The sequence below is a fragment of the Patagioenas fasciata genome, chromosome 3 (assembly GCF_037038585.1).
Source record: "Patagioenas fasciata isolate bPatFas1 chromosome 3, bPatFas1.hap1, whole genome shotgun sequence".
Classification (NCBI taxonomy): Eukaryota; Metazoa; Chordata; class Aves; order Columbiformes; family Columbidae; genus Patagioenas; species Patagioenas fasciata.
In genome coordinates, this window is record NC_092522.1 from 24674412 (window position 1) to 25140390 (window position 465979).

Genomic DNA, 465979 nt, shown 5'->3' on the forward strand with positions numbered 1-465979 from the left:
AAAATTATGTCCTAGGACAGTAAGCAGATTAACTTAAAGTAGGATGAGCACTAGCAAATATTTGCAAAGTTTCTTTGCACTATACAATACTGCTAACAGCAAGCATATAGTTGTGTGAAATAAGGCTCCCGAATCAGAAGACTGGTGTAAAAAATCTACAATATTAGAAGAGTTAGAAATGTCTCATATTTGACCCTATAAGACCACACTTTTACAGTTTCCCTATGATCATAAGAAGGTGGATATTCATGCAGTCCGTGAATACAAGAGCCAAGGCTTTAAGGAATAATCCAGATATTTCAGGATTTCTACTTAACTGTGAAGTACAGGTAAGTTAGTCAGGCCTTGATTAAATAATATCTTTAGGAAGATGGTGAAGAAAAGACAGGCTGGCATTCCCAACCTGCTCTGGGTGCTGGTTCTTAATATCACATCTCTCCTCCTTCATTCTTCAAGATTTTGTAATTGTTGCTGATAAATAGGATCAGCAAAACTATGGCCTTGACTGCAATAAAATAACCTGAAGGAGAAGTGATGATATGATGACTTCCCATACAGACAGATTTATATCAGTAGTCCTTACAAAACCTCTTCTGGTGGTTACTGCATTAGGTTGCTGTCAGTCTCTGAAAAGGTATTAATCGCCTTTGGGACGCCAAACAGCTTGTTCTGCTTTGGGGTACAAGCACCTTTTCATACATAGTTTACCTGTTTTATGTTTTGTCCTTCACAAAGATGAGCTGAGCATCTTGAACTCCAGTCTCACTGCTCTGCAGCCATCAGAGACTCCATGTATCTGGAACAGAACTGCAGGTGCTGCTCCACCAGTATTTCCTTCAATGAAACGAGCTGCAAAAGCAAAATTTAGAAGCTGAGATTTACTCAGAAGGCTCCTGTGAGCACAGACACAAACCGCAGAGAATGCTGAATGCCACATAGGTACCAGAAATTTTAAATTTAGCCTTGTTAGTCAACCTGGCATCACATCTAGGTGTTACTGTTAGGCCAGTCCAACAGAGACTGACATAGGGATTGACACCAAGACTGACACGGGGCTTCTCTCCCCTTTCTAACCTTACCTTTGCTTTCTGCATTGTGTACATACAGCATAGTGGGTGCCAAAAATAAGTCTACATTTCCTCTCGCAATATGCAAAAAGGCAGTATATAGGTATGACATGAGTTATTTGATAGCGCAAAGACTATCTATTCCTAACAGACTGTTTGTTTCAGACATGCGGTTTTCCTTCCTTTCAGATAGCCTATTGTTTGTCTTTTCCATTTGTATTAAAAATAAAATCTTTGAAAACTGCAAGTAAGAGAGAAAAAGATATTTCTTCTGAAACTAACAATTCTCCAAACAGGAAGGTTAGCTTTTTCCTGTTTAGACATTACGTTCAAAGAAAGGAAGTTGGGATTTTCAATGATAATAACAATTATATGGTATGTAAACATCACTATCAAAAAAGGCTTCACTCTTTATTTAGTGTGTCCCGAATGCTGTTTAGACTGTCTTTATCTTTACCAGTTCACCAGCCTCTTGCAAAAATGGATTTATGAGCAGTCATTGCACTGGGCTGATCACCTGTGTGCTTGCTTCTTGCAGGCTTCCAGGATAAGAACAGCATTATCAGGCTGCCTCAAGGCTGCATGGAGGGCAGTGATGGAGAGCAGCGGGCCAAACCAAGAAACCTCATACCAAAAAAACGCACTGATGTGGCAAAGTTCTTTTTGCATCAGGATTACACGTACACATGTAAGCTTTTCACAATGCCACCCAAAACCAAGTACTTCAAGCCATGAAGTCTGTTATCACTGTTACTAAAAATGGAATAGGCAATGTAATTTCAGCATTGTGATTAGACTCCATATCAAATATTTGGTGCATGTGGCACCTTGTAATAGTGAAACTAGAAGTGCTTGATAAAGATAAGTACATTTTATTATCTGTTCTTTAAAGGCAGAGAGAGTGAAGTTACGCACCTTTTGCCATGAGCAGCACTGGAAAGAGAACTCAGGTTTGACAAAGGATAAGCTATTAACTCTGTTTGCTCTGTTTTGTAGGAGTTTTACAACATACATTTTTATTACGTTGGAAACTAAAGACTTCTATTTATCTCCAGAACTAATTAACAGTGTAAGGTCTCCACTTAACATGCCAGCAGTTTGCCCTTGTGGGGCAGAACCATTTTTACAGGGAGGAGAAGGTAGCTGAAGGTTCAGTGAGAGTGGCCAACTTGAGTGCTAGTGATTTGAGGATGACCTGGGCCCCATTCAGGACAGGAATGAGAATTCACTGGGCATTTTGGTGGGAGCTGCAAACATTTTTTCAGCTAGCCACATGGTCTGGAATTTCTGATGGGGCTTGCAAATTAAGAACAGTGGGAAAACCAGTGAAGGACAAATGGCCTAGTTCAGGTGAAAATGCACCTGTGGGAATGCCAGAAATGGAGTAAGGAGAATAGGGAGAAGGTAAAGTATTTCTAAACACATGAACTATCTTTTGAGAGCTCTAAGATACTAAAATTTCATCAATGATCAGGAAAAAGCTTTGCAATTAGCCATTTGGGTATGTTTCTTCAAAACAATAGAGCCTCAGAATGTGATGTGCATAAGGGGGAAAAAAAAAAGTGAGACAGTTAGTGGTCAGAAGTACAAGAAACGCACAAACATATCCCAACTATAACCTCCTTTTCCCAAAGATCTGATATTCTGGAATTCACTCCCACAAATGCTCATCAGAAAGGAAAAGCCCAGGCCCATGCACCCAGCCTTCCTTTTGCGATGGTGAGAATGCCAAGGCGAATCACTTACTTTTTTTCAAGAGTGTTACCATCTGCAGCCCTCCTGACATAAACATTCAACACCTCTGAAAAGAAGGCGTTGAATTTCTCACTCTTTTCCTAGGGAGAACAGACTTCAAGCTGCAAAGTGAGAACATTCGAACTGCATCTTGCAGTTCTCGGTGCCAGCTTCTTTGATTTCAAATTTTAACTGCTTTGTTACTTCTTTTTGTAACCTTCCCAGTTCCACATTGCCAAACATCCCTGGACCATGTTTTGTTGCAAATGGATTTGCACCCACCCAGAAAAGGACCATTATCTGCTGCCAGCCAGGACTGGCAACAGCTGACCCATAAGCTTCATGGCAGGAATGTGTGTGTGATTAAATATGAGCTAGGAAGGGCCTACGAAACATTTACCTAGGTATGTCTACCTTACTTGCTACCCAGATTTCTGAGAAAACTCATGGATTAATTGCAGCCCTTCCTTATGATTCAGCTAGGAGTTTCTGGTCTGACTGCACTTTTCCTGCCAGAGACCCAACTTTTTAAGAAGATGTCAGCTCAGCCTTCAGCTGTAGCAGCCACTGCTGCTCCTGGCAGACCTCATGGCACAGGGAGAAATATGAACTTGTGTGGAACAAAGAAATCCAGAACACACAGCACCTTTACAAAAGTCCCTCAATACTCTGCAGGAACACATCCAGCAAGAGGAAAATGTAGGCTGTCGGTTAATACAAAACTAGTGGTAGTTCAATGAGTTCTGCCTTGATGGAGAACAGACTCTAGGTAGGAGCGACAGAGCTTGATTAGTTTAAATAGTGATGGAATTTCTTCTTTTTTGTTCCCAAAACTTGTGACAGCCTTTAGAAAAGGCCAGTCAGTTTTCTGCCCTGTTTTCAATTTTTGTGCAGTTCTTCTAGCCTAGGTTCTGGGTGAAGATGGAAACAAATCACAAAAGAAAAGACCCGTAGTGATTTAAAAGAGATGAAGAACACTGAAAAGAAAAAGAACTACCAAGAGCTGCAAGCATATTACATCTCAAGTCAGCAAAAGTTTCCAGTGTGAAGAAAAAGGAGCTGCATTACTACAGAGGGCACTGACCCTGCCAGCTCGCTGTCCATATTGTAGATGGAGAGACTACATGAAAGATAAGGAGCGGTATGAGAGGCCACTAACCTGAAATAAAAGGAGACAAAAGGAATCTTGTGGAAATCACTCTCTTTTGGCAATTACCCTCTTCATGCCTCACTTTCTTCATTTTTTCCTTGGGAAAACTAGCACTATCCTAAGGGCACTGTAGTTGTAAATACATTACAATTGAGGGACATTTACACACTGTGCTGATGGAGCAATGTAAACACAGAGGGCTTTAATTTCTAACTTCCTTTCCTCTTACCAGAGGAATCCATGTCCTATGGCCACAGAAGTACACTGGCACTTGTCTTCACACCCAGAAGAACTTTCACTGAGTTTTTTGCTAAAACTGGAAAATCTTTCCTATTTAGCCTGACTTCTGAAAAGAAAATAATGTAGTTCACTAGAAAGTGGGAACCCGCTCCCCCTGGGTGTTCTTCCTTTTGAGTATTTGCTCATACTTCTGTGGTCTTTTTTGCTAACAGTGTCCTTTTCATCAGTGTTCTTCTCTGAAGAGACTCATTCATAATATTCTCATTTGGGTATACACACATTCGCCCCCTTGACACTTCAGAAATGCGCAGCTCCATTCATACCCCAGCACACACATCAGAAGGCTGTTTAAAAAGCCCCAGGAAGTTTGCTCAGACATGCTATTTTAGGAGACTTGGACTGGGTCTTGGAATTTTACAATATTTAGAGGATTTGGCACTGTGACTATTTCCACACCAGGACATGTGTGCTGTCAGAATGCATACTGTACACCTCATGAAAGAGGAATAAGGTACCTGCAAGCCAAGAGATAAAAGAGGAAGGTCCATAAAATGCTTGAGAGTAACTGTAGTAAATACTTTGGGGAAGACCAACCCAGTTGGCCAACAGACCAGCCCTGAAGAGGGCCAAACACAACGCACATGCTGGGGACTTCTGCTGTGCCCTGCGAGGAAGAAGGGCCAGTGTATACAGAAAGTGTCAGCCTGTCTGAGAATGGGTTAGAACATAATTTGCTATTAGCTGAAGAGACAGAACTACACTATATTATTTATGTTACAGTGCTATGAAGCCCATAGCTACGAAGCCTGATGCTTCCTCAGCAGAGCTCCACTATGTCAGTGTACAGGTTATGGTCCTAAAATTGTCAGAAGATAAAAGGGCTGCCCAGTCATACAAAGCCTGAGGAAGAAGACCAAATAAGATGCTGCAGTTTCCTACCCAGCTCCAGCACACTTGCTGGTAGCTGCCAAAGGCACCAGAGAGGCACCTTTTTAGAAGAAGTGCCCAGAGACAGCCCATCCTGCTGATACTGTGGTGGTTGCCAGACTTAAATAAAAATTGTAAAGAACAGAGTAAGGAGGTGGAAATGGCCAGTCTACCAGCTGTATCCTTCTCATTCAACAGGCAACCTGTGCCACCTGCTCAGACACCACTGACTGACTTCAGGGAGCAGAGACACTGTTCTTAGGAAATTATAATTTCTGCTACTCACTGTCCACAGGCTCCTTGCAGGGTCCATGGTTTACCTCTGGTTTCCATGTACTCAGTATTTGCAAGCATTTAGGAAAGAGGCCTTGCACCATAACTTAGGGACCTATCAGGAATATCTGCGGAAAAATATTTTACAAAGTAGGTAGCTGCAAGTAACCCCTGTGGCTGGGCTGTTCTGCCTTCTCAGTTTTCAGAGAAAGGTGCTCTTTCTCCTATGTCTGTTCTCCCATGGAAGCAGGCTGTTTATCGAGAAATGGGCACATCCTTCACATATGTGAGATACAGCAATGGGTGATAAAATCCACTGGAGACATCTAGAGCTTGCAGAAGCAAAACAGCAGCTCTTCTTAGCTCTTCTGCCATGCTGTAGATTCTGCTGCGCCTCAGCTGACCTCAGAATACAGAGTTTTTAGCTTAATAACTTACTGCTTTCTGACCTCAGCTTTACCCCTGTGAAGGAAGAAGATTAGCAGGAAGTGCTCTGGAGGAATACAGCTTGTACTTCACATATAGAAGCAGCAGCTTTTCTTTCAGTGACCCTTTGGTAGCCCTTATGCTCAGGTCTCCCCATATCCTGTTGACTGTATTTCATTGGCATGACAAAGCAGCACATCCTGCCTGAACCTATGAACCTTTGTCCAGACCCTCATCTTTGGAGCTCCAGGATACACACAGTAATAATGCCTGATGAGCTAACACCATGTGCTTGATGTCTTAGTCAACAAAATTCAGCTTTGCAGAGTATCACTCTGTTCTTCTGGGACACGTGAAGCCAGAATCTTCACTAAAACACCGTCTACAGCAAAACCAGCAGAGATTTTGGACAGAAGCTTTTGGATTTATTCTGACTTCCCGCAAAAGCTAGAGATGTATCAAGCCTCAGTTTTCAAAGTAGCATCTGGGATCAATGCAAATCTTTGTCACAAGTGGCTCAAGGTGCCAAACTCAGGCTTGCCTCCCACAGAGATCCAGCGGCCGCACAGATTTTTAACAGACTGATAACTGTTTATGCAGTAGTAAATATTTTCATATTCCGTCTATTTATACTTTCTTGTCACTTCAGAATTTTTTTTTTTTGTAAATCAAAGATACCAAGGCAGCTATATAACTCTGTGTGTTACTTCACAGTTTGATAGAGAAAACATGACCTGGGAGGGTAAGAGTCTGAGAAATGAGATGTGTTTGCTTTAGCAGGAAGGTTAATTAAATAAAATTCCTCAAGATCTAATCCTTCCTGCCTGGCTCCCACTTGCCTTTTGTGACTACTCTGCATGTTTCCATCTACCCACTGAGAAGTGGTTGAAGGGGATAATGGTTGCAGCCGCCTGCCCTATGTCCACTGACTTTGAGGAGGATGGGAAAAATGTCTTTGAACAATTTTTTCTTCAGTACTAACACACTTACTAGAAATAATCAGTAAGATGGTGATGGATTAATAGGTGTTTTGGCTTTGATGAGTCATCTGAGATGAGGGCCTGAGAAATATCTAGATGGTTGTAAGCTGGATGAACTGGGGAGAAGTCTTATACAATGAAGTTGTGGTAAAAAGAGAACCAGGGACCACAAGGCAGAAGAAAACTAAAGAACTTGAAACTCAAAGAAAAGTAGAGATAACAAAAGAAAATCAGAGGAAAACAAATGGGCTTTTTACATTTTAAGCAATCTAAGATTTGACCCAGTTTCATCAATAGAAAGATGCCCAGGGAGTTCCATAAATCTATTCGTTTTTTAAAAAAAGAGGCATTTTTTACTACTTCTTGAGTAGATTAATCCCACAGCAAGAAGCATAATCTTTGTTTTCCAAAATCTTAGCCCTTCTTGAGAAATTTTAAAACAGTATTAGATCTTGATGGGGAGAATCAGATGATCTCAGCCCTGGACCAGCTTCTGATTTACAGCATCCAAAATAATCAAGATTATTCTCCTGCACATGTGGCTTTAAGCATTTTTAGAATGTGCAACTGTCTATGAATTCCACATCTAAAAAGGAGAAGTCACAGAAAGAGACCACCATGGTGACTCACTGCTCTCAAATCTCCCTTGCAAAAAAGTTGTCTCTAGCCCTTCCCAAAATATGAGTCACAATTTTCTGATGTGGGCTAGCAATCTGCCCTCCAATTCTCAGAAATGGTGTTTAGAGCATTGCAGTATTTAATGATTCAGGAATTGCAAGGCCCCCTGGAGAAACAGAAGGGGCTGCTACACCCAAGTTACAAACAAATAGCATCACCCCTGGAGAGAAGACATTCCTGCAGATGAATGTGGGGAAGAGAAAACAAAGATGATCAAGATTGCTCTTGATAAGGCACAATCTCTGTGTCTCCCCTGTGACAACCTGGCACTTCCACAGTCCTAACGGGATTGGTATGGTAACAGAAGCTTATCAATACGTATTTTAAATAATTCCCAGTTTTTGATGTTTCCAGGAACGTCTTCAAAAGGTGCCTTAGCAAATAGGTACTTCTGCTTCATCAGTAAATCAGAGTATCAAGCACACAAGAAAATCGACTACCCAGGAGCCACTCTCAGCAGGAGTCGCAAGCAACATCTGTCCTGGTACATTGCCTTCTCCATCAGCCTTCTGAAATTAGATTTAACTTCGGGAAAAGGAGTGTGTACGTACCCTTGTCAGCTCCAGAGGCATGAAATAGGAATGGCACTTTAATGACCCACTTAAAAGTAATGAAACAGCCATTTATCCTAATTGGAGGAACACTAATTATATCAGAAAGCGACGCACTCTTAGATGGCAGAGTGCAAATGCTATCTAATCAAACTTAATGAATAGGTGAAGTATCCCAACAGAGCATCTGTGCATCACTCACGCATTCCAGCAAACAGAAAAATTAGCCTGTAGGGAGCTGATCTGAAAATGGAGGTTTTAAAACGGAAGGTTAATTATGGTTGTTGAATACATGTGCTTTATCTAAATACAAGTTCACATCATAAGCCTCAGGGGATGTTTTCTGAAAGAAATGATGGCAGTTGAAGGTTGGCTGGAACTTGGGGGAACACCAGGTGTGCAGGGCCTGTGGTGGTTATCAGGAACACGTGAGGGACAGGAGGAGATTCAAGACAGCCTTTGACTAAAGCCTCCACCGATACCTACCACTGCTGCTAAGCCACAGGCGTAAATCTTACACTAAAATGTCTTTGTTTTCTCTCTAAGTGGCTCTCAGCGAGCAGAAGAGAAGCCTTCGGCACTGCTGCTGGGAGAGAAAGGTCAGTTCCAGCATCTTCCCAGCCAGCCAGTCTGGAGTGCAGCAGAAGCCACATGTAAGACCCTGGGCTGTCACCAAGCATCTCACATCCTTCAGCATCAGTCCTTAAGGACAGCAAAGGGGCCACTTTTGCCAGGCTATGAATGAGATCCCATTTGCTCTGCATCAGCCAGGACAACAGTGGCTGGGGTGCAAAGGCTGAGAAGGGACATGAAACAAGGATCAAGGTCTCAGAGAATGCACTGAAGCCCAGCACCCCTGGAAGAGGAGATCATTATTACAGGGGGAGTCTACGGGTCTTGCCTTCGATGATCACATGGATATACTGATGCATTTGTATGAAAGTGAGCTGGGTTTTCTATGAGCTGTTCAGTGATGGGATCCCAACAGCTGTGAAAAAAGATGCAAAACTTTGCCACCTCTTTAAAAAAAAAAAAAAAAGAAGGAAAACCTCTAACACAGAATAGCAATGAACTGACAAAATTGAAACCTCTGCCACTGAAAAAAAGCCATCAAAACTTGCTCCTGTGAGCAAGGTACAATAGTAAAGTGAGAAAACATTTACCCTCAGGCCGCATTAGTCAGAGCCTTAAAATATGAGCAGAACTGGCTGCATGGAAGCCATGTGAACACTGCTAGTTTTATATAAGGAAGATGCCAAGTAAACACAGAAGTCTTGACCAAACAAGTACTGCACTGACAGCTCAGCTAAAAAAAAAAAAAGGATGTAATAAAACTCCAAGCAAAATGTGTTCCCAGCCAAAAAAACAAAACAAACCCCAACAACTCAGGATAAAAAAACATCCACAGCCTCTGAATCCTTACTGAGATTAGACATAAAAGCCTCTTCAACTTATCTCGAGTCGTACTTTCCTCTTTATGTCAAAGGGTACCCTGCCGCATAGGGAGATGTTTATACCCTCTCATGGGAAGCCAGAGGCTTCAGATAAGGGAGTGTCTTTGGAAGAAGAGAGCTTTCAAGGCTTGGGAAGATAGCCTTTAGTATCGGCCAACCCTCTATTAGGTTGGTGAGATGCCTGTTTGATTTGGCTGCAGTCTCCAGCCTCGAGTTCCTGCCCTAGCTTTTAAAATAGAACAAGATCTCCCTGCAGCTGAAAAAGGGCAAAGGGTGGAACGTGTAAATAGCAATTAAAACAAAAATCTTGTTTTTAGAAAACCCTGCCCTAAAGGATACTCTGTGCTCTTCCCTAGTGGCCAGGGCTGGCAGGTTGACAAAGCCAAACAAGCCACACAAACCAGTTCAAGTTAAATGCAACTTGCCCAGCTATTTCAAACCATGAACAGCAACACAATCCTGACATCACCCGTCCTTGCTCTCATGATTAGAGACAATTCAGCCAAAAGGACAGAATTCTGGACTAGAGTTCATGAGTGTTGGGGGCTGTCCTGGCTCCCTCACCAACCTGCCAGGTAATTACCTTGGGACAGCTCTGTTGTTTTACCTTTCTGAAGTAGTTCTGAGGCCTATAAAGAAGTTCTGGATTAGATATTTGTATATATTCTTACTGTCGATAGTTTTTGTTCCATATAGGTTGCTAAGACTACATAGAAAAATAAAGCATTGAAGCAAACCAAGCTTGGTTTAGGGCACAAGAACCCCCTCAAATCCTTCCTCACCATCAGGGAGGAGCCCTGTCAGGCTCTGGCTTCGCGGGAGCTGAGTGCGCTCAGCTCACACGTGCCCTCCGTGGTTTGTGACCTTACCTCATCTGTTCCTCAGTTCTTCACTGTACTGTTATAAATCACGACTTTCTTGCCTCTCAGTGTTTCAATCAATATATAAAATGTCAGATAGATAACCGGTACTCTCTCAATGCACACTAATGTAATTTCATAATGTGATTTCACTTTTCAGAGAAAGAATTGGAAAAGCTATTATTGGAACAGGAAGAACTGGGTAATCGATCAAGGACACTTTAAAGACAAAATTCTTTGAGTTTTGAGTACCATATTTGGCTTTGGTGGCTTATGTGACTTCTGTGACTTTCACTCCATTTGCACATGCTACAAACCAAAATGATTTCCAAAAGCTAAAAATATATACCACTGGCCTAGGACAAAGTGGATTCACAGGATGGTTAAGTGCCAGTACCTTGGGAGCTCCGCTAAGCCATGGAAGTTTTTCAGCATCTATAATTTCTTTTTATTATAGCATTAGTATCATGTGGAAGAACTCACACCCCAGCCCAGTGGTTTCTATCTCATTTCCAAGCAATATCTGACATATGGGATGAATCTAAGCTAACATATTATCTTCAAGTATGACAACATTGGATGGAGATTTTGAAGAGCTGCGAGGTGTGAAATGGAATAAACTACAGAATTTTGGGGAATAATTAAAGGATTCATAAAGGAAAACAAAACGAACAACAACGAAAAAACCAAACCAAAACAACAACAACAAACCACCTCCCTACCACACAATCAAACAAAAAACAACACTCCAAACCTCATGAGTCTGTGCTTTGAGTCTGTGCTCCAACAGACGACAAATCAGTTAAGACCCAATCTCAGCCCTGCTGGCTCTCAAACCAGAACTGTGCTATGGCAAGATGACATTCTGCTCAACATCTCTGCACATTTCCTGTCCATCCTTTTGTGGCCATATCATCCCACCTGTATTAGGAGATGATGAGATTTTTCAGTTTGGGATTTTTGGTAGGTTGCCTTCAGTAACTAGGTAGTCCCTTTTGGGAGTAAATTAAGAATGTCTGGGTGAACTGTTGATGATTTTTGCTATATAACAGCAGTCTGCAGGCACAGAGTACTTTGTGAAAGTTCCTCAGTTCTCTGAATAATGAGCATTATCCTCCCCACTGCTCAGATCTGAGAAACTCAGCATTGAGAAACTGAGCAACACAAGTGTTTGGAAAAGCTGGGATCTAGGTCAGAATCACAATTCTGATGTTTCTTGCTTTAACCACCTCTTGGACCATCCAACATCTTTTCAAAGAATAATAAAATAATTTAATTTTGTTCAACTTAGTCGCTGAACTCAGTTTTTGCCCAAAGGCTGGGTGGACACACCAAACACCTCAGTGGGAAATAAAAGCAATTTTCTGTGATAGCAGTTTGACTGTACGATCTTGATGAGCTGCCTCTTTTCAGCTTGTTAAAGCTTCTGCTTCCTAGGGAGATTTGGTTTAGATTTTTAAAAAGTCATTGCATGGCAGTTATTCTTATAATGTCCCTAATTTCCAAGTACCTTTGCTAAGCAAAAGATCATAAACAGGGTTTGTGTGAAACATGGAAACACGAAGCAGAACTAAGTATTACTGGGATAGACTAATTTGAGGTTAGAAGAGAAGGAAATTGCAAACAGAAATTAAGGTATACAGCAAGGGAATTGGCACAACATTGTATGAATATCTGGATGAGAATCAAAACCACCCAAATAACCTCACTGAAACCACAGAGTGATCTCTGGGGTTTTTTTAAGCACTGATAGGCTGTGGGGATGCCAGCACTTGAAAGATGATCTAACTTTTCCTAAGAGAAAAGAGGGAAAGAAGGTGAATGATTCTAGAGATACAGGTGTCTATCTCCGCATAGAAATTTCATCAATATGGGAAAAAGAAAGTCATTTTCTTTCAATCCTACAGTGCTAAAATTAACAGGAATTCAAACTTCACTGGAGCTGGATTTCAAGCACACATGACAGAGCTGAGAAGTCTGGGCAGATACCGATTTTAATCAAGTTACCTGAAAAAGTCAGTGCAGAAGGTGACTGTACCTTGAGGTGACAGAGATAAACCAGATACCTTAGACACTGTCACACAAAGACAACTTAATGTCAGTGTGTGCCTTAAAGCAGTGAAGGTTATGTGGGCGATTTGACACAGGCATACCTGACATACTTCTCAAATTGGAGTGAAAAGACCAGCCTGTGATTTATACAAAGGGGAGACAAAGCTGCACAAAGGCCAGGGGCAGGAAAGAGATCAAAGCTCTTAAACAGAACGAGCTATCCTTATCAGATTGAGGCTTTTTTTCATTTCAGGAAACCTTTAAAACACTAATTTCCAGCTAAAATCTTATTTTCAGAATCATCTTCCTAAAAAATCAAACCCTGGATTAAAGAAGCTTCAGTTTTCTTGTCTCTTTGTTTGGTTGTTTTCCTTTGAGGCTTTTTTGCTTCTTTCACATTTTTAGTAGCAAAATAGATTCAGAGAAGAGAAAATGTTAAACAGCCACAAAGAAATGTTGACATTTTCAGTCCAAATGATTGTGAAATATTTTGAATTAGAAAGGTGTTTATGCTCTATGCAAAGGCCTTCAAAAATAAAACATTTCTGAAGATCATTTTTCTACCATCATTACTTCACAAGCCCTAAAATAACACTCTTGGGTTTTACAAAGCATTTCTGACATTTCAAGATTTTCCAAATTGCACTTGAATAAAATCACAGTAATAACAGTTTAAACAAACCATGATCCTGGAGGTATCTGGATTCAGGTGTCAGTCGGCATCAATTTGAAAACAAACTGTGTAACATCATTTTTTATTTCTTATTATCTTTCCAGCTTCTCTTTTGAAATACAACATTTACAGGAGTACAGGACTCACCATTTCTTATTCCTGCCAGGTGTCCTAAGCTGAACGGCAAGCAGATCAAAACTAGCACTTGCTACTGTGAATCCATGGCCAGACACAGCTAAGGACACTAATTTCCAGGGTTGATAAACAGGGTTGATTTCTTTAAATGGCTACATTTCTTGTAATTGTGCTTTGCTTAAGAGCTTTCTAGTTCAGCCATGTTCTGAGGTTTTCACTTAAAGCTCAGGCGTCCCAAATATTGAAATTCCTGACAACTCCACACTCATTCCAGGACTGTGATTCTGTTAATTCTCTCCAGGCTGCTATAAAGACAAGGTAGGACAGCAGTCAGTCAGAAAAACACACTTATTTTCATCTCTCATGGAGCTGATATCTGAGAAGAACATCTCAGTGAGGCCCTAAGGGCAACAAGGACTTTGATTTACTCCAGAAACTGCTTTCTTAGACAAGTTGCTCTCTTGGCAAAATTTAGAACAAATTCTTGAACTACACAGGCTCGGGGAAGGTTCTGACTTCCTGCCTCACTTGAACAAATATTTTTTGCGCTGTATTTTGTGTGAGCCCCAACCACCTACAGCAACAACACTTAAAATTTCCCGATGGCATGTCAGTACATTGCACGTTTAAAGCCTTCATTGTTCACAATATCAATAATTATTATACAAACACAATATTGAAGAATTATTTCAAATTAACTTCAGTACTATCAGGAAGAGGAAATCGGGGCAGGAAAAACCTGCAATTACTGTTATACATTTCCCGTGACATCAGTCACATCGCATCAGGACACTGTCTTCCTTGTTCTTCATCTTTCTTCAGCTCGGATATCCTCTGGCAGAGCCAGCTCAGAGAACAAAAGCTGGATTAGACATTTGTATGAACAAGAATAGTATCTAATATTACACTCGCTAATGAAAATTGTCCAAAGATATCCACTGTCATACTTTAAGGAGATAAACTGATCACCAGCTGAGGTCAAGAAAAAATAAGCTTCCCCACCCTCACCCACACAACACTTCAATGTAATTATTATACAATGGGAACACAATGAGCATTTAAACCTTTCTTGAAACAGCCACAAATGGAAACACTGGGAAGAAGACACTTGGCCAGACAACTCCATCACCTCAAAAATTCCTAAAGCAGTAGAAAAACTAGACTAGAGAAAAATCCAGACTAAGGCAATACCGGAATTGTGGCTTTCCTCTTGAAATGCTGGCAGATGAGCCATGTATGGCTGTTTGCTGCAATTAATGCCAACGCATTAATGAGTGTTAAGGTACTACAGTTACTTCATAGCACAGCATCATCATATCCACCAAGGACCCATATTTCGGTTCTGCACACACTCTGTAATTCTAATCACTGGTCCTGCAAGGTCAAACTGCCTTTGTTAAGTCTGGCAGTCCTTCCTCACTCAACTCTAACACATTGAAGTCCACTGCTCAACAAGACAGTAATACAAACTCTCAGAGGCACAAGCATCACTCAGGGTAAGCTAGTTTGTCTCTGCATACATCCCTTTTATTTCTCGTTTGGTCAATACTACATACACCTCGGAGTAGCTAGTTCCGTCTCTGCTTTATTTACCAGGCTGCCAGTGCTGTAGATTTAACTCATCATCAGAGAAATAGGCTTGTCTTTTAATTTCACACATCATTTTAATAACAATAGTCATGCAATCACAGTGGAGATGTAATTTATGACACGGTGCCTTCTCCTGGAGCTGTGCAAATTCTGAATTGGGAGTAGCTAATATGTATATTTATTACCCTACTTCTTGTATCTATTCATCTCTGATAATACTTTTGCCTTCCAGAGCTGACCTTATATTTATCTGTAAATCCTGGAACACCCACAAAAGCCTGCAGAAGCAACAAATGACTAAAAGTGCTGGACAACCAAACTATCTGCCTTATTTTGGCATTCTTTGCAATTTTACCCTATCTGTAATATTGCAGAAATGAAGTAGATACCAGGTAGTGCCTTGCAGTCTTCCCTCTTGAAGGCCCAATCATTGAGGTAATTATTTTAGTAGAGAAAGGGCAGGTGGGAGTAGATTTAGAGATACAAGAATTAATTTCACAATTTAAATACCCAAGTATAAAAAGGCTTTGTAAGGAAGCTCTGAGATGTATCTTCAGGGAGTCTGACACTAGATTCATCTAATATCTTTTGAGAGGTTTTTCCTTGTCAGTCATCAAGAGAATGGGTATGTCTGGGCTGTATGTCTGGTGTGGTCCTACAAGAAGGCAACAGCCAGAGTCATCCATAGATTGATATTCAGCTTCTAATGTGGCTGAAGCTTGATCCATTTATTGATTTAAAAACTAGATTACTGCCTGAAGTTGGTATTGAAAGCAAACGGGAGGCAGCTGAGAGTAGGCCTGAAGCACAGAGAAGGCAGGCAGGCAATCACCTGTTGTCCCCACTGCAGTCTCTGCATCCTCTTCAAACTCAGCTTTAGATACAACAAATCACAGCAACGCAGTCTAGAGGTGATGAATGAATTGGCATAATGTGGCCAGATTTTGTGTACGGGAGGAAAGGCCAAAATTTCTTAGAAAGCTGGAAGTGAAAGGTTACATTTTTAGAAACTAATGTAAACCTGAGCTTCCTCAAGAAAAGTATGCTGATGTGTCTCAAAGCTTCAGCTGACCTAAACATTGTAAGAACATTTTTTTTTTTAACAGCCACAACCTTTACGACCAGATCTAATCTTTAAAGAAATCTGGGTTTATGCCTGCATATTTATATAATATTTTTATACACACACTTACATCTATGTGTATGATGCTAGAACTTTACCAGAAACACTATTTCCAGCTGGAAATTACTCATTTAATTTCTTCCTACAAGAATGGATGACTGTTAATTCCAGGGTCAGAGAGGGTTTGTTCAAAACCAAAATCAGACTATGGCTCCTATGTGTAAGTACAGAGTTGTGCAAGAAAACTGCTGATCAATAAAAGCAAGAGTAGATCATCTGTATTTCCGAGCCTCTGTATTTAACAGACTGGAAGACTCTGAACTGCAAAACCAGTATTTTAGGTTACAAAAAGCACAGAAGATTCATAACTTTTTGATTAATATGCATATTGCATACAAAGAAATATTACCAAGTGTCCTGGGTGAGTGCTGTCTGCTGCCATAGACTAAAACCCACGCCTTTTCCTGTTAAAACCTACACAAACAAACAAATGGGAACAATAGATTAGTTAACTGAATTAGCTTTCGCAAGCCAGCCCACAGCTGATGGCTGACTGTTAGCAAGAAGCTGAACTGGATTTAAAGCATTGGCATGGGGAAGACAAGAGGCTTAAGAGCACTGGGCCCAGGGTCTACTATAACACTGAGTCTACCCTGTCATGAAATAGGTAACCAGTTACCCAGAAGAGGAGGTGCTCTGTCCCTAAAAGGCAATTACTAAAGACTGTTTTATGGGATGACTTCCAACAGAAGCCAACATTGACTTATGGCTTAATTTCCTACTGCAAACCACAGCACAGATACATGTGGTAGCTTGAGTACTGAGGGCAGGATAAATAAATGAGGCCAGAGCTTGTGCTGTCCCAGCTTGATTCCTTTGGTGGCTGTGGGGAGCAGGGCAGGTATCTCAGGTAAGGCTGCCAATCCTTTCCTTTGCCTGGTCAAATTAAAAGGTCCATGGAAGCAAAGCAGCCCCTTTGCTAAGCTTGCTTCCTCAAAGAAGAAAAATATCTCACCTGTTCCTGTGCTTGTCCAACTTTCCCATGTTATTGCAGTTTCAGGTTTCAATCCGCTTGTACTTTGGTTGACAGGAAAGGGAAATACTGTAGTGCATCGTTAGCCAAAAAAACATTACAACCTCTGTAAACCTTCAGAGGGTGATGTTCCAAGTTAGGTACAATTTACTGCTCCTAAATTAGGATCTCAGGCTCTCTGGATAGTCACTGGGAAGAGACCTGGGTGCTTCCAGAAGGTTGCACCTGGATTAGATGTCTGAGGAGGACGGTGGGAGTACATCTCAGATTGCTATTATGCAGTTAGTAGCTTCCTGTCCCAGTTTTAATTTGGGGGTTTTCTATAATGAGAACAGAGGGATTTCAGAGAGGACACCACAGCCTGGGATACATGTGCCAGGTGCTGGCACATTTATTGTCTGTTCCGTCCATACCCAGGCAGGCTGGAGATCCCAGATCTCGCTTTACTGAACTATTTCACCCTATGGCAAAACTTGGTAGCTGGGAGTCAAATTCTCAGTTCAGATCATTGATTGCAGATCAGCCACTGTCCTATGGAGAAGAAGAGATTGAGTCTTGACAGAGTTCCACTCCATCTTCTCCACTTCTCCTCCACTGTAGGAGAGGTTAGAAACAACAGTTGTGTCCAGTTTGATGTAATGACATACAACTTCAGATCCTCTGAAGTAATAACAAACCAATCTCTGATAAATTTGAGGAAACCTACATTCAGTCAGGCACATCTGAAGGTAAAAACATGAAGCAGCTGCGGCTTTCTCCCTGTCTGGGTTTCCTAAGGAAGGGTGGACCCATTTCCAGATAGCATGGACCTGGGTGGAGGGAAGGGGGAAGACAGCAGCAGCAGCAGCTGAGATGAATCTTTGCTCTCCTAGTCTTAAAATACAATGTGAAACCAGAGCAAGACTCCAGCAGGGTTTCACATCAATCAGGCTTTTCAGGCTAAAGTGTATCAGAAAATAGGAGCGAGACCGCAAATGTTTGATGTCAGGATGATTTCTCTTGCATAGTCAGACGACAAAACAGGTTTAAATCCACAGCCCTTAGATTTACAGTCCCCCTCAGAAGCTCACGCTGTCCCTGCCCTGCTCCCAGTGCCCAGGAAGCAGAGGAGGTTACAATACAAATCTGAATAACTGTCTTCAGGGCAAGGTCACCTAAATCCCGGAATCCCACAGGTCTCCTCCACGGACAAGGGGCTCCAACAAGGCTGTGCTGAAGCGGCAGGGACTCCTCCCTTGGCAGGGCTCTTTGCATGCAGCAGCGACTGCAAGATTTGAGCAATGCAAGGACCAGGAGGGAGACGCTCTCGGTTGCCCCAAGGAGGGGGAATAACTTGCAGAGTAGCACAATGACAATGGACAAAAGGCAAACTGAGACCTAGTATCCGAAAGATAAATTGCTGAGAGTTCCTATGACTGGAGACTAATCCTCGGGAATTGCATGGCCCAGTTATCCCCTGCTGCACAGCCCATCACAGCCACTCTGCTGCTCAAGGTCAATCCCTGCCTGGTGACCAGAGAACCAGGTGAGATGGAACAGTGGGTCTTCTTCAAGCCCTGTGTCTGGGAAAGGCACACAGTGGCATAACTGCAGCCCCCCCAAACTGGCTCGCTTCTTGCAGCATGAAAACCAGCTCTCGTCCTTTAGGATTGATCTTCAGGCACTGCAAGGAAACCAGAGCTGAGCTGGAAAGGAGAGCTGGAAGACAGAATGAAGATGGAGGTCTTGAAAGGAGGGCTGTGAAATGGGCGAGTCAGACATGAGGCACATGTATACAGACTCACTAGCAATGAAGGCTATTGGCCTCTTCTTTTACTGTTAGAGAACAGGTGCTTTGCCATTTTTTTTTTTAAACCAGTCATTCCAAGCAGTTCTAAAGCTAGCTGTAGTTACCTTGAATCATATATAGATCCAGGCCTAGCATTTTGAATGTATTATTTTAAAGACATCATGAAATACAATCATAAGTACTAAAAATGGTAAATGAAAACAGAGATTATATGTCCCTACAGTGCTGGACCATTTATAAAAATTCTGAAGTAATGATAACATTAAACATCAGTTTATAATAATAGAAGTTTAAGACTTGGGCATATTATTCTAGATTTTATATATTTAAATGATATTAATTTAAACATAAGACGATAGTATTTATTTGAGAGAGCCAAAACAGAAACACATCAGGCCACTTTTCACACTTAACCAGGGTGAAGTGAAAAATTAAACCATCAGTTTGAGTATCAGTAACTTAGCTACAAAAATCCAAATATGGATTTGGAACACCAAAGAATCCAAGCACGCACACGGTTTTGGCTACATGTACACAGCATCACAAGGACTTCATCTGCCTTTTGAATCTGAAACACCTGTGCTGGTCAAAATTGTCAGCTTCTGTATTCAGGGGATAAATACAAGTAAAGACCCCAACCTCCCACCTCCATTGCCTACAACAAGCCAGTATTTGGCAAAGGACAACCAGGCACACTCACATTCTACTTTTACAGGTGGTCCCAGTTTTGAGCTGCTCGATCGGAGGCAGTTCGGTCTCCAAAGAATCACAGAATCTGAAGTCCTGATTTGCGACAGCCAAATTCGCTGAGCTGATGTGCCTGGGAACCTGCACAACAGATGCCGAATGGAGAACATCCAAGTTACAGCAGTAAATGCTATTTGGATGTTACTGGTCATCTTGAACAAACACCAACATTTATTGCAGGTTCACAGAACGCATCCTTTTTAAACACCACTGATTTTAAATTTATAGAGGTTTACAATTCCCTAATTAAACATCAACCGCCTTTACATGCTGTTGTTTGCTACTCTGTTTAGTGCTTACTACTCTGAGATCATAAAAGTTATTGTCATCTCAAACATGGTGATTTACACACATTTCTAAGATGTTTACTCGCTCTGTATCATATACAAGAATATAGCAATGCAAATAAGGATCTGGGGTATGTATCTCTCCCTCTCCTGTTCTGACTTAACTAGACTAATTGAAGGTTATCTATCCAAGTTACCCAGTGCACCTACAGCACCGTCTCAAATTCTTGTTTACAGGCTTGAGTATCTTGCAGTTAAAATGCATTAGTTCGAGTCTCATATTGCTTCTCAACTACAAATGATGAAAATGCCAGACAGAGCAACACTTGCATTATAGTCTTCATTACAACACCTTATTTTGGTAAGGTGTTGGAGAGTGATGCTGTCTAGAGATGTCAGAGGACAGTTTCTTGAATTCTCATTCGACAACAGCATGCTGTTCACCTGGGACATGTTAAGCTGGGTGGTTTAAAAAATCCTTATAGAATTGAGAAAATAGAGGAGTTTACCTCCTGGCAAGCCGCTGTAATCCTAACATTTTCCAATTTTATGTTGTTTTGCTTAGTACTTCCTAAAAATTACTTTACTTTTTTTTTTAAGTTTCTTTGTGTGACGATAACGCTGCACAAAAGAAGCTGAGAGTTATGTCATTATCTGCCATCTATGTTACAAAATTCCTAATGCCCATCTTTGTGAAGATTATGTCCTTTCAGTGCTATGCCAAATAAAACACCTCCAAATTATGTATCTACCTACTGCTACAAGCATTCCAACTGCTGTCAGCAGAACACAGTGCTCTATGTCTGCCCTACTCGGTCGTATACTACTGCTGTGAACTGTTGAAAAACTGACATATTATACTCCCTAAATGTAAATAAAGCTTCTCTAATAAGAAAGGATCAAAGAGATTATGCTACACTACTACACAAGCTGTAGTTCGGAAACTCAAGAAATATGGGAATCAACAAAAGGAGAGGAAGACCTGCTACGTGCAGTTTTATGAATACATGAAATACAGGGAACACTGGTTACCTTTAGTGTATAAGAATGTCAAAATGAGCTACATTTAGCACGTAACAGATTCAGTACTATGTCAGGAAAGAAATCAAGAAATCAAGCTTAGGGCCTCTAAGAAAGCCCTAATGTCAGATGAGACAGAACCTTAACTAAGAACACAGAACAGAAGGCGGCGTGAAGAAGGGTCTGGGACAGCTTTTCTGCTATGACAGCCATGAATTACATGTTTTATCAGACTGAAAAGACCATATATTAGCAAAAAGGTTTGTTGTTCAGCCATGCCATATCAGATCACCTGGAAAATATTTAGGACAATACAATCATATATTATAAAAACAGACAATGAAAAAATAATTTTTAAACATATAGATTAAAAAATATCTATTTTAACAGACTATTTTTGTAAGAAAAAGTGAAGGAGAATATCTAACCTTGTGCTGCAGGATAGTACCGACAGAACTCTCCACCCAAAGCCTGGCTAAAGCCATCTCTCTGTGCTGTCAGTCTTTGGCAGTACTGAGTTCACATGCTTTCAGTTCTTTATTTCTGTTCATTTTTACCTGGCCTCTAAAGATATCCACGGGTTCTGCTTTTGCACATAAACATTTCTCTAAGAAAATGGATTTAGGACCAGGCACTAAAGCGTACTAGGAATTTTTACAAGAGCCAAGAACTCAGCAGTGGCGATACCTCTTCTTTCTTGCACCAACACAGCTCAAATAACTCGAATTAATTTGCTTTTGACTTATACCATTACAGCGAGAGTTGAATTCTTGTCCCAGCTTGCCACACACAGGTTTTCTTATTACAAGAGGAAGAAGTTCACCGGTGAGAGAAGGGGAGGAGAGGTGCTGGTGCAGTTATTGCCCTGAACGCTGCCGTTTCGGCCAGATGATTTCTGGCAACCTGCTGCGCAACATCTGAAGATTTAAACTATGACGTTTCCTATTATTGAATACTATTACCTGCAGAAAACATAGCTTAGGTCAAATTGTTAAGGGTCTGACATCACTCAGTTTATTGTTTAGTCATACTGTTTTCTGAGGACCAGGGCACTGTATTACAGTCAGCATCACTAAGGAGGCAGTTCTGAATAAACTGCTCCTTTCCTAAACCATGGAGAAATGTGCCAGAATTGCTATTAAGACAAATCTGCAGAGAATTTCTGGTTAAGGCTTTACAAGGGTTTAAGGAAGTTTGTTTAGGCTGCAAAACAAAGCCACTTGTCTGCTCTAAAGACTAATTGCTGGAAGAGCTCAACTTGTAACACCACCATCCTTGGGGCCAGCCCACAGCAAGAGAACAAGTGTTATCCTTGCTGCTTTTAAGACAAATTAGCACCAGTTTTAATTAACTTTAACAGTTTGGGAACTAGACTCAACATAAATTTTAAATAAAAAGCAACATAAATAAAAGTTTAAATAAAAGCAACAACCAGCTGCTTCTCTGGAATGTGTCTATCTCCAAGTAAAGTGACATTTGTCAAAACCTAAAACATGGAATCTGAACTCACATTCGGCACGTTACCGTCAATACATTTCAGGAATCAGTGGAAAATTACACATCTCGAGGAAGCACCTGAGTCTGCGCAACTTTCTAAAGTGGGGACCTTAGGAAAACCACTCCCCATAGAAGCTGCCAAGTAAAGGGAAACAGCGAAGTCAGAGTTCTCGGGGTTTACGACTACTTAGTATTCACAAGTTGCACCCAAAAGCTGCAGCCTCTCTAAGCTGTGCACAATCTATTTTCTAAGTTTGCCAGACCTTATTCTGATAAAGTGATTGAATCAGTGAGAGATACAGAGACAGAAGCCAGTCCAATACCATGTACAGAACAGTCAAAGGACGACAACATGGGAGCAAGGGCCGTTCTGTGATAGCGACACGGCCTCCTAATTCAGGAATGTGTGGAGATCTGTTATAAGAACTCAAGAGTTCTTGCTTTTCTTGCAGCCTCTCATAGAGACTGAGCTTTTTTTTGCAAAGGCAAGTGTTGTTTCATGCTGTGGGAACATGCAATACTTACATTGTCCCAACTCACCACTGTAAATCAAATGCTACATGTACAGGCACTTCAGATGTTATTGGCAGAAGTAAAATTTAATATAGCTTGCCAGCATGTGGAAAAAATTTAAGGTCTGATTCAATGAAGTCAGTGTGATTTGGACCTGAATCGCCCATCTGCTACCTATATTAAGCAGTATAACATTCTCTATATAAATAAAATATATTCAATTTTGATCACGTTTGACATTACTTATAGCAATAAAATTTTTGTCATTTGTCAACTTGTATTTTTGGAGGTCTCTTGGACTGGCTACCAGGGCTCTATCTGGCAAAATAAGAGGTGTTCCTAATCCAAAGCATTTCAAAGTCATTAGTTAAAAAGATTAAATTTAAATGATTGCAGGTGATTGTAAAAAGATGCATTTAAATTTTTTTTAAAAGACCCCACAAACAATGAAACAGTTACTTTAAAAACCCCTTTTTTGTTACTGTACCAACTACCTACCCATCTACCAATACTTTGTATGAAGTAGAAGCACTCAGCGCGATGATATATTGAGCATGGTATAATATTTTAAAAGACTTATTGTAAATTATCATATCATTTTTCTTCAACTAATCACTGTATTACTCACACAATAAATGTGATTGTAACCAGAAGACAACACAGACAACTAGGTTATCTAATATGCTAAATATAATATTTCCCCCCGAGTGAATTGGAGAGAGTTGGTCTCGGACGCAAGTTCCATTCCCAAGAAGATTCTTTATTCCTGAAGAAAGCATTCTAGCAACTTCAGAGGCACACACAGATCACTGCCTTCCCACATAAGCTCTCTCTTTCCTCCCTTGGATAACTGAAGACATCACTTTAAAGACTCACTACACATACAAGTTACAGTAAAGTCTTTCATAGACTTGGAAAAGGCAGAAAGCTCATCTGTCACGTCTCAAGCAACATATGTCATTGCTGCCAGAACAATTACCGAATACTCTGCCCAGTGTGGTAAATACCCTGGCATAGGTTCTCCACGGAACTCCAAAAACTCTCCATCTTCCAAAGCCAGGACCCTGTCACCTTCTGGAGGAGGCACCAGCCCGTGGTTGGGCAGCCTACGAGAGAAGCACCGTGCTTGGCCAGTGTGGTGAGCACCCGTCCAGAGTCACCCTGGCATCCCAGCGCAGGGGACAACCTCAGTGACAGCAGTTCAGTTAATGGGAATTACAGCATTCTAGGCTCACCACCTTCCCTTGGGGCTTGGCAATCACTGGCAACTCTGGATGTCTCAGTAGGATGTAATGGTCCTTGTTAAAATTCCCTGGAGGGGAACAGGATCCCACCTCTCCTCGCTTGCTCCTAGGAGCATGTAAAAACTTAATTGTTAATATTTAATGTTTTTCTCTCCTGAGTTTTCTGGGGGCAGCATAATGCACAGCCTCACCAACCATCACCTGTCACTGAAACCAGCTCCTATTCCAAGAGTTGTACTGGCTTGGATTGTGGAGTCTATGCATGAATTGGCATAGATGCTGTACGGATACACACATGTGGTGCTACATATGTAAATAGTAAACTTATCTATTTCAGTGATTGCTCCTTGTCTGGCCAAATAATTCGGAAAGAATAAAGAAGACAGCAGGGAGGCAATCGCAAAGTCACAGAAGGCAAATACAACAGCAGTACTGTTTGCTAGCTAAGTACACTGGCTCATTTTAATATTTTCTAAGCGTACATTACATCTCAACTCCTTATTTGCCTCGTTTTTCTTACTTGTATGAGCCTTTAAGAACGTACAAATAATAATGAAAATACAACATTAACCTTTACCGCTTACCTCACCATTCTAAAAGCAGTTATTAACACAAGCACTTGGACAGGGTTTCCTTACACAGAACGAGGGTGCGGAAAGCTGGCTTAGAGAAAACCTTAATTTTGAGTTCACCAGCTCAGAATGTCCCACGTTGTGCAGATGCGTTAGCTGGAGACCTCCACTAAGGCCCTTGTCTCAAAGGCACAGCTGTGAACGGCGGCTGACGTGACAGGCACTTCGTGAGCATTACACACCGCTCTGGCAAGGTCTGACTGCAGGTCAATTAAACTATCATAGCAGTGTTTTCATTTCAGGCACAATTTATTGCTTAGCGTGTTACATACACCCCTCACAGAAACTGCACTCAAGCAGGGGCAGTGGTCAGGAAGAATGTTGGATAATAGCAACAGCCCAGTTTATTTTTTATCCCTTTTCATTTCTTTAGATCACTAGCACTGCAAGCCTTAGCTCTTTATAATTAATGGCCTCTGTGGTGCACAGAAAATCCTTGAATTATCCCCATTACAAACATTCAGAAAAAATCTGGCTCTAAATTAATTGTTTTAAAAGAACTGAAAGTGAGTTTTGTTTTATATCCGAGAGAACGCTACTCTTCTGAAACAACATAAAACCATTTTAGCTTTTTCTGTAGAGTTCAACCTCTTATTTTGTTCCAGAGACTGAGATATACAAGCACTAACATCACTACTCCCAGACAAACCAAAGTGCTTTGTCAGATGATACTGATCTCCTATGTCCCTTCGACATGAACATGAGCACAGGAAAAGCCAGGCTCTTCCTCAGTGATTCAGAATGCACCACGTACATGAAATCGCATCAGTCCATGAAATCTGTCTTTTGTTATCTGTGCATAGTAAATCAACATAATCAGCATAACCAAACGATTATATGGAGAGAGATTTGTCGTTTAGGTGCATAGCAATTACGACATGCAGTTCCAGCTCTCGAATCCACTCTCCCTGAATGATGAGACCAGCGAGTATTCCCATGACCAAGCCATAGCTGTCATTTGACCAAACCCCGTGGTTACACAAATACTCTGTCTGAAATCCAGTGTCTTGGTCTCATGGCTTAGTTCAGTATTTGTAACTACATCTTGGACCTCCTCTGGGTAATAAAACTCAGAGCATAATATTCTAATTTATGTGTTTAAGCCTTTCAAATGGACTTAATCTGATAGTATTGACAGTAAATCTAGAGGATGTGCATTAACTCTGCCTTTCTCCACAGACTTAATTCCAATTCCCAAAGTAAAGTATTATGGGAAGAAGTTCAGTATTGCAAGGCACTTCGTGCCCAATTTTGTAGATTCTGATTTTATATACGTACATATGTCACACGAATGAAGTATACTTTTCTTGTCATCTCTAAGAAGCAAATAATACGCACTTACTATTGTTTCCACCTGTATTCTTTGGTATTTAACAGTAACTCTACACAGAAACTGCCAGAAAGGGCAGTTTAAATCAGGAGTGTCCAACTCCCTTACATGGGGGGTCACATCAGCCTCTCCATTGCCTTTAAAGGGCTGAATGTAATTTTAAGACTGTATAAACATAACTACTCCTACATTTATACAGTCTCAAAATTACATTTGGCCCTTTGAGGGCAAACATGAGGCTGATGTGGCCCCTGGTGAAAATGAGTTTGACTCCCCTGGTTTACTGTACTATGTACACAGATGTGCCACAACAGCACTGCAAGCGCTGCTGAACTCCAAGAGCTTTTATTTAGATTTTGTTGGGAATAATAGTCAAAAAACCTCCCCAAACAGGTTACCCTGCAGAGCTGGTCTTTGAGACAATCCCCAATGGACACCGTTACAGTCCTGCTGCTGCTTCAAGCTGAGCACAAGCCTGCCAAGGCAGCAGTAGGATAAAGTTAAATTATGCAGTTGAAAACGTGGCAATCTCAGTCTACCCCAAATGTTATCAACCTCACAAGCCCTGGCTTCAGAAAAGGGGGATTTTCTTTGTAGCGCTTTATTTATTGATGTGGCTTATAAGGGGAATTCAAACTCTAATGCCCTGGGACAAAAACTAAATTAAATATAATCCATCTTATGAGTTTCAGCAAGAAAAACCCCATTCTGGACAGCATCAGGTTTTACTACATGTAATGGCTTTATGAAATGTATAAATGTTACTGTTCTATAAAATACATTTTTCATTCCAAAATGCAAATTATAATTCCTATTTATTCAGGACTTTCCTTTATAGTGTTTTAAACTTACTTTTAAAAGAAAGACACAGGATTGTCAAATTAAAGATTCATTATAGTGTTTTTATTAACAAACTTTGATTGGAAAGTTCTGGGCGCATTAACATAGGAGGCACATTGGCTTCGATGTTTGGCATTTGACAGTCAACAGAATTGCACTTCACTGCGATAGCCTTGCTACAACAGTGTGAATTTTCGCGGCAACCCTCATAGCGACCCTCTCTCACTGACCTGCTCAGCAGATGTTTTTTATCATTTTGGTCAGCCTTCAAAACCCGCTCATTCTGCAAGGAATGCTGATCTATCTTGCTCTCAGCTTTCTTTTTTTGCTTTGACAGCGAGGCTTTCTTGCTTTCAACCCCATTCGCTTCTGTACCACCCTTGTCATCACACTTGTCCATCTGCTGACAGAATCCCTTTGGGTTATTTGATAGACTGTTCTCACATTCAGAGCAGCGCACTATCAGAGGTCCTGCGTTTCGGCAGAGAAACTGCGAGGAGCTCATCACCTTTGGAACAGTTCTTAGGTTTTCCTCTGGGTTTTGATGAGCGTGTGGATCTGTCCTGTTTATTCTTTGATGTGCCTGAAACTGTTGCACTGACTGGAGGAAAAAATTTTTCGGCAGAGAGTTCTGCGTCATCGTTCTTTTGAGCCTTCCTTGAAGGCAACTGCAGTGGAGGACGTGCTGGACAGGGTGCACGTAACCTTCAGCGGTTTGCTGTAAAGCATTTATAGGAGCTACAGAGCTTTGGATCTGCAGAGTTCCCGGTGAAGGAGAACACTGGTAACAGAAGGTATCGCTTAACTGCTGACAGGAGTGCGGACTCCACTGCACTGCCACTTGCTTATAGGCATCGGGACAGCTACACTGCCTGTTCTGGGAGAAAATTGGGCATATGGTGTGCTGGTCAAGAGCTGGCGGTAGCATAGCTGAACTAGCAACATTTTTAATGCTTTTACTTACTTCACTACTATAGGCTGAATGCATTGGCATACACACGTTTTGCGGCCTGCTACTGAAGAGCTCAGAGCAGAGATGAGTTTCTTCGTACGTCACCTTCTCAGCAGGGTTACAGACACCGGTCTGGGACGCCAGAGGCTCAAGCTCATAGTGCTCATGCTCCATTTCTGGTTTTTGACTTCTGGAATCCAGCTGATATTTGCCAACAGGATGGGATTTATTTTGAGCTCTGCCTCCTTGAGCTTCTGAAAAGGTCTGAGAGAAGGCACTACACCGCAATTTTTTTGGTAGTGGGATCTGGCCACAAGTTCCTTGGGGTCCAAGGCATCGGCACATACACTGGAAGAAGAACGTTGCAAAAGCCCAACTAATGCACATTATAAGCATCATAAAAGTGCCAAGCTGCGTGTAGGCCAGCACTGTAGAGGGCATCATCATTGCTCCAGCTACAAATGTAGTCAATGCAGCCATAGCAATAGCAGAACCCATACGGCTTAAAGAGAAAATGACTTTTCCCTCTCGGTCAGGGTCAGGGGCTAAGCGATAGGCCACTCCATAATGAACAGCGAAGTCTACAGATAAGCCAACAGCCACTGAAATAGTGACAGATTCTAACACATTTAGCTCCCATCCAAGAAGAACCAGAGACCCTACAGTGACGAAAATAGTTCCAGCTATTGAAACTATTGCATAAAGGCTTATAATTATATTCCAAGTTGTAAGAAGCATTACGCTAAATGCAACAGCAACTGAAAGACCCATGGCAATCAGAGTACCATCAGAAAGACTATCCTGAAGATCGTAAAATTCGAGGTTACTCACAAACCAACCATTGCTAAGACCTTCAGGAGCAGAACTAAGCTCACTTGAAATCCATGAGTCGACCTCTTTGTAGAACTGATGCATCTTCTCATAAGCCAGTGTGAAGAGGTAGGTGCTTTGGAACTCCAACACCACTGCCCTGATGGTGTCATTCAGGTCAAAGCGAGGCCCTGGGGTTTTACTATCTAAATGGTACCCTGTGCTTCTTTCTAGCTCCATTATAGCCCTCTTGATACATAATTCAAAAACTTCTTGTTTGTAGGGAAAGCTCCAGTGGCTGCAGCAGGGGTAAAGAGACGGCTCATCGCAGTCTTGATTTTCCATCCACTGCTTAAATGTTTCAATAAAGCAGCTTGTGAAGTCTTGTTCTTCGGTCTGATAGTAAAACGTTTGATTTCTTAACTTCTGACAGAAACGTAAAATCCAAACCTGTGAAGCTGGGCTAGCAATATTAAAACTGCTATCTAGCTGCAGCTTTCCTTTACTTTTGGGGTTTAAAGGGTTACCATTATCCTCAGGTGTGACACCCCAGATTACTGTAATTGGCATGTGGAGCTCCTCTCCATGGTGGACACGTTCAAACATAAAAAGCTTTTTGTATTCTGCATCATATCGTTCAAATGGGTGAGAAGACCTAAATACCTGAAACTCAGAGAGCTCCAGTGATGGCAATTTCATCTTTGGATTTACACATACGATATATGCTCCACCAACTGTTAAGGCAAGGAACCAGAAAAGCCAAATATATCGAAATTTGATAACAATGCATGGCAAAACTTTTTCAAAAAATATCCTGGATGCTTCAGAGACTGCAAAAATAGTCTTGTGGAACATTTGGCACAACACTGTCCAGCAGTTTTTGTTGTTGTATACCCTCTGCTGAGGTTTCTTAAAGCAACTGAAAATATTGAGAAGATATCGTTCATGTAATACAACTACAGCAGGTAGCCATGTAACCATTAAAACATAATTCACCAAAATGGCAGTGCCGGCATAAACACCGAAACACCTGATTGCTGTGATATTGCTGACATAATTAGCATAGAAGGCAGCGGCGGTAGTAAAACTCGTGACAAACATGGAAAGAGCAGCGTGTTGCAACGTGATGCTCACTGTCTCAGAAGTTCCTGCATGAGGTTTATCAAATTTTGTGTAGTTCCAAACATCACATAAGACAAAAGCATCATCTGCTCCAATCCCAACAAGAATAATCAACGCAGTGAGATTCATGAATGGGAAGAACTCGAAATTAAATACTACCCGATACAGAAAATAAGAAATAATCAAGGAACTAATTATTGCAAACATGGTCATCAGCGTGATAAACATGGACTTCGTGTACACACACATAACTAATAAAACAATCACGATGGCTATGGCAGGATACACAGTATCCATCAACAGGTAATCCTGAAACAATCTATGTTTTATTCCAAACTCAATCCCTGTGACGGTGGTTACACCATCAGACGCATTCCAGTTCTCAAAGTTATCCAGGTAAATACTCATCATGCTTTCTCCTTTCTCGGTCGGGGAGAAGAGCATGCTGTATTTTAAAGCTGGTAAGACATAGTCAGCTGTCTTTGGGCTTAGAAAATCCTTGTCCACTAGATAGTGAAGGATCTGGTAAACAGCGTTGTACTTGGTACATTTGCGAGGCACGTTTGTACACTTGAGTTGGTCTTTCCTTTTGGCGTTCATGTCCCAGCAGTCCGGCCCCAGGGTTCCGTTGTAGTAGTATTTGGCACATGTGCGAAGCAGCTTTAGGGTGTGAGAGACATCCCGTTCGACAATCTTTTGACACGATGACCTGTTGTTTAGAATAGCCACATAGTTGCCCAGTGTCCAGCTGGGACAGCACGAAGCAGCAGTGGCTCTCTGGCAGAGATCAGCGAACTGGGAGTGGGATCTGATCTGTATAAAGACAGCGCAAAAAATACAGCTTAAAGTAATAGTCTGAATTATTAGAAATATTCACCCACAAAAAAAAAAAAATTCCAAAGCGATGAAAATTCAGCTTATGGTGTTTTTGTATTAACATTTTAAATTCTTATTTCCACACACATTGTTTCTGATCAGCATCCTCTTACCTGCAGCAGACTAAATCAGCAATAACTCAGTGTACTGACTTGTCACAGCAGCATAAAACTGGCAGCAGCATTCTAATTCTAGTGTTTGAAGATGCACTAAGGTTTTTTTTCCTGACTAAGGACTATTAAAGCTCTTCTGTTATCTCACACTATAGTCCTGCAAATAAACAACTGGCTGTACATCAGTGAAGTTTCACTCTGCTTGGAATCACATACTGAGGTTCCTAGGAGAGACGGGGACTCACTGTCCAGAAAGAAAGGATGTGACAGCTTTACGACACCCTCCATCATCTGACCTCTCTTCTACAACCCCTCGCTTTATCACTTTTTTAGCTCTTGCACAGCTGACAGACATTTCCCCAGCCCGGCCAGCCTGCCTCACAGGCACCGTTCGTCCCCGAGTCGTGCCGGATTTCCGAGGCACAAGATAACTCCCTGTGCCACAGAGCACCCCGAAGTTTTAACATTTTGGGTAAGGAGTCTCCATAGTTAAGTAAGTGTTAATCCCTTATGTGAACACTCTTCTTTCACTTCATTCCAGATTCCACTGAAGCCAGTGAGAGCATGATTTTGCTAAATCACCATAAGGTGCTTTTAGGCAAAAGTATCCATAAAATAGAACTGAAATTCTTGAGTTTCAAGGTTAGATCGGGGAAGTTTTCTCAAGTTGGGAAAACTCAATCTTGATAGGGCACAGGAAATACAAGTCTTAAAAGCCAGAACTTCTGGCTTGTTACACTGGCAAATTATCTTTCAAACAATTAGATATATGTAAAATTTCAGCCTTAAGTTACATAAAATGAACACTATTAATACAGTCACATTAATAAAGCCATGTGCTTAAGAGTTTACAGGACTTGGCTCTGAAACCGTTATCTGTGTATGTTTTAAATTTAGGTGATCTGAAATATACCACTTTGCCTTTTTTTTTTATTTTAAGCAAAATTGTACAGGCTTAATATTAGCAATCCTTTGTAATGCAGCCAAAAAAACCTGCACTAGGGGATTCTCATGGCAGTTATAAAAGCTTTAATACAGACTTAATTCTGTCAACCAGTTTCTGAACAATAACAAACTGGCATTCCAAAAAAACAGGATAATTCACATTTGATTGTTTCCAGATAAAAACACTCACACATGCAAACTCAGGAAAAACTGAACAACCTACTAAATAAAAGGAAGCACTGGAATACTATTTTTCATGGCACATCTCCAGGTTAATCCTATGAGGATATAATAGGCAAATTGGGAGGAAGGGATTGTATTGTCTTTTCTATGTATTCAAGTTCAAGATGGGCCAATAAGGTTTATATGCTGTTCTTCAACACTTGCTGCAGGCCACAAACATTTACCAGTAAAGTAACTGTTGCCAAAGATAAAGTAACATGAGCTGGCAGCTGGAAATTAGAAATTAAAATACAAAATTTAGCTCCGGATAGGTCATTAAAATACTATGAAAAAAATTAATATATTGTAGCATTGGGCCTTGCTGGTGATCCAAAGGAATTATAAAGGCCATTTTGCTGTTGCCAGATTTGGTCTGCCCCTGGCAGTATTTTCATTTATTTTGGAACAAGTAAGGAAACTAAGCGGTGCAGCCTCCACACATGCCGTGTCTGAGGGCAGATTTGCCCAAAGGAATCTACACAGAGACAGAGAATCACAAATACACAGTTTTGGGGAGGCAGTCTGAGGAGATCGTTTACAGTCTTTGAAGTTTATAAAATAACTGCTTATGGTTTATAGGGAAAACATTCTGCAATTAACAGGTGAAATAAAGGGCTGCTCTCATCCAAGAAGCAAAAAAATGTGAACACCTCCTATAGCTATTTTGTACATAATGTTTCCATGAAGATTGTAGGACTGCCATATGCTAAGCAGCTGTAGGATGGAGCCCCTAAGTGTCAGTAAAATATATAGTTAAAGTAGTTACAAGCAGATGGGAATATAATTAACACATAGGGGATATATTGCTAGCTCATATTAAAGCAAATAGTTGGTACTGAAATCCTGTTTATCATCAGAAAAATACATAAATTCTAAGGTTTGCATTCCCAGAAAATAGTGACGTTTTCCTGTCTTGAAACACAGAAAGCTTTGCCACTAACTTCAACAGTACTGTGGCCCTAAACAAGCACAAATTCAACAACAAACATAACTACAGACAGAAGAGAGTCTGTGAGACCAGGAGGTCACTGAAGCCATGCATTTCTCAGCTTCAGCCCTTTGCTGAGCCCTGACTACCTACATTTTATAATAAATTTACACAGACCAGCAATAATCACAAAACCTATCAATATCCATTTGGTTTGCCTACTAACTAGCTAAAAATCAACGCTGCTATCATGATGCACTGTCATTCTGCTCAGCTGAGATGTTCGATTACTGTATTAAATAAACACTTAAATTACAAAAAGGATACATAGAAACATTATCTGCAACCATATTCTTGATCAATATCTACACAACTGTGGGTGCAGCTGAAATAGCCAACATTTAATTTTCTAAGTGTCCTTATTTTAAAAAGAAGAGCTGTTTTTATGGATACAAGATGCATGGTTCTTGGTTGTTTGAAGTAGTTTCATCTTTCCCTCAAAAAGTAAAGGTTATTTGAAATTAGACATTATTATCAACTCGTGCATATAGGGAGAAAAAGAAAATTCTTCAGGACTAATGCAACCATTACCAAGATTATTCTTCAAAGGCAATGAACTGGTTTTTCTGCTGTTATAATGAAGTATTTTTCTTTTTCCATCCAGATTACATTGCTTTGCAACGATCTACATTAGCTGGGATTTACGTGTATCAGCTGCCCGTGTGACTAAACCTCTACAGTTAAACGCACAGATTAGCATCTCCTCCCTAACTCTTAATTTTTAGTCTTGTAAAAGGTTTCCCTCCTGATTGAACTGGTGATGTGATTCCTCCCCAGCTCACTTCATTCAAAACTGAGCTGGGTTGGTTTAAATACTGCACTTCGCTCATCTGGCTCACTCTGATCAAAAGAGATAAAGGGGAAATCACATGAGCCATCCTGTTGGGGCAATAATCTCCGATGGGGAAATGAGAAATGTTTCATGAGTGTGAGGACAAAAAAAACACCCCACCAGAGGCCAAGCAAGACAAAGTGCCAGCTGTTATGGAAAACACTGTGGGAATTTGCTAAATAGATTTGTCTAAAAGACCACGATTAAAAAATCTAATAATGAAAATATTCCTCATGAAATAGACGTGGTATAATATGAAGTTGTTTATGATTATTTTTGTTTTGGAGGAGAAAAAACCACCCTGGAAATAAAAGGATCATTATCAATAGAAGAAAATATGTTGATTTACTTCCATACAAAGTCACTAGTACCCAGCAATGTATGGTTACTCAGCAGTTCAAAGGAAACATTTTAGTAATTTCCAGCAAGTGACAAGCTTATATTTTACAAATGCACCACCTGAACGCTTATTTTAACATTTGCTGGTTAATTCCCATCAGTTGAAACTGGACATCAATCAGAGCACTAACTTATCTCCTCATGCATGTAAAATAAGTTATGGTAAACTCTGCAGCTGGCTATTACAATGGTTATTTTGACTATGTAGAAAGACAGCCAAGAAAAATTGCAACGGGGCCAAACAGACAAGGCCAAAGTGCCCTCTTTCATTCTCTCAGTTTTAAAGAGAAAATAAATACTACTCAGAAGGTATCACTATCCACATCTAATTAATTGGGCTATATTTCTAGGTACTGTATCTATGTTCCTTTGACGTCCATCTCCAACCTATTTTCTTTTGACCTAAAAATATATATATATATGTGTATTAAAAAAAAAAAAAATCTGAGTGACCCACTGGCTGTAAGAGAAAACTGCATATGCTATGAGGATGCAGCCAGTTCACTTGAAGGTCAAACAGCAAGAAAAAATGAATTATTTGCTGGAAAACAAGAACAAAAATCCATAGAATAATATCCTAAGAAGAAACATACAGCAAATGTTAAGCAAATTTCTGAAGCAACCCTTCTCCAGCCCATTCTGGATGGGATTAGTAGCAACTCAAATTCTCCTACATAATCTGATTTTACAAACTGAAAGCTGTTTTTTAACTTGGCCTGCATGCTGACTGACCATCTGAAAAGGGGGTGAACAATGTGAAATCCTCTCATACGCTACCAGCTGGCAATGGGCTGCAAAACAAAGTTTCAAACACATGCTTCATGTATCTGCAAGTCAAACAAATTAAATGCCATCCTTACTTACCCTCAAGTTATCTACATTGCACATTGACTTAATTGCATTCAAATTCCATAAATTCTCTCCTTCTGTTGATGTAAACACCACTCGTGAATAGCGATCACCTGAAATTACAGGAGTGGAGTTTATGGATTATTTGGGTGTGTCTGGTATCAAAGACTGAGGCAAAATCCCACCAATCAAAATGACACAGATTAAATATTTGTCAGTTGATGGGAATCCACCTCCTTTTCAAGATGAGCTATTTATCTCTAAGACTCAGTCCACATAAAAGTTTCAGTTTCCTTAAAGTGCTTATAGTAAATATGGAATTTTCAATATTGTATAACACTTAGAAGCTCTGCAGACTTCTATTCAAGCAAACAATCTTCTGAAACATGACAAACAAAAATCAAAAGATCTAATCAGCAAACTATGAAATTCTTGGCACAGCATAATGGCAGTGCACAGATAATAGTAATCAAAGGCTGATTTAGTAAGTCATTTGGGAATATAAATAATAATTATAAAGCTGTTTCTAAAAGAATGTTTTTGCCTTAGAAGCAAATGACTGCAGTGGAAATTGTTGTGATATCCTTGAGGCCATTTTTAAGAATTCTACAGTTTAGACACATACAGCTTAAGTTACAAATCAAATCACATTTATTAGAAGACAGTTTTTAGGAAAGGAAATATTTACTTAGTGGCAGTGAGATCTTCATGCACAACTAACAAGGGAAACATACATATATAAGCACAAATACAGAGTATTGCATAACACAAAATGGTACTTTGGGTTAAGAAATGTTACTACGTTAATTAAAATACTCCAAAAACCGAAGGGCTGATTTTTTTCCCCACTGCTGTGAATTTTGCCTTTCACGAGACTGTAATGAAAAGACTGAGGGGTCTTTTTATGATCTTCTTTTTCTCAAGAAAACTGAAATCTGCTGATCTTAAAGCAGGCAAAGAAAGACACTAGGAACGACAAATATGGGTCAACAGGAAATCAACTGTTTTCTTTAGACAATGGACTGGCAAACCTTCCCATAGAAGCACAATTACTTCATGACTGCCACAACTGAGAATATGCAGAAACAGGAGTGGAAAGAACGAGGGTGAGATGACACAGAAACAGTGGGCAGGGGAAGAGGAGTTAATTCCGCTTTGAGCTGCAGTTAATGCTCAGTATTAGGAACATTTCCTACACAAGATCTGCTCAGTCTAATTTGGTTCTGCTCACAGAAGCAGAAATGACAACTTTTCTCATGTCTTCTCACTTAGATGTAAGACCATATCGTAAGGAGAAAAAAAAACAAACCAAAACATAAATCTGTGTTTCACCCCGGTTTTTACTGGTCATTGCTCTCTCAGATCAAGTAATATAAACAAATAATTTCACAATTATGTTTTTGTGCTCTGTTATCAGTCTTCACAGACTGAAGTAGTTGCAAATGAGCCCAGGTCATTACATGAATAAAGGCAAGATCTAAATCTGGTAAACCACTTGCTCTCTGCCAGAACGGGACTTATCAAAGTTCTGCAGTAGGCCTTGTAAAAAGCCAATAAAGACTTTGTCTTTTCTGTCCTCTGGCTTAACTTAAACAGCTTCATAAGCCTTCGGTAATTTAAGTCAGGGGTTTGTGTTTGGTTTTGTTTGTTTTTGTTTTGTTTTTACCCTAAACAAAGCCCTAAACTCTGGACAGGATATGACCCGTGGATGTCTTTTAGGACATATACAGGAGAAGTATTTTGATGTAGGCTTTTTAGAGTAAAGTTATAGATAAAACAACTTTTTCCCTAGTGTGAACTGAATGCTACCTCTATAGTCATACACAAAACACTGTTTTTACAAAAATCAGCATTACCAATAACTATTAAAAATTTTACAGGAAATGGAACCGATTAATGGAAGAGCTTTAAGTAAATACATTTGCTTGCTAAGAAGAACCAATAGAACACAACATTTCAGCCCAAATTCTTCAAAGATTTTTCTACACCAAAAGAAAGTGCTTATCATGAATATACTAAGCAAAAAAAATTTTCCTAATAAAGCATAGAATATACAGGAGAGATTAGAAATCATTCAACTGGCAGAAGTTTTTCGGTCTTCCTTATATCATTTCTCCTCTTACTTGGAATGTCACAGAAAAAGGTATCCTTGTGGAAGTTCCAGTCTGCTTGCCTCTTCTCTCTTTCGTAGTGATCATCTGACCATCTATCATCCTGATGACTAAAACAGAACAAATAGTTTTACCTTAGCAAAGAGATCGTCAATAAAAGGAGTATCCAAACAAGTCACACATCTTAGTAACTCTGACATATAAGAAAACATATTTTTACCAATGTGACCTTGGTATACAAAAACTGAAACATTACTTGAATTTTCTGTATAAATTAGAGACTTCAAGGGAAATTACATGGAGCACAGTACTGAAAATACCCATAATTCAAAGAGAAAAATAAAATCACACTTCTTTTAAAGAACTCATGATGGGAAATACCTAGTTCCATGTGACAGACCTTGAGAATTGTAGATGATCAGATTCAATATTTATTGAAATAAGTGGCAGTGTATATATATATATTAACTTCAGAGGATATTGAAGCAATCTCTATGTACATACAAAAAAATCCCAATAAAATAAAATGCATTTCAATACAAACTCTTACCTCTTAGCTTGCTCATCTGCATATTTGAAAGGATAGTTTGCAAGTGTTGCTTTGTACCCTGTGTTTTTCACCATGTTGTTCCATGTGACCAATCTCTGTCCTATGGCTGTCCCTCTTGGTTCAAAACCCTAAGTAAAGAGCACCACAAAATTCCATTAATACCATTCATTCTTTAGCTCAAACGGGAAAGTGGAAACATGATGAAAGTGATGGATAGTTTTCATTATGAAACACAGTTACTCCAGGCATCTACTTCTAAGGGTAAAATGCTTTATGACAGGTCAGACAAAACAATGACCAACTATACAGAGTGACAAGGGATTAAGAATTCTTGCACGTATGACTTCTCTCCCTCAGAAGTGATGATGATTTAGTCTACCAAACATTCAACACTTAGTTTTCAGAGAAAGGGTGTTCCACAAGGTCCTCTTCTGTATCTCAATTATCACTCTTTACTGATGAAGTACGAATACAAACACTGAAGTGTATCTTCTCTATTTCTCCAAGAAAAAGGCAAATCTTTAAATAATTCTGAAAGTGACTTTGAAACAATTTCAATAACTTGGCTGTTTTCAAGAAATACACATTACAGATGGATACATAGAGATATAAGCTACTATAATATAAATAACAATAATTTACAGGAACAGTATATTTTTATTTGAGGATAATAATTGAACGCAATATTTTCAATAAAAGTCCTGAGAGCCACTCATGGGTAGATAGCTCACAAAAACTAAGAAATGAGTGCAGTATTTAACAGAATCTGCTAAAAATTACTTTCAGTCTCTCAATATGGATATCATCTCATCCCCAGAAGGCACTTAGAATCCGCGTTCCTTTAACAGATCCTGACCCTCACTCTTTGAAACCTGATTTAGAACGTATGGGCTGTGTTGTACTGTGCTGTACATCTAAAACTGGGATGAATTTGCATTATTCAATGCACACGGGTTCTGTTGAAAGACATATGAGCTTCCAACAGCAAAATGCAGTAGGAATTTAAACAAGTGGCCAGCATTCTCTGATGGCAACTGTGTTTTTGTATCCTCGTTAGCTGCTCTCATGTCAAGATTTAATGCATTTTTTTAAGTTAGAGGAATTAAATGGCTCTTACACCTTACTTCTTTCATGGATTCATTAGCCACAAATTGCTTCTGCAAGCTTACTGCCAACTGAATCTCTCTGAAAATTGATTCCCAAACAGAGTCACGGTACAGGGAAGCTCTTCAGCTATGTTAAGAGTCACTTTTCTCCTCCGGGCAGAACTCAGCTTCAGAGGAACGTATCAATTGCTGTACTTGTATCTGCTGCTTCCTGGTACCGCTGCAAAAAAAAGCCAGCAAACCAAACCCACTCATTTGTCAGTACAATTGGTTAATATTTACCTACCAGTAATGGATCAGAGAAATCTGGAAGGTCTGGAACTAATATCCCGACCAGCGCACACACCACTATTAACACCGTACACATGCCCAGGACCACCACAGGCCAGTCAGCGATCAGCGCAGCGTAGCTATGGGGAGAGGAGCACAGAAAAGATGTTACAGAAATAAAAGTTACACACAAAAATAATCCATCCTTCTCTAAGGAACCATGCTGAAACACTGACCTGTCTTCTCTGTCCTACCTGAGATTAAGCTACCACACGTGGATGGAAACCATTTGGAAACAGTTTATTTCTATGCTCTTTTTTTGAAGTAAGAAAACAAAAAACACCCCCCCTTTCTATGAAGTTTCCCTACTGAAGCTTTATATTGTTACGCAGAAAAGCTTTTCATATCAGACTACTATTTTTTTCCCCTCAGGATTCTGACAAACATGTAAGTTTTATCTCAGCTTTTCTTTCTGCTGCTACAGAGGTAATCAACTATGGGCTACTGAAATACATAATTCTGTTGTTTAATACATGTTCAGTATTTGAAACAGTTATAGCAATAATTTACATCAAATTTTTTTTACATAAAAATGCAAAAAAAAAAAAACGCAAATGTGAAGTGAAAACTGTTGTTTAAGACTAAACACAATTTTTAAAGTATAAATACTTTTTCCTTAACTTTTGGAATAGGTATTATCTATGGTTGGGGACCACTAGGAAATAGATGCTTTGCTAAAAATTTAATAATAGAAAACATCATAGTCCCTTCTTTGAAAGCTTAAGCTTATGGAAAAAATTGATTTTTAAAGTAGAACCCAAAACCCCCACATTCCCTCTATATTTAAAATAGTCCTTGTAAAAAATACTCAAACTCTATATACTAATGACCCATAAATCTGCTGTAAATTCAAAGGTGCAAGGGAGTTGCAAGATAATACATGAACTAATCAGCAATAATTGTTTAGCCTTCTGTATAACACATAACCTTGGATTATGATTCCTAGTTCATTCTAAATTTTAAGAGCGCAAGAATTTTTATATGCAAATTCAATTTTCGTCATTTTCAGAAAATATTTTTATTTTTGTTAAATTGACAGAAAAGTATCAGAAAATAAAACAAACCCCAGAAATCTTATTTTCTTAGTAATTTTTCTTACAATAAGGATTTGAATTCATAGAGTTTTTCTTTCAAGGGCAACTGCCTAATCTTGGGAGCAAAGCGAGTATACAAAGTCCCAAAGAGTTTAAAAGGCACTAGAAAAATAATTATACGCTATGAATCATTCTATACCAAGTCTCTGCACACATTAACTATGGATGAAGAAGATCCATGCTCTTGTTTCCTCCTCAACTTACATGCAACATAACACGAAAGTTTAGAGCAGAGCACTTTCCTGACTTACTTCTGCTGTCTTAAAAGATGGTTCTTTCTCAGTTTCAGAGCAACTCATTATGTAATCACAATTCAATTATCAACTTTACAGAAATGTCCTGTCCCGTTGCTGGGAAGGGAGGTGATGCCCAGCGCCTCACTCCAGCAACAGCTTCCCAATTTTCTAGCTGTAAAATCACCAGCAGCTATCAAGCTTATTGCTGACCTTCCACAGCATGTGGAAATAAGTATGGGCTAGAGGTCTAAGCACAGCTTTAGGGAGCAAGGAAGTCCAAAGCTCTACGTGTATCTTCATTTCCCATTAGGTAAACGAGGAATAATTCTTGCACTGACACAAGAGGTTAATTAGCAAAAGCTTGAAAAGCAATCTGAGGTGTAAGTTTTTTATTAAAGTGAATCACAAAGGGGCAGCTTGCCAAATGAGCAATTGTACGAAGCAGAAGTGAGGGGAAGTAAATGACCTAATAGAATTTTCCTAATTATAGGACTAAATGTTTTCATAAACACCATGCTGGGTTGACTAGCTATTATAAAAAAGAAGTAATAAAAATTATACCCTAAAGATTTCTTTTCCTATTCGCCACTAGTGCCAGATTTACTGTTTCGATATCTTGTCTCTACACTTCTGTTCTCTGAAATTGGTTAAATTCTTCAATCACTAGCTGTAAAAAAACCTATGTCCTACGTGAAGTACTTAACAAGTTAATAAACCACATACAGAAAAAAGTAAGCGCTTGTTTACACCTGCAAATTTGTCCTGTTTCTTGTACCACATACTGAAATTCAGATAAGCAAAGCTGACCTGGGCTGGAACACCAAAAAGGACTAACCAAGCTATATTTTAATTGTATTTGTCTGAGCATCATTTGGTGCTGCTGAGGGCTCTGGCTCCAAGTTGCCTACAGCCAGCCTTGGTCCCAAGCCCCTGGAAGTGGTTGAACAGATGGCAGTTATTTTATTTTTCATCCATTAAAAAGCCATAAAAAGAGTTTAGTTACTTTTTATTTTCCCTGTGCGACTCAGATTCTGCATAAATGACCACTTGCCTGAAAATGTCCAAGTCCGAGAGGAAAAACGCTTAATTCAATTCCAAGGAATTGCATTCAGAAAGGACATCTGTAGTGCTAAGCACATCCTTCTAAAACAGGGCAACACCTCCTGCTTTTTGACGGCTAATTAAAGCTATGGTTGTGCAATGAGCTGGACATATAATTACACTGACAGATTATCTTTTTTTTGTTCCTCCAAACTACTGAAGCACTGAACAATGACTTCTCAATAACCATGACACTGAAATATCTTCTTTATCCATTTTGCAGCCTGCTTTCAATCTAGCTGCTATAATAGAATGCTAACACTACTTTAAGCTGCCCGGTTCCGTTAATATGCAGATAGTTTTCATTAATTTCTTTCCTCCTGATGTTTTTAACGCATTTGAAAAAGGTTGGTTTGTTTTCCATGTTTTAAATAATTAATGCTTGGGTGTTAAAGTAAATAATTCAATCTGCATTTACCTCACCCGTTTAGCACCACTAAAAGACTGGTTTCAAGCAATTTGCCCCAAGGTGATCTAAGACCTTTCTTCAAAAAAGACAGTAAAGAAGATAGTTTTTATTTTTCCTTCCCATTTTAAGCTACAGTGTAACATGTGGATAGTGTTAAACTTTTCAATTCAGCACCCATATGCAGAAATACTCAGGTTAAACCAATATCCCTTCTCATATAGAGACACAGGAACACACCATACCCGGTTTCAATAAAGAGGTCACTATGGGCAATAGATAATTTGGTGGCTGAATTAATATTAACAAACAGATATCTGTAAAACAGATATTTAGTGAACATGCCTGTTCTTTACTGAAAGAAAATCCTAAAGGTGGATCATGTTTTCAATGTATTTCCATTCGAGATGGTTTCTTGTTGCTATTACTGATGCAATAACAGTTTTAGGTAAGTCGCTCTGTTGTTTTCTATGACCCTGCCATTCTTCAGAGCATATATCCAGGCCAAACCTCATGTTCCTGATTGCGTGGGGTTTCTGGTTTTAAGAAGAAAAGATCACTACAACGGAATTTTCTGAACTTTTCTGTCAGGTTGTTTCATCATTATTGATGATACAACCAAGTAGCTTCTCAGAATAACTTTAATCACAAAGGTACTGGATCACAGAGTTGTTATGCTTGTGCAGATAGTGTAAATACACAGAGAATGCCACAGATCATAATAATAAAAATAAGCCATAAAAATATTTGAAAGCAGGGAACATTGAAATCTGCATAGATTTAAAAATTCTGGCCCAGAATTTATGGAGTGATGACTCATCTCTCCACAAATAGGGCACGTGAGTTTGACCACCTTCTGTGGTCTCTCCCCCTCCTGCCCCCCGGGGATTCACAGATGTGTAATTAGTGATGGCAGAGAGCTTGTCCCTGGCTCCTTCCTTCAGTGTTTATTTAGGGACTCACTGTAGATCAATTCTTCTAAATGTTGTTTGAACTTGCTGGTGCTATCTGCCTCCACAATTTCCTGTGGCAGATCAAGAAATTCACTACCTACTGCATAAAGAAATATTTTCTTTTAAAATCTGCTTTAATTTGATTGCCTACTGTTTTCCTTGAACACTCCTTACTCTTGCATTGTGTGGAGAACAACAGCTTTGCCACCACCTCATCTACTGCCTTTATGATTCTGCAAACCTCACATGTGCCAGTATTAGACCTTACCTTTTTGGTAACTTGAAAGGTCTGGCTGGCCTAGAAGGAGGAGAAAAACAAAGTAATTGAAAATTCATTAAGTGTACATGCACATGCCAATTTATTTAATTCTTCCCATAAATGGATAAGCAAAGAAATAATAAAATCAGTTATTTCAGAATATGAATTATTTTAAAAAGCATACAATCATATCCAATTGAGTCTCCGCAAACAAGAAATTCAGAGAATGATTACAGCTACAAAGACAGCTGTGTTTTCAAAAGTGGAATTTTATGCAGCTAATTTTGGGGATTTCTATTCCAAAGGCTTTTTCAGTTTTCAACAAGAGACCAAATAAATTAACATGATAAAAATTCAGTTGCATTGAAAATTATGACAAAGTTTGCATGTGATGGGAAAAGATACCCAAAACACCATGTTCTGACACTGCAATTCACAAACCCTCTTAATTATCCTTCGTAATTCCATTACAAAAAAAAAATTTTGGCCATAAAATCTGCCTCAATATAATACAGGAAATAGAATGACAAAATGTACCTTTATAAAATAACTTTTCGATGCAAGTTTTTGTTATTTATTAAAAATCTAATATAAACAATATTCCTTTCACGAAGAGATAGCGAACCCAAATGCAGATTGTTCTTATCTGCCATTTCTATCATCCCTTTCCTCAGCAGGGAGGATGGAAGAACAAATTAAGCTAGCAAAGCTAAACACTGATGCTAAGTCCTCTTTGACTTATCTTCATTCATGGTGTGTCTCAAACACTACAGCAAACAAATATAACTATGATGGAACATCCCGTCAAGAAATATAAATCTAATATATTAATTTCCTTAAGAATATATATATACATATATATATATAATTCCATTTTAACTGTTACAAGAAATAAGAATTGTATAAAAGCAAATTTCTATCAGCTGCTGTAATTTGCTGCTGTCTGGAAATGCTAAACCCAACAACATATTAATAGCAGAGCTGCTGACTGGGACATGCCTGTAGGTCGTATATAGCGGTAAAAATTGCTCCTAGCAGCCAGGAGAAGCTGAAGAAAAACAGGAGAAAAGCATAATAACCAATCTGCAGTTGCAGTATCTCAAGGATTAAGGAAATGTACAGATAAGGATTTTCTGTTCAATCCAGCCACAAAAAATTAAGATTAAATTTAGGAAAAGTCACCAGCCGTCAGACTGTAGCCCAAGATACAAAAATATGACTTTCAGTGGTACCGAACATACTCCATTTTACAACTAATGCCAAAAACTTCTGGTATTACCACAAGAATAACAGACTCGTCAGCAGCTAAAAAGTACAGAAACCCAAATAAACTGATTTCTGAAATGATTTTGCAACAGTAAATTGCCTGAGGCTGCAAAGAAGTTGTGGCATGCTCAGTGGACTTCTCGCCATCCTGCCTACAGCCTCAACCACAAAACCAACTTTTCTCAGCTGAGGCTGGACTGGATGATGAGAAAGTAGGTACCGAAGACACTAAATTTGAATCTGAAGTCAGTTGTAACAGGATTCTGTATCAAAAGAAATGCTTAAATAGACAGCCCTTTCATGGACTAATTCAGCACAAACTGAATGATGAAAAAGGGGACAAAGTTACAGTCAGGTTAACAGATTTTCATAATTGCAGCACTCATTCACTCTTGGTTACAGAGCAGAGAGAAATACATCTGCACGTATTTAATGGTAATATGGTGATTTAAACATGTATTTCTAGGTTTTATTTGTAAAGATTTGCATTTGCATGTACATTAAGTCACTTAAGAAAGTGAGTCCCGTTTTCGTCTGTGCCATAACAGACCTCACCATGAGCAACAATACCACACAACCACTTGGCACAACCAACAGCCACCCAAGGACAACAACTAGTACAAGCTGTTGTAATTTGCATTGACAGTGATTATATAGAGCAGGGGTGTCAAACTCATTTTCACCGGGGGCCACGTTAGGAATTGTTACATGTACACAATCCTAAAATTACATTTGGTCCTTTGAAGGCCAACTTCTTCGCAGCCTCAGGCAATTTACGAGGATGATGTGGCCCCCAGTGAAAATGAGTTTGACACCCCTGATGTCAAGGTTTGTATGACCATTCAGGTTTACATTGGCAGATAAAATTGCCTTCTGTATCCTCAGACAATCATTATCATGATCTCTGCGTCTCTGTAAAGGGTGAGCTGGTTCATCCAGAGAGCCACATCCACATGACTACACAGTCTCCCAAATACAAGAGTTTGCTCAGATGGTGAGAGCTGCCACAGAACCAGCTGAGCTCCTCAAAAAGCTGGTGACACAAACAGTGGTTGGGAAGGACCACCGTATGTTTTATGTTGTTCTAAGGACAATGCAGGCATGTTCTCAATGTATCTTCTTCTATGCTCCCCCTTTCCACAGCTCTCCCAGCCCCTTTTGCAAGCAAAATCTTAGTAGGCATACACATTTTGTATCTCCTCAAACCTGACACTTTCATTTATGTCTCCATAATCATATGTCAAAACAGATCTTCTTAACAGAATGTAAAATCTGTTTAGATAGAACTTTCAAAAATTAACTGAGGCTAATTTTGTTTACACAAAAGAGGCAAAAATACACGACCCTTCCTCATCCGCCCTCTTTCCCATCAAAACCAAACTACATTTCCCTCTGTTTCCTCCACCTGCAAAATATATTCAGTCCTGAACAAATGATGATGATTAAGTTCTTCAAAGTTAGGGAGGGTTAAAGGTCACACCTGCTATCAAACTGTTTTGTTTCCAAAAGCATGCATTAAAAAAACCTGTGCGCACCCGGGTGAATTCCAGCAGTGTAACCAATCCCTTGCAGCTGTTGTGATGACTCTATTATGTCAGTCAATAGGAAAAGTTATCCCTGAAAACTATGCCCAAAAAATGCTTTAGTTATGCTCTAAAACACAGAAATGCATGGCAAAACCAGATCTTTCCCACTTAATTAACACTGCTGTGTCTAATTTTTGAAGTATTATACTTCCATTTAGCCAGTTTAAATAACACCACTAACCTCCAAAAAAAGTCTAGACAGAAAAAAAAGAACAAACCACCAAAACCAAACCTTATCAGTTTTCATGAGAAATAAATGGTGAATTCCATAATTGTGCTGGGACAAAAGCCAGGCTGATCTGTGTATTAAATTACCTCTGTACTTTGTTCACACAAGTTTGGTAGCGGAAAGCGACAATCACAGTTGTTTGTGACGGGACTAGCACAATCAAGTTATTGCAGAAATTACAGTCTCCGATTCAAATCTAATATGCCTTTTGCCAAGGGGGGAGAAGGGGAAAGAAAAATAGAGTCTCTGTTCTATCACCAGTTCCTGCAAGTCTCAGCCCCTGTTCGACAGATGCTTTGCTTCATCGTGTCCTTTCCTAATGGCGAGTTTAAACTGAGCATCATATAATTGGGAATTGCATAAAGAAAAGGTAAACAGATTGGTTAAAAACCCCAGACATTTCCCAACATGAAATGCATTTGGTTGACCAGCAGCCTTCTGTGAAACATGGTGAAAAGGAGGAATGGTATTGCTATTATATCCAAAAGTTGACTGTAAGAAACAACAAGAACATCAGGAGGACAGATCAGGCCACTGTTTGGACTGGACCACTACAGCTCTAATATTCATTTGTCCAGCACTGAACCACCGCATTTCTACCAATATTTTGAATAGTGAGGTAATAGAAAACATCAACATTCCTGCCTATGTTGATAGTAACTTAAAAAAAAGTTTAAAAGTGTTGCTACATCCCAAAACGTACTTTTGTATTAACTTATCCAAACAATGCCTTGCTAAAACATTTTGAATTCCTGTTATGTGCCTCAATATTTCCCTGGCTGAACATTTGACTTCTGAGTTATTTCAAGACACATGCAGGCAACTAATTTCTATTTCAGTGTGCAGAGACAGGAGCTCGGATCTAGAAGGGCTTTTCCCCCTTGCTTCTGGGGCTACCAGCCCTGGCACAGGGCAGCCCAGGGGTGCTGCCAGGGATGTCACTGACAGAAACGTGACAGATTAGGACAAGTGCAATTTTCTAAACAATCATTCAGAGAAAACTAACTGGTCAGGTGGCTGGTCTCCTTCATTTCAGCATTGAGCTGCAGGAAATTTTGAAAATAAATCACAGAATCACAGACTGGTTGAGGTTGGAAGGGACCTCTGGAGATCATCCAGTCCAATCCCCCCACCGGAGCAGGAACACTCAGATGAGGTTACACAGGAAGGTGTCCAGGCAGGTTTTGAATGTCTCCAGAGAAGGAGACTCCACAACCTCTCTGGGCAGCCTGTTCCAGGGCTCTGGCACCCTCAAAAGAAAGAAGTTTTTCCTCATTTTCAGATGGAACCTCCTTTGCTTCAGTTTGTGCCCATGCCCCTCATCCTATCATTGGGCACCACTAAAAGGAGTCTGGTCAACACCCTTATAGCTTACAGCTATTTATCATAAAGTAGCAGTTACAGGGCTGTAAACGATCACTAATAATACAGCAGAAAACAGCAGCAGAAGCAATCCTGACAAAGGCTTCGGCAAAATGGGATCCAGAGTCCACGAAAATTGTGGACATTGCAGTAGATCTGTAACGCCACCAGGTTCTGGCAGCATGGACAAACACCAGCTGTTCCACAGAATCTTAATTCTTCTTTCTTCATGCAGATATTAATAAAAAGGATGTATTATTTCTCTTGATACAAGTAACATCACATCCATATAAACATATAGCAATTTGGTTATGTAGTGTACTCTTTAGGACACAAGCTATCTTAGTTTTGAAGCACCTCGTATACCACAGGTGTCTAAACATGGTGATACCAAAAAATAATCATTAAAAAGACAACAGCAGAAAAACTAATTTTCACTCTTGCCTTTCACTTAAAGATCCACTTGAGTCAAAAATGTTGTTGCAAGAAATAGCTGTGCTTACTGGGAAAAAAAAAAAAAAAGAAAAAATCAATATAAAGACTCCCCTGTCCAAGGATTATGAGGTGTTTAACCTCAATGCTTGACTTTGCCAGAGGGAAGTTATTCCCTTTGTTAGTAGATCTGGTTACAAGAAGCGATAAAACATAGCTTTTTGTCATTATCACACTCAAGGATAAGCTAAATCCCTGCAGGATAGAATGAGATATGCATCATATTGTACACCTTCCATTAGAACATACAATATAAACTAAATCCCGTCAGAGGAAGAAAATCCTCATGTTTTCAGAATGTCATTGACCCATGAGAACAATTTGAATTGCTCTTAAATATCAAGCTAACTTTTGCTGCTATATCAGGTATAACACCTACGTGCTTTATCATTTTAACAGTCACTCAAACAACAAATGCAACAGATTAAGTTGCCAAAAAACTTTTTACCAGCCTCTCAATTTAATTTTTTGCTATGATGTGTAGAGTTTTCTTTGATTCTAATCATGAACTCCCTCAAGATGTGTTTTAAACAGGTAGTGTTTATTGCATTTGTCTGTGCTTTACTTATTTACACCTAATACAGGCAGAACAGGACAACCCCCTAAAAAAGGATGCTTTAAAGATGACAGAGAATTCAGTTTTCTCAAAAGTTGCTTTTTTAAGGTTTTATTAAAAGCAAGAGAAATGCAAAGACTTTTATTGTTCTCTCCCACATAAAATGTCAAGGAACAATTCAAAATGGTTTCATGTCTAGATTATCAGGATGGAATGATCTGAAATGAACTGCTACTTCACTCAATTTTTCTTGCATTCTTCTTTCCCTAGACTTTTCTCCAATGAGCTTAGCCACTTTTAAACACAGTTCTCAAACTGTCAATAAGAAAATTGCCAGCAAACATACTTAAACTGGATTGTCCTAGCTTTAAATGGCAAAGTTTATACATAATTTAAAGTATATTCTTCTTCAAAAGGTTTAATTAAAGCTATATATATATATTCCTTTAACTTCTAAAGCACTAAGGGCAGCACCACATATAATAATGTTTGGCAAGTTAAACAAAAGTTTTGAACTAGTAAAGACAATAAAAAAGGCTTAGCAAAATACCACCATGAATCACTACTTGAAAAGAAGCCAACAGCTAATTTGGAGCAGACTAATATTATTTCAAGATCCTTCACAAGTCTAAAACCATTAGTCTTTCTTCTTCAGTAATTACAGTGAAATTAATAGATATGTTCTGGGATTTAAATGATTACTAGAGTAGTTTCAGCATTTTTACTGGCAAAAAAAGTTCCTTCCTTAGAAATATTTTATTTCAAAGCTGTTTTTATTACACTTCCCAGTTGAGTGGAGCAACGCAAGGTCATGGCCACATCTTGTATTTCTCTGACAGACAGGAAATTAATGTGACCCAAGAAATCACAACATACACACAAGAAAAACTCCATCCCATGATACCAAAGAGAATGAAAGAGATGTACCAGAGCATCTCTTTGTATCAAGGTATTTCTCTACATAGGTTGAAATCCACATTCTTATAGGCATTAATGATTGACATTAAACAAATGTAAGTTTGACTGTGGAGTAGGGAGACTTCAGACTGTCATATATCACACTTCAACTGGTACACACTTCAGTCTTCCTTCCTGTGCAGATGTAAGAAATGGGGAATGTAAGTCACTGAGGGGTTCATTTTTGCTCTCAGAAAACCTCCTTTGACCAGAGAGCTTTTTTGAAGACAAACTACAAGCCCGCACAATTTTTTTCAGAATTACTAGGCCAACTATAGGGACAAATCCTAGTTTGTATCTTTCTACATTTTTCATCTCTTGCAGCAAATGAAAATACTGTTACTTCAGCAATTTTTTTTCTCAATTTAGCAAACTATTTCACTTCAAACATACATTACAGTGTTGAGCTGCTGTTCCAGTGTCTGAATTTAGCCATATCGAATGTCATAATTTTTAAGTGTTATAAAGCAAGTTTACATTCAACACAGGAGATTTAAAAGGATTTAGCAAGTAACTACACAGGCAGGCTCTTTAGCTTACGCTAACACAGATAAAAAACGGTATATTTGTTTTGTTTGCTCAGTAAGGAGCAAGATCAAAAGAGAATATTTACTGAACATTTAAAGTTTTCAGTACTGCAGCTAAGGTGCCAAAAAAACACTGCAAGATTAAGCAGACTGTAAACCAGATTTAACATAATCAAAACCGTTCAGCAAGAAGTTAGCAAAAGTTCATCCACTTGACTGAATGAACTAAACATCCTAAAAAAGGGAAATGTAACACAAGAATCTTGCAGAAAGCTCTCTCATTAACATCACAGAATATACTGGAAAAGTGAGAGAAATGATGCATGTAAGCTTTTCTAATCCTGTAAATTAATCTATTTATGATTTCACTAATAAAAAAAAAAAAAATTCAAGTAGAGGGACCAGGCTTTCTGAAATATGATCAAGATTTCTACCTGTAGCTTCCCTTACCTGTACTGATCTGTTAGCAGTATCATCTCATTTCTGTTTTGCATTGATAGTCAAGGCCGCAAGAAATTTCTTTATTCAGCAGATATCCTGGGCAGATGCCTCATAGCGTTGTTAGTACAGCAAAATTAATGCCAAATTGCACAGGTGCCCTCTGTATTTCCTTTTTGCATTTTATTTGTTTGGGGTTTTATTTGTTCAGGTTTTTTTGGTTGAGGTTTGTTTTTTGTTTGTTTTGTTTTACTCTTCAAGCACCACTCTCTACTTAAAAGCATGCACATCAACTATTACTTATTAGAAGATTAAGACAACATTGAAATATCAGAGAGGACTGAAAAGTGATTTGGGAAGGAACTAGAGACAAAGACAATAAAGGCAACTTGCAACGAGTTTTCCAAAGTTGATGTTCCTCATTCTGCACTTTCCCCATATCATAAGGAAGACTGAAAACTTTTCAGAAGTAGGAATACCCAAATCTCTCAAATCCAATCTCTCTAAGAGCACTGAAAATCAGGTTACTGGCCACATTTAGTTGAGACTTTTGCTCTTTGTTGTCTAGTGTTGCCTTGTTTCATGTTTGAACCTTAGCACAACCTACTACTGAATTAATTAAAAGTGCATCAGAACAACTACACACGGTCAAAGCATTCCAACAAAATGCCATTGTTTTGGATATTCTGCCATGTGTTTTTTTCCTAAATACGTGTACATAAATGCCCCGTTTAAAAGTCATCTCAAAACACACAACAATTAGTCCTTTTCAAAAACAAACAAAGCTGATGCTGGGGTTTCTCCTCAATTTAGTACAAAAGGATGGACCTATGTTCTTTACCATTTCCCTCACGTTATCAGCTTTAAGTCTTCTGAAGACTGCAGTTCAAAGGCCCAGCAGATTGCTGGTTAAGTGCTTGTTCTTCTGTTGTTGGAGGAAAGGTGAGGGATACAGGGCATAGGAAATTCATCTTCAAGCACACATGGAACCTGGAGTTTGTAACTGGCAGAGACTAAAGGTCAAAATATGGCCAGGCTGGTACCTGGCTGTGCTCAGACCAAAGCAAGAACCTTCCACATCTCTTTTTCCTACTGCAAAAATGCTTGCCTCAAAGCAATCTGAAGTCTAAACAAATGCTAATGCTTAACTAGTACAATTAAAAGCCTGCAAAATCCCTTGGACTGCCTAACAAATGAGATTATGTATTTTTTCAACTGCATCTAATATTTTTCTAGGCATGTCATTTTTAATTTGGTCAGCCACTGAATTATAAATAACATTTTTTAATTTGTATTCCAGTCTCTCTGTGTCAGCCCTTTGCTTTCAGCTCTGTGCAAGACCAACAGAAAATGCAGCATGTTGTTTGCATAGTTGACAATGCACAACAATCATCACAGGAAGAGTAAATTAATTCATACAACCAGAATAAATCTCTTTGGTATCAGACTCAGGGATAATGTGAGACTAAAAGTAAAAATTAATAAAATAAGCAAGCACAGCTCAAATTATTGACTGCCGTGACAAATTATTTGAGGAAAAAAAAGAATCAGTTGATTTGTTTTATCCCAGGGAAAGCTTTTCCTCCACATGTACACAACAGAATCCCACATTTGGACTCAGACTGAGGAGGATGCACGAGGCTGCTACACATTCCCTCTCCTTTCCTCAACTGCATTAAAATCCCAATTCTGGCACCGGGCCGTCAGTGCTGTGATGTGAAAGTGAACATCTCATCTGCTGCTCCCATGTGCCTCCAGCCTCCCTATTATGGGAAAACATTGGATAAAGAATTCATATTTTAGCATGGAATAAATGGCTTAAATGAGAACAGCACCAGAATTCATAAAGTTTCCATACAAATTACCAGCATTCAGGAACTCCTGATCTACAGTACAAATCAAGATATTCTCAACATCCCGAACACTGAATGAAGTGGTGGTAACAGCTTCTGCCTTGTAGTTGCTCAAAGTTTATAAAAAAGTTCAGAAATAAGCTTCAAAAATCTTAGCTAAGCGATTTTTTTAAAGATATCTATTTTTAATCTTCCTAGGGGGACTAAGTCTTTTATTAACCTATAAAACAGTATAATCATATGTATTGTAGAAAAGACATTAGTGCACAAAACAAAAGAATCTTTTAATGCGTTAAATACAGCAGAAGTTAACAATCTTCAAGCTGGAAAATATTTAGATAGGTGGAAAAATACTTGGTTTAAAAAACTCCATGTAGGAGTTCTGGTGAACAGTTAATGTTGCTGAAATGAGAATATTTCAAAATATTCTATACACATGTATACATATAATCAGCTCTACAAGCCACTCAGAATGTACTAGATAACAATTATCCTGTTCCTGGAATCAAGCAGAGAGCTGTTTCATAACAAAGTCTTGTTATTAAGATTGGTATTTGGCAAACATCCCCTTGCTTTCTGAAAAAACAAGAGCTTTTTATTTCTTTCTGGATCTAATCTTTATGCCAATTAACTAGAAGGAAAATACAAAATGGGTAAGAGGTAGCTATAATGTTCTATCCTCACTTCACAGCTTTTTCATTTTTATAGATCTCCTTTTAAAAGTATTAATTAATAAGTGGAAGTATTGAAGTATATCTGCAACACTGTTTAAACAGTGTGTGGCACAGAACTCTGAGACAGAGCAGAACCCAGAATCCCACAACAGTCACATAAATCTGCAATGCCAAAATGGATCAAAAGCAGCCTTAAATCTAACTGGAAGGAAGATGTACAATGAGTCAAAAGATATTAACACTTTACCAGCTTCCTGACTCTGGAGTACTACGTTCTTCACCTTGCTTAGAATATAAATTGGTCTCAATAAGCAAAAAATTTGAATCCAGCAAGTTGAAGTAACTAAGCTTTAGGAGCTAAAACCTCCAAATGAGGTTGGTGGGGAATGAGGAACAATTTACACGTACCCCAGAGTCTTTAATTTTAGCCAAGCTAATGATTCTGTGAGGCTTTAAACAGATTTTATTTGCATGTTCTATCTTGAAATGACTGCATGATCATGGAGAGATCATCCCGTGTGTCCTGTTATTGTGTTTTTACCAGAGATAATTCAAATGCTTTTCAGAGAAATTCTCTTATCTGCTTCAGCCAAAAGCATTAGCAGTATAGTCTTGAAATGTAAATAATGGTAGGTGACACAGAGCAGGTCTCCTCTGAGCAAAGAGTTCTTGTATGGATTTATTGGTCTGATGTTGCAGAAGTGCAAGCACTGCACACACCAGCAGTTTGGAGAAATTTTCTTAGCGGTACCATTGCTGCTTCTGCAGCTCCCTGACCTCTTCTCCCCTACCTTTCACCTTCAAGTCCATGTATCTAGATTTTCTAAAATGTATCACCAAAGAGAGATTCCAAAAGAGTTGGCATCAGGATTAGCAAGGATACAGGTAGCTTTCAACTGGTTTTCCCATTAAAAAGTTAATACAGAAGTCTGAGAGAAGCAATTTGGTAGCAGAGACCACAGTCATGCACAGCACTATAATCCAATTCTTTCCACAACCCTGAGACCACTTACTGAATGATTTCTGCATATTCTTCCTCTTCTACTCCTATTTACATGCATACATTGCCATAAAAAGAACAGATTTTGAAAAATACCAGGAATGATTAAGAGTTTTCTGGTTTTACATTTCTTTACTGTGTAGATCTGTTAGAATATGTAACCCTTTATTATTTATTTTATCCTCCTTTCATTCCACTAAACATTCTGCTGGGTCACATAATTTTACTCTTCCCTAGTGACTCCTAACTCGGTGCTTCCAGTTGTCAAGCATCAGTCTTCATGCTTCTTCCACTTCTTCAGATTAACAGATTTACTTGGTGGTTCTTCCTCGTTTCCACTGGCTACTCGGTGAAGGTTACTGATGATTACAGAAGCAGATGGCGACAAAGGACGGGCAGTAACTACCCACCCCCAGTGGTTCTGGGCCCCATGGGTTTCTTGAGATACGCAGGTGCCTTCAGACAAAAAGGGTTACCTTCAACATGAGCCCTTCAAAGGGCCAGGGTGGAAGAAACCTTTCAACAGTACCTGAAAAGAAGAACTAATCAATCATACCACGCTCCAAATAGGTACGCTTAGAAACCATTTGTTAGAAAGCAAATCAAATCCCCAGACAATTGCATTGATATGGGAAGATGGTTGGAAATTCCCAGGGAGAGTTTGTGAGATCAAGAGGATACATCCACAAAAAAGAGAGGTTATGAACGTGTTAGAATGAATTACACAATTAATATGTGCACAAAAACTTTGCTAAGATCTTCCAGCCTCAGAAAAACAATCAGAATAATCTCGACCAACAGTTGACCTATTTTACCCAATTTTACAACATAATTTTTTGCCACAATCACATTGTAAACCACCGACCACTCAAAATATTTTATAAGCCTTTTGCACCAATCTAAAGAAAGGTTACCAGTTGCCCAGACGTTCAAGTTACGGTGTATAGATTACATTTCCATGTAATTTAGTTTAAACTTCAAAGCTGAATGTGCTACAAAACTCCAGATCCAGCCAGCTTTAAGAGACAAGTGTGGCATTATTTCAATCTGTCTTCTTTATACACTCCAATCTGCAATGATATACCAGAGCCACATTCCTTTAATATTAGGTCACTGACAAATGTTAAGCCTTGGGCTTCAAAACCTGACAAAACCTGTCATGCTGAAACAATTGGTTACCTGCCCGGAGCTGTAAGCATTAGCGATACAGTTTACAAAGTGTTCACCCACCTCTAATCACATTTTTCTCCCCTTAAACTTAAAATTCTAATAGTATTTTAATGCAATTTTAAAAAATACAAATAACTAAATAGAGAGATAGTTTGAATACACACTGAATTTAATTAATGTATTGTATGAGAACTTGTATTTTAAATAACCTGGTTAAAACATGCACATGTTACAAAGCTGGATGATTTCCAATTAGCCTTGTATGAAAAATATCTGGAGAAGAGGCTGTTGTGCAGATTACAGGCTCAAAATATAACTAGAGTGTGGAACAGAGATCACATAAAAATATCACATACCTAAGTGTTACTCTTCCATGTATGGAAAGTTATCTGAACACGTAAAAAATGAATACACATTTATCACCAATTCTCTTTAGCGCTGCAAAGTAACTATGAATTGGACAGTTCAGTTCTTCCTGAGCACATATCCATCCAGCTGCAAGGCTGCATCCAGTGGTTCCCTGTTTTTACCAGGTGTAAACTATAACATTTTGACAGATCTGTAGAATACTCAGAGAAAATAAGTCATTGGTCCCATGCTAATAACACAAGTGATACACTCAGATGTGCACACTGGCCACTAATGCAGTCACGGCCAGTTTAAGGAGTTAAAGCACATTACAATTAGTCCAGCTTCCCCAGCACAGCATGGGACAAAAATCCTATTTACCACATGTTTAGAGCTAAAAGAACAGGTAACAGCAGCCAGAAGCTGGGTGGCTTTTAGAAGATGGACTCATATGACTTGCTGACCCACAAGGCATATTGCAAGTACGTTCTCACTGAGAAAATTCAGTTGCCTTTGCTGGAAGGAAGTCCAGAAATGAAACAGTAACCACTTAATAGGGATAAGTAGAGTGCTAATGCATATAGTTGAGTTAATAAGTACAGATGCTTTAAAGGTCAGATTGTATCCTTGACTGCTAAAAGTAAGATAAACATCTACCATAAATCATTATTTATAATTTATGTACATTTATGTACACCATAGTGAGGAAGTGTAAAATGAAAAAAAAAAAAAGAAAATCTTGGTTCAAGATCCTAATCAGAGCAGTTCAAACAAAGTCTTCATATTTGTGAAGTGCTATGGAAAACATTATTTTACCATATCTGGAAGAACTTTTCACTGTTCTTTTTTCTAGGCTAAGAACAGAAACAGAGATTATGGATCACATTTGTTCCCTTCCTCAAGGCTATGGAATACAGATGAAGTTTAACAGTGCTCCTGCACAGGGAGAAAAACAGTGACATTAGTGCCCCCATTTTGACAGTGTGAAAATTATGACTGATTCTGTAAGGGCTAAACCTCCTGCATACCTTTGCATACAAAATCACATAAAAGTTTTCATCTTTACTTAACATTTAAACAAGTATGAGGTGGAAAAAACATGTCTGATTGTAAGCAGTTCCAAGAACTATGATATTTTTCCATTTGTAAAAGTAATATCTGGCAGAGGAAACCAAATTTTTACTTTGTATTATTATCCTTATTTTCATCTGCTTTCACCTTAAGAAAAAAAAGTTTTATTCACTGTGACTTTTTCCACATTACATATTTGTCCCAGTCTGATATTCTCAGAAGTTTAAAATTAGTTCATACATTTCATCACGACAAAATCATTATAACTGACTGAGAAACACTTGTAGCTCCAAGTTTTCGAGCAAGGATGCAGCTGTTGGACGACAGGGAGAAGTGTAGTGAAAATTCATCCAGTTTGGCTCAGCTACAACTCCGAAAAAAATAACCTTGCATAAAAGCTTAGAAGTGGGAGAAAGTCAAAGGACAAAGGGATATTTGACTTTTAGAAATTGTGTCTTGGACTGACTGATCTTGCCCAGGACCAGCAGGCTGTAGAAGATTTTCCTTGTGATTGTTGCTCCTTGTAGTTGGGACTACTATCACTGAACTTCAAAGCTAACAGATAAAAAGAGGCAAGTTCATATGAAGTGGAGGACAGAAAGGACTAAAACCTGGAACTACCTAAAATTTCTCAATCTGAGCATAACCTTGAAGTTTAGCAGACACATATGCTATGAACCAGCTGAGAAAGAAATCCACTTGGTACACTTCTGAATAGAATTGTTTAAAGTACTTTTCAACACAGCTTTTTGAGGAAATATGGGGTTTGATTAGACTATGCAGACATAACAGCTTTTTCAGTGTTTGTTTCACACAATATAGGTGTACACTGTGTCTTCAAGAGTTAATGAGCTTCTAGACGATTCCCAAGAAGAATAAAAAACAGCCTTTTTTTTTTTCCCCTGGGAGAACTAATTCACTATAGGAATATTCATGTAGCCCAGCAAAACTAGTTTCCTGACTTGGTTTCTTCTGAAAAACAATAACTTGGTAATGTATCAAAGACTAACTTGCAAATCACTGGGGAAGAAATTTGGTTCATCTTCCTTATAGATCTTCTGCTTTTGTAAGAAAATGAAAGAATTATGGGAAAGGTTACCCCCATAAAAACCAATCAAACAATGCAATCCACTTACCTTATCCTGGCTATATGTTGCTGCACAGGTTGATGCTGAAAATGGTCAGGCCACTGATGGTGAAGGCAGAAGGATGGGGAGGGCTGAAGACAGCAGGCAGGCTGATATATGGGGGTGTGTTTTTGGCAAAGAGAAGCTGAATACTCAGTATGCGGCTGCATGCAGCACGAAGTCATAGGGGATGGTGCTGAGCTGCCAACCACCGAAGGACATTCTTGCTTGTTATTATGGCTACTTAAAGAATGATGGTATGGACAAGGGTGGCAGCATTGAGACAACATCTGCTGAGTTCTTTGGTTGTCTAAAGGCAGAAAGGATGGTTTGATTGTACCGTTAAGCTGCAGGCAGCCATTGGGACTCGCTTTCGTTCTTGGTGCTTCCTTGGATGGGAACTGCTGGACTGCGACATCTCCGTCATTAGCTGCAACAATACCTGGGCCGGTAGTGTTTGACAAGATGCTGCCATTGCTCAGAGCCACAGAGTCACTGATGTTGCTCATAGCCATGCTCCAAGTCCTCGATGGATCCACGATGTTCCTGAAGAAACAAACAGAGCAAAGTTTACAGAGCTGCAGTGTTTCCAGATGCTCAGAAGAAAGTTTAGATTAAAATGAATAAAGCTCCTCTCTCATCTTCATCTTTCACAACACAGAGAAATAGAAACGAGTCACACACCACTGCCAGGAGTGTTTTGAAGGAATTCCATTTGTTCAACAAAAGGTTAAGAGTGAAGTTATGTAAATGCTTGGTGACTAAACCAAAATATAAGTCAAACAAATAAACATTTGACACTCTCCAGGGCACAGCTACAAGTAATGGTTCAGATCCACCAGAACAAGATCGTTTTGCACAAGATTAAGTAATAGTCACTAATTATGAAAACGAATTCTAGCACACACAATGTAACCATCCACACCTTGCACTGCAATTTGTCTGTGTGCTTTGAAAGCCAGCACGTAACACAACAGTATAGTAGAGATTGTTTAATAATTGTTAATGTGCTGGATTCAGTAACCTCCTTATGTCCAATTTCTACTGAAAATGAGGCATATTGGTATTTTGAAAGAAATTATTTTAGAATGTTTTATTTAAATAAATCAAGACACTTCAGCAAATGTGTCAGAATTTCTGGATTCTAGACTAGGTCTTCAGCAGAAGCTCAAAATGAACTGTTACAAATATTAAAAAGACAGAATACAATCACAAGTTTTCCCCAAGCTTTAAAAAAACTAATTCCAGGACTCAATTACTGCTGATTCAGAAGCTCGGGCTTCTGAGCGGCATATATTCCAAAGGCAGTGAAGAAATACACTGTGCGGTAAATAAAGGAAGACTTTCTTCTAAAGTCTTGCCTTTTTCAAGCAAAATATAAATAAGTGAAAACTATTAATATTGGAAAGGTGACTGAGAAGCTTGGCTCAAAAATCAAAACCCATCTGAGGTGCTTGCAGCAGCCAATTTCCCCCATATTAACTATAATCGTGTTTTAATAAGATGTGAAAATAAGCTGGAGATGATTATTTTGATAAATAACATGAAAGGTCAAACATCACCCTTAGATAAGAATGCTTCCCAAGCTACATGGGTCGGGGCAGGGAGGAGGAGAAAGAGGAAGAAAGAACACTAATTATGTACTATTTAGAAGAATAAATCAACACTTGCTTAAAAACCAGAATCAGTTAATTACAACTGCTTTGGCTAACCTAATGTTACCTTTTTAATACTGAATTTCATCAACAACATTCCCAGTCCAAATTTCAAGGCTTCCATTACAGACACTGAACTTTGCGGAAAGACACAACATACAGATTAAGACAGATAAGTGAAGAAGTTTCTAACTTGTTTTCTTCCCCGATAGCTTTGCTGAGTGCTCAGAGAGCTAAGCTTGCCCAGCCAGCTGAGCTATTTAATTGCCTGAATGCTAATTCTGAGCAGAAAGTGCTTTGCAGAGTGGAATGCTACCCCCGGCAGCCCCCCTGCACAGCATCTCCCCTAGACATAGCTAAATCCTCCACTTCTGAAACAAAAATTAATCCTCTGCTATTTGTTCTAGATCATGTGCAGAGCCAGATGCCCTGAGAAGTCACTTTCGTTTAGATAACTGCTCAGAACAGGAGAAAATGCTGCTTGACAAGCACATTTTTTCCCAGCCTCCAATTCCACACATTCCTGCCGGGTACCCCCTCCCCTGGCCCAGGCAAGTCAAGCCCATGGAGAACTTTCTGCTGAGCAGAGAGAGTAAATTGAAGTGGCTGGTTAAACTTTGTTTCAGTCTGAAGAGATGCATTAGGGATGTGAAATACCACTGGGTTGGAACAGATGTTGTTAAATCTCTTAGTTTGACACATCCACAGCATGCGGATCCAAGTTAGAGTTCTGCAGACTACCATTATGACTGAAAGTAAGGTACAGAAACACCGTAAATATCCAGCCCTTAAAGAAGACAGATGCACCATCCTTTTGCTTTAAACCCAGGACTTCTGCAGCGTGCAGCAACTGAGATGACACAGTTTTTAGTAGCTGTTTCAAATCACTTCATAAAGGAAAGCACGTGTTTACACGCAAGGCACATGTGCCAGATGGAGATACACAAGCGAACTCACAGCTTTGGAAACCGGGCAGCCCCAGCACAGACGCACAGGCTTGGGACCCACAGTTTGTCTGTGCCCCTCATGAACACCAACAAAGAAATTATAACTTCTGTTCCAGACAGCCCAGCAGCTTCCATTCAATATGATGAAAGATAAAATGCTTTCTTTCCAACAGATGTAAGATCTACCTGCATGTCTTTCCGCTTAAACACAATCTTCAGAAGGACTCTTCAGTGAATTCAAAGACAAGTGAGATCATCATCATCAGTACCACAAGAGATAATTCTGCCTTTGTTCCCGTTTTGAACAGGCTATTCATGAACTACCTCAAACTACAAAAATTTTAACACATCAAGCTGATGGTTCGTTCTTCCTCAGCCTTGAGAAACTATTGAGTTCTGTTCATTTTCATGGAGCCTTTGAGCAAGGCACTGGAAGCACCTGCTTACCTTGAAGTTCTTCCAATGCCATATTAAAGAAAGCAAGACTATTTTACATGCTTAAAGGACCCATCTGATTAAGTATCTTATTAAATTAAAGCTAAGAATGGGGACTCAAACCAGTTCTCTAGAATATGAGTTGGGCTATATATTTTCATTTGGATTGGCCGCCTTTTCTTTGTTTAAACAAGTGTAACATGGTTGATGTCACTTGACAAGTCTAATGTTATCTGAGTTCTCTTTCACTCATGTTTGAGAGTATTAAAAATGATGTACTATGATACCTCATTTGTGTCATGCTCTACAGAAGTGACTGCAGCTCCACTGGTAGCAAAACTTCACCTGCAACTATCACACCAAAATACATTCTCAGATTATGTCTCTGCTGTATTTTGTCTCTTCCACCACACCTGCAGTGACTGGGAACTTACTGAGAGATGTAACAACACCCAAGGAAACAGTCAACTGAGAACCTCTCCTTTAGAGGATGCACAAATGAGTCAGTTAACATGCAACGAGTAAAAGCACAGTAAAATTTTAATCACATATAGACTTGGGAAATCAAAGAACCTGTTTATCATGAAAAAAATCTAAAATTAAGAATCTCTGAAAATGCAGTCTTTGAGAACACCGAATTCTTTCGATGCTCTACGTTTATTTTTGTTGTATTCCACAAAATGCTTTAGGATTTTATATTCTCCAACAGAGTAGGGTTTTCAGTCTTATTCCAATTTATATCTGAAGGCTTTTTAGCAAGGACAGCTATTCTGAATTACGAAGTTGTAGCTAATAAAGTTTTTAATACAGACAACCCTACTTAACAAGATTAAATACAGTTTGAAAAAGTGTTAGCCTACATGTTTAATACATCATGCTTAGGTCTCCAGCTCTTTAGCTGGACACAGTATTTTAAACACTAACATCTATATAGAAATTATGCCAGCTGGACTGCTAAGGAAAGAAAACTAGAATTATCTTTAATTACTGTACGCTTGGTAACAGTAACTGCTAAGAAAGCACTTTAGCCATGCAGTTCAAACCAACATCTTGGAAGACTCATATCTGGAAAGCACCAGAGTCTGTAGAGGCAATGTTACTTAATGACAGTTTTATGGAGTAATCCCTCTATTATTTGTGGAACTAACAATGAACGCAGTTTACCCAGCAGACATCTGCAATCTGCATTGCAAGCCCTTCAGGAAATAAAGTAATACTGTACCACACTGAAACTATGTAGGATTTGGTGTCCTCTAACTAGCGTGTTCTTTTTAGACCTGGATTAAGCTCACCTGTTCCTTTGGCAGCAACTGAAAGAATTTTTACTTTGCCTTAAATTTAAAAAAAACAAAACAAAAAAACCCCACAGACTTGAAACATTGGTTCAACAAATCCCATCTGGACTCATAATGCCTGTATTCCAGAATGACAGAAGTGCAAATTCAAGAGTGAATGATGTAGTGGAAATTCAGTATAACCTAGTATATTAGTATAGATAATTTATAGATCTCTAGAAGACAGCAGAAAACAGCTAAGCGTTGATGGCTGTTTTAACCATGTTAAAAAAAAAAACCAAACACATAATCACCAAAATCTGCACCTTGCACTAAAATAAGCCAGATACAAGACTTTATATTTTTCTTTTAAGGTAGGACAAACCTCAGATTTCATTTGCAAGTTATCTAAGTCTTTCGGCTATAGTCAGCATCACGTCACTCAGACAGCTAAACCAGTCCAGCTCTTCTGGACCTCGCAGACCCATCAGCTACAAAGCATCACGGTTCTGAGAAGAACACAAAGTCTGAAGTAACAAAAATGTCTTTTCATGTGAAAAGTTCATCTAAATAAGTTAGATTCTAAAAGTAATGCAGTCTCAAAATAAGCAACATTTAACAATCCCAGTGCTACCTATTAAGTCTCCTTTCAGATGAAATACTGTAATGGACTTTTTAAATGCAGCAAATGGGTTACATGGTCTCAATCTGTAAACTCAGTTAAATCCTCTCCAGGTTGGGTTTGCTGTGCCAGCCAGTGCACAGCTACTCTCAAGGAGGGTTTTCTACTTCTTCATATAACCAAAATTCTTTGCATCTTTGCTTTTTCTCAGCACTCGCGGGAGTAACAGGTGGTGCCTGGTGTTTCATGCTGGCTTTTATGGGAGACGTCTAGTTATCTATCATTGCAATGGTCTTTAGCAAGTCAAACAGCTTTTTAATGTTTTATGGTGGTTGATCTCCATTTTGGCTCTCAGCTAGACATTTTTCAAATTCTCCAGCTCTTACTCCTATGCGTTCATATGTGGTGCTTGGTTTCTCTCAATACCCTGATTCTTGCTTTTCCATTTCAGCTCTTCACCACTAGGTCTTCCCTGAAAAGCTCCTATTTTTGAGAAATGCCATTACAGTCAGTTTATTTTCTGCAGTCTATAAATACCCACTTTCTCAATTAATGTCTCCCAGCTAACAAGCAGAATTTCAGCAATCTAAGTACTTGTAGCATGCAGCAGCAGTTAGAAGACAATTATGAAGCAGAGAAGACTTTCAGAAGGGAAAATTTCCCCTCCTCCATTTCATAGCGAGCATTTCAAAAGCCAGCTTGCGCTTCCATCCCTCTGAGCAGCCTGGGGGGGGCTGGGAAGGTGCCCTGTCCTCAACCTGAGACTCCGAGAGTTCATTTCCCGTGTCCCAGGCTGGCCCTGGAATTGCAATTCCTGTGACAGGGAGCTTCCAGATGTCACCAGGCCAGGACCACAGCTCACGCTACAGATGGGCACTACAGAACCAGGGCTGAAAGCTGGAACACAGACTGACCCACCAGTGACAGCTGTGGGGTGAGGGAGCTGGGAAAGGCTGCGAAGGATGGGGAGGGGGTGGGGAAAAGTATTCTCCAGAACTTCAGAAGTAGATTTTGCTTTGCCCTTAAGCTGAACATACTTCTCCTGGCACAAACAGTGAAACAACAGCAGACCATTTACAGAAACCATTTGCAGGGCTTTGACTAAATAAATCAATTGCAATGTTTTAACTACAAAGCCTTTTAACAGTCAGAATTCGTAATTAGTAGAATTAAGCTATAGATAGAAACAGCAACAAGAAGCCATTAAAAGTCTTTTCCAGAGGTTTTGTATGATCCTAAAACTTTAACTAAAAAAAAAAACAATTAAGCATACCTATGTAGGGAAAACGGAAAAATACACATTAAGACAAAAAAGCTTCAAATATTCAGAGTTTTGGAAAGTGAAAAAGTTACAAACAAATGACTAAAACAGAACTACCACAAGAAAAAAAAAAATGCCTCATTCTGGAAAGCAGGTATATCTCAGCACAGTTTAAGAGCATGGAAGGCTGTTAGAAAACCCCAACTGTGCTTACAACTGGGTTACTGTCATCACACTAAATCTTATTTACACAACAGACTGACTTTCCATTACAATATGAAAGGCATTTGAATTTTTGTAATTGCAAATATTCTGATCAAAATAGCTCTAATTCTGCTTACGGGGGAACGTAGAGGGGGATAATGGAGAAAAAGAAAATATGCCTCTTTCTGGATGTGAAAAAAGTTACTTGCTTTGAAAGTTCCACGGGTTTTTATTCATCATGCTGTGGGATTAACAGTTCAATTATTACAGCTGTAAAGGGACACAAAAGCAACACACTTTAGGATAAAGCTCCAGCTATGCTTACCATCATCCTGGATATATTAGCGCTATATAAGAGGTTAAGAAATCTCTCAAACATCTGTTTAGAAACACATTTTTTGTTTTCTGTCCAAATTTGAAAGCTATGTTTGAACATTCTTAAAGAATCTGTCACTTATTATGGCATTTTTTCCCGTCATATTTTAATAGAAGCACTAACATAATTTTACCACTACTGTATATTAAACAAGCTAAGCACTCAGTGAGAACGCCAGGGCACATCAGGCAGGTCAGCAGTCACACCTATTTGATAAACAAGGAGCATTCCTTGCATTTAGCTACAGAAGAAACAGCAAAGTGGTTTTACACTACCAGTCCAACAATCATTTTCTTTGAAAGCTGTAACATGCAAGAACTTATTTGTTTTTTTACCCCTCTTCATTTCTGAACTGTACATTGATTTTAAATCTCCTATTTGCTGGGCCATGCTCTGAAGACCAAATGACAAACCCCAGATCCCACCTTTATAATATCACATCTGTTGAAATAGCTGGATCTCGAGTCGAGGGTGTTTTTTTCTTTCTCACCAGCTCTTCAGCGCCAGCAGGGTCCCGTTCTAAGCTCTCCGGCATATCTACCCAGCTGTAGCCTTTTACAAGCCCAGGAGTCTACTTGCATTACAAAGCAGCGTTTTAGTGTAAATAAACTGAAGGTACACAATAGTCTCGCTTAAACCTATATCTTAACGCGTACTGAAAGCCTGAGTTGTTTCAGTTGTAGCCTAAGATACGCTACGGGAACGCACAGGCAGATTTCGAGCAACCCAAAGTAATTCCTAACACTCACCAGAGCCGAGGCGCAGATCTGGAGAGAGCACCCCCCCCTCTCGTGATCCAGGTATCTCCCGCCTCCGCGCCCGCTCTGCCCGCAGCCACCCGGGAGCCGGGCCCGCTTCGCCGCTCGAACCGCCCCGAGCGGGGAGCTCCGAGTTGAGCTGAGCCGAGCCCAACCGAGCCGGCTGCTGCGGGGCCGCCCCTCCCCGCGGCAGGTCAGGGAGCTGCCAGGGACCCGCCAGCTCCTCCCCGCTGCTGCGGGAGCCCCCGAGGCCGCTCCCCGCCCCCTTTGATCTGGTTCGGTGAAGGCTGATGTAGAGATTAGAGCCCCGCTTTGCAGCTCGGTTGGAGCTGGGGCGTGCCGGGCTGGGGTTCGGGCTTCTCCCCATCAGTGGACGTGCGAAGTACACGGGACATCAGGTCGCCACCAGCGCTGCTGAAATGTAAAAAAACACGGGGAAGGTGGCACACTTAAGACAGAAACCTAGTGTCACTTGAGGTGTTTTTCAGACTCACTTCAGTGAGTTCAGTGGGCCCCTCAGTTCAAGAAGGACAGGGAACTGCTTGAGAGAGCCCAGCACAGAGCCACAAAGATGATGGAGTGGAGCATCTCCCTTATGAGGAAAGGCTGAGGGAGCTGGGTCTCCTTAGTTTGGAGGAGACCAAGGGGAGACCTCATTAATGTGTATAAATATGTAAAGGGTGAGTATCAGGATGGAGCCAGGTTCTTCTCAGGGACAACCAATGATAAGACAAGGGGCAATGGGTATAAACTGGAACACAGGAGGTTCTACCTAAATTTGAGAAGAAATTTCTTCATGGTGAGGGTGACAGGACACTGGAACAGGCTGCCCAGGGAGGTTGTGGAGTCTCCTACTCTGGAGGCATTCAAAACCCACCTGGATACCTTCCTGTGTAACCTCATCTAAGTGTTCCTGCTCCGGCAGGGGGACTGGACTGGATGATCTTTTGAGGTCACTTCCAATCCCTAACATTCTGTGATTCCATGATTCAGTCCTCCTGAGTTCCTGGCAGTATGTCTTGTCCCTCAGGCCCAAGCTCTGACTTCATCGTTTGGTTGTCAGGCATTTCTGACAAAGTATCTCTGCGTAGCTAAAAGTCGCTGACACTTCAACAAAAACAACTAGGGCTTTTCTCCATCAGATTTTAAGATATTTGAACCTAAAATGCTTTTTCTTGAGCTTCCTTCACACCTGAGCACTTGAGGACCTGGCAGTCCAGAAGCAAACATCTCATCATACTCCTCAGAAACATTTTTTTAAAAGACTTTATAAGTACAAACTGAATTATTACAGACAATAAATGAAAAAAGCTGGAAAGTCCGTGAGTAGAGAAGAGAGCCTGGTCACTTACAAGTCAAAATGAAAAAAAAGAGAGATTGCTAAATTCTGGGGATATTTAAACCCTCAGTTCTAGGACCCCAAGAATAAAGCAACACGTCAGGTTTGGAACCAGCTCAGTATTAAGGTGGGGAACACTGTACTGACTCAGTCTGCAGAGCTGTATTATGAGGAACTTTTAAAAATACTGCTATGGGAAACATCACAAGCTGGTCTCAAGCTGCTCTACCAGGGTACGCTCACACTAACTACTGACCCTCACATGCTCACAAGCCTCATGTTTTGGGAGGTGACTCCTGGTTTTTCCTCAGCTATGGGTATCTCATATGCAAACCTCAGAATTGGCATTCTCCTGGGACTGGTGTTGCAAACCAGTCCCCTGCCACACCAAAGCAGGTCACAACCCACCTGGGGCTGGGATTTTAAAAGAGCTCTCTTGCCCCTCCACTGAAATAAAGGGCTGTTAATTTCAGGGTCAAGTTGAACTGGTTGTAGCAAAAGGAATTTCTCATTTACAAGCATCTTTACTCTTCGTAAGGCAAAAAAATCTTACCAAAGGAAACACTGGAGCTCAGTTTCCCTCAGTGTGACCTTAGAATTAGGTACCCTAATTCCCTAATTTTTTTTTTTTTGACGCAAGGCAACTTTGCTGCTCATTGGATCCAGTCTTTAACAGGTGGTCAGAGAGTGTGCTATTTCCCCAATTTGAAAGGGAAACAAAAACCAAAACAAAATAAAAATAAAAAAACTCAAACAAACAAAACACAACACACAAATCCAAACAACAACAACAACACACCCAAACACAAAACAAAACCCCACAAACAAACAAAAAACAGTGTTCCTTGCCTTTCTCAGTTTCAACTGGAAAATTTCACTGGCACCAGCTGCCCCATCTCCACCTCCCACACACTATCAACATCCTATCTAGAACATCGCTTTTTTAGCAGAAAACTTGCTTTCCACCCAATGTAGAGCCATTCAGTGCTACTGATCTGAGACAGTTCTTATACAAGAAACTCGGATATATTTACTGAATGAAACAGCAATATTACAGGCCAGATAACTTTAAACTATGATTCAAAATGGAAGTAGGAACACAATACACTATTCACTTTCTGAATCTCTGAAACACAGAATATATGCCCAGAAGTGGTACATGAATAATCTCAAAGCTACTTCTCCAAATTCACAAAACTCTACGTATTCTTGAAAAACCAATTTACTAGCAAAAGTATTTCTTAAATATGTAAATATTACTGTATACAATTTCACTGCAGACATTATATCACTTGTATTTGCTAACCACCTCAAAGAAGTGACAATAGGCACATAATATTTCCTCATTGCTTTGATATCTAAGAGGAAAAGTACTATAAAAATCTAAAGGATTAGAGGAAAAGTACCATAAAAATCTAAAGGATTACAATCAAAGCTCTTTGATTATAGGTACTGCACAAAATAGTGTCACAAAATCTTAGCACATCAACTTACTACAGATACTTTGTTTCCAAGGATGATATAAAATGAACGTATAATGTTTGTTCATAAAACAATTCCTGTTGAAATTGGATTTAAATACTGTATCGTATATTTGAATTACAGACTTGTAGTCAGTTATTGCCTTTACGGTATCTGAAAAGCACAGTCAGCACTGTGAGCGCTGAGAAACCTTTCCCTCACGCTACGCTCTATCCCTGCAGAGCCTTAATTGTGCTGTGTCCCACCGGCACACTTCTGGTTTTGACATCTCCATGGTACACCCTTTAACACCCCCTTCTGCACTACGTTCAACTTCTACTGTTGCTACTTATCCCACAGTTCGCCTCCAGCGACATCAGACAAATGCTGACTTCTTCATTTGTAAGCAATTAGGAAACACAACTGAGCTCTGTAGCACATGGAGTGCAGGAACACTGGGGTAAGGTGAAAAGGACCGAATCAAGGCAGATCAGGGATGTCACAAGTGATCTGTGGAAGGCTTGAAAAGATAAATGAGTAACAGTCTGCTCTATCCACCACCTGGCAATGCATATATGCAGGGAATCCACAGGACATCTGCACTACTGATGCAGCCTTGGTTTAAGTCAATATCGTCCTCGATCCATCAGGATGTCCTACCTACCGAAAGATCTATCAACACATTTTACAAGCAACAGAATCTCTATAATAAATAAAATGAACTCTCAAAGCTTCACTATGTATCAAAGAGAAAATGAACAGAATAAGATTTGACTACTATGCCATCTTGAAGATGAATCATTCTTTTTAGATTTCACAGATTACTTTAAAAATTGTGATTTGAACTTCAAGCCCTTGAGGACAGACATGCTACTCCGGGCAAACAAAAGTACTTTGCGTGTTCTGATCACAGAAGAATTCTTTAAACTTAGAAAAATGGGCAAAATATGTCTTATCATAACTTATCACGACAAGCTGTTTTTTTAACTGAGATTTTAAAATAACATTTTTCATAGTATGCTTAAAAAAATCAAGTAGCAGTAAAAACACTAAAGAGTTTCCAGAATTCTATATACAATCCTTAGGAAAAAATACTGTTATGATGATAAAAATGAATTATAGTTTGGATAATTTTTTATGATAAGCTTAAAAATTGCAGCTTATATTTGTATTTACATAAATGCAGCTGACACACTGTTGCAACATATGAAATTTGGCCATTCTGTCTTTTCAAACAAGATACGAAGAGTTGCAATCCTTGGTCAAGACCCTTTCATAGTCTTTCCTAGAGGGAACACAGCAGGCAACGCCATCGGGCACCAACCGCTTCTGCTGGCTTTGGCTCCTACCAGCTGTCCCCTTCCACCACTGCAACTATTTTCTGTACCTTTTCCAGGCTGGATGCCTTCACATCCCTTCCTGAGCTTACTGTGACATTAATCACAGGTTCTTCCTGTCACAGCGGCGTCTTTTAAAGAGAGAGAGATTCAGAAGAAGCTGAAGGACTTTGACAGTGCCAGATGTTAATAGGAGAGCTGGTGGTGGTTTTGGGTGCTCTAGGGACAAAGTGATGCTGAAGGACTGTGCTAGCACTCAGGGAAAAAAGCGCAGAGGTTTCTGAAATCCTTGAAGGTCAGAGAGCAGACACCAGAGATGTTCAATGGTTAATGAACTGGGGAGAATAAGGGAACGCTGAACAGAAGCCAAGAGCCATTTTAAGAGTAAAATGACAGAATGAGTTCTGTACATGGCACACTTACTCTGCAAGTATTTTATTATAGCTATACTGAATTTTTATTACAATTCCTATCCACCTACAGAACTTCCTAACTGATGCTATTTTCTTGGACACAATATTCTCATTGTATCTTAGCTGCTATAGCACAGTACTTGCAGTAGGCAATTTACCAAATGCCATTTAAAACAAACAATGCAGTGGGAGAAAAATGGCAGGGACCGACTATTTATTTACTACTTTTCATACTAAAATATATTTTCATGCAACACTGGAGGTAATGTTCAGATAGCAGCAGCTACTTTAATTACTCAGATGTACAAGAGGCACATATTGGGATATCTCAGACGATAGCAGTACACAGGACATGCCAGGAGCACAGTACTGAGCAAGTTAATTGGATTGAATCAGTCTGAACCATCAGACACTTCTAGGTCTAGACTGCCACTGACTGTGTCACACCTGACAGTTTTGCAGATATCCAAGTGCCTGCATGGTGCACTTGAGAACAGAAATACACAAACACATAAACGGAGTTAGCCAAGACTACAGCCACACAAATGTGAGTTGCCTGCTCCTAGACCCAAACTGAGCCTGGAAACTGAACAGTTGTGTTCATAAGGCATCACCCTCGAGATGGAAACTCTCAAAAGTGGCACGTGGCAGCCTCAGAACAGACAGTGGAGTTAAATCACAGCCTCTGTTACCCATCCAGAGATTAAAGAGAATATTGTAACAGATAACAAAAGCATCCAGCAATGAAAAAAACCTGTACTTAGAACTGTGGGTTTATTTCTTTGATGTACAGGATGAAGTGAATGAAATACAAGGTATTAAAGGTAAAAACTCACAGCCTCTTACACTGGCATTCTTCTATACACTCTTTTTTTTCCCCCCAGTGGTTAGAGGAGATAAACCTTCATATAAATATAGATAATAATTAAGCAAAACTGATTTGGTATTATCATACACATACAGCGGAAGCCTAAAATACTGATATTTCCGTTTTCAGACTGCTAGCTCCCTGAAAATGAAACATTGTCTGATCAATAAATGTCATGAACTGGCTGTCCTTCTCCAATTTCCACTCATCCAAACTTCATCACAAAATCCATCATAACTGATACAGAATCATAGAATCATTACAGTTGGAAGAGACCCTCAAGATCACAGATTCCAACCATAACCTGACCTAACTCTAGCACTAAACCATGTCCCTAAGAACCTTGTCTAAACACCTTTTAAACACCTCCAGGGATGGTGACTCCACCACTTCCCTGGGCAGCCTGTTCCAACGCCTGACAACACTTTTTGTGAAGACAGTTTTCCTAATATCCAATCTGAATCTTCCCTGGTGCAACTTGAGGACACTTCCTCTCATCCTATCACTTGTTACTCAGGAGAAGAGACCAACACCCTCCATGCTACACCCTCCTTTCACGTAGCTGCAGACAGCGATAAGGTCTCCCCTCAGCCTCCTTTTCTCCAGGTTGAACAGCCCCAGTTCCCTCAACCAGCTCCAGATCCCTCACCAGTTTCATCACCCTCCTCTGCACTCTCTCTAGTGTTTCAATGTCCTTCTTATGATGAGGGGCCCAAAACTGAACACAGGATTCAAGGTGGAACCTCACCAGGGCTGAGTACAGTGGCACAATCACTTCTCTAGTCCTGCTGGCCATGCTATTCCTGATACAAGCCAGGATCCTGTTGGCCTTTTTGGCCACCTGGGCACACTGCTGGCTCATGTTCAGCTGCTGTCAATCAACACCCCCTGGTGCTTTTCTGCCAGGCACTTTCCAGCCACTCTTCCCCGAGCCTGCAGGACTGCCTGGGGTTGTTGGGACACAAGTATAGGACCCGGCACTTGGCCTTGTTGAAACTCATACAATTGGTCTCAGTCAGACAATCCAGCCGGTCCAGATCCCTCTGTATGGCCTTCCTACCCTCCAGAAGATCAACACTCCCAGCCAGCTTGCTGTTGTCTGCAAACTTACTGAGGGTGCACTCAAAATCTCTTCATCCAGATCATTGATAAATAGATTAAACAGAACTGTCCCCAATACTGAGCCCTGGGGAACACCACCCGTGACCGGCCACCAACTGGATTTGGCTCCATTCACCACAAGTCTTTGGGCCCGGCCCTCCAGCCACTTCTTGATCCATTGCAGAGTACACCCAAGAAAGGTTAAGAATTCAGCGAGTATAGAGCAGTCTTCTCCAGCACTAGAGACAAGGGAAATGTTCAACATGATTGCTGATCGTGCTCTATTTGGGTTTTTTAAATAAACAAAGAACTTCTGGCTTGTAATTGGGAAATTTAAACCCTACACTACATTCAACAAAACAGATACCAACACATTCTTTTAATATTCTGGAAACTGGACATTTAAGGTCACATCATCTTAAATAACACTGAAAGTCAAAGCAGAGAAAAATTTCTGGGGGCAAAGAGGGTCTTTCATTGTCCACAGAGTTCCTAGAACAATGTGCTCTCAGTCCCTGGTGTAATTGAAGTCAGTTCAGTATGATATTGCAAACAAATACAGCAGAGTTCTAAACTATTTCCTTTATTGATTTTTTTAAAAAGCTCTCAGAGTATGATACTGACATTTTCCAGTTTGTTTTTTTTTTTTTTCCTTCAATTGAAACAAGACACTCTACAGTATTTTAACTTTCTTAATTGAGATCATGAGGTTTTAAGCCAGGTCATGTGAAGGTTGAGTTTTATGAAATATAAGACTGTTTTGTTTCATCTGCTTACAGAACATCAGTTTAATGATTTTTCAGTGAAAATCTATTAGAGAGGATCTTACTTTGCTTGTTTCCAAATCATATGTATTCTGAACCAAAATCCATATCTGAGGCTCCTAATAAGTTTAAAAAACTCCCCACATCGAAATAAATTATTTACAGTACTAAAATAAAAAACAAAGTCGCATATTAATCATAAAAACAACAAAAAAATCAGATTACTCTGAAAATATTTTAAAATGGAAAGTTGATAAGACAGTTTTATTAGCATCTCAAATAGTTTTTGGATACTAACAGAAAGAAAACTTGTTAAAATTACAAATCTGGAAGAAATGAATATCTATACTTCTGATTTATCTATAGATCTCAATGTTTTGAAGGAATTTTTAATAGCTTGTCTTCAGTTGTAACAGTTTCATTCTCTAAACAGAGCACTCCAATAATAAGTTACATTAAAATGCAGCTGCATAAACATGTTTACACACAGTTACATGTTCTCATTCACATTCCTTTCTCACAGGTGTACCTTTTCCACTATGAACTAACTACATTTAAGTGCATCTTACATAAGCGCACATACGTACAATGTCACTTGTAAAATAGTCCAGACTGACTAAAGGGAAAAAGTAACATAATGCTTTTCTGAACATAAAATAAACAAGTGACAAAACCCAGTAATTCCATCACTTGTACCACAATAGTATTTAAATTATAAGCACTATCCCGATGTTACAGTGAGAGTGACTATTGTAGTATAATTTTTTTTCCAAGTGACAGGAGAAATGCACTTTACCAGTACTGTTACAGTAATTACCATATTAAAACTAACTTGTCTATAGCCACAGAAATAACAAAAGAACTGCATTTCTCCCATCATTTGGAGGCCTTCATATAACAACAGTCCAGAAAACACAACTACCACTATTTCTATTTCAGCTAGAAAAGCAAAAGAAAAGTCATTTCTTCAGATTCATATTCTTAGTTCAGAAAACAGCAAAGTCTTGAAAGGTAAAGGATTCTTTCAGAACACTAATGTATCAATTACTTTTAAGATAAGAACCATTGTTTTGCAGTTAATTCCAGGGAAACTAAAAATGTAACATCAATATTTATTGCAAATGCATATGTATTGGCATATAATATGTGCACAACATAAACACATGCAAAACAAACATTTATGTTGCAGATATCAGAAAAGTAATTCATTTTGTTGTTCATTTACTTTCACAGCTAAAGAAAGAAGGTTCTCAGTACTCAATTAAGAGCAGATTAGGTGATGACTGTAGTTTTGTAACATTTCTCCTACCTATTTTAAGTTCTCCTACCCATTGCAATTTTAACTTTCAGTCTCGTGTGCTGTTCCCTTGGCTTAAAAAAAGTAACAGGAGAGAAAAAAAAAAAAAAGCTATCAGCTTCTTAATTATTCGTTTTTCCAAAGGATTTTCAAAGCTAACTGCCTAAGCCTTCAAATAATGCATGAAAGTACTCCCTGCCTTTTGTGCACAACCCACCTCACACCTTCACCTTTGCTCATTAGGAAAGTGAAATAACCACCAAAGTTAATTTTTTTCCTTCAGAAAAAAAAAAAAAAGTGTTTGGAGTAAACAAGCATTGCTAGAGCCCACAGAGGAGCTTTTATGTGATGTGAGCTTTACTGACACACTAACGAAGCCCTAACAGACAAAGCAAGAGAAAACACTATTTGAGCACCAACTCAGTGTTTGCTCACCAGGCTGCTTGCCTGCCAGCTGGTTCCCCAAGCTCAGCTCCCGCGAGGGGAAGTCAATCTCCTCTGGCTGTCTCTTAGCAAACAGATGTGAGCCTGGGAATTCCTCTTCCATCCAGATAAATCAAGAACCAGACCTTTCACAGCACCAACCTCCATGGCTTTAGAGGGAGATGTCAGAATTCTCTGGGACCCTCCGATTTCACACTGTGTAGAGTAACCTACAGTTACTGCCCATCATACACAAGTCACAATTTCCAAAGCTATTTACTAAAGTTTGTTTGACAGATGTCTGTTTTACCTTCTCCTCTAAGTCAACAACCTTGAAACAAGTCTAACCTACAAAACACCTATGCAACATCCCCCTACATGATTTTTTTTAAAACACTATTTCTCTTCCTTTTCTATTATGCCTATGGATATTGAGGTGTATCTTATAAAAAAGCTGATTTGGCATTTTCTGCAGTGCACACATGCTTCCCTGTAGCCACATGGTTCTGAGTTGTATTCTTGTCAGTACAAAACTGCAACTGTACACTTTCCTGATCAATTCTCAAATCAAAAAGTCATTCGGAAAAGCACAGGGTATACAGGAATTGCATTACAGTTCTATTACAAACCCAGATATGTTATATCTCTCAATAAGGTCCATTTAACAAACCAAACTTTTATACTGAATATGTCCAGTATTGACCAAATGCCTAAGATAATGTACTTGAAGGATTTTCAAACCTGATGGTACCTCCTGAGATTTACATTCAGTAAGTAAAGTTGAATGGTTATTTAAAGACCAAGTTCAAGATGAGACTTCAATTAGATTACTTCTACTACAATCTCTGTGATGAATGTAGCCAATTCAGTTAGACAATATTGCTTTTTCCAGTTATTATAGGCTACCTATTTTACATATACTATACATGCTCTGCGTCTAGGAGGTTTGTCAGAATTGGATTTGGTTCTCTACTGGTTACAGGAATTGCAGTATCAGATTAACTCTCTTCGCATAAGAATTAAGAAATGCAAAGAGGATCAGGTGCTGAAGCATATTCAGGAAGAGAGTTTCTTTCTGTCCCCAGGAACTGGGGATCATGAAGCGCTCCAGGACTCCGAAGCAGCGGGACTGATGCAAGTCTCTTGCATAGGAAACAAGGGTATGGGAATTGCGAGAACACTAGTACCTTTTGGGTCATTACACAATAAACCCATGGAGATATATACTTTTATATACATATATATCCTGGCAAAGAAGAGTGGTTGGGTGTATGCCAGTGGCACCACAGCTGTACAAAGTCAGCAGCAGCAAGCCACAGCCGTATGGACGGGAGACAGCACACGGCAGCTGCTGAGGGCTCCCAGCAGCAGCTGCACAGCCTTTCTGAGGTTAGGAGAAAACTTTGGCCCTTTGGCAGCTCCTTCCCCTTTCCACTCACTTAACTGGGCTGTGTACCTGTTCCAGGGCACGGGCACTGCTAGTTTTAATAAAGCTAAGAAATTCGTTTACTACCAAGCAATTGAACCTTTATGGAAGAGTTCAGATATTAAAACCTCAATATTCTTTCTACAATTTTAAATCTTATTTAACAGAACAGCCTTGTTTAGTCTACCCTATTTAACAGTCAGCCAGATACTATTTTAATATGAGCAATGCATGCCTAAGATACTGACCTTCCCAGCAAGTACTCACAGCCCAATGAGCTATTGAAAGCAGAAAAGCAGCCACAGAAAGATTGCTCTATTTGTCAGAAGATATTAATCTTTGCATATACCCTTTCCAAAACAACTTATGTATAAATCTACCAGCAAAAAAAAAAGCCAATCAACTTTCCCAAAGAGTTTGCTTTAGAGACAAAGGTTAAAAAAACAATAATAATCTAACCTTGAGGAAAGAATCCCAATTAATTTTGGATGACTTGTTCTTCATGCTTGCACAACATATCCACTACATTTTTTTTCCCCTTACAGTGAACAAAAGCATATACATGGATCTGGTCATAGTACTTGAAGCCAAATGCATACAACTGCTAGGCATTAGAAAAGGCTGTAATATCCACCAGCGTTCTTCCCGCCTTTCCAGTGCAACCCAGTGCGAGATGTCGGGCAGGACCAGCACTATTAGTGGATGGTAACTGGAAGGAGGTGACCCCAAGCTCCTTGGTTACCGACACATTATAACCCAGGGGTAAGAGCACGCTGCATATTTCAGGGGGAAGGGGAGAAGGGAGAGTTGGGAACCAGAATGCTCGCCCTGAGGTCAGGGGACAAAGAATTTCACAGCGAGGTGTTAATTTTAAGAGGCTAGTAGCTATCACACAAACATGTGCTAAGACGCTCACCCACATGCTTCCTCCTTGTAGATCAGTTTTAATCTCAATAAATTTTCTAAATTCAGCTCACTGCATATCTGTACAAATACATTTGCTAGCGTAAGGATGGCAATCATAACAGGCAAGAACAGCCAGAGTTAGGGAGAGGAGTTTCTTTCAGCGACACTAATGATTTAGGTCCACTTGGAAGTCTGTATGCACACAACGTGTATATTGTAGTATACACTGTAAAAGAAATAGCTTTAGAGTTGATACTTAGCACTAAATATAAACTTGTTAAAATATTGCTTGAGAAAGAGGATGTAGGACAGACCATAACTAAGAAGTAGAGCTGCAAATTGAAGGGATAAGCAGAAGCAAGATGCTTAAGTTCTGGTTATAAGTTTACAGAAAACAAGTTATTGCTGAACTAGTTTCAAATTCTCACCAAATAACAAAGCAGAAACAAAGGGCTGTGTTTGAAGTGCTTAGAAACTGAAATTCCAAGTCCCCTACATACAGGAATTTCTTTCATTAGGACAAGATGGAGAAGAACTCAGTGATTAGCCTTCTAATTCAATGCTAAAACATAGATGGGTGCAACTGGTAAAGCCACTGAAGGGATTTTCCCAGGTTTCTTGCTTTCTTGTTGAATGACTGCGCTTTTCCTTTCAGAGCTAAACAAGTTGGTTCAACAACATCATTATCTTCTGTGACTTTCTTCCCAAGCGCTGTGTTACTGCTCTGTTTGTGCAGTTACTGGACACACTGAGCAGGAGCATCCAAGGTCTTCAGATCACCAGTCAAAGGATGATTGAAATGGTCAGGTTTCTGCACAGAATACATCTAAAAGACATCAGCCACCATGAGTTAGTTTGCAATGCCACAGGTAAACACCTAAGTGACAACAAACAAAGCTGTATTCCATTAAAACAGCATGGGTGAAACACAGGTGGCTGCCTTCAGATGGACATAATTTAAAAAAAATTGTGCTAGAGTATTACTGAATTCTGTATAGTACTTCGGAAAAAAGCCTCATGACTTCAAAAATAAAAGAACAGCCAGGTCCTGTTAAGTTTACTACACTCACTCCCCTCACATTTAAAGATGGAAAGAAATACTTCCCTCAGGGAAGGGGGGCCCAGCTCATAATTTCTGGATTAAACCCATTACTATTAGCTGCAGAATGAAATTATTAGTGACAGGTTCACTGAATTACCTCTTTACAGAGGTCAGCAGAGCTTCCTAGAAACCTAAAACTGCCATTGTAAATTTAGCTAGTAACAAGTGAGTTTTCTAAACCATCAAAATTAGAAGTAAACATAGGAACCTGTTTCAACACCCTAATTTAGTCATGCACCAAAGTACAATACATCTGCATTTTCTTCACTTCAAAGTCATAAACTGAGAAATACACGAGTGCTGGCAGGTATTGCTATTACATCAACATTTTATATCCACAGATGTGGATGGACAATTTCTATTGATTTTCAGTACGCTCATTGCTCTTTAACACAAACCAAGAATAATTCCTCTGGCAAGCACACAAACCATAACTTGATGAGTACATTTAAAATAAGATTAAACACAAGCTTAAAATAGGATTAAATTGAGGCTTTCACCATGCAAAATTCTGTTATGAAATGAATCAGTTTTGCAAACATCAAGAAAAAAAGAAACTGCATGTAAAAAAAAAAAATCTTACTTTTATTCTGTGTTTATTACTGCCATTTTAAAGCTTTGCCCAATTATTTACAAAGGACCTTAGACAGAAATCATTCAATCCACCACTTTATAGGTTATGCTTAGTTCTGTTTAAGCTTCCAAGACTGCTAGTAAACTGTGTACTGTTTCATGTAAAATACACACACAGTCCTTGAAATACAGCCTGTGTTTCCCCCCCTCCCAGGTAAGTGACCTCATCTCTGGATTACAAAGTCCTGTTTCTCTTGCTTGTGCCCTCCCTCACCCTGGTGCTGTAAATTTTGCGGTCCTAGTTGTACAAAGGATGCCCTTGATCCAAACCCAGTAAACAGCTGAGTAGTTAAGAGTCCTCTACTTGGAGAGAAACCTGAGCTTGAAATCATTCAGATGGATTTCAGCATAAAAAGCTAAGTCTTCCTTTTCTTGGAGATGTCACAGAGTTGCCCAGCAATTCTATCAAAGCACTGCAAGGCATTTGCAGAGAAGACACTTGATTGCCATTTCAGTGCAACCTGGACACTGGGGCACTGGTAACAGCAGCACTGGGCAGAGCCTCTGCTTGGTAACACACCAGTACGACCTGCTGCTTGGACTGCAAGGGGTCTGGAGCATTACACTTGGCAATCCTTACTTTCAAATGGTAAAATAAACACCTTTAATTCTGCTGGCTCGTAAGGAACTGACTGGTAAAATAGTGCTACAAGTGAATTACTGGGGAAGAAATGGAACACCATGCAAAATGGTCATGGTGAATCTTACAGTAAAGTGTCACCTGTCACAACTGAGCCACATTCACTAATACTGAACAAGAACCTATCAAATTTCTTATACTCCCACAAGCCTTAAACAGATTTAAAACATGCTTTGTTGTGATTTATTTTACCAGTAGGAAGCTATTGTGCAAAGATACTTGAATCCCACTGACCCTGGTCACAAGTTCCCTGGAACTATGACCAAAATTCAACAGTTGTGATACAGACCCTGAACCTGAAGCAGACTGGTATTAATTTACAATTAAGATACTAAACTACCATAGAGTGCAGATTTCATCATCTAAATTCAGTTTACTATGAATTCAGTTCCTTTTGGAATTTCTTTTTTCTACTTCATATTTTAACGGGGTTTTTTAACAACTAATACATCTCATGCAATAACAAGAGATACCCAGTGACAGACAATGATGCAAGAGGCTGTAAAAAGTGCTTGATTAATTAACTGTGAGATTCAATATCACCTTTTTGTGCAGGGCACATGAACATGGCAGGCAAACAACCTCTTCTCTGCTGTACCAGTTTCTGTATCATTGTGGTACAGAGCAAGACCAAGTTGTTCATCTACCTCCTGGCACTGGGTTTAGGTTGCACCTAGGCTGAACAAATGACCTTACTGAAATACGAATTTATTCAAATTGTTCCACTTCACAGAATTTGCAAAGTACTCTGAGTAACATTAAGCCAAGAGGGGACAGGCACTGAAGCGTTTGTCATCCCACAAATGAAACTTCAAGATAACAAATATTCATATAAGTAGCTAACCAAAATACTGAGAAATTCACAAGAAAACTCAGGCATTGAAGTCCTGGAGTGGTCTAAATTACTCTATATTCCACTAATACTAATATATTTCACTATAGTTCCATAGGTTTGTGGGTCTAGCTCCGACTGCAGCTACTGGCAACTAAATCTGAAGCAGAACTGCTCGCCTTCAAGACACTAGGTGATCTGAAATTCAACCAACTCTGTCAGGGGCTGCACTCAATTATCTACCATCTGGAAGCCATAAAAATCAAAATTATATGAAAGGTAATGAAAAAATGCTATTAAAAAGTGATGGTGATGGTAAAGTCTGACAACTTTCCAACAGAACTAACTGGAAACTTATCTTTTCTGATGGCCCCCACAACTTAGAGCAAGCTGGGTGAGAGCTAAGAGCCCTGAGGCCTTAGATAAGGCTGCCCAGCAGGGTCTCCTACCTATGCCCTGGAGAGAAATTATTTCCTTCTACAAAGAAATGCAGAAGTTTATGCTTTAAGTTTTAAATTGAATTTAAAAAAAAAAAAACAAATTTCAAAACAATGAAATCCTTTGCAAAAGTACAGTTCCCTTCCTCCAGCCAACTCTGTAAGGCTTCTTTCTGAAAAATGCAGCACTGTTCAAAATTAAATTAAGGGATTATTTGGAGTTGTCTTGGATAAGCTGATACTTGGCTTGTGTTTAAGTTACTGTAATGGTCTTTACATAGGCTCATAAGTCACACAGCAAATTCTGGCAGAAACAGACTTCAGCCTTTAAAACATACATCTTCAGGTATTTGAATACAATGCCAAAAATCTCCTGAAGATAAGTGAAACACACCAGGAAAACTGGTTTTAATATCCGAAGAGTTACTCAACCTGAACTGAATTTATCAAGATAAAGAATACATTTTTCTTGCTATTCTGAGGACAGATGAATCTTTCTGCTCAATATCTAACAGCTGTTCTAAACAACAGATGCTGGAAATTCTTTAAGAGATTCTATTAGAAAAAATCTTTTACAGGGCAAAATACTTCGCAACCTAAATACCAGAGTTCCTATAATGAAATCAATTTCTATGCCACGGTCTTAATTTCAGTCTACTTCATATATTCATCCAGCCTCTAAGCGTCACATTCAAGAAGTTCTCATGCCAGCAGCAGTCTTCCATAAAAAGCCTTGTTCACTTAACGGTGCCATTCTTTGCTCAGTGAAATATTAGTTCCTGCAACCTGCCTGAAAGTAACTGAAAAACAACATACTCCCGTCTGGCAGAAAGAAAAAAACACCACACACTAAACAAGAACTTAAAAGGCTACCTTTTCAAAACTGAGACTTCTTATTTGTGAAACTGGGTAGTTTATTCTACATAGAACATTTCTGCTTATTACTTAATCCAAAAATGAAAATCGTAGCTTTTCACCAATTTACTTAAAAGCTTTTCTTTTTTTAACACCCACAGTTTAAGCCAAATGTGTCTCAGCACTGGATTCCAAACTTCAATTTCCTTCTACTTTTGCTATTGTTATGCCAGCACTTCTAAATATTTACCATTCCCAGATTCCTAAAATGGAAGGAGCCAGGGTTCTTTTGTAGTGCAGATGATTTGCACAGACCCCAAGTAGCAGAGAAATTCTCACGCTTTCATGGGAGGGAACTGGATTTAGGGGACACTTTGTTCATGACAGAGTAAAGTAATCTTTAATAAATTTAAATTGAAGGGTCTTTCTAACACACAGGGATTATGTATACCTTCCTCATATACAATGATAAACATTAAAGGTATTAATAAACATTCCTTAGAGAACTGCAGGTTTACATTTTTCGTAAAGTGTAGAAGTGATTAAATTGCATCTATATCTGGAAACATTCAGCACTAAGCTGTTGAAAAGTCATTTTACTGTATACGCTGCTTCAATTTATCTTCCTAAAAAATAAACTGTCGTTATAGATAAAGATTCAGTAGAAGTTTAATTGAAAAATCTAAGGAAAAACCAGCAAATGTAAGCATTAAACAACACGAAAAAGGAAAATAAGCTCCAGTTTTATGGCTAGTGAAAGTTTGGGGGAGACAGCTTCGTCACTGCTACCAAAGGGGATTCCTGCTTGCTCTTTACTGGCATCGTATGCATTCACCAAAGGGATCTATGAGAGAAAAACCCCATATCCTATTTATTTATCAAATCAAACCCATAGTCTAACGAGTTAAGCTACAGTCAATCTCGAGGAGATATCAAACATAGAAGATACAGTAATTTGAGACAAAAGCAGTTTTCCTTTCCTTTTTGTAAGTAAACACTGAGTTAAATTCTCCTACTTAACATAAATCTGTTGCTAAGGAATTTATTCCTCCTGTCGTGACAGGACAGAAAGCCAATTAAAACCTGCTAAAGCCATTTATCTTGCCATTTTAGCTGAAGCTGTGAATAAAAGTATCAACATATTATAGTATTCTTTATTTTAAAGTTGTCAATTTATGCTCTCTAACTAGACAGAAATCCTTCCAGAAAATCCTTTTAAGCACTGAGCCTCTTTTGTTATCAAAGCAAACATTTCTTTGTGTGTATATTCCATCTGCTAAAGTTGGATTTCTCCCCCTTATGGCTGTGAAAACTTGGGGAGTAAGAATCTAAATGAGATCATCATCCCCATGTATCCCAGCATTCCTAAAGAATCTGTATGAGTGTATGTGGTTATTGACAGAGGAATAAGTGAAATTTAAAATAAAACTATTTTTTTTCACAGTGTGGAGCTATAGTTCCTCAATATCCAACTTAGAGCACTACATAGGTAAATCAGAAAAAAGAAAGCAAAGGTTGCCAAAAATCTGCTTTTCAGTCTAAGGCAGCAAAATTATTACAAAAAAAAAGTAATAATTTCTATAAAACTAGGAGAACAAACACTTCTAAGGTATGGTTATTACTACCAAACCTATTTTGCAGAGCTCTGCCTATGAATAACCATCTCTCCTCATGCTACAGCTACAGCACCATTTCTCCTCCTTTTATATGGACCTTTGTTTCTATTTTTGTATTCATCTCCTCTGCTCCTGAATCTTCCTAATTACAAAATCTCCTGAATCAGCAGAACCAGAAACTCAGATTAATTTATAGAAGCAGCTGTCTAGATAGGAAAGGAGAAATTTCTGCATCTGTCCCGCAGGCAACCTTACTGTGTAGAATACCCATCTGCATAAACACTATTTATCATTGCAAGTAGTATAGGTGTGCAGAACAGTTTTGACATATAACCAAGACGTGTCTGTGGGCACATAGATTCTACAGGCTGTATTAACCAGTTTCACGTTTTCATCACTGCAGTTGTACCTTCCACAGCACTGAAGCGTCAGGTCACATAAAGCTCATTGACAAGGCATGTCTTGAGACTTCCAATTTAGGCTAAGATTATTTCAAAGCTATTTATCCTCCTAGGGGAATAAGTTGGAAGATGAGATTAGTGAGAAACCATAATATCCAAAGTCATCATTAAAATGATTTTGTTTTTACAGACTGACAATCTTTCAGGAAACACTTTCTAAATGCCTCTTACTCAGCTGGTGAATTCCAAGCTATTTATCACCAAAGGCCCTATCTTTATAAAAGAAAATACTGAAAAAAACAGTGCTGGAATGTTAAACCCTTGAAAATAGAACTTTAAAAATAACAGCGGATACTGACAAATTGGGGGTACTTCTTTCTTGAAGTTTTTGTTGGTTGGTGTTTTTTTTGGGGTTTTTTTCTGTTTTATTTTGTTTTGTTTTGTTTTTTTCTCTTATAAAAGCTGCTTTAAAAGTCATAAGAAAAAAAAGAAGAATTCTTTACCTCTACCATTTAAAACTCTTGGCTGAACAACTAGAAGCCTGCTCTATATGCTTACTGAAGGGATAAAGGCACATTATCCAACCTCATCTGCAATGGGATCGATGGTCAGTCGAGAGCACCAGAATTCAAAATGACTGATAATCATGAAACACTTCAGATCTCTCTAACTACCTAAATGCTGCAAGTATCACAAATCTGTTTCACAAAGCCAGTAAGCCAAGGTGTGTTACACGTCACTAACTATGGTTTGGAAATACTTCCCCACATACTTTAACATGTTTCTTACAGTATTTAAGAATCTATTTTATAAGATTGGCCTTGTATTCTTTTAACTAGAAAAAAAAAAGAGAAACAGAATGAACAAGCCTAAATGCCATCAATGGTCATACTATCTACAATACAGTAATAGGTTTCCTATGGCCTAGTCCTGAGACGTAAATCCATCGGTTGACTTATATCTTTGCCCAAAATCAGAAAGGAAGACATTGTCATCTTTTAGCCTCTGAAGAACAATGACACATAATGAAACAAAACTACTAGGGGAAAGAAAAAAAAACAAACACACACAAACTCCCAGTTTATTCAATTTATAAGCAAGCTATAGAAGGTAGCTTTTCTTATCAGAACTGTCTGGAAAAAAACATTCTTCCTAATAGCATTACTGCATTTCATGATTTTTCTAAGCTGACAATGAAAATAATACTAACCAGCTATAATGAATATTATAAATTTTCAGGCATACAAGGCGACTTCGGTATTATTAGGCTTAACAGATATCAAACAGTGGAAAAGATTACCCAAGATAAATTTAATCACAATATATTACCTACTTGTTTGATGCATCAAGTAACACAGCTGCTGGCTTCAAAACTAGTAATTATCAGAAAAATTTTAAAAGCTGAAAAAAAATCTGAACTTTTTATAATCTTCTAACTGCAGTAACTAAAGGTTAAATATTACTGAAGACTGCAACTTCGAAAAACTCTGTTGTATTAAATTATGCGCTTTCATACGCATTTAGTTTAAAAGGGTAAACTTTAAATGGGACTTAAAAGCTGAGACATAATGCAGCTAGCTAAACTGGAAAACTAGAGTAGTGTCAAAGGTATGTGGGTATACATCAAAGAAATACATTGCTAACACTGAACAGTACGGTAAGCATGCCTACCTTGCGCTAGAAAAGCAATTTTAAAGAGCAGCAGTTTTAAAGAATAGCCAAGGTTAATTGCACAGTAAGGAACAGTCTTAAAATGGGAAATGTTTATATATATATAGTTAACAGTTCTCTATGCGTTGTAAGTAACATCCAGACAACAGGCCACAGACACAAACTTTTCAAAACAGTTAATGTCTGATATTCTCAGGAATCGTGTTCTCTTCAATGCAAAACGTATGCTGTCTCATCTTGAGAGTGGAGGCAAAAAATGGAGCAGGAGCGAAAAAGGCATCTGGAAAGAGGCAGCCCAGTTCTAGGCAGCATGATGCCACTCTGCTTTTCTCTTTGTGCAGCACCTTTCAATCTTAAATAGTTCTTTGTGTTACTCTTCAATACAAGGTTTTAATGATACTGAATATTAATTCTCAAAGGAAAACTGAAAAAAACCTTCAAGCTAGATAAAAAAAGAGAACATGTTCACAAGAAAACATGCAAATATTTATTGCACTTTTCTTCTATCCATCACCACAAAACATGACACTCTCTATGCCTAGATTTCCTACCATCTAAATTTTAATTAATGCTTTAATTGTCACTAACAGCTAGAAAAGATGGCACTTTCTGGTCCTGGATCAGTTATCTTGAACACAAATTAGCTCAAAACTGTAACTGCAGCCTTCTCAATACAGAAGAATCAAAATCATGAACTTTCCAGAGACTGCACAAAGCAACCCTTTCCTTCCTTACCCAACCAGGGTGACTCACGAGAAACAGCTGACTGCACACAGAATGAAGTCTCCACTGGAAACCAGGCTCACGTGTTACAGTTGATGCACTTCAGGCAAGTGAGAAAATTCATTATAACATTCCAAACAGGTTTCCAGGAACAGCGGCACACCGAATTAGGGGCTAAAAGAAGAGAAGTTGTCAGTTGTAACTGCATCAGAAAGAAAAACAGCAACACATTTCCTGGGGTTTTTTAAATTATACTTCAAGAGCTATTGTTACTAATAGCTGCTCCAAGCTGTAAAAACTGCAACCTCAGAGGGCAAAAGTCAAAGAAACCCTACTGATTTTCCCCATATTACTCACAGAATTAATAAGATCATTTGGGAGCCAGCCTTGAGGTTATCAGAAATCTCTCGCCATATGCCCACAGTACACTTTTCCAGCATTTCTGTTTACAACTCTTTAATGAACTGCAGCACTGAAACGGAAGTCTTCTTGCCTGCTAGCAGGTCATGCTGGAACGCATTTTGGGTATCCACATATTTGCATTTCCAATAGCAAAATTAGGAATAAATGAAGCAGATAAGTCTTCAGCAGTTTTTCAGTACACATTCCTAAAACATCTTTATAAAATCGTATTCACCTCTGAAGAAATAAATATTAAAACTTATTTACGTTTATTATTACTGATAATATAAATTATCTTAATTATGCATGATATAATCAAACAGAACATTGCCTTCAAGTGCCACAGGAAGTACTCCTTTTTAAACCATTTTTTAAAGCAATAGTCTCAGGCAGGTAGAAACAATCCAAACAATAAGAGTTCCATAGTCAAATTGAGCACTGCTGTTTTGACACATGAAAAAAATGCCAAATATCAGCAGATCTGAATGGAGGTTATGCTGCAAACGTTCTTGTCAAGGAAGGAATCACAGGATTTTAGCTACATATGTGTGTTCAATACACAATGTTTAGGCATTTAGAGCAGGGGTGTCCAACTCATTTTAACCAGAGGCCACATCAGCCTCACAGTTGCCTTCAAAGGGCTGAATGTAATTTTAGGACTGTATAAATGTAGGAGCAGTTACATTAGACTTAAGGGGTTTTAGCACAACCACTGCCACTATATGTGTACAAGTGTCTCATGCTCCGAGCACCTGCTTCAATGAAATTCCCCACATTGCTACCTATGCAGAACAGAACAGACCAGACATCAAGTTGGGTATCACCTTACATCCAAAACCTGGCTTGCCAGCCAGAAGCTCAGATATCTGCTGTGAATTTGTGACGGGAGGTCAGCGGAGACAAATGAGAACTGGTATGCCAGCTGCAGGAGAACCAGGTAGAGATCAGAAAAATAAAAACAAGAATACACATGACAAAGCAGGACTTCAATCTGCCCTTAATAAGAAGGGCTCAGCCAAACACCCAGCATTGCTGGAAGCATGTGCATTTGAAAGTGTTACGCATGTGAAAGTAAATTTGTTCTTCTGGTCTTTTGGACAAATATTTTGAGAAGAAAAACTAAAGGACTTGAAGAGTGCAAATCAGCCTAAGAACCAGAGTAACATTACAGGAGAGCAGACAGACTGAATGGCATCATCAGGTTGGAACCCAAAGATATGGGTTGTGAATAATACAAATTAAAAAAAAACCCAAAACTTCCTTCCTTAAAAGAAAAAGCCAAAAAGAGGCAAAAATCCCCAAAGCAGCCTGTCAGAGGTAAGAAGTTGACTTAGCTTTGTTATCAATCTGAGAGAAATCACAATATTTGTGGAAGGATTTTGCAACTTCAGTCAGTACAATCAGTGGAGACCCAAGATTATCAGGCACTCACTGTCACAGCTTGGAAGAATATTTTGCAATATTTGACTTCCTACATCCCAGGTAATCCAAAATGGATTCCAAGCAAGCAGAAACATTAAGGATCTTTAACCAATTATGTCTGTTTTACTTGAAAAGTTATAGGCAGAACAAATCCTGCACAGCAAGAGACAGGCAGCACAGAGGTACACACTAATACACATATACTTAGTTTCCAAAATGGAAAGTTATGTCTGAATACAGAGCAATGTTGTGTGCCTCAACTGTTGTACATGGGAGTTAACTGTCATGAGAAGGGTGAACATGGGAAACGTGTTGACCTTTGCAACATGCCAACCTGTGCATGCTTTTTGCACATTAGAAACAGCCTTAAAGCAGTGAAACATTCTAAGTCATAAACCTTATTGTGTGACACACGATTTCAAGAAATCCCATGGCGCTGCTGTAGTCTGCCGTCTAGGCACTGCTGATTCACCGTCTGCATGCATGTGTTGCAAAGACTGCTGGAACACGCAACATTCTGCATCCAAGTTCAGCATCTTGTTTGTGTTAGCGTGAACTTTTGCCCATTCTTGACTGATTATGCTTTTTGCACAGGAAAAGCTTAAGATGAGTTTTAGAAATTCCTTTGTCAGGGCAGATCAGATTCTCCCTCTCCTTCCCCTCATAAAACACATGACGGGGGGCAGGGAGGAGAGAGAAGAGAAACAAAGCTTTTAATAAATTCTCAGAACATAGAAACATGAATGCATGATAAGCCAAATTACCAGTTAGCTCCACATTTTGTCCCAAAATCTCTAAGAACAACGGGCAACGGGTATCTGTTGCTTCCCCTATACTGCTAGCCCACCCAACTAGGAGAGCTGCATATCCAGCCTTGGAATCAACTCATTGATTTCAGTCCAGCTCTTGGCTCCATTCTTTTATTTGTAACGCATTCTCTTTGTCATCAGTAATGTGAACTGAATTTGCCATCTGACCAGGCTGGCAACAGCAGTTTGCCTGCCTGGAGAACTCTGCTGCCTTCAGGTACCTTCAACTTTTGACAACTGTTTGGGACAGACGTTCACATACCCAGACACTGCTTTATGAGTTGGAGCAGCAAAGTGTCAGCTGGAACTGGTTGGTGACATGGATGGTAGCAGGGATGAAGCAGACAAGCATTTGGCTGTAAGTCACATAGGTTATGAAAGAAAACCGCTGTCTTGGAGAAGTCACAAAGCGATAAGATACAAGGATAATTTCTGTTACCTGGAAACGACAGTCACATCAATTTCCCCATGTTAATATTGAAAACCAGATGAAAAGGTCTTGGACTATGAAAAGCAGGAGCTACTGAGACCGGCACCACAGAAGCATAAGGTAGAAATCGACCTTTTCCTTTCTCAAAAGCCTTGTGGCTGGTAGCATCTGGAGGCATGGATTAGCTTTTTTACAGGTTTTTTTGTAGACTTCAGTTGGTTTTGAGCAGTGGCTACTTGGGTGTTCAGAAATGGCATAACTTTTCCCTGAAATGAGGAGCATTTAGGGTTGCAGTCACTGTCTTCACATACTTTGTTGATTATTCACCCAAACCAGTAGTATCAGTGGACTCTTCTGCTATTTTTGAGCCAATTGTAGCTTCACTCTAGTCTTATCCAGGGAGTCCAACACCTGTAAGAGTCCTTAACATTTCCCTGCATACCTCTCTATCAAACAGATTAATGCTACTTTTTTCCCTTGGCATTGCAATAACCCTTTATTTTAGTTTGTCCAATAAAATTAAAATCTAACTTCTCTATTTCCTGGATGATGATTTCTCATCACAACTGTTTAACTTGGGACTTTTTACATAAAAAGATTAGTAGGAATTATCACATACCCACGTACCCAAGTGTAACTGGTATGGATTTATTATTTGATCTACAGTATCTTCAAGCAAAAATTTTCAAGTCTTATAAAAAGCAAAGTGAAAGAGGACAACATCTATCCTCTGTGTTTAAATTTAGACATTACCAACAAAACAGAGCAATTATCAGCAAGTAGCTATTTAAATATTTATAATTCTAAGTATTAAAAATAGGGAGTATTTTAAATGGCTTTTTAACCTGAAAACAAGGATTGAGAACTTATAAGATACCAAAACACTAAACATACTGCATGCAGAGTGGTTCAGAAAGTAACTATACAGCTTTGATACTAGGAGTAAGAAAAGAAGTTCTCTAACATGGTAGTTCATAGCCAGCTTCAGGTACTATCCACCAAAAAAAGTTACCAGACAACTTTTTCACTGCTCGTGTAAACTGAATGGATGGCTTAATTTCAGAACTGATGGTCTCAACAAATCAAGAATTTCTAGGCATGCAGGAGCTTGTTTTCATTGCAGGAAACCATCAAGATGATGATTTTTTTTTTTTTTAAATAGAAATCTGATTTCTCCACAGCAAAAAGCTTTTACTCAGTAGGAACCTCAGGAGTGATGGGAAGGGAGCAGACCTGCCTTCAAGAATGGCCTGACATTATTTCACCATAACTTGAATATTACCACCAGGTCAGAAGATTCCCAAGTATATCCTATCAAGGCCTCTACTATGTACTTTGGCTGGGTGCAGAAAGCTACAGGCATTCACAGTCTAAGGAACGGTAAGCGTTACACTGATCTTGCCTACTACATTAATATGAAGTACCTTACTCGGTACCCCAAATGGAATCAAATCGGTATAATTTAAATAATCAAAAGGTAAATATCTGTGTGCAAGCTGACAGCAGATTTCTAATACTCTTAAAACCTGATCTATGTCAGGAATATGATCACATGTTTGTACATTCTTTACTTGAGGTGGAAAAATCAACGAGCACAAACTATTTGTGCTCATTTTCCAAGATCACATGTCTGCAAAAGATACTTAAGAGAGATCAGAATAAAGTTTCTCATTATCAGTATCAGAATATTATGACACTTAACACTTTAATTAGTTTTCTCTATGAAATCCAGTTTTTCTTAAAGTTTGGAAAAGAGTTAAAAAGCAGTAGTTGCACCTGGATTGAAAATAAACAGAGTCTGAGCTGATTAGCCTCATGAGGGCAAGAAGGAATCTCAGTATAACTTTCTAAGTAGAGCTCTGCTTGGAATTTCAACAAGGTAATTAAGTATAGACCACTTCAAAGTGGGACATGTCTATACTGATCACTGGAACATACAATATTGCAGAAGGGGAAGTCAGTACTTCAAACAGTATTTGAATAAAATACGGATTTTTTTAAAAAAAAATCTGTACAGGAAGCAGACTGACAGCACATTTGAGCCGGTCTGCTTTCCATTTTTTTCAGTTAACATTATTTATGCCCATATATAAATATTTCTTTGCAAGCAGCAGAACTTAGCTCTTGGCTCCAAATAGCTTAACCTAAGTAGAATGGTTTTAAACACTTGTTATGCCACGGTTCCTAATGTCTCTGTACAGGCTGCAGGATACTGCAAATCATATCTGTCTTCTCTTTAGCTGATCTTAGGTAGCACCACACCTGAGCTTGTCCTGTTCCAATTCAGAAGTGTATGTCTAACATCTTTCCTCCAGCTCACGTCATACACAAAACCACTTTTGTTGATATATGATGTGTGCCAACATCTCAGCTTGTTTTTTCTATCTGCTAATTGTCTACTTCCAAGCTTTTGCAGAAAATCAAGAGAAAACACTGCTTTGTGCCACACATACATCGCTTGGATTGCCCTCAACATTGATATTCCTAATAAATTCGTCCTTCATGCTCACTGACTCACTCAGAATATTTCCACTTCTAAATTCCCCTCCACAAAAGCCGAGTTGTCAATACTCTAATTTTATCCAATCTGTCTGGTGCAGAAATGGGATTTACACCATTTGTTCTCTTCAGTCTGCAAGCACAAGAGAAAAGTGTTTAATCACAGTAGCAGAGAAAAGAATTGGCTGCTGGACTTCAAGTTAGCTGATGTTACAAACCAGTAGCTAACAAAAGCAGCAGGGTAACTGACCACTATTTTGGCAAAAAGGAGTTGCAGCTATTATATAAGATCCAGGATTCTTTTTTTTTTAGAAGGAAAAGGGGAAATTCACTTGTCTTTATCCTAAAATAGAATTCCTGCTTGTTTGTTTGTGGGGTTTTTTGTGTGTGTTTTTTTCTGTTGGTTGTTTTTTCAAATAAACAAATCTGCAATTTTAATTCATAATTACTATATCCCAATGCTCAAACAGATATATTTGAAGCAAAAATACATTTTGTGGACTGAAGTGCACAGGCTCAGTGAACTGAAACTTCTCCTGAGACGATGTCAGGCAGTTGCAAAAAGACTAAGTGCTCTGTCGGAACAGGGAGTACAGGCCAAGAGCCCTGGCTCCTCCTCTGGAGACCTAGAGAGAAGGTAATATTTCATTTGTAGGATAGAATACACAAAGAAAAATAATATAACTGTCTTTTACAACAGAAAGTAGTTTTGATACATGACCAAATAGGTCATGACTTCAACTTACCACAAGATTCAGGGTGTCTTTTTGGTTTTGTTTGTTTGTTTTTAAAATACAAATGCATGCCCTCTTTTTCAGTCATATTTTGTTCACTGAGTTTCAGGAAAAAATATCCCATATTCTGCAGATTTGCAAACTGAGAACACATGCTAGCATCATGCATACCACAATGAAAAGAGCATGTTGCCTGTTCAGCTGAACATCTCCTGCACATGTGCACAGATGGAAGCAGCTGTTGCCACAAAATATCTGGCCAAGCTGAAACGCACTTGAGAAACCCTGCTCCATTCCCCAGGCAGGACATGTTCTTATGGACTGCAGCAAAGCTGGATGGGGTAGAAAGTAAATGCAAGTAGTAAGGTGGTTTGTCATGCCACTCCATCCCATAACAATCTGTGAAATATACAGGTTTGAGAAATTTTTAAAAAACAAACAAACAACAATACAAATATCACCTTCTCCCGTAATTGTTAGATAAGCAGCAACATTAAGTGTGTACTTTCATTCTACAGCACAGCACAAGCAAAAACTAGACTACAGCACTACAGCATTACAACATGCTATTTGCCCATCAAGTCACTATAAGAGTAGGCCAAAAAAAGTAGTGTCTGCAATGCTGGCTTATACTGAAAAAACAAGGAGGTAGAAGGATGAGGTAATGGAAAGAGGGAAAGCAGTTTATCACTCCACTCACTCTCCCCTCCTAGAGGACTTTGAGCAGTAACGAACAGCAGAGGACTATATTCCTACTCATGACCTTTCTTTGAGAAAGTGCAGTCCAAAGTCTCGAAAAGTAACAGAAAAGTTGGGGTGGAGGCAGAAATCTGGCATTCCAGCACTCCCACTCCCAGCTTAAAAGTCTAAGGCAGACTGATTCTTGTTTCACAGTCTGCTGATTTATTCTACTTTCCAAGAACCAAGAATGCTTAAAAAAAATTAACTTAATCTCTGCTTAATGTCTAGGGTTAATCACATTAAAATTTTGCTTCTGGAATATTTAATGTCATCAATGGCAGTAATGGACCGTTCAAAGTGAATGTTCAATAAGAAAAAGAAAAGAAGCTCCTTGCTCTAGAAGATGATCCAAAAGCCCCTTTTCTTGCGGATTTTAGAGACTCGTTAGTTTGGTTTGCATGTTTTTAGACAGGTGTGCACTTGTAGTAAGTTACATGTAAATCAGTACAGAAGTTACACACTTCTCTCCAACATTTATCAAGTTATAATAGCAACGGTACTGAAGCATACTTATTTATGGATTATAAAGGCACTACTGCTTTCTATTGCTCATTAAGTCATTTCTCTTGTAGAAACTAGCTACAATATTATACACTGCTATATATACACAACTGTAGGTATTTACATTTCTGTGATTGCAATCTACGAATGATTGTGCTGAATCAATCCACAAGATAATGGATTTCTCAGTCTTCAAAACTGAAAAAAATATCTGACTCTTCGAAGAGAAGTATATGATTGCCACATGAGGTACATGTCTATGGGGAACATTTCCTCTAGAAGTTGAGCTGTAAGTTCATAACTACGAAAGTGTTTTGTTTTGTTTTGTTTTTTTCACTGTTTGAGCAAAGTTTCACATTTGGAGACAATTAGATATTTTTAAGTTAAGTTTCAGGTATGGTAGAAGCAGTATCTCTACAACATCAATTCTGCAACCATATAGCCAAATTTTCTGATTTCCAAATGAACTATACCTCTTACAATCAAACCATCTCATGCTTCCAAGAACTGTAAATTTGTAGAAGTGGTTAGTTTCAGTCACTGTGTTCCCTATAATAGGGCTGCTTTGCAATTAAACGATAAAAACTGCCATGGCATGCATGAAGAACACACAGCATATCAACACAGATGGGTACAGACAGTCTCTCTGGGCAACTGGTTCCAGTATTCAGTCATCCTCACAGTAAGAGAAGGTTTTTTTCTTTTGTTTAAATGGATTTTCTTGTATTTTAATTGGTGTCTGTTGCCTGTTGGCCTTTCACTGGACTGGGATGCAAAGAGCAAGAGAGTCCCAAATGAAAGTTGTTACTCAGAAAGAGTCGGCAGGCACAATACGCTGTCAGACCAGGGAGCAAAAAGACCTCTCATCTGTAGGTGCTATTATATTATTTTGCTTGAAAACAAAGGTGATTATTTCTAGCCTGCTCTTCAGACACTGTCCCTTTACAGTTGGTAACTGATTTATGTGAACAGGGGAAGCAGAAAAGCACATACATGCAAGTTTTATTCACAAGTTTTACTCCATGTTCTGTACTAGTAAATGCATCTTAAATGCAAACGCTACCTGAGACCTCATCACTGGTGTTCTCAATTGATTCCTTGGGACCTTCTCTCACAGGAAAGGTCCTGTCAGTGTTACAGCATCTTCCTCTAAGCCCCTGCTTTTATGCTTCTCTGACAGCATCAAGAAACTGATTCCCAAACACAGAATTTCCATCTAACCTCCATCCTATCTCTCCCTAGTAAAACAACAGTCCTGTCATTCTGACTACAATACTTTCCCAGAAGGCAACAGAAAAAACACAAAAAACACCCACCTATATCAAAAGACACTGAAGTTACAGAAATTATTTACCTTGCAAAGAAAAGCAGTGAACGATACTAAAAACTACATGAACAATAACTGCACAGAGAAGTTAGCCAGAATGGGGAATTTCTGTCCTTGTTGTCTTAAAGAGTTAAGAAACCTGACACATTCATAAGACTCAAATCTTCTATTCCCACCTTATATTGTCTCCCCCTCAGCTGCCTGCATTTCACGTGTTTGCTTACAGCACCTTCATTTTCTTCCCCTCACCTCACATCCTATGAGCAGGATGCAGCTAGATGAAGCTACTAAGAATCTGGCATGTGGAAATCACAAAGCAGGAGAAAGCCTTATTACAACCAGATGTTGTTGCTCTTTCTGGAGCTCCACACTCAGGAGTCTCATTAGAAAGAATATTGCTCCCGCTTGGAGCCTCAGAGCGAAGAGAAATACAACAGAAGTAAAGCAAGTTGTCTGCTCATGACAAGAGAGCATTCAATAAAAAATTAAATTTGGCACCCGGATATCTTTGCAACCAATCAGCCTTCAGAATTCACTGCCACATGATGCTAAACATGAAACACAGTAAGATTTAATGCACTGCAAATTTTTATGGTTGACAAGATCATTTAGCTGCTCGTACTATTAATGCCAATGGAAAGACTACTGGAAGAGAAATAAAAATCTGATGTTTAAGGTGTTAAGCTTCTCATGTCTCTTATTCAACCAATAACAAATAACTTTACCCTCTCTAAGGCGGTAAGATTCCTTACAATAAGACTCCAGCCCCATCCCTGCCTCACCAGCCCTGGTGCTCTTCAGCCCCTGAACTGAGCTGCTCCTATTGGCAAAGACCATGGAAAACCATTCTCCCACAACCTCCCCACCATGTTAGGCTGTATTTTTCACTGGTTGGTACGCCAAGCTGACCCAAAGGTGGACCTGCCACATGCCAGAGCTGCTGTAGAGTCACACCCAGCGACACAGTAAACAGCCAGATTACAAGTCAAGCTCAACACAGCCATTTCTATACTCTTTAAATGCCTCCGTCTGTCAAGGACAGATCTTATTTTCTGTTGCTACTTCTCCCCAGACAACTCATTTACTTACTTCATTCTTCCTAAACTTGCTTTTTCTCCAGTTTGTTAATGGTGCACTCTCTTTCCTTCTGCTTATTCTGTTCCTCTACACTTGCAAGAGCATCATTCCTCCTATACATACCCAGCACTGGCAGGCCTTGTTCAAATGAGGACTTTACTACTTTCAGCCTCCTCACTACCATTAATGCTCAGTCCTCTGCCATCTCTATGTCATTGCTACTCAAACTACTAGAGTATTTAAGAAAAAAAATTCAACTTGGCTATACACGTTCTACATAAGAACATTATTTCTAAAAGGGAGTATATAAAATCAAGCACAAATGTACCAATTGCAAAATTGCGATGAAACTCTCAGAGGCTACTCAGACTCTCAGACACTCCCAGATCACTACTTCTTGCTTGGATTTCTGTAGGAACACTTTGTTGCCATCAATTGCAACTAAATCGCCTCACTAAAGTTACCATGTACAGGTGAACCCACGGAAATACTATCTGTTCAGACATACAATTCAGTAATTCCGTGTGAGTGGGTTTTGTTTTTTTTTTTTTTTTTTGTCCATGGTTTGGTTTTTTGTTTGTTTGTTTTCTGTTTGTTGTGGTGGTGGTTTTTTGTGTGTTTTGTTTGGTTGGTTTGGTTTCTTCCCCTCCAAAGTGCTACTTTGCCCTAGCTCAAATCAGTACCAATTTCTAACAGACCAAATGAAGTAATCTGGTCATTTTCTAATTGCTACTTAATCACAAATCACCCACAGGGCAGGGGGAAGGAATATAAACACCAAAACCTAAGATTACTCTGGTGAACACCACTATTGGCACTTTGTGTACCCAGACCAAGCAGCAACTACAAGAATCCACTTTGGACACAGTGGAGCCCTGGATATCCAGTCCCTGGCTCCCCGAGGCTCCCCTGATCACCCACAACATTTGAACAGCTTCAGCAGGTTTTCCATGAGACATTCTTGTGACTACAGCATGATACAGAATAGGAAATCATCATCTTAAAGCACTTAAACAGTCACCAGCTTCTGTTATGGATTTAAAGCTACGGATTAATGTTTTATTTGTCAGAGACCAACTCCAGATCCTAATTTTTATCCGATTTTATTTACGTCCTCTCCCAAGACTAACTCAAATATTTTCCCCAAAAGTATTTTTAAATTCAGATCTTGCAAGTTCTTTCCTTTAAAAGCAGAATCCCATTTTGTGCGAGTTTAAGATACTGAAAACCCATCCAAAAAGCCCACTGATGCCTTGGGTAGTTGATTCTTTATTAATATAAGTAATAAAGCTCAAAATTGTATCTCAAATAACTGAAACAGCTCTGTAATAAAGCAGCACCCTGTAGTACAGCATGAATATGTCACTCTCCTTCTAGCATAAAATTTCATTCCACCAGTGCAAATTTCACCATAACTACCTTCCACTGTTTCTCCCCTCTCAAAGTTTTCCTGTTTCGTAACACTCTAGAAACCCAACATCTTGCTCTGAAACAACTTTGAAAAACTGGCCTATGGCCAACTTGCAACTGATACTACAGTTTAAATGCCTTCCCAGTGAAGTTGCACAAACTTCAAAATACTCTGGGATCAGTCATTAAAATGTTTTTGTTTCAGTTACAACACTAATGAAAACCAAATGTCTAAATTTATTTTAGCTAGCTTAATGGTCTAGGGACTTTGCTTAAGAGAAAGGTCTGAATCAACCCTCATTTACCCAACTGAATAGATTAGTCAGTACAACATTGTATAGAGGTATGGATAATACTTTAAAAAGATTTAATTATAAGAGTGTTTCAGCCACAGATTTAATTAAGGAGGTCAAATTAATTGCCTCAATTTGATGATTCTTCTCTAAAGCCTTCAATTACAGTGCAACCAAAACTACGCACTTTAAGATGCAAGTTTACAAGGTCCAATTTGCAAACAGATTTAAGATCCAAAACTAATGCTACGCTACAGGATAAGCTATTGAAAACTGGATGGTTTTACTATCCAAACAAGGGGCACAATAACAGAGCCTGCCTGAACCTTAAGCCTTCTCAAAGCATCTGCTTGTAAAAGATTTCACTGTGTTATGCAAGTGTATCTCTATGTTAATACACATGCCACATTCAGCAAACATAGGAATATTCTGGGTGGGAACTGAAGAGTCCTAAATGAAATGCTTCATACAAAGCTGTCTTTCAGCTAAGAGTCATGACATTCTGCTACTGGTTTAATCTATATGCTCTACAATTAAGCCAGTGAATTCTATGCTGGTTTTGTACAGGCTTAGCGATCTATAAAGAACTGGTGTTTCAGTAATATTTTACCCCTAAATTCATTTTAGAACTCTTTGCACATACTTCTCCACAGCAAAGAATATTAAAGTTCTCCTAAAACAAAATCAACATAGGGAGACACAAATACCTACATTTTCAGTGACAACATGTTGACCATCATCTGTCTTGAGGTATTTCAAGCATGCACCACCTGTTTCCAGCTAGCATTCAAATGGTTCAACTGCACGATTAATGACAGCTGCTTAAAAGTCTAAAATATCAGGGAAAAGAAATAAAAGTTTAACAACAGCTATGTAGGACTGAAGCAAGCCAGAGTCTTTTACTAAATACGAGTCATTACAATACATACAATACTCTAATAACATATATTTGCATTTCACAGCACTCAAGACCATTACTATAACTGAAAAGTTAACAGTTTGTCTGCAAGAATGCCAGAGTCTGTGTGTAACAACTGTTTCTAGGACAAGAGAGCAAGCAAGCCATCTGTGCACTTCCAGAGTTGTACATACTTAAGAAATCCCTAGCAGAGACTTCCCAGTACTTATCCCTAACACGTCCATCCATGCTGTTAGCCAGGAACATATAAAACAGAGCAAATCCTAGAACAGTTTTGGTTGGAAAAGACCTTTATGACCATCAAGTCCAACCATTAATGTAACCCTGCCAAGTCCACCTCTAAACCATGTCCCTAAGAACCTCATCTACACATCTTTTAAACACCTTCAGGGATGGTAACTCAACCACTGCCCTGGGTAGCCTGTTCCAATGTTTGACAACCCTTTCTGTGAAGGAATTCTTCCTAGTATCCAATCTGAACCTTCCACGGTGCAACTTCAGGCCATTTCCTCTCATCCTATCACTTGTTACCTGGGAAAAGAGCCCAACCCCCTCCATGCTACAACCTCCTTTCAGGCAGTTGCAGACAGCGATAAGGTCTCCCCTCAGCCTCCTTTTCTCCAGGCTGAACAGCCCCAGTTCCCTCAGCCACTCCTCATCAGACTTGTGCTCCAGGCTCCTCACCAGCTTCATTGCCCTTAAAAAACCTGCTTGAGAGCCGATACCAAGCACAAATTCCATCTCCATAAAGAAAGGTTGAGATTCAGTCATTTAAAAAGAAATTGTTTATTCCCTAAGATATTTAAACACTGCTATATACCAAGAAATTAAAGGTTATAGATCACTGATCACCCAGGAAGTAGGTTTTCTAATATCCAAGTGCAAAGGTTACTTATCAACACTGACATTCCTGCCGTGCTTTCAAAAGTATGTAGAACTCTCCCTGTGTGAAGTCCTCCTTTCCAGCACATCAAGACATTGAAAAGAGTACCTTTTTATACACTTATTTCAGAGATTCACAAAAACATTACATGCTTTACAGTGATTCAATTAATTTCATACATTATATTCAAGAGGTTCCTTTTACAGAAATTAGAGGATAGAACTCCAGTACTAAATAGCTGGTAAATGTTTTTTTGTTAGTCCCAAAAGGAGGAGAAAGGAATAATAAAGGAAAAAGGGATATTTTGGGATACTTTAAACTACTACCTTTATGTTTCAGAAAAAAACCCCAAAATCTCACAAAACAAAAAGCATCCAAGGCCTCAGGTTTCTGCCTTGATCACAACTTTGAGGTTTACAGATGATGGACATCACATCAAGAGCACCAGAAGCAAAGAATTCTTTCTCAAAGTTTCAGCTAAACTGTCTCTAAAAGCTACCGGACAACATGATTAAGTATTTCAGCTATTCAAATGTGAATTTAAAAGTATGGTAAGAATGATCTCTTATTCCTCTTTCCTTCGTATAATAAATGCACACACTTGCTCTTCACCACTTTAAGAGAGAATCAAGATAAAATGTTTATCCGTATAACAGAAATAACTATAAGAGAAGAAAGACTGAGCAGTATGAATTCAACCACACCCTTCAAGAAACAAACTATAAAAATACCATTTCTCAGTATGAATTTTCTCAAAACCTGGCATTCTTACAGAACAGTCACATATGTAGTCTTGGCCAGAAAAAAGGTCCTCTTCTGAAATTTCAAATAGAACCAAGAATGTCTCCATTTATTAAGTTGAGCATACCTATCTTAATTTATCTCAGGCATTCAGCACAGAAGATTAATAAAGTACATGTGGATCAAACAAGCAATACCCCTAGAGATCAAGAATAACAAACCTCTGCAACAACAAAGTCAGAAAAATTCCCACTACCAAGTACTGTTTGCACAAAGCAGCATAGAAGCACAAATTATGTGCTCTTAGAAGAGTCCTATGTCCCATCTGCACACATGGGGAATTTTAAATTTTAAATGTAACCTTTGTTTGGGACAAATTTCTCAAAAGTGAATCAACTAATCGGTAACATACATTAATTCCTCTCTCATATGAAAATAATCACAACACCAGCGGATTGTGGAGAAACAACGCTAAAGATGTCTCAAATTCAGAATATTAAGACCGATTTTTATGGCTCATTGAACAAGCTTCAATTCTTCACACGGGATCAGGAATCTTTTATGTGAACACACCACAAGAGAAAAGTGGATAAGTATTAAGTCTTCCCCAGTGAAGCAGAACCTAACACTTTCCATAGATTGAACATTCTCACTTTAATGCCTCATCTACTCGGTTATCTAGTTTGAAATGTACCTCATATCACATGAGTTGTTCCAGAACAGTGATACGGAGACAAGTATAGCTTAAGAACAAAGTGGCTGCTTAGCTTCCTTCCCACTGACATACACACAGGAGCAGTCACCCCTTTTAGAATAAGAGAACAGCATTCCGAGTTAGTATCTCTTGTTTTTTCCCCTGGCATTGCATCTGAGGCATTAAGAGTTAAACTGAAAACATTTAATAGAGGTTGCTCCATGAATATTTAGGATCTTGAGAGCTGGTAGCGTCAGCTTTGGAAGCTGGCTGTGGGGTCAGGCCAAGAGGAGTGATGGAAAATGACATAATTCAGCAGATGTATTTAGCACTTCAGGTTTTCTTTCTCTGTCACTAGCCCAAGTGGCTTTTCTGTCTACAGCATAATTTCCAAGTATGGAAAACAGACGTATGGGATTATTAGAAAAAAAATACAAGGTGACTTTTACCAAGAAGTCTACCTGAAATGCAGGGTTGAACTGCCATAAAAAAAGACTAACCCAAGAGTGTTTGGTCACTGGTGATGAACAGCAAAAAGGCGGTTCGGTATTGTTAAGACAACACCTAACATAATACAATAAGCATAAACTGCAAAAGGCATAACATGACAGTGCTTGGGGATGAATAATATCTTGCAGAATTTGTGTTATATGGGCTGCAACAGAGCCAGCAAAGGATACCTTATCAGCAGTATCTTATCAGGCCTCAAAACCCACAGCCAGAAATCTGTTTGTCAGTGATTCCAGTGACTATTCTCACAACTTCATCTAATCTTAGACACGTGGTAACTAGTGTCTTCACATCCCTGTCCACTTTCTTCCCAAAGAAGTTGAACTTGTGTCAAAGAAAACCAGACCATAACTTGCCTCATTGTTCTGCAAGATAAAGGTTCCCTCCCTGAGACACACTCATGACTGTTTGGCTATAAGGAAAGATGCAAATAAACTATCTCCAAACAGGTGCAGAAAGTACAGAACATGCACTTCAGGCCCTAAACGGAAAATGAAGGCATTTAAGATGTTTAATGGTGGTGACTGCTAAGTGGTATTTATCTTGCATGAATCACTCGAGCTATTTTGCACTACATCTATAATAGCAATGAAAGAGCCCTTCTATTAACCAGGTACAGTTTATGACATGTCTACCTCTGTACCTGTCAGTTCACAAAGACACTTCTCTGGCTATTGCTATGGATACCAAACCCATACAACATCTTGTTATTTTACCTCAGTTTGGAAACTCATCTCAGATGTACTGCACTAAAATTAGCACACTCGGAGTATTTTATTTATACATTTTAAAATACACAAGACACTCCTTTGCAGAGACATTTCAGGTTTGTGGAACACACAAGGTATAACACTATCACACTTCTGTCAAAATACCTCTAATGAGCTTTACGTGTGACAACGTTTTAAAATAAGGTTGACAGCAGAGCTAGTATGGGAAGCGATTGGTGCACAGCACTGTGCCACACAGATAGAAGATCTTCAGACAGAATATCAGGCTCAGGTTTCTCCCCTGCTCAAGAAACCTGCCTTTGATTATGAAGTGGAAGGGAACAGAGCCACTGCAGCTGTGGAGTTCCAGAAGTTTTAGCTTGGCATGTACACAAGACTCAGTTTTACCAAGAAAACTGCTGCTAATTGTTTCCCTTTGCCCCATCAAAAGTGGTCATTTATCTTTTACAGAGCTGCTGCTTTAGTAAGTTTTTTTCCTTACTTACTCATCTCTCACTTTCCACATGAGGATATCCACATTTTTACTCTTTTCCACTACCCACTTCTTGATTTTTGGCTTCTTTGATTAAAAAAACCACTAACAACGCATCTTGCAGCAGTTGTTTGCCTTGTCCTTAAGAACTGCACAGCATGGAATAAGATACAAGCAGTATTTACTTGTATCTTCATTACAAGAAAGATAGGGTTCATTTTCTTCACCTTTCAAACATACCTGTCCATGCCCCTCCCAGGGTGACCTGGGAAAGGAGCAAGTCAATGTCTGACTTCTGTTTTAACTGTGTGCTCTTTCTAGGCTGGTGTGCTGTGCAAGCAGTTTGCATGGGCTTCAAAGTCAGCAGTCCATATTTCCGAATCAAGATTTGAGGGGTTACATAAACCTTAAAACTCCTGCATGCATAGAGGAAATGCTCAGGAGAGCCTACTTACATAGATCACAAACATAAATGTGTTAAATTTCCTTGTTATGCCAGCTCTTAGTGCCTTTTCCCAGATCACGGGAAGTCTAGGACCTTGCCTTGCTTCATGAAGATGCAGGAAATACAGCATGTTTTCCAGTGGCAATGTGGCATTCTTCAGTTCCTGGACACTGTGATAATGCATGTACATTGTCTATGTACTTGAATGGTGATTAACAGGACTCCAAAGAACTGCAGGGCACACAAAAACAGCAGGCTTATTTTACTGCAAAGGAAAAAAGCAACCTGAACAACCGACAAACTAGCGCAAAGTGAATATACACACGTGAACATCTCTGCATTGAATCATTCCAAAATGAACTTAATCCAGTTTAAAAGTAGACAGCAGAATTTATATCCACTTGCCAGTTAACTCCCAACAAGAACAGCATCATTTGGATGCAGAACATTCATTTGAAAATAGCCAGCGTGAACCTTCTCTACCTCATCCCCCTGCAAACAAACATTAAGAACCTGACATATCCATGGCAACTTGTGCTGTGGAAACTAGAATTCAACATAACCTTTTAAAAAAATGATGTCAGGTCTTTCACAAAGAATCCACTGAAGGAACTACAAACCCCGTATGGTGACACTGTAATAATAAATTTAAATGTAAACGTCAGTGGAAGCCTAGCTCAAAACCTGCACCTGCAGAAAGAAGCCCACAGGGATTTCAGACTGATGCCACAAATTTTAAAAAGGATATTTCACTGCCCTGAAGACCCCACACACCCTCTCTCTCTCCAACACTGCTGGTTTGTCAAACTAAAATGAAGTCATACTAGCATGGCCCACAGGCTTTTAAGGAACTTAAATCCATAGGAGAGTTGTGTTGCTATAACAAAAGTCAAATCAGTTTATACTGATGCAGCCTCCACACTTAGAAAAGCTAGGTAGTAGACAGAACTGGGATTCCAATAAAATTTAAATTCTGCAAGTTTTCTTAACCCTCATAAATCATGAATGGAGCCAAACAACTACACTACACATTTGAGAAAGGAGTTATCTTCAACAGAAGCGGGGAAGAAAAAAACAAAGGAAGAAAACAAGAGGCTGCATTTTCCATATACGACTACTGAAGATCTACTGTGATAGGTATTTTTAACCTGCCAGAAGTTTAAATGGTTTTCTTGAAGATACTACAACAGAAGAAGTCAAATGCAACGCAAGAATCCACAAATGAAAACCTTGGGTCTACATACTAACTTTAAATGCAGAAAGAGATACTTGTCCAAGTGTGTAAATCTCTGTAGCTACAGACAAAAATTAATCCTGTTCTGTGCATAGAAAATAGGGCCAAGAATTAAACATGCCCTTCAGCAAACCGTAATTCAACATCATAGCTAAGATTAAGATGCTGACAGTTCTGTCTCCCAGGCCCAAGTTCCTGCTACCAGAGTATACTGCCTCTTATTCATGCATTTTAATTGCCAGTTTTAGGAAAAAGGGCATGCAAGATAAAGGCTGGTATCCACTAATGAGGGAATGTTATTTTATATCTTAATTGTAACTCAGACTAATGAGCAAAGCAGTGTGAAATCTCAAAATCTGATATTACACTTACCATGGGGTTTGAAGAGTCCCATTTCTTCCTTGTCCCCAAAGGAATTTTATACAAAGCTGGGGAAGAAAGATGATTCTGGAAGTTTGCAGCCACCCACATACACTTAGCGTATCAATTGGAAGATATTTACAGACACAAAATGGAAATGAGCCAGATTATTTGTAAAAGTATTTCCCCCCTCTCCACCAATGCAATATTACTTTTCTTTGAAGAGCAGGGAGTAGAAATGAGGGAATACAGATGTGTGATTTTGATAGTAAGACCCACTAGCACAAAATGAGAAAATTATTAACATGGGTCCAATGCTATTAACCACTTAGATACCTTTTAAGTTGGTATGTCCCTGCTTTCTAGAAGTCCTTCTAGGATTTTCTAATACTACAAAATAATAGTTGCAATATAGCTCAATAAAGCAACTAACATATATTCTCTCGGCTGCAAGAAAAAAGCATGGTCTAGACATAGCTAATCTTTGCCTTGCAAGGCACTCTAAAAATGGAAATACCACAGTCTTCCCAAGCAATCTGTTTCAGTGGTTCACAATTTTTTTCCCAGTGTTCATTTACACCATCTTTGTTGGAGTTAAGCACATTAACAGTGGTTTTCTCATCCGAGTGGCTAGAGTGAAAAATGCTCTCCTTGTTTATACCTCACCTGAAACCAACGCTTCCTTCTCTCTGTATTCTTCTTTAAGTAAAACAGTTCTAAATCTTTCTGTGGATAAAATAATTACATTTTCAATACTTTGTTCTCTTTACTTTCCTCTATACTCTCTCAAAATACTCTAGTTTTTCTGATGGGAAATATCTAATCCTAGAATGAGGACTGTGACATGATTCAGATGAAGTTATCCTCCTTATGCAACACAGTACATCTGACTTGTTTGCAACATCAGTGTAGAATCACATCCAGTTTAACTGCAATATTCCCATATCCTTTACACAAAACTCATTCTAATTCCCTATTGTCTATCTGCAAAGAGACGACCAGTAAATGAAGGATCTTGAGTCTTGTCCTTATCTAAAAAGCATATTCTTCCCCAGACTGCTTCTCCACTTGCTTCAAATAATTCTGACCACCTTTTCAAACACACTTGCTGCAATTCCTGGCTTGGTACCATCTGCTGCTAATATTGCATAGCCTTAATGTTTCACTTAAGTTGAAATTAGTGACAGAACCCTGCAGACACCATTCAGTCTAGACATCCTCTGGTCTGACAGTGATCTATGAAACTATTTAAGGTTTTTCACGAACTTTACGGTATTAAGAGAAACATTTCCTCGCTTTTCATATGGACAAAATAACCAGAATAGCTGATTAAACTAAGAACATATTTGTTCCCCCCCAAGCAAGACTGGATACAGTTTCATGAAAGGAGATTTGACTGTTTGCGAATTTTGAGCAAATCCATTTATGTTTATTTAACACCTTTGTACTATTCCCTTGAAGAGCTTAGAAAACAGTTTACATTTGTTGTAATGTTTTCACAAGTGGTCTCCAGTTCTCTAGTGGTTCTTTTCTACCTGCCCCTCTCAGATACAAGTACCAGCTGGGCTTCTCCCTCTCTTTAAAGAGCTTTATCTGTCAACATGCAAACTGATAATGGTTCTGAGACCAGAAACCAGGTGAAGCAAAATAACCTTGTTTGAAGTTCACCTGATTTTCAAATTAGCAATTTTATAAGTGTTCTTCATTATTTTCCTTATCAAAGAAAGTTCCTATTCTTCTTTTTCTGGGGTCAGGTATATACGCAGCTTATCCTGCGATAAAAATAAATCTGAAGCAACCAGTGCACTAATAAATAGAGCTTTCTCAGCATCATGTTACATTTCTCTACTCAGTAGCAGGCCAACCCCTTATTCTTCTTATCACCATATAAACTGTTCTAGAAGTACACTATCTTAATTGTAGTATGCATAAGAGGATGCCCTTAGTACTAAGCATGCCTGAACAGATACAGAAGAGCCCTGTAAAAAAACCTCCATAGAGACACAAACACACTAATGTAAACAGCTTGTTGTACAGTATTATGCCTTTATGTCATGCATTTCTATTATGTAACTATATTTACCTTTTAAACTTTTTTCCAAAACTGTTTAACATAGCTTAGTTTCAGCATCAGAACTCACAGCTAATGTGCTCTTCACCAAATTTACAGGACTTTCATTAAAGTATGAAACCAGAAATTCTAAATATTTTCCTGAAAACAGGTTAATCCATATCTTTTCCAAAGTGGTTGTGAGCAATTGATTTCTTGGAACTTTTTTATTAGTTATCTGCATCCTAATTTAATGAACACCCAGCAGCATCTCACATTCAAGTTATCAATAGTCCAATTTGGTTAACTGGGAAAACAAAGGCTTACATTACAGATGGAAGCAATCTAACTGATCACGAAATACCTCATTAGTGCTAAATGAAGTCTCACATCTGACCACATGAGGAGCTCATACAACTTGCTAACCAGAAAGTTAACATCAGCCCGTACTTTCCTGCTAGCCTGGCAAATGGAATAGTCTTATGCCATGAAGCCATAGGCAGAAAGCAATACCTCATTACTGGGCTTGCATGCTGTAGTGGGAAGTTCCAATTCACATTTCCCAACAAGTGCTGTCACCCCAACCTACAACACTACCCACAGTAAGAGCACAGCTGCTGAACACAGCAGCCACATCCATGACTGAAACGATATTGTTAATTATAGACAGACTCTCAGGAAGCTAGTCTATACAAGTCTAAGTTCACTGAAAGAAGATAATGATGAGAAAGAAAAATTTAAGTAGCACAACAAAATTGCTGCCATCAGTTCCCATCAGCCCCACCTGCATGCAATAACCACATGTGCTTGGTTTTGCCCATGTTTTATTACACTAAATAGTAAATTATGGAAAACTACCCAGAAGCAGCTCACACATAATAGATAACTACATCTCACTAAGAACTACCAAAATATCTACATTGTTCAATCTTTTTGCTAACTCTATTTCTGTTTTCTACTCAGCCTCAGTCATTCTGCTTAGAGCTGTAATACAATGAAGAAAATTAATAACAGAAATACGAAAGCAAGTTTCTAGTAAAGGCAAACAAGATACCATAGAACATCCTGTTAACAACATGGACAAAAGAGCTGGTGTTAAGCCTTGAAGAACGAAGTAGTATAATCGTTTTGGGATACCATTCAGATCCACTATTACCTCTTTACTACATTTTACCTTGGAACCTCTGACACAAAAAGCAGTGACCACCAGACCCTCCCCTGAAACAGAGAAGGCAACACTGAAAAGCAGGGTAGGCAAGAGTGAGCTCTGTTAATCACTGCTGGACCTCAAAAGTAGAAAGAAGCTTCAATGTCTCACAAACCAATTATTTCAGCTTCAGTTTGTGCATTTTACCAATTCAGCAGTGTAAGTTCCAAATGCAGCAAGGAACTCTGAACAGTGTATTCAAATCCCTTTGGGGCTTACAGGAAAAGACGCCAATTTAAGAAACAAAAAAGTGTCTGGCACAAACAGATGGTAGTTTCTCCTGCCTATATAGTAAAAGAAGACTAGAAATTCATACATTTCTGAAAGCCAAAAACCTCTTTATTGTAGATGTTATTGGGAAAGCCATGAAAAAGTTAGAGCTTCGCAAAGTAACAGATTTTTTAAATCTAAGAAGGGAGGGATAAGCTCTCTCTCTCCCCCTGCCCCAGTCCATCTATCATCACACATCAGTGATCAAAATCTATTTTTAAAAAAAATTTAAAACCTCTCAATTTCCTCAGAAAGCAGTTTGGTTTGTAGATCTCAATCATATCCAAGGCATTAACAAACAGCCACGTGACTCTCTTGTGGAAAGGCCATGGAAAAAAAAGTTATAATCTGTCTGGAGTTCGTGTTGGCCAGGCAAATCAATATACTTAGTCATAACTCAACAGCACTACTTACAAAGCAAGTAATTGTTTTCCCACTAATGCCATCTCTACCATTTTTTAACAGAGAACAAATTGCCAAAGGAATGAGTTCACAGCGGATTTTAAACTGACTTTGCTTGACAGCAGATTAAGCAGAGACAACTGTTATATCAATAAACTGTTTAAGTTTTTACACATTAAAAAGCCAGTTACAGTTCACAGACATGCATACCACCACTTTCTTCAGCTGTCTTAATGTATAAACATTATTACACAATGACACATTTACAAATATACTCCAAAACCCTTGACACAAGTATTGGTTTTTCATTTTCTAAATTTCACCAGTAAAGAAAATCCATGATGACTAACTCAGGCCCACAAAATTTCTAGGACTATTCAGGATCTTAGACTTGACTGTCACAGAAGGGAGTTCTAAACCATGTTCATGATCTTACTTTTAGTTTTAATAAAAACTTTGGTCTTAATTCCATTATGCTTTTATAAAGCTATCAGCATGACATACATTTCACATCATTTAACTTCAAAGGGTTAAGATTAAGTTACTGAATTCTTGCGATACCTGCTGTAATTTTTTATGGCATTAAAGAAGCTATCAACAGTAAGTGAGAACATATGTTTAAGACAAGGGTAAAGTTTATTCCAATAGCCAAAAATTCCCTTTGGCTTTATATAATTATTTTGGACAGCATACGTATCAAAGAAAATATTTTAACTTGCATATTCAAACTATGTGGCACAGTACTCCATAATTTTCTAAGCCCAAAGCATTGTAACTGCAGCAATCTTTAATTACTTAGTTCTCAAAATCCCCCTCTTCCTTCCTCCCACACAGAGATATCTCCACATCACCCAGTTTTTAGGTAACTTTGAGAACTGCTGCCCAACAAGGGTGTTTCAATATTAAATTTTTTTGCCTTTAGAAACGGATCCTATCTGCTATATTGCTGAGCATAGCACCTGCTTTCAGCAAACAGAATGGGGAGAAAATTCCAAAGTCTTTTAAGTTCATATCAAGTCAAGAATCATCTCAACTCTATGTCTACAGGTATCAAGCACCCACTGTGTCTTACAATTAATAGGAAAGTGCAAAACTCAGAAGACCACAGAGGAAGACTCGCACACACACACACAAAACCGATGCCACAACCAATCAACAACAACAAAAAAAGACAACACACATCACCTCAAAAACCCCAGCTTTAATTCCAGCTCTACCCCGAAGCACAAGTGTAATCTGAGCTGTATCATTCCACCCACATTCCAGGTAGAATGGATTTTGTGTTTACAAAATGTGTCTTCTCAAATCTCCCTACTGATGCTCCATCCTGTCTATAAATATTTAATCACAGCCAAGCACTTCACAAATGGCAGTTTGAACATCTATCGGTGGCAAGTGCCTCTTCCTTAAGCTAAGACAGAGAAAAATTTTTATGTTACGCACACAAATATGACGTTGGTAAAGAAGCCATAGAGAGATGCGCATTGAAAAAACCGATTTCTTAAGTTAGTCATTTTATGTCTAAAACATTTTTAAAGAATACTCATTACTCAGACAGGCATAACTCGCCAGGAAGATGATGCTGCTGTACTTAAACATTCAAATTTGAAAGAGTGCTCATCAATACTCTCTCGAAACCCTCAGGAAAACAGCAAAGGCAATCCTTTTGAAAAAACAAGCCACAAGTGCAATATGAACTGTGGTAATAAAGCTTATTGCCTTTGAGATTGACCAAGCATATCTTATCACATGCATGATGGCAATGGCATAGAGAAATACCAGGAAGTCTAAACCAAGGCTGTTTACAGCCCTTGACCAACCTTGGTTACATAAAGACAGAAGATAAAGAATTAAAGCTTGGGGAGGGGGGGAGGGCAGAGATTCCTGACAATCCAGGAATAACGATAGTTTAATTTCTAAATGCTATTGCCCTGCACAAGGAAGCACTATTGCCAAGCATGCACACTTCACCCAAGAATGTGAGTGTTTTAGGATGAGGAAGGAAACATTTCTTCCTATTAAAGCCAGAGCTATCTCCTTCGCATTTTATCTGCATGTCAAATTCATTCACAAGAAGAGACTATACATATCTTTAGACAGTATCCATCTGCTAATAGTTATGGCTTAGTCATTTTTATTAATTTATGCTACACAGCACAAGAGTTTTGTTGTACTATAGATGGCACAAGAATGGCTTCATCATGCTGCATTCGCCTGTTTCTACAACAACAACACTTGTACATGAAGATACACCGCAAGACCTTCCTTCAGAGATCTGAATACAGAAAATTAACATTATCTTCAGTCATAGGGTGACTATAACAGCAAACCAAAAAGAAAGCTATAACCTCTACCATAAAGATGGAGGGGAGGAATAAGAAGGAAGGAAAGGAGGAAAAGGGAGGGCAGAAAGCTTGTTTCACTCACAGTTTTCCCAGAGAAGAGAAGGCTGAGGGGGGATCTCATCAATGTTTATAAATACCTCAAGGGTGGGTGTCAAGAGGACGGGACCAGACTCCTTTTAGTGGTGCCCAACGACAGAATGAGAGGCAACGGGCACAGACTGAAGCAAAGGAGGTTCCATCTGAATATGAGGAGAAACTTCTCTACCCTCATGGTGCCAGAGCCCTGGAATAGGCTGCCCAGAGAGGTTGTGGAGTCTCCTTCTCTGGAGACATTCAAAACCCACCTGGACACATTCCTGTGTGATCTGCTCTGGGTGAACCTGCTTTAGCAGATGGGTTGGACTAGATGATCTGCAGAGGTCCCTTCCAACCCCAACCAGTCTATGGGTCTGTAAACTGAGCACACTGTGACCACTACTCCAAGCTGTGCACCACCAAGGACAGCATGGCACTCCACCACATCCCTCTTGCGGGTATCTGTACAGCTCCTCTCATTTTGAGCCACATGCCTTAAGCTGTCCCCATACTACAAGTCCCTCACCTCAGCACTCAGGTTTCCACTCGCAAGGGCAAAGCTCCACATGCCCTTATTCTCACCTCCACCCACACAGTCAGAGACAATGACCTTACAGTCACTGATTCTTCTTCTTGTGCCTGTCACACCTTTTGGAAATAGCTAGCATTGATTTCAAGTGGCATTTTCCTGCCTCTATACTAACCAGTTCCTTCCTCTGTCTCTCCTCAATGCCGCCTTCTCTCCCCAGAAAACTTCATTCTTGTGAGGTCTATGCTGCCCTACATCACTATGACCAACCTTTAGTCTTCTGTGATCCCTGGTTTCACCCCACTCCGCTTCCCAACACCATTTTCCTTGGTTTTCTTTGCCCCATTCACCTGGCCTGATTGCTTCCACTTTTAGACCTTTTCCTTCCCAGTTCACCATCTGATATCAGTTCTCCTTCCCCACAACTCTCCCAGTCAGATTTATTTCCGTTAATATTGCATGCTGGAGAATCTCCTGTGGAGCAATTTAAACTGCTATTAACAAGCAGGGAGTAAAGGTCAGCTTAAAAAAAAAACAAAACAAAACAAACAAAAAAAACCCAAACCACAAAACACACATACAAAAAAACAGACCACAACAACCACACCTTTCACTTTTATAAAATTGCTTCATGCACAGCTCAGGGCTCCCCAACTAAAGAATCCTCTGTTATTCTTGCTTTCACCAACTCAGCTGGACTGTGCTCCTTGACACCCAGAATGTTTCTCAAAAGCTCTCGACTTGTTGGATTTGGTGTTCCAAAAATTACGTGAGAGATAAAACTCCCACTTTGACTACTGCAAGCCTCAAAAATCAGAATTCAGACGGAAATTTCGTGTGGCTGTTCTATTAGTGTCATGACACATGCAACAACAGCATTAGTGTATTACACCTCAAGAAGAGATCCCCTTAAAAAAGTAAGTGACTGTAACAGGGGTCTCATTTCTACTAAGCCTTAGCAAGTATTTTGTCTATCACAAAACATTGATCTGTTAGTAATTATTTGTATTTAAAAACTTCAGTGCCAAACAAGTAGTAGTTACAAATTTTTACCATTTTAGCATTATGGTCTCACTGCACATATGATTTAGAGGCTAAAATCCACTCTTGCACCCAAGTGAAAGCAACCTGCTTTCTTAAGCCAGAAAATCAACTCCTTTTTTAAATATAAGAACATTTTTACACCTTCTCATAGCATTTAATTTTTGCTGCACTTCACACCAAAGCCCAGCTGACTTTGTAAAAATTGCTCACAGGAAGTCACACTAAACTCAGAAATACCATATGGTCATTGAACAAGAAAATAGCCATGATTATCAATCCAAATTAATGCCATTGATCACCTTAAAGAGAGACAGTTGTAAACTTCCTAATTATCTGAGGTGCTTATTACATATTTCAAAGTTCAAAAGTAATTCTAAACTTCTATCAAAGCTAATAAATCAATCATCTCTGTTAAAGGCTTAGAGGGAAAGTACAACTTGCTGCTCAAATCTATGGTCAACATATGAGAAACATTACTATGAAAGCCATTTGAAAAGCTTCCTCATGGGAAAGGGTAACATTATGAGAGCTAAGTGTTTTCACATGTTCTTTTCACCTTTGTTCTTTTATGGTCTTATTTTTCACCTCTTCTACAGCAAGATTTTTTTGGAGTCTACTAATCTGAATTCCATCTCTTTCTTCTTAAGGCCCCTTGGGACCACTCTCCCCCATCAGTGTCTTTTGTTCCTGCTACAGTAATTCTCTGATCAGCCCAAAATACCTTCACATTGCATTCTCCCACAGTTGGGAATCTGCAATGGTAGCAGATTTGGAAAGGAGTGGGGGAAAAAAAAGAATCACTTGAAGGGAAAAACCCCACTTTTTCAGCAATGTTGTAAGCCTGCCTGCTTTAAAAAAAAAAAAAAAGAACAAGTTTCATCCTGCAGTCGTGCCTCACACATCTCTGGGCAAGAGAAGGCAATCAAACCAAGGCAAAGGTGTTGATCTGTATGCAGGGAAGCCCAGCCACCAACAGCACTCTCTCCCAGGTCAGTGAAGTCGGTCACCGCTGCAGCTTTATTTATTGCATTATGCAACTCGCAAACAACCTTGACCCTGTTCAAAAGCGGGTTAAAAAAAAAGGAAAATCAAACCCTTGCATTTTGTTCCCTACATCCCCAAAGGAGGAAGAAAACAAACAAATAAACAAAAAAAAATCCACAACCACCAAACCCTCCTGAGTTATGCTACAAAGTCTCAAAACTTAATATAGTCTCCCATGTTTTGCACCACTATAGTGGTGGGACCTCAGGTCCCAATTTCAACATCCGTCTGCTTTTAGGTGACGTACGCATTTAAGCTTCTAATATCAAAGTAACTGTGTCCTCAAACAAAGTTATTATATTACTACAGGATATTACTCACTTTGCTGTAAAGGAGGAAAAAAAAATCTTTCTGCAGAATTTTATTTTCCTTTCTATTTAATGACTTTTAAAATATTTTACACTACAATCACGGTGTAGTTCAACCATTCTATTTCTAAACAGAATATTAGTGCCAGAGGCTAATGTGCTTTGTTACTTTAAGCTTAACATTTAGAGATAATTACTTAAGCAAAAAAGCCTCTGGATGTTAGTTTGCCTCTGTAATTTGTATCTCAGTTCACTTGTACGGTCAGCAATCAGCACACTGGCATCCCACTAACTAGTTGTAGTCTCTGGGAACTACTGGAAAACTAAAGAAGCACAGTAATTCATTTTACATTCAGAGTAAAATCTAAATATATGTAAAATAAATATAAGTTGTGAATGTTATAAACACTATAACATACTGTGAGTGTCTATATGCATTATTTGTTACAGTCAACAGCTTCGCAATGACAAACTTAAGAATTTGCCACAAAAGCCTATAAATGCTGATGTTTTAAGTATTTATATTTTCCTAATGCACATTTCCCCATTCCAAAGATGGGTATTTCACTTCAGGCTCCTACCCCTTTGTCCAGTTAAGAAATCCATCTTCTTCCCAGTCCCTGTCTGTTCCAACTGCTTTCATACATCTTTATTCCTCTGCAATTCCACCAGTCGAAACTTTTAAAGCTGAGCACATTTATAAGCCCACTGACAATTTGGACTCCTTACCCTAAGTGTTTGTTACTATTTTACAGGCTTGTCTAAGCCAGTTTTCCTATAACAAGCTACTTGCAATTCTGATCAGACAGTTTTTGTTCATTTAAAATACACATGCTACAGACACACCTTGAGTAACCACAGCTCTTCATCCCTCTCCTGAACTGGGCTGGTTCTCATTTGCTGATATATAACATGAACCATCAACTATCCTGAAAAATCATGTTTTTTCAAACTTATCCAGAGGCTGAGAAAACAGACAAGGTGTCCTATTGCCTTCCTCACAGAAGTGTTTTTAATTTAACTTTTAATATTCTCTCCTCCTCTACCAAAAGGTGAGATGAGCTGTCCTCCAGGCAGGAGGTAACCCATTCGGTAGGCGGGGTACAACAATAGCTAGTTGCAAAAATCTGTTGATGCCATCACTGACAACATGATCACTAGCTACTCACACTGGATCCAGAAGGTGAAGAGGTTTGTGCGCTATTCATTCAATGCACACCTCTGGACGGACCTCCACCTTAATGGTCTCTCCAACGCACCTCCAGCGTTTGCCGCCACCACCACTGGGAGCAATGCTTTAGCAGCTCAGCAGAACACCGGCTGTGCACACAGAAGTCAGGAGCTATCGCACCTCAGTTTCCCAAGACAAAGGGTGTCATATGAGTCCCCTGCCTGTACAGCCTTGGTTCTCCCACCCTGTGCTCCTAACAAACTAGGCGCCTGCAAGCAGCGTATGTCTGAACAAAAGATGAAACGCATACGAAAGGCTGATTGTATTTCAGTCCACAATGAATGAACAAAGTTAGGTGCCTAAACACCTTTTTTAAAAAAAAAAAAAAAAAGAAACAACAAAAAAGTCCTGGGTCCCACTAAAATGAATACAAAAACTCATAAGCAAACTTAAAAAATTAATTCATTTTTACATAACGTTTTAAAACAAGGCTCAGAAGACACGCAAGGGCACGGCTGGCTGCCCAGGGGCTGAGGGGTGCAGACCCCCGCCCAACGGGAGCTCTCCCGCCCCCGCTGAGGAGACGTCGGTACCCGGGGGTGCGGGTACCTGAGGCACTCCCGCCCGCCCAGGGAGTCACTTCCCCCGCTACAGCCGCCAGCGGAGCACGGAGCCACCGTCGCCTCCCCAAAGCGCGTCTGGGGGGAAGCCGCCTCCCGCACGGAGCCGGGGCGCGGGGCCCTGAGGGGCTGGAGGCGGGAGGGGCAGCCGTCCCGGTGGACGAGAAGCGGGAGGGCTGCCCGCCTGCCGCCCCGCCGGGCCCCGCCGCCGCCCGCGCCGCACTGCCGGCTGCCCGCCGGAGCCGGCTGCGGCTGACGCGGCCGGTACCGCCCTCCCCTCGCGGGGACCGCACACCTCAGCGGCGGCGGCGCGGAGAGACCGCCCCGCAGGGCCCGCCCGCCCCGGCGGGCTCCTCTCACATCACGACCGAGGGAGGGCGGGCAGGGAAAGCCGCTGGCCCGCCCGGCGGTGCGTACCTGGCGGCTGCCGGCGGCAGGACCCCGGAGGCTGGTGCCCGTTGTTGCGGCCCGGGTGGCGGCAGGAAGCGAGCAGCCCCCGCGGCGACGGCGTCTCCACCGTGGCGCAGTTACCATGGGACGGACGCCCTCTCCCTCCGGAAGTCACCGCCGGGAGGGCGGGGAAGGGGGCGGGGAGAGGCGCCATCTTGAGCGCGGCGCCTGGCTCGCCGCCATCTTGAGTGTGGCGCGGCCGCAGAGCCCATTCGAGGGCCTGTCCCAGCCCCGTCCTCCCGTTGTGCTGGCAGGGGTTATGTCGGGGAGGTGCTACGAACGAAGGTTTTTTTCAAAACTCTCCTGAGAACGACAGCCTAATGCAGAAAGCTTTTAAAAGAGACCTCAGCAGAGGAAAAGCTGTATCTGCAGTTGAAACAATTCTCTTCAGTGTGAGAAAATTACAACAAAGAAAACAAACAAACAAACACAAGCATAGTGCTACCAGCAGAAAGTCTGTGGTTCTGTTTTGTTTGTTTGTTTTCTGGAGGAATTAAAGAAACTAAACCCAGCTCTCTCAGCAGGCACCCTGTAACCCGCTGTGGTCGCAGAGGGTCCCTCAACTCAGGCTGGGACAAGGAACATGGTGGAAGGGGCAGGAGCAGCAGGGGGACAGGTGCTGTTTGGGGCCACGATAGCTCCTAACCTCATGGAATCATAGAATAATTTTGGTTGGGAGAGACCCTTAAGATCATTGAGTCCAACCATAACATAAATCCAGCACTAAACCAAGTCCCTAAGGATCTCATCTATATGTCCTTTAAACACAGGAATGGTGACTCCAGCACTTCCCTGGGCAGCCTGTTCCAATGCCCGACAACCCTTTCTGTGAAGAAATGCCTCCTAATACCCCATCTAGCTCTGGTCAGAGCTGCCACATAGTTGCCCCAAACAAGCTGCTGTGAATCAAGAAAGCACACAAGAGAAAATGTTCACAATTCCCTTTAAAAAGTGTCTAGAAAAAACAACTGATCACAGCTAGGCAAACACACTGGTTCACAGCCCCTGCTCCCCACAAAAAAAATCCACCACCAGCTTTCCAGCCCCAAACACTATGACGCCAAGTGTCACTTGCCCATGGTTCTGGCGGCCAGGCCACCTGGGGCACAGTGTGATCCACAGTAGCCCAGGGACAATTTCATCCCAGGCTGTGACGCAGATCCGTTCCCTGGCCCCTGCAGCGGGATCTGCAGCGTCCCCATGCACACAATGGGCAATGCTTGGTCTTTAAAAAAAAAAAAAAGGTAATATGGTATATAAAATTGCACATAGAAATTATGTTATCTCGATAGGTAAATCCAGGGCTGCAATCCTAGGAAAAGCTTGCTACAGCTGTAATTGTGCTGTCTTGTGCATATGCTTTAGTTTTTAATTACATGATTGCATGCCATTTTGTCCCAAAGGAACTTTGCTTCGTGTACTGCACAGAATGGGCTGACATACAGTTGCATTGTTATTAGGAGATGCAGAAATTCCTAACATTTGCGTGCTTGCTTTTGCATGTCTTCGTCATTTTTAAAGCCGGAATAAAATGTTGGATAATCCGCAGTGAATCTTTGCACATGACAAGCTGCTACACTTTTCATCCCATCATGAGGGTAACTGGCTCTCCAGAAGTCACTCTGAAGCATGTGAAACCCCTTGGGCCAGGTATCCAATGGTTTGGGAGTCAGAGCTTGCAGCCTGAGTCAGAGACACCGACTCCCTCCCTTTTCCTTCTTCCTCTGGAGTTCACTCAACACGGTTTTTATTAAAGGCTCATTATAATCTTGACTTCTGACTCAGACCTCATCCTATACACCCACAGCACATCTGTATCAGCCCAAGAGTTCGTGTCTGGTCAGACAGTGGTAGGAGCAGAGCACAAAATGCTGTAGAAGCTGATGTTTTTAACTCTGTCTAGTGCTACGCTCAAGGAGCGCAACTGTGAATGGGAGAGTGCATACTAATTTTAGCAGAGATATCTCTTCTGTGAAGCAGCAAGTGGAAGAGGAAAAGCTCCAGGCCCTCTGGCTGCAGAGGATCTTGGCTGCCAGGCCTGGTCGCTTAATATCATCTTCTGCCACTTAATCTCTAATTGTGCTGCTTTCTTCCATCATCTCAAGAGACTACTGAGCCATGCAATATAGTTTCTGTAATTTCTGTGACACCTTCCCTTTTTCACAAGATACACCTACAAGATGTCATTTGTGCTTCGGTGATCCTCCTCTGTAGTACACAAGCCTCGAGAAATTTTAAAGACCCGTGTTTCCACACCACAGCTCCTGTCTTTCAGTGCCATCTACTGTTCATGAGCGGAAGAGATGCTGCAACTAACGGAATTTCTCATCAGACCGGTTTGCCATAATTAAGCCATTTTGGAAACTGATAGACGGCACTGATAAAATGTATCTTTGTAACTTAATAAAATATTTCTATATATAAAATCTAGACATCTATCTATTCATATTTTTATTTTATGGCGTTGAATTGTGACACAGATCTCTCTTACATTACTTAAAATCAATGGCACTCACAATTCAAACAGATATAGCTATAGCTATAGATAAAGATATATATATATATAAAAATATATATATATATATATAAAAAAGTTATTTACTTCTGGCTATGTTGTTCTCTGTAACAGATTGCTTCAGAAAACAGTGGAGACACACACACACAAAACCCACAAACACACAAAACCAACCAAAAAAAAAAACAAAACAAACAGAAAACCAAACACACACGCCCCCCCAAAAAAAAAATCCCAAACACCACCACAAAAACAAAACACCAGCCACGCAGACTTGAAATAATAATCTGTCACCCTGCTTCATTTTCAGGTCTCCAGAAAAGGGATAGCCATCCAGATCAGAGCCCAATCAAAATTTTACTTTCAGAGTAAAATTGCAAATCTTGGAGTGACAGATCCTTCAATCCATCTACAAAAAGAAGTGAGGTGGTTTTTGAAACAAGGAGTAGACAAAAAAATGAGGGATTATCCAGAGATCATCTACGTCCAGTCTCTTGTCTATTCTACCTTGATGTTTTTCTTCACAGTGACTTCTTATTCTCACCCCCAGTCCATAATCAGCAGTTAAATAGTTCAAAACCATTGAACCACCCTTGTCTGTCTTTTACTATTAGCACATAAACTTAAGAGACAAATATGAGTGACTTATAAAATCTCTCTATATTTCTATGAAGAAAGTGTTTAGCGACCAGTACAGATAATTCCCCCTTGAAGACCTCAGATTCCAAATTAAGATACAAATCCTGAACAGCAAATACAATAAAAGGAATATGAATACAGAATTTAATATTGTAGTTCTGTGCATACTCAGATCCTTATATAAATTTAACAAACCTGACCCTCCTACCTGTTCATGAAGGAACTGGAAAGTCATTATTCTCTGAAATAGTCTGGCTAAAAAGGAAACAACGCAAGGTGTTCAGCTGCTTTCATTCCAGTGAAAATTTAATTTAATTAGAGCAATTTCAGATCACACTTCTGGCAGCTGTGTTTATCACACTTTCTTCAAAGGATAGGAATTAGCATTGACTGACATTAGCATCAAAGCTCATTTATTCACCCACCCACATCCTACCAGCCCTTCTGAGTTTGTCTATTTATTTAGCACTTTAATAACAGCACAGTAAATAAGATTTCATTTCAGAATGTCCATGGTTTTTGTCCAAAGCATTTAGCATAGACTTCTTATAATGTCATGGTAGAGCCCTTCTTTGCAGGTTTGATGAAAAAGCTGCTGTTCTCCATAAGACATATTTTAAATGCATGACAAGGACACAACTGGCATCCAGAATTTTTTTTTTTTTTTTTTTTTTTTTCCTTTGTAAACAACTAGAAAATATCTGTCTTTCAGCTGGTGGGGGGCAGGACAAAAGTGCCAGAAATTACCTGTCATGCCTTAAGCTGCAGAAGACGGCCTGAGTCCAGAGACAGGTGGGTCATAGGGAGAGCTGAACTTTGGGGCTTGAGGCAGCCATGTGGTACTGAGGTCTCATTTCTGTTTCACAGCTGCTCTGTCCTTGCCAGCTCATATGGAGGCATGAGTGCTGCTCGTTCCCTCGCAGTGCACAACCTGCTGCCATCTCTTGTGAATTAAAAGTAGGTTCTTACCGGTAAAGACCGCCTTGAGTTTCACATTTGTGCAGCGCCTGGTCAAACAGGACTTGATCCCCAGCTAGAGCTGCTGGAGCACAGGAATGAAGTGGACAGATCATAGCTCAGCTGCTTCTTTTGGAGGCACTTCCAGACCTGCTGCCGCAACAGAGGAGACATCAGAGACATTGGCAACAGGAGTCTGCCACCTACACTACAACCTCAAGCCCTGGGGGGACAGAGAGCAGCACTTGGGCTGGGGCTCCATGGGCTTGTTCTTCAGTTATCAGTGGTAGTTTATATGTAGTCACCATTGCTCATATGTGACAAAATATGAGAAAATGATGCCACAGAAAGAGCAAAATGCCCTTTCAGTTGCTTTCCAAAAAGAGGTGAAGCAAACAACTCCATTTGATTTTTTTTTTTCCAACAAGTGAAACCCAACTGAGCTGAGGGAGCAAGTTCACAGCAAGTGCCCTTCACCAAAAGATTCGCCCCAGATCTCACCCTTACCCCCAGCTTGCCAATGTAGATATCATCAGATACAAAACGCAAACAGCAAAGAGAAGCAACCTGCCAAAAGCTGAACAGGTTGGAAATGGAGCCTCCTGTGTCTCCTACCCAGACAGAAATGGCTGATCAGAAGCCTCCTCTGTTACGCTTGACTCATTTATAAAATCAGGTGAAAGCCAGTAAGAGCGGCTCTGCAAGCAAAGGGACAGTGTGGGCATTTTCTGCCTTGCAGTGAAACATCAGAACTGGTGATGGAAATGGTTGTTACTTCCCAAAGGGTTATTGCGCTACAAGCAGAACACTGTTATCAGCATTGGAGGTAGCTGAAAGAAAAAAATCAGAGCCCTCACTTAAAGACACAATTCAGAATGTGAACAAGAAAAAGCACAGCTCTAAGTTGTTTCCCCAGTGGGCACATGATTCTGCAGAGAAGTCAAATTAAAAAACAAGCAAACCAAAGAAAAAAGATGAGAGAATGACTAATGGGAACAAATTCCACTTCTTTGACCACAGCATTACGTTATCAAATCCCGCGACTTATCAGAATTATCATAAGATGACAGTTCTGTGTAATAGAAATAATTTAAGCTTCAATGTTTCATCCAGCAGTTCAGACAGGCCTCTGGAGTGTGCCATCTTAGCTGGAATATTTATTGATGCTGACCGCTGGTTTATACAGCAGGAGTTGAAAGGTGAAGAATTCAACTCTCCAATCCTGAAATTAGGAAGAAACAGATATGCCAAGGAAACAAGACCCTTGGCAGCCTGTGGGAAAGTAATGGAAAATTCACGGCTTTCAATCACGTACAGCACTTGTTATGCAGAAACAGGCTGAACTCCCAGTTTTGCTTGAAGGTTGCATCATTTCCAGTCTTCCCTGTGAGACTCAAGTATGGTTTATTGTCATGGCGATTTGCATGTAGGACGAATGAAAAATCTGTTTTCATTGACTGTATTTCTGAAACTTGGTTTTCCCTGCTTAAGAAACAGCTTTTGGGGGGAAACATTACTCTTGTTAAAAATCCTCATGCTCTAAGCTATTGCAATCAATCTAATCTTTTTTGTTTGGTTGGTTTTTTTGAGGGGAGAAAAAAAAAAGGGAAAAAAAGGTTGACACATGCAACAGAGCAGCGCTGATTTGCATTTTCAACTGACAACCTAACAACTGGAGAATTTTATTTATTCCATTTAGCCAGCCAGGAACCACACAGGCCCATGCAAACTCAAATTTTGGACATGCTTTTTCTCATCTACCAAGAGACTGTCAGGAAAAAGGATAATTTAGACATCTTTTCAAAAGTATTGTCCAGAAAAGTCATCTTGCATAGTACTTTCCATAATCCACTCTTCCAGATGTTCTTCTCACTTTCTTCAGAAGTACTTCATTCTGCTACTCTGATGAATGAGAAATAAATCTGCAGCTGCCCAGAACAAAAGAGGACCTTGCAGGCTGATTTAGGATATTGAATATCCTAAATATCAATATTTCAGGATATTGAATTGCACTGTAGCGCCCCAAGCAGCAAGCTTTCCTTATTCAGAAGTGATCAGTTAACAACAAGTCCAAGATCCATGCATCAGAAAATGAGTTTCAGTTAAATGGAAACCAGATGACAGGAGCACCAGCTATGTCCTTAGCTTAAATAAAGCAGTAGATGCCACAGAGGCCATGTTCTTCCTCACAAAACTCCTTTTTCTCTTCAATGATTGCGTTGGAGTTTTCTTCTGTACTGAACATTAAAATCATACTGCACTGAGCAAAGGGAGGAGATGCCATGGCCTGCCAATGATTCATTCATAGACTAGATATTATTTTAACCAGAGATATAATGGAATGCAAACATTCAGTATTTAGTAGTTGAGACACTTTTTGGGCCCCTTCTGACACTTCATTAATATTTGCAAAAGCAGTTTGGGAGAAAGCGGCTTTATCAACCTGTACCCAAGGTGGCTTTTTTCACTCAGAGTCCCCGTCATTTCTCTCTGAGCTCTCTCCACCATCTCCATGTTCCTGAAAACAGTAAAACACTCATTAGATAAAAGGTAACTAATTCTAGTATCTCCTCTTAGGAGCACTTAAAACCAATAGTTGTCCCAGTGCTTTTAGTTACCTTGAGCATAGAGACTCCACCACATACGGCTGATTTATGGCTATAGCTTATGTGGTGAAGTCATAACAAGACATTTGCAATACCAGAAGCCACAAAACTTATCTAAAATAAATCTTGAAAAGCAACCGTGTGGAAACATTGAAGGGGCCCAAATGCAAAGCCTCCTCTTCTACCTTTTTACTCTCAGGTTACTCCCTGTCCTACTCAAGCCTGATAAAATGCAATTAAATAAGTTTGTGTATTGAAGGTTCAAATTTAAGACAGTTACAGAGAAATAGGAACAGCATTTGATGAATGAGAATTAAACTGAAATGGAAGATCTCAGAATTTTCTACCAGGGCTGGGGTCCCCTTTTAAAATTCAGTTGTAATACACCTAAAAATCAGAAGCCCTTGCTACCACTTGTGCAGATCCCACTTTTTCAAAGCAGACGTTCACTTTAAAAAGCAAAGTGGCACAAGCTGGCACTTCAGTTCTTTGGGGAAGTTGTATCGCACCTAAATTGCAAGAGCTCATGCCTGATTCGTCTCTAAAATTAAACTTCTGTGTAAAACTATCAAACTAGAACTTGAAACACAGACTCAGTTTCAACAGCTTTTAGGACCCCTTAATTTCTAGGCATTCCTCAGCAATATAAAGTGAGCTTAAAATGACAAAGTTCATAATTTTCTATCCCCACATTTTAAAAAATCCCATATTTTCCATAGAATTTTATTGCCAGAAAAACTCAGCTTCGCCAGGGTTTTGATCCATCCTTCATTAGTCGCTTCCACCTGGTTGATCATCTCTGCAATGTTTCCTTGAGAAATGCTGGGTTGTGTCTTTGATCAGCCAGATGTCCAGTACAATAACCATTGTCGCAGCTGCCAATAACCCATCTCTCAGTGTAACAAAGCAGGGCAGGTTATTTTCTCCCTGGCAGGAATTAATAGAGGATAATTTGAGCTACATTTCATTATTCAGCTGAATTACCCAACAGGCAACAATACTAATAAAAACAAGAGCGCTGCACACAGAGACACACACTTCAGAGACTTTCAGTGAGCTGATGACAGAAAAATATTTTAGAATTTGTTTTTTGGAGGGTTTTTCTATCACCCACGTTCCCAAGAGTCCTTTGTGGTTAGACAAAGTTGTCTAAGGTTCTCCTTTGTTTCTTGAGATTTTTCCTCAGGAGGTTCTGCTAACACAATACCCTGACATGGGCACCAAAACTGGGGCCAATATTTGTCTCCAACACCCAGACCAACATTGATTTCTGATTCTGCCACCAGAAGTGATACTAAAGTGAACAATCTGGCCATGTGTCTACATCACCTTTGCCACGTACCTCTGCCCTGTCAGTTTGGGGAATAAAACCTCTAAGGTTGTCTCAGCTTGTTTGTTCACTTTCAAATATCATGTGCAATCAAAACCCAGCTTAAAAGTAGAAACTTCAGGACGTACAGTACAGGAGGACTGGTACATGCAATAAGACACATAAACTAATAATCACACTCAAAGCTCTACTAAAACTTTCAAATAGTTTTAAGTAAAACAGTGAAAAAAGTATTACAGAGCCAAATTCGGTCCAGCAGTAGATTGTTCAGGGCTAAAATCAGCTTTTAACATCCTTTGTGGCGTAAAGCATAATAGCAGATTTAAATAAAGCCTAATGAAGCACATCCTCTTCATTCTCCTGAGCAAGATACAGATCTTACTTACCTGATTCTGTGTCCTGCAGTCTTCCTTCACTGTGTATTTGTATCTGGGTTCATTGAGTCCAAACAGTGTGGCAAGTTTCCTTGCAAGTGATTCACAAGCTGAAAACACACACAAGACAAACAATAGCTGGAACATGCTCCTTCTAGTAAAGGCTTTTTGCAATAGGCATTTTACATGGTGACAGAAAATTGTATGGAGTGATCATACATATGAACATAAAGGATCAGTAGACAAGATGACACAGAGCACAATTCATTTATTTAGTGAAAACCTTCTCCTTGCTTGAGAAACCTCCTTCATAATCTAGCCATTACAACTTTTTCCAAAGCTCTGGCTAGCTTTTCTGGAATAGCCATACCTGATTTACTCCATTCCCAGTCAAAAACATTTTTTCTGTGCTATGTTTCAATTAAACAAATTCACCTTGGTTTAATTCATTACACGATCTCATTACTGCCTCAGAACAATTGGCACTTCTACCTCCATATGTACATCTGCCTTCGTGTGTATAGGGGATAAGGAATGGAACTGACATCTGTTATATTCTAGGCAATTGCTAAAAAAAAACCCCAAAAACATTCATTGCAACTACTTTCAGGCCCCACCTTTTCAGATGCAGCCCTGATCTGCCTATGGCAAACTGACAGACATCACCTGGAGCAAACCTCAGCCAACCCAGTCCCGCTGTCAGCTTTCTGAGACAATGTTCTCGCAGCAGTTATTACTATGACCCTTTTTCTTTATGGCCTCAGTTCCTGCCTCTGGGTCAGTTTCTCCTGCTTCATCCTTACACCCTCTCTACATTTGCACCATGATCTACCTTGAGTTATGCCAGTTCGATCTCAAATGTTCAACTGATTTTCATAAAACTGCAATAGATTTAGCTCAAAACCAACTTGCTTGCTGCCTACTCATTAATACACTGTATTGGAGGTCACACTGATTGCAAAACAGTAATAAAGTCACTGACACTTACCAGAAACTTTATTTTCAGTTGCTGATAACATGCTGTTAGCACTGAAGTATTTTGTCCCTTGTGGGAAAGAGCAGGACTTCCAAATGTTTCAAAACATGGGTAGGCATAAAGTAGTGGGGTTTTTTCTCTAGTCCATGTTAAAACAATTCTTTGCTTGCTTCACTCCTATAAATCGCAGAGGAACTAGGGCATTTCAGAGTCTTGAAATCTGACAAAGAGTCACTGATTCAGCTTTGCTACCCTCTGAACGTTTGCCCAGGATCCAAATGTGCAAGCTGGAGAGATTCGTGTGTGGAAGGGACATAGGGCAAGCTACAGAATTCTGTTGTGTTTGCGTTTGGTTGGTTTTGGTTTTGTTTTTTTCTCCAGCATGCCTAGACTTTTTGAAAAGACTAATTTAAAGTAAACCAGGTTAAAAACTTGATTCTGGGCTCTCCAGCTAAAGAAGGACAAGGAATTACTAGAGAGTCCAGCTGAGGGCTACAAAGATGATAAGGAGACTGGAGCACCTTTCTTATGTGGAGAGACTGAGAGAGCTGGGTCTGTTTGGCCTGGAGAAGGCTGAGAGGGGATCTTGTCAATGTTCATAAATATCTCAAGGGAGGTGTCAAGAGGATGGGACCAGACTCTTTCCAGTGGTGCTCAATGACAGGATGAGGGGCAATATGCACAGACTGAAGCACAGGAGGTTCCATCTGAATATGAGGAGAAACTTCTTTACTCTGAGGGTGCCAGAGCCCTGGAACAGGCTGCCCAGAGAGGTTGTAGAGTCTCCTCTGGAGACATTCAAACCCACCTGGACACATTCCTGCGCAATCTGCTCTGGGTGAACCTGCTTTAGCAGGTGGGTTGGACTGGATGATCTCCAGAGGTCTCTTCCAACACCAACCAGCCTGTGATTCTGTAAGAAGAAAGCTGAGTGACAAAGTTAGGACACATGCTTTGGAGGTTTCTTCATTACATTTTTTCATTAAATCCCCTATATATGTTGAGTAATGGAAATGGGTCAGTATTTACTGTCATCATATATAATTTTCCTGCTGTGACTCATGCCTCCTTATCAGTTGCGGAGAGGGGACTTCAGAGCACTGCCTTTGGAGCAGGTCAGATTTGCAGGGCGAGGAAAGCTCTTGCCTGTAGGACCCCATCCTCCATCATGGAGAGCTTGGGAGATGTGAGTGAAACAGAAGACTGAGGAGTGAGAAGGAAGACGAGATGGTTTTATGACAAGGGCAGTTGAAAGGTGACGTGGAGAGTTAGACAGGAGTTTAGCAGGAGTTTTGACCATTCATAGTCACTACAGATGCACACGATAGGAAAATGATCCACAGTGTAACATGCTAAACGTCCCATGACATTTCTAGCTGGACACTCTAAGCTGGTTGCTGACAATCTTGATTCTTGTGTTTGTATTGTAAAAAAATCATTTGTAGAGCATTCAGACACTTATCTTCCACCACTCCTCAAGAACCCATGAGGAGGTGAACAAGGACCCATTCTGTACTACATTTCAGTGTTGCACAGCAAATAAAAGAGGACAGACTACACAGACATGTGAAATGCACTGAAAACAGATCATGCTTTCTTGCATGAGTAACTATCCAATGCATGAAGTCCTCTGGAAAAAATGGCACATGACCCTGTAATTAAAGCCTAGCACGGTGAATAAGAATGCAGAATTGAATTGAGATTCCATATAGCTATTCATACTCTTTTCACATAACTGATTTCACTTTATTGAGTTGCTTTTTGATGTTTAACTGCAGTGTAATAATTTCTGTTTATAATTAATGCATTATACAGTAACAAAGATTAATTTAAGCATCTACCATAATGCTATATATGGAGATGTGATGTTTATTTTAAAAAAATCACTGGCAGCAAGGAGCCTATGAGAGGATAGAATGGCAGCAAGTAACTTCGTGTTGCTTCAAAAAAAAAAGCTCAGACACAGGTCTGATTTTTCTTCTGAAAGCTGAGAAACAGTTTATAGGGATTAGTTACCCATATTTCACTGCCAGCACAGAGGGATAAACAGAGAAGGGTGCTGCATTGTTCATAGATACTTAGTATTTTAATGAGTGAATGGGTTGGTGCAATAGATGTATCTATAAATATGTATTTTGCAAAAAACTGAAAGTAACATGGAAAATAAGAATACAATTCAAAAGAATGCCTGTAAGAGAAATATTCTGGAAAAAAACCAAACCAAAACAAAATGAAAAGTGGGTGTAAGGAAATAATTTCAGGATTCAGTACTTTGACAGATCGGGAAACAGCTGCTCAGGTAGCAGATATGCACTACTCGCCCTTGGTGAGCCCCAGCTGCAGGCTTCTGTTCTCTTTTGGTCATGACATCATTTGAAAAGCATGTGGACAAGTTAGAGAAAGTCCAGAGGATGGTAATAGGAATGAGTAAACATCTTGGGAACTAAGACTAAGGCAGAAAGATGCAAAGCAATGGTGGTGTTTAGTCTACAGACAGGAAAGCTATGGAGAGGCACGGTAACAGTCAAATACAGGAAAAGTTCATGAAAGACAAGAGGATAATTTGCCAAAAGGACAAGAGAGGAACTTGAGATGCAGACATCATGATCTCCGTTAAAGAAAGTAAACTCTAGTAGTGAAAGGATTCAAAAACACTACAACTCATTACCTGAGGAGCTGATGCAGTAGCCATTACTCAACGTCTTTAAGAATAAATTTGACAAGCCTGTCAAGAGTTACTCGATCTCTCTTGGGGCAAGAAGCCAAACAAAACGGTCCATCCTTAATTAGAATCATGCTATTCTGATTCTTCTGAAAGTGCTTTCTGCCATGCTGGTCTAACTGTGAAGGTTGCACAAAATTCGTAACGTACCCGACAAGCTGCACTCTGTTATCTACCTGAGTGATAACCAGATTTTTCTGTTGTGTTTGAATTGCTCTTTTGCTTGTGCTAAGGCTGCCTCTAGGTGTCCAAAATCACAGACAGCTCCTTCCTGGGCATTGTAAAATGCATCCTTTGAAAAAGACTGACAGGCTGATACCAAGCAGTGCATTCTGAATTGTCATTGTTGATAATGTTAGTATCATCAGAATAAAAGAAAATACCTAATTTTAAAGGTCATCAAGTGTTTTAAATTCTGGTGATAATCCCTTGAAACTAAACACAGTCCCATACCATTCAGCTTGCAATATAGTGTGATCTGCCAGTTTGCAAAGAAGAAAGCACATAGCCTGTTCTAATCGATCTCCTCACGTTGGCCAGATTCAGCTAATATATTATTTACTTTAAATAATCCCACCATGACCAGCAGATTTTGCCAGGACAGTCAGCATATGCAACAGCTATACAGGGATCTGAACTTGGAACAATACAAGCCTTGGAAATACATCACCTGTATCCCGTTTGTCAAACCAAACAAGACAAATGGGCAAACTCACGTTTTCTCCTGAGACTTCATAACTTTGTGTCTGAGGTCTCCAGATGGTGGGTTCACATTGACATCAGTTGTGTCATATTTAACGTGGTCATCAGAAGACTCACTTGGTTATCTTTGTAAAAACCACACCTTTTATATTTCTGACTTTCTCCACTTTTAATACTGATGTTTTGCTGTGTGGAGATTTGTTGTCATACTTGTGATTTCTTCTAAACACCCATGGCTAATCCTCCTGTGTGCTGTCCCGCTCCTAATCTGCAGATGCTCAGTGGATGCTGACTGTGTCCCATTGTTCTGATGCTGTGTGCATGGGCACTGCTGTCAGGAGTTACAGAGGACTGACATGGTTTAACCCCTGCTGGCATCTCAGCACCACACAGCCGCTCACTGTGGGGTGGAGGAGAGAATGGGAAGGGTAAAAGAGAAAAAACTTGTGGGTTGAGGCAAAAAGTTTAATTAAAGAAAATGAAAACAAAACCCCACAAACCAACAACAACAATGAAGAGGGGGAAAAAAAGAAAAAAGACCGAAAAAACAAGTGATGCAAAAAACCCCAGTTGTTCACCACAAAACAGCCAATGCACAGCCAGTCTCCCAGCAAGGGCAGCCCTCACCAACCTCCATTCCCCCAGTTTTATTGCTGAGCCCCGTGCCTTATGGTGTGGGATATCCCTTTGGTCAGTTGGGGTCAGATGTCCTCACTGTGTCCCCTTCCAACACCTTGTGCACCCTCCACCTGCTCACTGGTGGGGCAGCCTGAGGAGCAGAGAAGCCCTTGGTTTCCTTTTCCAGCTGTGGAATGCCTCGTTTGCCCACCTCATGCCCCCTCACCTCCCCACCCTGCCCCTTCCCCATGGCCATGTGCAGGCCAGCAGATGGACTCCACCTGACACCAGGGCAGCTTTTGATGTCTTCTCACAGAAGTCACCCTTGCAGCCTCCCCACTATCAAATCCTTGCCAAGTAAAGCCAATATGTGATCTCAGAGAAACCCTAGGCAAGGTGTATGCAGAATCACACCACGTTCTTCCCAAAGGGCAGATGCCTTGAAGGGGTTGCCAGGCCCTAGAACAGGGCAGCTGCTGGGACACAGGGCGAGAGCCTGTCAGAGTTTGCCAGTGCTCCAGCTCCATGGCCTTGGCAGTGACCTTATGGTCACAGAACATGCATGGGCTCCTGGATTTATATACAAAGATGTCATTTTCAGCATAACCTGATGCAGAAGATGTAACTTGTTGTAACTCTCCCCATTTTAAAGCTGCAATACCACTCCCGGGCACGTACCCTTTGTGCTATGCAGCCATCTAGAGAGCCTGATGCCTGGCCCAGATTCATGCTGTTGACCAAAAACCACAAAACTGCAGGAAAATATATAAGCTTTGCTGACCCTTAGTGGCCAGAACTCCACTACAGTACTGTGGGAATTTATTTATAAATTCAAGAGTGCTGCAATGTGGTGTTATTTTGTTTTTTGGGAGTGCGGGGGGATGTACTGATGAACTTGCTGAGCGGAAGTACTGTTAGCAGAGAAGAGGATCTGAGTATCGCAGAGGAGAAGGTACCTGATCTTAAGATTTTATGGCAATTACACAGAGCAAATGTAATCTTACATCTAGGAGCTGTTGAAATCAACGCTGTAAACTGAAGGTGAATCTTTCTTTGGGAAAGACAGACAGAAAGATTGGAGGCATAAGGCAAAATGATTTGGGATCACCACATGGCTCTGACAAAGAGAGACGTGATTATTGGAGACACCAAGAGATGCATGTCTGTTTCAGTTAGAGAAGACTTAACCCATTGTACCAATGAGGTTTCGTCTAGAATATCAGACACAAGCCTGGCTTTCAAGGATCAGGAAACAGGAATGGGAACAGGCACAGAAGAACCCTGGGTGATCAGAGGAACTTAAAGATCGACAGGAGCTCCCACGAAGATGAACCAGTAAACATACTGAGAAAGAAGGGTAACTCCTTAGCTGCAGGCCTGAGACATCCCTGATAGGCTCAGCAGAAACCTCTGTGATGGGGAGTAGTTGGCCAGACATTAAAAACCCTGGTGGGTGCAGGACAAAGAAACTGTGACCATGAACCAGGAAAACGGGAGTCAGCAACAACTATTCTGGGAACTGATGTCCTGCACCCGCTTATATATCAACACTGAAAAGGTTCAAAAAGTAACTCACTACCTAGATAAAATGAACCTCTCTGCATGAGATCTCCAAGGCAGACTGGATTGCAGTCAGGTCATGACAAAAGGTACAGAAACACAGATCAGAACAACTGCTTCTTACCCAAATGGTTTGTGCTCTCAGTATAAGCCAACTGACAGTAAGTGGATGTTCCCCACTGCAGCAAAAGACACACAGAGCGAACCCTTCCAGGCTGACTCCACTCCAAGGACACCATTTCTGTAGCTCTTGCAAAAGCACAGGCATGTCCTTAAAGTTCCCGATGCTCCTCAGGTCACCCCAGTAGCAGTGGATGTCTCTGAGGGTCAGTCCCACCAAAATGCTTGGACCTCTGCCAGTACAACAGGAGCTCTGCCCTAATTGGAATTCAGTTGCCTTAAGATCCCACATTCTGCACCAGTAATGAAAAGCCATCCCACCATATGTCTTCATCTTCTGATGAATTCTACAACTCTCTCTTAACTCTAGAACTACCTGAAAGGAGGTTGTAGCATGGAGGGTGTTGGTCTCTTCTCCCAAGTAGGAAGTGTAGGATGAGAGGAAATGGCCTGAAGTTGCACTGGGGAGGTTCAGATTGAGTATTAGGAAACATTTCTTCTCAGAAAGGGTTCTCAAGCACTGGAACAGGCTGCCCAGGGAAGTGGTGGAGTCACCATCCCTGGAGGTGTTTAAAAGAGGTATAGACGAGGGTCTTAGGGACATGGTTTAGTGTTGGAGTTAGGTTATGGTTGGACTTGATGATCTTAAGCGTCTCTTCCAACCAAACGATTTTGTGATTCTATGAACTTCAGAGCTACAGTGCACTTCACAACTGGGCCTCTACAGTACCTGCTTATTAAGCAGCCAACAGGAGACCGTGTTTGATATCCTTGTTTTTCTTCAAGCTTTTTCTTCACTGACAGAAAACAGCAATCTCTATGAACTGTGCTTAATCTGACCTTTCTAAAATGCTAACTACTAGGCATGTCTGATGTAGTGGAAAGTAGAGCTGCCTAAGAGACAAGCCCTGTTTTGTGTTGAAATTATACAGCAACGGCCAGTGAGAAATAGGGGGAAACTGTAAGGTTTGCTATGTTTTTTAAAAAGGCAAATAATTTAAGAAAGAAAATATATGCTGCCAGAGTAGCCACCATGCATAGAAGTGCAAAAATGCCAACATGCATCAACCTCAGGAAAAAGTACTCTGGGGTAAGGTTTGTAAAAAAGTTAGAAATCTGAGTGAAATCATCAGCCCAGATGACTTGAACGTGCTGGTCACAAAAGCACGAGATGATGATTTATTTAGGCTTCCCAACACCTTTGATCTGATCCGAAGTCATGGTTTAGTGAAAAAATCCTGCAGACTTTTCCTACAACAGCCAGGCCTAGACAGCAACATCCAGCCTTGCATTTTCCAAAGCTATTGAAAACAAATGAATATGGGACTTGCTACTCAGGTGTCCTCTAGAATTTCAGTCTTCACTTTCATAAAGCCAAATCTCTATTTGTTATGGCTATAACAGAAAATTTCCAAATATAAACTGAAGCAAGCAATCTATGTATAATCTTATAAGGCAATTTTATGCCTTGAACTATCCACTTTATTCCAATGATGTCAGCTATAAGCATCATTGCTGGTTATTTCACTTCTTACTTGAGTGCATAAGAAAATAAGGAAAGCAATAGAACATGAAAATCTAGGTTTTTTTCCCTGTCACTTAGAAGTGAAGGCATGAAAAGCAGCCTATAAAGCACTAGAAGAAGCACACAGGTCTTTCAAGTTCCAGGAGCTGCTCAACTTGCTGAGGTCTGAAGAAAAGCATTCCAAGTAACTCACCAGCTGGTTTCAAACCAATGTGAGGGAAATTGTGGGTCTTCTGGAGCTCCCAACACAAACCAGCACGTTTCCATGACCTGGAAATCTGTTTCAGAGCTAATAGAAGGTTGCTGGTGGAAAGATTACTTTCTTTATGGAGGAAAGGAAAACAAAAACCCAGCCTGGCAGTTATACGCTAAAGTGACACTCTTCAAATTTAACAACCTGTTTGTTTGGCTCCCTGGTTGATTGGATGAACCTGATATCAGGAAAGAAATAAAAAAAGGCAAACAAACAACAAAACAAAACAAACCTCCAAAACAAAACAAACAAAAAAACTCCAACAAACAAAAAACCAACCAACCAACCAAACCCCACCAACTTGTAAACTAGAAAAACTTTGGTTTCTAAACCAGGGAGGAAGGTTTGTCTTAAAGTTGATATCCAGGATATTGTCAAATTCCAAATGCTACATTCAAGATGGTCCAGCTTTCACATTCTTTTAACATTATTTGATATTATCAAAATGAAATAGAAGACAGTTTTAGATGGAAAACCAATTCTTATTCTCTAAGGACTACATAGAAACTGAAATCCTTTAAATCCCTAAGAAGGAGGAAAAAGATTACAGAATCAGTTCTAGATACTTCTACTGTAGTCACAACATGCATGAATGAAAACATTTTTCTGTAGGTTTTTTTCAAAGTACCTTATTGAGGGAAAAAGATTTCTTTTAGAAGGAAATAGAGTCCAATAGAGACTATTTTTTTTTTTCTTCTAGAAACTGTGCTAAAGCCCAAGAAGCTAAAAGCATTAGTGTATATTTACACTAAAAACTGGAAGAGTAAATCATGCCTCTGGCAATGAAAAAACACATTTGGCACCTGCTGGCAATGCAGAGAGGTGGCCAGGAACGTGCACATCCCTAATAACCCTTTCACATAGTACACAGAACACCCTACAATGTCACAGAACTTTGCAAGCACCAGGATTTTGTATGGGCATACAAAATCATACCAAATTACTTTGTCTTTTAACATAATTTTGGAAATTCTACCTCCTCTCTTCCTGCTCCATGACTCAAACTGCTTCATTCTAGCTACTACTTCCATATGCACCAAATTCGCATATCTTGCTCATTTATGTCATCCTTTGGGCATACTGCAAGGATAAAGTATTCTCTAGAATTATTACATTTTCATTAAATCGGAGTAATTAACATTCAAGACAGACTCTCTTGCTACTATAGTTAAAATTTTAAATGATGAAACAAAAACTTGACATATTAAGATTGTTTATTTTAAATGGTATTCTGAAACTTGCAATTATGTACAAATTTTCAAACTGTGAAGCTTAAGATTGCATGGTGACTGTCTTCACAAAATAAGGCTGCTCGGTCAATCTTGTCAGAGCTGATTCCACTGAAGTTTGATTATTCAGAGTACAGGATGGCATCGAGAAGGTTGTAATCCCTGAAGGCACCAGCACCCAGGGAGGCAGACCTTCCTACATAAAAAGCTGATCAAGGACTCCCTCGGTTACCATGTGACATTTGTTGGATTTGAGAGCATCACCAGTGGGGAAAGAACTGAGCGAATCCAGTTGTTGTTATGGAAAAGCCATTATGCTGCACTCAAAATCTGGAGACAGGTACCCATTACAGGGGCTCTTCCATGCCAGTCATACTTGCTGTGCTTTATTCTTCACTCAACTGGACCAGTTAGAGGAAGGAAAAAACAACAAAAACACAACAGTATTTATGTTAATGCTGAACCTTCAGTTTAGACACTAGGTGCAGGGATGGGATGTAACATATCATCCCACAGCCAACAGACAGAAACTTTTTGTTTCTCTGAATTGACAGGGAAAGCAGATGAATTACTGCCTCCTCTCATGTCCTCCTCACGCTAAAGGTAGAGATATACTTCACGAGTTTATTTTATACACAATTAAAAATACATTTTAGTAACATTTCCCATAAAAATCTTACCAACCGCACGGTACTGAAATCAGTGCAATAAAATTAAAATGTCGGGAAGGAGTCTTTACAACCTTATTGTACCAAAATGGCAACACTGGAAATTTATAAAGTGCAGAGCTGACTGTATTCTACCCAGATACATGGATCTGGTTTCGTGCTTATCCTATGAACCAATATCATCATCACAGATGCACCACATATTCATGCTGAACATTTAAGTGACCAAACGTCATCCTTAGGCTGACAGGCAAAATTCCTCTAGTGAATCCAGTGGGAGTCAGACATGAGCATCCAAAGGCCAAATTAGTCCCTCGGTTCTAGGAGTGTCACATGCTGGATGGAGATTAACTACGGTAAACGCAGGAACACAAAACATACAAGATGTGTATTTAAATACATGGAGGAAGGTATTTAAATAGAAATCTTACAAAGAGCTTTATGCTTCATTTTATAGTAGATTAAAGACAATCATTGCATTTTAAATGCATAAAACAGAGGGCCCAGCACTCCGTACTTATTTAGCTGCAGTTTTTTCCTAGTTCAGACTGGGCAGAAATTTTTAAAGACTATTTACATCAACAAGATTTGCAGTTTTAGCCATGAGGGCCTTTAAAACCAGAGAGAGGCCACAAAAACAGGCTCTTGCAGCATTAGAGTATTAAAAAGTCACCATTCAAAATACCTCATTCTCAAAAATTACTAAAGGAAATCACAATAGAAGGAATGTGGCTGCTAGGTTTCTGGATTAAACTGAAACTCCCAGTCAATTCATCCATATTCTCAAGCACATTGGACAGTTAACCTAAATACTATTTACAATTAATACTTCTTGCTACTACCCAACAAAACCAAAGAAAAAACTGCTCGTTGACTCAAAGCTCTCTAAGCTTTGCAAACTAAACAGTCTCCAGTTTCTTGGTTTTTGGTAAAACTATCCAATGTTTGCCATAGGATTTTAACTACAAGTAAACAAAGTTTGTCTTGAAAAGCAACACATGTTAAGTGAATTCGTTTGTTCCATTAGTCTATTTTTAAACTACTACATCATATTTACTGAAACAGCTATGGCATAAGAGGTTACACAGCTAGGCTTAAGTAATGCCATAATCTGACACAATCCACTTGGTTATGCCCCAAACTATTTACAGTGAACTTGATTCAAACAAACCACTTGGTTTAAGAAAGCGTCCAAAGAATTAAGATTTGCAAGTCCATGAAATAATCTTTCCTAAGAAGTTGTTTAGGAAAGATTTAGTCATGATCTGTTCATTATATTTTAAGATAACCGTATACTGAAACACACCCATGGGCAAAAGCCTCATTGGAAATGAGTCCCAGCACCCACACAGGCATTAACAAACAAGGGTAAGTCTGTGCCACAGTGTGTAGCAGATGCAAGGGAAAATGAGGGGAGGAGGGAAAATGGAATCTAGTCTGCCAGAAAGAAAATTAATTAGGTTGAGACATCTACATATGAACACACACAGGCATCTGAAAAACAATGAGTAACTAAAAAATCCTTATTATGAAACTGAGTTAAATGCATCTTGATCCTTAAGGGGGCGGGCAGGCTAAGCAAATGTAGATGACTATAGCTGTAATACATTTTCAGGAGAATTAAAATCTGCATAGGCAAAGCAGGTCTATGCTCCATTCTGGCAAAACGTAAGCTGGTCTTTTAATAATGCAAGAAGACTAAACAGTCAACTGATCAAGTTATAAACAGATCTGAGAAACTCTCCATAAAACATATCCCAGATCCCTGTGCTGCATCAGAAGAAACAGATCAATTTTACATATAAATTCTTCTTCTTACTTATTATTCTCTATCCACCCAAGCCCGTGCAGAACAGAAACTTCTTCCAAAGCAATTCAGCTGATTTTACACTTATTTTTGTGTCCAGAACTGGCTGAAAGAAAAAATATCCATCACTGGAAGCAATGAGTTCTGCACTTGATTTACCCACTAGAGCCAGCATTAAGATCCTCTCTGCCTCTTGCAGCACTGATTTCTGTAGTTTGGTCCAGTATCTCAGGAAGAGTCTTGAGTTTCCTATTAACCTCCTCAACCACTTTTGTTGGCCTTCAAGGAGCTACACACTGGCCCCTCTAAGCTAAGTTACTCTAAGTCCCATCAAAGATTTCTAACAGAAGCAGTGAATTATTACACAGTGGAAGATTAACTGATCTAAGCAGTACAAAATGAGGAACATATTTACAGTACATGGTGTTTCAAAAAGATAGTGATTTCAAATTAGGTCCGTATCTCTGCAACCGTGAAACACCCACAAATGTAACTCTTATAGACCATACAGCAGGTGGAGGGAACATAGAGCATTTATAAAAATATTACTAAAACTTGATAAGTCATTAAACCATGTGTAAATTTTTGTTTAATTGTAACATGTTTGGTCCATCTTATTGAAACAACTTGTATACATATAAGTGCATATGCAATCATGTTTTGTTGAAACTGGAACATTTTCAGGCTGTTCAGTTTCTTTCTCAGGTAAAGTGAAGCGCAGCAACCGGCACCCAGAGACTGCAAGGCCCTGACTTAAACACACGAATCATATTCTTTTGCATTTGCAGCAAATCAGAAAGTTATGTTTTTGTTGACACAGGTGTTTTGCAGTGCTCAGCACTAAAGAACGTTATCACATTTTCCACAGCAGGCAAAAATGGAAGAAGCAAGTTCTACAAAATACTTTCTTTCTCAGTCTTGACTGGGCTTGGCTTTTGACAAGTTCTCTTCATAAAGAGCTGATTTTAGTGCAATACTGCAAAAGCTGAGAAATAGCCGTGTTTATATGGCATAAAGGAAATCTCGAGCTTGGCTTCCCAGTTGTGTCACCAGCTCTTCAGCTCACCTTTCCTGCCTGTTCTCCTAACAGCTTGTAGACTCTATCCAGACGGAAACACAGCATCTTCATTACCATTCCATTACCTTATGCATGACCACTGTATGCACCCAGATGGAGCTTCTTTAGTGCCAGGAGATTTTAACTGTCTGCAGCTTTCAAACTTACCAAATCTTTCAATATTCAAAAACTTCACATGAATGACACTGTGATGCGTTACTTTTAAGCACTTTCATATTACTTGCTGCATCACTTTCACATATACTTTGATATGAAAGGATTTAAATATAAGGACAGACGAGCTAAAGTACCTTACTACAAATTCTGACATAAGAACCCTAATTTTCAGAGGAATGGAGGCTAATCATTTCAGAAGAATATAAATTGTGCTCCAGTTACGCCGAACCTAAGGTTTTCCAAGTTCTGTGAAAGTCCGATGAAATATCATAGGAGTGTTACAAACCAAACACAGATTTTCCTCACTCACTACAATTGAGTGAATCGGAACATGACAGGGTGTTAAGCCTAAATGACAAAACCTGAATAAATATAATGGTGCATGCAAACTTTTGTTTGCAGAATTTGACATTATAGAGCATATAATTTAATGGAAAAATCCTCAAGTGCTACAAACATGATACTTCCTTTGCTATTTGTGGGTGGAAACTAAACCCACAAAAAGAAACTCTCTAGAGGCACAACAGGAACATTTAAGCCCGCTCATTCTGTGATATCCCACTAAAACCAAAAATCAGTCAGATATAAATAAACTCCTAGAAATCCACCACATTCTCGAGAATTATAGACGCGTACTAACACAAGTAAATTAAATTAGTCTTCTAAATTAAAAAAAAAGAATCAGAAAAAGGGAGATCAGAACTAAAGCCCCAGAGTCCAATTAATAGAGTTTCAAAGTGAAATCAAAGCACTTATTGGCACTTAAGAAATGTGGCATCCACTGTCTTTTTGAGGCTTTATATCTGGTTCCTTCAGAGGTTTTACTTCTTCATCTGGTTTTGGTTTAGTCTGCAAAAAAGAAGGAAAAAAAAACCCTAAATACCACACGTATCAACCACTGTGTCTGCACGGTATTTTTATGCACAGCTAACTTTACATATTCTAATCTAATAGCCCCCCTCTTTTCAAGGCTGAAGGCTTTGAGCAAGCCTCAAGCAAGGGAGAAAAGCCTAATATTCTCTGTTTCAGCATCCTTAAATGAATCCTTTTCTGAAAAAAGAATCTTTATATAGCATTCACTCCTGTAATATTTCAGCATCTTATAAAGAATTTCCTCCTTTTCAGCACTTAGAGAAAAGAAGATTCCTAATTTCCAGAGGCAGAGAGGTTAACTGCCTTGCCTCCCAGTACAGTGGAAATGTGAGCTCAGTGGTAGCCTCGTGTCTGTGTCCTGCACTGAGCTGGGGAGCATTACAGAACAGCAAAAAGTAACTCCCTATTATACACAAAATAAAGCTAATGGGAAATAACAGTACATAATATTATCTTACAGTGTCATCCTTCGGCCTCTTGGTGAGATCAAATGCTGCGAGTGCTTCAGGAGTCCAATGTGCGTTCAAGGCAGGAAATTCAAAAGGAACAGGCTCTACTAAGCCATAGTTAGCTTTCAGTTCCAGCTGGGGAGCCTCTGCTGGCACCTTCTGAAAATAGCTGTAATAGAATCAAGCAACACAGTTAAAACACAACGTGCTATCTCTGCAAGCCTCCTTCGCAATTCTAAAGAAAAACAATCTGGGTTTTTACAGTGGTAATCACTGCTGCGCTCTTCCATTTCATGAAGGCACCCTCCAACATGCCTTCTGTCAGCAAGTTTCACAAGAACAAAAGCAATTCCTTCTTGGTATTGTTCATCGCCTAATAGCTTGGTGGGTTTTTTCCTATTTAATAGCCATTATTCCCAGCGTGTTCAATAAGAAGAGCACCTTTTGTCCTAAAAGACCTTCAAAATCTAAACGAGGACTTAAAATACTTCCCAAGGAAGATGAAGACGACAGTTCTTTTCCTGTATCAGTCTTAATGTGCCACAGTGCGTAACAGCAACCACACTGCAACACCCACGAAGACCTGCTACAACATAAAGCCTGAATGAGGGTATAAATCTACCCTCGGCAAACCAGCAAGAGCTGAAAACTGGCAAATACTGACACATGCTACTTTGTTCCTCTTCTGCAGCAGAGCTCTGTGGGAGGCACCCCCCCAAAAAAGGTCAATGGGTATCTGGTTTCTCTTTAAAGTGTGTTTCTAGAGGAACATGGATTTGTTGAAATCTCCTGCATGCTGCTGTTGTAAGCTATGACACTGGTGAGTAGAACTAAAAGCAGAGCTGAGAATTTCTCTTCCTATCTGCAGTTCAGCTTGATGTACTTGACAATCCTTTTAGTTTAGTCAATTCCACTATTATGCAGGTCTTTAAATATCATAAAAAAGGAAATAACAAACATGTTATGGAATACTACATCATAAGAAAAGGGGAGAGGACAAAGAAATGAGTAAACGAATTCTAAAACCAAACTAATCTTGCTATTTTAAACTGCTTCCAAACTCTTTTGGGAAGGGGCATTAACTAACAGAAAGCCCAATCCACAATATAAATTATACTTCGGCTGGTAAAGCTCCTAGCACCCTAAGCATATTCTTGACTGAAGACGTAGAATCATATAGTCATAGAACAGTTTGGGTTGGAAGGGACCTTCAAAGCTCATCCAGTCCAACCCCCTGCAATGAGCAGGGACATCTTCAACCAGATCATGCTGTTCAGAGCCCCATCCAGCCTGGCCTTGAATGTCTCCAGGGATGGGGCATCTGCCACCTCTCTGGGCAACCTGGGCCAGTGTTTCACCACCCTCATTGTAAAAAATGTCTTCCTTATGTCTAGCCTGAAAATCTCCTCTAGTTTAAGAACATCACCCCTTGTCTTATCGCAACAGGCCCTGCTGAAAAGTCTGTCCCCATCTTTCTTATAGGCCCCCTTTAAGCACTGAAAGGCTCTAATAAGTTCTGCCCAGGCCCTTCTCCAGGCTGAACAGCCCCAACTCTCTCAGCCCGTGTTTTGACCTCCCTGCCAGCAAAGCAGAATTAGCTCCCAGTCTTCTCCATTTACCCTCTGTCCTCTTTTGCCTACTAGATCCCAGCAGCTGGGCAGAAGGCACTGGACCAACACAGCAACCACTGCAGGACTTTTTCTTGTGCAGAAGGAAAAGAAACGAAGTGGGTGAGGAATGAAGGAAGAAAACTGCTTATCTTCTCCATCACGTCAGTCCAACCCACCCCAATGGGCTGGCACAGAACACAAGGAAGGTGACAGCATAGACCCATAGCAAATCTGCTAAGATCAAATTAGGGAATTGCAAATTTATCTTGAAGTTACATGCCATGCTCTGAAGGAATCTAAGAAGAGTAAAATTTACTATCCCATCTTGAAATAAAGGCAAACAAGGTAATAACAGTTCATATAGAGTACTGTACCAATCACAGATTACTTACATGAATCCATTCTCTCTCTGGCATTTTTCTAGTGTGTTCTTAATCAAACTTCCTAATTTCCTAAAGAAGAGATGTCCAGAGGGTTTGGCAGTAGTCCCAGGCCCTTTGGTTTCTCCATATTCTTTGCACAATGCTTCAGCCTTGGCAAAAACTTTGCAAGAAAGAAATGTAATAAAAATCATTTATGGTGACTGTTAAATCATGGTTCTGATCTACAGTGCTTCAGTTTTAGGAGATACCAGAATCCATTCAGGCTTCTTGCTTTTTAGAAACAAAAATAAACTACCTCAAAGGCAGCACTTCCAGTCAAGATTTACTACATCCAAAAAGTAACTAGGAACACAAAAAAATAAAAGATAGCTTTTTGGGTAGGAAGATGCAGGAAAGCATTCTTAAATGTGGGGCAAAATACAACAATAAGCCTAAGAACTGTGCCACATGGTAGGGAAAAAAAGGGTATGAAGGTGTCCATGCACAGCAGATGCTTCGAAATAAAAAATACTTAATATGGAGTGGGAAAAGGAGCACTCTTCTCTGAACAGTAGGTATGGTAAAAACCACAGTATTTGGTTTACTGAAAGTAATCCAGTTTAGTTTGTTCTTAATAAATTATTTTTATTTATTTTAACAATTAATATTAAAAGTTTCCAGTCTGATGATCTGAGCATTTTTTTATATATTGTGGTAAAGTTACACAGCGTGGGCCATCAGGGTAACAATAGCTTTGAAGGGAAAAGGATGGGCAGAAGACCCTGAAGTACTGCAAACTTCCTTTAAACTACCTTTAAGATTAACAGAAAGGAAATAAGTTACTGAAACCAGTTAAAAAACAATCAAATGTGGTCTAGCTTTCCTATTTAACATAAGACAGAGCAACCTCCAAAGTAGAAAAGGCTGCAGTAATTTAACATCCAGACCAGAAAAAGCAATGACCAGACAATTGATTTTCACACTGTATTGCAGGCAGCTCCAAGCCAATCTTCAACAGCTTAAGAAGTGAGGATGAAATTTCCTGCAGCACTGTTACAAAACAGTCTTTGGTAAGACAAAGAATAATACACTGTCTCTGTTCGGAAGTGTGCTGGATTTTCACCAGGTGACAGATAAAATCTTAAGTTTCTAAGAGACCAAAAAAACACCATATGGCAAAATAAGAGAGACGTCATCATCAGACCCTGTCTCAATCACACTTACATTTTTCCGATTCCTGCAGAGATCTGATTGCTTCCCCGCATTTATCACTCGCCAGCAAAGTCTGGCCATGGTAACAGTATGCCTAAGAGGGGAGGACAAAATTGTTAGCAACATCATCGGGCTCTTCATGCGCCAATTCACCTCAGCTCTTCCTTATATCAGAGCTGCACCTGTCTGAAGCTGCCATTCCCAGCAGGTAGCTGATAATTTGGGAACGCAATTCAGAGCGGTGTTCACTGAACAATGCGGTTCAACACAAACACCATGACGCAGGTATGAAGTAAGCTGGCTTAAGTCTAGTCAAGAGTAATTTTGAGCTTCATGAAAGTCATTTTACCAAAAGCACTAGCGTATACTCTAATTTAAACCTCTCTTTCTCTTGATATCAATATCCAGCATTAAGTCCCACCACAGAATGAGGATGAATCCCAGTCAAGTTTACAAAGCAAAAACTCCAAAAACTACAATCACCTCAACACTCAAAAAATGCATCTGAAACAAACGTCCTTGAATCCAGCAGAGATGAGGCATTTGGCTGCTTGAGATAATTTGCCATAGTCCAAATAACTTTTCCACCCCAAAAAGTTCCATTCCTTCACACTTATGTATGAGGACAGTATTGTGATAACTGAATGGCTTCTTTTCTATTGTCAGGAAGGAGTTGCTGAGTTTAAATACTAACTACCATAGGTAAAGGAACAATCCCATGAACTAATGCTTACCTTGTATACAGAATCACAGAATCACAGAATGTTAGGGATTGGAAGGAACCTCAAAAGATCATCCAGTCCAATCCCCCCGCCAGAGCAGGAACACCCAGATGAGGTTACACAGGAAGGTGTCCAGGTGAGTTTTGAATGTCTCCAGAGAAGGAGACTCCACAACCTCACTGGGCAGCCTGTTCCTGTGCTCTGGTACCCTCACTGAGAAGAAGTTTCTTCTTAAATTTAAATGGAACCTCCTGTGTTCCAGTTTGTACCCATTACCCCTTGTCTTATCATTGGTTGTCACTGAGAAGAGCCTGGCTCCATCCTCGTGACGCTCACCCTCATACCTTCCGTTAATGTCTCTTCTGAAAGTATAGCAAGTGTTACCCAAATCTACCCTTGCCCATCTTACACAAATTAAAAAAAAGAACACAAGATACCACAGCTCTGACCCTCTCTCACCTCTCAAACTTGCTGATAAGGCAACCAGCTTTCAGCTACAGGTTTAAAAGAGAAAGACAATTGTGTCAGATGCTTGGTTTAGGCCTTTTTTTACAGAATGAAAGAGCCAGATTACAGGCTGCGTCAGGTTGTGAGAAATAAAGTGCAAACTGAGCAGCTGATGATTCCAAGTGCCACCATACTTGCTAAGAGATCAGTTACACAAAAAGGGACAGCACTTGGAATGGTACCTAAACATTACTTGATGCAGTTTCATTCAGGGTCTTCAAAAAGATGATAAGCTCAGAATGTTGCCTAGAAATAGATTGTGACTAAGATAATGGAAGACAAGTATTATGATCAACTGAAATGGCTTCACTTAACAATATGTAATCACAATAAATTCCACACTGCAGTAGTTTCCCTTGGCTCAACAAAAACACTTTAAAGGCCCTTGACACTGCACGGTCTCTCTTCACAGCATGGAAAGGAAGTCAGGGCAATACTGAGCCCCCATTACCCATCCAGCCCTTACACAATATTAAAAACTGTGACTGATGTCAACCGAAGTACTTACATAGGCCATATAGAAACAGGTCTTCAAGTTTAAGTACTTCCGCCATTTACCTGCATAGGTTGGATCCAAACTGGATAACGTTTGGTCTGCGAATTCATATGTAAAGTTATTCTTTAAGGCATTTCCATAAAGAAAAATCTGCCCCCTCCCCCTCAAAAGACAGAGTTCTTAAACTTAGCAATAGATCTTAACTACAAAGTAGCCAGACATAAATTACTCCTGCAAAGGCACAGAGAAACTGAGAAAAAACCACAAAAATACGCAGTTTATTGAGCTATCATGCAGTTGTCCCTAGAATTCCTGAAACTGCTGTTTTCTATGTTTGGAAGGCTAATTTTCCTAAGTATTTTTAGGCAGCATTTCAAGTAGTGACCTATAATAACGTACATATGTTATACTGACTCCTGTATTTCTGCACTTTTCCCACTTGCCTCAGCAAGCCCACAGATCAGGTCACTCATTTGGAAGGATGTACATAATTAGCCCGCTGCACAGTCTGCAACATAATCTGCTGCCCAATGACAGCTGAAACACACTTCATTTACATCAAGCCATTTGTTTGTTGTTATTACATATTCTCAAGATATTACCCTGTCTTCTTTCTCCCCACACTAACATTTCCTACCATGAGCTACAGAAAAAGATTCCCACAGAAACAAAAGGTCTTATCAAAATATATCTGTTAAACTGATAACTGAAGCCTCAAATGCACTAAACAGAAGCTAAATATACAAAGCACATCCCCTTAGAAACAGTATTAATACTGCAATTGATGGGTGGGTGAAGTAAGTCTGCTGGCAAGAAGGCATAAACCAGGTCACTAAGGAGAGAAAACAAGGCACTTACCAGCTTTTTGGTAGAAGTTAGCTGTTTCATAAGCAAGAGCAGCTATTAGTCCTGGATTGTGTTTCAGCTCAATAGCCCGAGCAATAGTCACTGAAAAAAAAAAATAAATCCACACCACAGTTGAAAATTTAATTGTAAATGTCACATTGAATCAAAGAAGGCATTTAGCATTTAAAAACCCCTGTGTGAGGAGAAAACAAGCATTGTGCAGTCAAGCAAACTGCAGAATAAAGACAGATTGTTTTTTAGATAGAATGATTCCAAATTAATCAAAAACCTGAAGCAAGGTTAATCTGAAGGTTAGTCTGGTAAACATATGCTGTAAAGGAAGTTGGGATTTATGTTAGGTAAGCATGGTGGTAAAGAGACTGCATGAAAGGAAAAAAGAAGAGGGGAAGAATGTTCTTCCACAGTGGTTACATCTGTAATATCAGACTGATTTTTGGCATCTTTCTCCTATAATTTTAACTTCAGTTTCTTTAAATGCAACCCACCCCATGAAGCCACAGCAAGTAGATTCCACAAGATGTCCCAGAAAGCCACAGAGACTGTCATTTCCCATCCCCAACAAACACATATATTCGAAGATACCTTCTTGAGCTTCAGCTTGGCACTGTATGATGTAAGAGTCTATAAGCCGAGCTTCTAAATCTCTTCCCTTTTCCACAGGCGTAATCAATTTTGGAATATGACTTTCCTAAGTATAAAGCAAATCTCAGAGTTAGTTTAGGCTTAATACCAGTGCTATCAATGCAAAGCAAGTCCTAAATGGATAGGACACTGAGTGAAGGTCCCAACATGACCAGTTGCATGGCTCGCATGTGCTACTGGGCAGACAGACCAGTCACTCTTCCACTGCCACTGGGAAAGAGTAGCAAGGATTGAGTGGTAGCACAACACATTAATACCTCTTTTTTTTCCTCTATCAGTCAGATAGCCTGAGGCTTTTGTTTATTCAACAACCTCGTCAGAAAAACAAAGCCTTTTCAAGTACTTGAAGACAACTTAGAGAATGGACAGCAAAGACAGTTTTTCTACCTTCAGGTGTTTAAAAATCCCAGCTGCTATCTTCAGGCTTCTGTGAACATCTTTTGCTTCATCTTCAGTTATACTAAGAATGCAGAACGAATCAATGAAATTTTAGTTAGAAAAGTGTCATTTAGTCCTACCTCCTGCTTTGAAGCAGGACTATCACCAACGGTCGATGAGGTCAGTTGTGGTTTTGTCTAGATGAATCTTGAATCCTTCAAGAATGGAGAGTCCACTAACTCTCACAGCAACCTGTGCCTCTGCTGTGCTACACTCATGGTAATGAAGTTTCTTACAGTGTCTAATCATTAAATAATCAAATAGAACTCCCTTGAAAAAAGAAATGCAAGACCTTGTAATGACTTTCAAGTAAAAGGTAGCCTCAGTGTTAAAAGCCAAAGCTTTTGAGAATCTCAGTTTTGTACCTGGACATTCGGAGCAGGACTGAGGAAGGGTTTATTTACAGCTGACGCGCTCTCTATGCCACAGCCACATGGTACTAGTACACTTTGTTCACAGATGCAAGAAGGGACTGAAGCGCACCTGGGCATCACAGCACATGAACGAAGGCCAACAGCCTCCGTGAACTCCTGCTGTCTCAGTTGGACATGCACTACAGCAGTCAACACTCAGAATCTGCTAAATTTTTTGGTGGAATATTGTTGTAATGGAATTACTAAGAAAAGAAAAAACACTTACTCTTCTTTTCCAGCAAGTCTTGATGCATATTTTGTGTACCACAGAGCAACATTAAATCCCATGGAAACCAGTTCAAACACTGCATCCTGCTGAGCGCTAAAGAAAGAGACAAAAACCCCCCAGACAAACCCCCAAACAATTTAATTATTTCCATTTTGTTCTGGCTAGCTCTCTCTGCTGATAGGTCACATAGCATAGGTTGATATTTCTCCCCATAAAATACTTTTCATTTAAGAAATAAACAATTTCAAATTCAGAACCTCCTACTTGCTGAACTGCCTAAAAGAGACTTCAATTTTTACTTATTCCCTTTAAGAGCTCATAGTTACAATTTCCCACATTCACATGCCTACCCTTCCCATTTGGGAACTTTTATTTTAAAACAGTAACTTGAGATTTGTTTAGTTTTGGGTGTGGCTGACATTTTTCCTTTTTTTTTAAAAAAAGAAGGCACATTTTGTGGAAAGCCTTGCTCTGGAATGTCTACTTTAAAGTTGTGGCTGCTAAGTTAATAAGTCAGACTCTATTACATCTCCCTCAAATGAATGTTCTTGCAAGTATTTATGTAACTGCAGTCAAATGGTGTGTGCAAATAGCAGGAAATTTCAGAAGCTAGAAACATGGTCTTTGAAACAAGTGAGCTTGCAATCAAAAGCTCAGTATATCTTAGGAACTAGTAATATTTTAAAGAAAGGTGTGGGAGTAGGAGGAATAATGTCATACACAAAAGTGTGTATGACCATCAGAAAATTAGAAGAAGGTCTTAATCAATAGATTGTCTTCCAAGGGCGAAAGCAGCTTTGAGGAAGTCGAGCACTTCTAGATAAAGCTTGACAAATTTTTAAGTGTGGTTATACAACACAATTATCTACAATAGCAAGAGAGGATTGAATAATCCAGAAGGTTACAGATCTATATTCCTACTTAAAACAGAAGCTTTGTTTGTTTGTACAAGGGGTACATGTACTAGGAGCTTCAGAGGACAAGAACAAAATCACATCTTCAACAACATCTGTACTTCAAAAAAACCTCAGAAGATACTGGTCAGGCAATAATGCCAAATGGAAAAGTTTTTAACTGTAGCAATTTATGTTATCATATTCAGTTCACCAATATTCTCAAGTTTCTTCTTTGTACTGCTCATCCCAATGGTAGATATAGTTTGTAGATCAACTATGACACAATGGATCCTTGTACCATTATCATGTGTTATCACACCTTTACATAAAGGCAACACATGCTTCAGAACACCTAATACAGTACTGGAATTAGCAAAAATGCAAAGCAACAAGTTTTTGGAAATTACTTTGTGTCCAACATTTCTCTACACTTCTAAGTTTTCCTTCATACACATGCATATACGTGACAGACCAGAAGCAAACAGCTGCATTCCCTGTAACCATAAAAGCATACCGACCTCGGAACGTGGCCTTGCAATGTGTCCGTCCACTTGAAATTCTGAATATATCGCAACTTGCATTCTTGAGAAGAGTCATCCAGTGAAAGGATAAAACCTGTAGAATAAAAAAATGTACAGACTTGCAATCTCAAAGTAAGAAACAGAAACAAGTAATGAAGGAATGGCGATCAATGACAATATGGATATAGATAAAGGAATGTTTCTTGCTGTACCACTCAAAAAACTCAGGTGACTTGCTGAGGCATTTATTCCTCAGTATCTCAAAAACAAGACATGCAAAAACCAAACTGGCTATAAAAGAAACTCTTTGCCCAGCAGATTACCAACGGAACCCTGTCAGTCAGCCCTGGGATGGCTCAAGGAAAATGCTGCAGATGTCTGCATGGCCCATATGGTGATTGGTTGCGAGTTGGACGGACCCAGGTATGGGACAGCTGAGGCTGCAGAAGGTGAGTGAGTGACTGTCCCTGGCAACATAGAGGCGACCGGGATATTCCAAAAAAAGTTGCCTGGTCAACAGGGGGATGAAAAAGGGCTTGCAAGCACGGACTCACCCAGTCATCACCTCTTTTTGTCTCCAGGGCTACAGGAAACTGGTTCTTTATGTCCAGCTTCCCAGAAAGCAGCAGTGAGTGGGATGAAGCTCAGGTTAGGGGATGCACAAATGTCAGCATATGCGGCCCAAGAAGGAATTTTTCAGGGAGGAGCAAGATGGGCCTTGGCCTGATCAGGTCTTGCAGACTTCAAGAACTCAAGACTTGCAACAGCAGCTATTGGGGCTATAGCTCTAGGTGCTGTCACATGTTAACAAAGACAGAAAATACTCAGTATTTTCATGTAACCAAGCATGATGCTTTCCTGAAGAAATTCTCTGAATCTTGTCTGCAGCAAACACAGTCTGTCGTGTTACCTTATCTAGAATGTCTCATTAGGATACACACCCCCACAGAATAAGGTAACTACACCAACTTGAGCTGCTTCACTCCCAGCAGAGTGAAAGATCACACAGTTTCCATGAATGAGCTAATTCCTGCAACTCAGTCCTATGAAACTTGCCCGAGCACCTGACTGCTGAGAGAGAGTTATCAGAATATTGGCAGCAGAAAGTTTTCAAGTGAACACATCATCACAGGTGACCATCTACTGAAAATGTGGATACTATGCTAATAAGAACCTGTTTATACCTAAGACAAGCAGCAGCAGAAGGGTAAACGTGCAAAAAGTCTACTATCTAGCACCAGACAAACCAGAAATTTACACCGAAGAGCAACGCCTATCAATTCAATTTATACTTAAGAAGCAATTCACCACAATCTAAGAGACAAATAAACATTTTCTCCTCCAGCAGGAAGCAGAATGAGGTTAAAAGCAAGAGAAGAGGAGTTTCTACACTTTGTACTGGCACGGTCACAAAGGACAGTGAAAGTTGTAGAAAGAGCCTGGCAAGTACCCATGACTGGCATCAAGGATAGAACCTGTGAAGATACTCTCCTTCCTAAAAAGTGCAAAGCTTCTTTACGGAAAACTAGCACAATACACATTCTGAGAACTATCATTACAACTCAAATTATACACCTTCCAATTTATTATTAGTATTGCTAATAAACTTTCCTACCTTGCAAGAGTGAGAAGTACAAGTCAGTTGCATTCTTCATCATTTCTGGATTACAACTTGAGTCTGTAAACAGCTCCAAAAGTCGTGTTCGAGATAATCTCAAATCACTGTGTGGAGGGGGGGAAAAAAAGAAAAAAAGAAACCTAAGAAATTCTACCTCAAAATGTACTATTATGAAAGTACCCACCCATGCATACGACCACCCTTTGGGCTAAGAAAGTGAAGCTAAGCATTCTATGTAGCTATCTGAAGGCAAGGCAAGGTACTTTATGAGGACAATGCAAACAAATACAGGGAAAAAAAAAAACTTCCTTTCTCCTCTAGATACATGTGATTGCGTCTTTAGTTTAAAGTGCAAGCTATTCTGGAAAGACAGTAATAGATAATCAGTACTCAGTATCAATCTGACACAAACTAAAATAACCATGCTGTTATCTTCTGAGAGGTTGGGTGCAGGGGGATGGAAGTAAAAAGTAGGAACATTCTTCAGCATTAGAACGGGATGAGCATATGAAGAGAGAAGAATAGATCTGCAAGATAATATGAGATCTCTTTTCATTATAATCCTATCTACAATAGAACATTCATGCCTTATTCACTTATGGAAATTACTTAAGTAATCTTTTGCAGAAGAAAGCACAGTCATCAGAAAGACAATGAAATGTTTGGTCTTTTGCCTCTGCATTATGATAATAGGCCTTGCTATACCCTAAGAGACTTGAAAACTGGATAATTCGTTCTTTGTAACTAAATATTCAGTGTTATCAGTGTCTTATTGTCTCCTAGCCTACACATTTCTAGTCATCTTCAGAACAAAAACTGAAGAGTAACCATCACTTTTAAGGATGTCCTCCAAACTGTGAGAGACAGAGTGAATTTAATTGTAAATACACTTACTTGCAAATCTTTGTTGCAGCTGGAGTGGTAGCTACCCCATAAAAATTGAATGAAACAGGAGCTGTAGCCTTCAAAGGGTTGCGATGAAACCAGTGTGTCATCTTTCTATAGTGTTGTTTACACCAAATCTAAGATGTGGAAAGAAATGAAGAGCTGTAGGGACAGGTACAACTGAGGTGCTATATACGTCATGTTTCTCAGCTCACAAAACTATATTCCAAATGTAAACAACTAGGAAAGAAATTAATTTGCAAAGTTATATATAACTACATATATGAAATTAATTTTTTTCCCATTTGAAACATTAAGCTTTCATGGACCTTGTCCTTAACCTATATGTGCTTTGTTTGAAACTTTCGCTCTGTTGAAATACATGTTTTCTGAGGCAACTATTCTAAGTATGGCAAAAAACATATAACCTTCTTTGTTCTACATTACTGCATACTTTCTTACTCTTAAAAAAAAAAAAAACAACCACAGTTGTCACCCCCGCATGTCATTTGTAGGTGTATTTCAATTCCATGAGGTCATTATATTGCATTAAGTCAATATATAACCATTGAGTCAACTGGGTCAATATAACCTTTTGTTGTAGCACCATTGATATTGGATGAAACTGTGATTATACACTCGCTGCTGCTGAATACATGGACATACATACATGCCCCAGACTTGGGTAAAGTACAGCTAAAATAGGCCATCTTTTCTCTTTTACCTCCATTTCAGAGAGCCCTTATAAGAGAAGCACTCCAATGAGATGCTTTTACAAGCTTTCAACAAGAAAAATGGATGAGAGGATAAAACACAAAGGGCACAAGTCAAACCAAGGGAGGTCTGTACTGGGTAAAAGCAGCAGCTCAATCACGGTGAGGACAGTCAGCCTGAGGAACAAGTTGCCCAGAGAGCTTGTGAGATCTGCATCCTCACAGGCTGTCACGACCTCACCAAACCTGGCGCTGAGGCACCTGGAGTGCCCCTGGTCCCTGAGTAGGACCCGGGCCCCGAGCCCTCCCTGCACCTTCCTGAACCTCCAAGTTGATTGTTACAATAGTTACAAATATTGTTACAAATAAGTAAAAGAAGAGATCTGCCAAGCAGAGCCCTGCCAGCGCACAGGCCTTCCTGCCTGAGCGTGTCAGTGCTTGTTTGTCATGTCAGCGCCTGTCGTGACAGGATAAACCTCCACCCACCTGGTTGCCCGATGAAAGGTGCTGTGGCACGGCTCGCTCGCACCCCAGAACGGGCGCGGTTTGACTGGCACTCAACGAGACCTTCCGTGGCCGAACGGCCGTCACCTCGCACAGCACAGGGCGGTTTGCTCGGCGGGGGCCCGCCCGGTGCCTCAGCCCCGCGGCACACACAGACCGCCCCGGTGTGAGGCCTCTTCCCCCGCAGCAGCTGCGGAGCCACCCGGCTCCCCGCGCTCCGCCGGCACCTGCGGGCCTCCCTGACACCGGGACGCTCCCGGTCACAGCCCCGCCGCCACTTCCGCCCGGCCCTGCCCGCCTCTCGGCGCTACGTCATGCACGCACCGCTGCAGGCAACGCCAGCGGAGAGCCGATGGTATCCCCCCGTGCGGTACGGCGGGCCGACCGCATCGATCCCGCCGGTTATCACAGAATCACGGAATGTTAGGAATTGGAAGGGACCTCCAAACATCATCCAGTCCAATGGGGGGATGGAGCAGGAACACCCAGATGAGGTTACACAGGAAAGCGTCCAGGCGGGTTTTGAATGTCTGCACAGAAGGAGACTCCACAACCCCCCTGGGCAGCCTGTTCCAGTGCTCTGGCACCCTCACTGAGAAGAAATTTCTTCTTAAATTTAAATGGAACCTCCTGTGTTCCAGTTTGAACCCATTACCCCTTGTCCTACCATTGGTTGTCACCGAGAACAGCCTGGCTCCATCCTCGTGACGCTCACCCTTTTACATATTTATAAAAATGAATGAGGTCACCCCTCGGTCTCCTCCGAGCTAAAGAGCCTCAGCTCCCTCAAGCCTTTCCTCGTAAGGGAGATCCTCCACTCCCTTCATCATCTTCGTGGCTATCCCGCTCCTTTCGCCGGGTGACCCCAAACGACGGCCGCCAGCCCCGCCGCTGCGGTCCCTCCCGGGGCAGCTGACACAGGCACGGCCATGCCCCAGAGTCCTCCCTCGGTAGGAACTCTTCAACATCACAGAGGGAGTGGGACGGTGGCCCGCGGCGGCACCGGCCCTCCTGGACGGGTGACCCGGCTGTGGTGGTGCACAGGGGCACCGCTGCTTACCTGGGGCCCCACCCGCGGCGGCACGGCCTGGAGCGGACGAGCGTTCCAGTCCCTTCCCGGGCGCCGCCACCGAGACCCAGCTGGGAGGGCGGAGCCCTCGGGAGCCACGTGACCACCGCCATGACACATACCGAGGCGGAAGTCTCCGCTTTGCTCCCTCCTCTCACTGCAGGGCGGGTTCCGCCGCCTCGGTAGCGATGGCGCGGGCGGGCGCGGCCGGCGCAGCCTACCTCGCTGGGCGGCGCTGGCGGGAGGTGCTCGCCGCGTTTGGCTGTCGCGGCGGCTGGGCTGGGCTGGGCCGGGCCGGCAGCGGCGGCGGGCGCGGGGCTGGCGGGAGCGGCTGCCCGGCGCGGTGCCCCGGCCCGGGGTGAGCATGGTGCCCTAGTGCTGGGGCTATGTCGGAGGCGGCCCGGAGCCTCCTGCAGCGCTGGGGCGCCAGCTTCAGGAAAGGCACCGACTTCGACTCCTGGGGGCAGCTGGTGGAGGCGATCGACGAGTACCAGATGTGAGTGCGGGGGCGGGCGGCTCCCGACGCGGCCCCGGAGCCCCGTGCGAGGGGCCGGGGGGCCGGGGGAGGAGAGCGGCCCCTGGGGCGGGGCAGGGCAAGGGGGCCCCGCTGGGCCTAGGCCGCGGCCCCCCGCATCCCTCAGGCCCCGCGGCGGTTCCGCTGCCGTTACGTGAGACGCGGGGCCGCGGGTCCCCTGAGGCGGGGCGGGGCGGGGGGGGCGCCGGGAGCCGCCCCGCCGAGACCGCCGGGCGGCGGGTGCAGGGCCGGGCGCTGCCCCCCTCGGCGGAGGCGAGGCGGGAGCCGGGCCGGCCTTTGGCTGTGGGGCAGCCGGCTGGGACGGTGGGCTGGTGGAGCCCCGGGGCGGTGAGACCCGGCGGCCCGGGGTGCTCCCGTTCCATTGCCCTGTTCCCCGAGCACCGGGGCTTGTAGGGAACGAGGGACCGGTGGGCTGGCAAAGCATCAGCCTTACCTAAATTAAAAAAACCCAAACAACCTTTCAGGATGAAAATAGGTCCATCGCACACTCGTGTGTGTTACATCACTGATGGGGCTGGAGAACATGATGGTGCAGCCAGGGGTCAGCCCCAGTTAGACCGGCTTGCACTGGGCAGCACTGCACCTTCTGTGAACCCCTGGGGATCAACAAGTGTTGGCATTGTAGAGCGATGTTGATGGAGTCCTTAGAAATACAGCTGGTAGCTTGGGTCAAATGCTCTCCTCCAGTGCTTTGCTTGCCATGAATATGGAAGCGATTTCCTTGTAATGTGAGTGTCACAGTGTGTTTCTTCTGATGAATTTTCTGGAAGAAGTCCAGAAACACTTGTTCCCCAAGAGAAAGCCAACCGAAGAGATGCTCTCCAAAAGATTTTATAGTGTCAAACTCATTTTCCTTAGGGGCGACATCCTACATTTATACAGTCCTAAAATTACGTTTGGCCCTTTGAAGGCAACTGCGAGGCTGATGTGGCCCCGGGGGAAACTAAGTTTGACAGCCCTGCTCTAGTGCTATTCAGGACTACTCAAGTTAATGGGCTATAACCACACTGGCTAACCCAGTTTGGTTTTCCTTCAGACTAACTAGACTGCTGGCCAGGTACAACCATAGTCATGAGATGCATTACACTGCCTGGTGAGTCAATGAAATGATGAGATTATAGCAAATTCAGTTACTTGGAGTTTGCTGATGGTCTTTGCTACAAATCTTGGCACAAGGATGAAAAGAAGTTCTCTTCCAGATCTGTATCTCAGAAGGAAAAAAAAAACACCTTGGAAAGTAAAATAAGATGTTTTTAATAGCTGTCCTTATGTGGACAAGTATGAGGAGTGATCCTAATGCTTTAAACCATCTTGGTGGTCTTAGCAGTCAGTATCATTAAATGACGTTTCTTCAGAATGAAAAGTCTTTGGGCTTCTCATTCTGAGCTCATTTCATTGAGAAGCAAGGTCACTAAATGTTCACAGTCAGTCCACTTTGAGAATAGAAGTATAACTTTTGTTCCCTTCCTCCCAACATCATTTGTGTCTGACAAGAACTGAGGTGATCTCCGTGCCCTTGCTTTATTCTGACTTTGGAGCAGTGTGGTATCTTTGTAAGAAATCCCCTCTTGGGTAGTAGTGTTGTAAGCTGCTCTTGCAAGCCTTATCAGCGAGTTTCTGCTGAATAGAGTAGTTGACAGGAGATGAACTCTGGTTCCAAGAGGGAGAAGAAAGGGGAGAGAAGATCAAAGGATTACAGGGAGATATTTCCCAGGGAGGAGCAGAACCTTTTCAGTGTGTGTATCTGCTTCTTGTAGATGTAGCAGGTAAATTAATTTAAATCTATAGAGTAGAAGCTGCAAATAAGAAGCACAGGGCAAGATACCTCCGTGTAGCCCTGGAGTGACATAACAGGGTGGCTTTATGTTGTTGCCTTCCCAAATGGCAACCTGAGGTGGGATGAACGAGTGTGTTGCAGCAGTTGGCCAGGTACTCCTAACATTGGCACGATCTGTGCTGGGCAACACAGGCAGGCGTGTTACAGTGAGCTTGTTGACACTGAGGAAGATCTTCCCAAAGGTAAGCTCGTTCATTCCCTGGGTTTGATGGCTGCTGACGTAAAACACAATTATTTGCCTCCCACGTCCAGGGGACCTGCATTTGCTCAGGTGTTTATGTTACTCCTGGGAGTGCAACAAGGTCAGTGCAAAGATGAGCCCTTGTTCATTTAGGTGTCTACTCATGCAAGAGCCCTCCGAGCTGTCAGCCTTGTCTTCCCTGTTGGATGTCCCCATCTGTGGAACTCGGTCTGATCAGACTTTGAATAAGCTTGGAGTGGGATGCCAGATGTGTTTATTTGGATTAGGGTGGGATTTTTTTGGTATTAGTGACAAATGGGAAGAGGGTTGTGCTAGTGATGCTTGTAGAAATGTTGATGCTGTGATGCTGCCTGTTGTGGGTGGCATATTGCTGCTATGGTGATAAGTTTTCTTAAATTGCTACTTCTAAATGCCCTTTCTATACATCTTGTGTACTGTATCAGTGAAACAGTAGGAAAGGAGTTTAATTTGGATTCAAGCGTGTTTGTGCTTTTTCTGTTTTCTCAACCCCCATCCTCCTCCCTTTATGGAGGCAGACGATGCCACCGAGTTGTGCAGTTACCTTGTCCTGCTTGGTTATGTTTTCACTGGTGTTAGTAGTGCCTTTTTAACAGAGGTTATTTTTAGGAAAAGCAAAGAAACAATTGATTTCTGATTTTTGTTTCTGTCCCAGGATTTGACAGTAGTCTGTTTTGGTGTGTGTATTTTAACCCCTGCCAAAAAACAGGTGAATGCCCACTGCAGGGATGGAGAGAAGCTGAATCCCTTTAACAGTGCAAACCTGTGAGGTTCCCAATGGAAGCATATTGCGATGCTCTGGCTGCTGTTACTGTCCCTATGTTTCCTCTCAATTCCCTGTCCCCCCTCCCCCTCTGCTTTTCTTTTTTCTTAATTATTTACAGGGACTGGCAACAATTGCCCAGAGGTTTTGCTTGTTTAATGTTCTCCTTCCTCCCCGGACGGAAACCGTAACTCTTCCCATCGCTTCCCTCTCACTTCCTTTCGCTTTCTCCAGCTGTTTGCTTACTGTTGCTTTCCAAACCCCTTGGTACTCCAGTCTCCGTGGTGACAAGGGGTGAGGTCTCCTGCTCCGCCTGCGATGCTGACAGGCACAAATGAGAGCTGATACACCCCGGCAGCCTAGGCCAAATGCCCTGTGGCCATTGCCTGGGATACCCACATCAGCCTCCTGGCAATCCCACCTGCCTCAAATTCTCCCCGTGAAACACTTGGCAGCTTGTGTGTCAGTGGGTCTTCACAGGGCTATGGTTTGTTATTATAAAATAAGGGAGATGGGGAGAAGAAAAAGGTCAGTGCGTATAAAAAGGGCTGTTGGCTAGAAGGACTTTCTTACCTGTGCTCTCTTCACAATACATTATACGTGCAGTCTTTCTTGCCTAATATAGTTACATACTTTGTCCATCTTCAGTGTTTAAGTATGACCCACCATGGTTATAGAAATATTTTTTAAAAAACAATACAACAAACAAAAAAACGCCCAACAACAAACCACAAACAAACAAAAAACAACCACTATTTGGAGCACCGGTCTGTGGGCCTTTTGGCTGACAGGTTTTCTGGAGACTAGGGTGTGTGTATGTTTTCCTGTGTTGTGTTCCCTCTCTACAATTTTCTTCCCCCTCTATCCAGATTAGCAAGACATCTACAAAAAGAGGCGCAGTCTCAGCACAACAACTCAGAATTCACAGAAGATCAAAAGGTGAGTGTTGCTCTTTGTTCATTAAAGGAGCTTGACTCGTAGATGTTGATGTGTATTGTGGTTCTTTGTATCTCGCAGACCAGAGCCTTGTGAGACCTTTATTCCTCCCTCAATATCCACAAACAGAGCCCAGAATGGCTAAAACAGTTGCTGTCATTATATGTGACAGATGCTCTGCTGTGTTAATATTGAATGTCATGCATACCAGTCAGAGTTCTTCATAACCTGGGTGTTTCTTTTTTCGGCTGACCTTTTGATAACTTGCTTATTCAACTTTAGCGCAATTTATGTTTTGAAATTTGAATACAAAATGTCTTGAACTGCAGATATTGAGGCTGAGGAGGATGTTAGCTTAACATGTAACATCTGACTGGCAGAATACTCCGTACTAGTCTCCTAGAATGTTATTTATGATCTTTCAAAATATTGAAATTATTTGACTCCTTCCTCCCTCCCCTCAGCTGAAAATGCTGGTTTTTGTCTCAGCATTGTATTAATGCAATTCTGTGACAGGTTTTAAGAGAAAAATGCTGGCTGAGGTCTCACACACTCAAGCATTTTCAGCAAAATAAAAACTTTAAAGATATGAGGTCCTGCTAAATTTTCATGTCTTATATACAGGCATGTTTTTCTTAGGAATACTAAATTAGAGAACTGCTGTATATACTGATTTCCAAGCCATAAGATCACTTGTTTGAGCAATGGTATTGCCTGAAGAGTGACATTTGCTAGCCCAGAATCCCATCTGTGGAAAGAGAGTGGTAAAATAACAGGATCTGTGTTTGGAAATGTTGGTCCTGAAAACAGGCCGTGGCTACAGAAACTGGAGATGAACTTGATGTGTTTAGAGAAACTCATTACAAAGAAACACACTTTAACATAGAGTCTGACAGAAGTTTGTAACTGTTTCCTTGACCAATAAGAAAAGCAAAGAGCTGGTCTTCCATATTCTGTTTACCTTCTGCAAAGAAGGAGGTAAGGCTCATGATCCTCTTAAACAGTCAGAATCTTAGAGAAAGGGATTTGGTCCAGCTTTCCTGAACTGAAGGCTTGAGAGCCTTATTAGTGTTGGACAGCTGGTTGCTCTTTGATTGCTCCTGCTCTCTATCCTTTGCTTGTGGCTCTCTGAGTCGTTCTCAGCTATAGCCACCTTTATTGTGAGTTTCCCATCTCTGGATACTTTTGAAAATATGGTTAGTTTATGAAAGTGAAGCTGTTAATCTCTCATTCTGGAGGAGGCTTTATCTTCTGTGAGTATGGGAACCAGAGCCACACGGGGCTCTGTTTCCAGATGTTCCCTGGATCTTGTGGAAAGGACCTTGGCCCAGCTTGTGGCAGTGAGTGAGGTCAGCCACGAGGGAAGGCCTGAGGGGCTCAGGAAGCAGAGATAACTGACCTCAGATGTTAGATGCGCAACTGTGATCGGGTCTTAAGGCAACAGTCTGCTGAAAATGAACAATGAGGAGTGGCAGAATCCTTGCAGAGTGATACCTGTTTCTAAAGCTGATATAAATATCAACCTGTTTTGTGTGTTATATCACTTACCTTCTTTTTTTTTTTTTTTTAATTTTTTTGGTAGCTCAGTAAAGGGCCAGGGCACTGAAACTTTGAGCCTGGTTATCAAATGGTGGTACTTGTTTCATTAGTCACATACACAGCTGAATTCCCCAACATTTTGTTGAGAGAACATTCTCTTTCCCTCCTCTGCCATTAGGAATGCTAGTCCCACTGGAGAGTCTTGCTTTTTCTTTGATAGAAGCACTTAAAACTCTGTACAGCAACATCTTTTAGTTTAATGATAGAGTCATATAAGCATTTTGGTTGGAAGACACCCTTAAGATCATTGAGTCCAACCATAACCTGAATCTAGCACTAAATCATGTCCTTACGAATGTTAAGGTTCTTGCTGTTCTGGCCTTCCCTATTTCTGCAGGAGGTCAGCCAGTGTAATCTAGCGATCATGACCAATTACTGTCATCACCAGTATCATCCACTAGGTGTGTAGAAGTAGAGTTTTGCACACTTCTGGGTGTTCAAGCAGTTTGGTTAAATAGAAGTGTATCTTCTCTCTCCCCACCTTTCAAAAAATCTACACACCAAAGCAGCTACTTTTGTTTAACCAAGTTCCTGGCAATGCATGCACCACCATGCTGTTTCCTCCTGGTTCCAGAAAGTCTCTTTCTCTAGTATCTTGTATTTCTGAGGTTCTATATGTCGTATAAGAACCATCTCATTGTTTTTTCCAAACTTAGAACAGTGTGTAGACTTCAGGGTTCTTTTATCTGATATTACTGGCCAAGGCTGTGCACAGAGTTTCATAGACTGGAGAAGGCAAGGTTGTGAAGCCGATTACAATTTCCAGTTGCTTGATCTACCCTCATTCCAGTCTTTGTGCAGATTTAGAGATCGCTGTTCTCCAAAGGATCATAGATACTGCCGAGAATTACTGTGAGTCTGTCATTGTTTCTTACTCGACATACTATGTGGGGAAGATGGATTTCAGCAGTGATTCCTCTGTACCAAGGGAAAGCTACTAGCTTTACAGCTACAGAGAAAGGACAAGGCCAGGTTCAAACTCCCGGCCTCGTGTGTCTGTATAAACTTTTACCATGTTTGGGTTTATTTTGTGCATCACAGGTGGTGATACAGTGCAGATATGGATACACCATAATTTATGGTGTGTTACTTACTAATGTAATCATACAATCTGTTAATCTAACAACACTTGACAGACACCACCAATTTCTTTCCTAGGTGTACTGTGAGCCGGTCATCATTTATCTTATAATAAATGTATTGTTTGTGGTAAGAATCCAGACTTTTAAATATTCATATCTTGCCTTTTTGCTATTGATCTGAAGAGGCTGTTTTGAAACACTGTGTGCTACTTCCCTTGCTAGTGCAGGCTGGTCTCCAGAATTTGCCATTCATTCCTGGATTTTCAGCTTCTCAGGGGTGATGTTGTCATCTTGTATCTACTGTTGGACATGATTCTGGAGTTCTAGTCCTTAGGGAAGGCTCTGTCTTGACTTAGATAATTGGCAGTGCTGGAATCTTCATTAATGATTATGAATTTTGTTGAAGAATTTCTCTGCAGATAAGTATTGTAAGCAACAAATCGAAGTGTTTAAATGTAGTCACCCTGCAACAGCCTTAGGGAGGCTGTGCAACAATTTCATCGCTTAGAAGCTGCGTGTATGATATGTTAACAGATACAGTTACTAAAAGATTTACCTCAGACTTAACATCTACATCCTGCTGTTCTTTGTTTTACCTTCATTCTCCAAAAACCCCATCTTCATTCACGATCGACCACTGTGTTTTGCTACATGAATTGTTCCAGTTAGGTTTGGCCATGGTTGACAGTTTGCCTCCAGCTACAGTTACTCTCACCCTGTTCTCTACGCAATAAATTTGACCTTTAAAGCCCTCTTCTAACCGCAGTTGTTGCTTCTCGTGTGACTGTTTTTGTGCTAGGCAGTGTTAGAAAATCATGCTTTTTTATGCAATGCTAACTTGCTGAAATCAGACCAGTGTTGAACGGTATTAGCATGATTCATTAAACTACTGGTCTCCTAACAGCCTAGACCTCTCTTTAAAGCCAAACTCTGTTCTGGCTCTGTATTTATGCAAACATCTTTGACTGCATTACAGTTAGCACAGTCATTACTCACACAACGGCACTGAAGAAACCTTGACTACGAGATCAACTGACTTTTTCCCTTTCTGATCATGAGTTTACATAAAACTGAGTCTTAACTATTTTAAGCTAGCAAAGTTAATTGTGGCTTCAGCTTTTCTAGTGAGATGCAGAGTGTTTTCCCTGCTGCAAAAATGAGCCTTTGCATGGGATAGTTGCAGCTGAAAATGATAGCAGTGTTTAGCTGCATTTTTAACTTTTGGGTTGGGTGTGGTCCCTTAAAAAAATAGTTATGAATAATGCCTGCTGGGAGCTTGCCATATTTCAATAGATTCCGTATAAAACCTATTCTTTACTATTTTAAGACTCCCAAACTCTCTTCAATTAATCCATTTCTAGAGCCGTTATTGCCCTTCATTCACCGGGAGCCAGACAACACACATTTTGTATTGCTGTTTGCCCTGTTAGGAGGCACCGGGTTCAGGCACTTTAAGAATACACAGTTACAAATCTGTGGGATTGGGAACAGGGGTGTTGCTGAGCTTATTGGTGAATTGACAAAGGAGACAGAGGTTGAGCAGTGCTTCTTGAGACCCCATTTTCAGGGGAGGCTTAATGTTCCGCACAGTAGACCAGGAGGGGAAGAGCCATATGAAAATCTGTTTACGTGTTCTGATTCTGTGGTGGGGCATGGGGACTGTGTGCTGGCACACTGCAAACTCATAGCCTCTTTCTGGGGTGCAGTTGGAGGGGTTTTGATCTAATGCAGAATGGACGTGCTCTTCTCTTGGCAGTCAACACCCAAACCATCGGAACAGCTGGTTTGTGCAAATGTTGGAGCTGTAGTCAAACCTCAGAGACTTCCCCTCCCTTCCCTAGTGAGCCTCTGGATTCCTTTCTTTTACCCATTACTTCACACCTTCCTCTTTAATATTTTACCTTTGCAAATGTATCTTTCCAGACATTCTGAAATAGAAAAAAATTCCTTTTGTTACACTGCAGTTGATCAGATGGGTTTAGTGCATTCTTACCCTAGGGACTGACAATCTGCTTCTGTAGTACTACCTGGTGTCCTCCCGTCCAGCCTGAAGGAACATATAAATCCACAACACCCATGTCTGAAGTGTGGGTCTGGAAGTGTCAACATGAAGCTGGGACTATACATACCCCTTTTTCAAACATCTGTGGTTTTCCAAGCTATGTTGGAGGTCCACCTATGGATCTCTGTTATATAGCAGAATTTATTTTGGGGAGGTAGAAGTTGGCTGACTGAACCTAGGCTACAAAATGAACCTCCACATAAATGGAGTTATAATATTTTTACCTGGCCATGTTACATGCAAGCATATGGTTATGTTGCTCTATATTAAAATCCCCAAAGAGCACATCACATGTTCTGCATCCTAGGCAGAGGAGAAAACAATGTGTGTCCTGTACTAATATGCATCACTCACTACTTTTGTGGAAGGTGCTCAAAATAATAGAATTTTTTATAAGGCCTCCATACAATGGACAGTAATATAAACCACAAGGATGCAGAGTCTGGGCTTGTGCTGTGTAAGAGAGTATTTATGATGAGAGAAGATACCAGGTGGGGAGAAATGGCTTTAAAAGCTTTGATGAGCCCTGTGGTAGCAGATGAAAATCAGGTATCTGAGGCTTTTACAGACCCCAGCTCTTGGCTCTACCCATGAGGTGTTGATGTCTGACCTGCTTACGTTTAGCTCCCAACCTCTTTCAACTTTCAGTGTAGTGTAAAGTGAACCGAAGCTGGAGCTGTGTAGCTTTCAGCCCAGCCTGTTGGAATAAGTGGTGGCCCGGGAGCTGACTGAGGAGGAGTTCTCACAGCCCTTTGCAGGAGAGTCAGGGCAAGGTAGCTGTGAACACACACCCGTTTTTATCTGCTGCTACAAACCTCTCGGAGCTCTAAAACTTAACCCTCCTTTAAAAGGCCGTTTTGGCTTTTGACTGATACTGCGTAACTTGCCAGGTGCCCAGACTGTTGAAGTTCTTTCATGCTCTAGGAAATCTTTTCTTCTCCTTTGCATCCATCCTGGGGTGAGCTGTTTTTATACTGGCTGCTTTTAAAGGAGAGAATGAGTTACAGGTGTGTATTTCAACTTTTATCTTGGGGGAGGCAGGGAATTTACTTGGAAAATAAACTGCTTTTCTTTATAGTTTTATTGTTGCTATTTTTCTTGCACTGTAGATTTTCCACAGAGCATTTTGGATTATATTTGGCTTTTTATCTCTGCCAACAGGCTTGATTGTTCTTCAGTAAAACCTTCTAGTTAATGAATAAACTTGTGATGGTCAAGCAAGGTAAAATATACTGTGTAGGTGTGTCCACTTGGTGTCAATTACAGAAGTCTGAATTCCTCAATTTTTTCAGCTGGTAGTAATAGAAACAAATGGGAATGTTGCTTGAACTTCTTTTACTTTGTGAGACATAAAAGCTTAAGTAGCATTGTCTTCAAAGTAAGGCTGCTAGCAATGGGCTATTTTGAATCCCTTCCCTCTCTTTTACATTTTTAAGTAAAAATGAGAAATTACTTCACAGTTCTGCTCTGGGATATTTTAGCTGACCCACAAAACTGGGCTGTTTTTTCAGTTTGAGATACTGGGCTTCTGTAACTTCTGAGGGGGGCTGACTTGGTCTGCTGAAATTGTAAACCCAATAGAGGAACTGTAGACATGACTCCTAAAAGGTCAAGTTAGAACAAACCATTCCGTTTTTCAGAAGGTAATATACTGCTTGGTTTGGAATTTTTTTTTCTTTCTCTCCCCTATCACTTCAGAACAGTTGAGTTTAAACAATTTGTGATGAGGTAGGCATTATTACACTTTCTGCTGAGTGAATAACCCCCATCCGTGGTGATGAGCTGTGGGAGGGGAGTTAAGTGGCAGGTATCTGTTTCATCTATTGCACTTTCAGAAAATCTTGTTAGTGTATAAAAAAAATCTTCTGATGCTGAATTATCTGATACTGAATAATGGATCTGAAATATTTGCAAGAAAAATAAATGGCTTGTGTTTATATTTTTAAAAAGTGAATATGAAAGAACATAATTTCAGTATTAAGTAATTTTTTTTTTCCCCTTTCAGAAAACCATAGCTAAAATTGCAACATGCTTGGAACTGAGAAGTGCAGCTTTACAGGTAAAGCTCTTTTTTTCTATGTAGCTTCTTACTTCAGTGAGAGGTAACTGTAGAGCTTTTTAAAGCTATAATAGTTTAGTGTCTTCAGATAGATATAGCCAAAACTTCTGAAAACAGACTGAACAAACTGTTGAACACTTGGACTTTCCAGGTTGTCAACATGATGCCCCAGGTGGCTGCCTTAAAAACCCTTGAGTGCCTATATGAGCATGTATTAGGGTTTGTACAGGAATTTAACTGCAGGTTTTGTGTCTTCAATTCTTTCTGTAGAACTGATTAGTTTGTCTCCCTAACCTGTGTGCAAAGGTAAAAAGATCCCTGGAGTGATCCTTGCACTAATTCAGCTGCTTCACCAATTGTAGTAGAGCACAAGGAAGAATGTCTGTGTAGAATTAAAATGACTTGGAGGCAGTTATGAAAACTGGCAGTGCTGAAGTCAAGTGTGTGAAAATAATTATTTAGAAGCTACTCTTTGGGCTTTATTTCTTGACTGAAGGTAAATGCCATGGAAGTGATTTTTTTTCTCTCAGCACAATCTTATCCCCAAAACAAAAGGCAAGTGAGAGAAATTTCCAAAAGAGTGTGGGTGGGGGGCAGTGATGAATTAACTGAAGCAAAGTTTGGGTTACTGGATTACCTCTTGACCAACAAAGAGTGGTGACAGGTACATTTTGCATCAGGTTACTCACAGCAGCGCTCTTGAGTACCTCGTGTTGCTGTAAAAGGTGCAGCAGCTCCATTGTGCTGCCTTGTGACTGTCTGAGAGGCTGGGACACTGTGACAATTTAGGCAGTGTGCTGGAGCTGGACTCATGAGGTGGGGGCTGACCAGTGTGGGGGCTGTGCAGCATTCAAAGAATTATTTGCTTAGCTCCACCTGTATTTCTATTTTAATCTAATCTGGGGTGTTTGAACAGTGTTGTACTTGTTCTTGTGACTTTGTGATGAGGGCAGGTGTGTCCCACGGTGGGACAGCTTCGTGAGTCAGGTCACATCTCAGAGCAACAGCAGAAGATGCAGCAATGTCATAACCTGTCAAACTAAGGAGATGATGTCTTGCAAGAACAGCTTTCCCTGCTGTTGGTTCCTCAGCAGTCTTCTACTTGCTGCACTTTTGTTTCTTAGCAGTTAGTTTAGTCGTCTTTTCCCACTATTCTAACAGTATGGGCATAGCTGCTCTATTGTCCTTCTGTAGTCTTGCAGAAAATCCCTGTTGATGCTTGGGCAAAATCAAAGAGGAAAAAAATAAGTTAGGCCTTTAAGAAATGTTGAAAACAATGAGTAATCTTAAGAGATGCCAAGGGTGCAATGACACAATAGGTAAGACCTGATCCTCTGCCTAAAGAGGACGTCCAGTTTCAATTGTCTTATTTGTGCCACTTGTCTTGTGCCAGCTCTGCCACTTGTTATCTCAAAATAGACTAGTTCAACTTGCAAGCTGTTGCTGCACCACCTCAGAAAAAAATAAGAACTTTTCTGTTGAGTTAGTGAGTCTGATAGGCTTACTGAGAAGCAGATGTGTGCTACAGCCAGATGAGGAAACCGCATCGTCAGAGCTGGAGAAAGGAGAGACAGGAATCCCTCTTCCATCTCCAGTGAGCTCTTAGCTGAGTGTTCTGTCGAGTTTATCCTGCATACTGTAATTTCTGCCACTGTTACAATGTTGGATGTGTGTCTTGGACTGTGAATGCTCCTGTTGGAGCATCACTTTGCAGTGCAGCCCTACAACTAATCTTGCTTCAGAACAGCTTGTTTGGGGAAGAATTAAAACGAGTCCCTCTGTCTTCATGTTCATGTGTGTAGTAAGTATGAAAGACAAACTAGTTGCTTTAAAAATATTTATCTTGCATTAGAGGTTGGATCATGGGATAAGTTTGTTCTCAATAAGTTAGAAGTAAGGCATTTTCTGCCTCATCTGTGAACCTAGCCTCTGTTGGGGAGATTTGTTTGTTTGTTTGGGTTTTTTTAAGACATAGCTTTGAAGTAATGTGGTACATTTGAACAAAGGAAGCACCTTGCATGCTTTTTCTAAGATATGATAGCTTTGTCTGAGGGGAAGGTGCATACCAAGTTCTAACTCTTTCTTTGTAATGTCCTAGTCCACCCAATCGCAGGATGAATTTAAGCTTGAGGATCTGAAGAAGTTGGAACCAAGTAAGTATTGTCCTTGTATTTTAAGTGTGTGACATTTATCATTACCGTGACGTTTATCATTACAGTGGAAATAATGACAGCATCATGAATACTGACTGATGACAATGTGGTGTGACAGTAATGCTGGTTTTAGGTGGCTCTTCCAAATATCTGTTACCATATAGACAAAACTTTATGTGTATTAAGGAACGTAATGTGGGTAACATCAAAGTATATTAGTCCTAATGTTTCAGGTAATGCATTTGTCTTTATTCTCAAATAAGTTGTTCTTTGAGTGCTGCTAATCTTTGTGCAAAATAGTGATTAAAGCTATCAGTAGTACAGTATATAATCAGCTGGGAAATTTACCTGCACGTTTATTGTTTGAACAGAATTTCAATGCTTTGTGGTCTTCCTCCTTGCAGCATGAAGTTTATTTTTGTTTCTGAGAATATATAACTTGTGCTCATGGTAGCCAATCACCTGTCACCTTCCACTGTAATGCTTCCAGACTAACGAAGGTAAAGGTCAAAGCGAGGATGTGAGTCAGTCTTTGAAGGGTTTTCTCTAACGTTGTTTTTTCCCCAACTGATCCTTGGTCAGTTCTTGGTACATCAGTCCAGAAATAACTTTCTCATGTAGGCAATTATCTGTTTATCTACTACGTTTTCCTTCCCATTACACTGGCTGCTTTATTCTCAAAGCATCCTTATGATCAGAGCTTCCATATCTAAGCTATGTTATCCTGAGTGCTAACATTTCTGCTGTTCTTGGGGAACAGGAGATGTGGAAGAGCTGCTTTTGTGCTGGCAAAAGCTGGTTTTCTTTTCTTCCTGTCGCAGTTGTATAATTAAGGGGATTGTTTGGGTTAAACATCACAGGCAGGCAAATGTTTACACTTACTGAATAAGCTGAGCTGCTCTGCACTCCCATTCTCTAAGTAACTGGCACAGGATCCTACAGGGCAGCTTGTCAAGAAGTGAGTGTTGAATCGAGGTTCCTAATGGTTCTACCAAAAACACAGAGTCCAAATGCTTTTAAACTGCTCCCTGAAAATGGCAAGTGAAGGTATGTTACAAGACTGCTAGATCTGTGAAGACCATGACTCAGGAAAGGGTTTAACTATGTGCTTGAAATATTAGGTCTTTCTCAATCTACATATTGCGTATCTGGCCTCTGCATCCTCTGATTTGGGATTATTTTGTGTAGACACTCCTGGTCTCTGTTTACAAAGTATTTAACATGTTGTAATCATTTAACGACTGGATTTTAGGCTCCATTGTGCAAATACCTTTAGAGTGACAGAATGACTGATGAGGAATCATGTTTTAATTGATCAAACTGTTCCACAAATCAAAACAAGTGACTATTGAAGGCTTTAGTCAAAATTTACGTTCTACCAACAGATGTAAAGCTTCCTTTGAAATGGCTCCTTTTCTTAAAAGCCAATACTTCAACTACAGTACAACAGTCCTGTTTGCTTATCTTGCCCTCTGTCAGATAATTGATTTTTTTCACTGTCAAAAAAAAATGTTAAACACTGTGAAGTGCATTCAGCCCATGCCTCATACAACAAGCAACTATATTAGAACTGAGGAAGAGTGTGTGGCCATCAGTTTTTGAAGACACTGAGTTATTTTGCTTGGAGGAGAACAGATCCTTCTCTGACAACAATTGAACATTGATGTTCTTAATGCTGCCTTCTGACTTGGATTATTCTGGCTTCCTTCTCTCTGAATTGTGCTTTTTTGTGGTTTTTAAGTATATCTTGAATAGAGTAAATCTTAATCAGACCAACACCAGCCATTTTGTAAAATACACCATGAAGTGTTTCAATTTGTGTTGTCAGTTTTCTCTTGTGTTCCAACAGAAAAAGCTAAAAAAATCTGGGCTGGCTGGCAATGCAGACAAGTGATTCCTTTGTTAGGGCAAGCCATTCTGTTAGGGTGGAAGGAAGACAGCTATTCACACAATTTGGCTTGTTTTAATTACTTTTGTGCTTCAAGCTGTCAAAATGGCTGAGAAATTTGGTTTTGGTGTTGTTATAACAACAGAGGTCCTTAGAGTTAGCCTGTTGGTTTTTTTCCTCTTGTGTTGTCAAGTTTTAACTTTTCCTACTTCAGCTTGCATTTCACACTGCTTGGAAAGCAAAGCAGTTGGCTGGTTTGGTTTGTTTATGGGATTTGTCACTGAATCTTTTGTGCTAGAAAAATGCTACAGGAGGGTCCATACATACAAATAGTTCTTCTGAGACAGCTACACATCGTTGCTAGCGCACTGGATCTCACAAATCCTCTTCTGGTGAAGGCTTACACCGGTGTTATAATACACATTACAAATGGATAGGCTGTGGGCCATCTCCTGTGCCTGTGTTCATGTGTGATAGTTGTAGCCACTAAGCAACTAGTTTCAAACTCAATTTATATGTGTTATAAAATCAGTAGATGCTGGGTTGTACTGGGGAACCTGATATCTGAATTGTTTTGTGTTGTGTATTTTAAAAAATAAAAGTACAGGTATCATAGGCTGTTGCTAAACATTGAACTAGACAGTGGCCTTTTACCAAGTGAGTGCCTGCTGGTCTTACTGCTCATGATGATAATTTCTTTTGAAATCTTTCAAGAGAGAACCAGCTGCTGATAAAATCAATGTGACTTTGTCCAGCATCACAAGAGAGAAGGCAGCTTCTGCATGTGAGCCTGCAGAACAGTATTTTTAAAAGCTTTCTATTGGAAAACTGGCATAAATGCAGCCCATGATGCTGGAATCTGCCCATCAGTTACACACGTGGAGAACTTTCTGTGAATGGTGTTCTCAGCAGCAGCATCACAGAGGGGAACTGCTCTTTCTCCCAGAGGTGATGTGTGTTTTCTAAAAACAAAACCAAAAAAGCCCAAACCAACCTCTTAAAGGTGTCTTACTCAGTATTGCAAGAGAGATTCCTGTTCCTTGTTCCTGATGCTTTTTTCTGTGATCTGGTTATTTTTATTTAAGTCAACTGAAACTTGCACTTGTGATAGATGTAAAGAGGATTTTCATTTTCCTTGAAGGATGAGTGTTGCGTTTCTGTTTTATTGCTTTGCTTTTTCTTAGTGACTGGATAAGTGTTTCACCAGTCTGAGTGCTGTAGGTCCACTTCTTATCCTGATGGTATTTAAAGAAGCACTTCAGTAAATCGCCCTGTGGCAACTTTGCAAAATGGTTTACTATTAGTGATGAGACAAAGTTTAAGGCATTTTAAAAACTTGATTCACAGCTTTCTGTGGCAAAATGCCACAGCTTCTGGGTGGTGTTTCCAGAAGTGTTCCTGAGCTAAATGTTCAGCACCCCCAGGATGCTGAATGCAGGCACTGCCCTGGGCAGGGCTGTTACCAAGGTCCATACGTGTGGCTGCAGCTCTTGAGTAGGATTGGGGTACGCCTAGGCAGCAGCAATATTTTAGGTGCTGGAAAACTGCTTGCCTTTTTCCAGTGCTCGTATCTGTGGAGTACTTTGTGCCCTCTAGTGATGACTGAAATGAATTACTAGAAAGGTTTTTGTTCATTTGTTTGTTTTCAGGGGATGTTGATTCACGTAGTGAGAGAAACTGGTAATCACACAGTTACAGAATGTTAGGGATTGGAAGGGACCTCAGATGATCATCCAGTCCAATCCCCCCACCGGAGCAGGAACACCCAGATGAGGTTACACAGGAAGGCATCCAGGCGGGTTTTGAATGTCTCCAGAGAAGGAGACTCCACAACCCTCCTGGGCAGCCTGTTCCAGTGCTCTGGCACCCTTGCTGAGAAGAAGTTTCTTCTCATATTTAAGTGGAACCTCTTGTGTTCCAGTTTGTACCCATTGCCCCTTGTCTTATCATTGGTTGTCATCAAGAAGAGCCTGGCTCCATCCTCATGACACTTGTAATGGGGAAGAGAGAGGAATCTAGTGGTTACCAACATTTGGAAGGTGGGAGGAGAGTTATAGTAATTTCTGTTGCTTCTGTATAACGTGCCTGTGGTCTGTAAGAGATCTCTCTTTAAGGAAATTTCTCTTCCTGGGACAGTTTCACTTTCTGTCTCTGGTATGATGTAGCTCTCTGAAAGCTGGGGAATTCTGCGAGTGATAAAAATCCCCTTCTTTTCCTGAACCTCAGCTGTGCTGGGAGGTTGCTGTCCGCTATTAATCAGCTACTTTTCCGGTGGGAAGTGGCTGTGATCCTTCACCACCATGCTGAGAGCTGCATTATTGATCCTTTGGAGCAGAAGTCTTTGGAGAGAGAGGGACCGAGACTTCTCATCGGTTTTGTCTGTTGCATCCCTGACTGGGGGCAACTTAAAGCTTTCTATGTATTTATGTATTTTGTCCAGCTGGAATCAGGCAGTACCGAACCTCTCGGGTGGTGGTACAGAAATCAGAGGAAAAAAAACCAATCAGAACGAGTAAAGACTGGAAAGACTCTTTAGATTCCGTATAGTTTCCCTGAGGGATTCTTTATAGCATTCAGATGGTGTCTGGTAAGTTAATGATGAAGCCCATGCTGGGTGATATGACCATGAAGACAGACAAGGAAGCTCTCCTGCTCTGGCTGAGTTGTGGTGTGCAGAGTGGCCTGGCAGTGCTTCCTTGAATGTAACTGGTATTTAAGTACCTCTGGGTATTTGTGTAATCTTAATGCTGTTTTAAAGCAGTTTTGTTCTCTCTGAGGGAGAAACCTTCCCCTAAGGGAAGATTTCTAAAATGTGCTTTGAGAGGGCATATTGCAAAGTGAGGCTCCGTGAGGGGACTCAGTTTTTCTACCTCCTTTCCCCTTGCCCAGTCTGGGATACTCATTGTCTGGTAGGAGAGGGCCTCTCCCTGCAGACTTGCTCTTGTAGATTTGTAGGCCCTTTAGCCATCATGAAATGCTCATTTCTTTCACATGCTTTTGGCAATTTTGCTTTTACTCATGAATACTTTTGGAAATAACAGCTAAAGTTGCGATTACTAAAACTTAGGTTTCCAATACAAATGGCAAAGCCATTCTCCACTGAAGGCTGGAGAGTTTAGTTGGTGTCTGCAGGACTCCATGCTCAGAAGTTGTGCTGTATCACTTCTGAATTTTGCTAGTTTGCCCAGATGGTAGAGGGCAGGGAAAAAGAAGGAAGGAAAAAAGCAAACTTAAACAAAGCCCACCACCAAAAATCCCCACAATGCATCAGTGAAGAAGCAGGAAATCTCAACTGAGCGATGTGTTACCAGCATGCCTGGCCTCCCACAGTGGCTGTCTGAATGTCCAGCCTACATCTGTGTGTCAATTCTGGAGACTTCAATCTGTTGGGAGCTGTTGCCAATAACAGCATCACTCTCCTTTCAATAACCACCAAAGGCTGTTACCTTTACCCCAGGGCCTGTAGCTTTTTCTGGTGATGCTTTTGGTTATTGCCATGTTTGTCTTTCCTGCCTGTGTAAATGTGGTGGTGATCAGGTACTGGAATTGCAGTTAGCCTGTCTGAATGTTACAGTGATACAGGTCTGATCAGGAGCATACCGGTGTTTAAAATATGAGAGAATTTTTTTTTGCCATGATCTGATATATTTTTAAGGTTGTTATTTGTATGTGTGAAGATGATGTGAGAATGGGCATAACTGTGCAAAGCAGTAGACTTAATGCTTGTTTATGGATATGGATTCTTTTTTTTTCCTTCCTATCTGCAGTCTTAAAGAATATCCTCACTTACAACAAGGAGTTTCCCTTTGATGTTCAGCCTGTCCCACTCAGGTAAGAGAGAAATGGGTCACTTTATGTACAGGTGTGTATCCAAAAAGGAGCACAGCCTGGGACCTGGTGTACATCTGAGAGACTAGAATTTCTGGAGCTACCTACTTGCTGCATTGCTTCGGGTAAACTGTTAAAAAAAAAACTTTTGAATTCTGATCTTCTAGGTACTACTAAAAACCCAAGCCCATGCTTTTGTTAAAATCAGTAGTTTGTAGGCCCCTACATGTCTCTGTATTGTCTCTTGGTTTTAGACTCTGTGCTTTTGATGTGGGCTGAGCTCCTGCAACCTCTGTTGGGGTCTGTAGGTACAGTTAGTAGCTAATCAGAAGCACAAAATTACATTAAAGCATTGTTGCTCCTGCTCTGTACTCAGATGCTGACTTGTGGGTTGAAAGCCAGATGATGAATCTTTGGTCTCATTCTTCCTTATGTTTTACAGGAAGATTTTAGCACCTGGAGAAGAGGAACACTTGGAGTTTGAGGAGGATGATGAGGAAGGAGGAGCTGGAGCAGGGTCTCCAGACTCTTTTCCCGCTAGAGTTCCAGGTAGGGGCAGTAGCATTGCCATGCCAGCCTATGTAGCATGTGTAAGTTCTGTCTCTGAGAAGCCCCTTTCTCCACCTGTGATTTGAAAAGTTTGAGTGAGGAGCAACAGGCTAATGTAAACTTTAATACTATATTGGAGAACCGCAAATGTGACCAGTGTGTTTTTTTTTCTCAGCAAACAATATCTTATTGTAAAACAGTTGTATGGATAACCTGTGAGGGTAGTACCATCTACCTCAAATAATTAGTCCTTGTTCAGACTCAGTGTTTTCATTCCATGTACTTTGTTAACTTTGCTATGTGAAGTGTTTCAAGTGGATTCAAATGTGGATTGTCTCAATGTTTCTCCTGTAAGGAGCATCACATCCTGCTAGAGATGTGATAGGTTTTTGCTGATTATTTTTGTGCTGCACCAGCTGGTGAGACAATGACCTAAACTAAACCTGAGCTTTGAGAGGATACAGTGCATGGGTAGCTTTGGTTCTGATAGCTTAGGTCCTCATCCATGTGAAAGCACTTGTAGAACTGGATATACCTACAGATTCAGGAGGTGCTCTTCCTGTAACTTCAGCTTTGACAATTTACTGGGTAAAGGAGTAGAATGTTCCAACAGAGGTTCTTTTGGTTCCTGGTGTAGTTTCTCTGCAGAAGAAACAAGTTTCTAATTTCAGAGTAGGTTGGCAAGCATCATATTTCAGGAAGGAGATAAGAAGTAGGGCAACTAGTACTGGAATTAAGGTCGAAAGAGCCGGGGTGTTGCATTATTTGTGTCTGGAGAAAACACATCTCTGTCCTTAGATTTGAGCCAATACACGGTACTGAATATGATCCCTGCAGGCTATCCTGATGTAGGTATGCAGAGTCTCCAGCTGTTTATGCTAAGCTCACAAATAGACTCTAATATATTGTGATATTTTATTGCTGACACTTGTACTCTCAGTCTTTGTTATTCACCATGATAAATCCACTTATGATGATGTATTCTGTCGGTCCAAAGTACATCAGAGAGATCTTGAGCAGCTCTTGGTATGGTGGTGAATCAGTAAGACTGTGACCATTGCCACAGTGCCAATGGTTAGAGTTGTACACATGTAGTGGACATAGAAGCTTAAGAAGGAATCTAAGTTACTGACAGGCAGATTGAGTTTACATTTAAATCATTTTCAAAGTAGTGGTGTGGCCAAATTGGAAAGAGGAGAGGTTTGGGGCATATACTTTCTTATAGAATTGTTCCTCAGTAAGACCGTGCTTTTAAGAGGAAGTGAAAGCAACTCCTGAACTTACTGATATTTTTACTTTGTCATCTACTTGATAAACTGCATATCTGAATTTTATGATTTTTTTGCATTAAGGTAAACTTCCCTGTAGCTGCAATAATCCAAACCCCTAAGGTGGTTTTGTACTACTTAAACACAGATCCTGTTTCCCCATAGAATGTGAATTAGTGTGGTGCTTCTTACCTGACTGAAGGTTGGTCTGTTGCACTTTCTCTGAGTAATGAGACTTAAACAAAAGCAGTTTCCAACCTTCTGAAGTGAGCCTCGTAAGAAGAGTGACCTCTCCGTATTGAATTGACAGAACTGTGTTGCACTCCTTGCTGCTGTATGCCTTTAATCCATAGTGCATAAATGTATTGTCTGACTGACCATGGTCTTGTGTTCTACATGCATGGCTTCATCGTTATCACATTGCACCATTCATCTAACCCAGGAGCCAATGAAGGTATGATGTAACCTTTTAGTATATACACTTATTTCTTTGATCATGTTTGTGTAGTTGTTATCTTCATTCAGCTCTTAGTTTCAACCCTCAAAATACAATCTTTGGTAACAATCATAGTACTAAGCATCTATGCTTTGACCTTTGCTTGCCTTCATCACCAGAAAAAAGAAAGGTCTTATTTCTGGCACACCTTACATAGCTCCCTACAAGTCCTGCTGTGCTAATAAAAGCATTCTGAGTTGCAGTGTAGCCAAAGGTTGCTAGCTTTTCTGTCGTGGAACACACATTTGATGGGAAATCTTACGTGACTAGTACTTCTGTAGTTAGACTTCTGTGTTGTATGGAGCTGAACATGTGGATGGCTTGCTGCCTCCCACGGCAAAGGTTCCCTGCCTTTCTCCTGGTTACATGATTCTTTATTCTGGTGCTGTGCTGGCAACGGATTCTCATTTTTTCTGCCTTCTCTGAATTGGGGTTTGAGAACAGAGAGACTGAACACCTGTGTCTTGGTGGCAGTGAGCTCTTGGGTTGGTTCACTTTTGTATAGAATCACAGAGTCACAGACTGGTTAGGGTTGGAGGGACCTCTGGAGATCATCCAGTCCAACCCACCTGCTAAAGCAGGTTCACCCAGAGCAGATCGCACAGCAATGTGTTCAGGCAGGTCTTGAATGTCTCCAGAGAAGGAGACTCTACAACCTCTCTGGGCAGCCTGTTCCAGGGCTCTGGCACCCTCAGAGTAAAGAAGTTTCTCCTCATATTCAGATGGAGCCTCCTGTGCTTCAGTCTGTGCCTGTTGCCTCTCATCCTATCATTGGGCACCACTGAAAGGAGTCTGATCCCATCCTCTTGACACCTCCCTTGAGATATTTATAAACATTGATGAGATCCCCTCTCAGCCTTCTCTTCTCCAGGCTGAACAGACCCAGCTCTCTCAGTCTCTGCTCATAAGAAAGGTGCTCTAGGCCCCTCATCTTCGTAGCCCACTCCTGGACTCCCTCCAGTAATTCCTTGTCAGTCTTAAACTGGTGACCCCAGAAGTGCACTTGTAGGAAGACACTTATTTCACTTGTAGATGCTCCCTTCCCCCTCTGCCAGTGATGCCCTGTATCTGAAACGGCTGGTGATTTTTCTCCTGAAAAGCCTCAACAAGAGGCTGCTGGAGGCCAATGGGCCCAAGCCGTGGTAGCAGACCGGCAGTGCGATGCCCAGCCCTCGTCAGGTCAGACCATGGGACGGTTACTGTTGCCTAATGGCTAATTAGCTGATGGCTCCTATACAGAGGCTCCAGCAAATGACCTGCTGGAGTGGCTGTGGCTCACATGAGAGGTCACAGTCGGCTGCTGTGATCCATAGCTGGCTTGGCTTTTCCTCCTGTTGAGGCAGAAAGGAAACTGTACTCCTTGGGGACCGTCTGTCCTACTGTTCTCTTACCTGCTGGAAGTCAGCTTGTCTCTTTTTTTCGTTGCAACTCTGCAATTTCACACATTCTGGAAAGCATTTTTCAAGAACAGAATAGTTTTTCTTAAGCCGCTGTTTTTATAATAAATGCCAGTTTGATGCATCTTTCAGGTGATTTTTGTGGCCAGTATCCCATTGCTTAGTCCCTTTGTGTGATGGACAGGAAAACTGAAAGTTAGAGTTGCTCTTGGTTCTTGAGGACATGCTGCTGTTAGGAGACAAATGAAAGATGGCAGACCGAAGTTTTGTGCCAAAGAGAAGATGAGCTTGCTTCTACATTCATTTAGATTGAAATAGGAACCCTGTCTTTGAACATCTGTTCAAGAGACAGCAAGACTGACTAGAGTGTGTATGCTGCTTTGCAGAAATGGGTGCTCTCTAATAAGTTTGCTTTTTGACATTGCTCATACTGTGGTCACAAGCCTGTCCCATTACTTCAGAATGGAACAGTGGGTTGAATTCTACTGTGATATGTTGTGAAGTCCCTGCAGATGCAGTACTTTGGAGGTTATGAGTCTGCTGGCAGCCAAGATGGGGAATACAGAAACACACCGCATCACAGATGTGAATTCAGGTCTTGCTGATGATCCTGAAAAGAGGGGTTGGATGTGGGAATGCTCATGAAATCTTGCTGGAGCCTTGGCTATCTAGTGCTAAGAGCAGAATACATGGTCCCATCTTGCAAAGCAAGTCTTTCTAATAAAACTCCTTGGCTCTCCAGTTCCGCAAGCAGATCAAGAGGAAAAAAAGTATCAAGGAAAGCCCATATTGGACTTGCCAAAGGAAACTATTATGTTGTTTAGATCTCAAGCCTTGGGATAACATTTTATTTTAATTAGAAAGCCATAACTTTAAATCAAACTTGCTCATGAGTCTAAGCATTTTCTGTCTTTGTGCTTATTCATCTAATACTGGAGACAGGCTTGAAGCCTGCCAGTTTTTGCTAAAATCAGCATGAAGAAACCTACTCCATTGTTGATGACAGAGTCTCATGGCTCTTGGTGATTTTGAACAGTTTGGATTTCTTGCCAGCTGCACTGTCTTCCTTAGCACTGGGAGGATTCACCTACACTGAACACAAAGCTTTGATGCTAAATGTTCTTGACACAGCACTGAGAACTTCTTCCTTAAGGCAGAAGCGAACTTGGGGGATGCAAACACTTTCTTTTTTTCATCTCCTTCCTTTAAGTAGAGGCCAGTAGAACTTAGATAATTAAGAATCTCTCTTCTGGTTCCCTGATGTCCAGTGGGATTTGCAACAATGCCGCTTTCCTCCTTATTTTCCCAGCCTAAATGTTCAACATGAAGCCAAGTCATGTTCAGTGGGGTGGGACTCCTGATGAAGTGTCTGAACTTCCTGCCCCTGCAGATTGAATCCAGCCTCCCAAATTTAATTCTTAAAAAATGATATCAATTCAGTTCCATGCATGAGATATTCTGCTTGGAAGCAAAGCTTTTCTCTGTTCTTATGACATTGGTTTTTTTCATGAATTCATTTGACTTGAGGCAGTGCTGGAGTTTTTTGGTGTGGGCTTTGAAATCTGTCAAAAGATGGCGTGTGTCTGTGCACACAGACTTGCCCATAGTTCTGCATACTACTGGGATATGAATCCTTGGGCTTTGTACCACATACAGGGAACAGCATCTTCCACGAGAGATGATGGGTTGAGCAACGCATCTGCTGTAAGCTGACGCAAAGGGTTAATAACAATCTTTACTCTTTCCAGGTACTTTATTACCCAGATTGCCATCTGAACCCGGGATGACATTGCTCACCATCAACATAGAGAAAATTGGTCTGAAAGATGCTGGGCAGTGCATTGATCCTTACATCACAGTCAGTGTAAAGGGTAATGATTTCTCTTCCTGGCTCCTTGCTTCTAGTTGGGAGAGAGCGTGGTTTTGTGAAAGCTGTATTGATTTTTCAACCTGCTGGGAAAAATGTGTGTTAGTACTTGCATTTTGTATTGTGGACTTAAGGCTTCCACTTTAATCAAGGGTGGGAATATTCTGTATTTGAGAGATCCTGGGAGGTGAATCACTGCTTTTCTGTGCCCTCAGGGCTGCCTTTGCCATGCTGGGAGCTGAGTATCAGTGACTGGGCAGGCTGTATTTCTCTACTCCAGCTCCCTCAGCTGAGTACAGATCTGTTTGGGCTGCCTGTACTCCCCAACACAGATTGGTCTCTGGGTTTTCTGGAGATGGTGAACCACAGCCTGCTGGCTCCATTCTTTCCCTGTCATTAAACTAATTTTTAAATAAAACAAAGAAGCTTAAGGTTTAGAGAGATGGGTATGAAGCTGGGAAGCAAGGGATGTGAATGAAACAAAACATAAAATGTTGTAGTCTTGGCAGTGAAATATTAATGGCCAAAGTCTGGTGTGCTAAACTCCCCTACCACTCTGAGAGGTTCCATGAGTCTGTAAGAACCTCTTCTTCTGTCAGTCCAAGATACGCAGCATTAGGATTTCTCACTGTTTCAGATAACAACATGGTTGATGGCTCTTGCTTGAGACTGGGATTTTGGGTGTTCACAATCTGTCTACTGGAAGCATCTGCCTCTTCCCCATTTTGCATTTTGTAGCAGGAAGGCCCTGCAGTCAGAATTACTTCCCCTTAACCTGGCATGCTTGACTTCTGCATATCTTTACAATCCTTTGAGGCGTATAATTTTTTTTGCTGTTTTTTATGTAAAAATTTGTAGCTGAGCCATCAACCTCCAGTTGTTTTCAGTTGCGAATGCGACCTTATGTGTGTCGTCTTTAGAAGTGCTATTGGATACCCAATGGAGGGGATGAAACACTTGTTAGATGTGTGATCAGGTGCTTCCTCCACCAGACAAGTTCTTTGGCAGAAGTTAAGGGTCACAGTATTGAATGTCACCTGAATCCGAGTGATGGTCTCAACTGTTACCTGCCAAAATATATAGATAAAAGCTTTATCTAATCCTTCTTCTTGTGATCATTTTTCAACGGTGAAACCCTCCACTTCTCTCTGGATCTCTGAGGAGTTCACCTGGTTGGGGTGGAGGATGGAGCACGACTCGTGCCTTCCGCTGCTGATACAACTGCCTTTTTGTGTTTTCAGTCTTGGGAACATGCAGTATTTCTTTGTTTATGGTGTTGCCTTAGGTTTGAAGCTTTATTTTTTGATTGTGCAACTGTTCTTTGGGCTCCATTTCTCTAGTCACTGGTGGTATGCCAGAAGGCTGAGGGATGGGTGTCTTCAGCGGTGGGGCTAGCTGCATGGATGTGGGTTTAGTCAAATTTAATTAAATTGAATTCTTTCATGCTGAGTTTCTCTTGGCCAACAGGAAAACACCAGCCTGAACGAGGTTCTAACATTTGGATCCTGGAACTTATCAGAACTTGTAAAGCAAACATTCCTTGTTCCTTTCCACTGAAATGTTGCCTTTTCTAGCTTAAATACGTATTGTTAACACTGTTGCTTGCCTTCAGACCTAGCTCTCATTTCCTTTCTGGAGCTAAGGGAGACTGTATTCCTAGGCTTGCTTTCCCAATAAGCCTTTTCTGTTGACAGATGGTGCTCTGTTTGCAAGCCCCTGTAAATGCTGGCTGCCAGGTAATGAGGTAGAGAACAGGATCAAAAAGTGTGTGCAGGCTATTGCCTAGTCTGCTAATGGTGACGTTTTATACTTAATTTCTCAAGATTTTTTTGTGAGGAGCAGTAGCTCTGGAAAGTCATTTTGTCCCTATTAGGAGTCTCAAGATGCTTAGTAGTTGTTTTCCCTTGGTTCTGTGCTAGGCTACTCTTGTGGAGGTTTAGAGAGAGCTTTGTTCCTGATGCCACGCTGGTGGTCTGAGCGCATCCGTGGTGCGCAGCGCCTCAGCCCGTACCGCAGGCACCATGCCTGTGCTATGCACTTGGAATTTTGGCCACCTCGTTACAACTTTTCTCTCTCTGAGGGAAAGGGATCACTTGTGAGGGGAGAAAGAGTAAGAGAACAAATATAGTTGTGAAAAACAGTGTTGTCAGTGGTGGCATGTGCCCCAGCAGCACAACCAGAGCCTGGTGCTGACAGCTGGGTCCAACCCATGGCCCCACTGTACCTCCGACTGCGGAAAATCCCAGGGGAATAATGCATGTTAATTCGGGGCAGCAAAGCAGGGCACGCACAGCTTGTGGCAGTGGGGCCCTGCAGAGCCCCTGTACAGGGGGGGCTTTGGTCTGTATCCCTTCCTGCCAGTTCAGCTGGAAATTTTGAAGCCCAGTTGGAGTCCCGCTTGCATAGGGTAACGGGATCCTTTTCTGGCAGCAGGAAGAAACACGCTCTTCAAAATAAAAAAGAGGGATAATTCCAAATATTCATCTTAAATATTGTCAGGACTTGGTTTTTATGTTGCAATCAAAAAAGAAAATTCATTGCCTGTGAGGGGGCATGATTCCCCCTTTCTTAAGTTTAGGGATAAATCCAGGTGTGTATTAACTTTTTGTGGAAGTATTAGTAGTGATCCATAAATCTCATTAAGCAAGACCTCAAACTCTGGGGAGTTTCTGCCATTCTCATGTTGTTTCTTTCCTGCAGATTTGAATGGGATCGATCTGACTCCTGTGCAAGACACTCCTGTGGCTTTGAGGAAGGAGGACACGTATGTCCATTTTAATGTGGACATCGAGATTCAGAAACACGTTGAAAAACTAACAAAAGGTACGTAGTGTCAGGGGCTTGAAATGGGGCCCAGGAACTTTGGGAGTGTCAACACTGATCTAATAAACAGGCTGTGCTGGAGCTGCTGCTGCAGGGCTCAAGATCCAGACAAGGATAAAAATAGACTTTTGTGTCCTGTCTCTCTCAAATCGGTTGTTCTGATGACTTGCAGACGAGGGAGGAATGAAAAGAGATAAAAATGCAGCAGTCTGCTCTGCTACACAGGTATTGAGCTGCTTTATCACCTCGTTAGTCACTGGACAGTTACCTGGTTATGAGTGACTGAGCAAAGCATATACAAGCTTTTCTGAGCCTGATGTGAGCATTTTAAGAAGTTGGTGTAGCTTTTGACTAAATAACACAAGTGTTGGAGATAATTCCATAGAGCATCTTAATAGCAGATAAGTTTTCAGGTAACCGTCAACCATAATTGCTAACTTTTCTATTAAACCCTTTTTCCACTCTAGGTGCAGCTATTTTCTTTGAATTCAAACACTACAAGCCTAAGAAAAGGTTTACTAGCACCAAGTGCTTTGCTTTCATGGAGATGGATGAAATTAAACCTGGGGCAATTGTTATAGAACTGTAAGTGACTTGCAATTATAGATGCCAACAGCAGACAAAATGAACTGGGCTTAGGTTACAATGTATGTTGGTTGCATCAAGAAGGTTTCTTGGACTCATTAGATTGACTTCCATAAGGAACGTTCAATTTTTAATAAAGAAGGGAAGATAAAATGCTTTTAGGCAAATAAAATGGTTAGAGACTCTTCGCAAAAACTAGCCTATTTCCAAATGAAATGCTGGTGTTTGTAATTAAATTTAGTTTGAAGTTAACAAATTGGGAGAATTTCATTTTGACATTAGCTTGAGTGCCAGATCACTTATATTTTAAAAAACAAAAAAAAAGCTTCACCTCCCACATTCTTCTGCTACAGGACTTCCGTAAAGGAAAACTGATCTGAGAAATGTGATGCTGATTTTCAAATTAACTTTATGAACATTTCAAAGCGTTGTTGGGTGGTTGGGTTTTTTTTCACTGCTCTAAATAGAGAAAGAAATAGATCAGTCAGTGATGCTGCAGTGGTTATGATGTGCTTCCTACCCTCACTGTGTGCCTCAAGGTCAGAGGGAGGTGTTTGAGCATGTTTGGTTGGTTGGTTTTGGTGGTTTTTTTTTTTGGGAAGAGGGTGAACCTTGCGGTTCTGGGCATCTCTAGGAAGCGTGCGTAGTCTGTGCTTGCTGGAGTACTTCTGAAGTACCAAAATAATGAGTACTAAGTAGGAGATCCTGCATTTCCTACAGTCCAGAGCATTGCACCATGAATTCTCCTTGCAAAAAGCTCACATTCATTTGAAAATTGAAAGACTTGTTTTGTAAAGATGATAATCCAGAGAAAATACTGGTTTGGTATTTTTTTTTTCTTCCTGTAAATCTTTTCATGATTGTTTCTTCCAGTAAGTCTTGTGAGATGTATTTGAAAGGTTACAGTAATAAGATCTGTACAGGACAAGCTTTCTTGGATGCTTTCATCTTCCTACAGAGCCAGTAGCATTTGGATTAATTTGCATCCTTGTGGTTACAGGTACAAAAAACCCACTGACTTTAAAAGGAAGAAATTGCAACTCTTGACCAAGAAACCACTTTACCTTCACCTCCATCAAACGTTGCACAAGGAATGACCCTAGTTGTGAGACTTCTGTGAACTGAACCGCGATTCCTGATAGCTGTGTCTAGTAGCCTTAACCTTCCAGGGGCCGGAAAACGACCGAATTCATGCCAGTGGGTCAGATGGGACCATCACACGCCGCACAGCACCACGCCAGGGTCAGAGGCGAGGCTACCATTCCAGTGCAAGATTGTTTTTTTGGTTTTTTAGTACCTTCCAGATAAAGGTTTTTCTGAGAGCCCTGAAATACCATTGGCTGCTTTTCCTAATTTTACTGTTCATCACTTTTTTTAATCTTAACAGTTATCATCCTTTTGCCTCAAACTCCACCCAAGGATGGAGACTGCCCCTTTGCCAAACCTGTAGCAATAAAGATGTGGCAGGCCTACTAACTGTTTACACTTGCTGTGCTATTGTAGTTCCTCTCATCTGCATTTCAGAGTCCTCTGTGGCGGGCTGGGTGGCAGAGGAACAGGGAAGGATGAGGTGGGGCGGGAAGGAGCTGGAGGTCCTGCAAGTGATTTCAAGTGGGAGAGAGGAGGATGCTGGGTTGAGTGGGGTGGCCACAGGAGAGCTCCTCAGGCAGCTGTTCTACTGTGGTGTGGCCAGGAGGAGGACAACTGCAGATGAGAACACCGAACTATGATTTTAACAGCATTGCCTGATCCACTGGGACTGAGTTTTGGATGCAAAACACATCACAGTCTTTCAAATCGCCATTACTCCCTAATAGAGCTGATTTTTTTTCTGTATCTTGTCACAGAGTGGTTTGCAGAGATGGGTGAGGGGCAGAGAGGGCTTTTCTCCAGGGCTTCAGCCTCGTGGTGGTGGGTGTTTTGCCATTTCAGGCCCCTCAGTGGTCAAGTGTCAGCTTTCCAGAGGTTTTGCTAAAGCACATCTGGCTAGCAGGTTGCCCCACCTTTTACATGAAACTGCTGTTCTTATGGATACTGATCGTATGCAGTTTTCTGCATATTTTATGCAAGTCTGGAAACTTACTCTAAAAATTACCTTTTTTATGTACGTAGATAGGATTATCATTTATTTTCTATATTTTTTGATTTGGTGTGTAATAAGCTGCAGGACATTGGCTTATTATGACACACTTGCATTCACCTTTTGACCTAATAAAGGGACAGAAGTAGAACCCAGTCAAATCTTTCATATATTTTGTGTGGATATTTAATACGATACTTTAAAGTTTGATATACTTCTTGCATATCTAACTAGCGTCTAAATATTCTGCTATGCTAACAGAAAACTCAGCTCCCAAAACAGTGTCCAATATTAGGTTTATTTTCAACAGTCTGGATGCAAATGTATTGCTAGTTCTTCCTTTCTATCATGTAACCCCAAGATGTTACATTATGCTTTAAGGAAAGCGATGTTACTTTTCCTCCTGTTACTTGTCTGGATAAGAAGCTGGTTTTGGATTACCTTCACTTTCTTGCCTTCCCTTTCTTCTGGTACAACTGGGGATGACACTATTTAGGTATTACAATAAAAGTCAGCAGCACTTCCTTAAGTTTCCACTACTGGTTGGTGGATAGAAAAAAAGAAAGTGCAATTGAATTTTCCTGTTTATGGGTCTTTACAGTACCTCAGTGGCATTACATCTGATACATTGAATAGCAAGCCCTGAAAATGTACCTTGATGAGTTATGGAATTCTCTCTGAATGCAGGAGTCAGGAGACCAGATGAAAGGGGGGGGGACATGATTTTTTAATAATTCAAAATCATCCTTTGAAGTCTGCAAAAGGATGGAGCGAAGCAAATACACCTGAGCTAGTGCTGTAGCTGTGTTACCCGCCTGGAGTGGCTCAGGGCTCTCTGACCTCCTAAGAATCTGTCCTGCTCAGCAAGGGGCGATTCTGGGGCTCTGTCCCAGCTCTGCCACCCTCCCCTCCCTGCCGGTGTCACTCAGGGCCTGGTGACACTGCTGTAGTCAGCGGATGTCTGCTCCTGTGTAACTCCAGAGAGCAATGGCACCTGGCTGGCAGTAGTTCAGGCTCACAGGGGAGCGTGCACAGAGCAGCACAAAGCTTGGTGCAGGGGAAGGGAAGATCCCGAATGTGGAGAACCCGACTTTCAAATGCAAATGTTGATTCGTGTGTGTCATTAGCCACTAGCAAAGGAAACTTTCACTTGAACCACAAACCCCTTCTTTCTGCTGCTTCCCTTGGCTCTTCCCCTGCTTGTAGTTGTCTGTATCAACTCCAGTTATATGAAATGTCAACTTTGAAGTATTTTTGTTAAATACACAAGTAGACCTTTGTATTTAACTAATTGTGAATTAATGTCTGTAGAGTGTGAAATACCATTTTTAAAGTTGCTTCTATCCTTTGTGTTTTTTCTGTGAACTGTCTTTCACTGAAAGGACTACTGCTCCCTGCACCACAAGCTCCTGTATTGTTTTATGCTTTAGTGATGTTCTATCTTGTCTTTAATCTTAAACCTAAAGCTTAATACTTGTACTGTAAGAATGTAACACCTAGATGGCAAGTTTAATGACTGCTTGTACTCTGGCAGTAAAGCTGTAATGGCCTTTCAGGAGGGTTTTATTATTCCTAGTAGTTTTCTCCTTTTTTTTTTTTCCCTCCCTAAGGCTTTTGTACAGAGCACTGTTGAAAAACTTCAGAGTTGGGACAGCTCTCCCACATGCTACATACTCATCCTTGTATTTACACTTATACATTCAGGGACTTCTTTGAACATCTACAGGTGTAGGGCATTTTATTTTCTAAAGCTCTCCAGTATTCTGTGTGTGCAAACTGATTTAAAACAATACAGGCTGATATGGTTTACATAAACCCACTCTGCTTTATGGAACACTTTTTTTTTTTCCTTCTAATAGAAGTGAAAAAGGCTGTAAAAACACAGCCTTGCTGCCAAGAAACCTGAACTGGTCTTAAATACTAAGATGAAAACTCAGCTCTCAAACTTTGCTTCATGCTGCAGGCCAGTGTTGACATCTTAGTTTCTAGGATCACAGAGCATTCACCTGCATTTCAAAACAAAGCCCAGCTGAGGAGGGCTCTGTCCCCCTTGTCTTCAGTACATGAAGCACAGCCGAAAGATGCCAGATGGGAGAGTTGTAAGGGTAACACAGTCACTAATGCTGCAGCAGCAGTTGTTACTCAGCTGTCATTCAGTTCTTCATAACAGCTGTAGCATCTCTGGTTTAATTACTGAACAAGTGTCCTTTCTGAGCAAAAAAAAATGGCACTGAAGCAAAGCCTTCAGGGTTTAGCAAAAGGAATTTTGCTTTTTATTATAACTTTCCTTTGAATACAGTGTCATTTGTGCTTCTGATCTCCGACCAGACATCTCTAAAAAAAAAAAAAACAAAACACACCACCTCACAGTCCTCATGTAAACCCCTGGCCTACAGTAACTGCAGCTTAATAATGTGATGGAGAAGGCAGGTAGGATAGCATTTTACTTAAAAATTATTTCCACAGGAAATGATTTGATTTACATTTTCCACCAAATTAGTTCATTCACCAACTGGTTACAGAGGCTACATTTAATTAAAACTAGCCACACAGGTACTTCCTTTCTATTGCACATTTAGAGTAAGTTCAAGTCCATCACAAGAAGGTTCTTGCAGCCCAAGAGGATGGATGAGTTTAAGGTGATCATAAATGCACATAAGATGTCTGTAGCAATTGGATAAAAATTAATCCCGCAAAAGCCAAAATACATACTGAGACAAATGGCTTCGAATAGAGAACCATTTCCTAAAATCCTGACCGCAGGAAGTGTGCTAGAGTCCATTCGGCTGAGCTGCTTAGCAGACGCTGCAGTCAGGGTTTCTGGGTGGGAGGCTGTGTGTAGTCCTTGGAGGCTGGTGGTGGAGGAGGGCCTGCAGGGTAGTCTCTGGGTCCTGCTGGAGGCAAGTCTCTGTTAGGAGGAGGTGTATAGTCTCTTGAACCAGGCGGTGGTAGCCGTGGGCCCGGAGGGAAATCCCTTGGGCCTGGAGGGAAATCCCTTGGGCCCGGAGGACCTAGGGGTCGAAAAGGAGGGTGCCCACGTCCATAGCCCCTTGGATCCGGAGGCGGCGGTAGTGGGCCAGGAGGCAGGTCTCTCACTCCTAAGGGTGGGCCAGGTAAGAAATCTCGTGCAGCTGGAGGTGGCAAGGGAGCACCACGAACTAGAAGGAAATGAAAACAGAGTTAAATGAATTCGTGCTTTAACCCAACCGGTGAAGCTCCCGACTCACTCCTCATTTCAGTTTTTAGAGCAGCTCTGGGGTGGGTCACTGCCATGTGCAGACTTCACAGGCCACGGATTATGTTCTAGTGACTTTTGACTGCTGGTTTCCATTTTAGACTAAACAAGGAAAAATACCTTGGCATTTCAGAGGCCTGAAACCACCCACCTGTCCAAGGTTACTGAGCAGGACAGCTAGACCCTGTGAAAAGTGGGGAAGCTGTGTGCTAATGGGCAGCAGTTCTCAGGTCTGCAGCAGGCTTCCAAGAAGCAAAGCGAAGCTTAAGCACACAACACAACTGTACCTAGGGGCACAGGAAGAGGTCGAGGCCCGAAGTGCCCACGGAGAGGAGCTGGCGGCGGTCCGTAGCGAAGAGGCGGTGGAGGCGGAGGTCCCATCACTGGGGAGGTCATGATAGGTGTCCCAGGGAAAGAAGGTGGGCCTTTGGGACTAGGGTTAGCCTGTGCAAGATGAGGTGATAGTTCAGTGTTACTCACTGCATCAGGGAAGTATTGGCACTGCTGACCACCACAACCCCTCACCCAAAGGCCAAGAGGTGGAGGTGGGGATGGGGAAGAGAACAACACACCCCAAAACACATAAACCAAGTAGAAAACAGGGAAAGTTACAGCACCATCATCCCTTCACCCAGAACACTGCTTGCACTACCTAGGAGTGAGTGTTCAGTGTGCCTTCTGAGATGACAAGTTTTCTTTAGCTGAAGCTGTACTAAAGAGAAGTTCAATTGCTTCTGAAGTGTCCTTGGTGGACACCCCTTTGATAAATTGAATTACGCATGGAATTGTGCTTAAATACCACAGGTAAGACAGCTTCTTGGGATTATTGTTGTAGTCACTCCAAAGTGTTTGCCTGCAGTCTTTAACAAGAAAGGTCTCATTTCCTCAATTCTATAAAAACCAGACAGAACTGCTCAGCACTAGAGAAACCTTTCAAGACAGAGGTATGAGCCCTGGGTTAGTTTCATGAAGCATTTTGTTATTTAGCAGCTCAGAACACCAAGCCTGTTATTCCTGTCCATCAAAGCAGAGAAGCACCATATCCAGCCTCCAGCCTCTGAATACTCACTGTAGTTGACTCAATAGATGAAGGCGAATCAGAAGTGACACAGGGGGCCTCAGACTCTTTGGGAGAGGGTTGCTTTTTTTTTTTTTTTTTTGACAGCAAATAAAGATAGTGACAGGATATAGACAAGACAGAACATGATACAGTTAAAGAAGCAGCAGGAAGTACAGTGAATCATGTATTTGAAAGGCTTCCTGAAAGTTGGGGTTTTTCATCTTACCACTCCATCCAGTGCTGTGGAAGGGGAGGAGGTTCTTGGCCCACTACTGACCAGGGACGCTACAGCAGGCCCAAGATCTGTAAATAGAGCCACAAATTAATGTCTTACCATGCCTGGGTTGGGAACACTGGCTTTAAATTACATTTCTGAGTGAAAGAATAACGAAATAAGTTGCAGGCCATGTAGCTTACCGGGAACAGACATCCTCCCAGGTAACTCTGGTGGCCTTCGTGGAACAGGAGGGCCATCTACCACTGTACCATAAGGAAAACAAGAACCCCAGAGATCCTAATCAATACATGCCTGAGCCATTTCTATTTAAAAACAAAACAAAGCAAAAACACAAAACCACACAAAACAAACACCACAAAACATTACCAACCACTTATCTGTATCAATACTTAACACTATCCCTAGAACCAAGATCAGACCTTGGCATTCTTGGGTTTGTAGCATAGGATAGGTACCAAAGAAGGCGAGCCTCACTGCTTACCGAATTCACCTCTCGAGCCTTCCCTTCGAGGAGCAGAAAGGGGCCGAGCAGGAACTTCTATCATCTGTGTGGGTGATGGATTCCCGCCACTCACAGGTGATGGGCCGAAAGAGCCATCTCTGCTTAAGGGCCCTATGCCAAAGAAGAATAAACGCTTTACTTTTCTACAATGAATCATAGCCTTATTTTTTTAGGATATACTGACTCAAAGACCAAAGTTTTGGGAGAAACAGCAGCATTTACCTCGTCGTGGTGGGACTTGGCGATCGGGTCTCCCTGGAGTTGGCTTTACAATTAACGGTCTTTGAAGCATGACGATTTTTTGGTTTACTTCTATTAATCTAATTTTTAAGAATAAAGGGTTTTTTATTCAAATAATATGCGTGAGTTATATTTGTTATAATGTAACACAGCAAATCACATTTTACAATGTTACAGCTTTCACCAAGAAACCTTATTTTAACCATCAAAACAGTTTAATCACAATTTAAAGTTAGTAACTCAAATAGGCACTGCACATTCTGAGCAAGCGGGCTAACTGAGCATCTTGCATTGTTCAAGCTCCTTCTCTCCTACGCAACACGCAGCGTGTTCAAAGGGCAATAGAAATGGTCTGTACTGCACTTACTTTTGTCTCAGGTTGGCTGCTTCTCTTTTTTCTTCAGCCAGAGCTCTCTCAGCAGAGCGGGCAATAAGCTATTAGGGAAAGTTTTGTCAACTGCACGAATTGCACCAATCTGAAGTCAAATACAAACTGTCTGCATTAGAAAAGAAAAAACACTCTTACCCAGTTGTCATGTGCCTTTTTCTCATGAGCGGCAATCTGAGAAGAAAAGAAGCGTTTTAGCTTATTTTGTCCAACTACTAGTACGCAGCAAAAGGTAACATGAGAACCAGCAAGCAGGAAACTTACCTGGTTTTTGTAAGATCTCTCAGTTTTTTGCAATTCTTCTTCCATATCTTGGATCCTTTGCCTGTACAAAAGGAAAAGGAGGAGGAGGGAGGTTTAAATGAATTTTCTTCAATAGCTGAAAAAAAAGAAAACAACAGCCTTCAGAAACTGAAGTTACTTGTAAACTTTCACTTCCTCGATGGCCAGCACAGCTTTTTCATCTGCAGCAGACAATTTCTGCTCCTTCTCCTGACGCTCATACTCTTCCTGGGTCAGTTTTCTGTACAGGAAAAAAAAAACAAAACCACATCATATATTCTAGCATCCTACATCTACTACAACTCAAAATCAAGGCAGTCCCATGTTAACACCATCAGAATCTATAATAATGCATGAGAATACAGAGGAAGGATAAAGAGATTTTTTTCTAAAAGGCTACAGAAATTCTGTGTTTTGAAAGGCTTTGTGTACAAAACCTGAAAATTAAGGATGCAGATTTGACTGAAAAATTCTGTCAGCATCTGAAGTTTTGTCAGAATCTAACAACTGTAAACAGTTCATCTCTTCAGATCCTGTAGTTCACTTACATATGGTAATCCAGATATACAAAGGTACAAACAAGAAAATATGCAGAACTGACACCTACCCAAGAGAAATGAAGAAATTAATGTGTAGTAAAACAGGAGGATTTTAGGGCCCAGATGACAAATACATTCCATAGTCATCAGCTGTGTGGAAAGAAACTTTTTTCCAAGTACTCTCCATAGCAATTTATTACATGACCAATCTCCACAGCCTTTTTATAACCTCGTGGTTCACTAATTCTTTAATTTTTTTACATTTTTCTGGAAGTATTTAAGAGGTTCATAAGGTGTTCCTAACTTACAAGAGCTATCCCACAAAACTGGAACCACTGAACTAGTAGTAAGTTGACTATTGCTAATAGGCAGTTCAACATAATCCATTTCTTTAGCTACATGTGGAAACAGTTTTCCAGAAAAAAAATGCAGGAAGTCCTTCATTCTAATCAAGATGTAACAGGCACTGTAACTTCCTAAAAGTTTTGGAAGAAGTAGAAATCCTTCAGAGAGACCAAGAGGAAGTTTTCCTTGAAAGGTGGGCTGTCCTTCACCTCTCCATTATTGTGTTTACTACACCTGGATCCCAAAGTTACAAGGTCAGGCAGTTTCACTACTGAGGTGCTGTGTAACCTCAATTCTTAGCTTGTTCCAGCCCTGTGCTTCCTGCAGCCTACACACCCGAACCTCAGGACTTCCAATTGCTTCTCTACCACAATTTCAAGCTTTCCTACAGAATTTAGCTCAAAGTGTCCCTGAATCCTATCTCAAAATTTTCCCTGAAAAACTGAGGTAGTATTACAGACATTTCAGTCAGTAAATAAATGAGGAATGAACGCAGATACACAACTAATTCTTCATTGCTAACAGTTCATTCACCTCAACTGCCTCCACGAACTCAACCTTAATTTAGCACTTTGAGAATACAAAAAGGTCACAAGACTAAAATACTAAGTTTCTACATTATGAGAATTAGAGTCACTGAACTGAGATCAGAGTAACTGAAACAAAACTTAATGGCCAGTATATTCTCCTTGACGTTTCTGGACAATGTGACAGAGCAACCACAGAATTTGCAGACCAAGCCACCCATTTCCCTTTTCCAAAAGTTGTTTGCTGTTTTTTGTTTGTTTTTCCCTCTGCACCATTTATTTTTTAGTAGTAGAAGGCAATATTTGTGCGTGCAAAGTGACAGTCTTTTTAGAATCTCTGGTACAGTGGAAAAAGTCAAAAAACGGGTACCAGCTTCAGACCATACTGAAACAGCAATCATCACCTGTCGTTCCAAATACAATTTTCAAGTTATTTGATCCTTCGGAGCAAAGAGTATTTGGATAGTGCCTATGACAAAATATGCAATGTTATGGAAAAGTAATGAAAGGCTTACTTCTGGAGTGCCATCTCCTTCTGCTGGTAAAGTTCACCAAGAATCTCCACTTTCTGCTGCAGTGTTTTGCATTCATTTTCCAGACGGGCCTTGGCTGACTGGAGCGAACAGGAGTCATGTTCTAATTTTTTTATTTGTTCTGTTGGAGAGGCAAAGGTAGGTGAGGAACTTGAAGAAAACTGCAATGAGAACCATTATGCCACCAAAACACTGTTTATTTTTAAACCACAAACAGCATTTCATCCTAAGCAACTCTTTTGCTAAGCCTACCTTCCAGCTCCTGTCTTGCAGCTACTTCATCACTCAGTTTGGATTGCAGAAGATTTCTGTCTTCTTCAACTATGGATAACATAGTTTTTACCTGAAAAGAGAAGCAGAAAGTTTATAATCTTAGGCACAGCAGCAGTGTGGCTGCATTTATTAGATATCTTGTGCAGCATACCCTGGAGACATCCATCATCTGCTTAATCTGAGCCTTCATCTTCTCACTCTCATCATCTAAAAGAGAAAAATATATTTGTTTTCCCTGTTTTTTAACCCAAATTCCCTGTACTCTACAGCTGTTAAAAATAATACTCCTTACATTTTAATCTGGGATAGGGCTCCTTACATAGTCAAAAAAAGGGAAGGTGGAAAAAAAAATAGTAATTCCATGACCAGCAGAACAGAACTCAGATTTATTCCAAAAGGCATTCCAATTATTGTTTCTTGTCACTTGTTCTAGCCACCACAACATTAATGTGAATGCAGTATCTGTTATCAGACATACTATCTGAAAATCAAAAAGTGGGAATTTCCAGCCCACATATATTGCATGGTTAGAAAAAAGGAAAAATTAAAAAAATACTTCAAAACCAAAGATGTAGCAAATACATATGTAATAACAGGAATTGCAAACTTCCTGAAGAGTTTTGAAAACATCTATCTCAGTCTTTCAAGATTTAAAAGATGTGATATGTAAATTGATTATCTAACCGGGGGTAAGCACAATACTCATTAAAAACTCACATCAAAAATAAATGTAGCATAACACCAAGCTGAGATTCTCAGCTTTTGCAATGTTCTTAATTACTAACCTTTATACGCAATCTTCAAAACTGTGTCATTACACTTATGATTTACATAAACAGTAATCTAAAAGCAATTATAGGCCTTGTTAATGGTCTCTCCCTTCAGTTAGGACACATTTTATATTGTCTGAGGACTACAGCTGTCAGTCTCTTAGCCCACATGCACGGACTCCTCTCAATTCCCATATGACATGCCACAAACATATGAGCACATGTGCTTTGGCCATGGGTGTACCAGCCAGCAGGTAGGATGACTGTACCTGGCAACTCTCCATTGGCCAGATCGTCTCCTGTGCTCCACTCCTGCCCTTCACCATCCTTCTTGGCCTCAGATGTCGAATCCATGTCAAGCTGCTTCAGCTGCATGATGCAGTTCGTTAAAACCTAGTAATGAAATCAAAGGTTCACTGAAGGGGAATCGCTCTGCATTTTATGAAGTATTTCCAAGTATCTTACAATGTGTAATATTTAAAATAAACTTGCTATAAAGAACCTACTTCAATTTCATTTTCCTTATAGGCGAGTGCTTCTTCTATGTCCTTCTGAGACTTCTGATACAGTTTGATCTGCTCACTGAGCTCGGTATGCCTCTCACTCCAACCTTCAGCTTCTTTTAGTAACTGTATGAAGCACCAAGGCAAGATGATTATTTGTTTTCTTTTTAGTATGGAGTATATGTCAATAAAGCCTATTTTACTGGTAGCTCTGACGATAACTGATCACCACAAATCACAGATAAAGTGTAGACTTCACAGTTAAACACACCCATCACTAGCCCATTGGTAGGACCGGATGCTGGGAATCTTTCTGTAATTTATATTAGGTGATTTTACAAGTTTGATGTTTTCTCAGCTAATATCCCAACATCAGAAGCAAACTGCTTACACACTTCAAAATATTAGGTATTAATTGCAGTCCAGAAGTAATCAAACCACATTCCTTAAAAGGCCATCTACTTCATATACAGAGAAATAAAACAGATATTTACAACTATCTGTAAAAGAAATGTCACGACATTTCAGGGCTAAAGGCCCTCCCCACTTCACTTGGCTTCAGAACTGCATTTTGGCAATTCTTTACCATTACTTCCTTCAGTCCTGATCCCAAGTAGCAATCTCCCAATCATGCAGTGACCACCACATCAGCACAGACATTCTGTGAAGTTGCTGACAAAACTGAATCACTGAAACCAGCAAAGCCTTCATACTGAAGACACATGGCTCACCTGCACAAAAAGCCTTTGCAGGCAGGCGCAAGGAGTTTAAATTTTATCTTGATAATATGAAATGTGGAATTCTGACATGTTAAGAAAACAGAGACACACTGCAGTTATACTTCAGAAAACCAGGAAAGAAGCCCCGATATTTCATTCAAAACAGAAACAAAGTTGCCTGTCTTGGGCATAACTTACTTGTTCCTTGCTCTTTTTCAACCTAGCATTCTCTTCCTGCACATGATGCAACTCAGATTTCACCTTTTCTTCACTTAGTTTAGCTTCGTTAAGGGCTATCTGCACCTACACATAAAAGAAAAAGGAACAAAAAGACAAAAGTCAAACTGTAATGGAGGAAGAGCTGGGTATTAACTAGTAACAGGAAAGGAACACATGCACAAACAACCTGGAATCTGCCAAGCTAGGTTTTTTTATTACATCCTAGATAGGAATTTTCCTGGTACCAGAACCTGTACCTGTGACTGCTAAGAGGGTATAGATAATGCTTTACCTCTGAAAGCTCTGCAGAATGCACACTGACAGCCTCTTGAAGCTTCTCCAAGGACTTCTGGGTTTCAGAGATCTATAGAAGAACAGAGATTGTGTATTAGCCTTGTACACGCCTGAGCCCAAGTGTGTAGTTACTTTACCTGTATATTTTCGAAGCATAAGAGGAAAGTTAAAACACCAACAAATTTCCATTTAGAACTGCCATTAGATTAGCAGCAACACAGCACTGCCTTATCAGCAAGGCAAAGAACAGAAATACAGGACATATTAGAATCAACCTCCCCCTGTGACTCTGCCCATGTGTGGCTGGGAAAGTTCCCTGTACACCTGCACAGTCTAGAGTGAAAGTACCACGTGCTGCTGTCATTAGCAACCTTTGATCAAAACAAGTCCAAAGAACTTGTTGGAGCTCACCATTACTACAAAATATCAGGCTTTAAAAATAATAAAGAAAAAAGTAATAATAAATACCTCTGGACAACAAGAATGAGGGGCAGTTTACAGATCTTCACACTTAGAGGAAGCATCTAGTTTTCTCTAAGTACAAGAAAACATCTCTTGCCAACCTGAAACCTTCAGCCCACGCTGCTAAGGAACTTCCTGGCTCTGACTAGGAAGTATTAGACTAGCCCATGACTTGAATACATCCGTTTGTGTGTAAAAGCACATAACCACACAAGCCCATTACAATTTTAGATGAGAGAAAAAAAATAAACAAACAAACAAACCACAGAACACCCCACCCCACCACCCCCAAACAATCTATAGATTCTTCCCCTTGAGCTTGCGATGAATTCAAAATTTCATTTCAGTTCTCTTTTTGAGACAGCACATCTTGTTTGCTCTACCCCTCTCTGTGCACCCACAAGATTGTGAGCAGGTTTTAGGGCACGTTAATTTAAGAACAATATAAGGGATTAATGCGATTGTTCATACCTTGTTCTGTTTCTTTTCGTTCTTTTTTCTTTCTGTTTCAAGCATTGTGTGCAAATTTTTTACTTTGTCATCTAGCTGACGATTTGCTTCTTCCAGTCCTTTAACGGTGTCCTAAAAAAAACAAAACAAGAGTAAAAGACCAACTAAAGTAAGTTATTTTATAGATGATTTTGCTTTCAGTACAGAGACAGCTGTTTCTTACCTTAAGCCCTGTGGTTTCATCAGTGAGAATGTCTTTTTGTTCTTGGGCCACTTTCACAGATTCCTTTGCTTCTTTTATCTAAGTACAGAAATAACCAAACAAAACTGAGGAAATTGCCAACATAATATTCAGTAAGAACAGAAAATAAAACTGTGACCGTGTCATTAAGTCAATAGCAGAAAATTAGAAAGGACAAGAACCTAGAACAAATACCTTTTGATCATATTCTGACATCTTTGCTAAGATTTCTGTTTTTTCTTGCAGAAGGTTTTTAATCTTTTCAGCAAGTTGTTTTTCAGTCACTAGGAAGAAAAAGAAAGCTTACAGTAACTGTACTTCACATCCTGGGGGAAAAAAATCAGAGCTATCATTACTGCCACTTTAGGGAACATTCAAGTAAGAACTAAAGCACAAATCAGGATAGCATAAATTCCCTGGCAGTCAGTCCTTTCTGCAGGAGTCCAGCTTTCATTTAAAATTAGGATTGAAAACAAGACAGTAAAGCACTGAACACTGACAAAGCATACAGCTCTTGCATTCACTTCACAGAAGCTGTTCAGAGAACGCACAGCAGAGTGGACTAGGATTCTGGCTACACACAGATGAGGTATGCTCAAGGGAAAGACTGGCAGGATGTTGGAGCAGGCTCAGTCCCTCTGACACACAGGGAGATGCAACACCTTCCCTAACAATCACCTCATCCTGCTGTATTGAAACTGAACATTTGGTCAGCAAAGATAATGGGATGAAAGCTCTGAAAGACCTACTGAGAACAGAAAAGAGACTTGCAGGTAGCAGACAGCATCTGTAAGCCTCGAGGAACTGCACAGCTTTTTAACAGCCACTATTGCTCACAGACCTCAAAAGGGTTGTGATCAAGTAACAGCTCTGTAGGTATGGATTAGTTTCTCAACATAAACAAGTCACCAACCAACCCACAGGATTCAACAAAAATACTTAAACTATTTTATTACAAATTAATTTAGAGAAACATCCAATTTCCATTCTTTTTCAAATCCTAAACCACCCCCATATATGAACATCCCAAGCCTCACTTCCCTCTCAGCAAATCCTGCAGCACAAATAAGAAGTGCTGGTTGTTCCAACTGCATCCCATGGGCTGCAATGGCAACTGCTGCTCCTCCTCCCCCTCCCAGAGGAGGGCTCCTGGACCAGAGGGTCCCCAGCCCTTCCTGCTTTGAGAAGAGCCAATACACAACTGCTGAGGAACAAGACAGTTCTCAGTAGTTTAAGGGGGGCAGGAATCCTTGCATTAGCTTGGTCTCCCAATTTTACTACTGTGATGAAGTGGAAATAATACATTTTGTCTTTGTGATTCCAAACGCGATCCATTTCTTACTGTGTTCTTCTCCCTGCTAATATTCCTCCATTTCAGGTAAAGATTTTAATAACAGCATGAACTTTATCATGCTTGAAGAATATTTATTTGTTCTTAGATTTAGTAGTTTCTATATAGCATTAAACAGGAGAAGGGGATTATATCTACATTCCTTTTTTATTATTATTTAAAAAAAAAAAAAGTAGGCTGCTAAGTAATTTCTGCAACACTGATACCAATGTTTTTACCCCCTCCAATCATATTTTTTTGTGGCACAGAAATCTCCTTACGGATCCAAGATGGATTTTCTCAGCTCACCAATTCTGCATTAATTATATAGAAGGAACTGCAGGATAACTACAATGAAACTAGAGTGGAATGACAGGTAAGTAGCATGGTCTGTGAAGATGAAACAGGCAGAGAGTTCATGTGAAGATAATTCTTTGATATTTTTGTTTTGTATTCAATAATGAATTTCAGCAACTGCCCTACTTTGAATTCTATTTCCTTTCCATTCAACACATTTTATATACTTGGAGCTGGAGAAAAGCCCTTGTAAAAAGCAATGTAATACCCACAAGAATATCTGCATTCAGAAGGTATCTGCAACTGCACAGCAGGCAGTTTCAGGCTACCCTCCATCCAAAAAGGTAAGAGGAACTAGCTACTGCTTTTTGTGAGAAGCAACAAGCAAAAGCAGATTCACTGCTAGTGAGAAAACCAAAGCAAACTCTGCGCCACTGCCACTGTACCAGTAAACCAGCAGATCACGTTTATATTGAACAAGGCAGAGCTTTTCCTTGCCTTTTTCTTTAATTTACAGGTGTGAGCTGCATTGTTTCTACTAATCAAAGCATTATCGAAAGCAAAATTGAAATCCGCAGATTCAAATATTTATCATCCACCAGCCTAGCTTACACCATATGCCCAGACTTAGCATTCTTCTTGAAAGGGAGTAAAGATTGACACTTGATCCTCTGAAACAATCTTCAAAACTTCTACATGTCTATGGATCAAATATGTTGAAAAGCACAGAGAAACTTACCTTGATATATTCTACTCTTTACCTACAGAAGGAAAAAAAAAAGTGAAAAATTGTATTAATTTTTCCTATAGAAAAAGATCACCATTTACACGTGGATTAAAGAAGCATATGGAAAACACATCCATCACTGCCAACAAGCGTGTTGAATAACACTACAAACAAGCTTAAGCCATTTTCTAATAAAAGCTTCTGGGTTAATGCCCTGTCCTAGAGCCTTGGTAAACATCTGTTTACTCAGTCACTAAAAGGATACCAGTAACTGCCCACATCCAATTTGCAACAAGGAAAATTAAGCCAATTTGCATCAAACAACAGGTCGTAAACTTGCAAACACAAAAAACACTTGCATCCCAGTTCTGATCCATCTAAAGAAATGTACATTTACAATATAGTTTCTCATTTTGAAACTAACACAGTTAATTTCAGAAGCCTTCTTTTTATGCTGTTATATTAAGACTATTTTGCATTTGAAACTGACCTACTGCAACCAGTATCAAAACTGAGCAAGAAAAAAACTACTGTTGTTATTACAGATAATATTCGGTTTTAATGTATTTTTGTCAAGCAAATAAAGTATTCCACAGGCTTCCGGAGCATATCACGACTGAAATGGACAGCTGTGAAATAAACTGTTCTATTTCATTTTCATCTATCAATTTACAAGGAGATGTGCTGGAACACTCGAAAGCTTGTGATGGTATTTATCTTGCACAGAAGTTATCCATGCAGCAAAGAGGAGGACAAATGGAGAGTGAGGAGAGTGGGGAAGGGGCTCTCCAGTGAGAATTAAGATCAGGTGTTTAGGTTTCTAAATGTGGCACCTGCAAGCAGCTGGGCAATATTAAGTGGGGAGAACTAACTGCTTGTTTGGCAACAGTCAGCAACAGGTTCAAGCATATGGAAGGCTTCTCATTTCAAAGACACACTGACGCTTCCTGTAGCCTTTTTTATTTACATCATACTCCCCTATTTTGCTTTCGAAACTGCCCCTTACTAAAAAAAAAAAAAAAAAAAAAAAAAAAAAAAAAAAATCTTCCATTAATAGCTTAAAGGAAACACTTCTTAGCTTGAAGAAAATTACAACTTACTTTAGCTATTAAGCACGGCATTTACTTCACATTAATACTCTAAATTGAAAAAATAAAAAAAAAGACTACACATTGCTTTGACCTCGGTAATGCTGAAACAGTTTAACTGTACAAAAGACCGCTTGGTAAGTTAAAAAGCAGCAGGCTTGCAAGCATGAAGTATACTCACTGAAAGGCAGGTTCTCCAGAAAATTATAGCAAGCGTGGCAATTCCCACTAAGGCAGTGACTATAATAGGCTCCCATGGAAGTCCATGGAAATCAGGCCCAGGACGAATTTCCTCAGGCAGGGTAGCAACCAACTGAAAACCAACAACATTGACCACTATGAATATGTTTTTATTTAAATACTCAGGCAAAATAAGCAGCCTGCCAAAGGCTTTTATTCCCCTCGTAAAAGCAGAGAACCATCTAGAGCTTTCTTGCAGTTTTTCTGTACACTGAAAACCGAAAATGAAGAAAACCACAAAGCAGCGTGATGCCAGCACTTCAACTCAAAAGCCTGACTATCTGAAAGACACCTGACAGCAAAGAACAGCTACACCAAAATGAGCTGATGCACACATTCTGTGTTACACAGCACTAGCAGTTATTTGATCTGTTGCAAAATAAAGCTAGAAGGATGGAAAAATATATTAAAAAAAAAAAAAACACAAAAAACCCAACAAAACAAAAACAAACAAACAAAAAACCCACAAGACCAAAAATCACACAGGTTTACATCTGAACGTTCATAATAATCTACTAAAAACGGCTCAGATCTTTTCCCAGTCACAGGGTAACACGTCATGTGTCCCGTCACACATCTATCTGAAGGCCAGACAGCAGCAACTGCTTGAGAAAGGTGTCAATACCTGGTACAGCTTACAGGGCTGACACAGACTGGTCACTTGGAAAATAACCTGTACAAGCCACACGGAAACCGCTGCCTTCCCCCTGGCCGTGACATTACAATACGGCCGCAGAGTCTCCTCCCGCAAACCCCGGCCCAGGGGCGAGCAGGTCCCTCCGCAAGCATCGTCTCCCCACAAACGCCGGGGAGCGGCGAGAGGCCAGGCGGCGATCCCGGCCCCCGCTGCCGCCACCGCTCCCCCGGGATCGCCCGGCATCGCGGGACGGGGGCGAGGAGAACCGGCCCCTTCGCAAAGGGAGCAGGGCCAGGGTACGGCGGGGGTGACACGACGACCCACTAGGGGACGCGGGACAACCTCCGCCTCGGGGCGCCGAGTCTCCCGATTGGGAGCGGCGGAGCCCTCCCGCCAGCCGTTAACGGCTGCCGACGGCCGCCGGCGCGCGACAACCCTCTCCGCGCCGCCCCGCCTCACGCACCTGCAGCAGCCGCTCCGCCGGGGGCTCCAGGAGCCGCTCGGCGGCGCCGCCCGCGGGGTCCATGGCGGCGCGAGCCAACCCGCAAGCACACGTCAGCCCGAGTGACCCCCCCGCCCCGCGCCTCCGGCACGCCCCCCGCACCCCCCGCCCCGCGCGTCATCGGCGCGCGCCACCCGCATGCGCAGCCGCCGCCTCCGCCACTCACCCGCCGCAGGAGCTCGTGCGCCGTGGGCGTCGCTTCCACCTGGGCTGCCCGGGAGGCGGCGTCTGGATCCGCCCCGCGTCCTGCGGGCCCGGGCTCTGCGGGGAGAGACCGACAGAGGGGTTACCTCACTGCAACGGGAAGCCCGCTTCTGAACGCCCCCCCCCCCCAGAATCACAGACTGGTTGGGGTTGGAAGGGACCTCTGGAGATCATCCAGTCCAACCCACCTGCTAAAGCAGGTTCACCCAGAGCAGATCGCACAGGAATGTGTCCAGGCAGGTTTGAATGTCTCCAGAGAAGGAGACTCCACAGCCTCTCTGGGCAGCCTGTCCCAGTGCTCTGGCATCCTCAAAGGAAAGAAGTTTCTCCCCATATTCAGATGGAACCTCCTGTGCTTCAGTCTGTGCCTGTTGCCCCTTATCCTATCGTTAGGCACCAGTGAAAGGAGTCTGGTCCCGTCCTCCTGACACCCACCCTTGAGATATTTATAAACATTTATGAGATCCCCTCTCAGCTTTCTTGAGGCTGAACAGACCCAGCTCTCTCAGTCTCTCCTTATAAGAAAGGTGCTCCAGCCTCCTAATCATCTTTATAGCTCTCTGCTGAACTCCCTCCAGTAATTCCTTGTCCTTCTTAGACTGGGGAGCCCAGAATACATGGTGGTTGCTGCAGCATTTTAGGCGAGATTTCAGATTACAGTACCCACATTCTCCGGGGCACTGAAGAAAGAGGGAAAAGTCCTCAGAAAGGATAGCGATATTCCACAAGCTGCTTTAGAAAAGGTGCTGCAGAGAGGGACAGAGACATACAAAGTCACTTTGCCAAGCCTGCCTCGGACAGCACAGACATCTCCTTCAACAGCAAGTCAACAACAACAAAATTACACACTCAATTCCATAATTGACAAATCTACATCTTCTACAGTACTGTTAGCCCAGCATAAGTGTTAAACTACCTCCACTTCTACCCCTGGCCTGAAGCCAGCCTCTTCCTCCTCTCACTACTCCTGTTGCCATGAATTCAGGTTCACAGACTGAAATAACCACCTGCCCAGCCTGTTGTTACATTGTAGAATGGCCACTGTGGCCAGCATTTCTAAAGCATCTGCCGTGTTTCTTCTCAGCAAGTTCAAGCAGTCCCCGTAGCAGTTTGTGGTGAAGAGTATTTAACCACCATTAAGGAAGGAAAGGAACATACAACTGCTTAACTATGTAAGTAATCCCCCAGCCATTTAAAATCAATAAGGTATCTTTGCATTTAACCTCAAGCTTCTCTCAGAACTTCAAAGCTGCTAAAAAGCACTTGACTATGGGGATGGTACAGTACCTCAGTAGTGTACAAAAGCTAAGAAAGATGTGCCTGAATTTTTTCTAAATGCTCAGTGTAGACAGATTTGTTGAGCATAACGGGAGATGAATGCAGAACAGCAAAGCTGGCTTAGCACTGAGAATGGAGTCAAAGGCAGGTTCATGCCAAAACAGAGCTGGGAAGATGATGGTAATAGGATCCCTCCTTGGCATAATGATGAGTCAGCACAGGTCAGCACACTTACTCCAGAAGTAAAAGGCCTCCGCAGAACAGAGTAAAATATTTTGCCTACTCCAACAAACACCTTAGCCAGAAATTACTGAATTGCTCAAGGGAAGCTACACTCCTTCTTTCCTGGAAAGTAATATAGCCCAGAGTCGCAGGTTAAAAAGAGCAAGAAGCACATAACTCTATAGCCTAATGGTTCGACTGTCAGTCCCCCTGCAAAGTGGAAGATACCTCGGCTGATGGTATGTAGGCTTCCAGTGATTTCTGCTCTTTATCTACTACCATCCTGAGACACAGTCCACCAGCCCAAGCACAGAGCTCTGACACTTATTTCTATAGTGCAAATAGGTAATAGAAAAACCACTCTGCTGAGATGAGTGGTAGGGAGACAATACTGCCACTAGAGGGACTGTCACGGATTAGTAAAAGCCATTAGGATTATAGCAACATACAATGAAAATATTACACAATTACCAAGGTTTTTCACTAAAAAACATTCAAGCATGCTCCTCTTTAAGAGCAAAAGTACAAAACAAACCAATTCTGAAAGGTTACCTGCAGCAATATCTTCCTTGGCACTCTGTCCAGAATCAGTTGACCCAAAGGAAGCATCTTCCAGCAATGATCCTCTGTCACTATCGTACCCTTCTTCAGCTTCTCTGTTATCTGAGAAATGGGTCTCTTCATGCTCAGGTGGAACATTAACAGCCCTCTCCTCCTCAATAGACTGTTCTGGCTTCTTATCTTCAAGCTGCTGAAATTCCTGATTGATCTCATCAATGACATTTGGGTTTCTGGTGGAAACTCTGTCATATTCAGCCTCTTTTGCAGCACCTGTGACAGACAGGGAGACATGAATTAAGCACTGAGCTAGTGTGTATTTCTTACCCACAGTTGTCTCCAGTGAAATACTGTATTTGACAAAGCTTTTTTGTTGTTTTTTTAAACGCTTCAGCTTACATATTGCTTCCACTATATTCTCAATCAACTTTCAGTAGAATCTAATTCAATTTTATATGGAATTTATGTAAGATATCAACCACTGACAAGACAGTGAAATATTTTCATTGTTCATGACTTTATCAGAAATTACATAACACATACCACTGTAAAAGGACCCTTGCTAAGAGCGTATCTTACCACCTTGCACATTAATTAGAAAAAATAAGCAAGTTTGCAGCAGACTTGACCACCAGTTCTTCCCCCATCAAAATATCTGTTTAGCCCGTATTGCTACTTAGGCACTTTCATGAATGTGGGCAAAAACATGATGATAGGGACACACAAGATTTTAGGTGCATGGTTTTAGTGCCTGAACTTTGCATTAATCACTGGATCTTCATAATTAGTTTAGCAAAAGAGACTGGTCTTAACCCTCCAGAAAATTTAGCACATTAGTATATGTGAAATCCCGTTTCTTGAGAGGAGGTGCAGACATGGCCTGAATGGCTCCCTCTAGCCATACCCATGCACAGATCCCACTTTCTTGCACTGAACCTGTCCCATAAGAAAACATGCTGAGCTCAACACTTTATCTCAGGATTTGTCCCTGAAGACCCATCACAATGTCAAAAAATATGCATTAAAAATAAGCAAAATCCCAGTGGATTCCACAGAGCCTCTTTTAATTCTGCTCCCTCACCCTTTTCTCTGTAATGTATTGTCTGGGATATGGTTTTACATCCATTTCATCTATTTATTAACTGGTTTAACATCCTACCTTGAACAGGCAGCTGATCATCTTCCTGTTCTGGAATAGTTGCAAGCGGGATGCTCTCACTAGCTGATGAATATTTACTCCTTAAAGAATATATTAATTCTTGAATATCATCCATCAGTGCACTCTCCTCATCATACAAATCCATCTCTTTCACCACCTCCTCTTGATTTTCTGCCACTCTGGAATCCAGAACTTTTCCCACAACATCCATGATGTTTGATTCTGAAAACTCAAGTATCCGGTCCAGAGCTTCTTCTAGATCTTCATTATTATGGCTTGCCTTTCGAGCAAGCTCCATCTCTACTTTCATGTCGTAAAACATGGCTTCTACCCTAAACATGTGCTGAAGCCCAAGGTACTTTCGTAGACGTGTTACACGCTTTTCATCAAGAAAATCTCTCATTATTGTGAGCCGCTTCACAGACTCGCTGAAGTCTGTCACAGTGTCATTTGTGGCTGCTGAGCGGTCAGCAGGGCTGGGGAAATGCACAGATGGCTGGTGGTCAGTTCTTGCATGCTCTAAATTTTGCACCTCTTTTGAGTCTTTCTGTGAGATGCCCTCTGGGAGATGGTCTTTCCTTTGGTTAAAGTCATTGTTGTCTTCTCTGTAAGGAGACTGGAAATTATGTTCTTTCACAGCTGATGGTTCCTCAGCTTCAGAAGACTCCTCCTCAGCTTCCATGACGTGTTCCACCTCATCCAATTTAGCATTTTCACTCGCTGGTACATCAACCTCTTTGATCCCAGTCTCGCTTGTATCTTGCATGCTGATCATTTTTTTAGCCTCCTCTCCTGTTTCGTAAGTAGGATTTGCAGTTCCCAAAACAGCTTCGCTTAGTACTTCTAATTCAGGGTTTGTACTCTTAACATTTAGTGTATCACCCTGTACATTTGCAGCCTTTGCTTGTGAGAGCTTTGCACTTGCAGCATTCTCATCCTCCAGGAGCTCTTCCTCTACTTGTTTCAGGTCAGGGTCATCTTCAGCATCTGACCCTTCAGATTGCAATTCTGGTCTTGCTGTTCTTTCTTTAGCTAAATTTGTGCCAAGAATTCTGTCTGAATCTGTGGCCTCGGTACGAGCAGTTCCTTGCTGAGTAAGAGTCTCTGTATTAGTATTCTCTGTAGTGCTTTTTGATTTTTCTTCAGAGGAAATTTTCTCAATGCTTTCTTCAAACACTATCGTCTTGCCAAGATTTCTTGAAAGCTCTTCTTTCCTATCTGCCTCTGAATACTCCGTCTCATTTTCCCATGGCCTAGGTTGCTTGACAGCTCCTCTATAGCTTGGGTCTCCCTCTCCTGCAAGGGTTTCCTTCATGTTTTCCCTTTTCATTTCAGGTTCTTTGTTAGAAGAGGTGGTTTTTTGATTTTCATGATGGGTCTCCCCTGTTTGTTTCAAACCTTCTTCATGTCTTAGAAGCTCTTTCTCCACAGCAGGCATTCCATGCTCCACTTTCTCTTTTAAGAGGTCAGTACCTCCTACATCACTTTGAGATACATTTTTTACCTCCTCCATTGGTTTGACTGGAACAACAGAAGGCTTGTCCTCAGCTCTTCCTTTCTCCTTTGTATTCTCCCAGAACTTTATGTGCTTTAAATCACTTTCCAATAACTCTTCCAAGGTGTCATCTTCAAACTTTTTCTCATCTTTCTGTATTTGAACAAGCGGCATTCTTTCTGGACTTCTGTTGATATCACCAGCAAGTGGTTTAAAAGCATCTTGTTTGCTTTTAACAGATGATTTGGACTCCAGATCGTCTCCTGGACTAGGGAAAACATGAGGATCAGGCACAGCTGTACTCTTCAGCTCTTCAGTATTTGACTCAGTGCCATCAGCTATGAGCTGTTCTTCAGACTGTTCAGTTTTGTTTGTTTTTTCTTTTGAACCCAGATCAATTGTACCTACAGGTTCCTTTCTAAGGAGTTCTTTGGAGAGATCCTCAGGCTGAGTTGTTGCTGGTGCTTCTCTTTTACTAATTAGCATCACTTCATCCTGTTTTTCTTTTGTTTGTTGAGATTCGAACCTGTCCACATTTATACTGTGACCCAACGTCTTGCTCTTACTGAAGGCATCCTTAAGAATTAATACATCTGAATTGTGTTCTTCCTCCTTGTCTCTTTGGTTATTTAGCTCTGTAGCACCCTTTGTATCTTCATCAAGTTCATGATTTGGTGGCTCAACATCATCATTTACATCACCATCTAAATCCACTGGGGATGTAATTTCTTCCTCTGATGTAAAAGACAGTAGAGGGATTTCTTCTGACTGATCTGTGAAGTCTGGCTCCTCCTCTGCATCAGGAGCATTAATGCTCAAATCTTCATTAAAATCATCTTCCAGTGATGTAACATGGCGAGTCACCTCATCATCTGATACAACAGCATCAGCAGTTGAGCCAAATTTTGTTTTCAAGTTCAGAGAGAGCTCTCTGTTTAAAAGTGTATAGGCATTGACTTCTGTACTCTCTTTGTCAAGTTGACTGGCTTCACCTTGAGGAACACTAGTGTTTTTGGTATTTTCACTTTCTAGCCCTTTTAGTTTCCCATGTAGCATTCCTTTCAAGTGCTCATGTGCAATTTGATCTCCCTGAGAGTTTTCTTCATAGCTATTGGCACTGGAGTGTTCCCCAGTATTTTCAGTTCCTTCTGCAAAAGAACTGTCTACTTGCTCTGTCATGGTGAGGGCTTCCTTGTCATCTTCTGTGCTTAGCTCAAGATTATCTGTCTCCAAAGCATCAAAGGACTTTACTGCATCAACCTGTGCTGTCTCTTCAGCCCTTTCAATTCCTTCAGCTGGTTTTGTCCCTGGACCACTTGATTCAGTTTCCCCTTCATCTGCTATTGTCTCTTGCAATGACTTCAAAAGGTCATCCACATCATAATTATCAAAATCATCCCTCCCGCCATCAAAGCAAACAAAATCTGTTTCCTGAAATGAAAAACAATATGTAGTAACAAATATTATTTTCTTTATTACAGTGATGAGACAGGATCCATTTGGTTGGTTAGAGAGATGCAGCAGAAAAGTAAATTATATTAATCGTGCAGAATTAAACCCTCGAGTCCTTAACCAAAACTCTCTTTGAAATCAGTGGAAGTTTTGCCCAAGAACTAAATAAGAAGTTTATGGCTTAGCTCCATCAAAGAGGAGCTAAGTGAGGAACAAACTGGAAGTCAGCAATGGAACTGACTTTACTCATAATACATATCCTGAATTAAGAACAAGTCTGTTGCTGCATGCCAGTGAGGGGAAGAAAAAACCATCACTGAGCTTGTTTGTCACAATCTCTTCCAGCTGGTCTCTTCTCAGATGACCAACTCCTCCAAGCAGGAGCTCCCTGTCACACAACTTCTGAAAAATAAATGAAACAGCCATGCAAGCCACTGAACATGATTTCATAAAGGTCTGAAGCTGCATCCACAAACAGGCTTTACTCACACAACTCTGGAGTTTCCAGCTGTGAGGGCATGAAAGGTATTTATGTGTGCAAGGGTTGAAGGACCAATTCTAGAATCAAAGGGCTAAGCGTACCAGGCTTTGTTTGTTTCTGATAGTACTTTAAACTTTGAAAGTTTGGGAAAAATAAACCATTCCGAATACATACTGAGCAGCCTATGTGTGAGCCAGCTAGCAGTATTTCTAGAGCTCAATCCAAACAGATTTTGTTAGCAGAAAACCGGAATATTCAAGAAAAGAAAGATTAATGCCCATATTTTGGGCTGATGCTTACACACCCATCCACATACATATGTGCACAAACATTCCACTCCCTGACGCATACGTGCACATATGTAGCTGCTTACTAACAAAAGGTAACTAAGGATCACTGATATTCCCATTCTCCTCTTCAGGGATTTTATTGAATGCTGAGGTAAGAAATGGTAAGAAGTCCGGTTCAAAAATAACAAATAAGACTTACATCTGTTGGTAATTCTAGCTCCTCGTCGGAATAATTATGATTTATTTCAAGTAAATCCTTTGGAAAATATCCAAAATCACTTCCAACCTGCCAGAAAACAAACACACACACAAAAAAGCAGTAAAGAAGCTTTTGAAATTATGTGACTATGTTAAAATCCTAATTACAGATACCAGTAACAAACACATCAAACTCACTTTTAAGTATTTCTAAATGAATTTTAACACAGTGAATAAAAGATTAGCAATACCTTGTTTATGCAAGAGTTTTCATTGAGGTTTTATACTTACATTTCACAATACTCCTGTGAAGTTGTTACATTTTACTGTTCATGTTTTAAAGCCTGACTTAAACTACTATGAGAGCTGGGAGTGAAGCCCAGGCACTCTGGCTCATGCGCTCTAACCGCTATTGTGCACTCTCACTGGCACCACATATGCCTCAAGTATTTTCTCAAATAGTAAGAAGAAGATCTTTAACTAATAAGATTTACACCCACACACAATATTATAGCCTGAAATACGCCCGCTTTGTAGCTTAAGGAAAAAAAAAATCCCTAAAGCAGATTTTAGGAAAATGCAAAGTAGTACCTGAGGTAATAATCTATTATTTTAAAACCTGTGTGTAAAATATACCCACCCTGCAAATGCATTGCTGCTCTTCAGTGACTGATACAAGCGAAAATGGGTTGCAGATGGCTATTTTCAAGCAAGTCAACATGCTAAGCCAAGGCAATAGTGGAAGACAAGAATCTCTCTTATCACTCACTAGATAAGATCTACACAGTAATGCTCTCACATGAGAGTTCTGTCAAGAAGCCAATATTAATAGCATGCTATCACTATGCAGATTTGACAATCCAGGCTATTAGAGCCTGGTGGACACACCTAGCAAAAAACAGAGTTCCTAGACAACCAAAATATTGTCCAAGCATTTGACTTTGCTTTATTAATGAGGTTTATTAATTTAGACAGCTCTGCTAAAAACTGCATGCTGTATAGAACATATATTATAGCTGGGTTCCAGATTTTTTTCACATACAGAATACTCACTGACTTTAATGGGAGCTCTGCAAGCAATACAGTATACAAGACTGTGATCACTAAATAAAGAATCTGTTTTGTTAAAATACAGGATATTTGCTGGCACAGGAAAAAAAAAATTCAACAATGGCTTGAAAAGGACAGAGTGAATTAGAAAAGCAAAGGCAAATAAAGCCCAGACCCAACTGCTATAGGTTTTTCAGCCTTGGGGAAAGGCTCCTTTCTTATCAGATCATCTCCCTTCAGGTCAGAAATTTTGCTGCATTTCTCATGGCTCCTCAAAACTGACTTCAGGATTCAAGCCTGTATTTTCAACTTGTTATAAATAAGCCCCAGGTTGCAGTAGCTGAAGCTCCTTGTACACACATTCCCCTCGCCTCCGCCCTCAGAAGATGAGAATACCAGTTATCCCTTGATTCCACAGTTTCCATTATGCCCTAATAAATACTTTTGCCCAAAACTTTGTGAAATAGAAAAAAAGGCAGTAGGGTAGATCCACAGGATGAAATGATACAGACAAGCACATGTAAAGTCATCTGATGAGATCCCAAAAGGGCTGTGGCAAAAGGTAACATGCCTTCCACTGGAATTTGCTTGATCACAGACCTCTCTAGGTAGTCTGGTTTTAATTAGCAAGCAACAGCCTCCCCCTAGCTCCAAGTCTGCAGGCAGCAGGCACGGCTGGTCTGCATAAATCAAGTTGCTCAGCAGAATCTGGCACGGGAAGTCACGGTGCAGGAGCGAGACCCCAGCGCTATCTGCGAGTCAGGGACAAGGTCAGGCACACCAGTGCCCTACTCAAAGTGCAAGGGCAGGTACTCTGACCCCACTGCAGCATCTGCACACTTGTTGTTGCAGTGTTACGATTAATGCAGAAGCAATCAAACCAGGGAAAAAACAAGTAAGTATTATAGCCACCAGCCAAAAGGAATTAGTTTGTCATCGCTGTCCTAAAAGGAACACAGAAAATAGCACAAGACAAGTGAAAAATAAAATGGAGCTTTGCAATTCGTTTAGACCTGCCAACTTCAGCTTTTATTTGTTAAATTCAAAGCAAACATCCTTCTAACTTGGAGACACACCTGTTGCAGGAGCTTCCTATCAGTGAGTAGGTAAACTGAATATTAACTCAGCAATTACCTCAAGCCTGCTGTCTGATCTTGCAGCCTGCATTATACTGTGTTAGAAGATGCAAAATTGGCCCCACGCTGCTACTCTGCCTCTCAAGACCTGGCAGCCCTGGAAACCTGTACCAGCTAATTAACCAGATTATTTATGGTACAGTACATGTCAGGAGGGAATTACCAGCATGATACAATTATAAACCCTTCTTTATCGCTGTGCTGCAGTTTTCTGCTCTCTTCTGTATCACTCTAATTGGATTCAGTTCCTGCTGAGAGCTTGGCTCCCCACACCCAGCCTGAACAGGTTAGAGAAAGTGATACATCCTGCTTTTCACTAAACCACTAGTCCCACAGTCAACACCCAGGTGTGGCTTTGAGCAGCCTAGACCACTGTTGTAGCCAATTGTCTACCCCTTGTAGAAGACCAGAGTAAGAAAGGAGGCTGAAGTAAATTATTTGGACACAAAAGGGTAAGTAGGGGAAGCATGGGGAGGTGGCAAGAAGGACTAATTCTAAGCAACCTCCAGACTGTCAGCATTTTCAAGGGAAGCCCACAAAAACTGCTCTTTCTCCAGGGTATCTCAGGTCTGCTTCTGTTAGGCAAATAAGGTGCTTATCATGAAAGCCAAGAGTAGTTTTCTATGAAATAACTGCAAGTACAGGGACTCTCCTTGCACAGTAACACCATGCTCTCAGATTGCTCGAAGACCACAAGGCCACTACTCTGCAAACTGCTACAATGTATCACTAAAGTTTAAAGACAGAGACAGACCTTTAAAAGATCTAATTTACCTTCATTCTTTTCGGTTTTACTACTTTTTTTTCCCCTCTAACTCTGCATGAAGCTTAGCTAAGATGGGGAAGACAACAGCTGAATATTAGGAAGAGAAACGTGATTAAAACACGTACATGGAATGATCTGCAGCAGTATTACACTGAGCACAGGATGAGCCCATGCCAGGGGCAAACACTAGTGCAGGCTTAAGCCTGCCTAGATGGGAAGGGAGACTCAGCTTCCAGGCAGGCTCAGGGGCCACCACTCACATTACTGCAACGGGAGGTCTTCTACACAAAGGCAGGTTTTGAACTGTTTTTAGCACATGTTAGCATTGCTCATTTTTCACAGCACTTATGTGCTAGGTTTGATCAAACCACATCCCATTTCACACTAGTCTCAAGACAAAATGGCATTCATTATGTCATTTAGTGATGTTCAGAACGCTAAGCATTCTTGCCAACAGAAAGCGCCAAGAAGAGCAAACAGAACAAATGCGTTACAGTACTTACACTTCCAGCCCAGAGCTCGGTGGATTTTCCTATTAGTTTGTAATATACATACACTGCTTCACCCTTCTTGAAATTTACAAAGCGACAATCTGGACCTTTAAAGTCCTGAGTTGCCTTCCCTCGGCACATTAACACTGTGAGAAGAAAGCAGAGTATTACTTCAAAAACAATAACAAAACAGTTTCACGAAAGGGGTCTTTGCTAAGTTGCAGAAAACAAGACTGCCCCACCATGCACCAGTTTGCTATTTTCCAGATTGAGCCAAGGATAAGGAGTATAAATAAAATAAAAGGTTATTTAAAAAAAAAAAAAAAGCAAGTTCACTGATCGAGACAAACGTTCGACAAAGCACTTGAGAATTACATTTCAGAAGTGTACTGGGAAGCTAATTATTAATATAAAATTAGACGGGCTGAAAGATGACATCTATGTCCTCGCGAATCAGCCTTGAAATCACTCAATGCACAAACAACACCCAGAAAGCGGGTTTAGCACAACATGGTTTTGCAGGGGGAAAAAAATAATTAAGAAAAAAAAAAAAAAAGGAGCTGTGAGGATCTGAAAACTTGGTTGGGAGGAGAGGAACGCCGCGTCTCGGCACCGCCTTTCCATTTTCCCGATTCTCACATCTTTCTGTGCCAAATCCACGGGGGCTTTGGGAAATGCCCCCAGCAGACATGCGGCGTCTGCACATTTTCCCGTAACAACTTCCCGGGGGCAGGGGGCGGTCTCCCGGCCTCACCGAGCGCCGGCACCGGGCAGGGACCCCCTCGCTCCCCATCGGACGCCCCCGGGCCGGGGTCACCCCTCCACCCCCAGTCCCCCCGGAACGCAGCGCGTCCCCGCCGCCCACACTCACTGCTGCACTCGGGGTCGGCGCAGCGCTTGCGCTCGGCGAAGCGACGGCCCAGGTCGGGCCCGGCAGCGGCGGCGGCGGCGCGGGGGAGGGAGGGCGGCGGGGGCAGGAGCAGCAGCAGGGCGAGGAACAGCCGGGGGTCCGGCGGTGGCGGCGGCGGGGCTGCGGCCATGTTGGCGGGCGCCGGCGGCGGGGAGGGAGCAGACACGTCAGCAGCGCCGGCGGGAGGGCGATGTGGCGGGGGAGGGACCGGCCCGGCCCCGCCGCCACGGCGGGAGGAGAGGAGGGCAGCGCCCGGACCCTCCCTCCCGCCGGCATCCCGAGCCCGCCCCCGCGGGGACGAGGCCCCCGGCCGCCCACTCCGGAAGAAAGCCCCGCTCTTTTTCGGGCTCCCTCCTAGCAGAAGGGCGAGAGAGGAGGTCCTGCCCCTTGTTTGTGCTTATTAATGGCCGTTTTCTCTAGCAGAACATCGCTGAAGAGACAAGAACAGCTTGGACGAGACTGAGGGGCGACCTCATTAGTGCTTGTAAATATATAAATGGTGAGTGTCACGAGGATGGAGCCAGGCTCTTCTCGGTGACAAACAATGATAAGACAAGGGGTAATGGATACAAACTGGAACACAGGAGGTTCCATGTAAATTTGAGAAGAAACTTCACGGTGAGGGTGAAGGAGCACTGGAATAGGCTGCCCAGGGGGTTGTGGAGTCTCCTTCTCTGCAGACATTCAAAACCCGCCCGGACACCTTCCTGTGTAACCTCATCTGGGTGTTCCTGCTCCGGCAGGGGGATTGGACTGGATGATCTTTTGAGGTCCTTTCCAATCCCTAACATTCTGTGATTCTGTGAACAGCCCAGTGGTCTGGCAGCTGTGCAGAAAATGTGCAATTTCCGCCCCCACACACACGAGGGTAAGGGTGCAAGAGATGCTATCGTCCACCTCTCTCCTGCCCTACCAAGAAGTTCAAATCTCCGCTTGAGAGGAGCAATCGCCACCGAGCGAGTGTGTCACTTTCCCGGCGACCTCCCGAGAGTTTGAGGTTAAACCTGCGGTAACAGGGAGGTACAAGCTCACTCACTCGTAGTTCCGCAGGGGAAAGCACAGGCAAATGAGAGGTTTCACATCTGGCTGCTGAAAACATAGGATCCCCAACTGGCCTTTTCTTGCCCTTCTGTATCTCCTGCTGCTATCTTGCTGCTACATTTTAGCTACAAATGTTTGCTAACCAAAAGATGTGCTAGTTACACGTGTGCCTGCACTTTTTTATTAGCTCTTCCTTACATCCATCACACTTATATTGCTTGAGAGATCTAAAATGGTAGAGTGACAGCAGAAGTTGCAATGGCCACATACAGGAGAAAAAGGAATAAAACTTCTTCCCCTCTCTTTTCAGACCCATATGATTCATTCAGCACAGGCCCAGACAGGACAAAGAGTATAAAAGGTGCAGACAAGAATGGATAGCTAATATTATGGAGTCTTCTTGCTGGTTTATCAAATGGAAAAAAAAAAAATACAAAGGGCAAATTTTGAAGCTGCTTCTAAAATGAGCAGGCACTTGGCAGAACTCATGGTCAGGGTGAAGGATTCTGCTTTTTTGTATAGCTGAAAGGTCGGTTGTTTTTGTTTGGTTGGGGTTTTCCGTGTGTTTGTTGTTTTTTAAATTTATGTTTGTTTGGTTTTCTTCGATTTGTTTTGTTGGGTCTTTGTTTGTTTGGTTTTCATTTTTCTTAACAGTCTTTTAAAATTATATATGTACAAGCACTCTTAATTTCAGCTATTTGGAGTTTGTTCTGCAATTATGACAGAAGCAGTTGATCCTACTGCTCCACTTGTTGCCAGCTCCCATCATAAGTTTGCAATCACCACTGCTAATTGCATTAGAGGCACTGCTCATGTTCTTACTATATCCTCATGATTATTGATTTTTGCTCTACATACTCTCATTTCTATGGCCCCACCGTACAGGGTCTGAGATCCAAGCTTAGTTACTGCTACATAATCTCTGAAAAATATGTAAGCATTTCACTTTCATTCCCCATCTAAAGCGGTTTAATATTTTAATCACTTTATGAAAAAGCACCATGACAAAAACAGGTGTCTTCCTTAGTGATGCACTGAACAGCTTTGGTACCTCCTTGCCAAAGATGCCTTGGACATCCTGCCATTTGTTACAGCCTGGTCCATCCTGAGACCAAGGAAACATCCACCTGTTATAGGAATGCAATCATTTCACCCACCCAGTGCCCACACACACTCTCCAGGCCCAGCGCAGTATCACAGCTGTAGCACACAATGTTGCCGACAACCGCCCGACCCCTGAATTTTGTTGACATTTTTGTATTTCACGTCCTGTAAAATGAGGTGATACGTATTTCCCACCACTGATATTGGCTGATAAAATTTAGAGGTTAATTTTGTCACAATTTACAATATGGAAGCAAATATATTCAAGTCATGTTTTAAGATTACTGTACAAATGAAAGACAAATCATTTTTCCCTTGACATTAGCATTTCTTGTGGCTTAACACCCAACCTGATCCTTAGGTCCAACCGCTTGTGAAGACAGAGCTGTCTGGCAATTTCCCATCGGTATGAGGTTATCAGGCTTATCTTCGTTAAAAGACCAAGATTAAAGGTAACACTGTCTGTGATCATAAAGACAGCGGCAAAAAGGAAGATGTGAAGAGGAACAAGATCACATACTTCTTGCTTAAGTCATTGCTTCTGTTGTGCAATAACAATGGCTCGCGGTGGGTACGTACAGACAAGTTTGCCACTGCAACTGTCCAGCATTCCCTACAATTTCAAGTATTTCAGTACCCACTTATTAATATACCAAGCTTTCCTCAGTGTGTGGCATGAAAGAGAAATATTTCATGTAGTTCATTTCCAATAGATATTTCAGATAAAATTTCCTTCAGTCCTCAATCCCAATCTTGGAAACAGATGCGTTTAGCTATGAGTAGTCCTGCTGTATGTGAGGAATCTGACATTGAGTATGTGTCTACAGGTACAGTGTTTCTCCTGTCTCTACTGCACTAAAGCATCTCCTAAAGTAACTCATACCCATTAACAAGATCAGTTGGCTAAGTTTACATAAGAATCAGCAAAGACTCTCACTGACCTGTGACAAGAAGATAAAAATAACAAGCTAAATGCTTCTAAGCAAGCATGAGAACTTTAAGAAATAAAGAGGGGTAAACTGGATAGTGAAATTAAGGTACTGATAGAACAAAAGATCAGAAATGTTTCAGGAAGTGACACCACACTTGGTGAACACCAAAGATCAATTAAGACACTCATACAAGGTACTAACTATAAAGGACAAAGAAGATTACACTGTTAAAGAAGTGGTGTTTTATAACAGTTTATTGTCAAGATAGTCAGGTAAGCTGTCAATTAATATTATAGAATATTTGTGAAGTGAAATGCTGGTCATACATTGGAAGAGCACAGAATTAAAAAAAAAAAAAGACTTCTGTTATCCCTGCTTAGATTTATTAAATGTCATATTAAGGTGTGATACTGAGGTTAAATGTTTAGATGCTAAAAACAACTGTTCTCCCTTGTGCTATTCCCATGAGACTCATTATTGATCACAGCTGAAGCAGGATACTGGATTACATGAATCTTTAATCTGAGCCAGTTTATTATTTACCTTCACATGGCAGATCCGTTCTGAAGAAAACTCTGTAAATTCTTATTCAGAAAACTGGACTTTAGACATACCAAAACACTCTGTGGCAAAGTCAGCTGTCAAAAGTAATTTAAATAAACAAGTTCCAGCACAAATGTGTACAAATCAGATTCTGTAGTTGAGGCAGACAGATTTCTAGAATCAGGGTACACTCTGTGGGAGCACAGGCAGTATTATTGCTCTACAATATACAAAATTTTGATTCTGAATCCTTTTCTTCTGTAGACATGATGCTCTAAATTACAAACTAACAGAATCATAGAACAGTTTGGGTTGGAATAGACCTTCAAAGTCATCTAGTACAAATCCCCTGCAATGAGCAGGGACATCTTCACCCAGATCAGGTTGCTCAGAGCCCCATCCAGCCTGGCCTGGAATGTCTCCAGGGATGGGGCATCTGCCACCTCTCTGGGCAACCTGGGCCAGTGTTTCACCACTCTCATTGTAAAACATTTCTTCCTCATGTCTAGCCTGAATCTCCCCTCTTTTAGTTTAAAACCATCACCCCTTGTCCTGTCACAACAGGTCCTGCTAAAAAGTCTTTCTTATTAGCCCCTTTTATGCACTAAAAGGCTGCAATAAGGTCTCCCCAGAGCCTTCTCTTCTCCAGGCTGAACAACCCCAACTCTCTCTGCCTGAGAGAAAAGTACCAACACAGCCAATGGAAAAAGCGACAACAGGATCTAGTTAACTATCACTTTTAGAGTAACCATTGCACTAATCACAGTTCTAGCAATGCTTCAGTTGTGGTGTGTGTAGAATTACCAGCTCCCTGCCATCCTACAGAGGACACTCAGCTGGCCTCCCACGTTGCTCCTCACCCCTCCTGCTTCACCCTGTGCGAGCGTTTCTCACCTCCCTGCTTCCCCAGGCAGAGCACAGCCAGCTCCCCTCACCCACAGCAGCTGCACAGGCCTAGGAGCCGGCTCCCAGGCAGGCTGCTGCGGACAGGTCCCTATTCTCTACTAATTCCGCATTTATGCGGGATAGAGGCGAGCCCAGCTTTGCCAGCCACTCGGTTCATCGCCCAGCCTGACAGCCCCTGGCAGGCCCGGGTGAACGGCAGCTGGCGCCTAGGGGCTCCCCCGAGGCCTGCACCGCGTTCTGTTCTGCCCAACCCCCGGACAAAGCGGCGCAGACCACCGAAGGCGAACGACGCCTTTTTTAAGAACGAAAGCAGCGCAGACGCAAGCCCCTACAGGCAACCACCCCTCCCTCCCACTTCTTCACCGCGCAGGCGGGCGGTAGCCAAAGTCCCTCTTCCAACATGGCGACGGCGCTGCCTGGCTCCCTAGCGCGCATGCGGAAGAGCGTTTCTCTCCTCCCCCGCCCTTCGCTCCTGGCGGTAGTGGCGCCATGTTCCTGAGGGCGCATGTGCTTCCCCGGAGCGCCGCGCTGATGGCGCATGAGCACTGTGTGCCTGACCGTGTGCCAGCGGGAGAGGGTGATTGCTGCTAGACAGCTCACGCTTGGCCGCGTCTGTTACCGGCTGCTGGAGCTGGGCTTGGCTTGGCTAAGTCGGCTTGGAGCGGACGGAGGTTCGGGAGGGTCTCCCCGCAGCGAGGTCGCCCTATAGGATCAAGGATAGCGGTGAGGCGCCGTTAGTGCTGGGCTGCCCGCGGCGCCATGGACAGCCTCCTGCAGGAGGAGGCGGTGAAGAACCGCGCCGGGCAGGCGGGGAGCGACGTGCTGCCGCCCCTGCGCCTGCCCTGCCTGCCGCCCAGCTTCTGCCGACCGGGTAAGGGCGCCGCTGCCCCGCGCTCCGCCGTCCTCCTGCCCCCGGCTCGGGCCCTGAGGGAGGAAGGCCGCCCCCTGCCCCGTTCTACCCCCGCGGTTGGCCGCCGGTTCCCCGCCGAGGCGGCGATTGGTGTTCCTGGTGCCCTCAGCGCTGGGCGCTACTCGTGAAGGGGGGCTGGTGAGGTGGGTGTGGGTGACCGCGAAACCTCTGGAGAAGTTCTTTGCTTTAGAATAGCTTTGTCGTCAAACACTTCACATCCGCTCTGTCCATATCGGGTGACTTGTCCGCGACTTGTGTGGTAGGGTTTACCTGCAGTAGGTCCTTGGTGTACCTAATCTTGTGTTCACTGTGGGTTTTATTTTCTTAGTATGTGGAATCGTAGAAATTTTGGGTTGGAAGGGACCTTCAAAGCTCATCCAGTCCAACCCCCTTCAATGAGCAGGGACATCTTCAACCAGATCAGGTTGCTTAGAACCGGGTCCAGCCTCGCCTGGTATGTCCCCAGGGATGGGGCGTCTGCCACCTCTCTGGGCAACCTGGGCCAGTGTTTCACCACCCGTATTGTAAAACATTTCCCCAACTCTCTCAGCCTGTCCTCATAGGAGACATGTTTAGAAGTAGCTGTGAAGACTAGATCATATATGCATAGGTTTAGATAGGTTGGTTGGGTGGGTGTAATTTTGTAGATTGCACTGTAATAAAACTGCTCCAAGCCTCTGGGTTAATCCTGTGCTTATAGCATCCAGGTAGGAGGAGGTTTGGTGAGCTCTGCATGCCCTTTGCAGAAGGCTCTTGTGGCTTGAATGTTGTGATAGGGGCACATTAGACCATGGCATGCAGATAGCATGTAGCCGTGATTTTTAAACAGGTATAGAAATGGGGATTCAGTTTTGTGCTCTTAGAGGATTTTTTAAATGTAAAAAGTAAGTGGTGTCCTTCCAGTCTTGTGCTCAAAAAAAAGACTAATTATCTACATGTATCTTTTGTGTTCTTAGGGGGAATTGTGTAGCCTTTGGTACTGGAATGGCCTGTTTGTATACGTATATGCAAATCTTCAGCACAGCAGAGTCACAAACTTAGATGGTGGTTAGTAAGGGAAGAGGGTGGTCCCCCAAAATAAAACAAAACCTACTGTGAAGTTATCAAAGTACCGTGGTCTTCTAGTTCTGGTAGAGCAGTGGTGTGCAATAATTGGCTCTTCACTGTTTCCAGTGTCTGCAGCTGTGTGCTGCTTGTGGAAAATGTCATTTCATGTTGTTATATTTCCAGCTTTTGCTTCCCTGCAGACTAACAGGTGCATTTATTTTGAGAGCCATGTAGTTTTAAGATGACTTTCTGTAGCGTTTGGGAAGGATCATATGAGAGAGACACTGAAGTGGTAGGCACATTGTTACCTTAATAAGTGCTGTGACAGTTGTGAGATTCATTGGCTTTTTGTTTGTTTGCTTGTTTCTTTAGCATCTTCCCATGAACACAAATTAAACTTCCAGAAGAGCAAGGAAGCATGTTTAAATTACATTCATGATGCCATGCTACAAAAGCAGTGGAAAAGGGCTGCAGAATTTCTGACCTTCTATATTGAGGCACTAGAAAAAGACTTTTCTAGAGAATACATGGGTCCATCAGAGGTAAGCCGGTGTCCCTTATCAGAGTTCTTTCGCAGTTGAAAAAATACTTGCAAGCAGCATGTGTAATACTTCATTACCAACATTTGTCTTAGTGAACTAATCATAGGCTAGACATATTTTTTTTAATTTTAAAGCAAGTATCACAGGTTTAGACCTTAAAAGTTAGACAACGTTAAGAAAGCAAACTATTTTCTTTAGAAACAAAAAAGACATTGAAGCTTCCAAAACCAAATAAGAAACTATTGAGATGCTAATGTAGAAACTCTTGGATGGCAGGCTGCAGAAAGTACACCAGACCTCTTCACTGGTAATGCTCAAGAAAGCATGCTGTCCAGTTACTCACCAAAAGTCTGCCTGTGCACAGGCATGCCTCTGCTGGGGGTTTAACCAGTCTTCCTGGAGCTTGAATTTTGCTGATATCTCACTTTCAGAGTGTTGAGAATCTGCAGCACTGTCTGATGTGTTTCCTGATGGAGTGCAGTGCTCCTGAAAAGTTCTCTGGGTTTGAGGGTTGCTTTTGTGGTGGTGTTTTTTTACTTTATTTTTTTAATAGGCTCTTGACACAACAGATGAAAACTTGCCTTGGCATAAGTTCATCCATCAGGAACAAATCTATGAAAAGTCATCTTAATGTAGTCTTCTAAAGTGGAAAAGCAGTTTGCCACTGCCACCTATTTGAAAGTTAGTGACTTATTTAAGCCTTTACCAGCTTCTCCAGTACTTACGAAACTCCTGGCAGGTACTGAGAGAGGAGGAAGGAAGGAATCAGAGTTGTTAATTAAATAAAGTAGTGTCCTTGAATGTATCTACCCTGCTGGAATATTTGGTGACGTTCTGTAGGCAGACATTGAAAACAGGTGCATGTAGATGGGAAGCTACGTCGAACTGGAAATAATCTTTACTGCTAAGTTCAAAGAATGGTGTATACCTTACGTCTCAGTGGAAACATCAAAGGAAAACGTAAATTTTCAGTAACTTGGAAACATCCTGTTTTCAGTAACAGGAGAGGGAGCCTTCTGACAGATGCAGTTTTCATAAGCTTTGCTGAAGTGCTGCATTTGTAATGGGCAATTGAGAAGCACTCACTGAACAACTCTAAAAATACAGCTAGAGGAATATCTAGATGACTATAGCGGTATACAACACTTAGTATTCATTTTCTATTTGCAATTCAGATGTACATTTTATTCATATGCTACAGTAACTACACGTTTGCTGAGACTGTATATATGGTGTCTGTTCCCATTTTTAATACTACTTTTAATCTTTCTCCCCATTAATAGATTATTTGGAGAATAGGATCTGAAATCCTGTGGCACCATTCCCACAATGGTGTGAAGGAGTTCAGCTCTTTCATAGAACAGATGAAAACTTTAGCAATAAAAAGGTATTTGAAGGTGAGTGTAGTTATGCAGTCTTGATGATTTTCCACATGTTCACCTCAACACTCAAGTAGTAGTTTCTGAGTCTCTGTCTCTCTTTAAATGTATTGACAATAGTGTCAAAAAAGCTAATACATCTGAGTTACCAATTGCATTATAATTTAAGAGTCATTCTATACCTGACCATATCTTATCTGGACTATTTATTTTATCACAGATGTGTTATTGTCAGTCCTTAGAAGTACCTAGATCCTTTCATTATTCTTCTGATTTGAAACAGTGAAATTCTTTCGTGTGTGCTCCAGTGACATCTAATTACATGTTAATACTTGCTAATTTTTGTTTCCAGTCCATAATTTGGCCACCATGCTCCTGACTGAACTGTTGTACTTAAATTTTGCCATTGGTACCAGTTCACTTTTCAAGGAGCTAATCTATATATAAAACAGTAGGCTGCCTACTGTGGGCTCATCTGTCTCCCAGCTGTAGCTTTTTTGCTGTGGTGGCTCATTCAAACCTACATTGTTAGGTTTCCTTGACTGTTCCTCACTTGAGGTGATGTTTCTGTCCCATTCTGTTGTATTTTTTCAAGGCCTTCAACAGAAGTTCTCTACAGTAGGGCATCCCTCTTTCAGGTGTTCTGCACTTGGCTAGCCAAATGAAAAATCAGCAAGTAACCCAACTGGATTTCCTCAGGTCATTTCTGGACCTTCTTTCGTAGGTACAGCACTTCTTAATGACAAGCAGATTTTTGAGGCAGCTGCTTTCTGCTGCCTTGATAAGTACCACTGAGTGTCTAACACCTGGTGGGTGACTTTCTGCTCCACAGATTTGAAGAGTTTCAGCCCTTTTCTCTTCCCAGGGATACATCTTTGTATATCAGACATGCTTTTGATAACTAATGTTTGTCCAGCATCTTCAGACAGGAAAAATCCCTTAGGTTCTTGGCTCATCTCCCTGCCCCCAATGACACTTATATTCTCTCATTTTTGCATTTTTCTCCAAAATTCTTTGTTTGGATAAAAGAATATGTGTAAAGTGCTCTTTTAATTAAAATACTTGACTGTGTTTGCAATATTTTATGTGCACATCAGTAGTGAGTCTCTTCTTTTCTTGCACATCTGTGTAGAAGTATGGCTGAGATTCTCTCCACATATGATGAAAAATGCTGTGATGTGGACTGTTTGAATTGCAGGTTTGTTTAGAGCACGTCTTTCACCTCCTTTGTAATGGACTAATAGATGAAGCTTACCAAACCCTGTCCCTGGCAGAAAGCTGGAGGCACGGGGAACAAACAAGTGTGCAGGATAAAGAAATGAAACTGATTGAGGCTTACAGGGGACTGCTGGACTACTGTAGCTGGGCCAAGCAGAAGCACATCCTGCTGGAGCACGGTAAGTCCTTGTGGTGTTTTGTATTAAGCTATCAACTTCAGCTTGCTCATGCAGATAACATGGTTTGCAGTGACACCTTTTCCATGCATGTTGCTCCTCTGCCTTTATGTGCATATGGTGGCATCAGAGGGAAACGTTAGACTTCAAAATGTGATGTTATGGATGGTACGTAATTCCATTTTAGCAATCATGGTGCTACCAAAATGGCACTCTGACCTGCGCTTGTCTGAAATGTCCCAAAATGCTCTTCTGAAGTTTCTTTTTCCCCTGAGTCACATTTTTTATATCCAGACAGCATCACCTAAAACAATGATCAAAGGAAGTTATTCATCTATAGCAGTGGCTTCTTTATAGGTGCATAAGTGGTGGACTGCTGCTAGAATTTTGAGTGCTAGCAAAAACCCCTAATGCTTGTGTTTGAATTTCAGTTTCTTTGAAGAACTGTCAGAGTGGTTCCAAAGAGTGTTTATCAATATGGTGATAGGTGCTATATATATATGAGATACATAATAAAATTGTATTGAGATATATTTTTGTATATAATTTATATAAATATATCTATAGAAAGTTGCTACTTGTGTGTATATACCTGCTGGCTGTGCATTATCAGTTACATTGGATCTGTACTTGTTTCTATGAAAACTAAGTGTTGAATTGGGTTTATTGACCTTGTGCTGGTAGCATCTTGTCTTTGGATATTGCCAGCCATGCCCCATGAGTTGAAATTGGTTGATAATAAATTTGAATGAAGAGCAGTGAAAATGTCTTGTGCCAATACTGAGGAAACTGAGGCTTCTTTTGTAAAAGCTCTCTGACTGGAATCCTTGCTTAGCAAAATGTGATTATCTCTTACATGCACCACTTCAAGATCTCTTTTGATTAGCAAAGCTAACTTTGTGGCATTCTTTCCTGTTTTGGCAGGTCAGGATGGATTTGAAGACCTGTCTGTTGAACAGGAAATGCACAGTTGCTTTCGGAAGGCAGCAGTGAACTTAAAGGAGGTTATTAAAATACCTGGAGTCTGGGATCCCTTTGTGAAATGCTATGTGGATGTAAGGACATGTTTTACAGATATCTTCCTTTTGTGTTTCCCTGTCTACTTTTCACTAAGATCTCTGTCAGCAGCCTTTTTTATATGTATGTGGGTGACAACAAAGTATTTTAAAGGCAACACATCTGTGTGTGTATCTCACTGGTATCTCCTGGTAGAACTGCAGAGCCTGCACAGGGTAAAAAAAAGACTTTATCTGTGCATTGCCAAGAAAAAGAAATAGACAAACAGCTTGCATATTTTGTTTTCATGGGACTAGTACAGAAATCAGAGCACAGCTGCTTTGTTTAAATTCCTGAAATCACATTCTCTCTTTTTGGCAGGGCAGTGGTTTTCTGGATGCACTAAAAGACAGCAAACATGCAGTTCCTCTGTGGTGTTGGTTGGGTTTTTTTTCACAGTATCACAGTATCACAGTATGTTTGGGGTTGGAAGGGACCTCAAAAGATCATCTAGTCCAATCCCCCTGCTGGAGCAGGAACGCCTAGGTGAGGTCGCACAGGAATGTGTCCAGGCGGGCTTTGAATGTCTCCAGGGAAGGAGACTCCACAACCTCCCTGGGTAACCTGTTCCAGTGCTCTGTTACCCTCACTGAGAAGAAGTTCTTTCTCAAATTTAAGTGGAACCTCTTGTGTTCCAGCTTGATCCCATTGCCCCTTGTCCTATCATTGTTTGCCACTGAGAAGAGCCTGACTCCATCCTCGTGGCACTCACCCTTTATATATTTATAAACATTAATAAGGTTTTTGATTTAAATATCTGCTTAGGATTTGTAATGAAGAAATAAAGTTAATATTAAAACTTATTTGAAATTGTTTACATTTTGTAAATGCTTGTAAGCCCTGACTTCTCTAGGCCTATCTTCTGGAATTTTGCTTGGTGCTGACAGCTGCCAAGTTCTCTCATAATGTTGTCTCTTTAAAGATGTGGCAAGCTGCTTTGGTGCCTCTTGCCAGTGCACAAGTGCTGGTAATTCTTGGACAATTAAATAAGTGTTAAAGCAGTTTGCTCCTGTAGTGGCTTCTATGGGTGAATTTTGGTCTATCTGTGATAAGAGTGTAGCCAGTAAAATGAAAATATACTGGTGTTAGTCTTATATGCAGCACCCTTAGATACACACTGTGCTATTGGGTAGTTCTGTGGCAGTTTAAAATCAGTTGTAAGAGTATGATTACTAATATGTGGCAAACTAACAACAGACTGAACTTCTCCTAGTTGTTGGAGTTCTATGGGGACCATGATGAAGCCCGCCAAGTATTAAATGAATATGCCTACAACTCCAAGTTCCCTGCTAATCCCAACGCTCATGTTTACCTCTACCAGTTCCTGAAGAGACAGGGTGAATCGAAGAAATTACTCGTATCTGCACTCAAGGTACATGTTCTATAGTAGATACAGTCTGCAGTCATTCATGTTGCATGGTGATCTGACAGTTTGGTTCAGTCAAACTCCTGTTACGTTATTTGACTTATTCTTTGTGGGAAGCAGAGAGTTAGAGGAAAGTTAATGGGTGGAGCAAACAGGATCCTTTAGTGGCTTTGAATTAAAGTCTTTGTTTTGCCTTTAGCTGATACCTTGTATAACTTCTTTAGGTCAGCAAACAAGCTGAGAAAATGTGTTTACTTGGCTCCCAAAGTCTGTTATCAGCAGTCTTGTACATAACATGCATTTGATTTCTGTTACAGTTTAATCTTTACAATATTGAAGAAATCATTAGATTCTTGCTCTTTCACATATTGATCATGCCTAGCAGTTAGTTTTGCTGCTTGTTTTCAATGAGCTGAGCATTTAAGCTAAAATAGGAGTTAATTTCTGCTAGTTGTTGGCATACAAGGTCTTGCTGTATTAAGCTTCTGTATAGTTGCTTCTAAATTACTGCTTTCCTTGCCCTTGCTCATTGAGCTTGGCAGCTTCTTGCAAACACTGCTTTGCTATTTGTTTTACCACTTGATGGCACTAATGTGCTTTTGTTAGGGCAGATGTTTTTGAACAGCTTCATAAGGTTTAGACTTTTAAACTGTAGTGTAAATGTATACAGTTCCGTCTTCTCAGTGCTTTTATATGTTAGTCTCTTACAAGATCCTGACAAATCAGAGAGCTGATCTGTTCAGTCCAGAAACTGTGATCCAATGCACAGAGAAGTGGACAGGAGACCTAGAACTAGCCTAGAAAGGATATGATGTTGCTGTCTAAAATAGGGGACACTGGATATGGATTTGGGCTGTTTCTTGAGAATGTTGTATGCAGTGTTTTTCAGCAGCTAGCAACATACTTCATCCATTGTGTCACAGGTATGCAAAATGGACCTAAATATTCATTCTTTATATCAAGGCACTAAGGTACCAGATTGCTTAATTTTCTGAACTAAAACACCCAAATTCTGAAGACTGTACTTCTCTTGGTCGGGTAGAAGTCTTCGAAAGTTTTCATATTAAGATAATGTATCTAGGTTTTGTGATTTTATTTTTATTTTTGTTTTTCAGATCTTACATGATAGTGTTCCTTCTCATGAACTAATGATAGAATTTAATACCATGCTTCAAAAATCAAGTAAGTCTTTAAATATCTTTCCTCTTTGCCTTTATGTTAATCTAGAATAACATTCTGAAATTATTCTGCAGACTTCTTTCTGCTTTTCAAAGTAGATTTGCTTGTTAAAAATAAAACACCCCTCAGAACAAACAAACAAACAACAAAAAACCAACCACCACCCAAACCTCAACTTTCCAGTCACGGGAGCCTTTAAGTTAGTTGTGTGACCAGGCATTTACCAACTTCTGTAAACAAATGCCTTTCTCATTTTAAAGCAAACTGTTGTAAGGCAAAGATAGGATCTCAAAAATAACTAGAAGTATTTTTTTTTTTTTGAGGTATCCTGCTGTGAAATCCAGAGTCTCCATTCCATTTTTTGCATCTCATTTATTTATTCTTTCTCTCCTGGAGGATTTCAGATGGATCTATGTTTTCATTCATTGTTATTGATCAAAGAACAAAATCTCCCTCTTCTTCTGATTTGGAGACTTTTTCATGCTGATCAGTTGCATTTCAGGCTGTCTTCTTGTGATCTGGTATGTTCCAGCAAACCAGCAGCTTGGTGAAATGTCCTTCAATCAAGATTGTTCTCTCTTTGCATTTCCTCTTTGGGAGGGGGAAAAACAACCTCCTGGCTGAAACCTCCCCTTTTCTGTCGTGCATAACACGTTTGCTAACTTTTTCTTATTATTGAGGACAATCTGATTTTTGAAGAAATTTATACTGATGAATGTACATTTTCCCACATTTACCTGCTGTGTTGTTTTAATAACTCTGCTGGTACAGAACTGCTGTTGTGAAATGTCTGTTTTATTCATATCAGTCCCAGATTTTATTTTGGTATTTTTTTGGTGGCGTCTCAGGATTTGAAATGTTCCAGAGGCGCTGTGTTCCCTTCCCATGGGAAGAACACATTGAACAGCAGTGCTCATGGGAAGCACTGATTAGTGAGCTTTGGCAACAGCAACCACCATAAGCAAGGCAGTGTGAGGTTAATGAGTGGTCCTGTGTGTGCCTTCTGCTTACTACTGAGGGCAGCCTGACCTGTTTAATTCATTAATCAGCCTAATTTTCTTGCAGAGAAAAGAAAAAAACGTCGACTGGGGCTAAAAGTTATTTTCGCAGCCTTGGATTATGCTGGCTGGAAGGAAAATGTAAAAGCATGGAGCTGTTTGGCAAAACAGGTGAAACAAATTGCAATGTAAGTGTGATGTCTCTGATACTATGTACTGAAAACAAATGTGTGTCAAGTCTCTACCTCTGGGCCATTGATAAAGTGATGCTCTCTAGCCTTTGTCTTCCATGCTGCCCCAAGTTCTGTGATGGTGCTTGACTGCAGTGTGCTTTTGTTGGGAGGAAAGAAGATATTATTGAGGATAATCACAAATTTCCAGTATTATCATTGCCTGAAAAAAAAGTTCAGTGTTGTTTTTTTGGTTGGTTGTTTTTTTACCAGGTTATGTGCTTATGCAGGAAGAGTTATTCAGATATTTGAGTAGCATTTGGTGGTCATCACTAATCTCCCTCTTTTTGGAGAAAAAACAGCAACAAGAAGTTGTTGGGTCTTCTGCTCTGTTACTACATGTGCACTATTTGAAGCTGGTTTGAGAATTGCTGGGTTACAATAGGAGCATGACTGGTATTGTACAGACTGGTTTGTTTCGTGGTGTCTGTAACTGTTCCAGAATGCAGCCAGTGTGTTCTTAAAAGCTGAGCCAACACGCCTGGGGATTAATGAGTCCACACCAGCACTGGCAGACATGGCCTCTGATTTCACAGATGCCATCTCAGGCAGTCTGTGCCCAGAAGGCCTCCAATGTTGAGACTTTATTTTGCCCAACAAACAGGGTGTTGTGTTTTTTAAGCCCTATATATTTACAGTAAATTAATTCGGTACTTAATTTGACCTGTTTTGCTGTTTTATTGCCACCTCCACCTGTACAGCATCTGCTGTTAAGGTCCAGAAACAAGTGGATTAAAGCTAGGAGTGTTTTTGTATAGAGATAGTAAAAATGCTATGATACTCTTAACTTTGCCTGCATTTTTGTATTCGAAGACACAGCTTCAGAGTATTTTGAAATATACTGTGCATCTTGGTCATTTTATGGGAATATCACTTCACTGTTGTAGGTAGTTTCTATTTCTGAAACACTTGGTTTAAGGCCTTTATTACATAAGAGTTATTTGGATAAGTTTTTGGGATAAGTTAGTCTTTAAATATGCACAGAGTGACACAAACCTTTTCTAAAAACAAACCAACCCCGTCATGCTACTAATTTATTGACGAACTTGAAGGAACTTTCTTATTACTGTTGACAAACTGGCACACAAGTCAAAGGCTTGCTTCATTTCACACCATAATCTGTGTTATTGCAAAGTCTAAATAAGACTGCTAGAGTTTACCTCCAGCCTCGCTAGTGTTGCCAGGGATTAAAAAAAATAAAAGGTTATTTCTGTTTAGATTAGTGCTTCAGTCTGCAGTGTAAAAGCCAATGTTTCTATCCTAGAAATTTATGGGACTCGTAGCAAGCTGATTATAAAATTCGGTGCCTCCTAATAATCTTTTAATCCAATTTAAGCTTTTCTGTAACTTGTTTTACCTTTTTCCAGCTCTGAGAAGCATCTTGACTGGATCAAGCAAGAGTGGAACTCCAGAAGGGACTGGTGGCCAGCCTTCCATTTTAGCCGTTACTTGGCAAAAAGGAATTGGCAGGAAAATGAAAGCCTTTCATATGAAAAAGCTCTGGTGGCTGGAATCTTACTGGGAAAGGGTAATACTAAATGTTCTTTCCTTTTCACTACATAGAACAGAAATGAAGTCTTGTTTCTAGCCCTAATGTAATGGGATGCAGGTGATCTACTCCTTGGAAGAAAAGCATTTTCTTTATTCTAGGAAAGATTGTTGTCTTTGAAGCTGAACATGAGAAAAAATGTTTACATTGGTTTGATATTTGGCAGTGAGGCATATTTTACGTAACTTGTCTTATACCGGTTTAGAATTCTGTTTTATCTGGCCTTGTTGAGCAGTCACAATACTATTTTTCTTGTTTAACCTTCAAACCACAATTTCAAAAATACACAACACGCTCGTGAGTGAGTGTTATAAGGACTGTGGAGAGTTTGCTTGCTGGGTGCCAGCCTAGGCGGTGTCTCAGCAAATACTGAAGAGCAGCTGGTCCTTAAGGACCGTGGGGGTGTTGTAATGTAGGAAAGAGGTGGAGGGGGCACTCCTGAGTGAAAACCATCAGCAGTTCAGTAAGAAAGTGAAGATGGTGACCTCTTTAGTAGCATTCTTTGAAATGCTGCCAAAACTAAGTGGAGTATCAGACCAAGAAGCAGCTATTAAAATTGAGAATATAGTGGGGGGACTGTGGTTCATACAACAGTTTGGACTTCTGGTTGATAGGCAACTTGCTTGTTGTCCGCTTCTCTGTTACTTTATCTTCTGGACTTTATAAAACAATTTCTCATACTGAAAATCTTTTTTCCTTTCATTAATATGTTATCCAATGTCTGCAAACTTTTGTTTCTAGATGACTAATAAAATTGAGATCTAATTTTCTTTAATAAAGTTTCTATGCCTCTTGGTGTCAATATGAGCCTCTGTTGTCCTCATCCAATACAACAAGTTAATTATTAGATCAATACTGCTTTACACTCTTGAAATTTTATTTTCTGATCTATTTGAAGAGAAAAAACAAAAGAGAAAAAAATAGTTTTGCGAGACACAGCAGACAGTTACATACATGTAGAATTTTTTATGGGTCAAGTGAGAATAGATCATTTATTTCTGCAGTTTTGTCTCGAATGTCTTGAATTATCTTATTACCTTTCATTACTGAGAACCTTCTTAGATGTTTGCATGTTATTTAAAGAATGAAAGCATTTTATATTTGTTTGTATCATGGTATAACTTATAATGCTTTTTTTTTTTCTTTAGATTGCAAGTACTTTAAATACGTATCACACCAAGGCTGCAAAACTCAGGTGAAAAGGTTTCGGATGCTGAAGAAATTTGTGAATAAGCACAGTCCCGTCTACCTGAGAATATCTGGTCTTTCAGATTCCTCTGTACCACCTTGATTACAAGGCATCGTTAAGGTCCTTGTTGTACTTTTTCCTGTCTCTGAAAATGACTTGTGTATTGGTACTATTCTAAAATTTCTAGGCAGACCCTGTTGACTTAGTACTAGACTTATTTTTATATTTCTGTAAAATTGCTTTGGTTTGTATTTATTTTATAATAAAATTAAAATAAATCAACTGATAAGGTTGGGGAATTTCTTTAATGATAGTCCCATGTTTCTGTGTGAAATGAAAACAGCATCGATTTCATATACATCTTAAAAATATTTAGTACTATGATGTGGAATTTCTGTATCAATAGTATTGTAGGGTTGATCCTCCTTACATCTAGATGTATAGATGGTGATTTAAATGACTGCTGGAATGTAGTTCAAAATGCACTCAGGACTATCAGTGGCATTCATAATAGGTTTGGTGTCTTAACCTAGGAACAGTACGTGATGCACTGTGAAAATGTGTTCTCAACCTGTAAAGTTTACATAGCTTGCTGTTTCTAACTGATCATTTCCTGAAATATAATATATGGAAATGGGAGAGGCACTTGTCACATTTTTTGCATTGTATATTGAAATGAGTTATAGGTTATGAAGATCTACTGCAGGTTGTTCAACTACATAATGCACTTCAGGATGTCCAAAGGCAGTTTTTCCCCATGTCATCCTTACAGGTCAGTGTCCAGTTCAGGGATTGTTTTCACATCACTGGTAGGAGAGAGGGAAAGGTTGCTGTAGCTGCGTGGCTACAGAGAAAGCTCATGCTGTGGTGCTTTGAAAGAGCAAAAGCACAGAACTACTGAAAACTTCTCTACCTGGTAGAAATGACTTTCTAGAATCGTTTTGCAGTCTTGCCTGTGAGTTGAAATATGCACTGTTGCTGTGTTTGGAAAGCAAATGCTAATACGTTGTGACAAACCAGTGTTCCAGTTTGATTGAAAACAACAAAATGGTTTCCAAATACTACTTCTGTTTTAATGACAGGTCTGTAGAGCTCTGGTGAATGAACTACTTGAACCACCTCTGGGAATGAAATAAAGATGTCTTTCATAGCATAGTAGTATATGGATAAGTACATCTGTGCTTTTAAAAACTGAGTGTTTATCTGAGAGTTTGGTCTGGGTAAGCATGGGTCTTGTGATATATGCCTGAAGACAATGTGTCTTAAACATTAAGTGAGCTACTTGCTGTAACTGTATGTTCCATCAAAAAAAAGATGCAGTTATCTGTCATTCCAGACCTGTGTGCTAGTTTAGTTCTGACTGCCTAAGAATGCTGCTGCCTCAGTGTGTAGTAGTCTAGGTTTTTGTGGGAGGTCTTCAACTGAGTTTTGACTGTTTTAATTTGGATTGTGAAGTTCCAAAACAGTCTTCACTGCATCCCTCCTGTAATGTGTCCCATACTCCTGGGAAGCAACACCCCCTTAGTCTGAACAGTGATCCAAATTGTTGCTCCCAGTGACTCATCTAGATGGGTTTCATGCCTGGACAATGGGGCTAAAGCTGTACTGGGACAGCCCTGGGAGGCAACTGGACAGGGTGTCCCTCCCCTGGAGTCCCTAATTTGGCATCCTGCCTGCCACTGTGCCCCTCTGCTCCTCTGGACTTGCAAAGATGGGCCTTTGATGGGCTGGTGACTCTGGTGATGGCCCTGGGAGCATCCCAGTGGGGTGTTATTTGGGCTTCTCCCTTCCATTGTCTCTCTGTGCTCCTTTGCAGGAGTGCAGAGGTGCTTTTATCGTATAACCTAACACAGGATAGTATAAAAACGGAATGCTAGAGCCCCTGCTGCTTGTTCAGATCTCCCATGTGATTTTTCCTTCTGTGCCTGTAGCTGCCAGTGGGAGACATGTATGCCTTGTAGCAGCTGAGAGACCATCTCTTCATCAAGGAATAAATTTGAAACAAAGCAGCAGAGATTGGGTGCAGGTAAGAAGAATGTGGTAAGGAGAATGAGAGGACAAAGAGGAGCCTGATGTCTTTGAAAAAAATCTGTTAATCCATTGCACTCACAGCTTTCTTCTATGACCCCTGGAAGCAGGGTTGCTACCAGAGATCGTGCTCTCTCCTGGTGCTAGAGCTACCACGTTGCAGCCAGCAAGTAGAAGAGCAGCACAGCCCCATCTTTCATGTAACCATCTCAAGCATTGCTCTTTCGTGGCCTACAAGAAACCTGCTATTTCCCAGCACCATTGTGCTTACACCTGAGACAAACTTGCAGATCACAAGTCCTGAGTGGAATTCCCTGTGTAAGTTATTCAGTGCATACTGTATTTGCAAGCTTGTGTGTTGTGCTTTGTATATGGTAACTCCTAGTGGACTGGAATATTCTGCTTTGGCTCTGAATTCTGTGGTCTAGGTTTGGTTTTCTTGTGACTAGACATTTTCATCCTGTGTACAAAACTCCTGTAACTTTTTTTCCTTCTGTGAAACAAATAGCACATCTCATATTTGTTGATCCTTTATGCAGAGGCAAGGAACTTGTTCAGGGAATCCACATCATCTGCTTCATGGACCCAGTGTCTGTTGTCCTTTTGTTATTCCACCTCTTGTTCTGGTATTTTTAATATCAAAACTTAACATAATAATTATACAAAATTGTGATTCATTTCAGCACTATCCTCTGCTTTCCCTGTTGTTCCATTCATGTATTTGGTGCTCCAGCTTGTGCTTTCCAGTTTTTAACAATGTCTTTACAGTCAAGAAAAGCAAGCTAATGAAGAATCAGCCGCTTTTAAAGCGTATCAGCCTTGTGTGTTTGCTCCCCTTCCTCTTGCCCACCATGTTCTCTGCGTTCTGAGCAGCTGGCTCACACAGGAGACTTGGGCAGCACTTTCAGAGTAGTGTGAGCACCTTGTCAGCGCTCAACAGGTGCGTGTGTTACCACTGGAGCTGCCCCTGGAGAACTGGTGTACCTTTTACTGGTTTCAATTTACAGTTACTCAGGACTTTCTGTAGTCGGTGTTCTTATCTGCAGTGATAAACGGAAAGTTCCGCTAAGACTTATCTTGTTCCATTTAAAGAATGGCTGGAGGTGGTATGTTGGCCAAAGAAAAAGGGCTTCTGCACTGTAAGGAGTCCTTGTGGGTAATGTAAGCAGCAAGCTCTGTGGGACATTATGTGTTTTCTCCTTGCCCAATGTGAGTGAAGCTGTTTTGGCTTTTCTGCCCTCATTAGAGAGCAGCAAAGCGTGTTCTTGCCACCTGCTCTGACGTATCCAGGAACTAGGAAGTGCACTTCTCCAGACAGGTAAGTGTTCTGGGTTTCTTGCAACTGGCGTGTCTCTAGGAAAGGGAGACAGTGGATAACGTTAGTTACCCCAAATTGCTCAGTAATGCAAAGGGGATTAAAAAGCATAGCAAACTTGTAAGCTGTAGTTACAAATGGAAGAGTATGTGAATAAACTCACTTCTTATCCTTATTGTTCATTGTCATTTCAAAATATGGCAATTGGGACACCAAAGTAACACCTTAATTTTAGTGATCGGCTTCAAGATATGAGAGCAATAACTGGAATAAGCTGATACTTCAGCAGATTTAAATACTTGGATTTAAAATGCTTTATCTTGTGACAGTGCTGGATCTTGTGATTGGTGTGTTTCCAGTTCACTGAAGTCTAAGCAGAGATTGTATTATTGGCAGGCTCTTGGACTGTCAAGGTGCTATGATTTTGTCGCAGCAAAACAGGATGGTTAAAAACCCAAAAGTTTTTTAAAACAGTCATTTCCCAATAAAGACTTTGACAGAGCATTCTCAGCTGTCATTTCACACTGGTTATAGTATTGGGAAGCTAGAACTGCGAGTTTTTACTTTCTCCTGAGCCACATGCAGGTAGACCCTGGGAGTAAATGGTGATGTGTGGGGAGAGGGCAAAGAGTTTTGGATGAGGAGAGTAGTCCCTGTATACGAGATTCTCCCTTCAGCTTCCCTTTCTCCACTTTCTGCCCAAGTCCCATGGAGGGAAAGCAGTAAGTAGGAAGCTGTTAGAGACAGCACAAGGGGTAATCTGTGCATTTCCCATAATCTCCTAGGATCTGGAGGGAGAGAAAGAGCTAATTGCCTTTTTTTTGTTTTTTAATTGCTTGGCTTTCTTCCTAACAGCATCACACTGGCTGATCACTCCTGTGGCTGCAAGGGAAAGGCAACTTGCTCCTCTTAGTTGGATCACGTAGGCTCTTGGCACGCTGCTGTTCTCTGACTCATGTCTCATGATGCACACAGCCAGCACAGTGGTGATAAGCGCTGGATGTGCATGTGTTCGCTGCCTTCTTACAAGTGGTTATCTGTACACCAGAGGAAAATATTTGCTTCTGGTAGGAAATGAGCTTCTTTGTGATCAAAACACTCCTGGTTTGCTTGTGGAGGAGCAGAGCGAGGGAAGTGTTACTCAGAAGGGCAGGCTGAGTGCAGCATGTGCAAATGCGGGATGTCTGCATGTGCAGCTGATGCTGTACTTCACTGGGTGGCTGGTGGGGTTGCTCACAAGGTCTTTGCTAGAGGGAAAAGTGGGCAAAAAAAAAAATCTCATGCATCTTTAAATCTGTTTAATGTCAGCTGAGATAAAACCTACTGAAATCAGTTAGCTTAAGCACTAGGTTACCACAGAATATCGGTCGACATCAGGTTGGCTTGGTGCCTTAAATGTGTGTTTTCTCTTTTGCTCTTTCTGAATTTCTTCTCATTTTAACTCTGAATTTATACCTGGATTTGTGGGTAACAGCAATATGTCTGTAAAGCTTTTTTTCCTGAAATTACTTATACCTATGGTTAACTGCTGCCTTAATTAGGTTGTGTTTTATGACACCTATTCAGTGTTTATAAAACCAGACCGTAGTTTGGTGCATTTTAAGACTTGAGTAAAAAGATAGTTAGCAATTACTAATCTTGTGTGTTTTGTAAATGAGGAGAGGTAATCAGGTTCTGTACATAGGTATCACATTTAGTATTCTTATCTGTTGTTTGTATTTCTCAGTGAAGGATTTTTCAGCCAGTTTAAACCAAGATGCAGGGATTAGGTTTATGAGTGCTTCTAGGGACATGAGGAATATCCAGAGGGCGGGTTCAGCTATGTGACGTGTGAAATACCGAGAGAGGCAGCCTGGAGGGTTTCTCTCCTGCCAAGTAGTAAACTCCACAGAGAAAAAGGGAGAGAGAATGTAAGCAAACCTGAGCAAATGCTGAGCTCTGTAGGCTGGCAATTAGTAAAGCAGAGAGGATGAATGAACCGTACTATGAAGTAGTTGGGGATTTCTATACATCTGACCTCAGGAAACCTACGCTGAAGGAAGTGACTGTTCGGCCGTGCACTGGAAGGAGCAGCAGCAGCTCTTGGGTTTTCTTTTTTTGCCCACGTGCCTTTCTTTGCCTCTCCTTGTCATGCCTGATGAGCAGTTTGCTGGGGCATCCTCAGTGCCTGGATTACGGGCCACCTTTCCAGCCCACTTTTCACTTGGAGTTCCGCTCTGCCTATGAAAATTTTGGCTGCTGTGACCAGGAGAAAGACAACAGCATTGCAGCAAAATACTGGGATATCATGGATTATATTGATTCCAGGGGGCATAAGCTGTGTGGAACATATATCAAAGATATACTGTGTCAGGTAGGGCAGAAAAATCTCATCTGAATCTTATGCTGTGGGCTGACTTGGGGGTCATTTGTGGCTCTGATAGCCATTTATATCTGTGTTGCTGTGAAAAGGGATGTGGGAGCAGGGGAAAAGTGGGCTGATGGACTAATGATACCTGATCCTCACTATACATTTTGCAGAGTGCTCTGTGGTATCTGGCAATATGTAGTGACATTTATGAAAGCATTGCCCACATTGGGTGAGGATGGGAATCCTGCTGCTCTGCTAGTTTTCTCATAATGAAGAGGAGAGTTATAGGTCCATATTTGTTTTCTGCTTGCAGCTACTGGGTTTTGGGTTACAAATTCTATGGGATCAAATTTGGGGCTGTTCAGCCTGGAGAAAAGGAGGCTGAGGGGAGACTTTATTGCTCATTACAACTGCCTGAAAAGAGGTTGTAGTATGGAGGGGGTTGGTCTCTTCTCCCAAGTAGCAAGTGATAGGATGAGAGGAGATGGCCTCAAGTTGCACCAGGGAAGGTTCAGATTGGATTTTAGGAAAAAAATATTCACATAAAGGGTTGTCAGGCACTGGAACAGGCTGCCCAGGGCAGTGGTTGAGTCACCAGCCCTGGAGGTGTTTAAAAGGTGTCTAGATGAGGTTCTTAAGGATGTGGTTTAGTGCTGGAGTTAGGTTATGGTTGGACTCAATGATCCTGAGGGTGTCTTCCAACTGGAATGATTCTATGATTCTATGAAATGATATAGGATTTATTAGGTGCTCCAAATGGTGTGGTTGTTGAACACAATTTAATAGGCAGGGGTTTCACACAGCTGCTGCAAGGTCCTGGGACTTCAGTCAGTGCCTTTCCACCAGTGCTGGCTGCCACTGTGCAGTGGGAAAAGGCCACAGGCACCGCTCTTCCTGAGCTTCCTCCGCTTGTAATGCGAGGGCAAAACCAACCTGCCATTTTAGTAACTCTTAGTCATGCAAAGCTGGACTTACTGCATCCCAAAACCCAGAGCAGCCAAAAGACACACACAGTCTTACTAAGAACATATAAAACTCTTCTAGTTAATATTTCCTTAGCACTGAAATATTATCTGTGTACCAAAATGCTTTCACACTTTTTGGATGCTGGCAGGATTCTGGCGTCTCCTGAGGTGGGGAAAGGCACTAGGGCTGAAAAGAGCAGCATCAGGGTTGGTTGTTATTTTACAGTCGATAAACAGGAAAAAGGTGTTACAGGTCCAAAAAGAACAATCAATCTTAGTGTTATGTAGATTTCTCTACATGTTGCAGGTAGGAAAAAAGACTATAAAACTGTGCCTATTGTCTCTTTGCTCATTCTGCAGGGTATAATTTAATTTTGCATCTGTTGGAAGTGTATGTTGCAGCAAAAAACCCAAAACCTACCCTATATATTTTCTTGTATATTTTCAAACTAATAAATTCTTACTGTTTTCACGTCTTTCTAGAGTAAGGTTACTGTTAAATCTTTGGGGAGCAGCTTGTGATTGTGTTATATGTGGTGGTGTTCCTGTTCAAGTTGGTGACGACCATGGAAATAAAGTTGGGTTCTCTGGCAAATATTTGGCTGTTGGATTAGAGGAGGAGCAAAGATCTACCAAGGGATTTTGCTTTAGTGATGCTGCTTTACAGGATCATATGGTTACTGGTGGTCTTGTGTGGAAGGGATGGAAAATGATGACATCTCCGTTCTGTCACCTCCACAGCATCCTGATCATTTGTAGTCACTACCTGTGAAACATTGACCTGTACTTTGTGCCACATCAAATACAAAACGACACATGCATATACGTGATCAGGATGTAATTGTGCCAAGTGCTATTTTCTGCTGCATATGGCAGGACTTCAGATAAACCGCTGCCAGTAACAAGTGCTTTTATCGATATTATCTGTATGGAACTTGGAATGCAAAGATAAGACTCAGAAGCAATGCTAGACAAAATAATATTATTAACTTTTGTCTTTTAGACAAAACAAATTTCAAGAGAGAGGTGTAGGTGCTTAATGATGAACCTGAATTGTTAGTAGCTGCTCTAATTTAGTGAAAAAAAGCATTATTTCATGTCTTTGTGGAAGATGACAACAGTAGCGAGGTATTGTAACAAAGCAGCTCATTGAGTCAGAAGTTCCCCCAGTGCCAAAACCAGCAGACAGTAAAAAATGGGCAATGTTTTTTTTTGTCTTTCCCTCTAGCTTTCCTGGTGTGGCAATGAGTGTTGTGCTGAGGGTTATACGGAAACAGCTGGTTTTGGTGACTGCAGCAGCCTCGCTGGTCCCGCAGAGCCCAGGAAAGATGCCATGGAGTGCACCTTACCTTGGCAGTGCAGCTCTGTGTTTCTTAACAGAGAGAAGACGATTAGAAGGGGATGTGTTCTGGATCATGGATTTCTTGCCATCGCTCAAAACCCGATGTTTCTCTTGAAAACTAACGGGCTAGAAGAGTCATCTAAAGCAATCCAGCTCTGCTGGTAGAGCTGCTGCAGTTCGTTCCTGGCAAGATGTGGGTCTGTTTTTGCTAGCTACACTTGTACACTTGTAGCTTTAGAGTTTGACCTTCAGCTGAGCCGTTATAGGATTTAGCTTAAAAACTGAATATGGAACTCTGAAACCTGCCTTTAATGTTCTTAAGGAGGTTATGTGCAAATTACGTGGCTATAAAAACTCCCTGTCTGCAAACCTTGCTATGAGCACTAGAACAGCTGTTTGGCTACTGGCTGAGAGGATGTTTCTCAGAAAACTTACAGGAGAGGCTTAAAAATAGGCCAATTAAACCTTGTTCAAGCTGACTGAAAGCCGTGATATTAGCATGGGATAGGGGCTAGTGCAGGGAAAGCAACACACTTTTTAATCCAGTTTGAATCTGAGGCCTGACTTGATTGCTGGTTGCACACTCTTTTTGCAGAGAAACTATTACAAAACAGCAAAGAAGTATCAACTTGATTTTAGCAGCATCTGCTCGTTCCATTCTATAAAGTAGTGGGATTAATGGTTGTGTTTCATGCACAGCTGAGTAAAACGAGAGGGGACAACCAACAATAACTGCAAGGCCACATCTTGGGGGTTTATGTGGATGCTGAGGAATGGCCTCCATCTTGTGCATCTGGCTGGATCTGTGTCCTGCAGGTGTTGTTTTCTGGGCAAATGCTGTGTGGGAAGCCTGAGGGCTGGAAAAGCATGGGAGCTGCTCGGGGGCTGCACTTAGGATGATTGAGACCCTTATACTGCAGACTGTTGGCAGAAGAGTTGGTGGAGCTCGGAGGCAGTGAGAATATGTCTTGTTTCAGAAGAAGCTGGTTTTCTCTTTTCTCAGGTTGCTGGTCTGGGAGATGGCCTCTGTTCTAAACTTACTGTGAGAAATTTAAAATCTTTTCAAAGATGTTAATAATTACTTCGGAAGAGAACTGAGAGGGACTTTAGACTGCAAGTGACTTGTGCACAAGGGAGCAGTGAGCCAGCTGCAGCTGCACTTCGGGGGAATGAGGGAACTTCCCAGGACTCAAAATGTGACACAGGTTGGGCTCTGTTCTCCCTTACCTTGCCTTGCTGTCACCTTTTCTGGTCTCCTGGTCACTTGAGATCAGCACCGTATTTTGTGAAAACTAAGTTAGAACTAGAAACTCAACATATTTGGGTGTGTGCAAATGTATACTGGCGAAAGTGGAGGAGGTGAGTGGTGGTTAATGGACTTCGTAAGTGTTATTGAATGCCTGCAGCAAAGCTGCTCTCCTTCAAGCAGGGCACTTAGTGAAGCTTTGGCTTTTGGGGATGGCACTTGGCCAGATGGCCACCTTCCTTCTTCTGGGAAGGCCTTAAATGTGGGAAAAATGGACTTGTTTTTCCATCTGGGGCTGAGCTCAGGCTGCAAGGACAGGCCTGGGGGACTTCTGACCTGGGAAGAAGAGAGAGGTTCCTTACAGGTGTGATGTGAAAGCAACAGAAACCAACTTGTTCTGTGCAGCTTCGTAATCAAATGGCAGCAGTGAAAAGTGAGAAACTTACCATATCATCCAAGAGTTGAAAACACTTTACTATTAATCACTGGAAGATCTTAGTATGGCCAAAAGCCCTCGGGTTCTTCTGTGAAAGAAGGAAAGAGTTTGCTGTGCTAAATTTGGAATTGAGGGTCTGTAGCCTTCCCATTAAATATCCTGCAAAGGCTGCTACTTGCAACAAAAAAAGTCAACACTTGTGTAACTGCTCCAGGTTTGTTTAATGAAGCAAACATGTTTAATAAGGCAGAAAAAATACTAATGCAGTAGTTTGTCATTCTTTGACTGCCGATGTGCTCAGCTTCCCACAATAAAAAACCTTTCAATAAAAACTATGGATAGACTGTTTAAGGCTACTGGTGTGAAAAGCAGTAAAGCAGTATTTCTGCAGAATTTAGCTTCTGTTTTAACTTCTGTAATTTTGTGATGATTAAAATAGAGATGGGATTTTAATGGAAATATTTTACAGAAGTCCTGGCCCAGGATTTTTGCAAGATGGAGAATTTAAATTTAGGTACAAATTCAAACACAATGCCTGATTTTCACTGTTTAACTTAGATTTTGCACTGCTAAAAACTTCATTATATTCGAAGTGATGCAATTTTACATGCAAAACACTTGAAAAAGTTGCTTGAAGATTTTTTTTTTCCTGAAGATTACATAGTCAATGGTAGCTATACGAGTTGCATAAGATTATACTTATTTGAAACAGTTTTAAATCTCAACTATCATCTGCTTCAGTGATACTATGCATGCAAGAACATGATCAAAGTTGTGCAGCATCAGACCAAAGAGCACCTCAGCCTGTACATTTAACCAGTGTACATCTTTAGCACCTGCAGTTTCTTCTGGCAGAATTTCACCTCCTTTGTTTTTTTTTATCTGGCTCCTGCTAGCTTTATCTGATGCTCCCTCATGTTTTCTTTTGGTGGAAAGTGAGTCCCATCCGTGCTAGTGTACAATCTAGCAGGGGAAATGAAGAGAAAGAAAAAAAAGCAAAGGTAAAACTAGATTGCAAGAAGAAATTGCCTGTCACTTACTTAAAACCCCTGTAGTGAAGAATCCACAGCCTCCATAGATGTGCTTCTGTTGGCAATAATTTAGGTGCAGCTGATTGTGCTTTAGTAAAGAAAACTACTACTGACTTCTAAATCCACTCACATTCTGAGTGACTTTCTACTACTCCACTTCAAAGATGTCTCATTATGTTCTCTGCCTTTACTAATTTCTCATTTTATTAACCGGTTTGCTTCCATTAAGGTGGCTTGACCTCTCCTGGATGTGTGTACACAGCCAGATATTGAGTTTATTCTGCTTTCTAGGAATGTTCTCCATATGCTGCACATCTCTATGATGCAGAAAACCCTCGGACACCTCTGAGAAACCTCCCAGGACTTTGTTTTGACTACTGCTCTGAGTTTCACTTCAACTGCCGCTCTGCCATCAGCCTGCTGACAAGTGATAGGCACCTCCAAGAATGTTGTGAGACGAACAAGACGCGCTTTTGCAACCTCCTTCACTTGCACGACGAGGACTACTGCTTCCCCAACGTGCTGAAGAACACAGCCCTCAACCGCAAGCTGGGCTCGGTGGTGGAAGACCGCAGAGGCTGCCTCCAGCTCTGTCTGACCGAGGTCGCCAATGGCCTGAGGAACCCGGTGCTCATGGTGCACGCCAGTGACCAAACCCACCGCATGTTCGTGGCTGAGCAGGTGGGCGTCATCTGGGTCTACCTACCTGACGGCAGCCGGCTGGAGGAGCCCTTTCTGGATATTAAAAGTATAGTGCTGGCTACACCGTGGGTAGGGGATGAGAGAGGCTTTCTGGGGATGGCTTTCCACCCCAAGTACAAGTACAACGGGAAATTTTATATCTATTACTCATACGTGGATAAGAACAGAGTGGAGAAGATCAGGATCAGTGAATTGAAGGTTTTGGCATCTGATGTCAACAAAGCTGATCCACTCTCAGAAAGGTAAAGTTCATGTCAAATGCTATTGTATGCCATGATGAGAAATTATTTTTCTTTGTCCCTGTCCTTTGCCCTTGCAGAACTGGCACGTTCCCAGTCACCCTGGTTCAAGGTGTGTGACTGGCCTGCTATGAAGCTACCAGAGACAGGTTGGCTCAAGGTCACACAGCAAACTAGAAACCAAACTGAAAAGAGGACTCAAGATCTAGGCTTCCAGGTTGTCTTCTCTTGCTATCTTGTACTCTGAACTTCTAAAGAGCAATAAGAGCCTTAAGCCTGTTGTGGAATTAACATCTGCTCTGAAAGTGTTTTGTACTGTAGAAAAGGGATGCTTCACTGCAATACCATATGTTCATTTGATCTGATGTGTGCCTCTGCCAGGTCCCCGTGCCAAGCAAAAAAGCTAATTCTCAGTTATGGAGAGGAAATTGTTAAGAATGGACTTATTTTCTCTGGAGTTTCACAATTGCTGTAAGATCCTCCTGAAGCCCTCAAGTTCACCAGCTGCTTCTCGTATAAGAAAGCAGAACCCACCTGTTGCAATCAGAGCTTAAAGGGCAACAAGTGTTCCTTGCAGAAGAACGCTTTATGTACTTGTAGTCACATTTTCAGATCATAGAACAGTTTGGGTTGGAAGGGACCTTCAAATCTCATCCAGTCCAACCCCCTGCAATGAGCAGGGACATCTTCAACCAGATCAGGTTGCTCAGAGCCCCGTCCAGCCTGGCCTGGAATGTCTCCAGCAATGGGGCATCTGCCACCTCTCTGGACAACCCGGGTCAGGGTTTTCCACTCTTGTAGAAAATTGGGAACCACGTTTCCTTGTGGGCTGCCACACTGAAAGGAGCTTTGCTGTCAGACGGGCTGGAAGCCTCGTGCTGGAGGCTCAAGGGAAACAAGATTCAACTCAGCACTGTATTTGACAAAGCTGACAGGTCTGTACAGCTGGAGCATCTTGCTTTCTTCTATAGAAGTGGTGTAATGTTTCTGCAGCCTACCTGAATGATCAGTCCTTTCCAGTAGCTACATCTGGAATTATTTCTCTTGCGCTCTCTTTTTTTTTTTTTTTTTTAGGAATCTTTTGGAGCTTGAAGAACCAGCTGCAAATCATAATGGTGGGCAGCTGCTCTTTGGTGTGGATGGCTACATGTATCTGTTCACAGGGGATGGAGGGAAAGCTGGAGACCCTTTTGGAAAATTTGGGAATGCTCAGAACAAGTAAGTAGGAGAGCAGTTGAAAACCTTGAGCTTGTCCACCGAGACACAGGGTTTGGAAATCAGACAATGTGGAAGAATAAATAAAGAGTGTTTCCCAAAAGTGCTTGTGCATCTGCAAGTCTGTCCAATGCAGCAGTTCAAAAAGTTAAATTTAACATTTTGAAAGCTGAGGGAACCCAATTTGTTGAGAGGGGGGGAAAAGTCTGTGACTTAAATGGGTTGCAAGACATACCAGTGGTTTGTTTATCTCTTTTGGACAGAAAACTTTTCCTTTGGAAAAGGAGAAGAGGGAGAGAAGAGTTCATTTTCAGTTGGCTGTTATGCTGGGATTTGTCTTTTTCTGTCGTTCTCTTTAGGAGTGCTTTATTGGGGAAAGTCTTGAGGATTGACGTGGATGGAAAAAGCCCCGATGGAAAGCCTTATCGCATCCCTCCTGATAATCCCTTTGTGCCTGATCCCCAGGCCCGCCCTGAGGTTTATGCTTATGGGGTCAGGAATATGTGGCGCTGTGCGGTTGACAGAGGGGACCCTGTCACGAGAAAGGGAAGAGGGAGGATATTCTGTGGGGATGTTGGGCAGAACAGGTTTGAAGAAATCGACATCATCGTTAAAGGAGGAAACTATGGCTGGAGAGCAAAGGAGGGTTTTGAATGCTATGACACAAAGCTTTGCCACAATTCTTCTTTGGGTAAGGAAGAAGTTTCTTACAGAAGATTATTATACATGTGTATTTACTGGATTATAGCTCCATTTTTCTAGTGTTAAATGGAGATGGTTTACTTCTTAAGAGCAGCAATTCCTTCTCCCCAGCCCTGCAGTGTTGGTATGAAATGATGCCCTGCTTATTCAGGGGATTCCCTGTCACATACAGCACTGGACAAGGGGTTCAGGGTCAACACCTGTGCCTTTTGCAGACAAAATTTTCCCAGTGAAGTTAGGAATGTGATGGCTTTGGTTCACGTAGAAAAGTGATATTGTGTTTTCTTGAGAAGCCCTGAGCCATGGCAGTGGCTAAGGAGCTAGGGCCTCAGCGTCAGCCTGGTCCTGAAATAAATGCTGTGGAAGAGGCAGCATGTCGTAGCAAGGACAGTACTGCAGGAGAACAGCCAAAAGCTGTGCTAAGTCTGGCTGTGGGTGGGATGCTGTCCTGGTTTCAGCTGGGATAGACTTAATTTTCTTCCTGGTGACTGGTGTAGTTCTGTTTTGGCTTTTAGAATGAGGATAATGTTAATAACACATTGATGTTTTAGCTGTTGTTAAGCAGTGAAGGACTTTTCAGCTTCATATACCATGTCAGGTGTGCAAGGAGCTGGGAGGGGGCTGAATCAGGACAGCTGACCCAAACTGGCCAAAGGGATATTCCACACCACATGACATCATGCTCAGTATATATTTTGGGGCAACCTAGCCCAGGGGAACTGCTGCTCAAGAATGAACTGAGCTTCGACCACCGGGTGGTGAGCAATAGCATTGTGCATCACTTGCTTTATATATTCTTCTGTTATTGTTGTTGTTGTTATTATTAATTATTTTCCCTTTCTGTTCTTTTGAACTGTCTTTATCTTAACCCACGAGGGGAGGGTGAGTGAATGGCTGTGTGTGGTGTTTGGCTGCCTGCCACCACAATAGATGGACAAACCCACTTGCTCCCTTCAAAAAAAGTGTAGATATTGATGGTGTTTGTAAATCTCTTTTGAAAGTATGTTAGAAAAACTGGGTATTATTATAATGTTCCATATGCTGTTGGAAGAAAGCACCTGGTCTCAAACTCATGCAGTTTTTTCTGAAACCTTTGTAGCAGTGGGCAAGTTTAGATTGTGTGTTACCAAATTTGTCCTCTGCTATGCTGGTACTGATGTGGCCCCCAAGTTTGTTTGTTGTTTGTTTGTTTTCTAATGTCCCAATCCTCAATTGACAAAAAAAAGAGCGGAAATAGATTTTGCTGTTCATTTGTTTTTTAATGAATTGCCTTTGTGGTCTTTATCCTCATCATTAAAGACAAGCTACTTGATCCACGGGAAAAAAAAGGTGAGGACAAGACTAAAATTTTGTGGGATCTGATATTCAGCCTGAGAAACGGATGACTTCAATTTTAACATTGCCAGAGGCAAAGCCTTTATTTTATAAGCCTCATGACACAAAATGGAGGTAGCACACTTCTGCATGTTCTGTGTTGTGAATGTTAGCAAACCTATTCAGACGTTGAGTTAACTTGGAATTGCTTCATCTTATTCTCTTCTCTAAAAATACTGGAACTTGTAGGGACAATCCCTGCTAAAATGACTGGTGCAGTCACAAACCTGTAAGTTAATACTTCTTGCCGATACCTTTCTGCATTGCTTGCTTCATGCAAAGAATCTTGGTCCTGTGTGTTATTGAAGCTCATCGTGACCAAACCTTGATAAGCAATGGTAAAATGGACTGCAGTAATTTCACTATCCCTAAAATGCCATAGAAGTAGTAGTCAGATTATATTATTTTGCCAACCATATTATTGTGCATGTCTATTTAAAAGGTGTTGACGCTCCTATATTTGGAGTATATAAGGTCCTTTTTCCTCCGAGAGTATTTTACCCCTACATCGCATGTATCAGTTCAGGATTACACATGTAAAGTTTAACATATGCAGACACTGAGCCAATACGTAACTAACCTGTAAAATGCATATGTGGATATTTCCTTGGCCAAACTGGAATCAGTGACCTTAAGAGACCCTAATTTCTCTGAAGTGAAGGGCTCTGATCTAACATGTCTGGTTTTCAAAGTCATAATTAATGTAGTTCTTGTAAACAGTCAACCCTTATATGAAGGTAAGGAGCACTTCAGGGTTGAAAATCTGGCAAAAGCAACTAGTGACCTTTTTAACCTCTGAAAAGCAAAAGTAACGTTTGGGATATTTTGCTCTATTCATCAGTTGCTAATACATGAGTGTAAAAGTTTTTAAAGTCCCTTAAAGTCCCTGGGTCTGTTCTGTCCTAAATTACTGATTTCCAACTGAAATATAACTATTCTGTTTGTTCAACTGTACTGGCCCTTCTAGACATTTTTGTGCCATCGGTGTCATTGGCCAATCACTTTTTGCTGCTCTCTGGATGTAAATTTTCTTGCTTCTTATGCTTCTGTATTTCACAGATGACATTCTTCCAATATTTGCATATGGCCGCAATGTGGGGAAGTCAGTCACTGGAGGTTACGTGTACAGAGGATGTGAATCGCCCAACTTGAATGGCCTTTATATTTTTGGTGATTTCATGAACGGGTGAGACTAATTGTTTTCTCTGCAGCGTCCATTCTGTTCCACATTTGCCTTATCTGGGCAAATAAGGGTATCATAGCATCCTGAAACCTTTTGAGCTGGAGCAAATGAGAATCCCAGCTAAGTCTCTCTATTAGATCAAGTGCTCTGTTTGACTATTAAAACAACATTTTTCTTAGAATCTAAACTTCCTCCAGTTTAGAGTTCTTGGGATAGGTTTTCTTTTGTTCAGGTCTGTTTTTCCAGAAGACAATCGTTAAAGCCAGTCAACAGTCAGGCTCCTCACTGAATTTTGTTTTATTTTAGTAGAGTATAATTTTGACAGGAACTGATCTTGACAATGGAAACATAAAACACAAGGTTTTATTTTTCATCTAGTCGACTTATGGCTTTACGGGAAGATGAGAAGACAAATAAGTGGAAGAAGCAAGATATCTGCATTGGGAGCCGGAAAGCTTGTGCTTTCCCTGGAATGATCAGTTCTTACAGCAAATTCATCATCTCATTTGCTGAGGATGAAGCAGGTAAGTACTGTGCTAGTCATACCTTTATTGGTAACGGTGCTGTCAGCTCTGTATTGCAGGGCAAATAAGTTAAATGATGTTGTTCCTCACATGTTACTGGAGAGCAGGCGCTGCAAAACAGGTTTGTGGCTATCTCAGTGTGGGAGGTCACACTGATATGTGGTTCAGAGAGGTCTCCTGCCCTGTGGGGCTGTTGCAGATCGTCAGCTTGGTGTAGAGCTCAGGAGACAGATCCTTGTGTGAACTTAGAGTCTGAATGCTCCAGATTCTCTGAGGAGTTTGAACTCCTGTTTGTTTCAGCCATTTTCCTGTCATTTTGTTGTTGTTTGCTTATGCTGTTTCATGAATGAAAAGACTACATCAATGCAGTTTGTCTTTCACTGTAACAGCTCATCCTCACTGGAGTTTATAGAGCTTACCTGAATTTCTCCCACTTCATTAGTATAAATTCCTCAATCTCATTCACAGCAACAGCACTTCACACTGTGGATTGTGGTGATTAGGAACTTTACTTTCCAACAGTGGATTATACACCAAGGCTTTATTTGGGGATGCGGAAAGCCACTCATTTTAAAATTTTAAGGAATTATCTGAGTGCATATGGTTATTGCTATGGTCATGATGACCAGATCTCTCATCAAGGTGAAAGTACCAATTCATAGTTTGTTCACCTTTGTACAGTCTCTTGACAGAGAGCTATGTAATACATAAAGTGGCTGCAAGAGTTTTGAGAACACAATGTGTACTTCAGTGAATTGTGATGCTTTGCGATTCAGCAGAATTGTAGAATCATAGGATGTCCTCAGTTGGAAGGGACCCACAAGGATCGAGTCCAGCTCCTGTCCCTGCATATGACAACCCCACAGTTCACACCGTGTGTCTGAGGGTGTTGTCCAGTCTCTTCTTGAACACTGTCAGGCTTGGGGCCGTGACACCTCCCTGGGGAGCCTGTTCCAGTGCTCCAGCACCCTCTGGGGGAAGAACCTTTTCCTAATGTCCAACCTGAACCTCCTCTGGCACAGAAAAGAGATTTGCTTGTAATGGAAAGATCCTAGGTTATCTGGCTAGCATATTCTGTCCAAGGCATAGGGAGACACAGGCTTTGCTGTGAAATATGTATGATTTTTAACTGTTCTAACAAGACGTGGAGTGAGTAGATGTTACATGTCTCTTCTACTGCTTGTTCTTTTAGAAACCAAGATGATGTTGTCATGTAATTTGAAATTTTGCCTTCTTTGCAAGAAGGCTACTATAATTTGTCTGGATATTGTTCTAGTGGGTGCTGAAGGGAAGGCATGAAGAGTAGTTGCTCTCCTCAGCAACTGTACAGGAATATGTAGCCTCTGTCTTCCATGGACTAGCCAATTTAGCTCTTGTTGGATTTTTTTTTTTTGTACAGCTATGAGATGGCTAAATATTTGTTGTGCAGTTTTCCCCTCTATTTGTAGCTTTTGGCTGCTTCTTTGGTACAAATGAGTTTTAAACAAAATACATACTTACATAGAGGAAAGTAACCTTTCGGAGGGCTCCTGACATGAGGTAATGAAAGTTCTTCTCAGGCCTTGTGCTCAACTGAGGGCTGCTGGTTCTGCGGGGAACCTTGCTGCAACCAGGACGTCACTTGGGAGTCCACCTGCACAATCCAGGGTGAGACCAAACCCACTCCTTGGAAATAAAACACGACTGAGGAAGTGACTGAAGGGGTTTTCTCTTCTGACCATGTGAATTAGTGAAGATACAGGAAAGAGAGGGAAATGGAGAACTAGGATTCAGCTTGGGTACTTGCATCTGACACTGTATTTTTTTTTCACTTCCATTTAGGTGAGCTCTATTTCATGTCTACTTCTTATCCCAGTGCCTATGCACCACATGGATCGCTCTACAAGTTTATTGATCCTGCAAGGTTAGTAATTAAAGATGTTTTTCCATGCCAAATTCTTCTATGATCACTATACATTCTTTGGCTATCACAGTAGAAAGAATGCTAATTACTACTGATATAGAATTTTGCTGACTTCCATATCAAGTCCTTGGGTTTTGTTCACCCACTGTACATCTGGTGCAACTTTAATCAGTTTTAGTGTATTTATTAGTCCCACATTGTATCTGTGCACCAAGAAAGAGGTAGAGCTCAGATACCGGAAAGGTCTGGGACAGTAAGGATCAAAATGTCTCCTTGGTTGTATATCTGAAGTATATGGCACGGTGGTATTTTAAAATGACAGGCCAATATCATTCGGGGTCATGACATCAAATATGTGCGATGCACTTTCATATAAATAAATTAATTGCAGTGCGCAGTTTAGTTTTATTAGCAAAGAGTGAAGCCTGGTGGTTCACGCGGCATTCAAATACTAATTGGAGCCTGAACCTGGCTTTTTCCAAGCAAAATGTTTTTTCCCTATTAAGCAGTTATCCCTGCTAAAGTCTGTTTTTACAGCAATAAGCATGCTTATGTAATTTTTTCCCCTCCCAAGCTTTTGGATCTTGCTAAAAAGCATTAAATGAGTTTCAAATCACCCTGTAAAGTAGAAACAGTAAATATGTGTCTGTGCTGTTGCCGAGATCTTGGACACTAACAAGATGAAGAAAACAAGTTATGTTTTCTTAGGAAGTTAAATCCAAAGCTGTAGATAGTTAACTCAAGCTCTGTACCAAGGTGATGGGAACAGGAACTTGTCTTTTATTTGCTGTAACTATTTGAGGCTCCTGCCTTTAACAGCTTATTGTCTGCCAGGAAGCCTTTGAACTGCATTAACTGATGAAAATGTAACATTTTCAACTAAAACCAAAAAATTGTGACCGGGTATAACCATTGGGAATTTGAGCATGCTCTATTTCGCAAAAGAAGCCCTGCAGTCCCTATGCCACTCCTTAATGCACCACGCAGACTATCGGGATGATAAATCGTCTCCTCTTGCCCGCTGCCAAGGGAGAAATGCAGCTTTCTGTCTCACCAGCCGCCTGCGGGAGCCTTTCCAGGGGCTGCCCGCCCCAGAACTGCTGTGCAGAGACGCCCCGTGTCACAAGGACTGCACAGGGGGCAGCGGCATCCTGCCAGGAACGTGATGGTTTCCCTGCTCGGAAGGGCTTTCTGGGAAGAAGCCAGCTCTTCCCTGTGCTTTTGGAGCTTCATATCCATCATCTTTGGAGCAGGGGCAGGCTCTTATTCCTGTGGCTTTTTGGAGCTCACTCTTGTATTTTCTTGCTCCCCTTGTTTACCTTAGCTCAGATGCTGCTCTGCTCAGCTTTGCCCTTGTCTGTTTGCCAAAGCGCTTTGCAAGCTTATCCAGGGTGTGCAATGCACTGACTGCTCTAGATTCTGGGCTGTGTACCCTGGCCTGATGCTAACACCAGCAGAGATTTTTGCATTCTCCTTTGCAATTTAGTACTATTTATAGGATTCCTCTATTTCCATCCTGCTGTGGATGGTGGCTGGGATAACTGGTTCCTCTGATGGTGCTGTTGAGGCCCCACTTCAAATCCTGTGTTCAGTTTTGTGCCCCTCACTAGAGGAAAGACATTGAGGTGCTGGAGAGAGTTCAGAGAGGGGCAACGAAACTGATGAGGGGTCTGGAGCACAAGTGTGATGAGGAGCGGCTGAGGGAACTGGGGCTGTTCAGCCTGGAGAAAAGGAGGCTGAGGGGAGACCTTATCGCTGTCTGCAACTGCCTGAAAGGAGGTTGTAGCATGGAGGGGGTTGGGCTCTTCTCCCAAGTAGCAAGAGATAGGATGAGAGAAAATGTCCTCAAGTTGCACCAGGGAAATTCAGATTAGAGATTAAGAAACACTGATTCATGGAAGGGGTTGTCAGGCACTGGAACAGGCTGCCCCAGGGAAGTGGTTGAGTCACCATGCCTGAAGGTGTTTAGAAGACCTATAGATCAGGTTCTCAGGGACACGGTTTAGTGCCAGTTAGGTTATGGTTGGCCTCAATGATCCTGAGGGTCTCTTCCAACTGAAATGATTCTATGATGGGTGCCGTCCCAGTCTGGCCAGCCCAGGCACTCCCTGTCCACACTTTGAGGGCAGCAAGCTGCACAGACATCTGCTCCAAGACATTGGCAGGGCCACTGTCATCTACCTAAGGATGACTCAGACTTCTGTAGGAACCTCCTAGGAACATGGATGGCAGCAGTGCCTTGTGTCCTCACTTCAGCTGGCTGCTCCAGCAGCGCTCTCAGGGACAGCAGAGGGGCTCCTGTGCCTCTGCCTGGATTGGCACCAAATCCCCTCAGTCAGGACTGCAGGGAAGAGCTGTTAGAAGGTGCTTTAAAAGTTGGAGAGAGAGGGAAAACAGACAACCAAACCAAACAAAACACACACAAGAACAAAAAAAACCCTGAACAACTCCCAGCCCCCTCAAAAAACAAAAAAACACCAACCAAACAAAAGGCACCGCCAACAACGCTGCTTTAGTCACCCTTTTCTTCATTAATTGAAATGGTGTGGAGGAAGCGCTTGGCTGTTGCCCATGGCTGAAGGAGAATGGTAATCGTAAGAAAATGTGATGCCTTAGGTCATGCTTTGCATTGCTCTGTGCTGTCAGGCGTGCCAAATTGCAAGAGCCAGTTCTTATTTGTCCTACAGCAGTTCCCTCAGGGAACAGAAAACACAGGTCTGTCGCTCTTCTTTGTAACCTCTTCCCGTCACTTGATGTGTGACAGCTTTACCACAGGGAAAATGTGCTTTTTTGGGGGGGTGCTTTTGTACTGTGAGAAGTAGCCAGGGAACAGCAGGAGAGGAACACAGATATATTTTCTTTGCAGCTTTTGCTTCATCCCCACTTCCCTGGTCCTTTCCTTTCTCATGCCTCTTGCTGCAGCACCTTGTTGTGTCTGAAGCAGCACCTTTGAAGGTCATGATAACTTTTGTGGGGCTGTGTGGGAACATTTTTCTGCATGCACAGAGACCCTTGCACTGCACCATGAGGGAGCCGAAAGCCCTGTCACTGACAAGCTTCACGTGTGTGAATGAGACTACTCCAAGGTGGGAGCCAGTATTGGTGAGGACAACTCAAAGTGATTAATGGTCTGAAGTCCAACCAATGCGTCCACTTCACAAAACTGCATTGTGCTGTGCATCCAGCAGCAGGATGTGTAGCTGAAGACACTGGTGCAGCACCCTTGGATTCAATGGTGGGCTACAGAGATGTGCAAGCTGGCTAGCATCCCCCACATAAACAAACCAGCTGTCCATGTTGGATAAAGGCAGTCCAGGCTGCCTGATGGCAAAAAGTTGACCAGAAAGGTGGTATCATGGAAGAGCAGCTGCAGCTTTCCAGCTGCCATTGCTATTCAGACAGGGATTTTATGGCTGTACCCCAGTTAGACTCTTAAATTCTACCCGTGTTGCACTCCAGGTGCCCCAAGTGCTTTCACGCCTGTTCCAGCAGAGGCAAATGACAAGGGGGGGATTGATGTGTGCCTCTGGAATGAATAAATAAACTTCCCTAACAGTCTCTCAGATATCTGCATATGGTTTTCTATTTTTCAAGGAGAGCTCCACCAGGGAAGTGTAAATACAAGCCTGTTCCAGTGAAAACAAACAGTAAACGGATACCATTTGTTCCACGTGCAAGTAAGTTGTTAGGCTTTAATTTTTGCTGATAAGCAAAACATATAATGATCTTACAGGCACGTGACTAAAACTAAAGCATGGGCAGGAGCAATCTTGAAGTTAGGTTATCACATTTAATATGTGTGCTTCTGTCAACTACCAGATGCCTTGCCTTTTCTTAATCTCAGTCTCTGATTTTTTTTTTTTTCTTCTAAGTGTTGCCAAGTAATAGTGTAAATGGGCATCGTAAGGGAACTGATGGATTTGATTGAGGCATTGGATTTGGTCTGGGAAATTCTGAGCTCCTGTCCCTGGCTCTGGGACAAGCTCCTTGAGTCAATCCCTTATCTGTAAATCTGGGGGAGTCAATCTTTGTCCTGGCCTTTTTCTGTTTCACATCCCATGCAACCAGGGAAGGGGTTAAATCTTATTGTTGAGTAGAAACAGTGTTTAGCAAGTTGAGGTTGTCTGGGATTTCCAGGTACTAGTGTGACGTGAAAAACTCATACTGTTAAGTCAGGTCTGACAAAGAAGTGTGCAAGGTTTCATCATATTGTCTGGACGTGTTTTCCTTAAAAATATACATTCACCATATATAAAATTAAACAAATTTTATTTCCAAGAAATACAAGGCTCTTTTGATGGAAGACAAGATGTTTATATAGTGCAGGGGTATCAAACTCATTTTCACTGGGGGCCGAATGGAATTTTAGGACTCTATAAATGTTGGAGTAGTTACATTTATAGAGTCCTAAAATTCTATTCAGCCCTTTGAAGGCAACTGCGAGGTTGATGTGCCCCCCTGTGAAAATGAGTTGGACACCCCTGATATAGTGTGTATTTCTTTGAAATGTCAGTGATTTTTTTCTTAACTGTAGCTGTAATAAGGGTTTATATCAGTCATATCTCTGAATTAGCCTTTTGCCCTAAAGCAGGGATACTGAACTATGTTAATTACTTTCCTCAGAGACTGTCCTTGAGCTGCTTAATGAATCTTCAACAACCAAGCCTCTGAAAAAGTCTGCTCCTACTGCATCCATCCCAACAGCTTCTTCTAAGCAAGCTAAAAAGACCCCATCCACCAAAACAAAAGCACCAACAGTGAAACCAGGTCCATCTGGTAAAAAGAGACAGAAAATCAAAGCTGAGGCTAAACCTCACAAGCCAAAGCAGAAAGTTGCACACATTTCTAGAACTACACCAGCACCACCCTTGCCAAAAAAGAAGAGCTCCCACCCAACGAGAACCAAGAAGCTTCTTCCAAAGAAAGCAGCACCAGCTAAGGAAAAACTGGAGAAGAGGAAGAAGGACAGTAGATTAAGAAGCAGCTTTTGAAGCTGAGTGATGTCCCAGAAAATAAGATGGTGAAAGAAATGTTTTGGATAGCGACCAAATAAAAGAGAATCAGTTGACTTGTTATGCCGGTTCTCCAGGTGCGTCTCCATTAATGCCAGAGTTAGCAGTCTCTATATATGTTGTATTAGACCTCAACAGCACCAGCCTCCTAACGTTATCTTTCTTTGCAAATCCTGCTATGACATCCTTTTCTGACACAGGTAGTTGTGAGAGTCTCTGATGGACATTGACTGGTAAGATTTGTCTGTGTATGACTGCCTAATAAATCCAAGTGCCTCCAACTTTCAGGACTTTTATCTTTTATCCAAGTGGGCATTAACAAAACTTGAGTGTTCTTTTCCAGAGATGATGAGGGGACTGGAGCATCTTTCTTATGAGGACAGGTTGAGAGAGCTGGGTCTGTTCAGCCTGGAGAAGAGAAGGCTCTGGGGAGACCTTACTGTGGCCTTTCAGTACTTAAAAGGAGCCTGTAAGATAGATGGGGACAGATGTTTTAGCGGTGCCTGTTGCAATAGGACAAGGTTTTAATCTAAAGGAGGGGAGGTTCAGGCTTGACATGAGGAAGAAATGTTTTACAATGAGGGTGGTGAAACACTGGCCCAGGTTGCCCAGAGAGGTGGTAGATGCCCCATCCCTGGAGACATCCCAGGCCAGGCTGGATGGGGCTCTGAGCAACCTGATCTGGGTGAAGATGTCCCTGCTCATTGCAGGGCGGTTGGGCTGGATGAGCTTTGAAGGTCCCTTCTAAACATAACTATTCTGTGACTCCATGATTAATATCTCAGGAGGATGGGACCAGACTCCTTTCAGTGGTGCCCAATGATAGGATGAGAGGCAATAGGCTGGAACAAGCTGCCCAGGGAGGTTGTGGAGTCTCTTTCTCTGGAGACCTTCAAAACCTGCCTCAATATAATACTGTACCTCCTGCTCTGGGTGAACCTGCTTTAGCAGGTGGGTTGGACTTGATGATCTCCAGCGGTCCCTTCCAACCCCAACCAGCCTGTGATTTATTTGCGCTGCAGAGCCAGGGTCTGGCTCAGGCTCCTACCCTTGCCCAAAGTGGGAGGAGGCAAAGCAAATTACATCGTTTTGCAGTTTCCACGTTGTGTTGTCTCCTACCGCCACCCTGCGGGACACAAAGAACAGCACTCTCCTGCTTCCGGCCGGCGGGGAAGGACCAACCCAGCGCGGGTGACCGCCGGCTCCCCCCTACCGCGCCTGCGGAGCGAAGCTTCCCGCTTGCTCAGGGGGAGGGAAAAACAAAAGAATAGGTTGAAAACTACAGAGGCCCCAGCGAGGATCGAACTCGCGACCCCTGGTTTACAAGACCAGTGCTCTAACCACTGAGCTATGGAGCCACCTATCATTTGGCTTTCTCCCGACAGCTCCTGTTCCGCTCCCTGGGCCTCCTCCCTATGGGCCGATAAGCTCCAGGGCACCGGCAGCGCGGCGGCGGCGAAAACAACCCCGTTCACGGCACCACCCAGGCGGGCAGCAGCCGTGCGCTGCCCTCCGCCTGGCCCCGCCTTGGTGCGGGCAGGGGCGAAGCTGTGGAAGCCCCAGCTGGGTGTCCTCAGCGCCGGGCAGGCCGGGAGTGGCACGGCCCGCTTGGGGCTGTCTGGGGGTGCTTGCCCTGTGGCTCTCCCGCTCACAGCCCTGAAATCCGCTCCCGTTTCCTCCACCAGGAAAAGCTCCATGTGGAGGAAATGTGTGAATCCAAATCCCAGCCCCCCGGCTGAGGGTAACCCAGGCCCCTTTCCCGCCTTCACCGAGGGGCGGGCGCACCTGCCGCAAATTTGGAGCAAAACTGCCCTTGTGGTGGAGGTAACTCCAGTGGCGAATTTGGGCTCGTGTGAGGGCTGCTCCAAGAATCGCTGCTGTCTTCTCCACGCTGAGAAAGAGGGAAGAGTCGCCCCCCGTGGGAGGTGATCCGAGATTCTGGGAGGTAAGGCTGTGTACAAAGTGTGGTTTTGTGCAACATAAAAAACCAAAACAATGAACAAACCCCAAAACCAAACAAAAACAATTGAAGTGGGGAGATTATAATCAACTTGGTGTTGCAAATCTTCTCAGGTTTTGAGAAATAACTTGCAGAAAAACGGGTTGAATGATCTTGAAAATAAACCACAAGTCTAGGCTGACCAGGGTATCAACTCGACGGCCAGGCAGGCATTGTGTAGACTCAGTTTTTTCTTTTCATCTTTACGGAGCAAGGAAGTTTGGAATCATGGAAGTTCTTATCTTTTTGTTTGCGTAGAAGAGCCCGTCTGCCACATGCAGCCCTGCTTTATGGAAGTTTAGGTGAAAAGGTGAGCCGTGCAAGAGGAAACTGAGAGACTGCTATTTGGTAACGCCTCTGAGCGGCTGTGCTGCACAGCGGAGTCACGTTCTGCTGGGTGCAAGCCGCAACTCTCTGTGACCAGAAGTCAAGCTCCTTGACATGAGAATAGATAGAAAAAGCTGCATTATGGAGCTAAAGGCCTTTCATCCATCCCACACACCACAAATAAGGAACTCAGTCAACTTCCTTTTTTTTTTGACTTCACCTTCTCTTTAAATGGATATGATATCTGTGGACAAAACTAGATCAGTTCTCATGAACTCTCTCTTGTTGTTTATGCGAAACGCTAAAATTACTTTAAAATATCTACTTTTGACCTCTAATGTGGCAGCTGTTAAATTCATGAAGTTTTGTATTTCTTTGATTGTTGCTTTTTTCCATTCCCTTTGAAGATAGCAGCTCTTTAGAGTTGGGAAAGCTCTTCCAGAGAGGACCCAAGTCTCTGTGATGAGTGTTCTGCTAATGCCTAAGAGAAATGAAATATAGCCAGAGCTTGTTTTATAACCTTAAAGTAGGTAGGAAAAGAATTGGCTTACACTTTTCCTGCTATAAGACAAACCTGCCTTCATCAGTCTAAGGGAGCTGAGCTGCAGGGCGAGACATATTCTGAAACAGTGTTGAAATCAAGTTTTCTGTGATGATGCCGCCTGTCACTGTTGTTTGTTAACTGGGGTGCAAAGTCTGTAACTGCTGTGATTACCCGCCTTCCAGATTCCTTTTGCTGCTTGCTTAGAGCCTGCTTCAGATGTTTAAACTAGGATAACTATAGCTGGAAAATTCCCATCAGAGGACCAAGAGAATTTTTGGGGAGGTGGTGAGAAAAATTATATGGCTAAAGAAGACTCTATGATTATTTCTGCAACTAGACACACAGATTTTGAAAATGAAGCACTTAGGCAGGAAAATGCCCATCTTGTCTTCTGTTTATTGCTGGTGAATACCACTAGATGGAACCTAAGCACTGCGTGAAAGAATGAGCAAAATATTTTAACAGGCTTCAAATGCTGATTGTATTTTTACCATGGTGTTTTTTTTTTTCTTTTAAATCTGTAGGACAATTTGCCTTTACAAATGTGCCAGACGTGTAAAGATCTACATATATATACGCTCTGTAACATTTCTGCTGATTTGCAGTAAGGTTAAACTTGTGTTGTGTGTCCCCCTTGCTAAATCAGGGCTTTCCCAAGCATGAATTCTTTTCATCTGGTTCAGTGAATTAATGTTGATAAAAGCAGAGGGCTAATAGCAGCTGTTTAGTAAAAGCCCTGTGAAGGCAAGCAGGCAGCCCCCTTTGCAAACAGCCTGGCTTGTACAAGGTGTTTGACTTTTTCTTTCACGTAGAAGAGTTTTGTAAGACGGCTGCTCCCAAAGCAGGGAGGAATGCTGAAGGTTATTGGGAGCAGCACGCAGAAAAGTTTCCCCTTCCTGAGGAAAGTTGCTAAGAAGCAACAGGGTTTGAAAGATGCAGCCTAGACCTTCCCCACACCGAGGATGGTCATTGAGCTAGAAAATAGGGTGGCTAGTGTAAGAATAGGTGTAGTCTTGCACACGCACCGAGGCAATTATTAAAAATATGACGTGGTTGTCCCTGATTAGCTCCCTGACTGTCCTTAACAGCCCCGCTGAACAAACATGTGTTTAACTGTGTGTAAAGCTGGCGTCAGTCTGCACATGTCAACAGTGTTGCTGTGAATTTACATGTCTCGTTGTTAAGAGCGATGAGCTAATCCCATGAGTATTCCATATGATCTTATTGCCATATCTTCCATTCAAATGCTAACAGGAGAAGCGAACCAAAGGAATGACTCTTCGGACAGCTGGTTCATGAATTATCCCTAGAAATTCTCTTATATTACAGTATTGTTGTTTTCTAAACTCCTTTGCCTGGCTTGCCATCCGGTTCCCTGCTGAATCCAGTTATACTGGTGTTTTGCAGGGTCCAGTTCTTCGTTGCACAGACCGGCTACCAGCCGTGGGCTGCAGCGGTATGGAATAACTAGCAGTGACAGTTTTCTCTGCAGATGTGGTGTGTCCCCCGAGAGGTTGCGGTGGCTTGCCTGCCTTTGTCCTCTTCACATCTGATTTTCTGCGTCCCAGGGGCAGCCTAGTACACCTGGGATTATCTCAGCAGAAGTACAGATCAGCAATACCGGCATGCTTGCCTTTCCTTCTCAACCTCTGTGAGAAAGGACTTGGAGCACAGCTCCAGTCTTTCTATGAAATGACATATTCTGGAGGTTTTAATTGTTTTACAGGTTCCGCACTGTTGGTTTTGTTTCTTAAAGAAACTCTGTAGTAACCTAAAGGTGTCTGAGTTTATGATATTCATTTTAATTGGCACGTCCTTTGTCTTATACAAATGCAAAGGGTTTTTTTTTTTTTTTTTTTGAGTAAAATGTTATTAAAATCAGGGGAATGCTTCCTGCTGAGTTTGGATGTCTCTTGGAGCTGGTCCTTGGGGTATTTGAGGTATTGAAGTATCTCAACATGTGGTTGAGGCCTGCTTTCTCTTCTGCATGTGAAGCTTTAAGTCCCATTTGATTGAGATATGCCAGAGGAAATGTCCACTTGTTCTGCACTTTTGACCCAATCAATCCTTTAAAAAAATATTATTCTTCAAATTATACAGCAATGATCCACTTGTCCTTGAAACACTGGATGCAAAATATGAGCTAGAACTAGACAAAAAATCAGCAAAAATAACCTGCTGTGATTTTTCCAATAGCAGTCGCCATTTGTGGCAGAGGCTGGAGAAGGTGCTGTGAAGGCTGTTTCCAGGTTTGAGCTTGTGCTCTGCTTGCATCCCTACTCCATCCTAGCATGAGGTACTGGTGTGCACACTTCACCTCCTCTGATACTCTGCTTTCCAGAGGAGAGAAGTTCAAACATGCAACACATATGGTGAACTTTCAAAATTACTCTTATTTTGGACAAACATCAGTATTGCATGCAAAAAAAAGTCTTGCCTTTTTAACAGCATTTTGTGTGGCACTAAAGAGGAGCCAGAGACTAGTGTGTCTATGAAAATGCAGTTATTTTTTTTTTTTCATTCAGAAAGGTGACATAGCACACCAGGGAAATGTAAAGACAATCACATGCCATGCATCTCCATTTGCTCGTAGACCAGCTAGCTCATGTAATGGGTGTTGCGGTGCTCATCACTCATATCTGGGCATCAATACTCTTCTGTGGAGAAGTCATACTCTAGGGTAATGGTTCTGTCTCTGCCACATCATGCTCTCCTGTGTGGAACACAGTACTGTTATGTTTTCTTTTTTCTTGAAGCTAACATGGATTCTATGCACTTTTCTTAATATGGGAGATCCAACCAGAAGAGATGTCTTCGCATGCTTTGTATTTTTCTTCCTGAAATAGGAAAGGAGCAATCTAATTTTGTTTGCTTCAGAGTTATTTCTCCAATCCAGATCAGATTTGAAGCTATTTGTTGCAATAAAGTGTTTCTGATGATGATAATAAAGTAGCTGATAATCCTTAGCATCTTTGGAATATCAAGATGCTACCTGCTCCAAGCTAACCTGGCTGCAAGTGAAAGATATTCTCATGACAGATACATGGTTTGAGAAAGAGCTAGAATATTTAGGTTTTTTGGATTAAAAAGAAGTCATGTCTATTTATGCTACTATCAAAAGGATCTCCTCCTTGTCAAAAACATTTAGGAGGCCTGTGTCTTAGCTTAAGGACATAGCGTTCTTCAAAGTACAAAAGAGGCCTTGGCCAAGCCTGGCTTTTGCCTTGAAGACAGAGATGTTCCTGGAGCCCAGCCGGGTGGGGACGGAGAGAGATCACCCAGCACTTCACCTCTCTGGGAGGACACGAGGACTTTCCCTCCTGGAGCCGCCAGTGGGACCGGCTGTTGTCCAGCGGGTGAGTGCAGAAGGTCCATGTCTCACCATGCTCTGTCCTCTGGCTAGGTGTGCTTGTCATCCCCCGAACCGTGATGAACCTCCCCGGAGCTCCCTGCAGACGTAGCATGGTGCCTCTCAGCCCTGGTCTGCGTGCCACCTGCGCCAGCTGCCCAAAAGAGATGGCACGTTGGAAGCTGTGTGCTGCCATTGCCCGGCTTCTTGTCCTCGTCTGTCCCCCGTAGAAGTCCACACGGTAGGGAAGAGCTGGCCCACTGTCGTGTTTTGACCTGAGCTAGCAATGTAACCATGACAGCTGCTCACTCTCTCAATAGGGGAAAGAATCAAAAGGGAAGGGAGAAACTGAACTGAGATAAACACAGTTTAATAAAATAACAAAACACTAATACACTACTAGTAAATATATATATATATGAAATAGAAATAAAATATACTCAAGGCAATTCTTCATGAACACGCTGAGCAGCCAGTCCTAGGAAACAGCACCTGGTCCCAAAGCCGATCCCAGAGAGAGAGAAGAGGAAAAAGGCAGAAGAGCCCAGAGACCTCTGCAAAACGGCAGAAGGCTGAGCTAAACATCCCGACCGAAATCCCCCAGCTGTGCCCCAGAGCAAGGAAGAGCAAAAAAGTGGAAGAGCAGTGCAAAACCGGGAGGTCCCAACTCGCCTTAAATAATTAGCAGGACACCAATGGGATGGAATACTCTCATTCATCAGTCTGGATGTTGGTCAAGCTCTGGCTCATCTCTGCCCCCCTTCCTCGATGCTTCACACCCGTGGGCAGAGCGCTCAGAATGTCCTTGTCTCTCAGACCAGAGCAATTAAAAACATTAACTCTGCGCTGGGGTGTTATCTGCTTGTTCTCAAACTAAGTCCAAATAATGACTATGCTAGCTGTGGAAAAGAAAGGTTTCTAACTGCATGAAGAAAATTAACCCATTTTCATTCAAACCAGCACACCCACAGCCGTGTGTGTGCTGGTTGGGCCAACCCTAAAAGTGTGGTGTGTCTATGTGTGTACATACGCATGTATGTGTGTTCGTGCTGCCAAGCAGAATTCAGAGGAGCTGTGTTCTCCCTCTCTGGAGATGCTGATGTGAAGGCTTCTGCTCACTTACTCGTTTCCAAAAAGTGCAAAAATGTAGGGCCACTGTCAAGGGTGTTAATCCTCTCCAATTTAGCTGAAACTATTTAGCAGATTTGAAAGATACTTGGGCGTGGGGTTGGCAACCAGTGTGGTTACAAGAACCCTTTTTCAAGGAAAACCAAGCTAAAAATGTACTGATCACATTTTTCAAGCAAGCTCTTAAAATTTTTCGGAAAACAGAAAATTTAGGAACGAGTGTGAGGCAGAGGAACCAGGAGATCAGAGGCCTCATCCTTACTCTGATTTGGACTCTGCTACTTAACCCTGTGCCCTGTTTCCATCCGTGTCCAGCACTTCCCTCCCAGCCTCCCAAAGGGACGGCGGATGTGTTTGTTTGTAGCATGCTCTATAAATACAAAGTCATATTATTATCAGCATAAAAATAGACTGATGATTTCAAGTGGGCTGCAATGGAATAAAAATGTAGCAACAGGATGTCTCAAAACTCCCCCCATCTGAAAAAAAAATAAAATAAACAGGTTCATTTTTATGGTACCATTTTTAAATGCAGGGAACAGAGCATCAGAAGCCTTGTTTTATAATAAATAAACTTTTTATGATGGTTTCTTCCAAGCAGCTGTAAAGCTACAGGTGCTAAGTTCCTTTTGCAACTCAGTGGGAAGCAGGAAAATGGGAACGTGTCCTGGTGTGGCCAGTGCTGCTGTACGTGGGGGCTCTTGGCTCAGCAGTGGCCTGTTTGCAAGGGTATAAATGTTTGGCTGAACTGGGGATGCAGCTACCCAAGTGAGACTTAAATGTGTGGGTCTGCTCTGGGTTTCAATTACTGGGAAAGGCAAAAAAAAAAAAAAGACCTGCACAACCATTGGGCACCTTCTTCAAGTGTTGACATTCCCTTTCCTGTGGAACACAACTGAGTCCCAAAGGCAGACAGTTTCCATGCTAATCAAGGAATAAATTGTTCTGGAGGTCTCTTAAGGTAGATGGAGGAAAGATGCTTGTATAAAAAATAATACATAAGCTGTGGAAAGCAAACTGTTGCTTAAGTGCAGGACATGATAACTGGAGCTAGGTGATTTCTGCCCCTCGCTGGGGAAAAGTAAATGAACTGAAAATATGGTTTTGTTCCCAGCTCTGTTTCTGATTTTGCCATGTGTTTGCTGCTACAGACAGCAGTTGGTGGGCTGAAGTCACAAAAGTGGACATATGTTGTTCTTCTGTGCAGTTAATTCGGAATATCCTGCCCCCATCTTCTTGTGTACCTGGGGTAGTAATTGGCAGAAACCTCTCCTCCCAAAGTCGCTGCTGTAACGCTTTTCTGAACAATATTTTCGGAAGGTTTGAAGGCCGGGTTTTCAGTGATCAGCTCCTCTTCTGACACTGTTCCCATAAGCCTGCCCACTGAGCATGGAGAATCTCACCTCCTTCAGTTTTTAGTGATGTGCTACAGTTTCAGAGTATGCTTTTGGTGATGAAGTATTGTCCAGTTTTTAAAGTCATAAGTAATTGACTGTTTCTAAGTCCGTCCTTTGCTCCTGAAGGACCAAACTGTTTGCAGACCCTTGAACCTGCCTTCTTTTGAGTAAGCTTGAACTCACAGCTCGGCTTTGTGATTGGGTTTGTCTCCTTTGCCACTTTTCCTGCTTTGGACTGGGGCGGGAATACTGCGAGTACAGCCTTCCTCAGGGCACTCTCTGTTTTCTTTGGCTTTCCCAAATGTAACGCATCATGTGGAGCTGAAAATGAGTGGGAAGAGAATGAATGAAAATGTATTGAATCTTGAAGATTCTCATTAAGCTTTGCGCATAGCTTTTGGTTTGAGGCTTGTCTCTTTTTGATTAGCTCCCTCTATAATAGTGCTGATGTATCTACCACTGAGGTCCCATGTAGCTAATGAAGTCTAATGCGGGTGACACCCCGTCCTTCAGACACTGGCATCCAATCTGCGCTCTAACGGCTTTGACAAACCCTCTCAAGCAGAATTGTCAAGCTGAATCTGTGATCAAATGTGCCCAAAAGCTTTAAAAGCACCACTGAGGATGTCAAAACAGGACTGCTGAGGTTAGAATCACATCTGCATGAGGGGATAAGTTGTTCTTGAGTGTAATTCACAACTCAGAACATTAGAGTGTTGTAATCAAACTCCAAGTGAGCCTCTCTGTAGGGCATAAATATCAGCAGCTGCCCTTCATATGTGACAGATCTGTCTCAAAGCTGCTTCTCCTGACCAAAACTTATTTGAAGGATGCCTTAACCTGCAATAGGGTAGAGAAGATACCTTAAGCATCTTAATTAATTTAGGTAATTTATGTATTAATGCTTTTAGTATGTTGGGAAGTGCTTGTCCCAATTTCTTTGCTATTATGTGAGTAAATGTAGATGCGACTCCTTTGTAACCTCCAGCCAGGACTGGTTGAAGGGCAGTGGTTTTATCAAGCGATTTCAGCAATGTGGAGTGGAACTGATTCACCTCCCATGGAAAGACTGGACCAGTATTTCAGAAGTCAGAAGTGATCAGGGTCAGGATGCGGAGGCACTTCTGCCAAATAAATGGTAATCAAATTGGTCTACAAGTTATATTGGTAAATAAAGGACTTACATGTCCAGTGGGTTTGAAAGGAGGTGATGAAGAGGTTTTATGTATGAATCTGAGCCTGTTTAGATCTCAGATCAGCAAAATATTTAAGTGGTATCACTTTCCATGGTATTCAGAAGTGTGCTGAGATGTCTGGCTTGTACCACTCCATAGTCCTTTTCTGTGCCTCCTAAGATGTCCGTCTTTGAGAGGTGTGATGTCCTGCTGCTTTTCAGGAAGCCTCGTTTGTGGTACCGCTTGTTTTTCTTTTTTAAATCTCCACAGTCTTTCCCGTTGAGAATGGGGAGAGGAACAGGGAGTCATTCCATTCACTGGAATACGGGCTTGAAACAGAGTTGGGTCATCTGCTGTGACCCAGAGCATTAAATCCTTTGTGTTAAGACCACATTCCTATCAACAGGGCAATTCAAATACAGATTACATGGAATATATAGATATATATATACCATGTATGGTATTTGTTAGGTCTTATGCTGACTTTATATTTTCTGAGCTATCAAATGTGTCTTACCTTACAAAGCGGGGAATAATGTAGCAGTTTATCTATGAAATGTTCTTAGTCTCCCGGTTAAGACATTACTGGATTGTGTTGTGGGTGTGTTTATGAGGCATTCTTGTTTTCCTGCCAACATTTCCTCTGCACAGTGGAAAAGCTCTATATCAATGTTCCACAAAAATGGCAGAAAGAAAGGTTGAGATGTGTCTTACCTATGGGGCATCCAGCTCTGGTGACCTTTCCACTAGTGCAACGTGAGGCAAAAACTGAAAATTACACCTGTCATTTGCTTAATTGGCTGTTCTTCTGGTGGAAACAATTCTGGCAGTGGGATAAATCTGGCTAGTGGTGGACTGTTGTTTTCCTGTTTAAAAAAAAAAGGAAAAAAAATTAAATTTACATTTAGTTTTACAGTTGAAGCAGAATTGCTTCAAGGTTAAACGTACTAGTGCCCATTAATAAGCAAGCAACAAGAGATTATGGTTGGAAAACTTCCCTTTTGAACAGTTCTGGAAAAAAAAGGTCACATCTTCAAGTAAATTAAAATTGACCCATTCTTATTTATGGTAAACAGGTAAGTACTATATCAAGGAAACAATACTAGAAAGATAAATGCTTTTAAAGACTGACTCAGCTATTGTGGTTTTATTGGACAAGTGAATGAAACTTGTTTGGATTCTTCCCAGAATAAATATATACACTTCTAAAGTTGCCTGGAGAATGGAAAAAGAATCAGCAGTAACGCAGAAGCACCGATTTAACCTCTAGTCCACCAGACAGATACTTTTGCATTAGTGTGGAGTGTATGTGGTCAGTCCTAAACCATTCTTATGCCTCACATTCTTGTTTAACATTTTGAGTCCTTAAACATGTCTATGAAGCAAGAGCAGAGAGACCCCAGTTTTTCTTAGTGTACCAAAGCCAAGAAAGAAAGACAAAGAAGTGTGGGTTTGCTTGTACCCATCCCCTTAGTCATGTCCTTGAGTTCTCTATAAGCAGAATTTTTGGTATATATTATGAGATGTCTGGAAAATAGATGGTAATAAATACACCATTTTGTATGGAAGATGGATAATTCAGTGCCTAAGGATGGGAACTGGAGAATGAATTAATGCAAAGAGACTTTTTCTTCTTTGGTGTTCAGGTCTCCTTTTTCTTTCCCCAGTGAATGTTCCCCAGCAGTCCCAGCCAAGGGATGTTTTTACAAATATCTTCCTGAAAATCTCAGATCTGCTGTCCTTCCTCGTGAGAATTGAGAATAGCAGACCAAAAGGTGGATCATCGCAGCTCATGTTTAAAGCTGCAAGTAGCGAGTCAAGATAATTTCAAGACTAAGTTGTTGTTTCTAGCTGAACCGATGGTCACTTATTCTAAATCACTCTGACATGTTTAGTGAGAAGTAATGGCACCTTGCTGTCTCCTCTGAACTACCGAATTTACAGTGATAATTGTGTGAGATGAATCTAGGTTTAAGCTCACCTCCAGTTACTTCTTCAATTTCATTTTACGCTTGCTTGCTCCGCAATGACCCCCTCTGGACTGCTAGTTTTATAAATCTTTGTCACAGAGGGTCACCGGGTTTGAGGGAAAGGAGAAAAAACTCTGAACAAAAAGAAGTCCAATATGCTTTCTCCACTGAATGCTGTGCCAGAGGTAGATGTGCTTGCTCCAGTCTGATTTAGCTACTGCAGATGCCATTGCTAAATGTGTAAACTAAATACTGTCTGGTAGGGATTTGCTAATTCGTTTGTTTACAGAAGCACTTACAGAAACAATTTGATTCAGCAAGAGCTGATCAATCAAACTTCAGCTGAAGAAACCCCAGAGTGACCCTTTCCACCTGAGCTGCTGGGGGACAGGTTAGAAAATAGTGATAACAGCAGCAGTATTGATAACAGCTGCTGCAATGTGTAGCTATTGTCCTCGGTGGGTCTTTGGGGGAAGCAGGGATGACTGCTTTTTCCACCTCAGTTGGAATACTTCTTTTACAAAGACACCTTTACCAAGAGAAAAAACCAAACCAACCAACTGAAAATTTGCCAGTCTAGTAAATTTGAAGATTATGTAGATGAAAATCCCAAAGCCCTTGGACTTTGACCACAGTGTTGTTTAGATGAATTAACAGAGCCCGAAAACGTTTGTCATCCCTCTCACCTAAGGTTATTCCCTTAAATGCCTTCTTCAGGCCCTTTCTCCCAGTTCCCATTTGAGCATCTCTCCCGTGGTGCAACAGAAGGAAGCTCAAAGCTCACGTTCTCTTTAAACGTTGCTTGGAAAAGGCACATCAGCAAGACCAATTTCTTTCTGTGGGTCAGCGTGTTGTGGACCAGGCTGAATTGGTGTGATGTATATCGTGGTACGTTGCACCCAAATACAGCCTCAGAGGTTGCAACAGTGTTTGCAGGAGTGTGTGTCCTCCCATCTGTATTGAATGCCTTCTCATCAGTTCTACTCATTCTGTGATATCGGCCCTCACCAGTGGAAGGCCAAACCACTTTGTCCTTGAGGAAGCATCTTCCTTAAGTGCTCTGTACGCTTGGATGTAGCTGTCAGACTTCAGAGGATCACCTTATCTGGCAGTGGCTGCCTTGCAGGTCCCTGTAGGTGTGCCCTGGATTCTGGGTGCTCCTGTGACAGGCACAGGTGAAGGCAGCATGAATTATGCCACTTTGTAAATGTGAAATCTCTTAATTAATGCGACAGGTTGAGCTTTGCAAAGCTCATCTGGCTGATCATGAGTTCAACTAGTCCCTGTATTGGAGACAGAGCTACGGTGCCTCCAGTTGATGTGCTTTGTGGAGGATGAGCAATTTACGTAAGTTGCATAGCAGGTCAGAGTAGAAGCAAAGGATATCCAGTTTCTTTCAGCAGCAAATCAGGCAAGTCGTGTACTGTGTTTACACTGGAGTCCAGATCCTGCCTTATTCTATGCAGTTCTATCTATGCCCTTAGGTTGGTACAAAAGTAATTGCAGATTTGGACTGTGAATTTTAAATCATTATTACTAGACTCAAACACATCTTTATTAATCAAAATAAGAACCATTACAATCAACGCATTTTTGCCAATGAGAAGTTTGTTTATTCCTGTAGCATGAAAATCCGTGCTTTGGGATTCGATGAACTCTTGGAAAGCATTTTCTGCATCCTGCTGGTTGTGTAAGTGTTTTCATTATGTTCAGTAGCAGTTCCTGGGCCAAGTGCGTTGGTGATGTAGTGAGTTGTTTCCACTGCTTTATGACCCATTTTGAACTTGAATAAGAACATTGCTCCAATTTACTTTTTGTCTAACATAATTTGCATAGTCTAAAATAAATATAAAATAAACAGCAAGTACTAAGTCAGCAGCAAAAAACATAAAGCAAGAAAAGTGCATTAAAATGATGTATAACATAACGACATTTATGAAAGAATTTATTCCAATATCAAATGGCAAACTTCAGCAATGCAAAAACTGCAATTACTGTTGCACCAACCTAATAGATGATGGTGTGGGCCTATGACAATCTAAGCCAATGATTTTAATTGGCAGTTTGAGCCATGTAATTCAGGGTCTGGACATTCTTTTGAGGTGCTTATGTTTCAAACTTATGTTTAATGCCCTTTCCGTCCCTCATAGCTGCTGCTGGATGGAAAAACCATTTGACTTGTGGGATGTTATTTAATAAAATAATTCTTTATGTCTGAATTTATAAGCTGTGATCAGTACCAATAGAGAAAACTGTCGGTGATGCCATCTGCAAAATCTTCATCAAGTGCTCCCCCCTGGGTTTTCATTTTCGCATCAGAAGCAGGGGGAAAAAAGTGACACCTTTTCAGAGCTCTAATCTGCAATTGTCCAGTGGAATTATGAGATTTGAATTACACACTGGGACTGAAAATGGCCTTGTTGTGCAGGAAAAGATGTAATCTGAAACTGCCAGGGTTGGAATATATAAAACTGCACGTATGATAATTTGTGCAAAGTTGCTATCAAAATGAAACTAAGGGAGATGTGTTTGTCAGCCAAAACGTCACACCTTGCAGATTTAGAGAAGGATGAAGTGATTTGTCGACCTCCATACCACTCACAGGGGCCAAATAAATCTTTTCCCTGTATAATCCCACCTGCCTTTCTCTGACACTCCGGCCAGGGCCAGGCAGCTGATAATGTATAGCGTCACTAATCCGCTGGGTCACACGTGGTATGAAGCTCAGCATTTTGCAGGTTGCTATCTGTCTTTGGAAGAAAGACCATGGCACAATGCATGAAAACTTTATTTACCTGTTGCTATTCATCTTCATCATCACACTGACTTTCATCAGTAGTTCTGCTGAATAATGGCAGCAAGAAAAGATTATGGAAGTGTATCAGGGGACCCTATTTCAAAATTACCAGTTACGTTACCTAATAGATACATCCTTCGGGTCATGCAGGCTGTTTATCAAAGCATCTGTAGACAAGAATTTCTTTGAAGCAGCTGCCTAAGGAAGGTGTTGTTCAGGAGCTTGGGGAGAGAGGGAGTATAGCAGGTTGTGAGTGGACCTGGAGCCCTGTGTAGGTTTGTTTTTTTGGCAGATGTTACATGCAGGATGGGAGGTGAGAATGTGGAGCATAGGAATGTGTTGGGAGGTGAGAATGTGGAGCATAGGGAGGTTGTCAGCAATGTGTAAGATGGGTCATGTGAGAAGATTACAAGTATGTATTGGAGAAATTGGAGAATTTCTCTCAAGCTCTGCCAAGCTTTGTGCAACTGTCTATGTAACACTAAAGAAAGTTCTATTATCTGTTGAATTCATTTGCAAATAATCTGTGTAAAAACTCTATAAATATAATAGTGCTTGACAGCTCTAAAGAATGGAGCCACTTGCGTGTATAACGTCAGAGCAGATCACTTCTCACCCCCTTAAACCTGCCATCCTGGTACAACGGTGATTGAGGGAGAAGCATGGGAACACCTCCTGGTGGGAACAGCAATGCTTCCACCGGTACGGCTCCTGCAGGTCTTGTGGCTGTTCTCGCATCTGCCAGCTTGAGCAAAGCATTGTGGTTGAATTCGTGGTGTAGGAACCGGAAGGGAGCTCATACTATATCCCATCTTTGAGTGAGACAGCCGGTAAGTCGGTTTGAGCGGGCGAGATTTCCAGCTGTTGACGGATTGATGTGGGCTCCTGTGCAGGGCGAGGAGACGTGCAGTGCCCCCCTACGTGCTCCTGTTACATCCCTCTGCACTTGCCTCGCGTGCAGCAGCAACACCCCAGACACTGGAAGCTGTGTCGTATCCTCCCAGCATTCTGAGAGGCATATAAAACATTATATTTAAGGCAGTAAGGCATGTGATCTTTTTAGTTTTGATCTGCCACAAACCCCTGGTTTTAAAGGCACCCTTGACTAGCATTTTTTTCAGGCTTGGCGATCCTGTTTTGTTAAAGATGCACTTACTGAACCGAGTTCTGACCTTCTGGGACATTAGGTGGATGAGGTCTTCCACCCTGAAATACCTTCCACAGCCTGTTCGCTCTTCAGTTGTACTCTAGCATCAGATTCCGCACTGTATCCTTACAGGCACAATTTCCATTTATTATACATAATCAGATAGATAGTAGGAGGTTTTCACTTGCTTTTAGGTATGCTGTCAAGTGTCAACCATTTAACCAGGAATAGCTACATCAGGAATCTTGCACAATGCAAGAGGATATACTGTGTATGCATAGTTATATCACAAAGGACACCTGAAGCAGGAAAGAAACGTATGAAAACAAACACCCAGCAGTCTGGTGGTGGAGGAGCTGAAGCTGATCTTTAAGGCCTTTGTTTGTCCATCTCAGCATGTGCAACAAATACACTTCTCAATACAGTTCTTAACTGCTCAGTCCCATGTGTTTTTTCCCTTTGGTTGTTGAGCAGTGGTACTTGTACTGGCAGAAGCAGCACAGCATGCACCATGTTGGCAGGAAGAGTCAGACCTGTGGGCTGCAAGGTCAGTGTGAGGGGTAGGAAAAGAAGTCATGTGTATCTTTTAAAGGCAGATGAATTTAATTTGGGATGACAATACCACAGTCGCTTCCAGCCTTTCAGTCCCACCTCTGATCCTGCTACCAGCATTTATAAACCAGCAGAGCTTGATGGAGTTGCTGGTGTGAACAGGAAGGAGTGACAGGACTGGGAAGTGGGAGAGTTGTGGTTTGGCAGCAGCTGGTGGTTATGTTGGCTTAAAGTAGTCATGGAACCACAGCTCATGACTTTAGGCACTCGCAGGTTTTAGTAGGAGCCATGCAGTTGTTATCTGTTTTTTCCAGATCTAACAAGGATTTCTTTAAATTGAATATCCTGGATTTCACTGCTTACTTTGGAAACACATGTAATATGCTTTATGTACAGTGCACCTCATGTCATTGGTAAACACTCTCAAGCTCTTAATGTATTTATTTCTCTTTGGGGATCAAAAAAGTGAATCCCTGCCTGGAGTAGATTTGACTTTACCTCACTGTGGTGTTGCGGTCATTCCCCTGCTGGCCTTTAACAGATCACAGAGCACACCTGTAAGCAGGATAGCTTGAACTTGCCCATGGGTACTAGTTTTGAGCATTGTGCTACAGCAGCTCAGCCTTTCCATTTGAGTCTCCTCCGTCCATTTCCTTTCCTTCTCCTGTCTTTGTGGGGATATGTTTTAGGCAGTAAATCCCTCCCTTCACTCCACAGCAGACGAAATATAAATACGATGAGAGGTGTCACACATGGAATGGTTGCTGCCAGGTCCTTCTGTTCCTGGTACCAAGATACCCTTGTTGGCTGATGATTGACGGAGGGTACTTAGGACCATGTATTGGTGTGGCTCTATTCACAGCCACTCTCAACTTGGCTCTGCTGTTTTAAAGTGACAACTGTGAGCTTGTCCCCTCCACTGGGAGTCCTCTGTCCCTCCTGGGGTCAAAGGCAAGCTGTCTTCCTGAGCTTGGGAAACTGCTGGGGATTTGAGAACCGCTTCATTAGGCTGATGGTGGTGCAGATGGAAAGCAAAGAAAGGGAGAAGAGGGCGAGAAAAGAGGGAAAGGCAGGCAGGGCCAGTATGTGCTGTTCTCCCACCACTAGATGATCTCCAGAGGTCACTTCCAACCCTAACCAATCTGTGATTTCTGTAATCTCCTGGATGGAGACAAGCTATGTATTATAGCAACGTGCCTCAATTTTCCTGTCTGCGCAGTAGATATAACTGCAAGTCTTTGAGGAGCATAGAGAGAATTAATGTTTCCGTTGCTTGGATGAAAAGCACTATGCACACAAAGTGTTTGCTGTTGAAGAATTGATCCTATTACATGATGTTTGTCAACACTTGGTGTTCTGTGCCTTTGCTATCTTGCCTATTATGGGGTGAGAAGGCATTAGCAAGGGGTTCTGTTTGCTGCCCTTAATGGCTGATTCCCTTGCTGTTGGCAAAGAAATCATTAAGCTTGTTTGGAAGGAGACTCTGCAGATTTGTTTCTGAAAGCTTTACAGAAATCTGTGGACAAATTGTCAGAGCCCAGGGCATTTCCAGATTGCATATCCTTAATTGTATTAAACACTTCTGAGCCATCTGATGGATTGTCTCACAGTTCAACCATCTGGTCTGGAGATTTAGGCAAGCTTGACTTTATGGAGAAACTCTGAGTCACTCACACTGGAGTGTCGTTAGATGGCCCCTGGGCTGCTCTTTGATGTAGAAAGGCTAGTATAGTGTCACTGCTGATAGTATGCTGATTGAGAGAAACAGAAGGTTTTAGGGGCTCATTAGTTTTGATTAATCAGGCTAAAAGTACTGCTTTCTTGCCTTGCCTGTCTTTGCAAAAAGACTAGTTGCTCCTCCAGTCCAAACCATAAAAATTGACATTGCTATTTTAGTTGCTTTCTATTTGTTATTGTAAGTCTACAAAGCCCACTCTGCTTTCAAAACAAATTCTTGTTGTCTTTAAAGGTAGTTAAGACGTGTTTACTTAATTACATGCAGCACTTCGAAGCTTTGATGTGCTTCCTTTTGTAACACCCATGTGAGGGGGCGAATATGGTTACCCTCATAGCAGCAACAGGAGGGTGTACAGAGAAATAAGGTTGTGTAGGAGAAGGTGGCTTTCACGGGGGACTACCCCAGCTGCATGAAAGCCACCTTAGTTCTGGTTTCGTGCCTGCTGGTTCCTGTGCGCTCACCCTCTTTCATGGAGGCAGAGAAACTCTGTCAATAACTTGCTACAAGATTCCTAGAGAGAGATCAAGTGCCATGAGGCCCTTCCAGGCCATGTGTGTGCGTGTGGTGTGTGGTGTGCTCCGGAAAGCTTCTCCTTTCACAGGGAGCTTCTTCATGCCCTCTCATCATGTGATCGGTGTGTCCTATGCTGGCCACCTCAAGGGGTTTGAGGTTGATGAGAAAGCTTAGCACTGGGTTTTCATTCATTTCATTCAAGTTTGCTGATGACACCAAATTGGGTGGAAGGGCTGACACACCAGAAGGCAAGACCTGGACAGGCTGGAGGACTGCACAGAGGAGAACCTAATGAAGTTCAACAAGGGCAAGTGTAGGGTCCTGCACCTGGGGAGGAATAACTCCAGGCCCCAGTACAGCTGAGGGGCGGACCTGCTGGAAAGCAGCACTGCAGAGAAGGACTTGGGAGTTCCGATAGATAACAGGTTGACCGTGAGTCAACAGTGTGTGCTTGTGGCCAAGGAGGCCAATGGTACTTGGGGTGCATTAGGAAAAGAGTGACCAGCAGGTCGAGGGAGGTTCTCCTCCCCTTCTACTCTGCCCTGGTGAGGCTGCATCTGCAGTACTGTGTCCAGTTCTGGGCTCCCCAGTTCAAGAAGGACAAGGAATTACTGAAGGGAGTCCAGTGGCGAGCTACAGAGATGATGAGGCGCCTAGAGCACCTTTCTTATGAGCAGAGACTGAGAGACCTGGGTCTGTTTAACCTGGAGAAGAGAAGGCTGAAAGGGGATCTCATCAATATTTATAAATATCTCAAGGGTGGGTGTCAAGAGGACGGGACCAGACTCCTTTCAGTGGTGCCCAACGATAGGATGAGGGGCAACGGACACAGACTGAAGCACAGGAGGTTCCATCTGAATATGAGGAGAAACTTCTTTACTCTGAGGGTGCCAGAGCCCTGGAACAGGCTGCCCAGAGAGGTTGTGGAGTCTCCTTCTCTGGAGACATTCAAACCTGCCTGAACACATTCCTGTGCAATCTGCTCTGGGTGAACCTGCTTTAGCAGGTGGGTTGGACTGGATGATCTCCAGAGCTCCCTCCAACCCCAGCCATTCTGTGATTCTCTTTTGTAATAATCTGTATTCAGTGCTGGCAAGAGGAGGCAGGGTGACTGGTGCTAGGAGGGAAGAGAGGCAGATATAGAAATGCTTTCAGTTGCATATTGCAGCCACTGCAGGCTCAGTTTTCAAGATGATTTTGGCCAATAAACCAAACATTTCTATGTAAAATTATTTGGAGACTAGAGGTCTATTTGTTCTTGAATCTGTCAATAATTAGGCCCAAGAATACATGATATTTCCCAGAAATGCAGTGGATCACAGAAGGCTCTACAGGCCTAGATCTCCAGAGAATCACTTTCAAATTTACAGGAGAAGCCTAACTTTGACTGGGTTTGAAATAAAATCCTGAACTCTCCATGTCCTCAAATCCGAATTGTATCTGGAAACTTACCTGGAGGCCATCCTGTTCCTCACAATTCTAAGATACGAAGTGAACTCCGCTAAGCTGGAACTTGTGCCCCACCATCAGATGTACAGCTGTCAGCAGTGGCAGAATGGACTTACTTTTCTCTCCTCAGGGTTTGCCAGAGTCTTTGACTGGCAGGGGTGAGCATCCAGGAGACTGTTCTACAGCTTGTGTGGGACATGGGAGACTCCCTGGCTTCCTGCTTCAGCTTCTGTATGTTTACTGTGTTGTGGGACAAATGTGGATTTGCTGCTCTCTCCCTCTCTTACCCCTTTCCCAACTTTTCCCACTGAGAGCACGTATTATTAGGGAAGAGCAGTTTCATTTATGCAGCCGATCTAATGTGTCAGACATGGGCAGCTGTGCTGTCAGTGCGTTGTGCTTGAGCAGGATTCATTAATTGTAAGTCACAGCGGAGTTCCTTGCTTGTTACTTGTTTAAACCTCTTCCTCTGATTAGAAGAAGTCCCCAAGTGATTGCTCTGACTGTTTGGGATGATCCCAAGATCAAAACTCAAATTTTGATCAGTTCTAAGAGGGGCTAAGAGGGGCTGACTGCTTGTTTCCTAGGTGTAATTCACAAGCAGTGCTGTGGAGGTGAAATGACGTTGTTCAATACATGAGCTGGAATAAACATGGTGGGAAGCTGAGCCATTTCCCTCTTCCTCATCCTTATTTAGGTCTTGCAGCAAGCAATGCCAGTTTGCGGCAGGGCTGCAATTCTGGCCTGTTTTTGGTGTCTGCGTAAAAGAGACTTTGTTGAGTGAAGAGACTTTGTTCTGCCCAGCTTCATTCCTGGCTCTCTTACAATCTGCTGTTATTTTCTGCTGTGCCTCAGAAGGTGCAGTTTCAGGAGGAGGGTACAGCAGTGGCTTGAGGCCATCTCTGCTTCTGTTCCTCAGCTTCTCAGCTGCTTGGGGGCCACTTTAAATTAGAGCAGCCCCTGTGGGTGCTCTTGCAGACGCTGTACCCAGCTGCTTCTGTTTCTGGAGCACAGAATGCCTCGGTCACACTCCCATCTCTGACATTGTCCCTGTGCCAAGGACAGAGATGGTGGCACTGTACAAATATATACAGGGTCTGTAGCTGCTGCTGTATTGCTGGAGCAGCGTGTGAAGGCTGAAATGAGTCTTAGTTCTGTGAAATGTTTATATGATTTCTTTGGGGTGTTGCAAGGGTTGGAGTCTATGAACTCTGGTGTTACTGAACCTGAATTTTAATATACTGGGGGCAGGTTTTGCTCTCTGTCCAGTGATGGCATAAAGCAGGATGAAGGCATTCCAGCTACGCTTGATTTTCCTCTGAGTTTGTCCAGCTCTGATGTAACATATAGCATATACCACATACCACATAACATGACATATAATACAGCATATCATTAAGGCCTTGCTGTGTATCCCTGTACAGCAATACCAGTGGTGAGAAGCTGAAGAGAGGCAGCAACAGTGGATACATTGCTAAGCTGCCCACCCATTCCTCAAGTGGATGAACTGGGGAGAAAGAGGTTCTTCAAAGGTTTTCAGGAAAGTCAGCCAAAGATTGTGCTTATATGGATCAGTTCTTTCAAAAAATTTAGCATTTTGTTTGGTTGAGAAAACAACTTGGCCGTCAATTTTTTGGGGGTATTTTGACAGATAATATGCCTTTTTTTTTTAAAGTCTGAGTTACAAACAAAATAAATAAGAAGCCGTTTTTCTTTAAAGAACTGCATGTGAAACATGCTACCCACGTCTTAAGATTGCTTTGTTATTTGGGTGAATTATTTGTAACTGGGCTTTCCTTTACTCAAGTTCATACAGTTTTGTGCATTAAAAGGAATTTTCCATTACAGAGGCATGTAACAGGGTTTTGCACTTAATGTTCATGCAGTGTGGTGTGGGCCTTTGAGTTCAAACATCCTGTCTGAACATGAAGTGTTAGTACTAACCTGGTTAAGCTCTACATTGAACCCCTCTCATGATATAGGTCTGTCTGTCTGCTGCGTGTCGCGGACAGAAGGGAGTGAAAACTCATCTGTTGCAACCCCAGAGCTGAGGGGCACCATGTAAAGGCACCTCAAGGTGCTCACCTGCAAGATGAGCTGATGCTCCTCATTGCTTCAGTAGCGCATGTATTGGCCATACCCAAACAATGATTTCACCTTCCTAATGATAACTAAGATAGCTGGGCCTCCTTTTGCACTACATAATTAGCACAGAAATTCCCCAGCAGGCTGAGGACTGAGGTCCCTCCTGTAGCATGCAAGCATATTGTTCATGCCCTTCTCCACAGGGAAGCTGCTCTTCCAAGGTGTGAACACCACAGCAAAGGTTATACACTGCTTGAAACACTCTTTCAGCAGCTACTGCACTATTCTGATAGCCTCTCCATTTTATTTTTAGAATTCTGCTTGTTTTATTTTTACCAAACTGATATATTGATGGACTGGAAGGATAAAAACTTCTCATTTTCCGCTTAGACCCACAAACAATTTCCTATATTTTTGTTCTGAGTACTGAATGTTGTATTTTTTTCCTTAGCCTCATGAGGAGATTGCTGTAATACCTACAATGCATTGTCTCAACTGAAAGAGGGAGGAAATGGCTTGCTGACCTAAAAATCAAGGGTCTAATGACTTTCTCCCACAGAAATGAGCATGCAAAGGACTGAGAAAGGACTCATTTAGATATTATTCCTCATTCTTTGTCCAGGATAGTGGGAGTGTGTCCTTTCTAGCCAAAATAGGGGATTTTCTTCCAAAACTCTCACGCAGATCCTGCAGGACTCTCAGCTGACCTGTGCCCATCTGAAGGATGATGTGGGTTTTGGACCTGTTGCTGGATTCTTTGCTGTTCTGTTCAGGTCCTGCCAAAGCCAGTGGCAGAGCCTTACAAAGATGTGCATTCAGGTCAGGTAAGGATTAGGCCTGAACCAGCCCACTCTTTTCTATTGCTTTCTGCAGATGCGTGTTTTCTGTGAACTCATGGAAGTTCAGGAAGGCCACAGGATCATAGAATCATTTTGGTTGGAAAAGACCTTTAGGGTCACCAAGTCCAGCCGTTAACTTAGCACTGTCAAGGCCACATCTAAACCACGTCTCTAGGAACCTCATCTACATATCTTTTAAACGCCTCCAGGGATGGTGACTTCTGGTTTCTGAAGCATAACTCCCTGAAAGTCAGTCGCATGATTAACTTTGTGGAAGAATGAGTGGTGAGTCTTTCAAGACAAGGTGTGCTATGGACTTTAACAATCCCATGTATATTTTATGAAGCCAAGAGTTGGCCTGTCCTGTCTCCCTCTGCCTTTTGCCCCTCGAGCTGTCAGAGCACTTCAGAGCTCTAGGGCCACATCTCTACATGTTCCGACTGCAAACTGGGTTTAAACGGGCATCTTGTCAGCTATGGCTGTCTGAAAAAATACAAAGGAGTCTGAGACAGAGCGATGCTGATAGTGCTTTCACCATGGGGTTGTCTGTACCTGCTTAGAGCACCAGACGTCGTCTTTTGCTTAGCAAGTCTGCAGAATTTATCCAAAAAGAATTAATTTCAGACAGACATACTGCAGCTCATTATGGTGGGCCCCAAATAATTTATAAACCAAAAATTAAAAATGTTGATGAAGAACAGACTTTGAAAACAGCTCAGTCTTGCCAATTCCTATGATGCTAGAAGAATTAGCTTCCCTCTGGTTGTTCAGGCAACAAAATCTTTGGGGCTAATTTTCAGCCAATATGAGTCAGTGGAGCTTTTATGCTGACTAGTGTTTGCTTATATTTTCCTACAGCTTGTGTGGCACCACGAACACTGCCAGCTCCTTACGAATCAGCCATGTTTCAGTATGCCAACAGATATCTCAGATGGCAGGTCCTAGGCACAAAGTCTGGCATTCTCTACTCATCCTGGTTGTCAGATCACTCGTGCCTCTTGCCAGTCCTTGTCAGCCAGTCACCGTGCTGGTGGATGTCAGAGATCTTGGGGAATGAAGATGAGTTTCTGCTGCATGTCATGAGATGCTCGGTTGCCTTGGCCTCCTGACTCTTCGTTCATGCCTCTTGTACCATAGTCTAGTGTGGGCAGGGGTCTAGCAAGAGACATAGCCTTGAAAAGCAAGAGATTTTCCTCTTTTATTTTGTAGACCGTGTCCTCCCAGTGCCATAAAATGGATGGTAATGGGCTACTGATGTGATCTTTTTTAAAAAACTATTCATCTGTTATGCAAATGAGATGTGAAAATTATGTACTTGTGTTTTTTTGATTATTATTTTTTTTTTTTAGTCTGTAAAACACAGAGCATACTGTTGTCTTAATGCCATCAGGGAGAGGGAAGTGGTATGAGATGTTCTTGCTGAATGTGGTTTTTATCATCCGTGCTTAGAGTTAGTTTGTTCTCTGAGCTACTGGCTCATTAAAGGAAGCTATTAAGCCCAAGCAGAAGAAAAAAGATGTTAAGATGCAGTATTCTAGACAGCAATGGAGAGGTTTTAGCTCTATATCTCAGTGCAGCAGTAATTTAGGTGAATATGGGATTTGACAGCCATGTTTCTAACAGCTGCATTCTTCCTAGTTTCTTATTATGTGGAGAGAAAGTGAATCCCTTGGAAAATAATAAAGGTATAATGGGTCAAGGTGAGGAGTCGGCCAGCGAGTAAGGGCCGGGATCAGGTCAGGATGGGACCTGGGATTGGAGACAGTGCAGTGATTGCCAGACAAGTCTATAGTGCCGTGGCAAGTCCAAGGTCAACCTGGGAAATCAGGTCTGCAGGGTAGTGTTGGGGTGCAGATCGGTGGGGTGCGTGGCCAGGCATGGGCACAGATGCAGCTGCTCGAGCTGCTCGAGCAAAAGCCCTGGCTTAAACACGTCTCCTACGTGAAAGATGTTTTTCAGTTCGTGATGAGGCTAATACAGAGCTCCTGGGGAAAAGAGGGCCTTCTGCTTCTCTGTACAAAAACAAAGGAAAGCTGGGGGGTGGGAAAAGGAAAGGAGAGCAAGACAGACTTTCATGGAAGTATTTGTGAAATTAGAAGAAAAGCCTGAAGCTTAATTTCCTTACTGTCTCACCTGTTTTCTCTGTTTTGCAATGCATGGCTACTCCCCTGGTCAGACATCTCTTAGCTGCCCACAAAACAAATATGGGCTGGCAGGAGTAGCAAGGCTACAGGAAAGCTTTTGCTTCCTTACACAGCTTCTGCAAACAGAATTGTCTTTGAGTCCTGAGTACTTGTTTTGTATTAGAAATGAAAAATCACCTGTCAACTTGGTGTGAAGACTGTGTGTTTAAAATAGCCAAAGCTCCGGAAGTACAAAATTCAGGTTCCAGTTGTGGTTCTGACTCACGGTCCTGTTGCACATTGCAGGGCATAGTATTTTCCCTTCCTGTTGAAGTGTATAAATGGATGGTACAACATATGCCTATTTTGGGATTTCTTCTTCCAGTTCCCAGCAGAAGCCAGAAGTTGAATAGAAGTTAGAAATAATATTATTAAAATTAGAATGAATAGGAAAAACAATACTGGCTATGTCTAAACTTTGGCATGTTTGGGGTTCAAATCTGGAGTCTGGCTGTGACCCAGTGTGAATGAATCTGAACATCTTTTATATTACATTGTTTAATTAGTTGCTCCTTATCATTAAAAAGCACTAAAATAAAAACAGAATCGGAGTTGCTATTTGGACCCATTTCTGGTAAACTGTCAAGGAAAAAGAAAATGGCAACATTGCTCCAGTGAAAACATTTGGCTTAGTTTGTTCTGATATTTACATGACGTTTTCATCCCCATCAGATGAGCTGTTGTTTATCCTTGTCACTGATGTTTTCAGGGGTCTTCAACCTATAGTCTCCTTCTTGTCCCAGCACAGCAAACAGCTTATGTGAAAGTAAAATGCAACAAGCATTTCAGTATGTTCATTCTGTAAATTGCATGTGTTTCTGGATGTCATTTTTTTTTGTTTCAAAGAGACAAGCCTGCTTTTTAAACTTAAGCCACCAAATCAGAATTTCACTTAAGAGCACTCTTCTTAGTCTGTGATGGTGAAAATCCACTACAGACATTGTGCATGCGAGGTTTTGCTCCTGAGGGAAGGAGTGAATTTCCTTAAAGGATGCCTTTGCTTTTGTCAAAAACTGATTTTGTCACATACTTACAAAGTGCGAGGTACTGGAACATCAGAGCAAGTATGGGACAAAGAAAAGAGAGCAGGCAGCATTAGATGCTTTAAAGCAGAGAAATTTTCCTCTGGCAAGGAAGATATTCAACATTTTGAACAACTTTATTTTTTTAAACTGTTTACCTGACTGGACGAGTTTCTTTATTAGACGTCACACTTGCTGCTTCTCTTTCTGAAATATTTTTCACTACGTGCACTTAGAAAAGTGATGTTTTTGTTCAGAGGGAAGTTCTTTGAAGCAACAACTAAAAATCTCACTAAGACTTTGAACTCTTCTCCCATTTGCAGCAAGATATCAATGGAAATCTTGTAAATTTACAGCAGAGCCTGACTCTGACCATTTCTGTAACCTGAGCTGTTCAGAGAGGAGATGTTTGATAGTCTGAGTAATAGGATAAACTGTTTTGTAGTTTGATATGGGGCTTTGAAGATAGAAGTCTAAATCTGAGCTTTTAACACTTTTAAGTGGTCAGGTCCTCCTTTGTACTCTTCTGCAATAGCCTCCCTTAAAATTGGACCAGTCTATCTTAAAAAAAAACAAAACCAAAAAACAAACAAAACAACGAAAACAAACCAACCACCAGCAGCAGTTATTTTCCTCACAGAATGATTTAAACCTGAAAACAAGAGAGAAAACAGAAGAAACAAACTAGCAACAGACTTGCATATGAAGATTAGATTAAAAAAAAAAAGTTTAAATCTCTTCCTATATTAAAAAAAAAGAAAAATGTTCCTATTCTATGGAATGTGGTAATGTGTAAAAGCTTCTATGATTTTCCCAATTAGTTAGTCACGACGACATCAGATTTGATTGCCGTATTTCTGTTATCCCCTCACGCAAAGAAGAGTGTCTCTGTTGAAGAGGCGTTAGTACAGACAGTCATTCCTATGGTCTGGGCAGGCAAAGCTCCCCCATTCCTCAGGATCCCTTTTCAGCAGGGAAGGAGCCCTATGGGAATAAATGAGACTGTACATGGTAATTTACCAGCCAACAGGGCGAAATACAGAGGCTGGAAGAAGCGCAGCATAGGACAAATAGTGACAGCAGCTTCACAGCCAATTTTGATACTGGTATTTGTACCGTGGAAGTATCTGGCCTTACTGCCTGTGCTGAGACTCCTTTGCAAGACACTGTGTGATGGAGGAGGAAAGGTTGTATTTCAGAGAGCAGCGAGAACTTTTTTGTTTCAAAATACAGGTTTTGTCTATCTCCTACATTAGAAAAGGTTTACAGTAGTGGAAAGAGTTTATCATATTAAATTACCTTGAGTGGTTTCTATGAAAGTAAACATGGGATTTAGGGTCTGTCTTTCTGACTGGGGGCGCATCACAGGCAAGGAACAGGACATGCTGTGGGCCAGAGAAGAGCAGGACCTTGTCCCTGCAGACCCTGGTGGACCTTCTGGAGAGCTGCCCATTGTGTAGCCACGCTGATGGGGGGCACAGGTCTGTGGGGCTCCCCTGACTTCTGCCTCTGCCCACCTGCAGCCCTGTCTCTAGAGAAGTTCAGTCGCTCTTTGCTATGAGCAAACCTTGAAATGTGCCTGTCCCCAACAAACTGCAGTTCCCACTATCGTGAGGTTTCTGGAAAGGATGAACGTGACCTTCAGACCCCTGCATTTACACCCAGCTGAGTCCAGAGGTGGTCCTGTGTACCACTGGGACACGTTCCAGACAAGTGTTGTTCCCTGTTTGCCCCAATTAATTAAAATGTTAATAAGACCTGCCTACTCTGTGGAAGAGTCAGGCAACACCTGGAAAGCGTCTCACAAAGAGCCATTCCAGTTGCCAGTGTGTGTGTCAGGTATTTGCAAGCACTTGACCGCACTAAGCCAGTCCCAGGGCTGCACCCCTTGGGCTGTCCTTGGCTCAATGGAGCAGGTGGATGTGTCTGCACTGGTGCTTGGGCACTCATATGTCTTCATGGGTCGTCCCAGTGTGCGTGGAAGAGTGCAGGTTTTGTAACTCACTCCCTGTGTATGGCCTTCACCTGGATTTCACAGACCCACCCTCATTGTCCATCTGATGATGCGTCTGATCTTTTTCTTATGGGTATAAACTGGAACGGAGGCGGTTCCATTCAAATTTGAGAAGGAACTGCTTCAAGGTGAGGGTGACAGAACACAGGAACAGGCTGCCCAGGGGGTTGTGGAGTCTCTTTCGCTGCAGACATTCAAAACCTGCCTGGACACTTTCCTGTGTAACCTCATCTGGGTGTTCCTGCTTTGGCAGGGGGATTGGACTGGATGATCTTTCCAGGTCCCTTCCTATCAGTAACATTTTGTGATTCTATGATTCTTCATAACTCTTAGAAACCAGCTTGTTCCCTATTTCAACGTGTTTCCTGGACTAACACACGTACTTGACAAGAGACATATTAAAAGAAACCAGACCATTAGCCATACCAAAACGGAGCCACGTCCTATATTGTGATTCTTTCTGGACCAGGATGGGAAGACAAACCACAGGAGGGAGAAGTTGTCACTAGTGAGGAAGGGCTTGGATGCCACAGTGATGACAGTCACAGGATAGCACTTCTGTGCCCTTGTCCTTCTGTACCCATATTCTACCATGGACCATGGTGGTGTGGTGAAGCCATTGTAAGGGCTGTTGTGGACCCAGCGTGCTGATTGCTGTAGACCTCAGTGAACTTGTGGAAAAGATATCTTGAATTCTCAGGTACAATCTTCTTGGGAACTCTTAGGCCAGTCCACAGGTGCTTTGGGAAAGACTCAAGAGGCTGAGAGCTGGTGCTGAGAGCAGTTATTTCTTTACCTAGAGCATAAGCATGGAACAGGTGGGAGGAAAGACCCTTGAGGGATGGTGAGGAATTTGTGAGGTGGTCACAGACTGTGTCCCTCACTGTCTGTTATCTAGGATTTTCCTAGGGCTTAGAAGACTGTACTCTTCTTTCATTACGAAGTTCTCAGAAAGCAGAATAATTCACACTGTCTGAGGACCTGCGACCTGGGGAGTATCTTTCTATTTTTCTTACAAAGTTTTCTCTGCCCTAGCTGGATTTGGAGATCACACCATTGGTAATAACAACAAAAGATTAAAATGGCCAAAGCACAACATTAACAGTAGAAAAGAATAATGTGATTCATTAGAAATGCAAATGTAATGTTTAGAAGAAGGGGAGTCAACAGCTCCTCATAGAAGGAGAAGACATTTTGAGAGTGATGTTTAGGAGTAATGGAATGAGACCAAGGAAAGGAAAACTTTGGCCAAGCAAGTAGGAAATATGTGTAGCTGTGAGACTCATTACACCAACAGATACTTTCCCAGGACATGAGGTAGGAGAATCCATCGCTTGAGTAATTGGAAACTGATGGGTGGATACGCCCAGGGGATTGATCCTTCTTGTTAGATTGGGAGACGGACTTGGACTTTCCCATCTCTCATTTCAAGGGCTGTATGTTTGAGTGAAGAGAGTAACAGGACTCCCTTTCTCTGTGCCAAAAGGTCTTGGCTGTCTTCTGTGCTTCTCACACCCACAGAATACCAGGCTCTTGCGTGTGAAGGTACCTCGGTGGCTGCTTTTAACTCTTTTCTAAGTATTTTTAAAACTTTTAGGAGAGTTATAAATCACCCGTGTGGGGGTGACTAGATGGAATACTTGAAGTAAGCTGAGAAGTTGCTTTGAGCACCTGAGATACTACAGATGATAAGATTTTTATGCATACTGAGAAGTCATACCTCATGTGGCTGTTTAAAGGGGATGATTTAGCATTTTGAGCAGCTTCTGTTGCGTTAGCTATGTCGTGTGTTTTACAGGGGAGAGAGATGGATTTTTTTTTTTATATATTTGCAAATCTTTCGTATCTGGGATGAGTAACAAGGGAGTCTGGTCTCAGTTACTGTCTCAGATGATGCCTTATGGTTGTAATCAGGCAGAACATGGTGACTTCTGATGATTTTTGGGGGTGGAGGAGGGCAGAGGAAGAAGTTTTTAGCATCAGTCTGTAACCAGTGATTTCAAGTCAGGATAGACCTTCTAAGGTGTCCCAAGCAGCACACAGCACCTTTAGTGGAGATGCTCAGGAAACACAGAAAAAAATACTCTACAAGAAAAATGAAAATAGATTAGGAGAAATGGAGAGACGACCAAAATATCTATTTATGTGTACTTGCTTCTGTGAAAATTCCACTATATGTTCATTATTTCTTACCTCTTTTTCATACTGAAGGCTAGAATTGCAGATTTGGGGTTTAGAGCGAATCCTGATTTTCCTAGGATTGCTGATCCAGGAGAGCAGTTCAGACAATTTGAGAGGTAAGAAAGAGCAGAGGGATTGCTAGCAAGCCGGTCTTCTTATATTTAGCGCCCAAACAGAAAATTAGCAGTGCTTTTGAAAGTGGTACCTCTTTGCTTTGCTTTCCCTAAAATACAATGTAAGGGACATGGCCTGGTTGTAGGAGTGACATGACATTGCAGTCCCTGAATGCTGCTTGACATTCACATGTGATGGGCATGAATGACGTTGGAGATGTCTATTGGCAAAACAAACACAAATTTGACATTTTTTTTTTTTGAAAGAAGGTGTTCATGTACATGCTTTGTCTGCTGCACTTCTTTCTGCAGTTTTACCTACCTAAATTCGTGATGCACGACTGTAACTTCTCCTGACAAGAGGTGATATTTCATGCTTGTATTTAGGTACCATTTGCTTGAGCCGTCTACGTCTGGGCAGCCGAGTACAAGTGAAGTCATTTTAATAGCGTAGCTGCAGAATGGGGAGAGCTGCTATAAACTTAAACTGTCTGGCTGTTGCTGCAGATCAAGCCTGGAGCCGGAACTGCTCAGACATGGCAGTTATAGTTCAGTGGAGATGTATTATTTATGAATTCCCGGTTGTCACCGTTTTTAAAAACATGCGAAATCTGTTGGTGTGCAGAAAATAAGTCTGGGAGAGGTCAGCCAAGATAGCGAAGTGTGTGAAAATCATGGCAGACATCCACTTTGTGCCATAAATCAAGCACTTTCCCTGGTTTTCAGGCAGATACTTGATTCTGCTGGATTTGTCATATGATGGTCTCTTAATCAGATAGGAATTTCAGGCCGTCCTATTTAGTTCATTCTTATCAGAAACACATGTGGTGTTTTATTATTATTATTGTTGTTACTTATCATTATTAGGGGAAACAAATATTTCTTAAGAAATTGCTGAGTGCAGCGGAGGAATCTTGGATCTCGGTAAATGAGCGGAGGTTGAGAGTTCACGCTGTTGAACAAACAGGCAAATTTGTCTGAGGCTATTAAATTTAAATCACAGTTTATTACTTTTCTTCATGTGGTAAACTGATCATGCAGTGAACTTTTTGTATGTAGTCATGTGCTCACTGGAGGGTAAGAATCATTTGGCCAAATAGAGTTGCAGATAAAACCAGTCCTAGGGTTCAGAGGTGTTCAGATGAAGGGGATTGATTTGGCTCATCAGCGAAACGGTTGTATAGTTGTCTGTCATTTTGTGAAGGAATCTGGCTCCCAGCTAAATGTAATATTTTGCATGTGCTTATTTTTAACGTGCTCTGAGGAGCTCTGACGCAACTTTGAAAGTATTTCAGTAAATATCAGTTTTTAATGTGGAACATCTGCACGCGATTATGACGAGGAATGTGACAAGCTTTATCTCGCTCAGTTCTCTTTCACCCCATGCGAAAATGTTGTCTGTGCTGAACAGTGTGGTTCCTTTTCAGTCTGGGTATGTACAAGGGAGAAAAAAATCGGGGAGATCTGGATTTATCCTGTCTGATTTTAGGCAGTAAATGGACATTAGGGTTTCCATGAGTGCTTCAAACAGGGAGGAAGCCCAGCACAGCTACTGAAAGAAACAGCTGGAGCCCTTCCCCATCATTCCTTCCCATCCAGCCCCTACCCTGGGGCTGATGTGTGCAAGCACAGCCTGTTCTGTCGGCACAAGGGAAGGGGCAGCTCAGGCATGGGGATGGGTGGCGGGGATAAGGGGACACAGACCTGGCCATATTGCCAGCCTAAAGCTCAAAAATTGCTTTCGAGCTTTCTTTATAGTCAACAGGGAGCAAATGAGCAGGTTTTAGCTTGCTGAGTTCCTTGCTGGAATCTCTGTCTTGCACCTAGTATCTTCCACATTATTTTATAATTAAGATTGGTCCTCAGAAGCTGAGAAAACAGCAAGTGCTAACTGAGTACCAGGTAAGCTGATTCCTGTTTCACATCTGAGAGCCAACCTGAATTTATTTCCACAGGGGAAAGCTGAGGATAAATTTGCTCAAAACCAGCACTATTGATCCAGCACCTTTCAACAGTACTGACCTTCACTGAAAATTAAATGCAAACACAAACCAAACTTGAACCATTAATGCATTTAGCTAGTATATTATCCTCCAAAGTGTTAGCAGCCTGAACTAGAACTGCCAAGAAATTTAAAGTAGGCCTGTGTCTCGGTGTGAAGGCCGTATATTACTTTAATAGATCAGGCATGTATTTATGCTTCTTTTTGTTACATTAGGGTTTATGAGATGAAATTGATTAATAAACTGTCACATTAATGTTTCCACTTAGCCCATTGCTGGCAACACCCGCCTTTCAACAGCAGTATTGACGTTATAATGACATTGAACAGGCAGACAAAAACACTGCGTATAAATTAGTCTTTTTATAACTTACTGCTTATGTAGGATGCAAAGGAGGTGAGCCTGTTTTACCAAGGCAGAACTTTTAAATCTTCGTCTTTCTCTGACCACAGTCACATAAAATTACAGCTCTTTGAAAGGTGGAATTTTGAAGACCCTAAGGGAAAATTTCTATCAGTATGACGCATGCTAAGAATCATGCCTAGAACAAATAGTCTCTTAGATGAGGGCTATACTGAAATGAGGGAATAAATAAAAGGAACTGGAAATTTTGGTATGTCATAAACAGTATGACTTACCTGCCTCTCTGAGGCCTCTTGGGAGAACTATATGTGAATTGGGATAAAAGGGAACATCACGTGCTCAGAGAAGTGAGATGTGACAAAAGAGGAAAGTTTCCCCCTTTTCTCAGAAGTTTTGCTTTGAAATCTGAAATATGAAAGAAGTTACACTCGTGGGTATGGAAAGAGGGAGGAACATGGACAACTTTGCGATGAGGATCTAACTCTGATTTATCACACCAGGAAGATCAAATAGATGACGATTAGTGGGGTTTTTTGAACAATGAGGAGAATCCTCTGAAGGACAGAGTTGGGAGTTTGAGGGAATCAGAGCTATCCAGACATCTGCTGAGAAAGGGATGAAAGGAGAGTATGAGCCATCCACGTAACGAGGAAATAATGATACTCTGAAAAGAAGAAGGGAATAATCTCTTATTTAAATCAGCAGGCTTAATCTGCAATAAGAAAGATTTAGGACAGGTGCTAGATAACCAAGAAAATTGAGCAAATGAGATATTGCATGAAGAGGCAGGAAGGGCCATTGGAAGAGAGTAAAGGCTTGTTAGAGAAAAAATTGTCAGAAAGGACAAAGGTACAACTGATTCTTCCTTGGTGCAGAATGTGGATTATATGATCTTTTGAGGTTGTTCCCAGCTGCGTTTTGTTTTGTGATTCTGTTACTAGTGTAGGAAGATAAATGTGTATTATTCTCCATCGTCTGGTTTGCAAACGTCACTGTCTCCCTCCTCCACTTTGGAGACTGTTCTCCTGAGCTCTTACACTGCGTGGTCTTTTCTGCTGGGAAGTGAAGGAGGGAAAAACAGCACGTGATAATAACCATCGTGCCGGTGCTTGGGGCACTGCTCTATCATACTTGGACATTAGATGTATGGGTACAGTATAAGAACCCAAAAATGGCAGAATTGCATACTGTTAAAACCAAAAATAGTCAAGACGTCATCCATCTGGAATAGCTGAATCTTTGGAACAGTAAAAGAAACTAAATAAAAATTGTAAATACAAGCAGTGAATCCGTATCTGCACCTACATTCAGGTGGTTTGGGCTCATCTGCCACGGGGAAAAAAAAGTCTTGACATTTACTGAAATAAAATGCATAAATGTAGATAGCCTCGAGGCTCTCATGCCCCCACGAGATGCTTTCATGAGATGTATCTTGAAATCTCTTCACTCTGGCCATGCACTGAAGAAGAGATAAAGCTTATTTCCCCTGCAGGATATTAGATAACTAGACAGTCAGATATGTAGAAAACCTACAGTTCTTTGCTTGACTGGTGAATAGAGTTAGCTGAGAAAATTATTTTGAGTAACATAACGTTTGTGCACTTTGAGCTAGGTCTTGTGTATAACCCTGACAGCTGTCAATCTACCCATTTGGAATAGATTTATTTTCATATGCAGTTGGCCTGGGCCATCTAGGTTTTTTCCTCAGTATTGTTAGACAAGCCGGTCTTCTCTGCTGAGCGCAAGGTTGGTTTTGGTATGTTTTATAATCTGTAATATGTATAAGTGGAAAAAGATCTTAAATGTTTATTCTTTGAAATGAATGGGAGCGTTTGGTGAACAGTCGCTGATTCAGGATTCCAAACTCAATAAGAAGTTCCAAATTCAGAAATACTGAGTAAGAAATGGAGTAAGTAATTAATTCTTGCCAGGTTTCAAATCATGGGCGTATGTGGCTAAGGACCACGTCTGAGTGGCAGGTTATAGCTGTCACTCCAGAGGAAGCTGAGGAATCGTACAGCCTTGGAGGAATGGCTTTCTAGGTACGTGGTGTTGCAGTGTGTTTGATATATGTGTGTGACAAAGCTCTTGATTCCACCCTGTGGTTAGCATATGCCCTTTCAGATAACTGTGAATGCTGCTCTTTCTTATAATATTCTAATTTATAACTTTTTTAGCTCTTAGTTGTCTTAAGATGATCTTTGTAGATGTGTCTTTAGGAGTGTCACAATTTGATGATGCACTTTAAAACTTAATTTTGGTAAAACAAGGAGAATGGGGAAAAACTCATACATCTAAGAAGAAATGAATTTATAGCTATGTGTGTTATGGGCAATAGGCTGATACAGTGAAATAGCATACCCTGTAATCAGTGAGCCATATGTACTGATAGAAACCATTTATAAAACAATGATCAAACAGAACAGTCCACATAAGTACCAAAGACTAACCCGTAACTCCCTCTGATAGCATTCACATCAGTTCCAGGAGTGATTCAAACTTCATTTTTCATTTCTTCGTTTCATTTAGCACTTTACACTTTCTCTACCGATGTGCTGGTGTCTGGGTTTGGGTGCCCTGGGGCTTTGGAGGTGTTCAGAATGAGACCGTGGTGCAGAGGTGAGTCCGGACTCTTGGGTTGCTGGTGACGCAGGGCAGACGGAGCATCCCACGTCTGTGGGGATTTCCCACTGCAGAGAATCAATCGCCTTCTGCAGCAAACGGTGCAGAGCTTTCGTGGTAGTGTCTGCATGACCGTCTTCTTTCTCACTGCTGCTGGCTGGGAACAGAGCCAAGCAAAAGGTGGTGAGGTTCAGATTCTTCATCTGCTGATCTTTTTCTCGGGAATGATGCTGTGGTCAAAGCTGGTAAATTTTGAGAGTAATTTTCAGACTGTTACACATGATGTCTGTACACGGTCTGGAGTGCACTGGTGAATCATAAAGGAAAGACAAACATTTCAGACCCTGTTTGTTTCTGGGTTAGTGCCTTTTGGTTCTGCAGAACCACTGTTTCTTGGACATATCTCCATCTTCACTTAAGATCTCTGTTGTCCTTTAGGTACAGGACAGTGTGAGTGGGTTATTCTTCTGCCATACGCTCTGCATTTCTGGTGAAGCCCCATAGTTGCCTGTTTTCTGTCCCTCTTTCTCTTTTACCTTGTTTCCCTGAAAATAAGACCAACCCCAAAAATAAGCCCTACCATGATTTTTCAGGATTTTTGAGGATGCTCGAAGTATAGGCTCTACTCCAAAAGTAAGCCCTAGTTACAGTTCATAAAAAAAGTCAATTTAAATAGTGTCCAGGCAGCCATACATGTAAAAAAGCAAGCATCTTTTGCAGCAAAAATTAATAGAAAACCCTATCTTATTTTTGGGGAAACAGGGTATTTCTGTATGTGGCCAAAAAGTAGTATATTCCATAAAGAGTGAGTGTTCTGCTTTCACAGACATACCTCTGCAGTCATCTTCTATCTAAACTGCAGTTTTGGTCACCCTGTCAGGGTTACAAGTCATCACTAGCTAAAGCTGAGCCTTCTTTATGTGGAGCTTTTCATCTTCCCTTACAAGCTCTTCAGCCTGTGCCCCGCTTTGGGTTTGGTCCCCACTTAGGGCACTGCCCTTCTGTCTGTCAGCTGGATTTGTAAGCAGGATGACTTCTGCTCAGTCTGGGGGTGGCCAAACCAAACAGGTCTGTGTCTGAGCCGTGGTTCTGCTGCATGTGATACCCAGCATAGTCCTACCCAACCATGACGCTCATTATTTCAGCGTTACTAACATTCTTTGGCCCATTTTTTTTCCTGTTTTTTTTTTCCATTTACGTTTTGCTGTCAAGCCAAATTTGCTCATCTGTCCCTTTGGCTGTGTCACTTCTGTCTCGGTGTTTCTCCCTGTGCTGTCCATTTGGTTAAACATTAAATTGCTTACCTTCACTTTGAAGGCCCATTCTGGTCTGTTACCAGTTGTCTTTCCACTCTCATTTGTTACTGATGTATCAGGATTTCTGTCCACTTAGGCTGAACTTAGCTCTCTCTTTGTGTTCAGACTCATGCTAACTCTAATGTTTCAGATAAACTCTCTGTAAATGTTGGTTGCCTCCCTTCATAATCTCCCTTAAAGCTTTCTTTGCTCACTGGTGCCTACAGTGGTCAAACCAGGCCACTGCGGTCTTGTGACAGCCTGCCCATACAGGCATTCTGGTCTCCTTTCTTTCCTCCCTTTAGTTCATATTAATTTGGTTTAGTTATTTTTTGAGATGGGAACTATTTCTTCTGTACTCATGTAGGGCTCAGCACAGTGGGGTTTGCCTGTGACTGAGGTTCATAGGCATGGTGGTGGTAGCAGTGCTGGAGAATAGTTTTGGTTGTTACACTGCAAATTCTGGGATTTTTCAGGAGCAAATTATTTTACACCTTTGGTCAGCATTTCCATGGCGAAAATCCAATATATACGAGTAAGACTGTCTGGGTAAGGACTGAATAATAACTTCAGTTTCTTCCTTGAGACTCTTTGTTTTATTATATTTTTTTTTGCACTCTGTGGAGTGCTAAGCACCCTCAGCTCCTCTAGATTTAGCATCTTACAGGTTTCTTTTCCCACCTTGCAACTTGACCTCAGGATCACTCAGATGGAGAATGGTACCAGAAAACAATACAAAATTCAAAGTCTTTGTATTGTAATAGGATAGCATATAGTACTATTTATTTTAGCAAGTTTAAATCTGTAGAATTCGTATTATGATTACTTGTGTAATTTCTCCTGTTAAATATTCAGAGAGCTGAAATGCTGTGTTAGTGCTGGGCACTGATAATAACTCTGTGCTTTGGTTCCTTGGGACCTGGGAAATCATATGGGGGCTAACTGATAAGTGGATATAGTGATGCTACAGTCTGCTGATCCAAAAAGTCACTGCCACGTTCTGCATTTGCATATCCAAGATAAGAATATAGATTTCTCTTTTTTCCAGAGAGAGAATGACTAGCAATGCAGTTTTCTCTTTTACTTCCATCACTAATTCAGAATGATTTATTATTCCACAGGAAAGGGGGTTTCCTCCCACAAGTGTTTGTCCTCCAAGCAAATGGACTACATTTATCTTAAGTGACTCACAAATGCCTTTAAGACCATGTGACTTTTTGCTTCATAGGAACAGTGTTGGATGGTAAGTATAGATCTTGAGGGAAATGGTTTCTACACTCCTTGGCCCCTGGACCTGATCTATAGTCTATTTACTGTGCCTATAGGAAGAGACTTCTTGTCTTGGATAATGTTTCAGTCTGGCACTCTACGTTGTGGTACCATTCTCAGGGCTTGATCCTTCATGTTGCGTTCAGTATCTCGCTGACTGTTCATCGGTGATTGAAGTTTGCGGAGGTGCTCTCCACCTTGCAGACTCCTAATGAACAGTAGGTGGCTTCTTGTCGGTGGGGAATCTACCCTTATGGTTTGATCCCATGAAAACAAATGCAACTGTAAGAACCAAAATTGTGACATCGTTTCTATAGTTTTATCTTTGTCTAGTGAAAGTCTGGGACTCAGAGTTGGCTATGGTGCTTCAAAAAAGCATAAAACTCTGAGGAATTTGAGTGTTGACAGTTAACATGATTTAATTCTTCCAGAATTTCCAAACGAAACATAAAAGCTTGTTTGGTTACAGCAAGAACCCCAAAGCTTGTCTGTGTCCTTCCCATGTTAAGATCCATCCAGTCACAGAGGTGAAGATAAATTCTGTGGCATCCTAAAAGGAAACGAGGAAAAAGGCATGTGCTCTTACCTCCATTTCTGTTTTTCTTCATCAGCAAGTGGATTATGAAAGCCTCATCATTATCAAAGAGAGGTTTGTTTCTATGGATAAGAGAAAGGCTGTAGAGGGAGAAGGCAGATAAATGATGTGGCAGGTACAGACACAGATGTGATGAGAGATGAAGGATTTTAAGATCAGTTCTATTTTTCTAGAACTGTGCTTGCTTAGTGTTGGCGAGGCTGTTGTGAGGCACTCGCATGTTGTAGCACAGGGTTTTTTGGAGTATCTTCTTTCTAGAAGGTGTGAAACTGGAGTAGTTTTCACGGCAGTAACCACTGGATGTGTTGTGTGACATTGGCTCTGGGAGTAAAGACTGATGAAGTGCCTGTGGACACTGGAAATGGACATGACAGCAGGAACTGCCAGGGACGTAGGACTGATTATTACATAAATTGAATTCACACACTATTTGTATATCATTGAAAATCCATGTGGATTTTGTTTCTTTGGGAGGTGGTTATGGAGCCAGACCTCATAACTGAGATATCTGTAAGCAGTGCATAAATATATACGATTTATCTAGAGAACTGCAGGCTGGGTATCATTGTAGCCTATTTCTTGTTCTCTACTTTTCATGATTTTTGTAACTTCAGCCCGTGATTCATTTCACGCAGGAATTCCTCACCTACTGATTTGGGGTATTTTGTCCCAACTCCAGACAGGATGTCAGCGAGTGCAGACGTTTTTGTTTTCAGCCCAAAACAATGATGAAACTGAGAACAGAACTGTCAGCTGAGGACATTTGTATCTCCAACAGCTGTGGTCAGTGAACCAGGCTTGTGCAAACCCAGTGGTTAATCAGCTGGGGGGAGCCTGCACATCTTGTGTGCCTGAGTCAGCTATCTACAGGATTTGCTAATAGCTAAAAGTTTGCCTGAATCAGTGGGCTGCTGGGTGCAGTAAGCATCTGTTCACATTCTGCCTGCTGTAATTACAGAGGCAGAGCTGTGCTGTTAAAAAAACCCACAACAACACAGAGGAGACAGCAGTGCATTGCTGGACTGAGGATAATATTTTTTTCACAGTGTTGTTAATATTGTCTCTTGTTTGTCCCTGTGTCAGGGCCATTAGCTGTGACTGTCTGTGATGTATATAGCTGTGTTTGGGGGATTTTTAGCTCTGAAGATGCTTCTTCAGTTCTTAATGAACAGAGGACAAATAATGTGACGGATAACAGTTCTGCCAGCAGTATATTATATTAACAGTGCTTGACAAAGTGAACCATGGAGGGCAATGACCACCCCCAAGAGCGATTGTTCAGGCCTGGGGACCATCAATCAGCTTGGGGCACAGGTGAATCAAATTCACATTACAGCATTTCTGTAGACTTCAGATGTCTTTAGGTTCATCAGTCATCTCTCTCTGGCTAAATGCCTTACCTACAAACTAGGGGGTGATGGTAAATCCCCCGTCTCAAGGAGATGCGTTGTATTTGGAGAGATTTCTGAGCTGCTTGGGTATCATGGTATTGGGACTGTAGCCTGACAGATGAAACCTGCATGGTAAAGTGGCCTCTTCTCTGAGTGTATGTATAATATACGGTTAGTTATATGCTAATGAAAGTTTCTGCCATTGATAAACTCAACAGATTGAGTCTTTTAATCTGTTGGGGAAGAAGCAGTTAAACTAGCTATATTATCTATTGTCATACTTAAGAACTTTAAAATTACACTTATCTCATAAACTCAATGCTGTTGGATAGCTCTGAGTTCCCATAGAAAGAAAATACCTTTCCTGAAATATAAATGGCATGTAAAGTCTTCCAGAGCATGGTTCCCTCTGTTTATGTTTCTTTTCTAAAAGGAGACGTGTTCATGAAGTCAGATTCTCAGTGTTGGTAGGATGGTAAGTTATTAAGAAGGTAGTGTTCTTGTAGCTTTGATAGCCTAAGGATATGAGGCAGATAAAGTTTTATTAGGTCCACTGATGTTGCTAGAACAAAATAGATCCTGTAGAAAGCCTAAAGCTTTTCTGCCTTTTTTTTTTCCTTATGTCATTTGGTCTTACATAATCCATTAAATCTTCCTACTCCGAACAATTAAGAATAACCACTGTCAGCTTTGAAAAAAAATGTTTAACCATTCTCAGAACTTTTTAAAGTGCAGTCGGGAATATTCTTATGATATTTTTAACTGCCTCTTTCCTACTGAGATAGGAAGAATCAAAATGAATCAGGGCTCCTGGTTTTGAGCTGCCTTGCCAATGCTTTGCTGCGGCTGCTGGTCGAGCAGGCTGCACAAAAGCACGAGCAGCATGACTGACAGCCCGAGACTGGGGCCTGACCCAGAGAGATGGCTCCACAGGCTTCAGAGCATTTTGGATGAAGGCAATTTGCTTTCTTTTGAACCAATTCCAGAGCATGTGTTGGGAGTTATCTGAGACTAGTGGGTGACACGTTGCCTAATCCAGTTACCGTCTCTTGGGAGAGGTGGCTCTTGTGTGGAAACGATCTACAGGTTTTGGTTTGTCTCAGTGTGGCTAACATATCTGGCTGTGTCTTAGGTGAAAAAAATAGCCTATGCTGTGAGCACACACAGCTGACAGATAAGTGGTCGTGTGGCGTGGATGTCTGAAATGTAACTTTCCAACTCTCAAGCAGAAGCCTGCACCTTGCTAAATAACTGCAAATCACTGTGGCCCGATTGTAAATTCTGGTAATATGTGAACTAAAAAGTAGTGGCATATCCTAATTCATCCAATTAATGTCCTAAGCCCTCCAAGTAATAAACAGGCCTGAGAAAGAACCAACAATGAGGAGGCTGATCATATATTGTGCTTCTATGCTAGACTGTTTAATTCCGGAAAATTAGAGGCTTGGGGTGCTGGAAAGAATAGGAAGCCAGAAAGGTGGCTTCCCAAAAAGAAGCAGTGGTCTTGAAAGGAAGGGGATCCTGGAGTGGTGAACATCCTGGCAGGAGTACAGATCCTGTAAGTGCGGGGAGATCCTGGAGATCAGAGCGCCGCATTGAGACGAATGCTCGGGATGTGCAGGGTCCTTGGCCAGTCATACCTGAGGCTGGAGATTGCAAACAGCTACACAACAAGAGCCAAAAGGAATTTCTGCCTGACTTTCTCAGGCTAGAAATGATCTTCCTCTGGGGAGGGGGCAGTCAAGACTCAGTGAAAATATAGAATCACAGAATGATTTTGGTGTTTTAAACACCTCCAGGGATGGTGACTCCACCGCTTCCCTGGGCAGCCTGTTCCAATGCCTGACAACCCTTTCTGTGAAGAAATTTTTCCTAATATCCAATCTGAGCTTTCCCTGGTGCAACTTGAGGCCATTTCCTCTTGTCCTATCTCTTGCTACCTGGGAGAAGAGCCCAACCCCCTCCATGCTACAACCTCCTTTCAGGTAGTTGCAGACAGCGATCAGGTCTCCCCTCAGCCTCCTTTTCTCCAGGCTGAACAGCCCCAGTAATTTTGTCTCAGTGTAAGCCTGGCAAGCTTTGTGGAGTTTACTTTCTGTTTGGACTGTTAGCAAGGTGCTAACTGGCACAAACAATGTTTCTTGTAATGTAGACCTTTCTTGTCAGAATGAGAGAAGACATGAGACTGTCAGAGCTTTTGGAGAACCATTCAGTATTGCTCACCTGGGAGGAATGTGAAGTGGGAAGCTGGAGAAGAGGGAAAGCAAGAGAATGTATTGAGGCAGCATCTTCAAACTCTTTCAGTTTTTAGGGTGGGACTCTGATTTGCAAAATGTTGAGAATCTTTGGAAATACTAGATTGTGCCCTAACGTGTGGGGAAAAAAATCCCAATTCTTCTTGTGTGTATGCAGTAATCATAGCAGCCAGAAATTTTTTTAATTCAATCTATAACAAGTACAAACCACAACCCGCTCTGCCTGCTGAGTGGAAATACACTTACACACCATTTATCTGTATTTAAGTGCGCCAGTAAGGCTGAAGCCAGAGCCCAGCTGGTCTCTATTGGAACTGATCAGAAGACCAGTATTCACCAAGCTACTGGACACGAGAGCAGCGGGAGCACTGGGAAGCGGGGAATCGTGTTTGCAGCTTACTGCTCCCTTGGCTTAGCTTCAGCCAGCTTTGACTGGTGATTGCCTCTGTTACAATGAAGTGTTTCTCACAGGCGGCTTGGTTTTGCTGGAATCACCTTTTTCAAGCAATTCTTCATCCACAGCTGTGTATTTTGGACAGTAACACACGGGGGAAAATATTAAGGGCTGATGTTTAATGTTGGAATAAAGTTATCAAATGCAGCTTTATGAAAGCTGCTAATTAGAGTTCAGATGCAGATGAAAACCCCTCCTGGACCCTGTGCAAGGTTCAGTAGTGGAACTTGCTGCTGGCAACCGCCCCTCAGAGGTTTTGGCCTTTGTTGAGGGTCACATTGAAATACGTTGCTGTTGCATAAGATGAATGTTGCTTAAAAATGACTTGCAGCACATTCATCTGTGGATTTCAAAATATCCACAGGAGTGGATATGCCATGTATTTTTCCCCCATTCCCTCTCTGCTAAAAATGGAAGCAGAGAGATGGAGAAGTTCACTGGATTGCCCATATTTCTGCAGTCAGCCAGTGGCAAAACCAGCAAGGTAATCCAAGAGTCTTGGATTGTGGAGGTCATTTGCTGCACATGCAATTTAAGAAATCAAAGCCATTTTTTATAGGCTATTTATCAGCATCTCCCTTTTGATAGGACCTTCTTCAAACATTTCTCTTAGAACTCTTGTCTTCTTTAATTATTGCTTATCTCTGAGTCATTTTAGGATCTGCAACTGGCTCAGTTATGTCTGTGCTTGAATCGCAGTGCTCTAATTCTGTCATTGATACAGCTGCCTCTATGCCCCATGTCTTGCCTGTGATACCCCCTATTTTCTGCCCAAATGGCTGCCATGCACAGTGTGGGTGACCAGGACAAGCATTCTCAGTGGTGTTCTGAGCTGCGAGCTCAAACCGGCTCTGTGTGGAGCTCTCTATTCACATTTGCTGTTCATGCAGCAGATGGGTTTATTTTCAAGACCAAATTCATGACAGTTTTCAGAAGACATTGTAGACGTATGTTTCTATTTCTTTCATGTTAACCTGATCCTTGACTTACTTTCTAGGCAAGAGAAATAAAGGAGCATTAATTCAGATGGTTTTCAAGGGAACATTTGATTTGATGCCTCTCTACAAACTGATAGGGGACAGTGATAATGGGAAGAGAAAAATCTCTGAAGTGGGCAGCACTTGGATGAAGAACATAGAATCAAGGAATGGTTTGGGTTGGAAAGGACTGTAAAGATCATCCAGTTCTCAGCCCCCTGCCGTGAGCAGGGACACTGTCCACCAGACCAGGTTGCTCAAAGCCCCATCCAGCCTGGCCTTGAACACTTCCAGAGATGGGGCATCCAGAGCTTCTCTTGGCAGCCTGTGCCAGCGCCTCACCGCCCTCCTTATATCTAATCTCAGTCTCCCCTTTCAGTTTAAAGCCATTGCCCCTTGTCCTGTCACTGCATGCCCTTGTGAAAAGTCTGTCTTTCTCATATGTCCCCTTTAGGTACTGGCAGGATGCTAGGAGGTCTCTTCTCTTCTCCAGGCTCAACAACCCCAACCTGCTCTCTGATCATTTTCATGTCCCTCCTCTGACCCCTCTCCAACAGGTCCATGTCTTTCCTGTGCTGAGGGCTCCAGAGCTGGACACAGGACTCCAGGTGGGGTCTCACCAGAGTGGAACAGAGGGGCAGAATCACCTCCCTCAACCTGCTGGCCACGCTCCTTTTGATGTGGCCCAGGATACGATTGGCCTTCTGGGCTGCAAGCACACATTGCCAGGTCATGTTGAGTTTCTCATTGAACAACACCCTCAAATCCTTCTCCTCGAGGCTGCTCTTCACCCATTCTTTGCCCAGCTTGTATGTGATACTTCAAAGAGAAACATCAGTCTAGCTGGAGTTGATTGGAGGAGTTCATAAATGATTCGTTTATTTCTGATCTTGTTTATGACTTTCATTAACAACCTTGACATAAAAAATAGACTGTGTTAATGAAATTTCCTGATGACGCTCCACTGGGAGGTAAGTCAGAACTCTAGCCCATCCTAGTGGTGTAATTACGAGCTCACCTGTCTCTCTGAACACTTACTTGTGTCTGCTTTTTAAAATTTCAGTGGTAGAAAAACATTCCTTACACACCTCCTCGTTTTCTTTCATTGGACGTATTAAAGATTTAGTTTGGCCCAGCTACTTGGAAATTCAGATTTTTTTTTTAAGGTGTCTATCAAGTTGGTATTCATTAATTTCCCCTGCCAAAACCCAAATGAATAATGTAACTTGACGCAAAAGCTCCACATGAGGGTTACAGATAATTACTCATGCTCAAGACTTTCGCTATGAATCATTTCTGCTGTGCAATATAACTGCTTATGTAGCACCACCAGTGTCATATTTCTTTGTTTCTGATGTAAATAATTTTCAGTGATGTGAAATGTGAGAGGGAACACATTTGTGTTGAACACAGGTAACTCTATGGCTAAAAGAAATGAAAACCTTTAAAACTAGAGTTATAGGGGCATCTAAGTGGCAATTAGAATCCTTTAAAAATTGATTCAGATTTAGTGAAATATTGCTGGCAGTCATTCATAAAAGTAATTGCACTGTGCACATGAAAAATTTAAATGTGGTAATTTAGTAATGAATCTGAGCTGTCAGAAGGCATTTTATGGATAGTCAGACATTCTTGCAGGCATAGCAGTGACTGAAGAAAATTGAAAAATAACTTTGTGGGGGCAAGATTATCTGAAATAAGTGTTTTCTCTGGAAGCAAAGAACCCTGTGATTTTCAGAAATGTAGTACGCTGTCAGTCGACAAGGGCAGCCACTGGAAGCAAATAAAGAGTCAATTGTGTCTTTATTATTGATTCAGATTAGTCATTTTAAGTAGTGGTCTTTGAGAAGTGAGATACTCTGTGCTGACGCATTATCTATCCCCCAGAAAGGGGAGCAGGAATCCTCCTTTACAGCTTGCAAATCATGTTGTCAGAATTGCAATCAGAAGCTCAGTTCTCCTTTCATTTTACTTGAATGAAAATGCTGACGGTATTGGAATTAATTTTTATTCCCCCCAGAATAAGGGAAGGTGTAGCTGACTATGTGTTCTTGCAGGGTGGATTGGGGACAGGCAAACCTGAGACATTTTGGAAGTTTAGTCGAAGCAACCGATGCATAAGGGAAGTCAATGAAAACTGCTGCCTTTGGATGTGGAGCAATTAATTCCTGGTAATGACTTGAAAATGGACCAGAGCACTTGCAAATCTCTTTGATCTGAAGTCTCTAAATCACTCTGGGAGAAGAGCTCATGACGTTTGTCTCAGTCATCTTATTGCTGTTACTTTTGCTATTGTCTATTTTTGTCTGGGGTATTTTGAGACTAAAGCTGTTTGGGAAGAAAATTTTTCCAAAGATCAGATCCACTTGGGCTTGCTGCTCCGGTCAAATACCCTTTTGCCAGAATTGATTTGCCAAGTGATCTATTCATAGAGAATATTTGTATGTTTTTTAAATCTTCACCAGCGTTAGAATACTGTAAGGAGACACTCCTGTATTCTAATTCACAGAGCGTTTGTTCAAAAATGCTGATGTTGGGTGCTATTTCAAGTATTAAAACAAATAGCATTAGATATCAACTTTACTTTTTGTTGTTTATGCAGCCGGTATTCCTCTTCCTGATTTTTGTTGTTTATTGAGTTTATTGAATGCTAAAAGTGGGCAGCTCAACACATATTTCTTGTCTGCTTTACTTTATCATGTAGTGGAAGTTTCAAAAAGAAAACAAACATTTGGTTTTTGCAGAGCTGAAAATAAAACATATTTTTGTTGATCTATTTTTTTTCTGAAGCTTATTTGTCCCCTCTTTTCTACAAAGCTTAAATATGAGCTTAGATCAACACCGCAGGTTCTGTTCAGTGCTGTGAGATTGAATGTAAAATCTTTGGGAAAATTTCTACGTAATTAGCAAAATAATATCTCTCATGAGAAACAATGAGGTGAAATACATCAGTTGGCAAGGAGTAGCTAGCTCCAGTGCTAGAGTTTTTCAATATTGCCTCCTTTTCCCGTAGATCACCACTTGGAAGGAGCCATGATATCGAGCCCGTGTTCTTTGTTCTGCACTCTGGAATGAGGGTTTTGTTCTGGCTCTCTGATGAGTCTCCCCGCCCCAGGCAAGAAAGTGGAAGCTGCTGCTGAGACAAAAGCACCTTGAAGATAATTCCCTTTCGTTCCAGAATGAGTTACCTAAACATTAACTGCTGGAGTGTTTGGCTGCTTTAAGGTTTGCAGAGCTATAAACCATTTGATCATCCCAGGGGTGGGGGAGGAGCTGAAGGACATCTCTTATTTTTGATGAGGCACTGAGGGGAAAGAACAGTGTAACAGGAAGACTATTTATAGAGTCTGCTTGCCAAATCAAAGCCCAAGCGTTAATTACATCTGCGCAAACTGTAGCCATGTTTTATAAAGGTCTAAATGCAGTATTATCTGCCCATTTGACTTGTTAGCATTTTGCCTTTTTTTTTTTCTGTGAAACCTGGCACCTGTTGATGTGATTGACTATGAGTAAGAGCTCTGGATTGCGGCTAAAAATCAATCAATGACATGAGCTCATTTAACATGGCTTTTTAAAAACTGCTGTGGTTCTGCCCACTTGTGAAGTGTTCCCTGATGGTTACAGATGATTTTGTGTCCTAAGGCTGCCGCAGTCAGATAGGAAGAGCTGGTACCTGAAGGGAGTGGACCAGAAGCACTTTGGGGCTGTATGGGAATTGAAGGGTTGCTCTTGGTGCATTTTGTTGTGTTTGAGGCTTGATTTCTGTAGGGGCTGACTGTTTAGGCAAAATGATCCACACCAGGACTCAACAAAAGCAGTTGGACCTTGTAAGTAGCCTCTTCACTTCAACAGAGACTCCAAGGAGGTCCAGCTGGGCTTGAATTCCTGTTTCTTTTAGATAGTCCTTATCTAGGTTAGGGCTGAAGTTCTCGCTCAGAGCACTGCACAATGCTTGCACTACCCTGTCATTGCTGCTGCATTGACAAAGACAGATTTTTCCAGTTTCTGTCTCCCCAAATGCTGCAAAACAGTGGTGCCCTTGAGGGTTTCTGTGAGGTCTGGCAGCAGCCTCTGGTTCTGCTTTCAGTCCGTGTATAGGGAGTTTAATAGAGAACTCCTTGTGACAGACTTAGGCCTCTCATTTTTTCACTCTTTTCTGTCAATATTACATTCCCTCTGTGGAACCTCTTTGACCTCACATCTCACCTTCTTCCCCACTATTCATTTCAATCAGGACTGAAACCTAGTGCCAATTACGGATGCGTCGCTACACTGAAAATGACTTGTGGCTCCCCGGGTGGCAGCACTTGCATCTGTGCTTGTGGCATCAATAGCTGGGTGCAGCGTTCAGGTGAGAAGGACAGGGTGAGAACCACACGTTGCTGTCCTATCTTGAACACTGGTGGCTTGATGGGGACCACGTGGACTCATAGGTCCCTGAACTGAGTCCCCCTCAAAGACTCTGGTCAATGTCTGAAGTTAAACACTCTGCAGATTCCCTTTCCTTATTATGTTGAGTGATAAAAGTGTGCTCTCCTACAGCACAAGGTGCACTTTCTATCCCATGGCTGTTTGCTTTGCAGTCACTGTCATCTGAAAAACAGGCAGGGCATCAGCGAGGGTGCTGCCTTTCTGAGGCTCACCGAGGCCTGTGCCCTGATTTTTGTGAGCAAATAGTCAATTCAGTTTTCAAACTCAATTAGGAATGAAAATCTTCATTCTGGAATAAGGGCCAAATGAACGCTGTTCAAAATTGATGCTGGTTTGTGTTGCTTTCCTCAGAGAAATGCATCTGTTCTGGATAGGGCTTTTTCCCACCCCCTCTCCGTTGGCACATTTATTTGTTTGTGTTGCATAGGGAGCTGAGTGTGTTATGAAGCTAAATCTTTCCTACCAAGCAGCAGCTCCAGCTCGGCTTTGGTGGTTATTTAAAATCTCAGAAGAGAATCATCAGCTGCTCCACTTGCACATTCGAACACACAAGGTGATATGCTAATTGGGCTTTCATTAGTGCCTGACTGACGTCACCAACAGACTAGGAAGAAAAGGGGCTAAACAGATGAAGTACTTTTCCACTGTTGAGCTGGTAATGACGCAGCTATGTACTATAGCTTTTTTTTTTTTTTAATTTTATTTGGAGCAGTTCTAATTTTCTGTGTGACTGCATCTGTGCACTGTAGCATTCAAATATTGCCCTGGTGTATTACACTAAGAACTGAGCTTTTTATGAAAAAGGAAAAGGGAACAGAGGCTGTGAAATTCCTCTTTTTTTTCTTTAGTGGTATTACTATCTGGGATAGATTCAATTAGGTTAGACAAGTAAAATTTCATGATGCGACTCATCAGTGCTGTTCACATATGAGTACGTATCTGCTTATTTAGGCAGTGTTTCTCCTCTGGGAAATGTAGATACCATGGATAATAAACAGCTGCATGTCATTTAATGAGCAAGCAAGAGGCACAGCCCCTCTTTCCCAGGAGGGTGTCCAGCGTGTGAGCTCAAGCAGAAATTGTAGCAGAAATGAAACAGAATCTGATATTTTTTCAGAGCTGCCATTAGAAACCTTTGCAAACCGACGAGGTTTTACATGGGCATGGCAAGCAGCTTTAGCAATGTCATGGGGTATAGTACTGCATCAAAAGTCCACAGGGCAGGGTTCAATGCCTGTTTTTCCTTCCAGAGGTGAAATACTTCATCTTTTTGCACCTCAGCTACCCCATCACTTGTACAGTAGGATAACATCTTCCTTTATAAATACTTTGCTATGACAAATCTAAGATGAGCTAAGTCTGCATCTTCAGGAATTAAAAAAATCAAACTGCATTTTGGTTATGATAATGACTAAATGTAGCCTAAGAACAAGCAGCTTTGCTTGGTAGGAAACCATTTTTACTCAGCACTGAATGAAATAAGTTGCTACTGAAATTAATTAAATACAACTGCTATTGCAAGTGGATGGTTGTGTGTTGGAGAAATATTTTTGTCTTGTAATAAATTAACTCCAATGTAATAAAAAGGATAAAGTCAGAAGGGAACTCATGTTGAAAAGGCTGTAGCAATACTATTAGGATTGCTTTTTTTCAAATCAGAAATTGAGAGTGCAGAACTATTTATTTCTTTAACTTAAGCAAAAAAAAAAAATAGCGACAGTAGGGACCTTGTTAAACTGGGACACATATTTCAGAGACTAGAAACCTATTGTAGTTGCAATTACAGAGATATAATCTTGGGCTTTAGTCCATATGTCTGTCTTAAAGAGAGCTATTAATACCTTTGGTTTGCATCCAGCTTGCAAACAAAGATATTTAATGAAACATTTTCTTTTTGCTTCTCTCCTTAGCTGGGGTGCATAGACAAAATGGCTGGGACTATCTTGTTCTGTAGTTCAGTTAATAAACCTCTGTTTCTGGAGTGTAAAAATCTGACAACATGGGATGAAAAATTATTCCAAAGCCTGTTGGTGGGATGAGCAACTGAAATCCATCATGAATTTAAACAGCAATGTATTATAACCTCCTGCCTTTCACTGGACCATGGATCTTTTTCGTGGGTGATGTTTATATTTTTATGAAATGTGAGGACAAGGACAAATTCAAGGAGTTACTGAATCTTTTGTCATGAGCTCCTATTATAATTAATTTACTACTTGTCCATCTTGCTAGGGCAGAGCTAGGTAAGGTCTCTGAGGAAACGTGCACAGTGGGGATGCAGTTTATAATTCCTTCCACTCTTCCAAGCAGAATCAAATCCCTGGGTAGCAACTGAAGAAGCTGATCCCAGGGACTTCTGTGGTTACACACGGTAGCAGCAACAGAAAGTTGAATTTTAGGAATCGTGGCTTTGCTGCATTCCTACCTGGGAGTTGTTCCTGCATTGCTGGATGATTGCTGTCACCACGGTACTGTGAGTCCCAGGAGTGCTGATTGTAAATATGTTTTTTAGGACTATAGTTTCAATTGTCTGGCACCCGTGAAGGTAAACCACTGCTCTATAAATGAAATATGTGGAAACAGAAAGAGAAGTGCAGGAAATAACGCCAACTCCGGTGATGTGTTTTACTCTTCACAAATTGAGTTCTTCACAGGAGAAGCAAAAGTTACTGTTAATGAAGATGGTCTAGCTTAATAATATCTTTTTCTTATAAAAGTTGTAACTTGTCAAAAAGGGAGTGGGTGGTCATGGCCCAGAAACAGCTTGTTTGCCTACCAGATGGAGCTAAAAAAAAAATAAATAATCTGTCCAAGATCTCCAGGTGCTAGTGCTAACCCAGGGTCCTGCAGCCCAGTTCATGCCAGGAGTGACTGCCAGCAACTCCAGTGTGTGACCCCCACTGCAGCTCCCTGATCAGGGCTGAGAACCGCCGGGCTGTGCTTTCCAGGAGCCGACAGCAAACCTCACTTCTTCTTTCCTGATGACACTGTTATTAGCAGTAAAATGGGCTGAGGGAAGAGGTGTGGGGGGCCCACTTCGTACAGCAGAAGAGAGATGCTGCATCAAGGATGTTGGCCAGCAGGACTAGAGCAGTTGGCTGAACATGAGCCAGCAGTGTGCCCAGGTGGCCAAGAAGGCCAACAGCATCCTGGCTTGCATCAGCAATAGTGTGGCCAGCAGGACTAGAGAAGCAATTGTGCCACCGTACTCAACACTGGTGAGGCCCCACCTTGAATCCTGTGTTCCGTTTTGGGCCCCTCACTACAGGAAAGACATTGAGGTGCTGGAGAGAGTTCAGAGAAGGGCAACAAAGCTGGTGAGGGGTCTGGAGCACAAGTGTGATGAAGAGCGGCTGAGGGAACTGGGGCTGTTTAGCCTGGAGAAAAGGAGGCTGAGGGGAGACCTTATCGCTGTCTGCAACTACCTTGAAAGGAGGTTGTAGCATGGAGGAGGTTGGTCTCTTCTCCCAAGTAGCAAGAGATAGGACAAGAGGAAATGGCCTCAAGTTACACCAGGGGAAGATAGATTGGATATTAGGAAAAAATTCTTAATGGATGGGATCGTTGGGCATTGGAACAGGCTGCCCAGGGAAGTGGTGGAGTCACCATCCCTGGAGGTGTTTAAAATATGTGTAGATGAGGTTCTTAGGGACATGGCTTAATGCTGGATTTTAGGTTATGGTTGGAGTTGATGATCTTAAAGGTCTCTTCCAACCAAGGTGATTCTATGATTCTATGTTGGTGGCACTGAGCCTTGTGGGAGGACACTGAAAAAGAACCATTGAAACTACCTTTGAAAGGGTAGTGTACAGATCCCTTGGTCCTCTGAGGCTGTGCTGTGTCTCCTTGGAGGTCACAGCAAACTTCACTGGTTTTCCTGTTGATGAGAGACTGTGGGGGTGAAAGGCCCTTCCCCTCCCTCCCCCAGACAAGCACCACCTTTTCCTTTTAAAATGAACCTTCACCTAATGCTTTATACCCACGGGTTTGTAACTGGGACGGTCCTTGTCTGCTCTTTTGGGTGAATGCTCGTGAAGTCTGACACCCAGGTGTGCACACATGGAAGGAAGAATTAATTTAAAATAAGATTGAATAATTGTGGGAAAGGAGAGCAAAGGTAGTTACAACAAGCACCCATTTAACTTCTTTGGCACTTTAAAAGTAATTGGCTGTTGTGGCAGGATGCAAATCCCCTTCTATCCCCCTCCCTCCTTCATCATGGGAGCAGTAGACACATCCTCTCTCTCTGCTACTTGAGGCTAACAGCTGCTTTTGTTCGACCTCAGAGCCCCCTGGCCAGGGTCATTAGGAGAAGGGAGTGCTGAGGTGCCACGGAGCCGCTGGGTGCCTGTGACGAGTGTGGCGGATGTTTGGAGGCTTCAGGGGCACCCCACAGCCAGTGTGGGGGTGCAGAGAAGCTTCTGGAATGCCCACAGTCAGGTCTGATCAGCCAATAAAAAACGGGACTCTTGTCAAGACTCTGCCCATTGTCCCTGGTCTCTTGGAGCACGAGCGAGATGCTGCCGCCGAGAGCCCCCCCACTCCGGGATGGAGACTCCGCTTGCCTTGCCGCCAGAGGTGTGAGTAAAACGTCTCCTTGCAGGATTGCGAGTGTATTTATACTTTCTGTGCACATATGCACGTGTATTTCTCCTCGCAGGATTGCGAGTGTATTATAAATTTACCCTCGCAGGATTGCGAATGTACACTTTCCATACTCAATACGAGTACGTGTATCCCTTTAAAATAATCCCACACCGTGTTCAGGCAAGTGTGTACTCCTCCCGGACTTAGAGACGGTTCCAGCATTGTTTTGGGTGAAGCCATGTGCATGCATTCTGTGGACCTCCTGAATTATTAGTTGCTGCCCCTTAATAATTTTCCTCAACTGATATCCGAACCTGTATTCAAGTCACTTTGGAGTGCTAAAACCCTGTTTCTCGCCAGTTTCATAAAAGTTGTTTTGGACCCTGTTGTCCCTTAAACTAACCTCGGGATGCCTCCGTGACAGCTGTTTACCTAGTTTGTCTCAGTAATTTTATCAGTGGTTTCATGATGGTTATATCAAGTGGAAGGACAACGAGGCTTTTAAAGTCTTTGGTTCTCATATTTTTTGAAGTTAAAATGGAGTGGAGAGAAAGGTATAACTGGAAAAAAATTCTGTTGTTCTGGTTAAAATTACTTTTTGAAGTAATTTTGACAAATGTGCTCATTAGTGAAGAAAAAAATATGAATGGCTTAAACATTACAGATAAGCAAACATAACAAGGAAGAAATTAGCTGATGTACTGTTTTATAGGAGCTGTCATTGAGTGTAACGAGGAATGGAATAAAAGGAGGATTTTATTCACCTATGCTTGAGGTGAATTGAAGTAGGTGAATGAGGTTCTGGCTCCTTAAAACCCTGCTTTGGTCTTCTAGACTAGGTGGCTTGTTTAGAGTTTTTGCTCCAGAAGTGATTTTTTTCTTTGCCCCTCTCAAAAAAAAGTTTGTTGCCTCTAGCAGCAGGACCTGAGCATTTTTAAGTGCAATCAAAAAGATGGCTTAATTAGCAGAACAGAGATTGTGTGGGATAAATCAGGTGGCTGAATGATGCCATGAAGGAAGCAGCCGTGGGTGGAGGACGAGGAGGGTGAAGGTGAAGGGAGCTCAAGGGGTTGTTCACAGAGCTACAGTGTGGTGGGTGCTGGACCAGCGGAAAGTTTCCAGGTAAAGAAAAAAGGTGATTTTGTATTGTCCAGAGATGGCTGGCAAATCAGAATAAAACTTTATCTGAACAACAGGATGATATCAGGGAAAACAGTTTGATTTTTTTTTTTTTAAAATATTTTTTTACTCCCTAAGCTTCATTTTGAAAACAAGCTTAGCAATGGTCAGGCAGGCGCTGCAGCTAATCTTGGTGAGAACATATAGCAGCTCGGATTAAAAAAGGGAAATAACAAGTTGGAGAGGAGTTAGAGTTGAAAGTGGAATGGCTGATTCGGTTAAGAGCCAGCAGGAATTGCTTCTCAGAGCAAGGGAAGGATGGGTGAGGTTCCAGAGAGGGACAACATTTGAAACAGCTTTGAAAACGGAGGTAGTGGGCTGGGGGAAGACACAGAGATCTTCAGTTTTTAGAAGAACAGGGGGATGAAAAGTATTAAAACAAACCATCTTGCAGTGTTAATTAAACTGCCAGTGGCATTAAATGATGACAACAACCTTAATTTCCTTCCACGTTAGGATAGCAGAGCATGTCATTGAGGAAGAGGCAACTTGTATCTTTGGTGCAGGAGAGCTTCTTGGTACTATTTTGAAGGACATTCTCATAAACAAGATAAAGATACACAGAGTGATATGAAGTGAGAGTCGTATAGTGGGGAGAGTCTTGAAGAGCAGCTATGCGTGAGTTTCTGTCAAATGGAGAGGATGCAACGTGCAGGATTCCTGGTGATGGTGTGATGGGTCTAGTGTGTGTTGGTACTTACAGCAGCAATTTGTGCGAGCAACTAGAAAAATGCCTCTTGCATTTCTAGGCCGTGCTCATTTGGAAAGGCTGCAAGCATTTGGATGACAGGCTTAACATTCAAAAGAATCTTGACAATTAGAAGAACTCTTTTAAATTAAGTGGAATTTGATTCAAGGACAGGTACAGCATCCTATGATGAGGTATAAATTACTTGGGAGATTAAAAGATGAAGAATGAACACCTGGCTGGCGGTATCTCAAGAAAGGATGTGGGATTATAGCACATAAATAACTGAACACCATTTGGGGTTATCGCAGTGACGCAAGAAAGCATAAACAAGATCAGAGCATGCAAAACGCCAGAAACAACCTTTGTGCTGTGTTTGGCACTGGTGTAGCCACAGCTGGAGCATTTTGTCCTGTTCCAAGGCCCCACACATAGACCTGGACTGAATGGAGATCAGAGATCTGGAGAACACAGGAAAGGCTGGAAGAATTATTTTGTTTAATCTAGAGGCAAGATAACTGCAGAGCTGCGAGTTCATAAAATGAAATGGCTGCTTTAGAGAAGGAGGTGTGCTCCGTGTGTGGTACGGATAGCACAAGAAGTAATGGGCTTAAACTGCACTGGAGGAAATCTCTGTTAGGCGGTGGGAGAGGCTTTCTAGCAGCAGTGGTATGTAAACTACTGACATACGGATTTTTAAGAACAGGGTGAAGAAGTTTCTGAGAAAAAGAAATCAAGTACTATTGTTATTGGAATGGGACAGAGAATGAACAAGGCTGTTTTTTAATCCTGTTTCTAGACTTGTTTTCTATAGCAACATGTTCTCATGTTCTGTTTTGGTCAAAAAAGTGGTGGTGACCAGAAAAGGGGAAGCACCTGCTTGTCCTTAAGCTGGTAGGAGACGTTCAACCTTCCTGCAAAACTTAGTCTAGTAAAGGGGTGGTGAGGAAAAGGAGAAGATGGGCTTTCTCCTGCTGACAGCTGGGCTGTGCTACAGCCAAGTGATTCTGCCAGTCTTCCATGGTTGAGAGATATATATATGACATATATATATTTTTTTTACTTCTTATTATTATTATTATTATTTTAAGAGGATCTTAAATCCTGGTGCTGCAGGGTCATGCCCAAAGTTCTGTAGGGCACTGTGTGTGCTGTGTGACAAAGCGAACCAAAAGCAAACACCCAACATGCTTTATGTGAAGCGTCAGGTCAAAACCAGCCTCTGTGCTGGATTTCTAGATCCTGAAAAAGTAGGAACTTCTGCTTGGAAGAATGGAAAATCCCAAATAGACCTAAATTCAGTATTGTTTTGGGCAATACAGAGTCTTGTATAGTTATACAATAGATATGATAGATACCACCCCGGTTGTAATTACATGAACCAAAATTAGATTCTGATCAAAAAGTTCCTTATGACCCTTGTAAGCAAGATGGTAACAATTGCAAAGCAGTGACAAATGTAAATAGTTGTCTAATTGATTATAATGACATATTCCAGTGTGACTATACTTTTTTTTTTTTTTTTTTTACAGATTATATGTTTCTGTGTAGTGAGAATTGTATCTAGTATGAGAGAAAGTAGTTGTGAGTGCCAGCCCTGTGTATTGTTGGACAACCAGTAGCTTGTTATTATGTGTGCTTTGGAAAGTCATTTGTCTTTTTTGGGAAAATGGAGTATATTTATAACTAACTGGAAGTAGAGTGTATTTAATAATTGGAATATTCAGAGAGCCCTGGATTAAAAATGCCATAGAAAAACAACATATTGAAGATACAGAAGCTGTTTCTTTTTCCTCTTGGTTTATGGAGTAGTATCATGCTGCCTTGATTTTTCCATATCCTGTGCCCCAGGGGGAAGAAAAATGATAGACCATCTCAAGTAGATGGTCTGGTAAACGGAGAATGATTTCCACTTGAAAAAATGACTCTTGCCATGTTTCTTCGGATGGTGCCATCATCTTGGATTAGTCTTTTGTATTTCACACTGGCTTGCTAACAGAAAACAACCCTTTTGCAGTGTGAAGGAAAGAAATTAAGTTTATTGCTTTTAAAAAAAGTTTTGTATTAGTTTATGTGAAAACATTGCCTCAGTGCTAAAAATATTGCCAAATATCTGTTTTACATATAATCAAATCACTTTTCTGATACTAGTTCATCAGTCTAAAGAATTACGTTGTTTTTGAAGAGGGTGAGAAAATAGTATGGAAACAGAGGACTCTGGTTTGTTTAGAAGGGTAACTCTGTGAGAGTGAAGCTGCAAGTTTATGAAAATCAGGGAGACGAGGAGATATTTTTGTGTTTGGATCCCACTACAACAAAATCAGTAGCTTGTTGGTATTTCTTTGGTCAAGAAGGATATGCTGTAGGAGAAGCTTTTCTTACAGTATTTCAAGAAATTTGCTCCTGGCATGGCAAATTGATGGACGTTGTACCTGACTTTATCAGAGTGCTGCTTACAGCCACGATATGAAAGGCATAGAAGTGATGGGGAAAAGGGCAAGATGGAGACAGGAAAAAATAACCAACAAAACACCCTCCACGTTTTATGACCCCCCGTAACTGTCATTTATAGTTTTCTCTTGGTTATCCCTGTATGCACCCACCATTTTTGTGCTGTTTTATACATCTGCATGACATATGGCACAATGTCAGGAAGCACAGAGCTGGCTTTATTACATACCCTGTGCAGGAACTGCTGTGTCTCAAGAGGGTGAGAAGGAAAACTGCCTATCTTTCTATAAGTTTTTATGGGTGTTTCTTTGTATTTAAAATGCAACCTATACTATTGCAATGAGATAAAAGAGCTGCTAATTGTGTATGTGTTCAAGTGCAGCTTGGAAATGATAACAAAACTGAGAGATTTCAAATGAAAGGCAGGAAAAGGTTTGAAATTTAAATTGAGAGGTGGAAAAGATGTGGTGGGGTCTGTTCCAAAATGGATGGCTTAAACAAGGAGGTGGTTAGAAGCTGGAGAGCCAGGTTTGGGTCCTGGCTTTGCTGAACAGTCACTGGCTGCTTCAGCTTTGGCAAATGGCTTCCTCAACTTTGGCAAATGGCTTCCTCACTTGCTCATGCATTTCATCCTTCATTTTGACTCTGTGCTCCTCTGGATGGGGCCTAAGACCCAGTGTGAAGATTTTGATGTGGTGCACAGTGGGAGCTCTTCTGTGAAATCCATTCAGGAACTCATCGAACTGACTGAGTGGGGCTGTCTGGAAGGATGACGTGGAAAAATAGTTTTCCAGTGAAGGAGACTTGTGTTTATTCTGTGCCATCCAACTAAGCAGCAAGAAGTTAGTGCTATCTGAAAGAAAAGATGCAAAAGTGAACAGTAATGGCTGGAGGGGAAAAACATTGACCATCCCTGACTGCTCTGAGCAGCTTCCTGCACTGCAGGTAAAAATTATTCAGTCCATTATCCTTAAGTTATCCCACAGATCTGGTCGAATAAACACTGCAAATAGGCACAGTGTTTTCTACCTTTGGAGCTGGTTGGGGAAGGAAGAACAGGACTGGCTACTTTGATAGGGTGCAAGCAAAGAGTGAGTAACCGAGAGGGGAAGCTAAGAGGACATCCTTAGCCAAACCTTGCTGCATGCTAAGGCAATACAAATACAGTCCAGATAGACAACAAAGTGGTTGCATGAAATCTGCAATCCCTTAAATGTCATTGCTTCAAATAGGCCTGGATGGGAACACAAGATCATTCACACTCCAGAACACTGAGAAAGTTTGGAGGACAGTATTAAATTTGCAGTTGAGGTGCTTAGATATTCCTGTTTCCTGGTCCTATGCAAGATCCTGGAAGCAAGTGTCCATCAGATGCAGTTATTTTAATGTAAGAATTCTGGTTTGACTGCATATGTAATCTCAATCTGCATTCGCACAAAAGCGTGCATGATGGAGGAGCCATGCTCTAACTAGACCTCTGTGGAATGTTTCAGGGTTGTAAATTGTTTTTGGAAATCTCATTCGATAATGTTTTTTTCATTCTCTGTGGAATACAAGTAGATGGGAGGATAAACCGAACTGGTGTGCTGGAAGTCATCAACATACTGAAACAGGGACGGTTCAAATGTCGCCTGTTCTGACATGCAGAAGGGTGTAAATACTTTTTTCCTGGATTTTGTGTCTAGAAAATGTCTTTGAGACATACGGTGCTCACTGAATACTTAGATTGGTGTGTAGTGCACAGACTTTCCTCAATACTGGCACATGCAGAACGTTTCCTCTGCTGTACCGCTACTTCTCGGGCATATTTGATTTGCAGAGATCTGGTTCTCTCTCACTGCTCATCTACGATCTAAAAGGGATCTGGACTGGCTGGATCGATGGGCTGAGGCCAATTGTATGAGGTTCAACAAGGCCAAGTGTTGGGTCCTGTGCTTGTGTCACAACAACCCCAGGCAGTGCTACAGGCTTGGGGAAGAGTGTCTGGAAAGCTGCCTGGCAGAGAGGGATCAAGGGGTGTTGATTGACAGCAGCTGAACATGAGCCAGCAGTGTGCCCAGGTGGCCAAAAAGGCCAACAACATCCTGGCTTGTATCAGGAATAGTGTGGCCAGCGGGACCAGAGCAGTGATCATCCCCTTGTACTCAGCCCTGGTGAGGTCCCGCCTTGAATCCTGTGTTCAGTTTTTGGCCCCTCACTACAGGAAAGACATTGAGGTGCTGGAGAGAGTTCAGAGAAGGGCAGTGAAGCTGGTGAGGGGCCTGGAGCACAAGTGTGATGAGGAGCGGCTGAGGGAACTGGGGCCGTTCAGCCTGGAGAAAAGGTTATGGTTGGAGTGTGGATCTTGAGGGTCACTTCCAAGAAAATGATTCTATGATTCTATAAGGTGGCCTGTTCACAGTGTCACAGCTCATGCTGGATTAAGTAATCAGGCCAAGACTGAGCTTTTTCAGTGCCAGATACTAAAGATAATGGGGAAGAGAGTGGTGTTGAAAACAACAGTTTTAACTACAAGAGGTAGGGATATGTTTATGTTCTCTGCCCAGCAAGACGCTTTCTTGATTAGAAAGAAGATGATTTCTAATTACAAGGCTCATAGTAGCTTAGTCTCGGTTCATAAATCATTTGTACTCTCAAATAATTTTAGTCCTTTTCAAATAAGGAGTTAACATTAGTCTGGAAATAGTATATCTTTATGGATTTTAAAGTTCTTTATATATTACTTTAAGACTCTAGCTTGGTTAGCTTGAAGTTGTCATGCAAGATCTATCAAGGAGGGGCATTGGATAAATCAGATGAGATTATCTAGATATGTGCCTGATCCAATCCAACACAGGTAGGTAATAATTGATAATGTGTATATTTTTCAGTGTCTCATGTTTGTTTGGAGCCCTTTTTATGACTTGGTATTACCCAGTTTAATTTCTAGATAAAGTTAATGAAGTTATTTAAATGAGAGCCTGGAGGATTAGCTAATGCAGAGGGACTCTGCTCACTCTTCTCCTGTTCGAAGAAAAATGCTCTTGATAAAATATGAGAGTGTATTTTTAACAAGCTCAGCCTCTGACACTGTTTGAAATGGTGGTGACCCTGTTGATCCTACATTAATGAAGAATTAGAGTAGCCTGCTCTTGGATGGATAATTGAAATTAAAAAAGGGCCACAGTGATGCTTTTGAGTCCTTGGGATGTAACAGGTTGCTGAGAGATTAGTGAAGGCATTAATCGAAACTATAACTAAAATGTCCAAAAAAGGCTGGGGCTTTGTAGCGAATCTGTGGCTTGTGAAGTTTCCTACCTCCCCAATTGCTGTTATTCTGGGGCAAAACAGTAAAGGATGCTGTGGTCAGTCTCTTTCCTTTGCTGCCACTTAGTCCAGCATGTCGTAGTCCTCCAAACATGCAGGAATTCACAGCGTGTCCATGCTTGTGTCTTGCAGGTTGATTGGTGAGGTTTGTATAGATTTATGATTAGAAATAGAGCTATTTAAAATTCCACACCGTCGATATGTGGTTACATTTATTTGACTGATTCTGTAGTTAAATGGATTTACATGGATAACAGACAAATTACTTTAAAAAGTGACAAGGAGATGGCTAGTTAAAGCTGAATTATATCACAAGCTTAGGGATATCTTATGAGCTTCTCTGTGAAATCTAGCCACAGGTTAAGATTTAAGAAGTCGTGTTGACAGCAATTGGGTTCTTCTAGCAATTATAGCTGCTGAATGGTTTGTCCTTTGAAAATCTGTTCTTGTTTAGGCAGCTAGCTAGGAATTTGAGAGTTGGGCACACATTTATGGAAATAAGCAGCCAAAATTTAAGCAAATTAAGAAAACTCTAAAAAGAAAATAAGTGGAGCTCAAGGTTAAAGGAGTCTCAAGAAAATGCTTAAGAGAGGGACAGAAACTGGCAAGTAAGCCAAGTGAGACCAGTGGTTCTAAGAGGGGTCTAGATTTAAATCTACATATCTTAAAACTGATATGTAATGAGTAGCAATGCATGCAGGTTTTAACTACTTTTTCTAATTTTTTTTGTAATAAAATGTGTGTACTGGTGATTTAATGTATTAAACTCCAGCTAGGCTTGAAATGAGTCAAATGAAATACTATTTTATTTTTATCTTCGATGTGGCAAGTTGGATCAAAGCATATTTCTCCTCCTTATCCCTGGAGAGCTGTCTAAGTACATGTGTTCTTTCTCCCAAGTATGCTCTGAAATATGTGGGTGTTTTTGGTTTTTTTTTTTTTTTCCTTTTCAGCATTGGCACCTTTTCACAGTGTTGTTCTGATCTCTTGAGAAGATCGGTTGCATTGGTAAATCAGATTGGGGAAAATAATGATGTAGAGAAATTCAGCGATAGAAAACAGATCTGCAGGTAAGATTAAGGGCTGCTGTTCGCTATATTGATAACCAGAAAAGCTTTTAATTCCCAGATTTAAACAAGATAAGTATGTTACAGCTGCACCTGCCTCAGAAGATTATTTTTCCAGCATGTGAACTAGAAACACAGTTTTGTAGGGCTGAAAACTACAGCACTCTTATTATCAACATCTTATGTTTCATTATTGCAGACTTATACTTTGACCCAATTTGCTATCTTATCAGAACAGCTGAAGGGCTACTGCAAGGCAAGGGTGCAGTTTAATCTGAAAATTAGGCTTAATATATTTTTAACCTTATAAACTGATCCCCAGAATATCAGTGTGTGCACCGCTGTGCTCCGGGGTGTCAGCGGAGCTCAGTTTGCGCTTGGCGGTGGCTGAGGGCGACGCTGCTCCCCGTGGTGCTTTCAGCTGTTTGCACAACTTGGGTTTGTTCAGTTCTACACCTCGGGTCCACCCTGACCACTGCTGAGTGGACAGGTAGCTTAAATGGGAATTACCAACACCTGGCACGTGTTAGATTTTTGTCCATGGTGAAATCTGGGAAAACGTTTCCTAATGTGACTTACCACTTCATTATCTTCATTATTCTTCATCAGCTTGAGGCATCTCGGTTCTGGGAGCCACATACAGCATGGACCAAGATTTAATACGTGTCCTTCTCGCATGGTTCTCCAAGCTGTGTTCTTCTGTTTTAATTAAATGCTTCATTTATAACATTGAAAAATAAGGATATTAAAAGAAAATAGGTTCCTTGGGGGTTCTTTCTGCTGCTGCCAAATGCTTTGTAAGCCATCACTAGGAGAGCGGTGCCAAGATGATGTATGGAGCTAATAGATCAGCATGATGAGGTGGAGCTGGGAAAGAGAGGATTGGGCTTTAAGAACATCTGTCTTACTGCATCCTGATTGCTAAGTTAATGTCTTTGTGAAGACCTGGCCGGTGTGGTCAGATTTATACAGGGCAATTAGGAGAACAAAATATTTCAAGTGGTTGAGTTAATTAGCATGACAGGTTCTTGTGTAAATTTTTCGATAGCTATTGAGAGTGCTCAGGATCCTTTAGCTCCATTCTCAGAAGTGGTAAAGAAGCTCAGTTTTATGGACTTAAATCATTGCACATCATTTTAAGCTCAAAATAATTTGACTTATGAAAATGGTATATGAACTCCTAAGTACTTATGAAAATTTGATGATAATTCTCACTGGAAGTCAACAGGATTTAGGATTTCAAATGGCGAAGTAACTTCTGACAATTGCACATCATTACTTCATGTATTCAGGAAGCTGTGCCTTATTTATCGACCTGGTTTCACACTAAGAAGATCAGAAGCTTTTTCTTTCTTGGAGGACTAGTCATACCAGCCCTCATCTGTTGCCAGGTTTCACACATGAGGATGAAATGTGAACATTCAGTCAAAATTTGCTTTTTATTTTCAGTGAAATCTTATTTTAGTCAAAGTAGGAAAGCACAGTTTGACCACGTATTTTCTCAGGTCACAATTTTTTTCAGACCAACGGGGCACTGTCAACCACCAGAAATTTCCCAGGGATCACAGCACTCCTTTATCATTAGTGTTGTAATCAAATATAAACTACAATGTTCATTACGCCTTTAAGGATCAGCTGCAGACCATTTCTCATTACATCATGCAAGTCTAGTCTCAACTGTTTTGGCTGAGATTTTGTGGCTGTTTATGAAAGAAGAGTTTTCTTTGTGTTTTCGTGCAACAGAGAGGGCCAAATGAAGTGCACACATTACAGGAGGGTCTTTAAGTGCACACACATGGAGAGGATTTTCTGAGCACCTGTTACTGATGCTGACTCTATGGTGTGGTGGAAACCCATGGGAAGGAGGCTTCTAATAAGCACTTAATATAAAATACTCCTCTCTTATTTTGTAGTCGGATTCATCAGTAAGGGGCTTTTCAACTTGAAGATGCCATTTTCATGATCTTTGAACTCAAATCCCGGAGCCTTAAAAAAACTCACTGCAGGCAATAACAGCTTTGGAGCATGAACCTGTCTGCGCAGTAGATAAGATCAACCGATTAATTTAAGCTCATAAAACAAAGGTCCTGTTACTGTAAAAACTTGTCATGGCTGATTTTTTTGAAGGTCACTTTCTGCCATCGCAACAGAGGAGCCTTCCTTGTGAAAAGGATCATAACTGAACCAGTGTGGAGAGTACACAAAAGCAAAAGAAGCTGCACTGGCATTTGCTGAAAGTACCAGCCATTCTTTTAGACAACACACAAAATGGGCCCTTCCTCATCTTATCTAGCCGTTTTATCTCTCTGGGTAGGTTTGTACTTGGCTTTTTCTGCTGAAGTTGAGCTATAGCTCATTATAAACCTGAAATAACCAGTTAATATGAAGTGGTTAAGTATTTCTGAAGCAAGTGGGTATATTGTCTTTACCATTCGGGGTGAAACACATGGGCAATCTGAAACCACAGTGCTTTATCCTGTCACGTTGGGATGGATTGAATGACAGAAGAGCAGCGTCCGCTGAAGCACCAGGGCTTTGTTGGTACCTCTTGGTATGTGTGTGTGGGATTTGTGTATAGGGGTCTTCTTCAGGTACTTTGCTCAGACTTCTCTTTGCGTAGCTTGACTGTTTACAGGAATGGAATCCTTGCTTGAAAGATACGTGAGAGGAAAAGGGAGAAGACGCTGGGTGATCTGATGACCTTAGCTGGATCAGATCCCAGGCATAGCCCATCAAGAGTCGGGGCACAGAGGCAGAGAAAATAAAACTGGGATTCTCTGGTGCTGAATAATGTCTCCTTATGGTGGTCACATTCATGTCCAGAACAGGTTAAAAGCTGACGTGCTATACCAAAGTGATTACTATATATCACTTTGAAACAGCATAAATAATGCATTTTCCTTATATTTGCTGTCTGACCTGACTACTCAGTTAAGGCCAAGTGACAATCTTGCGTTTTTTAGGAATGATTTCCTACGTGAATGCTCAGTGCTGGTACATAACCTAAACCCCATGTTAAAGTTCACTGCTAAAAGCATTATTCCTCTGGCAATTTGCGACATGTGATGGCTTCACAATACTCTCTTTACAGCGTGTTACTCTGCAGTGTGTGCTGCCAGCCATCTGTACAGTGCACTGCAGCTTGTTATCACCTGCTTATGGGCATTAAAAAGATGGATGGACCAGGAACTCTGAACCGCAAGTAACAATCTACTCCAACTTCATAGTCCATCTGTCCTTCCTGTGTTGTGTAAGGGACCCCAGCATAAACGAAGATGAGGTCATTGGGAAATCTGGTCATGTTCAGCTGCTAGGTGGACAGAGGATCTCTAAAGAATATTAACAGCAACTCATTGGTGTTTCCAATACTATGAACGCCAGTGCTTAAATTCAGAGTCTCTGTGTGATGCATCTTGCCTGCCCTGCAGATGGGGAGTACAGCACACAGAGGGAACAGGAGATTTAACTGCAGGATGGTGCAGAACCCAGGTCCTGTCACCAGAACCAAGCAGAAAAATTAATGCCATTCAAAAGTAAGGTGCATGTGCAAGGTGGTTGGTTTGTTTATTGTCCTTGTTTTTTGTGGCTTTGTTTTTTTTGTTTGTTTGTTTGTTTGTTTGGTTTGTTTGTTTGTTTTGTTTTTTTTTCTTTCTTTCCCAGAAAGCAGGTTTGGTTTGGTTTTGTTTTTTCCTCCTGAATTCCCTTCGGAGGAAAGTAAATCCAATCAGAGTGCACAATGGGACCACCAGAGGACAAAGTTGTGGAAAGCCTCAGGACAATCCATTTGCATGCCTCTTGCTGGATCCCTGGCTCTGCAGCCTCTGGTGTCCCAGGAGCATAGAATCATAGAATGTCATGAGTTGGAGGGGTCCTACAAGGATCGTCATGTCCAACTCCTGTCCCTGCACATGACAACCCCACAGTTCACACCATGTGCCTGAGGGTGTTGTCCAGTCTCTTCTTGAACACTGTCAGGCTTGGGGCCGTGACACCTCCCTGGGGAGCCTGTTCCAGTGCTCCAGCACCCTCTGGGTGAAGAACCTTTTCCTTATGTCCAACCTAAACCTCCCCTGGCACATCTTCCTGCCATTCCCTTGGGTCCCATCAGACTCAGAGAGAAGAGATCAGCACCTGTCTCTGCTCCTCTTCTTGTGAGGAAGCTGTAGCCACCACAAGGTCTCCTCTCAGTCTCCTCCAGGCTGAACAAACCCAGTAACTTTAGCTTCCCCTCCACATCTTTTCACCACCTTTGTAGCCCAGGAGCAGAGGACAGTTTGCGTGGTGGTTTGCTCTGGAAACGCTGGGCTCCAGAAGCCTGACCTTCCAAGCAGAGGGGAGTATAGGGGCTGGTGGAAATTTGGGCAGTGGTGGTGCTAGGAAACCAGGCTTTTGAAGGAAAATCGCCTGTCAGCAGTGACTGCGTTGGCAAAACAGATCAGTTTCTGCCAAAAACATAATTAATTTGCTGAAATTGGGTGAAACCAGGTGTTTCTCTAATCGTCCTATTGGTGCTGCTCTCAGCATTCACTTCTTGGACTTAATCACTTGAAAGTGCTTCTTCTCAGTGTCTGTGTCTCTTGCTTTTGGCTCCTGCATGCACTAAGGGAAAATGCTTCACTAGATAACTGTTTTTTCTGTCAGTTGCTTCTTTATCTTTTCTATGTGGTTGTCTCTGCCAAATTTTAGTACTTACTGATCATTGCTCTATCATATCTCCCAGCTGCAGGGGACTAAATCCACACTGTACCGAGACAAGAAAGTTGTAAATTAAATGCATTGGCATAGCATTGGCTTGTCTGGAAATTGTCACGTACCTTGGTGACTGTGAGTGACTCTCAGGGGATGACAGCAACACAAGTGGTATAAAAACATTTATAGTCAACCATGCACCCATATGGAGTCTTCCCTGTATGCTGCTGGTAGATCGTAGCGTGCTTTGATTTCCGTTAGTGATGCAAGTTAAAGCTGCCTATTCACACTACCCCTCTGTCCTCAAAAGTTTTAGCTTATGTCAGGGCTAGAGAACAGAAGGTCATCTGCTATTTTTCCTCATTGCATTTGAAATGCGATTAGTATGTTTATTGTCTCTTTATACTCAAAACCAAAGAGAGGTAAGAGAATATCTGCCTGGAAATGTTCCTTTTTTGGAAATAACAACATTTTTCTTCTGTAGCGTTGCCCATGCTGAACTCTGTTAAGAGTAGTATAGAATAAAGCTTTTCACAATACTCATTTGAGGATACCTGTATCTCAGCAGCAGCTGAAGAGGCAAATCAAATGTTTGCAATGATTGGGAAAGGAACAGAGAGCAAAATTGAAAATGTCACTAAGCCACTGTATAGATCTATGATTCACACAGACTTTGATTACCGTGTGCTGTTCCCCTCATTTCTAAAGGATATATTAAAGCTGGAAAAGGTTCAGAGAAGGGCAGCAAGTATAAAAGTGTTACCATAGGTATGGAATAACTTCTGCTTGAGGGGTGACTCAGAAGACTGTGTCTTTCCAGCCTGGAAGAGAGGAGAGGTGGGCACACATTGTCTGTACCTCTTACTTGCTGGTGATACGTGAAGCCAGAGTCTGCCAACCCAGGATGAAGTGGGTGACTCGACTGATTTCTTTCTTCTCGGCATCTGAGGTGCTGCAGGAACCCCTGAAGTCCATCCGAGGTGCTGTAGCAGCTGGAGTACAGTTCGTGGTTTTGCAGAACTCCTGTAAAAGTGCATGGCCTCCTAAATAACAAGTTATAACTTGTTCTTTGTCTACTTGGGCAGGGAGGTTATCAATATGAATTGTAGAGATGTCTGGAGGCAACACGACCATTTGCTTTTTTTCCCCTGCCACTTCTTTTCATTTTTTTGTATTAAATTGTCCTCACAAGCAATTATACCTGTGTGTGGTTTGTGTAAACAAAATGGAGTATCAGTGAACTGGAATGTAAGGTTAATGGAGACAGAGTCATCTTTTCTGCATTTTACAAGTATTATTGCCACTGCTTCACAAGGGAGACTAGTTGATGCTGTAATCAGCAGCGAGCTTCTCCTTGTTTTCTATTGCCAGTCCTTCACAGCAAAGATTTTCTTGCTTATTTCTCTTTTTATTATTATCATCTACCTTTTCCAGCTTATGAGTTGAGATGTTTGAATCTCCAAAGGTTCATGACTGCTTTTGGTTGCTTCAGAAGTGCTGAGAATTAGCAGCTACTCTTGCGTTCACTTGGAAGTTTTTCTTGAACTTCTTTCAGAAATTTCTGATTTTTTTACAGAAATGCCCATCTTTTCTGAAATGATGTTACTCCACAGAAGTTACACCTTCCGTCATTGTAGCATGTCCTCTTTATTAAACAGCATTTTTTCAGCAGGGAATATACATAGCGGTTACCCACAAATCTACCTCTCATGGTGTAGCAAACAGCATTCATTGCCTCAGTGGCATGGTTGTAGGATGGTGGTCTCGTATCTATTCAGGAACATGTTACAAGCCTGAGAAATGTATCCCAAATTTCTCTCAATTTGAAAGATACTTCTGTATTCTGAGGAAAGTAAGGGCAAACTGCCCTGTGAAAATAAATAGCCTGGGAAAGGATGCGTGCCTTCCCCTGTAGTAGCAGGTTTCTGTGGGGAGTGCAGAGGGGGTAGATCTAACTTGTGTAGTTCACAACCTTTGGGACAGTTGTATCAAAGATGGTGTCACTGTCAGGATCGGGCACGGGGGTTGGTGCTGTGCTTGGATCCCCCTCCACGCTGCCATGGTCGAGTAATAGGTGAAGCATCTCAGAAAGCAGAGATTCCAGAAGACTGAAAGGCAGCTGGGCCCATTATGGTCCAGTTGGTCCCTGTCAGTGTGAGGAGCAGCACAGCTTGGGGACGCCACATGCCTGCCACCAGGCAGAAACCGCAGTCTGCACCATCCCCGGTGTCCCTGATTTTGCTTTTGACAGAGACTCATAGACTCATGGAGTCATTTTGGTTGGAAGAGACCCTCAAGATCACTGAGTCCAACTGTTAAACTAACACCATCACCACTAAACATGTCCATAAGAGCCTCATCTACATGTGTTTTAAACACCTCCAGGGATGGTGACTCAACCACTTCCCTGGGCAGCCTGTTCCAATGCCTGACAACCATGAATAAATGTTTCCTAATATCCAATCTGAACCTTCCCTGGTGCAACTTGAGGCCATTTCATCCTGTCACTTGCTGCTTGGGAGAAGAGCCCAACCCCCTCCATGCTACAACCTCCTTTCAGGCAGTTGCAGACAGCGATAAGGTCTCCCCTCAGCCTCCTTTTCTCCAGGCTGAACAGCCCCAGTTCCCTCATCAGACTTGTGCTCCAAAAGAGCAGCCATCTCTCCTCCTGTCTGGAATAAACAGCTCTTGCCCCGATTCATAAATACCCCGTGAAGCCACCTGGATATTTAGGGGGAAGATCTGTTTCCATCCTGCTCCTCTACCTGCATCCCTGCTTGTTTGCATCCCAGCTGTGCCTGCCCTTCCTGTCCCTGCTGTCTGCAGCAGCTCTCCCTGGGCAGCTGTGAGCTGCTCTCCCTTCTCAGTGGATGAATAAAACATCATGGCCTTACATCACAAAAAAAACCTGCCTGGCTGCACTTTTTCAGTCTTCTGTTTAGTTATTTATTTACCTATAGCATATGGCACTAATATAATTTAAATGGTATATTAAAGATTGCTGCTATGAAGTTAAATATGTGAATTTTTTTCCCCCCTTATTGACTGGCTTCAGAGTACTGCTTGGAAATATTACAGCACGTATTTTATTATTCAAGGTGATGCTGATGTAGAAGTTTCCTGACTCATCCTTCACCATTTCTTGCCTGCAGCCTGTGTGATATAACTTAAAGAATTATTGTTACAATGAGTTAGATTATACAAATGTGTTATTTTAAACCAGTGATATTTTTTTGGTCCATAACTCATCTTGTGCTCTCAATCAGAATGTGTGAGTATGTGCTTTTGGGCTTTGAAGCGCTGAACATTGGCATGAAAAAGGAGAGTGTTTTCCCAAAAGAAACAAAGTGTATTTAAGATACAGAAGTGCCTTGCTCCTACTCCCATTTGAGCTTATATGAATTTTTTGCATATAGTCTAATGGGAGGAGAATGTGTAGGATGACAGGTGACTGGACAGACTTTTGTAGCCACCTAGTATTATATTGATGGAAAACTATTACGTTTCTGAGGGGAAAAATCTTGTTTTTATCTCTGTTGAAACCATTTCATCTCAGATGCGAATGAATCAGTGGGATTCTCAGCATGTGCTTGTTTTTGTCAATAAAAGGAAAGCCTGGTTTGTCATGGGAAAGGTAATCTGAGCCAAAACCCTTATCCTATAGTTGAGAGCAGGGTGATGAACATGGTAGATAGTTGAGACATGTTTTAACAAGAGAGTGTGGCTAATACAGGGTGGAATGTCCTCCAGTTCTTGAATGCAGGGAGTATATATGCTGTTAATGGTTTGGGTTAGAGTGTTTTCATTTTTGGCTGAAAAACTGACATTTTGACTTGACATTTTCTCTCTAAATTTTTTCACCAGCTCCACTTGACTTCTCTTCATGTGTGTCTAGGTCATGACAAAATGCAGAGAATGAGCTCCTGATCTCAGGGAAGTCAGTGAAAACATCCTGTTGCCTCCAAGTATACAGATGTTTCACTCATGCTTATCTCTGTCTCTTCCACCAAGTAATCACATGCTCTGGTCAACTATTGCCTGCGGTTTGTTTTTCCCTGGATCTTCTCCTGGTGCTTCGTCATTCTATCCCATTTGGTCATTGCTAAAAGTAGGTTTATACATTTAATAGCATGTCCTGTGTCTTTTAAGGGACCTTCTAGTCCACCTTTGACCCAGATAGCCCTTTTTTTTTCTGGGTGCAAGCCTTACTTTTTGTGTACATATTGAATTGTGGTTTTTATTAATGTTAGACTTTGAAAGCATTTGGACTGGATTTTTCTTTTTAAGCTGTAGAGGTGTTTAAACCGAGGTCAAGCAAATAAGCGAAGTGCCATGATGGTTTTGTGGGACCAGGTCCAATTTGATAAGAAGAATGAAATGACTAAGCATGTGCTAAGCTTTACTGCTACTCAGTGCATTATCATTTCAGTTGTGTCAGTGTTTCCATTATAAATACCTCTTCTCAGGGGAACTCATCTGTACATCTCATTTGGGGCTGGAAAATTCCATTTAGAGAATTATTTTAAAATACACATTTGCTTTTTAGGTCAAGATTTTCAAAGTAGTGATTTGCAATGCTCACCACGAGACAGTTCTGAGAGGCCTGATTTTCAGGTGGTCACTGGAGATAGGCAACTAATCAGAAAAATAATCATCCTCCCTCTCTGCCCATCCCATTTCCAGATGCACCTGCTCTAGTTAAGTTTCTGAAATATTCATATCTGCGTTCTATTTTTTCTTCCTGTCTTTTGATTACGACTCGAAGTTCAAGATGGGTGGTTTTATTTATTTCTCACAGAGAAATAAAAGTCCTAAGATCAGAAGGTGCCCCGGAGTAATATTTGAACTTCTCGTATAAAAAAAGAGACAGAGTTCACTCTCGTGTCGCTGCTGCTGTGATTCGCCACATCTGGCTGACCATCCTAAGGCATCGCTGTCTGTTTTATTAGCTGTATTCCTCCACTGCTACGTCCACTTGGCGTGAGTTCTCCTGCAGAAGATCAGGATCTCTTGATCCACGTGCAGCTTGGTCAAGGCTCGCGTTCTCCCTGTGCTGTGTGCATGTCCATACGCTCTCTCACAAACGGGGGACGCATTGCCAGCGCTGAGGCTTCGCACCTTCTCACCCATTTATATTCTGGACTGAAAGGACAAGGTGAAGCCCAGAAGAAGGGAGGTGAGAAGCAGAAGTACTTGCTTCTGGCAGCGCAGCAGGTAGCCGTGCAGTTGGCAGGCGTCGCTAAATACCAGTGTCTGGTGGAACCATTACAGCTGGTTAGGTTACCAGGGCGTGTGTAACTGGAGAACCACTCCACTGGCTGTTGGTGAGCAGGAAACCCCCTGGCAGACAGTGGCACTGTGGGATAAACTACAAAGAGCCCAATGAAACTGATTTTATGACACGTGTTGCGTATTTTTCCTGAGCAGCGGAGAAAGGCCGTAACCTCAAACCATCAGACTCGGCGTACGTGGTGGCTCTTTGTGCGCGGCAGAAGCAGATTAGCAGATGCCGTTTTCTGTCCTTAATCTATGAAGCACATTGAAAATTTAGGAACAGATCTATGTGCCTTTACAATGACAATATTGTGCCTGGTAGAGAGCCTGTCTGTTTGTCCAAACTCAATAACATTTGCTTAAAAGAAGGTGCTGGAAGAAGCCTTTAGTCAGTGTTATTCTGAGCAGGCCTATACATAACTTGAATAACCTGGAGTGAGAAAAAGCTCTTATTCAGGGTAGCTGTAAAAGAAGTATTTGCAGCTTGATGGATAACTCTGTAGGATGTTACTCTGCTGAGAGCTTTGAGACTGAAGTAGCAGCGTGCTCACGTGTATATTCCATACTGTGAACTTGACGCCAAAGCACTGACACACAGCTGTCCCCCATCATTCTGGTGGTTTTTTATGGCTTTAACAGGCTATTATAAAACTAGCAGTGAAATTTCATCAGTTCTGATAATAAAAATAACACATGTTTTCACAGTGTGCTTTTCTCGTCTCCAGTGTGCATTCTGGGGATTTATCTATAGCAGTGGCCTTTGGGAATTGTGGTCAGGGAGTATTTTGAGGCTACTGAAAGTAAAAGATGATGGGTAATGTATGAAGTTTTTCTTGGGCAGTAGCTGAATTAGGTTGCTATCTTTTCCCAATCCAGAGGTTTCCTCTATTTTGAGATAATATCTAGCAGATAGAAAACGCCCCATGTATTGTTCATCATGGGCAAAACGATGCATTTGCTTAAGCAAGGTGTCAGTGACATGCAGTATATCGCTTTTTGGAATCATAAGGGGCCAATAGGCAAAACCTGTCTCAGCTTAAGAGCCAAGAGAAAGCTTGAACCAAGAGAGCTGAGGCCAAGACCATGTATGAGGGAAGAGGTTTAGAGTCTGCTCCGAGGAGGCAGGAAACTATAAAGATGCTCCTTTGTGTGCTGGGAACAGGACAGTGTCCCAAGAAATCGTGAGATCAACACCATCCCTTTCTTCTGTTCTCAGTACCTACCAGTCTCAGCTACGCAAAATGGTGAAGAACACGGTATGATATGCTGTTGCATTTTATAATGCTGTTACTATATCGACTAGAATAGTTGTTAGAGTTTATTGTCTCAAACAGCAAAAACCTTTGAAGCAGGATCATGAAGCTAACACTATATAAATTCTTAACGGGTCTTATGAACTTGTCTCTCTTAAATTTGAAATAGCATTTCTTGTTTTGACTCGCAGCCCATATAGTGCACTTTTTCAGTTATTCCTGAGAATAATTATCTATATTTAGGACCTAACTCTGTGATTTTCCTGAGAAATAGGAACTGGTTTTGGAATTGGAATGACGGGTCTCTGACATTTTGCTTCAAGGACATTCCAGTCTCGTTTTTTTCCAGATGTAACCCAATGCACTTAGAGTTGGAAAAAAATATTTTTATCCTTAGTGCCAGAGGTTTAGCTACTCAATGCAGATTTCAAATTGCTTTAGTCATGCAAGTGTTCAGCAGGACGTGATGGCTTGAACTCGCTGTGTTTTGATTTTGTTGAGTTGTTTGTGTGTTTTACTCAACAAAATTATAAAAATGGTCAGCTACTTGATGATTTTTCTTCTGATGACCAGTTTGGGACTAATCCCGTAAAATGATATTAAGAGAGAGTTTTTTTAAGCTATAAAGAATATAAAGGGAAGAACATGTCTTGGTGGAGCTAGGCCCATAGTTTGCATTGAGTATTGTCAGCCTATCTTACATGCTTTATTACTTAGATGAATGCATTATTTAAGACTGAAACATGGTTCTTGTGGTTTGAGGGTACATTTATTTCAATGGTTCTATTCGTAGTACAACCTGCAAGAACCCAGAGGAGGAGCACCAGGTACTAGAAAGCAGAGGGTGGAAGCGGCACCAAGAGCCTCCTGTGCAGAAATTGCATTTCAAATTTGAAGAGCTTTTCATGCTGTTGCCCACCAGGAAATACGTCGATAGAAAAGGGATTTTTCCAAGACGAGCAGCAGATGCCAGCAGAAATAGAGACAGCCTGTGTCGGGCTGAGAGTGTGGTGGCATGGAACCATCTCCATGTTGTCACCTGCTGCAGAAAACCAGCATCTGCGTGATGCTGGTAGACATGTGGTTCCTGACAGAGACCTTTGCCTAAGCAAGGCAGCAGGGGAAGCAGTCGCTGGTTCGTGTACTGAGCTGGCCCAGCAAACCAAAATTAAGAACGAAACGTGAAGTCTTTTTTATTCTCTTCCTCAGAAAGCAGATGAGAGGTAACACTGTGTGGGATCAATGCCTGAAGCAGAGGAGCGGGTGTTGAAAGTTTGTGATTTTTGAGACCCTGAACAAAACAAGACTGAGTTTTATAGATGATATAAGACCATATAAGGTTGGGTTTCTGTGTTTTTCACTTACTAGATGAAGGGGATAGCTAACTTCCCAAGCGAGTCAGGAGCTCTGGGTTTGCCACTGATAGACTCGCAATTTTGGTATACTGGAGAGATTTCAAGGATAGAAAAAAAAGCAACCCTAAGGAAGTGTCTGTAGAGAGCAACATGGTCCAGAGTACCCCAAGAAAGGCTAAACCAACCACATACACAATACTAAATGCTCAAGTGTAAGCAAAACTAATCTAGGAGGTAAATGGGAATGGCAGGGTCCTGATCTTGTCATTCAAGAATAAAAACAACACAAAGGGTAGGCAGAAAAACACCCTAACTGTGGGCAGCAGTGCAAAAGGTGTGGAAAATGGCACTGTTTTATTTCAGATGCCAGGAGAATGCCCCAGGGAAAGCAGCACGAAGCACCAGGGCATCTTCCAGCCCCAGCAGCACTGATAGACAGTGACCGTGGGCTGGTGAGGTGTGACCAGGCGTGGTGGGCTCCGTGCAGGATGGAGAACCAGCCATGCTCCACAGAGCTCCTCCCGCAGAGACCGCCCTGGAGAGCATCCATAGGGTGCCGGCGTCAAGTCTTTTGGGAAGAGCTAAGGAAATCTTGCATTTGTGAAGTTTTGCGAATCGCTGAATCTATTCAGTGTCTTGTTTCCCTTCTCTTTAATGAAGGGAGAGATGCACGTTATTTTGGTGTGTTCTTGTCGCGTATTTTGGGTGGATATAATTTGAATTGTAAAAGATGAGTGTAAAGGGAAGAGATCTCGGAATTAATTCTGGGTTCTCTTTCCACTTCTGCTACTGGCTTTCTATGTGACCACAAATGAATAATTTCATATGTAATTTCCATAGAAGTAAGTAGGAGAATCCAGACCCTCATTCCTCAGAATGAATGTGAAAATAACACTGTCCTTCCACACCATCTGCTTAGCTTAGTCATGGCTCAGGGCAGGCATGGACCATCTCACAGAACATATTTGTCAAGGGTACTCTTATGTGTTTTTATAGTGTCCTGGATGTGATCTGGAGACTGGACAATACGCCACAATAAAATTAAAGCTTTCTTAATAATAAAAAGGGGTTCTGCTACAACCAAAGAATTCATTAAAGAGTAGCTGGTATTAGTGGAGGAAGGGGTGTCTGTGTTTTATGTGTGTTATTCATGTAGACCCCCTTCCCAGAAACACGTTATTTATTCATGACTTTTTCCCAGAAGACTTCTCCAAGATTTGTTTTGCTGCCTCATGATAAAATCTCAAGGTCACGGAAGAGATGCTTTTAGTGATGCTCTTACAACTGGCATTGTAAAATTTTATTTCTTATTGAGGTGCTGCTAGTGGAAAGGGTAATAAATTTTAATCTCTATGTCATACTGGTACATTGGCTATAACTGTCCAATTGCACCTGCACAGCACTGTTGACAAGCTTGCTAATGGATTAAAGGGAGCTGATGTCACGATAGCCACCGAGAGGAGATAACAGGCAGAACATGTAGTTTTCCTGTCCAATACACCAGGGAGTGCAGACCAGTTGCCAAAAATTGCTAAGAAATCTGAACAATTCAGCAGTCCAGTCATGCTTCATGCATATTTTTCATCTTTTGGGACATAAAGGGCCTGATCCTGTGGAAAGTGAGCGTGATGGAGCTGATGGCTGGATCAGAGGTGCCCAGGGAGCCATTAAAGGTATAACAGATAAACCCAGAGAAAACAGTCACGGAAAGCAAGAGAAAATAAGGAGCATGGTTAGTGGTGTGTTGGGAGGAGGGCAGCCGGAGGAAGGTGGCAGTGAGGTCCTGGTCCTGAACTTTGGGACAGGAGGTGAGTGGCTCCCATGAACTGTTCCAGCACAGCTGCTGGGTGCATTTCCAGAAGAGAAACTTCAGGGAGCTGCAAGTATCTATACTGTGTCTTTCTAACTACTAAAACCTCTCCGGTTTGTTTCTCTATGCCCCCATGCTCCCCAACCCCCTTTTTTTTGGCCTTTTTTTCCCTCTGATTCAGTAATGCCTGGAAAGCAATTACGCTCCTTTGCAAAGGAGCAGGACTTTGGTTTCACTGGCTGTGATAAATGATTTGCTGGGTGACCTGGGGCCCTTTTTTTTTGGTGTGTTCCCTGTCTTGCTTCTGGGGATGACAACATCCCTTTGGCTTTCTGAAGCAGGTTAAACATCAGTATTTGGGATATACTGTACTAGTGATGATAAGTTCTTTTCCACAAAATAAACTTGAATTTTCTTAAGTTTCTACTATCAATTTTTAGTGGCTACCCGTGAAAAATTATGTAGCTGATTGGTACCACTTGGCAAATCACACTGTTTGGGTTTTCTGTTAATAAGAGAGCAAAAACCTGTCTTATAAAATAAGATCATCTCTTAGATTATACTGATGCTTAAATAATCTCTTCTCTTGCTGTTCTTCAGCACAGCATTGTAAAAATAATTAGTCCTTTGCATTTTCTCATTTAATTCACTCCTGATTGCATGCATCTTATCATGCATTAGAAGCAAGCTGAAACATTAATTAATTTGAGCCATTTCATAGAGCTGAAGGAACTCATTTAACTGTCTTATCACTTTGAATTCAGAGGCCAAGCACATAGTGCTTGCTGGCTGCCTTCATGTAAGAGCAGGCTCTGGCAAAACTTCACCTAAAATGAACTCACAGACAAATCATTTTTTGACTGACATCTGCAGTTTGATACCCAAATTTCCCATCTAGAAATGCTGAAGACTTCACTATGTATCCTGCACTGTGTATGGATTAGCACGTATGTCTCTGCTTTCTATTTACGCTCTCTTAACACATTTTATAATTCTCATATGAATATGCTGATTTTTAAAAAACAACCACCGAACCCCATATATTGTCTTTGTTTTTCATTTCCTTCTTCAGTGCTGAGTATCTTCGTACAGGCATTTCTGTGGATGAGCAAAGGGTTCCTGCCGTTTCTTACCAGATCTGTTTTTAATCCTGCCCGCATTACAGACAAAATCCTTGCTTGAGTCAGAAGAGCATCCTGCAGCAGATATTTGCCTCTGTGCCAAATACTAGGTCATAAGCAATCAATACAGCATGGGAAACAGAGGTGTAATATGATTTTCAAAGGGTAACCAAGGCAAAATTGACATCCTGTCATCTGGCTTGTTAAGCTAGAAAACAGGCTGAACCATCAGGTGTTTGCACTGTGAAAACCTAAAAGTGAGGAGGGGAAGTTCTGAGAGAGATCCAAATAAATCACAGAAAATCCCAATTCCCGTTCTTCTGTCTTCCTCCCATTTCTTACTAGAACAACCTGATAACCGTATGCGTGTTTAGTGCTTCACAGCAGCTTGGTTAGGTAGGGTGGGGACGAATCAGTGTGGCTACTTGTGCAGCTGGGCCTTCATTTGATTTACTCTGATTTACACCAGCCTAGGGCAGTATGAACATGAGGCATCTGATCTCCAGGTTTCCATCACAAGCCTAAAGATATAAACTATGCATATACGCGAGCTCTGGAGAGGCTGAAGCTGTGGAAGTTGTGTGCTTTTTCCAGATTTCAGGAGGTTTGTTAGTGATTGTCATTAGTAAAGGTCTCTGTCTTCATGACTGTCTCAGTCTCTGGCATTTGGTGGGTGAAGAGAGACTCTGGCTGGCTGCATAATGTGGGCTTTTTACTGTCATCTAAAGGTTAAATCATTACCAAAAAGAAACGTTAAACAGAGGAAACTGTATGGACAAGTTTCCTGGAATACGTCACTAAATCAAAAGGAAACCAATCATTTCTATTGCATTTGATAGCTTTATTTATGCCTGTGGTGGATGTTTTAGGGTGCGAGGCCTGAGCCCCTTGACGGGTATGGGAAGTGTCCTGTGCCTTGGATTGTGCACTGGAGGTGGCACAGACCTGAAGACACACTGCAACTCATTTGGCCTTTGTCCTGCTCTGAAAGAAATACACTCAGAGCTGGCTCTCAGGGCCCTGGCACCTTCCCAGCAGAGCCTTTCATCCATTTTTTATACCATCATAAAGAGCAGCAAGGCAAAAGGCACTGGGACACTTTTCCCTTGTTAATATTTATTCAGTTGTCTACCTCTGTTTTTATCTGTGGCCAGTTTCTCATGTCTGTTATATCTAACTCGACAAGTGCTGACATTCTTCTCTCATGCTTTGGACTATACCATGATTTATGTAAGCATCCCTCCTGCTCTGCGTCTTATTTTATAGCTTGAGGGATGGGACAATTTCAGAATTACGGGATCCACAGTAATGCTACTTCTAGTTGCAATTTTTGTCGAGTCTCCTTGATAAATTGCAGGTGGGTGTTTTGTAATTAAAATTGTTTGGAAACTTTGCTCACTGATAATTTTAAATAATATGATTATTGCTAAATTCTGTGAGACTCCGATAAAATAAAAGCAATGGAGAGTGTGGTGTGGTTGGAGTGGCTTTGTGATTAGCATGACTTGCATAATACTTGACTACTCCTTTTCAAATATGGTTGTCTGAAAAAGACAGTAGGTTAATTTCTGATTCCTCCTGTGTTCTGAGAAATGAATTGAGATGAACCTTTTGTGCCTTGTGCAAGTGCACAGTGCACGCGTACCTGTGAGCTTGTTCTTTGGAAGCGCTTTGGACCCAAGTGTCAAACGTGTGATCTGTGCAGACATTTACAAGGCCACTGTGAATTTTTCCCTGTGCTGGTAATTCTCATGGCTTCTGGCAAAACTGTTCACTGACAAATTTTCTGGATTATTCAGTTATGTGGAGGAGCTTTGCTGTATTCCTGTTCAGCGGGGAAAAAGAGGGTTTTGGGGTTACGCTGGGCCTGGCACTCATGAAGCAGAAGCTCAGTTCCAGTTGCAGTCCCCTTGTGTGCTTGTGGATGAGTGGCTTCACCTTTGTTTTTCTTCAGTTGTCTCATCTTCAAACTGCATGATCCCCTGGTCTGTGAGTGAGGTTTGGTATTGCATTTGAATTAAATAGCATCTGCAAGGGCCTCAAATTTTGTCATGTCAGTACAAGACAGAAGCTTGCAACATGCACTATCAGGTGTAACACACAAACAGAAAATGTTTCTTTTACATAGTTTAGCCTCTTCCATGGTAAAGAAGTCAAAAAGTCTAAGGAAATTATCTCTTGTGACAGCTTAGTCTACTTGCCAGATTATTCTTACAGGTAATTTTTTAATATATTTTTATCTGCCAGTCTGGTCTGTAACTGAACCTGTTGGCTGTGTCAAATTTACCGTGAATATTAAACAAGAGCGGATCTCTTAATTCTCACAATGTCCTTGTCTAATAAGAATAATGAGCTTCTCTTTTAACACTGCGACCCACATCTGCAGGGCTCTTCCATGTTTCCCTTCAGCTCTACCTTAGCTGACTGCCTGCACTGTGGGAAGCAACTGTGCTCTGGACAGGGTGGCTTGGTGCTGATATTAGGGCAGCGCCATAATCCCCAGCCTATGGATTTAGGTGGTGCTACCTCACTTAAAGTCTCTCAGACCCATCGTGGCATCTGCCTTCTGTGTCTCATTCCTTTTTTTTTGTATTACTCACTGGTAGTTTTTCTCCTCCTTGCACAGCAATCCTGAAGATACCTGCACTGAAAAGGGTCAGGTGTCCCTTGGGTGTGGATGTATATAAAGTGTTTGGCTGAGGAATTCCTAATGTGGCAGGCAATATATAAGCCCTAATGAAACCGCAATGTTTTACTCCTCTCCAGGTTACTTTTTGCTGTCAGAATGAAATGTAGTGTCCTTCTAAAGTGGATCTAACACTGCAAATGAGGCCCAGACACCACAGAATTATCTTGATTGATTTACACACTGCACTCTCATTAATGCAATCTAATGCGGTACTTGCATATGTTGAACATGTTTGCTAAAGATGGATATTTACAGACCCTTCCTTCTTGCGTTACTCCTCCTTTGCCTCTGCAATAAAATAAAATGCAATTACTTTAGCTGTCCCTGTATCCTGGAGAAGTCATTAGATGTTAACTAAAATAACTTTTCTTTCCTCTCTATAAAACAGATCTGGAATAGCTTTGCTAAGGGAAAAAAAGTGCTGTTGTTTTGCCTCAGAGCTACAGCTATGCGCCAATCAAAACACCAAATTTGATAATCCTTAAACTTAGGTTCCAGACCCAGTTTGTAATTTAAAGGGTTGGACTGACACCTCTTTTGATGGGGAGAAACAGCAACTGCCCGGTCCAGAAGCTGGGTCTTGCTGAACTCTAGGAAAGACTGCACGTGAACATAGGGTGGAATTTTGCAGCTGAATCCTTCTTGATTCTGTATAGAGCTTACTAATCTGATGGCCAGTTTCTCAAAAATGTTCATCATTTGCTTTTGTATAGGCCTTCATTTGGAACTGTGAATATGCAGTAAAGAGCCTGACCGAGCCATTTGGGAAACCAGTAAATCCTTTAATTTTATATTCCAAAGCTTGCCTTCTCCTTCTCCTCTAACACGGGAGCTCCCACATCAGCTGTTCAAATTAAGTTGAAAGTCAGGGAGATCTTTGTGGATGTGAATTACAGTTTGGATTCTCAAACAACTACGCAAGATTTAGAGCACAGTTTAATCTGTTCATCAAGGACTCAGAATTTGACTTTCCTTATTTTTCTGGACTTTATTAAAAGAACCAGTGTAATTCTTCCCTCCATATCACGCCAGCTCGTGAGGAGAAACTCAACTCTTGTGAATCCTTACAATCAGAAGGGCGAAATGCCTATGTATCATTGCAAAACGAAACCTGAAGAGCTGTGTCTGTGCTTTTTGGAGGCAGCAGATACCTTAAAAGATGCAAGCGTGGCGCTCAGTCTTGCACTTCTTTGGCATCAGCACCTGCCACTGTACTCAGTGAGTGATTAAACTGCACGTTTAAATGCAGGAAACCTTTCAGGCTGCCTTACTGATATTGCCGATCAAGTGATAAATATTCTGTGCCTGAAAGTGTAGTAGGTGCTTCTCATTGTGCTTGCTTGGAGGAAGCAGGTGGGGTAGTTGGTGCAGGTCTGCCATCTCTCTCTCCTTTTCAGTAAGCACCGTATAGCTGCCAAAATTGTAAAATGCTTGGTCTGGAAGACTGAAATAGGGTTGAGGCTGACAGAGGAGGCATCTATATGACCATTAAATGAACGTGTCAAAGTGACCATGAAGGAGCAATAGGAATCAGCCCTGGTCCTGACTTACTCATGACCTGAACTGCTGGTGTGAGTTCTCTGCTTTCAGCTGCAGGACACAGCCAGGTGGTCGCGTTGTGTCTGCAGGTGGAGTCGGGCTGTTCATTTAACACACCAGACTGCCTGTCAGGGCCTCTAGCTTCATTGCTGCAATTCAAGCTGCAGCACCTGAGTCTGGTGTTTTGTTATCGGACAACTGAAGAAGGGCTTGTAAGCCAAACGCTTGTGGTCAGTGAAGGAAATAGTATGTCTGAGGAAAGATCTTTTGCTTCATTCATAGTAATTTTGTCGTCTTCAGTGCTGATTTACCCCAGGCACTGCTGCAGGCTCAGGGAAGAGTGGCTGGAAAGCTGCCTGGCAGAGAGGGATCTGGGGGTGCTGATTGACAGCAGCTGAACATGAGCCAGCAGTGTGCCCAGGTGGCCAAAAAGGCCAACAGCATCCTGGCTTGTATCAGCAATAGTGTGGCCAGCAGGACTAGAGAAGTGATTGTCCCCCTGTACTCAGCACTGGTGGAGCACCACCTCGAATCCTGTGTTCAGTTTTTGGCCCCTCACTACAGGAAAGACATTGAGGTGCTGGAGAGAGTTCAGAGAAGGGCAACGAAGCTGGTGAGGGGTCTGGAGCACAAGTGTGATGAGGAGCGGCTGAGGGAACTGGGGCTGTTCAGCCTGGAGAAAAGGAGGCTGAGGGGAGACCTTATCGCTGTCTGCAACTGCCTGAAAGGAGGTTGTAGCATGGAGGGGGTTGGGCTCTTCTCCCAAGTAGCAAGTGACAGGATGAAATGGCCTCAAGTTGCAGCAGGGCAGGTTCAGACTGGATATTAGGAAACATTTATTTATGGTTGTCAGGCACTAGAACAGCCTGCCCAGGGAAGTGGTTGAGTCACCATCCCCAGTAGATTTTAAAAGGTGCATAGATGAGGTTCTTAGGGACATGGTTTAGTGCCAGAGTTAGATTATGGTTGGCCTTGATGATCTTGAGGGTCTCTTCCAACCGAAATGATTCTGTGATTTTTTTTTCCCCCCTTCTAGCGTTGTGTCTTCTGTCCTTTACTCTGGTATCCTCCTTTAACAAGAAAGGAGAATCACACTTCTCAGTGGTTACCTGCTTTCAGTACCTACACTGTACTTGCTAGGACTTGCAGAGGTGCTGCACTTTGCTTGGGCTGAGGGGGAAACTCACTGTGCAAAACGTGCTTGTTGAACCAGGTGAAGCCCACCCACACCAGTGCTGCAGGACAGAGCTGGAAGCACGTTCAACACTTGTTGTAAAACCTATCTTAAGGAAGAGTATCTTTATAAATACGGTCTGGTTTCTTTTACTAGAGGGTTCCTGAGGTGGCATTGTCTGACACATACAGCTCCTAGAGTCACACTGTGCTTTCAGGAATGGGATTAAGTGACCCACTGGGGAATGAGGCTGGCATTAGAACTCAATTTTAGAATACAGTGAAGGTAAGTATGCACTTACTGCTAGGCAATGAGTAAGAGCTTTCTTTGTTTTCCTGTGTTGAGTTTAGCTACTGATGGTTGTGTTGGGCCCACTGTACAATTAATCGTCAATTTATGATTATGATGTGTAATTATTATGCTCTGGAGAATGGCAAAAATTACACGGAAAATACCAAAATTACTGGGAAGTGCTATAAAAAGTTACCAACATTAAAAACCTAACATTAAATTTCTAAGGTTTACTCCTAAGATGAAAGTGACCTTTCTAAACAATTTCCAAACAATGAGCTCTGAATCTGTCTCTCACACTGAGCAGTGAAACCATATGAGAGGCTTGGAACCTGAAAGGCAGGAAATGCAGCACTTGGTCTTTTATGAGGGTCAGATTTTCCCATTGGAGCCTCAGTAGCTCATACCACAATGGAGCAGAGGATTTATTCAGAAGAACTCCTGAAAACATCTAGTGAAATCTCTGAGAATGGCTGGGTACTTCAGACTCAGAGTTATGACTGAGGGTGAGAAAAAGAAGTTTGCGTTGCAGCATGGTTTTTTGAAGTGTGCACATCTCCAAAAACAGGTTTACAATTACAAATATGTCTTTGTAGTTATAGCAAAGGGACATCTGCATGAAATCCATGTGCCAGTTTACAAAGAGGGCCCATGGTTTTGGCTGTGCTGCGGCTTTGATTCTGACCCTCTGTGCAGTGTTGTGCACTAAACAAAAAGGACAAGTGCTGCAGTGCTGTTGTGCCATTACAGAGGAATTTGGAAAAAAGCACTCCGGTTGTACTGCTGCAGTTGCCTCCCTGTGGTGGGAGAAGGGAGAAGTCATCCCATCATCCACCTTTTCAAGTGGTCTAGAAAAGATGTGTTAGTGTGGTCAATTTCTTAAAAAACATCTGCAAAATCTGAGAAATATCATGTCTTGACATGCTGATCCTGATGAAGTTTTGTTTTTCATCCACTTGACTGTTGGAGAGGGTCCAGAGTAGCCACAAAAATGATCAGAGGGCTGGAACAGCTCTGCTGTGAGGACAGGCTGGGAGAGTTGGGGTTGTTCAGCCTGGAGAAGGCTCTGGGGAAACCTTATTGCAGCCTTTCAGTACTTAAGAGGGGCATATGAGAAAGATGGGGACAGAATTTTTAGCAGGGCCTGTTGTGACAGAGCATGGGGTGACGGTTTTAAACTAAAGGAGGGGAAATTCATGTTAGACATGAGGAAGAGATTTTTTACAAAGAGGGTGGTGAAACCCTCGCCCAGGTTGCCCAGAGAGGTGGTAGATGCCCCATCCCTGGAGACATTCAAGGCCAGGTTGGACGGGGCTCTGAACAACCTGATCTGGTTGAAGATGTCCCTGCTCATTGCAGGGGGGTTGGACTGGATGAGCTTTGAAGGACCCTTCCAACCCACACCATTCTATGACTGACAGCTGATCACAGAAGGAATGCAGAAACTTTTTACAGTGGCAGAGCATGAGCAGCCCTGACACTAAGAAGATCCATAAAGGAGTTTTGCAATATATCATTCAGATATTGGATTTATTTTGTGGGCTCATGAAAGGTTTTGCCTGAAGCACTGCGAGTTCAGTGGGTGATAAACTCCCACCATTTTAATTGGAACTGGATGAAACACACTTGCCCCAGGGCTCAGAGTGCTGCTTGTGCTAAGATGTGGTTATTGCACAAAACTAAAGCTTGCGTATATTCTCTTTAGTATATAACTGGAAAGAATTCAATATAAATTTCTTCCACCCACCCTTTTTGTATCTGTAAGTTCTGACATGCCATCTAGCTTGGCAGGGACAAGAACATGCTGAGAAGAGATCTCAGTACAGTTGGTAAGCTTTGCGTGTTGAGGTTTATTTAACAGCAGGGATTACCTTACACTGTGAAACATGTTCATAGAGAGTGAAAGGAGACTGCCTTTTCCAGCACCCTATGGAATGTAAGACTTGGAATATAGTATCACCTCTCCAGTAATGTCAAAGTGAAGCACTGGTCAAAGGAGAGTTTCCTTGGGTTCACTGAGAACCCAGAGCACATAGGCTGGTTCAGAGAAGGGGTTTTCTTGCTGTTTTCACTGCAGTCTTTGAGAAAGTCAGTCTCTCTTCTTGTCCTGTGAGCTTCGCACCTTTCATGCTGAGGCTCATCAAAGCTTCTGTGGAATCAGCAGGCACAGTGGAAATGGTGGAGGAAGGTGCTTAGATACAGGCTAAGAAAGCAGCAGCTGAGTGCTTGATATACACCCCATGGAGACCAGTGAAACCCCGTGGATGTCCTGGTTCTTGGAGAGGCATCACCCTCTGATTTTTAGAGGAAAGCTCCTCTTGTCCTCACAGCGATAAGACTTACTGCTCTTAATGGCACTCACCACGTTTGAGTGCATGGGGGGCAGTCTTGGTGCTTTGTAATCACGGCCCTACCTCAAGAGGTGAGCGGTACCGGCCTAGACAAGGGCATTTAGAATTGTCATGTTAACATGTGGAGATTACTTTCTTCAGGTCCCTAACTAGGGAGATGAAGCTAGCAGCAAGGAGGCCAGTCAGCCCCAGGTGAAGCAGGCCTTGTTCCACAGCGCGTGGAGGAGATGCTGGCAGCGCTGTGTTTCTAAGCCAGATATCTTATTGTTTTGAACCTCAGTATTTTCACTCTAGAAACCACCTGGGGTCAGGAAGTCGAAGCCATTGACTGAACTGGAAAGTGTATACTTTTTTAATGTATAGCTTGAATGCCTGAAAAAAAAAAAAAAAAAGACGACAGTGAAATCCACTGGAAAGATTTGAGACTGAAACTCACAACTTCTTGTTTTTTGTCAGCATTTCCCAAAGCGTGGTGGTTCAAGAAGTATTTGGGGCATGAGCCTAAAACTGTGCAACCTAAACCAGCATAGCTACCATAGCTTGCCACTTGACTGATGATGGCCATGAACAGTAGACATTTGCCAGACTGCGAGTAGAGGAGCAGGCAGAACACACCGGCAGCACCCCTGAGAGTCCTGCCTTTCTCCTGCTTCAATTTGTAAATCAGGCTGTTGGTACATCTGTGAAACAAACGATCAAAATACAAGATGTAAGACAGATAGAGAAGCTTTCTGTGGCACCTCATACAAATGAGCTTAAAAGGAGACATCCAAGTTGACTAAATCTGAAATACCGAGTAACTCTGCACAGAATGACTCCTGCGTGGCCACGTTAACTTGCCCTTGGTGAAGTGCTTTGGATCCCTGTGGTGTTCTCACCCCTGTGCACCTGCCATTGTCCCCGGTAAAAAGGGAGAAAAGAGGAGTGTTGTGAGACTGCATTTTTAATCTCTTGTAGAATTAAAAGCTTTCTAAGCTTTGGAAAGAAGGTGGTGTTTGAGCACTGGTCTAAGCCTGTCTGAGACCACAGTACCTCTGAAAATGGTGGTCTTGGTGTTTATGAAACAGTATTATAAGTTTCTAGCATATTTTTTGGGTTGGAAGGGCCAACTGGGTTGGACTCATGTTGTGGGCTGATGCAATACTGCCTTTCAGCACTTCAGCCTTTCCTGAGATGCTTGATTTGGAGGGATCTCCCACTCATTTCACTGGGAGCTGAATTAGGTCCTTAGTGATGCCTAACTATATGAATGTAAAAAGTAGTGTTGCAGAAACAGAGACCTGAAAGGAAGGCCATCTTAATCTTTGCTCAAAATCTAAATACTCTGGTCCCTCTTTTCTGCATTAGTCTCTGCTAATGAAGATTACCCAGTTTTGAGAGAACGCCTGTCAAAAAAAAAAAAAAATCATCCAAAAAACCCCCAACTGAAATAGCATAGAACAAATCTATCAACACTCTTCCTAGAGGAAGACAACAAAATTAGAATGTCCTTTCAAATTCAACTAGACTTTCACTTAAACAGAAAAACTTTTCCCACATAAAGAACCTTCAGGGATTTAGTTAAAATCTGTGAAGATAAAATATATACCACATCTCACTCTCCTCAAAAAGCCTTATTATGTTCATTCCCATTAACTCCCTCCTCAGGGTATTTCATATGTCTGCAGAACATATTATGGCCATTTGGTTCTGAATGTTTTTTGCAGGACTGTCACTAAATTTAGGTCAGAAAATGGCTAAAACTGTGAACAACATTTCAAAGACTGTAACAAGAGTGTTTCAGTAATAAATAAGTCAGTGGATAGAAATGTCTCACTAATTCTTTCTCAGGCCAGGTGCGGTCAGAGCTTAAAGAAGAAGGTAAGACATATTTTATTTGATGTATCCTGATACGGTGCTATCCAAGTGAATCTCTGCCAACGTTTTCACTTTGATTTTGCATTGCAGAACCCTACCAAGCGTTGTCTGACTACCGTTCAATCATTAGTTCTTTTCCAACAGGAGCCCTTTCACCCTCAGAGGTAAAGTTGGAAAAGTGGAATTAACTCTGCTCTATCCATCATTTTCATGTTATTTACCCTTGAATATCTCTGTGGCATATCTGTGTATGTCCAGCTTTTTCAATGGGTGAAGACTTTAATCATATTAATGAGGAAGCAGCATGGTGTACCAAGGAAGTTCTTCTTGAGGGTTAGGTAAAACCTCTTCATAGATACACAAAGTGGAGGAGTTAAAAGATTCCATGCTTATTGACTCAAATGGCTTTTATATGGAAGTAAGAATGCTTTCATTTTGAAGTTCGATTCTCTTGCTTTCTCTTGCAAAGCTGAACATTTTATCTGTGAATTTCCTACTGGTCAAAGGAATGGTGAGCTCCTGTTTCTCATGAGCTGCTGGGTTCATTAGCATCAGCTCTGCACAGAATGGTTTCCCAGACATTCCAAGCATGAGGTAAAGTCTCTCCTGGGCCTGTGCTGTGGTCCTCACAGTGGGGAAGATGAGCTTTTGAAATAATTTCAATTTTTATTCATTAGTGTGTGTAAAAATAGGACATTTGATCCATCCAAAAGCAAACAGCCAGAGTATACTATGTCACCCAGCAAGAGTACAGGACAAAGAATGGAGATGCAAGGGAGCACAGCAGCTCTGGTTCAGAACAAAGGTCATCTGCTGCAGTGTCCTCTGGCAATGGCAGCCGCTGGAGATGCTTGGAGGACAGCCATATACAAGATTTTCCACCATATTTTTTTTTTCTTCTCTTATTTTTTTTTCCTCAGATCCTTTTCCTCCTCAGTACATCTCTACTTCCAAGTAAGTGTCTGGTCTTCTCTTGGACCCCTCTAAACTATTTGCAACAACATCCTTTGGCAAGATATTCCACAGGCTGGCTACGTGTTGCATGAATAACCATCTCCTTTACCTTGGGGTTGACTCCTAGCTTCACTTTATGGCCTTAATTTTTGTGTTGGAAGAGACTTTGCATAATTGGTGCCTGCCAATCTGATCCCGACCACTCTTGATTTGTAGATCAGTATCATACCTGCACTAAAACGTCCCCATTCTATACTGAAAGAACAATGTGGAAATTGTTCCTTGTGTGGAAGTTGCTCTGTTGCTTTGGTGTTTGTAGTTGCCTTACTCTGAACGTTTTTCCTTCTGATACAACCTTTTGTTAGTTGAGAGAATACAAAGTGCACACTGTATTGAAGATGTGGAAGAGCCATAGATAGATTCATACAGTAAAAAAAAATAGGTTTTATGTGGTGTTCATTTCTTCTTGATAATATGTGTTATTTTCTTCTAATTTAATTTAGCTATTTTGTCTGCTACTGAGTTGATGTGTGGAACGAACTATCCTAATGTCAAAATATTCTTCCTGGCCATTAATTGTCAGGTTTAAGTTCATTATTGTGAACATTGTGCAGCTGTGTGAAGCTACAATTTTTTTTTCCTCCATGTGCATAGTTGCCTCTGTTGTCATTCATCTGCCATTCTGTTACCAAGTCACTACGTCTTGTGTGGCCCCTTAGCAGTTCTTCCCAGCTGCCCTCATTCTTGCTGTCTTGAATAATTTTTTATCAGCAGCAAACTTTCTCACCTTTTGCCAGTTATTTATGAGCGTATTGAGTATCAGCACAGTTCCCTGAGGAAATCAGCTGATGATCTCTCTCCTCTGTGAAAGCTTACCCTTTGTTTTGTCTTTTAACCAGTTACTGTTCCTTGAAAGGACTTTTCTCTTACTCCATAGCTATGCAACGTTTGCACAGATTTGATTAAAAGGGGAAAAAATCAAAGTAAATCATCACCTGAAGCTAAATTTGTGCAGATCAAAAAACTCCAAGCAGAGCCAAGCTGTGCCCAAACAGTAAGTGCAGTTGCATAGCAGTTGTGATCAATGTTCTCCCAATTTAAATCCACTCAGCCTGTGTATGCTTATCCCAAAATGGGATAGGTCATCCAGTACTCCAGACGTGGCATCCACTGGGCAGCAAAATGAATGGTCAGGCACCTGTAAAGGGACACAAATACGCAGTTGCAGAGGAGAAAAGTGTATGGTGGTTTTAAAATTTTTTTTCTTTTTTCTTATTTTGTTTTGTTTGTTTGTTCTTTATATTTCACAAAACCATCTCTCTGCTTCATGTCTCTCAGGGTAAGGGAAGCCCTGAAGGCTGATCCTAAAACTAAAATCCCTGCTGCAAAGCGAAAATCATGCTGCTTCCTCTTTTATTGCATGGGGGGTATTTCCCCATAGCTTTCTGGCTCTTCCAGAGGCCTCTCCTCAGCTACACCCTCTGTTTTCTACCTGTTCCAACAACCAATTTCTTTCAAGCTGATCAGAGAGGCTTCTTGGCTGTGGACATCAAGGACTGGACTGTCCATTCAGATAAAGCCCTGTAAATGTGCAACTAAATGGGAGCAGGATCCTCTAATGGAAAATGCTGGGCAACCTTAATTATGGGCATCAAAACAGGCAACTCGTGTGATAGCCACAAAATGGCTTTGTTGCTAAAGTAGCTTGGTTGCACCAGGATTTTTGTGCAAGGACCACTTTACCATTTAGCACATTTATAGGCAAATCTTCTCAGGTTTAGGACCCCAAAAATGCCAGCCAAGAATTTTTTATGAAAAGCTTTGAGTTTTTTCAGTCAGTGCACATCCCACTGTTTGCTGAGCTATGTTGTATTTGTAAGCATCTCTGCTTAGAGGATCTGTTTGTTATTTATTATTTGAACACCTATTCAACAAACAGGTAAGGAGTCAGTGTTAATGGATCAGGTCAGTTTTCTAGCAGAACAAGCTGATACATTAAAAAAAAAAAAAAAGTGACAGTGATGTGGATGTTCAGGAAACACCTGTTACGTTTTTCATCCAAACAATTTGATGCTTCCTGAAAACCAAAAGATGTTTCTGAGATCCAAAAGGCGAATGCCTAAATCTGGGGTTTGAAACGCATTTTCACCAGGGCCCAAATCAGCCTCACAGTTGCCTTCAAAGGGCCAAATGTAATTTTAGGACTGTATAAATTTACATTCAGCCCTTTGAAGGCAACTGCGAGGCTTATGTAGCCCTCAGTGAAAATGGGTTTGACACTCCTGGTCTAAAGGATCTTTGCCTGGTGCTGGTTTGAGTTTAGAGCAGAGCCATTTGAAATGCCCATCCTCATGTCCTCCTCTGCTAACATGGAAGGACAGACTTCTGCCTTGCTCAGTGCCTACCTTGATCCCAGCCTCAGGCTAAATAACATGACCGTCACGCAGCATTTCTTGAAATCAGCGTCTGTCCAGATGGAGCTATAAGTAATAGCTGTGTGAGTCCACGGCTTCTTTTAGATGTTTATTTTGTCGATGGAGGTGCTAAAGTCTCAAAAATGTTGACTCTTGCAAGAGGATGTGCTGGGCTTGCCCGTTTGAGTAAGTGATCTGTAATTGTGTGCAAGTGCTTCTACTGGCTTCAAGCATCTTTTTGCAGGTGCCCCATCTGGGGAAAAAATGGCCATGAATGAGACCCTAAATCATGCTAAATATTGCAGAGAGCATATCAATGGAGTATTTAAAGATTAAAAAAAAAAAAATCCCGGATTCTGAATTTTCAAACCACCATTTCCTCCATCTGCACTCAGTGCTCATCATTTTGTTAGAAAACCACTTCATTCCTTCATCGCTAATCGCTCTCTTTGAATACTGAATTGCCTCATTAGGCTCTTTTATCCTGTGAATGAAATTCTTCCTCTGAGTCAAATAGGCAGTCCTTTATGTTTCCCATTGATTTTTTAGTTAAATATATCAGACCGGTTCTAAGTAATCAATAAAGCAGCGTGGGAAGACTTCTGATATTTGAAATCGTGTGGCATAGACCTTTTTATTATAATGCCTCTCTCTTTTGAAATCTCATGTTTAATGGGAACTATATGCCACTGGTTTGAGCATATGGGTATCTGGTTTGCTTTCCTTCTTTCCTCACAAGAGGGGCTGACAATTCCAAAAGGCCAATTCCTACTGTGACATAACATGGCAGAGTCACCCCTCATGAGGGGGTGGTCACTCTTGTGTCAAACAGCTGCACAAGTTCACAAAAAGTTTTGCTGGTTTGCTGAATTGGCGTCTCAGTCGGTGGAAAAGTTACACAGAAAGCTCTGGCTTGTGCTTCGATGTGATAGCTCTTCTCGGTTGTTAACAGGAGCTAAATAGCCGCTGTAATGATGATATTGTCTGCTGTAAATTGATCTCCCTAACTGAGCTGTTGAGCAGACTGTATATTTCTAAATATGGGTGTAAGTCGCTTCCTTCTGTCTCACTGGTTTAATGGTTGAAGTAAATGAATACAGATGTTTTATTGCCCCCTTAATGAGTGAGTGGAAAACCATGGATGATTTTCTCAGCATATCATCTACTTGTAACGTGCAATGTCTTTTGGGACCTGAAAGTCTGGATTTGGTAAAGAAATAGTTACAGATTGATGGTTAAAAAGCTGCCAAAGGTGGGCCAGAGGGCTGTCTGATTTACTGCTCATGGCTTTAGGGAGAGGTGAGAGGGACTCAGGTTATGGGTACACCATAAAATAGTAACAAGGAAAGCTAAAGCCATCTTCAGTCCAGCGTGTGCTGGGGGAGAAGAGCAGACACTTTGCTCTGGGACACAACTGGGAGGCTGCAGTGCCGCAGTGTGTAGATCAAATTGCCTTGCGTCAGTTTAGCTGCCAGAGGCCATGGCACAGAACTTACCGTCCAAATCTCACCTTTATTGAGAGCCTATGGGAACAAACTCTTTTATGTGTTAGGCTGGACCAAGTGTGGCCATATGGGAAATGGGTGGATAACAATTGCTGGTACATTTGCTGGATAGGTAGTTTCAGCCAAAGCAGGCTTTCTCAGAGTATGTGAAACCATAAAAGACAAAGGCAAATCCAAATTACAGCAATTTGTTTGGTAGTGCATAGGCAGAAGGAGACACATTTATGAGCTGTCAGATCGTGGCAGTCCCCTTGATCCATCCCCACATGAATGCAGACAGCTCCGCATGTTCTTGTGGCCAGCAAGGAGCTGAGGCAGACACTGTGTGTTGTCACTTGGCACCAGACACGAGTTCTGATTTACAGGTGGGCTGGGGTGAGTTAGTGGCTGATAACAATATAGGGTGTCTTCACCTTCAGATTTAATTTCTGGATGTTTTTCTGATGCATTTTGTGATGCTCCATAAGTTACTAAACTCCTCTATGCTCAAGCTGACAGGTTGTAACACTTTGGCTAATGTTCCGGGGCTGATCTAGAGTTTCAAGCAGAGCTTATCTTTGCTGTCACTGAAGAAAACTGTCAGTGTATTGTAGACCAGCATTTGCTGGGATATATCTCAGGGACTACAGCTGCTGACCTAAGCACCTGTTAAAATGCAGTTTTTAAGCTTGGAGAAACGATTAGTGTTCTTAGATACTATGACAGGCAACCCAACGGGGCCATAAAGCTGCTGGCACGGGCTGGTACAGCTCCTTGAAGTGGTTGATGTTCTCTGTTCTTAATCATAGAATCACAAAATGGCTTGGGTGGGAAGGGACCTTCAGAGGTGATCTAGTCCAACCCCCATGCAATGAGCAGGGATATCTTCAACTAGATCACAGAATCACAGAATGATTTGGATTGAAAGGCACCTCTGGAGATCATCCAGTCCAACCCATCTGCTAAAGCAGGTTCACCCAGAGCACATCACACAGGAATGTGTCCAGGTGGGTGTTGAATGTCTCCAGAGGAGACTTCACAGCCTCTCTGGGCAGCCTGTTCCAGGGTTCTGGCACACTCGGAGTAAAGAAGCTTTTCTTCATATTCAGATGGAACCTCCTGTGCTTCAGTCTCTGCCCGTTGCCCCTCATCCTATCGTTGGGCACCACTGAAAGGAGTCTGGTCCCATCCTCTTGACACCCACCCTTCAGATATTTATAAGCATTGATGAGATCCCCTCTCAGCCTTCTCCAGGCTGAACAGACCCAGCTCTCTCAGTCTCTCCTCATAAGAAAGGTGCTTTAGGCCCCTCATCATTGGATTGCTCAGGGACTCATCCAGCCTGGCCTTGAATGTCTCCAGGGATGGGGCATCTACCACTTCTCCAGGCAACCTGTGCCAATGTTTTATCACCCTCATTGTAAAAAATATCTTTGAAAAGTCCTCCTATGACAGCATTTTGCTTTTCCAGAGCCGGGATTGATAATTCATGTATAGTAGCACTCCAGTCTGTGCCAGCAAGCTGGCAGCTAATATTAATGTCCTGCAGGCGGTGGAAGCAAAACTGCGGCATGTCGAAGAGCTGGTGAAATGGGAAGTTGCTACTGTGCAGCACAAAATCAGCGGCCCAAAGACATTGTCTGCAGAAGTGGGTGTTTTTGAGAACACTGTAAACACTCACAAGTGTTAATGCATATGGCCTCAGCATGCTGGACATGTGAAATACCACATAGTTACAGTAAAGTGGATTCTTATGGCTGTTATCCAGCACAAAAACAAACCTTGGAGCCGGCTTCCCAGCTGACGTAAAACAAAGCTGCGTGAGGCTGTTGAGAAAAGTGTGCACAGGATGCTGAGAATAAAATGCTGTCACTCAAATCCCATCTTTGTGGTTGACCGTGTGGAAGCCAACATGCTTCCCACTTAGGGCCTTTGAATAGTGAGCTCCACTTTCTGGTAGTGAGGTAGCAACACTGGATTCAGTTGAGCTGTACCAGTTTACAGCTGATGGGAACTGGTAAGACAGGGATTGGTATGTTTACTGCCTGTCTAGCAGGCATGAGAAGGGATATTTGTGCCATTTGCAAATGTGTAGAATATTGTTTGCGTGAGTGTTTGACATGGTATCTTCCTCCTGTGTGTCCAGGCATGGTGGGCAGTGCCAAGGTAGTGTTGCCCGAGCTAAGTCGGAAGGTTGAGGTGATGCTGCTTGGGGAACGGAGGGCATGAGGAGAAGACAGAAGGAACAGCAGCTGCTTTTCAAAGCAAGGAGTAAATTATACTAATTTAAAGGAGAGGAAACACAGAGCAACAAGTGAAAAGAATGAGGGTACAGAAACAGATGGAACTGAGATGAGAGTGGTTTGATGCTCATGATTTTGCCATGACCACCACTCCTGTTATTGCACCTTCCTGCCATGAACATGCCTGCGGTGGAGACAGAAAGGAATGGGGTGGCTTCCTGAGTTTGTACGTGAATACTTCTGCACTCACTTGTTCATACAATGAAGTAACTATTGTAGCAAATTAAAAAAAGGTCTTCAAATCCAGCTTGCCTCTGCATGGTTGCTTGGATGTCCTCTGAGGGAACAGCAGAACATCACTGGCATCCACACATCTAATGCAGAAGAGTAATTTCTAAGCTTGTCCATCAGTCCTGTACAGGAGAGGTTTCCCCTTAACAATTCTGTTAGAAATATTTTCTTCTGTACTACGTCCTGTGACAGAGAACTCAGCCGTGTCTCTTCATGGGAGAAGATGGCAGCAGGACAAACATATCCTCCTCTGGCCATTTGAAACAGAAACAGTTATTTTAGTCCGTTGAAGTAAATCTAAATAAACGTGTCAGCATTGTTCCCCATGTCTGGAGGCTGTGGAATGAGTTGTGGCACCAGTTTATTTTTTCCCTTGAAGCTATGTCTGGGGTGTTTAGCGGAGGCTGGATTTGTAAGATGGTCCAGTGAAGAAAGTACCATAGCTTTAAAAGTTAGTAAGCTGCTTGGCACAACTAGGTAGTGAGCAAACATCTATACTGGCTATTTATTATACAATACATTTATAAAATTATTAAAATTATTTTATAAAAGCCTGTTTATAATACAAACTTTACCATACCTAGACCTGTGCTTATGTGATTGTCTTCTTGCATACTTGACATTAGCCTGACAGCTGCTTTATTGTGCACTGCCCCTGGTATTTCCCAGAATTCAGGATCCTTAGGAAACCTTCTGTGTAACTATTGCTTCAGCTCAATGTGAACAAGCCAAAGCAGGGAAGCTTAAAAAAGGAGCCTGATTTCAGCAGAGAATAACTCTGGGCAAAAAGAACTGCCCATGAGCAGGTTTAAGTGTGAAGGTATTGCAACGTGGTTGCAACATGCAAAATGGACCTGGTCCATTTTAGTTGAAGACCATTGTGGCTTAAAATGCTCTAGTACTGAGACTTATTTTGTAGAAACAGGATTGGCTAAAGTCATCCCCTTTCATGATGGCATACTGAGTTGTGAGGCAATTGTAGTTATTTACACAATGTGGAAGTAAACTTGCTCCCATGACTATAAACTGTGTCCCTTAGCCTTATGGCCTTGTAATGAATCCTTTTCAAGTATGTAGCAGAGCTGTGCTTGGAGAGTGCTAGTACTCACCTGACCAGAGCCTTTTCATATTCCACAATCTCTCTAGTATTCCTCCTTTCAATCATCTGCAAAGCTGCTGCTTCAGCTCTTGTAAACTATTTTGCCTTCTGCCATGTACTTGCACTCTGCTTCTCACATTGCTTCTCTGACCTCTGCTTGGATGATGCCAATTTAGAGCTGCAGCCCGATGCCCTTTTTTTAGTATAGGTTACTCCCTCTGCCTACCTACAGTGTGTCTTTCCATAAAGCACATATGGCTCTTGGATACTGGACACTTAACGCAAGTTGTGATAATGTTACTTAATGGACTTGGTCAGATAGGGAACTTTTTGCAGTTTGTTTTCATAAACAGTGGGTGGTATAAGGAAATTGTATCGTCTTGCAGTTTAAAAAAAAAATAAATCTGTATTTGGTAGGAAATTTTGGAGCATCCTACCTGCCATGCTTAGGTCTGGGATCACTAAACAAAACAGACTTCCCTCTTTTCAGGTATCACATTTCTGCCACTTGTAAACACTGGTGTAGAAGAATGACCCAGCTCCTTCTGGAGATCTGCAGAGCTGGATTGATTGTCCCCTTCCTGTTTGCTGCAATAGCACTTAAAAGCTTTCAGGCTTCTGTTCATGTCAGCTCCTTGAATCCAGAATGAAGGTTTAGATGGTTAGTACTAGTATGCAAAAATTGCTCCAGTGAGTAAATAAAGAAGTCACTGTTGCGTAAATAGGCATCTTCTGTTTCATGTTGGTCTTTGGGTTTTACTGATCATTATGGTGTCTGATTGCCTGTCAGTAGAGTACATTAAATTCTGTGGGAGTAACATATCGGGTGATGAGTGGCTTGGCTTCATCCTCTTCCTCATCCATATGCAGAGGAGCACTTAGCGTTTGTTATGTAAATACAGCATGTGTATGTTTATCTTCAAGAAGCACTTTTGGTTTTGCATTTGACTGAGAAAGTGATGACACTTGCAGTTGTGCGGCCCATTTCTTGTGAATTCCAGTATGAAATTTGTCCCTAGTTGAGTGAAGCTGACAAAAACACTACACTGCTGGCCTTGCTGGCTTTAGCCTTCTGTACATCCCATTAGCTCTCTGAGTTTTTAGGACCTGAACAGGGAGGCAAAGCCCCTCCCCCTGTTGTCCCCTGGGCACGTGTTTAAGGGGAATGCTATTAAAAAGCATCTCTAGAAAACTTTCACACACCTTTACTCCTTCCTGCGAGCTTGGCCATGAGAGGGATTGAGCCAACTCAGCTTTCATGGTGCCCTCATTCAGAGCTGCGCTTGCCAAGGCGGGACCCCACAGGATTTGACTATTGTGGAGTAGATGCATTGCTAGGAAAAAAAGAGACGGCTTTTATGGGAACAAGGCTGTATCTTAACTACTGCTCGGCCGCTGGGGAAGTCTGTAAAAGCTTTCTGAAACTACCAGGCTCTTCCCAAAGCACCACTTGATCTAGTGCATTTTGAGATGCAAAGCTGAGCCTATAAAACTTACCCCTGTACAAAGACCACCCAACACTAGTGGGGTGTGCAAAGAAATTTCTGTTTATAGTCTAGTGCAAGGGTCAGATAGCTTTGCTCCATCCAGAGAAAGCATGCTCTTTTGCTAGGCATGGGATACATGAGTCATTTCTATCACCCAGACCTCTAGACATAACATAAAGTAGATGGCATGAAATAGCATTAAATATATTAAAGATGGGAGGAAATTAAGTGTTTTCCCCCTTGCATTCTTAAGCTATGGAGTAATGGATTTCTAGTGCAAACTCAGCTACTAATGCAGACATGAGAAGTGAGGGCAAACAGTAGAAACCTCAAACTTTGTGCTGTAGGATTCAGAAAACTCAATCAAGTAAAAGGCAACACAAAAGTGCTTTCGCAATACAGATTTGGTCATTAATTTCTTAGCAGGGAGTTAGCTTTTATCTGCTTTTAACAAATGTTAGTAAACTGGTTTTATCTTAAGCTGCTTAGAATTTGTGACCCTGCCTGTATCTGGCATATTGCAGAATTTTCTCTCTTTGCTTGAAAATGACCCGTAAGCCCCCAAATCTGTATTTTTCCTTTTTCATATTTAAAAATGTATTACTTAAAAAATAAATTCCTTCTCAACTTGTGCATTCCCAGTTGAGGTCTTTTCTGTCATCCATTATGGTCTTGTGGAATGGCTAGAAGAGTCAGAATAACCCATCTCACATCCACCTAAACCAGAAAGAAATGATTTTATCTCATTTTTTTGAAATGTGTAAATTGTAAGCAGCAAATTTCCTCACCACTGGAAAGAAATTATTTGAAGGAGTCCCTCTCCTCATTAGAGATTGCACTTCAAAATATCGTCTCCGCTGAATGTTTGGGAACACTAGGGTTTCATTTTTAGGACTTTTTCCACTCTGTAATTAATACTCATCCTTATATAACACTTGTGGCTGAAAGCACTGTGCAAAGGGATAAAAATGAGCAGTCTGCCCTGTTAAAAGGAGATGAATCTACAGTACTGCTGATGGACTTGCTCCCTGAAATTCTCTAGTGCATGGACGGTTAAAAGTTATACGTCAAATATAATACTCTCGCTCTGTTGCACTCTGTTACTGCAGACAGTCTCTTAACTATTAAAGTAATAGAATTTAAGGCTAAGTATTTTTAGCAGTTTTTATTGATAGCTTTCTCTAAGCTTCTGTTTCTGAGGTTTTGTAATCATAAAGCAGGGTGGAAGGAGTTTCTGTCTGACTAGTGTGTTGAAACTTCATCCTCATACGGTCATGCACATGCACCCATTTATGGCCAGTGCAGCGTTTCCAGTGACTAAAGATTGCCTGACTTTTCTGATTGCTCTGGAAATCAGAAATAATTCCCATTTGTTGACCAGAGGAAATGAATACATTTTGTTTCAGCTGGATTTGGTCTTGGTATGTGATTTATTGTAGCCCAAATGTGTTTCTAGTAATTTTGAAATCTGTGAAGTTGTATCAATAAGTAATGTCTCAAATACGTAGCTATTATTTTATGTCGACAGGAAATGCAAAAGAAAGAAATGGAAAATAATAGAAAAAGGAAACCCAGTTACTTGACTTCAGCAACAAAAATGTTTTCTTTCTTTATCTAGATGAAGGTAAAACAAGTCCATAATCCAGCTTCCTGAAATACTCAGTAATTTTGTTTTCTTTATTTTACTCTCTGAATGCATGCACCATTTATGTAGCACATGATTTATGCAAAGGATATTGGGAATTAATTGAGATGTAGTAATCAATGCCAGCCCTAATTTCCCCATCAGGAAATTAGTTGGGGCAGAGCTGGTGTTGAAACATGTGGGATGTCTGTGTCTCCTGGTTGTTTCTGTCTTGAAAGAAAAAGAAGAAGTCTCCTGTTGATTGGAAAGGGCAACTGCGATTTTTCGTTAGTTTTTCCTGGGTATCCCATATCTTGGTGTGTGTTGGCAACAGAAGACTATGAATGTCTCTTTTGGAAACCTCTGGGAGAAATATCTGTTTTCGTTTCAGGCGACTGTTCCCAGGACCAGCATGAGGTCGTGGTCTCTTTGGCTGTCTATAAATTGAAGTGTGACTCAAGTTGTGAGCTATAGGCCTCTAGGAGGTTAAGGTGGCGATTCTGCTCTTTCATAAACACGCTTCTGGCCAAGGGGCGTAGATGTCGTAGCACTGGTGCAACTCATGCAGTTAGGGGAGTGATTATGCAGGGGAAGAAAATACCGCGACAGCACAAAAGGGAGGACAGGTAGAAAGACAAGCGTGAGATATCCCTTTTTCTGATGGACAAGGGAAAGTTGTTCTTGAGTGAAGAAGAAATGAACTTCAGCCTGAAGTCACTGATGGCAAGTGGCCAGTCTGTAGCAGCTGCTTTCCATTGCTGTAGGACCACAAACCAGCTCTCTGGAGATCAATACCGATTCAGGACTGAACGTGGGGCACTGGTCAGGGAATCTCAGATCAATCCAACTTGTGCCCTTACTTGCTTGTATGTGCTTGGGCTCCATCCTGTTCTCTTTTATCCTCAGTGACCAGATAGATGGCTCTGGCCCTCCACTCTTTTTCCGACAGACCCATTTACTGCTAGAAACAAGAAAGAAATAATCGATTTATTGCACAGTAAAGAGCAACTTTGCCTTGTATATACAAAATTAGTTTCCTGAGCTTCAAAGGATAATCAGACTTTTAATTATTATTATTATTATTATTATTTTTCTTCTTAAAGAGGAGACAAGTGGTAGGGGTTTCTCTGCACAGGCTGTGACCAGTCCCTACCAGGCTGGCACCAGCCTCTTCCACTGCATTCCATGGCATAAAGGATGACATTGCCAGAACCAGCTTCCTGATGTTGTATAGCACTAAGGAAGAGCCTGTCTTCTCCTATACTTTACTGATTTTTAACCCAGCCATTAGTTTTCACAAATGATATTATTTTCCCCTTTGGCATGGATCAGGAAGGCCTGTTGAAAACCACGGAATCTGTTGTAAGGATGGACATATTCATCACTTAAGCCTGGGGCTCAGCTGTGAACACAAGTGGTACTTCAGAAGCCAAAATACATTTGGCCATATTTTTTTTGTGTAATGGTTTCCTCAGAACTCCAAGCTGAAGTCAAACATTTCATTAAAATGCCCTGGGAATGCACAAGAAAGCTCTTGACTGTAATGTTTGCCTGTGGAGTTTTGTTTGAGTCTTCAACCTGCACTCTCCTTAAAGCCCGTTGTGCTGCATGTGAGGTGATGGAGGATCTTGAGGGACAATCACAGGCAATTCAGGTCCCTGTCCCTCCTGCCTAGAGCCTTCCAGCAGCCACAGACTGAGCTGGATAGTATCATAGTTACTGCATCTCTAATCTGCTCACTGCAGCCAACATGAACTGCTCACTCTGGTGTTGGTTAAAGTGGCATTTCTGCTACGTGTCCTCAGAAGCAGGGAATGTATTTTGATGATTTTGGTGAGGAAAGGGAAGCACTGATGTCATTATTACTGTAATTTCAGTTTATCCGGAGTCTCCTTTTACCCGTCTATCTAGCTGCCAGTGATACCAGTGACACCAGTCTGTCTTAACAGTCTATCTCACATCCTCCCCACTATTGCAGCATCCAGCTTCTGAGAAGCCCTAAAAAGATACAGGGACTGGTTCTAGATGGTGCTCTCACCATGGCAGCACTTTTGTGCTCGACTTCACCCGGCCGTTGTTCCTTTGCAGACAGTGGGTGCTTTCAGCACACGGTGGGAGGGTACACGGTGGGTTCGCAAAGCTAGAGCTCAGGTGCAAGAGTGGGTCTCTGCACACTCCCAGGCTTGGCTTTTTGTTTGGCAGCACAAAGAGGATGGTTCAGCTTTCTATGACTTTATTAATTTATTAGCAGCCAGGTCTGGGTGAAACATTTAATATAAGTTGATTAAATAATGGAGTGCTCTTCCCTTCTTATCCCAGCCACATGACCAGCTGGCTATTTTCAAGCAACTTGTTCTTTCCCATTAACAAGCAGAATAATTCAAATTAATCGCTTCCAGAAGCAAGAGAAACCATAGTGTCCCCAATTATCCATGCCTCTCTTCCATCTGAGCATCACTGCAGTGGGTATGCAGTTGTTCTAAACATAGGTTATGTTTTCTTTCAGGACCGTTTTATCCTTTACAACTTGTCAATCACCTGGAACAAAAACTCTGTTCCACCTTTCATTATTTTCCTAATCATAATGTCTTTTCTAGATCCGTAATTGTTCTTCATGGGTTATAAAGCCAGCATAATTCGCTGTACTGAAAAACACTGGTACTGATTTATGTGATTTCAGTTATGCAGTGTGCATTTAATTTTATGTCCAGTCTGGGGGCAGAAACCTCTCCAACCTGAGTACGTGCTGTGCAACAGGACCTCTGCTTGTTTTCACTTATTACTCCTACGGAGACAAGTATGTTTGCTTTCAGAAATGTTTCTGGAGCTTTGTTTTCTCTTTACACACTCTGCTTTCCACAATCACTTCATTGCCTTGTGGCATGCTAGGACTAATTTCATGGCTTGTTCTGTGGTTGTGAAATATCTGCTGTTTCCCAGCATGGCTGTAAAACAAGCGGGCAACCCAGCCTGGTGCTTAGCGCACCCCGCAGTTTGCTTCATTGCTTTGGATGGTTTTAGTAGCCTTTGAAACCTATTAACGTGCACCTCCCTCATGTGAGCTCTATTTGTACTGTGTCTGCATATCCCATAATCATCATTAAATGCGATTTTAATTTCATGTTTTTAAATTGGGGCTGAAACAGGAGAGAGTAAAAGCACATCTGCATTGTATATCGTACTCCGTGGGCGTACGCAGTTTGTAGCTCACTCTGTGCTGCTTTTTCGGGGATGGGAATGCAGCGGCAGCAGCTCTGTCCTGAGGAGCGACATTGTCAGATGTGCTGGTTGAGACTGCGCTCCTGCTCTTACTTGGAGATGCTGGTGAAAACCCTGCTGGTGTGCCTTTTCTTCTTTGCCATTTCAGGTAACCCAGTTCCTACCTGCCACTTGATCATCCCAAGTCCTGCTGGCTGTGGCACTGGGGGGTTAAAGGAATTTCTTAACACTTGTCAAGATTTAAAATCCCTGTAAAACAACTGAGAGATTTTGGCTCCTGGCTGTGGATGGTACTTACTGCCTAATACGATTTTTTATGGGCACGAGCATTTGCTAAGTTTTAGTCTCAGTGAGGTGTAAGAGGTCTGTTCAATGCAGCTCATGCACTGCTTCTTTACTGGCCACTTTACTTTCTTTTCCACAATGTAGCGCCTCTCTCATACAAGAAAGGGATAGCAGAAAACCCCGCTGCTTTCTGAAAGCACCATTTCCTTCCCCTTCCAGGTTCTTGAAGCAAAGTAGGGTAGTATAACCCAGGTCCACTTAAGAGCATGTTATTGTCTTTGTGCCAAAATCTACTGCGTTAAATAAAAGTAAAGCTATCTAAGGCAGACTTTTTACTGTAGCTGTGCTCCTCTACATCATGGAGGCTGGATCCAGGTCTTCGCAGAAGGCCATCTGAAACTACTGAATCCTGCGACAGCAATCTTTGCCGTCTAGATCCGAGTGCATCCTGAACAGCCCCCAGGTGGATTAAAAGCTGTGGCCATGAGAGCCCTGGAAGTCCTCTTTCTGCCTTTTAAACTGTGTCTAGGCTGGGAGAGAAAATGTTTCTCAGCTGGCATGGGGGCTGCTGCCTCATATTTTGATCTACGAAGACTCTGATAGTGCCTTGTTTTGTCTTTGCTGGTGAACTAGATGATGTTTGTGTTATTGCCTGAGCCTTGGTTTAAGGCACATGCCAAGCCTCGTGTCTTACCTTGTGTACTCTGGCACTGAGAAGGTTCGTGTGTTCATTTTAAGTTGATGCCTTTCTGGTATCACCAGCTGTCTCCCATTTCTTGCAGCAGAATAAGAAGAGAGATGAATTATTTAACTGGAAACATCTCTGAATCCTTTACTTGCCTGAGATTTTTGATGCCATGACCCCTCAAGGAAGGAAAGCTGAATAGTAGTGACTGATAAATAGGAAGTGTTTCTCTCATTCCCCCTTGCCACTTTCTCCTTTTTCCCTTCTTCATTAATGTATACAGACAGTTTTCTGAAACATTCACTCCTACCTTTGTTGACAAGACCATCTAGAGGCACTAGCTAAGTTTCTGTATATTTTGTGACAGGCACACATTGAGAGCCCAAAGAGCCAAACAGGATACACATAGACATGAAGATCCCAGAAAAACAAAAAAACCCCACAACATTATTATGGTTTTATAAACAAAACACTTGAATAGCACGGATATTTTATAAACACAGAATCACATAATGGGCTATTCTACTTAATGTAGGGAATGCTGCTGTCATCAATCGTGTATGTATTAGTCTAATAGCAATCAGGGAAGTGATATATATAGTAAACTAAAAATTATGTGTCAGAAGCCACGGAGCTATTGGAGAAAACTAAGGTTATATATGAGATTTTGTCATACAATTTTCCAAAGGCTATAATATTATACAATTCGTAGTTGTAGCTCCAGACTCCAGAAACATGAAGCTCCTGGCAAAAGATGGGTTTTCTGCTCACAGTTCAGTGTTCATCGCTAGTAAAGGAGCAGATCCGAGGTTGCAAACTGCAGGACTTCTCATCTCAAATTCCAAGGAGGGAGGGATAAGGTGTTCTCTTTGTGATGCTGTCTTAGCCAAACAAAAGAATCAAAATAATACCAGCATTTGAACTGGTTTTGTTCATATTCTCCTTAGTTTTGGTTATGTTTCTTTCTAGGCTTGGAAGGCGTTTAATTTGGGACGCTGGCAGATATCCTTAGGAAACTTTTATACTCAGCTCTCTTTCTTCTTCCTTTTATTTGTGAGAGCTAGGGATGCTACCAAGGGTGGAAGTATTTTCAAATGTTTCAAGTCTGAAATGAAAAAGTTCTGATGCTTTTGTTCAGACTTTTTCTGGGCTAAACCCTTTTAAGCTGAAAAAGGGGTTCCTGTAAGAATTTTTCCTAACATTTCAGCACTTCTTTCAGTACCACACAGCACACAGAATTCAAATTTTCCTTGAAAAATGAAAAATGGGAATGAAGAAAATGGCCTTATGTAGGAATTTCATTACAGCGTGAATGAAATTTGACCGTAGTACGGTGCTCATTCCAAAGGGCTCCGGGTTTTACAAAGGTTTTCTCCTGGGTCCCTCTCTCTGGGCTACCCAGCTCAGAACTGCAGCGCGAGGTCCAGATCCTGTGCTTCTAACCAGCGAACTGCGTGTGTGTAAGAAATGGAGAGCGACTTAACATTCAAGCAAAGGAGCAAATTTCAGTATGGATTTCTTCATTTTATTGACTATGCTTGCAAGAAATGCAGTGCTCCCCATACATCCTGTTGGATGCAAATGCCGGTGTGTACCCAGACATCAGAATCTCCACATACTTTCCAGCCCATTCCCTAAAATCCCCCCAAAGCCTACAAGAGGAATGCTGGTGTTTTTCTCCCCCCACAAGCCCAGCACTCACCTCCAGAGGGCACTGGGAACTTGCTGTGCTGGTGGTCACCAGCATATGACGTGCAAGGGGGAGCTGTTCTGTGGGCATTTCATTGCAATTAGGGGACATCAAAATATTTAAGTAATATTTTGACTGTCACCTTGCAAAGGACGTGGTTTTAGATATAGCTTGTATGCACTTTGAACTAAAAAAATCTCTGTAGCAGCTGTCTTTTGTTAACGAGATTATTGTGCTTATGGAGTGAATGTGAGAAACGTACATAAGCAGCAAAGGAACAGGTCTAAGTCAGTCATGAAAAAATCATTTAATGTAACTCTTGGGTGTTCTTACTTCTCTGCTAATTTGCAGCTGAACAGATGCTATACAAGCAAATGTTTATACAGGAAAAATATACAAAAGCAGAATTCTAAGGAGTGGTACAATAGTGCTTACAGACACTGTGATAAACCCTCTGCTGATGCTACTGAGAGACACTCCTTACCTTCCCTAAGCAGCGTCCAGAGCAGACAGAGAGGGAATTGAGGCACGGAGAAGACGAGGAGAAATCTGAGTGCTGGGAAAGGTGGTTATACCATTAGAACGGTGCTGATGCTTGGCGTTGCTTCTAAGGCCACGTTGGAAGGCAGTGGCAGAGATGCTGAGCTTAGGGAATGGTGAGTTTCAGGATGCCGCTTCTGTCACGAGCGTCGCTGGGTTTTTATGGCCTCCGCAGGCTCAGAAGGGCGCAGCAGCCCGAGGGACCGCAGCAGCCACGAGGCGTGAAGCTGCAGGCTGCTCTGCTGCTGGCCGCCTTCCTCGGCACTTGCACGGCAGAAATCCTCTCTGGCTTCACGACCCCTCGGTGTTGCTCTCCTCCTCTTGACTGAGATGATCCACTGGCTCTTTACAGGAGTTGCCCCATTGTGCATACCGGTGAACATGCTCCCGGTTTCCAGCTGCCTGTGTGTTTTGGGGAAAGAATTGGCAGGAAGGGCTGGCCCTGTGCCAGGGTGGGACCCCCCCTCTGAGTGAGCAGCTGGTGGGGGTGCTGGAGGCAGAGTCGCTGTGGCATTTCATCTGCCACATATACTGGGCTGAGACTGTAACAGCCAGCGAAATTGTGTTGTGCTTGTGCAGGTGCATTGGTTTGGAGCTGATGGAGAGGGTACAGAGGAGCCACAGAAATGATCAGAGGGCTGGAACAGCTCTGCTGTGAGGACAGGCTGAGAGAGTTGGGATTGTTGAGCATGAAGAAGAGAAGGCTCTGGGGAGACCTTATTGCGACCTTTCCATACTTGGAAGGGGCCTGTGAGAAAGGTGGGGACAGACATTTTAGCAGGGCCTGTTGCAACAGGACAAGGGGTGATGGTTTTAAACCAGAGCAGGGGAGATTCATGAGGAAGAGATTTTTTACAATGAGGGTGGTGAAACACTGGCCCAAGTTGCCCAGAGAGGTGGTAGATGCCCCATCCCTGCAGACATTCCAGGCCAGGCTGGACGGGACTCTGAGCAACCTGATCTGGTTGAAGATGTCCCTGCTGGTTGCAGGGGGCTTGGACTAGATGAGCTTTGAAGGTCCGTTCCAACCCAAACTGTTCCGTGACTTTATGACTGTCTGACTCTGGTGTGCAGGTGTATCAGCTCCAGTGCACAGGCTGGTGCGGGTGCCGCTGTGTAGCACCATGTCGTGGTGTGTCTGAGTTCCCAACACAGCTCTGAAGCAGTCCAACACTGGGACCTAAAAGCTGTTTTAGCCACAAACATCTCAGGTGTGCTGGAATGGGAACAGGCAGTTTGCTCCAGGCTGTCTTGTTGGTGAGGGGACAATAAGCAGTGTATAGAGAGGCTTCCAGTGTGGGCAGAGAGCTCCTCTTGCCGCTGGCTCCAAACCAAAAGCCAGGGCAAGTGGTGAAGAAGCAGCCAAGAGGTCGTGGGTGGCCTGGTCACTGGGATGGTCATGCGCAGCTTTTTCATAAACTGGAATTTGAGTTCCGTGGAAAACGGGCGCTTAAGTAGTTGGTTTTGGTCTAATGGTTCAACAAAGATTGAAGGTACTGAAATTTATAATTAAGTCATCAGATGTTCCAAAGTGTGTTCATTCTGCAAGTCAAAACGTTTTGTTTCAGCTTGTTCTGACCATATCCGCTGGATCAATTGTAGTGCCTTAGGCTTCTCTTCTAGGTTGTGGCTGAATTAATATCCGTGGTACACAGCCGCAGTTCAGCTGAGGAGGATATCCCGTGGCATCTTCTCGGATTCGGTCGAAGAGGAGAACACAGAGAAGGGACGGGATAAATGGGAAAAAAAGAATGTGAGATATCACTTCTCTGAGACAGTGAGGTAGCCGAGACAGACAGAGATTAATGAAAAATTGACCTAAAAAGAAGTGTTTTCAAATGGGTCAGCTGAAGTGTTTCAATTGGGTCAACGAGACCTGGAACCAAATCTTTCATTTTGGTTTTCTGATTAAAATAAAAGGGAAATTACTGCCTTTTCCTTTGAAGGCATTGGCAGAAAATTCCCACCCAGCAATGATAGTAGCACAGAAGATTCTTTCTCTGAGCTGATACCAAATTTCCATACCCAGCTCCTGGTCTTCTAGATAAGACTCCTCTTTTGCCTTCCTAGTTAATTTGGCCTTCTTGGTGAAATCGATGGCTTGGGTTTTGAGGAAGACAAATACAGTGGGATTTTGAGATGTTTTAGCAATCCGGAGTACTCTCCCCTGCTGTCTGGACTTTTTTTTCAGCTGAAAATACACATTTCCCCCCACATCTGCAACAACACTGATTTTTGCATTCTGGCCTGTTTTTGTTGCCTCTAGCCTTGATGTTGTCCTTCGAATTAGGGGTCCCATCTGTTGTTATCCTGAGCGGCACAGAAATAGAAAATCCTGCGGGCGAATGGAGCATTGCTTTGCAGGACCAAACTGAGCTCTGCATCCAATTTAGTGCTTAGTTTAAATTCTGTTGAATACACACCTTAAATCTTTGTTTTTCAGGGGCAACATGCCAGGTAAATGGAAATTTGTATTTGACAGTTTTCCATTTCCTTAAAAATGAAACATGCTACTAATAAGCAAGCTATGGGGATGGGTGGGGAGCAGGCTTGCTGAGACACAGGGATGGCTCTGAGCACGTAGTTGCCCATGGTTGTCAGTGCCACTTTTTCTTCTGCTGTTTGACATTTTGTACTCTTTATTTGCAAAACTGGAACCCCAAGGATTCTGTGTTTCTGGGCAGAACTGTGTCCAGCCAGGCACTGAGCTCTCCTGTCTTACAAAACTCATCCGCATATATTTGGCCTCTGGCCAATTCCAAAGCTTCTTTGAATACATGTATGTGTGTGAACTACTGTGTAAACAGTTCCTGGGCACAGTAAATAGGAATGGCACAGCTCAGTGCCTGTTTGATGGCACTTCCCATGAAGACATCTCACTTGTAAAACAACAATGCATCCATTAGCGGAAACATGTTACTTGGTTAGGCAGAAGATATTAATTAACATTCAAAATCCAAATCTTGATCTGAATTTTATAACCTCTTCATCTTTGGTAACAGCAGAAGAAACTCTTTATGTGGCTACTGTCCACACCTTTTTTTCACTACGCCCCAGTGGGATGTTCACACCATCACTGTGCGGTTGAGCATATTGCTAAGTGGCTGTGGGCTGGGAAGCAGAGCTGGCCAGACTGGGGCACTGAAGGACTCGAGCTTGAGAAGCAGTGGCTTTATTTTCCTTTATGTCTGCCCAAGCTTTTCTCTGATTAAGAAGGCCTATTTCTTCCACACATGCAGATATCAAGCCTGCAAGAAGATCCCTTACCCGCCAGCACAGCCGTGTCACTACTGAGTAATACAATATGCTTTGAGGAGTTGATTTTCAAATTTAGTATTGATAAAAGATGGGTCTGAACAGTAAAGTCCGAGTATAATTCTTGATCTAAGTCCTCCACAGCCGCAAATGTTCAAACCCTGGGCTTTGGTATGTGCAATTGTAAGAGACAAGAGGTAGCTGCAAAGTTCAGGTCAGGAACCTGCCTCTGAATCTCAATGAGTCACAGGGATTGTCGAGGCAAACAGTGGTTACTGTATGTGCTGCTGAATTCAAATCGAGCCATTCTTTAGGGAAAGAGAAAGCAACAGGCAGCTTGTCACTCACTGTTTCTTTTGAATTGGAATAAAACTTTTCAAACTTTAAAAATAAAGCTGTGAAAGGCAGCTACATTTCAGGTAGGCTTCGCACCATATAAAATTCACAAGAAAGCAAAGGACAGAGATTTTATCACAGGAATCTGGATCAGATTTATTTTTGGGATTTGGCCTTGGCTCTGATCTGAATGTGATTTTAGATACAAAGTCTACGAATTTGAGTTCTCTGTCACCCTTGGATACTAACACTGTGGGGTAGACTATATTGCACCAATAGTATGAAAAAGGTGAAATGAACTTATTTTGCTATTTCCATTACTGTTAGTTGTGAACTCAGGTTTTATAAAATGCCAGAATCTCTGGCAGAAACACAGCATACAAATGGTGAGGGTGACCAGTTCTTGTGTTCTATTCCTTGAGTTCCCATCCATCCTTACTGGACTGTAATGCTGGAGAGGGTCCAGAGGAGGCCACAGAAATGATCAGAGAGCCGGAACAACTCTGCTGTGAGGACAGGCTGAGAGGGTTGGGGCTGTTCAGCCCGGAGAAGAGAAGGCTCTGGGGAGACCTTATTGTCGCCTCTCACTATTTACTATAAAAGGGGCACGTAAGAAAGATGGGGACAGAATTTTTAGCAGGATCTGTTGCAATAGGACAAGGCGTAATGATTTTAAACTAAAAAAGGGGAGATTCGGGCTAGACATGAGGAAGAAATGTTTTACGATGAGGGTGGTGAAACACTGGCCCAGGTTGCCCAGAGAGATGGTAGATGCCCCATCCCTGGAGACACTCAAGGCCAGGCTGGACGGGGCCCTGAGCAACCTGATCTGGTTGAAGATGTCCCTGCTCATTGCAGGGGATGGGACTGGATGAGCTTTGAAGGTCCCTTCCAACCCAAACCATTCTATGATACTATAAGAATTTGAGGAAAACCTGGTCACCTATATCCTGGTTTATCTTGTGGTATGAAATGCTGACCTCAGTATTTCCAAGCCTGTATGCAAGAAGAAGGGTGATAGCAGAGAATGTGCATGTTTGGTCCGTCTGTTTGCTAACATTTGATTTCATTTTTCACTGCAGCTCAGAGATAAACACAAGCTGTAACTCTGTGCTTTTGTGCCCAGGAAAATAGGTTTATAAGTATGCGGACCAAGGAACAGAAAAACAGATCTCATTTTTTAGGTGTTAAAAGTCCCTCTTTGCAACAGAGGGAGAGAATTTTCATCCCCTTTGTGTACAGCATGCTCTAGAGTGGCTATTGCCCTCTTCCACTGCAGAAGGTGTGAGTGGTGCCTGCAGGAAGGATGGCAGAGGTGTTGGTAACACATTTCTCTGCAAGTCTGTGCTCTTAAAGCATGGAAATGGCCCAGCTCTCTTGGCATGGCAGCGCAGAGAAGATCAGAGCACGTTGTATTGGAAATAGGTCTCCTGCTTCCTGCACTGGCTGATAGAAATCCCAGGGAGGATTTTAAGCAAGGGTTTGTTTGAAAACAGATGAAAGCAAGCAAATTAATCAACTAGCAAAAAAGAAAATGACGTTCTGGAAGCCTTAAGCAGTCTGAGTCACGAACCAGACCTGCAGCCAGTGGCAGCGACCGGCTTGCCAGTGTGAGAACCCGGGAAAAATGTGGAGCAGGACACACATGACAGTGAAGAAGACGCTGCAGCAGCTCAGGTCTTGTGTTTGCAGTCAATAGTGGGAGAGAGGCACGATGGACATGCTGCAGTTGATGTTCTTCAAATGCTTCCTCAGCAGTTACTATCCACCTGAGAAAGAAGAAGAAACTCAAAAAAGAAAGCCATTTTCTTATTAACAGTGTTCCTTCTCACTGAACCACTCAATTGATGGTGTTTTCAGAAAGAAATACCAGTTTGGTGCTGCTGAATGCCTTCAGTTTTAGTGTTGTGTGGTCATCCCGGAGGAGGTACAGGGCTGTGCTCTGTGTCAGGGCCACCAGCAAGTCACTGGCAGGGTCACTGCTCTCTGGCTGTGAAAACCTTTACCACTGAGTTGTAAGGTTCATGCATCCTTTATCCTCTGCTTAATTTTTGTACTGGAAATTTATGTGGGACAGTAGGCGCAGCAAAGAGTTGGTAAATCGATCTGTGCATGTGGACAGGAATACTGTAATATTCTGCCTTTTCTGAGAGAAATAAGCAAATCTCTCATCTTGCACTGTTGCTGCTGAGAGGAGACTCAGTGCTGGAATCTCCATGTCTTGGAAATAAGTAAATGGGAATCATACATAGGAGATACATCAAAGAAGCCTAAGAAATACAACTATGTACTAATTTTGACTAACTCAAATATGTTAAATGGCTTCTCCCATCAGCTGGGAAGAACAAGGGAAAAGTAAGAACGTGTATTTACATTTCATAATGAATTTGCTTAGACTCCATTTATTCCTGTTCTGAGTTTAATTTTGATTAGTAGCCTCCTGGTAGGAAAGTCTCTTGGAAAGATGCATTTGAACTCAAAGTTGATCCACAAGAGGTGAATTTTGAACTTGCAATCCTGTGATTTTGCTGTGGAAGCACAATACCAAGAATCACACTCAACTGCTTAAACATTAAAAAAAACCCACCTCATAGCAACTATTTAAACACTAATAACTCCTACCCTGTATGACTTTGAGTTATCATTCCTAACACTGAGCTGCAGCAAATAGTTCTTTACCAATGGTTTTTTTAACACAAAACAATTTGATAAAATTTCTAACTGCTTGTTATCAGGAAACGTGCAAGCAGAGAGGAGGAGATTTACTGATTAAACGAGATGTTTCACATTTTTCACCCACTGCAGCGTGCATCCAGCTGCAGATCTTGGTCTGGAGGCTGAGATGGGTCAGCAGTGAGGGACAGATGGGAGCTCCAGGAGCTCCTTTCCAGTCCCTGACCTGGTGTCACTGATGGCTCTGGGTTCATTGGTGGCGGCCACTGCTCTGCAGTGCCACAGAGTCACAGAATCACAGACTGGTTGGGGATGGAAGGCACCTCTGGAGATCATCCAGTCCAACCCACCTGCTAAAGCAGGTTCACCCAGAGCAGATCGCACAGGAATGTGTCCGGGCAGGTTTGAATGTCTCCAGAGAAGGAGACTCCACAGCCTCTCTGGGCAGCCTGTTCCAGGGCTCTGGCACCCTCAAAGGAAAGAAGTTTCTCCTCATAATCAGATGGAACCTCCTGTGTTTCAGTCTGTGCCAATTGCCTCTCATCCTATTGTTGGGCACCACTGAAAGGAGTCTGGTCCTGTCCTCTTGACACCCACCCTTGAGATATTTATGAACATTGATGAGATCCCCTCTCAGCCTTCTCTTCTCCAGGCTGAACAGACCCAGCTCTCTCAGTCTCCCCAAAGAACCTCGCTATTTGCCTTTACAAAGACAGATGATTTTGCTTTGCACAGGAACTCATTTCTTGCTGGCTGTCCCCAAGCACCATTTTTCCCAGTGAGGGGTTGACCATGCCCTTTGAAGGACCAGAAAATTGTGTTTTGAGTGTTCAGCAGAAGCCACTGGGCAGACAGCTGCCTCCCTTACAAGGTTACCAGCGTGTATTTCTTGCTAACACGCCATCCTCCTGAGAACATCATCACCCAAGCCTTTATTGGAGATCGTTCTTCTCGACCCATCTATTAATAAGCAGGTGATGTCAGCCTGTTCCTCCTTTCTTCCTCCAGGCAAAATCTGGCCACAATGAGCAAATAATAGGTGAGATTTGGAGAGGGGGTGCTGATGGTGTTGGAATACAGGGTGACCCCAGGAGCAGGCGCTGTGACTGAGTCAGAAGATGACATCAACACTCCCGCTCCGCTGACAGGTTTGCAATCTGAAAAAAAAAAAAAAAACCGGCCTTAGGCCTGTGCTCCTATTGTGTTACAGTTAATGCTGGCATTCACTGGCAAGCAGTGGCCGCTGTTAGTTAATCGTCGTTTAATGGGATGGATTACAGAGATGTGAATTCTAAAGAGGTGATGCCATGCTCTGGTCTGGAAGTGAAAGTGGGCTCAGGTCACAGTGGGGAGTCACCCTCTGCCTTGCTGCTGGTGTGGACGCGTGTCCTGGCTGGGGCAGGGTGGGACTGCAGGTGCTGTGGGTGTCCCTTCTGGAGCAGAAGCAGCTTCTTTGCTGGCAATGAAATCTGAAAGTGGGGTTTGCCTTCTCCGTCTTCCTGCCACTGTTCCTCTCCAGCTTTGCCTTTCCCTCAGACTTCGGGAGGGTGCTGTTCACTACAGGAAAGACACTGAGGTGCTGGAGAGAGTTCAGAGAAGGGCAACAAAGCTGGTGAGGGGTCTGGAGCACAAGTGTGATGAGGAGCGGCTGAGGGAACTGGGGCTGTTCAGCCTGGAGAAAAGGAGGCTGAGGGGAGACCTTATCGCTGTCTGCAACTGCCTGAAAGGAGGTTGTAGCATGGAGGGGGTTGGGCTCTTCTCCCAAGTAGCAAGAGACAGGACAAGAGGAGATGGCCTCAAGTTGCCGGGTATTAGGAAAAATTTCTTCACAGAAATGGTTGTGAAGCACTGGAACAGTCTGCCCAGGGCAATGGTGGAGTCACCATCCCTGGAGGTGTTTAAAAGACACATATGTGAGGTTCTTAGGGACATGGTTTAGTGCCAGTGTTAGTTTATGTTTGGGGTCAATGATCTTAAGGGTCTCTTCCAACCAAAATTATTCTATGATTCTGTTGGGAGTAGGTGCAAAGAAATGGTCTAAGGAGAGGAGGGGGAATACTTGTGCCTCTTCTGTGGAGTGGCCCATCCTAGAATCTGCAGGACAGAGTGTTCAGCTCTGTTGGCGAAGCTTTTTCCATGTGCTTGTGAGATCAGCAGGGTGGCTGCCCCGTGAGGAGCCCTCTGCTGAGGGGCTTCCAGATCCCTCTGCAATGTGCAGCACAGCCCGCCGCTCCCACTCCACGCTGTCACTGGCTTTTACGTAGTCCTTGTCTCCTGGGTCACAAATGCTACACTTTTCTTGCAGTATAGTGATAGGAAATGAATATATTTCTGGTGAGCAGAAGCAGTGGCTTGTCCTTGAAGACCTTAAGGTGGGTACACCTCCTCTTGAAACTACAGTGGGAGCACATGTTCCTGAGCTATGTGGGGAGTCCAGTTGCCTAATTTTGCTCACAAGCCTGTCTGATGTACCCCAGGTCCTTGTGACCTTACCGTGTTATCTCCAGTGGATGTGTGGGATTAAATGGTGGCCCCATCCATGTTGCATGTTGGGACAGATGGTCACCTTGGTAGGTATGGGCTGCCAAACTGCGAAGTACTTTGGCAGTCATATGTAACAGTTCACTGCAGAGAAGGTACTAGTGATTATTCTGGTGAAAACAGGCCTTGGCTTAAATTTTTCCTTACCTGCGTCTGTAGTCCAAACCTTGCCCTCAGATGATGAAACAGAGATAAGTACGAGGCTAATCTGCTTTCGTGATACAAAGTGGGAGAATGGTAGAAAATTAAGAATCAGAGATTATTGGGCTGTTAAGATTTTCCTGCTTTATTTGTTCTTCCGCTGCTAATCAATATGTTGCTTTATAATTGCAAGAGCCAAAGATGAAATTTACTCCGCTCCATCCAACAAATCCCAGGTTTGATTAGCTAGAATCTGCTATATTCTTCTCATTCCTGGAATAGAATAGAAAAGCCACAATAAAGCTTGTATTTCTCTTCACTTATGAGAGGCAAATGGAATCTGAAACTGGCAATTTTTTAAAGACCTTTACATTTTACTTCCTCCACTCAGAAATACAGAACTGAGTTTCCCTTAAGTATATTCCAGTATTTGCAGATGGAATAAAGGAAAGTACTAGATGATGCACATGTAATTTCTTGAACATTAAACAAAAATCAGCCAGGTGAAGTCCAGACTTGGAATCTAGCAGCTTTAATAGCCGCTATAAGTCAGAATACTCTGTGGAGATTGCCACATTTTTAGAAAGCTGAGCAGGTATTACAATGCCCTCTTTCTTTGCCCCCTTTCTATCTTGCTTGGGCTGTTGCAGAAGAGGTTGTTTCAGTGCCGCTCTTCATTCCGCGCTGCGCATTGCAATAGTGCAGCACCACTCTATTCAGATTCACAGCAGGTCCATGGGGAACCGCTTGAATCCCCAACAAGTCTCAAAACCATCGCTTGAAAACACATACACCAATATTGAGCTTTATATAACCCTCTTTAGACACAGTCTAAAGCTAGAGCTACCACTCTTTCAAAAGAAGTGCTCTCTCCATGGGAAAAAAAATAAAAATTAAGCCAGCCTCTTCCAGGCAATTATTTCCAGGCCACATAGCTGGAGTGAATGATGTGAAATAATATTTCAGTAGCAGCCCTGAGTAGAAGGGTTGCATAACCAGGCACTGTCCTGTGTCAAATCTCAACAAATGTTACTAAGAAGACAGGGGATTTTTACTCACAGCTCGTGTATGTAATGTGGATTTGGTGTTGGTTACTCATGCAGTCCATTCCATTTTATTATTTATTATAGGTGGCTGCGTATACACCTGTAAGCCAGTAATTAACTTCTTTGTCATGAAAAGCCAATGACTAGAACAGCTGCTTCAGTTTAGGATACGTGGATTTAGCTGGACTGTGCCACTGACTTGGTATGTAAACTCAGATAATCCATTAATTTTCACGTAGCTTATTATCCTGAATTTAGTTTAGAAATTGGGACACAGATCTTTATAAATCTCTTGGCCATCTTTGCCTCACTTTGTATTAGGCCAATCCATACACTGTTTTTACAGCACGGAGGGTTTCTGTTACAGGGGTTAGGAGTTCAAGGGAAAATAATTCATTTCAGTTACGTGATTGAGTCTGATAATTACGATCAAGCCTTGGTAGCCTCCAGTTTAGCAGCACAATCTGTAGAAAGGTTCTCCTTGCCAGGTTTCTGATCGGCTTTGTTTGGTATAATGACAGTGAACATGTTCCAATTTCTCTGTTTCCAGGATGATTTAAAAGAATCTGAGGGAGGGTCAAAATTCACATCTGCAGCCGCATTTTAGTTGCTTCTCCCTTTGTTGCTCTGTGACGATTCTAGTGACGATGTTCAGTCAACTGCAAAGTGAGTCGATCCAGATCTGTACGGAAAGTCCATGTTTAGAGCTTTAAAAGCCAGCAGTGTATGACTGGCGCTTAGGTTTAGTGGACCCATCAGTAATTAGCCTACGGATGCTAGGCCAAGTGGGGCAGAGACATCCAGCATGAACAGTATTTCAGTGTTCTTCATTTTTTATTGAAGGGCTCATCATGTCCTGCCAGATGCCTGGTATATTCCAAACAAAATGTCCCTGTTCTGAGGAGCTTTGTTTAAGGACACCTATGAAAGGACAGGAAGAAATATGTGTGTTCTTTTAAGTACAGATCAACCAGGTATCCCAAGGAAGTCTGTCAAAGTGAGACTTCCAGGGAGGTTTGAAAATGGGAAGTGCTGTGGTTGGGCTCTGTCATGGAGGCACCCCGAGGTTAGTTTAAGGGACAACAGGGTCCAAAACAACTTTTATTAAACCGGTGAGAAACAGGGTTTTAGCACTCCAAAAGTGACTTAAATATAGGTTCGGGTATCAGTTGAGGAAAATTATTAAGGGGCAGCAACTAGTACAACAGGTGGTCCACAGTGTGCATGCACGTGGCTTCACCCAAAATAATGCCGGAACCGCCCCTGAGTCCCAGAGGAGTACACACTTGCCTGAACACGGTGCGGGATTATTCTTAAAGAGATATAGGTACTCGTAGTGAGTACAAAAAGTGTACGCTCGCGATTGTGCGAGGATAAATTTATAATACACTCACAATCCTGCGAGGGTTAATTTACTTACACGTGCAAATGTGCACGGAATACTACACGTGCTTATATGGAAGCACGGGAGGAAAATACACTTGCGATTGTGCGAGGATAAATTTATAATACACTCGCAATTGTGCGAGGAAATAAAGTTACACTCGCGATTGTGCGAGGAAATAATTTAAAGTACGCGTGCAAATGTGCACAGAATATAAATACACTCGCGATTGTGCGAGGAAATAATTTTATACGTGCTTGTATTAAGCACGGGAAGTCACACGTGCATATGTGCATGGAAAGGATAAATATACTCGCAATCGTGCGAGAAGTTTTACTCACACCTCTGGTGGCAAGGCAAGCGGAGTCTCCATCCCGGGGAGGGGGGCTCTCAGCGGCAGCATCTTCAGCTCGCGCTCCGAGAGACCGGTGACAATGGGCCCAGCCTCGACGAGAGTCCCGTTTTTATACTGGCTGATCAGACCTGACTGTAGGCATTCTAGAAGCTTCTCTGCACCCCCACACTGTGTGTGGGATGCCCCTGAAGCCTCCAAACATCCCCCACACTGGTCACAGGTGCCCAGCGGCTCACTGGCGCCTTGGCAATCCCTTCTCCTAATGGCCCTGGCCAGGGTGCTCTGGGGCCAAACAAAAGAAGCTGTTAGCCTCAAGTAGCAGAGAGAGGGAGATGTGCCTACTCCCTCCATAATGAAGGAGGAGAGGGGGAGTGAGGGGGGTTTGCATTCTGCCACAGGCTCAGGGGTGAGGAACAAAGCACAGTCACATGAAACTGTACACTGAAGGGTCCAACAGATACTGATGTGAGAACATTTGTGTTTTGAGACTGAAGATTTACTGAGAATACAGTTTTATCTTGAGTTGTAGCCTCAAAATCAGTGTCTGTGATGCCGAGGGGTTCTAACCAGTCCCTTGCTAGGCCAGCCCATTCCTGTTTGCTTGTGAGGTGCCTTTTCTGTTGCACAGGCTGATGCATGTGGTGTAGATGAAGATCCCGCTTTGATGGGTGGGCTGAAAACTACTACCCTGGACAATTTGTGAGATGAACAGATACACACAAAGTGAGCCCTGCTTTTATCTTTTGCACGTGGAATTGAACAAAAATGGCTTCCTCAATCAGCAGCACATTCGCTTTCATCCCGCTCCCCTAGCTGATGTCTGCCATCACTGAGACACTCTCCTCTTTGATCTGCTGCTTTTGTTTTCAAACAGCTTATTCTTTCATCAAGAAAGAGCAGCTTCTTCTGTGAGCAGAACATCAGTAAACACACCAGAGAAAAATGGAAGAGATAATAATATAAATTTATCTTCTGAGTAAGTTCCTGTTCCAGAAAACTAAGCAGCATCTCTCTCCCCAATGACATTTCTCTAATAACCATTTCATAGTAACAAGGCTATGAACAAAAGAATCTTAATAGCTTTAGGGTGTTGTACTATTCAATCACTGTTCAAGGTGGAAGGATTTAGGTGATAAGGACCCCAGCTACTCATGGCATATTTAGCAGGACCAACAATAGTTAAATGACATATTTTAATATGTTTTTGGCTTACATTTCACTATGCTACACTCAAATTGTCTGTTAGGAACTGGTACAAAGCGGCTTGAAGTCTGTACCATTCTTTCAGTTAACTTCAAGAAGCCTTCTCCGAAGCCTTTAAGTCAGGTCAATATTGGAGTTATTCCCTTAGTCTATTCTCTGATTAATAAGAGTGCGTTACAGCCCCTTTCCTGATGGGGGGAGCAAGGAAGCTGCAGGCCTGTTTGACGGTGGTCACTTAGATCAGCTGTAGCTCTGGCTCTATAGCTCCTTCCATCGTCATTTCTTCCGACCGATAGCGCAGTGGCTGAATCCTAAAAGGTCCTTATAAAGCTGCAGGTTCCACTAAATCATAGATGAGATCACATTTTAATTAAAACATTGACATTATAATGTAGACATGGCACAGTAATGCATAATATTTAGGAATCTCTAGTAGGAATTACATAAGAATCTGTTATGCAATATTTAAAAGCTGTGATATTTCACCAAGTTTGCTGCCATTGTTGCTGGAGAGTCCCTTCTCCAGAGCCCTTCCCTGGACCACATCCTACTTCTTGTGGCTATTTTTATAGCAAAGCAGTGAAGATATCTCACTGTGGAGCTTATCCTTGTAGCTGTCAATGGGTGTATCATGAGCAACTCTCTTTTATTGTGGGCCTCTTTGCTTTGTGAGTAGCCTTGTTAAACTCATGTAGATGCTTGTGAAGCTGGTTATCCTGTGGATGAGAGCCAAGATTTAATTTCTGGCTCAAAATTCATTACTCCTGCTTACAGACAGTATCCTTCCTTTTAGCTTTTATTTATTACTCTTTTGGCAAATGTATTATAGTGGAAGGAATTATCATGACAGCTCTGGATAAAAGTGTCCTTGACATATAACCATTATAATTTCTTCTTCTTATCGTATGGCAAATGCGACTGGTTTATTTATGATTTGTGCTGTGTAAAGGACTTGCCCATATTCTGTAGAAATGTTTGTAGTTTTCCTCCTGGCTTTAGACATCTGTGGGTTGGCCAGTGTGCCCATGAACAGTGGTCTCCAAGGGGATGTCCCCACTAGGGACAGCTGGGGTTCATTCCCTCTTTTTCCCCTGCTGTATTCACAGAATCACAGAATGTGAGGGATTGGAAGGGACCACAAAGGATCATCCAGTCCAATCCCCCTGCTGAAGCAGGAACATCTAGATGAGGTTACACAGGAAGGTGTCCAGGCGGGTTTTGAGTGTCTCCAGAGAAGGAGACTCCACAACCTCCCTGGGCAGCCTGTTCCAGTGCTCTGGCACCCTCACTGTGAAGAAGTTTCTTCTCACATTTAAGTGGAACGTCCTATGTTCCAGTTTGTACCCATTGCCCCATGTCTTATCATCGGTTGTCACTGAGAAAAGCCTGGCTCCATCCTTGTGACACTCACCCTTTACATATTTATAAACATTAATGAGGTCACCCCTCAGTCTCCTCTTCTCCAAGCTAAAGAGACCCAGCTCCCTCAGCCTTTCCTTATAATGGAGATGCTCCACTCCCTTCATCATCTTCATTGCCCTGCACTGGACTCTCTCCAGCAGTTCCCTGTCCTTCTTGAACTGAGGAGCCCAGAACTGGACACAATATTCCAGATGTGGTCTCACCAGGGCGGAGTAGAGGGGAAGGAGAACCTCTCTGGACCTACTAACCACCCCCCTTCTAATACACCCCAGGATGCCATTGGCCTTCCTGGTCACAAGGGCCCAGTGCTGGCTCATGGTCATCCTGCTGTCCACCAGGACCCCCAGGTCCCTTTCCCCTACGCTGCTCTCTAACAGGTCATTCCCCAATTTATACCTGGGGTTGTTCCTGCCCAGATGCAAGACTCTACACTTGCCCTTGTTATATTTCATTATATTTTTCCCTGCCCAACTCTCCAGCTTGTTCAGGTCTCGCTGGATGGCAGCACAGCCTTCTGGCGTGTCAGCCACTCCTCCCAGCTTGGTGCCATCTGCAGACTTGCTGATAGTACACTGTATTCCCTTGTCCAAATTGTTGATGACTATATTGAATAATACAGGCCCCAGTACTGACCCTTGAGGGATTCCACTAGATACAGGCCTCCAACTGGACTCTGCTCCATTGACCACAACTCTCTGGCTTCTTCCCTTCAGCCAGTTCACAGTCCACCTCACTACCCGATCGTCCAGACCACACTTCCTCAGTTTAGCTATGAGAATGCTGTGGGAGACTGTGTCAGATGCTTTACTGAAGTCAAAGTAGACCACATCCACCGCCCTGCCATCCTCTATCCACCTTGTTATGTCCTCATAAAAGGCTATGAGGTTGGTGAAGCAGTATTCCTCCCTTCACCATCACCTGTGTGATGTGAGCTGTAAAAACAGCCTGGAAAACAGCCTATCTTCCCTGCCTGTTCTCTCACTTGGTAAATGCAGAGGCTGGAGTAGGGAGTTATAATATGCCCTGGCAGGAGGTAAAGCTTAACAGGCTTTTTTTAGCCTCCTCTGATTATTCCCATGTTTATCTATTAAAAGATGACTCTTCTGCTTACAATTCCAGCAAATCCAAGTCTCTATTTGCAGGGAACACTCTGTTAATGTCTTTCTGCATGAGCCCCAAATACTTTGTTTTCATTGTTTTGGCTCCTACTCACTCTGGGGAAGATCAATAGCCAGTTGTGGTGGCTGTCGTTATCACTTCGTGGCAGGTGATGTAGTAGTAGCCTGCGCTGTGTTTGTTCTCCTTCTACTTTGGACACATAGTTCATCCATAAAACTAACAGTTGCTCCACGTTTAATTTGTCATCCTTGCCCTTGAAAACAGAAGCTGATTTATGCATACACCGCAGTGTGCAAGATACTCCCTGTTCACTGCAGCAAAAGCTGATGAGTAACCATGGGGTCATAAGAGGAGAAGATGTGGGACCCAGGCAATATGAGCCACTGGAGGCAGAAGCAGAGGTGGGTGCATGGGTGGTAAAGAATGCCAGAGACCTGAACGAAATGGGTTATCACTGAGTTTTCCTTTTTGCCACTGCTGATTAAATCCCCCAGTTGGACATCATGGGGGTGAGAAGCTGTACTCCATTTCATTTCATTTCATTTCATTTCATTTCATTTCATTTCATTTCATTTCATTTCATACTAAGGTTTTCAGACTATAGCAGTGTTCTCAGGAAATCTGTGTTTCATTTCACTTGCTGCACGGCCATGCTGGAGGTCTGATGTCAGAAGCAATCATTGACCAGCCAGGTTTCAAAAATCACACTGTCATTTGTTGCAATATGTCGAACATCTTCCTTTGGATAATGTGTGTCATTTAAGGTGTCTGACACTGAGCCTTTGGAATTGCTGGTTCCTTTGGAAATGTTGGCTTTGGCGATCTGAGCAGGACATTGCCCCCTTCTCCCCTGTCTAGGGAAATGGGACTCCCTTGTCTTGCTCAATGCAGCTTGTACCCATCTGGCACTGCAGCCATCTAAACCCAATTAAAGAAGGCACAGAAAGGAAAAAGCAGAGAAGGCTGATTTTCTGAAATTGCACTACCTTTTGTTATCAGTCTGTGATCAATGCTGTGGTAATTGGTGACAAAGGCAGAGGAAATGCTGGTTATTACAGAGGGTGAATGTCCCTATCTGTCATTTGAGTCCAACTTGTTTATCTTCAAATTGGAGCATGGGGTCATTAAAGCAACATAATATTATCGCATTGATGGAAGAGGCAGTCTGCTAAGTTCTTCGATACCAGATGGTAAATGCAGCTTGAGTTGGCAAATTGTTGTTCTTCTTCCTGCCGTGCAAAGGCTTTTTATCTACAAGCATAATAAAAACAGAACAGAAAAACAAGAAGAAATTTCTTTAATCAAGCATGAAAGATTTGAAAGAAAATAATAACACCAAGAAAAAACTCAGACAAAAGTACAAGAACAGATTCTACTCCAGTGCTTTGTGATTTATTCCTCATGTATGAGAGCTCTGAGGGCCAAAGCCTGCTGACTTTACTATACAGAGAACCTTAATGACCTCAATAGGAATTTATTAACAAAATAAGGTACCACTGAGCATAATCCTGTTCAGCTTTATCATAGTGGCTTCTTTTACAAATATTTCTGAAATTCTGCAGTTTTTCTAGAATAACAAGAAAAGGTGAGAGTTTTAGAAAAGGTAGAATTAATAAACAATAACTGATGATAGGACCAACCATGTTGATGATCGCTCTATAAAAGTGAAACCTTTAGAAATTCGGAGTTGCCTCCATAAACAAGCTTTGTCACTCCAAACCAGACAAGGTGAGTCCTTGGCAGTGTGCTGTAGAAGGCAGTCCTGTCCTGGTGGGGGATTCATCAGAGGCAAAGATACATCTTTCCATCTCTGGTTTCAAAAATCAAGGAATCCTTTTGGGGCCTCATGAAAATAGAGATTATAGTGCCTCTCCAGAGCACATAATGTGCCTTGAAATGCAATCAGAAAAGTCTCTGCAAATCTAAATCCCAAAGGCAATCAACATATTTTGGTGGAAATCCTGAGAGACTTAAGTTGCCTAGTCTTCACTATACAAACAAAGAAATGCCACTTGTCCTGTAATTTTCATCATGAGATATAAACATGTTTGGTTTTGTATGTTCTCAAAGATGAGGGCTCCAATTTCTATGAGTCTAACATTTCTTTTTGGTGGCATCACTCGTGGCTGCATACTGTGATGCATTTAGACATGTGGGAAGCGCTTTGTTCCGTGCACAATACCAGAGCGGTCTCTGACTTGGTCACCTTTAGACTGAAATGCAGAATCTGATTTATTTTATTCACTTTGTTTTTTTCAGTAACAAGTCTTCCCAACATATCAACATGTTTCTTCCTGCATTAGCAGGGATATAAGTACATGAAGTAATCCATGGTAATATCGATACAAAGGATTCTGTGAGGGCATTCGCTGAACTGCCTCTCTCTGTCTGCAGCACACTCCAGACCCAGCTCTCAGACCCTTTGCTTTGTGCCTGAGCCCACAGGGATGGTTGTAGAGCAGAAGCCCACCCACCTCCACATCTCTGGCAATGGTGCCAAAGTGCATCCCTGAACAAGAGTAAAGAAAAGGGCAAGCATCTAATGATACTTCTATGATTTGCAGGTTGAGGACTTTCCAAGCCAGAAAATATATGACTGACTTTGGAAAGTGAGCTGTTTGCCCCAGACATGTGGTTTGTGATGTGAATGTCCCATTCATTGAGCTGGCACCATTTAGAGAGCATTTTGATCAACCCGGATTCTTGCCTCAAACTAGAGTGCTCATTTGAGTGCTGATTATTTATCGTTGCTGTGAGTTTTCCTGTTTGTGGCCTTTAATGATGAGTGCTGCAGATGGCTTGTAAATTGAGACATATTTTAAACTAAGTATGGAGCTGGTTGTGTAACCTCAGCTGCCTTGGGAGTTGTTTTCGGAAGGGGGGGAAGAAAAGAAGAAGAAAGAATTTCCCTGCAAGTACTCAACAGACAATCACTGCTCAGTGAATGAAGGCATGCATGTCATTTTACATCAGCTATACTTGCTTACATTCCCTGTGGCTGGAGGCAGAATTTAAGAAGCCATTCGATATGGCTGATAGAAAGAGGTAATAAAACAGCACAGAAGGAACAAAGAAATGCAAACTTAAACAGATAACAGCATCACTCTAAAATGAACTCTTCCTCGCATTTGTGTTTTCAGGGAAAATAAATTGCTTACCTTCTGTATTATATTTTCTGCTGCAAAGACAGAAAAAAAAATATATATAGCAGTGTAGTTGTAGTTTAATACTAAAAAATCAAAGGAAAATTTATGCTGTGAGATTCTCAGGGTATGATTTACCAGTGCATTTTCTCTGCCGTGTAGCTTCTTTCATGGCAGAGGGGACTTCCATGGGCAGAGGAAACATTTTTAAGAGCTGCCGTGCAGCTCCTGACCTCCTTTGTAAAGACTCCCAGTTTGCTCCTCTGACTGCCAATTCCTTGCTGGTGTTCAGGGGCAGCATTTGTGATATGACTTTTTTATCATCCGTGAATGAGTAGAGGATTTCCGTCATCCTGACAAATGATGACCTGACTTCATGTCGTGACCTCATCTCATTGTGGCTGTATTGCACGGTGTGGGGTAGTGGAGACAGTCTCAGCAAGGTCAAGGAATTGCAGTCTGATGGAAAATGGTGCAGACCTTCTTCTCAGTGACCCAGCAGCTCCTGCAATTGCATTTCACTTGCTGAGCTGGCAATTAAAGCTATTAAACGAGATCGTGCTGTAACCCCGTAGCTGGTTTGGGCCAAGGCTAAGTACCAGGTGGCTGGGAGGAGGGTGGTTCTCAGGGCTGCTCCCATGGTGTCACGGTTCAGATCTGTTCTCAACTGGGAATGTTTTCTTCTAACATTTTTTTCAAGAGGTCGGCTGCGATTCTTGGCAAACTCCCTGTGAAACGTTGCGCGTCTTCTCCTGTCTGGGCATGATGAATTCTTTTGACCTTTGCTTTCTGTAACAAAAACCCAGAATAATGTGTCTTTCAAAAAAATCCTCAAAGGCTTTCAAGGAGAAAATTTGTCACTTACAGTGAGACAGTCAGGATTACTTAGCAGTATGTGTTTAGTGTCATTTGAGGAGCTGTAGGGTACCACCTGGTCTTTAGTTGTCTCTCCACAGGAGTGAAGACCTCTCATGAACCCTTTGCCGTTTCTGCTAGATCCACGTGGAAGTCTCAGATCATAGAACCATGTCCTGAGTTGGAAGGGACCCACAAGGATCATCAAGTCCAATTCCTGTCCCTGCGTGTGACAACCCCACAGTTTACACCGTGTGTCTGAGGGCGTTGTCCAGTCTCCTCTTGAACACTGTCAGGCTTGGGGCCGTGACACCTCCCTGGGGAGCCTGTTCCAGTGCTCCACCACCCTCTGGGTGAAGAACCTTTTCCTAATGTCCAACCTAAATCCCCCCTGGCACATCTTCCCGCCATTCCCTTGGGTCCCATCAGACTCAGAGAGAAGAGATCAGCACCTGTCTCTGCTCCTCCCCTTGTGAGGAAGCTGTAGCCGCCATGAGGTGTCCTCTCAGTCTCCGCTTCTCCAGGCTGAACAAACCAAGTGACTTTAGCTGCTCCTCATACGCCTTCCCCTCCAAACCCTTCACTGACTTCGTAGCCCTCTTCTGGACACTCTCCAGTAGCTTTATATCCCTTTTATCCTGTGGTGCCCAGAACTGCACACAGGGCTCCAGGACAGCCCAGTGCAGCTGAATCGGGGCAAGTGGATCCACTTGTCCCCAGGTGGAACACGTGTGTGCCCCTGCCTTATCCAAGGTGAAAGGTGCTCACATCCAGCAATGGTGGGTGCAGCGCGAGGACCAGCACAGCGGTGAAGCATGAAGCTTCGTTAAGCCTGTAGAAACCTGGCAGAGGGCAGCCGGCAGGCCAGACCTAAATATGACACCAGTGAAAGTTTTACCTAAATAAGAACTGAACTAAAAAAGAAGTGTAAAGTCATTATGGCTCAGATCACTACAGCCTCATTCTTGAATATCCTCTGGCTGCCTTTTGCTGTTTTGGCAGCACAAAGCTGCTGCGGCCAAGCACAAGCAGCTGTACGGGGTGACAAATGCTTTTATGTTTCTGGAAGAAGCAGAGTGCTGGTGAAGCAGGCTCGTTCAGTGCTTTGTATTGATCTTTGCCAACACAAAGTGGGTGTAAAACACTGCCTGATAGATCCTGTCTTCTTGCTTGCTGCACAGAGGGGCAACACCCCAGGGAGGTTGGGGTTTTAATGAAGCTGTTTTAATTAAGTTACTAACAAATACCGTAAGTTGACCTTTAGGCTGGTCCTCACTTTCTCCTTCACAAGGTGTGTGCTGTGGAGGATGGTGGAACCCCATATCCAAGATGGCTTCTGACTCAGTTTACTAAACCATTTCTAATTGGGTGACAAAACCTGTCCCCCTAGAACCTGAGCACCAGTTGCTGCCTGAGCAGAAAGAGGTGTTACAGCTCGGCTGATTTGTTTGCACAGTGAGAACACAAGCCTGGTGGCAACTGCTTTCTCATCCCAGGAACAAATTTAGCATCCCTTTCCCCATATGACTCAGACAATAAATTACACTTTAATCTAAATCTTGTAAATTATTCCCACTACAATAGCTGGGAAATTCCCCCATTTCTTTTTTTCAGCATCTCCCTTGGATCCTCTTTATCAGCTACATTGTTTCATATTAAATAAGTTATTGGGTTTACCAGGTAAGGCATTTATATTCAACATGAAAATGAGCAACACTCAGATACTCTTCTTAATGTTATTTCCTTATGAACAAACAGAGCATATAGCTCAAGGTACAGATTTACCTAAAGCAAAGAAACAAAGATGATGCTAGGAAGTATCCTAACTGGAGGGAATAATTGCCTGAGTGTTTTGCTCATTCTTCACTCATCTGCTTTCAGTCAGCCAAACATGCATTTGAAGCCCCTGCGAAAAAGCGTGCTGCAGAGAGGGGACGGGGAAATAGAGAGAATTTTTATCACCCACTGTGTTGACCCCACAGCCTGTGGGACAAGTCTCTAATGCGATAAGATTATTTCTGGACAGAAGCGTGTCTTACAGTGCCCAGCTACTGGATATCCTCTAGCATGCTGATCACAGAATGAGACACATCCTGAAAGTGAGGGCTCACCTGGAAGTCACTGAACAAAGACAGAACAAGCACCCAAATAACATATTTATGCAATTCAAGTGAATTTTGTAGATTTTGAGCTATTCTTAGCTCTAGTGAGTCTGAGGAAAATTCCAGTTTGGAGCAGAGGCCATTATCATCAGAGCTGGTCTGCACACTCATGGAGAAAACTTATTTGAAGAACAAACATTGCAATGAAAAACAGTGAAGGCAGAAAATTCTCAGTAAGCTCTCACAGAAGCGATAGCTTCTGTAAAATCCCAGCAATCTGAGGAGAAGCAGATGTTTTGGTTCTCCACCAGGAAGCTGTAAAATGAAATTTTGATTTGGTTCTGGCTGCCATTTGTCTGTGTTCACCTTAGATGTTGTTGCACATCATATGATGGAGATGCTCTTGGGCATCCAGAGAACCCGAGTCCCTCTCACAGGAGGCTCTGAAATTACTCAGTTACGGCTAATGGGAAACCTAAACTACCAGGAATGTTGAAATGTTTAGTTTGGATCAGAAACTGTAGAAATCTTGGTTCAACTTGCTGCATTCACACACATTTCCATTTCCTGGTGTTATTTGCTCTATTTCCCATTGTTGGCATTTGCATTTCATGCAATCAAAGTTTCAAAGCTTAAATGAAGTGAGATTAAAACAAATAAGCAGAAATAAGAGCTGTTCACTGTGTATCTTGGATTACTGGATTGTGGGAGGCACCGGGGGACACGGTGGATCATCTGTGGGTGACCACAGCAAGTGTTCATGAGGGCCAGGCACGGCCCTGCCATTCACAGCAGGGCTGGACCGAGTCTTGTCAATGTGAATGACCCAGGTTATTCCTGGATAGTTGCCTTGACAGCATCAATCTCAGCCAAGTTAGGCAAGAATACGTATTTGTTCCCCGTGCTTTTCATACTGCTGTGTGCGATTTTCACTTCCAACTTGCGACACATGTTGATTTACATGACCACTGTATCATTGGGATTTTTTCATAGTGGTTTCCAGGCAAATTTCATCTTTGTGTTGTAAGAGAACCCTGAGGCCTGTGAGGGTTAAAGGTAGAAATAAGAAGCTATTGCTGTTGGTGGTTGTTGCTGTTGTTTGTTCGTTTTCCCTCCCTTTCCTTTTATATGAATTCCTACACATTTATGATGTTGTATAGGCTTCAGTAGAGAATAATAGGCAGCCCCAAAAGGAGGGTAATGCTTGTCATACCTATAATAATTTTTCTGTGAGGACAGGACTGTCTGTTGTTTCTTCTTCATTTCTCTAACTCTGGATCATCTTCAGCTCTCCCAGAGCCTCTCCCACCTTTTTCATGGATCACCAGCAGATCCTTCCTTCCGGGGTCTCCGTCCTTTCATCCCATCTTACATTTTAGTCTGCTTTCTCTGACACGCTGCCGGCTTGCAGTTCCTCTGCTGGGGCTCCCTGGAGGGGTGTCCCTGCCTCCCTGCGTCCCTCCTGGCAGGTTTTTGGGTGGCCCCGAGCTGCCCCATGGCTCAGCGTGCCCTGGGACAGGGGAGCCCACCATCAGCAGCCACCTCGCGATCGCCACCTGCCAGTGCCCCCTCAGACAACACGTGTGAGCAAGAGGGGCTTGTGAGATGGATTGATTTATGTCTTGCGTTTTTAAGTGTAATTTGAATCCAGCTAGAGATTCTGCGCCACAATTACCCTCTTTACTGCTTATATGGCACACCTGCTTTTTATATTAAATAGCGAGCTCTTGAGGGAGGCAAGTTCTTTTTTTAACTCAGTGTATAGTGCCTGGTACAGCTGGAGTTGTTTCATGGGGATTTTGTCTGCTACTGCAATGTAATGATTAAATAACAATGAAAGGAATCTCTGGGGCTAACGCATCTGCCTAAAATCTGGATTTGCACTCAGAACTGTATTGCTTCATGCCTGAACTCAGGCTTTGCTGTGTTTGCGTAATACCATTTCATGACAAGAAAGCTGCACCGCAGCAAGCTAAGGGGTATTGATCACTCCAGAAAATTTGAAAAAAAAAAAGCAGCAAAATTAGAAAAAACGTAGTTAATTTGTTTTTCCCCAGCACTGAAGGCAAAATGTAAACAGTATGGGTGAGCTCTGGGAACAGGAGTCAAAAAGTGTGGTGGCCAAGGCTGTCCATCTATGTATCTGGTGTGAAGAGCACTGGGTCTAGAGACGATACTTGCTTTTTGTTTTGTTTTGTTTGCTTGTTTGTTCATTTTCTAAACAGAGAGTGGTTAAACAGCCTGTGAGGCAAATGGCGGGTGTCAGCCAGTGTCACAGCTACCGCACTGAACATTGCTCCCTGATGTGGACACATGACTGGTCCTGTTCCTCCAGAGGTGGAAAGCTCAGGCACATTTGAAGGTCCATTCCAACCCAAACTATTCTATGATGATTCTATGATCTCTGTGGAACGCAGAGCTCTCGGCTTCGTCTGCCTGAGACCGGCTGGTTAATGCTTTGCAGCCTTTATTGCTACAACAGAAACTCAGTTTCTCATTAAATTTTGTCTTTCTCCTCCTCTACTTCTCTTTGTCCCTCTCTTGAGGGTTAAGAATAGTGGAAAGACTTGAAAACAACTTGACTTCATTTTCTTGTTCTAAATAGATAAGGCCCTGGGCATATATTTGTGTGCTTCTGTCCAAGTTGCCTCCGGATCAAAACACCATCTACCAGACTCCTGCAGGAATGGCAATGGCTAAGTGGCTAGTGTTGGTCACAGGGAAAGGTAGTAGATTCCTCGTGGTTCGATGTCTGTTTTTCAAATATTTCCTCTGTATCTGAGTAATGGTAGTTGAACAATGGCCCATTAAGAAGAGTGGGATAGTGAGGAAACCCTATAAGGATGATACTGGGGAAATACCAGACCTGCAGCACCCACAGTGTACACACGTACGCTGTTTACAAAGCAGGTATCACACAACCTGGAGAACAGAAGGACCAATTTGTGTATAAAGGTTGCGTTATTTAATACATGCCACTGGAAAGCTGACCTGAAATGCAGACAGAAGTTCATTCATATTTGCTGTAACCACCTTCAGGAAGAGTGGCTTTGCTTCTCTCTGAGGAGATGGTAAGTCCCCAGTGAGCAAGCATCAGGGCTCAGTTACATGTAAACTCCTGGGTGCCCCTAGCAGGCTCTGAGTCTATTTAATTTATTGGTCACTCACTCTGTAGCAGCTGAATGGAGGAAGATGTCAGACATTGCCCAGTTTCACAGTTAATGCGTCGAACTTGTTTCCAAGGTAAATATTGGACAGCTTCTAACTCCTGGTGTTTTTCCATCTCTCCCTATCTCTTTCGCAATCTCTGCAATAGTAAATCAGCTGGGGTTGGGGGCGGGGAAGGGGGGCTGTGAACTCCTTTGCTTCAATGTGATGTGTTCTGAACCTCTTACCTGGAGTCATGGGGCTTGGATAGGATCAGCTGTCTTGTGTGAACCAAGTCACCTTTAGTCCTTGTGCTTGCACTATGCAACATTGGCCACGTCATATAAAATAGTCTGCAGGTTGCTCAGGATACATGATTTTGGGAGGTGACTTAATGGAATGTGGGTATTGTTTTTCAACCTCTGCTGCATTATGAATTTGAAGAGTTAGTTTCTTCTTTCCACCTTTTTCTTCTCTTACAGTGTCATCAGGAATACCTCTGCGCCAGCTGCAATGGCTTGTAATGATTCTGGGTGTGGTGTTTTCAGAGGGTATCTATTGATTTCCTCAGTTGCCTGGCTCAACACCTTTGAGGGAGCATTGATGAAATTTTTTCCCAGCCTTTGGGCATAAAAGGTCCAGCTCAAATGGGTTCTGGTGTCCTGAAGTACTGGCCCATGTTTTCTGTTGTGGCTCCTGATGACTTGGCTCTCTCCTAAGGCATTACCACCTTCAGTGGAGGTAAGATAGCAAGCTTTTCGAATAAAGCCTTACTTCTGAGCACATCAGGAACAGTTGCTCTGAATGAATAATGTGATCTGAATTTTGTGATTCTATAAAATGATTAAGTGACTTGGTTCTCCTTCATTGAAACAATACATTTCAATTTCAGTCTTTTGTCTTTTAATAATATTTTTCTAATATTCTGAGTTGAGATAAATTCCCTTTGATTCCACAGAACAGATGATAAGAGAGAGAATTAAAAAAATCCAAAGCCTCATAGTTTAAAGATTCAGGTGAATTAAACAAGAAATAAGGCTTAAATCAGCTGAATCAAATTAACCACTTGGTTGTGAAATTATCCCCGAGTTATGAACCGGAGGATTTGGCTCCTGTTTCTCATGAACGTTTATTTGTGTTTTCCAGCCCTAATAAGTTACTTTGCACTTGCTAATGCTGCAGTTTCGTCAGGATTTTGCAGATGAGCTGCTCTCCTTGTGAGGCAGCTCACTGGTGATTATACCACGGCACGGAGGAGCTGAAGGTCACACAGAGGTTGAGCTGGAGCAAAACCACTGAGCAAACATCGGACTAGCCCGTAGCAGCTTGACAAGCAAGTGAGCTCATTTCCACAGGGCTGGGAGGTTTGTGTAACTTTTGAACCGATTTATCAGGAAATTAGGGTACGGTATGAGCACATTGCTGGATTTTCACCTATTTCTTGATTCCAGCTAGGTTGCAGGCTTCAAAAGCAGCATCCAAAGAGACAGGATGTATTTTTATTTGCGTTAAAAGGAGCAACCAGCATGACATCATCCCCGACGATGAGGCAGGCACTGATCTCTGCAGTGCAGGGGGAGGGAGAACGCTGCCCCCAGATCTGTTGCTCTAGAGCTTGCTCTGTGGATGTGAATAACACAAATGATCAAAAAGGAAAGATCTTCAGTAGGAAACGAGTAGTAGGGTTGCAGAAGGGAAGTCTCTTGCTTTGGCTTCATGGGGAAGAAAGAAGGGAAAGCAGCAGGAGTCCTGAGAAACCAAAGCGTGAAATACTCACAGGGAATAAATGGTGGGTAGCTTTAACAACCATTTTAGCAGGGTCATAGAAGAATAAAAGGACTTACTGAGTTCACTTGCTGCGATGGAGTTCAGACAGTGCTCATTTGGCTGGCAGAATGGAAAGCGGCAGCAGCCCTGGGAGTTAAAGAACAACCCTTGGGCTGCAGACACATGGTTGTGTGCCAGTGAAGACTACAATGAATTAGGGACAGCAGAACAAAAGCGGCTCTACTTTGGTGTAGTTTTTAGCCTTGTTTTTCATTCTGAATGTTCTAGTTGCTTTTGGAAACACCTAAAATTTGCTATATAAATTTGGTAGTCCCCTCCTCATTTCCAAGTCCCACTTCTGTGGGAGCTGCCACACCTCTGTTGCGTGAAAACGTCTTGAAGGATAGTAACAAGAAACAGAGGGAGACTGAGGTTCCATTCATACTTTCCAAAGCTACTGTAATCTCTTCAGAGAAAGAAGCTGTTTCAGTTCAAAGAGTTATCCAGCATTTGCTCATTATTGACACTTCATTCACTAAGCAATTGCCATTGTGGTTTTTATTGGCCCACACACCACAGTCCTCTTAACCTGGAGACTGTCTTGCTGAACTTGACACACGGAATCTGGTTTGAAGGCGAGTTAGGGACATGGAGCTGCATCAGGGCACCATATTAGAGCCATGCCCTTTTGTGTCTGTGGCAAACGCTCTTGGGGTGGGGACTCATCAATAAACACATATTTAGGCCACAAATGATTGCTGGAGTATATGAAGGCAGCCTGACTTCTCTTTGGGAGGCTTTATGGTGCCTCCTTGTGAACATATTCAGTACAAGTAAATTATACTGCTGTACTGTGTTTAGACTTGTTTGATGTGTCTGCACCCAAATGTAATCCTGTGCCAGCCCGATCCCCTCTCTGGGGAGCTATGTTTCTGCCATGGTTGTGGCCATGCTCTGCAGGAGGCCATGGGGTGGGGTGGTCTTCAGAACTTAACAACATCTTGGCAAGAACAGTTTACAGGGGAATTCAGCATGCTGAAACCTGACCAATCTGGGCCTGATTCTATAGTGGGAATAATTCCTCCCTGAATGTGATGAGATACTTTCCCGTCCCTTGCTATGAACTGACCCTGCTTCCAACTCAGTGGAAGAACCCTCAACAAGAGCAGACATTTGATTCAATCTTGCTGAACTTCAGCTCCGGTGTCTTTAAAAAGTGAAAATACTCCAGATCTTAAGTACTTGAAGCCTCTGGGTTGGACCCATTTGAATTCTGCTCTGAATGAACGCCTGGGGTATTGGGGAAACTGCCCGGAGTCTTCCAGGTGAGAAGAGAAGAGGACTGAAGAGTAACAGAGTAATATGCATGTAAAGGCATGTTTAGATCCATGTTAGAGCAGAGGCTAAGCATCTTCAGTTACTTAAGCCAGGTACCTCAATTATCTCTGGATAATCAAGGCTGTGTTTTGCTGTCATACCCAAGACAGGGAAATGGAGGCACTGAAAAGGTTGCTATAGACAAAAAATTACCTTCCAGAGTCCAGAAAAGATGTGGCTTGACAGTCATTAGTTTTGCCTGCTGGTATGTATGTGTGATATTGAATTATTGCATGTTGTGTGAGCTGTGTTCAGGCCAATTCTCACCAGCTTTCCAAACGCAGGTTCATACAGATGAGTGTGTACAACCTAATTTGTTGGAGAATGGCTTAAAAATAAGGGACATGGGTCTGCAGAGCAATTGTACGAGCAGAGCGTGTTCTGAAGGCCTTAGCATAAGTAGCAAGACTAGGCCGCAGTGGGAACCGCTGACTGTTTCAGTAAAATCAGCAAGGTCACTGAGACCTTGGCAGAGTTTCACAAACACCTTTCAAGAGCACTAGAATGTAGAATAAGCATAGCTAGCAGCTGCAAGTAGGAGGACCATGCAAATGTGACTGTTAGAGCTTAAGCCAATGAGTAGGTGACAGGTATGCATAATTATCGTGAACTGTATAAGTATATGCTATTCGGGCTAATAAATCGAACTATGCTTTATCACTCATATTGAGTCGACCTGCGTGTTCCTCTGCCACTCAAAAGAATTTCCTACCAGGTCCTAGGACTTTGTAGCTAGGTACCTCTTGCTTTACTGGCCCTGTAAAAGAATACCTGTTTTACTGAGTCAGGTGGCTTGGCCCTTTTTTGTAATAAGCAACTGTAGCAAACAGGCTGCCTGTCGTCATTTACCACTCATATTATCTTTGTGGTATTGTGGGGCATTATAGCAAAGTCAATGAGGGCTTTTGTTGCTAACAGTGAAACCAATCAAAGTTTATATCCTGCTTTAATAAGAGTATGATAAGGTCAGTGTTGGGGGTGTAAGCAAAGCCTCCATGGGATCTGGCATATCCTACTGAAGTTTTTTATCATCTGCTGACCTTAATTGATTTGTACACAGGACAACAGATTGACTGGAAGGTTCTGAGGTGCCATATTATCAAACCCCACCAGTTTTCTGGACATTGCACTAGAAATGTCTCTTCTTGTTTTGCACATCTTTCATCATGAAAGGCCAAGCTGTGTAGAAACAAGCCAGCCAAGCTCAAGCTGTGAACTCTTCTGTCAGGCTAGCGCCCAGCAGTTCTATTAATTGTGTCTGTTCTGGCTGGGGGAAGAAGGGCCAAACAAATGAGCTTAAACAACACATGGGGAGGGAGTAATTGTACAACTATTTCTTTAGTTCAGAGCCATCCAGCTCCTTGATGTTAGTTGTGTATTAGCAGATGCGCCATGAGGAAGAAATGTTTTACAGTGAGAGTGGTGAGACATTGGCCCAGGTTGCCCAGAGAGGTGGCAGATGCCCCATCCTTGGAGACATTCCAGGCCAGGCTGGATGGGGCTCTGAGCAACCTGATCTGGTTGAAGATGTCCCTGCTCATTGCAGAGGGTTGGACTGGATGAGCTTTGAAGGTCCCTTCTAACCCAAACTGTTCTATGATTATATGTGGTTTTGCTTCCATGTGAAACATCTGGTTACTGGACAGAGGCAAGATATTAAAAAATGTGTTTTAACAGCTTTTTGCCACAAGAAACAGAGTTCCACAGCTAACACAATTCCAAATAAAATGGCTTATGTGGCAGACAGAATGACTGAGGTGAAAAAGGATGTTTGTGGTTCTCTTTCATGAGCGACAGGCTGTCTGGGAGCTGTGGTCACCAAGGTCTGGCAGACTTCATTCTCTGCATCACCTTGAAAAGACCACCTCAGTTGCCTTCCCTTTCCCTGCAGTGATCTTGCCTTCCAGTTGTCCTTAGCTGCTTGTTAGATGGGAGCACAGAGCACCCAAATGCAATGCTGAGGAAGTCAGCGGCATTTATGGCCACCATATTTCCCATAAGCAATCCTGCTGTCTACAGGAGAGGCTTTAACAGCAGTTTGGCTGAATGGATTTTTTCAAAGTGATGAGGGAATCTTGAAAAGTTTACAAACTTCACTTACAATATTGGGAAATGCCACTTTTTGTTCTAGGAATAACATCAAAGTCTTACAGGTTTTCGGTAAGCTGCAGCTGCTGCTCTATAGCATTTCGACTCTATCAGCCACTGCCAAGTCCAGAAGAAAATCACCAACCAAACCCCTTGGTAGGTGAAATGCCATGTAAAATTCAAACACTTCAGGTTAGATTATTTATTATGCTTACAGCAAAGGGCCGCAAAGCTCAGAATGAGTTACAGCATTGTGTTGTACATGGCCTTATCTCTCCATGGAATTCAAAGCATTTTGCAAAAGCTAAGTGCCGCCATCCCAATTACAAATGAAGAAATGGAGGTATTAAGAAACTTGCCAAGGGTAACAAAGTCACCGGGAAGAGCTGGAAGCAGGGGCTGCAACCCAGGAGCTGGATATTACTCAAAATCCTGGGCCACATCACCTCTTGGCAGTTCAGAGGTGAAGTCCCGGCTACTCTGAAGCTGTGGAGGTTTGACAACTGACTTCAGTGAAGCCAAAATACAATCCCATAGGATTATTCTGCCTTTATCACAGAGGCTGTGGTCCTTCCTCCGTGCTGGGGCATCTTTCCTGCAGAAGAAAGCCCCGGCTGGGCAGAGTGGGGCTCTCCACCTCAGCAGTGATGTGGCATGCAAGCTCTACCTCCTCCACAGTCTAGACAGGAGATGATTAACTCCATTGCATACACTGCACACACACACAAAAACCCCTTATTAAATTCACTTACGTAAATATGTATATTTTTAAATGCATGAATCGCTTGATTTGTCCTCCTGTATTTTTTTGTTTTTAAATATGAAACAAAAAGAAGTGGGAGTGAAATGAAGGAAAGTTTCCATTGCTGTATTGGGTCGATCAGTGACTGTTGCAGCAGATATGGATGCCAAGGAAACAAACACACAACCAGAGCTGGGGATGCAAATAAGCTTCTATCAACTGGAGCGCTAAAGATCAGAGCACCCTGTATTTCTTGGACCGCGTTCCGCTCACTTTATTCCTTGAGGGTTATAATTGAAACTATCAAAAGCATTGAAGATCTGGAAGCAACTATCTACTCATTTGTTTATTCAGTGCAGGAATACGTTTGCATTAGGCACCCATCCAAAAGCAACTTCTTCTATTAAGAGGGAATGGGTCACAGCAGGACACTTAGAAATTGATTTGTTCAGTAGCAGGCTGCAAACACCCATTATTTCCAGTCATTTTGTAGATGAATGAGATTTTTACTTTCTCATGTATTACTTAAAATAAATGAAACAGAAGCAAAAGAAGTCTTAAATATGTGGAAAAATCACAGACATGAACAGATACATTTTCATTAAATTTAAGTATAAAGTACTGTTAGGTGAAGTGATAGTGCCAAGTGAGTGCAGAAACCAAACAAACTGTCTCCTGTATTTAAAGAGCAACGAGAAAGCAAGTTAGTCAAATGAGACAAAAGTAATTATTTGTACTTCCATGGCTCAAAGGGAGGAATGACCTTTCCAAGATTGTACAGAGCCCAAAGCCACCACCCTCATTCATCCTGAATTGCAACTTGCTCTTAAATCTGTGCTTTTAAGCTTGGTGGAACTCTTTGTGGACTTACATGTCCAGAACTTTGTAGGGGGGTGGGAGAAGGTTCTCAACAAGTCCGTCCCTGAAGGGCCTTTGAAATTCAGCTTCTGTGACTAGTTGAACTGGATGCAGGCACAGCCTGTGGAAAGGAAACAGGAGATGAGATGAGGTTTAAGTTGCCCAATGTGCAAACTTGCCAGGGTTTTACTCACGTTGCTTTTTACTTCTTCCAGCATGTGGACAGCTTGCAAGAGCCGGCTGGTGGGCAGGACTGTGTAAACTCACAATAAACTGATTGCAGATCAGAGTCTAAGTACTGGGGATTAGCTACAGCAGTGGAGTATGATCCGGGTTTTGCTGTCTGTCTTTGAGTCAGTTTTCTCTTTAAGGTAATTTAGTGAATTTACATAATGTGTAACAGAGGTTTTTGATCCTGCAGGGTTGAAAACGAGTGTGCTAATCTGGAAGGTAACTGACAGTCTTCCTAGAAGATGCTTGAATCACGCAGTTGTTTTCTAAGCAAGGCTCTGTTCTGGGATACTACCCACACTGGTCAAAAATTCTTCAGTCAGTGTCATTCTCCGTTATATTCTCTGCACACAGAGATTGATAGAAGCAGAAACAATTAGGAAAGTTTCAGATTTAAACTCTGTTTTAACTGTTGTTAGAAGGTTGTGTCAGGTCTTATTTACATATTCAACATTGGCTTGGTTAAGCAGGGTGAAGTCTGCAGTTCCTCAAGTATTATACACACTCATCTCTCATTTGCTCTTTGGGAAAGATGTGGAATTCTTATATGAATAACAGATAAGTGAGACCATATGTGGTACAATAGGTTGTATTCCTGTTTTGTTGCTCTTGGCACCTCTCATATCCTCTGAGTAAGTATGAAACCGTGTCTCCCTCTTCTCCCTCCTCACAAGAGCGTAGACTCAGTTCTGCATTTGCCATTGTGCTGACTTCTTATTTACCCCAAAAATCCAGTTACAAGCCTATCCCCCAGAAAATTTGTGTGCCCCTTAAGAAGTGGTTAATTTTAGCATGGTTTACTAGAGTGTTCAGAGCAGGAGAGATGTCGTGGTGACTGGCCCTTTTGCTTGTTGGAAAGGCAAGGCATAAAATGCATTTTAGAAAGAGAAACAGAAGCGCAGAAACCCCAATCTGTTTATAATTTTAACAGCCTGCATTTTGAAGGAGTGTTAAGCTAGTGGGGCGGTTTTGGAGATCTTCATCTGAAATGATGTTGAGGCTTCCAGTGTAATTTGTGAAAAATCAGTACATTTAAGAACAAATTAACGGTAATACAAATAATAAAGACAAATTCATGTGGGATCAGAGACATGAAACTGATGCACTGCATTGCGGGAAAAACTTTAAAGAAACTTGCGTGTAGCCAGAGCTGGGAGTGGACTTTGAGGGCCATGACTGGGAACTAAGGTGGTGTTTTCTGTCTTTGTCAATGAATCAAACAACAGTACCTTCTAATGGAACTTGAAAGAACTGAAACAGCCAAGCCCCATGATGCAGGGTGCTGTGTTAAGGATTGTATCTAATCTACAGCTGCTGAAAAATGTTACGATCTTCAGAAGACCTTACAGAAAGATTACGTTTGTTCTGCATGTACATAACTTTTACTGGGAAGGAGGAGGTGGGGTGGGGTGGAAAGGAAGGAGGAAAATCTGGTTTCCATTGGAAATATTTTAGAATGGAAATTTCCAACCACTTCTATAGTTAGCGAGGAAATAGAACATTTTGTTGCAAAGATTTCATTGGGAAACAATTTCCGCTTTTCATCAAAAAAGCTTTCCAGCCCAATTTTTCCAAGTAGGTTTAGTTGTCTCACATCGCGGCCGCTTGGAAGCACAGATGGGAAAGAGCACAGCTCTGCCGGAGCCCTGTAACGGGGGAGTTTCCCCAAATGTGGGGTGGTGGGGGATTAAGTGATATTCAGAGCTGTTCAGATGACGCTCGTCGGAGGGCAGTGGTGCACACAAACAGGGACCCGCTCTGTGTTGTATCAAAGGGTTGCACGGCTTATTATACATGGCAGAAAGACCGTTTCATGCACCAGTGAAATGCAGTCTGTTGTGGGTTGGAAAATACCAATGGCTGGACCTCAAAAGAGGCTTAGACTCAGTTTGGGATACCATAGAAAAGTCAACATTTGCTAACAGTTACTAGCCAATTGGTGTCTGAAACACCACATTTTCCATTTATACTCAGAGCAGGAAGCAACTGTGGTCTTCTCATTGACCACAGTGTGGTAATTTCTCTGGCAAATGTTCACATTTTAATGATGACCACTATATTTTCCATTGTTTGTGCTAGAGCTCTGTTTACGGCTTACAGCAGTTGTAATGCTCCGTGCTAATCGTTCATCCATATGGAAATACGTGTGACATATACATCTTTAGACGCTTAGGAGAATACTCACATAGGAAATATAGAGAAAGACAAGAGAAAAATCACTCCTCCCAGTCCTCCTGCAGTCCTTGACTGTACATCTTCCATCTTCTAGGTTTGCTGATACATATTTCACGCTAAATTATCCTCATGCCTTGGACATGATCAGACCAACTCAAGATAAAACCAGCTGATAGCTGTTCCCTTCCTTGAGGGTCAGCTCTTTCTTCCTCGTAGAGAAAAGAGAAGAGCCTGTCTGTGCTGTCCAGTGTATTTGAGGTCTTCTGCACCCTCAGCTGAAGCCCCGAGTCCCTGCGGGCAGCATGGCCGGGGTTGGGACGTCGCAGCAGAGCAGTGCTGGAGGCCACCTCTGCCAGCTGAGATGCTGCACCGGCGCAGCAGAAGTCCACTCGCTCTGCCCATTTGATCTCTTACATGGGGTTTATGTCAAAGCCTTGTGAACAGCAGCCAGCCAAGGCCACTTATTTGACCTTGGGCATCTGTTTTTTGACATAATTTGAAAGCACTTCTAGAAGCACAGTGAATAGGATCAGGAAGGATTTAGCTACAGCTGTTTTTGTTTTTGCCTGCTACAAATGCTGTTAACCGTCAGCTCAGCTGGGGCAAAGGACCCCACTGCCAGCTCACAGGTGTCTGTCACTTGCTCAACAGAATATAACTCAAGGAAGGAAGCAGAATTTTTTCCGCACTTAGGGATGGAGAGAATCTCAAAGCTGGGGCTGTATTCTGTCCATGTGACTGCTACATTGGTATGGTCTTCAGGGGAGAGCAATTCACAGAGAAACTCACTCTCCCTGCCTTTCCTCCCCTGTGGCAGCAAACACCACCAGTGAACGTTCCTTAACACAGGCATGGTGAGGGCTGTTAACCAGTGGAGAAGTGGTCCCAGTTAAACCACTGGTACTGCAGTCTGTTGTGGGCTGCCCAGGGATGCGTGGTCCATCCTGTATGTGCAAGATGAGTTGGTGAGACAGGTCACCTTGGCTGAACAGGGAACCCCTCACTGAGTTTAGTGAACAAAACAAGCACTAAGGATAGGTGGAAAAGGTGATAGGACATTGAGAAGGAATATAGAAGCATCTCCTGGGCTTGCAGGGTTGGAAGTCATCTGGAGTTAGAACTGATGAGTGGTATTAGGGGTAACAAGGGCATTCCTACAGTGACATCAGCAGCAGGAGGGGGGCTATTGCTGAACGATGAAGGGCACCGGAAGGACTAAGGGACCTGGCACTTCTTTTTGTCCCAGCCTTTCCTGGCAAAGTCTAATCTCAGGTCCCTCAGGTCTCTGCATTGCAGCTCAGCACCCAGAGAGCTCCAGCACTGATGGCCCCAGCGCTCGTGAGATGCAGCCCTGGAGAGGAGCCGCGCTTGAGCTGCTGATGGGCTCCGTGTATCTCGAAACCCAGCCGTGACCAGACCCAACATTAGGACTGACACGGCACAAATCACATTGGGTGACAGCCGCAGCTGGTGACAGGGAAGCTCCTTTCATCCTCCCAACAAGCAGGGAGAGTTTGTCCGATGCTTCCGAGAGCAACAGATTTTTCTTTGGGCGATGGTTAGATGATCACAACCCAGCAGCTGCCTCTCACTGGGCAGGTTTGCAAGGACTGCTCTCCCTTCTAGGCTAATACAGACAGCCCAGATTCCACCTGGCTTGGTATTTTGCAGTCGCAGGGACATCAGCAGGGAGCTAGTATGGCTTACATGAGAGGCAGGCAGGACTCTGCCCTGGGGCTCTTCCAAATGCATGGTCAGTCTTCTGAAATTACACAAGTTGCATCTATTTTATGGCATTTGAAGGATCTGACCTGTTATATTTATTTTGCAGATGGCTTCTTTGACCTGCTGCTGTTTCTAGTTTGTGGTGTTTTTTTAATGAGGTTCTCAAGAAACATTTATCCATTAAACCAGGTCATTAAAAAAATTACGTTTCCTTCCTGAAGCTCATTGTGGTTTTTCTGTCTAAGAAAACTGGGACATACAACTATCATTTCCTATGTGCGTGATCACTGAACAGTATCAGCAGAGACCAGGGCCGTTTTTACAAAGTGAACGTTGTCCCTCCCCATCTTCAAGATGCTGAATAAACAATGGGGTTCTGTAACCGGAGGATGAATCAAGGTGTGTCTTGTCAAAATACCTCAAACAGAAAGAAAAACCTGACTGAGTTTTTGGGTTTGCGGATTTTGTTTGTTTGTTTTTCAGTTTTCCTGAATTATCCATTATTTGTCTGACTGTATTTGGAGCCCAAATTTAGGCCATATGGAGTGCTTGTCTGAGGTAAGGTGTCAGCTTTACTAGCAGGTGACTGTGGAGGATCTTGGGGAGGCTCAGAGGCCTTGCAGCACACTCGTAAGCTGTCCGCATCCAGGAACAGTGCTGGCTGCTGAGGGAACTACCAGGGAAAAGCCCATGTCCGTGTTCTAAATGTTTTTAGCACCCAGGACCAGGAGGCTGCGGATAAGCTGCCCTTTGAGGGTGGTCCTGGGACTGCTCTGACTCAGAGATCACATTTGAGCGAGATGGTTGCAGAGGCTGAAAGCGTAACTGGGAATATTTTAGCAGCCTAACCAGTTCTGTTCCACTTCTCCGGACCAGTTCTAGGCACTAAGCCATCTGCTCTTGTAGACTATCATTTTAATTGCGTGCAACACTGATGCACTGAGGGTTGATCCTACCAAGCTCTGAATCTGCTCAAATTCCATCCCACTGCCTTCACTAGAGGGTGATGAGTCTTCAGAATCTTAACTGGCTCCCACCACAAACATGCTCTGAAATGAGAGTACTGGATCTAGATGTTTTTTTGATTTTTGGGAATCATTGTGACTTAACGTGGGACCACTGAGGATATTGGTGGCATTGGCTTGGGCTGCAGTGGTGGATGTCCTATTACTCTGCTATGCTGAGAGCTGTGCTTTGCCATCCCCCCTGAAACAGGTACTGGGAAGCAGCAAACATGATCCTTTCAAGAGAGGCACCTGGTAAGACTCCTGGTGGAAGCACATGGTCCTTACGTGGGTAAAAAATAATCTTGGGATTAAATCCTGAGTCTTGGCCTTTCCTAGACCCAAGAGTCAGTGGTTTCATCCCAGGTATTCATCCCAGCTATCATGAGCATGTGTCTGGAGAGATAAAAGGATTGAAGGCAGCATTCAGAGCAGTCTGATAAATCTAAGCTCAAAATTTCCCCTGAAGCCATCATGTTTAGAAGTGAGCAAAACAATTCTTGCCAAAGAAGAGTCTTTGCCAGAGTGATTAGTTTTTGAGCACCTTGTGGAGCACCTTACCTGATGGTGTAGGGCACGCTTTATATGCTGTTGCAGTCTTGTCATTCCCACCAAGAGGTTTTGTGATCTGAATCGCTGATAATGCTTAATAAGCTGAATCGCCAATACCTTGCGGTGAATCTTCTGCTTCGTACTGCTGCAAGCAGAGAGGCTTCCTGGCTCTGTTCGTCCAAGGCTTGTAGCAAACTTTACAGGTGACAGCATCTTAGCATCACCTGCCATGCAGATGAGACCTCCACTGGTGACCATTTGTTCTGTTTTGACCGAGGCCAACGAGTGTAGACATCAATCCAGTACAAAGCGACAAGCAGAAGGAGACACGTACCACAATCCTGTTTAACTTGAGGTCATTCTTCCATGCAGCAGCAGGTTGTGAGAGGAGAGGCAGTGCCTCTGGGACTTCGCACTTCCACGTTTTCCCCTTGGTGTGTCTGCAAGAGACAAATCAATAGAGGATTTGCCAGGCTGTGAGGAGGCCGTAAAATTTCACAGCCATGACCGCAATACATATGAGCAGCAGAAACACTGGTGAATTATGCAGGTTACGCCAAACAAGCAGCGATAAAACTTTTATAGGCCCATGCCATATTTTGTATGTGTCACATCTTTGCCTGGCTTTATTAGGTTTGTTTTTTACTTTTTATTGAAACTAATTTGTTGCTATGGAAACAACTGTATCCATCAAACTGGGTGGAGCTTAGTGACACTTCCTCAATCTAAGCTCAGTTCATTTAATTTTAATGATGCATTGTAATAGTTACTGCAGCTTTATCATTTCATTGTTGTTACCTCCATCCATCCCATGCCCCTTTTTGTTTTTCGCACCTACTGGCTGTCTCCACGGGTATGGACATAGTGAGCTCTTGCGAGCAGGAACTTTCTTCATTTACACTGTAATTTAAATGGTCTCAGATGTGATGCTGAATTAATCCCAAAGGATAGCAATTCAGTTGTAAGGAAGTTAAGTGTTCCCCAATTTCTGTGGTTAAAGAGAGGCACAAAAAGGTAAAATGATTTCTATGTAGGCGTGCCATTGAGCAGTAGTAGAGAGGGATTTTATACTGTGACAGCTACAGATAGATGGTTAAGTAAATTTATATACATTTATATTCATTCCCCCTCCCATCCTCCCAGCTCTTATACAATCTACAGATTTTCTAGTTACAGGGGACAGCAATTTACCATATGGTTACTTCTGTTTTCTTTTTGGTGTAAAAACTCTTGAGGTCCTAAGGCTAGAGGATCCTCTAAGAGATAAGCTGAGAGTGAGTGAACTCAAGGTTAAATTGCAATTTTTAAGACCATGTGATTTGGACCTGAATTTCTTACTACAACGGCAGCCAGGCTGAATGTGGATTTTGGAAGGACAGATATATTCCTTTTGGGGATTATACTGGAGTCAATTCCTTGTTTGCCAAAGATAAGTCTGAAATCATGGCAAACATTGAGTCTCGCTCTTTAAACATCTGAGAGTGGGTGCTATACATAGAAACTGGGGGATAGGGATTACTTTAAAAGGGGGTGAGCTATCATTGACAATGCAAAGGCAACATGTATTTATCAAATATCTATACTCCAGAGGGATAAAATTATACCGAAATCATTTTCTCCCCCTTTTAGAGGTGATCATTTGGGAGGTGCAACATGACAACATTCAGAGGTATAAATGAAAGGTGAAGAGCTGCATTAAAGTCAACAGTAGAAAGAAAAGCATGAAGGTGTATTTTTGTATTTGCAGTCAGCTGGTTGACTTTTATTCAAAGTTGAGACTCATCAGGTTTAAGATACGGTATCTCCCGTGTCATTCCCTAACTTTCCAAGTTGTGACTTAAAGGCGTGATTTAGGGGAATGTGATGTGACTGACTGACTTGGGAACAGTTTATACTCTTGCTGTTGTGATCGGATGTGTTGCTGTGGCTCCATCCTCACACAGAGCACCGATTCGGTGAGCATCAGCCCAAGCGTCTGATATTCAGTAAGCGTCTCCTGTCACACACAGCGTGTCCTTGTCCCCGGGCAGCATTCAGCACCGTTGGTGTGTCTGGGATGGCAACGGCAGCCAAGTGGGCCAGCACCACTCGTCCTCACAAATGAGAGGTGGGAATTAGAAAAAATACGGGTTAATGCACTAACACCGGCCTCTAGATGAAAAGCTGTGGTACATTTCCTGCCCACACACTGCTGGGTTTCATCCAGACCCTTCCCTCCCACTGAATTAATCACTCCACGTACAGCTTGTAAATGTTTTGAAATTGTGAATGATATGTTTCTGAATAACTGTGAACGTTTTCATGGGTACGTCTTTAAAATTTTCCACAGATGGTCTGGTGGTTAGGCTGCGATTTGTCAAATATTTGAACTTTCGAGGGATCTTTTCATGCACAGCAAATCAGAATATTGTTGTGAAAAAAATCCCTAACTTTCTGCCATTTCTACATTGTTCCTTCCCGATGGATGGGGTCGATTTTGTTACCATTTGGAGCGGAGAAATTCCAAGGCTGACAGAGCAAACATTTATGCTTGTAATTTGTTGTCGTCAGGATTTATTTCCTTGGACTTTTTTGGATCTAATGTTAAACATACAACAAAATACCTGGTGAGGAATGGGCAATGATGGGAGTGGTTGCTCGAAGCAGAGCGGTTGTGGGGGACCCCGGTACCGGGCCCAGGGGTGCTCCACGCTCCACAGGCAGCAAACGTGGCTGCTCTTGGTCATCCCCTGCCAGGAGGCGTTCGGGAGCTCGGGATGAGGACCCAGCAGTGTGGTGCACAGAGCTAAACCCGGCTCCTCTCACCGTCCCGTCGGCAGACGTTTCATCAGCGCTGTCGCCCTGACGTGCTGATGTACCAGACAAGTCGGATGCCTGCGTTTCAGCACACTCTTATCTGTCACCTCTCCCCGGGGGAGCGGTTTCCCTGTTGTTTTGAGCTCTGCCTTCCTGGTGGGACGTGGCTGACAAGTAGAGGTGTGGCAGTGGAGACCTGTGATGTTCATTTTGCCGTGGTTTTTGGAGTGAGGGGTGGTTGTGCTTCTGTGCCTGAAGACCCAGAGCAGAGACCCACCGGTTCTTCTCCAGCCTTTCCCACTGCTGCTCCCTGGGTGCCTGGAGTGGGGCAGGACTGTGCGTTAATGGGGGAAATGGTGGTGTTGGGGATCCCTCTGTCATCCTCCACGCTGCTGTTCTCCATCAGGCTGGACACCTGGGGACCAAATGATTACACAGGTTTGGAGAAAGACATCCCCTGCCATGCAGGGACCTGTGAAGGAAGGAGCAGACGTGTCTCTGGGCCATCTCCAGGTACCTAACAGGACCTATGACCTGCCTGGTGTATGTTTGCCATCTGGAAAAGCGTATTGCTTGTTTTATTGTCTTAAAGGCTGATTTCACTGTCTCACTGTATTGAACAGCTCTACTTGGCAGTCCCTGGTTCAAAGGCGCTGGTCAGGCACTGTCACAGCTCCTGGTGGGAGCAGACAGCAATCTCTGGCCATCAGTCGGCTTTGCTGGGGGGGTATCGCAGTGATAGACACCCTGGGAGCTGCAGGTCAAGGCTCAGGCTGAGGGATGAGAGGAACCAAAGGACGAAAGGAGTTTCTTCTTTAGTTATTTTCCAAAACAAACAAACAACCCAAAAACACCTGAATAACAGCATTTCCAAAGTCTCATTCAAGCACAAGTTGTTTATCCAAAGCATTGTTGCCTGTGAACACATCTTTTAATATCTAACTTGTCAGGATGACATCCGGTAAATAAGAGAACTAAGCTGTCTGCTGCAATGAAAAGAAAGGAAGAAAATACCTAAACTCCGAAACCACTTAAGTTTTTCCTTTATGAAATACATCGATAAATATAGTTCAGCTAGCACCCTGCTGATGTTATCATGTCTGAGAGCTATGGCAGGCTTTCAAACAAAGCCAGCAGAACCTATACTTAGAAGCAACCCTCAGATTTTTCATGCAAAGCACAGAAAAGAAATGGGAGTGATAACAAAAGGGGGAAGATGGTGGCTCGCCTACGTGTGTCTGCCAACCCAGCTGCTGTGTCAGACTTTCCTGTGAAAACCCTTCAAAATCGTGATTTCCAGGAATGCAGCTGTGTCTGCGCCTCCCCGCGCACCATCATGTGTCTGACCTTTTCAGAAGTGTGTTGACATGTTCAGAAATAAACTTCGCGATGTAAAGATAACATATTGGATGGGGAGGGGACGGGAATAAACAAATCGGCCCCAAGAGAACAGGTCCTTTAAAAGCCATGGCAGAGCTCTTGCAGGGGTCTGGATGTGAGCTCGGGTCTGGCAGCTGCTGCTTCTCTTGTGTCTGCGGGGCCGTTCGGGTGCTTATCACCGCGGGATCGAAGAGCCCCGTGTGTGTTCATCGGCTTGTCCTCACGTCACCTCATGCGGGGCGGATGGGGGGAAACTGAGAGAGGGGGAGATGAGCTCACTGCCCACTCCTCTCGCCTCGGCCCAGCCCGGGCACGGAGAGATCGAGTCATCGACCAAGCTGGAGGCTGCGGCCGCAGCTGGGGGAGCACCACGTCTGCTGAGCCCTGGCGTGGGGCTGAGACCACCTTCCTCACTAAGTCTTTGCAAGCTGTGTGGTTTTTTCAAGCCTCAAAGGCTGCTGATTTCGCTTTCACTGTCCCTGTCAAAAGCCAAGGTGTCACAGCCCATTTTCTGAAAGGCTGCCACCTTGTCACGGGTGCTTGATGGCTTTTCATCGGGCTGGTGGTGTGAGGAGGGCAGAGCTCCTCTGTCAGTTCACAGTAGCACCAGGACAAATGAAAATCTTTCACTGTGGAGTTTGTTATTTCTCTGTGTGAGGGTCCTGTTGGGCGCCCTGTGCGGGTGCCTTGGAGATAGTCCCAAATGCCCCGTTTGGGAAGTATCTCAGGTGTCCTCCTGCCCATTGCCAGGGACCACGTGTCAGCAGTGGCTGGTGGTGTGTCTGGTCTAGTCCATACAGTCACGATTCCCTCATGTATCTTCCAGACTTTGCCCTGGCTTCCTCAGGCAGGGGGGTAAGGTTGTCAGGAGGTTAAAGAGCTGGACAAGCGCTCAGAGGTTAAATTCCTGGTTTGCCACTGACTTCTGGTACTACTTTGGCCTAACCATGGAAAACTTTTAATTGCATAAGTCATATTTTATCCTCAAAACGTCTTACAATGCAAATGGGAGTGGTTTTATTCAGTGCTTCCAAAGATCAGCAGCTTTTGTTTCGCTACAGAAATGCACACCTAAGTCCACCAGGAGGGGTGTTTAAAATCTGGCTGGGTTTGGTTGGAGTGGACTGATTGCTTATGTTGGGCTTTTATTAATTAAAGTCTTTCAGACTTGCTTGCATATGGCCAAATGGTGTCACTAAGACTCCTTCTGTAAAATGAAAAAAATGTCATGTCTGGTCGTCTTGGGCAATGACAGAAATGGGTAACTCTTGTCATGGACATTTATATCTGTTTAGACATTTACTGAAAAACTTTGGTTTTTCCTATCAGGCAAGTGGGAAGCCACTGATTTGAGCCAGCAGTTGTGTGGATTTCTCCATAGGACAGCGATTTTTAACATTTCATTTTTAACTCATTGAAGAGGAAGTTCTTCTAGCAAAGCCCTAAATGATACACCTAAGCAATGTTTACCAAAGTTTTCTCCTCATTTTCTTACTATCCTTCCTCCTTTTGGAGCAGATGTAATTTGATTCTCACTGCTATTTTGAGAGAGATTCTCAGTGCTCTTTAATCAAGAGCGAGAAAATGGAAAAGTGCCAGAGAAGCACATAAAGTTTAGGAGAAACTGGACAGAGCAAAGTATAAATGCTCTCCCATTTTAAGAATTACCATTGACTGCAAAACAGCCAATGAACATTTTCTACTGTAAGCTCCACTGTTATAGTTTTATAGAGGATTTATCCAGAACAGTGACTTCTTCGGTAATTTTCCGACCCAGTTCACCAAAGACTAAGCTGCGAATGCCACACCTTGCTGACTGCCTTTTTTTTAAAACATTTTCTGCTGTCTTAGCTGACTGTTGGTATTTCTGTCACCCGTCGTTCATTGATCACTGAGTCAGAGGATGATTCAAATGTTATTTGAACAGCGATATTTGAAGATCGTTTATCAGTGACTCTGTCTGTGGGAGGCACATTTTGCAATCTGTACTTGATATTTTTTCCCCTCTGATAACATGGAGACCTGGTGGTGTTACAGGTCCATTGGCTCACCTCACCTCCGTGTCACTGCACTTCACCAGCGTTCCTGCTCTTTTCTGAGCTCCCCCAGTGAGATGCACCGGCGGAGAGTTAATATTGCCAAGCTCTGGCACCAGCGTGCTTGTCTTTGCTTAAATGTATAGCAAGTATGGTGATCCCTGTCTTTGGGTGCCGGTAGTTGAGGCAGGTCCTACCTCCTTGCAGAGAGGGAGAGTGAGAGCAGCGTATTGCCAATCCATGGGAATGGCAGGGGATCATAGAGTCATAGAATCATCTGGATTGGAAGAGATCCTCAAGATCATCAAGCCCAACCCTAATATCACAGTATCACAGTATGTTTGGGATTGGAAGGGACCTCGAAAGATCATCCAGTCCAATCCCCCTGCTGGAGCAGGAACGCCTAGGTGAGGTCGCACAGGAACATGTCCAGGCGGGTTTGAATGTCTCCAGGGAAGGAGACTCCACAACCTCTGCCTCTTTGCAACACGTTTGTTGTAGTGCTTAGTTTTGATCCTCAACACCAAATTTTCTTCCATTCTTAATAAATTATAGAGCGTAGCTTTAGCAACACAGTTATTGAAAGAGATAGTGTTTAATTCAACACATTAAAAACCTATTATATTCCTACATCATAAGGGGATAATAATTGTTTTATTATTAAAACATGCTTTACACTCTGACAGTGTTTAATACCTTTTCTGAAATCAGGGCAGCACAACGATACCGACAGAAAAGCTAAAGATTATATGATGCAGAGTCCTTTTGGTTGTCCTCGTTCTGCTGGGAAGTGGCCCTGAGAGACACCAGACTTGGAGAAGCAGCTCACTGTTGCTTTTCTCCTGCTCCTGTGGCTTTTGCCAGCTGCTGGGTTAGCTGAGCCAGGGCCCCGAGGTGTTGATTGCTCTCTCAGGAGGGCGAAGGGCTGTGTTCACCTTTTCAGTGAAGGGCATGGCCGGAGGTATTTTCTGTGCGCTGTCACTAGAAAGCTATACCATCAATCAGGCTTTGCTCTGCAAGGTCTACAGAAGAAGAACCTGGTGTGTAGAGCTCTCTTCACGCTCCCACGCAGAGGTTGGGTCATGCCAGTCCATGTAACTCAATAGGTACCCCATGGGTAAGCGGTATCAGGATCATATTCCATAGGAGAATGATCTGACCTTTCTTGTTTATACGGTAAGTGTGTCCAGGAGGCTTCTTTGTCAGCCCGGTAGTCCCAGCTGCCAGCTCACAGCCTGTCTTGTCAGCTCCAAAGCTCTTGCCAGGGCTTTGAAGTTAACAAAGAGTTATTTGGAGTTACAGGGTTTTATTTCATAGAGAACCCCTGTGCATGGCTGAAATAAAAATATTCTTCTGAGTCAGAACCTGCACATTCAGCTGTGCTGGAGTGACGGTGGGCTGTAACAACACACATTAAATGCAGGTCAGTTTGTGTCCGTCTCCAAATCCCGACGAAGATGAGATGGTCTTGATAATTAAGGACAGGCCATGGGAGGTTGCTGCTGGCAAAATCAGCAAGAGCTCAGAAGGGTTTATTTTAGTTCTCACCCAGTTGTGGAGCAGGCTGGTAGAGGCAACCTTTGTATGTGACCGGCCCTTTGGGGACAGACTTTTTAGAAGGGCGTGTTACAACAGGAGAAGGGGTGATGGTTTTAAGGTTTTAAATAGAAGAGGGGAGATTCAGGTTAGATGTGAGGAAGAAATTTTTTACAATGAGGGTGGTGAAACACTGGCCCAGGTTGCCCAGAGAGGTGGCAGATGCCCCATCCCTGGAGACATCCCAGGCCAGGCTGGACGGGGCTCTGAGCAACCTGATCTGGTTGAAGATGTCCCTGCTCATTGCAGGGGGTTGGACTGGATGGGCTTTGAAGGTGCCTTCCAACCCAAATCATTCTATGACTCTCTCATCTAGCTGAGACAGTATGGCCTTCTTGTGTTTAACACTGGCAAAATATTTGAGTGGTATCTACTGTTCTCTGAAGAGGGGCTCAGTTGGCTCAGATTTTCACATGCTGTCCCAGTGTCCAATCCCCGTGGCTCACTGTGGTTGGTGAGGAACTAAGAGGAACTTCAGAAGAATGTTCTCAGTCCATCTCTACTTGGTTCACAAATGTGGGTGCCCATTCAGTAGATCTTTCTAGTTCTCAGTATGCTAACGTGATATTTTTCTGCATCAAACAGCTAAGAAAAAAATATCTTGCTTAATGTTATACAAGTGAACGTGTTTATGAGGCAGAACAATATAATTCATCTATCAAACAGAATTTTTTCATACTATTACAGAAGCATCTCAAAGCCCTTAACTCATTTAAGGTGCCTGTGTGCTGGCTGTTAGATGCCTGCACATTGTCAGAGACTCTTCCCTAAACTGATAAAAGTAACAAAGAGAAGGGAGAATCCCTATTGTACAGGGTGAAAATTAAGTGATTCGCTCCAAGTCACAGCTGAGGTCTGTGGTAAAGCTGGGAACAAAACTGTAATCCTCCCCAAGTCTCAAGCCCTTCCCTGCAAATACTCCCTTGTGTTGTTATGCCTTATTTAATCCATAACAATAAAATAACACTGACTATGCTAAGGGAGTCCTTTCATGCTTTTGGTGCTGATGGCCAAATGAGACATGAATATATCTGAACAGTAATTGCAACTGATTAATTATGACCACAGCATATCTGACATCGCATCTGTTTATTCTGAAGCCTACTCATTCAGGGGCAGACCACTCTGGTGTAAAACATCTCCCAGGATCCACCTCTTGCTGTGATTGCGTGAATGTGCATCTGGTTTTCCACAGAGCAGAGCAAGAAGCAAACCCATGATCTCCTGGGCTGGTTTGGGTCAGGCTGTCCCTGGACCTCAGCAACTATAGGGACAAATTCCTTTCTTTTGTGGGTGCCCTGCCACAGGGGCTCAGGCAGGGCTGGGCTGATGAAAGGGTGGGAGGGAAGAGGGGCACAGCTTGTTTTGTGTGTGCCCACACGACTGAAACCAGCTGGCCAAGCGGGGAGCAGATGAGCATCCTTGAAAGGGCATAGTGATTGAGTCATGTCTGTCTCCTCATCACCTGGCTCCTCAAAATAGTCCTGTGTCTTAACCAGGACTTTACAGGAAACGGTTCTCCATCTCATACCAGTATTTCGGATTATAGTTCTCAATATACTCCAAGACTAACCTGAGACCTTTTAATTTCTTTTTTCCCCATACAGCCAGCATGAGGCCAGCCTTAACAAGCCCAACAGACAGTGGTGCTGGCAGGTGCTGGAGGAGGAGAAGACAAGCTGCGGTCCATGCCCTCAGGAGCCCACATTGAGCGTCTGACCTGGGTTTCTAAGGACCAGGTGGGTGTTACATTTGCCAGGCTTTGGGCTGTTCTCAGGAGAAACCATTCCTGGGTTTGGCCATTATTTTTTGTTTGTCAGAAACTTGCTCAGTCCCATCCCAGGTGAGTTTCCTCGGAGCTTTTCTTATGGAGGCCTTTACTGGTTCTTCGGGAAACATAAGGGAGGAGTATTAACACTGAATTACTGCTGAAACAAGGTTTAATTAGCAAGTGTAAGAAGTGAGTCAGGCTCTCTCCATGAAACCTTTCTTGATACAATTAGATAAAGAGAAGGTAGGTAGCATTCAGATTTCAAGATTTCTTTATCTCTGGTAGCTCTCACGGTCTTCCTCCAAGGCCCGGACTTCTGGCACGAAACTCAGCAGTTTTGGTTGATAGATGCAGATAGTCCTGAGAGATACACAATGGTGTGGGCTGATGTGTAGCTATTATCAGCATTTGTGTGGAGTGACTGGGACACTCACTTCTGTCTTTGCAAGCCTTCCCCAGTGAGTGCCAACAGAGTCCACGTATTCCCACTGGCCCCCAGGTGTTGCTGAGAAATTAAATTACACCCAGCAGCAGAAAGTCAGCAATGGTGGGGGGGCAGGTGGGGATGGTGAAAGGTGTCAGACCAACTTAAAATGGTAGAGGGAAGTTTTGAGAAGATGTTCACAATTAGGGTTAAGTTTTTGAGGGTTTGGTCTTCAGATGATGAACTTTGTGGAAACAGTCCCTGTTTTAAAAAGAGCTGCACGTCCATTGAAAGCAGTGACTGATGGTTGTTAAGCACGTCTGAAGCCCTTATGTTTCATTCAGGCCATGCTTTCTGTCTAGCTAAGGAAAATAAATCACATTGTCTTATTTAGCTCTCCTCCTCAATGCTCAGAGATTTGAGAGCTGCAAATACAGAAGTGGCAGAAGGAAGTGTTTTCTTCCACAGAAGGCAAAGCTCCCCTGTGAAACACAAGAACTCAGCAGGGTTCAGGGAGGGAACAGAATTTTATAGTTGGACCTCAGAGGAACTCTGCAGCTAGTTGTAAAGGAAGGTCATGAGTTTGATGTCGCCATTTCTCAGTCCTTCTGAACATCACATACTGTCTGGAGAACAAGACCATCCATGTACATTTTAGATGGTTTATTTATTTTTTGGTTGTCGTGCTTGGATATGAGTATAGTATCACTTATGAAGAACAGAGCCCAGAAATAAACTTGTGCAGTAGGAATGTGCTTCTACTGTTTTCTTTTTAGACAGGAGGAAGTAGAGCCATGTGATTGCAAAAGAAGGGTCATATCCCTACTTATGCTTGTCAATGTGAACATGGCTAAGTTCATGTTCCCCACAGTTGGGCTTTAAATGCCCTGAAGCCCCCAGGTCATGTTAAATGCAATACCAGATCAAGGCTGCTGAAAAGGATCTCCCACCGTGTCAGAACTGAATGTTTCAGAATGTCTGGGTGAAATAACATTTTATCACACTTCAGGATTATGTTCCGGGAGGGGATAATGTCTACTGTACTCCTCTAATTGGGCTACTATTTTTACCCCTTGAGACAGTGAATGTTTTTTGTAAGGGCCAGTGATTTTCTCCCTGTGGTATGATGTACCTTTTCATATTGAGGAACCTCTGCTAGCTCACCGTCATGGCTCATTTTTCCAATTAATCAGTGATGACAGTAACACTCACAAAAATGCTAATACTCATTTTCAAACAAGGATGAGCCAACACGCTGATTCTGTTTGTGACTCCAGTAGAGTTGGCGTGTCAGATTATTGCTTTACTACCCACACTGATAAGGTGTATATGTAGTAGTACATCTGCTACAAAGAAGGTGTGCAGTGATTCCATGCAAACAAGGCTTGAGTCAGTTCTCAGAAATCTTTTATCTGTCACTCGGATATGGAGATGACACAAGCTTCCCCATGTGATTACCCACAGCATCTCAACCTCAACCAGGTAGGGCTGACTTAAGGAACACTTGTACACTTTATTGCGTCTTCATGCTCATTCTAGTATCTCTGTTGGGACTACTAGACAACCAATGCAGATCTTTGCATTTATTTGAATAGGTCGTTGTGTGATGCCCTAAGTAATTTCACAAACATGAAACAAAAAATAAAAACAAATGCACAAAAACATCTGTATTTTTTGCTGTCAGGTTCCTGAGAGCACTAATGGGCCTTAATGGCCCTGAACAACCTCACCTGGGGCCTTCAACCACACCCATGGGCTCCAGAGCTCTGTTGTAGCTCAGCCCTGGGCCAGATTCAAGGGGAAATGGTTAGCCACCTGATACACCACTTAAATACCCACAAGTCTATGGTGTCAGATGTGATACACCCGAAGGTGCTGAGGGAGCTGGCAGAGGTGATCACTAAGCCACTTCCCATTATCTATCAGCAATCTCGACTAACTGAGAAGGTGCCAGTTGACTGGAAGTTGGCTAACATGAAGCCCATCTACAAGAAGGGCCGAAAGGAAGTTCCCCGGATCTGGGGAACTTCGGACCTGTCAGTCTGACCTCGGTGCCAGGCAAGGTTATGGAGCAGATGATCTTGAGTAACATCACACGGCACATACAAGAGAACCATATGATCAGGCCCAGTCAACATGTGTTTATGTACGGCTGGTCCTGTTTGACCAACCTGATCTCCTTCTATGACAAGGTGACCCAACTACTAGATGAGGGAAAGCTGTGGATGTGGTGTACTTAGACTTCAGTAAAGCCTTTGACACTGTATCCTACAGCATTCTCCTGGAGAAGCTGGCAGCTCATGACCTGGATGGGTGCACTCTGTGATGGATCAAGAACTGGTTGGAGGGCCAGGCCCGAAGAGTTGTGGTGAACGGAGCCAAATCCAGTTGGTGGCCAGTCACGAGTGGTGTTCCCCAGGGCTCAGTATTGAGGCCAGTTCTGTTTAATCTCTTTTTCAATGATCTGGATGAGAGGATCGAGTTCACCCTCAGTACCTTTGCAGATGACACCAAGTTGGGAGGGAGTGTTGATCTGCTGGAGGGTCGGAAGGCCAAACAGAGGGATCTGAACCAGCTGGATCATTGGGCTGAGGCCAATTTTATGAGGTTTAACAAGGCCAGATGCCGAGTCCTGCACTTGTGTCACAACAACCCCAGACAGTGCTACAGGCTCGGGGAAGAGTGGCTGGAAAGCTGCCTGGCAGAGAGGGATCTGGGGGTGTTGATTGACAGCAGCTGAACATGAGCCAGCAGTGTGCCCAGGTACCTGAAAAGGCCAACAGCATCCTGGCTTGTGTCAGGAATAGTGTGGCCAGCAGGACCAGGGCAGTGATCATCCCCCTATACTCAGCACTGGTGAGGCCCCACCTTGAATCCTGTGTTCAGTTTTGGGCCCCTCATCACAAGAAGGACATTGAAACACTAGAGAGAGTGCAGAGGAGGGTGACGAAGCTGGTGAGGGGTCTGGGGCACAAGTCTGACATGGAGTGGCTGAGGGAACTGGGGCTGTTCAGCCTGGAGAAAAGGAGGCTGAGGGGAGACCTGATCGCTGTCTGCAACTGCCTGAAAGGAGGTTGTAGCATGGAGGGGGTTGGGCTCTTCTCCCAAGTAGCAAGTGATAGGACAAGAGGAAATGGCCTCAAGTTGCACCAGGGAAGGTTCAGATTGGATATTAGGAAAAGATTATTCATGAAAAGGGTTGCCAGGCATTGGAACAGGCTGCCCAGGGAAGTGATGGAGTCACCATCCCTGGAGGTGTTTAAAAGGCATTTAGACACGGTTCTTAGGGGCACAGTTTAGTGACAGAGTTAGGTTAGGTTATGGTTGAACTCGATGATCCTGAGGGTCTCTTCCAATTGAAATGATTCTATGATTCAGTCTTTCCATGCCAGAGCTGTGTTAATGGGGGGCTGACCTACAGCCATAGTCATAAACTACTTTGCTCTAGACCTAACTTGCAGACTGACTTCCTGGCTTGACCTAAACTCTGCCTTGTTTTTGTGGATCTCCTTCGCTGTCACTGGACCTGATCCTTAACCCTGACTTGTGGCTTGGCTGCCTGAGTTCACCTTGGGCCTGCCTCATCACTGTGATTGTTGCCTTGTGGTCTAGACTCTTGATTGGACCTGCCTGCCATCTCCAGGTCTGTTCTTGGCACTGTGGGATGCTGGGCCCTGGCTGTGAGGTCCCTCCTGGCCTGTCTTCCCTCAGGGAGCAGCCCTGCTCGTTCTGCTCCCTGACATTTGCAGACCAGCTCGCACCTCCCGTATGGAAAGACTGCAAATGATTTTATCTAGGTCTAGGTTATGGTTGGACTCAATGATCCTGAGGGTCTCTTCCAACTGAAATGATTGTATGATTCTATGAAATTCCCCTTGCTTCTCAAAGTCTGTGTGCAATACAGATTTAGTCTCAAGATCAATGTGGTAGACTGTCTAAATATTCTATTTGTTTGCTTCTTCATTGTGACAAGGCAGAGACTGGCAGTTCATGAGCTCGTTACCTGTCTCAATGTTCTGGAGGTGACAGTAGAAGAAATGTCAAATGAGTCACACAGATGTAACCGAGAGCAGAACTAAGCCCTGCTTTTTTGAGATAAGTCCCCCAAAAAACCTGTCATTCCCACAAGTCTGAAGAGTTTCCTGTCTCTCATTGTGTTTGCAAGGGTGGCAAGTGGCCAGGAAAGCAGAAAACATTCAGTGAACAAAGTGACCCATTTTTCACTGCCTGGACCACTTCTTTGGGGTGGGAGGTGTTTCCATAGCTAAGCAAGTTGTGGGGCTATTTGAGCAGGAGGGAAAACCTTCCCTTTCCACTCTGAGATTCCAAGGACCCCTACGGCAAAGCACTCCTGCCCAAGGCACGTGAGGAGCCGCTAAAACAGGAGGTCATGTCTCCTCATGGTAAGTGTTTGACATTTTCAGGTTGCTGCTTATGTCTGCTGAAGTCTTCTGTGCTTCTCCCCTGGGTGGACGTGCTTAATGAAGATGGAATGTGGGACAAGTGGTTTGACTCCTACTGCTGGTAAGAGCTGTATTTAGTGCAATAGGTTGTATGCTGCTAAATTCGTAAGTTCTTTGTATCAGGGATGCTTAGAGATCTCCTTGTAGCTGGAGTGGAAATAAAGAAGTAGGTGGCTTAAATGTCAGGGAGGTTCCCCCAGAAAATGCAGGGGTTCCCAATCCAGTAGAAGGTATCAGCCTACCCCCTTCTTAGAGTTCTCACCTTTCTTAAATTTTCCTGACTAGCCACAGGTAGCCTGGGATGGTTTTCATCATTTACAGCTGCCTTTTGCTCGGGTGGTTCATTGTTTGCTTTTCCTATTGCTGCCATAATTATCTGTAAGGAGTTTCTGCTTTATTTGCTTGCAACATCAAGGTGAACTCAGTGCATATCTGGCAGCTGCAAAGGTTGCAACAGAAATGAGTATTTAAAACCAGTGCATTGTGCATTTGTAGGCCCTCTGTGCTCATTCCCTCTACTGACAAATTAATTGATGTTACATTGTTGCTACTTCAGCTTAATACAAGCACAGATTTTTAACTGGACCTTACTGTCCTTGTGAACATTAAGAACGGATAGTGGCCTGCTCTCAGATGAAATAAAAAATCTTTATAGATGCAAAGAACGTATTTGTTCAGCCACTAAGTAGGGAGTCTCAAAATTGCCACGACCGGAGAGTTTTCTATTCCCACTGATTTAGTCTGAAATGTGCTCATATACTCTAGTAATGAGTAACAGCAGAAGTTCTCAAGTCAGACAAATAATTACTCTTTCAGACGAAGAAGCTTTGGGCTTTTACTTATGTCTACAGACTGTAATCTCTTCCATTCTGAGACTTTGTGGGTGTCTAAAAAGCATCCAGAATACTGTTAGCTCCGTAGGGTGGTACACGCTTGCCTTTAGGCAATGCATGTAGTGTATAGGTGGTGTCCGCAGCGCTGGTTCTCCTCTGGCTTATGTTGGGGTGGGTGTCAGCACTGACATGCCGTGGCAGCACAACGCTGTATGCCCTACGAGTTGCTTCTCCCATCCAAGGAATACGTTGCTGGTTGTTAAAATTACAGCGTCTCCTGATATGGCAGCAAGCACCCAAAGTAAGTAAATATTGAAGGATAACGTGGTGATGGAAATTTGGTTTCATCCCAAGAGAAAGGGTGTTTTGAAGTGAAGTACTCTCAGTAATGCAGGAGTCCCTTCAGTCTGGTGTGTGCTTTGTCCTTGAGACATCAGCAGCGCTTTCCCCAGCGTGGTGTAGCTGCTGCTGAGCACCAGGACCTCCTCATGCATTAGCTCAGCATCCCAGAAAGTGTCTGTGTTCAGGAAGGAAAGCAGCGTGCAGTGATTGCAGGGGCAGACTCACGAGGGCTGGAAGCATGGAAAGGAGAACAGCAGAAAATCACCACTTAATGCACAGTCTGGTTTCAGAATTGGAACCCAGGTCACAATCTTACAACCTTTTTTCTTCTCTTCCTATCCAGTCCTAATGTCTAAGCTTGTTTTGGTTTTAATATTTTTTAAAATTTTATAGTAATATATAGTAATTTGCTGAAAAAAACCCCACAACCCTCAAATACTTTGGAGTTCCCATAGGGAAAATTGTAGTGATATGAACTGTGAGGGGGCAAAATGAGAAAATGGAAACAGGAGAAAAACGTCGGTAGCTATATGATAAGACAAATACCTGGAAAATGCACTGCACTATGAAGCTTCCTTGTCCCAGGCAGCCAAAAGCAAGGGTAGCACATGTAGGTTCATTTACGTAGCTGTGTTGTAATCTGAAATTTCTTTAAAAGAAAGAGCCTCAGGACTATGGGAGACCCTCAAAGAGGCTCCAGTTAAAGAGGGTTTCAATAATCAGATCATTTGATGTTTGTAAGCAAGGCTTTGTGACATAGGGTGTGGAAATTCATTAGAATTTTCAATGATTAAACAGTCCTTTTTGTTTCTTGAGCATGACATTTCTTTCCATCCTCTCACCATTATGAATACAGGGAAGAAAATATTTTTCTGGCTGAACATCACACGCATGTTTTAGCCAAAAGGTTTCTTTCTAAGAGGTTTTGAGGGACTCACAACTAGGTTTCATCCTTACTGCATTTACTTATGGTGTTACTGTGTAAAAGTGAGCAACATCACATTAATATTGCCATGTATCTATTAATTGCGTTTGCCTTCCCCTTCATGGCTGTATGTGATCTTGTATTTGGTTTGTTGATAGCACTGTGGGAATGAGGTTTTCCGTTTTGTCCAAAGAGTAACATATTTGTTTAATTTTCATGTGAAAGCTGAATATTCATAAAAACATTTCCTTTTGGATGTGTTTGATACCCATTCCTCCAAGAAATTATACAAAAAGCCATTACAAAAGCGAAATGTTACATTTGGCCTGTCCTGGAAAACTGTAGTCTGATATTTATTTTCAAAATGAAATGGTAATAGGAGCTGACACATTTCACTTCCAATGAAAAAGCGTTTCCTGATACTGTGCAAGAAAGCTCTAACCAGTACTAATTGGGAGGCTCGGTTTGTGTGCATGGGCAGGACACTGCCTTCACAGGATGAAATCATTGACCTGGCTTTTACTAGAAGTCAGACTAAATCAGCAATCCTTCCTGGTTTTGAAGTCTATTAAAAAGATCTCTCTCTCTTGATTCAGTGATGGGTTTTTTTAGTTGTTTTTTTTTTTTTTTGTTTGGTTGGTTGGTTGGTTTTTTGTTTGTTTTGGTTTTTGTTGTTTGTTTTTGTTCTTGTTTGTTTGTTTGTTTGTTGTAAGAATTGAGGCTTGGCAAATTTCTTTCAGTCTTAACGCAGACACGAATACTTTATAGTCACTTTCTGCTGTCTGTCCATGTTGGGAATTGCCCGTCTCTGGGAAGCGCACTTCTTGAAATGAGATATAAGCCACCCTGGCTCCCTTGCAGAGAGGTGAAGATATAAAAACCACAATGGCTGTGGAAGTTGTGTGCACCCTTGGAAAGAGAAGGGTTGGGGGTAGGAGCAAGCTGCCATGCTGGGCATTCGTTTGCTGTCATCTGTGCAGAATCTGGCCAAGTGTTACAGCTGCTGGGCTGGCAGAATTGCTCTTGCATTCTACACTGGTCATCTGAAGGTTTCCAGGGATAACTGCAGTGGGAAAGATTAATTTTTTTCCCTTTAAGATCCTACTTAAAACCAGCTCATGTTTATGAAGCAGTGGGGAAAATGGTTTCAAGTGTTGTTCCTCTGCAGCGACTTGCCACTTACAGAACACAACGTGGGCTCTGGTTGGTATTTTGTCATGAGTGATAAAGTTGCTGCAGGGCTGTGCAGGGAAGACATTTCACCACTGAGCTGATGCACAGGCCTAAAGAGGGGGGAGGTCTGTGCTCCCCAGGTATTCTCACAGTAATTCCTGTATGGAGGAGAAAAGCATTAGCCCCATTTCACAGAAGGGTGACTAATCAGACCAATCTCCAGATCTCTGAAAATTGGGTGGGCTGGTCAGGCATCCGTAATACCTTCAGGAGACCAGCAAGAAGCAACATGCATAGAGGTAGACTGCGATGGAGCAGGATGCTGATCCAGCTTACGCTCAGCCTTGTCTTCGCTTTTGCCTCCTCACTTGCCACTGTGGAAATTGCCTTCCCCAAACCATCCCTGGGCCTTGGAACTGCTCGAACAATCATCTGCTAGAACTTCTGGATCAGGTTGAACACATGTATGAAGGAGACTGGTCCTCTGATCTGTTCAGGAAGGAGCAGGAACTCTCCAGGGCTCCAACCCCAATGCTGTGACAGGGTCACCACACTAAGCTGAGAATAGTACGTGAGCAAAAATGTAGGGTAGACCATTCCAACAGTCCATGTTTCCATTTTATTGGGAAATTTGGCCTTCACACTTCTTTTGGCATCTAGTACCATATTTTTTCTTTTAATGCTTTAACTTGAGACTAGATTCTCATCGCAGTCCAGCTGAAGGGAAACAGCTGTTGGCTGGAGTCCTCTGGAAAGCTCTCCCTCGAGCTCAGATCTGACCATTCTTGGCACGAGCTCCTGCAGACAACAGGTGACTCATTTTGCTTTGGAAAGTGCAGCCGTGTCCTCTACTGCCTCCTTAAATGCTATGGGCAATTTGTAAAGCAGTTTCAGCTTTGCCTCTTCTGCTGATCGAAGAGAAGCTCCACGCTTACCCTTTGCAACAGAGCCAAACTGGTCCAGAATACACATTTGATCTGCATTATCCCTTTGCTCTTTGGTTTAAAGTAACACAGAAAATTGAGAAAATGAACAAGGCTTGTCTCCTGCTGAGAGATGTAGTGCGCGATCCACAGCCGCTTTAAAGGAATACTGATGGCTACTGTAATTAGTTGGTAAAAAGAGTCTGAAGCCTCCACTAAATTAGACTCCTGTTGAGCAACTGTTGAAATGCTCAACAGATTTACAGTCCAGACCTACCTGAAGCACTAAGGACTAGCAAAGAAAGCTTGGTTTTGGTGTTTGTGTTTTGTTTGTGTGTGTGTGTGGTTTTTTTGTATCCCCAATTGCCCTACCTCCCACATTAGCAATGTCGGACACTGAAGGCAAACAGAAGAAGCTTTTATTTATCCTGATTTATAACAGCATTTTCCAAAGTGGCTTTCTGAAATTGTAAACAAAATGTTCACACAGTAAGAGGGAAGAAATGCCAATATATTAAAATCAATGTACCAAATTGCATGCTATCCTAAGATTACTTTTGGCCAGGGGATGGAAGTGACCTGTATTTGGCTGAACAGCTATTGATTCTCCTCTCTCTCGCTGTTTACGCCAGCACAAATGTGTAGCATCTTTGACGTCAGTCCACAGAGAACGGACATGAGTACAAGGGCAATTGGGCCCATAAGCTTTCCATTTGATCAGTACCTCAGGCAAGATGGAGCTGTACCTGCAAGGGGCTTCACCTCCTAAAATGGACCATCTGCAGAAACACTGGGTCTCTGTGTGGAGTCTCTGGCTCCCATGAGAGCACGGTCCTGAGAGAAGAGAGCAAGGAAACTTGGTTCAGGCCCATCTTGAATAAAAGCCACCACTGCAGATGAGCTCAGTTTACCCCCAAAAAAGTTCCTCTTTTTAGTTACATTTTTCAGTTGGAAGAATCAGATGGAGTATTTGCATTGGCTTTCTGACTTGGCCATGTGAATTCTCAGGGGTGAGGAAAATGTTAGTAAACTAGCAAGTATCCAAGAACTGGAAGAAAATAGGTTGAGTTGTCAAGGTCTTTTTAATCTCTTCTGAAAAATATTTCCTCTAGGAACACTTTCGTGTTTGGAACAGATGCCTAAAAGAAACCCCACAACACTGCAGAGGTGACATCTCTTTTACTGCCACTGCAAAGCATTTTCTTACATCTGGCTCATTACCTCCATCCCCAAATCCCCACTTATATATGTAGTACATCTTAGAATGAATCATAGAATCTCCTAAGTTGGAAGGGACCCTCAAGGATCATTCAGTCCAACTCCTGTCCCTGCATAGGAAAACCCCAAAATTCACACCATGTGTTGTCTTTTTGAATACTGACGGGCTTAGGGTCACGACTGCCTCCCTGGGGAGCCTGTTCCAGTGCTCCAGCACCCTCCTGTTGGGGCTCTGCTGCTACAGTGACTGAGCCCATGTTCTGTGCTGACTATTGTCTGGCCATTCCTGTTCCCTGATGGCACTTGGTGTGCTTTCACTCTCTGGGGCACCTGAAGGCACAGGTCTGAAGCCAAAATTCAAATCCAGCTGCCAGAAAGAAGAGAAATGTGTATCAAAACCAGCCCAGGAGTTGTATTGCTCCCGTTTCCTATAGCTGCATGGATGTCACTTCTGTTGTTGCTGAGAAGAGCTGAAGAGCAACCTTCTCTGTGTCCCTGGCACCAAGCTGCCATGCCAGGTCCTTGGCTCTGGTTGCTGGCATGGCTGGTTTTGCAGACAGCTTGTACTAAGGCTGGTAACTGGAGGAGTGTGCTGCTGGTCTGAGAGGGAACAGAGGAGTTTTGGCTGGTAGTGTTGGCTTCTTATATTATTCGCTGCTGCCTTTTTTTTTTTTTGAGCGCAGAATCAGATTTGGATTTGGGGTGGTGAAGGAGTTGTGGCACAGCTCTGTCCTGGGCAGGCAGTGGGTGGTAAGATGAGCTTTCTGGTGGTTGTGCTTGGCCCCTGCTGTGGGGAACTTGCTTGTCTCTCCCTGATGGGGCTCTTCAACCCAGGAGAAGAGCAGTGCCCGGCCTGCGCCACAAATTGGGTACAAGGCCTTTGCTTTACCAACTCTCTCACCTCAGTCAGTGCTGCGGTGGAAAGCAGATAAATGATTTAATTTCTGTTGCTGTGAAACTGAGGCCTGCTGCTGGGTACGGGGCTCCTCTCCCAGGTCTTGCTCTCTCGTGCAGGCTGGAGCACACTGGTGTTTGTACACAAGCCACGAGCTTATTTCTCTGTAGAGTTGCTGTGCAGTGCCACACAAATTCCAGAATGACTCAATATTTCTCAGCATATGGGTCTTATGGTAGCTACCCAACCCTGTGATCTGTGTAACCCTCATCTGGTGCAAGCCAATGAAATAGTGGTGTTTATTTCTTCTGTTTTACCAGGGGCTACTCAGAGCTGTGCCCTGGGAGTTTTGGGGGTCCTTCAGAGCCCCAGCAGCCCTCCAAAGGCCAAATAGCCCTTTAATGCTCAAGTGCAAATCCAGCTTGTTCACAGTGTGAGTGTCCCACCTTCATAGGAAAGGGAGATAAGGTCACCCCCTGCCCACCAAGTCTTTACTGGATATACCACCTCCCACTCCATGCAGGTCTCAGTACAGGTAGAACATTCCTGTTGCTTGTTTCTCCAACTGTGCGTGTTTCCGAAGACTGAAAATAGGTTATCAAAGTATCTCTTGGGAAAGACATGCTCCTAAACCTGGATGTTGTGAAATGCTGCTTGAAGAATTCACTAGTTTGGAAGCTCATCTGCACAGGTCCTCCGCTGTCTGTCTCAGTGGCACTTTAACTGGCAGGGAAGCTGTGGTGTTGACTCTGTTGATTCACCAGACAAGTCCTCAGTTCTGGTTCCTCTCCTGTTAGACTTCCTTTTCCCTCCCTCTTTTTAACCTGAGGTATTTAAAAATTAAATAGCTGCTGGCTTTTGCTTCCTCACAGTCCTCTGGGGAATGTGTAGTGGGGACTATGTAAGTTTCATCAGTACTTTCATGGTAGGGCCCTTGCTAATGACTGGCCTCTGGTGGGTGGTGACAATGCAAATAAATAACAACACTCAGATGGAAAATTCCACAGATGAACTGAAACGGTTTGTGAAATTCCTTTTGAAGTGAGAAAACAACTGTACCTCAGCAGAGAGGTGTAGAGAGCAAAGGGAACATCTGTGAGTGCTTAATGCAGATGCTGAGGGTCCAGAAAACCTGGTGAGCAAGATTGTATTTCCTATGATCTGGAAGTGTACCAAAGAGTAATGGAACTACATAGGAAGCAAAAGACATGCTATATGTGCCTGCTCACCCTTTGTGGCACCTGAATTTCCTGGGTAACTCAACTCATCATGAAATGTCAGCATCAATAATGAGATACGCTTGCAGATGGATTCGGGCTTATGCTGTTATTGCCAAATGTTATGTAGATGCTGGAGATGAACAAAACCTATTTCCAAAGAAAGAAATATTCACCATGATTGAAACACATTTGTTTTTTCCTAAATGTGATTAGCAATCCACCAGAGCTTTTTCATTTTTGTGTCCATCTGGGGATTGCCACCTACATCCTTGCTTTTTCATTTTATGAGGAAATAATAGATTTCATATGGTGAGAGAATGAAATTACCTCATAGGATTTCTCTGACACATGTGGCAGATAGTACCTTCCCCCTCGGTGACAGAGTGAGTCATTTTGGAGTAAACTTGGCTGGTTTGTAATGAAATGAGCAGGGAATATGTTTTTTTAAGTAGTCTCAAAATGGGCTCAGATTTAAAAAAAAATGAGTTGAGCTGTTTGCATCATGGCTTGTTGCGGTTCCATGACTGTTCTAGCAAATTCAGCTGGAATGTCCAGCTCCCAGCCCCTCTCGATGACCAACACTTTCCATCATCCCTGCTCTCCCGGAGCCAACGTGGTGTTGTGTGAGGCGAGGGGCTGCTTGCTGTGCTTGGGAGGCTTGTCGTGAAGGCCTGTCCATAAATCCAGGCTCACCCCATGAGACTTCTCCTAAAAGTCCCCGAACAATGGGGGAACTGAACCAATCCCACATGCCCTATGCTGCAGACCTTCAGAAGCACCTAAACACCAGACTTGTCATGGTTTCAGTTCCCTTATTTTCCTGCTCATTTTTTTAACAGCTATGTTGAAAAAACTCGCAAGTGGTGAGATGAAAGCAATGATAAAAATCATTGGCAGTGTGTTACTATTTCTGCCCTCATGCCCATAGTCCCAGGCTTCACTCAAACAGGACAGGGAATTGCAGTAAGATCCCAGTGGCCATGTTTTCAAGCTGCTTGGGGCTTGGTTAAGGTGCTACAAAACACCTCCAACCCAGCACATCTTCATTGTGATGTTTGTCAAGGGTTTGGAGCCTGCTCTACATGCCCGTGTGAGAGTTCTAGAAAATATGATAGTAAATTTAGGTGCCCAGATCTCAACTTCTCTTTGTTTTCTAGACTTGGTTTGGTTGTAGAATCATCTGGAAATCCTTAGGCTCAAAGATGTCCATTATCTAGACCCTTATCCCATCTACCTCATCTCCACTGGCACATGTGACATGAAGTCTATCAAATAAAAAGAAGAAAAGAAAAACGCTTTCATTAAGTTCTTGCATACTGTAAGGAAAAGACTAATACTTCTTAACGTGGGACAGGCTGGGTGCTATAGTCTGTTTTGCTTTTGCTGGCTGATCTTGGACAAATTACTTCCACGTAACTGGGCCTCCTTTTTAATTTCCTCTTCCTGTAAAAGAGAGGGATGCTGAGCATTGCGTGTAATGAGGCGCTGGGATGTCACGGGAGTCAAAGCCTTCAGAAGGTTTCTTGGAGAGGAGGTGGTAAAGAGAGCAGATTCAGAAATGCTCAGATACTGCATTTTCTAAGTTTGCTGTGCGTTTTGCTTAGAAAAACGCTTTTGTAAAGACTCAAGGAAAAAAGTCCTCTTAGAATTTCAAAATAAAATACTTGGATTTTTTTAGTTGGAAGTGTCTTGTTTTGCAATATTCTTCAATGTGAAGAATAGCTGGAATAAAAAAAAATGTGTTTGGTCTGGAATATGGTTCACTTAAACTTCTTCAATGCCTTTTAAAACACAGCTAGATGTTTTTCTAGTTGGAGCTGAAATGCTGTTTTGTCACATCTTTCGTAAACTAAGAAATCTGTTATTGCTACAGCTCTATCAATAAACTCACTAGAAATACACACTTGCTGTGCAAAAACAATATTAAATTTACTGTAGAAATTGGCCACTTTTGTCTTACGTGGTCAGCCCTATAGAAAGCACGTGTAAAACTCAAATCAGATGCTTTACCCTCTGGACGCCTTGTGAGATTGATCTGTGCAATCTGCAATTTAAGAGGTGAGGTAAACCTGAGATTGTGGCTGCAATTGCCTCTTACTTAAAATACGATGCTTTGTTGTGAATGATTAATGACCAGGAATCTCTCACCACCTCTGTTTGCGGAGCTGCTTTGGCTTTCGTGTCTCTCTCCCAGGCCTGAGCTCTGGACACAGTTGTTTTTGATAAGGCCTGAAATTCCCAAGTTGCTTTTCTTCAGAGTGATGCTATCAAGATTTATGAAAAAAAAAATCATCTCCTGGAGTTTGTTTTGCTTGGCGTGCAGACAAAAGACTCCAAATCCAATTTTTAATAGAGAAAGGTTGAGTGGGAGGCTTTTTGCTTTGCTTCTTGAGTGGAAAACTTTGCAGCTAGATTGAGAATAATATTTTTCCGTCTAAAATGACCTTTATGCTGATATATCCTCCATCATCTTGGGCCTTTTTAAGCTGTGCCTAACTTCTACATGCTTACAGCTGTACTTTATCGCTGGCAAAGGAGACTAAAATACTAAGGATCTTGTCAAGGAGAGACACCTTTGTTCCTCATTGAAATTAAACAGGGCTGTGCTTTGGCCTGGCTTCCAGCACCACCTGTGCCCCTGCCGGTCTCCACCTTGTCCCTTCATCAGCACGGTCTCATTTGGGCATGCTGTGTCCACCTGCTTCGTGTTTCCTAAAGGCACTCGGGGCAGATTTCTCCTCATCAGCCTCTTTGCCATGTTTTCCTTGGCCTGTTCCTTGCTTTTGGCAGAATTAGGACATCTAGCTGCTTGTCTTTGGGGAGGGAGGTGCAGGAATGAGTGCATTTGTGATGCTCTGAAGGAGAAGATGCTTTGTGTGGTTTTGAGGAATGGACATTTTGAAAATAGTGTACTTCATAAAAAATAATGGAAATGGCAGTAAAGTAGTGGAAAGAATTCTGAAGAAAACTAGTGATAAGAACTTGCTGAAGCAGATTTTTTGAAGTGGACTGCATCTTTCTCCCCAGTCTAAGCTCTTGGTAATGGCACAACAAGGAACAAAGTATTTCTAACTCTGCAGTGGCAGAGGCACATGGCTTTAACTGTTCTGCATTATAACACCCATTTGAGAGTTACATGGACATTGGGGCACATCCCTTATGCTGCAACAAGGTAAGCTTATCAGCAGGGTGGGGGTTTTTGTTTGTTTTTCAGTGGCGATACTGACTGTTCAAAGAAAAACAGGTGGTCTGAGACTTGCAATTTCTTCCATCACTGGAGTTGGTCCAGAAGCTTCTGACACAACTTTTGCTTTTCATTCACATCAGGAAGGGGAGTTAATTAAAATAAAAACTTTCTAATAAGTGGTCCATCACGGAAAAGGATTCTGGGAAAACCCAGGAGGTGTCTCTGCTCAGGGCTGCAGGTTGGTGGGAGGCTGCACCCTGGGAGCTCCCAACCCACCAGCTCCCCAAGCCAGAGGCACCTGACCCCAGAGCCCCGAGCTCTGAAGCAGCGAGTCACACAGATGACTCCAGGACTAGGATTTAATCTTTGATGGAAATTTCGAAATACTGAGCTTTTCTGTTTAGTGGTTATTTTTAACCAAAGTGAAAACAAATTTCAAGAACACATGAAGCTCCTATAAAGTGGAATTACCACAAAATTCTGGAAAATGCCAGGTGGTGATTGTGACATCTCCAAGGTTAATATCTGCCCATGTGACTCTGTGACATAAATACCATTCTGTGTATGGGAGCTTCAGGTCAAATAGTCTGAAATAGTGTGCCACAGCTCCACCACCCGCCAAGTGGTGTGCTTAGAGCAGCAGATGGGATGTGGAAGTAACATAAAATCACAGAACAGTTTGGGTTTGAAGGGACCTTCAAAGGTCATCCAGTCCAACCCCCCTGCAATGAGCAGAGACATCTCCAACGAGAGCAGGTTGCTCAGAACCCCGTCCTGGAATGTCTCCAGGGTTGGCACATCTGCCACCTCTCTGGGCAACCTATTCCATATTTCACCATCACAGAATCATGGAATGTCAGGGATTGGAAGGGACCTCAGAAGATCATCCAGTCCAATCCCCCTGCCAGAGCAGGAACACCCAGATGAGGTTACACAGGAAGGTGTCCAGGCAGGTTTTGAATGTCTTCAGAGAAGGAGAATTCACAACCTTCCTGGGCAGCCTGTTCTGGAGCACTGGTACCCTCACTGAGAAGAAGTTTCTTCTCATATTTAAGTGGAACCTCCTGTGTTCCAGTTTGATCCCATTTCCCCTTGTCTTATCATTGGTTGTCACTGAGAAAAGCCTGGCTCCATCCTCGTGACACTCACCCTTTACACATTTATAAACATTAATGAGGTCACCCCTCAGTCTCCTCTTCTCCAAGCTGAAGAGACCCAGCTCCCTCAGCCTTTCCTCATACTGGAGATGCTCCACTTCATCATCTTCATTGCCCTGCACTGGACTCTCTCCAGCAGTTCCCTGTCCTTCTTGAACTGAGGGGTCCAGAACTGGACACAATATTCCAGATGTGGTCTCACCAGGACAGAGTAGAGGGGGAGGAGAACCTCTCTCGATCCTCATTGTAAAAATTTTTTTTCTTCATGCTTAGCCTGAATCTGCCCTCCTTTAGTTTAAAACCATCACCCCTTATCCTGTCACAACAGGCCCTGCTAAAAAGCCTGTCCCCATCCTTTTTACTGGCCCCTTTTAAGCACTGAAAGGCTGCAGTAAGGTCTCCCTGGAGCCTTCTCTTCAGCCTGAACAACCCCAACTCTCTCAACATGTCCGTCAATGTGAGGGACCCTGGGAGTCTCTGGAGCATCCAGGTTTGCTGGAGGTGTTTTGGGGCACAATGTAAGGCAGAAGGTGACCGCTGATATCATCTCATCTCTCTTGGTTTTAGGGGAAGCAGACTTTGGAGTGAACCATCTCCTGAAAAATGCCCAGGAATTGTCTCCAAGCAGTCCAGACAAAGCCAGGTGTCAGTTGAACAATGTGGATGAGGGTCCACTTCTCCAGCTTTAATTTGCAGTGACACAACACCCTTGTTTACAGACGGTGCTCAGCCCTGGACAGTGTACCTCACCGAAGCCCAAAGCAAGAGCCATTTGTCAGTGGAACTGACAGTGGTGAGTTGCTTCAGAGCCATGGTGCGGTGGGGAAGCGAATCCCCCTTGTGCTGCTGCGTTGGTTTGGGTCACAGAGCAGTTTTGGTGTGTGCAAACAAGAATCGTAAGGGAGGAAACACAAGCGGAAGCTCTGCTCTGTACCTTGTGGCATTAGTTTCCCCAGCCCCCGAAATCCAACCCTTTGAAAGCAACTCATATGTTAAATGAAGTTTTCTGCATTTCAAGGTAAATCACATCTTATTGTTTTGCATTTAGCAATCTGCTGTGCTTTGTTACTCACAACAAGATGGGGTAAAATCTTCCTCTTCCAGTGATGTTTTAAGACTCAGCAGAGGAAAGGGATGATGGCAATCATGTGGGCTTAGCCGTGGATGTAGAAAGTGTTTCTGGTTTTACCTGGTAGAAATGTCTGGGGATCCCAAGGGGCAAAAGGCATTCCTGCCCAAACCCAGATTAATGCCATGGCATTCAAGTGGCCAGTTTCCTTTAGGTTTATTTGCAGATCCCACTACCCATAATAGTAACTGTACTTGCAGTTATATAACACCTTTATGAACTTCATAAAGGACCATTGAAATAATTCATTTGTGGATCACCACCAGGCAAAACTCTTAATCGATTTGTCCATTTTTGGAAGCTTCCAAACAGCCTTTTCCTTCCTATTTTTCCGAGCACAACTCACTTTTATGAAACCTGCTCGAGAACCTCTGAGTTTTAGACCAGAAACAGAAAGAGATATATCAACAGCAACTTTCATTTGGATCACATCTCAGCAGGCAGGTTGTTCTATAAAGTTAATCTGACCTGGCTTGTTCCAGCAGGCTGGAATGTCTTTTTCATAAAGGGAAGTTAATCAGCCTGTCTCAGCTTTTCAGATTAGAAGCTGACTTCTTCCAGCCTTCCCCAACGTATGGTTCACAGACAGAGAGCTTGATTCTTTATCTTTTACATCTGAACAACTGTTATTTACATAAGTGTAAATTGGGTGATTCACATTAAGCTAATATAGTTTCAGTGACATGATAGTGGTCAAAACAGGAAGACTCAGATGTATCCCTTGTTGGGAATTCATACAAGGTTTGATTTCTTAAGGTTAGCGATGTGCATCTCCTTTACTAAAGGAGACATTCCACCTTCTAGAGTTAATTTGCGCCTCCCTTTTCAACATGTTTTGCTTAGCTATTGATCAAAATATTTGCACTGTTGATGTTAATACTCCAGTGGGGCCAAATTTTTCCTCAGTGCATTTTTTCTTCACTGGCTCCTTTGGAATGGTGTCAGGAATGAACTTGTTTCATTGTTTGTTTCCAGTTATTTCTGGGATCACGCCTACAATCCTCACAGAGCCTTTCTTAATTTTTCTCTTAGGTAAAATAATTTTCTTGCTTGCCGTCACACAATGTGTCATTTGCTTCACTTTTATTGAAACTATTTTGCTGGCTTTCACACATTTTATACAGTTGTCACTCTGCTGTTGGAGCTTGCTTGCTTTAACAAAGAAAATGACTCGCAAAGCATTCTGAAAAAACATAGCGGTGTTCAGTATAACGCTGTTGAACTTCCCTAACAATTCTTTCACTGGTGAGCTCCACTGTTTTTCTCCAGGCCCCTCACATTAATACTCTTGCAGGCTGTATGGAGGTACTGGGCCAGTGACCCATGTGTTGTTTCTCTTGGCCTTTTAGATGTATTTTGGGGATCACCAGTCTGCGTAGCAATATGTATAAGCATTTCCATACCTTCCACTAATATATATGGAGAATTGTTTTTCTGCTTCTCGCTATATGAAAAAATGACAGTACTCATGGTTTCCAGTGCCCTTCCTTATCCCTGTCACCCTGCAAACATTGGCTTGTCTGCCTCTGTGCTTGTTCTTTTATCTCCTCATAGCTCCTAAGGAGCTCAGGATTTTTGGGGTGCATGCTCAGGTCCAGAGGACACTCGGTTGTGCATCTTTTTCAGTCTTCCCTTTTCCTTTCCCTGGGCTCCTGGCAGACCTTTGATCAGTCAAAGTCAAAATAGCCAGCTGAATGTCCACAAAATTCCCCGATTGCTGATGATGACCCTGTTTGTACCAGCCCCATTCCTGCTGACGAGAATTGTTTCCATGGAGGGTGATTGATAACTGTGGAATGAACCGGTGCTTGTTTGGATCACAGGCAGCAGAGCCAGGCGCTGTGGAAACTCTCAGCCCCTTTTGTGGAGGTTTTTCTGTTGTGCCTTGGACCATGTGGCCCCTTGGGACAAGCCGCTGCAGAGCTTCTCAAATGCCAGGACAAGGTGGGCAGGGGACCTGGTGCCTCTCGTGTCCCTTCCCGGGACAGAGCTGATGCTGCCCTTCCCCGTGCACAGTGAACCTCAGAGCAGCCCCGCTCGTGGCTTCAGCCAAAAGCTGCTGCAGCTCTGGAGATGGCCCTTGGGGTGGGATTAGGAGGGATGTGCAGCACTGTCCCCTCTAGCCCTGAGACAATGTGGAAAGCCTATGGAGAAGTTTTCACAGTGTGGCTGGACTAGGTCCTGGGTGACCTGGTGTATAGTCCTGGTGACAGTGTTGCTTCAGTTGTGGGGCTGACCTAGAGACCACCGAAAGTCCCCTCCAGCTGACATTTCTGTGAATCTATGGCAAGGGCATCAAACTCAATTTCACTGGGGGCCACATCAGCCTCATGGTTGCCTTCAAAGGTCGTCCTAAAATTACATTTGGCCGTTTGAAGGCAACTGCGAGGCTGATGTGGCCCCCAGTAAAATGAGTTTGACACCCCGATGTACAGCATTTGTTTTGTTGGAAAACCAAACAGACAACAAACCAATGTAGCAAATAAATAAATAATAGGAACAGAAAAGCTACAGTGTGGAGTAAAACAGAACCATCCAGGAAGAAATGAGATGAGGGAATGTCCAGATGTTGTGCAATAAATTCTAATGACAGATTTAGGCAGAAAAGAAAGAGACCAAAGACAATGGGCCTTTCAGCATGTTAAGGGAAATTAGTTATTTATTGAAGTAAATGTTGAAGTTAATGGGACTTTACAGCAAGAAGATTACAGCAGCATCTGTCAAAAGTTGCAATGACAGACATGGTAGGAAAACAATAGCCAAGAGATGTACAATAGCTGGATCAGCTGTAGGATGAAATGGATGAAACATGAGAAGGTTGTAAAGCTTATTTTTTTTCCAGCTGTTCTCCAAAAGTGATGTCTCAACTTCAAAGACCTGTGTCTTTGAAGACAGATCATTTTGGTTAACAAGTCTTTGAAATATTGCTGTAGAATCGACATAAAGGCAAATCCCCGTTGCGATGCCCCCGTACATCCTCTGTAGACCAGCTCCAGGGAGGTGGCGTCCTGCTCTGCAGCACAGGGTGGTGACCTAGAGTGCTAGCTGGCTTGTGGTGCCAACATGTCACTCTGTGGGTCAATGCCTGCAGGCATTGGTTGTGTTCCAAGGACAAAAAGCTTTCCTGAGAGCTACAGCCAGGAAGAGTGGAGCAAATGTTCAACAATTACGGGTAAGGAGGGGAGAGAGACCGTGGCTTTTCCTCTTCCACTTGTGGGCAGAAGGTGGAGTCATTCAAGATGCATTCTTGGTGTTATTTTGGACCCCAAGAAGGCTGGTTTTCTCTTCTCTTCCTCATTTATTTACTTATTTTTTGCTGCCACATAGGAACCTCAGGAAGGGCAGGCTTCTTGTACCCCAACCCTAGGAGCTGTTGCGGGAAAATTATGTAAATCCTGAGAACGCTCTTATGTATGACAGAAGCTGTTCAACAATGATCTTCCTCTGGTATGACGAGGATTAATTAAATGTAACTGCTTGGGGTCCAAGAAGTGCAAAACAACAGGTGGAGAAGCTTCAAAAAGCAGCTGGAATGTGCCAGCCGATGTCACCCGAGCCTCATTTGCTCCAATAATGAGGCACACAGTGATACAAAACCAACATGGCATTTACAGTTATGGCATGATAAATGTTCTCCTGTGCTTAACAGTGTATCACATAGTTTTTATTCCTGTACATGGAGATTAAAATAATTTGATCTGAGACCTTGTTTTTGCTCGTCGCGGTACTGGCCAGGAAGTATCTGTGATTTGATCAAGTGCATGAGTGAAGTGTCCATTTGACAAAGCCCCTGAAGTTGCAGTCGCTTGGTCGACTGCCCAGTGTGACAAAATGATGGGGGTAGCATGGTAGAACAGGGACCCACGTGCACTGCAGGAAGCACGGTACTTTTTGGTTTCTTTAAGCAAAGAGACAATCTCCTCCTAGCCAGCTGGTGAGCATAGAAAACCATATGAGGTTCATGTCCCACAATGGCCATGGGCAAGTGTATCTCTTCCCGGAGATAGCCATGATGATTCCATTACAAGAAGAACAAAGTGGAAGTTACCCAAAAGCTTGGTGTCCAGGAGACAGGGAGCAATGCCTGAAAAGGTGTCTTACAGCATGTGCTCCAAAGTTAATGCTTGGGCCTGATGAAGGATGTACCATCTGTGACCACAGAGGCCATCTGAACCTTTCTGAAATTATTTCCAGGGAGAGTTTGTCTCTAGCACATTGTTCTGTGAAGATACACTTGGAAAGGTAGATGATTTGAGACTTATCACAGACTTTGGAAGGAAACAGAATCTGTACTTCATGGAGGAGCAAGAAATAATGTAAGGATGCTGATTATACCATTGTGACCTAAAGTAAGTTGGTTTATTTCAGTGCCTGGCTGAGTCTTAAACCAGGCATACACTGGGTACTGTGAAAATAAACTCTTCTGGTGGAAATACAAGGGGACATATTGTTTCACAAGACTGCCTCAAGATTTTATCATTTGCTTTTGCTCCATCTGAGCTTAAAATGGCAAGTGTCTTTGCAGCAGAGAAGAATTGTGCAAGAGGAATAAAAACCCCACAATAGCTATTGTCTGCAATACTGTCTGGCCAGCACTGTAACACTTGTGTTACGGTGGTAAGGCTTCCCATTTCCAGCAGTTCAGAAAACTCCATTTGAAAAAACCCAACCAACTAATTCCAATGTTTGCAGCTAAAGCAGTTGATTTGTCAGACTAATCCACAAACTATTCCAGTGCCAGTGGGTCCATTTGCCCCAATGTTTATTGCATGTAAGCTTTCAGGATACTGTGATCAGAACCACAACTGGAATAGTAGAGGAGTAAGTCTGTAGTGAATTCAGAGCTGGGGAAAAAGCAAGTGAGCACAAAATATCTGTGGTTTGACATAGCAAAGGACAGTCTTTGCTTGGGGATATTCAAGTGGAGCATATTGATTTCTGAAGTAATTAACACATAGTTCTTCATGATCCATTTACCCTTTCTACCATTATATGGTCAGGCAATGACCATATAAATCATGACTGCACTTGCTTTTACTGTGGCAAAGTTTTCAGAGAGAATAAAAATTATCATACGAATTTCAGACACACAGCTTAATTAGTAACCATCCTATAAAAAATGAATTTCTCTCTTTTGGAAGGAGAGCTGGAATTTAAGGAAAATCTGTTGAATTGAAGTGTGGAGGTGAGCTATGGCAAGAGAGCACAACTGGTATATGAAGCTAGTTGTTCCACCCTTTTGAATGGACCTGAGCAAGAACATCAATAAGAGGAGTTTTATCCTTGAAACTTAAAATTGTCTTCAGTATGGCATAGGCTTGAAACCCCAAGAGAAAAGGCCAACACAGGATTTATCCTAAAATATAGGTTTGGGGTGACATATTGTTGTGACTGTGGAGTCAGTGGTCTATGATAATATTGGAAAAGGTGTTTCATTTATGTTAAGAGTAATATGGTCTTCCATTGGCCAGGCCTTATTGAAATTTGGCTGAAGTAAATTAAATTCTTTGTCTTAATGGGCCCTCTTAAATGTTTTGGGTAGAGTTATCTGAAGTTTACATAGAGAGAAGAACAAAGAAATGAAATTTTAAGGTGTTTGTTCTGTTAGAGAGTGTCTATGTTTTCAGGTTGCTGCACCATACTCTGGTGCAAATAAAATGGCAGATGTAATTGAAACAGGAAAGGAGATTTGACATCTGTGAAAAGCTTTGTACCCAGAAAACAAGTTTTACGGCCTATAGGTTGCACTTCTTGAAAGTATATTTATAATTGCTTTTTCCTGTGGCACGAGAGAAAGCAGACTGTGAAGGTACAAGGTCATCCTCCTCCTGTTTCTTGTATACATCAGCAACTGTCTTCCAGCAGAGAATTTTCAAGATTCAGCAGTGTTGTGCCCTCCAAACAGACTCGGATTCAAGCTCCTTTTAGTCCTTAGCTTTGATTTTTACTTAGGCAGTCATTATTGCAAGGGGGGAAGATAAACAGGAGCAAATCCTCTTATTTTCCACGGCATTTTTTCCTTTCAGCCAGCTACAGCCTGTGAGTAACCCAGGATATGAACCAAGAAAAAGAAGGGAGAGGGGTTAGGCAAGGAGGAGAAATAGCATAGTGAGTCACTCTGTCCACTATCTGCCTGAAGATCTATATCCTGCTCCCTTCTTAAATATAGAAATGATTTCATTCAATTATTAACTCTTGCCAACTAAACATTTGGTATGAAGGGGGCTCTTGGATGCTGATTCACAGTGATGCTTCTCTAAAGGAAAACTGGAGCAATCATGTATAATCTCTGCAATATATCTTGACTAAAGCAGAAGATATGTATTTAAAAATGCTTTTATTCAGTGCCTGTCACTTCTGTGTCCTTTAAACTGTGAGCAACACTAATGGCAACTGATAGGCGCTTTTCCACAGAGATTGTCTTGTGGGCTCCAGATCCCACTCAAGTGGTGGGTTTTAAAGGATAACAGGACTTTGCTTTAACCTGTGAAAGCTTCCTACCACGCGCATAATCTCATGGTGGTTTAATATTCCATGTTCCGAGGCTCACGTTGTGCCAGCTGCTCCTGGTAGGTCACCGTGGTTGCACAGATTACCTGTGATTTCAAATGGCATCTTACCTCGGCGAAGGGGTAATAACCTCATCTTGAAATCAGATAGAGGCATAACCCAAAGGTATCTAACACCAGGTTTTCATTCTGATGCCAGGCATTAGCTCGTCTCAGGCAGCAGAACAACATACTCACTGGCTCTGCCTTGCAAGGGTGTCACACTGTCAAATGTTTCATTACGTGTGCTCCATGGTGTTGAGGATGCCGCGGTGATGTAAGGACGTCAGTGAGACTTTGCTTTTAGTAGTTTATGCTTCTCCACCATGAGATATTTTGACAGAAGCAGTTTGAAGGGTGCATCACAAGTTTTATGATGGGAAAAAGTGCTGAGGAAGGCACTGTCATCTAATGAGTAAATTAATGCAGAGACATAAATTTGAACCAACAGGTAGATTAGCACATTGGAGAACTTCAAATGTCTGAGCTGCCCTAAGTTGTCATGGGAAGAGTTTTGGAACTCTAGGAAATTTCCCTACTTATTTTAGGATCTGAAAGCTGGGTGGGAGTCAGTAGTGGAAAATATTTTATTCTTCCATGGGAAATAGATGACCTGGCATCTGTCCACCTTCTGTGTGTGGTGGTGATTGAAGGTAGATACTCCCGTAATGCTCTCCTTCCAGACTGATGGAGTTATTGGATGCAGGGGGCCTTAGATGCTGAAATCAGAACTATCAAACAATACATCCTGCACTGAGAGGCACTGTGGAAAAATACAGTTGTATGTGTTTCATCTAGGTTTTCAAAAATCATTAGTGTTTGTTTCATGTTGCTTGCAAAGCTTCATTGACAAGTGCAACTTTTTCCTTTTGTAGCAAACCTGTTTCATGTTTCTGGGATCAACTTTCTCATTATTTTTTCAGGAGCTACAATGCCATGAAGAAGGGGAGGGGGGCAAGAGCTCTGCCTCCCCTCAAATGAGCCATGTGAACTTCTGCCATGCAGGTGGCCAAGTTAATCCAGGCTCTTTATTCATAATCATCTTTAATAGTTAGAGTTTATCCTTAATTGCTGGTTTGGGTTTGTTACTACTGTGCTCGAGTGGTGGGGCATCAGACCATAGCCCAAAGGAAGCCTCCAGACTCCTTTCTTGTGGCTCATCACTTCTGCAGTTTAAGCTAGGTGTGAGCAAAAGCCATAGCAATATCTGAATCCTCAGATCTGAAAGAGTTTGCCTCACATTCAGAGGTGTCCATCCCTTGAACCAAATGCCAAAAGGGACAGGCATCGCGGGAGCTCTGGAAGCCATGTCTGGTTCACCTGTTTTCATGGGTGTTTACCTGCCTCGTGTTTTTTGCCATCAGGGACCATGACTGAAAGCAGGAAAGCTGCTTGGCCATCAGACCCTGTCAGCCCAGTTTGTTCCTGTGGTGGGAGGAGAAGAGGGCCCAAAACCTTCTGGAAGTGTCAAGAGTGGTGCAGCACATGTGGTCAACCTGACACTGACTCCTGGGTGAGGGGGCTGCGAAAGAAGAGACTTCACTTTTTCCCTCTAATGCTGTTCTGTTTAAAGGGGGGAAATCCCCCCTGGGAGACACGGGAAAAGAAAGATCGGGAATGGAAATAAGTACAGCCAGATACTCACTGACCTCAGATGAATGCCCAAACCAAGCAGTGGTGCGCAAGAGTGTGCTCAGCAAAAGGGCTGAGGGTAGTGGGGGTGGAGGGACACCACACTCCAGAAAGAAGTCTTTAAATCTTTTGTTTCCTAAACTTGGGCAGAAAGCAAGAGAAGGTTGGAGTTTATCACAGTATCACAGTATCACAGTATGTTTGGGATTGGAAGGGACCTCAAAAGATCATCTAGTCCAATCCCCCTGCTGGAGCAGGAACGCCTAGGTGAGGTCGCACAGGAATGTGTCCAGGCGGGCTTTGAATGTCTCCAGGGAAGGAGACTCCACTTCTTAGCTATTTCGAGGACAAGACCTAAATCCATTCTTTCCTGCAAATGTAGTAGAATCTAATCTATTTCTTGAAAGCCATTCTTAGTGCTTGGGAGAAGAGAGCTTATTGGTATTCATACTCTTACTTAAATGCAGATTTGTGTAGTGAGGCAATTATGTGTTGATTAGATTGCACAGCAATGAGAAGCAGGTGGACATTTTCTCACCTGACCAGTAGCACTGACTTACCAAGTGTGTCTTGATAAGTTAACATAGACAACACTAAAGACAACTACTCTCATTTGCACTGCAACAGCCTGTTAAAAAAGAGTATTTTCAGGCAGAGAGATGAATCCAAAAGTAATTTGATCTTTGCAAGCATCTGTTTTGGACAATTATTGCTGATTAAATTTATTAACAATCACTGGGGAGCATACAACTCACACTTCGGATTTACCTTCTGTGGGAAGGAGTGCTTTGGCAAAGCTGTGTCTGAACTTGGAACAAGAACATGAGAAAACATAAATATGGATGCTATTCGTTTCTCAGGATTCGCAAAGAATTTGCAACAAACTGTGGAAACACTGAGGCTTTTTTTAGCAAGGGAGGCAGAGTTTCAGCTTGGACGTTTCACAGCCAGCACTTGATTTTTATAACAAGTTGTGGTTGTACACAGGGAGGAGCTGAAGACAGGAAAAGTACTGACCCTGAAGAGGATAATCATGAACTATGAATGATCGGTACAGTCTGATTCATCTGCAGCGTTTATGTCTATCTATGGAAAGATCTAAGGACATCAAATGCTACACTCACCCAGTAATGCCAATTATTTGTTAAGGAGCAGATTCGTCACTGTCATTATTATTAGTACTACATCAGAAAAGCAATGTCCCAGATGAGATCAGGGTTTTCTTATCAAGATGAAGCACGTATTATTGGCCTGCCCAAGGTAAAAGGGAACAGAGTAACATACATTTTTCCAAGTGCAACCATATTTTTCTAGTGTCTTGGTACAAATGCGCAGTAAATCCTTGCATGCTCAGACAAGTTTGAATCAACTCTAGTTCTACATGCGTGCTTATGAAGATCAATTATGCGAGTGTCCCTCTCCCAGCCCTGGCTGACAAAGGAGAAGTTACTAGCACAGTTGTGTTGACTCAAACTATAAGTCCTGCTTCATGTAGAAACTATTTGCCAAGTCCATAGCAGAACACAGGCCACGGAACCAGCAATCTAAGCAGATCAAATGGGAAGGTGAAGGTGCAAAAACGGATTTTCTTCAGGCCACGTAGCAGCTGTGGGGTGCGGCGAGGACCCCCCATACCCTGAGATGCATCATCTCTCATGAGCCAGCGCAGTTTCTTCCTCTGTGCTGCAGGGACAGGCTGGTGGGGCAACACTTCTCCACCTCCAAGGGCTGCAATGGAGAGGGAGCCCTTGGCGTAGTTCAGTCAATGCTTGAACATTAAGGGAATATTATTTGCTATACCATTGTGAAGTAATGGGAATAATGGCACTAAAACAGCTGATCCCATTTTTTTTAGCCTGCAAGTTGTCCTTCTACATTTGGCCTTCGCTGACAGTGGAATCGTTTATGAGAATGTTTTGGTTTGTCTTGTAATTTTGCATTTACTGCCATTTTTAAGAGATTTGTTAAACGGAACAAGGTTGCCTGCTGCTGTGGCAAGCTTTGTTCTTTCATCTTTTCTTTAATTTTAGGGCTGTTTGGTGTTTGGCTCTGGGTAATGCCAGTTTTGATTGCTCTCCTGAGTTTCTTGGTGGAAGCTTGCAGATGTTGCTGGCTGTTAAACTGCTTGCCAGTCGCATTTGGTTGTGTAATTGGCTTGAGCCTCCATTTCCAAATTACGTGCTGGGTTGTATAGCATCTCTGACATACTCAAAATGTTTGCAAAGTAACAAGAAACTGGATATCTCATACTCCAAACTGGCTTATCTGGGTGCTTAGGCAATATGAATATGGACACTTTGGTTACCTCATCCCCTTTTAGAAGAAGCTGACCAGGGATGCGCCGTTTGGAGCCCAGATTCAGGCAGTCCTGTGTCTACCATCTGGGTGGGTACCCAGAGCTGCAGCGCACATGCATCTGACCTGCACCATAGTATCTGGGGCTGAAAGGGGGTTTTGATAAAGTTTTGAGAGTGGATAGGACCAGAGACACTATGTTCCCATCTATATTAGCTCTTCTATAGAGAGTGATGTTTTAAAATGAACCAGTGGATAATGCTCTCAAGATAAACTGATGAATCAAGGGCACAAAGCATCCTTTCCCTGTGCAGTTGCAATTTCCAGTGCATGGAGGGAAGGGTGGAAAGGGCTTGAAGGCTGGTTTTGTAAGGAGGGCAGGGCATTCCCCAGCTGACCTGGTAGAGCACACACCTGGAGCTGTGCCCTTCCTGATGACTTTTCTTCTACTTGATGACATCAGCCAGATTGTTCCCTCAAGGAAGGTCATACATTTGTATGGCACACTAGGGAAAGTGAAACTTGCTCCCTGTAAGGCAATCTCATGCTGTAAAACCTGGGAGAACTTACCTTTAATGTTTTTCCTGCCCTGCAGTAAATGATATACACTCCATTTGCAGAGCGAAGGCATTGCTAACCTGGCAGAGGCATCACTGATGTTAGCAAGTGCGAAGTTATTCTCTGTATGCATGTACTCAGTTAGCATGTCACCTAATTTATTATCTGCTAGGGTAAGCTAGTCAAATTACAAGGACATCACTACGAAAGCAGCAACTTCATCAGCTAGGTTATGTGTCCTTGGTCCTGTGACCAAGTTCAAGTTAACCAGGAGCTCAGGCTGAGCTGCATATTCTGGCTCTATATGCATGGCTGGCTTAACTGCCTGGTAACCCGTCTGCTGCTTTCTGTGTGCTGCATCTCTGTTCACGGCTGCTGCTGCCGCAGGACGGACAGACAGCCTTCCCAGGCCTGTCCAGCACCAACTGCCAGCCTGGGTGTCCCTGTGGAGTCCTGCTCGTGGGCTTTCCCTTTATTAATCTCATAGACTATATGATCTGAAGGAAAGACTGTGTTCATTTGTTTGCTTGCTTGCTTTTTTCTGTACACGAACACTACCCTTCTCCTTCCCCAGCTCTGACGAACAAGTGTCTTCTGTTCACCCAAACCCATTCTTAAACTCCCTCCTTTCAAACCAGAGGGAGAATGAACTCACTCGGGGTTCAGAAGCAGTTTGAATAAGGATTTCAGGTTTGCCCATTAAAGACATGGAAGAATCCTCAAATCAGGTTTGGAATGAGGCTTCTGTTTCTCCAGTGTGACTGAAGTTTATGTCCAGAGTTTTGTCCTAAGTCCTGGTCTGTCTCTCTTGGGTGGCATCAACTTGTTAAGTGCAAATGTTCTTCTTTGTCCCATGAAGGAAATGGGAGTGCTTAGTTTGTACTGGAGGGAAAGGGACAGTGTTCTGTTCCTCAGATCCCACTGATTTTCAGGGAAGTTGTCCATTTGACGCAGGGGAACCTGTAACTTGTCACTCTTGCAAACATGAGCCCAGGCGGCTGAGGTGAAGCCTATGAAGATGTAGATGGCAAAAGATTTGTTAAAGTATCACATGGCAAGTGTGTATTATGTGTCTTGCTGTTCTGCTGGTGAAGGAGCCAGGAGATGAAGTCCTGAGGGATCAGTTACTGTATGTGTAACCCTTCTGCCAAGGTGTGACTGGCAGCAACAGGAGCCACATTCAAATTTTACTCCATCCAGAGACCCTATGCTCAGTGGGCTGATTTTCCTGGAAAAAAAAAAAAAGAAAAAAATTGCTTGAAAAAGCAGAATGTTGTAAAAGCAGGGGAAACAGGAGAGTGTCCAAATATACCATGCCCATTCCTTTTTTTCTTGAACAATATCTAAATTATAAAATATAAACCAAGGCCCCCCTCCTCCTTTTTCCCCCTGCCACAGGGTATCTATCACTTCTGCACCCTTGTTCTGGAGTTATTACAGTTGGGAGGTCTCTGCCTTCTCCCGCCAAGCGCAGGAGCTGGATGAACGAAGCAGAGCTGAGCGGCTCAGGCTTCCCTATGCTACACTGACTGCAAGTTGCTCTCTGCTTCATGACATGGCTCTTCGTTTTTTAAAAAAAGCCCCCCAAATGCATCAAGAAAATGTATATAAAACATGTCTGGCAAGCCTGTGATGTATTTTCCTCCCTTCTGAATTTGAGCGGTGGTTTTTGCTGTGGACCTGCTGTGATGGGTTGGGTTGAAGGTTGTCCACGGTGGCCAGGCGGCCTCTGCCCTGCCATGGAGGCAGTTGCAAGCCCCCGTACAAACTCTCAGTGGCAGGAGGCAATGACGGAGGCCACCAAGCAAAAAGACGCCCAGGACAGTGCAAGAAACAAAACCAAAGATGATCCCCTTCAGGAAGAAGGCTTTGCTAGGTTTTGATCTGGTGTATGCCTGAGGAAAAGAGAGAGCCAAGAGTGAGAACAGAAAAGTAAGGAAAAGAAGCAGAAACAGCTATGAAAAACTGACCACAAGAACCAGAGAAGAAGCCCCAAGGAACTTTTGGCAGCTCATTCCCCTGGTGCGTGGGGAAGCATGACGCTGCACGTTCTCCCCAAGTTCTTCAGAGGTTTTACTGCTTTTGTTTTCTCTTCATGCCTGGGATGACTTGGGTGGTGTTTGCTGGCAAGTGGGTAATGTGTTACAGAATCACAGAATCAACTGGGTTGGAAAAGACCTCAGAGATCATCAAGTCCAACCCTTGGTCCAACTCCAGTCCGTTTACTAGATCATGGCACTAAGTGCCATGTCCAATCTCAGTTTAAAAACCTCCAGGGACGGTGAGTCCACCACCTCCCTGGGCAGGCCATTCCAATGCCTGACCACTCTCTCTGTAAAGAATTTCTTTCTAATATCCAACCTAAATTTCCCCTGGCAGAGTTGAAGCCATGCCCCCTTGTCCTATTGCTAACTGCCTGGGAGAAGAGATCAATCCCCACCTGGCTATAACTTCCGTTCAGGTAGTTACAGAGCGATGAGGTCACCTCTAAGCCTCCTCTTCTCCAGACTAAACAACCCCAGCTCCCTCAGCCTCTCCCCATAGGTCTTGTGTTCAAGTCCCTTCAGCAGTCTTGTTGCTCTAATGATGCTCTGATGTTCTCCTGATGATCAAAACAGCCACGAAGTTGCTGTGGTATCACAGTATCACAGTATGTTTGGGATTGGAAGGGACCTCAAAAGATCATCTAGTCCAATCCCCCGGCTGGAGCAGGAACGCCTAGGTGAGGTCGCACAGGTGAGAAGGGAGAGGTGATGAGAGACTGAGGCAAGGCTCTTGGGGAAGAGCTCAGCTGAGCTGAGATTAGTGAGAAAGGAAAGGTAAATTGGGTAGTGAGGGGAGAAAGCCACAGGGGCTGGGGACAGTGAAAAGGGGTGTGTAATGCTGTGGGTAGGAGGTCTGGGACTGGCTTTTGGGGGCTTTCTGGGTCCTCAAAATCCATCCCAGTGACAATCCTGGCTGTCTTTACCAGCTCCACCAGCGCGGTGAGGCCAGCTCAGCACCAGCAGCAGGTGCAGAGTCAGGCCCCGGCTTCCAGTTTATTTGGGGCACTGATTTTTTGGGGCTGTTTTTTTAAAGACAAGCAGTTCTTTAATTTGTACATTTTACTGCTGTCCTTTTTCATCTTTCAGTAACTGAGAGAAACGTCTGGGAAATGAGCGTACCTAAAATCAGCCTTTAATTACCCTCTGCCTGCCTGTGCTGTGCGAGTTCCCCGCACCGGGTACTTGGCAATACGTTCTGCCTGTGTGAGATACAGTTTGGTGGCAGCGTTTTGGCTGGGTCAGGGATGTAACCCTGCAGGCGTTTAACATCCTGGAAGCTTGATTAACGCTGAAGGAAACACTGAGGTGCTTTAGCTCGCTGCCGTTTTCGCTTCTCATGCAGCAAATGCACGGAAACATGACGTGAATGTACGAAGAGGAATATTTAATACCGATGATGTCATACTGTGCCGTTGGTTTGGCGGCTCTCTGGCGTTATTCAACACATCTTTCTCAGCAGAATGATGCTGGTGAAATGAGATTTTATTAAAAGCAAGCAGCTCAGTGGATTGTTAAGCATTCAGAACAACGTCTCCCATTTCCTTTCTAATACTGTGGTGCTGAAAACTCATCCCATTTCAAAGGCAAATGTTTAACTACAAATGTAATTTGCAAGAAAATAATTCTTTTTTTTTCTGTCTTTTTTTTTTTGTCTTTTTGAAATGTGCTGAAAGCGTGCATATTATCAGAGCAGCCTTTCTTGCAGGGTTTTCATTTTCTTTTTCTTTCAAAGGAGCTGCATAAAAAAGTTGTTTGAGTGATTTCTCCCCAGCTATTCTGCTGAGCAATTCCTAATTACCCTCAGCATTTGAAAGGTGAATGGTACTCTTATATAATCAACATTAATAATTCAGCCTAGTCCGAGAAAGCTTATTGCAGCTAGTTCTTTGATGCCAGAAAACCTCTACTAAAGCATTCATTCTCAGTTTAATTCATAAGCTCCTAATAAAGCCAGTCCAGCCAAAGTATTTTAACTTGGCTTCTGCAGTTAAAAATATAGCTGAAATTATTTCAGGTGGGCTGTGGTAAATAGGTATTGTAAATTTTAGTAGAAATTTACTTTTCCGCTCTGTTTCTGATTCTCAGAATTGTCTTCTTTGGGTTAATAGAAGATTCCCTAGAAATCAGGTGCATGCAAGCACACTTTCTCCTTCCTTCCTTCCTTTCTTTTTGTATGCCTTCTTTATTTCTAACTGCCCTCCCTGGTGGAAATGCTGCTGTACCAATTGGTCGGCATAAATGGAGGCGCGCAGGGATGATGTTCTTCACAACATGAACAGGAAGGATCGCGCAGGATTTCCAGAGTGATTTCCCATAGCATTGACCCACCACAGCTTACGGAGTCAACTCACTTACTGGAAGATAATATTCTTGTGCTCTCTTATTGGTGATAATAATGGGAAGAATGCACTGACAGACTGTTGTTATCAAAATTACAATGTAGAGAAGCTCTAAAGAAACAGAAATGTTTTACTAGCCTCCACCTTTTTATGACAGAGAAGACTTTCCACAGGAATGAGTCTTACCGTGTCTGATGGTGACATGTAGAAATGTAGATGTTTACCTCAGCATGGTCCATGCAATCTGGTATGAGCAAAGATGCTGTGAAAGCAGTTACTTCTTTGACACCACTGTGCTTTCTAAGAGCAGCTACTAGAGGTGGATGAATGGATTTCTGTCAGGCACATGTCCAAGTTTTCATGTTTTAATTTATTTCCTTCCACATTAGCTCATTTCAAAGGGATTGAGTTGCGCATTTGTCTTCTGGGGGCAAAAAAGGGTGGTGGTGATGGGGCAGGAAGGTGGAGGTACAAATGAGGTTGGCAAGCGGGAGTCTTTAAAGGTCCAACTGCCTATTTGCAGCTGGGACACATACCTGTCCTAGAGATTCTCACTGGCTGGAGAAAGAAAAATAGCTCCCTTATTTCATTCTATCCTTTATAATTATTACTCAGAATTTCAAAAGTTGGGAGAGTCAAGGGAAGTATTTACTGTTTGAGCACCTGCAAAAATAGCTGCTCCAACTCCATAATAAACATGAAAAAAATTATCACAGTGAACATTTCTGAAAAGAAAACAAAAAAGGTGGCTTTGCTTGAAATGCCTAATTCTGCAAATGCGTTTTGTGGGAGCACCATCATTTCTTAAAGGTATCGTAAAGCTCAGCTGTTCAGAGCATTTTTACCTTATCTGCAGAAAATGAGAGTTCTGGTGAACATTTCTTCACACTTTCCATTTCAAGACTCGAAATGACATATTCACTCAGTTGTTGAGAGAAGTAATTTCTAATAGGTAGATAGAACATCTTTGTACTTCTTAGCTTTTCCATCTCCCTACTGGGCATAATATTTGCAAACCCCTTCGGTGCATCGGAAAGATCCCTGGGTTGTAAAGGAAGTGAGGTGCTGGAGAAGAAGAAAATACTTTCATTTTCTTTTTCACTTGTTTAATATGTCCATGAGCATACTTACTTCTGCGTTAGCACGATTCTTGACGTCACTACTTAAAAAAGATAGTGTTTATTTATTCTTTACACTTGATGGTTTTACCTACCTTCAAAAATTTGTGTTTGGTCATCTCAGGATTGAAAAACATTTGGCTGATATTGAGGAAATTGTACTTTTGTCCAAAGATGGAAGATGATCCATGGAAATGATCATTGTTGGTAACACAGAGGCAAAAGTAACATACAGTATGCTGGTGAGGACAGTAGACAGATGGTGCTTGTGCTTCCAACTGAAGTGAACCTACATGGCTTAACACAGACCAGGAGGTCCTGGAGTCTGTGGGTGGTGGCCAAATGTTGCGTGTTTGGTGCTGCCCATCTCCTTCGTGCTCTGAACTTTGAGGTTTAACTCTGGGCTGGGTTTTGAAGTGGATCGATTCACCAACTGAGTCATTTACTTCAGCTGCTTAGAAGACATTTCTTCACAGAAGGGGCTGTCAGGCATTGGAACAGGCTGCCCAGGGAAGTGGTGGAGTCACCATCCCTGCAAGTGCTTAAAAAACATGTAAATTAGGTTCTTAGGGACATGGTTTAGTGCTAGAGTTAGGTTATAGTTGGACTTGATGATCTTGAGGGTATCTTCCAACCAAAATGATTTTATGATTCTATGGCTGTTTGCATTGCCCCCAGCGAGGTGGAAACCAGCTGAGAAAAGGCTGGAGCCTCCGCCTCACCGTTGGCTGGGACGGTTCTCCCTGCCCCAGGAAGGACCTTCTGAGATAGCCTGGGTAGGATGAGCTTGTGCAACTTTTCATAGTTCATCTTGTAAAGAAGGAAGGGCCCTGGGGTTATCTTGAGACAAGGGAGTCCTATCTGCTCCAGACAGTGCGACTCATCTGACACAGCTTCTCTTTTTGTCTTTTTATTGCAACAGTTGTTCTTAAGAGTTCATTAGTTACGTGTAGCAGTCCAGGTATTAAATATTACTGTGATATTTTGGCTTTTGAAAGAGTCTAGAAAACTTCTTTGGAACAAAATGTATATTATAGGCTATTTAGTGGAGTTGTCTATTCAACATTATGCTTCATTAGCTGTGGGCTTGTCATATGATGATGTGTAATCAATCATATACCATTTGTGGTTATTCTGCACATAAAGCCAGATTTCTTTGTTTTAGTGTCCCAACTGGCATGCATTTTTCTTGTGCTCTTCCAGGGCTGAACCACAGATAAGACAAGTTGTGAGTCTCTGGGATATCTGTCTGCTCAGGGAACTGTGCAAAGAAAACAAACTGCCTCCTTAATTAGAAGGTTGTGGCTGCTCCTGATTTGAATGACTAAATATCCTTTTTCTCTCAAATTAAGATGTTACTACTCACAGGAGAAGTCTGACTGTTGTCAGCGGGAATTACTAGTTAGTGCTGTGTGGGAGGACGCAGCAGAAAAACCTGTGGTTGTCGCTGGTTGTCTTTGCAAAGGAGTCGTCTTCGTGGAGGTTCGGTGGCCACATGGAAAGGACACAGTGCGATTTGGAGCCCCATCGATGGAGCCCCAAATCCATTGCACATTTGGAGGGATAGCATTGTAAACCCTTTTTTAAAAGACAAAATGTTAGTCATTCCTTAGAGCTACTTCTCGTGAATGGTATATAAATGTTACAGCTCTTGGGAAAAGAATTGTGCAGCGTAGAATTCAGGACGAAAAGGGGAAGGATGGTGAGGTTACGTGGAGAAAAGATTTAAGTGAGGAAAATTGTTGTTGCTCCAAGAAACCCCTCAAAGCCAGGAAAGACATGAGATTTCTACCTCCTGCTTCCCAATGTGAATGTATTTCTCTGGGCACGTGACATTTTTGAGGGTTGGAAAATATGAGTGCGGATCGGGAAGGAAGCTGTGGAGTTCCCTGCAACAGTCTAAACCAAAGGTAATTGTTAGCTCCACATGAACATGAGCTAATCTGGAGCCCGTGCTTCATACCAGTTCTTATTGGCCAAGAGCAGCTGGGAATAGACAGAAAATGATACAGTGCTGCAGCCAGTGCCCTGGCTATACGGGTAGTTAATCATCAGCTCAGAGCTTCCCTTCTTCTTCTTCTATGTAGCTTCATTCTTAGCACTGCTCTTGGCAATCTTGTGACTTTCTCTTTGTGCTGAATAACAGTTAATTATTTTGTTAAATCCAAGTGGAGATGCACTGAGTACTCACTACTCAGGAGTCATATGATATTGAACAAAATGCCAACAGTTTTGCTGCTGGAGAGTGGGGCTGTGAAATACAGTATTATCATCTGAAGCAAATAGTCCCACTGGTTTTCTGTTTGTGTCCGTGTACACGTGACCTCTTTTGACTTTGAAGTGTAGTTGAAAAGAGAAATTCATTTGCTGTTATTTGAATTTCAGTCATGCCTACAGAGAGGGAGAAGAGTCATTTTAGGATAAACCTGTAAGCAGTCACTGCCTAAAAAATAACATAGAAATGATGGTGAACTTTAGTGGGAACAGGTGGGTAGATGGAGTTTCTCAAGGTCAGAGGAAAGAGGCAAGATAAGCAAGGTCTTCTAGGTTATGCCTGGTAGCATAGGTTTAGGCCATAGAATCACAGAAAAATCATAGAATCATTCTAGTTGGAAGACACTCTCAAGATCATTGAGTTCAACCATAACCTAAATCTAGCACTAAAACGTCATGCCTCCTTACCATGAGAGTGACCTTTTCTGCAGCCAGGTCATAGTGAAGGCAAGCTGCTGCTCCAAATTGGATGGCAAGGGCTTGAGCAGGGCTCTCACACATGTAAGGGAAGCATCCTATGCAGCAGTCTTGGGACCCACTGATCCTTGATCTGTTAACCAAGTATCATCCAGTTTAACCATGCTGCAGACATTTGGTGTGTTCGTACCACATTGGTGAGCATGACACAATATCTCATATATCCAGGGTGGGGCGAGAGGGGACACAGCATGTGATGTTGCTTTACGCCTTGCTTCAGGATCCCTGGTTTCTTTCTTTTTAACTCTGCTATGGTATTTACACCTCTGGGTGGGTGGAAATGGCAGTTCCTTGTGTTAAGCAGCAGCTTAAGCCTGCTAGTTTTGGTAAGTCATTGATGTCCACAGTGCTAGATGTAGAGGTGATCCTAGCACTGGCATCCATTGGCTATCTGTCTGGATAAGGGAAATGCTCCATTTTATCCACAGTTAATTTACACAGAAACTCTGTTGTTCAAAGAGAACATTACTCCATCTGAAGGATAAACTAGGCAAATGCTGTCTCCAGTAGCAGCATGGGCATGGTCAGGAGACCAGAAGATAGAAGTTGGGATGAAAGGACATCTGTGGATACTCACACAGATAGGTGGTCACACATGATTTTTCCCAATGTTTGGCCAACTCTATTGATGTGAGCTGACCACAAGTGAGTGGGACAAAGGTTTCGGCTCTCTCTGTCTCTGTTTTGCTCGACTCTGCTGGAAAAGCTTCTAAGAGCCATTTGCTGCTGATCATTCTCGAGCAACAAATGAATGGAAAAGTATCTTACTGGAATGATTTACTGTTCATCACACATAATAAATGAATAGAGTTATTCACTGGCAGTCACACATCTCTGGCTAATCCTTTTGAAGGTCACTCGTACCAGTCGCCAGTCTTTGGTCACAGCTGCTGCAGTGGGGAGCAGCACGTTGAGGATAGCGAGTTGTTCAAAAAAGTGAGATCAGGTTGCTCCATCAGTCTGGGTTTGTTCTTCCTCCTGATTCCTGCGCCTCACATCACTGAGAACTAGTGAAGGGAAGACCAGAAACAGATGAAAATGTGACAAGACTGTTTGAATTATTAAATAATCTAAGCCTCAAAGAAAAGAACTTTCAGTGTTAATTGGTCTGTAGGGAAGTCAGAGCAGAACAGTTTGTTCTGGGATGTCCTCTCACGCCCAAATATTACACTAACCAGGTTACGGTGCATCTGCAACAGCTTCCTCTTGGTGCAAAACCATCTGAGTGGAGGAGAACTGGATTGCAACATATCATTAGCATTTTTGTTATGTGCCACTTCAAGTTCTTAAAAAAAAAACCCCAATCTGAGTTTTGTGTTGTAATTTCCTTCCTCAGCTCCAGAGTCAGACAACACCAGAAGAGAATAGCAATGTGACCTCACCCAGGAGAAATGTGCAAGGAAAGGAGGCTATCATCACGACCTGGAAGGTGTCATTGGGCACTACTCACGCCCTGGGACTAAATGAAACTTTGTGTTACTACCCACCTCTCACAGCTACAGCAGAGTCTGCTAGTGACTTTGTTCCCTGCCTGAGTGGACATGGAATGTGCTAAATGTCTACAGATCGTATACTTTGTGTTTCAACCTGAAGGGAACGCAAGGCTGCGTCACCCACCCAAGGGCATTCTGCATGCCAAGGAGTGGCTGAGGTCTTCAAGCCCAGGGATGAGAACTGTGGATGGCCACACCAGTGAGTAACATGTTGTTCCAGCTTGACAAGATCTTTGCCTGCTGAGGGATCTGTGCATCACTTGATGTAGACACATACGGATATGGTAAAAAGACAATCTTTCTTTCCAATTTCCCGTCTGTGTGAGGTGGTCATACTACGTGAGAGGCAGAAAGTGAGAAACTTGCTGTCCCAGTCTTTCTGCCTGACTCCCTTTGTCGCTTTAGGCAATCACTCATTTTTGGTTCCTTGCTCATGCGCCCTGTCTGGCCTCTTTGTTTTTCCTGCAAAGGCCACAGTCTTGAGTGACTGTTTTGCCACCATGGTTAGGGCTTGGTGTTCTGCTGCCTTCTGACAGCTGGGCTAGGTATCAATCCCGTTATTGTGAAAGATGCTGGTCTTTAATTAAAGATACTGAATATTCCCGTTGGACATCAGGCCACTGTTCAGATACACTGACAAGGAGAACTGAGTAAATGGTACCTATTGACAGCACACACGGTGCCTCAGTCTTTATACAGCTCCGTGGGTCGCGCTGCTGTTTTCTGTGGGGCCAGCAGCTCAGCCTGTTCTCAAGGGTGGACCTAAAGCCCCAGGATTCTATGAATTGCAGTTGTGATCTGCTTGTTTTAGCTATGGGTTCAGAGCAAATCCATGTGAGCACAGACTGTTATCCATTTCAGGAGCCTTGATAAACGTCCATTCTGTACTTCAGAAAGTAAATACAGGGCTGTTGGCTGATTCATCTTAGGAAGGAGGATTGAGTGAGTCTACGTTGAGAGAAATAAAAAAACCTACATGAAAGCAGCGTTGTTCTTGCAGAGGCTGAGCTAAATCCACAAAATTACTCTCTTCTCTGGGATAACATTAGCACCCATGGCATGTCCTCTCCTGGAAAAGTTTCCCCAGGTATCTCCTGTGGAGATTTCAGCTGTGGGCCAGGCCATGCTGGTTATTCACTTACCCACCTCCAGTCCTGTCTCTGGGAGTGTATTCATTTGCTGTACTGGTGCATCCAAAATGCAGGCAAATTTCAAAAGGCCCATGTTGCTGCTCTGCAGCAAATCCAGCTGAGGATTTATTTTTGGCAGGCTGTTAATAAATAAAAGGACACTGAAACTACAGGTCACAGAGTACAGCAGTATCCACTCCTGCGCTTCTCCGCTGGGCTTAATGGACTGATGCTAATCTGGCCTCTTTCCCCTTTCATTGCAGCCTTCCATTTCAAAACAAGTTTTGCATCCATTCAGGTTGTAGGGATGTGGGAGTTTGGTTTTCTCACTTGGCAGCTCTGAAAACTGAGCCTCCTTCCAGAACCAGAACCAGAACCGAAACCTCCCACAGATTGCTGTTTTCAGCTGTGGGGAACAAACCCGTATGCACATCTTAATTTTGTTTGGTTGGTTGGTTGGTTGGTTTTGTTTGTTTGTTTTTGTTTGTTTGTTTGTTTTCCCTCACCAAAAAGGCACCTTCCCTGCCCTGAAAGTCCCAATGATGCTAAAAGCAACCAAGGAGCTCAATGCCAGGAGTCGTGGTGCACATACAGCCTCGGCTCATGATGTCAGCCAAGCTGATCGTGCAGCTGTGCTTCCCAGGCTTAGCTGCTTGTTATCAGGGCCCAGCAGGCAAACAGTACCCTGGACTTGGCTGCTGCCTCACGTCCAGCTCTAAAATTCTTTCTCACCTACCTCTAAGTTAAAACAATGCAAGCCCCATGCTAGTTAGAAGTGTGGGTGGAGGGATGACCTGTAAATGGAGGAGATGAGAAGTTTTGGTATTAGGCTGGTCTATTTCTTCTTAGGTAGGAGTGGCCTTATTGCATTAAGTCACATCACTGTTGTTCAGATTTCCTGTGGCACCCGGCTCATCCTCCTGCATCAGTGGCACTGTTTCCTTCCTCTCTCCTCGGCACATGGTGCTGTTGCTGCTTCATTTGCCATCATAAACTCAAACAGCAGTGCCACTGATGGGTTTCCCTGGTCAGATCTTACCAGCTTTGCTCACATATCGTTGATTATCCAAGTTACGCTTGATTTCTGTTCAGAGCTTTGGCCAGCTGGTGTTCCGTGATGCTCCGATGGGAAGGACAAGGGCACTGTAGATTTATAAATGATTTGGGCTGCTTTGTCCATCTTTCCCTTCTTCCTCACATCTGCTCAGCCTCATCCTACCAGACTGGCCCAGACGTCTCCCTTTCTTCTGGCCATCACCTCTCCCTCTTAAAATCCCTCCTCACGTGGTGTTTTATTACATGATACAGTAAGAGAGGAGACAAGGTGAAGGGAAGAGTGACTTTTGTCAGCATTATATCAGACTGCGATGGAAAGGACTCGTGGCAGGAGCCCAGGTGGAAGGAAAATGTAGGATAGAGGGAGGGGGAGAAAGTAATTGTAACCTGCCAGAGCAATGACAGTGAGCAAAATCAAGTAGAGTCAGGTTTACAGTGCAGCCAATTATCCTACCAGTAAAGATATGAGAGCAACTAATATCTTCTTTTGCCCCAGGGTTTATTTCTCATTATTTATAGCACCATTCCTGAGAGAGACACGACATCGCAGAACAACTGCTTGCTTCCTTTCAGAAGCAAGGAATGGCGGGGTGCTTCAGAGGAGGAAGGATCCTTAAGTGGGATATGAAAAGAAAAAGGGGTTTTAGCCTGAGCAAAGGGAGAATGTGATTGAAAGAGTCTGAAGTGAACACAATAAAAAATTCAAGATAATGATGTTGGAAGAGGTTCTGTTTCTCCTTGTGATTTCCATAACGATGGAAGTGAATCTATGCCCAGTCCTGGAGTCTCTTAGAAATGTTCTAAATCAACAATTACTGACATTTTTTTTTTTCTTATTTTAACATGTTATATCCCACTGAACGGTTGGGTTTTCTTTTATTTCCTTCTTTCTGTTCATGGCAGAATGGTCTAGATTTTCCATACATTAAATTTTCAGTGGGCAAACTATTACTTGAACTCATTAAAGAAAAGTCTCTGCAAACTCAGAGGTGGTTACCAAGAGCCTCTGATTTCTATTTCGAACAGGGAGGAGTCAAGAATATTCCAGATATTCCTCACCCTCCAGGCAGGATGAAGTGCCAGATTAACAATGTATTTGGGATGTTAATGGAGAAGCTGGAGGGTGAAGACAAGCCTTGCTCTCATTTCTAACACTGTTTGGGCATTTATAAAACACTTTTTGCAGATTTGAATTCCTCTAGGATGTCGTAGCCAGTGTTGTTCTGACTGAAGACTGGGTCTGTTGACCACATGAGGCCATGGGGCAGATGGACCACCCATGACTCCATGTCATTTTCAATTCTTTTACTATTTACCAGAGGGTAAATTTTACCATTCTGGCATGTGGAAAGTTCATTCTTCTTCAGTTTTACAACTGTAATGGTACTAGCTCTCAAGTTATATGTTCAGATTTGATGTGATGCTGTAAGAGAAGAAAATTTTCAGCTCAGTTGTGCAGTGAGTGGCTGATAAACCTTTCTAAGTCAGTACAAAACCATTTGTAAATTAGCATGGGGTATGGAAGAAAACTAAGAGCAATACTGAATTACAAGAAAATAAGTTCTACCAAATGTCTCCTGTGTTGTGGGGAAGATGCCTGTCTACACCCAGTATTTTCAAGTGTATGTCCAATTTGGGACTTTTCTTAGATATCCAGGCAGAAATTTGATTTTTGCAAATGCTGAGCCTGAGAAACTCTCATAGACTCTTGGTGGACTTGAAGACCAGGGGATTGAGGCACTCTTTTCTCAACACTTCCCAAAATTATGACATCTGGTTTTAACGCTCAAGCTTTTAAGTACTTTTCATGAAAGAGTGTGAGAGACCACCCAGAATAGCCACCAGCCCAGTGGTTAGGAAACTCATCTGGTTCTTCTGGTGTGACTCTTTTTCTCTCTTTCTGTTTTTGAGAAGAAATTCAGCCTGAAGCTGGAATAATTTAATCAAATCTATTGTGGCTAACAGCATTGCATACCAGACATCAACATGAGAAGGGGCATCTCAAGTTGTAATGATGGCAATGAGACCAATATATGACTTTTTCTGCAGGGATTGTGAAAGTCTTACCAACAATAGCTGAAGCATCATAACTCTGCTGTGAGAGACGGTGTATAAACTTTCAACCAAATTATAGATCAGTAGATTTTCTGCGAGATGTTAGCGACCTGTTTTTTTGGGAACGGTTGATTGTGGAATTCAAGCCACCTGCAAGATGACCAAGTTCATAAAATGAATCAGCAGTGCAGAGAGAGAAAGTTAATCCATGTGGTCTGAGATGTGGCCGTTGGGCTGAGCTTTGTCTCTACGCGTGTGTTACTCCTTGATGGAGGAGTGGGAAGAGGAATTAACATTACGCTCAGGTACAGCTTTACAATCTATAGTCCTCTATAGTGGAAGAAACCAAATCGTGTGGGCCATCACCAGGATCTGTGAGGAGCAGCCGTGTGTTGTAATGGAGATAAGCTGGTCATGCATTGTTCTTCCATTTCCCTACCTTCCTGCCCCGTAAATCACTCCTGTGCACATTTTACACCTCCCTAACACACATGGAAATAATTAAACAGCTTTGGAGAGGAAGTGTTTCCCGTGATAAACCAATTCTCTCTCAGTAATTAAGCACTGTGGAAAATGGACAACAAATTGACTCTGACAGGATCAGGGGTCCTTGGCGATGGATTGTGTGGAATCTTGGGAGGCACCTGCCTCCCCGCACGTGCTGGACGGGCTGCCCGGCCGCTTGCGTGCTCGTGCAAAGCAGCGTGAAAGCAGCTTTGCAAAACAGAGTGATGGTCGTGTGAGGCTGGATGGGCTCGCCATGCACCAGCTGGTGTTGGAGCAGGGTCATCGCTGGCTGTGCCAGGGCTGGGTGAGGTGCTGGCCATTGTTGCTGGACAGGAATGGTGCTTTTGCAGTCTACAAGAATGCCATTGAGTTGTACTTTCTACACCTGTTGCAGTGACAAACCTCCTTGGTTTTACTTTCTAGGTCGGAGTGTTGAGAACCTGGAGGTGACCGTACATGAAAACTAATGAGACTGCGTGCAGGGAGAGCAGGTAAATTCATATAGCCATAGAACAGTTGGGGTTGGAATGGACCTTCAAAGCTCATCCAGTCCCACCCCCTGCAATGAGCAGGGACATCTTCAACCAGATCAGGTTGCTCAGAGCCCCGTCCAGCCTGGCCTGGAATGTCTCCAGGGATGGGGCATCTAACACCTCTCTGAGCAACCTGGTGTTGCGGGGATGTAGTTTAGGGTTCTGCTTACTGCAGAACAACATTTAGATTAGATTTCTCAAAGAGAAATGTGACTTAAAATAGTTTGGTGGCAGGTTCACTCTATTATTTATTGCTTGGGGGAAATATGCCAAATGCTGCTTACCTTCTCTCCAGATGCCTGCATCTGTTGCAGTGCAAACTTTCAGGATTCTTCTCTCCCTGATAACCATTCACTTCGGAGTCTGTATTTAGAGCTCCAAAGGCAAACTTTCAGGGAAGGCCCATAACCATTCACAAAAGCAAACTTTCATGGGTGGCCCGTACCCGTTTCCTCTGGAGTCTGTATTTTAGAACTCCAGAGGCAAACTTGCAGGTGAGGCCTGATAAGCTTGTGCAGAGCAGACTTTCAGGAAACAAAATTATCAGGAAAAAACAATGTAATGGAGTAGAATAGCAGGAGGGCTGGCTCAACCTGGGTACCTGTGCAGAGGTCCCACCCGACCATAGAAAACCATAGACTTTCATATCTTTACAAACCATTCATACCATGATTCAATCCAATAACCATATTTCACTTTGGGGTCTTCTTGCTTCTCATTGGACCCTTTTTACTGATCTCATATGTGCCTTCGTTTTGTTTAACTGTAGACATTGTTTCTAGTCCAAAGCCTTGTAGATGCTATTTTGTCTGAATAAATCCTTTTCTTCTCAGCAAAGTGCAAAACAGGCCTTATCTTGCAAGTGTTTAGTGTAATTTGTAGTTGCTTTTGGTAAATATGAGTAGAATTTTACAGCTTAAGATTTCAGCAAACCTAGCTTACTAAGTAACATGAAGCAGAGGGTATATTAAAAACCACAGAACTTTATACTTCTAGATGATTCATTATATTCAGTATACATTTACTTCAGCTAAATGACTGGTATGAAACTTAAATTGGGCTCATCCCCTGACCTGTGATTAGTAAAACCATCACCATACAGCCAGCGTGTTCAGCAGAGATTGCTCAGAGCAGGCTCACTCAGGCTGTCATATTTGTAGAATAAAGTGGTTGACTCGTAGTCAAATTGCATACAGTGGGAAAGGTCTGCACAAGACTCGCTGCACCCATGAGTTACCAATGTTCGGTGTGCCATTCTGCTTCCCTGTGTGTCTCCTGGAAGGAGTTCTTGGCCTGGCTGTGGCTCAGGCCCTTCCCTCCTCTGGAGCCTGGACCAAACTGCTGCTGGTTTGGCTGGGGCGTGGGGTCGAGTGCATCTGCCACACCTGTGCCAGTGTTTCACCACCCTCATTGTAAAAAATGTCTTATGGTCTAGCCTGAATCTCCCCTCCTTTAAAGCCACCACCCCTTGTCCTGTTGCAACAGGCCCTACTGAAAAGTCTGACCCCATCTTTCTTATAGGCCCCTTTTAAGTACTGAAAGGCTGCAATAAGGTCTCCGTGGAGCCTTCTCCAGGCTGAATTCATCATGGCACTAGCCTCTAGGCCCTGCTACATGTACTTGTGTTCAGGCTTCTCTAACCAGCAATGCTGGATTTCGGTTTTTAAGCCTTTTTTCCCCTTCTCTCCTCAAACACTGAGCTCTTCTAGAGCAGAACCCCGCTACTTTTGTTGGATGTGTGTCCTTTATGCAGTGAGACAGGCTGTAAAAAAATTTATTAGACTGCATTATAGAGTGGTTTATTCCCTTGGTAGTTTTGAGTCTATATAACCAAGCAAGAGCAAGGATATCAAACTCATTTTCACAGGGGAGTAGTTACATTTATTCAGCCCTTTGAAGGCCACTGTGAGTTTGACACCCCTGATCTACCGCTTCACATCAACCACCTGAACCCACTGATCACTGGCCACGTGGGGTTGGCAGGGAAATAAGGGCTCATCACCAGCCCATGTCACAGCTGTGGTAAGCCAAGGTGTTTTAGGTCAACGGGGCCGGAAAACACTGGGTTGCTCAGCTCTACTTATTTATAGCATCTCAGTGTTGTAGCAAGCAACATTTTATTTTTTTTTGTGTTATGGACTTGTTATAATCCTGAAGTTTGCAAGCTTGCTGGTGCATCTTCCTAGGAGAAGAAACCTAATGAAATGCCTCTGTCCTCGGCAGTGTTTCTCTCAAACCGAGCTTTGCTGATTTTTGGCTGGGTTTTACCGCTGCATCTGCAGCTGAGGAGGTCCTTGAGGACTGTCACAGCTGCGGGAGGGCAGTGAGTGTTTTTGGGGGAGCTGTGGGGGTTTTCTTTCCTGGAGTCTGTTGGGGCCCACTGAGCAAACTGGGACTGGCAGCATGATGTGGAAGCAGTTATTGTGTGTGATGGCTTTGAGATATAAGACCTATTTTCTACTTGCATTATAGTTTTTAAAGCTTTAAAGCTTTAGAGGCTTAATGCTCATTGCTGTTGTGTTTAACTGGACACATGGCTAATGTCTTACAAAGCTGGAGGACACAATTACACCTGTAGAGATTTCACCTGCTGGGCCTATGTTTTAGATGTTTCCTGTAAACTACTGGACCTTTATTTTATTTCAACAGTATGCCAAACTAAGGCATTGGAGTGTGCTGTATATGAGCTGTGGTGATTTACTTGTGCCAAGCAGATTTTGTTTTGCTTTTTTTGCTCTGTAATGCTTTTGTCTTGTCTTGTTAGCAAACCAAAGTCACCTTGGGTGTAGATAACCCAGTTTGTGTAGTATTAGAGTTGACAAATCTGCCAGGTTTTCCTGGGATTGGTTATTGCTTGGTTTTGAATTTTGTTAGAGAAAGAGGCTAATAATAATTTCAAAAAGCTGTTCTTACTAAGTAGGGGCTTTTGCTGCCACCTGTGACAGCTGGAGAGGCCCTGATTGCAGCAGAGTCTGCTCTGAGGGTCTCAAGTTTGTGGTTCCTACATGATTCAACCCTCATTTAAATAATAATAATAATAAAAAAATCCTGCATGATATCAGTGGAGTGGATTAAATCTGATGTTTGAGCCTTGTGGCTAAGCTAAGTATTGCTTCCTCCCTTCCCTCTCTCCAATATAGCTTTTTTCTCCTGGAAGCAGCAAGGGTGTTTTTATTGATTTGGGGTTTTTTTTTAAGTTAATGCAGTGGTGCTTGTTAACCCCCATCCCTCTACTGGGAATTGTCTATGAGTGGGTTTCTGCGATCAAATCTTTCAACAGAGAGGGGGAAGCCTGCTAGTATCATTCCTGTGCGTGAGAAGGGGAGGACTGGAGAGCTGAGTAGGAGACGTCACAGGTGTGTGATGCCTTGATGGCCCTGTGTGCAGTTAAACAAAAAAAAGGCCACACAAACTCCTAAAAATTCAGACAAGTGCCACAAACCCAGGGTTGGAGTCAGAGGTGGTGCCTTCACTTGGTGAAATCCAGGAGCTCAGCCTTGGCAAGAGGATCACAGGAGGAGAAGTCTGAAGACAGTGATGGATAATAACTGGGGAGAAAGTGGCAAGGAAAAGGTAGAACGGGCATCAATACCTGGAAGCCAAATTCAGCAACGTTGAAGGGGACATTGGGCACAAAGAGATAAGAAAGTGATTGGCTCCTGGGATCAGCTGCTGTGGAAACTGTGGACATTTTAATCTTTTTTTCAAATCATGACTACCTGCCTATCTGGAGGATGAATTTTAGCCTAATCTGCCTTTGGAGATCAAAATCACCATGTCTGTCGGTGAAGTCTGGGAACTTGCAGTAGGCTTGAGATAAATGGCATGAGCTGATAGCACAGCTGGATTGTTACAGCAGGTTATTCTGTAATAATGTGTCGTCTCTGTTCTGCCATTTGTGTGGGGTGGCCGCTCTTACTCCAAAGTCTGGTTCATGCTGTTTATGGGCCACGATGAGGCATGTCTTCGACAGGAGAAAATGATGCCGTGTTTTTACATCCAGCTGCCCTTGGTTTTGACGGGATGGTACCATTTGTACTGATACCAAACAAAGCGTTAGCAAGTTCAACAGATTCTGCCAAAAATCTGTTGTTATAAATTACAAGCTTGTGGCCTTATGGTCAGATTCCCAATTAGAACAGCACGGATTTTTGAGATTGTTTTTCTTCTTAAACTCCTTGTGTCTGGAGGAGGGGAGGAGGGGAGGAGGAAGATGTGGACCAGAACAGCCCAAGCATTCAGGTCAATTCATCATGTAGCTTTTGCTTCTCTTCCCAGAAGATGAATTGGAAAATTGAAGCCATTTTAACATTTGCAAAGTGTTTCGAGGTTTATTTTTTCTCTTGCTTTGAAATGAAATGCTCACCACAATTTAAAAAGATCAACTTGTCTCCAGTAGAACTTTCATTTGGGGGCTTTGTAAGCCGTGCATTTAACTGGAGATTTGGGTTTGTGTTTTAATAGTTTTATCTGAGAAAATAGTTAGAATTGGCTTGGTGGCTGTATCTGTGTCTTGAGAATGGATTTTTGAACTGCTTTATTTCCAGTTGTCATTTTAATTGGTGGCAAATTCAAGTTTGTGTTTTGTTTTGTTTTGTTTTTTTCCCCCTCCAAAAAAGAAAACTATTACTGTGGAAAGAGCCTGATAAGAAGGAAATTTGTCTTGGCCCAGACTACTTCTGACTCTGCAGTGCTGAAAAGTTCCTTTGCTGGACTTTGTTGCGCTTCCCGAAAACTGCAATGAAATATGGGCAAAGTACTGGTATGTTTTGCTCTCAGAATGAATTTACTTGGATTCGAACTTCTTTTTTCCCCCTCGTTTAATCTTTAAGCTTATTTAGGTAGAGAATGCAGAGTTTGTGGTGTTGAGTTCAAATGACTTTGGTGCCACCTGTGATGGTTCAACCTCAGTAGGCTGGTCCTCTTTAAGAGCAGTGAGCTGGGGTGATGCCCTTGTGGTTGTGTCCCTTGGTTATGGCAACAGCTGAGTTGATCGAGGTTGTGCAAAGCCTGTGGGTGGATTTGAATGGTATGTGTCTTGCGGCCTTTTGGGAAGCTGTCTGCCCTTCTCCCAGGCCTTTGGGCAAGGGCAGGGCATGTAGATGAGGAGTAGCCTTGGAGAAGGGGTCAGTGTGCTTCGAGCTCTGGCTTCAGAGAAAATGTTCTCTTCCTTTTGTTGAAGTTTGCTTGGTTGGTGTGGGCTTCATCAGCAATGAAACTGCCCACTGTAAGCCTGATGTAATCCCAATTTCAGATGGTGGCAGGTGGTAAAATAAATGATGGTGCTAATGGAGACCATGGTTAGAAATAGCTGTGCTGTCCCCTGGCATGGCTCAGCGGGGAGCAGTTAGCCCTCAGTCAAGAGGAATCAAATTAGATTGTAAAATATGGAAGGAAATAAACCAATTTTACAGAATCTTTCCCCAGAATGACCTTTCCTGGGCTGTATAGTGTTGTTGCTCATGGACATCCCTCCCATCTACCTGCTGAAGGAGCCCCTCTCCATCCTGGTGTCAGTGTTGTGAGTGATGGACATGGGTGCCCATCAGCAGTCCATCGCTCCTTCACAGGCCATTTGCTGCCCAGAAATCCCCAGCCTCAAATTGTCCTTCCTGGTACAGCAAAGAGCAGCTGTAAGCACAACCTGACCTCAAATCGCAACCAGAAAGTTCATCAGAGCTTAAAACCAGCCATGAGGGGAAAGGGCTGGGTGATGGATCTCTCCTCCACTACCGAGTTACTACTGGGACTCTCTGCCCTTCGCGATTCAATTAGTGCCCAGGCGTGTGGTGTGTAATGAGGCGCTAATGCACTACTAGAAATTACAAGAGGGTGGTAGCTCTGCTGGGTGGAAAAACATGTCATTAAAAAAGGCTGACAGCAGCTGGTGACAAACCACGGCAGGCGGTGTGTTAAGCAACCTGGGCTCCCCGCTGCATGGAGAGGGTAAGAGGAAAGAGAGAGATCATTCATAAAAGAGCAAGAAAGTCTTGCTTTGCTGGTAAGTCATTTCTGTCATGCTGCTTCGAACAGAGCATACAAGGGAGCAAACCCAAACCGCAGTGGAAACAACAGATGAGTCTGTGTGTGACTGTGCAGACCAGGTAATGATTATTCTCTCTTCCTCTCCCCCCTTGGCTGTATTTCTGAGGAGCACTCACATCTAGTAAAACTTAATGCGAGTAATAACTTCATTTTTACTAGTTAACTGTATTAAGTGCCAGTGATGTACATTGAAGGAGTGTTTTCTGTTACTCCATTTAGTTGAGCAGGGGTTGAAGTTTTTTGCAGCAAGGCCATAGTTATCAACTGTACTTGAGATCACAGCATAAACCTGAGAGGACATATCTTCATTCCCATTGCTGTACCTGTTTTTTTATCTGCCCTACAGGATTTGCCTGCTAAGTCGCAGCCTTTGTCTCCTATCCTGAAAAATACCTGTGCTTACACTCACTCATACCCTGTGCTTTCAGTAAAACAGTTGCCCCAGGTGTCCAGTGGCTCGGAGGTGACACAAGCTCCAGGCTTAGTGAAGTAGCTCTGTTGGTGGCTATAGCATTTGAGGCTCAAACCCATAATTGTCACAGTAAGAGCCCAGCTCTGGGGTGCTCTGTGCAGTGAGGGTGGTTAGAAATGTCTCTTTCACGATGTGCATTATGATTTTTATCTTGAACCACCTGTTGAATGGTGCTTTGGGGATGAGTCAGAGTCATGTACTGAGTGAGTTCCTTGTGTGGGTCCCTCTGTGGCGCAGGGTGAATGGGGGCAGGATGTTACAGGGCAAAAAATCCCTACAACACCCACCTCTTGAAAATACCTCAAAGAGCAAATTAGGAAGCAGCATGTTGCTTAGCAAAAAAGTTGAAAGTGTGGTAGGATGCTTCTGTTCAGGTGAGCAAAAAGTCAGTGTGGTTGTAAAGGAAGAGGTTTGTGTTGAACACTTGCCGTTCTGCCCTCTGCACAGGTGCTGGCTGATTACAGTCCCTCCTTTTGCTTGTGGAAAACTTTGGGGAGGCAGCAGCCAGCCCCGATAGCAATGTCCCTCTGCAGTAGGGGTGTATTTGCCTATATTTGTGGTTCAGGCTGCTTTTGCATTATCCTAATCCTCAGTTTTCACGTCACAGTGCTTCCAGTGCATTTGGGGTTGTGAGTGTTTGTTTTTGCCTTTGCTTACACTCCCCTTGGTTCTGCTCTGAGTTCACCTTCCTTGAAGCGGAGATTTGTCCTTGGGTATTGCTTGACCTCCTTCGCCAAGGTGTTTATCTTCTGCAATGCAGACACCAAACTTCTCAGTTAAATGTTTCCCCAGGCAGTTTGCTGGCTGAGGCAGCGCGTGGGGAGGTTCCTTTGGGAAGCGCATTCCCGTTTTTTTTTTGACCCCTCCAGAAATGCGGAGAGAAAGACAAGAGGTGCAGAAAATCAGACCAAGAGGTGTGCGGAGAAACAAGCAAGTTCTGTGCTAGCAACAGGCACTGCATCTGCTTGCTGCTTAGTGAGACTTGATGTGAATTCAAGTGAATGTTTATTAGTGATTAAAAAAACCCGAACAAACAACAAAAAGGACTTGTTTTTTTCTGCTCTCAAGATGAAAAGTTCCACAGCAGCTTAGAAGAAATTGAATCATTTGCATCCGACGGTCACTTTGAACTGGAAGAAGAGCCTTGTATTTCGTGGGGTTTGGCTGTGAAAACATCTTGTAGCCAGCAGTCAACTCCTTGCAGGACCCGTCAGCTGTACACCACAGATATAACCCCCTGCTCCACGGTATCATTTCTCCTCATGAAGAAAGGTTACAGTGAAATGATAGTACAAAGATGCAGCGTATTTGCAAATTATTGGTTTGAGGCGCAGTTGTTTCCATTCCAGCTGCTACTCCATCACTTGGCGCTCGTGTCGCATAATTCCTGTTTCATTTACTGCTGCTTATGACAGGGGAGCTTGGACCAGCAGCCAGGGCCGGTGCCAAGAGCACCTAATCAAATCTAGTCATGCAGATCCCTGTCCGTGGGCTGGGCAAACCGCAGTGTGTTCCACAGCTGCAGCAAAACTGGACTCGTTGTCCTCTTCTTGCCTTTGGCAGCTATAAGAAATGAGTCCTCAGGTACGCTGCCCCTGCTGGTACAGCCCTATTCCTCCCTTTGCTTGCAGGACGTCACTAGCAGTGACCCAACTGTGCTGTGAAGTTGTTTTTCCCAATTGTCCCCCCAATAGCGTGTGCAGTCAGAGAGGGGCTGCTGAGGCCCAACGCCCAGGCAGCTTCCTGCAGGTGAATATTTCTTGGAGAGTCCCGTCAACCGCAGAAAGAAAAGGGATACCCCTTTTCTGAGCCTACCAAGACTTTGGTGGCAGAGGCAAATTAAATACGCAGTTCTGGGTTTAACTCATTGCTTAAAAATGTGTATTTACATTGTCCTAAAGGCATAATTGGAGGGTAAGGAAGTTGGCTGTGTGTGTTACTGCTTAGGAGAACCCCTAACTCATGGCAGTGGTAGAGATTAACTTTCATGCTGGACAGTATAAATGCATCAGTTCACCCAAAAATCTTTGGAAGCAGCTCCAACAACAGCTGGACAGCTGAGGCTTTCATGCGTCCTGGTGTGATACAACGGACACCTTGCGCCTTGACAGAGGAAGAAGGATGAGCAGTCTCTCTGTCTGTAGGTAACTATTTTGCTCACAGTGGTTTAAACTTGGCCAGCAGCTCAGCACCACACAGGCGCTTGCTCCCTCCTCTGCAGTGGGATGCAAGAGGAGAATCGAAAGGGCAAGAGGGAGAAAACTCATGGGTTCAGGCAAACGCAGTTTTATAATTGAAAGAATAATGTAAGAAAAAAAACCCAATAAATAAGAAGGAGAGATGAAACTAAAGCCCAAGAAAAACAAGTGATGCAAAAGCAAGCAGTTGCTCGTGCCAAACCAACCCAGGCAAGGGCAGCCTCAGACAGTATCCGTTCCCCCAGTTTTATTGCTGAGCCCCGTGTTGTGTGGTGCAGGAGATCCCTTTGGTCAGTTGGGGTCAGGTGTCCCCGCTGTGTCCCCTCCCAGCATCTTGTGCACCCCTCCCCTGCTGGCAGGGCAGCCTGAGGAGCAGAGAAGCCCTTGGTGCTGGGCAAGCCCTGCTCAGCAATAACCAACCCAGCTCCTGGCTGGGGAGAGGTGTCCCTGCGGCTGCAGGCAGCTCTGGGGCAGGACTGCTGACGAGAGAGAAGATGCATCTTCAGGCTCACCCAGCTCTTTCCCTGTCCCTTTCCAGCGCATAGGACACCAGAAGGAGCCAGGAGAGATTGAGTGACTTAATCTCCAATTACTCAAACTCCTGGAGAAGAAGCTGAGCTGTCGCCATGCCTTGAATGTCTCTCTGGCCTGGGCTCCTTTCCCGAGCACTGCTCATCCAGCCCAGCAGCAGAGGCATGGCTGCTCACCTTCTTCCCCTCCATTTCTCTTGCCCTGTGGAGAACATTAAGTTCCAGAAGCCTGGAGAGGCTGGTGGAGCACCAGGCAGAGAATGGCTGCCTTTCACCTTCCTCTGGCTGTGCTGGGGTGCCAGGGATGTGTGGTAAGTGGGGTGAGCTTGGGAGGGGGAGAGGGAAGGTCCCATGGTGCCACTCACGGAGCAGGGAGGGTTCGGGAGCTACCAGGAACGCCATTGTGTACTTGCTGGCGGTGCTGGGAGGAAACCTGCAGAGAGCCCATGTACTGGGTTGGCTGAGATAGGGTTGATTTCCACAGGGAGCTGGGGGGATGACACAGCCAGGACAGCTGACCCAAAGATAGCCAAAGGAGTGTTCTATATGTTCAGTTATAAAAGGGGGGCTGGCCATGGGGCATCTCTTGCTTCCAGGGAGCAGGGTGGTTGGTCCAGGACACTCTCTGGACCAGGTGGTTTCAGGTGTGAGCTGCTGTCTGGGACTGGAAGGGGAGGTTTCAGTGTGGGCTGTGGTCATGAATCCGCTTGCTGCTTCAGAGGAGGCAAGCTGCAGCATTGGGATTGCCACGTGGTGAGAGATTGTGCTGTGTATCCGTCACTTTGTATATTCTTTCATTATGGTGGTTGGTTTTTGTTGTGCATTTTTGTGTTTTTCATGTTTTGTTGTTTTGTTTGTTTAGTTTTGGTGGTTTTGTTTTGTTTTTCTACCTCCTGCTGTTCTGTTAAATTGTTCTTCTCCCAACCCACAAATTTTGCCTTTTGTCTCCTGATTCTCCTCCCCATCCCACCAGGGGCAGGGTGAGCAAGCACCTCTCTTTTCAGTTGCTGGCTGGGGGTGGAGCTGGGGCTAAACTACAAACACAAAAGCAGCAGTGTCAACCTAGTGAACTGCTTCCAGTGCTTCAACTACCTATAGCAATCACAAACCTATCACTGGAATCCAGCAATAAGGAGACCAAGTGATCTCCTCTTTGTACCTTTCAGACCCTGGGACTTCAGGTGAGGTACTTGAATGTGCTTGAGAATTGTGGGGCTGTTTCTGAGCTGCATGGCCACACCTGGCCTGGCTGGAGTGGTTCTGGGTGCCAGAGTGGGTGGCAGAGCCAATTTGGGAAGTGTTGGAGAAGAGTCTGGGCCCGGCTGACAAGAATCCTGCGAGCATGAGTGTGACAAGCAGTTGTGAGGTGAAGGAGAGCGGCAGGTAGGAGCTTACGGTGCATCTGCTTTCCAATGTTGTCTGCAGAGAAGAGAATGGCCCCAGGGGCAGCTTGAGTCAGCATGATAGCAATTTGGGAGAGCTGCTCTTGATGGGATGACAGGATCCCCATCCTGTGGATCTTCAACTCAAAAAAGCCACAAATAAGCAAAAAACAAACAAACAAACAAAAACAAACCCCAAAACAACCAAAATCAAAGAAACAAAAAACCACAACGAAAATAAGAAAAAAAAACTCCCAGCGAGACTACTCTCATCAGCAAGTACCACAGGTCCTTGTGAGATGCCAAAACAGGAGTACCCCCTAAACTAGATTGTTGGACCCCTCCACCTTGGAACCAAAACTCCAGTCCAGAACTCTGCGCTGACCTGGAACATGATCTAGAACCCAATCTAGAACCACACACACACAAACTCCCTCCCCACCCCAATTGAACAGCTCCAGAATTCATACCTGCTCTAAAAGCAACTGCGCTGTCACCATGAGCTCTACAACCAACCAACCGCAAAAAACAGCCTCTGGAACAGACCGAGACTCTAGGGCCAACCCACACTATAGGGCCCTAGGCATGGGGCAGGTAGGTTGTGAGGCCACTGCAGAGGGGAGATGTGCCTGAGCACTGGAAGAAAGCAAAGAGCCCCTGTGCTGATGAGCACAGCAGTGGATGAGTGGCCAGGCCCACAGGGTGGTGACCAGTGCCCTCAAGTCTAATTGGAGGACAGCGCTGAAGCCCAAGGTGAGGGGCACTGCCAGCAGCTGCAGGGAGATGGTCCTTCCCCTCTGCCGTGTCCTGCTCTGGGCTCCACAGTGCAAGACAGGAATGGCCATACTGGAGAGACCCCCCACCTCAGTGCCCCCATGGGACCTCTCCCACTTTTGGGCTTGGAGTGTTGGTCAGCTGGAGCCGCCAGAGACATCAGGTTGGAGCTGTGTTGACACCCAGCAGTGCTGGGAGGAGGCACATCTGGACCAGCAGTGCTGCCCCAGCACCGTGACCAGCACCTGCTTCCCATCCTTGCTGTTGCCAGCTGTGCCATGTCCTTGCTGCATGGCAAGGATCTTCCTGCTCTGGGCAGGACATGCCAGGCCAACTGCTGCTGCGGCTCTCGGTGGGTTCCCCCCGTGGCTTGGGACGCACAGGAGTGGCCGGGCCCACCAGGAGCAGCTTTTCTCATGCCTGCCGCTGTCTGCTCGATAGAGAGGGTCTCGCTGGCACTGAGCTGGTGCTGAGAGTGGATGTGAGGCCAAGCCAGGACTGCAAGAGGAGCGAGAGGTGCCTTCTCCTCCAGGAGGAACTGATCATCACCAATTTGCAGGAAGAGCCTCAGAGCCCAGCTGCCTTTTCTCCATCCCTGGCCCTCGGACCAGGGAAGGGACACACTAGCACCAGCCCCAGCTGCTGGATGCACCAGTGTCTGTCCCAAAAGCATGTGGGGGGACAGGGCTTTGCACAGTGGGACCCCAAGGAGGCCACCCCCAGCTCGCTGCCTGCCATGCATCTCCAGACATGGCACCACCCTGTGCCTAGAGCTTGGCCCTGGAGCAGCTGTGGGTGCTGAGCAGTGGGAAGGAGGCACTGGGGGAGGAAGAAGAGGATGAAGAAAAAGAGGAAGGCAGCAGTGAGGACAAGACCTCCATCATCTTCATCTATCCCACCAGCTCCTGCATTCCTGCTTTCAGGTGAGTTGTAGTGCCATGTCCAGTGGCCAGACAGGAGAGGCTCGCAACCATCCCCATGGCATCCTGTGAATGGCCTCTGTGCTCTGTTCAGAGCCTGGGCAAGGAGTGGGCAGCTTGCCGGCAGGGAGATATGGGGGAACATTTCCTTCTCCTGCATCCCATGGTCACCTTTTGGTCCTCAGAATGGAAGGGAAGGGCAGAGAGCACCTGGAAAGCTGCACAGCGCAGCTGCTGGCTCCCATCTATCTTGGGCAAGTCTGGGGGATGACTGTAGGCAACCTTGGCTTTATTCTCTGGTGTTCCTGTTCCCTCAGGGTGGCTGAGAAGTTGCCTGAGGCCAATCTCTTTTTGAAGCAACTGCTGTCTCTTCTCCAGCACACTGGCCACCATACAGGATGAGCTGCAGTAACCTGGCCATCTGGGCTGAACCTGCTGAACCCACCCAGTGAGGAGCTGCTCCTGCTGGAGGCCATGCTGAAGGTGACGGAGAAGGTATGCTGTCTTGACCAGCAATCTGCACCCTTCCCAGCTTATGAGAACTTGGCTGTTCAGAGATCTTTGGATGTCTCCTCCCTTGAGCAAATCCAGGTGGGGTGGCTGCCTGGCAGAGCAGCTCCACAGCTTTCTGTGTAGGCTCAGGAGTGGGAAAGGCTGCTTAGTCCATTTTCAGGCAGCTGAGTTGAGACCAAGGGTTTAGTGTGTGTGGGTAAATGTGCTGGTGGAGTTCATGATGGAAATCTGTGGGGAACTCTTTGGGGAGGAGACAACTGACCTTTGCAGCCCAGCAGCCAAGGAGACACCAGCCCCCATGGAGAGATACAGAGGTAAGAGGAGGGATCAAGGGTTGTCACAGGCTGAGGCTTGGGCCACCAGAAATCTCTGCATCAGAGCATGAATGGTTTGCTCTGCAAGATGAGGTGAAGCCTGCACACAGAGCATCGGAGAGCTGAACACATAAGTGGTTTGGGGCTTTGGGTGGGTTCTGCTTTATCTGTTATTTACTTCCAAAAAGTCACTTTGCTGCACATGCTTTTTCTTTCTAGATCTGGATTTGGAAGGGTAAAGTGTTCCTGCAGTCTCAGTGGACACCGAGCATCAGGCAGAAGCCTTGCTGCACGTAGCCCCCTCTCTACTCAGTGTCCTCAAAGAAGCTGGGGAAGATATGGTGGTGGCATCTGAAATGGGAGAGGTTTGTCGGGTCCTCAAACATGGTGACAGCATGTCAGGAGTATGAGGGGAGTTTCTGATGAGGCCAAGTCACTGGCGTGCTCCTTCCTGGCAGCAGAGCTGGTGTGTGTTTGGGCTACTCCTCCAGTCCCCAGGATGATACATAATAGGAAAACTGACAAGGTTGTTTCTCAAGTGCACTGGGCACGCGCTTAATCTAACTACATGCCCACAAAATACGTACAAAAAGACAGAGGGGAGTGGCTGTCAACTTGGGGTCTTGCTCAGGTACTACTTAGTCAAAGCCTTCGTCAAGTCTGTTTTTGGGGGCCCAGGGAACTGTGTGAAACATGGATGATGGGAAACGGCCAAAGGGATCTCCTCTGGGGAGCCAAGGTGGAAGTTTGGCAAACAGTTGCTTACCATTCCAGGTCATCTCTTGCTACCTCCCAACTCCAACATTTCTGTTATAGGTACCTCCAGCTTTGCCTCCAACCACCCTGAGAGCACAGCAGAAACCCTGGGATGCCAAGAATAGAGAACAGAAGGTAAACTGATCTTTCTTTGGTTAAAATCAGAACTAACTTCAGTGGATCGTGGCTTTCTGTAATAACACTGTGTGATGGAAAGCTTTTGCAGGCTCTCCCCAGGACAAGGAAAAAAAAGAGAACCCAAAAGAGAAAAGAGACTTGTGGAGAGGAGAGCAGAAGCCATGTGGAAAAGAGCAGGAGGAAGACAGGAAAAGGTTTTGGGGATGGACCAATGAAAAGATGTAGGAAGACACAGAAGGCTAAGAAGCCCAGGTGTGTACCAGGCTCTGCTGCCCACCTTTCCCAACTCATCACTGCTCTTAGTAAGTCCAGCTTGCTGTCAAGAGATGGTGCTGTGCGGGGTTTGGGAATGACTCCACAGCAGCTCCCCATCCAGCCTTGCTGTGTGGCACAGGGACACTGGGCATCTCTGCACATACACAGGCCTCTCAGGGCATCACCCATGGGGACAAAGCGCCAGAGCCAACCCATAGTCAATGCCCGCAATAGCTCTCTTCTGGATCATGAATGATTCCTTGTAAATGATGTTCTGCAAAGAGAGGGAAACAAAATCCTGCCACTTCCTTCCTTTGTGGATTTAGCAGAGCTTTCTGACTCCATCATTGCAGGTGCTGACTGAGTTTCACTCACTGAACCTCTGTGACTGCTTGGCCCACACAGTTGATGTCCCCAATAAAATGGTTTTGTCCCCCCTCTGACTGTGTCTTCCATAAGATATTCTGGAGCAGGGAGCTGTTGTTTTGTGATGATTCTTCAGGGAGGAGTTTGGGATTGTCCCTTGTCCCAGCATCCTTTCCAGCAGACATCAGAGCTGAGCTGAGAGGCGCTGTAGGAGTGAAACCAAAGCACAGCGTCACACAGGAGGGTGGAGGTTGGAAGGGAACCTGTGGAAGTCATCTGGTCCAACATCTGCTCAAGCGGGCTCATCTAAGCAAGTTACCCAGGACCATGCCCTGGAAAATTTTGGGTATTTACTAGGAGCAGAACCACCCTGCCCTGCCTATGTCTTTCCCTCGCTCTGACCCTGTCCATTCTCTGTGCACAGGACACCAGAAGAAGTCAAGAGAACCTGAGTGACCCATCTCCCCATTGCTCAAACACTTGGAGAAGGAGCCAAGCCTCCACCATGCTGTGAGTGTCTGCCTTACATTCTTTGGTTGTCCCCTGGTGCTCTCTCAGAGAGGGTGGGTACATTCCTTAGCTCTTCATCACTCCATTTCTCTGTGAAGCATTTTGGAAAGAAAATCTGTGTGTATATCTGAGCCATGCACATGCAGCGTTGATGAGCAGTGAGTAGAAGCCTACACAAAGCCCTTTCTCACTGTGCACTTTGCTCACCAGGTGAAAGTCATCTCCTTGGAGCTCAGTGGCATTTGAAAGTCCCCTTCAAGTCATGGCTCTAGCTCACACTCTTGGAGACCTTGTTGCTCCTCAGAATTTCACCTTATATCAATCCTCATACAAGGGAACTGATCTATAGCAAATGCGGGGTGTGCCTGAGCAGAGCATTATGTGTGACAGACTGGAGATGACAAGGGATGTGCCAGACTTGAGGCTGTGCTTGTGATGCACGTTTTGCCTAGCTACAGCTACTTTTTTTTTTCCTTCAAGACACTGCTGCAATTTTAACCTGGTCTATTCACAGCCTCTTCTGCTGATGTATCCTTCTGTCTGTGCCCTGCTCCAGGCCTGGCTGTTTTGCACCCTTCAGCCTCCCTCCAAATGCTGACAAGAATAATTTGGTGGTGAGAAGGGCACCAGGGTACAGCTAGGAGCTGCAGACTTGTGTGTGACAAGGCCATGTGTGTTATCAGCCCAGAGTGTTTTCCTGAGGAAGGTGCCAAACAGAGGATAAATCCTTGTTGGCTGGTGCTGCTCCCTGGGACAAGCAGCTCTTGGGTCTGTCCTGGTGAGCTGGGTGAGCGACAGTGATTTGGGAAGAGTGTGTCTATTGCAAAAGCATGATGCCCCAGTGGTGGGTCATCATATGCACCAGCCTCCTCTGCTCCAAACTATTTCCCCGGCTGCAGAAATATTGCACCTCTCCCCCTACCATTCATCATCATCCGCACAGATCTTTTCAAGCCCCTGCGGTGAGGGTTTCTTGAGCTAACTCCTCTTTTGGCCTTTCACATCCTTCCAGCATTGCAGCCCCACAGCACCCCTGCAAACACCCACGGGGAGCACCTGGGAGGGACAAACTGCTGCTGTGTGAGACTGGTCAGGAGGAGAATTACGCCCTTCAGGAAGCAGAAATAACAAAGTGGTTGAAAGAAATGGCTTGCTGAGGTGGGTGAGTATTGTCAGGGATGGGGAGTTGAAACCAAATCCATCCTTCACATAGGGATCCTCTTCAAAACAGTATTCTGGTTTACACTGGCTTGTTTTATGTGAGTGGAGGATGCTTTGACTTCACCAAATTAGTTTTAACTTCTGTAGAAGTAGCAGAACATCCATGAACTTGGGTCACATGCGTGCATTTGTACTAGAAAGTGTTGTTTAAGGATCACAGCTTCAGGGTGCCAGGCACTGCAGGATAAACACCATCCCCTCTCCTCCAAGCAAAATACTACAGGGAAAAACATCTGTCAGAGCTGACAGTTGCTGGAGAGCTTTCTACAGACTACACGTGAAGTAAAAGCAACCAACTTGTCGGCCTCATTTTGCGGCACAGCTTGCCAGGTGTTTGAGCTGTGATGTGTACGTATGGTATCTCACCTCCAGCAGAAACCACACCTGGTGCCTGTAGCAAAGCACAGAAAGTATAACTGCCAGACTTGCTATTCATAGAAGGTCTGGTAATCCCATAGATGATGACGCTTGAAAATATTTCTGTGCACAGAACACTTGTGACCTTGTGCTTGCAGATACAGTTTTATGCTTAAAGACATTTTATGTTAAAGAAATGTACTTCTAAAGAAAGAACTTGGCATGCATTTTAAAGCCATAAACATAAGAGCTCTCAGACAAAGTACATGACCCTTTGCTGTCTGCCTCAGAATTCGTATCTCCTTCATCTGTTTCGTGTTGCCAAATCCGTTTGTTGCCTTTCGCTCTCAGTGGAGATAAACCAGTCCTAATTTAGTCCACAATATTTTTTTTTGGTCTTGTGGTATGGAGCCAAATGCTCTGCTGAGATAAATCAGCACCCACCTTAGTCACTGGCTGGGACAGTCATGGAATAAGCCAGTTGCTACTGTGTCGGGGGGGATTATGGCTGTCCCGCACCCATGCTGTGTTTGGCCTGTGAAATGAGGAGGTGAGGCATGAAACTAGCAGCTGTGACAGTTGTTGCTCGTTCTGCTGACAAAAATGTTGTATGACATTAGTGTAGGTGTTTCCTGCAGCCCAGTGTGGGAACCTGTGGGTTGGTTTCAATTCAGGTGTAACATTTAAGGTTGGGATTACACAGAACTGCAGAAGCAGTGCGGCAAGGTGTGATGTTGTGTCTGCGCTCCAGCACAGCATTAATAACTGAGGTGCTTTAAACAAAACACAACAAAACATTAAAAAAGCCCAGAGTGACAAAAACCAACCTTGCATATGCCACCTTTGTGTCTTCATGTGGGAGCTAAGCACAGGTTTGGTTTGTTATCAAATCCATTGGAAAAAATAATTTTTTAATATGAAATGCCTTTGCTATGGAAATATACGTCAGTCCAGCCATTTTTATTTTGGCTGAATATGTATTGTGGATGAAGACCTCTAAGAGTTGGAGAATAATTTCCACCCCACTGAGGAGATGGGGAGGCTGAAGCATGGAAGAGCTGGCTTTCTCCACGGTCACACAGCAGTCAGGGTTGCAGTTGGAAAGTAGACCCAGACCTCTTGAATTCTGTCTTCTTGCTCTTTCTGTTTTCATGTTTTTTGTGACTTCCCAATGGTTACCACCAAGTCCTGCCATTCCAACAGAACTGACGTTTCAAAAGGTAGAATGAAAAGGAGATGGGGGAGGGGTTACAGATGCCAGCTGGAGTCATCCGCGTCTTCTTTTCAGATAGTAGTAGTTCATAGATCATGTAGGAAGAAATATGCCTTCTCCTTCTAGTTTCAGGCCATTGATGTATGTGAGCCTGGTGGGGAGGTGATTGTGTTGCAAGAACAACAGGCACCCTGCCTGCCCTGGTTTCTGCTCAAAGCACAGCCAGTTCATCAGCTCCGCTTCCAGAGCAGTTTTAATGAAATCTGTGTAGTCAGGAACGGACATCAGGAACACATCTTGTATCTGACACGTTTCAGCAGCGGGTGTGTGAACCAGGATGAGGATCTTGACAGTGGAGTTTCCCCTGGTGTGTAAATACATGTATAGTGACCATATGCTTGCCCTGAGCTGGCTGTTGTCGGTATCCCAGGGTTGGGGACTTAAATACGGCTGAGTGGCATTTTTGTGTGATCAGTTATTTATTAAAAAAAAGAAAGGGGGAAGAAATACCACCAACCCAAACAAATAGGGAGAAGTTGAA

The 465979-nt window shown here is 42.4% G+C and overlaps 6 protein-coding genes, 1 long non-coding RNA gene and 2 other non-coding genes across 18 annotated transcripts; 5 read left to right on the plus strand and 4 right to left on the minus strand.

Annotated features, from left to right (window-relative positions):
• Nucleotides 1-26886: 26886 nt before the first annotated feature.
• DISP1 (dispatched RND transporter family member 1) lies at nt 26887-115794 on the minus strand. 3 transcript variants are annotated; one of them, XM_065835311.2, is made up of 8 exons: nt 115649-115794; nt 57765-58301; nt 43109-43138; nt 39007-39130; nt 37615-37742; nt 37077-37174; nt 34969-35066; nt 26887-30542 (listed from the first exon to the last, which is right to left on the minus strand). In XM_065835311.2, exons 2-8 carry the CDS (start codon nt 58268-58270, stop codon nt 26898-26900), a joined length of 4629 nt encoding a protein of 1542 aa, XP_065691383.1. In that variant the 5' UTR covers nt 58271-58301; nt 115649-115794; the 3' UTR covers nt 26887-26897. The 3 variants fall into 3 exon arrangements, with proteins under 3 accessions (XP_065691383.1, XP_071662059.1, XP_065691384.1); XM_071805958.1 differs by lacking the exon at nt 115649-115794 and adding an exon at nt 102583-102793; XM_065835312.2 differs by lacking the exon at nt 115649-115794 and adding an exon at nt 65279-65472.
• A 17980-nt stretch (nt 115795-133774) lies between these two features.
• Nucleotides 133775-152664, minus strand: BROX (BRO1 domain and CAAX motif containing). Of its 2 annotated transcripts, none has more exons than XM_065833942.2 (13): nt 152534-152664; nt 150266-150393; nt 149369-149475; nt 147751-147847; nt 146334-146429; nt 145644-145716; nt 145197-145302; nt 144606-144695; nt 143760-143845; nt 142035-142116; nt 140841-140991; nt 138848-139007; nt 133775-138365 (listed from the first exon to the last, which is right to left on the minus strand). In XM_065833942.2, exons 1-13 carry the CDS (start codon nt 152660-152662, stop codon nt 138279-138281), a joined length of 1392 nt encoding a protein of 463 aa, XP_065690014.2. In that variant the 5' UTR covers nt 152663-152664; the 3' UTR covers nt 133775-138278. The 2 variants fall into 2 exon arrangements, with proteins under 2 accessions (XP_065690014.2, XP_065690017.1); XM_065833945.2 differs by lacking the exon at nt 152534-152664 and adding an exon at nt 151456-151773.
• Nucleotides 152665-152811: 147 nt separating this feature from the next.
• AIDA (axin interactor, dorsalization associated) lies at nt 152812-184138 on the plus strand. Of its 3 annotated transcripts, XM_065833608.2 has the most exons (11): nt 152812-153038; nt 156767-156836; nt 163582-163635; nt 165734-165788; nt 171444-171507; nt 171947-172053; nt 173764-173775; nt 176963-177085; nt 179782-179904; nt 180372-180489; nt 181490-184138. In XM_065833608.2, exons 1-11 carry the CDS (start codon nt 152929-152931, stop codon nt 181584-181586), a joined length of 933 nt encoding a protein of 310 aa, XP_065689680.1. In that variant the 5' UTR covers nt 152812-152928; the 3' UTR covers nt 181587-184138. The 3 variants fall into 3 exon arrangements, with proteins under 3 accessions (XP_065689680.1, XP_065689681.1, XP_071662062.1); XM_065833609.2 differs by lacking the exon at nt 173764-173775; XM_071805961.1 differs by lacking the exons at nt 173764-173775; nt 176963-177085.
• Nucleotides 184139-184812: 674 nt separating this feature from the next.
• MIA3 (MIA SH3 domain ER export factor 3) lies at nt 184813-211065 on the minus strand. Of its 3 annotated transcripts, XM_065833921.2 has the most exons (29): nt 210862-211065; nt 210003-210136; nt 206549-206635; nt 202632-205557; nt 201467-201745; nt 199377-199471; nt 198013-198144; nt 196756-196777; nt 194585-194673; nt 194372-194449; nt 194170-194280; nt 193235-193306; nt 192922-193026; nt 192008-192130; nt 191771-191894; nt 190883-190938; nt 190711-190801; nt 190441-190579; nt 188654-188755; nt 188497-188557; nt 188371-188406; nt 188212-188279; nt 187827-187924; nt 187584-187715; nt 187282-187344; nt 187091-187167; nt 186874-186945; nt 186092-186248; nt 184813-185727 (listed from the first exon to the last, which is right to left on the minus strand). In XM_065833921.2, the coding sequence occupies exons 1-29, from the start codon at nt 211028-211030 to the stop codon at nt 185381-185383; spliced, it is 6045 nt and encodes a 2014-aa protein (XP_065689993.1). In that variant the 5' UTR covers nt 211031-211065; the 3' UTR covers nt 184813-185380. The 3 variants fall into 3 exon arrangements, with proteins under 3 accessions (XP_065689993.1, XP_065689994.1, XP_065689995.1); XM_065833922.2 differs by lacking the exon at nt 186874-186945; XM_065833923.2 differs by lacking the exons at nt 199377-199471; nt 201467-201745; nt 202632-205557; ... (1 more) ...; nt 210003-210136; nt 210862-211065 and adding an exon at nt 199172-199277.
• Nucleotides 211066-215932: 4867 nt separating this feature from the next.
• On the plus strand, nt 215933-228547 carry TAF1A (TATA-box binding protein associated factor, RNA polymerase I subunit A). Its single transcript, XM_065834697.2, has 10 exons — nt 215933-216297; nt 217756-217925; nt 219209-219322; nt 220503-220701; nt 221623-221753; nt 222968-223126; nt 224236-224302; nt 225365-225485; nt 226895-227055; nt 228225-228547. Exons 1-10 carry the CDS (start codon nt 216186-216188, stop codon nt 228365-228367), a joined length of 1377 nt encoding a protein of 458 aa, XP_065690769.1. The 5' UTR covers nt 215933-216185; the 3' UTR covers nt 228368-228547.
• A 4729-nt stretch (nt 228548-233276) lies between these two features.
• On the plus strand, nt 233277-252102 carry HHIPL2 (HHIP like 2). Of its 2 annotated transcripts, none has more exons than XM_065834372.2 (9): nt 233277-233961; nt 239270-239922; nt 240994-241137; nt 241494-241825; nt 244270-244396; nt 244772-244917; nt 246739-246820; nt 250415-250497; nt 251444-252102. In XM_065834372.2, the coding sequence occupies exons 1-9, from the start codon at nt 233578-233580 to the stop codon at nt 251809-251811; spliced, it is 2319 nt and encodes a 772-aa protein (XP_065690444.1). In that variant the 5' UTR covers nt 233277-233577; the 3' UTR covers nt 251812-252102. The 2 variants fall into 2 exon arrangements, with proteins under 2 accessions (XP_065690444.1, XP_071662064.1); XM_071805963.1 differs by lacking the exon at nt 233277-233961 and adding an exon at nt 237388-237470.
• A 1015-nt stretch (nt 252103-253117) lies between these two features.
• TRNAT-UGU (transfer RNA threonine (anticodon UGU)) lies at nt 253118-253190 on the minus strand. The gene has a single exon. It is a non-coding gene; the product is annotated as a tRNA-Thr (tRNA).
• A 142-nt stretch (nt 253191-253332) lies between these two features.
• On the plus strand, nt 253333-408458 carry LOC139827699 (uncharacterized). The gene is made up of 3 exons (XR_011738614.1): nt 253333-253777; nt 403362-403493; nt 408374-408458. It is a non-coding gene; the product is annotated as an uncharacterized lncRNA (long non-coding RNA).
• A 43216-nt stretch (nt 408459-451674) lies between these two features.
• On the plus strand, nt 451675-463804 carry LOC136100489 (uncharacterized). 2 transcript variants are annotated; one of them, XR_011738182.1, is made up of 7 exons: nt 451675-459798; nt 460113-460290; nt 460842-460987; nt 461439-461513; nt 461596-461768; nt 462562-462647; nt 463660-463804. It is a non-coding gene; the product is annotated as an uncharacterized protein (transcript). The 2 variants fall into 2 exon arrangements; XR_011738183.1 differs by having other exon boundaries at nt 460174-460290.
• The last annotated feature ends 2175 nt before the right edge of the window (nt 463805-465979 follow it).

What these genes read in the sequence shown, in the direction of transcription:
- BROX (XM_065833942.2), bottom strand. Translation starts at nt 152,662, where the DNA reads ATGTGTCATGGCGGTGGTCACGTGGCTCCCGAGGGCTCCGCCCTCCCA. An exon ending in CGCCGCGGGTGGGGCCCCAG is followed by an intron (nt 150,394 to 152,533) that starts GTAAGCAGCGGT and finishes TCCACATCTTAG; the next exon opens with ATTTGGTGTAAACAACACTA. An exon ending in CCTGTTTCTATATGGCCTAT is followed by an intron (nt 142,117 to 143,759) that starts GTAAGTACTTCG and finishes CTCCCCTCTTAG; the next exon opens with GCATACTGTTACCATGGCCA.
- DISP1 (XM_071805958.1), bottom strand. An exon ending in CCTTTCAAGTTACCAAAAAG is followed by an intron (nt 39,131 to 43,108) that starts GTAAGGTCTAAT and finishes CTCTCCCCATAG; the next exon opens with CTACGCTGCGCTGATCGCTG. An exon ending in CTTTTTCTGTGACATTCCAA is followed by an intron (nt 35,067 to 37,076) that starts GTAAGAGGAGAA and finishes CTGTAATTTCAG; the next exon opens with GTGATCGCTATTCACGAGTG.
- TAF1A (XM_065834697.2), top strand. Translation starts at nt 216,186, where the DNA reads ATGGACAGCCTCCTGCAGGAGGAGGCGGTGAAGAACCGCGCCGGGCAG. An exon ending in AATACATGGGTCCATCAGAG is followed by an intron (nt 217,926 to 219,208) that starts GTAAGCCGGTGT and finishes CCCCATTAATAG; the next exon opens with ATTATTTGGAGAATAGGATC. An exon ending in GCACATCCTGCTGGAGCACG is followed by an intron (nt 220,702 to 221,622) that starts GTAAGTCCTTGT and finishes CTGTTTTGGCAG; the next exon opens with GTCAGGATGGATTTGAAGAC.
- AIDA (XM_065833608.2), top strand. Translation starts at nt 152,929, where the DNA reads ATGTCGGAGGCGGCCCGGAGCCTCCTGCAGCGCTGGGGCGCCAGCTTC. An exon ending in GCGATCGACGAGTACCAGAT is followed by an intron (nt 153,039 to 156,766) that starts GTGAGTGCGGGG and finishes CCCTCTATCCAG; the next exon opens with ATTAGCAAGACATCTACAAA. An exon ending in AATTCACAGAAGATCAAAAG is followed by an intron (nt 156,837 to 163,581) that starts GTGAGTGTTGCT and finishes TTCCCCTTTCAG; the next exon opens with AAAACCATAGCTAAAATTGC.
- HHIPL2 (XM_065834372.2), top strand. Translation starts at nt 233,578, where the DNA reads ATGAATGAACCGTACTATGAAGTAGTTGGGGATTTCTATACATCTGAC. An exon ending in ATTTGCTGAGGATGAAGCAG is followed by an intron (nt 244,918 to 246,738) that starts GTAAGTACTGTG and finishes ACTTCCATTTAG; the next exon opens with GTGAGCTCTATTTCATGTCT. An exon ending in AAGTTTATTGATCCTGCAAG is followed by an intron (nt 246,821 to 250,414) that starts GTTAGTAATTAA and finishes CTATTTTTCAAG; the next exon opens with GAGAGCTCCACCAGGGAAGT.
- MIA3 (XM_065833921.2), bottom strand. Translation starts at nt 211,030, where the DNA reads ATGGCCGCAGCCCCGCCGCCGCCACCGCCGGACCCCCGGCTGTTCCTC. An exon ending in ACGAAAAGAAACAGAACAAG is followed by an intron (nt 193,307 to 194,169) that starts GTATGAACAATC and finishes GTTCTTCTATAG; the next exon opens with ATCTCTGAAACCCAGAAGTC. An exon ending in TGGGAGGATGTCTGTTCCCG is followed by an intron (nt 187,168 to 187,281) that starts GTAAGCTACATG and finishes CTCTATTTACAG; the next exon opens with ATCTTGGGCCTGCTGTAGCG.